The sequence below is a fragment of the Lepidochelys olivacea genome (genome assembly GCF_965140295.1).
Source record: "Lepidochelys olivacea isolate rLepOli2 genome assembly, chromosome: 5".
In the NCBI taxonomy this organism is placed as follows: Eukaryota; Metazoa; Chordata; order Testudines; family Cheloniidae; genus Lepidochelys; species Lepidochelys olivacea.
In genome coordinates this window covers 45,628,254-46,204,969 of record NC_140415.1, presented here as the reverse complement: position 1 = coordinate 46,204,969, position 576,716 = coordinate 45,628,254, and the positions used below count along the sequence as shown (strand labels likewise).

The 576,716-nt window shown below is 41.4% G+C and overlaps 4 protein-coding genes and 1 long non-coding RNA gene across 14 annotated transcripts in view; 2 read left to right on the top strand and 3 right to left on the bottom strand.

The window, feature by feature from the left end:
* Positions 1 to 113,644, bottom strand: part of AP3B1 (adaptor related protein complex 3 subunit beta 1) — a 343,754-nt gene extending 230,110 nt beyond the window's left edge. For all 3 annotated transcript variants that reach the window (XM_084629231.1, XM_084629233.1, XM_084629232.1), the window contains exons 1-6: positions 113,380 to 113,644; positions 69,666 to 69,741; positions 63,948 to 64,022; positions 32,200 to 32,295; positions 27,045 to 27,205; positions 12,671 to 12,737 (exon numbers count right to left, since the gene is read on the bottom strand). In XM_084629231.1, coding sequence (XP_084485357.1) covers positions 12,671 to 12,737; positions 27,045 to 27,205; positions 32,200 to 32,295; positions 63,948 to 64,022; positions 69,666 to 69,741; positions 113,380 to 113,510 — 606 coding nt within the window. In that variant the 5' untranslated portion in view covers positions 113,511 to 113,644. The remainder of the gene's footprint in view (positions 1 to 12,670; positions 12,738 to 27,044; positions 27,206 to 32,199; positions 32,296 to 63,947; positions 64,023 to 69,665; positions 69,742 to 113,379) is intronic.
* A 164-nt stretch (positions 113,645 to 113,808) lies between these two features.
* LOC311521104 lies at positions 113,809 to 122,330 on the top strand. Its single transcript, XR_014711795.1, has 3 exons — positions 113,809 to 113,978; positions 115,091 to 115,184; positions 121,729 to 122,330. It is a non-coding gene; the product is annotated as an uncharacterized lncRNA (long non-coding RNA).
* A 39,082-nt stretch (positions 122,331 to 161,412) lies between these two features.
* On the top strand, positions 161,413 to 287,160 carry SCAMP1 (secretory carrier membrane protein 1). Of its 2 annotated transcripts, none has more exons than XM_084628704.1 (10): positions 161,413 to 161,838; positions 191,647 to 191,724; positions 198,165 to 198,269; positions 198,569 to 198,680; positions 215,012 to 215,140; positions 221,603 to 221,762; positions 228,203 to 228,304; positions 243,118 to 243,235; positions 245,267 to 245,417; positions 286,890 to 287,160. In XM_084628704.1, the coding sequence occupies exons 1-10, from the start codon at positions 161,782 to 161,784 to the stop codon at positions 287,003 to 287,005; spliced, it is 1,128 nt and encodes a 375-aa protein (XP_084484830.1). In that variant the 5' UTR covers positions 161,413 to 161,781; the 3' UTR covers positions 287,006 to 287,160. The 2 variants fall into 2 exon arrangements, with proteins under 2 accessions (XP_084484830.1, XP_084484831.1); XM_084628705.1 differs by lacking the exon at positions 286,890 to 287,160 and adding an exon at positions 250,479 to 250,599 and having other exon boundaries at positions 161,415 to 161,838.
* LHFPL2 (LHFPL tetraspan subfamily member 2) lies at positions 252,365 to 443,921 on the bottom strand. 6 transcript variants are annotated; one of them, XM_084628707.1, is made up of 6 exons: positions 442,527 to 442,808; positions 387,232 to 387,309; positions 384,964 to 385,097; positions 358,871 to 358,936; positions 281,973 to 282,733; positions 252,365 to 258,218 (listed from the first exon to the last, which is right to left on the bottom strand). In XM_084628707.1, the coding sequence occupies exons 5-6, from the start codon at positions 282,400 to 282,402 to the stop codon at positions 257,962 to 257,964; spliced, it is 687 nt and encodes a 228-aa protein (XP_084484833.1). In that variant the 5' UTR covers positions 282,403 to 282,733; positions 358,871 to 358,936; positions 384,964 to 385,097; positions 387,232 to 387,309; positions 442,527 to 442,808; the 3' UTR covers positions 252,365 to 257,961. The 6 variants fall into 6 exon arrangements, with proteins under 6 accessions (XP_084484833.1, XP_084484834.1, XP_084484837.1 ...); XM_084628708.1 differs by lacking the exon at positions 387,232 to 387,309; XM_084628711.1 differs by lacking the exons at positions 384,964 to 385,097; positions 387,232 to 387,309; positions 442,527 to 442,808 and adding an exon at positions 443,903 to 443,921.
* Positions 443,922 to 476,413: 32,492 nt separating this feature from the next.
* On the bottom strand, positions 476,414 to 576,111 carry ARSB (arylsulfatase B). 2 transcript variants are annotated; one of them, XM_084628363.1, is made up of 8 exons: positions 575,800 to 576,111; positions 572,225 to 572,411; positions 569,769 to 569,959; positions 566,144 to 566,351; positions 521,602 to 521,845; positions 507,013 to 507,083; positions 477,252 to 477,380; positions 476,414 to 476,879 (listed from the first exon to the last, which is right to left on the bottom strand). In XM_084628363.1, exons 1-8 carry the CDS (start codon positions 576,070 to 576,072, stop codon positions 476,614 to 476,616), a joined length of 1,569 nt encoding a protein of 522 aa, XP_084484489.1. In that variant the 5' UTR covers positions 576,073 to 576,111; the 3' UTR covers positions 476,414 to 476,613. The 2 variants fall into 2 exon arrangements, with proteins under 2 accessions (XP_084484489.1, XP_084484490.1); XM_084628364.1 differs by having other exon boundaries at positions 566,144 to 566,303.
* Positions 576,112 to 576,716: the final 605 nt, after the last annotated feature.

The window sequence follows — 576,716 nt, the reverse complement described above, 5'->3', positions numbered from 1 at the left end:
GCAGGGCTAGAACCTGGGATCTTAGGTGTTGTGGGCCACTGACGCCTCCAGATCACCAGAGGAGGCTTAGGCTGGATTCCTATGGGAAGACTCTGTGAGGCTGGGCCCAGCAGGAAGTACTGTCCAGCAGGACCTGAGTGGCAGCTCCTTGCAGCCCACTAACTGGCTGGCACCAGTATTTATGACAGGAAACCATAACAAGGAGTAGTCTAAGCAACAATACAGACTGCCAGCCTGTCTCACTTCAGACCCTGCGCATGAGAGATCCCAGATTCCAGCTTCTAACACTGCCCTACCTCCTGATGTTGGACTCCTGGTTTGTCCTCTGGCCTGTCTCAGGCTCTGACTCTCCAGTATGAAACTTTGCCCAACTCCGAACTTCCACTCTGACCACTAGGTCTGACCACCCACAACCCAGTCATGACAACCAGAGTTCAATTCCACGCTCCACTACCAACTTATGTGACCTTGGGTAAATCACTTAGCCTCTTTGTACCTCAGTTTCCCATCTGTAAAATGGGTCTTGTGAGGATAAATATATGAAAGATTATGAAGCATTCAGATAGTCCAATGATGGGGTAGTTTAAGTATCTAGCAGATAGAAAATGTAATTAATGGAGAGAGATCAATAAGCAGGGTTGTTTCCAGTGGGGTCCTTCCCCAACTTCGGTGCTATTTAGTATTTTATCAAGGAACCAGAATAGATGATGATATAAAAAGATGGTAAAGTCTGCATATGATACAAGACTAGTGCAGTACTAAATAATGAAGAGGATAGGTTACTGTTCCTGAATCACTTGGTTAAATGGTCAAAATCCAACAAATACATTTTAATACAGCAAAATGCAAGGCAATACATACCAAGAACTCAGGTTATATCTACAGGATGGAAGAGACTGTCCCTTAAAGCAGTGATTCAGAGAAGGATTTACAGATCATCATGGATGACCACCTCAATATGAGCTCTCAGTGCAATGCTGTGGCAAAAAAGGCCAATGAGATTCTTGGATGTATATAAAGGGGAATGTCAAGAAGTAGGAAAGTGATCTTGCCTCTGTATACAGCACTAGTAAAACTGCTACTAGAATACAGTGCCCTGTTCTGGTGCCAAACTATAAGTAGTAAGTGGAAATACTAGAGCGAATTCAAAGAAGGATGACAAATGATGCAGGGCTGGAAAACAAGCCTGACAATGTGAGCTTAAAGAGATCAACTTATTCAATGTATCAAAAAGACAGCCAAGAGGTGACTTGATCACTGTGGCCATGTCTACACTTACCAGGGATCGAGGCTGTTGCGACTGATTCAGCAAGAGTCAATTTCGTGGGTCTAGTGAAGGTAGATAGTGAAGACCCGCTAAATTGATTGTGGAGCGCTCTCAGGATGACTCCAGTACTCCACCAGAACAAGAGGAGTAAGGTAAGCAAATGGGAGAGTGTCTCCTGTCGATGCAGCACAGTATAGACACCACCGTTAGTTGACCTAAGCTACGTCAACTCCAGTTACGTTATACATGTAGCTGGAGTAGTGTGACTTAGGTAAATTTACCCCAGTAGTGTAGACAAGGCCTGTGTGTAGGTAATTGCATTTGGAAAAGATATCTGATAATGAAGGGGTTTTCAACTTTTCTGACAAAGGCAGAACAAGATCCAATGGCTGGAAGTAGACATCAGATAAAGTCAATATTAAAATAAGACAACTTGGCAGCTGTGAGAGTAATTAAACACAATAACATCTTACCAGGGGAGGTGGTAGATTCATCATTGCCTGGAACCTTTAAATCAAGACCAGATATCTTTTTTAAAAGATAAGCTTTTCTCTAGCTTCAGTCAGAAATGCTATAGCCTGTGGGACAAGCAGGAGGGGAAGAGAAGGAGGGGCGTCAGGTCAGAATTCTGGTCATAGTGGTTCCTTCTGGACATGGAATCTGTGGATCCATCTGTTCGTCCCTGTTTCACGGGCCATGGGAAGAAATGGACTGCCTGCACTGCCCTCAACACGCTCATAAGACTTGCAGCTCTGCATTATGATAATGACTTCTTCCAACAAATGGGCATCCCCACTTATGTCTCCCTGCTGATCAGGAATGCATCCCTCATTGATTCTGCTCCAGAGCAGGTCTGGGAAAGCAATCTCAGACACTTGGTGTTGCAGGCTGTAGCAAATAGGTTTATTTGTGGGCGGCCCCATTTTTGGAATATATATTTCTACATTGTGTCGTTCAATTCCCATTCATGGGGAAAAACATCTGCTGAGTTCATCTGCCATGGTGTAGGTATCTAGGCAAGTAGGAAGCAGAGAAGTGGATATTGTGTTGGATGCACCAATTCCAGAGGCTCATAGCCTTGGTGCATAATGAGTGTGATCGGACTCCCCTTTGCCTATTTATGTAAAACATTCAAGCAATGTTGTTGGTCATTACTCTTACGTTTTGGTTTCTTATGAACGGTAGGAAGTGGAGGCAGGCACTGCAGACAGCATGGAGTTCTAGCAGGTTTATGTGTAGCTTTGTCTCGGCTGTGGACCAAAACCCCTGAATAGTGCGACATTGCATGTGTGCTCCCCACCCCATGAGGGAGGCATCCATTGTGATCATCTGTGTTGGAGGATCTTGTGTAAATGGGATCCCCAAGCATAAGTTGTGTGGTTGAATCCAAGAAGTTTGCAAATCATTTACCTTGGGAGGGACATCATTAATAGTATGTTTAACTTGTGCTTGTTTGGTCTGTAGACAGTTCCTAGCCATCCTTGCAGACAGCGCATGTGTAAGTGCACATATTTAACCACAAACCTGCATGCTGCCATCCGGCCCAGAAGTTGTAGGCAGGCATGATCTGTAATATGTGGGCTGTTCCGCACTGCACATGTGAGTGTCTTTATCATGTGGAACTGGTCTTGTGGAAGTGACACTTTCACTGCCACTGAGCGGAGGTAAGCGCCGATGAATTCTAATGGTTGAACTGGTTCTATTGTTGATTTCTTTTAGTTTATTTGTAGACCCAGACTCTGGAAGCAATCAATCATTCATGTTATGATACACCCTGCCTAAAAGGCAGGGTGTATCATAACACGAAAATAAGCATCCTGCAAGTCAAGGGATGAAAAACAATTCCCCTGCTCCAGCACTGGTATTGTTGTTAAGGTGACCATCTTGAGCCATTGCTTTCTCACAAACTTGTTCAGTCGCCTAAGATCCAGGATAGGTCACCACCCTACATTTTTCTTGTGTGTTAAAAAGTAGTAGGAAAAAAACCCTTCCCCGTGTTGCATCGGAACAGTTTCCACTACCCCTAATTGGAGGAGATTATCGATCTCTTGGTGAAGCAAATGTTCATGAGAGGGGTCCCCGAAGAGGGATAGGGAGGCTGGGATGGGGCATATAAACAGGGAAAAAATGGTATAGCTAGTACAGATGACTTCAAGGGCCCATTTGTCCATGCTAATGGCAGCCCATTTCAGATAGAATAGGAGCAAACAGTCTTCAAATAGATGGATGGCATAAACACTGGAATCTGGGAAAGGTCTTTGAGACCCTCAACCAAGTCTTCAAATTTTTTGTTTAGAGGAAGGCGCATGAGATGCCGCTGCTGGTGGAGTCGGTATCATTGTGGTCTCTGTCTTTGTCGTCGTTGTTGTTCGTAAGGCCTCCAGTGTTGCTGTGTATATGTTGAGTATCTATTTCTGTGGTATGGTTGATACCTAAATTGTTTCCTTTTTGTGTCAGGTGTATGAATGCCAAGGGACCGGAGAGTTGCCCACGAATCCTTCATAGCGTGCAGTACCTCATTGGTTCTGGCTGCAAACAATTTCTCTTTGTTGATGTTGGATCATATTAAATAAGTTCTGTATTAAAATCACAAATGAGTTTGATTCCCCATAGTTTAAATCCCAGGGTATTACTAATTAAGAGGTCTCTTGGTTTTTGGTACTGTTTCTCTCCCTTTATGTGTGAAACTTGCAAGCTGCTAATTGTGTTAGTACATTCTAAGACAGTCTGTCCTCAAAGCAAATTCTTTGTAATAACAACTACTCACACAGAGAGAGACTCAAAGCAATACTCCGTAACAACAGAAACAGCACCCAGAGACTCCCCGCCCTTTTGTTGTATTCATCTTGCTTTGTTAACAATTGTGATTAAAATAGAGATAAGAGGATGTATGTGGATGGATGCTTGTTGTGGATAACAACTGAATGATCAGGGAGGTGCCAGCCTAAGAATCTAGTGTCCATCGGCTGAAAAAGGCGTCAAGTGGAAATAACCAGAGGAACCCCCCCCCCCCCGGAGGGCAGACTGGAATCCACCCAACAGCCTCAAGAATGGGAGAACCAAAGAACAAGATAACATCTAGCAGCATGGAGCCGTCAGGAATGTGCCATCTACTGATTGATTCAGCAACAGCATGATGAAGCAATTCCCATAGATTGGCATAGGAAGAAATTCCTATAAAAATGGACTCTAGAAAGTGAGAACTTTGAGGTCTGATTCTGCAAACCAACTTCCAGGAACATCAGATGAGCATCTGACAAGGAAGGCCCTGCTCCCTCCTCATGTCCAGGCCAACTGGCCAGTGGCTTGGCATGAGCAACTCTAAGGCTGGTAACTATGATAACAACCTTGCAGAACCTCTGTGTGTGTGTGTGTATGAATGAATGTGTGAATAAATATGAAATTGAATGGAATGTTATAGCTCTAACTAACTGCTTACTATGATTCTTTCTGTATTCACAATAAATGTGTTATTTTGCCTTTTCCCCTTTAATAAGATCCTGCTGGTTTTTATTTTATTGGTATAACATTGAAGGGGAGGTCTTTGATTGTATTCTTTATTTCCTGTGGGAATGCTAAGGACGTAAACCACAAGGCTCGTCGCATGACCACAGCTGTAGTGGTGGACCTAGCAGCCATGTCAGCAATGTCAAGTGAAGCCTGTAGAGCTGTGCGTGCAGTCATTTGGCCTTTTAAGACCAACAATCTAAATTGTTCTCTCTTTTCCTCTGGAATCTTGTTAATAAATTCCATAAACTTTCCACAGTTTGAGGCCGTATTTGACAACTAATTTACCACTCTGAATTGAAGCGTGGAGGAAGAATATACTTTGAGGTCGAATAGGTCCAACCTTTTACTATCCTTATCGCAGGGCATGGACCAAAAGGGGTGGTGTTTGCCTCTCTGGTTGGCCACTTCCACTACCAGCGAGTTGGGTGCTGGGTGTGTGAATAAAAATTCTGATCCCTTCGAGGGAACATAATACTTTGTCAGCCCTTTTACAGGTTGGAGGTATGGTAGCCAGAGTTTGCCATACCATGTTGGCAGATTCCGTGATAGCATTGCCAATCAATGGGGTTATCTTTGATAGGGAAGATGTCTGTGAGATATCCGTTAGTTCATCCTGAGTTTCCGGCACTTCCTCCAGAGCCATCTTGAACTCACTGGCCACTCTTTTGAATAACTTTACCCACTTCCAAAATTTATCTGTGATGATTTAGAGCGGAGGCGTAATTGCCACATCCGGTGAGGAGGATGAATCATTGTTGGTTGGCGAGATGTCAGGAGCAGTGTCCTCTTCCTGCTCTGCCATGGGTTCATCCCTGGTCTCTGTAACGATGGTCTCCAAGGGTGGAGGTGTAGCTCCGGTGTCTTCCCTACGTGGGCTGGAGTGCCTGCTGTAGTGCCTTCGGTAAGACCATGAGGGATCCCGGTATGGCCAGTGACCAAGGAAGGGCCTGGTAACCATACCATGGGGTAACCATACCATGGTGGCATGCTGTGTGCCCATATGTGGACTGTGATCGTAGTGGCCCAGCTGCCAAAGGTGTTCTGATCAGAGAGGAATAGTTAGGGGAGAATACTCCTTCAGCCTCCTCATCTTCATCACTCAACACCTGTGGTGCTATCAAAGATAGCTGTTGCTCCGGTACCACTGGCCCCAGAGAGACATTGGTGCCCAAAAGAGGGACCCCAGAATTGAGGAGACCAAGTTAAAAAAGTATGGATTGGGTGAATGGACTGTAAGGTGGATAGAAAGCTGGCTCAACAGGTAGTGATCAACAGCTCGATGTCTAATTGGCAGCTGGTATCAAGCAGAGTGCCCCAGGGGTCGGTCCTAGGGCGAGTTTTGTTCCACATCTTCATTCATGATCTGGACGATGGGATGGATTGCATTCTCAGCAAGTTCATGGATGACTTTAACCTGGGGGGAGAGGTAGATAAGCTGAAGGGTAGGGATAGGGTCCCTACACAAATTGGAGGATTGGGCCAAAAGAAATTGGATGAGGTTCAACAAGGAGGAGTGCAGAGTCCATCCATTTAAGACGGAAGAATCCCATGCACTGCTACAGGCTGGGGACCGACTAGCTAAGTGGCAGTTCTGCAGAAAAGCACCTGGGGATTACAGGGGACGAGAAGCTGGATACGAGTCAACAGTGTGCCCTTGTTGCCAAGAAGGCTTATGGCATGTTGGGCTGCATTAGTAGGAGAACTGCCAGCAGATTGAGGGAAGTGATTATTCCCCTCTATTCCTCTCAGCACTGGTGAGGCCACATCTGGGAGTAGTGTGTCCAGTTTTTGGCCCCCCACTACAGAAAGGATGTGGACAAATTGGAGAGAGTCCAGGGGAGGGCAACAGAAATGATTAGGGGGGGCCGGGGCATATGACTTACGAGGAGAGGCTGAGGGAACTGCGCTTATTTAGTCTGCAGAAGAGAAGAGTGAGGGGGGATTTGATAGCAGCCTTCAACTACCTGAAGGGGGGGTCCAAAGAGGATGGAGAGCAAGGCTGTTCAAAGTGGTGGCAGATGAAAGAACAAGGAGCAATGGTCTCAAGCTGCAGTGGGTTGGATAGTACGAAAAACTATTTCACTAGGAGAGCGGTGAAGCACTGGAATGGGTTACCTAGGGAGGTGGTGGAATCTCCATCCTACAAGGTTTTGAAGGCCCAGCTTGACAAAGCCCTGCCTGGGATGATTTAGTTGGTGTTGGTCCTGCTTTGAGCAGGGGGTTGGACTAGATGACCTCCTGAGGTCTCTTCCAACCCTTATTGTCTATGAAAACAGATCCTTCTGATACAGAAAGTGGTGTAGTGCCAAGAGTCTCAGTGCCGAAGAGTGAGGTGCCGATTGCTTTGGGAGTGTGGTGTGCTGAGCTGGTGACAGGGCAGTTTGTGTCGGCACTGTTGCACTAGCAGCATTAGGCTGCAGCACCGTAATAGGAGCAGTTGTAGGTACTGTCTCCTTTAGCGCTGTTGACAGTGCCATGATGGAGATGGGCAGCCTAGAAGCCTTAGACTCCTCACCAGAGCGCTGGGTTCAAGTAGCAGCCTCCACATGGGCAGTCCCAGAGATGCCCAGAGTGTCACACGTCTTGAGTCATGGTGTGGCCAGCACCAAATGAGATCAATTTGGTCAGCAACTGTTTTCTGCTGGTCTGCTCTTTATGTAGTGAAGTTTTTTTGTTTTGGGGGGTTTTTTTTTTGCACATTTTCTGGTCTTCGGGAACCTTCGTGGTGAAGAGACCAATGACCTATGCCAGGAAGAGGTTTCCTGCCCTGGGTCAGAGGCTGGTCTTAATGACTTTTCCATTGAAATGAGTTTCAGCCTCAGGTCTCTATCTCTGCATGCCCTACCTTTCAGTTTGTCACAATGGGCACATTTCTGAGGAATATGAACTTCCCCAAGGCAACGAACACATTGAGTGCGTCCATCTGACACAGGCATCGTCTCTCTGTATGTTGTGCATCTTTTAAATCCTGGTGAACCAGGCGTTTCTCTAACTTAACACTAGCTGTACAAAAGGAAGGATAAATAAATTATATTTTTTGTATGGGAAGTAACACTAATAACTGAAACTTAACCTATCTAAACTATCATCACTCACTAATTGATCTAAATTTATCAAGAGACAATAGAAACAAAGGTTTTCAAAGGGACTGCTGAACTCCATCTCAGGCCAGGGACAGTTGCGAAGGAACTGAGGGGTCTCAGTTGCACATACGCTTGATGAAGTGCCAACAGCGTGCAAAGCAGGCACAATGCATGCATGACCGTACAGGCACTGCTGCTAAAACTCTCCAAGCAAAGGCACAGAGACGCACCATCACCTGGAGTGGTGCACCCATAGGGACCTCTCTCAAACAGTAGTAGTTAGGGAACAGGTTAGTAACCATTTCTTCTTCTTCAAGTGATTGCATGTCCATTCCACTTCAGGTGACTCACAAGCCGTTTGATCTTGACGTTGAATTTGAATCAGCTTGAATAAGAATTGAAGGACTACCCATACAAATCTTAGATTGTTGGAAGACGGCACTTTGTGCTGTTGCTCTTTGCGTGAACATGCATGAGACCGACTTTACATCATGCTACACTCAAATGACCTTGCTGTTCATGTGGTAGCCATATTTTCTTATCAGCCATTAAGTTAGTGGTGAATTTTGAACTGAAGACTCAAAAAAGGGACAAATAAATATTTGAAGAAAAGATTCTGGCGCTTCCACATTTATTTTCAGTGAGGAAGCTTAACATGAACATAAGAAAGTTGAGGTAGTGAGCCAATGCTACTGAGAGTTACTTGCGATGAGGATTTTTGTTTACAGGTGAACCATCTTGCTTTCTTCCACAATGTATCAAGTGTAGTAGAAACTCTCAAATCATGCAATGGTGCCAAGTAAGTTAAACCGACACTTTACAAGTAAACACAAGTCCCTTGCCAAGAAGGATAAATATTGTTTCAAGCGTTTGAAGGATCAGAATGAAAAAGAAGCACAAATGATGAAAGACTGTCACTGTGCTTCTGATAAAGCACTGGAAGCAAGCTACTTGGTTGCTGACCTTGTAGTGAAGGCAAAAAAAGCTGCATACAATTGCAGAGATGTTAATTTTACCAGCACACAAAGAAATGGTGAGAGTAATGTTAGGCGCAAATGCAGTCAATGAAGTTGCAAAAGTTCCCGTTTCAGATAATACAATAAGACACCACATTGATGACATCAGTTGACACAAACTCTGCTCTGAGAAAAAAAATCAAGCCTAGAGGAAAATTTGCACCACAGCTTGATGAATCAACAGGTATCAGTGGTCAGGCTCAACTCTCGGCTAAAAATCAGGTAAGTTGATGGAGACAGCAGAAAAGAAAAAGGTTTTATTTTGCAAACTGCCGCCAAGTCATACGACTGGAGAGGAAATCTTCAGGGTGACAATGGCCTTCCTTGAGGAGGGAGAATTGCACTGGAAAAATTGTCTTAGGGTTTGCACAGATGGGGCTGCCTCCTAGATTGGCAAAGTGAAGGGGTTTTAAGTAAGGTCAAAGAACAAAGACCAGATGTGCTGGAGACCCACTGTTTCCTGCAATGTGAAGCTCTCATGGCCAAAACACTGCCAGTAGAGCTTTAGTGTTAGCAGTAAAGATATTGAACTTAATAAAATCACGGTCCTTAAAATGTCTTCTTTTCTCGCTGTTTGAGGAAATGGGAGCAAAACATCAGAGTTTACTTTTGCTCACAAATACAGTGGCATTCCTGTGCGAAAGTTCACTCATGTTTGTATGAGCTGAGGGAGGAGTTAAAAACGTTCTCAACTTCAGAGGAATCCATATACGTGAACTTGATCTCTGATGTGGAATGGTATGCAAAACTTGCCTACCTGGCTGATATATTCCACCACCTCAATAAATTGAACAGGAAAATGCAAAGTAGAAACAAGAATCTTCTCTCCTGCAAGGATACACCGCATAGATTTAGATATAAGTTAACCCTCTGGCATGAAAAGTAACAAGAGGCACCACAGAAATGTTACACCTGGCAAACATCGCAGATCCTGCTGGCAGAATTTTGGTCAATGTCATTTGAGCATTTGAAAAGTCTGGAACAAAAATTCAGCTCATATTTTCCTTCAACCCATATAGAACATTTTGACTGGGTCTAAGAGCCCTGGAGTTCCCCTGAAATGGAAAATGCTAAGAATCTTACACTAATGGATCAAGAGCAACTTGCTGAATTAAGGATAGACCAGATTTTAAAATTAAGTTGGAAAATAGTCCAGAACATGCTCCCGATATCCCTGTAGATGCCATGAGAGAAACCTAGACATCTCCCTTTCCAACTTCCTAGCAGAGGGTCATAGCTCCAAGAAAGGCAGGAGGCAGCAGTGAAGCTGCTTTTTCGTAGCTACAGGAAGAGGAGAACAGCAGCATGGGCCCTTAATGCTGGGGAGGTGGAGGACCAAACCACCTTACCCCTGAAATCCTTGATTGACAGAGAAAGGAGGGCAGGACAAGGATCAGAGCAAATACCAGCCATGGTGAGGGAGGCAGGCAAGGATTTGTTTGTCCCCAATGTCACATGCACAAACAGTCCTGGATTAATATGGGTAGGGCATAGAAGAGAAACAACGGAACTTTCTCATGTGTCAGGTGAACAAAAAGTCCTATTTCTACTGCCCCTAAGATAAAGCAACTGGGGGCCAGACCCGGAAGTGCCTCAGCTGCTGAAGAGGTGTAGGGGAAGATTAAAGAATAGGAAGTAAGTCCTGTTTTACTGTTGCTGCAAACTGAACACTCAGCTCCTTCAAGTGAGTATGGAGACTAGTCAAACATGCTGGCAACTGGGATAGGTGAAGCAGGGCAGGGAGAAGATCTGTGGCTTGTATTATTTCAGAGGGCTACACCAGCAGGGAAGATAGAAACAACAGGAGAGCCCTGCCTGCAGACAATGGGTGCATGTCTAGTTGGTGAGCACCCAGTTTTCTGTAGCAATGGAAGTGGATAAGCTTCAGTGTTCTGATCAAAATACTGTTTCAATTTGCAGTTATGAACATTTAAGAATTGTAACAAGTGCACAGAGGATCACAATATTTTAAACTATACCAAAATATTTTTAAAAATAGTATTTTGACTGTTCTCGCTCAGTATTCTAGGTATTGGACAGCTAAACAGCACTTCTGTATCTAGTCAAATTAGGATGTAATTAGCCCTGACTCATTAAAACTTGCAGCTGGCCCATGCCAGCTGACTTGGGCCAAGGGGCTTTTTAATTGCAGTGTAGACGTTCAGGCTTAGGCTGGAGCCTTGGCTCTAAGACTGTGCGAAGTGGGAGGGTCCCAGAACTCAAACTACAGCTCACACCGGAACATCTACACAGCAATTAAACAGCACCGAAGCCCACGAACCCACATGAGTTGGCACACCGCAGGTGTCTAATTACAATACTGTCTAAGGAGTCTTGGTGTCCTTCAGTGTTATCATAAATATATACTCAAAGGATGGCATGATCTCCAGAGAAAAGTTTTCTATACAAAGCAGTAGAAATCTTGTGTCACTGACCTCTTTATGAGCAGGCCACACAACATCTGTAGTGTTCTGGGAGACAAACCGAAATAATTTTTGTCTTTCTAGTGGCATTTAGCCATGTTGTCTAGATAAATAAAGGTACTTTTTTGGATTTTTTCCTTCTTTAAAAATACGAAGAACAAAAAACCCCACACAACAAGAAAATCCCTACAAAAGCTACATTACAAAATCATGAAGCCTGCAAAATTAAATATCCACAAGTCAGGAATTGCCAACATAAAGACTAGACACACACACAACTGTCTGTCCTTAAAGGGGAATTTTTTAAAAAATGTTTGATGAAGAACAGTTTAACAATTTTTCAAGGAGACTACTATTTTTTTTTAGAACATTTGTACAAGCAAAACAACTGGAAGGGGTCTAAACATTCATTTTAGCATATAAATAAAAGTCCTCGCTGTGAAAATTTGTTTTGATTTGAGAGAGTGCACTTTTGAAAATAAAGTGGTAGAAAGCTCATACGCTAAGTTCGTTTTCTTGAGAATGCTTTCATGGCTAACTGAGGTCCCAATCCAGGAAAGTATTTTTGCACATGCTTAACTTTAAGCAGGCAAGTAGTCCTGCAAAAGTCAATGGCTATACTCACATGTATCTTCAAGTACACACTTACATGTTTTCCTGAATCAGGGCCTTAGATACGTGGTGCAACAGACTGCTCTAAATCAGGGCAATACTTAAGTGGCTAAACTTTCAGCAAGGACTTAAATGATATCCCAAATTAGGGCCACAATTTGCAAGATAACAACTCCCTTCAATGGGGTTTTTAAAATGCATGGATCAAGGCATTCTGGTGGTGTCTAGCCAAATAGTTCCAGACTATTGTATTTACACTGTCTGTGCTTCTCCCACCTCTCTTCCCTGACGTCCCACATGACAACAGCGCTTTGGAGTCCTAAAGAGTGAATTTCCGTATTTTATTTTATTACCTTCTCAATAGTATTCTTTTAAAAAAGAAAGAAACCCTGTGGCAATATTAAACCAAAGCTCTTGTGAACACTAAGGTGGTATGATGAAGCACGCAAAAGCCAGAAAATGCCAAAGTTAAAACTTCATGTCAAACTCCTTTCTGCCACCTTGTGTGGAAGCATAACAATGCAGACTTTAAGAATATAATAACATTTCTTAAATACAATGTAATTTCACATAAAACAACAGTAAGGTTGCAAATTCAAGCATCTGTAAGCTAGGAAATGCTAAAATTAAGACAGTCAGCTATGTTGCATAGTTCAAATTTAATGGTATGTAATGGCAACCATTAAGTAGGTTTGCTGCTGAAAGAGTGTGACCAGTACAATTATACTCTTAAAAATTACACTAATTTGTGTTACTTACCGTACTTTTATCTTTCAGAAGTTTTTCTATCACTTCAATTAACATTTCTTTTTGCTCTGGATCAAGACTAAAAAACAGAAACAAGGCAAAGGATAGGTTTTTTTCATTTTTAAAATATATTCCTTTAACATTTTATGGTCAGGTTTACACTTGAAACAAAGATAAGCTAGGCTTAGCAAGGAGGGGAAGGAAACAAACAAGGGGAAAGTGAAATTATTTTCAAACCAAACACATGGTATTGTGGGGAAGGAGAAAGATGCAGAGGAGTGTGTGAAACATAAAATGGCAAAGAATAGTTCACATTAATTTCTGTTACAGCATTCAGACAGTTCACTATTCTGGAACTAAGCAGGCACCCCAACTCACAAAAAACACGAAACACACGAACATTCAGAACAGGGTTGGAGGATTTGGAGGGTTAGTTTTCTGTTTAATAAAAAAAAATTTTCTAACCCCCTTCATCAGTAAAGATCAGAATTTTGAAAACTGCTTGTTCCATTAGTCTGACCAGTAACAGGTTAGAGTCCTGGAATCTAGTTTTTAAAAAAGCTATATTCAACAGAGCATTACTCTGAGTTGTTATGGGGATTACTAGGAAATACAGACCTCAAGTTCAAAGTTCTATATGAATAGGCATAGGGAAGATAAGTGTTATATTTCAGAGAAGGAAAATATGAACATGAGTTACGATGCCATGTATACGCACACATCTGAGATTTACTGCAGCCTTAAATTGTTAAGATAGGAGAACACAAGCAAGCATGTCAGCTTCAACTGTCCACTTCCCAAGGGAAAAGACATTGAAAGAAGGCACTGTCATACATTTTGGAAAGTAATTACTTAAATATCTGAAAACCCTTTCAAAGTGATCCATATCTTTCATCTTCAAAGACTTAGGGGCAAAACTCTCATGGACTGAGTTGACATAATGGAATAAGAACAAGATAACACTTATGAACTAAACAAAAACTGATTCTTATCAGATAAATAAAAGGTTTTGCTACGAAGACTGAAAACAATTTCAGGTTCTTTAAAGCTGACATTACATGGCAGAAATAAGCAGCGGTTTACAGTAGAAATTAACTAGAGCACAGGAATTAAATGCTGACAAATTAGATTTTTGTCTGTTCTCAGTACCATTCCTTTATTTTGAAAAGTATTGTTATTTACCCTACAGTATTGTCCACAAAGATCCTATTCTAGGTGTGCATGCATCCCATGCACACATCATCAGATTTTTATTTTTTAATAAGAGTGTCCATCTCCAGGGCTGTGTCTGCACTCCACCTACCCTTCCAATCATCTTAGCCAAGGGCATAAGGGGCAGGAGATCCCCAATTACCACTCACTTCCTTTACCAATAAGAATCCCACATGGATAGGACTGCTAATCATCAGGTAAGTAGAATCTGTGTGGACAAGACACTATACAGCAACTGGATTCTTCAAGGTAAGACATCATGCTCTCTGAGTGATTGTCCTTACAGATTCTACTCTCTGTCACTGAAGAAGTTGTTTCAAGCCTGGAGGTGGAAAGAGAGGTCCTACTTGAAGAGTGACTGCAGGACAGCCTTAACAAAAGTTGGCATCAAATATGAAAGCCTATACGGAGGAATAAGTAGTAAGTAAATGAACCATGCTCCAGGCAACATCTCTACATATTTCAGATACGGGTATATTACCTAAGCAAGCAGTGGTGGCTACCTAAGCCCCTAGTGGAATGAGTTCTAAGGAGAGCCAAAGGCTCCTTCTTAGCTATCTGATACCCAGTCTCAATACAATAAAAAACCCACTAAATCCTTTCTGCAGAAGCCACAGTCAGATAGACACAATCTAAATAAAAGCATCATGTCTAGGGTATGAAGTTTTATTTCATGTTGGATGGAATGAGGTTTCAAAAAAACTGGAAGGTGGATGGATTGATTAAGGTGGAAATCCTGTCCTACCTTAGGAAGTAACTTGGTGTGAGGCTTAAGAGTGACCTTGGTCTTTTTGAAATAGGGCATAAAGGGGATCAGCAGGAAAGGCCTGAATTCTTTTCACTCTCCTGGTGGAAGTAACAACCATCAAAAAGGCTGTTTTCATTGATAGCTGAGAAAGAAAGCAGGTTGCCATAGGCTCAAAAGGAGAGCAAGAGTCCCATTAAGCCAGTGAGAACTATGTTGATGTTCCAGAAAGGTGAGGGGAATAGGGGGGTGTGGGAAGAGGACCTCTAACAGGCGGAAGATATGAGTGAGGCTCTTCGAAAACCTTGAAGCCATGAGATTTGAAATTTAACCCCAAACTGGAGGGTAATTTGCAGAGAGCGCTGCTAAATGTACCATGATTGAACTGACGAAGTCCAGATTGCTTCAGGTTAAGTAAGTAGTTCAGAATAACCAAGACTGAGGTTGTCAATGCAAGAGCTGCTGCTGAGCCACCAAGTCAGAAAACCTCTTCCATTCAGTTCTTTAAGTCATTTTGGTGGACAGTTTTCTGATTTTTGACAATGTTTTAGAATTTAGAATTAATAAGTCATCTAACCAGCATCCAGGCTGTCAAGTATAACAAATGCAGAGTACAGGTGCAAAATCCAGCCTTGCTTCTTGGAAATTATGTCAGTGAAAAGTGATTAAGGTGATTGGTGGACAGGCTGACAGATTCACCTGGGAGAAAAACAAAAAATGCCTGGCCATGTAGGGGCTATCATGACCACAGTGCCTTCATCCCATTTTAGTTTCCTGAGGATACTGGGTATCAAAAGAAATCGGTGGGAAAGCGTAGAACAGTCTCTGTGCCCACAGCAAGTAGAAAAGAGGACATCAGCAAACCCAGGCTTGACACGCCTTTGGAGCAAGATGTCCAGCATTTGTTGCTAAGTAGGGTAGAAAGGAGGCCCGCTATCAGGAATCACCACCTGAGCAAGATGTCATGGGAGGACTGAATCATGAAGGACCTTTCATAGTTCTCTGAAATGTCCCTGCTAAGTTGATCCAGTAGGGTGTTTTGTAGATCAAGTAGGCGGAGAGTTCCTGATCTAATATGATGAAGCAGTTTAGAAAATGTGTCACTTTTGACGGAGTAGGGAGGATCTCTCCCCACTACCTGCCTGTTGGAGTGAATCACAGTAGTGTTGTCTGTCAGAACTTGAACAATGAGGACTCATAGAAGGAGTAAGAAAGCCTTGCATGCTAACTGTATGGCCCTGAACACCAGGACATCTATATACAGGATGGCCTCCTGTGCCAACCGTAGTCCTTGAATCTTGATGATCAAAATGGGCTCCCCTTCCTTGAGTGGAGGCATCCATCACTAAGGTCTTGGTAGGGAGAGACAGAGGAAAGGAAATGCTGTGGTTCTGCCTAGCAATTTAGTGAGGATAGGAATTCTGAAGGAATAATGACCAAGGGGGACTATGCTGGATCTGTTTGGTAGATATACTGATCTCAACCATCTTTGCAGAGTCTCAAGGTCAAGTCTGGCTTGCTGTGAGACATAGATGCATGCTTAAATGTATCCTAGGAGTTCAAGTACATCCTCACTAGTGTTTTGCGATGCATCTGGAGCCGTCTAATCGATTATCATTTAGAATCATTGCTGACGTAAGTATGTTACAGCCAATGTGAAATCTGACACTGTCCTGGTGAATTCTATAGTTCCAGTTGGAGGTCAGAGTGGACTTTGTTGACTTTTAGGCCTAGCGAAGCCAATAGGTGGAATATCAAATGAATTCAGTCAGTTATCTGCTGTGGGGATTTTCCCAAAGCCAGCCAGTTCTTAGATAGGATAAACTTGTTTGTCTCACCTCCAAAGATGTACAGCCAGTTTGATCAGGAATTTGGTGAAGACCCGAGGAGCTGCTGAGAGACTGGAAGGCAGGACTCCTTAGTGCTCATACCAGAAACCATGGGTACTTCCTGTGTACCAGATGGATGGAGATGTGAAAGGATGCATTTTGACCGTTGAGAGTTGTGAGCCATTCCACAGGATCCAGGGAAGGTATCATGGAAATTAGGGGGACAATACAGAATTTAACACAATGAACAAATATGTTGAGACATCAAAGGTCAAGGACGGGTGTTCAATTTCCTTAATTCCAAAGAAGAAAGAAGTGAAACCCTTTCCTTTGAATACTAAAGTGCACTTTTTCCACTGCTCCCAGTTGTAGCAGGGAGTCTACCTATTGTTTCAACCAACTCTCATGAGAGGGGTCCCTGAAAGAAGACAGAAGGGAGCAGGGTTGGAACAGTCTGCAACCGGATGGGATACTTTGGTCCGAGATTATCCCATTCAAGACTCCTCTTGGGGGGAAGTGGGGGAGGCAACAAAGGAAAAAGGGATCTGTAGGTGGTCTGATCAGTCGCTCTATACTCATGTAGAAACTGAAGGGTGTTTTGGGAGGAGAGGGTTTGTTTGTTTTTAAAACCAGCCTGTCCAAGTTACAGGGTGGTCACAGAGGAATTTCTGCTTCTTCCTCAGAGATTCTAATGGTATTTATTAAGACTAGTACTGGGGCAGAGATGTGTGCCTATAGTAGAGCTGCTACCTCTTTTCTCTGCAAGGTGGGGACGCAGAGTCTTAGAAATGTAAAGTCACTTCTATCCTTGAAACTATAAAGAGTTTCAACTGCACTCCTGCTAAATAATTCGGTACCTTCGAAAAGGGAGATCTTCTATTATTATCTTTATCATCTGAGGGATCCTAGATGCTTGTACCTATGAAGAACACCCTATGGCGGCAGCTGACACCATAATCCCTGCCACTGCATTGGAATCTACAAGTGCAGCCTGTACTGAACTTCTTGCACTATGTTTACTTTCTGACATAAAGGTCTTTAAGCTCATCCTGATGGACTTTTGGCAGCTTATCAAGTAGCTTTGAGAACCTATCCCAGAAGAGGAAGCCCTATATACAGAACAAGGCTTGATAGTTGGCCATTCTAATTTGGAGGCTCACAGAAGAAAGGACCTTTATGGCCTAAGAGATTCAGTTTCTTAGGACTCTCCTCACAAGGAGTGGTTCTGGGAGCTCCCTGTTACAACTTCTTGAGCTGCCTATACAACTAAGGACCTTGTGGTCAGGTACTGATAGAAATATTCCAACTTCTTGGCTGGGACCTCCTATCTGCCCTGCTGGAGGTGGCTGGGATACACACTGAGATGTGCCAGATAACTTTTGTGACTTGAGAAGGCCCTTGTTCATAGGCAACACTAGTCTGCCTGGTGTCATTGTGAGAAGTATATCTGTCACAGGGTGGCCCTAGCCCTTTAAGAGGGATCAGGGCCAATGGATTTGTGACTCATCAGTAAGGTTACAATGTCACGGAGAATGTGGAAGTCACGAAATCCGTGACTTCCAGTGAACTCTGTGACATTGGGAACCCCCGCAGCTGACCAACCACCTTGCAGTGTGAAAAACTGCTGATTGTATTTGCTACTTAGGGTGTACTGAGCATACTCATTAACATCTGCTGAAGCCAACAGCGGGGGACCATTGCAAGAGCTCAGCCACCACTGTCCGTGGGGGATCCCCCTGCAACTGGCAGGCCGGCATCGACAGGGACCCTCCTCCCCCCACCACTTGCAGCTGCTCAGCTTCTGTGAGCAGCCAGTACCCTCACCCCGCAGCTGCCTCTGGCGGTGGCAGAGGGACCCTGGAGCTTCTCAGCAGCTGCTGGAAGGGCCATCCCCAGAGCTCCCCAGTGCCAGCAGCGTGAGGACCCCCACACTAACCAGCTGCCACTGCCAGTGGGGACCCCTCAGCTGCCCAGCCACCAGCAATGGCAGCAGAAGCACCCCAGAGCTGCTCAGCAGCTGTGGGGCCTCCCACAGCTCCCCAAACAGCTGCCACCGCTCGCAGGCCCCCCTTCCTCTGCAGCTCCCAGCCGCCTCTGACAGCAGCAGAGGGACTTCTAGCACTACTCAGCAGCTGCTGTAAGGGACCTCCCACCAGCTCTCCAGTTGCTGGCAGAGGGACTCTCCCCAGCTCCAGGGCAAAGCGGATCTTACAGCTCCCAGCTGCAGGCTGGGGGAGGGGGCAGGGTGCTTGACCCTCCTCCCTCCCCATTTCTGAAGTGGTCCAGTGGGTGGTCTCAAGCACAAGTAGCAATGCCGTACCTATTTGCTCTGAGGAAGAGGAAGCAGGAGAGGTTGGGAGAAGCACAGAGGATACCACTGAGTCTTCCTCATTCCTTTTTACTGGACAGTTTAGCACTGGCAGGTTTTAGGTGCGCAGCAGCCATTAGCGTATGTTGATGCGGTAGGCAGTCACATAACCTGGTACAGGGAGCCTCAGTAGCATGCACTATAGCATTGAAAACTGCTATACTGAGAGGCTGCATAGGCCACTGTGCCACGGAATCAGCAGGTGCTTTAATGGCACAGTAACTAGATGAGTGTAATGACACCTCTAATCAGGTCGCTTTCAAGTACTGAACCCAGCATCTCGGAATCTCAAAGATGACCCCTCTACTAATTGGAGCTAAAGGACCAAGTCCATCAGCTATGAGGCAATAACAGACTCAAACCTCTTTGGTATAACCATTAGAGGTGTCCGAAGAGCCACTACTCAATAGTTTATTACACCGATTGGTTCTACCCCACATACATACAGAGGCAAGATCCTTACGTAATGCCATATTACCACAGTAGCTACCTCATCCTACTGCCTGCTGACTAGGCACATACTTTGGTGAGCACTGCCAGGCCTGGGGACTGCTTCAGAACATTCACAGACCTTGTTTAGTTTAAAATGTTTATACTTTTTTTTAATTCCTATTGACCTGTGAACCAGGGCCAGTCTATTGACTCTGGCCGCTAGGCCTTACTGCCCTGCAGACCAGGGTAACCCCATCAACTCTAGTCCTTAGGTCTCACTGCCTTGAGGTAAAGGACAGTCTGAGGGACGGTGTGAACTCACCCCACATTGGATAGGGAACCCCACCCCGCCACAGTTACTAACAGATTATTGACAACTCTGAGCTATACTAATTTAAGTAACACAGTCTGTTGGTCTTAGCTTAATTTTGAATGTTTACTAGTGGTAAAGGGATTCGCTGCTTTTTTTTTCCCCAGTAGCAGAAGCAAGCAACTTAACTTTATTAAATTATAGAATCATAGACTTTAAAGGTCAGAAGGGACCATTAGGATTGTCTAGTCTGACCTCCTGCACAACGCAGGCCATGGAATCTCACCCACAAACTCCTGTAACAAACCCCTAACTTATGCCTCAGCTATTGAAGTCCTCAAATTGTGGTTTAAAGACTTCAAGGTGCAGAGAAATTGTATTAACTATGTTTGTACAGCATCCAGCAAAATGGGTCCCAGAACGTGGCTGGAGCCTCTAGATGCTACAGTAAGACACGTAATTTTTGGTCAGAACTCCCTACAGCCATTTCCCACATCCCTTTTTAAAAATTTACTCCAAGTTCTGGTAGATCTGAATTTCAAGTACGGAATTTATCATTTTCTGTGAGACCTCTTTTGGGAACTTAATATGTGCTCAGTTTATCTTGGCTAAATCAAGATGATTTATTAATTTGAACACCTTTAGCATACAAGATAAATGTAACAGTAAGATAATGGGAAAAAATGGAAGGCAGATAAATCTAATGTTTGCCAAGTGGATGAGGCCCCAATTCCTAATGGACAATATTTTATTTTTAAGTTATGGATACACTGACAAATAGGGAGCAGTGATAAGGGGAGATTACTTACTGTAATTGGAGGTTCTTCAAGATGTGTGGTCCCTGTGTGTATTCCACACATGGGTATGCAGGCATGCCATGCGCTCAAGTCTAATTCTTCAAAGCAGTGTCCATTGACCCATATGTGCACATAGCTCTCCTTGTGCTCCCAATCGAGGGCATAAGGGGGAGGTTGACATTTCTCCAGTTCCCTCTTATCACAATCTTACAGGATCCAAAGCAGAGGGGAAGGAGGGCAGGTAGTGGAATACAGATAGGGACCAGTAAGAATACCATCTTCATAGAGAAGTAGGTCACGGCAATGTTGCCGAAGGTTTGAAGGACAGACCTGTGAATATCGACAGGACAAGGTTCCATTGAGGCGTAGGTTTAATAACCAGTAAAAAGGTCCTAATACGCCTTTCATAAATGGCACGGTAGTCAAGCGTATAAGACAGAATGTCTCTCCACCGGAAGGAGAAAGGCACTGATAGCTGCTATGTGTACCCTAGCAAGGACTGAAATCTAAGCAGAGGAGATGATCTGAATGTCCACAGTATCAGGCATATGGTGGTGGTGGTGGGGGTGATGTATCCGGATCAAAAAACACTGAGATTCAGTCCGGTAGCAGGCTCTAGTAGAATCCATTCTACTTCGGCTAAGCATTTCCTGGACAGAGATAGAGTATGAGTGTTCTATTTCCAATGCCCACCCAAAATTCAGGTTGTGAGATGGAGTGAGCCCAGGTTGTGGTACTTGATTTCCCCAGCACGAGCGGATTCAGATAGGTGGGCACATGAACATCATTAGGAGTTCTGAGAACCAGAACTGTCTGTGCCAGGAGGATGATGGTGGCCCTTTTGTGACACATCTTCAGTAGAAATTGTGGCAGCAGAGAAAGGGAGGAAAGGTATATTTTGAGGCCATCTGTTCAGAGGAGTAGGAGAACAACATCCTGGGAATTGTGGCCTCTAGCTCTTCTGGAGTAATACATGGGGAGCTTCCTGTTGGTCTGAGATGAAAAGGAGAGTACCCCACTGCACAAATATGTTGGTTAGAACTGTGTCGTATATCTCCCATTCATGTCTGTGAAAAAACTTCTGCTTAGCTTGTCTGCCTGTTACACTAATAAAAATGATACCAACAGGATCTTGGGGCAAGAGGGACAAGGCAAATTGCCACATTTATTGTAAATACAACAAAATATTCCTATATGCACTTTTTATATAGATCCATTCACACACACAGACATTCATACACAGGTTCTACATAAAGGTTGTTATAGTTACCAGCCTAGATGTTGCTCATGCCAAGTCACTGGCCAGGTGGCCTGGACACGAGAGTGGAGCCAAGTCGTTGTCAGATGCGCATCTGATGCTCCTGGAGGGTGGTCGTAGAACCAGACTCAAAGAACACAGTCCCTGGACCCAATTTTCATAGGTCTCTGGTTCAATACAAGTCTATGGAAGTTGCTTCATCATGCTGAATTTACAATTGAGATGACCATCAATCAGCTCAATCAGCAGATGGTACATCCATGACAGCTCCATGATGGCTAGATGTTATCTTCTTGTTCTTCCTTGATGCATTTTGGGTGGATTCCAGTTTGCCCTCTGGGGGTCATCCAGTTATCTCCACTTTGCATATTCTTCGGCCCATCAATATCAAGGTTGAAATTCTTAGGATTAGGCTGGCACCATCTACTAACCAATTATTTCCCTGCTTCAGGCTCTCAATTCCATGCGCTCATCATTCATTCTTTTACTTAACAACACAATCTATGACTCTTGATTCATTTAACAAGTTTTATCCCACTATCTATTTTTCCCTCTTTGGATACCAAGATTTACATAGGCATGACAAGGGGCGCCCACTGGGGAAGAGCATCAGGGTGTTGTTTTAAAGAACAGCATTATTTCCTCAAAGTTCTTATCCCTTTCCAGCACAGACTCTTTGTCCTGTACCGGCCTGAAATAATTAGCACTTTGACCTTGCATTTGTTACAGAGTGAAATTCAACAGCATGGAACTGATGTTCATACCTTTTTACAATACCTATATACTCTTTTGTCTATCTTTATTTCTACTACTACATAATTATAATTCTATCATACTTATATAACTTTGAGGGCAATCCAACATGCCAAGGAGTTGTGAATGCCCAAAAGGTAGGCAGCTTATATCATAATGTGGTTTCAAAAACACCAGTTCCAAAGTGTGACAGCTTCCAAGAGGAGGGGACAAGATTTTGCTCCTCCAATTGTTTATATAGACCACTATGGTGATATTGTTTGACGTTATCTGTACATGGAGTGAGCATATAAGGGGAAGGAAGGCCTTACACACTAAGCGGACTGCTCTTAGCTCCTGTAAGTTGGTGCGTAGTTTGGCCTTTCTTGTGGTCCAGGTACCCTGAGCAGTATTGTGATCCAGGTGAGTACCTCACCCTGTAAGCGAGGCAGTCAGGATGGTGGCCTACAGTGTGGTAGGGTTGAAAGGAATCCCTACCATGATCCTGTGTGGATTGGACCACCAACTGAGGGAGATGAGAGCTCTGATAGGAACAGTGACATCAGAGTCACTATGATCTTGCTTGGTAGATAAATCGAATGAAACCAAGCTTATAGGCAGGGCAAGTGGAGTTTGGCAAATGGTGTCACGGAGGTGTATGCAGCCATGTGGCCTAGCAAATAAAGACAGCTTTGTACTATAGTTTGCAGTCTGTGTGTCATGTGAGAGATCAAGCTGCTCATTATGTGAAACTTGCCTGTGGAGAAAAATGCTTGGGGGGGTTGGGAAGGAGAAAGAGTTCAGCTGTGCTCCTATAAAAATTTAACATCCTTTAGGTGATCAAATGGACTTTTCTTCAACCCCTACCGTAACAAGAAGGTGTCCAATAAATTCTGTGAGTGACATGACTTCCCAATGAGATTGGCCCACCTGGAGCTAGTCATCTAGGTATGGAAACACCGTGTAGCCCTGACATCATATCTCGGCAACTACTACTACAGTGAGCATTTTCGTGAATACCTTGGGTGCCATACACGAAAGGGAGGACATGAAACTGGTAATGATCTTGGATGACCATAAAGCATAGGAGTTTCCTGTGAGATACGTGAATATTTATGTGGAAATATGCATCCTTCATGTCGAGAGCCACAAACCACATTCCCTCCTGAAGGGAGGGGATAATCAATGCCAGCATAATCATCCTGAACTTCAGCTTTTGAATAAAGATGTTGAGTTGTCAAAGGTCAAGGATGGCTCTCTACCTGCTGTCTTTTTTGGGGATTAGGAAATATGGGGAGTAGAACCTTATTCCATGGTAGTGAGGCAGGACACATTTTACTGCTCTACAATTTAAGAGGGATTCCACCTCTTGTTGAAGAATCATCTGATCAGAGTGGTCCCTGAGAAGGACTGGGGAGATGGGAAAGAAAGAAACTCTGTAGAGTATCCTAGATGGATAACCTCCAGGACCCAACTCTGTGATGATCTTGTCCTAGGTGTGGGCGAAAAGGATAAGATGACCTCTTGACTTGTCTACGGGAGGCAAAGATTGCAACAATGGTGGTAAGCGAGGCTCAACTTGCATGTGAAAAATGGCCTTTGGCCTGCAGTTGGAAATAAGCAGAAGCTGTGGAAGTAGGAGTCTAGAAACAGGATCTCCGGATCCTCTGCCATTTGCATAGAGGCTCAGGTGGATGTTGGTAATATGGAGTGTGTGCAGGGGGCAGTCGCGGCTTAAAAGGCTGTCTCTGGTGTCTCCTCCTGGGTGCTAGAGTGTAAATCCCCAAGAATCACAGAGTGACTATTGAGTCCTTTAGCAAGTGAAGGGACTTGTCCATTTTTTCATTAAAAAGGTTGGTCTCATCGAAAGGAAGATTTGGGATAGTGTCTTGGACGTCTCTAGGAAAGCCTGATGACTGGAACCACCAGTCCCTTCGCGTGCCCAGCCCTGTGGACAAACTTCTGGATGCAGTATCTGTGGCATCTACCGCTGTTTACAGCTCCACCTTTGTCACTATTTTCCTTTGTCCAGAAAAGATTGGAATTGGGCTCTGTCTTCCATAGTAGTTTGGCTCTGAAGTCCGCATGTCTGACATAGCAAAATACTATTTCAATACCTAACAAAGCTTAGTAATTAGCTATGTAAAACCGCAGACCTGTGGAGGAGGAGACTTTCCTACCTAGGAGATCCAGTCTCTTTGAGCTCTTCTGTTCAGGAGTAGGTTTTTGAAAGTGCAACCTAGTTCTTTCCGTCGCTGCCTGTACCAACAGCGAGTTAGGAGCGCGATGGGAAAACAAAGTCAGCTCCCTTGGCAGGAATAAAGTAGCATCTTATGGCCCTTTTTGGTGCAGGTGCACAAGGTGCAAGTGTGTGCCAAACCACTCTGTCCGAATCTAATATGGCCTTGTTGATTAGAAAGGCTACTCTGGTCAGTCCTTGTGGCTGGAAAATGTTCAAGGTATTGAGGGACCTGGACCTCTTCCAGTGGGATCTGTAGATCATTAGCAACCCTTTGCAATAGCTCCTGGTATTGCCAGTGGTCATCTGGCAGCGATGGCATCATCTGGGGATGATGAGGAAGCCTCCGATTAGTACTATCGGTACCGTTGGAACTGGTTCCGGCGCTTCCTCCTCATACACCAATGAAGCTGGCTGGTGAGAGGGGGAGCAGCGGTATGACTCCTAGGAGCAGTCCAGGTGTCTCCTGCAGCAGTTCCAAAGGCCCCAATGAAGCCAGAAGAAGGGGTCATTGGACTCAGTGGTCCCCAAGGGGTTCGTATCTGGAGCAGTGGTAGGTATAGCCTCTCAAGCGCCTGTCGGGACTTCTGTGCTTTCTCAGAGATAATGATGCCTCCAACTCCTCTGATTCTAATGAAGATTCTGTTGGTAGCGGTAGCACAGTCTGAACTATGGTCCTTCTTCCCAGGGAACGTAACTGCTCCTAAGACAGCTGTAACAATTCCTACTCAGGGGTAAGGACATCCCTCAGGAGGACAGGGTGCAAGAGAAGTGGAGACTGCGGGTAAAGGAGGAATACATCTTCTGGGGGTTACGAAGGTCTCAATACCTCCCGGAGCCCAGGGAGTTCCAGCTGGGACATCTGAAGGACCTGGCTCACCTATCTTCACTAGTCGGTCTTCAGATAATTGAGGCAGTAGACCTTTACTTGTAGATGGGACTGGCAAGTGTCTGTCTTTTCGCTTCGATTCCACTGTCACACCAGAACCAGAGGATCCCTTTTTTTTCATACTTTTCATACAATCTAGGGGCCTTCAGCAGAGCTGATTCTGTGGGTTCCATCTGTGACATCTTACCCAGCCTGGACCAGCTCAGGAAGGAAACGTGTTTCTTATGGACAGTCCTCTACAGGGATCCATCCTCACACCCATGAGAGTTCCCCTTACTCTCATGGGGAGTCCTGCAGAAGGACTCTTTCCACTTTGGTGGTAAAGACTTTGCTCAAGGCTCGAGCTTACAGGGGTGCTGCTCGTTGATTGAGGCTGATGTATATGGTGGTCTCCAGAGCCCAGGTGAGAGCAAGGCCTCATAGCCTCCTCCATCAGAAACTTGCTAAGACAGAGCTCTTGTACCTTTCTAATTATTGCACCGTGCGGATATATGTGCTTCTCTTAGGCAGTACAGGCACTGTTGATGCTCATCACTACAGAGAAGAGTGAGGACAGGAGATGCACTTCTGAATCTCGAGACTTTGGGCACTGTCCCAGGAAGGATTGCCCCTGGAATGGGGGACTATGGGGGAAGACTTATCCTACACTAACGGTAACCTTATGCGAACTAAAACTACTAAACTAGATATAAGAACTATTTAGAACGAGTTTACTATGCAGGTTACGCACTGAAGGTGGACACAATTTCAACTCAGACCACGCAGCAGTAAAGACCTGCACCACCCCTTATACCCTTGGTCGGGAGCACAAGGAGAGCTACTGAACATGTGCGGGTCAATGAACACAGCTTTGAAGAATTTCCAGGGGGCTCCAGATGTGGAGGGGGCGTGGTGGAGGGATCCCTGTACTGGGAGCTTCTCCCCTTGTCCACCCAACTCCCCTGTATCCAAACCCCCCTCACCTCCCACCTCCCCCATGGTGCTGAACTTCCTGTAGCCAGGGGAAGTTTCTGGTTTCAGAGTAGCAGCCGTGTTAGTCTGTGTTCGCAAAAAGAAAAGGAGTACTTGTGGCATCTTAGAGACTAACCAATTTATTTGAGCATAAGCTTTCGTGAGCTACAGCTCACTTCATCAGATGCATTCCTATGAATTCTTATGCTCAAATAAATTCGTTGTCTCTAAGGTGTCACAAGTACTCCTTTTCTTTTTGGGACATTTCTGGGGATTCATCTGACCCAGCCCCAGCTGCTCCATGCAGGGAAGAGGGAGGGGGAGGAGGAACTCTGTCACAACTGGGTGGGGGGGGGGTAGAGGGAGGATGGAGACTAACATCCCTGTGCAGCCGGGGCATTCCCAGACCGCCCCTCCCCCCAGTGATTTACCTCTCCCATCAGATGCCCAAACAGACATGACTGAGCTGCGGAGCAGGGGTGATAAGTATGGGTGCGACTTGTCTTCGCTTCCCCACAAAAACCATTTTCTGCAAGGGGGGTGGGAGCATTTTTATGTTGAGCCACAGTGGCGCAGAATTTCCCTAGGATAGCTTTTCAACATTTATGGTAAAAGACTACTTACCTATACAGTTTTTGGATTGCATGGGCTGCATTTTTTCTAACATAAGGAGATAAATCAGCAGAAGCTTCTTTAATAGCAAGCATCATAATAGGAACAATAATTGGCACACGGATACTAGATAAAACTCTCAAAGCACTTGCACGGATTAACTGATTAGGATCCTAAAAAGAACAGAAACAAAACAATATAAGTAATACTGCAGAAATTTATCATTATTAAAACATGCAATGAATACTGCAATGACTGAGGACATATTAAGCCACGTGAATGCCATTTTTTTATTTTACTGTTATTAGTCTGGCTTTAATTTCAGGTTCACTTTGCTATTGTGCAAATTTATGTGGAACTTGACACCAGAGAAAGTTTCAACAATCTGAAAAATACTGCATATATTATGAGGAGCTGCCAAACATAACACCACATTAACAAGTTTTATTTATGCAAATGAAAACAGGAAAAATGAAGGAGAAGGAAGAAGAGGGAGAGAGAACTGTTATAAAAAAATAATAAATTTTTCTATTTATAATTTTAAAGTCTTCCACAAATTCAGGCATTTTGAAAGTTGTACAACCCAGATCAATCTTAATATTACATACAGCTTCCCCATACATCAAGACTGTAAAATAGAAAAATAAATTAAACATGAATGCTGCAACAAAAAAGATGCCTTTTCTAACATCTTCGCCTTTTCACCAATAAATCCTGTTTAATCATTTTTTGTTTTTTTTCCAAAAAAACAATGACATGCCCTTCTCCTACAGTCAGTGGGGATGAATCTTGAACAGACTACAGGGGTGTACGTAGTACATCATTCCCACCTCTCACTTCTCTGGGAGGCACTCAAGTATCAAGACCCCATCCCCCTTGGGAGCTGCACAGGAGTCAGGCTGCTGCAGTGAGGACTACACATCCTGTTTCTCCGCACTCCTGTCCATGTGGCCCTCCTGCCAGTGGCAAGCTCTGAAAGCCATGCTGGGGGCACCACAGGGCAGTGGAGGCTTCTGCTGCCCCACCTGAAGCTGCCAGGTACAAATGAACGACTGGGAAGTGTGGGAAACATTGCTCACTCAATTTAACAGGGTATCTGGATGATCCAACTGGACACTGGGAACAAAGCTTCAGGTACAATCCAAAGCAAAAAAAACTCCATTGACCCCCAGACCTTTCAGGATTTAAGAGGCCAGTTCAGTGGAAATTGCAAAATTTAGAGTTAAGGAAAGATTCCAGCGTGTCCAGCCCATCCTTGAGTATCAAATGATAAGACATGTAGTATATCTCTGGTACACCCTGGATTGGCTTCATCCACAATCCCAGGGTACCTCATGTGCCTGACTTTATGTTGCAGGATAACAGGACTTGCTGAGGTTCTTATTAAGGAAGCTCTTGGAGGGTTGGTTCAGACACAAACACAGTAGATGTAGGGGAGACAGGCACCCAATAACTGTACTGGGTTTACTGTTCAAATATTTCAGAATATGCAGTTCGGGGGGGGGGGGCAGGCAGCTTCATTCAAAACAGCATTTGTTGTGGCTTCTCTAGCTTTCAGGAGTAGCAAGGTGGTGCCACAGGCAGCAAAGAACTGTTCTAGGTGTGCACTGAATGTACAATTTAAGAAAGGATCAGTGTCTTTAAAATACAGGTATTCAAAAAGTGAATAAGTAGGAAAAGGGATTATGGTTGAATTAAGGGAATTCACAGATTAACAGTTATGTCTTGTGAAGGTAGTCAAAGGATTTTTAGGAATAGGGGACTTGGAGCCAGGACCACTATTCTTACATAGGAATGGAGCTGCCTCACCCAGTATAAATTCACAGCAGTCATAAGAAAGCTGTCATAGGCCTCAATCCTAAAAATTTTGGTACACGTTCCTTTAGGTTTGGAGTAGTAGTGTCTGCAGCACCAGGTCTGACTTTCAGCAGGTCCAGGCAATTGGGCACTGGCAATCAGAATGCTACAGGACCTATGTTCATCCTAATGTTGGGTTGCTGGGAGATGCTGGGAGACCACACCAACCCCGTCTAACATTTGCGCTTGCAGGAGACATTGAAAAAAGAGTCAATATCTGGATCTGTGGGCACACTATCGTGCATTAGACCAACAAGAAGGCTGCCAGATCAGCAGTTTATTTTCCAAGGCTGAAGCCATATGCCTTCAAGGATACAGCGAAAGGGTCATGTTATGGGATCAGATCATGCCCCTTCTGCACTCACTGATGCTTGAAAGGCAGCCATCAAATGCTGTGATTACTCACCTTGGTGTAGCCCACAGAGCTAGCTTAGCATTTTATTTTACTTAGCAGTAAAATAAGGAACCTACAGACCTGTATTCTCTGAGACATTGGCTTAAGCAGGTTAGCATAAGTGAAGCATAGGTCTATGACCTTTAGCACAGACAAAATGGCCCAACAGTTAATGTAGATTTTGGGGAACCAGAAATAGCTTCCTTGAGAGGGGATTTGGTACATAACCATAGGAATACTGAATTGATACTAGGCTTTCAATAAAGTCATTGGTAGATGTTTAACCAAAAACTTGCTTTTGCAATAGTTAACATATATGATGAGTTAAGAGGCATTCATATGTTAACCTATAGGATTCATAAGAGGCATTCATATGTTACTCTATAGAATGCAGGCACCAAATATTAGTAGGGTGAGAAAGTTAGATATGGACACAGGAGGCTGGGCATCTGAATTATTATTCATGACACTCCCTATAACAAGTCAGGCTACCAGGTAGGAGAGGGCAAGCTTTTCATCAATGACCCTTAAGCTCTTCGCTGTCATTCTCCTTCACCGACCTTCAGGCATTGGTGTCTGCACCATCAGACTCATTTGGCATGCAAGGAACAGGGCTGGTCCTTTGTCTCTTACCACCAAGGTCCCCAAGGAAAAGCGAGAGTATAAGTGTATATGAGTATATGCAAAGAATGACACCAAAAATAACCCTAATATTATATTATTGCTATTTGTTTGGGTGGTTTGGAGCTTGCTTGTCTTTACAGATTATGTTACCAAAATTGGCTAAGGCTTTGCTTTGCCCGCAGTGCGAGTGTCTTTGCTATACACAACAGGGTTCCCCATGGGACACTGAATTTCTTAATTTTAATTCTGTTGTATCTGATTCTGGTACTAGAACCCTCTAACCTGCCGCCCCACTCCCCCGGCTTATTACATTAGTATTAATTGGAAGCCAATACAATTATTAACCATTGAAAAAAGTCAGGGCACATTAGAGAAAATTACTTCTGGGCTTGTAACAAACTGAATTTAAATATTCGGATCCAGAGGGACGTGGAGTTGATTAGGCAGTTGTGGCCACACACACTACGGTTTGGTCAGAGATGCTCACAAGGCAAGTTTGGCAGGGAGCCATTGAGCCAGCCCACGTCAACAGGGCTCCAAAAAAATTTGAACATGAAGTGACCAGGGTAATTTTTGGGGTTAGTGGTTCAGTAATCACACAAAGGGACAGCCAATTCTCTAGGCCCGATGTGTTGTGTGGTGTTTTTTTTTTTTTTTTTTTTTTTTAGGGACAACTGAATCCATCTGTTGGATGCAGGGCCCAACATTTGGCTCCACGACCTTCGGGAATGGATCAGGCAGGAAATAGCTACAGGGCAGCATGGGTGGGGGGTGCAAACATACTAAATGTGGCACTCCCAGTAGCCACTGTACAGTGTGGATAAGACTAAAAAGTGACCAGCTCCCAGAGGTAAATTAGACCTGGGATTTTGCTGGCAGTCCTTTTGCCTATGGGAAAAAGGAGAGACCTGAAAAATCCTTCCTTCGTGCCAGTACACAGTGGGAGGTGGAAGGACTCATAAGTGAGCTGAGTTCTAGGAGTCAACCCTGAGTAATTTGCTGCATGATGGGAGTTCTGAACACTGCAATGGACCCAGTTAAATGCTAATTAAATACAGGGAACATAATACCCCTCCCAGCATTAAGGTTGCAACCTGCTGTTTAAAATCCATCCTCAATGTTTGTTGATCAGTTGCCTGTGTCCCCTGATCAATGGAATTTGATAAGAATGTACGTGACATTTTAAAACTAAGTTTTTTGAGGTTGGTTTTGTTTTGCTTTTTTGAGGGGGAGGAGGACTGAACCGGGGTGGGGGGCTAGCTTGATTGTCCAGCAGTAGCATAGACTATTTGCATTTGGGAGCACCAATATTAATTTGTACCTTCACTCCTGGTTTGAGAACATTGGGAAAGCAACTTTTAGCCCCGATGAATGACACTTTGCCTGTAATAAACTTTCTGATTAACTCAATAACAATATAGACTGGATCCATAAGGAGTCATATGCTGCTCTTCTTGGCCAGATGCACAGGTAAACAGAATGTCAAATCTGTCAGTAAGGGGGCAAAAAATCATCAGGCCCCCAAAATAGGCTTCTGTGAAGGAAGAAAAGTAATTCTCTTTAACGTGTATGCCACATGCCAAGACCTCTGCACTAAAATATCTTTCTAAATCTTTGCCACCCTATTTCAGAGGTGGTTCTAAGTTTTAGTTATCTGATCCCATTTTCCCATTCCCTCCTACCCCATGATTTTAACTTAGAGTTGAAGAAGTATAACAATATTAGTCCCACTGGCTCTTACTACTAGGACTAATATGGGTGACAGCCCAGAATTTTCTTTAGGGGATTTACTTTATTTAATCTATTTTAGGATTTTATGCTGCTACCCCCAAAAGCAATCCAAACACCTTCCATGTAAAACCGGTTAGCAGAAGTTTACTTAAGGGAAACTCTGGCTCTCCTCATTTTTCAGGGTATCAGGTGTCAGTACAGACCCTGTGACACTGCTGGAACAGAGGAAGAGCAGGCAAAGATATGTATTTTAAGTACGTAGGTTTCAAAAAAAAAGTTTACATTTTTAAGTGAAGTATTTTTCTTCCTGTTTCTAACCACTACTTAAAAGTTTTTTAAATATTGTTTTTGTTACTTCCAACCATGCAATTTAGTTGCTAGTTACTGTATTTAACACCTTTAAAAAAAAAAAAGCATAAAAGTCAGGTGCAAGTCACACGGAATCAATTTAAACTCAGATATTTATTAACTGCAGCATACAGTGTTTTCTATATCTGGAGAACAATTGAAGATACCTATATTTTTGACAGCACATCAGGGCAATTAACTATATTTACTCACCTTCAGAGCTCGCTGAAAAGTGCTGATGGACAACAACGCCAGGTCCTGCTGCTCCTCTGCATAGCGCATCAGATAAACGTACACCAGTTTTTTTATCTAAAAAAACAGAATATAGCATCAGAGAATTTAAGAATTCTACATGACCACATAGAAATCTAAACTACATTTGTTACTTGAAAGGCAAAACAGAGTTGCCAAGGGGAGGAATTGGCAATCCAAATTTTGTATTTATGATTAAAAGCATTCCTGAATAATCACATGCTCAGTGCCTCAGGAAGAAGGGTCATTCAAAACTTCCTAAATTACAATAAATCAAGAATTCCTGATGTCATGCAATAAGATAGCAAGAAAAATCAGATCTACCTTTGTCCTACACTACAGGTATTTGAAAAGTACTCCTAACTGTTGATCTACCACAAGGGATGCAAAATTAAAAGCATTTTAAAAGCTTAGAACAGTGGACCCCAAACTGCTAAGTGCCCCCCTTGGGGGGCATGGAGGAAGGTTCATGAGAGGTATGGGGGGGCCCCCACAGGCCAGCGCCCACAGGGGGCGAGAGCACCACCTAGCCATGCTCTACTCCAGCCCCACCCCTGGACCTGGCTCCCAGCCCCACTCCCGGGGGGATTGGGGCAAACAGATTCCATTACTTGTAAGGAGGAACACAAAATAAAAAGTTTGGGGACCACTGCCTTAGAATGAATAATTTCCTTAGTACTCAATTTAATTCAGACAGACAATTGTCCCACTTTCAGTTTATATAAGTTACACTACAACTTGCCCCACAGCAAAGCCTCTGTATGTCACGTAAGCACAGAATACATTTTTTTATGTTTGTGTTATAAAATGACTATAGGGGTTTATAATGGAAACTCTGAAAGACACTTTACTACAGCTGTGCTATAATTACTGTCACTACTGGAAAAAAGATTTGTGCCAGTTCTGGCAAAAAGCATAATATTAAATCACAGAAGGTACAAAACACTAAGTTATTTGTTGTTCTGCTACAGACAAGTGGCAATCAACATTGACCACAAGAGGCCTATGCAATGAATGACTGCAGGTGTGCAGAGAAAACCTCCTTTCTTTGAAACCACTCTGTGATTAGAAATAGGAGTTCTTAGTGCTTCTTGTCTACACTATTCTTTCATCATTTACCTTCATTCAATGTTACAACAATCCTTTCTGTAAAACTAATAACAAGGCCCCATTAGGCTTGAGGAACACAGACAGATCTCTTTAATTAGTTTATCCATAAAAGTACAGCAAACTCCATGAGTTATTGAATAAGACTTTGATTATTTTTGTTCTATACTGCCAGTTAGGTCACTTTTTGCATCTTTTGACATCTAATGCCATGACGCATGTAACAGGGCAGCACGTACTTGTAAAAATGAAATTTACAAGATACTTTTGTAACAATAAAGTGCCCTTCAATTCTCTTAAGAGAAATAAACATGCTCTAATGCTTTTACTTCATATTAGAGTATGAAGTATGGATCAAAAATTTAGGAGCATGTTTAGACAGGAAAGACATCTATGGAATAAGAAACCATTTTATAAAACCAACTAAAACATTTAAGATTACATGACGAGGACAAGTACATATATTTTTCCCCCTATATACAATGGTTACAGATGAACAAAATTTGGTTATTGCTTTAGGGAATCAATCAAGATCAATATTCTAAAAGTTTGACCTAATCTATTTCAAATAGATACCAACAGAGTCAGAAATAATTTTGAGAATTCAGTTAATAGAAAGATAGAAGACAACCAAAGGGCAGGGTTATTCACCTTGTGCAATAACTGAGGTTCTTCAAGATGTGTCCCCCTGTGGGTGCTCCACTTTAGGTGTTTGAGCGCTCCTGTGCTTGTAATTGGAGATCTGTAGTAGAAGTACATTTAGATGCTTCCAATAAGGGGATCTTAAACCCATGTCAGGAGGCTAAACTAAATGACATCAGTTATGGGTCAAGAACACGAACTGTAGCTGAGAAAAATGACCTTCACTCTGGAAAATTGGAATTTCTGCTTTTTAAATGGGCTGTAACTAACAAACTATGACTACCTGGTACTATGCACAATCCTTCACGGTTTACAGAGATAGTAACCAGTTAACTTACATATTCACCTTTACCAGGCTGAATATCACAGCACACTGGTAGATTGAAGAATTACCTAACTTCAAAGTTAGCTATCATCCACGGAAACCTAATGTGGAGGTAGATACTCGATCCAGAATGCCTCCTGATATGGAAAAACAAATTGCCAAAATATTCAGAAGACGCAAATAAAGATGATGTTTAGGCTGTCTGACAGTCCTTGTATATACAAAGAGACAGCAAAGTATCTTGGTTACCAGCTGTTACTGCTAATTCTTTAGTAGTAGAAGACTTCACCACGGGTTATATCCCCCAAAAAGTCTATTCCATTAGAAGACGTTTTGGCAACTCAGAAGGAAGATTTAGCAGTTGCTAAAATTCTTCATTATAAGTCCTTGGGACACAAACTGAATAACCAAGAACACAAGAGCATGTGGTAAGGTCCACTTCCCTGATGCATGAATGGTATTGGTTGCATTTGGCTACAAATGGAATACTTTATTAGAAAACCAAGTTATGAAATCAACTGGTACTACCTGAAAAATACACCTTTAAAATCCCTCCTGGCCAGAGGAAAAACCCTTTCACCTGTAAAGGGTTAAGAAGCTAGGATAACCTCGCTGGCACCTGACCAAAATGACCAATGAGGAGACAAGATACTTTAAAAGCTGGGGGGGGAGGGGAAGAGGGGCGAGAAACAAAGGATCTCTCTGTCTGTGTGATGCTTTTGCCGGGAACAGAAAAGAAATGGAGTCTTAGAATTTAGTAAGTAATCAAGCTAGATATGCGTTAGATTCTGTTTTGTTTAAATGGCTGATAAAATAATCTGTGCTGAATGGAATGTATATTCCTGTTTTTGTGTCTTTTTGTAACTTAAGGTTTTGCCTAGAGGGATTCTTTATGTTTTGAATCTGATTACCCTGTAAGGTATTTACCATCCTGATGTTACAGAGGTGATTCTTTTACTTTTTTTCTTCAAACTAAAATTCTTCTTTTAAGAACCTGATTGCTTTTTCATTCTTCTTAAAATCCAAGGATTTGGGTCTGTGTTCACCTACACAAATTGGTGAGGATTTTTATCAAGCCTTCCCCAGGAAAGGTGGTGTAGGGTTTGGGAAGATTTTGGCAGGAAAGATGTTTCCAAGCGGGCTCTTTCCTGGTTATATATTTGTTAGACACTTGGTGGTGGCAGCAATAAAGTCCAAGGGCAAAAGGTAAAATAGTTTGTACCTTGGGGAAGTTTTAACCTAAGCTGGTAAAAATAAGCTTAGGGGCTTTTCATGCAGGTCCCCACATCTGTACCCTAGAGTTCAGAGTGGGGAAGGAACCTTGACAATCAAGGACCACAGGAAGAGATGGAACTCTTAGCAGCAGAGTGAGTAATCAGTCATGCAAAAGGTATTGGTTTTATTGGCCAGCGATGAAGGAGAACACTGAACATTACATAACTAGAGTCTGGTACATGTGCCAAGCAAAACAAACCTCACCAACCTACCAGAGCTCCATCTAACTGAACATAATAACACAGTCAATAGATTTTGTGCATATAGTCAGAAGTAAAGGAGGATATGAATACATCTTAGTCATAAAAAGAAAAGGAATACTTGTGGCACCTTAGAGACTAACAAATTTATTTGAACATAAGCTTTCGTGAGCTACAGCTCACTTCATCGGATGCATGCAGTGGAAAATACAGTGGGGAGATTTTATATACATGGAGAACATGAAACAATGGGTGTTACCATACACACTGTAACAAGACTGATCAGGTAAGGTGAGCTATTACCAACAGGAGAGGGGGAAAAAAACCTTTTGTAGTGATAACCAAGGTGGGCCATTTCCAGCAGTTGACAAGAACGTCTGAGGAACAGTAAGGGGGGGAAATAAACATGGGGAAATAATTTTACTTTGTGTAATGACACATCCACTCCCAGTCTTTATTCAAGCCTAATTTAATGGTGTCCAGTTTGCAAATTAATTCCAATTCAGCAGTCTCTCGTTGGCATCTGTTTTTGAAGCTTTTCTGTTGTAATATTGCGACTTTTAGACTTTCTGGTCTGTAATCGAGTGACCTGAGAGATTTAAGTGTTCTCTGACTGGTTTTTGAATGCTATAATTCCTAACGTCTGATTTGTGCCCATTTATTCTTTTACATAGAGACTGCCCGGTTTGGCCAATGTACATGGCAGAGGGGCATTGCTAGCACATGATGGCATATATCACATTGGTAGATGTGCAGGTGAAGGAGCCTCTGATAGCGTGGCTGATGTGTCCCTATGAACAGATAGGCCCTATGATGGTGACCCCTGAATAGATATGTGGACACAGTTGGCAATGGGCTTTGTTGCAAGGATAGGTTCCTGGGTTAGTGTTTTTGTTGTGTTTTGTGTGGTTGCTGGTAAGTATTTGCTTCAGGTTGGGGGCTGTCTGTAAGCAAGGACTGGCCTGTCTCCCGAGATCTGTAAGAGTGATGGGTCGTCCTTCAGGATAGGTTGTAGATACTTGATGATGCGCGGGAGAAGTTTTAGTTGGGGACTGAAGGTGATGGCTAGTGGCATTCTGTTATTTTCTTTGTTGGGCCTGTCCTGTAGTAGGTAACTTCTGGGTACTCTTCTGGCTCTGTCAAACTGTTTCTTCTCTTCAGCAGGTGAGTATTGTAGTTATAAGAATGCTTGATAGAGATCTCGTAGGTGTTTGTCTCTGTCTGAGGGGTTGGAGCAAATGCAGTTGTATTGTACAGCTTGGCTGTAGACAATGGATTGTGTGGTGTGGTCTGGATGAAAGCTAGAGGCATGCAGGTAGGAATAGCGGTCAGTAGGTTTCCAGTATAGGGTGATGTTTATGTGACCATCGCTTATTAGCACTGTAGTGTCCAGGAAGTGGATCTCTTGTGTGGACTGGTCCAGGCTGAGGTTGATGGTGGGATGGAAATTGTTGATATCATGGTAGAATTCCTCAAGGGCTTCTTTTCCATGGGTCCAGATGATGAAGATGTCATCAGTGTAGCACAAGTAGAGTAGGAGCATTAGGGGACGAGAGCTGAGGAAGCATTGTTCTAAGTCAGCCCTAAAAATGTTGGCATACTGTGGGACCATGCGGCTACCCATAGCAATGCCGCTGATTTGAAGGTATACATTGTCCCCAAATGTGAAATAGTTATAGATGAGGACAAAGTTACAAAGTTCAGCCATCAGGTTTGCCGTGACATTATCGGAGATACTGTTCCTGACAGCTTGTAGTCCATCTTTGTGTGGAATATTGGTAAAGAGGGCTTCTACATCCATAGTGGCCAGGATGGTGTTATCAGGAAGATCACTGATGGATTGTAGTTTCCTCAAGAAGTCAGTAGTGTCTCGAACATAGCTGGGAGTGTTGGTAGCATAGGGCCTGAGGAGGGAGTCTGCACAGCCAGACAATCCTGCTGTCAGGGTGCCAGTGCCTGAGATGATGAATGCAGGATTTCCAGGTTTAAGGATCTTGGGTAGCAGATAGAATACCCCTGCTCGGAGTTCTACGGGTGTGTCCGTGCAGATTTGCTCTTGTGCTTTTTCAGGGAGTTTCTTGAGCAAATGGTGTAGTTTCTTTTGGTAACTCTCAGTGGGATCAGAGGGTCATGGTTTGTAGAATGTGGTGTTGGAAAGCTGCCTAGCAGCCTCTTGTTCATATTCCGACCTATTCATGATGACAACAAACTTCAAAAACAGACTCCAAAGAGAGACTTCTGAATTAGAATTAATTTGCAAACTGAACACCATTTAATTAGGCTTGAATAAAGACTGGGAGTGGATGTGTCATTACACAAAGTAAAACTATTTCCCCATGCTTATTTCCCCCCCCCACACACACACACACACACACTGTTCCTCATACGTTCTCATCAACTGCTGGAAATGGCCCACCTTGATTATCACTACAAAAGGTTTTTTTTCCCCTCTCCTGTTGGTAATAGCTCACCTTACCTGATCACTCTCGTTACAGTGTGTATGGTAACACCCATTGTTTCATGTTCTCTGTGTATATAAATCTCCCCACTGTATTTTCCACTGCATGCATCCGATGAAGTGAGCTGTAGCTCACGAAAGCTTATGCTCAAATAAATTTGTTAGTCTCTAAGGTGCCACAAGTATTCTTTTTTTTTTTTTTTTTTTTTTTTGTGGAAAAAGACAGCTGCTACACTGAAAGGTCTCTTAGTCATAATGGATCATTTCACTAGGTTTGTCCAACCCTCCCTACCACCATATCAGAAAAGACTGTAGCAGACAAGATCTTCAGTTAATTTGGTTTCCCCAAAAGGATTCATCATGATCAAAGGACAGAGTTTGAAAATAATCTATTCAGAAGGTTACAGCACTACTGTAAAACTGTGCCATCTCACACAATCAGGGCAATGGACAAGTAAAAAATCCTAAGCCAAATTCTGCTGGCTATGTTGAGAACCTTGCCAGAAGAACAAAAGTAAATTGAAAGGACTCCCTCAGAAAGGTAATTTATGCTTATAATGTACTTAGATTGAAGCACCAGGGATCTCACCCTTCTATTTATTATATTAAGGATCAGCACATTTGCCTGTTGACATTGCCTGTGGCCTACCTATAAACTCTGAATCTGCACCTGGGAACCATAAAGATTACATTGAGAATGGAATCAGCAGATGAAAGTAGCTTACGTTCTCAAAACATCAGCCACCCCTAGAAAGAATCATCATAATCAGAGTGCACAATGCTGCCCTCCTGCCAGGTGACAGAGTACCTATCTGGAATCTTTCAGAGAGAAGGGGATTAGGCAAATTAAGATCCTATTGAGAAGACAGAATTCATGTAGTACTTCAAAGGAAAGGAGAATAGTCCTATCTATGAAATAAAAGCAGAAGATGGAAAAGGACGTAACTGGAGTTCTTCAGTGAAATCTTCTCATTCTCTGTGACTTCTTACCTTTGGATATACCACTGCCCTCCCAACCCCACAACAGAATACATGAGAACAAGGCAAACTAGCACAACAGGAAATCAAAATGAGGCCAGGAATTCAGACTCCAGTGATACTGATAGTGAGAGTGAAGATGAACCTCATTATGTGATGGGACATGGCACAGAGACTCTGATTCCAGATGCTGAATCATTTGATCCACAACTGGGAAATACAGAGGATGTGAACAGGGAACAGTTCAGACTGATGTGACAATCACACCAGCCACTGAAAGACATGACTATCAAACTAAGATCACGGCTCCTGAAACCAGTACTGCACAACAGGAGAGATCACCAGAATAACCCACCGACATGCAAGGTTATCCAACTAGAGAGAAGAGTCCGTACAGACAATGATGTATGAACAGTTAGGGGCACCAGACTTATCAGTGTTTAAATCCAGCTACTGAACTGGTGAATGCACCACAGTTATTCTTACATTTGTCTCATGCCATACCCAGTACTGACTTTTGTACCTTATCCTGCATTCTATCCAAGACTGATATAAGTATGGATGTTGATCTACATCAAGTGTTCTATAGTTCTGGACAATTTATGTTCATTTAGTACAGGGGATCTCAAACTGGGGGTTATGACCCCTCAGGGGGTCACAAGGTTATTACATGGGGGAGGGGGTCGCAAGCTGTCAGCCTCTAGCCCCGAACCTCGCTTTGCCCCCAGCATTTATAATAGCGTTAAATATTTTAAAAGTGCTTTTAATTTATTGGGGGGGGGGGTCCACACTCATAGGTTTGCTGTGTGAAAGGGGTCACCAATACAAAAGTTTGAGAACCACTTATTTAGTAGGTATTTTGTCATGCCACATGACAGTTACACTGTTAAACCTTTGGTCATATGGGGAAACATGTATTTCGTAAGTATAAGCATCTTTGGGAATTTAAATAATCAGAAATGACTATTTTGTTGGATACTAGAACTACACTTGCCACATAATTGGTGTTAGGCAACAACTTTATGAGTATGTGGAACTCACGGGCTATTACTAATAAGTCAAGTTGATGGACTGAACGTTATATATATGGTTAATAGAAATGTCAGAACAACATTACATTTATGAGGGGGAAGTGTAGTACACATAAGGGAATGGCAGGGATTAATTTACCTGTGCCCTGTGTCTTTAAGGGTTATAGCACTGCTGAAGAGTAAAAAAGGAATACAGTAGTGAAGAAAAGTGTCAGCCCAGGAGGTTGGTGGTGGCTGCGCTCAGTGAGACCGCGTTGTTGTGGGGCTTATGCAGGATACATTTAACTTTTTTATATGAAGTTTTATGAAACCTTAGTTTTAAAGCCAGCCCTGGACTGAGTATGTAATAAGTAGCAGGAGTGCAACAGTTAACAGAACTCAAAATTATCAATTTTATAGCCACTCTCATCAGTAACACTTCCCACCTAGACAGCTGGGTCTCAATTTGAAGCCAGATTTACAATGCATTCTCATCCCACTGGTTGAGAAAAATACACAGGAAAGTTTTAACACTAGCCAAATCACTCAACCTGAATATACAATTGTGTAGTTCATCTCTTGGATTTTATGTTTTTGATATCTCTAATCACATTGTGCTTTGATGATCTGGAAGACAAGGCAAAACACTCTAAATATTTAATTAATTTGATTTTAAAATCTCAATGCCGTTGATCCTCTTTTTCCACAAAGAGACCCAGGTCAATGGGACTACTTGCATATTTAAGGTTTTGGCACGCAAGTAAATATCTTGCCTAAATCATACTATAATTAGGTCAGCAAAGCTGATTTATTTGGTAAATAGTGTGCTGGCTGCAGGCAAACAGTTAAAAATAGCTCACAGTTTTTCACCATAATTCCTGGCTCACACAGATACATAACTTCTCTTCACCACCACCAGCTGACTGACAGTTTGATTTTGCCTCTAATCATACATCTGCTCTCAGTTGTTTTGAACTGGCAGCCCTGCCTGCTGCTAGAAGAGAATTCCCCTTCACACACACACACACTGAGTGACCAAAACAGCACAGCTGCAACTGCTATCACAGCCATCAAATATTCTTCAGCTGGAGGGGGCAGGGAAAGTAAGACACATGGCTAGTCAAGTTGACAGTGGACGAGGGAGTTTAGTGTTGAAAAGTCACCCCCCTTCATGCCACCTACTGTCACTTCCCTTTATACTTCAACTCCTAGACACATGAAAACATCTGCTCCCTAAAGATGTGAAAAAACTAGCCAGCAGTCAAACCTGTAGCATTCATTATTACATTGATGCCTGGTAATTAAATTCCCCAATGTTATAGCATTGCTTCCAAATTTGCCCTTCCACTGGACAAAATGGGAGTGGCTGGACCGCCCCTCTTCACCACAACACTTACTTTCATGAGAAGAGACTATAATCTCAGAGTGTAGAAGTTTCAAACAAGATTCAAAGTCCCCTCACCCATGCAATAAACACTCATTATTGCTCCTCAGTTCAAAACATCTTAACCAGAAGAGAGAAAATAATCCCACATAAGAAAGGGGCAGGGAGGGAGTATTCCATATACCTATTTAATTTGAGATCTTCACACAGAGGACTGAGTAATCCTTTTTTGTACTGTATGGGACTTTTCCCTGTTCTGATTTGTTCTATGCTTTTCACTTTTAATCTTTGACAGACAAAGGCTTAATTTGTAGCGTTTCTAGTATTTTAATTCACACTATCCACAGAAGTTCCTTTCAGGTACGGGGAAGAGTCAGTGTCTATGTCTATGACTAATAGTTCATTTATGCCTTTTATTTTTTTTAAATATAGATCTTAAGTGTTGTGCTCACATTAGTCTGAACTTACTAGTAATATTACTAATAAAGACTATATACATTACACAAGTTTCAAAATTTCTGTTCTGGTTCATCAGTCTGTACCCAAAAGTCAGCTACCATATTAATAGCAAGAAACCTAATTAGTGATTATTTTATTGACTCAATATCTTGTGTGTTTTTCACTACAGTGAATCCTGTCAGGAAAAGAAGAAAGTACTTACCACATTAATGATTTTAAAATATGCAAGGAATTTTTCATTCTTTTTCAGGTATCTTCCCGACCTGAACACTACAAAGGCATCAACGGTACCTGTAATGTGAGTGTAAAATGGACACACACATGTGAGGAAGCATCAGTGTTCCAATAAGGAAATAGAGGCTAATGGGGTGGAGGAAAGCATGTGAAAGAGAGGAGTAATACAGTTTGAAATGACTTCTGTTTGGCATTAGTGTAATTATTAGATTTTTTTTTTAATTAGTTTAACAGAACTCCAGTTACATATAATCTTGCTACTTTAAGTACTGGTAATACAGATCTCTACCTGTCTCAAAGTCAACAAACAGCACCAAACGCACAAGGAAGTATATTTGAGAAAACTTCAATGGAATGAGGACTGTAAAACTCAATAATGAAAGATTTCAACTATTCCCATATTGACTGGGTACATGTCACCTCAGGACGGGATGCAGAGATATAGTTTCTTGACACCTTAAATGACTGCTTCTTGGAGCAGCTAGTCCCGGAACCCACAAAAGGAGAGCCAAATCTTGATTTAGTCCTAAGTGGAGCACAGGATCTGGTCCAAGGGGTGAATATAGCTGGACCGTTTGGTAATAGTGACCATACTACAATTAAATTTAACATCCCTGTGGCAGGGAAAATGGCACAGAGGCCCAACACTGTAGCATTTAATTTCAGAAAGGGGAATTACACAAAAATGAGGAAGTTAGTTAAACAGAAATTAAAAGGTACAGCGCCAAAAGTGAAATCTCTGCAAGTTGCATGGAAATTTTTTAAATACACCATAATAATTTAATTTAAATTAAAATTTCAACTTAAATGTATAACCCAAATTAAAGAACATAGTAAGAGAACCAAAAAAAGTGCCACCATGGTAAAAGAACCAGTGAGAGGCAAAAAGTGCAAGTTAAATCCTAATGAGGAAAATAGAAAGGAGCATAAATTCTGGAAAATGAAGTGTAAAATATAATTAGGAAGGACAAAAAAGAATGTAAAGAACAGCTAATCAAAGACTCAGAAAGTAATAGCAAAAATTTTTTTAAATACATTAGAAGCAGGAAGCCTGCTAAACAACCAGTGGGACCACTGGACGATCAAGATGCTAAAGGAGCACTCCAGGATGATAAACACCACTGCGCAGAAACTAAACGAATTCTTTGCATCTGTCTTCATGGCTGAGGATGTGAGGGAGATTCCCAAACGTGAGCCATTCTTTTTAGGTGACAAATCTGAGGAATTGTCCCAGATTGCGGTGTCATTAGAGGAGATTTTGGAACAAATTGATAAACTAAACTAGGGGTTCTCAAACTGAGGATCGGGACCTCTCAGGGGGTCACAAGGTTATTACATGGGGGGTCACAAGCTGTCAATCTCCACCCCAATACCAGTTTTCCCTCCAGCATTTATAATGGTGTTAAATATAAAAAATGTGGTTTTAATTTAGAAGGCGGGGGTCGCACTCAAAGGCTTGCTATGTGAAAGGGGTCACTAGTACAAAAGTTTGAGAACCACAGAACTAAACAGTAATAGATCACTAAGACCAGATGGTAGTTACCCAAGAGTTCTGAAGGAACTCAAATGTGTAGTTGCAGAACTACTAACTGTAGTCTGTAACCTATCATTTAAATCAGCTTCTGTACCAAATGACTGGAGGATAACTAAAGTGACGCCAATTTTTAAAAAGGGCGCCACAGGTGATCCCGGCAATTACAGGCTGGTAATACATTAGAAGTTAGAATACTGACTTCAGTACTGGGCAAACTGGTTGAAACTATAATAAAGAACAAAATTGTCAAACACATAGATGAACACGGTTTGTTGGGAAAGAGTCAACATGGGTTTTTGTAAAGAGAAATCACCACTCTACTAGAATTCTTTGAGGGGGGTCAACAAGCATGTGGACAAGGGGGATCCAGTGTATATAGCGTACTTAGATTTTCAGAAAGTCATTGACAAGGTCCCTCACCAAAGGCTCTTAAGCAAAGTAAGCTATCATGGGATAAGAGGGAAGGTCCTCTCATGGATTTGTAACTGGTTAAAAGATAGGAAACAAAAGGCAGGAATAAATGGTCAGTTGTCAGAATGGAGAGAGGTAAAGAGTGGTGTCCCCCAGGAGTCTGTACTGGGAACAGTCCTATTCAACATATTCATAAATGATCTGGAAAAAGGGGTAAACACTGAGGTGGCAAAATTTGCAGAGGATACAAAACTACTCAAGATAGTTAAGTCCCAGGCAGACTGTGAAGAGCTACAAAAGGATCTCTCAAAACTGGGTGATTTGGCAACAAAATGGCAGATGAAATTCAATGCTGATAAATACAAAGTAACGCACATTGGAAAACATAATCCCAACTATACATATAAAACGATGGGATCTAAATTAGCTGTTACCACTCAAGAAAGAGATCTTGGAGTCATTGTAGATAGTTCTCTGAAAACATCCACTCAATGTGCAGCGGCAATCAAAAAAGCGAACAAAAAGCTGGGAATCATTTGAAAAGGGATAGATGATGAATATAAACCCATGGTTTGTACGCTCACATCTTTAATACTATGTGCAGATATGGTCACCCTATTTTAAAAAACACATTGGACCTGGAAAAGGTTCAGAAAAGGGCAACAAAAATGATTAGGGGTATGGAACAGCTTCCATATGAGGAGAGATTAATAAAACTGGCACTTTTCAGTTTGGAAAAGAGACGAAGGGTGGATATGATTGAGGTCTATAAAAACTTGACTGGTGTGGAGAAAGTAAATAAGGAAGTGTTATTTATTCCTTCTCATAACACAAGAACTAGGGGTCACCAAATGAAATTAATAGGCAGCAGGTTTAAAACAAACAAAAGGAAAGTATTTCTTCACACAACGCAGTCAACCTGGGGAACTCTTTGCCAGAGGACGTTTTGAAGGCCAAGACTAACAGAAAAGGAGTTAAATTGGTTAGTCTCTAAGGTGCCACAAGTACTCCTTTTCTTTTTGTGAATACAGACTAAGACGGCTGCTACTCTGAAGACTATAACAGAGTTCAAAAAAGAACTAGATAAATTCATGGAGGATAGGTCCATCAATGGCTATTAGCCAGAATGGGCAGGGATGGTGTCACTAGCCTCTGTTCACTAGCCTCTGTTTAGAAGCTGAGAATCATCGACAGGGAATGGATTACTTGACGATTACCTGTTCTATTCATTTCCTCTGGGGCACTTAGCATTGGCCACTGTCAGAAGACAGGATACTAGTCTAGATGGACCTTTAGTCTGACCCAGTATGGCCTTTCTTATGTAAAACTGCTCTCCCAAAGTGGACATAAGATCTCAAAGCCAGGTCAACAGATTAATGGCGCGCATACATGCAAACTGAACTCCTCATTGTATTTTCACAATTAGGATATTGCAAAGAAATGCCTTGTCTAGTCAAATGCACTTATACTTTTAGGGACTATAATACCTGCTAATTCATAGCAAGTTTTAATGCTACGTTTAATCCATGTTGACAAGTATTAGGAGGAAATGGCCTGGTCCCTAGTTCTAGCAACATAAACCACAAAAAGTCTGATGGATTTATTAAGTTTTTTTTCCTATTAAGATAGTATGTGAGAGTTGTTAGTGTGTGCAACCAGAGCATTCCAAGAAGTTATGTCTATTTTCTTCTGCAAATTGCCTTACCGGTAGCCTGACTTATATGAAAATTGGGAGGGAGGTGGCAGAGAGGATGCAGTTCCACCTTATCCTCAAAAATGAAGAACTTAAGTACAGTTGGTCATTAAAGCTTTTAGCCAGCTGACAATAAAATCATGAGTGGTGTGGAGAAAGTGAATATGGAAAAGTTATTTACTTGTTCCCATAATATAAGAACTAGAGGCCACCAAATGAAATTAATGGGCAGCAGGTTTAAAACAAATAAAAGGAAGTTCTTCACACAGCGCACAGTGAACCTGTGGAACTCCTTGCCTCAGGGGGTTGTGAAGGCTAGGACTATAACAGGGTTTAAAAGAGAACTGGATAAATTCATGGAGGTTAAGTCCATTAATGGCTATTAGCCAGGATAGGTAAGGAATGGTGTCCCTAGCCTCTGTTTGTCAGAAGGTGCAGATGGATGGCAAGAGAGAGATCACTTGATCATTACCTGCTAGTTTGACTCCCTCTGGAGCACCTGGCATTGGCCACTGCCGGGAGACAGGATACTGGGTTGGATGGACCTTTGGTCTGACCCAGTATGGCCATTCTTATGTTCTTATGTTGTTCTTAATTCTGGATAATGTTATCACCAAAAGAAATGCAGTCTTCAGAAGCAATAAGAGCCCCTCCTGGTCCCAGGGATTCAAAACTGAGGGTCCATTCAATTTGGTTGTAGAATGAGGATAGAGGTGCTTGTTCACACACAAATGAAAACATTCAACCCTCTTACACTGGAACATGGTATGCAGCTGTAACTGACAGATTAAAAGGAACAAAACAGTAGGCCAAATTTGAGAAGCAGAAACTTTTGGCTGGAGACTGTAATAATTTAAATTGGGGTGCCCAAGACTGAATCACCTTGTTAACCCCACTGCTTCCAGCAAAAGAACAATTTACTTGTGCTTAACTAGGTGTCAGCTTCTTGACACCACCAGTCCGTTAGCTACCCAAACAACTTCCTCAGGGCTATGCCAGCCCTTACTTTGCCTTGCAGGTTAAAAGTAGGTGGACCCCAAGCCCGAAGCCCCCTTGAAGTGTTTCTTTGCGGTATCCAGCCCTTAACCATGGACACTCTCAGAAATTGCCAGGTAAGCTGTCCCCAAAAGAACAGTGCACAAACCAGCCTGTTTGACACAACTGAGTATCAGCTCCAATATACCATCAGAGCACTGAGATATATTTATACTGAAAACAATCATAAGATATAAGAGACAGTGAATAAAGACAACAATGGAAACAGAAGTGTTACATATAAAACAAAAGGTACAACATGCTTTCTAGAGAGTCTAAACTTAATTTTAAACATATTAAAACCCTTGTTTAAAGTAGTTTCTCTCACCTAAAGCAATCTCCCAGTGTCTCCAACCAACATGGCTGGGATCCCCCGTGACGTTCCATACTCGTGTGAATGCCGTACACCCACATGTTCATCCTTATAAAATGATTCTGTGGTATCTAATGCAAAGTTTGTCATGTCGGGTGTCTTCGGAAGGCTCATGATGCACTGAGCATTGTTGTTATAATGATGGTATAGTAATTGTTGTTGCAGTAATGTTATAATTTCATGTATGTAGTTATGAGGCTGAAAATGTATCCTCATGGCTTAAAGCAAGCCCAGGCAAAAACTCTCTAACAGCAGAGGGGCAGTTCACACCTCATCAAGGCATGTATGGGACAAACCCAGCCCAGTCTCACAGGAACAAAGGATGCCGGCCTAGGCAGCAACAAAAGAATCTGTTGGACTCTCAAGTGAGTCACCCCTGTTCCTTTGGTCAGTTTGGGACTGCAATGAGGTAATCCTCACCTGACTGTGAAGAGGGTGGGGGGCAAAGCCAAGAGGGAAGAAAGGACATGATAAAAGGGAGAGATGTTTGCCATGCTCTTCCTCTCTCTTCCACCTAATCTACAGATACCACACCAAGAGACTGAAGCGCTGATCAAAGGGGAGAGACTGGCTGAAGAGCAAATCAGCCAGCCTGTGGTGAGAAGCATCTAAGTTTGTAAGGGCATTGAAAATGTTAAGATCAGCTTAGAATGTGTTTTGCTTTTACTTCATTTGACCAAATCTGACTTGTTACGCTTTGTCTTATAATCACTTAAAATTTATCTTTGTAGTTAATAAATCTGTTTGTTTATTCTACCTGAAGCAGTGCGTTTAGTTTGAATAGTGTCAAGAGACTCCCCTTGGGATAACAAGCCTGGTACATATCAATTTCTTTGTTAAAATGACAAAGCTTGCAGTGTCCACCTGGTATAACTAGACACTGCAAGACGGAGGTTCCTAGGGTTGCGCCTGGAACTGGAGATATTGCCTTGTGTCATTCAGTTGCACAATCCAAGGAGCAGCTTACCTGCTAGAGGCTGTGCGTGAACAGCCCAGGAATGGGGGTTCTCGCAGCAGAGCAGGGTAAGGCTGGCTCCCAGAGTCAAGGATTGGAGTGACCTAGCAGATCACTGGTCCAGGTAACACCAGAGGGGAACGTCACACCCCCTTTCATGAATGCAAAAAGCATTGGGGAATATAATGGGAAGCAAAAAGTACAATGTCATTGTTTTGTCCCCAGAGTCAGGACAACCCTCGTGTTTTATTCCCTCGTGTGCTAGCTGAATGTTGCCTTCACGTCCTCATACTTACCACATATGCCAACAGGTTTCCACTGCATTGGTTTACATTGTTTATTTTACATGTGAGCCAAGGCAAAAAGGTGAATATGCATCCCATGTCTGGTCAAAACTTGCTTAATTTAGACTTTAAAACATTTTACACACACACAAACACACACTCCTTAAACATCATACATACATATACATCTCTGAAGGATTATGAAGATCAACATGATGTAAGCGTTTATTAGGTACCTCACTTGATCTTCTTTGGATAAGTACTGTGAAAACAATATGCTGGGTGTCAGTTACCAAACTGTGGTTAGAAGACAAGTAGTAGGGCTGGAGTCAAGCCAGGTCATGATACCAGGAAGTCAGGCTCAAACACCAGGTTACAGACAGCAGGCAAGTAACAGAGTCAGGAACAAATCAGGGCGAGAAGCCAGAGTTTAGGGTCCACAGCAATTCAAGGTCTGGAATGAAAGCAAGCATATGGTCTGCATCGTTGCTCAGTCAGCTCTTCATGATGGCTTCCTGCTTTATAGATGAGTAAGAGCCAATCAGTGCGCTGTGAGGGACTGTCCCTCAGGCCCCGCCAGGCAGTACTTCCTGCAGCAGAAACTTGGTCTAAGTTTCCAATGGTGATGCAGAAGCAATAGCAGCCCAGAACCCTGATGGGTCTGAGGTTCTTGTTCTGCAGGTTCTTACACAAAGGTTATTCTGCTGCACTAAGTATTAAAAGCATATAGCTCAGTTCAGACAAAACTCAAATTCTACTGATCAGACTAATTTACTTTTTCTTGATTATCCTGACAATCACTGCTATCAGGGAAAGAAGAAACCGGTACACAGATAATGTATACTCCAGCTCATAAAAAGTCATCTATGAAGGAATCAGAACTTGGCCATCCTCAGATACCCTAAATAAGTACTTCACTTTTTCTTCAATAATCACAACCTTACAAATTGCTGATAAAAGGGAACCAAACCAAAAACATTCAAAATGTTTACTATATTAAAATTTATTAAATTGGCAAGAGTTGTGTTTGATTTTAGCATTAAAATCTACATAAGCAAGCACACAGCTTCAAATTTGGGATAAAATACCTGAATCAAACTTCAGGGGGGAGGAGGAAGGGAAGAATAAATCACAAAGTCAGACCTGTAGAACCTTCAGTTTTCTGGGTCTTTCAGGAAGCTCTCAAGTCCAAGAGGCTGATGTACGTTCTTGCTTCTTTTCAGTCCAGAGGCTTTGTACTTGAAGGTCCTCCATGTTTGCTTCCTATCTCACTGAAGCATCCATCTCTATAGTCCTGGACAGGAGGAGGTATAATTGGGACACCTCTGCAGCACTTGCAGGATTCTTCCACCATTGCAAGGAAAACGGTATTAGAAGGCATACACACAAGGGCATGACTGGAAGGGGCAAAGCCAATCTCAAATCACCTCAAATGTTTTAAGGGTGAAGACTGGCACTAAGCATCACAAAGGTATAGGAGGCTATACGTTCCAGAAGCGTGAGGCACATCCTTATAGTGGTATTTGGATTGGATTCCAGCTGCCAAGTTAGGATCAACAGGTTCTGAGATCTGTCCTCAAGAAGATAACCCATGGACCTGGTGAAACTGACAAATCAGTCTTTGGACCATAGTCAAATTGAACTTCTGTATGCCCATATTTAAGTCCCAGCCTCTGTAACAGACTAAGAATAAGGCAGGCGGATGCTAAGACCTGGTGAGGTCTCTCCCATATCAGCCAGTCATCTAGGTATGGATATACCACGATGTTTCTTCTAGTCAGGTATGCTACCAATTCTGCAAGCATTAAGGATGGTTTCACGATTCATACTTCAAATTATCAATAATCCTTCTGCACAGGAAATACCTAATGGTTTTGGGCCACCATGAAACTTACCAATATCACATTCCATCCATGGCAGGCCACAACCATTAGGTGTTTCCTGTTAAATAGGATCATCAATTTTTGGAGATACACATCTTGAAAGTTGAGATGCAAACCAGTCCCTGACTCCCAAGAGGAAATTTTGGGGGCAAGGATGACCATCATGAATTTCAACTTGCACATGAACATGTTTAATTTTCCTCAGGGCTAGGATGGGTCACTAACTTCCCTTTGTCTTTGGGATAAGAAAGCATTTAGTGTAGAATCTTTCCCCCGGTATTGAGGATGGAACTTCTCTATCGCTCAGAGAAAGAAAAGAAAAAAGAAAAAGAAAAAAAAAGAGAACCTCGTGAAATAGCAGATCATCAGAAGAGTTCCTGAAATGAGGCTGGGACAGTGAGCACTGAATGGAATATTTTGATTTTGCTACATTTGTGGCGATGAAGGTCCAGAGGTGCCTGAAAGTAGCTAGTGATTCCCAGAGAAATAGTACAAAGTTCACAAGAGTCAGCTCACATCTCCTGACAGTCCTATCAACATGGGTGCTTCTGGGACAAGGAGCATATATTACAGCTCATTAAAGTAAGAGGATGTCCCCACCTTGGAAGGTTTGGTGGGCCTCAAGTGGGGGGAAAAGGACAAAGGGACTGACATTTGTATGACATAACACTTTTATATGCTTGGGAGCTTGAGTTTAGACGTGTAGGGATGAGAAGGAAGCTTGTGAGTCCTTCAACATATGAAGGACTTTGTCAGCTTGAGCTAAACAGCACCGACCCCTCAAAGGGCAAGTGCTCCACTGCCTAGTGGACATCAAGGAGGAACAGAATGCTTCAACAATTGCCATTACCATTGCACCTGAGGCAGTATCCACTACATCTAGGGCCACTTACAAGCTGTTTTGGCCACCAGTTGTCCTTCAGAAACTAGGGAAGGAAACCCCTCCCTTATATCAGGCGGAACTTTGTCCGTGAAGGAAAAAAGCCATTCATGGATCCGACAGAATCAAACCTATCCAATAAGGCCTGGTAACTGGCCAAACTGAACTGTTAACTTGAGACGAACAAGCTTTTCTGTCAAATCCATCTTTTTTTACCTTACTCTTGCGGGGGGCGTGAGGGAATCTGTATTGCTTAGATTTCTCACTGGCTGCTGTAACCATCAATGAGGAGAATATAAGATGGGCATAAGTGAGTAAAATTGTTTTAGGTTTAATCTGGCATTTCTTATCCACCATAGAGAAGGTTGGAGCTGCTGTTTGCCATGACTGGATCCACAATTCCCTCATTGGCTGGTGAGACATGCAGAGATGTTGATAGTCAGAGTCTCTACAACCCTTTAATGCCATGGACAAGGCTGATGAGGCACACTGTATCTCCAGAGGGAGGAGTAACAGTTGGAGGTGTGGAAATCAGAGCTGGATGTCTGTACTGGAGGAAGCCTTGGCACTGGTAACTTGGCAGAAGTAGATAACGGGAGATTCTGGCTTGCGTGATATCACCACGTATCCTAGATATCAATATGCCATGGAAAAACAGGAATTTGCATTTTCACAGAGTATGTAGCTGCATAAGGGTTCATGGTTTAATGCATCTCAGATTTCACTGCAGCCACCAGACAAGAGTAATTAAAGTTATGAAAAAATGCTGAGAACTTTAAAAATCACCTCTAAAGACCATGTCGCAGTTTGGCAAGGACATATGTCACATTTATGGTAATGTGCTGTTCTGTACTGTATGCAGCATGAGTGTAGATTACATTTGAAGGCAGACAATTATAGACATGTGGAAAACACTAAACTGCATCAAAAGAAACGAAAATAAAAGGCTGAAACAGCAGAGCCATCAACAACAGCAAAGAAACAATGCACCATGACTGGATCATTCTATTAATTTTATTATAATGATTGATGGCACTGGTAGGCTTTGAACTTGCTTAAAAATGGTAAATATATCAAAACAGTGTGTTCAACTGATGTCTATATATCAGAAAAACGCTTATTTTTATGTTTATCAGAGAATTTGGGTTTTGTTTAAATCATGGAAAACTAGAAACCCTGGATATCACTAAGTACACCAGTACTGTGAACCTCAAGGGTGTCAATTAGTGCAGTGGCATGGCTTCTCAAAATGGTGCAGAGACTTCTCTTGCTGGAGCTGACGTAGCCTGGAGAGTTAAGAACAGTGCCTTAGAGATCGTGGTACCACAAGCTATGGTCCCAGAGGAGTCTTTAGGGTGCCAGTGCGGAAATCAACCATTTTTGGTCCCATGCTCTTAAAAGGAGATGCCAACCTAGATATTCCTGGTAACCAGCGCTTCAGTGCCAGCATGAAACTAAACATCAGTGGGAACCAGTGAGGGTCACAAAGCCTCAGGGGATGATCAGTGTCAAGTGGAATACTTACACCTAGGGGAGACCCTGGTGGGGCTCTCTCTCGGGCTTCTCACTCCCTGAGCTTTTCTACAGAGTTTTTCGGCAGTTTTTGTCTGAGCCAGTGACTGGACTGATGACAATGAGGCCCTGTGGGTTAGTGCCCCATGCTCACTCTCTAGTTCCAAGGGGCCACAAACGGTGGGGAAATGGGTGAGAGAAATCCTACAGATCCTGAGTAAGAAACCGGTCTCACAGCCTTGCTCATGAGGAATATTTGCTTCCCTGTCCTTCTTGGTTTTTGAACTGAAAGATTTGAAGATTGCATATTTTCCAGAAATATGCGATTTCCTGAAGCAACAGACATCTTAGTATCCATCTTTCACAGACATTGCTCCCTGACATGAGAGGCAATATTTAATTCCAGGAGATTTAGACACTATCCCCATGACCAACACCAAATTCAGAAAAGTAAGAAATAAAGGATGGTCACTGAGCAATAAAAACTAGTTAATTTACTAATAAAAGTATTTTATCTTTAATCTAGTGTAGTTTAAGGATTAGAAAGGGGCTGCCAGCCAGCCAGCCAGTCAACAGGCACAGTGAGCTGCTTATCTCAAAGCAAAGAGACTGGCTTTGAGAACGAATGGCAGTTGGTGCACTCTGCCCTTATATATATTTTAGCAAAATGTAAATATGGACAATTACTTGAAGGAGAACTTGAAATTGTCAGTAAAACTTGAGGACTCAAGTTCATAGAGAGAGTGTCCCGCTTTCTTTTTTGGGAAAGAAAAGTAACAGGAACAGAATCCTCTTGCCTTGTTTTGCTGACAAAACATTTACTGCCTCAAGCCGTAAAAGACTTCACCCCAGGTAGTTCCATGTGAGATGGATCCCTGAGAAGGGTATATTTCTGTGGCACAGAGTGCAGTTATATCTAGAATCCACTTATGAGAGGAGCTTCCAATTCATGCCACTAAAGAGGAAGAATGAAGGAATATCTCAAAAAAGGGATATATTTTGGGGATGATGATGGTTTGGGGAGTCAACTAATGAATTCTGGTTAATATGTTACTTTGCAAATGGCTGTATTATGAATGAAGCCCTTTGTTTACATTTTATATTTTTAACTTCCCAGGAATATATCAGTGTTTATTTCAAAAATTTTAAAAATGGGTGAAAAAAAATCAGAGCACAAAAGAAACTTCCTGGTTTTCTGGGTAAATACAAGGATTAATATTGGGGGACGGGAGGACAGGAAAAACAAAACAGAAAATTTGTTTATGAAACTATTCTCTCTAATCCCCATTATAAAAACCAAACTTTTTAAAACAAAAACCATTTACTGTTAGTGACTTATGTAATTACACTTGATAGACTACACACTGAAACCCCTTTAAGTCCTGCAGTTTTGGACATGTCCCCATAGAGGAGATACCATGGGGTGGAAGCAGGGCAGGAGAGATGGTACTTGACAGGGATGGGGGATCCAATACTCACAGATCCCAAAATTATCTTTCCCATCAGAGGTGGAACACAGATGCTCGGACCCAGGAAAGAGCAGATCCTAGTTACGTTGACATCCTCCAGCAGCAGGGAGCTGCCACTACCCTACTCCCTGCATTATGTGCGCCTCAGCTCATATTCCAAGGGTCACAAGGGGATTGGAGAGACCTGTTCCTGGACCGGGGCAAGAGGGGACTCTGTCTGGTAGGTGAAGCAGATAGGGCTCTGGGCCTTGGGGCTCCTCTCCTGGCAGTGACATGTCACTACTCACAGGGATTATCACTGGGGCAGGGGGAAGGAAGAAGGCGGGGCAGGGGTTGCCCAGCACTCCTGGGGAGAGGGGACCAGTACTCATGGGGTACCACGTCCAGTCCCCCAGCCAGTCACTGTGGCAACTGGCAGTTTCAGCAGGTTCCCTGCACATCCTGCTCCCCATACCACACTGCTGCAGCAGCCACCAACTCCCCTGCGCATGTGGCACCTGGCCCGCAAATGTCACAAATGTAATCCATGAATCCTTGGCAGAGGCCATGAGGCCTTCATTAGTAGCCACTGCCACCCAGGTCGGATGTAGCTTCAAGAAGTCAAACAGCCTCAAACTTCCTCTGGACAATAGAGAGCTCAAGGTTCAGTACATCCAATTTTGAAAAGTTGATTTTGAAAGGATCTGAAAGTTTTCCAGAAAGTCATTTCTGGTGTAAGTCATGACATCCTTTGGCAAAGATGAGAAACTATTTAGATCCACCTACGTTGATATACCTCCTGTTCCATATGGAAATTTTCCTCCTCAATCACAGACTCTAATTTATCCCTAGAAGTGGATGGTACTAGCAGTTTGATGATTTAGATCACAGACTTTACAGGTGTCAGAATCACACAGTGCTGAGAAACTATAGCAGGTATTTCAGCTCTACTTGCCTCCTATATGGAAAAAATCTACAGCTGAAATGCCCAAAATAGCCATGAGACTCTCAGACAGTTTCCATAAGCATCAGGTGGAACTAGTTATCCCCAGGAACAGACCTAGGACAAATATAACAAACTCCAGAGCGGGTGGTTACATAGTACCCAGCATTGACAGTGGAACCAATGAAGCCTAGAAAACAGACAACCCCACAAAGTGAGCCTCCAACTCCATCTCAAATGACACCAAGGCTGACTATACCATCAGGAAGTTTAGAGTTAGACAAAGGTTTCTAACCATCAGAGGAGTGAAGTTCTGGTACAGCCCTCCAACGGAAGCAGTGGGGGCAAAAGACATATCTGGTTTCAAGACTAAGCTTGATAAGTTTATGGAAGGGATGATATGATGGGATAGCCTAATTTTGGCATTTAATTGATCTTCGACTATTAGTGGTAGATATGCCCAATGGCCTGTGATGGGATGTTAGATGGGGTGGGATCTGAGTTACTATAGAGAATTCTTTCCTGGATGTCTGGCTGGTGAGTCCTGCCCACATGTTCAGGATTTAGCCGATTGCCATATTTGGGGTCGGGAAGGAATTTTCCTCCAGGGCAGATTGGCAGAGGCCCTGGCAGTTTTTCACCATCCCCTGCAGCATGGAGCATGGGTCGCTTGCTGGAGGATTCTCTGCACCTCTTAGTCTTTAAACCACAATTTGAGGACTGCAATAGCTCAGACATAGGTTAGAGGTTTGTTACAGAAGTGGGTGGGTGAGATTCTGAGGCCTGCATTGTGCAGGAGGTCAGACTAGACCAGTGGTCTCCAAACTTTTTCGCTCGTGCACCCCCAGGGTGAAGACCGGAAGACCTGCCGCAGGCACACCGCCAACAGAAGAGGACCAGAAGACCTGCCGCAGGTGGGCCGCTAGAGGGAGACACCAGCCGTGGACGTGCAGAGCTGCCGCTGAAAAACAAAAACGGCGGAGTGTCGTCCGCCAGCAATCCTGCTGCCACGCACCCCCTTGGTGCATCTCGTGCACCCCAGTTCAGAGACCACAGGACTAGACAATCATAATGGTCCCTTCTGACCTTAAAGTCTATACGGCTCCCTGGATCTAAATATTTGACTTCAGAGGAATCCTATGCCCCAACACAGATGTTGGGGTGACTGGCAAGAGATTTCTGCCTTGCTGAATTGAGAAAGATACCCATGATAAGAAAGAATGTACCAATTTCTGCCTTTCAATTTCATCAATATTGGGCACAGAACACTGTAGAAGATCAGCGGTAGCACTGAAGTGTTGGTCTCAGCACCAGGAACAAGCACCAGAGCCAGGAGCTTAATCTTTGGCACCAAGAACATGGATTTTCCCCTCTACACTTAAGAGTCCAGGAGCATAAAGTACTTGCTCTGGCACAAAGGTTTGGCACTGGTTCCTTATTAGAGTCACTACTTCTAAAAATTCATCCAAGGAAGTTTTTGTGCTGTCTTCTCTTTTTTCTTCTCACAGTCATTTAATCCCAGGAAGTAATAGCGCAGAATAAAGTCAGAGCTCCTTTTACACCTAGATCATACAGACCCTCTCCACACCGAACATATACATTCTGAGGCTGAAACAACAAGGAGTACTTATGGCACCTTAGAGACTAAGGGCATGGCTACACTTGCGAATTAGAGCGCACTAAAGCTGCCCTGAGCACGCTAACTCACGATGCGTCCACACTGACAAGGCACGTAGAGCGCCCCGACTCCGCGGCTGGAGTGCTCCTGGTAATCCACCTCGACAAGAGGCATAATGCTTGCTGCGCCCCAGCTGGAGTGCCGCGGCACCACTGTGGACGCCCTGGTCTGTTAATGCGCTCTGAGCAGCCTCAAGAAGTGTCCCACAATGCCTGTTCCAGCCACTCTGGTCATCACTTTGCACTCTACTGCCCTGCCCTCAGGTGACCAACTGTCAGACCCGCCCTTTAAATTCTCTGGAAATTTTGAAAATCCCCTTCCTGTTTGCTCAGCCAGGCATGGAGTGCTCTCAACAAATCTTTCCAGGTGACCATGCCTCCACGCACCAGGCAATCGTGGTGGAGCAATGGTGAGGCGCTGGACCACATCAGTGTCTGGGGGGAGGAAGCTGTCCAGTACCAGCTGCACTCCAGCCATAGGAATTATGATACCTTTGGGCAGATATCCAGGGGCATGATGGAAAAGGGCCATGACCGCGATGCACTGCAGTGCAGGGTTAAAATTGAAGGAGCTGCAGAATGCCTACCACAAAGCCTGCTAGCCAAACCACCGCTGCCCCCGCAACCTGCCGTTTGTACAAAGAGTTGAACGCAATACTTGGGGGTGACTCCACCTCCACCCCAAGGACCACCATGAACACTTCCAAGCCCAGTTCAACAAGACAGGAGGAGGAGGAAAGCGGGAGCGAGAGTGTTGAGGAGGAGGGAGAGACCCCAGCATCCCTAGATGCATGCAGCCAGGAGCTGATCTCAAACCAGGAGGAAGGTTTAATGATTTAATTGGGGATCGGGTCCTGCTTTGAGCAGAGGGTTGGACTAGATGACCTCCTGAGGTCCCTTCCAACCCTGATATTCTATGATTCTAAGGTAGCCAGTCGCAGCAGCCGGTGCTTGGGGGAGAACAAACACCAGAGGAGGTGTCCGGTAAGTGGTTTTTATTTTGGGAAGGAAGTTGTTCTTGGGGCGAGGAGGGTTAGGGCTGCATGCATGCCTAAATGCAGAATAGGGCATTGATGTGCTCTCTCACATCACAGTAATCGGCCTCAGGGATCTCTTCAAAGGTCTCATACAGAAGCTGGGCAATGCGCTTGCGCAGGTTCCTTAGCAGAGCTACTGTACTCCTTGTCCCAAAAAAGCTAACATGTCCGCGTCACTGTGCCCTGAGGGGCGGAGGACCATTGCTGCATATGGGCCAGGGCGGAAGCCACATTGTGGTAAAAGACCCTCCCTTGCTTCCCAGGTCACCCTCAGCAGCGAGATATCTTCCAGGACGAACTCCTGTGGAAAACGAGGGGACAGTGTTCAGTATAGGGGCCCCTGCAGCCGTTAGCTCTCCCCAAGGCACAGAAACCCAGACGACAGTACAGCCATGAAATAATCAGTCACCCTTGCCCCTGTGCTTACTCACCATTTTGGGGTTCCCGTGGGTTATGTGCACTCACTTTGGGATGGGTAAATTCTGCTATCGTGTAGACTGTGCTGGTCTTTAAGTACGGGTGAATCAATGGTCTGGTGTGAACAATGCTGCCACTGTTAAGTGTTGCATTTTGCCTTTACAGATGCAATCTTGAGATCTCAGCCACCCGGGTTATCACCGGCCGAAAGACTCCAAAGAATTAGGAAGAAGCCACATAGAAGCAAAGAGGATATGCTGCATGAAGTAATGCAGAAGTCCCTTAATGAAAATCAAAAGGCACAGGAGTGGCGGGAGAGTGAAAGGAGGGTCTGCCAGCAGAATGCAGAACGCCAGCTGCTAAGCATTATGGAGCACCAAGCACACTTGATACAGGCACTCGTAGCCATGCAGGCAGAGCACTACCGTGCCCGCCCCCCACTGCAGCCCTTGTCCCAAAACTCTTTCCCTTGTGCCCACATCACCTCCAACCCACTTTTCCCAACATCTGGGTTCTTATTGCCACCAGCTGCCTCCAACACCTGTAGCTTCACCACCCAGCCCTGCAAACTATGACCCTTACCCACTGCACTCAACCCCATCACCATGCATTTTAGCCAGCCTGAAGTGCAGCACTCATTGCACAGTACTCCAGACAGGAAGGCAGAGTACAAGAACAAGATATACGCAAATCTGTGATTGAACTGCTCCCCACCCCCTTTCCCTTTCTGTTTCCCAAGCAGTTGTTTCTTTTCAATAAATGGATTTTTTGGCTTTGAAACCATTCTTTATTATTGCATTAAGTAAAAGATACCTTAACCCAGGAAAGCAACAGGCAGTGCAAGTCAGCGTAGCAAAAACAGATTCATACTAACATTGGAACCACCACTCTTCACTCCCGTGCAGGGCACCAAACATTACTGGTGGCTTTCAGCCTCAAATTGCTCCCTCAAGGCATCCCTAATTGTTGCAGCCACGCACTGGGCCCCTCTAATAGCCCTGCTCTCTGGTTGCTCAAATTCAGCACTCCAGGTGTTGAACCTCCAAGTTCCATGCCTGAGTGAATCTTTCACCCTTCCCTTCACAAATGTTATTGAGGGTACAGCACACGGATATAACCGCGGGGATGTTGTCGTCGGCCAGGTCCAGCTTCCCATACAGACAGCGCCGGTGGCCCTTTAAATGGCCAAAAGCACACTCCACAGTCGTTCTGCACCGACTCAGCCTGTTGTTGAACCGCTCCTTGCGGCTGTCAAGGCTCCCTGTGTAGGGTTTCATGAGCCACAGCATTAAAGTAAGCGGAGTCTCCAAAGATGACAATGGCCATTTCGACTTCCCGTACAGTGATCTTCTGGTCTGGGAAGCAAGTCCCAGCTTGCAGCTTCCTGAACAGGCCAGCGTTCCCAAAGATGTATGCATCATGCACCTTTCCAGGCCAGCCTGCGTTAATGTCAGTGCAACACCCACAGTGATCCTGGAGAACTACAGAGAAATACCCCTTCCAATTATCGTACTCAGAGGCTAGGTGGGCTGGTGCCAGAATTGGCATATGCATCCCATCTATCGCCCCTCCAGAGGTAGGGAAACCCATTTGTGCAAAGCCAGCCACAATGTCATGCACGTTACCCAGAGTCACAGTTCTTTTGAGCAGGATGTGATTAGTGGCCCTGCAAACTTGCATCAACATGATTCCAACAGAGCCTGCCTAGAGCCCGCGATGCCCCACTCCCCAGAGCGAGTGGGGTGGTGGGCACGCGCTGAGCGGGAGCCCGGCTGACCCAGGACAGCGCTCTGCGGCCTCGAGGAAGGCACTTGCCGGGCAGGGCCAGTGCTTGGGGAGCCCCGAGTCCCTGCCCCGGGGCTGCAGCCCAACTCGCCTGGCACCACTGGAGCCCCTCTGAAGCCTCACCTGCTGGTGCCACAGGATGGGCACTCCCACTACAGTGGCTATTGCTTCTCCCCACCCCCACCATGGGTCTCCCTGCGTCCTGTCCCCCGCACCCTGCTGTCCATCCGTCCCGTTTTCCTGCCGTGGTGCCATACGCCCAACAGATTTGCTCTGGAAACACTGACATTTGAGCCCTTTGCGGGTAGCTGGCGAGTGGGACTTGTGCTGTGGGTTAGTTCGGCTGGGACTTTCCCACTCCCAACTGGTTAGCGACCCATCAGTAGCTGTCTGGAGTTGCCAGCTTCCAGACTCCAATAGCCACCCACTTCTCCACCGGCAGCGCAGCTCTCAGTCCTTGCACCACAGGGTGTGGGCGAGCTCAGCGCACAGTCCCATGAAAGTGGCTTTTCTCATCCGAAAGTTCTGCAGCCATTGCTCATCATCCCAGACTTGCATGACGATGTGATCCCACCACTCAGTGCTTGTTTCCCGAGCCCAAAAAAGGCGTTCCACAGTGGTGAGCATGTCCGTGAATGCCACAAGCAATCTTGTGTCATATGCGTCATGCAAGTTAACATCATCGTTGGACTTCTCACTGTCAGTTTGTAACTTAAGGAGTAACTCGACTGCCAAACGTGATGTGCTGACGAGACTCATTCAGCATATTCCTCAGCACTTCGGGCTCCATCCCTGCGACTGAAAGGGAAGACAGAGCGTGCAGTAAAAAAAACGTTGAAAGATGGCACCAAATGTGGACAGAAGAACAGGGATTGTTGGGATGCAAAGTGATGCATCACAGGGCTTTGCGACAGGATCCAGAATACTCCGCGCGCACACCCCTTTCCACAAGCCACAGCACCAGAATGGGAAGAAGTGTTCTGTGGGATAGCTGCCCATAATGCACCTCTCCCAATGCCACTGCAAGTGCCAGAAATGTGGCAACACCAGTGTGCTTGCAGCTGACAGTTTGAACACACTGCAGCGCTTTCCTTACTGCACTCTCCGAGGGCTGGTTTAACTCTCAGCACTCTACATCTGCAAGTGCAGTCATGCCCTAACAAATTTATTTGGGCATAAACTTTCGTGGGCTAAGACCCACTTCATCAGATGCATGGAGTGGAAAATACAGTAGGAAGATATATATACACATAGTACATGAAAAGATGGGAGTTGCCTTACCAATTCTAACGGGACAATTCAATTAAAGTGGGCTGTTAGCAGCAGGAGGAAAAAATCACTTTTGTAGTGGTAACCAGGGTGGCCCATTTCCAACAGTTGACAAGAAGGTGTGAGTAACAGTAGGGGGGAAATTAGCATGGGGAAATTAGTTTTTAGTTCTTGTAGTGACCCATCCACTCCCAGTCTTTATTCAGGTCTAATCTGATGGTGTCCAGTTTGCAAATTAATTCCAGTTCTGCAGTTTCTGATTGGAGTCTGTTTTTGAAGTTTTTTTTTCCTTGAAGAATTGCCAGTTTTAAGTCTGTTATTGAGTGTCCAGGAGGGCTGAAGTGTTCTCTGACTGGTTTTTGAATATTACAAGTCTTGACATCTGATTTGTGTCCATTTATTCTTTTGCGTAGAGACTGTCCGGTTTGGCCAATGTACATGGCAGAGGGGCATTGCTGGCACATGATGACAAATATCACATTGGTAGATGTGCAGATAAAGGAGCCCCTGATGGCATGGCTGATGTGGTTAGGTCCTCTGATGGTCTCCCTTGAATAGATATGTGGGCAGAGTTAGCAACGGGGTTTGCTGCAGGGATAGGTTCCTGGGTTAGTGTTTTGTTGTATGGTGTGTAGTTGCTTCAGGTTGGGGAGCTGTCTGTAAGCGAGGACTGGCCTGCCTCCCAAGATCTGTGAGAGTGAGGGATCGTCCTTCAGTATAGGTTTTAGATCCTTGATGCGGTGGAGAGGTTTTAATTGGGGGCTGAAGGTGATGGCTAGAGGCATTCTGTTACTTTCTTTGTTGGGCTTATCCTGTAGTAGGCGACTTCTGAGTACTCTTCTGGCTCTGTCAATCTGTTTCTTCACTTCAGCAAGTGGGTATTGTAGCTTTCAGAACGCTTGATAGAGATCCTGTAGGCGTTTGTCGCTGTCTCAGGGATTGGAGCAAATGCAGTTGTATCTTAGAGCTTGGCTGTAGACAATGGATTGTATGATGTGGTCTGGATGAAAGCTGGAGGCATGTAGTTAATTTAAATGAATTGTCTCATTAGAATTGGTAAGGCAACTCCCATCTTTTCATGTACTATGTATATGTACCTTCCTGCTGTATTTTCCACTCCATGCACCTGATGAAGTGGGTCTTAGCCCACAAAGCTTATACCAAATAAATTTGTTAGTCTCTAAGGTGCCACAAGTACTCCTCGTTGTTTTTGCTGTTACAGACTAACATGGCTACAACTCTGAATTCTGAGGCTGGTATTTCAAAGGAACCTGGAAATGCTTCCAACTCACAGTATTGACCAGACCTGAGACTTTGGATCACCACAGGCCAACAAGTAGATATGGTACAAACAGGTTAACGGACCTTCACCCAAGTATCATTATGAGGACCAGAAATTAGAACATGGAAGATGCAAGATAAGCCTTCTATAAATAGTCTTTTTGCCTAACCTGCCATCCTGGGAAGGACGCCAGTTCTTGGCAATATAAATAGAGCTCTCCTGAAATAAATTTTCAAAATTTTAACTATGTAGAATTCTATAAGTTGTAGCTAGAGGAGATAAAGAAACAGTAGATAAAAGTTGATCTTAAGAACTTCCACTAGTTCCAATTTACTTTTCAGATATTAAAAGGAAGAGAGGGTTACCTAGGAGGAACCATGACTACAACATTTGTTGCCTCAAGAAGATACCTACGTGGCCCCTCAACAGTTATATCCTTCCAAGGGATTCCTGGCCAGGCGTAGACTACAAATTTACATGCCCAAGTATGAGAGTCTGCACTAATGCTCAAAGAAGAATGATTAGATCTAGCTTTTTAATAATTAACAACAAAAACTGTTTGCAGACCAGAAATTATTATTCTAACAAGGCATTTCAACACCAAATTTGCATTGGTCAGCAATTTCAGAGAAACTTATTTAATGAAGTTAAAAATAGCTTTTGTGAAGTAAATGTAAAGGTTATTGAAGATACTTTTTTGATAATCGTGCACACTGAACCTCTCTGTTTACAGAACACATGTAGTACACCACTGGCAAAGGGCAAGCTTCTCTCCAGTGTCTCACCCCTGCTCTACAACAAACACTTTTTGTGGTGAGAAAATAGATCAGTCTATGTCCACTCTATCCTGGGCCTTTTTGCAGAGACAGTTACCAAAGGCTAGTTAGGTTATTTACAAAGCACTCTTAGAAACATATACCACAAACTACAAAACTTCTTGAATTTGTTCTTTAAGGATTATTTTCACAGTTATAAAAATTCACTCCCCCACCAAACCACTACAAGAAAACTAGGCTCAATACTGTACATTTCCTTATCTCAGATACCCAGATTATACTATTTCTACAAGGCTCCCACTAAGATTAAGCTTTGGTGAATTCTAGTAAAATACAACTTAAAGGTATTTTGTGATTTACACTAAAGTGAAAACTAAGTGGTACTTTTATAACAAAAATATCTTCCGTAATAGTACATTTTTGTGTGTTCTTTTTAAGAGTACCTCAATATTTTTACTGGCCACATTCTTCACAACAGCTGGAAACAACTCAGATGCATTCTTCCCCTTAGCAATCATCTGAAAGAGAAGGATCATATCATTAATAGTTAAAAAACATTTTGGCCCTGTTTTTCCAACCTGTCTTTGAATAAAATGTAAAAAATAAACAAACAGTCTCCTTTACTTGATTGCCAGCCAGTTGCTTTGCGCCAGTAAAGGGAACACCATCACCTTGAGCAGGGCAGGAATTTCAGTACCTTGCACTGTATTAAGAAATACAGAAACTGGATTTTGACATTCAAAAGTTGCAATTTTTTTTAAGTCACTTAGGCATTGACAGCTTTTTCAGGCTGGCAATTTCAAGATATATTTTCAAAAATAAAAAGCCAAAACTAAACCAGAGTATATTATGAACAAGTTTTATGAAGGTTTCCCATAAGAGTTAGATTTTAGTGCACAAAAAAGAGTAAAAATACTGTGAAGTAGATGTTACATTCAGAGTTTACACAAGAATAAGTAAGACTGCCTGGCACACTGCACCTAAATGAAAAAAATCCTCAAGCAAGGGTTTGCACAAAAGGAAAAAAGTCTGACTTATGAGTACTGAAGTACAATACCAGAAAAATGGTTGTGTTATTTTGTTGGGTAAGAGCATACAGGTTTTGATGCACAGCACCACAGCCAATGTGTGAAGGGGGTGTGTGCGCAGCTCATGAAACTCAAATATCTTTCCAGTAAAGAATTAACAATTATTCAAATTTACTTTCTACATTTATTTTAGTTTGCCTTCTCACTTGATACTGTAATTACAGATTAAATTAATTGTGACACTTAAGTACAGTTTAGTTTTAATCCCTCACTTCTGTTACTCTTCTTTTTTAAGGAGCTATTCATGAAGCTAAATATTTTCATATGTGAAGAAGTTGTAAAATTCCCATCTCCACTGGATCAGCAAATTCAGGGAGAATCATTTTTAACATTGTAATAGATAGGTATTAAGCTTTCAGTAATTCATAGCCAAGTAGAAATAATGTGAAAGTTAAAAACATTTGAGCTCTGTTTTTAAGTTCCGATGCAAGGTAGACAGGGAGATGGACCAAGGTTAAATACCTTCAGCCAGCGACAAGAGACATTTAAACCAGGATCCAGTCACCCTGACTGGTTGACTAAAGGTGGACAAAATATCAAAGGGACACTCAAAAATGTCAGATTCTGCAGACAGGAAATCCGAAGCTATATAGTGGAATATTGGCAGATGACAGGCAACAGCTATCAAATACCCCCTGCTCACCCTGACTCTAGATGGTACAAAAAAAATCAAGAAGTCTGTAAAATCATGAATGGCGCGGGGGAAAGAAGTTTTATTTACCCCCTCACACAACACAAGAACTATGGGTCACCCAACGAATTTAATAGGCAGCAGGTTTAACACAAACATAAGGAAGTACTTCTTCACACAATGTACAGTCAACCTGTGGAACCCATTGCTAGGGAATGTTGTGAAGGCCAAAAATATAATTGGGTTAAAAAAAAGAATTAGATAAGTTCATGGAGGATAGATCCACCAATGACTATTACCCAAGATAGTCAGGGATGCAACCCAATACTCTGGGAGTCCCCAAGCCTCTGACTGCCAGATGCTGGGACTGGACACCAGTACAAATCACTTGATAACCGCCCTGTTCTGTTCATTCCCTCTGAAGCATGTGGCACCGGCCACTGTTAGAAGACAGGATACTGGGCTAGATGGGCCATTGGTCTGACCCAGTATGCCCATTCTTATGTTCTTATCTGAGAGCAAACATTACACATTGTTGAAATGCTTATGTAACTTAGACCCACATGCTTTATAAGATGACTAGAATGCGTAAAAATAAAAGGGGGGGGGGGAAACTGTCAGACTATAAAGGGAGGAGGACAAGAGCAATGTCTCAAATATGCAGCGTATTACAAAGGGGTCAGGGAAAAAAGAAGAAGCTGGAGAGGAAAGGATAATGTTAGAGAAAATACAATACATAGTTAGGGCCCTACCAAATTTACGGTCCATTTCAGTCAATTTCACGGTCACAGTATTTTAAAAATTGTACATTTCATGATTTCAGTTATTTTAGTCTGAAATTTCACGGTTTGTAGTTGTAGAGGTCCTGACCCAAAAAGGACTTGGGGGGAGAGGGGTGAAGAGTTTTGCAAAGTTATTGTAAGGGGGGTTGTGATACTGTTACCCTTACTTCTGCGCTGCTGCAAGTGGCAGCACTGCCTTCAGAACTAGGTGGCCAGAAGAGCCCGGCTCTGACGGCAGAGCCACCGCCAGCAGCAGCGCAGAAGTAAGGATGGCATGCTATGGTATTGCCATCCTTACTTCTGCACTGCTGCCTGCAGAGCTGGGCCCTCAGTCAGCAGCCGCCCAGCTCTGAAGGCAGCAGTGCAGAAGTAAGATGGTATGGTATGGCATTGCCACCCTTACTTCTGCGCTGCTGCTGCCTGGGCACTGCCTTCAGAGCTGGATGCCCAGCCAACAGACTCTGCTTTCTGGCCACCCAGTTCAGAAGGCAGCACAGAAGTAAGGGTGGCAATACCATGATCCCCCTAAAATAACCTTGTGGCTCCCCCTGCAACTCCCTTTTGGGTCAGGACCTCCAATTTGAGAAACTCCGGTCTCCCCCATAAAATTGGTACAGTATAGGGTAAAAGCACACAAAAGACCAGATTGCACAGTCCGTGACGTGTTTTTCATGGCCGTGAATTTGGTCGGGCCCTAGATATAGCCAACTTTTGCAGAGTTGAAGACTAGATGCCATGCATACCATTTTATTTTAATCCAATTCTCTCATCTTAAATTTTATTTTACTACAACCCTGTTGTTTAACACTGGGAATTTAAAACAGAACATCCCGGAGAGGTTAAATCATGTTCCATTTCTGAGAGACAGTGAAGGGTGGATTTCTGGAACCTCCTCTGTCCAGTATCTTAGCTAGAAGAGCCCATGTAAAGGGGTCCTTCTCACAAGGTGAGTGGGTTGTCAGGGCTGTGGTTTTAATGACAAATGACCAGACAAGAAATAAATTCTGTTCCCATCTGGTCATTAAAGAGGCAAGATCTACTGATGAAAAGCACTATATGAGAGCTAAGTATTATTACTACTAAGACATCAAACAACTTGCTATGAAAAGAGTTTGCAAAAAGATATGGTTGATCATCTAGTTTTGAACTGTTACCACATAGTTACAGCCTATCAAGAAAATATATATGTAACTTGCATTATTTAACAGACCAACCATAATAGCTCCAGTGTACCATGTAGATATGCATTTAATATCTTTTAAAAGTATGTATTTTGACTCATTAATAATGATGAGTGTAAAGTCTCTTTAGTTCATGGATCATTAGCTCAAAAGAATATAATAGGGGTTTCCAGGACTAAGGTCTAATCATACCAATTTAGCTGCTATGCATAGCTATTAGGAGCTCAAAACCTGTATGTCTTGTATACCCAAAGCTCCTACTGAAGGCACCAGGAGTTGAGTATGTTGCAAGGAACGCAGGATGGAACTCCATGCCTGTATGCTGTCCTGTGCACATTTCTGTTCAACACAGATGCTGTACATGTGATGCAACACATTAGGTTTCTGGTTTTTTTAATTTTTTTTTTATTTTCTGTATAAAAAAATTGGTAGTAAGGGGGCAGGTAGTAGAAGTTTCTCCAAGAGGGGTACTAAACACTTGAACTTGTTTGCTAGCTCCAAATCTTTCCAAATCTAGGCTCAGGCCGCTTTCAGGACACTGCAAGCTTCAAATATTCTCCACAAGTTTTTCCTTGGGGTGACAAGTATAAGGATAGCAGGAAGATTATTACTGAAGCTGCAAGGGAGATTACATTGGTTGTCATGGGGTTCAGTCAGATTTTTAAAAGAAATATTAAGATGTTATTTTACAGAATGCATTTATAAATATTAGTTGTCATATACATCTAAATTTTCCTAAATAGCAATTCTTTGTAATCTTGTAAACCTCTATGATTCTCAAAGTTATTTTTACTGCATTAACGTGTATTTGAAGATTAAAAAACCATCACTTGTGATATGAACACCCTATTTAATCAAATTTCTATTATTTTTTTTTTTTACTAATTGAAAGTAAACTTAGTTTTATTGCTCTCTTTCTGAAGTGCCAACAAAGTCAGAACAAGACTGTTCCTGTGCTCAGAGTGCCTTTGACAATATAATTTTAACATCATCTGTCACCTACACCTCAGCCAACTCTTGCCTCCAGTTTAGACCTTAAGCTTATGTTCACCTACATAAAGCTCTTTGCAACATGCCTCAATGGAAAAGGACAGATATTCTGAGCCTCTGACGGTTGAGGCTTCAAGAACTCTAGCACCTTTAATCACCATTTTTGGGGGAAATAGGGATTCACTCTTTTGAGGTGGATTGTAGGAAGTTACTGATAGAAACAGTAGTCCTCTTTCAAAATGAGCAAGTGGTAGTAAAACAAAAGAAACAGTTTTGTATAATATACTGCCTCTGAATATTTGTAAAAAGAAAAGGAGGACTTGTGGCACCTTAGAGACTAACCAGTTTATTTGAGCATAAGCTTTCGTGAGCTACAGCTCACTTCATCGGATGCATACTGTGGAAACTCCTGGTGGAGTGTTTGATCAAACGCTAGAGTGGGTTATCTAGTTCCATGATTCAGATCATATGTTATAATTCGTCACCTTATCAAGGTGAGAGTACGTCAGCATTTCCACAATACAGCGTTTGATCAAACACTCCATCAGGCGTTTCCACAGTATGCATCCGATGAAGTGAGCTGTAGCTCACGAAAGCTTATGCTCAAATAAACTGGTTAGTCTCTAAGGTGCCACAAGTACTCCTTTTCTTTTTGCGAATACAGACTAACACGGCTGTTACTCTGAAATCCAGAAGTCCTGGCCCTTGTCTAGGCTAGGAAAAAGTCATTTCCCTCTGTCCCCTAAATGAGCAATCTTAACCTCAACTGTAAATACCAATGCAGACCTTTAGCAAGCATAGTAAAACGTCTAACCTCTTTACACTCAGCGGTTTTGGGAATCTCATGTACAGGTATACAGATGAGTTTTTAAACTTTTGTAATTCAGGTTTAAACACTCAAAAAACCTATATTGCTTGTTTAATATTAAGCATAAATTGCTAATAAACTGGATGCCAGTTCCACTTTTTAAACTTAAATTGAAACCTGATGCAGTAGACTCAAATGTCAATTTAAAAAGTTATTTATATTTTAGGGGGAAAATTACATAGTGGATTGATAATCATTTGCAAAAAATAAAGTTAAAAACATTTCAAATATATTTCTCAGTTTACTCCAAGTAAGAAACACCTTCAGCTTTTCAGACTACTCATCTGAGAAAAATAACTGGAGTGTTTCTTTGACATAAATAGGAGTTGTGCGACATTAACAATAAGGAGAATACAGTCAATACCTACATTTTTATATCACAGCTCTACACATTTATAGAAACATTTCACACATCTGTCATTGAAATATTTGTGTACTTGTATCCATTTTAAATTTTCCATCTTGATATTTAAAGAAAATAGCATTTCACCCTAGCTTTTCAAACTATTTACATATTAAAATACTGTAGTGAAGGAGTCAAAGAGAGAAACCAGCATTAACATGTATTGGCAAAAAAAATAAAAATAAAAAAATAAAAAAAAATCTTTGTATTTCACATACCCCAACAATCCTTTTCATAGCATCCAACTTAGCATAATCTTTATTACTTTCCAACATTTGCTTTAGGTCTTCATTCCTACAGTGGAAGTTAAGAAAAAAAAGGATTAGAAAATTCAATACTGTAAATCAAAAGCATCATTTTATGGTCTTATAAAACTGGTTTTCAAGAAGCAACAATTAAGTCAGTATATGGGACAAATTTGTTGCTCAAACTATTAATTCTGTGATGAGCTGCCACTTATACAAGATAATGCTAGAAGTAACAATCAAAATCAAGCTCTGAAAGATGATTAGTATGTTACCATTACATCCAATTTGGGAAACAGTCTTTAGTTACATATTATTACTGCATTTTAGTAATAACGAATGCGAAGTGTTCCCCATCCCTTTTAAATTGTACCAACCATTGCTCTGAAAAATGACAGATTGATAGCTATGAAGAATTAAACCTTCTATACCCAAAGTATTTGTTGAACTCTAGCAAAAGCACAAGATTCCTCATCACTAACCTGCCAGCAGGCCTCACCCTGGACCAATAGGCCCAGCTCAAGATGATACAATAGTTCAAATTAATTAGTCACCAGCCTCTTTGCAAAAGTTGCCAATAAGGATGTTAATTAGCACCACATCTGATTGTCTGATGTTGACACCTCCTCTTCTAGGATCTATAATGACCACCACCTAATTTAAAATACCGTAGAAATGCCAGACTAATTTTCCCTCTGGTCTGGATTTCAACTGGAGACAAGCTCCCTTCTCCATTACCAAGTATCCGGCACCCTTCCAGACTCCACTGATTTGCAGTCCCCCTCCATCACCACACACACACACACACCCCCTTCAGAAAATATGAGAAACATGAGAAGTTTTTATGAAAATTAACTCCTTGAAATCAAGTAGGTAGCATCGAGTGAGTAAACCTCTTTCCAGAGAAACTCCTTGTGCTAAGAAGACACACAGAGGTGCCCAAGCATCAACTTCTGAACCAACGGGCCACTCAAATACCCAGACAGAATCATCTTCAATACACAAACAAAACCCCCTTTGACCACACATAGCATCCCATAATAGAACCTATACAGGGCATCATCAAACAACTAAAACCCATACTTGATGGGGACCACATCCTGAAAGAAATCTTTCCTGAACACCCACTTCTGGCCTTCAAACAAGCTCCCCACAGACCAGGACACACCAACTCAAAGTAGCACAACACCCTGCCAAAACAACAGGTGCAAAACCTGCAGACATATGTCCACTGCTACAATGATCAACATTCCCCAACAGAACACCTTTCAAGATCCATGGATTTTACACATGCCTATCACAACATGTGGTACACCTCATCCAGTGCACTAAATGCCCCCTCAACAACAACTATGGGATGAAACCAGACAATCTCTATGGATGGTTTGAATGAAATCGCACAGGAAAATGATAAAACACAAAAACATCCTATCACCTGTAAGTGAACATTTTTCACAAAGGAAACCTGCACAAAGCTTTCAAAAGACAAGCCTGGGCACTTAAATTCATTATTTATGGACTGAACAGAGACACCGGATTTACAACTTATTACAACAATCTGTAACCCACTGACCCACTTTTTTTGTCCTGACTGCAGAGGTGTTAACAGGCCACCCTACCTTGAATGATCCCTTAGGATATGTGCTAACTACTTATGCAAAATTATCTGTTCCAGCATGCTTTTTGTTGTGAGGCAGGGAGTACCTCTCCCAAAGAAGATCTCCCTGTGGCTCAAAGGCTGGTCTCTCTCACCAACAGATGTTGGTCTAATAAAAATTATCTCACCCATCTTGTCTCGTTAATATCCTGGCACCAACATGGCTACAATTACACTGCATGCCTCTGAATGAGACAGTTACTAAGGATTATCAAGAAGTGAATAATTCAGGCCCTGGAGGAACTAAGAGGTAGCTACAACCTACGTGAAAGCAGCTCTCGCCTTTCTCTTCTAGAGACCTGGAGTGTAAAATTTCACAGAAGAGGAACAAAGGAACAGAAGTATAGGTACAGTCCTTTAAAACCACGTAAACTGAGAGGTTCGACAAAGGGGAACACAAAGTGGCACATTTCAGAAGGAGAGGGAGCTTTTTGATTGTTGGACCAGACATAGCTGAAGAAAGCTAGCTACAGGGATCAGGGAGGAGACTCCATGATTTGAAGGAGCTGGTGGATTGCAGACCAGAAAAGGGGACTTGGAACACTGAAAAAAAATTGACCCAAATCCCAAAAAACACTGAAGAGTGTTGAGGAAACTGAGGCAGGGAATTATGTGCAGGTGTTCCTTATTTTGCTTACATCTCTCTTTTGTGCAGTCTCAAGTAAACTGATTGTTTCAGAAATCTTTCTACGAAGTCTGTATTTGTTTCAAATATGCTTCCCCCTGCAGGGATAAACTGTACACCAGAGTGCTCACAAAGATGCAGCTCTGGGAAAGGGTGTTCTTAAAATTACTGAGGCTCAGCACTTGTCTTGTGTAATTGAACCGTGGAGTCCCACTTCAGAGAAGGGCACAGACTATGTAACTTTTGTAGTGAGCCTGACACAAAGGGAAGAACTGTGCTTTGAACCTACCCAGACCAGACTGAAAGGAAACTTAAAAGCACACTGATCCAGTGTTGAGATCCAAAAAGAGAAGCCTGGTGAGCTCTACCAGGGCTGTAACGGAAGTACTATAGGAGTTGTCCAACTATAAAAATCCATGTGCATAGACTCTAAAGGCCCCAGAAGCTGAAAAACCTTTCAGCCATGAAAGTTATTTTCCTACTGCTTACTTTTGTCAATCACACACTTTTTTGCAATGCTATGCACACAGCTGTCAGGGTTCCCTCCCCACTCTGAACTCTAGGGTACAGATGTGGGGACCAGCATGAAAGACCCCCTAAGCTTATTTGTACCAGCTTAGGTTAAAACTTCCCCAAGGCACAAATTCTTTGCCCTTGGACGGTACACTGCCAGCACCAAGTGATTTAACAAAGAATCAGGGAAAGGACCACTTGGAGTTCCTATTCTCCCAAAATACCCCCCAAACCCTTACACCCCCTTTCCTGGGGAGGCTTGAGAATACTATCCTAACCAATTGGCTACAGAGTGATCACAGACCCAAACCCCTTGGTCTTAGGACAATAGAGAAATCAGTCAGGTTCTTAAAAGGATTTTATTTTAAAAAGGTAAAAATCACCTCTATAAAATCAGGATGGAAAATAACTTTACAGGGTAACAAAAGATTCAAAAAACACAACAGAACTTCCCCTAGGCTTAGTTTCAAAGTTACAAAAAACAGGAATAAACCTCCCCCCAGCAAAGGAAAAATTCACAAGCAGAACAAAAGATAATCTAACATGCCCTGCCTGGCTTTTACTTAAATTTTTGTAATATGAGAGACTTTTAGGATGGTTTATAGGAGAAGGCGTTTTCTGACCTGATGCTTCTCTGCTTCCCAAGAGAACATACACACAAAAAGGCCTTTCCTCCTCCTCCCCACAAGATTTGAAAGTATCTTCTTTCCCCATTGGTCCTTCTGGTCAGGTGCCAACCAGATTATTTGAGCTTCTTAACCCCTTACAGGTAAGGAGGAATTCTAGGCTACCCTTAGCTGTATGGTTATGACACCAGTGAAAGTGATGGATATGGACTGTGACAACAGTGGTGAAAGCACATCAAGAAGAGATCCAGTTGGATATTGTGGGTCTTAGAATAATGACTATTTATTTTGTGGAGAGAAAAATAAGTATGGACTAGAAAGAATTAACCTGGGTGATAACCAACATTATTCTTATTAAGGTCATCCTTGGTCTTCTCTTCAATATATGTAGTTACAGTTCCTTGATCTCCACTGCTGTCAACTATTCTACTGTTCAACAGCAATAAAACATGCCATAAGACCATGCTACAAAACTGGTTCTGTATGGGGGAATGAGTGTCAACCTACTGAATGCCTAACACCACTTCCAGCGAGAGGGATGGCTGAGGACTGGCAAAGGGGACTCCCACACACGCTACCTGTGGGTCAAGCCACCACAGGAGGAAGTCGAGGACCGGAGAAGGCAGAGTCATGACCTTGTCCAAACTGTCCCAACCTGGCCGATACACTGAGGCTAACCATGATCGGAGTGGCCTGAGTCTGAGTCTCGCATGTTGCACTGCATAGGTACAAGGAGGAAATTCCTTGCTGTGGTGGTGGAGAACTGCCTGAGACCTTGAATGATGTTGCCCAGGGCCCAGAACTTTGATTCCAGGAGGTATGCCCTGGCCTGCATCGAGACCAGTGCCACCCCTAATAAATTCTATCCACTGAACCAGGGACAGCGTCGATTTCCCCACGTTCAGGAGAAGGTCCAGTTCATCGAAGGTTGTTCTTATGAAGTCAACTTGTTCTTCCACTTGAACCCTGGAGCAGCCCTGGATCAGACAGTTGTCGAGGTACGGAAACAACTGTGCCTGCCACCTGTGCAGAAATGCGGCCACAACTGCCATATGCTTGGTAAACACACACGGCACTGCTGAAAGGCCAAACGGGAGGACTAGGAACTGGTAATGCCTGCAACTGACCACCAACCTGAGGTACCTTCTGTGGGACTGTGTGATTACTATATGAAAGTATCCCCCCTTCAAATCAAGGGTGGTGTACCAGTCCCCTGGATCCAAGGAAGTGACGATGGAGGCCAAAGAGACCATGCGGAACTTGAGTTTCTTCATGAACTTGTTGAACTCTCGCAGGTCTAGGATGGGCCTGAGCCCGCCTTTGGCTTTCAGTATTAGGAAACACCGGGAATAAAAGAAGAGGGATGAAGAAAGGGGACAGACAGGATGAAAAGGGAAGGTGGGATGGATCCAGTCTTTGCATTGGTGCGCCATCCTTGTGCGCACCTTCAAAAGGCCTGTTTTTGGCCTGAGACCAGTTTAGACTGGCCAGAGCCCAGGCCAGACGAAGGATGAGGTTTCTTTCTAGAGTCTCCTGCATGAACCCTCCTGCCTATTCTGAGGCTGCTAACTCCTCGGCGGGGGCTGTGGTTAAAAATGCCTCCGCTGGTTGGCAGGGGTGTGAAGGCCAAGGGACTTTAGAGTGGCCCTAGAGTCCTCGAGGCTGTGGAGGTAAGAGTCAGTCTTTTCCGAAAATAAAGTCTGACCCTCAAAGGGGAGGTCTTGGCTGGTCTGCTGGACCTCATACGGAAGGCCAGAGACCTGCAGTCAGGAACTCCTCCTCATGGTCACTCCGGTCACCATGGTGCGGGAAGCCGCGTCTGCTGTATCCAAAGCTGCTTGCAGAAATGCCCAGGAAATTAGTTTACCCTCCTCTACTAGCGCGGAAAACTGCGCAAGAGTCCGGGGGAAGGAGTTCGGTAAGCTTTGCCAAGGCTCCACATGTACACGGAGTTGCAACCCCCCTTTCGAGTAAACCTGTCTCCTGAAAAGGTCCAACTTTTTGGCCTCTCGACTTTTCAGGGAGGGCCCCTGGTATCCCTGGCACTCGTGCTGGTTGGACGCATCCACTACCAGGGAGTCTGGCAGGGGGTGCATATATAGGTGTTCATACCCCCTTGAGAGGGGCAAAGTATCTCTGCTCAGACCTTTTCACGGTGGGTGGCAACGAGGACAGGGTCTGCCACAGAGTCTTAGTGGCTTCGCTGATGGTTTTGATCAGCAGCAGCGCGATACGGGATGGCCCAGAAGGGGAAAGGACAGCGACCATCGGGTCGGTCTCCTCCACCACCTCTTCTGTTTTAATATTGGGACTCTGGGCCACCCATCTCAGCAGCTGCTGTAAGACCCTGGTGTCCTCCAGGGCTGGAGCTGTTGATATGCCAGCCACCACCTCATCCAGGGAGGAGGAAGATGAGAGGCGGAGTGGTACAGGAGCCTGCTCTATGCCCTTGGCCCTTCTGGGGTTCCAAGGAGTAAAGACCTCCAGCGCCGCAGTCAGCACCATAGGCATTGGCACCAATGCCGGTACGCAGGTCAGCTGAGTCAACAGTGAAATCCCCAAAGCCGAATGTGTGAGCAGTGGCCCGAAGGACACTGAGACCACCAATGCCCATGCTTTGATGATAGGCCCAAAGCGTCCAGAATGGCCACGGAGGAGCTTGCCAGTGGCCCGGCAACAGTGCTGGGTAGAGTTGGCGTTCTTGGTGGGAGCGGGACCTCCTGCTCCTACTGGAGTTCGATGACTGTTTCTGACTCTGAGGTCTCCAATTGGGACGACCATGGAGGAACGGAGTCCCTCTGTGCCAGTGATGGGTGCTGCAAACTGGTGGACCAAACAGCTCCACCACATGAGTGGCTGGTGTGGAGGGCGATGCATCAGGGATGTATGCATATTGCCACCATCACCGGCTTGCCCATCGATTGCACTAGGGCCCAAATGGGTGCCAGCAACCTCTCCCATCTTGGAGGAGAGGCTGGTGCCGTAAGTGCCAGAAGGTCCCATGCAGCCTCAAATGCCTCCAGCATGGGGGGGGAGGGGTGGTGGTGCTGCAGGTCGTCTTGGTGCTGGGCCAGTGAGCGATGAAGGTCCAGAATCGACTGGACCCCCACTGGGTCAGGAGTTGACATGACCCGTGGTGGCTGGGCACCAGAAGGAGGCTTACCAACCGCCTGATCCTTAGGCCTGGTTGGGGAACACCCTCTGTCCGAATTCTTCTTTTTCTGGGGCCCCAGGGATTGAGAGCGGTGCCTCGCAGAGGTCTGGATTCTGTGTGGCAGAGCCATGGCAGTGCCGAGGGTCTCTTCCTTGACACCGGCTCACGCGCGGAGATTGCCGGCACACTGCGCACCAAGGAAGCGGTGCTTGGGCTGGCTCCCCGGCACTGGGTTCTAACTGCAGCTGGAGCACTGCCTCCATGAGCAAAATCCGGAGGTGCTGATCTCGGTCCTTTAAGCTCCTAGGGTGGAAACCTCTTCAGATTTTACAAGCCCCCCAAAGGAAACTCCAGGGGGTGCCCAGGCCAACCCTATGAATACTGCTAGGGGAAAATCTTCTGACTCTCATGCATGCGACATGAGCACACCTGATTGCAACTGACATGAACAAGTACTTAAAGAAGAACATGTCTTCTTTGCTGCATCTTGGGCGCTTTCTTATCTGGCAGAGACGCTTGGCAGTGGTGCATGGCATGTTCCTAAAAGCCACATCTGGTGAAGCACAGGGGACAAGCCGAAACACAATAGTTAAATTCACACAGAGCCTTGTAACATTTCAGTTAAATACACCTTTTGCAACATTGCAATCACTTTCTCACTGACCCTAGCCAGGCACATATCGGCGCGAAGAGTCAAAGCCTGGTGAATGTTGGGGGAGGGGGGCGCTCCACATAGGGAAAAGAGCATATGCTCTCTGCAAGGGTTGTGGTGCAGCATTCTATGGAAAAAATTCTAAAATTCTCCACATTTTTCAACAGGCGGTGGTCATTCTAGCAGACATCTCACTGCTAAGGGAAAGCAGGGCAATGAGGGTACATCTTGTGGCTTCTGCCCAGCTCCCTATGCTGCTTGTCTATCTTCCACTTTGGTCCCTGCACAAGTGATTGCCAAACAGCACAGGAAAGTTTCCTACAACGGGGGAAGGAACAAATCTACTCTGCCATGGAACCTTTGGCAGAGGATTACTGAGTACCTCCAGGAAAACTTCCTGGAGATCTCTCTGGAGGATTCCCATGAGATCACGGCATGCATCAGCACCCTGTTCCACTGTACTGATTAACTACACAGGGAAATGTCCACCTCACAGAAACACAGCCAGCCTCCCACATTGCTATACCAGGAACCCACCTCTGCACTACACAAACCACAGGCACTTACCAGGCGTCTCACCTCCTGCTTCTTGCTCCCCGGAGAGCAACTGCTGAGACTGGCTAAACCCCTCCAGAGTGGAGAACAGTTCGTGGCTGCTTGTCCCACTGGGCGACCCTGCCAGGAGTTGCACACCCTCATCTAACTCCACCTCTTTATCAATAACCTCATTCTCCAGGTTAGTTCCTCTTTCTGCTGCCTACATTCCCTCTGAAGCATCCATACGGCTCTTGGGGATGGAGGTGGGGTCGTCACAGAGCATAGCATCCAGCTCCTTATAGAACTGGCAGGTCTTAGGTGAAGCACCGGAGCGATGGTTTGCCTCCCTCACCTTATGGTACACCTGCCTCAGGACCTTTATCTTTGCTCTGCACTGTAGCATGTCCCAATCACAGCACTTTTCGCAAAAGCCTTGAGAAATGTGCCTGTAGGTATCTTAATTCCTATAGCTCAAGAGCAGCTGGGACTGCACAGCCTTCTCTCCCCATATACTGATCAGATCCAACAGCTCTGCAGTGCTCCAAGCAGTAGAGCATCTGCCATGGTCACCTTGGAAGATGCAATGAGACCTCTCCACGCCGAGCCAGCAGGAAACGGAATTTCAAAAATTCCCGGGGCTTCTGGGGGAGAGATGGGGTGGATCGTCATTTACATGCAGGACAGTGGAGTTCAAACCGCTGACCAGGGCAGTCACGATGGGCATTGTGGGACACCTCTTGGAAGCCAATTAAAGCAATGAAATCAAGTGTGGTGTCTACACTGGCACTTTGTTACGAAAAATGTAGAGGAAAAGATGTAAGTCTCTCATTGGGGTGGATGTATTCGTCACCAAAAACAGGCATTTTTCCTGATAAAAGTCACATCACAGCGTATATTCATGCATTGGTCAACAAAAGGCAGTTTTTGGCGACAAAACCTGGTAGTGTAAACAAGGCCTTAGATATCATTTTACCCACTTTTGGCAAGGGAGATTCACTTTAACGCTTTAACTCAACAACAGTAGTTATTACTTTACAAGACAACAGCAGTTTAAAGAACCTGCCCCTCCTCCCTAAAGCAGCAGAATCATACAAACTTCACTCACTTAGTCAACAGAGAAATGCCTGTTGCAAGTTGTTCTTAAAACCAAAAACAGTATACTAGTCAGAAAAACTCCACTGAAATAAGAGCCTGGTAGCCAGTAGACAAAAACTGTACTAGCAGGAGATTATTTTTTGTCAGCTTCCACATGAAGTCGTCACTTTTCAGAGAATTTAAGTGTTTTATGAAAAATGATTTACTATGAAAAATTAACGGGCCTAAAACAGATTTAACCCCTCACACCATAACTTTGAACAAACTGGAGTCTCTCATATACCAACATGCTTATTCTAATGAAAAAGAAAACATACTGTAAAAAAAGGTTTTCTGCTATTTAGCTGTATTTTCCAGTTGTCTGACTCACTACAGCACCATTAAATGTCCCCCAAATTAAGTGGCTATCTTCATACTTGTGTACTTGATACACCAATAAGCCCCAGAATTCTTTTTAGGATGCATCAAAATCATTATGCAGCAAGCAAAGGAAGTAGGACTGCAAGTTCTGGGGACACGAATGTGAGATCTGGGCTTGGAGAGTCCAGATATAGTAAATAGGAATGGCTGGGTCAAAGCTACGGAGGATGACATGAACAGTATTTGTAGGGGGGCTAAATCATTCACAATTTAGCTGAGCAGAGTCTGGTAGTATTCTCATGCACTGCTGCCTCCACTGCAAACTTCTGTATTGCTGTGCAACATAATAATATCTCTAGAAATAGAAGTCCTCTGGACACAAACCAAATGAAAATATTCTAACATGCAACACAGAAAAGATACAAGCCAGTTCATAAATCCCATAAAAACTAAATGATGAAGACTTCCTACTCCCCAAGTTTCTTTTTTCAATGTGGTGCTGCTTCATTCTTCAGAAACTTCAAAACATATATGGTATTTGATTAATTTATTTGGAAATGGTGTTTCTGTATTAACTGTTAAAATTAAGAAAAAACCAAGTAAGCCAATTTAAGTTCGAAATTGATTATCTAGTTAGACTGCATTTTACATTTGCATTGAAATTGAGAGTGGGAGGAAAAGATTAGCAAGCATTAGATACTTACACAGTGAGATTTTGCTCATATTGATCAGCAACTGCATTGGTAAGCTCTCTTTCCTCTACACTAGGTTCTGGTTTCAGGGTAACTTGGAGGCTCTCTGCCATTTCAAGAACAGATCTAATATTGCAGGATGCTTCACTAATTTTAGCCAATAATGAGCCTTGTTCCATTCTTTCAAGTTTAGAAAACTTGAAGTTCAGTACTCAGCTAACTTAGCCTACATACACCAACCAATACTGAAGTCTAATTAAAAAAAAATTCTTGTGACATAACAAGATACCCACTCCCTTCACTGTTTTAATTTTAAAAAAATTCTATATAAATCTCAAAGGTCATTTTCCTCTAAGAATGTGTCTTATCAGCTGACTTCAACAAACAATGATACATGGCAATTACTTTACAGCCTTTCATTTTATCGGTTGCTGTGCAATGCAATGGTATTTGCACCACCTCAGAAATTTTAAAATTCAAAGAAATACTTCAGTTCCTTAATCAAACCCCCTAAAAAAGCTTAACACAAGCCTCAAAAATGCAGTTTACATTTTTGTGTTCATTAATTATTTTGAAGCAATACTTTCTTCAGTTCATGAAGTTTGAAAAATAACATTCATATGATTCATGTCCACTTCCCAGCACCAAAAGAAAGTACAGATGACTGCACACTGTGTCAATCCAAGGTATCTTTTGGCCTAGTATCCAAAAACGTTAGAGAGACACATTCCTCACTACTGGAAAATCAGCTGCATTAATAACTCCCTGTGAACCACACTAAAACTTTACTTCAGTCAACTTGCTGTTATACCAGTGCCAGTGCTACCTCATTGGAGGTCCCAAACAGGAATATTTTTGCTCTCCCCCTTGGCCCCTAACACACACCTACGTCTTACTAATAATTAATAGGGGGCCCTCTGGAGCTGCTCGGGGCCCTAAGCAATTGCTTAGTCTGCTTATGCCTAGTGCCGGCTTTCTGTTACACTACAAGTAGAAAGAATATGGAACACAAACTGATTTGACTTTTCTCTAAGAAAAGAGAAATTCAAAAGTTTTAAAATCCCCATAAGAAACTACACACGAAAATATTCTAGAACTACAATATAAAACTTTTTTGACACTGCTTTAATTCAACACACAAGTATACCTTCGCATTTCCAGTGATTTCCTACCATCTATGTACCAGAAGGGCTAAGTTACCTTTTTATTCAGAGTAGCAGCCGTGTTAGTCTGTTTCTGCAAAAAAGAACAGGAGTACTTGTGGCACCTTAGAGACTAACAAATTTATTAGAGCATAAGCTTTCTTGGGCTACAGCCCATTTCATCGGATGCATAGAATGGAACATATAGTAAGAAGAAATATAGATACACATACAGAGAAGGTGGAAGTTGCCAAACTATAAGAGGCTAATTAATTAAGATGAGCTATTATCAGCAGGAGAAAAAAACTTTTGTAGTGAAAATCAAGATGGCCCATTTAGACAGTTGACAAGAAGGTGTGAGGATACTTAACTTTAGGGAAATAGATTCAATATGTATTAATGACCCAGCCACTCCCAGTCTCTAATCAAACCCAAGTTAATGGTATCTCGTTTGCATATTAATTCAAGCTCAGCAGTTTCTCATTGGAGTCTGTTTTTGAAGCTTTTCTGTTGTAGAATTGCCACCCATAAGTCTTTTACTGAGTGGCCAGAAAGGTTGAAGTGTTCTCCTCCCACTTTTTGAATGTTATGATTCCTGATGTCAGATTTGTGTCCATTTATTCTTTTGCGTAGAGACTGTCCGGTTTGGCCAATGTACATGGCAGAGGGGCATTGCTGGCACATGATGGCATATATCACATTGGTAGATGTGCAGGTGAACGATCCCCTGATGGCATGGCTAATGTGATTAGGTCCTAGGATGGTGTCACTTGAATAAATATGTGGACAGAGCTGGCATCAGGCTTTGTTGCAAGGATAGGTTCCTGGGTTAGTGTTTTTGGTGTGTGGTTGCTGGAGAGTATTTGCTTCAGGTTGGGGGGCTGTCTCTAAGTGAGGACTGGTCAGTCTCCCAAGATCTGTGAGAGTGAGGGATCATTTTTCAGGATAGGTTGTAGATCTTTGATGATGCGCTGGAGAGGTTTTAGTTGGGGACTGAAGGTGACAGCTAGCGGCGTTCTGTTATTTTCTTTGTTGGGCCTGTCCTGTAGTAGGCGACTTCTGGGTAATCTTCTGGCTCTGTCAATCTGTTTTTTCACTTCAGCAGGTGAGTACTGTAGTTTTAAGAATGCTTGATAGAGATCTCATAGGTGTTTGTCTCTGTCTGAGGGATTGGAGCAAATGCCGTTGTATCTTAAGAGCTTTAAAACTCTAAATACTCTTCTTTTTTTTTGACCAAGCGTCGGTCCTTTGCTACCCCCCTCATCCCCTTTATGCTTTTTGGTTCTTGGCATTCCTAGCATAATAGGATGCAGATGCTGATTGGGGCAGCTAGATGTTACCAGAATTTTTTTTTTTTTTAATCAAAAGCACAAAGTCCCTTCTCTGAAGGATACAGCCTCCCTATGTTGATCCCACAGCATGCCCTACTACCCATTGCACAGACTATGCTGACTTTTAAGGCTTATGGTAATCAATCTGTAAGTATATTTCAGAAAAATCTAAACGCTGTTCCTGATACATCTACCCCTCACATTTGCCCATGTTCTTTCCTCAACATTGCCTCTAGTCGCGGAAAGTTTAATACCCAGAATACCACACTATTCTCTAGTTATCTAGGGGAAGTTATTCTCCAGCTGGTTCAGTTAAACTAGGCTTTAAAGATGGTCAGGCCTGCTGGTTTCATGGATGAAAAGGATTAACTTAAGCAAGATGGTAGTACTCCTAAATTTACTTTAGATCAGGGGTCGGCAACCTATGGCATGCACGCCAAAGACGGCACGCGAGCCGATTTTTAATGGCACACTGCTGCCTGCCCCGCTCAGCCCGCTGCAGAACCTAGGCTGGGACCCTGGCAGGCGGCAGCGTGCTATTAAAAATCCTGCCCACGCCGGCCCACTCTTCTCCCCCCCTGTGGGGGCATGGAAAAGAAGCTTGGTCCTGCCGGCTGCTGCTGCAGAGCAGGCAAGCTCCTCCCTCCCCCGCCTCTTCCCTCAGCATGCTGGGTTCCTGCCCCTCCTCCTCTCCCTCCCTGCCACCGACCAGCTGATGGCCCTTTCAGAGGAGGGGGAGAAGTGGAGCCGGAGCAGCGAGGCTCGGCTCCCTGGAGGAGGCAGAGAAGAGGTGGGGATGGGTCCTTGGGGAAGGGGGGGTGGAATCAGGGCATATCCCCTCCAGCCCCCTGCTGTGAGCTGCTCAGGGCAAGGGGCTGGGAGCACCCCCACAACCCCAGCCAACACCCCAAACCCTCTGCCCTGATTCCTGCACACCCCTCTGCCTCCTGCCCTGACCCCTGCACCCCCTACGACCCCAGCCCTGACTCCAGCACCCCTCACACATACCCAGCCCCCCATACCCCTTGCCCTGACTCCTGTGCCCCCTCACATGCCCCCAGCCCTCTGCCCTGACTCCTGCACCCCCCTCACATGCCCTCTGCCCTGACTCCTGCACCCCCTCACACCTGCCCACACCCTATGTCCTGACTCTTGCATCCCCCACATTCCCACCCCCACCCCTTGCACCAAATGGGAGTTCCTGCACCCACCCCCCACTCCCTAACATTCCCACCTGCACCCCTTGCACCAAATGGGAGCTGCCCAGGTAAGCACTCCACCCCCAAACCTCCTGCCCCAACCCTGAGTCCCCGCCCTTATTCTAGCTCCTGGCCAGACCCTACACCCCAACCCCCAGCCTGCTCCTTCACCTCCAGCCCTGTGCTCAGTGCATTCCCACCTTCAGCTCAGTGCAGAGAGGAAGAGAATGGGCTAGAACCAGGGAGAAGGTAGGTACCCACTCTATATGGGCAGGGCCAGGATCCCAGACCGGCAGCGGGCTGAGTGGGGCCGGCGGATGGAACCCCAGACCGGCAGCGGGCTGAGCAGCAGTGGGTTGAGCTGCTCAGCCCACCGCGGGTCTGGGGTCCCAGCCACTGGCCCCGCTCAGCCCGCTGCCAGTCTGGGGTTCTGGGTGCCAGCCCCTTGCCAGCCAGGGTCCTGGCCACAGGCCCCACTCAGCCCGCTGCCGGCCTAGGTGAACGGAACCCTAGGCTGGCAGCGAGCTGAGCGGACCAGCAGTGTAAGATCAGCATTTTAATTTAATTTTAAATGAAGCTTTTTAAATAGTTTGAAAACCTTGTTTACTTTACATACAACAATAGTTTAGTTATATAATATATAGACTTATAGAGAGAGACCTTCTAAAAAACGTTAAAATGTATTATTGGCACACGAAACCTTAAATTAAAATGAATAAATGAAGACTCGGCACACCACTTCTGAAAGGTTGCCGACCCCTGCTTTAGATTGACAGTCTCCTGTCCCTATCACTACAAAATTGCTTTTTGACTTACACTGAATGATTTTTGGAATGTTTGTATAGATAGACCATAACTCAGAATATGGACCCTTCCCACTGGTGTTGCTGTGTCTCCTATCAAAATGGCATTTAAGTGCTAAACTAAGCATTTACTTTATATCATCATAATATGGAAAATAGGGCCCTAAGACCTTCCCAAATCTTTATTGCTTATGGGCTTAGAGGTTTGGTTTTATAGCTAGGTGGTTAAGAGAGGAGTAAGGGTGGCTTAGGTTAAATTGAAAGAAACTAGTTCACCCTGAGGTACCTCTGTTTTCACTCCCTTTCATGACTCACTTATTACTTCAGTAGAAACATGCTTCGGCACACCCTCTTTTAGCATACTTACAGGTAAGGCAGCACGTCTCTCAGAGGTCATGGAAGTCACAGATCCGGTAATTTTCCGTGACCTCTGACTTCTGCAGCAGCTGGTGCGGCTGGCCCCAGGGCTGCCTGAGCAGATCAGGCAGCCCCTGGCCCAGTTGCACCAGCCAATGCTGGGGCAGTCTCTGGCCACCGCACCGTTATGCCCCAGCAGCAGTTTGGGTGGGAGGCTCAGGACTGGGGCAGGAATGCCAGGCAGTGCTTACCTCAGGGGGCTCACCAGAAGCAGCCAGCATATCCCTGCTACTCCTAGGCAGAGGGGCAAGTGGGCTCTGCGCGCTGCCCCTACCTGCAGGCACCACCCCCGCAGCTCCAACTGGCTGTGGTTCCTGGCCAATTGGGGCTGCGGAGCTGGAGTTTGTGGCAGGGGCCCCCTGGCCTTCCCTTCCCCTAGGAGCTGCACAGACATGCCGGCCTCTTCCGGGGCGCTGTGCAGAGGTAGGGAGCTTGCGAGCCCCACCAACCCTGCCCTGCTCCCCAGCACCCACAGGAGTCCCAGGCCCTGTGCCGCCGCCACCCCCCACCGCTATCCCAAGTAGGGGTCCTGGGCCCTACGCAGCCCCCCACCCCTTCCAGCACGAGTCCCCGGGCCGCCCCTCACCTCCCTTCACCCCTTCCCAGCACCAGCAGGGGTCCCAGGTTGTATGCCGTTTCCCCCGCACCCACATACCCACTAGCGGGGGTCCCAGGCCACCCTGCCCCAACACCTGTGGTCCTCCCGCAGCCCCCGGCCCAAGTTTTTGTTCGGGGTATATAATATAGTAAAAGTCATGGACAAGTCACAGGCCGTGAATTTTTGTTTACTGCCCATGACCCGTCCATGACTTTTACTAAAAATACCCATGACTAAAACGTAGTCATAGGACATTTGATCTGAAGTTCAAAAATTTCTCAAAGTGGAGGGGCCATGATTCCGCCTCACTTTCTTGTACAATTGTCTATCTTTGTGAGCTGCAACTTTTAAGCACATGCTTTTTAAGATTTGTCTCCTTCAGAAACTGACTTATGTGTTTGTACCATGTATAATACAATGAGGCCAAGACCCCAACTGTTTCTCTGGGTGCTACTGTAATATAAACAAGAATAAGAACTACCATCTAAACTTTTTCACGACCCAGTTCATGAAGGCAATCTCTTTAATCTTATTCCCCATCAGTGCCCAACAGAAATGGAACCTACAGCTTGATACCGAAATGAGGAGTGAGACTGATCTAGAATCAGTCTTGATAATCACAAATTGATGGTTTTCCTTCTTAATGAAACTTATAGATACCATATATTTCAAAAGAAATGTAATCCAAGTTACCAAAGGTTTACGCAGAGGCCATCTGAAATCAAATTCCAAGGATAACTAAATACCTAACAACATGGCCTTTTAGTTATGCTCCAGAAGTCTGACTTCTGGTTTGGTGTCCCAAAAACAGATCTACTTAGAACTCAGTATTAACACATTGCCAGACAAAACTACTGCTCTCTCTGAAATTTTAAGCCAGAAGTTAACAGGTACAAGTGAAGAATATTGCAGAAAAGTTGACTGTCAAACTCCTAAAAGCCTAGTTACTCCTAATGCTTTCTTGCATACAGCCAGAATTAGAAGTTAACTTCTGTGAACCACCTCAAAACTGCAATTTGAAAAAAACTTATTGATAGCAAACGTATGTAACTCAAGAGTTCTTTAATTACTACAATATATCATATTCGCATTACTATTTACACAATCCTTTAGATCAAAAGCTGAAAGTCATGTTTGAATTTAAAGCACAGTATTACTCATTTTTCCTTCTCAGCATTCTCAGTTGCACAATACATTGCAATCTTGTACTGAAGTAAGGATTTATCTACTTCCATAGCTTCAGGAGACTTCTCTCTGGATTGTTCACTTTTGACCAAGCATGCCAAGTTTCGGAGGGGGTTTTTCGTTTGTTTTGTTTTAGGGAATTATGTTGACACTTAGTGAATCACCACAAAATTTAAGAGCAAAAACCCTTTGTTCTGAAGTGGATATCTGCATCAGTACTGATAATGCAGTTCAGTTATGTACTACATATACACAGTACTGAAGTCATAACTTGCTCCCAAAAAAAACTTGCTCATGTTTCAACGTGTATATTATTTCAGACTAATTTAGCCAGCAGTGTATCTGAAAACAAGGTTTAATTTTATAATTCTCAAAGAAAAATTGTAAACTCATTTTAGTGTCATCTGCTATGAAACATCTGATACAGTGTATTTTAGGAATCTGTTCATTTTACTGTTAATTTGAGTTCTCATAAGAAATTACAAATTGTGTTTTGTCCACTTCATTGTATTACACAACTATTTGAGTGACATCTTGTGGTGCTATTCAGTATTACTTTCCCCTTCCATTAAAGGTATACTAATATTCATTATCGGTTTGCGAGGCTGAAAATTCAACAAAAATATCTTAAACATATGCATTTAAAGCAGCGCACTTTGGGTGTGATCTAAACACTTCCTCCTACTTATTACAATCAGAGGAGAAAACAGCCGGTTGCTCTCAGCAAGACCCAAATTTCCTTGCGGTTTGAAAAAACCATGATGTAGCATCCAAAAGCAGATATTTTCTGGACTGGGGAAAAGAAATGAAGGGGGAAATATACTTTATCTACAGTATAAACAAAAGTGCAAAAAAAAATTCATTTTCCTAAATAAGAAGGGATAGAGGGGGCGAAAATGGGGACAGATTATCTACTGATTACCAGGACAGCAGATACCTCCCACCACTACCTTTCAGAACTCAAAATTCAGCTTCACAGCAACACTTCTCAAAGCATTCCCCACTTGTTGTTTCTCAGTTTCAAGTCTGATGAAAAATGAAATTCCATCCCGTTGAGAAAGAAAAATACACATAGAAAGGATTTAAAGCTAGTCAAAACCTTTCAGCCTGAACATGTAACTTTATAGTTACGAGGCATGCATTTTTTTATTTGCTGAGAAACAGGGTAAGACATACATACTTCAAACTCCCACACACTAATTCAGTTCACATCACTTTTAAATAAAAGGTCAAGCTCAAAGGGACTACTCCCATGTTTAAATGTTGGCACATACCTTGCCGATTAGGGGCCCAAATCATTCTGTAAAGTATATTTTGGTATTTGTGACCAGGTATCCAGGTGACCAACTGGATACTGTTCCTGGAAGGAAGAGGATGTGGCAGGGAAGACTTCAGAAGGAAGACTCCTATTGACTAAGATATAAATACTAGATTTTTTTTATAAACGCAATTGAAAAAGTTATCTTAAATTTTGATCTGTGTGCCAAGATGCTTCAACTTGGCATTTCCATTAAGACAACATGAATTATTTTTGATCCATTTACATTCCCCCCCGGAACAATATTTTTTACTGCATGATAAAAGCAAGTATGTTCAATTACAGTACTACATGCTAGTAAATACACCAAAAACAACTTATTTATGTATTGCTTTATACAAATGAAATGAGGCAAAGGTAGAGTAGAGCCACACCACATAATTCCCAACACAATCTTTTAAAAAGCCACACAATGGAGTTTTAGTTTTTTCCCTCCCTAAGAAAATACAAAAAGCACACAAAGTGAACAAGGTATTTAAATTAATAAAACAATCGTTGTTTCTCACTTCATGTATGCAAACATACAATTTTACTCCTTTATGTTTTTATCTTTGGACCGTGCATGATTGGAGACTCAGTTTTTCTAATCTTTTCAGACTATCTACCACTGACTGCATCTTATTCCCTCCTAGTTTATTACCATCTATGAAGTGGATTAAATGTACAATTTACTTCCTCTAGATAACTTTAGTACATGGTACTGTCCTAATAGTGACATTTGTGGAGCCCCAGCTGAGACTTCCAATCTGATGTTATCCCTATTCCCACTTACCCGTTATTCCTGTTTATTTCAATTCGTAGTCCCACTAGTCTGATGTGCGTCCACACTACAGATTTCTACGCAAACACTGTGTCCTGATCTCAAATTCTCATGAGATTCCATATCAAAAACACCATTAAAATACAGATGCAGTCTCACCTCTGCTTTACATTTTTTCCTGTCAGCATGTAATTCTATCAAGGAAGCTATCTTGGTTATCCAGCAAGTTTTTCTTAGTGAATCTATGATGATTACAGCTGATCCATTTGTCGTGCAAGTGTCCATTATATGTATCCCCTTAGCCATATTTTAAACTATACTAACATTCACTAGTTCAGGGATAGGAACTTTTAAGGAAACTAGGAAAAGCTCATCAAATCTGATGCAAGGAGACATACTGAGCTGTGATCTTCTAGGTTGGTGGTTTTCAAACTGCAGGTCGCGACACCTCTGGTCAGCGCTGCCAACCGGGCTCTTAAAAGTCCCGTCATCAGTGCTGCCCAGCTAAGGCAGGCTAGTTCCTACCTGCTCTGACACCACGCTGCGCCCCAGGAATAGCCAGCAACAGGTCTGGCTCCTAGGCCAGGGGAGGCCACGGGGCTCTGCGTGCTGCCCCTACCCCGAGCACCACCTCTGTACTCCCACTGGCCGGCTTGGGTGGTGGTGTCTGCGGGCGAGAGCCATGCAGAGCCGCTTGTGTGCCTCCGCCTAGGAGCCGGATCTGCTGTTGGCTGCTTCCAGAGCACAGTGCAGTCTGCGGTGCCAGAACAGGCAGGAAGCCTGCTGTAGCATGCCTATGGTAAACCCAACTCAGAGCCCCAATCCCCTGCCCTGAGCCCCCCCAAACCCAGAGCCCCTTCCTGCCTCCCTGACCCCACCCATTCCCAGAGCCTGCACCCCCAGCCCAGACCCCCTCCCACCCCAACCCTCTGCCCCAGCCCTGAGCTCCTCCCTCACCCCAAACCCCTCATCCCCAGCTCCGTTGGGTCACAGGCATCAACAATTTTCTTCAACTGGGTCACCAAAAAAAAAGTTTGAAAACCACTGTTCAATGTTAACTGCATCTCCCCCAACTTCACCAAATATCAATACCATGGTTCCACCATACAAATGTTCTCTAGATATACTTAGTTGTTGCTGGGCCTCTTTAGCCACCATATGAACTCTGCCAAGAGGCAGCAGCTCAATCTCGGCTCCCATTGACAGTTTGTTTCTTGAAATTGCCTCTCTTTAATCCCCACCTTTGTCTACTCTTCCATCAGTTTGTCACCACAGTATTGCATTTGTTGCTCCTACCACATTACACATCCCACCCCCTCTGCCTTACCTACACATAGCACATTTAAGTGCTACAGGAAGGAGAATCAGTTTAGCTGTAGTTTTTATTTTTTATAATCCATTGGTCTGGACATCTCTTACTGGGTCAGACCTGCCCATTGTACAACAGACAGCTCAAGTTGAGCCCTGCAGCAAATGGTTCAAAGGTAAGGTTAGTGAAACCTTTAAGAATCTGATTGAAGCACTACATCTTTTGTTTTTGTTCTATTTGTGCAGCACATAGGATGAGAGTCCTGGTCTCTGAACAAGGCTCCTAAATAACAGTTGTCTTGGTAAGAATTTATTCGAATTTATACACATTGAAGAACCTATCCATATACTCGTGGTGCTTCCTGACTAAAAGTACATTTGAGTTTTTAATATTTTAGACACAATTTGTAAATTAAAAAAATACCCCCAAACTAGGCATTAGCTTCATCTTGAAGTCTGAAGCACCATATTGATGAGATTCCCACCCTTGCATCTCAGATCCTTAATATAAGAAGACTTAGACGAGTTCGAGACTTTGAAGAATTTTGCCCTTTGTGGCACAGACAGACCAGACTTAATTCTGAGACCAACTGCCAATGCCCCAAAGCCCCCACCTAGAATTATCCACTGCAGTTCAACTGTGATCAGAAGAATTCCCAATTCAACTGACGACGACATAACTGGTTCTAGGTCTCCACGGGCCCTACAGACCTTCAGCTTTGACTTGGACATCATTTCTGTATCTTTACAGCAATTTACTCTTTTCATCTTTAGTTTATTATTGCCTAGAACAATTCCTCAGAACACAGATGTCTCCTTCAGGACTTTTAGCAGTAGAAATGAAGTCCTTACAACTTCAGTAGTTTGAGAACAAAGCATATGGCCAACTTAGTCACACATGTTGACAATTTCTGTGTTGAGAGTTACTGACTTTGTTTACTTAACTGTTGATAGTCCCCCAACAAACAGTGATTCTATGGCTTAGATACTTCAATACTGATGTCTAGTGCTGAGTTTCCCATTTAAGTTACTTGCTTTAGTGCATTCATTCAGTATATGGAGAGTAAAAAGACTAAACGTCAGTTTCCATTTCAGTGGCTTTCAAACACTAATTATTAGGGATCTCTCTCCGACCTGGAGACATTAGTGCAAGTTCCACAGAGAGCACAGCACCTCAGGTCTTCAGACACCTTCAAATGAGATTCCTGAATCTCTGTTGGCCTAGTGTACTTACAAAGGCAGATCTGTCTGTCTTACACTGGATTGACTCAGCATCCTAAATGCGATATTTCATCTCTGCCTGGTGCAAATAGGCTTTGAGTCTGGAAGGTCTTCAGGTCTGGAATATGTTCGCAGGATGGCAACGCAGAGGCTCAGGGACTCTATCCAAAGACGTTATAGAGATAACAATTTCAGTCATCCCATAAGATACATAACTTGTTCCATTACACTGCATTTGAATACTTGCACTTTTAAATCTTCACTGTTTGGTACCTTCACAATTTGCTGAGGAATCAAAGCTGAGGCATCACTGATCTCCCTGCAGGACTAGATGCATGAAGGTATGCCACCCCACTCCTAGTAGACTCATTTTTTATAACCTCTCTGCTGCTAAACTGCACTTGAAGTGCAAGTATAAATATTTAAAGTTCCTCAACACCAACAAAATATTTCAAGAATGGAAGAATAGACCAGTGGCTCCTTATCTTTAAGGCTTGAACATGCAAAGCTTTAAAAAAAAAAAAAAGTTTTGCACACCTAAGTATTGTAAGCAGACATTTAGGGGATGATGCCTAGATCTCAGCTTCATGTTTCCCACTCAACTTACCTCTGAAAATTATACAAAATCATACTTTAATAAACCTAAAACTCCCTGTGTGCTTAAGTTCATGTTTTACAGTATGTAATATAATTCATAATATAAAATATTCAGTCTTCACAACTAGCTTGCTTTGACAAGCTACATTAACTCATTTCTCCAGGAGGTACAAGGACTGTCTAGTTATGATGAAGCTGATCAGCTGCATTAAAATACTACCCTTTTTCCTTTGAAGGGTACATTTTATCAGTTGGGCAAATGTGGGCATTTTGAGGTTGTCTAACACATTAGTCTTGTAGCAGGCGATTGATGCTGGTATTGTATAGAGTCTTCGTCACAGTGAGAAATATCCTAATAGTCTCCACTTCAGCAATACACTTCTCACTTTTGCCAAACAGATATCTAGCTTTAGTGGATTATATAGTTCCCATGTACACTTGCATACAGTGTAGGAACTATACAGTTAGATGGCATGTGGATAAACCATCATTAATGGGACTCTTTTCATTCTCATGTTTCTCTTACTAGGATTTCAGTGTAACATGGTCACTGAGGTTCTATATCCTTTTTCATCTTGCCAACTTGGCTCCAGTGTATTCCTCAGGCGAACAGTGTATTCCCCAGGTGCTTTTGAAAAATGCTGCTCATGCCATTACTTTACTGGTATAACACACTGAGAAGAATGACAGCCTGCTTATACCTTGGTAATGTGAACTCATTTCTTGTATTCTGTGAACACTGAAGAATTCCCATTTGTTCAACTGCTGTCTAGTAGCCGCAAACACACCTTTGCTTAAGAGGATCTGTCCCTCATATCATCAAATATCTATTTTTAAATTCCTAGAAATATGAAACAAAGTGATGGGAGCATTTGAAGCCTTCCTCAGATCCACTGGGAGGTTAATCATTCAGAAACTTATGATAAAATCAGGTGAACTTCCCCTTTCCTAGCTCACTCAACACTTAAGACTTCTTGTGGAGCCCACCTGGGGCCAAACAGTTGTCATTACAAGCCATCCCATTCTGCTTATGAATATACTAGGCATGTAAATTGATCATATGCACCCATCACAGTATTCAGCTACATAGCAACACCCTGGGGTTTATCCTTAACTGGTTAGAGCTGTAGACTTGTCATGGCAGCATCTCTAGGGCCATACTGAAACCTCGGAGAGAATCTTTTTTCCCAGATGGAACATGATGTCTGCTACGGTGCTGCTATATGCCTAACAAGCTGAAACAGGTCAGCTAAATGGTCCTCTACTGCAGCCAGAAAAGGTTCACAATAGTGTAACAGACCCTCCACACAGCTGTGAAGTTTTAAAGTTAACATAGCTACCCCGTGCAAGTCCTCAGGGCATTCTGCTCATTAGGTATCAAAAGACTCAAGATCTTGATTCCAGTTTTGCATAGCAAGATTTTCCATATTAAGAGGAACAGACACCACCAGTACCAAAGAAGAGGCCAGGTGTACTTACTTGGTACATGTTTGACTGTCTCTGATGTATTAAGTAATGGAACTCAATTTAAATCCACATTCATCCACTTTAGAATTTGGCTTCTGGTGAACAAAAGCAGTCTATATCTTTTCCTCTCACCACATAATTCCCCAAAAGCAACAAAACTGTTTTCACACTGGAACCATTTGTCTAATTGTTTTAAGGCCTTGATCTATGCGCTAAATGGAGGTTGATTATCCTGTGTGAGGAAGTCCTTCCTCTGAACCAGTCTGAGGAGGAGGTTTTTGAAGACCATAAAGCTAGCCCTTTTCCAAACTACCTTGCATCTACCTGGTTCAAACACCTGAATTTGTGACAATGCAAAGAATTAATTTTTTCTGTGTATCTGCCTTTCAGATAAAATATTATGCTTGCTGTATATTATGTTCCTCAAATTGAGGACAACATATGGGTCTACCTCTGTATATTTGCCACTCGTTCAGTACTTCTCTTAGCTTTCCCCATTTCCTATTGTGGATGGAGATCTCCATATTTTTCTAGGTTTACAAAAAATACCTTGCCTTGTATAGCTTCTCTGTTCCTCTACAATCTAATCTGTGAGTCTGAAGACACTACCCTTAAGCTTTTAGCCTCCAAAAGTAAACATCCACTCGATCCTCTCTCTTCTGAAGATACCACATTAAGTAAATAGTTTCCTCTTGAAGATAACATATGACTGGATTCTTACTCATCCACTCACCTCCCCTGAGAACTGGATTTAGAGAAGTTAGCATTTTAAAGTTAGGACTTGTCCAAACATTATCTGTATATATCTATTATTACTATTACACTTCACATTTGGAGGAGTTCTCCATTTCTGGCTTGCCCAAGCAACAAATGGCATGTTCTAGAGCACACTGAGGTACTGGCAGTTCATTTCAGAATGGAGATGAATTACTGGTGCCTCAAAGAGCCAAAAATCTTTGAATACCAAGGGAGTTCTGCCATGTCTCACACTAAGGAGATGAGACCCTAAAACAGAAACACACTCAAAGGATGTCTTCAGAGAAGCACAATTACAAGTACTTATTCCTTCACCTCTGCAAACTTTGTTGCAACAGCATGTTATGGAAAGACATTTTAGTGCCACCTATGACCCAAATGTCCATAAGACTGAGTTCTCACTGTCAACTGTAGTAGAAAGAGCCTGAGATATGAGGCCTGGTATTAGGCCTCAGGACTGAACTAAAAAGGCCTTGCTGATATAAAGCAGTTAGTAAAAGTAAGTCTATAAGCAAAAGTCAGGCCCTGCTAAAAAGCAGATGCTTGCCGGCAAGTTTACTGTCCAGTACATGAACTCTGCACCAGTATTGCTAGCATTGCTAAAACACACTAAACATGTAAACACATTCCAGCAGACTAGACTAGCACAAGAACACCCTAAGCTAGCACAAAGTAAGATGGTTTGACTGAAGTGATGAATAGTGATATTTTGTCTGAAACATCAGGAGAAAGGTACAAGGGGAGGTAACAAACATGTCATGAAACACTTAAGGTGATACGTAAGTTGTTGAGACAAAGAATTTGAGATAAATCTATAAATGTTAACCTTAACCTTAGTCGGGCTGAGAGGGGAGGAACAGGAAGTCCCACCGTTCATTGAGTTGGTCCATTGTAATGGGCATACATGTCTTAGTATCCGTAGATACTAAGTCTACAGGGTGCTAGTATCCCTAGATACTAGTCTATGGAGTGCTATCATCATGCTTTGTTGACAATAAACCTGGCTGAGCGCCTCTGCTGATGAACCAAATGTGTAGTCTTCTTGGGCAGTTCAATCCAGGTCTGCTGCATCAGCCACCTGTGCAGAGCTGGTACAACACACACGCAGCCAACAACTGACAACACCAACAACTGTGGCAACAGGTAATAAACAGCCAGAAATATATTTTAAACTAAATCAAAGGGCCTTTTTGGAGAAACCACAGAACAGGTTGCATTAGAGAGGATCATATACCAGTAGATGATGGCCTTCACACTGACACATGCCAGTTATGAAAGAAAAGAAAGATGATGCATCCACTGTAGCTTTCTTGATATCAAGTTATTATGTTCAGTTGTGATAGATCAAATCTTGCAACAATTGCCACTCATTTTTGTATTACTTTTAGTTAATATTGAGGTACCTAGTATGTGGTTCAGAGTACTGACTGTAGACCAGTGGTCACCAACCAGTCGATCGCGATAAACTGGTCGATCCTGGAGACTCTCTCAGTTGATCACGATCTCTGGTGGTGTAGTGGGGGCTTCTACAAAAACAGGCTCCCTGCCTGCCCCGGTCCTACGCCACTCCTGGAAGCGGCCAGCATGCCCCCACAGCCCTAGGGGACAGGAGGGGCATGAGTCTCCATGTGCTGCTCCTGTCTGCAAGCACCGCCTCTCCAGTTCCCATTGGCCTGTAATGGGAAACTGTGGCCAATGGGAGCGGTGGGGGCAATGCCTGCAGAGACAGGCAGCACATGGAGCCATGTGCCCCCTCCCCCACCCAAGGGTCACAGAGGCACGTTGGCCCCTTCTGGAAACGGCGTGGAGCTGGGAAAGGCAGGGAGTCTGCCTTAGCTCCGCTGAGCTGCCGACCGGGAGCCGCCAGAAGTAAAGTGCCAACGGGAGCCCGCACCCCAATCCCCCTCCAGGAGCCAGTACCCCATGCTCCCTCCTGCACCCCGAACCCCTGCCCCAGCCCTGAGCCCCCCTAGAGCCAGCACCCCATACCCTCCCTGTATCCCAATACTCTGCCCAGCCCGGAGCCCCCTCCTGCACCCAAACTCCCTCCTGGAGCTTGCACCCCTCACCCTCTCCTACATCCCAACCCCCATCCCAGGCTCAGCCCGAAGCCCCCTCCCACACTGCAGCCCCTTGGTCCCAGCCCAGAGCCCACACCCCCTCCCGAACCCCAACCCCCTGCCCCAGCCTCCGAAAGTGAGTGAGGGTCGGGGAGAGTGAGCGATGGAGAGGGGGGTGATGGAATGAGCAGGGCGGGGCTTCAGGGAAAGGTAGATCCTAGATTGCCCTTAAATTCAAAAAGTGATCTTGGGCATAAAAAGTTTGGAGACCACTGCTGTAGATTCATCTTAGTATTATATGATACATTCCAGCCAAACCATTCATCTTTGCTGGCTCACAGACCCAACAGAAACTGGCATACCACCATACCAGTGGGTACCATGCCACTCTAACAGATGGGCATGAATTTAGATTTGCTCGTGAACCAGTATAAGCATCAAGTTTGAATATTAGGGGTGGATTCCCCCTTAAAGAATTTCATAAATGGCAATCTCTACAAGCTTTCCATGTCTGGTTAACAGATGTCAAATCAAATCTCTAATTTTAAATCTCCAAAAATACCTTTGGCGGCTGTTGAAAGAAAGTTTTTAGATCTGATGAATTTGGATTAATCTTCTGCACAGAGAAATAATCTTAATGAAATCCCCATGTTAGATCAGCTCTCTGCCGAAGGCTATGGCAAATTTCAGGGGCAGGGGGAACAGTTTTGCAGTCCAGCCACCTTTCCTGATGAATAGCTCAGCAGCATACATAAGCGAGATCTGCAGGAAAAGGACCCTAATAAATTACAAATGCAGTTTGTCTGGCAATTCTAGTTTAAAGATGCAAAATCACTAACGTTGAAAATGCTTGTTATAAATTTTGCCCTCTGTTGAAATGCCTAAATACCACACCTATCTACCAGTAAATACTTATGTTCTTCATGTGGTTTGCCTGTAAAATTTGACATTTGGTTAAATATTTCAGTACAAGTTTTATTGCTACAAACGTGAAATTTCCAGGAACCAAATCATATTAAATGTTATATTTATTGCATACATGTAAAAGTATTTTAGCAATATGATGAGAATAGATTTGTTGATAGTGAAGGTTTCATCTACTGAGCTGCAAACAGCTTCATGAGGCAGGACCTGTATTTTAGGACATGCGTACACGTTCATTCTACAGTGCTATATTGGCCATATTTCCTCCTAATGCTAAAGGAGGAAACAAGGATTGGTTACGCTCTTGTACCCTCACCATAGAAGTATAGTACTGAAGCACAGCATACTACAGGTTCATTATGCTTAGTTATGAATTTTTTTGCTAAGTTTGCAGCAAAATAACATAACACTATACTGTAGAAATTATTTCCATGTCCTTTCCTATACGGCATTTTATTTAACTGACCTAATCAAGCCAAAGCTTTCTAGGCCAACTCACTTCAGTCATGAGGATCTCTATCACTACTACTACTCACATATTAAGCCAATTTTCCATTCTAAGGGAAACAGAGCCATTTCTTTCTGATCCTGTGTTTCTACCCTGAGATGAACAAGCCCTGCCATTCACCTCTGTGTTCTTGATATGGTTGGGTTGAGTCAAGTAATCAGAAGATTTGTTAGAAGCAATGCATACTGAATAGATTGATTATATTTCTCTCCTCTTTGGTTTAGGTTCAATCAATACAAAAGAAAGGTGAGAAAGGGGCACTGCACATTCCAATTTTAGTCAGAATGATCTCTCTCATTCTAAGACTTTCCCTTCACCTCTCTAATCACAAACATTTACTGCAAAAGCTCTGGCTCAAAATTATCTTTAGCCGAGCCAAACAAAGATGTATAAAATAACTGCTTTCCTAACATAACTAATCACACAACTTTAATAATTAATAACAGCAATGTTTAAAAAATCTCATTCTTTTCTTATCTTTTGTGTGAATATTCATGCAATTACATGGATCTTTGATACAGAACTTTTTTGATTCTCCCTACTAAACTCCACCACTTAAGAGGCAAGCACAGCAGCCTTAAGACATGAACACCATATCACTGAAATAGGAACCAGAAATCCAAACTCACACAAACTCTTGAAGTGAAAGGGCTGGCAGTATTGTTCAAGTGACATGTTCACCCATGAAGGCAATGCATATCACTCTGCTCTCCTCTGATCCCTGCTGGCCATCTCTGAAGTATTTTCTAGCTCTGCAGGCAGAAACACTAAAAGATGAGAACTTCTGAGGAATCCCCCTTTCTAATCCTGGACTGAAACGATCCCTTCCCCAGGAATTTGGGGAGGGAAGGCAACCTTAATTTGGCCCTTTTGTGTGTATGCACCACACATGCACAGATTACATGATCACATACTTTTTTCCCCACTGGACCCCTGAATCATTCAGTGCACAGGATGGAGCATGTTCTGGAGATGAATCACGATTGTGTAGTGGAAGCTGTTGTCTATAGAATCCCTGCCTCATTTGTTGCCAATGTTGAAAGGTGCGTAGTGAATAAGGCTGGGAATTGGAAGAGAAAGGATTGTTAAGGCTGCTCTCAATGCTGCCCTGGAGAACTGGATTCTCTTCCCATTTCTGCCATAGCGTTCCTCTGTGATGCTAGGCACTTAAGCCAAGTTTTTCAAAGCTGTTCACTAATTGTGTTTTCTGGGTGCCCAACTTGCAAAGGGGATGAATACTCACAGCTGCAACTGAAATCAGTGCGGGATGTGTATTGCACTTAGAAATGCTTTATAATACTAAGCACTCTGAAAGCCAAGTCTTGGGCATCTCAGATTGGGCACTCAGAATTAGTGAATACTTCCAACCTTAATCTTTCTCTATGCCTCAGACCCCAATGTGTAAAAAAAGGATAAGATCCCCATGTCTCGGTGTGTTGTGAAAATGAATTTTAGTGTTTGTAAACCACTCAGATACTATGCTGATGAATGCCACAGAAAAACCCTTGAAGAAATTAATAATTTTGTATTCAGAACAGGGGTTGAAAACAGTATAGTAAATAAGACACGAGGCCACACATTGAACAACAAGGAGAAAACAAAATATTGAATAGCTTGTCATTTGATAAGCACCATCACTGTTGTCCACTGAATGAAGCTGGTGTCCTGTGAAAAATAAAATAGTATGCAATAACGTAATTAAAAGACTATTACAACATACATTGGAGAGCCGAACATAGGCAACCTAAATACTGGCATTTCCTACCTTTCGAATGCTTAACTTTACAACCTTAACTTTTTAATGTAATTTTGAGTATATTACTACTGACCACTTGTACATGATGAACATTCTCAGTTTGTGATCTCTTGTACCAAGGTAACTAATTTTTAGTTCAATGATTAATATATCTGTCAGAAAGAGGTCTGCAATAGAATTACCCTGAATTGGGTGTAAGACCGTGTTAAAAAATGTATAGATCTTCTAAAAACCCCAACAATCTTTTACTACTAGCTGCATGAGAACTCTAGCATACACCTCCCAGAAAGAAGTCCTTTGTGATAACTGCATATAGATGCTTAAGAAGCCATTCATCCAGCCCTCTATGCATTGTAAAAATTACACTAATAGACAATCCCCAATATTCTATTATAGACGTCATCAGTTAGAACTTAGTTTAAAATTTGATGTATTAGTCTCTCCATTCACACCACATTCCCAAATTCTAACATGCCAAGTACTAGCAGTAAAGAGTGTATTTTTTCCAGTTCACAGCTAATAAGCCATACTAATTAATATGCTAATATATATATTTATGGAAGCCAATATCATTAACTGTGAGACCACACAATGTTTGTACCAGATTTCTGTACTGACAATTTTTAAGTCCATCATTAAAAAGTTGCTAGAAGGAAAACTGGAAGTTTGAACAAATGGGCCACGGATATCTGGGACTTTTGGCACCAAGGGATATTTGAGAGGCAGTTTATAGGATAAACACATTAACTGTTTCGCTGGTGATCATTTTAGCAGAAACATCCAACTAATTAAGAAACTGATGTTTAAAACAGCCAGCTTTAGGCTTCAGATTTAACAATCCATTGAGATGAGGGAGGACAAGTAATGCCTATCTGTGAGGTTGTTTCAGGCTGTCTCTGTAGTCCAAGAAGAAAGTCTCCAAGTTTACACCACGATAATCTAAACAGACGAAGACTGAAGATAGGATTTTCAAGAGTGCACAGGACTGTCTTAACTACACTTCCACTGAAGTCTGGTGGAGCTTTACAAATAGGCGCAGTTAGGACAAAGGACAACACTAAGCACTTCTGGAAATCCCAGTGTTAAGTACAAATGTCCAATATGCCAACATTTTTATGGCTGACTTAGAACAACGCTTCCTCAGCTCTCGTCCCCTAGTTCACCTCCTCTACTTGCACTACATTGATGATATCTTTATCATATGGACCCACGGTAAGGAGGCCCTTGAAGAATTCCACGTGGATTTCAACAATTTCCACCCTACCATCAACCTCAGCCTGGACCAGTCCACAAAAGAGATCCACTTCCTGGACACTACAGTGCAAATAAGTGATGGTCACATAAACACCACCCTATACCAGAAACCTACTGACCGCTATACTTACCTACATGCCTCCAGCTTCCATCCAGACCACATCACACGATCCATTGTCTACAGCCAAGCCCTAAGATACAACCAAATTTGCTCCAATCCCTCAGACAGAGACAAACACCTACAAGATCTTTATCAAGCATTCTTAAAACTACAATACCCACCCAGGGAAGTGAGGACACAGACTGAGAGCCAGAAGAGTATCCAGAAGTCACCTACTACAGGACAGGCCCAACAAGGAAAATAACAGAACACCACTGGCCATCACGTACAGCCCCCAGCTAAAACCTCTCCAACACATTATCAACGATCTACAACCTATCCTGGAAAACAATCCCTCACTCTCCCAGACCTTGGGAGGCAGGCCAGTCCTCGCTTACAGACAGCCCCCCAACCTGAAGCAAATAATCACCAACAACTACACACCACAACACAGAAACACTAACCCAGGAACCAATCCCTGTAGCAAAGCTCGTTGCCTACTCTGTCCCCATATCTACCCTAGCGACACCATCAGAAGACGCAACCACATCAGCCACACCATCAGAGGCTCATTCACCTGCACGTCTACTAATGTTATATATGCCATCATGTGCCAGCAATGCACCTCTGCCATGTACACTGGCCAAATCAGACAGTCCCTATGTAAAAGAATAAATGGACACAAGTCCGGACATCAGCAATGGTAACATACAAAAGCCAGTAAGAGAACACTTCAATCTGCCTGGTGTTAAGGAAAAGTTAGCACATGTGACTCCATTTTGGTTTGGGGCCCACCATTGTCTAAAAGCAAGCACATCACACACCAGGAGGAGTGATCCTTAGATACTGAATCCCTGTGAAAATCCTCTTCCTTGTCTCCAGCCTGCCTTGACTCCCAGTATCTGTTTTTTGTCAGTCTCTAACTCCCTATCTCTTGGCCTTTGATGTGAGGCCTCCCATCCTGATAATAAAAAAGTTACTGATGCATGGCTTTAGGACCATGCTGTGTAATTAACATACTGGTTTAGCACGAGGAATGCACCAAGCAGGGATAGGTGGTAGATAAGAAAAGGGTTTGTTTATTGGCTAAGGTTTCCAATGCATGAGGGCAACATGCTTTGCTAAAAAGTATATAACCTTTGTATAATCTGTATTCAGGGTCCCCTCCTGACTAGCAGGGGGGCACCATGCTCGAGAGTAATAAACTTCGTGTCTTTTGGGAACTCTGCAGTTGTGGACTTTGTTTATGTGCCTCAGCCTAGATTCGAACTGTGCGTGTCCTACCAGGTGTAATTCGCAGCATTTGTGTGCGTGTCCTACCAGGTGTAATTGGTAACACTGGACATTCTATAACAGATTTGAAAGTAGCTATACTTGAACAAAAAAAACTTCAGAAACAGGCTTCAAAGAGTAACAGCAGAACTAAAATTCATTTGCAAATTTAACAGCATTAACTGGGCTTGAATAGGGACTGGGAGTGTCTGGCACATCACAAAAGCAGCTTTGCCCTGTCTGGAATTGACACCTCCTCATCTATTTTTGGGAACGGACTACATCCACCCTGATCGAATTGGCCCTGTCAACACTGGTTCTCCACTTGTGAGGTAACTCCCTTCTCTTTATGTGTCAGTATATTTATATCTGCATCTGTAATTTTCTCTCCATGCATCTGAAGAAGTGGGGTTTTTACCCATGAAAGCTTATGCTCAAATAAATCTGTTAGTCTTTAAGGTGCCACCGGACTCCTTGTTGTTTCTGTGGATGCCCTTGATACTTATAGCATCTCAAAAAGTCAAGGGAAGATCAGCCGATTGTATCCCAAAAACAAATGACAGTCACTTTATAGTCTCCAGTAAAAAATTCTCCATATTTTAAAAAAGCAAGCAGAAGACCTATGCTCACTCCTATACCACTAACCCAATGACCATACCTACAGTGTTTTTAAAAAAAAAAAAAAAAAAGTTTGCCATCCTCCATCTGGATTACAAGTAGGACTCCATGGAGAGAAATCAGAGTGGATACACAGATTTTTAAAAAGTCAAGATTTTATTTAAATTGTATTTTTTTATTTAAATCAAATACAGGTTTATTTTTAAAAAAAGTATTTAAAATTAAATTTGAAAGTATGACTACCTGTCTTAAAGCCTAAATTACTATAATCTACTAAAATAATTTAAATTAAAAACAATAATATTAAGCAATACATGTTTGCTGCTGAAGTTTTAGAAAAGGTCAAGCAACTGAGCTGGTGGATGTCACTGGCTAACCACCTTTTGACAGCAGTGGCCTCTACTGCAAATACAGAGAGAATATTTTCTTCATTTCAGTTTATTCAGCTAGTTGAGTTCAATGACTAGTTCATTCAAAGATAAAAACCCAACTGAGAGTTAAAGCGGGAAAGTTTGTTTTCCTTTTCCAATCTATGAATAAAAATAATATATGAGGATGAAATCTACTAGTTCTAAAATCTTGAAGGACACAGAGCTGGTCTACATTGAAAACATACATTGGTGTAGTGAAAAATCTACACGCGATAGACATAGCTATGCCGACCTAACCCACAGTGTTGACAGTACTAGGTCAACAAAAGAATTCTTCTGTTTACCTAGCTACAGTACAGACCCATTTACTTGCAGCTGTCGGAAGTCAAGCCGTCACGACCACATGTTAACGGACTGTGGGTTAAGAGGGCCATGCTGAAAAAAGTGTCTATGATTCACTGAGAAAAAAAAGCCATTATTTTCTGCTCTTTCTGGCTCGCATTTTTTTTCTTCTTTCTTATGAAGTCTGTCATTTGCCACAGATGAATGATTTTGATATTTTCCCCATTTTGCTCCTCCATAAATCTTACAACAGTTTCTACAGCACTAAGGGCTTCTGTGGGCGAAATTTTGACCTTTTCAACGACATCCTCACCAAATAAATAGATTTTAACTCGGCAGGAAACGCGTTCGCGGCCGATTTATTGGCTGATCGGCTTTCTCCAGAAGTCGATACTTGCACTATGCCATGACGTTTTTTAAAACTACTTATAAACCTCTTGCTGGCTTGGAATGATTTATGCCCCGTTAAAAAATTGGCCGACTTAGCGGCATTCCTTTCAGCCTTTCCTGAGCAAACCACATGCACATGGCTTTGTCTATTGTGGATTTTGCTGAATAGCGCACACGTTTTCGCTTAAGCCTCGCAGCAGAATCGATATTTTGTACAAAGCCATTCAGTTTAGATTCGTTTTTTAGCCATCCTCGGAGAGTAGATTCGGCAATCTCAACATCTTTTGAAACTTTGGCCTGGGTTTCTCCGCTACTTACTCTATCTATTGCAGCTAGCTTTTCTTCTACAGTGGAGGAACGCTGACACTTGCCCTCTGCCATTATACAGTATTAGGCCTACGGTTAAAATTTTCTAATGTAGTATATATATTACTATATAACTACTATATATTATATATCTCTCTAGCGTGACAATGACTAAGCGTGCGTGATACATCTTTACCAATATCGGTAAAGACGTACAACATGTTTCTGCTCTGCACTTCCTGTCAATTTCTAGGTTAGGAAGTTAGTGAGCAAATCTGTAACGCTACATAGCAAGTTTCTGTACCGCATGTTAACGAGTCTCGTGTGTTAAATAGGTAGCACTGGGAGGCACAGCGTTACCATGCGTTAAGCGGATTCACGCGTAAACGGGTTGTGCTTAAACAGGTCTGTACTGTACCACTTTACAGGGAGGTGGATTAACTACACTGATGGGAGAACTCCTCCCACCACTGCAGTGAGTGTCTACACTGAAGCACTACAGGGGCACAGCTGTAGCTTTTTAAGTGTAGACATATCTGTAGCAACCAGCAACAATAATTTTAATTCACTAAATACAGATTCAGTAGAACCCTATTTACCTGGTCTAATTGGGACTGAGGCCAGATCAGATAATCAAAACTCCGGACACCCCAGAGAATGGGAAAATGTGATGCTGCAGTGCCATCTACAGGCCACAGGAGAGATCACCTACTTCAACACCCAGGACTCCAGGGTCTCTGTAAATACAGAGAGCGGAGTGCCAGTTAAGGGAGGGCCAGATAAAATGGTGGTCTACTGTACTGCCTTTAAAATGCAAAACATGTTTTGATAATCTTTTTTCCTTGTATACATATTAAATTAAAGGTAGCTTTGTTTAATAAAAAATTTAAATGCTAGTTTTTGTGCATTTTGAATTAGATTTGAATTTCCATCCATGTCGACCTTGATACAAGTCCCGAAGAAAAGAAAATAAATCTAGTAAATAAGAAATGCACCACTCACCATTTTCTAACATAATTAAGAATCTGAGTAAGTGTAAATTAAGCTATATAATTGCTTGAACAAATGTCTATAGATTTAGTTCCTGGTTAATAAAAAGAAGCACCAAATTGAGTGTAAAGGCTATATTTTAGTGCACATCAACATGGTTTAGTGGTTGCCCATGAGAATCAACTTTTTTTCTAAACACAAAAATACCTAGAAACTACAAATGCATAACCAGATTGAAGTCAGCGATTTAAATCAATCCATTCTGAGAGGAATTCCAATTCAATTCTCAATATAAAACCCTTGTGCCACCACCAGAGTTGAATACCGAGGGTACACATATTACTTCCATCTATTCACTGCAACGAGAATCAACTTGGACCTGGGTCAGGGACTGGGAATTATCTCTAACACCTCTAGCAAAACAGTTTCAAATGGTCTGACCAGGCAACGTGTACAGAACTAAACTCAAACACCAGACTCTCTTCCCAACTACTCTTACTGGAGCTCTGCATGAGGGGTGGATGATACAGCCACCCCCCCCTCCAAAACCTGGGGCAAATAAGAAAAAGCTTTTGGTATCACTCTTCTGGATGATTTGCCAAGGGATGCATGAAAACATCCTATAACTAACCTCTTAAGCACCACCACCACCAAAATTGTTCTTGACAATTAAATGCTCATATCTTCTAGCCATACTCAAGGAACTAATTTTGCTTGTTTGTGTTTAATTTACTAAAGTCCCCAATAGTCCCTCAAGCCAGCTGCAGACCACCAGCTCAGACTGTACCTGCTGCCCGCCCTCCTCCCCCCAAACCCCATAAGCCATTCCCCCCAGGTACTTTCCCACATCACCAGTACTGGAACTCCTCAGGCTAGCCACTAATGGCTTGTCTAAACATGAAGTTGTCCCTTACTGTGTACAAATGTGGAGTTACTTATGCAGGATAACTTCATACATAAACTAGCCCTAAGTTTGCTGGTTGCAAATCCTGCTCTGAAGAAAAGTCATAGGTTGCTTGCTCTTCAAGCCCTTCAGTTACCACATCTTCCCCTCCCTCTGCAAAGTTTAGAGATTTCAGAGGGAATCTAAGGGGTAAGAGATCAGACACATACACACACACTCTAGGAGCTCTTCAACTATCCTAACTTTTCCATGTTTATTCATAATTACACACACCCATGTTTATTTATAATTATACACATCACATATGTATACAGAGCTCAGTAAATCTGGTTTCTTTTCCTGCTCTGCCACTAGCCTACCGCATGACCTTGGGCAAGTTATTTCACTGTCTGTTTTCCCACCTGCAGAATGAGAATTCAGAGATTCACAGTTTTTTAGACTAGGAAGTACCACTGTGATCATCGTGTCTGATCCCCAGTATAATATAGACAATAGGACTTCTTAGAATTAATTCTTGTATGCACTCAGACTTTAAGGCCAGACGGGACCATCATGATCATCTAGTCTGACCTCCTACATGTTGAAACCCACAGAACCTCACCCACCCATTTTGGTAATACACCCATAACCTCTAGCTGAGTTACTGAAGTCCTCAAATCAAGATTTAAAGACTTCAAGTTACAGAGAATCCACCATTTACATTAGTTTAAACCTGCAAGCAATCCATGCCACAAACTGCAGAGGAAGGCAAAAAAAAAAAAAAAGGGGTGAGGGGGTCTCTGTCAATCTGACCTAGGGGAAAACTGGAAGGCTGTTCCAGAACTTCATTCCTCTGATAGTTAGAAACCTTCATCTAACTTCAAGCCTAAAAACTGGTTGATGGCCAGTAACTACTGGAACATATGTTTTAGGGAGAAAAATTGATACTTACCTCTTTTGTAAAGTGCTTTTGAGAGCTACAAGTAAAAACCACTGTCAAAGAGCTAGCTATTAATTATTAATTATTATTATTATAGCCCCAGCCACTGATCCACCTGTGGCACACCAGCTGAGGAGTTACAGAACCAGAGTTAAGAGAATCTGTGGTGAGGAAGTGGGGTAAAGGTGCAGTTAATGTGTGTGTACGGAGGAAGGTCAGTTCAGCAGGAATCAAGGCTAAAAGAAATGGGGGGAGGGGGAAAGGCAGGGGGACAGAAAAATGGCTCATTTGGCAAACTAAGAAGGTCTTCTAGCTAAGGAAATTATCTCAAAGATAACAATTCTCAAAAATGACAGAAACCCCAACTGAATTGTATAGTTGGTATCAGTTTAGGTTTGGTAGCACGGGTGCACTCATTACTTGTGCAAAACAATCAACTGAAGCACACACAAATAACAATTTTCTAGAAGCAAGGTGGGTGAGGTAGTATCTTTCATTAGACAAACTTCAACTGGCGAAAGAGACAAGCTTCTGAGCTCCACAGAGGTCTTCTCTCAGGTCTGAAATTTCTCGCGTAAACAAGACCATAATTTGCATTCATTTCCATTGTTTTTGATATGACTGGATTTCCATTTTCCTGAAGGATACCCTTTTGGTTTGAATAGCTTGTTGAAGAAGAGCTCTCTATGGTTCAAAAGCTTGTCTCTCTCACCAACAGTATCCCTGGGGGAATTCTGAGCCACAGCACAAGCACAGAATCAGGGTGGATTTGATTTAAATCACTAGTCAGGAAGACTCTATTTAATCATGGATTTCTACATAAAAGTGCATTCTTGTTGTTATAACCTTAATACATATTCTTCACAACTCAGAGATAGATGTAGGTTTAATTTTTAGAAGGTACACACTATACATTTTTAAGTGATTTAGTTTGAAAACTTTTCAGATTAGTTTTACAGCTATATCAGAAAATGAATGCTTGTTTGGTTATTTCATTTATCAAAGGTAACTGAAGCAGATATTTATGAAGTCATTGGGAGGTGAACTATCTCCAATTCAACAGGCTAATCATTAATATTTGGAGGATTTTCTTGCCATGCTGTATTAGGAGGAGACCACCAGACAGACATTTAAATTGTTTTATTTAACTAAAACAACATTTTTTCTTCAACAGCAAACATAATATTTTAACAAAACAAGATATGAATTTTTGAATTTAGTAAAACATTCAAGTTTTTTAAAATCAGGTTTGTTTTTGTTAAAATTGTTTTTAACTAAAATAATTAAATGAAATTAAAACAAAAATTAAATCGACTATGTCAACCAGGTCAACATGAGACACTTAAAATATTGGCTTCTGCAGCTAACTCAGTCATCTTCATTTTCCTGTTTGTTCAAAATCTGGAAAAGAAAAACAAGCTTTCCTGCTTTTTTCTTTCTACACCGGCAGAAGAAGCTACTGCTCTTAAAAGTGAGATTATCACTTCAACAGTCTCTGAATCCAAGTGCTTAAGTGACTTCCACCAGTTCACTGGTGTGACTTTCTTTAAAAGATCAACAGACATATATTTATTGAATGGTTCACCCTTAGCGCTGAAGTTTATTATAATTGCCATGATGGAGGGATGATTGCTGGATGTCTATGTCATAGCCAACTCCTCTTCTTCAGTAGTTATGGCCTGACCCTGGTAGTGAGTACTGAGAATATTTGCAAGAAAATGAGCTGGATATAGTAACTGTCTCATTCATTTTTTTTAATGCTTGTAATTTAACTCTGTCATTGCATATTTCTCTTTTTAAGATCTCACTCAGTTCCTTCCAAATTTAGATATCGTCAGCAATAAAACAGCTACAGAAATAGGCTTCAGGGTACTCAGCACTTCTCTTAAGCCCAATGTTGAGAACTTTGGCTGTGACAGTGCCATCTATTTTTTCATGATTTTGTTCACAAACTGTCATCAGATTAGACCAGTTCTTGATATAGTGCTCAAAACAGTCCACTACTAAGTTCCATTGCACGTCTTGTGGGAGAGTTAGCTTGGTTCCTCCCACTTTTTTCAGAGCAACTGCTGCAAAGTAGTTGTTACAGAAGTATTTTGCAATTTCAACAATATTAGCCTTTATTTCTGAAACACTGAAGTCTTTGGCTAAGAGGTGCATCAAACGAGCACGGCAACCGTATGGTATTAGCTTGGGACTCTCTTCTAAATAATTTCTTCTCATCTTGGATACATTTTCAGCATTGTCTGTGACCAAGTTGCATACTAGACATTTGATTTTTTTCTCCATAGTTTGTTATAGCTTTCACTGCTACTTCTTTTAAGTATTCTGTGTGTGTGTGCATTTCTTCATGTATCAATTGTTTCTGTAAGGAAGACATTCCTGTCTTCTGTTGTCACACAAGCACATACAACAGGATCATTGTGAACACTGCTCCACCCATCAAGACTCAGGTTAACAATTTCACCCTCAAGACCAGGGATCGGCAACCTTTGGTATGCGGCCCATCAGGGAAATCTGCTGGTGGGCCAGGACAGTTTGTTTACCTGCAACTTCTGCAGTTTGGCCAATTGCACTCCCACTGGCTGCAGTTCGCCATTCCAGACCAATCAGAGCTGTGAGAAGTGGCATGGGCCGAGGGATGTGCTGGCCGCTGCTTCCCGCAGCCCCCCTTGGCCTGGAACGGCGGACCACGGCCAGCGGGAGCTGCGATCGGCCGAACATGTGCACACTGCAGGTAAACAAACCATCCTGGCCCAATGGATTTCCCTGACAGGCCACGTGCCAAAGGTTGCCGATGCCTGCTCTAGACTTTTTGCACACTGCTCAATTTCTCTTTCATACACTTTATCCAGCAATTTGCCTGCGACATCTGCTCTGTTGGGTGGACTGTATCCTGGTCTTAATGACTGAACCATGCTAATGAAGTGTGGGTTCTCAATCATACAGAAAGGAGAGTTTGTTGGATATACAAACCAGGCAATTTTTTCATCAATTACCTCTTTTTGTAACCTGCTGGTTCTTATCACAAACTTATCTATGGTTGTTTCTGGATGATGGAGATTTTTTTTTTTTTGCGCTACAGGTGATATACTGTGGCTATATGACATACATGATGTGACTGAAACACTATCATTGTCAGATAACTGAAACTATAGAAAATAATTGTGATCTTGAAGGTGAATAGTCTTCAGAATCTTGTATGTTGAGGATGGATTCTCCTAAACAAAATAAGTCAATGCAGTTATTTAATCATCATCATCATACTGCTCATTTAGTATTACTCATTGCATTCACTGACACTCAGTACTACTTTAAAGGTGAAATTGTAAAAGGAAGATTTGCCTATTTCAGCTATTTATTTTTTATCACAACTGCATCTAAAATGACAGTACCACAGAGTAACTACTATATTTTTTGCTCAAACATGAGAATTCAAGAATAGTCCAGAAGGAAGAGAGGCAGTCCTTAAGAAAGGAAGCATGAAATAAAGTTTACCAACCTGAAGATCCTGCATGTTCAGACATATTCCTTTCTTCATCTTCAACGTAGCTTCCTCCTGAGGAGGAACACGTCTCATGATGTTGTTTCATTCGGGCAACCAGGCCTTGCATTTCTTTGTTGCACTGTTTGCATTTTGCATGCATGCCTGTCTGACCCACAGGTAGAGGAACTTCATTCAAATATTCCCAAACTGGGTCTCTTTTACGGCCTGCTGCCATTATAGGTTTTCCCTTCTAGTGAGAGAATGGTATGGTAGATCTCAAATCAATGAAGGCTACACTCCGAAAGACTTCTGGACTATGCTGCTCGAACAGTTTCATTTTTGTTTCTAGTGCCTGTCCCTCCCTTCTCACATTTATCTCCAGACTTCTTCTTCTCGCCAAGATTCTGCCCCCAACAATCTTCTATTCACTGAACTTTTTGAAACTTTGCACTTTTAGAGAGAGGTGAGGGATTGACGGTGTACACAAATTTGCAAAGGGACAATAGGGTTGAGGTCTCGTTTCTCACCTCTATATATTATTTATTTATAAACATTGTTGCTGTTAACAAGCATGTTGTCTCTGGAGACAAAAATCCACTTTTTGAGAACTGAAAAACTAAGCATCTCTGATAGTGCTCAGTCTAGAAGATACCGAGTCCCACTGGGTAGATAGAAAGATTTACCTAAATAAACTAGACAGAAGCCCCTGGAACCCCATAAGATTGGGTCCCTAATCCATGAACTATTGGAACTCATTTACAAAACTTTTCTTAAACATTACATGAATATATTGTCTCATACTATAGAATTAGAATTTATAATCCCTATTTCATGATGAGATATCTTTGCGCTATAATGTATCGTAATTAAAAATATCTTTAGATCAGATTTTTTTTTATTTAAATCGGATTTTTTGATAAAATGCTTTTTGAGGAAAAATCCATTTAAATAAAAAAATCTGGTTTTTTTTTTTAAATCATTGATTTTTATCCACTCTGCACAGAATTCATGTCAAATGCAGATTTCTTTGCTTCCACACAGAAAAATGATTTTCTGATGGGGAAGCAAAGGGAAGCCCCAAGAGCGGTCAGGCACCCCTCCCCAACAGGGCGGGTGCATTATTTCCAGCACCCAGAGCAGCCATCAGAGAGGTAAATCATTGCGGGGATGGGCAGGTCAGACCCCCACCCTTGCCCAACCCCCATGCGTCCAGATCCCCGTCAAGATTCACACCCCCACAATGAGAACCCCCGGCACTGAGCCCACCGCACCCAAACCCCCATGCTGCCAAGTCTCTCCCCTGCATCCAGACACCCCACACACACCTGGTGCTCCCCAGCCCCACCCCAGCTAATGGCTCCTACCCTGTGCCGGGCTCAGCTGCTAGTCCCAGCTGGGCTGGGGAAGGAGCACGCTTTCCCTGCACAGAGCAGCCAGGACCCGGTCAGATCATGGAATCATAGAATATCAGGGTTGGAAGGGACCTCAGGAAGTCATCTAGTCCAACCCCCTGCTCAAAGCAGGGCCAATCCAGATGCAACCCCAGAAACCTCCCGCAGCTCCACACCCCCACCCCGCTTCCTGCCCCCATCACTCCTCAGCCATAGGGGAGGGAGGTCACTGTATGGGGAGCTAATCCCCCATCTGCCCAACCCCCTTACATCCAGACCCCCCCATACCCAGACCCCTCCCGTCCAGCCCCACCTCCTCTGTATCTGGACCCCCACCAAGCATCTCCTCCCTGCATCCAGACCCCACCCCTGCAACCAGACCAGCCCCCACTGAACCCCCTGCACTTGAACCCCCACGCGGATGAGCCCCACCCCATATGCACCTTGACCACCCCATGAGCCCCCCGCACCTGGACCACTTACCCACTGAGCCCCAGCCAGCTGCACCCAGATCCCCACACCTCCAAGCCCCACTCCCCAGCACCCGGACTCCTCCACTGAGCCACAATCACCTTCACCCGGACCCCCCTGCAGAGTCCCATTGCCCCTGCACCCAGAATCCTCCCTCAACTAGCCCGTGCCTCCAGATCCCCCCTGCATCCGGACCGTCCATTGAGTTGTCCGCACCCATATTGCCCCACACACAACTCTCTCACCCCACACTAAGCTCCTTCACATTTGGACCCTGCTGGCCTAAGCCTGCCTGCCCACACTTGGTGGACCTGGCATTGGGCTGCTAACCTTGGTGAGTTGCTTTACCCACTACTCCTGAGGGAATTCAGCACTGAAAAATTAAAAACTCTATGCACAGTATTTTAAAATCCTGCTAATTTTATTTGTGAATAAATAAATGTGGAAGCTCCAGGGTAGCAGTGGGGCGCACAGGCCACTGGCTGCACGGAGGTGGGAGATCACCCAGGACACGGATCTCTAGGGCATGCCTGACCCTTGCGCAGGGTCAGGTGCAGCCTCACTGCCTGCCGAGTCTGTGCCCTCGGGGAGCTATAGGGCAGTCAGTCGCCTGTGCTACCCACTGCCATGCTGGACTTCCACATTTATTTATTGACAAATAAAATTTGCAGAATTCTATAATATTGTGCACAGAATTCCATCAGGAGTACAAGAGAGGTTGACCCAAGAAAAGATATTACCTGTCCCATCTTGTCTTTCTTGAACTTTGCTATTTAGTACTAGTTGTGTTTCTTGTCTTTCAGATTTAAGAGGATCCAACCACTCTGTACCAGTATGCTTATGCAGTCTCCATGCTAAATCCAAGGATATTCTATTTCCTCAGTTTTGTCCTGAGACCACTGTGCAAAACTAAACATCTTCCACATTATGTTTAACACCAACCCATGGAGGTGTCTTCTTTAAACATCATAACTACAACTGTCCCATAAGAATACCAGCATCTTTTAGAACGCTTATTTACCTGTAAAAATAAAATGATCTTTCGCTAAGTATTAAGCATCAAAACTGCTGATGAACTACAACCTAAAACAGTTTAAGACTAGAACAATTTTAAAGTGTATTTTTGTTCTGTTATCTATTAACAAAGACACCAACTGCTTAAATAGATGCAGTAACTAAATGTTCTATAAAGCAATCAGAAAAATGGTAGTCACCGATTTGCTACAAAGGCACCGATCACACTCAGAACCTGCATGGAAACGCCTGTACCACCAGGTACCACTGGTTCTAAAAACAGTCCCTGCCCCCAGGGTGCACTGATTTTGCATCGTTTTGTTTTCCTGGGGCTGTAAGTTCGTGCAACCAGCTCTCCAAGTAAGTTGTGTACTAAGCAAGTGGGTCTGTGGCCATCAACCAGCGGAGCCTCATTCAACGTACGCAGCTGCGCACAGGAGCGCGATAACGGTCAGCGTATGCTAGGGTACCCCCCGCGCTGCCCGCCCTGCCCACTCCGCCGCAATGCCAGGCTCTCCCGTACGCCCTCCTGCCCCGCCCTGCTCCTCCGCACCCGCTATCCCCACCCTCTGCCAACCGCCACAGTCCCCCCCTTACTTCTTGGTGTCGCTGCTGAAGAGCCCGAAGGCCGCGGGGACGGAGGGGGCTGTGGTGGGCGTCGCCTCCTGCCCCTGCTCCGGCGCCGCCTCCCCGCCCTGCTCATTGTAGCCAAGGCTGCTCGCGGACATGCTGCGGCGGCGATTCTCCTGGCGGTTGCCCTGTCGCCGAACGGAACTTACTCGCGAGCGCCCGCACACCGGCCCAGACTCTTCCCGGAAGCTAACGGCAGCGGCTGGGGCTGGAGGGGGTGGGGGTGTCACATGATGGGGCGGAGCTGCAGAAGCGGAACTTTCCCAGTCTCAGAGTTCTAATGTTACTATGGCAACTCAGTGGCCGCCGGCCCGGAGGGGAAGAGAGAAGGCGCGTGAGGCTCCGCCCAAGCTGTTGGCGTGACCCGGCGGCCTGTGAGCGCGTGGTGTGGCTCCGTCACCCTCCTCCCTCTCCACTGAGGGGAGAATCGGCATCTTTGTGATGGGGGACAAGGGCGGTGTCTCCTTCCTGAGGCAACGTCCGGTGCCGGGCGGAAGGGAACAGCCTGGGCTAGTACTGGCTCCCAAGGAAGCAATACAATATCCAAACACAGGAGCGGTTCACAGGTACAGTGCTACAGCCCGAAGCTTCTCTGCTTTGCTCCAATGGCACTCAGCTAAGCCAGAAAAATTTACGTCTGATCTTACAGCACCACCCCACCTCATGCAGCATGGTGCTTTTGGCTAAGTGGGGAATAGGAAGGGGAGATTTTAAAAAAAAACAGAATGCAAAAAAATGTCAAAAAGAAAAAAAGTTAACAAAGACGGGGAAAACAGGAAACAGAAAATAATGAAGACCCATAAGTCAAAGAAAGTGATCTTCAAATTACACATTGCTTAGTGGTTCACGGAAGTAATGCCTCTGTTCAAGGATAAACTAGAAGATGTAAAACAAGTATTACTGAAAATGAACAGAATGATAATGCCCATGTCTGCGTGAAACAAAGACCTAGAAAATGCTAGTAAGAAACATCTAGGAACAGAGAAATTTAAAGGATAGACTCATAACACTATTTACTGGCCCAATACTAAAATATTAAACGAGTACTAAGTGCAAGTTTTAAATATTATTGAAAGCAAAAGAACCAATGGTATTATTTACTGTGTAGCCAGCGGTGAAAGTAAGGCGATACGGGCCAGTACGGCGTACCGATAAAAGATAGCTGCCAGTACCAGCCTGTACCACTGACTTTAAAGCGCTGCCGTGTCCCTACCAGCAGGGCCGCCAATGGGGGGGTGCAAAAGGGACAGCAGTGTTAAAGCGCTGCTGCAGCGCTTTAATGTCACTGCCCCTTTTGCCCCCCACACCCCGGCCGCCGAAGGGGTGGAGGGGGGCAAAAGAAGTAGCTGCCCCAGGGCTGCAATTTAAAAGAGTTAGGGTTAGGCCCTTTAAATCGGCGCTGGAGCCCCGGGCAGCATGGGCCAGGGAGCTCAGATGGACTAGCTGCGGGATGCTGACCCCAGCCCCGCCCCTTCCACCTGAGGCCCCATGCCTTCCAAGGAGGCCAGAGCAGCCCTGTACCAGTAAGAGCTCCATTTTACTTTCACCCCTGAATGTAGCACTTGCAGGGTGCTAATGGTATTTGGAATAAAGCCTGCATATCTGCTGGGCTTTGATTCATTTCACTGTAATAGAAAGGAATGTCTGTTCATTAATGATTATTATTTCATCTTTCCAGATATTGAGAATCCTATCAAGCACCATATCAAATAGGAAATCTATATTCACTAGTAACATAATCCCAGCAACAGTTGTCACAGATAATGGCTCAGGTACTGTATAATGATTTTAAAATGTTTGGATCAACTTTCAAACCTGCTGTATGAGGTCTAGTATACTTTATCTTCAAGTAAATGACAAGGTACAAAGGGAAAAATATTAAGCATCAGATATTAACACAACTGCATAACTGTCTTTCTTTGTTTATCATACAGTGCCATTAGAATATGAATTGTCTCTTGTGGAACTATTCCTGGGATGGAAATTTTGTACAAGATTTCCTTGAATCAATAAAGCGTAGCCTAATCCATTTACATAAAAATAGACCATTAAAAAGGAAAAAAAAAAAAAGAAGACAGGACAGCAAACAATCTTGTTATGTCCAAGGTTTTTGTCTAGACATTGAGGCTTAGGGCTAACATATATTAACTATCCATGACTTTTTCCCTATCATTGAGGCAAGTTACCACTTTTCACCTTGATTGTGCCGGTTAAAGTCAGCCCTAGGAACCTTAGCTTTCCCTTGAAGGTTGACCTCGACCAGCTATATTGAAGTAAAATGTATTAACTTGTGTCTACAATACAGGAACTGGTTGTGGTTATATTGAGGCCTGGTTTAGCTAATATGAGTTAGCTATCTCCAATTTAACCTCTACTTCTTGTCCTAATCTAGACAAACATACAAAAAAAGAATCACGATAATAGTATTGGTCCATTACTATATGGAAATGGTAGAATTATCAATAATAATACAGAAAAGGCAGAAGTATTTAATAAATATTTCTGCTCTCTATTTGGGGAAACAACACATGATACCGTCTCATCATATGATGATGTGATGCTGTGGCCAAAACAGCTAAGGCAATCCTGAGGTTCATAAACAGAGGAATCTCAAATCAGAGTAGAGAGGTTATTTTATGTCTATATTTGGCACTGGTACAACTACTGCTAGAATATTGTGTCCAATTCTGGTGTCCACAATTCAAGATGGATGATAAATTGCAGATGGTTCAGAGGAAAGCCACAAGAATGATTAAAGAATTAGAAAATATGTCATAGTAATAGACTCAAAGAGCTCAATTTATTTAGCTTAACAAAGAGAAGGTTAAGGAGTGACTTGATGACAACCTATAAGTGTCTACATGGGGAACAAATATTTAATAATGAGCTCTTCAATCTAACAGAGAAAGATATAACATGATGCAATGGGTGGAAATTGAAGCTACAGAAATTCAGACTGGAAATAAGGCCTACATTTTTAACAGTAAGGGTAATTAACCATTGAAACAATTTACCGGGGTCATGGCGGATTCTCTGTCACTGACAATTTTTAAATCAAGATTGGATTTTTTTTAAAAAGATATGGTCTAGGTCAGAGGTTCTCAAACTGTGATCCGTAGACCACTGCTCCACTCAGATGGTCCATGGATAGTTCCCTCTAAGGTGCGTGCCTGGGCGGTTGGACACGAGAGAATGAAGGGCCACCCACCTAATTAGTGGAGCCGCACAGGCTGGCTCCACTAATTAGGTGTCTGGATCCTGGAGAAGATGCACATGTAAGGTGAGGTGGTGGCTTTGGGGGGAATAAGGAGTAGGTGGGAGGGGGCAGTGGGGTAAGAAGAGGGGGTGAGAGGAATTTGGGATGTGCAGGGCTGCTGTGGCCAGAGAAAGAGATGACTTTCCCCAGCTCCAGAGCTGCAGCTGTCGGGGAGAGATGGTTCTCCTTCCCAGCCTCAGCTCTGTGGCTGCTGTGGTGGGGGAGAGAGGGAGAGACCCCCCTCCTTCCCAGCCCCAACTCAGGGGCTGCCGCAGCAGAGGAGAGAGGGAGGGATCCCCCTCCTTCTCAGCCCCAGCATGTGGGCTGCTGCAATGCAGGAGACCCCCACTTTCCCAGCCCCACCTCAGGGGCTGCCACAGCAGGGGAGAGAGGGCACATCCATCACATGAGAAAGGTAAGACTACTGGTATTAAAATATGAGTTGTGTGCTTTTATTTGTAGAACAAAAAAACATTATTTTTTTTTATATAGCGCTTTTATCCAAACCACTTTACAATAGTTAGCTAATGGTACAAACAACATTTGGAAAGATCATTAAGTGGTCCACCGAGACCCTCAGCAATTTTCAAGTGGTCCATGGAAAAAAAAGTTTGAGAACCACTGCCCTAGAGATAATTAGTGCATTACCAGCAAAATTATTTTGATCAAATTAACTGGGCAAGTGGAATGGCTTTTGAATTACAACCCCCTAAGCATAGAAAAATCATTTGTCTTATTCAAAGACAAACCAAAGAGACTGTACCACAGGGGCACAATTTTGAATGTTCCTTTCAGTTTCAGGCTACATCACATGCTCCAGTCTTGAACAGACACTGCACTGAGATGGCTGCAAGTGGAGTCTGTGACAAAAAAGCTTGATTAAATTTCTGAAATTATCATCTGTGTATCCAGTGTTGTTTCCAAGATAAATCTTTCAACTTCCTCATTCTTGATCTGCCAAGAAAATAATTTATTGGCCTTTTCACCCCTTTCATATACAAGTGCAGTTGAGTGTAGCAACTGCTTACAGACCTGATTCTCAGCCAATTTGTTACATTCCTCCCAGAAACCATTTATAAATTATCAAATATTAGAGAAGATTTTTCAGTAGGGCAAATAACTGAAGTGTTTCACCCTTAGGAAAATGTCAGAAATAACTGTTCCCTGGCTGTCTGCACTCCTTTTCCCATTCCATTATTCATCCAGCAGTAGCCTCCTCAGTTTTTCTCCTCAAAAGCACAATACAAGTGGTGTGGAGTCTTCTCTTCTGCAGCTATTGCTCTCTGAAGGAGCTATTCTATATTTCTGGGCTTCATTAATTCTCCATCTCTTTTCAAAGCTTTTCTCTAAACATAACTTTCTCCCTTGCCTATACCACTTAATTTCAGTCTCCCGCAGCTTTCATGTTCCATTTTAACTTTATGGGGCAGAAGATCCTCGCCTACAATCTGGGCCCTTTGCATCTCTCAAATTGTGCAAAGGGGCTGAAAAGCAGGTGGCTCTCCTCAGCTGGAGATTCTCCTGGCACAAGGGAGTCTCCAGTGAGAAGAGCTCTGTGATATGCCACCCATTGGGACTCCATAGAACAAGGGATATGTTGAGTTCAGGGACGGGCAAGAAATTGGTGTATCTGGAGGACAACGCGCTCCAGTAATCCACAAAGGTGGAAAGCCCTTTAGCACTATATCCAGTCAGTGTAGATAAGAACAGTCCCTAAATTGTACTAGTCTGTGCTAAGTCTGGTGTAGAACTGACCCCAGGATAACAAAGGTGAAACTTACTCCCTTACAGTCCCCCTTCCTACAGCTGCACCAATTATTCAAAATTATTCAGTGAATAATTTCTCAAACTATTGCTGTGTAAGCTTCTTTACAAGCAGTTGACTGAGTTTTCTGTAGTCAAAATTAAAGCTCCTTTGACTGGACTTACAGGTCACATGGTATGTTTCTGTTCCTTACTTGAATGAGTATTACTCTTAAATGGAGTATTCTTGTGGCTCTGTTGATCCCAGGATATTAGACAAGGTGGGTGAGGTAATATCTTTTATTGAACCAACTTATGTTGGTGAGAGAGACAAGCTTTCAAACTTACACAGAGCTCTTCTTCATGTCATTCATATAACAAGGTTTCAAGTGTGAGTAGTTCTCATTATTATAAATTTGAAATTCTCTTTTTATGTCAATTTTCTAATGAGTCTATGAATATTCCTACCAGACAAATATTTGCAAATATTAGTGGCAAGTAAACACAGAGAGGTAGTGCAGATGAAACCTCAAGACTGTAATGTAGAGGGTTAATTGTTTTAGTGCAGCAGTCTGAAAGTAAAGCCACTATTGGTGTCTGCCTAAGTAAGGAACTCATTGGGAGATGTTTGTACATAAGGTTCAGAGAATGCAAAGGCTGAAATCATGAGTAAGTGGAGAGTGATTTTGTTCCAGAAATTCAAGAGTGATGCTTTCCTTCTCATGCTCCTCTAGATGTGTGATGCAGAGGGAGGCCAAATCACTGGACCTTATAGAGCCATGGTTGGGGAACAACACAAAGAAGATAGACAGATAAGCAACCATGCACCTGAAACCCTCATTGGTTATAATGGTTCTTTCTAAATGAGGATAAAAGGTGTTGTTTTTTAAAAATATGTTCGCTAACACATTTAAACTAATACATTTTAAAACATTAATGCAGACAGGGCACATCTATACTATAATGTGTTAGTTGAGGCGAACCCTAGAGGGGAGTCTAAGGTTTGCCTCAAGCAAATAATCTTGTCCACCTAAACATGTTATAATATAATTTGCCTTGTCTACCATAGTATTTTAAAAAGTGTTAGTTAAAATGTTACTTAACACATTTCTGGAAAAAATTACCTTTACCCTGATCTATACAAACTCTATTAATGGATTCATAGATTCCAAAGCTAGAAGGGACCACTATGATCATTTAGTCTGTCCTCCTATATAACACAGGCAATAGACCTTCCCCAGAATAATACCTAGACCAGCGGTGGCCAACCTGTGGCCCCGGAGCCACACGCGGCTCTTCAGAGGTTACTATGCGGCTCCCTGTCCAGGCACCGACTCCGGGGCTGGAGCTACAGGCGCCAACTTTCCAATGTGCCGGGGTGCTCAAGTTGGCCACCCCTGACCTAGAAAAGTAGTTCTCAAACTTTTTTTTCGTGGACCACTTGAAAATTGCTGAGGGTCTCGGCAGGCCACTTAATGATCTTTCCAAATGTTGTGTGTACAATTAGCTAACTACCATAAAGCGGTTTGGGTAAAAGCACTATATAAAAAAAATAATTAACATTTTTTGTTCTACAAATAAAAGCACACAACTCATTATTTAATATCAGTAGTCTTACCTTTCTAATGCGATGGATGTGCTCTCTCTCCCCTGCTGCGGCAGCCCCCTGAGCTGGGGTTGGGAAGGAGGGGGGTCTCTCCCTCTCTCCCCCAATGCAGCAGCCCCTGAGCTGGGGCTGGGAAGGAGGGGCATCTTTCCCCCACCCCCACCCCCCACAGCAACCACAGAGCTGAGGCTGGGTAGGAGGGCCATCTCTCTCCAGCAGCTGCAGCCCTGGCACTGGGAAAAGTCGTCTCGTTCTCTGGCCACCGCATCCCTGCACGTCCCAAATTCCCCCCGCCCTCTCTTCTCACCCCACTGCCCCCTTCCACATACTCCTTATTCCCCCCAAAGCCACCACCTCACCTTACATGGGCGTCTTCTCCATGCCTGTGCAGCTCCACTAATTAGGTGGGTGGCTCTTCATTCTCTCATGTGCGACTGTCCAGGTGCGCACCTTAGAGGGAACTATCCACGGACCATATGAATGGAGCTTGCGGACCACTGGTGCTCCATGGACCACAGTTTGAGAACTTCTGCTCTAGGACATGACTATATGTGTACTGTTTCTTTAAATCTGCTTCAGAAATCCAGGCAGGGGAAGGTTTTATGCATGAGCTCTACCGTGAAACAGAGAGAGAGAGAGAAAAACTTTAACAATAACTCTGTTTTCTTATTTAATTAAGCTCCTTTTTCAGTACTAGAAGAAAGTGACTCTGATATCACATTATCCATGATACTGATTAACAAGCCTCTTAGAAGACACATCCTTAAAAATGATACAAAGGAAATTGTAATTCTAATATTTACTCACATTATGTACAAGATTATACAGCAAAGAAAATTGAAATAAAAATGCAATATGTGGAAATCACGTTACTAAAAATTATCTTGCACAGACATTCCCAACCTTTTTCATAGTGTGGGCCACATTTTAATACACAGATTGGTGGATCACCTTCCGTTTAAAATCCCTATTAAGGCTGATTCCCCACTCTGGCACTTTGAGTGCAGAAGGTGGGGGCCCATAGATGCTGCCACCACCCAAGTGCAAAAAAAACCCTTTGGACCCAGGAAGGCACAGTTGGGAATTCCTCCCTGTGGAGTACCCTCAAGCCGTTTCACCGCCCCGCCCCCAGGGAAGAGCTGAGAAAGAAAACAAAGGAGATCAGCTGTTGCCACCAGCTAATTAAACCACATATGCACAAACCTCTTAGGACACAAAAAACCCAATCCTGTTCTTAAAAAAGGTAAATTTTATCAAAAACAAAAAAAAAGAAAATACATCTGGAATGTAGGCTATGGCTAGATTTTAAAAAGAGCAAATATAATAATTAAGCATCAAGAATGGATTTTTTGAGGTCCAGCTTAAAGGCTACAAGCAAAACAAAAGCACCTGGGGTTAGCACAGAGGAGTCCGCAAGCCATAAAGAAATAAAAGGGATAAACCTAATCACGTCTTCCTAAACATTCCCTGATCTTCCATATCTGGGGTTTCAGATAAATAGTTTCAAGGTATGATCTGATGATTTTTCATACGTGGTTTAAAGCTTCTTACAGCATAGCTGCTCTGTGTGTCCTCTCTCTGGAGAACCACAACAGACAGACAAAGGGAAAGTTTTTTCCCAATTTTAAAAAGTTCTACCTTTCCCATTGGCTCTTTTGATCAGGAACCCACTCCCTTCCTTTCACCTATGGGCTTTTTTAATCCTTTACAGGTAAAGCAAGTAGAGAACAGCTACTAACAGGGATTTTGTAGCTAACTGGCTGGCTGAGTGTCCATAAAAGGGAGCTACCCTCCCCTTCATTTATCACAATCCTTATGGCAACTACAGCAAGGACATGAAAAGGTAACATTAGAAAAGTATTTAATGTAATTTTAGCTGTCTTTTAATGCAATTTAGCATTTGAAAATAAGGAGGAGTCAGCACCATGTGATAAGCCAGCTCTCCACAGACTGTCCACCAGTAGTTGTCCATGGATCGCAGCTGGGAACCTCAGATCTAGTATGTTTGTCCCTGCTAATGGAAAGTTTTGCTATGGAGAAAGCACAAATACTTTAACTTGCATAAATCACTCTTAGATGTTATGAACTGACTTCTACCAAGGCGGTATGGTCCAGTGGGCTAGGAGTCAGCAGATCTGGGTCTATTTTTGGCTGTGCTACCAACAGGCTGTGTGGCCCTGAGCAAGTCATTCCAACTCTCTGTTTGTCGGTTTCCGCACCTGTAAAATGGGAATAATGATACTTATCTGTCTCTGTAAAAAGTTTGGAGATCTCTAGAGGAAGAACATTGTATAAAAGCCAAGTACTATGATTATTGAGCCTGGACATCTCACTGTGCTTTGCACAAGTTGGAAGGTGTGTATGGCTTCCTGTAAATATCTTTGAGAATAAATGAATGACCCTTAGCATTCTCAGCCTTATTTATCTTATCAGATCCCATTCCCAATTCCCTCTCTAAAGGAATGAAAGGAAATCTGTTAAGCCAAGCCATTTCATTGGGTTCTCTCAAAAATATTACAATACTATTATAGATGATTTTTAAAAGTACTTGGGAAGTTATAGCACTAACTGCCCTTCTACTCTGTGTTCAGAGAGGCGAAAGTCCCGGCTTACTGTGGATTCCAGTCCTTTAATTTCCACAGTTTTGTGCTGTAGAGTTCTCACATTCAGTGCTCCACAATAGAGTTTAACTCTACTACTCAGTACTTCAGTCCAAACAGTTCCTATGAGTCAGACAGAAATCCTTTTCTCTCTGAGGGTATGTATGTAGTACAGCAGCACAGCTACAGTGTGCAGCTGTGCTGTGGTAGTGCAGCAGAGTAGAGACTTTCTTCATTGCTGAAAGGGGGTTTTCCATTGATATAGTTAATCTACCTCTCCAAGAGGCAGTAGCTAGGTCAACAGAATAATTCTTCTGTCAACCTAACTGCTTCTACACTGCAGGTTAGGTCGACCTAACCACATCACTCAAGCGTGACATTTTTCACAGCCTTGGGCAAAGAAGCTAGGTCAATCTAATTTTTAAGTGTAGACTATACCTGAGGCAGTTAACTAAAAATTCAACTTTTTTCATTCTTAAACTAATTTCAATGATTTGTTCTCATATGAAAGAAATATAGAAAAGAGAAAACCGGAGAGAAAAATATCACTTCATACTTTTGTACAGTTCTGTTTCAGAACCTGTGCTAGTCTGAACTCTGTCTTGCACAACAGATCAGATATGCTTTCTTACAGAAGCTCTCTAGGAAAAAGCTTTCTGCTATATGTATAACTAGTACCAAAAAGGAGATCAATCTCGCAGCTGCTAACCAAGCTGAAAGTGGCAATGGATTTCCTTTCAAACTTTGATAAAATGTTTCCCTGACAACTCATGAAAACCTCTGAAAAACATACTCTTTAGAGACGATTTTGCTTATGTGATCTATAATGTCCATGCTTCTCTTTCTCTCTTTTTATCAGCAATGACTGTTATATAAAATCAGGGAGCTTGATTCACCCCTGCTGGTACAGGGAATGAAGAGCACGCCGACCTGCACCGATGGGGTCATTCACCACTAATGGCGAACAGGCTGTATTTATACTACCTCCTTCCCCTGGGTACCCTCAGGGAAGAACAGTTGTTGCCCCTTTTGAGCCCACGTGGTTAGCCAGTATTCACAGCCTTCCAAAGTTGTTTCCATTAGGAAGCAAAAATTGATGGTACAAGACAGGCATATCTTTGGTGCAATCCTGTTTATTTACAAAGAATTACACAAAATCTTATTTCCCTTTGGGAGTGGTGCACAGCTTTCTCTCCTCCCTGCCCCCCCAAAAAAAACCTGATTGGCAGGGGGGAGAAGAGGGCAGCACGCCCTGGATTTCATCAACTCCTATTATGGGGGTGGGAATTGCTTCAAATACCTGGGATGGCTGCAAGGGATTGACTATGAAATGTCTGGTTCCCATTGGAGCAGATAGGCCTCACTCCAGAAGAGAACCTGATAAGTGGTCATGGGAGGACTGAGCCCCACTGGCACATGGGAGTACCACTCCAAAACAAAGACAAGGTATTAGGTGTGATCCACTAGATGGACACTGAACAGAGGAGCAGATGCTGGGGAGTGGGAGGATTTTCAGTTGGAGCAGCACTTGCTCCAGCAGGCTAGAGAAGAGGAGGGAGCTCAACTGAGCACAGAGAGGACAGACATGGGGACTCAGCACCCACAGCAGCCTGAATCAGCCCTGATCCATGCAGCAGAAGCTAGGAACAGCACCTGAGTTCACAGAACACTCTGACTTCAGAACTGGCCACAGGCACTGACTTTTGGTTTTGCTGGTGGGTGCTCCATGCCCACTCTGCCCTGAGGCCCCGCTCCCACTCAGCCTCTTTCCCTGAGGCCCCCCCTGCCAGAGTGCCTCCCACCAGGGGTGAAAGTAATTTAAAGGACTTATCGTATGCCGGAGCCCTGCGTGGGGGTGTGGCCTCAGCTGGAAGAGGTGATTTAAAGGCCCCGGAGCTCTGGCTGGGAGCCCTGGGGCCTTTAAATCACCCTGGAGCTACCAGCGGCAGAGGCGGCTGGGAGCCCCGGGGCTCGGGGTGAATTAAAGGGCTTGGGGCTCTGGCCACCGCAGCGCTCCAGGCATTTTAAATCCCTTCTGGAGCCCAGCTGCCAGAGCCCCGGGGCTGTGGCAGCCGGGCTCAGGTGGGGATTTAAAGGGCCCGGTGCTCCGGCCACAGCGGGGAGCCCCCGCCCGAGCCCTGCTGCCAGAGCTCTGGCGGCGCTTTAAAGGGCTTTGGGCTCCCCGCAGTGGCTGGAGCCCTGGGCCCTTTAAATCCCTGCCGGAGCCCTGCCGCCTCTACCCGTGGCGGCGGCAGGACTCTGTCGGTGCTTTAAAGGGCCCAGGGCTCCCTCCAGTGGCGCTTTAAAGGGCACGGGGCTCTGGCCGCCACAGAGCTCCGGGCATTGTAAATCCCTGCTGGAGCCCTGCTGCCTCTACCCGTAGCGGCGGCAGGACTCTGGCGGTGCTTTAAAGGGCCCAGGGCTCCCTCCAATGGCAGGAGCACCGGGCCCTTTAAATCTCCGCCAGAGCCCGGCTCCAGCGGTGCTTTAAAGGGCCTGGGGGTCCTGCCACTGCAGGGAGCCCCGGGCCCTTTAAAATGCGGCCCAAGCCCCGCTGCTGGAGCTCCAGAGTTGATTTAAAGGCCCCGGGGCTCCTAGCAGTGGCAGGAGTACCGGGCCCTTTAAATCACCACCGGGGAAGCCAGTCCGGTCTGGCATGGTGTACCAGACTGGACCAGCTTACTTTCACCTCTGCCTCCTGCTCACTCCTCTTCGCCCCCTCCCCGAGTGCCTCCCACCTACCTCTTGCTCCTTTCTGCCTCTCTTGCCTTAAGGGTGAGTGACTGGGGGAGGGCTAGAGAGGAGAAAGCACTGGGGGCCTTGGGGGAGAGCCAGGGCAGGAAGAGGTGCAGCATGGGCAGAGCTATGGGGAAAGAGATCGAGTGGGGGCAGGGCCATGGTCTGTGAGTGCTGAACATCCCCTATTTTTTTTCTCTGGATGCTTGAGCCCCTGAGCACCCATGCAGTTAGCATCTATGCCCGGGGCACAGAGGGGGGTGGAAGGTGGCAAGTCAGTTCAAGGTAGAGAGCATTGATTTGTCTATCTAGGCATGGAATATTTGGTGCATTGTATTATTGGGGTCTGCCCCTAGTATTGACTGGTGTTTGCTGTAACTCACATTAGGTGGGGTGATTACCCTGGTAGTGACTGGGGCTTGCTCCCTTCAGATAAAGTATTACCCTACTGCTAAGTGTGGTGTCTGGCCCTAGGGTTAACCCTTGCATTCCCAAAAGAGGGGTTGGTGTGCAGTCAGATACTGGGGACCTGGAATATTCCTCCACAGCCCCTGGGGGATCCCCTCCTGACATCCTGAACACACTAGACACAAACAACAGCAGAAAGTTTCCTTGCTCACAATTTCCAAGCCTGCCTTTCTAGTGAGTCCTGTGCCCTAAGGAGCACTCTCTCTCTCTCTCTCTCTGCCTTTTTTCGGGGCCATGCTGACAACTGCTTCTCTCGCTATCTATGGGCTCCGGACTCCTCATTGTATTTATCTATGGGCTGTGTGGTTCTTACACACACAGAGCTTGCCAAACAAGCCCTAGGCCCATGCATTTGCAATCTGTCCCTGTGAAACAGTTGCCATGTGGCCCGGTGCCTTCGGGGGTAAGTTCTATTGTATCAGCTATCATTACAGAAAAACAACGAGGAGTCTTGTGGCACCTTAAAGACAAGACTAACGTATTTATTAGAGCATAAGCTTCCACAAGACTCCTCGTTGTTTTTGCTGAAACAGACTAACACGGCTACCCCTCTGAAACTTGTCACCGTTACATAAAAGGGGCCCAATTGTTTAGCTTGAATGAAGGGTGGTTACTAGCACACCCCTCATCTTTAACCAGGTCTGTGATTGATGGAAGCCATTAACAGCTTCCAGGCAACACAGCTGTAAAATATGGGTTAAAGAAGCTCCTGGGAGATGTGCTAAGTCAATACATTTCATGGGTGCCCTGGCCAAGCCTCAGATCCTTTCTCTCAGCAGCACCAGGAATTTCAGACTTGATCTTGTCACTACTTTGCACTGCTGTGACCAATTCTCCAGACAGACTTTCACTGCTGGGGGCCAGCTGCCTGCGAGCAAATCAATCTCAATGTTTTTGTTGCATGAGCTAATCTTTCTGTGCAAATAATTACTTTCTGTGCAAATAATTTTATGTCACAAATGAAGATTATGCTTAGGGTGACGAGATAGCAAGTGTGAAAAATTGGGGAAAAGGGTGGGGGGTAATAGGTGCCTATATAAGACAAAGCCCTGAATATTGGGAATGTCCCTATAAAATTGGGACATCTGGTCACCCTAATTATGCTTCCTTCAAGAAATAGCAGCAGAAGCAGTTGAATTCTCAGGGAACAAAGATCTTGAACACAGTGTTTCAAACTTGAGTGCCTAAAGTTTAGGACTGGAATTTTTAAAGGGGGATAAAGGGAATTAGGTGCCCATTTCAGTTGGGAGTTGGGTGTCAAACTATCATATGCCCCCTTTGAAAATCCCATCCTAGATGCCTTTATGACCTGATTTTCAAAGAAGCTGAGGACTTACAATACCTGTTTAAATTGCAGAAATTAGTACCTGTACAAACTAGACAACTTTATTCAAGTACCTAAATATGGCTTTAGGTGCCTAACTTTTGGCACTCAGGTTTGGAAATTTTGGGAAGAAAAACCCTCAACATATGCTACAGTGTAGCAACAAAATTATCTGTCAATAGAATGTTTTCTCAAAGTCTTTTGGGAAGTAACAGTGATTCTTTAGGTTTCAAAGTAGCAGCCATGTTAGTCTGTATCCACAAAAAGAATAGGAGTACTTGTGGCACCTTAGAGACTAACAAATGTTTTAGAGCATAAGCTTTTGTGGGCTACAGCCCACTTCATCAAGAAACTGCTGAGCTTGAATTAATATGCAAACTAGATACCATTAACTTGGGTTTGAATAGAGACTGGGAGTGGCTGGGTCATTACACATATTGAATCTATTTCCCCATTTTAAGTATCCTCACACCTTCTTGTCAACTGTCTAAATAGGCCATCTTGATTATCACCACAAAAGTTTTTTTCTTCTGCTGATAATAGCTCATCTTAATTAATTAGCTTCTTATACTTTGTATGGCAACTTCCACCTTCTCTGTAAGTGTGTGTATATATATATATATATATCTTACTATATGTTCCATTCTCTGCATCCGATGAAGTGGACTGTAGCCCACAAAAGCTTATGCTCTAATCAATTTGTTAGTCTCTAAGGTGCCACAAGTACTCCTGTTCTTTTAGGTTACAGAGTAGCAGCGTGTTAGTCTGTATTCGCAAAAAGAAAAGGAGTACTTGCGGCATCTTAGAGACTGACAAATTTATTAGAGCATAAGCTTTCTTGAGCTATAGCTCAATTCATTGGATGCATTCAGTAATTCTTTAAACATGGAGCAAGGCATGAATTCCTTGCTAAAGTTTCCCTATTTACCACACTGTGCATATCTTTCAAGTTTCATCTAATGATCTACAAGACAACCCTTTACACTGTTTGATTACCTGCATTTCCCTTCCCCCTACTTTCATGCATCACTGATTTCCTTCTATACATCATTAGGTCATTTCGACTCATTCAGAATGGCATTTGACTCCCCATATTAGAGGCAGAGAGAGAAGTAGTGCTCTCTGATCACAAAGAAAGAAACTGATCCAATGGCATGGGAGTATCATGAGCACTATTCATAAAGTGCCTAGTTCTGGTCTGTGAGTCAGCAAGCAGAATTTATTGTCTACAGTCAACCTACCATGCTATATTTGTATTTATGAATACACACATCAGAACTTGATGTCCCAAGGCTTATGTTCTCCTGATATGTGCAGAGCTACCATTAAGGTGTGTATCAGAAGGGGAATATGTACCTAGGGTTTTTTCTGGAATGGTTAATGACAAACAGCTTTCTTTTCTCAGTGGTAATTCCAACTTTGAGCACCAGAGGTAGATGTTTTCCCAGAAAACATCCAACAAATATTCTCTTTTTTGATCATCACTCTCCATTACACCGCATTGAAATCTCTAGAGGTATTGGCCACCAATAGGATTATCCAGCTGCTGCCTCTCACTACCTTGAAGTCAGGTAACTAGCTAGCAGTTCACGTTATCTGCTTACCAGAATCAGCACTAAAAACAAAGCAATGTATACAGAAATTTTCAGCTTGAAAGCAATGATGTAGTCATTTTGTTAAATAAATTCCTGTGTGTTCCTGTTTAAGCAGCAGTGTAATGTCCAGAAAACTGACTTTGCAGAAAGGGATGACAGTCACAGTAGTTTTTTACTAAGCACTTACCCTGCTGCAAGCACAGAACTACCATGATAGAAGCTTCTTTGCTGCAGTCACTGCCTGAGTTGCTAATAGAAAATGGTTACTAGTGACTAAAGCCCCAGAAGTTGGATCAGGGCTGGGTAGCAGTATTTAGAAGGCCCTGTTATGGGAGTTCAATTCCTGCTTTAATTTTTTTTTTAATTTAGCTGAGAGAGGGGGGTCTCTGTTCCTTTTCCTTTGTCCCTTTGCCATCATGTAGGAAGTTACAGGTGGGTGTGAGGGCTAGGAGCTGCAGAAGTAGGGAAGAAAACAGGTCATGAGTGGGAAGTGTCCCCCCTCCACAAGAAGCATCCATCAAACCTGATGCTAGGTGGGTGTTGGAGTGGGAGTGTGCCTCTTGCTTCAGCAATTGGAGGTGCAGCTCATGTAAGAATATCTGCAGTCCCACCCTAGGTTTAATCTATCTTGCCCCGCTACAAATAGCACTGGAGACACAGTGATGCAGGTTTCAGCGCAGGCTATACAAACCCACCCGGAATCCTGGGTACATAGTCATGTGATTAGCCTGCCCCAGGGGCCATGCCACTCGGTCTTCACTGCTATTTTTAGCTGTGCTAGCTAAATTAAAGCTAGGGTGGGTACACCTACACAAGCTGCAATCACACCCCTGATTTCAGTATGAAAATGTGTGTGAGAATTGAAGGATACAGTTCTACTACTACAACAAACACAATCTGCATTTTATGGCAATAATTAATGAACCCACGTAATTAATACAACAGAAATGTAATAGCCTTATGAAAAGGGAAGCCTAATCCAAGTACAATTTTATAAATTCTAGAACAGGGATGAAAATATTGTTGTTCTTTTGCTGAGCCATGTAGGTTTTAGGGGCCTTGCAGTTCAGTTTCTATTTTAGGCCAGAAGTCAGTGACTTGGAGTCATCCATTTTTTTAGTGTATTATGTTTATTTAGAAAATGTACAGAAATCCTGTTTCCTGGAACAGAGGTGGTAACAAATAGCACACAGCCAGCTCCCCCTTGCACTCCTGCCCTGTTTCCAGAAGCAGTTGTCATACACCTCATCCCTCTCCAGGCCTCACACAAGTCTAACTTCTTAAATTCTGTGGTCCTTTTCTTTCCTCAATCCCTTCATTTTTTTACCTGGCAAACCTCTGGTTCAAGGCTGTTCACTTAGCCCATATGGCCTAGACAGGTGACCTGGGCATCTGTACTTTTGTACAGCTGCTCTGTAACACAAAGGAGCTTCAAGGGCCAGACAAATGAGTGCTTTAAGCCCCCACAATGCCCTTACAACTCTTTAGGTGGGGTTACTACATGGCATCTTTAGAGCTCTTTCTTTGGGGAGTTTCATCCTGACTGCTTATACATCACTGACCCCTAATGTGTAAGGCATTAGTGCCTTTGATCAAAACAATATACAGCAAGTTATAGTGTAAGTTATAATGCTCTTTTTGGGAGGTGGTGGCCAGCTCATCCCTCGGCCCGCACCACTTACCGCAACCCCCGTTGGCATGGAACAGCGAACCGCGGCCGTGGGAGCTGCAAATGGCCGAACCTGCAAACGCTGCAGGTAAACAAATCATCCCAGCCTACCAGCGTATTTCGCTGATAGGCCATATGCCAAAGGTTGCGGATCCCTGCTCGTTACCTATTCCTCTCTTTTCTCCCCTGAGAAATATCCCAGACTGACAGGTAATTGTTATAATTGAGAGAACTGAATGATAAACAAATGGTATCTTATATTTTCACTGAGAACATTAAAAACAAAATAATTTCACATCACAAATGACATTAAACTGATTAAAAATAGAACCATACAAAAGCTATGTACTGCATGTGACAAGGAATTTCCAGTGGAGACTTAATTGTCAAGGTTGCTGACTTTCACTTTGAGTGATGCCTTACAATATGTGTTAAATACTTACGCTAAACCTTGAGTGGTGCCTTATAATATGTTACTCTGAAACTGTTATAATATGTGCTAACTACTTATGCTAAACAATCTGTTCCACTTTGCATTTTACTGTCATGCTGGGATTACCTTTCTCAGACCTGAAGAAGAGCTCTATGTAGCTCAAGAGCTTGTCTCTCTCACCAACAGAAGTTGGTCCAATAAAAGATATTACCTCATCCACCTTGTCTTTTGAATTTCCAGCAAGTTGTCCTAGATACAGGACCAGTCTCCAGAACAAGCAGTCCATGCCTCTTCCTAATGCTGAATGATTATGGGGCAGAACAAACAAGCCCAGTAAAATAAATAATCTGGGTTCTCTTGCCCTCCTCTCCCTACATATCCCTCTACCCTACCCTACAACAACTGCTGCCATCCTATCCTCTCCTCCTTCCGAGCTGTAGCTCTTTCCTTCTCCCATTTCTCCATACCCTCACTTCTTCTTCATTTCCCTGACACCACTGTCCAATTCCATTCCCTACCCTTTGCCAGTTGCAGTCCCCAGTCCTTGTATATCCCACTGCCAGTATCAGTTCCCCCTTAATGCCAGCACAGAGCAGTTATTTAGGATTCACCTCAGCTCTATCTGGTCTGGGACAGTGCATGTATAACTGTCAGATCAGTGCCATTTATGCTGTCATCTGAGGGGGATATAATCCCTTCAGAAGCAGTTACCTCCCTGGGGTGGGTAAGGTGTTATGTGGAGAAAATCCCTTGTAGGAGCCAAGGAGAAAAATAATCTCTTGGGCCTTTAAGAGATTCCAAATGTCTCTGCCTCCAAACATCGCCAAGATTGTTTTCCTTGTCCCTGCTCCACTGGGTTTGGGATGGGCAGGAGAGATGGAGTCATAGCTCTAGGGATCAGAGGAGAGAGAGGATGTGAGTATTAGGGCATTGAGTCTTTGTGTGTGACAGGGACATAATGTGATTTGTGTGTGTGCATGGGAAGCAGTGAGTGTGACTGATGGATTCTGTGATGGAGAAAACAAGTTCTAAACTGAGGAAGTGGGGAAAAGATTGGGGGTATGGAAGAGAGAGGAAGAAGGGATATATGAAAAGAGACTGGAAGGGAAGGGCTTCAAGCAGAATCAAAAGAACATTGGTGAAGGTAGGAAGCTAACACTAAGACAGAAAGAGAGGAAGGGGAAAGAATGGGATGGAACGCAAGGTAAGGAAAGAAGGAACAATTAATGTATGTAACTGAAAAAGTATATATATTATCATAAGAAGATGCCCTCTCCTGTGTACACAGTAACTTATCCTTAACTATAGACTCTGTGGAGTTTGCCATTGATATAGCAGACTTCTCTTTATGGATTGTTTTGCTAAAGCAATATATTTCTTGGTTGGGTGAGACTGATTCATTATATCTTTAAAATCATGTAACATTACAAAGCTGTCAGATCTAGGGTTTGTTCTATCCATTACCATGTCAATTACTTGTCATGCCTGCTCTGATAGTGCTGCATACAAGGGCACAATTATAGAATATTCCTTGGATTATTGAAATTAGATTCTACACAGTTGCATAAAGGACAATACCACCTGCTAAACAAACTGGTACTTGCTTCACTTGCAAAAATCTTTGTATTTTATTCCTAAAAATACAGTATATCTACTGGGCCACAAAATGAATATACTCTGGCAGTGCAAATGCGCTGAAAAGCTGCTCTAAATGGAGCAAAAAGAGACTCTTCATTAAAAATATCATTTTGTTGTATATTATGAATGTACTAATTTATGTTTGTTTGTAATGGTCCCCTAACAGCTATTCTGCCCTCCAGGAAGTGCTTGATCTCAGCATGTTCTGGCCAATACCCCCTTATATGCCCTCTACACAAACCAACAAGCAGGGCAGATGCATTGGCTACAGAGTTTTCCATCCAGAGGGCATCCAAAATATATTACTTTGTGCTGACCTCTGGCTAAGGTTTGTTTAATGGTGCACTTTAATGTTGAGTTCAAACATGGTCATGGGAGGTCCTTTTGTAACACTCTTGGGGAACAATACACATGTTTAATGCCAAAGATGCATTTAACATGCATGAATGGCCTTTAATCAAACAGCACCCTGACCTAGTCTGTTTTTACCCTAAAATGTAAGCAGGGAAGAATAAAGGTTTACCTATAATTGCATTGGTGCTTCCTCATTCCCCCAATTTGAACATCAAATGAATTTATCATTTCAACCCCCAGCCTGATCCAGTGCGAAGTTATTCTAATAATTGATGGCTCCAACTGGCAGTCAAATGAATATTTTAGATAAAAGTTTCTAAAGAAAAATAAGTGATAAAATTAAATGTCTACCCATCAAATCCTAGGCTTAAAAAAAAAACACACACCATATGATCCTGTCTCTAAATTACTGGTTTGCACTCCATATTGCATAATCTATGCTGGATCCTTGTCTATTCATTTTTTTTCTACTGTGTTAGTGGCTCACATAACTGTCAGTTCCTGGCAATCAAAAAGATGCCCTTATACACTGTCCCCTATCCCCATTCCAGGGCTTAGAAGAAGGCTCAAGAAAAAAGGACTCAAGGCTTGGTAGTTAATTATATAAACTATCACACTGATCCCATTTTCAAGTATCCACAGAAATTATTAATTTCTATCATTCACAACTCTATAAATCGCATTGGAGAATGGTATTGAATTTCTATATCAATCATGCCCATATTAAATGATCTTGGCCTGATTGTACTCTCATTTACAACAATGATAATCAGGAGTAACTCTGTTGAATCAGACCCTATATGTCCATGCTGCTGCCATACAGTACACCTATATTTCCAAAACTAAAGTGCATTATGGAACTAATTACAAATAAAATTACAAAGCACTATGGAATGATGTTTTTAGCTTTCTAAATGGAGAGTGCCAAACTGATACCCAGTGTCCACATCATGAGTGTTGAAATCCCTACAGGTAATTTTTCTTCATTCTCTCTATATATTAGCAGACTGAGGAAGACTTCTACCTGCTTGATTAGTTTACACTGTTTGAATATATATATTTTTTTATGTGATAAGCCAACCTGGTTAACTATTCTCCTGTGTCTATTCTTCCTTATACAGTTAAATTTATTGAAAGACAATTCCCACAGTATGTAGATGCAATGCAATGCAATCTTTTCTTGACCCTGCCAATTTGTGCCATTGACCTGAACAGACCATTTTTAGGGTAACTCGTTTTCCATGTTAATAATAAACCCAGTCTTGCTCTCATTTGAGTCAACAGCAAAACTCCTCTTGACTTCAGCAAGAGCAGGATAAGGTCTATAATCCATAGTTTGTCTGTTGAGATTGTCAGCACAGATATTAAATTGGTGGTTTCTGTGTTGTAGAAGCTAACTGGCTACTTCATATAGGCCACTGAACAGCCACCTTTGGTGATCAGTAGGATTAAAACAATGGTAAGTAGGTACAGATTAGAACCAATGGCCTGGAAGTGAAAGTTCCATATTCCAGTCTTTATCAAGCCTCCAAGCTATCCAAGATTATGAAATTTCAGCAAATCTTGGCAGGACTATTGTAACAGTATGTACCTGGGACAGTCATGAAAGCCATTCAGAAGCTTTGACTATTCCAGAATAGAGCTACCCATCTTTTGAATGAGATGAACCCCCGCTTTCTGCACTGGCTACCAGCTGACTAAATATTTTTAAATCAGTAAGTACAGATAACTTGCATGCAAGAGTCCTAAAAGAGTTGTCTGAGGAGATCTCTGGTTCACTGATGTTCATGTTTAATAAATCTTGGAATATTGAGGAAATTCCAGAAGACTGGAAGATTGCTAATATTGTGCCAATATTCAAATAAAGTAAACAGTATGACCTGAGAAATTATAAGTTAGTTAGCCTGACATCAATCCCAGACAAAATAATGGAAAAGTTGATTATGAGATTCAATCAATAAAGAATTAAAGTATGAGAATATAATTAATGACAGTCATGAAGGTTTTATGGAAAATAGATGTTGTAGAAAAAACCTGATTTTATTTTGATGAGATTACAAATTTGGGTGATAATTGTAACTGTATAGATATAATACACTTACCATTTAGTAGAGAATTTGACTAAGTACTACATAACATTCTGATTAAAAATTTAGCACTATACATTATCAGCAAAGCACACGTTAAATGGATTAAGAACTGGCTAACTGACATCTCAGAAAGTGGTTGTCAATGGGGATTTATCACTGAACAGGGACGTTTCTAGTGGGGTTCCACTGGTATTAGGCTTATTCAACATTTTCATCAATAAACTGGAATATAAAATCATTGCTGAAAAAGTTTGTGGATGACACAAAGATTGACAGAGTGGTAGATGATAATGAGGACCAGGTAGTCATACAAAGCGATCTCGTTCACTTGGTAACCTGGGTGCATTCAAACAAAATGTATTTTAACACAGCCAAATACAAAAGTAGTACATCTAGGAACAAGGAATGCAGGCCATACCTACAGAATGGGGGACTGTGTCCTGGAAAGTACTGACTCTGAAAAGGATTTTAGGGGTCATAGTGAACAAGCAATTGAACATGAGCTCCCTATGTGATACTGTAGCAAAAAAGGGTTAATGTGATCCTTGGATGTGTAAATAGGAGAGTAGTAAACAGGAGTAGGGAAGTGATTTTATCTCTGTATATAGCATTGTTAAGATTGTTATTCCAATACCAACACCAATCACAGTATTGAAATACTGTGTCCCTTTCTGATGTCCACAAGTACATTGAAAAATTGGAGAGGGTACAGAAAAGAGCCACAAAAATTATACAAGGAGAAAATTACATACCGTGTGGGACATAAAAGTTCAATCCACTTAGCTTATCAAAAAGAAGACTGAGAAGTAACTTGATTATGGTGCATAAATTCCTTCACTGTGAGAATATATAGAGTAATAAAGGGCTCTTTATTCTAGCAATGAAAAGCTTAACAATGACTAATGGCTTGAAGTTAAAGCCAGACAAATTGAAATTAGAAATAAGGCACAAATTGTTAATAATGCAGGTAATTAACCTTTGAAACAAACTTCCAAAAGAGGTGGTGGATTCTCTATCTCCTATTGTTTTCAGATCAAGACTGGATGCCTCTCTGGAAAATATACTTTAGTTAAACAAACTTTATTGGGCTCAATAAAGGGGTAACTGGGTGAAATTCTAATGCTTGTGTAATACAGGAGATCAGATTAGTTGATCTAATGGTCCTTTCTGACCTTGAAGTCTATCTCAGTTTTTTGAAAACCCATACTTGATGTAAATGGCAAAGTAATGGCATTAGATGGGAAACGTATACTTTTTCTCAATGATTTTTACGTTTATTTGTCTGTTATTTTCCTTTATGTCTTTATTTGAGCTATGTAAAAAGGCAACAAAAAGTGATAAATTTTACAAACGTAATCTTACTTAAAATAGAGCATACAACACCTACACAATATATAGGGTCAGCTCTTCCATTGGCATAGATCGTTTTAGCCATATTGAAGTCAATGGAGCTACACAGTTTACACCAGTTGAGATTTGACCCATGATTTTTAAACCTGGCAATGCTCCTTCAAAATATTTAAAGAAACACATCAGCTTAGGGTTCCAGTGTAATTATCTGTCTTCCCTCCCAAAATGAAGATTGCAAAATGTTATGAATCTGCTCTGCACCTACTGAAATCTGAATGAAACCCAGTGAGTCTAAGTTTCAGACCAGTGATTAATTCAGGATATTAGGGAGATATTACAGAATCTTATAAACTTTTCATCTTCCCAGGCATTTTGACATGTATTTCTTGTTAAGCAAATATTTTTAGACAACTGTGATTGGGCAGTCACACCCCCCCCCAAGCTCTGGAGGGGTTAATCTAGGCAAGAGGGACCAATTAGCCATAGACAGCACCTGAAGGGGAGATAGGATACAATGAGGTTTAATTGGGGATGAAGTTCACCTGGGCAGAAACAGGCAGGGCTTCTAGAAAGCCAGGCAGCTGGCAACAGAAAACTGCAGTAAGAAAGTCTGTAGTCATATACTCTGGTATAAGGTGGAAGAATATGAGACTAAAATTGGAGTGTAGGAAGTAGTCTATGGAAGGAGTAGTGAAGTCTAGGAGCATATAGAACTGAACTGCTGGTTTGGGTTGGATTGGAATTGGATAGGGGGTGGGCCCAGGTTCCCCTGTAAGCCACTGTAGGAATGGTGCATTCAGCACAGTAGATGTGGAAACTGCCTGAGACTTTGTGGAGAGAGACTCTGGTAAGACCCTCAGGAAAGGGAGGATGATGCTGACCTGTCTGGAGAGCTAAGCCACAAAGGAGAGACATAGCAGCTCTTCCCCCAACAAGAGAAGAGGGGGCTGCAGAGAGAGTGACTGAGCCAATGGGCTGAACAATTGCACAATGGGGTGTGGACAGTGGGGAGTGAATTCCCCAGATGAGCCATGAGGAGGCACTGCTGAGCAGTGAGTAGCACACTCTGTTACAATGACATGTATGTTTAATATCTTTTATTTGCTTTCCAGATCAGATATGTAGCTATTTCTAATAACACCAGCAATAACCCATCTAGGCTGCTTTGAGAATAAGTACTTAATATTTTTTCCCTCTTGACCAAAATCATCATGTACTTTACATGATGCGCTTAGCTGTAACCCTGGAAAGGTGTCATTGTACAACTTGCCTGAGCAATTAATGTGGGTGGCCAATATGTAATTATGAAGATATTGAATGACAATTTAGAAAGCTGAAGAATGTGAAGGACAGCTATTTAATTGCTTAGGAGACAGCTAATTCTCTAGCTGAAGTGTCATTATTTAAATAATGCCTAGGTGTTCAACAGGTATCTACATAATGTAGATGTTGCTAAAGGAAAATTATGGCAAAGCCATGAGACATCTTCATCCAATTAAGACAGGCAAGTCAATGTGAGTGATGAGGCATTTTTTTTTTTTAATTTTCAATTTAGCCATGTACTGTAGTTATGACTGTCATATCTTTCATTGCTTCATTTGTCATTTTATTTTTGGAGGCATGTGAGTTGTGCTTTGTTGCTCTTTTAAAAAGACATGAACAATATAAAGTAACAATATCTTGAAAAACATTAAAACAGAAATCTAGTTACATCAGCGACCATAATGGTTAAGAGTATAGTTATATGAAATCTGAAGCATCAGAACTTGAGATTGAATGTGGACCAAAACAGAATAGGCATCACCTGAGGTTTTATCATGAGTCTTGTGGTGATTAAGGCTTTTCTTAAAGCCTTAGACCCTGGAGGGTTGTGATTAAGTGAGATTGTCAGCTTCCATTTGAAAAAAAAAAAAAATTCTATCTCTCATGGTTGCAAAAAAAGGCTTGAAAACATGATGGAATTGTAACTTTAAAGCTCAAAAACTAGAAGGCAGATTAAAAGATCCCCACTTGTCCCCGAAATGATTTTTTTACGACAGTGTTGTGACTTCGGGGCATTACTGTCAGGCGCTGTCTCCCCTGAAGTGGGAGTGGAGGTCGGAGCTAGATATGATGGGATTACAATTGGGCCAAGGACTGCACTAATGCTGTCTGTAGCGTGAGTTAGGTCAGTTTAACTACATCACTCAGGGCTGTAGATTTTCACATCTGTCTGGCACCAGTGCAATGCCCATTGATTTTAATTTGAGTTGAACCACAACTGAATACAAAACTCACATGGCTGGCATTGCCTTGAACTGCTTAGTCATCCTAGCCTTGGATTGAATACCTATGTCAATGTAGACCGTTTAACATTTCTCATGTAATTATTAAGCGGGTGAAGTGCTTATTAGCACTTCTTAAACATGTATGTTGGAAAGACAGCTTAAGTTTTGTCTAAAAATATGAATTTGATAAATGCATTTTCCAAGCATTTCTACACTGCTTTAGTAAATGTCCCTTTTTAAAAAAAAGTCTAAACAGTTCCTGATCAACTACTAAACATTTCTCAAATGCTGTGTGTACTTCACAGGAAGGGACATCGGAGTGGAATTTCAGGGAGCTGCAGAAAGTGCATGGCTGTTTTATTTTTATCTTTATTTAGTTTGCAGATAGGATAAGAAGTTTTTAAGATGCAATTATACTTTGGAAAGAGATGATGTAGTAATGGCATCTTCTGACTTAATACATTTGCTGTGTACTAACAGTTTTTGAACTGCAGAATACCTACTGTTGTGTGCCACAAAAACAAAACCTTTTTCAGGTTAATTTTTTTCTTGCGAACAGAGCAGGCTGAATTTGGAAGTCAGAAGTCATAAATATGGAATTGCATAATGCTATTTGTACAGTCACTTTTTGGAGTAGACAACTCTCCTATGGGGAGTTCAAACCTATGTGAAGTGGCTGTGTGTAAATTTGTATGGGGGATGGGATTGTATTTCTAGGGGAAAGTGGGTATTAGGTGTATACACTTCAACTGCAGTGTGACCGGAACTTTACAAACTAAAATTTTGAACTTTTTTAATGCTATGTGTGGCTGGGGAATTTGGAAAAGAGGTGGGTGCAGTCTGTTCCAACCCATCTCTTTCAGACTCCCAGAGTACAGAATGGTTTGGTAGGAGTGTAGGAGTAAATGCTTGGGGCAAAAATTGAACTAAATTGCTACGCAGTGGCAGAATTGTGTCACACTGCTTGTTAAGTAGCTCCTTCTCTAAATAACACAACTTATGCAAGAGCTGTCTGACCCATCAAGGGCTCTTTCTTTTCCAGGAAGAGAGAGCCATCCCTCTCCTGATTAGGTAAAGAAGCTAACCTATCCCGCTTACTGAAGGTTCAGCAAATAAGTCAGCTGCTTTACTATTTTAGCTTTTTAGGAGATGCTTTGTCTTCCTATTTTTTTAGGAATACTTTTCAGATGTCTGATGGATCCAAGCAGGATCTGAGGTTTGGATAGCTAGTTTTTAATCTCATAGCTTTCCCTGACAGTAGCAGTAGATATGTTGATCCAACTCTGGCCTAAATCTGTTCTCCTGTTGCATTTTGGTAGTTATTCCCAGCATGAAAACTGGAGCACTGAGTGTCTTGTTGAGCAGATGTGCTTGTTAGGGGACTTCAAAGAACCTTGGCGTAGAAGCATGAGGTTTCAATTGCTGAAATCAAAATGACAAACTGGCCTGCTTTCAGGCTTTATTGCTAAAACTTGGGACAAAGTTGCAAGCTTAAGTTGGTCTATCATTTTGAATGGAAACCATGTGACTGTTTCACAGAACTTCAGCTGGAAACCAGGAAAAACTGTGTGGTTAAGTTGGAATTTCTGGACTCTTGTTAGTTTAAATTCCCAACAGCAATTTGTTTTCCCCACATGGAATTTTCATGTTTTTAAAATGTATGGTAAAACTTAATTTAACTAGTTGACACTTTCCCTCTAGTTCTCATGAGACGGGCTTCTTTTTAAAACAACTCTTTGTTTAGTAAGTTGCAACAAGTTTACAAATCATTCACATGTAAACTTATGGAAGAAAATAGTTATAGTGATCGTTTTTTCTTTAGAGGAAATGATATAGTGATCTATTTAACAGGTTGTTGCCATATTACAGGGAGCCTCTTTATACTATCCAGGATGTGGTGTTTCTGGTGGCTTTTTAAAAATTTATTAAATTGAGTTAAACTGACTATTCATTTATCAAACCTAGTGTGTATCAAATGTTGGCATTAAAAAAAAATAATCAGGTGTGCTGACTTTTTTGCAGGTTAACATACCTCATCTGAGTATTGAATGAATGGTAACCAAATAGTTAAGTACCTCTTTTTTGTCTGTGTCTGCGTTGTTGCTACAAAATTTGTTTCCCTGTGTAGTGGGGCAGTTACCCCCTCCTGAAAAACAAGGAGAAAAGGTAGGCTGATTGGGAAGGCAGCCACAACTGGGGCCATGCCCAATTAGGAGAGAGCTGGACCTATAAAAGGGTTGTGAGCCAGGGGATGGGTCAGTCTCTCTAGCATTGGAGAGAGATGGACCTAGCTGCCTGAAGAAGCAAAGTTACTGTAGATGGGGCAGGCTGAGCTGAGAGGTCAGACCTGGTGACCTTCCAGGCTGTGGCCTGACAGGAAGGCCTAGAGAGGTACTGGGTTGTAGGGAAAGGCAGCAGGTCCAAACGCCGCTTGCCAATGATGAGTGACCATTATGCTGCTGTCTGCCCCAGTGAACAGGGGCTAGATGATGACTGGCAGTAGCCACTGAGGTGAGGTGGGCTTAAAAGGTTGGGGGTTCCCCTGGCAGGGGAGACCCAGAGAGTGGGGGTCCTATTGGGGCAGAACCCCAGGGTAAGGGGCACTGGGGTCCAGGAGGGACACAGGGGCCTGAGGCAGGTGAGCTGCTGGCCAGCAGAGGGTGCTCCAAGCTGGAATCAAGCTAATTCCCAGGACAACCAGCAGGAGGCGTTGCACTGGTGAGTCTTGACCTTGTTATACCCTGCCCCCATAATAACCTCCCATTTTTATTTTTATCATTCCTCTAGTATTGGACAATATTTTTTCCATGCGAGGCTATCTAGCAGAGGAGATTAATTCTTTTCTTTGAGTGTGATGGTTTCTGCTCAGAATCCTTAGGAGGATTACAAAAAGGTAACTCAATAATAAATCCAGTGACTTGTAATATTTGGTTACGGATTGCATCCCAAGTCATTTTAATGACTGGACATGTCCACTCTGTATGCATAAAATCTCCTTTCAAAATAATTTCTCCAACTTTTATCCTCGTTCAGTTTTTTCTAAAAAAAAACCACCTGAGTGGTGAGGTAAAATTGAAGTTTCTTCAAGATAATGTTTCATCGTATAACAGAATGAGGTAGCAAGTCGTCTTTTCCAGATCAAACCTCATTCTTCTGGGTTAACTTCGTCGAGTCAAAACCTTTTCCGTCTTGTCACATATGGACATTTCTTTATTAGGGTAAAGATTGATTATAAATTAGTTAACTTTGTTTCCTAATCAACCAGAAGCCATTGCTTCTGTTAAAGTAAGATTTCTGTATAAAACAACTTTTTAGAAAAGCTAATAAAATGTAGGCCCAGATTTTTAAAAGTATTAGACATTGCAATGTTGATCAGAGCAATATCTAATCTAATTTGGAAGCCTAAATTCCTTTTTCAAAAGGGATTTAGGCACTTAGCAAAAATTCCAAAGTGCCATAATGCCTACTTGACAGCACTGCCACCAAGGGATAGTGGGCCAGTTAGGGTTGGTTTTAATTTCTAATTTAGCTAGTGGTGTGGGGATTTTTTTTGATGGACAGTGGCCTAGCCATACGTATTCTGGGACTCAATCTTTAAAACTTTCTGGTTTATGACTTATATTAAAACTTAGATTATTTGCAATGGGTGTCATGTTACGAATTATACCCAATAGGTCACACACAGGAACTGCTGCGAATTATACCCGATAGGTCACGCAGAGTTCAAGTCTAGGCTGAGGCACATGAACAAAGTCCACAACTGCAGAGTTCCCAAAGATACTAAGTTTATTACACTTGAGCATGGTGCCCCCCTGCTAATCAGGAGGGGACCCCGCATGCAGGTTATACAAAGATTATATACCTTTTTAGCAAAGCATGTTGCCCTCGTGCATCGGAAACCTTTGCCAATAGACAAACCCTTTCCTTATCTACCACCTATCCCTGCTAGGTACATTCCCCGTGCTAAACCATTACTTCAACTACATTACATAGTCCTAAAGCAATGCATCAGTAACTTTTCTTATCAGGATGGGAGGCCTGGAAACAGGCTGGAAACAAGCGGGGGGAGGATTTTCACAGGAATGCAGTATCTAAGAAACATTCCTCCTGGTGCATGATGTGCTTGCTTTTATACAATGGTGGGCCCCAAACCAAAATGGAGTCACATATACTAACTTTTCCTTAACAGTCATTGGCAAGGCAAAAGTTATCTATCCCAAACCTGTGGAGCAGCCTTTGCTAAAGAATGTGAAATAAAACCCCCAGAAATTTATAATCAATGGTAACCTAGCAATAGTTATATCACTACAGTCTTTAAAATAAAATAAAAAAGCCTAGTGTTTGGCTGGATTAGAGCAGACTCAATCCACTACTGCTATCAAGGTAGCCAGCTCAAAGTATTGTATAATATTGGGAATAGCCTGTCCCTTCATTTTAAATGGTACTGTACAAAGTATCTGCACTCACTCTTGGTCTTCTCTTATTCCATATAAATTCTAACGTTCTCTCTTTCTGCAAGAATTTAATCTGGGATGATTACAGGATGACTCTGAAACGAGAGGTCTCGCTGGCAAAAATATTCATTTTTACTATGGTTCTTCCTATTGGGGAAAAATTGCATGTTCCCCCCAGCGCTCCAAATCACTTTTCATTTGCTGAAGTAGTGGTTTGACATTTTAAATCTACAGCCCTTCTATCTTATTTGGGGATTTGAATTTTTAGGAATTTTACAGAATGTATTGTTCCCTTTTACTAGGGTGACCAGATGGCAAGTGTGAAAAGTTAGAACACTTTTTTTTAAGGGGTTTGGGGGGTTAGTTGCATATGAGTCTCTAATATCAAGGTATCTGGTCACTCTAACTTTTACCCAAATGTGTTCTGGAGGGATGATTTCTGAGACTCTAAAGTAAACAATACATTTATTAAGGTCAGATGCTTTTTGAAGTTCTAGATTTCCTTAGATATTCTAGGGAAACATTTGGGTTAGATAAACATGTCATCCGCATATAAAGGTATTTTGATATGTTTCTGCAGTCTAATTCCTGTGATAAGGAATAACTCAACCTCTTTTCTGTGCAAGAGATCCCATGGCCATTGTGGGCAAAAAGAGAATGGACAATTCTGCTTAGTCCCCCAGCATAATTCAAACAGGAGAGACAACCCCACTGACTTATGCAGCTGCTTTTGGGCTGGTAAAAGATCAGTTATCCATTTAAGCACCAACATCCATATGGGACAGGACTTTCAACAGAAAGTTCCACTCCATTCTCTCAGAAGCCTTCTCTGCATCAAGTGATACCAAAAGAAATGGACTTTCCTCCAGCACTATGAATGATTCAAAGAACTGGACAAATTATGACAATTGTCTATGCTTAATTAATCCCATTCTATCTGAGTTTATATAAACTGAGTGTGTTAGCTGGTGTTCTTGTGAAAAACTCTATATCATGATTATGCAGTGGCATGGGCCAGTAGGAACAGCCTAAGGATAAGGGGTCTCAAATTTAGTGAGAACAAAAGTTTGGGTTTTTTTGTGGTTTTTTTGTGTTTGTTTGTTTTTTTTTCGTAGGGGAGGGTCTCCCAGGAACTAACAGAATGGCGTATGATTAGTGGTATCTCTCAAGGGCCCTACTAATATATTCTTAAATACCTCAAAGTTCATCTGGAAAGTCATTCTCCATACTTGTTACTGTCTAATATTTCTTCTATTAATGTAGTTGATTTCATGTATCTTTAATAAGCCTGCTATTCTGATATTTTTGAATAGCATCAGATCTTGGAGTATTTGAAGTACAGAGACTTTTTTATAATAAGTAGTTACACACCACAATGCTATCTTGCTGATTTTTAATTGGTGGAATATACTGCTTTTGAATCCTTTTGAGCCAATAACTTATCACTTATTTCCTTTTTCATAAAACATCAGCTTTGTATACTTAAGGGCTTTTTCAGTTGTATCTGTCAAATTCCATTTTTCCTCCTAATATTGGTGGCTATACTTTTTTGAAGCTGTTCATGCATCTAAACTTATTGCCTTTTCAAGTTTCAATTTGAGCTATTATTCTTAAATGAAGCTCTGATTATTAATTGACCCCGCTTTAGGTCTTCTATCAGCGGCAGTTATCTTTATTTTGTCTCAGAGTATTTAACAGTTCCTTGTTAACTTGCTATAACTCAGGCTATGTCTACACTGCCACACCTTACCGCAGCACAGCTGTGCTGGTGTAAGGGGCACTGTATTGCTGCTCTTTCCTGGTGACAAAATAAAACCACCTCCAACAAGGGGTAGTAACTTTATTGCCAGGAGTGCAGGTCACACCAGCACTTCTGTTCAGGGTGTGTGTTTTTTTTTTTTCACACCCCTGAGCGACAGAAGTTTTAGTGACGAAAGTGCCAGTATAGGCATAGCCTGATAGTTTTCCTAGAAAAGCAAACAATTCCTCTTTCAAAAAGAAAAGGAGTACTTGTGGCACCTTAGAGACTAACCAATTTATTTGAGCATGAGCTTTCGTGAGCTACAGCTCACTTCATCGGATGCATACTGTGGAAAATACAGAAGGCGTTTTTATATACACAAACCATGAAAAAATGGGTGATTATCACTACAAAAGGTTTTCTCTCCCCCCCTCCCCACTCTCCTGCTGGTAATAGCTTATGTAAAGTGATCACTCTCCTTACAATGTGTATGATGATCAAGGTGGGCCATTTCCAGCACAAATCCAGGTTTTCTCCCCCCTCCACCCCCACAAACCCACTTTCCTGTTGGTTATAGCTTATCTAAATAACTTACACATTTGGGGACAATGTATACCTTCAAATCAGCGGCACTGCTATGGGTACCCGCATGGCCCCACAGTATGCCAACATTTTTATAGCTGACTTAGGGGACGAGAGCTGAGGAAGCGTTGTTCTAACGCCCCTACTCTACTTGTGTTGTTATATTGATGACAGCTTCATCATCTGGACCATGGAAAAGAAGACCTTGAGGAATTCCACCATGATTTCAACAATTTCCATCCCACTATCAACCTCAGCCTGGTCCAGTCCACACAAGAGATCCACTTCCTGGACACTACAGTGCTCATAAGCGATGGTCACATAAACACCACCCTATACCGGAAACCTACGACCGCTATTCCTACCTACATGCCTCCAGCTTTCACCCTGACCACACCACACGATCCATCGTCTACAGCCAAGCTCTGCGATACAACCGCATTTGCTCCAACCCCTCAGACAGAGACAAACACCTACAAGATCTCTATCAAGCATTCTTACAACTACAATATCCACCTGCGGAAGTGAAGAAACAGATTGATAGAGCCAGAAGAGTTCCCAGAAGTCACCTACTACAGGACAGGCCTAACAAAGAAAATAACAGAAGGCCACTAGCCGTCACCTTCAGCCCCCAACTAAAACCCCTCCAACGCATTATTAAGGATCTACAACCTATCCTAAAGGATGACCCAACACTCTCACAAATCTTGGGAGACAGGCCAGTCCTTGCCTACAGACAGCCCCGCAACCTGAAGCAAATACTCACCAACAACCACATACCACACAACAGAACCACTAACCCAGGAACCTATCCTTGCAACAAAGCCCGTTGCCAACTGTGCCCACATATCTATTCAGGGGACACCATCACGGGGCCTAATAACATCAGCCACACTATCAGAGGCTCGTTCACCTGCACATCCACCAATGTGATCTATGCCATCATGTGCCAGCAATGCCCCTCTGCCATGTACATTGGTCAAACTGGACAGTCTCTACATAAAAGAATAAATGGACACAAATCAGATGTTAAGAATTAGAACGTTCATAAACCAGTCAGAGAACACTTCAATCTCTCTGGTCACACGATTACAGACATGGAAGTTGCGATATTACAACAGAAAAACTTCAAATCCAGACTCCAGCGAGAGACTACTGAATTGGAATTCATTTGCAAATTGGATACAATTAACTTAGGCTTGAATAGAGATTGGGAGTGGCTAAGTCATTATGCAAGGTAACCTATTTCCCCTTGTTTTTTCCTACCCCCCCCCCGACGTTCTTGTTAAACCCTGGATTTGTGCTGGAAATGGCCCACCTTGATTATCATACACATTGTAAGGAGAGTGATCACTTTACATAAGCTATTACCAGCAGGAGGGTGGAGTGGGGGGAGAGAACCTTTTGTAGTGATAATCACCCATTTTTTCATGGTTTGTGTGTATAAAAACGTCTTCTGTATTTTCCACAGTATGCATCCAATGAAGTGAGGTGTAGCTCACGAAAGCTTATGCTCAAATAAATTGGTTAGTCTCTAAGGTGCCACAAGTACTCCTTTTCTTTTTGCAAATACAGACTAACACGGCTGTTCTGAAATCTTTCAAAAAAGTGATCTTTAGGACCCATCTCAATACCAAATATTACTTTCAATGGGGCACGATGTGATGGGACCAATTTAGGTAAATCTTGCCTACTTTGTTAAGGCTTTAAAAACAAACACTAAATATCTTGTAACCTATAAATGTGTGACTACACTGTATTCACTTGTCCCCTGGGTGCAATTTTCTCTAGTGTTCTAGAAACTGAACTGCTGGTATAGAAAGTTTAATGCTGCACTGTTTACTTATCTACCTTGTCTATCAGATCATTCCCTGGGGGTGGGAGGAAGGCGTGTACAATCAGTTGCCTTCCAAGTATCAATTTTGCCCTTCCCCATGATGTTGCAATATTAAAAAACATCCTTAAATGTTTTGCTTTTGATTGGTAGCATACACTAAGCTCGGTATTAAACTTAGCAACTGTACCCTTTAAACTGTATCTTTATCCTTAAATTGATCTTTAATGTGAAAAGGTACATGTTTAGCAAATGTATGCCAACTCCTCTTTGGCTGAAACAAATTGACTGCTGGAACCAATTCCAATTCATGCCCGCAATTTGCCCTTCTTAATTGTAAAATAGAAGTGGGTTATCTAGTTCTGCCAGGGCTTTTCTTTTAATGACATTTAACCCTGTAGCAGGGTGGTTACTCGCGCTGGCCCTGACAGGGCTGAGGCTAGCCCTGGGAAAGGGCTGGGGCTGTGGGAAAAAGCCCAGGCTGATTAAGGGAGCAGCCGCAGCTCTGGCCAGCTCAATCAGGCCCAGCTGGCCCCATAAGAAGCTGTGAGCCAGGAGCCCGCTCAGTCTCACTTCTCCTGTAGAGGGAGAAGGGCCTGGCTGTAAGGTGCCAAGCAGGACACCTAGATTGGAGCAGGATGCTCTGGCCTGGAAAGCCTAAGGCTGCAGGCTTGACTACAGGCCAAATAGGTGTAGCGTTGCAGAGGGGCAGCCCACGGGTAGGCAGAGGCAGCAGGTCCAAAACCCTTTGCCTGTGATAAGTGGTGATACAAGGGGCTAAGTGGGGACTAGCAATAGCCCAGACTGAGGTGAGGTGGGTTAGAGAATGGGGGTTCCTTGGGTGGCGAGACCCAGAACCTGAGTGTGTGTGGGGGGGTATTACCAATGGGGCAGCACCCCAGAGAAAGGGCCTCTGGGTCCTGGGAGGGACACAGGGGCCAGCGGTAAGGTGGATCACTGGCCTGCAAAGGGAGCTCTGGTGGCTAGATGAGCTAATTCCCGACTACTACCAGCAGGAGTGAATCCAAACCTTTACAGACGGCTTGAGGTTCAAACGTTACTTTAAAGGGAAGCATTATTGATAACTATTTACATTAGCCTATTGAAACACTTGAAAGTAATGTGGTTCTTTGGCTGTTTGGCATGAACCATTCTGTGGCAAATGTCTCACTTGTGTGCCTGAATATGTCCTGAGTTTTTGTTTGTAAGCTTTCAGAGTTATTTCCTGAACCAATTCCCTAGATTCTCCCCTGTCCTGCATATCCCTTGATTTTAAATAACATCTAAATCAGTCCCCAAATAACTCTCTGCTTTGCTGAACCTTAAACCCTTGTAATTCTTCTGTGAACACTTAGATTTCAAGGGAGGTACACTCTCCATCTATAGGACCTCATCCTTAGGGATAGATCATTTTGAGTTACATGGGATGACTTACATAGAATCCCTAAAAGCCCCTCTCTTTCTAATTTGTTTTTTTTATAAAAAAAACACCCTAAACCCACAGCGATCAGAGTTAAACCTATCCCAGTTAAACTGAACTTCATACTGTTTTCTCTACAACACGGATCTAGTGACTCATCATTCTTGACTCCCAAGAAATCCCTTCTGGTTAATCTTCAGGTTACTCTTCAGATATCAGACTTCTGTTTAGCTTCACTTCTGCCACTGCCAGTTGCTTCTCTAGTTTTCCTACCCCATGCTAGAGTTCAGGTGCAGTTGCCCTGAAAATCTCCCTCAATACCCCTCTGTGCTCCACTCCAGGAGTTCCCAGTCAGGTCTCAGGTCTCCAGTTGTCCCTGCCCAGAGATAGGTGACCTTTGTCGTACTCCCTTCTGACCAGGGGATTTTAAGGCTGCCCAGATCCCTGCCTTACATTGTGATATTCCCATCAAGCCAGTGCCTGTCCTTTGCTTTCAACAGTGTATTGGCAGCAATTACACGTTACCACACAGCACCTTTATTCTTCCAAAGCAAGCACTACCACCTTCTTCCTTAAGCTAAAAGCATTAGAGAAAACATTAGCATGCATATAGAAACTGATTTGTTTTTAATTGAAAAGGTTACCAGGACAAACATAGTTTTGAGATCCCAATAGGCCAAAGTCTCTGCAAGGGTTGCATACCCCCGCCCCCGGACAGAAGGTCCTGTCTATTTGCTGGATCCAAAAGAGCTCCAAGTCTGTTTAAATCCAGCCTTCTTATATTGAATGCCCTTTGTTTCTCTGTTTGGTTTCTGGAAAACCAGCATACACAAGTCTCCCCAGGAAGTGGTATCTCTGGAGATGTTTAGGACCTGAGTGATTTGTTTTAATCATTCCCTCACTGTTCTTGGCTCCTGGAGGAGCTGTGATAACCCTCCCACTGTAATTACATACAATCCCTTGCCCACAGTGATACATAAACTAAATACATTATGGTTCTCAAAGTTGCATTTGCAAGACTGTCATACCATCCTTTACTTGGTTTCATTATCCACCAAGACTCAACTTATTTATTTACCTCTGAAGAATCATCTTGTATGTCAAACTTATATTTCTATTTCAAGTGACTGGAGTGTATCTTTCTGTTTAAAGTGTTACTGTATAATTTGGAACCTTAATGAGAATTTAAATGGGAATCCCATCTGTTCTCTGCCGCTCTGAGTGCTGCTTTCCGCACCACCCCCAGGTTTGTCTTCTCAGATGAACAATTCTCCATATAAAGGTTTTTTTATATATACCACAAGGCTTCCCCATCAGCATTTTTTCAACAAATTCTTAATTCTACCATTTCTCCTTGCTCTATTTTCTATACCATCTAATTTCAGCTGCATCTCTCTCTGCTCCAGCAGCAGTCCTAAGTGGCTCTGCAGCTCTTTCATTTGTTTCTCCTAGGTCATTTCTAGTGCAGTGACTCAATCTTCCACACAAGTTAAATCCTTTACTGCTAGAGTCTTGGACATCAGGTAACTTCTCATGGCGTTAAACTCCAATCAATTCCCAGATGTCTGCGTTGTTGGACAGTTGGTTTTTTGTTCTGCCAGCCCAGGCATTCCTATTTTGGCTGCCATGTCTTCACTTGGAGTCAGAAGCCTCTCCATGTTGTGAGCCTGCAACTCTTCTTAGTGACAGGTTTCAGAGTAACAGCCGTGTTAGTCTGTATTCGCAAAAAGAAAAGGAGTACTTGTGGCACCTTAGAGACTAACCAATTTATTTGAGCATGAGCTCAAATAAACTCAAATAACTGTTTCCACGGTATGCATCTGATGAAGTGAGCTGTAGCTCACGAAAGCTCATGCTCAAATAAATTGGTTAGTCTCTAAGGTGCCACAAGTACTCCTTTTCTTTCTTCTTAGTGAGTTTCCTTTTTTGCTGTGGGTCAGGGAGGATGAATCTCTGCAACCCTGTGCTCTGCTTTCCTGGAAGGGTTGGGGCATAATGGAGGTAACTTGCTTTTGCTCTCCACCTCAGAGCTCAAATTTCAGGTAGTCATTTAAATCCAGCCCCATGCTGGTCCTGTCACTCCCCTCCCCAACCAGACAGCTTTTAATGTCCCTGACCACTCCTCCCTGACACACACAACTGACATCCTTTTTGGCCATCTTATCAGGGAGCCCAATGAGCATGTAAAAGGAACTGTTTACTTCTAGATATGGTCCTTCCCAAGTGACAGCTGAGGCACACTGTTGGGCCAATACTGGGGGAAACATTACACTACCACTTTACCTGACTTTACACTCCAAGGCTAGTGGTTTGGTATTTTACCTATGTGTTTAATTTTACTACTGTGAGTAGTCCCAGTAAAGTTAGTCATATGCATAAGTGTTTGCAGGATTGGAGCATAAGAATTAAGGCTGTCGATTTAATTGCAGTTAACTCATGCAATGATCTAAAAATCAGTTTTAATTGCACTGTTACAACAGAATAACTGAAATTTGTTAAAATATTTTTGGATGTTTTCTATGTTTTCAAATATATTCCAATTACAACAAAGAATACAGTGTACAGTACTCACTCTATTTATTACTCTTAATTTTACAGTGAAAATACAAATATTTTTCAATTCACCTCACACATGTTCTCGATGGGGTACCACCAGAGCAAGCAGCCGGCTAGGAGCAATGGGGCACAACACGGGAGTTGGTCCCCTGATTGAGGAGCCAGCTGGGAAAAATAGGGCCTGGGCTGGCTGGGGTAATACTTCCCATTTTGACCAGGACAGTCCCTTTCTTCAGCTCTGTCCCGGCCATCCCTACTTTGCCAAAACTGGGCATTTGTTCCAGCTGTAAGGCAGAGCAGAGAGAGGTGGCTGCTGCCCAGGGGTCCCCTGAAGGCAGCACTGCCCCATCCACCAGCAGGAAAGTGGAGAAATTTGCTGTTGGTGGGCAGTGCTGGCTTCAGAGCTGACCCCTGGGCAGTGCAGAGCTGGGGGTGGGTGGGTGGAATCAGCCTCAGCCAGGGGAGACACAGCACTTTGGGGGGCAGGGGAGGGATCAGCCCCAGCTTTTGGTGGCACAGGACTTGGGGCCTGACTGATAGTGGTGGATGGGGTGGAGTGAGGGCAACTGGTTTCAGCGGTGTTACTGAGCATGCTCAGTCTGTGAGCCTGCTCAGTACAAACCAAGCAGCAAATCAGGTGGAGGGTCAGCCCCTTCCCAGGGAGGCATTTGGAGGGTGGCTTTGGTAAGCCCTCAGGGTGGAAAGCAGAGGTCTGGCAAGCTTCTGGTAGTCCATATTTTTTTAAGTAAAAACAGAACACCTTGGGTGAAGATCTCTACTTCTCAGCTGGAGCTAGGATGAGAACCACCTCTTTCTCCAGCCCAGGGGTGCGAAAACTTTTTTTTGGGGCCACACTGGGGTTGCAAAACTGTATGGAGGGCTGGGTAGGAAAGGCTGTACCTCCCCAAACAGCCTGGCCTCTGCCCCCTCCCACTTCCAACTACCCCCAACCCCTATCTGTCCCCCCAGGACTCCCATGCCTATCCAACCCCCTCCCCATCCCCTGACTGCCTCCCAGAACCTCCACCCCATCCAAGTGCTCCTTGTCCCCTGACTGCCCCCCAGGACCCTCTTCCCCCTTATCCAATCTTCTAACACCCTTGCCATGCCCATCAGAGTGGCAGGAGCTTGCAGCCGCCTGGCCGGAGCCAGCTACGTTGCCCAGAGCGCTGGTGGCACGGCGAGCTGAGGCTGTGCAGGAGGGGAACAGCAGGGGACGGGACGGGAGCTCAGAGGCTGGGCAGGACAGTCCTATGGGCTGGATGTGGCCTGCAGGCTGTAGTTTGCCCACCTCTGCTCTAGCTTCTCCTCTTCCCACGCTCCAGTGGCGGCTTGCGTTACTGCGCCTGACAGGTTCTCCAGGGCTGCTCATGCTCCCCTCCCACCCAGAGGATCTGCAATTAATGCATGTTAATTTTTTAATATGTTGTGCTGTGTATTAATTGCATGCATTAATGGCAGTTAATTGACAGCCCTAGTTGTAACTGAAATCAATTTTTGAAAATGTAGAAAATATCTAAAAATAGTTAAATGGAATACCATTTAACAGTGTGATCACAGTTAATATCTTGCTTGATAGCCCTACTAAGAATTGAAATCTATTTTGGAAACTTGGACAAACTCGTCCTCCTCATTGTCACTAGATCTAGTGGGGGCGGGGGGGTTTGGTGCGAATTATGACAGGATTTTGGCTGGGTCTGCAACCAGTCTGGTCATGTGAGAAGCTCAAGCCTGCTACAAAGTTGAGCCCTCTTGTCTGTCCTACTTGGCCACCTCCTGGGGCAGAATAACCAATCACAGCTGCTGCAGGCAGAACTTCCCCCCTCCCCTTCCCCACAGCAACCAAAAGCCATCCTCAGGTGAGGATGAAGGAGCTGAAGAGCCCAGCAGCTCAGGGGGACTCCATTCCCTCCTTGCCTCATGTGAGCAACAGGGCGAGGATGGTTCCCCTCTTCCTGCAGTATTTGGCATCGGAAGGGATGGGGGCTTTTCTGCAGCCCAGTAACAGTCTTACAATGGAGTCACACACAGTCCCCTTAGCCTCTCCAGTCTAGCTTGCCAACTAGGCAAGCTGGACTTAGTGATTGTGACTTACACCAAAAATCTCAAATATTCAGGTGGTGCCCAGTCCCAAGAGACAAGTCACTTACCCAGCTCAATTTGTACCTTGGATCTCGCACCAAAGACAATGCTCATAGCCAGTCCTATAGTAAACTAATTGAGAATTTATTAACCGGGTAAAAGAAATTAGTTATTTTACAGGTTAAAGCAGGTGCCCCACATGCACGGAGTTCAGTCTACTACATTTATCACCTTTTGGAACCATAATCTGTCAACATTGAATGTCTTTTCAGGGCTGAAACTAGGTTGACCCCAGCAATCTCTGCTTTTTGTTTTAGTTCCAGGTCCTGTAAGAGTTCAAAGAGCAAAGATGAAAAATCTTTGTCTGCTATCTTTATTTCCCTCTTCCAGCAGCCCAACTGATGGGACAAGGCCATCCATACTTCATAGGTGGATGGGGCAATCAACAAAGCCTTTGCCCTACACAGGCTCACTTATTTTAATAGTCCTCACCTGTCTTGAACAATAGTAACATATAGGTGAGCTTGGGCCTGAAAGACAACACCCAGAAGTCCATGCTACTGTTCGTACAGAGACTAAAATTCATTGGGACTCTTAGACTTCACAGTCTCTCTGGCATGCATACCAAGGGACAGGTTTAAGCATCTTTCATCATTCATCTCCCAAATACAGTCTTAAACTACCACCACAGCAAGGACTTGCCTTGCCCAGGCATATGGTAGCTTCCACCTCTTCAGTCTGGCATGCAGGAGAAAAATCAGTGCATGCAGGCCTGCTTGAGGTCACTATATGCTCTTGGCAAGCATCCTTGGAAATGAATCTTACCATTTCTGTTTAGTCCTCTCCTCTGTTATGGAGGAAAGACCCAAAGAAAGCTTGCAGGGGTGTTCCCTTTGCACTGTCACAATATTGATAGATGGCACTCTCATGGAAGGGGGACAACATATGGGCAATCTCAGAGTACAAGGCTGATGGATACATCTAGGATGCACATCCACCACCTAGAGTTCAGGGCTGGCAGGAGAGCCTCTGAGGCTCTTTCGGTGATATCGGGTCAGCATATGCCAGTAACAATGGACAATATGAGCACTATGTTCTAGATCAACAAGAACCTTCCTGCTGTGGCAAGAAACAGATTGTGGAACTGTTTTATTAAACCAGCTAGTTCACTCAGCTGTCCATCTCCCTGCTCTATAGATCTCCCTAGAAGATAGTCTGAGTAGACACTTCTCATTGAATCATGAATGGGAGATCAGGAACCCCATTATTTAGCACATCTTCATGCAATGGGGCTATCCCTATATTGATCTCTTTTACAATGCAGCATAAGTTTTTTTTTTTTTTTTTTTTTTTTTTTGGCACCAGGGAGGTTTGAGTCCAGATTACGTTTCTGATGCTTTTTTGATCCCAGAGATAAGGGATCTCTGTTATGCCTTCCCTCCCATTCCACTAATTCCCAGGGTCAGGCAGGACTCTGCCAGAAGATATTGATAGCTCAGCCTTGCTGGGGCAGGTCTGGTTTGCAGACATCCTGAGCCTTTCCAAGTCCCAAAGACCTGCCCCAATACCAGATGTGTTACAGTCCAAAGGGAAAATTTTGTACATAGACCACATCTGCGTCCCACAGACAGGCTTCTCTTGTCAGGGATATTTTCATGAATAGCAGGAAAGACTCTACCAGACACTGACTTACCTGGTGAAATAGATGACATTTTCCCACTGGGCTAGTCAAAGTCACTTCTATCTCATGACGTGCCTATAGCAATGATTTTTGAAGTCACTGCTAGAATTGAAGCTATTTAATCTCTGACAGCAGGTGAACTCTCCCCAAGATTAATCTCTGCACGTCTGCCTGTCAATAGATAATCTATTGTTTTACCAGACAGTGCTGACCTTCATAAGAAGGTGACAGTCTTTCCAACCATCAAGGACCCCATTCCTCTGTAGGACCTTAACCTAGTACTTTATGGGGCCTCCAATTAAACCTATGGCATCATGCTCCCTGTTATACTTCCTAGTGGCCATCACTTTCTCAAGATGAGTAGGAGAAATTCAAGCCCTAAGGGCAGGCCCCCATTTCAGTCTTCTTTTTTCCCTGATAAAGTGAGCCTCAGGACTGTTCAAAATTTTTACTTTAAGGTGGTCCCAGAAATCCACCTCTTCTTTCCCAAGCCTCATATGTCTAGAATGGAAGTGGCCCTTCACACTTTCAACTGTCTGGTCCTAGCATTTATCTACAATGAACAAAACAATTTCAGTCTTCCCTGAGCCTTTGGGGTTGTAGCTGAAAGAATGACAGGCAAACCCACAGTCTTCCCAACACCTCTCAAAATGGATTTCAGCTTGGCAAAAAGATTTGCCTGCAAGGTTGAAGGTTCATTCCACTAGAGCCCAAGAAGCTTTATTGTCCCTGGAGATTCTCACAGTCATGGACCTATTACTCCTAGGGGGATGCTGTGCTACTGTGCAACCAGAGAATTATTGTCTCCTGCAGGTGTTTGTCATCTTCTTCCCCCCACCCCCCAGCACAATAATTGATTCTGAGAGGGACGTGAAGAGAAACTACAATTACACCTTTTGCCCACTGGAGGCTGGTGTGGCACCAGAAGAGTGCAGCTGGCTCATGGGCCAAAGCAGCCAGCTGTAGAGAAGGAGGGGCAGAGGGAGGCTACCTTACTCATAGCACTCTGTCCATGGGGCCAAGTGAGGAGGCACAGGATACGGGTGGGGGGATGGACCTAGCAGGGAAAAGGGGGCTGCTGGGGGGAGGGGTCACACAGATAGGTTCAGAAGGGCTAGTGGGGGGTGGCAGGTAGGGGGTCAGTTCGGGGTAGGGGCACAGGAGCTAGTGGAGTAACAACATTGAGCCAGTGGTTGAATAGGAGCGGGGGTACAGGACCACATGGGGATGTGCCGATACGCATGGCTGAATGGGAAATGAGGACAAGGGCAGATGTGCCTGAGAGAAACTAGAGGTCAGTCTGGGTCTGTATGGGGGCAGCTCTGCACTTCCCTAACCATTCCTTGCCCTCAAAAAAAAAAAAAAAAAGTTCCATACTTCTCCCACCCACATTCAACAACCCTCCACTTTCACTCCCAAGCTCCTTCCCAAAAATCACTTTCCCCTCCTTCCAGTCCTCCATTATCCCTGACTTCACCAAGCCTTTGCACTGCTCCTGAAGGGTGCAGGAAATGTTTCTGTATTGTAGCTTAAATGAAGTATTACTCAAAGTTCTGTATTAATCTATTTGTCAAACATTTCCTGAATATTTGTTTGTAGTGTTGACACACTTGCTGACAGATATTTTGAAATTACCAAAATAACTGAAACTGGCATGATATTTGACCAAACGATGCAGAATTTTAAAATAGTGTTCGCAGAGTTTTAATTTTTTTTGGTGCAGAATTCTCCCTGGAATAATACATGTAAGGCAGCTATCTGTGCCTCTATGCACACATTTACCCAACACTATGCACTTATAGAAGGCTGTACGTCGGGTGACATTATTGGTAATTCTGTTCTCCAGTCTCTTCTTTCCTAGATTCAGAGCTCCCACCTCCAGTATCATGGTCCACTGCTTGGGAGTCACCAGTAGGTGATTATGCATCTGAATAATCAGAAGGAGAAAGTGTCTTGTTTTTTTTCTCATAATGTAAAGCACCATAAAGTCACATCATAATGAACAATAAACACAACACAGTGGTCAGCAATGTCTCCTATGTGCCTCTAAATTTCAGTCTTCACAGAGCCTTGAGGAGTACACTAGACTACATCCTGTCCAGTCAGCCACATCACTGAATGTTTGCTGCAGGTCCCTCTATCTCAGTATCAGTCCTGGCAAAACTTGCATTTGCAAGTTTACTCTGCTTATTCAACTCTCATGAAGAAACTTAAGTTTATAGGACATCGGATTATTGTGATAACAGGAATGACTCTGGTTATGCTGTAAATTGGGGTGATTACCTCTTTGCTAGTTGTGTGTAAGGTATAGCTAATGCACACCAATCACACTTTACTTCAAAGCCTCTTCATGTCCTATTTCATGAGCATCCATATCTTACGTGCATATAGCAAGATGCAGATGATATCACAGCAATTTCATCTTACACTTCATAGGAATATCTTTTGCTGCTCTGTGAGGTAGTAGAGCAGCAACTGTAAGTCCAGTTCTAAGTTGAGTCTTGTGACTCAGTCACCAACATGCAACCCGAACTGAGGGACTGCTGAGCCCTCTATCTCACCACCTGGGGCCATCTCTCACATTGTGATGTGTTAAGCCACAAACATCTGGCAGGTACTGCACTTATAGAACCATCCACAGGCAGGGACACACCCAACTGTGTTACATGAATGATCTCCCAGTCACTCATGAACCATCAGTAGAGAAGCTCCAGCCCAATTCCTCCCCAGCCTGTATCATTTTGCACTCGTCAGAAGCCTGGCCAGTGCAAGTTCATTACCCAGTCTGCCCCTCCCTTGAAGGGGAGAGGACACAAGCTAGCCTTTGTAAACTGAGCTGAGAATGAAAACATGCTGGTTTAGGTAAAATATAAAACAGATTTTTTTTCTTAAGTGATTATAAACAGCAAGTGTAGAGATCACAGTTGGTTACTTAAGAAATAAAAATAAATTTGCAGTCTGAGTTCTACAAAGTAAACAGGATTTGAATCAAGTAATGTCCCACCCTGACAGATGGTACAAACAGATCATAGATCCTCAATATAGAGGTTTGAATGCTATGACAGTGGTAAAGATGGGAGTTCTAGGGTGCTGCTTTGAGGTACAGTGTCACAGATCCCTAAGTAATGTTCACTGTCCTTTGTAGTCATACTACCCAAATATTTGGAGAGCTCATCGTACCGCCTCCAGATTTGGGTATGATTATCCTTGCCATATTGCCAGCCTCATCTGCCACAGTTGTCTTTTCAGGCGATCTTTAGACCTAACTTCTCTCCTTCAACCACTCCTCTTTCTAGCAATTTTTGCATCTCCTCTTAATTAGATCATTGTAAGTCAATATCATCAGCGAAGCACAGGTCACTAATTTTTCATCCATTGCTAGTTATACCCTGCTGTAGGTTTTTATTAGTAGCTTTTCTTAAACTTCATTCAAGATAACAATTGAAGTGAGTGATAGCTTGCTGCGCAGCATGCTATCTAGCCTTAAGTCAAATTAATTACTCTGTTCACATCTCACGAACACTGAAGCCGTCAGTCATTGACTCTGTAGAGATTTTGTATCTGCCTTATTACATTTTCACCAACTTCAGTCAGCCACAGGATTGCCTAAAGTAGTGCGTGCTATATGCTGTCAAACACCTTAGCAAAATCCTTGAAGAGATGGACCACCTTCCCATCATTCTCCACCACTTTCTGATATTGCATATGCAGACTGAATATTTGCTCCACTTACTGTAACTCTTCTGAGTCTAAACCTAGCTTATTTATCAGCCAGAAAGAGGTTCTACCTTGGGCTCAATTCTCTTCAGGATGATTCACAGTAGTATTTTGCTAGGAGGTGACAGTGAAAATGTAAGGTAACTTCCACAAACGGCAAGGTTCCCCTTTTTATAAATAGGAATCATCAGGGCCTGTATAAAATGAACAAAACAAATTGAGAGCTGGAAGTGAAAGAGGCAAAGGACATCTATGCGAGAAGCTCGACTTATCCTGATGAATCTCCTTGCATGGTCGAAGAAGTTGATGAAGGGTTGCAGACGTTGAAAAGCCCCTGGAGTGGATAGCATAAAAGTAGAACTCAGGAAAAAGGGGGAGAGGTGTTATACTAATAAAATAAAAACCAGCAGGATCTTATTAAAGGAAAAAAGGCAAAATACCACATTTATTGTGAATACAGAAAGAATCATAGTAAGCAGTTAGTTATAGCTATAACATTCCATTCAATCTCATATTTATTCACACATTCATTCATACAAACACACACACACAGGTTCTGCAAAGTTGTTATCATAGTTACCAGCCTTAGAGTTGCTCATGCCAAGCCACTGGCCAGGTGGCGTGGACATGAGGAGGGAGCAGGGCCTTGTCAGATGCTCATCTGATGCTCCTGGAAGTTGGTTTGCAGAATCAGACCCCAAAGTTCTCACTTTTTAGAGTCTATTTTTATAGGAATTTCTTCCTATGCCAGTCTATGGGAATTGCTTCATCATGCTGTTGCTGAATCAACAGCAGATAGCACATTCCTGAGGGCTCCCTGCTGCTAGATGTTATCTTGTTCTTTGGTTCTCCCATTCTTGAGGCTGTTGAGTGGATTCCAGTCTGCCCTCCGGGGAGGGGTCCTCTGGTTATTTCCACTTAACGCCTTCTTTAGCCGATGGACACTGGATTCTTAGGCTGGCACCTCCCTGATCATTCAGTTATTATCCACACCAAAAAGAAAAGGAGTACTTGTGGCACCTTAGAGACTAACCAATTTATTAGAGCATAAGCTTTCGTGAGCTACAGCTCACTTCATCAGATGCATATCGTGGAAACCAATTTATTAGAGCATAAGCTTTCGTGAGCTACAGCTCACTTCATCAGATGCATATCGTGGAAACGTTTCCACGATATGCATCTGATGAAGTGAGCTGTAGCTCACGAAAGCTTATGCTCTAATAAATTGGTTAGTCTCTAAGGTGCCACAAGTACTCCTTTTCTTTTTGCGAATACAGACTAACACGGCTGTTACTCTGAAACCTATCCACACCAAGCATCCATCCACATACATCCTCCATCTCTATTTTAATCACAATTGTTAATACAACAAAAGGGCGGGGAGTTTCTGGGTGCTGTTTCTGTTGTTAGAGTATTGCTTTGAGTCTCTCTCTCTGTGAATTGCTTTGAGAACAGACTCTGTCTTAGAATGTACTAACACAATTAGCAGCTTGCAAGTTTCACACAAAGAGGGAGAGAAACAGTACCAAAAACCAAGAGACCTCTTAGTTAGTAATACCCTGGAATTTAAACTATGGGGAATCAAACTCATTTGTGATTTTAATACAGAACTTCTTTAATATGATCCAATATAATCCCCCTTTAGGAGAGGTATTCATCTGAGCCTACCCTAAGCATGTCAGTGGGATGTGGGAATCTAGAAGATAGCCTAAGACTTGAACAGATGTTATTTACATATATGGTAACTGGAATTCTTTGAGAGGTGTTGTCAATATGCATATTCTACCATCTGTCTTACCAACCCTCAACCTTGGACTCCACAATTCAGAGGAAACTGATGGCAGTAGTGTGCCCTACCTATATGTCCTTTCTGACGAGGAGTATCAGGGTGCAGGCAGGCCACGTGGCTACTGCTGTCTGAAAAGTTTGGGGCACATGAGTGTGTGCATAAGGACAACCTATTTTGAAGAACTCCTGTTCAGATAACTAACAGCTTATTTTACTCTTTGGACCAGATCTGCTACTCTTACCCTATTGTAGGATTCCCAACTTTGGTTGGATGAATTCCAGATTTCATCATGACATTGTCTTTAATTAAAGATTAATCTTTTAATTCCTCAAGACTCGGTAATTAATTACTTAGTTACTTTTGGGAGAGGTGGTTAAAAGTGAGAATCTCTTGGAGATGGGCAGAGGCTCCTTCTCTTCCCCTTCCTCTATTTGCAGGGTGGAAAATGTTTGGTCGAAGACCCTTATGCAGTGTTGCCAACTTTTGTGATTTCAGGGCCAGTTGTGTGCTATTTGGTGTTTTTCTGAAAGCTCCCACTCCTGAAACAGCCCAGGATGTACTTAACACAGCAGCTCAGCTTTCTCCTTCAGTAATAAAGTTCTAGCTCTGACTTCCAGAGAAAAGCCTGAAAACGTGACTTAAGTGGACTCTACAGCCCAAAAGGAGAGTTTTCAGAGTAACAGCCGTGTTAGTCTGTATTCGCAAAAAGAAAAGGAGTACTTGTGGCAACTTAGAGACTAACCAATTTATTTGAGCATGAGCTTTCGTGAGCTACAGCTCACTTCATCGGATGCTCATGCTCAAATAAATTGTATAGTCTCTAAGGTGCCACAAGTACTCCTTTTCTTTTTGCAAAAGGAGAGTGAGAGAAAAATCCCATGACTCTTAAACCAGGCAATTAGTGGGACTCTGCCTCATAACTTTCCTTATTCTTCTCTCCCCTCCACCCCCCGTTTTTGTGTTGGCAATGGGACAGGCCAACCCCCCCCTCCCCCATCCAAGGCGGAGGAGAAGCGGAAGCCAGCCCCTCGTGGTTCAGGCAGCAGGGTCGGAGACCCCTTCCAAAGGGGTAGCGGCGAGGTTTCAAGACGGGCATTTTGAGAGGGGACAGGATTATCCTGGCTTGGGTTCCATGAGACGATACCGTTCCTCTCCGTCCCCCGAACGGGTAGGGTTCCTTTCCCAGGCGTAAAGATGGTATTGCCGCGCCGAACACCTCACTTCCGGAGCGGCCATTTTGGATCTCGGTCGCTGACTGGCTGCTCGGGCAGGGGGCGGGATCAAGACCGGATCTGCTTGTGACATCGGTTTAGGGGTAGCTTGCGGGGCGCTGGAGTGAAGCCGCCGCCGCCGCCGTCCGGTGATCGTAGCGCCCGCCCTCGCCATGTCGGACTTTGACAGTAACCCCTTCGCGGACCCGGACCTCAACAACCCCTTCAAGGTGAGGGCGAGGCCGGCCCCCGGGGACTTCGGGCGACTCCCAGGGCGGAGGATTCCTTCTCCTTCTAGCTTGGGGCTGGGTCGTCTTCTAGTCGCTGGGGGCGAAAGCAGCCCTGGGAGTCTGCCTTTGTGCCCCGGAAAACAGGGCAGAGGCGCCCTCAGGTCCGCATCTCCAGGCCTGCCCAACACCCCCGCGCTGTGAGGCGCCCGCAGGCCCTGCCTTCCTTCCACTCCCCTTCTCCAGGTTGGGTCGGGGCCTGGACACCTGAGAGTTGCTTTGCCCTGTGACAATGTAGCGTCTCCCTTCGCCCGGCGGCGGCGCCCTGCTGCGGTTATTGGGAGGGGGCTCTGGAGACCGCTGGAGGAGTCTGTAGCTCTGCGTCCCGGAGAAGGGTTGATGATCGCTGTAGTAAGTAACTCTGCAGGCTTGTCCCATAGGGACCAGGCAGTAGATGCTACGCAGCGGGTCTGTGTGCACGAGTGATAGCACCCCTTCCAAGCAATAAGTGCTGGACGGTCGGGCTGATGTGTAATAACAAAAAGGCAAAGGTAACATGACGATCTAAAACAAATCCTAGAACTGGTGTAAGTCTTCTAAAAAGCGTCATTTCACAGTCACCACCCATAAAAACTTCCACATCAAAGGAAATACATGTTTGGTTTTTTTTAACTTTTAAGGTTGTTTCCTTCATATTCAGTCTTCACCGCCTTCTGTTAGCAAAGATTCCATTTTTCTGGTCTCCACTGGTATTTTGTTATAATGCAAGGATTTATAACTGGTGCAATAAGTGCACATCGTGGTTTTCTTGGACTGGAGTTAAAGTTCAAAAATTAAACAAGCCACTAAATCCTTCCTTTTAGTTTTCCTGCCTTCCCCTGCTTTGCTTTTCTCTTCAAAGGTAGCAAACAGTGTTGTTGTCATGGTTAAGTTACCCTCAGCTCTTTCTAATCAAGTACAGTTACTCTTAAGGTATATGCATTACAAGAAAAATATTAAAAATAATAAAAGAACCAACAGTTATGCTAGTAAGCTTGCCAGAGATCACTCCCTCACTCCAGCAAGGGCTCTGGTTGGTGATTAGTCCTTTGAACCCCACAGAAGAATTTTCCCTGTGGTCACAAGTTCGTCACAGCTTCAGCTCAGAACAAGCACATAAAGTCATGAAGAGGTGAGTCCCTCCTTTATCCAGGTTTGGTCTTTGACGAGACTGTGAATAGGTAATGCATTTCCTTCTCAGGGTGAAGCTTCAAAAGGCTGAGTTCCTGCATACCCCAAGTAGGTGCATTTGCATATCCTGTAAAAGAAGTTGCATACAATCCCACAACACTGACAGCTTAAATCACAATTGTGTTCTGAAGTCTTTTATCTACTATTTTACCTACTACTAGTAAAGTGCTTTGAGATCTATGGATGAAAAATGCTATATAAGAGCTAGTTGTTAGTAGTAGTAATGCCAAAAATTATAGATTAAAGTGATAACAGAATCCCCCCCCGCAGTTTTATTATGTACATTTGATAACTTTATGTACAATAAATTTAACAATGGAGCCTCTTTCACCTGTTTTGTATGTCTCTTTCACATCAAGGTGGCTGTTGGGGGGGGAGAGTTTTTTGTAAGTGTAATCACAAACTAATGAGGGGAGACTGCTTGGCTAGGTGCACCATGGTCAAACCACTGTCAGGCTGCGTGGAGGAGAAATGCTTGCGATCTCTCAGTCCTCATAGTGATGAATGTAAACAGCACATCTGTATTCATGCTATGATTTCAAAACCAGGGCACTAAGGCCACCTGCAAAAAGGAAGTTTGAAATTAAGCAGAGACTTCACCTACATTTTTTTGTGGAACAGTGCTTTTGGGCTCTGCTGACTGGTGGAATAAAATAGGGTTGTTAATCTGGGATGATAAACAGTGGCTGCAGAACTTCAGAATGCGAAAATCCACTTTCCTAGAAGTCTGTGCAGAGCTCAAGCTGGTGCAGTGGAACACCCATATGAAAGTTACCCTCAATATTGAGAAGCATGTGGCCATAGCCATGTGAGAGCTTGCCCCCTGATTGCTACTGGTCATTTGCTAACCCATCAGAGTTGATAGTTGGACAATTAGGACTGTTGTCATGAAGATGTGCGCTGCTGTCTAGAGCAGAGGTTCTCAAACTGTGGTCTGTGGACACACGCTCTGTTCAGGTGGTCTGCGGATAGTTCCCTCTAAGGTGCGCACCTGGGCGGCCGCCCACCTAATTAGTGGAGCTGTGCAGGCGTAAGTGCCTGGATTCTGGAGAAGATGCACATGTAAGGTGAGGTGGTGGCCTTAGAGGGAATAGGGGGTATTCCTATTGGAGGGAATTGGTGGAAGGGAGCAGTAGGGTGAGGTGGGGGAAATAAGAGATAGTTGGGGGGGGGCAGTGGGGTCAGAAGAGGAGGTGGGGGAAATTTGGGACCTGCAGGGCTGCAGTGGCCAGAGAAAGAGGCAACTTTCCCCAGCACCAGAACTGTGGCTGCCAGGGAGAGACGGCCCGCCTTCCCAGCCCCAGCTCGGTGGCTGCCATGGTGGGGGAGAAACACTCCCCTCTCCTTCCTAGCCCAGTTCAGTTGCTGCTGCTGAGTGGGAGAGACTGCTCTCCCCAAACTACTGCTAAAACTTAATGGAAATCAACTTGTCCAGACAAGTGATTTCCATTATGTTTGGGGAGAGGTATGGAAACCATTAAGGCCAGATCTTTATCTGGTATAGTTTTGGCTCTTCAGAGTACTCCCATTGACTCTTAAGTGGCAAGCAGCACTAGGTTTGGTCTGGATGCTGCTAGGTGTTTTGTAGGATAAAGACCTTATTTGCAAGCTCTTTGATCTGTCTGCAAACTCCAAGCCATGTGTTAATGTGATCCAGGGCTTATAAAAACTCCGTGAGTCCACTCGTTTCAGAGTGGTAGCCCTATTAGTTTGTATCAGCAAAAACAATGAGGAGTACTCGTGGCACCTTAGTCTAACAAATTTTTTGGGGCATAAGCTTTCGTGGGCTAAAACCCACTTCATCAGATGCATGGAGTGGAAAATACAGTAGGCGCGCGCGCACGCACGCACACACACGTTGCCTTACCAAGTGGGGGGTCAGTTCGAACGAGACAGTTCAGTTAAACTGGAAGTGGGCTATTATCAACAGGAGGAAAAATTCCTTTTGTAGCGGTAATCAGGGTGACCCATTTCAAACAGTTGACAAGAAGGTGTGAGTAACAGTAGGGGGAAATTAGCATGGGGAAATCAGTTTTTGTAGTGATCCATCCACTCCCAGTCTTTATTCAGGCCTAATTTGATGGTGTCCAGTTTGCAAATTAATTCCAGTTCTGCAGTTTCTCCAGAGACATTGAAATGTTCTCCGATTGGTTTTTGAATATTGTAATTCTTGATGTCTGATTTGTGTCCATTTATTCTTTTGTGTAGAGACTGTCCAGTTTGGCCAATGTAAATGGCAAAGGGGCATTGCTGGCACATATCACATAGACTCTTCGAATATCAGGGTTGGAAGGGACCTCAGGAGGTCATCTAGTCCAACCCCCTGCTCAAAGCAGGACCAATCCCCAACTAAATCATCCCATCAGGGCTTTCTCAAATCTGACCTTAAAAACCTCAAAGGAAGGAGATTCCACCACCTCCCTAGGTGACCTTCCTAATGAAAAAATTTTTCCTAATATCCTACCTAAACCTCCCCCACTGCAACTTGAGACCATTACTCCTTTTTCTATCATCTGCTACCACTGAGAACGGTCTAGCTCCGTCCTCTTTGGAACCCCCTTTCAGGTAGTTGAAAGCAGCTATCAAATCCCCCCTCATTCTTCTCTTCTGCAGACTAAACAATCCCAGTTCCCTCAGCCTCGTAAGTCATGTGTTCCAGTCCCCTTATCATTTGTGTTGCCCTCCGCTGGACGCTTTCCAATTTTTCCACATCTTTCTCATAGCGTGGGGCCCAAAACTGGACACAGTACTCCAGATGAGGGTTCACCAATGTCGAATAGAGGGGAACGATCACGTCCCTCAATCTGCTGGCAATGCCCCTACTTATACATCCCAAAATGCCATTGGCCTTTTTGGCAAAAAGGGCACACTGTTGACTCATATCCAGCTTCTCGTCCACTGTAACTCCTAGGTCCTTTTCTGCAGGACTGCTGCCTAGCCATTCGGTCCCTAGTCTGTAGCGGTGCATTGGATTCTTCCATCCTAAGTGTAGGACTCTACACTTGTCCTTGTTGAACCTCATCAGATTTCTTTTGGCCCAATCCTCTAATTTGTCGAGCGCCCTCTGTATCCTATTCCTACCCTCCAGCGTATCTACCACTCCTCCCAGTTTAGTGTCATCTTGCAAATTTGTGCCATGCCATCCTCCAGATCATTAATGAAGATATTGAACAAAACTGGCCCCAGGACCGACCCTTGGGGCACTCCGCTTGATACAAGCTGCCAACTAGACATGGGGCCATTGATCACTACCCGTTGAGCCAGACGATCTAGCCAGCTTTCTGTCCACCTTATATTCCATTCATCCAGCCCATACTTGCTGGCAAGAATACTGTGGGACACCATATTAAAAGCTTTGCTAAAGTCAAGGAATAACAGGCAATTAATAAATGCCACTGCTTTCCCTTCATTCACAGAGCCAGTTATCTCATCATAGAAGGCAATTAGATTAGTCAGGCATGACTTGCCCTTGGTGAATCCATGCTGACTGTTCCTGATCACTTTCCTCTCCTCTAAGTGCTTCAGAATTGATTCCTTGAGGACCTGCTCCATGATTTTTCTAGGGGCTGAGGTGAGGCTTACTGGCCTGTAGTTCCCCTGATCCTCCTTTTCTAAAGATGAGCACTACATTAGCCTTTTTCCAGTTGTCTGGGACCTCCCCCTATCGCCATGAGTTTTCAGAGATAATGGCCAATGGCTCTGCAATCACATCCGCCAACTCCTTTAGCACTCTCGGACGCAGCACATCCGATCCCATGGACTTGTGCTCGTCCAGCTTTTCTAAATAGTACCAAACCACTTCTTTCTCCACAGAGGGCTGGTCACCTCCTCCCCATGCTGTGCTGCCCAGTGCAGTAGTCTGGGAGCTGACCTTGTCCATGAAGACAGTGGCAAAAAAAGCAATGAGTACATTAGCTTTTTCCACATCCCCTGTCACTAGGTTGCCTCCATCATTCAGTAAGGGGCCCACACTTTCCTTGACTTTCTTCTTGTTACTAACATTCCTGAAGAAACCCTTCTTGTTACTCTTAACATCTCTTGCTAGCTGCAACTCCAGGTGTGATTTGGCCTTCCTGATTTTACTCCTGCATGCCTGAGCAATATTTTTATACTCCTCCCTGGTCATTTGTCCAAGCTTCCACTTCTTGTAAGCTTCTTTTTTGTGCTTAAGATCAGCAAGGATTTCGCTGTTAAGCCAAGCTGGTCACCTTCCGTGTTTACTATTCTTTCTACACATCGGGATGGCTTGTTCCTGTAATCTCAATAAGGATTCTTTAAAATACAGTCAGATCTCCTGGATTCCTTTTCCCCCTCATGTTATTCTCCCAGGGGATCCTGCCCATCAGTTTCCTGAGGGAGTCAAAGTATGCTTTTCTGAAGTCCAGGGTCCGTATTCTGCTGCTCTCCTTTTTTCCTTTTGTCAGGATCCTGAACTCGACCATCTTATGGTCACTGCCTCGCACGTTCCCATCCACTTTTGCTTCTAATTCCCTACTAATTATTCCTGGTTTTTGAGCAGCAGGTCAAGAAGAGCTCTGCCCCCTACTTTGTTCCTTCGGCACTTGCACCAGGAAATTGTCCCCTACACTTTCCAAAAACTTCTTGGATTGACTGTGCACCACTGTGTTGCTCTCCCAGCAGATATTAGGGTGATTGACGTCTCCCATAAGAACCAGGGCCTGCGATCTAGTAACTTCTCTTGGTAGATGTGCAGGTGAACGAGCCCCTGATGGTGTGGCTGAAGTGGTTAGGTCCCCGATGGTGTCACTTGAATAGATATGTGGACACAGTTGGCAACAGGGTTTGTTGCAGGGATAAGTTCCTGGGTTAGTTTTTTTGTTGTGTGGTATGTAGTTGCTGGTGAGTATTTGCTTCAGGTTGGGGGGCTGTCTGTAAGCGAGGACTGGCCTGTCTCCCAGGGTCTGTGAGAGAGCGTCTTTCAGGATAGGTTATAGTTCCTTGATTCGCTGGAGAGGTTTTAGTTGGTGGCTGAAGGTGATGGCTAGTGGTGTTCTGTTATTTTCTTTGCTGGGCCTGTCCTGTAGTATGTGACTTCTGGGTACCCTTCTGGCTCTATCGATGTGTTTCTTCCCTTTAGCAGGCGGGTATTGTAGTTTTAAGAACGCTTGATAGAGATTCTGTAGATGTTTTTCTCTGTCTGAGGGATTGGAGCAAATGAGGTTGTATCTTAAAGCTTGGCTGTAGACAATGGATTGTGTGATGTGGTCTGGATGAAAGGTGGAGGCATGTAGGTAAGTATAACGATCAGTAGGTTTCCGGTATAGGGTGGTGTTTTGCATTGGTGACACACACAATGTGAAACCAGGAGAACTTTGCCTGTTTCTACAGGGCTCTGTTGCATTTGCACAGCGTGGATCCTAAACATTAATTTTAAATACCCATAACCAACCACTGGATGTTTTACTTCCCTTCGTATTTTCAGTGTTGTCATTTGTGGTTCTGTTTTGCTGTTTGTTACTTATTTTTACTGTTCTCTCTGTGTGTGAAGTAGTAATTTTAGAGTGGAGATCTGAGAGAAATTGCATAAGTCTGAGTGAATGCCTTTTACTCTCCTTTCCAGTATCAGAAAATATTGTATTAATATTTACAGTGAGAGCATAACTATTTCTAGTTGACTCATAGATTTGTTTAGCATCTTAAAGCTGAGCTATGTGTGCAGATGATATGCATGGAAGAGGGATAGTTTTGTGAACTGCAAAAGCCTGTAGCATGTTAGTGTTTTGGCAGAAGTTTCATTTTTTGAGAGCAGCTTTCCCTGAAGATTTAGTGGTCTATGGTAGGAGTAGATTATTTAATTGGGCCTTTGGTGTTTTTGTTTTTATTCACATTTAATCCAGAAGTGAAACGTGTTTCTTTAAATTGGTACCCTACTACACTACATACGTAGTTTTAATTGGTTGCATTTTTCAGATGTGTATGCGTGATTTTCATTGGATGCAATTCAGCTAACCTACCTATATTGTATTTATTGGTGGTCATTGTCATGTGGAGAGATGTACTGACTGTACCAGAATCTAGTGCTTTTTCAAAAAATGTAACAGTTGTCAGTCCAGTAACTATGATAGTAGTCAAGTCCCAGAAATGGATTTGTGGTTGAAAATGGGATATTTTCAAAAGAAAACAAAAAATAATTAAACCAGTGACGGTGAGATCAGCAAAAAGTTCAAAATCAAACATGAGAGTACAGCAAGCGAACATTCATCTGCAAAGGAAATTTTGAGTGCAGACCCCTGTTTACTAGGAACCAGTATGAGTACCAATAATGAAAATACACTGAAACTCTGAAAAACGGTAAAACAATACCACTCAAGCTATATTAATTTAGGCTTTACAGGGACTGGTGAACAAGATGAACCAAGGCCACAATGTGTGTTATGCTACGCAGTGCTGGTTAATGAAAGCTTGAAGCCTGAAAACCTCCGGCGCTATTTGATGACAAATCATGCTGCTTTCAAAGATAAACCTCCTGAATTTTTTCAGTGCAAACTGAAGGGAAAAGAACAATGTTTGCTCATGCAACAGTAAATGTAAAGGCCCTGGAAGTTTCATATCATGCAAGCCTTCAAATTGCCAAAGTGGGGAAGCCTCACACAATTGGGGAAGAACTTATTCTGCCTGCAGCTAAAGAATTTGCATTTATAATATGTGGAGAGAAGACAGCAAAGCAGTTAGATTGTGTGCCTCTTTCAAATGACACTGTGTCACGCAGAATTCAACATATGGCAGCTAATGTTAAAGACATTCTTGTGAAACGTATGAACAACAGTAGGTATTCTGCATTACAATTGGATGAGACGACTGATATTGCTGTCGTTCCAAATCTTCTTGCATACATCGGGTATGAGTGGGAAGGGCAAGTACTGGAAGATATTTTGTTTTGTCGTTCAGTGTCCAAGAACAACAACTGCTGAACAGCTTTTCCAGTTACTAGATGAGTTTTGGAAGGAACACTGTATTGATTGGCAACATTGCGTTGGAGTATGTACGAGCAATGATGGGAAGACACAGTGTGATGATGGCTTGTATCTGTGAATTGGCACCTAATGCCACATGGGTGCACTATATCATTCATTGAGAGGCACTAGCTGCCAAGAAAATGCCAGTGGAAATGAAGGGTGTTTTGGACTCTGCTGTGAAAACTGTTAATTTAATAAAAGCTAGATCTATGAATTCTCAGATTTTTAGTGCAATAAAATGGGTAGTGCTCGTGTACAACTTGATTGGTGATTGTCAAGAGGCAAAGTACTTAATTTGTTTGAGCTACATTCAGAAGTACAGCTATTTCTAATAGATCATCCATTCCAATTGTTTTGAAGATTTATCCTGGCTCTCAAGTTTGGCTTACCTCTCGGATGTATTCACATGCCTAAATGAGTTGAACACTGGGCTGCAGGGAGTTTGACTATATTGCATGTGCGAGACAAAATCAATGCAATGATAACTTGTCTTGTTTGCTAGTCATGTAAAAAAGGATGATTTCAGCGCATTCCCAACATTGGAAGGTTTTCTGTCTGAAAATGAATTGGTTCTTGACCCCAAAAAAATGACATCGAAGAACATCTTGTTGCTCTTAAGCAACAGTTTAAAGATTGCTTTCCAGTAGAAGCTGAACCGAACAACTGGATACGTAATCCTTTTGGAATTGAAATCAGTGAGCTGCCTTCTGGTTTGTCCAATAAGGCACAAGAGTGCTTGTTGGCGCCTTCTTGCAACAAAACATTACGGTCAGAATTTAAGACATTCCGTAATTGAGTTTTGGATTCAAAGAACTGAAGAGTACCCAGAACTTGCAGACAAAGCGGTGTGTTTTCTGATGCCATTTGCTACTACGTACCTGTGTGAGACAGGATTTTCATCACTTACTGCCCTCAAGTCTAAATACAGAAGCAGGATGAATGCTGAACCTCACCTAAGGCTAAAGCTGACAAACATTCCACCTGACTTCCTTGAACTTTGCTCACAAAAACAAGCACATTCATCTCATTAGAAAGGTAAGACTACTGATATTTAAAATAAGATGTGTGCTTTTATTTGTAGAACAAAAAAAGTTGGTTACGGTTTTTTTTTATATAGCTCTTTAATCCAAAGCGCTTTACAATAGTTAGCTAAAGGTACAAACAACATTTGGAAAGATCAGTAAGTGGTCTGCTGAGACCCTCAGCAATTTTCAAGTGGTCCGTGGGGGAAAAAAATGTTGGAGAACCACTGGTCTAGAGAGTTCTGTCCCCCTGGGTCAAAAGATTGGGAAATATACAGGAAATTATTAATAGGTTTTCACAGTTGGGTTTGCCAACTTGTACTGGGGTCAGTGATGGGACCCATGTGCCTATTCTTTGCTTCCTGTACCTGGCCTTGAAGTCCATAAATGGAAAAGGGTACTTCTCCATGGTAATGCAAGGCTTGGTTGATAACCATGGAAAGTTCCACAGTATATGTGTGGGATATTCAGTAAGGGCCATGCCACCAGAAAGTCTGGACTTCCTGCAATGACAAGTGGAACTTTTGCATCAATGGTTCTGTCATTCCACCACTCATTCTGGGTGAAACCTTTTACTGAACACTTCGATACATGAAAGGAACTATGTATCTATACACTGAGTAGTTGCAGAAATGGCTGTGGAATGTACATTTGGAAGATGGAGAATAGATGGAAGAACCCGAGGCTGATGAGAAACATCTTTCTGTTATGATAGCTGTTTGCTGTGTTTTGCACAACATTTGAGAGAAGAAGGGAGAGAGCTTTTCAAATGGATGGGAGCAAGTGCTAGGCACAGTGTATGATGATTTTGAAAAGCCAAATGGAGACATCTACCTGTGGCGGTTCAATGATGAGACAGAACACAGCTTTATGCAAGCAAGCAGGCTGGTCAGCTGAGATGGGCTGTTCTGCCCCCCGCCTTCCACCTTCTCCTTTTATTATATTTCTCCCCCCTAAGCATTACACACTGCTACCGCAAAAAGATACACAAAGGAATGTATGACGTTGATTAATATACTTATCTACCATCCTTTATCTACTACAATCCTGGTTCTCAGGCCTTGAGCCCAGGCTAAGAAAGCTTCCCACAGTTGCTGTCCCAACAATCAAGTTCTCATGGTTCATATCTAGCCCTTGTCCTTGGATAGAGCAATGTGTGCATTGCTTCTACAAAACAGTCAGGGTGTGCCCTGCCTGCTTCCAGGTGGAATAGCTAAACATGAACCCTTCATCCGTTTTTTATTTAATGATATTTGGCCATCTCATGGTAGCCGTCAATTTGTTTTGTCATGCTATTTAACTCCCAGACAGACAAGGACATAACCTGGGGAGCTTTCCAGGGCGAAATTTTACAAAGTCTTAACAAGGAAGGAATACATTGTACACGGCAGCAGCAAAAAATAAGCCCAATGATTACAAACACAGAATAACCAAAAAGCTGTCGCAGCCATTCTAGAGAGGGCAGCCAACCTGTAAGCCAATTCCAAAAACCCTCAAACCCCAGATCTTGGCGTATGTGTGTTGTAAGACTGGCCAATTCAGCCAGTCTAGTTTCTATGGAGCGACTATTATCAGTTAAATTAAAGCAACACATGTGCTGAAATGTGGAGCAGCCTAGATGGTGTTTCAGGAGCAGAAAATCAATGGCTGCTCTGTTATCCAAAATTGCATCCCTTAATTCGTGTTGTTCTGTGTTAAGTAAGGCAATAGCCTGGGATGTTGTATTAATTGCCTTTGCTGCAAAGCATGCCAGGTTATTTAAAGTTCTGGCTGAATACATAGCAAGCGCGGGGACCCCAACAATAGAGGCCGCAAAGGCAGTATACTCAGCACGACTAAAAAGCTCAACATCTGCAATACAATCATCTGAAAGGGGTACACTTCTTTTACTACGGTTTTGACCAGCAAAAGGCAATATAAGTGTCATTCTACTAAGACAGCAAAGGGTGCCATCACTTAAATTTGCAGGAATATAATTAAAGGTGCGTGAACCGCAAGTAAAAATCCATCCTGATGGTAGGATGATATGGCCATAATTATATGAAACATTAACAGCATGGGAACAATTTAAAAGGGGTTGAGAAATTTTTCGACAGCCCAAGGACACCTTTGTACTAGTGCAGTTAACTACACGCGCATAGGTGACATTGTGAGCCCCGGCCGGGTACGGTGTGTGGAGGGATATAGCTGTGCGAGGCAGAGTATAGTTGGCCGGGCCCCAAATAGCCATGCTAGAGTACTGGGAAGAAAGATTCGCATAAGCAGAGAACAGTGTCTTATTCTCCATCCCCTCAGGGTGATGACATACTGGAATAAGGCATGTACCTAACAAATCTCCGGCTGCTGCAGAATTAGATAGACAAAAGTGGGTAACATTTGCTATTGAAGCCAATCTTTCCCATATGTTATATGTCATTTGGGCTCGTAACGGGGGAAGCGCTTCCGAGCCAACCCCTACAGGAAATAGCAGGCACAAAAGGCACACAATCATCACAGAATTAGCAGTGATTTGGGCGAGAATCGCCACAAACAAAGTCTCAGGAGTCTCTGGCTGTTGATCTGCTGCCAGTCTTCGTTGGGCCGCGGCGACCAATGCTTTTACTGCTCCCCATGTCACAGGCCGGTTTGGGACACTACGCCTCCTCCGTTTCCGTCCCGTCGTTGTCGACTCGGGGGGCAACGCGGTCTCTTCCAAAGTCAGCTGAAACTCTGGTATGGGATACAACAGCCCCTGGTGCCATGCCATGTTGTTTAAGTGCCGGTCGCACACACCGAGCTGGAACCCACAACGGTCCTGCAGGGAGAGATACAGCAGCATATCCCCGACCCCAAGTGATTAGAGGTACTGGGCCCAGCCACTGTGGATCGGACATGCGGTCTTTCCAGTACCTCAGATTTGTGAAAATGCCGATCCGCAGGGGTCTGCTGATCTGCATTCAGTGTTAAATTATTTAAAGTAAACAAGAGGATATGCATTTGTTGTTGAATGTCTCCTAAGGTTCGGAGACGCAGCTCCCCTTGTTTTAATTGTTTATCTAGCAAGGTTTTGAGTGTGTGATTGGCACGTTCAACAATGGCTTGGCCCGTGGAATTATAAGGGATTCCGTGTTTAAGACGGACGTCCCAGCGGGCACAAAAGGTGGAGAGGGCTGCAGAGCAGTAGGCTGGGGCATTATCTGTTTTAATTTGGCAGGGGCGACCCATAACAGAAAAGCAGGCCAGCAAATGGTGAATAACTTTGTTAGTGGTTGCCCAAAGGAAGCCCGAATAAGTATCAATGGAAACATGTAAAAACGAATAGGGGCGGAATTGTGGCACATGAGTAACATCCATTTGCCACAGCTGATTTGCTGCGGTACCTCGGGGGTTAATGGCATAAGAAAAAGTAGGAGCAGCAGCAGCACAGTGGGGGATGGAACGTGCATGATCAGCAGGAATGTGAAACTGCCGGGCCAAAACAGAGGCAGACTGATGAAAAAAGGCATGGCTTTCAATGGGGTCAGAAAAAAGGGAATTTACCTGACCACGCAACGCGCGATCGGCGCGTGCATTGCCCTCAGTGAGTAGCCCAGGCAGAGGGGTATGACTGCGAAGATGAGCAACAAAGTAAGGGAAATGACGAATGGCAAGAAGATGCTGCAAAGACAAAAACAGGCGAAGGAGGTCTGTATCAACCTGAGGGGTAATGAGGGCAAGGGGTAAATGATTAATTTAATTGTGGATACCCATTATGTTTATCAGGTAATTGAAGGGACAATCAGCAAAAAGTTGAAAGGCCAAAATAACAGCAGCCAATTCTGAACGCTGTGCAGAACGCTGAGGCAGTGTAAAACGAGAATGCCAACGAGGGGGGTCACCCAACTGATAAGTGACTACACCTCGGTGGGGAGAGCCATCAGTAAAAAGAGTGACAGCGGAAACAATGGGTTGAGAGCGGCTAAGACGATGAACAACTAGGGGCACCTTTTGGGTAATGACCAACTGAGGATCTTTTGGAGGATTATAAGAAATCTCTCCCACATAATCACAAAGAGCAACCTGCCAGGCCAAGGAGGTGTGGCACAAAGAGTCAAATTCAGTACGGGACAAGGGGAGCACAATGGCAACTAAATCAGTGCCAGTGAGTTGCACTGCACGGTGGCGGGCTTTACGAACAAGATCAGATAGGGCATCTAAATATGGATAAATATTTCGAGGAGGAGTGGATGAAAGGTATAGCCATTCTATAATAAAGACGGCTGTGTCTGTACGGGGTACAAACAGAGCTGCAGTTGGCGTATGAGGGGTGGCAAGAAGAACTAATCGTAAGGGACGGACCTCTGGGAGTCTGTCCACAAACTGCTGACTCAATGCTGCATTGATTTGTTGAATGCAGGCAGTATGCTTTTCAGTGATGGCAATAACTGCACCCGGTGCCCGGGCTCCACGCAGGAGCTCAAACAACGGCTGCAGCATTGAAGTGGGGAGACGAAAGTAGGGCCGAATCCAATTTAAATGACCCAAAATCTGTTGTAATTTAACAAGGGTTAGGGGTTGAGGTAGAATTAATTCCGGACGAACCGGAGCAGCATAGGTTTATAAAACCTTATATCCGAGGTAGTGGTAGGGATAAGAGCGTTGGATTTTTTCTGGTGCCACTAACAGGCCATTTTGGCCGAGAATCTGAGGTAAAGATTCAAGCTGTTGTGCCGTGACCCGGGGACCACTTAGCAAAATGTCATCCATGTAATGGTAGACCTTTAGCGAAGGGTACCGAGCACGGAAAGGGGCAAGGGCCCGATCCACAAAAAGCTGACACAAGGTTCGACTATTTTGCATTCCCTGGGGCAAGACCTTCCACTGATACCTTTGAGAGGGTTGCTGATTATTATATTGTGGCACCGTAAATGCAAATTTTTCGCGATCTTGAGGGCAAAGGGGGATGGTGAAAAAACAATCTTTTAAATCTAACACACAAAGTTGATCGGTTTGAGGAATTAAATTTGGATTTGGTAAGCCAAATTGCAAGGGGCCCATAGGTTGGATGTGTTTATTTATTTCCCTTAAATCATGTAACAGCCGCCAAGCACCCGATTTTTTCTTAATAATGAACACCGGGGTGTTCCAGGGACTAGTGGAGCTCTCCAGTCGCTGTGCTTGCAAATGCTGCTGCACAAGCGAATGAAGTGCTTTTAGCTTTTCTAGAGGGAGGGGCCACTGGTCAATCCATACGGGCTCTAAGGATTGCCATACCAAGGGTAATGCGGAGGGCACGGTGGGTGAGGGAGGGTTTTAGGCCATCAGATGTTAATATCGAGGGTGGTGTCTAACTTTGTAAGTAAATCACGGCCCCAAATATTGAGGTGGACAGGGAGTACAAAAGGGCGGATAGTAGCAAGGGTACGGCCTCCCGGTTTAGAGACTGTGACCCAAGACAAACTGTGGCGCCCGGGTTTACTACCCCCGATCCCCCACAATTCTTTAGAAGGAACCGTAGGCCAACTAACCGGCCTCTCCAGATCACAAATCACTGTAACGTCAGCTCCAGTGTCCACCAGCCCTGTAAAAGGAACATCATTTAAGAGAAGTGTTAACTAAGGTTTCGAGGGGCGGACTGACATTGTCAGAGCAACAAGTGGAGAAGACGCGCTGTGAGACGGCGAGTGAGACAACGTCGATCCAAAGCCGCCTCTGCCCCGAGTTCGATCCTTGGCAGCTGGCACCTGATAGGGGACTAAAATCAATTGTGCAATTGACCGTCCACGCGGGAGCAACTGTGGAAGATGAGTCCACACCTGAACCTTAATAATGCCAGTGTAATCAGCATCAATGACCCCTGGAATGACAAAAAAGCCCTGTTTCCCAGCATGTGAGCGAGGGAGAACAAGACCCACAAAGCCGGCAGGGAGAGGTCCCGTCACCTGTGTAGGTATGGCACAGACCTCCCCTGGCAGCCAAAAGTCAGTGTCCTCCTGCATGAGCAAATCAAGCCCTGCACTTCCAGCAGTCGCCGCCCTCATAGAGTCTGCGGATTTTAAGGCAGAGGAGCGGTTGTCTGAGTGGGAAACACTCCAGTTTGGCCCTGGGTTCGGGGGGGACCCGTCGCGCGGTTTCCCGACCCGCTAAGACACTGATTAGCCCAGTGATAACCTTTTCCACACTTGGGGCACTTCTTTGAGGGTCGGGCTGGTGCCTTAGATGAGCGGCACTCCCGCTGAAAATGACCCTCCTTACCACAGCGGTAACAACGCTTCCCCTCCTTCCCAGTTTTACTCAGGGCGGCAGCCAGAACTCCAGCCTTGTGGGCTTGTGTGCCAATGTTCTGGCACGCCCGCAGCATGTCTGAGAGCTCTAAAATACCAGAGGCTTGCGCTGCCTGGAGAGCATGGCAGCAATCCTCGTTTGCATTTTCAACTGCCAATTTTAACAGGAGCTCGTGAGCTGCCTCAGTGTTATCCACCTGTCGGAGGATAGCCTCATGCAATCTGTTGGTAAAATCCAAAAAGGACTCTGAGGCACCCTGACGGATACTGACAAAGCTTTTGGTAGGCTTGCCTGAATCTGGGACCTTCTTGAAAGCATGCTGGGCACAGGTGGAAATAATGGGGAAGACGGCCTGAGGGAGTTGAGACTGCATCTCAATAGTAGCAAACGGGCCCTCCCCTGCCAAATGCTCATAAATGATACCGTGCTCTCTATGTACCTGAGCTTGGCGTTCTGCCATCTGCCGATACTCACTAATCCAAATAACATACTGACTGGGTGATAACATCATGCGCAGCAGCGTTTTCCAATCCTCAGGGATTAGGGAGTACCCAGTACCTATCCCTTCAATGAGACCACGCACAAAGGTGCTAGTCAGGCCAAACTCATGAATTGCTTTCTTTACCTCTCTAACCACCAAGTATGGCAAAGTGGTCCAGGTGCCCACGGGGTTGCCCTGGTCATCATTCTGCCAGGTCACCGGGCAAACTGAGACCAGATCAGCCAGCTCCTCCGCTGTAAGATCTGATTGAGCTTTCGCTGCGTGAACCATTTGTTGCACCAGCGAAAGCTTCTGAGCAGATACAGATGACCCTCCGGGGGGCCCCGGAGCATGGGGCCCCACGGACGGAGGGTGATCACAAACTGGCTCCGGTGGGGAAGGCAAGGGAGGCGGTGGTAATGAAGACACTGGGGGCAAAGCAGGGAGAGGGGGGGCTGTGGGTACGGGAGAGGGTCTTTCCGAAGCGACACGCTGGGTTGCATCAGTAGAAGGGGGGAGAGCTGCAATGGGGATGGCTACAGGAGCCGACGGGCGTGGCGAGATCACCAGCCTCGTGAAAGAGGGCCTATCCGAGGTGACACGCAGTATCGCGTCGCGACAGAGGTGCCAGGCATGTAAAGCCTGCACGGGCGCCTGAGGCTCTTCGTGCAATGTCTGGCCCAATCGCTCCCAGTCCGCTAGCTTAAGGCTTCCGGCTTCAGGATACCATGGGCACTGGGCACGCACCTCCTGTAGCAGGAGAGTAAGTGCTCGAGCCGGGCAGTCATGCTGAGCCTTACGCAGCAAATACTGCAGCTCATTGCGGTGTTGCACTTGCAAAGCAGAGAGGAAGCTTCCCATACTTACCACAATGAAAAATACTCACCGGGATCCACAAAGCGGATGAGTGACGCGTCTGAAACCCTTGCCGGGCGAGGTGAGTGCTGAGGGCCCCACGTTTGGGCGCCAGTTGTGGCGGTTCAATGATGAGACAGAACACAGCTTTATGCAAGCGAGCAGGCTGGTCAGCTGAGATGGGCTGTTCTGCCCCCCCGCCTTCCACCTTCTCCTTTTATTATATTTCTCCCCCCTAAGCATTACACACTGCTACCGCAAAAAGATACACAAAGGAATGTATTACGTTGATTAATATACTTATTTACCATCCTTTATCTACTACAATCCTGGTTCTCAGGCCTTGAGCCCAGGCTAAGAAAGCTTCCCACAGTTGCTGTCCCAACAATCAAGTTCTCATGGTTCATATCTAGCCCTTGTCCTTGGATAGAGCAATGTGTGCATTGCTTCTACAAAACAGTCAGGGTGTGCCCTGCCTGCTTCCAGGTGGAATAGCTAAACATGAACCCTTCATCTACCAAATGATGCATCTACTCAGAGGCACTGAGTAAGTTGTGCACGCAGCTCATACTTTGAGTCCAGGTGCCATTGTAAAGTGTATATGTGGTTTTTGTGGAAGCCATTTATTAGCGTGTTTTTTTTATGTGGGTGTCATAGTACAAGAATTTAATCCATAGATAAGTGTATTATCCTTTTTGTTTGAGGTTTTTAAGGCACTCAGTGTGAATATAGTGTATATTATGCACATGTTACTGTTGTGACATGATGCTGCACACTTAGAACTGTGGCTGTAAACACTTCCAATACTTCAGTACCAATGAATACCAGTTTGAATGTTGTGAGCATAAAAACTCATCGCACAGCTTTATGAATTCTGAAAAGATAGAAAGTTTCAAGGTCATATGATCTGAGAGGATTGTTTGTCTCTCTATTCCTAGCTGCTGTCTGTGATGTGCTAGTCCTTTCTCTTTCCTTTTCTTGATGCTGGTGCTATAGGGAAAATGTGTGTGTGTTGGGGGGAACCCAAGCTGTTGAAATTGTAGCCTGTATGCCAATACTGATTAAAATGTTGCTTTCTCCCCTCACTTTGAGATTTCCTTTCCCATAGGCTCTTCCCAGTCTTGGGTGAGATTGGACATGGTAAGATATTTACACAATCTTTTTCCTCTGTGTAGGAGCCCCCAGGTCTGAGAGGTGGGTGACAGGAGAAGTGGAGAAGGGGTTTTTTTCTGCCAGTGTGGGATAGGGGAACTAAATTCCAGATGGGTTGTGAGTGATAGGGTGGCAAATTAGAGGCTGCGTCAGTGAGACCAAGTAAATGCATGTGTACTTCTGTAGACTGTCCTTATGTTGGAGGATGTTATCCTGTGTTGTGTCCCCAAAAGACAGAATCCTCCTGTCCAGAAAGGTATGGCTGCCCCAGATCTGCAGGAGTGAAAGGGAACCACAAGCAATATGGGCAGTGCCAAGAGAGCTGCATTGCCAGTCAATCTTTGTGCCAAATTAGAGCACTATCTGTGCTTTTAAGTTTTCATATTTAACACCTGTGGATCAGCATAAGGTGTACTTCAAAATTAATAGAATTCTGCGGTACGTAAAGGCATGTGTGTGAATTGTTAAGCGTCTTAAAATATATCTTTCTTGGAAATGTCTGCCATAATTTGGACAATTTGATTCCTAATTCATGTTAGCTCAAAGCTTTGATTCTTAATGAAACCCTGAGTTAGAAACATGTTTTTTTTTTCCATTTTCTTTTCTGTATTTGCTGCTAAAATAAGTGTCTTTTTAGAACAGTCTCTGGTGTGGGGGAGAGAAATCAATGGATGGGTGAGAGACCAGTAAATGCTGCTGTGGGATTGTGTGTGGTGGTACGCTGCAAGCTAAAGTGGTGATTGTGTGTTGGCATATTTAAAGAAATAAAGGCATGAAGGGTTTGTACAGTCTCCAGCACATCTGTCATTTTCATTAGGTTAGGTGTGGTGTTTAAAACCTCAGGAAGCAGAGTGAAGGTAAACTTTATGGTGCCTAAACTAAGTTGTTCAAACCCAGCTGTCCAATTCTACTGTAGTATTGTTGCATACTTACTGGAATTGATCCCCTCCACAGTTTGGGTCTCTTGCCTGTAGTTCAGGTTGATCCTTTTTTGATTGAGGGTGCCCCTAGATCTCTGAAACGGTTTGGCTCCAGGTTCACCAAGTCAACAAGATCCTGGTTTGGAGGATTTGTTGGGGAATCCACAATATGCTGTTGTTGAGTGGGATGATCTCCAGCAAACGTATGGTCCAGCTTCTCATAGTACCAGCAGAGGTTGATAGGTCTCTTAGTGGTCCCACACTACTTACTAGTCCTTTTTGCCAGCTGGAGAGCCGTTGCCTTACTGTGGCTCTGGGATGTCCCAGCTGTGCTTTCTGTCTTGCATTTGTTGTTATAGCTGCTTGTTCAGCTGGTAAGCAACTGCCATTCAGATGTGACTGATCAAGCTTCTCTCCTCAGAAGGCAATGAAGTGCTGGATCTCAGCACAAGACCACAGTGAAGCATGAGTCATGTTGATCAATAATTAGGCTTGTGAACTTCACACAAGCTGGAATAGCAAAAGACAAAATCTTGCCACACTCCAGCATTTGAATGGGGAGTTGACCTCCAGTCAGGATGGTCCCAAAGTACTAGATAACGCACAGGTAAACAGGATCCTAGGTAGCTAGTAAGGTAGTATGGGTTAAGAGTAGGAGGACCCGGCAGATGTTCAACAGTTGTTTCACACCTACTGTGCTATGGGTAACCTCATCATGCATATCTGTAAACCCACTTGCAAAGTGGCTTTAATGTGCGTTAAAACACCACACGATTGGCAACAACAAAAAATGTTTTTGGATTGAAGACATTTTAATGTGAAATAACTGAAGTTAACACACAAGAGGTTTGAAGTATAGACGGGCCTTAAACTATGCCTTTCCAGGTGGCATCTGCTGGAATTAAATGAACTTATTTTATAGTATAACACTTGTTAGTTTTCAAGTTTTATTCTCTCTTTGTGGTATTATATTTTTGGCACATGTAAACAATACTGCACAGAATGGTGTTAATTTTGGGATTACTAAAATAACTCTAAATGGCATACCTGAAAATGCTGTTGAATTTTTTTAAATAATTGATAAGCTTTCAGATTGAAAGTATCCCTCTTTAAAACAGGAGTCTATAATCCAAGTTCAAATGTTTTGAGGGTCAAGAAAAAATGAAAGAACAAAACAGGTAACAGTTAAAGGAATGGTAATAGGAAACAGCTTTTTCAAAACTTTTCAGGAGATTCATTTTCCAGTGAAAACTGTACTGGAAAAAATCTATCCAATCTACTATTTAAGTGAAGTGGAAATTATACTTAATATTTTTATAGTGCTAGTACTATCACAGACTATTTTGTATTACTCATATTTTTTTCATTTATTTATGTTTTGTTTTTCAATGAACTTTATACAGTAAACTTGTATATCCTTGAATGGATTTTGTCAATGTGGAATATATATCTTGATTGATTTATTTTTGTATAAGTCATGGCAATAAAACCAAAAGTTCTTTCTGAAATGAATTTCAAACCTCTTGACCTTTAGTGTCCTGCCTTTTCCCGTCCTGTTTCTTTATACACTATTGGAAATATAGAGTGGAAATAACAACTGTTGTAGTTGCCAATAAATCAACAGTCTGCTAACCTCAGAAATGTTTCAGATAATTTTATAAAGTTCCAAAGGCTAGGAGGCTACAATAACACTCAGGCCAGTTTCAATTTTTTTTACTCTTACATATAATTCTAGAGTAATTCCATGTGGAAGAGTGGATTTACTTCTGGTACACCCCCTTGTGGCTGGGTGTGGCATGGCAGCTCTCTCTTGTCTAGCACCCTTTGCCGATGGTCACTGAGTTTCATGGTGGTATGCTTCTTCCGGAGACTAAGCATGCCAGCCAGGTCATGGTTTAGTCTCACACTGTGCCGGAGTAACTAAATTCAAATAAAATAGTGTCCTTACAAGAAGGTCTTTAGCCCTAAATCTGGTCCTTGTGGTCCTAGTGCCCTTTTCTCAGGGCTCTCCGTTGTCCTTGTCCCCTCCTCAGGGTCTCATGCTACCTTACCAGTTGCTGGTAGGGGTACCTGGGCCCTCCCACTACACTGGTTCCTGTCCAGAGACCCTATAGCCAGCAGCCAAAGTTCTGCTTTAACTCCTTTTTGCTGCCTCTCTAGACTCCTTCCTACTGTAGCCTTTTCCAGGCTTTCTCCCCCCAACCTCTCTAGGTCCACCATATTTTTAGAGTCTGGACTCTCAGGGCCCCCTGCTGGAATCCCCAACAAAATCCCAAACCAGCAAGTATAAACTTAAATCCACTTCTGCCCTCATTGGGTTTGACCTAGTCTCACTAGTTTCCTGTGCCCTATTCCTTGTTTAACTTCCTTGCAGCGCTCTCTGCCAGGAAGTCCAGTTCCTGCTGTTCTTTTAGGACATGCCACCTGTCTCTATTCTGGTCTCTTGCCAGCCTACTCTACTCAGACAAGGATCCCAGAGGTTACTCTCCTGGTCTCTCTCCCTGACCCTCCCTACTCTCTAATCCCAGAGAGTAACTGCAAAGTTCCTTTCTTTCTGCTCTAAACTTCCTCTGTTTATAGTCCTGTACCAGTGTTTCTTCCTCCCCCCCTCACCAAAAGCTAGGCTTCCTCATCAATTCAGCCTGGCCCACCCTCCAGGTGCAGGCTGCTACTCAATTGGCCTCAGGCCCACACTAACCCTATCACCACCTGTGGAGTACACACCCCTCACACTCTACAGTAAATATATATTGACATTATTTCAGTGAATGGCAATAATTTGAGATAGAAAACTTCTTTTCAGTAGCTGCATACACCTGTTGCTATCAAAAGGTTTTGCTTCTACAGCAACTGCAGGATTGGGCTCTATATCCTGGATCTTTCACTGAGTTCTGCACTGTCAGTTTCCTGTTTACTTCGTTGTGGCTCTGAGCAGACACACAAGGTCTGCGAGTTCAGAGCTCAGTGTGGATTTGGAGCATAAGGTAGGCTTAATTCAGAATTGTGAAAGTTAATGCTCTTACAGTAAAGGCATACTGCTAAGTAGAGGGTGTGGTAAGAGAACATGAACAGAATACAATTAGATCTTGCTAAATTATAACATGGGCCCTGATCCTGCAAATACTTCAGCACATGCTTAACTGAATGTATTGAACTCAGTATGATTACTTACGGTGAGTAGAGCCAAGCGCATGTCTAAGGACTTGTATTCAGTGTTAGCTCAAGGTAAACTCAAGTGTTTATCTTTCACCTGACTCCCCTGCACGTACAAGTCTCCAGCTCCAGTTACGTGAGGCTTTAAAGTAGAGCGCTGATGGTGCTAGTAATGCAGTGAGACTCTGCTACTCTGTGCTGCCGATACAGACGTGTGCAGATTTAGTTTTTCAAAGTGTTATTCCTCTTGCACAAGCTCAGCTAACTCAGGATTAACTTGAGTGTACATTACTTGCGCTAACACTGCAGTGAAGGCGAGCCCTGCCTGTTTGCCGTAGTTTGTTAAAATGTTTCTATGTGGCATTTCCATAGCCTTTTTTAAATCCCAGAATTATCTCTGCTGCCTTATTATGTATACGTGCACTACTCTTAACGGTCGTCCTGCGCGCACACAAAATATACCCAGTGAATTTCTCTGTATATACTTCTTTACTATAGTTGAACGCATATATGTATGTGGTTTTACTATACTGCCATACTTTGATTTTAAAATATTCTCATCTCTTCAAATCCTCGCAAAGTTCTGTATTGGAGATTTTAATTCTGCAGGTTTTCTTTTAACTTTTCCTAAATAGGGTTTAGAGTTTTAAGAGTATACTCAGCGGTGAAAGTAACTTAAGGGACTTAACAGCACGCGGGGTGGCCGGGGTCCTGAGCAAGGTCGGGGAGCGGCTCAACTGGAATGGGCAGGGCGGGGGCCAGACTCCTGCAGCCAGCCCTTCAGCGCAGCCCGGCGGCAATTTAAAGGGCCCAGGGCTGCCGGCTGCTGCTCGCGCTACCCCAGGGCTCTGGTAGTGATTTAAAGAGCCGGAGCCCTGGGCCCTTTAACAAGCCGCCGGAGCCACGGGGCTCCGGCCACTGCTACCCTGGGGCTCCACCGGTGATTTAAAGGGCCCAGGGCTCCAGCTGTGGTAGCGGCTGCTGGTAGCCCCGGGCCGTTTAAATCACCGGTGGAGCCCCAGAGTAGCAGTAGTGGCAGCGGTGGCCAGGAACTCTGGGGCTCTGGCTGTTCTTGCTCTCTTAGTATGGAAAGAAACAAACCTCCTTGATCTTCACAATGCAATATTCATCTGTTTGTGTCAGTCTTTTTCAGTCAATAGCAACTTTTTGGCTTGTGAATTCTCGATTTCACCAGTGGTGGAGCACAGAATTCAGGATGTTGTGGAGGCACTAATCTTTTTATTTGTCACCTAAATACTGTAGTGATTGGTGCATTAATTAGAATCTTAATTAATTGTAGATTAATTGTGTGTACATATAGTAATTAATTTTAAAAAAAAGTTACTTAATGGAGTTATTTTTACTAAGAAAAATGCCAAACACAATGAAATGAAATTCTACAAAATGAGAGGATAATTTTAGCAAAGGTTAGCATTTGAACTTGAATATTATTCAAGAAGACATTTACAAAAAAGATTAAACACACAGTGGCTATAAAGAGTCACTTTAGAATGCATTTATGGTAGGTAGGCAGCAGGCTAACTCTTCAAGCATCTTGCTTTTCATCATCTTTATCAGCTTCAGCTAGATCTTTATCATCTTTAAATTGATCAGCATATCCTTCCTTATCTAATGAATATTGATACAATTCATTTGTCATTTTCTCTGGTCTGAAATTTTAATACAGGGGTGGCCAAAATTATTGACACTTGGAGCCGCATACAGCAATCTTCAGAAGTTTGAGAGCCATGCCTGCTGAAGCTCGGGGCATGTGCCCTGCCGTAGAGTAGTGAGGCTAGGGGCTTTTTCCCTGCGGGTATTGGGGGGCCTCAAGGCTTCTTCCCTGTGGGAGGGGCCTGCCAGGGCTCAAGGCTTCAGCAGTGTAGGAAGGGGGTCTTGGGGCTTCAGCCCTGTGGGAAGTGCATGCCAGGGCTTGGGGCTTTAGCCCTGCGGGAGGTGACCTGCTGAGGCTTGGGGCTTCAGCCCCATAGGGGAAAGGGGTAGTCGGGCTGAAGCCCCAAGCACCCCCTCCTCGCTGAGCAGAAGCCCCTAGTCTCACCACCCCACTGCAGGGCAGAAGCCTCAAGTTCTCCCCCTCCGTGCCCCTCCCCCCAAATCTGGCAGGTGGAGAATATGAGGGGTTGGGGGGCTCCATGAGCCGCACTTTAACTGTAAAGGAGCTGCATGTGGCTCGCGAGCTGTTTACATGGTCACCAGCTTCCCAGTAGTAGAGGTCTTTGATTCTCCAAACCGATTTAATTTTGTTCTGCACATGTAAATAGTACATGGAGATATTAAAATAATTTCTGTCACTGTAGCTAGAATTCAAGGAGGACACAATCCAAGTTATTTTGCTTGAGCTGTTGGGATTGCACTTCACATTGTGTTACAACTGAATGGGCTGCTTTTTTATAATTTGCTACCTTCATCAGAATATGTTTTGTTTGTGTGTGTATAACCTTAAAAATTTGCAACAACTGTAGCCTTTATGTATAAGAGTTTGCTAGGTGAGGCATAGGTGGTATACGTTAAGGCAATAATGCAATGAGCCTACAACTCTCAAGGCCTGTAAGTTTGGCTAAGCTATTGTCTAAGGCATAAATGCCAAAAAGCCTTAGCATAAATAGCTAGCCAAGAGTAACCCTAGATCACAAGATAGAATGCTGTAAATGACTAAATTGCTGATAGGCAATCACAAGATGCTAGTTTATGCCAGCTTGTGATATATTTAGTTAGGGACATCAGCAGATGTCTGACCACAGGGATGTATGGTAAATAATTGAGGCATAGGCTTATAAACTTGAGGTAAAAGGATTAATAACTTTGGAAGAAGAGCACCCCAACATTAGTAGGGTGAGGAAATACAAATAAGGAAAAGAGGCTGAAACCCCTACTTGAATGTGCATTAGACACAGTCTTGTCAGCATAACACATTATAAAATAGTGTTCCAGCTATGTGCTTTGGGAGGGAGAGATTCCACACATTCCAGCCTATGTGCTTTGGGAAGGAGAGATGTATCCCTTTGGAGATGCCAGGATGGCAGCCATTGGTGAGGGGGAAGATGAGGAAGACTATAACTAACCCACTTGGGATTTTTACCCATGAAAGCTTATGCCCAAATAAATTCGTTAGCCTTTAAGGTGCCACCGGACTCCTTGTTGTTTTGTGGATACAGACTAACACGGTTACCCCTCTGATACTAGATGTAAGTGTTCTTCAAAACTCTGTCTGAGGTCCAACACACAGGTGCTGGCTTCTTCCTTGCCCCAGGGGTGCCCAACCCCAGCTCTGTCCCAGCCCCCCTCCCTCCCCATTCTGCCCCAGGCCACACCTGACTCCACCCCTTCTCCCAAACCCCCACCTCCACTCTGCCCCACCCCGCCTATTTCATACCTCTTCCCACCCAGTTCCATTCCCTCCCCCGAGCGTGCCCCGTGCCCTCGTCTCCTCCCAGCACCTCCTGCATGCCACAGAACAGCAGATCTGTGGTGGGAAGGAGGCATGGGAGGAAGGCCGAGGGAGTTGATTGGGGGGGGCCGCAGGTGGGTGGGAGGTGCTGGGAGGGAGGGGAGCTTGGCTGCCAGTGGGTGTGACACACCCCCTAATTTTTTTCTGTCGGTCCTCCAGCTCTGGAGCACCCACAGAGTTGGCGCCTATGGTCCAACACATCAGAATCTTTAGTGTAGAAGTATAACATCATGGAAGAAAATAGCACACTTCAATATCTTAAATCTTCATGCGTGGAAGACCTTTTGGTCATGTCTACACTAAAGAGCGCAATTGTTTGTACTTCAAATAATGCAAAACAATTGACTGAAGTACAAACAATTGAAACTATCCACAGCTAGCTAACATCAGTCAGTGTAAGACTTGAACTTCAGTTAAGTTATACCTGCATATCTACGTCCATCAAGGGTGTGGGAAAAAAAAAACCAAAAACCCACACACACCCTTGACAGACACAGCTAAGTTGCTAAAACCCTGAGTGCATCTTTCAATGTAGCTAATGTTGTTCAGGGAAGTGGTGGTCCTCTGCCAGTAGAAAAACTCCTTCTGTTGGTGTAGGCAGCGTCTATACTAGGGGGCGATACCAACATAGGCTCCATAGTGTAGATGTAGCCACAGGCTTGCCCTTGTGCCCACGCTAGTGCTTTCTTATACCTATTTAGGCAGGGTGATTCTTGTTTGACAGCTCCCTCAGCTGGTGAACATGCTTAGTTCATTGGTTGGGAGTTCCCTTTTTCTCCTTTTTGCCATACCTTCCATTATTATCCCCTGCTTTCTCCAGGCCCTATTAGATTGGGAGAGACCAGGAGAGGGGAGAAGTTGGTAGCTGAGGGACTGAGTGCTTACTAGTTTCAGAGTGGTAGCTCTGTTAGTCTGTATTAGCAAAAACAACGAGGAGTCTTTGTGGCACTTTAGAGACTAACAAATTTTTTGGGGCATAAGCCTTTGTGGGCTAAAGCCCACTTCATCAGATGTATGGAGTGGAAAATACAATAGGGAAGTATAACTACACAGCATATGAAAAGATGGGAGTTGCCTTACCGGGTTGGGGGGGGGGGAGTCAGTGCTAATGAGCCAATTCAGTTAAGGTGGAAGAGGGCTATTCTCAACAGGTGACAAGAAGGGGTGGAAATCACTTTTGTAGTGCTAATGAGGCCAGTGTAATCAAGGTGGCCTATTTCAAACTGTTGACAAGAAGGTGTGAATATCAGCAGGGGGAAATTAGTTTTTGTAGTGACCCATCTAATCCTAGTCTTTATTCAGGCCTAATTTGCTGGTGTCCAGTTTGAAAATTAATTCCAGTTCTGCAATTTCTCATTGGAGTCTGTTTTTGAAGTTTTTGTTGTTGAATAATTGCCACTTTTAACTCTGTTGTTGAGTGTCCAGGGAGATTGAAGTGTACATTGGCCAAACTGGACAGTCTCTATGCAAAAGAATAAATGGATGCAAATTTGACATTAAGAATTATAACGTTCAAAAACCAGTAGAACACTTCAATCTCCCTGGACGCTTCCACCTTATTTGAATTGACCCCCACTTGGTAAGGCAACTTCCATCTTGTCATATGCTGTGTATTTATACCTCACTACTATATTTTCCACTCCATGCATCTGATGAAGTGGGTTTTAATCCATGAAAGCTTATGCCCAAATAAATTTGTTAGTCTCTAAGGTGCCACAAGGACTCCTTGTTGTTTTTGAGTGCTTACTGTCAGTTCTGTTCCTCCTGCTTGCAGCCCTGGCTGGTGATGATGTTACTTTGGCAAACTACTCTCAGTTGTTGAAACATGAGTGGTTTGCAGATGGAGAAGTTTCAGAACCAGTGATCAGAAAATTACCAGTGTGTGTGTGAATACTGTTGGACAGAGTGGGTATGTGACAGAGGGCATTTTTAGGTAGTGATCCAGAATTAGGTCACAGGATGAGGACTGCCCAAGTAGACGGGGATAATATAGGCGGTGCATGCGTGGCCCATGTATGTATGTGAGAAAACGTAGCTGTGGACGTATGAAGGATGGATAATAGGGTGCATGAGGAGGGTACAGAGGGAACTGTTGGTGACCGAAAATTGACACTGTTGGAGTCTACACCAGCACATAATTGAGATTTGGGGCTTACCCCTAAAACTTCAGGGATCAATTGTATCAGTTGTTTCTCTTCCTACTCTTCCCAGCAATCTGTACATGCACTTGTGTTCTGTAAGTTTCTTTTAATTGATTGGTGTACATTTCTCCATTTTTAGATAAGGTTCTATTACGCAACCCTTTTTGCAATCTGAAAGGCTTCTATGAAATATTAAATATTTTGTGATGCTGTTGAATTATAGAAGTTTCATATTTTGTTAAAAATTATTCTGTATCCTCTTTTCAGGCTAGTGCATGAAAGTCAATATTTACTTCATTGACTGCATTTTTAATCCTTCATTGTCGTGTTTGTCTCTGCATTCAGAGAGTTAGCATGAAGCCTGCTTTTGTGTGATCTCCAGTTGAAATTTGAGAGGTGTGCTGCAGTGCAACATCAGGAAAAAAAGTTACAATGCTTTAACTTGAGCAGCAATCAGTGCAATCCTGAGAAGTGGAGAGAGACTGTAAGACGTTACACTAGCCATTTCTAGGGACTGGTAATGTTTCACTTGGAACAATATATTCAAGTCTGGTTCCATAATTAAAATATATACTGGAGACAACTGGATATATAAAATATATACTGGAGATGGTAGAGGTCCCTCTTTACAGAGAGATTACAGAAAATAGATGCTTGTAAAAACTAGATTTATTTATTTATTTATATATTTTTTTGGCTAAAAAACCTCCAAAAAACCAAAACTGCATTTTGGAAAGAGGAGATCTCCGATAGTATATATACAGTTCTTCATCGTGCTGCGGTCCACAGATCCATTACAAGGGTTACTTCAGCCTGCGTGCAGCTTGGGGGCAGAACTAAACCTATTGGTCACTGACAGCCTCCACAGCCAGTGGGGAACCAGACCTTCCTGCTGCAGAGCTTTGCTGAGGAAAACTTCAACCTTTTATTTCAAATTTCTGACAGGTAGTTACAGCTGAGCATTTAGCCATGTAAGTCCCAGCCATGTCCTAGCATTTGCCTTTTGGGGAAAAGGTCTCCTCCTCTCTGCTTCCTTTCTTAGCAGGCTTCAGGAAGAAAGCTTGGCTGAGAAAAGCCTGGAGGCAAAATGAAAGGTCTTTTCTCCCCCATCTCATCTCCTTTTGAATGTCTTGTTGGGGAGCTCATATGGATCTGTGGATAGGATGCAGTTTTCCCCCTCACCGCAGGCTTTCGACAGCTTTTCTCTAAAGGGCTTTCCTATTATAAATCAGCTATCTGATAGAGCAGCTTTTAGCTCATGTTAATTGAGTGTTATAAGAAGATCAGGATGGAATGATGTGGTTTAGACTTAGGAACAGCTGATGGTTTTTAGGGCTTTTCTTGTTTGTTTGTTTTTCAAAAATGAAAGCCAGCTTTACTGTGGAACTATCAGAGACTGTATTTTTGCAAAGGAAGCTTCAGGTACTTTCTGTGCACTCATGATCATTGTCCTGTCCTGAATCTTTTTTTAAAGAGACATTGATTTAAATCATATTGGTAAATAATTTTTTACTGGTTAATAATACATGAACATGTTAGAAATACAAATTCACTTTTCTTGTTTACATTATTCATTTCTCTCAGATTGAGCAATGAACTAAAAAAAGTGTAGAAACACCTCTGTTGGTTAAATTTGATAAAGTATATCGTTACAAAATTGTAAATTTCAGGCTAAATTTGCAGTGTGTGTGTCCATTCAGTTAGCTCTTACTAATACATCAATGCAGTTGTCTTATCCTGGATATGGTATGCATAGGTTTTATTACCTATATAAAATGGATATTTATCTAGAGAAGAAATATACATCAGTACCTTTTTGTGGTATTCTGTAAGTCTGATTATCTTTCTACTGAAATGAATGGAACACTTGGACCACAAGATATATGTTGGGGAAAGATCCTAAGTAAAACCGAACTAAGAGTCAGGCTCTCCTTATCTTTTTTTTCGAAGTAATTTCTTTAATATTGTCAGCTCATGAAATGTATAGCAGAGCAATTTATATGAAAGCTGATGTGAGGGCATGGTTGTGGCTCAAAAAGTATATGACCTGGAAAGTGGTTGTCTGCTGTGAACAAAACTTAACATGATGAAAGTCTCGACTCTTTGTTTAGGCATTGTCACTAGTTTTAGTATGTATGTACACCTTTTACATAACTTTTCTTTTCTAGGATCCTTCGGTTACACAAGTGACAAGAAATGTTCCACCGGGATTAGACGAGTACAATCCTTTCTCAGATTCCAGAACAGTAAGCACATTAGTTTATTTCTTTAATATGCTCTTATATTTTTTTTTGAGAGTTCTTTGGAAAACTGTTTTACAGAAAGTTTGGAAGTTTCACTCTTAGGAATGTGAAGGACTAATGAGGGAAAAGGGAAGATATATAAATAAAGTTAGGCCCTAAACAACATGTGGATTTGTCATGTGGGTGGACTTCAGTGGGACTTAAGCATGTGACTTGTTGCTAGTTTGTCTTACCATGGCTATTCAAAAATTACCTGGAAAGAATCAGTGCGTGCGCATGTATGTCAGTGTGGCTGCACAAAACTGCTCGATATTGCTGAAATTTAAAAGCAATATTATACAAATTGTCATGACAAAAAACAGCAAGTTTAAAATACTATTTAAAGGAAAAATTCTGTGGTATAATGACTTTGTGCACTAATCTTTCAGTCCTAGGTTAAAATCTGACTTAAATTGTAAATAAAATAAATTTGACATCTTATTCTGTCGTTAATATTCATCTATCTTGTCTTTCTATCAGACAGTTTTGGTAGTGTGTGTTCGAGAACTGGAATAGCAGTCTTACTGCAGGTCCACATAGATTAGTACAGGAAATATGCAAAATGAATCTAGCTATCTGTAGTTTCCTCATATTATTCCTCTTTGAGAATTCTGGAGCTATAGCTGTGCTGTTGTTGTTAACTTGTATGATTATAAAATGCACTTTAATTTCTGAATCTGTTCTATTGAAGGGAGGAGCTAAACATAATAGCCCTTAATTGGGCACGTGAGAGCTTATATCCAAAGAATCCAAATAGGCCTCATCCTAGATGCCAGTCACATAACAAAATTAGAGTAGTGTCCTTTTTTTTGTGGTGGGTGGTGGTGCTAAGGGAGAGGGAAAGTATGAGTTTAGTCACCGATGTTAGCACAGTTGTTCATTTTAGGGTCAATGAAATGTCGATGTTTATGAATACTTTATTTAAAACGAATTCTTATACGGACATTATACCTAAAGTGCAAAAGCAGCATTTATTTGGAGGGACGTTTTCTTTGACAGGCTTTCTTGCTAAAGGCAAGTAACCAACATGCTCAGCTTCATTATAATAGGAAGCTATGAAGAAATGTCTCTTGTATGGCTATTATGACGGTATATAACCACAGATGTACTTACTTAATCAAGTCCCAGGAAATTTCAATTAAAAATCTGACTGTTTTCTGTTTAGAAAGATTTCTTAATTTCTGGTTAGTGGTGAAAGATGCCACAGTGGCACTTTCAGTTGGGATAAGCTGATTGACTTAATTAGGATCAGGATTTCACTTTAGATTTAAGAAAGGAGGTGGGGGAATAAAAGAGCCAGTTTTACATTCAGGTTTTCCCTTAAGCCCTACATCAATTAGACCAGTTTAGATTGTAAAGATTTTTGGAAAAAGAAATTGTACATTTTTGGCAGACACTTTCTAGTTTCAGCATTTTTTAAACAAAATAAGCTGTGAGTTCTTAACCAAAGACTTTCTCATGAAAACTTTCATTTAGGAAAAAAAGGGCCACTTTTTTTTTAAAAAAATTAAAAGTTCAGTTAGCTCTAGTAAATTACTTCGATCTGCTTGGCATAAAAGAATAAAACAGGCATTTTTTTTAGCCCTACCCTTTTCAAGCTATGCCTAACAAGCAAGCTTAAATCTTTCCCAGCTTCAGGACTTCCACTAAATAACTGTAAAATTAAATGCTTAATAGATGCCTGTGATAAAAATGTGATATATTTTTTGGTAAGACTTTTGGCCCTGTCATATGACGTTAATCATAGAGATTACATGATAGTCAATGAATCTAGAAGCGGCTAGTAAATTTCTTTTTTAAAAACTCCAATCCAAATAAAATATAAATGAAAACTTAGTTAACAAAACTAATAGATGTCTAGGATGGAGGTTCAGGTACACAGTCTGACAGATAGGGAATACTCTGCCACTTTACTCAATGAACCTCAGTGGTTTTGTGTTCATATGCCCACTTTTTATTTTCAAAACTGATGCCTTTGCTGTTGCCTGAGTTTGCCATCTGGAGCCTGTGTACGTTGCTCCTGTGGGTTTTCATTGTTTGAATGAGTGGTTGTGTGTCTTACTGTGTCTTTGGACAAATGCTGTTGGAGCATTCTAGATGGTCTTGGGCGGAAAAAGCCAGTTTTTCTTGGTTTTGTTCAGTTATGAACTGTTTCTCTTATTAACTGGTATGAAAACCCGAGAGGAGATAAATGTACAGTTCTGCAAACAAATACTTTGTGCACGCACACACATACACACACTTCAGCAACAATGACTCTAGAACAGATCTAGCCCTTCCTAATCCTTTCCCTCTACGTTGTCTCCTTGAACATCCCTTCCCTAACAAGTAAAGATTATCGGTTTCTTCTGCAAATGATGTTAAATAAATAGCTCATGTTGACAATAACCTACTGTCCAGTAAAGCCGATATCCTCTTCCTAAACTGAACAATGATCAAGATAGTAGATGTTTGAACACCAAATATACAAGATAAGAGAAGAACAAATTAAAAGCCACAAGCTGTATTCTTAAAGATACCTGCTCAGCCATATTGTACTAGCATATTACCTCATAACAAAATGTGCACAATTATTGCAGCCTTGCCAAGACTAGAATTAGTGACCTTAAACTAGAGCTGTTGACTAGAGTCCATAAAGTACCATGCAAACAGAAGCCCCGTCTAGACTAGATATTTCAATTATAAACTGTGGCATAAAATTGTGTTTTATGAATGGGTACTATGCATACAGGGATGCTTTGATCTTTGTTTGGCTTTCAGGTGTTAATGTAATACAAATAATAACAATCTTGGTCAGACTGTGCCTTCCAATCACATATTCTTGAGGCTTCCCTTCTGTATATTTTGATAACATTTGTATAATTTGTCATGCCAACAGAGTATTATTAAAGTAGACACTCTTGCCACTCTCTTAGGCCAGGTGACCTGCTTCAGTTAAAGAATAGGAATGTGTTCAGAGTAGTTTAATTTGAATGTAAGTGTAAAGTCTATTTAGAGATATGTTCAGGAGTTCTGGTAAACTAGAGGGAGAATTGATTTCTTATGTGCTAATTTATACAGGAAGTGGCAAGAAAAGATGTCAGTTGTTCTTGGAGTGTTTACACAAGGTTATTTTTAATCAGTGCTTGCAAACAAGCTTTAATACTTAATATACCTCATGGATCCCATGAGTTGAGTCCTTTGTAACGTTCAATTATCAGATTAAGATATTGACTGTTTAGTTTTATTTTTAATATTTTACTACACATAATCTCAAACTTCCTATAGTAAGGGAGTGAACTCAGTGAGGAGAGATCAAAGAGAAATATCTGAGTTTTTTCTAGTTCTCTGTGTTACTGTACTCAGATATGATCCATAGAAGGTTCATAGATACCAAGGCCAGAAGGAACCATTGTGATCGTCTAATCTGACCTCTGGTATAACACAGGCCATAGAACTTCCCCAGGATAATTCCTAGACCATATTTTTCAGAAAAACATTCAGTCTTGATTTAGGAATTGTCATGGATGGAGTATTTCCCACAACCCTTGGTAAATTGTTCCAATGGTTAAGTATGCTCCCTGACAAAAATGTACACCTTATTTCCTGTCTGAATTTGTCTAGCTTCAACTTCCAGCGATTTGGATTGTGTTATACCTTTCTCTGCTAGTTTGAATAGCCCATTATTTGTTCTCCATGCAGATTCTTGCAGACTGTAATCGAGTCACCCTTAGCCTTCTCTGTTAAGCTAAAAGGATTGAGCTCTCTATCACTAGAAGGCATGTTCTTCTCTGAACCCCCTCCAATTTATTAACAGCCTTCTTGAATTTTGGGCACCAGAATGGATATGAGTTAGGATTCAGAATTAGGGTTTGGACTCAAAAGGGCACTATTGTGGAGTCTAAGGAAAGGCAGTTTCGTCTAGTGCATCGAGCATGGATTGGGATGTGGGAGACCTGGGTTCTAAACCCATTTCTTCTGTTAGCCTGCTGGGTGATCTTGGGCAAGTCATTTCACTTTTTTGTGCATCAGCTTCCCCATATGCAAAATAGGGATAATAATACTGACCTCCCTTTCTATAGTTCTTTGAGATACTGATGAAAAGAGTTGGGTATTAGCTTTTTCTGAAAGTTGACAGTTTAGAAGTGTTGATAAATGCAAAGTAATGTATATTGGAAACCATAATCCCAACTATTCCTACAAATGATGGGGTCTAAATTAGCTCTTTCCACTCAAGAAACAGATGTTGGGGTCCTAGTGGCTAGTTCTCCGAAAACATCTGCTCAATGTGTGACAGCAGTCAAAAAAGCTAACAATATGAGGAACCAGTAGGAAAGGGATAGATTAAACAGAAAATATCCTAATGCCACTATATAAAACCATTGTATGCCCATATCTTGAATACTGCATGGAGTTCTGGTTGCCTCATCTCAAAAAAGATATATTAGAATTGAAAAAGGTAGAGAGAAGGTCAGCAAAAATGATTAGAGGTATGGAACAGCTTCCATATGAGGATAGATTAGTAAAACTGGGACTGTTCATCTTGGGGGAAAAAGGGTGACTGGGGGTATGGAGGGGGCTATGTTAAAGGTCTATAAGATCATGAATGGTGTGGAGAGTGTAAATAACACTTCCATATTCACCCTTTCAGATAATACAAAAAACAGATAACCCAATGAAATTAATAGGCAGCAGGTATAAAACAAACAAAAGGAAGTTGTACTTCTTCACACAACACACAGTCAACTTGTGGAACTCATTGCCAGGGGATGTTGTGAAGGCCAAAAGTATAAACTGTGTTCAAAAAAGGTTTAGATAAGTTAATGGAGGATAGGTTCATCAATAGCTATTATACAAGATGGTTAGGGATGCAACCCCATTCTTTGGGTGTCCCTAAGCCACTGACTGCCAGATGCTGGGACTGGAGGACAGAGGATGGAACACCTGATAATTGCCCGGTTCATTCCCCTGAATAATCTGGTGTTTGCTACTGTTGGACAGGATACTAGGCTAGATGGACCATCTAAACTTGATCTGACCCAGTATGGCTGTTTTATATTTCTTAATGTTGCTTTTCCCAGACCTGGGGTCAAACCATGACTCTGATCTTGGGACAGGAGGCTCACTTGCTTGAGGGTTACTCCCAGAGAGTACATGGCACCCACTAGCTCTTTTGGGGAGCACAATTGAAAATGGTGTTCAAGATAATTTGTGTCTCTAGGTAGGCTCAAGCCTAATGTTCCTAAGGCTCATGAACTACAGTAGAACCTCAGAGTTATGAACACCTCTGGAATGGACGTTGTTTGTAACTCTGAACAAAACATTTTGGTGGTTCTTTTAAAAGTTTACAACTGAACGTTGACTTAACACAGCTTTGAAATTTTACGATGTAGAAGAAAAATGCTGCTTTCCCTTTATTTTTTTAGTAATTTAACATAGTACTGTACTGTATTTGTTTTTTCTTTTTGTCTCTGCTACTGCCTGATTTTGTACTTCCAGTTCCAAATAATGTGTATGATTGACTGGTCAGTTCGTAATTCTGGTGTTCAACTCAGAGGTTCTGTTGTAAAAAGGATTACACTGCACATATGTAGAAAGAGGAGCCAAAAGTTTTCCAGCATTAAAAGTTTCACTGCTGTTGGATAGCTCCAAAGGATAAACTGTAGTCCTTTGACCTTAACCTATCCAGCTAGTGTCAGTTCAAGTCCTATCTTCGTCAGAAATCTGGGAGAATATGAAGGCATCGTTTCTGTGGTGCATAGAGGATAAAGAGGAAGAGGGAGGGATATTGAAATTAGTAGGAGAGAAATAACACAACCAAAAAAGCTTATTTTGTAACCATTAGAAATAAACTGTAACCAGTCCTTCATGCAGATAATTGAAAAGTGCTTATAATGCCTGAAATTCGTAAGTTGTGAAAGCAAGTATTAATGGAGATATTAAACAATAGACTATGAACACTGAACAATTATCTTCAGATTTGAAAAATTGAATAGGAGGGTATATTACCTTACTAATTATTCAATAGGTGACATAAGTCTGTGCTAGGAAAAGTCCTAGAGATTTCTGTTTATGATATAAATAGGTCATTTCTAATTCCTGGGCTTCCCATAACTTACATTTCACTTACCCCAGTTCATATCTGAATCAGTTTAAACTCCTGCGTTGTGCTACTTACAATTATTTATAAAATGCTGTGTTGCATCTCTGGCAAGCAGTGTACTGTATAAATAATATTTTATCATAGAAGAAGGAATTATTTTTTCCTAAAGATCAGCGTTACTGCAGGCAGCTTACCACAGAATTTTTGTTTATCTATTATGTCTCTATAAAAAAAAAAAAAGTACAGTAGATAATCTTAGTCTTCCAGAGTATAAAGTATCTGTTTGTGAAAGTGTCTTCTTATAATTTTCACTTTTTCTTAGCCTCCACCAGGAAATGTGAAAATGCCTAATACACCTGTGCCCAGTACACAGCCAGCTATAATGAAACCAACAGAGGAACCTCCTGCTTACACACAAGTAGCAAAGGTTTGTGTATAACATTTTGAGAATGGGCTAATCGCAAAAGAAATTCTAATTGCATATAAAAGTACTTTTTTTAGGCCAATGTTAATTTTATAAAGCAGCATTACTTTCTGTAATCAGCGCTATGCTTTACAGAAACAAGTGCTGTAATTAGATATAAGTTGTTGCATTAATTAATTAAAATAGGAGGTTTATCTTGATTCATGACTGAGAATGCAACATAATTGAAGAACATACACAAAAGAACAAAAATTCCAAGTTTGTGCATTTGTTGATATCTAACGGTGCTTGTTTTTCCTCAGGAGCATGCATTGGCCCAGGCTGAGCTACTTAAGCGCCAAGAAGAACTAGAAAGAAAAGCAGCAGAACTAGATCGCAGAGAAAGGGAAATGCAGAATCTCAATCGACAGGGTGGTATGCATCATGATCTTAATTCTTTTTAATAGAGATTTAAGTTTTAAAACTCTGAACTTCTGTTTTCTGCTTGCCTGCTTAAAACAAAGGTCTGAAGTATTTGTTTTTAGGGTCTCATTCAGGAAAAGGAATCTATGCCTTTCAGAAGACTGCATAAAAAAAAAATCTCACACTTAGTTTTTGAGGTAGTGTGTGAACTTCTGTAGTGTAAACGTGTAACAAGGTTTTGTTGAATCAGTACTTTACTGTATTAACTATTGGTTTTTATTCTTGGTTTAAATTAAAGTAACATTAACTACTTGAAACAGTTCAAATTTTAAAAACTGTAATTAAAAGTAGTCTCATGTACTACACTTGCCTGATTCCTTTTCTGCCAAGATTTGTCATGGTACAATAACTTTCCTATCTTTGATATTTTTCCTATCCTATTTTGCTGGGTTGGGAGATCCACACAAATAAAGGAAATGTTCTGATCATTATCAATTACTGGTAGTGCCCATAGTCCCTGATGAGGATCTCATTATGCTAGTTACTGTACAAACACAGAGGTAGTTGTGTTTCCTTCCATGAAGAGCTGACACAGTAAAACTGATATGTTATCAATGTGAAGAGTATGCAAACTGAAAAAAAAGGAACTTTTTTTTTAACTTTTTGCACTGATTTTTTTTTTAATTTATAATAATCTTGAGTGTTAATTGTAACAATAATGGGTTAAAAAAATCAGACAAAAGCTTGTTTTTTTCTTTTTTTTTTTTTTTTTGGTTAAGGTGACTGAGTCCTGCGCTATATCCCTTGTTGCTAAATTTCACTATCAGTTCACTTGTATTTCGTTTTTGCTTTTTAGTAAGTGTGAAGTGCAGCAAAATTAGTGTTTCTACTGCAAATTTTTAATTGCAGAAACCTGCTACTGAGGAGTATGGTATAAAAATGGCAAGGTGTAAACTGGACATTGTGCTGGAAAGTTGAGATGTGGGGATGGTCTGCTTTAAAAGAAAAAGTTCAGGCCAAAACAAGAGAAAAACAACAAATACACAATCTTGAATTTGTGTGAGTTTATTTTTTCTGCATAAGGTATGATTCTTGCACCTGTTCTGGGCCCTTAGCATTTGTCTGGCAGGATTTTCCAAGTGCTCAGAAAATAAACTGTCATTTGGGAGCACAACAGGCCACTGTACAAACTCAGTTGGCTCAGCTGGCTTAATGACTTGAGAATTCAAATATTTGGGGAATTTCCTGTTAGTCATTTGTTGGAATCAAGGACCCAGGAGTTGGGGATCTGCTATTTTGTTAATAAAGAAAAATAATTGCAAATAAATTTTCCTTTTATAGTCGTCTTTACTTTTTTGGATAATCTAGTCTCTTTTTTCTGCTTGTCATCGTCTATCCCCTCCCCCGCTCCACCTCGCGATTGTTTTCTTTATTCATTAGTTTGTATGCAGTTTTTCAGAATTTCCCCTCCACCTATTACCTTTCATCCTCTTCACAGATAAATTTTATTGATGATCTGACATGCCCTATTCCCTCCACTTGTCTTTTCTAGTCCTTAGGAACAGTCTTATTCCTTTCTACTGCATCTTAAGGAACAGGGAACTTTGAGATCCCAGACATGCTTCAGGATGCCTGGAACCTGTTGTTTCTTACTATGCCTCTCTTATGTTGCAGCAGTGAGCACCAAGGGTTCTGAGAAATATGCGGAATCTGAAGGCTTCTTTTGGATCACTGGAAAGAAAAAAGATTAGTCCCTAAGGATCAAAAGGGGAAAGGTTAGGTTTTATCATTTGGGTATGAGAAGCATGGCAGATTGGGAATTATGTGACACAAGTGAAGGAGAAATTTTCCTTACCTGTTAATTTTCTTTCCTAATCTCTTCTGTACTAGTCCAAATGCTTGGAGTATATTTTGATGAACATATTGGGTATGTGTTTGTCAGTGTGTAAAGATCACTGGATTTAGCTTAACGATACTGAAAAGCGCAATTAAGATGCAGGTGAACACATTTGAAGCTCTGTTAGCTGGCCTTGTTTTAGCCTTGGGGAAGCGAACATGTATTAGCTAAGGTAACTTAATTGAAAAATGCAATCTTACCCGTCAAGACAGGATCTTGGATAATAGGTCTTTCCAACCAGAAGACGGAGACTGAAACCTCTTGTGGGATGTCAGACTCTCTTATATGCCCTCTAGTCATCTTGCAGTCCTCAGCTTGACTATTTTGAAAGCTATACCAAATAAAAAAAAAATTCAGACATTATTATTTAGTAGTCATTAAAATTTGAGTAATTATGAGAAATCTGAACATGTCAGTGACTCTGCATTAAAACTCTCAGTAACGAGAGGCAGGCACCTAATTTTACAGAATAAGGGTCTGAATTGGTATAGATTATTTCAAAGTAAGAAAATTAATTAGAAAATATTTCCCCTGGTCTTAGGTCGTTTGTACCGATGCTTGGGACTTTCCAAAGTAGGTTGTGTGATATGTGTGTGTTTGTTTTGCTTTTTTAACTATGGGTGATTATAATTTGCATCACCTTCTGCAAAAGGTCACAATAGCAGTCCTATTCTGTAATGCTTGCCAAAAGTGTCGGCAGAAGCCTATTAGCTAGGCTTGTATATCTGTGTTCAAAAAGTTTCTCCCTCTTTCTGCACATAATGATGTTACTGAACAGGAAAGGTGAGATTTAAAAGATTCTGTTGATTAGAGATTTATGTTGCAACAGGAAATTAATCAGTTCTCTAATCCCTCTAGAGGTGGTGAATTCAGAGACAACTTGACTTTTAAATTCTGGTGCGGGATTGGAGTCTCTGAGACTACCCGAACTATGCCTTCCTTCCTGTGTAAATCTGTAGGGCTCTGTGTACTTCTAGATAATGTAGCCTTCTCTGTCAGAGTCTTGGAGGTGGGGCCAAACGTGGGTAGGATGATTTCTAGGTTCAGGTGAAAGGCAGTCGGTGTCTTGGGCCAGGATTCTAGCAGAGCCAACAGTGTGATCTTATAATGGTGAAAAATTATACAGAAGTGGGTTTCCAGGAAAACTTTGCAACTTTCCTCTTCTCACTAAACATACTGCTAGTAAAAACAGAATTTACAGATAGAAATCACAGGTAAAACCTTGGAGTTTAAAAGGAGGAGGAGCCATTCAACTCCTTGACCCCCTTTGCCTTTCCAACTAACACCCCTCTCCCTGCTTGCTTTCGTCTCTAAGCATGTTGAATGCGCACTCTACAGTCACTGCCTGGAGTTTCTCTTCTCCAGTTCCATTCTAGACCCTTTCCAATCCAGCCTCTTCCCCTTGCATTGCTCTGAAACCACTCTCACCAAAGTCTCTAATGGCCTTCTCTTAGCTAACATTCAGAAGCAGTACTCATCTCCATCCTCCTTGACTTGTCAGTTGCCTTCACCACAGTCAACCATGCTCTTCTTGAAATCTTGTCCTCCCTTGGTTTCTGTGATTCTTTCCTTTCTTGGTTTTCTTCCTTACCTCTCTAATTATCCTTCGGAGGGTTCTCCTTGTCTTCCCACCAACTTTCTGTAAGGGTTCCATAGGACTCTGTCCTTGTCCCCTTCACTTTTTCCTCTGTGCCTGATCTCTGGGCAGCTTCAGAAAGCGCACAAACACAAATTTAACTACGATGTCTGTGCTAACTACTCTCAGGTCTCGTGTTAGCAGGCTTATTCCTTCACCCACTTACTTCCCTGGTCCTTCTCGCATGAACAGAGAGCAACAATACCCAAAGTCCAAAGGTGCAAATAATTCGATGTTTATTGGGGTGAACTTCCAGCAAGCATGATTCCAGTTTCCTTCCTTAGTGTCCCCCTTCCCAGCTCTGACACCACAGAGCCTTACACTTGTGTCCCTGTTCCCATTCCTGCCCTTAGCCAAACATGATTCCAATTTCCCCACCCCCATTCCCTGATCCCATTTCCCCCACCCACCCACCCACCCCCTGATTGACTGCAGACTATATAGTAAAACTTGAGTTCTGCTTAGCTATACCTTAACCAATCATTTTACTGAAATTTAACTAACCAATCCTAACATATTGTAATATGATTATTTAACCAATTACATCCCACCACCTTAATTAGTTGACACCCAGCAAAATTAATTGCACAGCAGAAAGAAACAATCACAGAACCAGACAGAGATTATACAGACAAACAATGGGGAAATGGGGACTACAGTGTTAGAACAAACACAGAAATGAGGATTTCACATCCCAGCTATTGATAAGTGAGTTCTTGCCAGACAGGATGCTATCAAACTAAGTTTCCTTTTACATCTTCTAGGCAAAAAGAAAAGGAATACTTGTGGCACCTTAGAGACTGACCAATTTTATTAATTAATTTAATTAATTAAATTCCTTAGTCTCTAAGGTGCCACAAGTACTCCTTTTCTTTTTGCAAATACAGACTAACACGGCTGTTACTCTGAAATCTTCTAGGCACTTCCCTTTCTCTGGAGGTGATAGGCATTATCAGGACAGGATTGTATTCCTAACAGCCCAATAGCACTAACAGCCCAATAGCCCAATGTGACTAGGTTGGAATGTGAGGATGTGACCGTACACTTCCCAGCTTATGGCTGCCTCTGTTGCTTAGCCAGAGATCTCAGCCTAAGAACAGGGCCTCAGACTGTCACAGTAAGAGAAGGCTCTTACACTGGCAGACAGTGATTTTGATTCTTTCTTTTATACCTCTATAACTAGCCAAGTGATAGGAATACACCTAAATTCTTAGAGTATAGGCCTTTACAGACAGGCCTGAATATCTATATCTATGTAGCTCTCTTTCTATCCAAACTCAAGTCTTGGTCTGTCTTTTTTGACAACTCTTTGGGGATGTCGAGTTGTCAGCTTAAGCTAAACTTGGCTAAAACAGAGCTTCCAATCTTCTCTCATATACCCAAGCCCTCACCACTATCTCCTTTTTTGATCGCTGTGGACAACGCTATCATTCTACCTGTTACTCAGACCTGCAGTCTGGGCGTCATCTTTGACTTGGATGTCTCTTTAGCTCCTCGCATTTAGGCTATATCAAAACCTTGCTGATTTTTTCTGCATAATATCTCTAAGATACAGCTTTTCTTATCAATGCATATGGGTAAAACTCTCATCTAAGCTCTCAGCGTCTTGCACCCTCAGTTACTAAGATCCTCTTTGGCCTTGACAAATGCTTTTTTCCCCACTCATATCAGTCCAGAATGTTGATGCAAAGATCATTTTCCTAACCTGTAGCTTTGACTTATCTCATCTCTCTTTGAATCCCTCACTAGCTCCCCATTCCTAGTGTATCAACCATAAGCTGTTTAGATTCACTTTCAAGGCCCTACACAGTCTGATGGGGTTCCCGGGGTGCAACCTGGACTGTGGGACTGCAGAACGCCTCTTACACTGTGATGCTGTGGCTAAGCCACAAACCTTTGGCAGATACTGAATTACACAGACCTCCACAGGCAGGGATACACCGTAATCCTGGGGGGAATTTTGCGGCAAAACATCCAAAATTTTGCAAAATGTTGCATATTTTATTTGTCAAAATAATGCAGTGTAATCACACCAGTTTCACTTATTTTGGTAATTTATTTAAACTACCATTCAGGAAAAAAAAAATCACAATAAATGTTCAGCATTTCCTAAACCAGGGGTCAGCAGCCTTTGAGAAGTGGCGTGCCAAGTCTTCATTAATTTAAGGTTTTGCATGCCAGTAATAAATTTTACATTTACAGGGCCCCCCCAACGGAACTCCATACCGGCAGCGCACTGAGCCGCTCAGCCGGCTGCCGGTCTGGGGTTCTGTTCACCGGCTACTGCCAGCCGGGGTCCCAGCCGCCAGCCCCACTCAGCCTGCTACTGGTCTGGGGTTCCATCTGCCGCCCGCGCTGCCAATCTGGGGTTCCAGCCACCAGCCCCACTCATCCCGTTGCCAGCCTGGACGGATGGAATCCTGGGTCGGCAGCGGGCTGAGCGAGGCTGGTGGCTGGGACCCTGGCTGGCAGGGGCTGGCAGACAGAACCCCAGACCAGCAGCGGGCTGAGCTGGGCTGGCGGCCGGGATCCTGGCTGGCAGCAGAGTGCCACTAAAAATCAGCTCGTGTGCCACTGGCTGCCGACCCTTGTCCTAAACGCATGAAAGTTAAGTTACAAATACTTGGTAATCAAGACCCTGCATTCCAGTCATAATCCTGGATTTTCATTTAAATCATATTACTTTTATTTTGGTGTTTGGTGTTCTGTAATGTAGACTGTCGCTTTAAATTGCTCAGACTTTCACACATGAAAGTCATACAGTTTTGCTCATCATTGCCCTGCATTTTTTTAAATGGATAAGTAAAATAGATCCTGAGCTGTATTCTAACTGCATTGTGCCTCTCTGGCACAGGGAAAAAAAGCGAGAAATCACATTGACCTTGCTATCTGAGGATTCTGTTGCTGTCATTTACAATCAGGCTCCTTTACACCATTTTGGCAAGGTAAAGGAGCCTTAATTGACTAAGAATGGGAACAGTTAACTAACAATGGGAACATTAGCAGCTTGCCTGTTCAGTTGTTATATTTCTGCTCTGCCTCAGGGACAGAGTTTGTTTCACACAGCTCTATGCTTCCAAACCCAGGATGCAGCAACAGCTACAAGAGGGACAGAATGAGTCTCTCTCACTCATTTGCACACAGGCAGGCGCCCAGCCCCACCCCCTTAACATCTTCCACAGATGGACAGCCAGCCAGCCTATCCCTCCCCCCCCCCCCCCCCCCCGCTGCTCCCAGCAGTTGTGCCCAGGCTGCCATGCAAGGGGGGCGTGTTCCTGACAGATTTCTTGGCTCCCCCATTTTTCTGTGGGGGAGCCAAGAAATCTGTGGAAGGTATGAATTCTGTAGTCCATATCTCTCCCCACCCCAACCCGGGTGTAGAATTTTCTCAGGAGTAATACCCAACTGATTACATGAATGCTTTGCCAGCCACTCATGGACCAACAATAGAGAGGCTCCAGCCAATTCCCCCGCAGCTAACAAACCTTGCACCCCGGAACTGTACTATCTTGCCCTGATCAGAAGCCTGACCAGTGTAAGTTTATTATCCAATCCGTGCCTCCCTCAATGCAGAGGGGACACACACTAGCCTTTGTAAACTGAGATTTCCCAAGCACCTCAACCAAAACACACAGTAAAGTAAAATATAAAACAGATTTATTAACTGCAGAAAGATAAATTTTAAGTGATTGTAAGTAGCAGGCATAGAGAACAAAGTTGGTTACCTAAGAAATAAAACAAATTTGCAGTCTAAATTCTATAAACAGAACAGGATTTGAATCAAGCAGGGTTTGAATCTGTCTCATCCTAACAGATGGTATAGTTCCTCAATACACAGCCCAGGACCCCCTTTCAGCGCGGGACCACCCTCCTCAGTTCAAAGTCTTTGTCCTCCAGACGTTTCTTCCTGGGGCTGAGTTGTGGGGGGAGTAAGGCCAAGTCATGATGTCACTTTCCCTCTTTATAATTTCTTTCAGTTTGCTGGAAAGATGTCTTGCTTGTGATGTGGGAATCCAACCCCATTGATCAAGCAGTCTCCATTGTCTATGTGCTCCGTCTCTCTGAGAAGTCTTCTGGGATGGCTGCTAGGCAAGTGGATTCCCCTTTAATGGGCCATCAGCATGTCTGGCTAATCCCTGCTGGTTGTGGGTGTTCCCAAACTCTCAACATATTTCAGTAACACGCACATAGCAAAACTCAATAACTGCAGATATGATGATAGCACAGACAATCCAACAGGATATTAATGTTCAACAGATCAAGACTTTAAAATGATACCTCATAAGGCATACTTTGTACAGAACATACCATAATTATATGACAGTGGTGAATATGGGTGATTTAGGATGGTGCTTTGAGGTACAGAGTGCACACATGGTCAATCTCCGCTCTGCCCATCATCTCTAATTTGTACTGAGGGGTCGACGCATACCATGAGGTCAGACTCTGTTGCCCAGTTATTACATTTTCAAACAAGCACCTTTTTGTTTTCTCTCGTGCTTCCTCAGGTACTTAGGAGGCACTCCCTGAGCTACCTCATTATCCTACTTCATATCCCTCCTCAAAACTCTCCTTGTGCTGTGACTCCTACAAAAAACTTGAAAATGGTTAGGCTGCTGGCATGCCTGTTATGCTCACCTCAACAGTCTCATTGTTTCCTTGTACTCCATCTATTTGTCTGTATCAATCTGTTTTTCTTTTGACGCATACTTAGATTGTAAGCTCCTTGGGGCAGGGACTGTCTTTTTCCCCATTTTGTACAGCACCAAGCACAGTTGGGTCCTGGTCCATGACTAGGTGTTCTAGTAATACAGATTATAACTAATGATAAAGTTTCAAGTCCCTGTGGAAATCGGGTAAACTATTTGCCAATCTCAGCTTATCTATAGCCTTCAGGAATCTGGAAACATTAGGGTCATAGGCACTGATTCTGTGGGTGCTCTGGGGCTGGAGCATGCATGGGGAAAAAAGTGGCAGGTGCTGAGCACCCACTGGCAGCCCCATGCTCGATTAGGTCCTCCCCATCCCCCCAGTGCTGCCCACCTACTGACGGCCCCACTGATGAGCACCTACCCACCAGTGTCTCCTGTCTGCCACAGTCAGCTTTTCTGTGGTGTGTAGGAGGCGCTGGGGGGGAGCAAGAGTAGGGCATGCTCGGGAGAGGGGGCAGAAAGATGCAGGGTGGGGTTGGAGCCTTAGGGGAAGGGCTGGAGTGGGGGCAGAACCAGGAGAAGCAGCCCCTCCTCCCCCTGGCACATTAGAAAGTTGGCACCTCTGATTAGGGTAACATGCTATTGAAACTGTTTGTTTGAACCTCTGAGCACCAGAGCTGCTGCAGCCTGAACTCTAATGGAACTGAGACTCTAGCCCAGGGGTTCTCTCAATAAATTTTTTGGTGGCCTCAATGTGTGGCCACCAGCTCTTGCTGGTGCCGCTACTTTGAGAATTTTTCCTAAAATACTTAATTAACTTTAGGAAAAACATACGTATTACATATATGCACATGCAAATCATTGTAATTTATAAAGCTGTCCAGCGATTAAAAAAATGAATCGTGCAATTAAACAATAATAGAATACCATTTATTTAAATATTTTTGGATGTTTTCTGCATTTTCAAATATATTGATTTCAGTTACAACACAATACAAAGTATACAGTGCTCACTTTATATTTATTTTTGATTACAAGTACTTGCACTGTAAAAAACAAAAGACATTGTATTTTTCAGTTCACCAAATACAAGTATTCTAGTGTTGTACCAATAAAATAAAAACCAGCAGGATCTTATTAAAGGGAAAAAGGCAAAATACCACATTTATTGTGAATACACACACACACACACACACACACACACACACACGTTCTGCAAGGTTGTTATCGTGCCAAGCCGGTGGCCTGGACATGAGGAGGGAGCAGGGCCTTGTCAGATGCTCATCTGATGCTCCTGGAAGTTGGTTTGCAGAATCAGACCCCAAAGTTCTCACTTTTTAGAGTCTATTTTTATAGTAATTTCTTCCTATGCCAGTCTATGGGAATTGCTTCATCATGCTGTTGCTGAATCAATCAGCAGATAGCACATTCCTGACGGCTCCAAGATGTTACCTTGTTCTTTGGTTCTCCCATACTTGAGGCTGTTGGGTGGATTCCAGTCTGCCCTCCGGGGGGGTCCTCTGGTTATTTCCACTTTATGCCTTCTTCAGCCGATGGACACTGGATTCTTAGGCTGGCACCTCCCTGATCATTCAGTTATTATCCACACCAAGCATCCATCCACATACATCCTCTATCTCTATTTTAATCACAATTTTTAATACAACAAAAGGGCGGGGAGTCTCTGGGTGCTGTTTCTGTTGTTAGAGTATTGCTTTGAGTCTCTCTCTCTGTGAATTGCTTTGAGAACAGACTCTGTCTTAGAATGTACTAACACAATTAGCAGCTTGCAAGTTTCACACATAGAGGGAGAGAAACAGTACCAAAAACCAAGAGACCTCTTAATTAGTAATACCCTGGAATTTAAACTATGGGGAATCAAACTCATTTGTGATTTTAATACACATACATTTTAATAATGATTTAATAATAATCATTTGTGATTTCTTTAATATGATCCAACACTAGTGCAATCTCTTTGTCATGAAAGTTGAACTTACAAATGTGAAATTATGTAAAAAAAAAAACAAAAAACAGACCCTATGTTCAAAAATAAATCAATGTAAAATTTTAGAGCCTGTAAGTCCACTCAGTCCTACTTCAGCCAATTGCTCAGACAAACAAGTTTGGTTACAATTTGCAGGAGATAATGCTGCTCGCTTCTTGTTTACAGTGTTACCCAAAAGTGAGAACAGGCGTTCACATGGCACTGTTGTAGCTGGCGCTGTAAGATATTTACGTGCCAGATGCGCTAAAGATTCATATGTACCTTCATGCTTCAACCACCATTCCAGGGAACATGTGTCCATGCTGATGATGGGTTCTGCTTGATAATGATCCAAAGGAGAGCGGACCGACTCATGTTCATTTTCATCATCTGAGTCGGAAGCCACCAGCAGACAGCTGATTTTCTTTTTTGGTGGTTTGGGTTCTGTAGTTTCTGTATCCAAGTGTTGCTCCTTTCTGTCTTCTGAAAGCAGGAAGACTATTTAATCATGGATCTCTACATAAATGTGCATTCTTTTTGGTTGTTATAACCTCAATACATATTCTTCACAGCTCAGATAGATGTAGGTTTCAATTTTAGAAGGTACACACTATACATTTTTAAGTGATTTATTTTGAAAACTTTTCAGATTAATTTTACAGCTATATCAGAAAATGAATGATTGGTTATTTCTTTTACCAAAGGTAGTCAAAGCAGATATTTATGAAGTCATTGGGAGGTGAACTATCTACAGTTCAACAGGTTAATCATTAATATTTGGAGGATTTTCTTGCCATGCTGTATTAGGAGGAGAACATCACCAGACAGACATTTAAATTGTTTTATTTAACTAAAACAACAACTTTATGTATTCGGGATTTTTTTCTTCAACAGCAAACATATAATATTTTAACAAAACAAGCATATGAATTTTTGAATTTAGTTAAGTATCAGAGGGGTAGCCGTGTTAGTCTGGATCTGTAAAAGCAGCAGCAAGTCCTGTGGCAGCTTATAGACTAACAGACACATTGGAGCATAAGCTTTCATGGGTGAATACCAACTTCGTTGGATGCCACGAAAGCTTATTCTCCAATACGTCTGCTAGTCTATAGGTGCCACAGGACTCTTTGCTGAATTTAGTTAAACATTCAAGTTTTTTAAAATCAGGTTTGTTTTAGTTAAAATTGTTTAACTAAAATAGTTAAATGAAATATTTAAAAAAAGCCCCAAAATTAAATCAACTATGTGAGCCAGGTGAACATGAGAAACTTAAAATTATTGGCTTCTGCAGCTACCTCGGTCATCTTCACCTTCATTTTCTGATTTGTTCATAATCTGGAAAAGAAAAACAAGCTTTCCTGCTTTTTCAGGTCCCAAATGATTTCTCAGTTTGGAATGAATTAGTCCAAAGGAAGAAAATATTCTTTCTACACCGGCAGAAGAAGCTATTGCTGTTAAAAGTGAGATTATCACTTCAACAGTCTCTGAATCCCAGTGCTTAAGTGATTTCCACCAGTTCACTGGTGTGACTTTCTTTTAAACATCATCAGCAAACATATATTTCTTGAATGGTTCACCCTTAACGCTGAAGTTTATTATAGTTGCCATGATGGAGGGATGATTGCTGGATGTCCATGTCATAGCCAGCTCCTCTTCTTCAGCAGTTAAGATTTGAGCCTGGTGTCGAGTATTGAAAATATTTGCAAGAAAATGAGCTGGAGATAGTACTTGTCCCATTCGTTTTTTTTAATGTTTGTAATTTATCTCTGTCATTGCATATTTCTCTTTTTAAGATCTCACTCAGTTTCTTCCAAATTTCAGCAGCGTCAGCAATAAAACAAAACCTGCAAATTGTTCAAGGCTACAGAAATAGGCTTCAGGGTACTCAGCATGTGTTCAACACTTCTCTTAAGCCCAATGTTGAGAACTTTGGCTGTGCCAGTACCATCTATTTTTTCATGATTTTGTTCACAAACTGTCATCAGATTAGACCAGTTCTTGATATAGTGCTCAAAACAGTCCACTACTGAGTTCCATTGCACATCTTGTGGGAGAGTTAGCTTGGTTCCTCCCACTTTTTTCAGAGCAACTGCTGCAAAGTGGTGGTTACGGAAGTATTTTGCAATTTCAACAACATTAGCCTTTAATTCTGAAGTCTTTGGCTAAGAGGTGCATCAAACGAGCACGGCAACCGTATGATATTAGCTTGGGACTCTCTTCTAAATAATTTCTTCTCATCTTGGATACATTTTCAGCATTGTCTGTGACCAAGCTGCATACTAGACATTTGATTTTTTTCTCCATAGTTTGTTATAGCTTTCACTGCTACTTCTTTTAAGTATTCTGTGCGTGTGCATTTCCTGATGTATCAATTGTTTCTGTAAGGAAGACATTCCCTTCTTCTGTTGTCACACAAGCACATACAACAGGATCATTGTGGACATCGCTCCACCCATCAAGACTCGAGTTAACAATTTTACCCTCTAGACCTTTTGCACGCTGCTCAATTTCTCTTTCATACGCTTTACCCAGTAATTTGCCTGCAACATCTGCTCTATTGGGTGGATCGTATCCTGGTCTTAATGACTGTGTTAATGAAGTGTGGTTTCTCAATCATACGGAAAGGAGAGTTTGTTGCATAAACAAACCGGACAATTTTTTCATCCATTACCTTTTTGTAATCTGCTGGTTCTTATCACAAACTTATCTCTGGTTGTTTCTCTTTTTGCTACAGGTGATATACTGTGGCTGTGTGACATACATCATGTGACTGAAACACTATCATTGGCAGATAACTCTGAAACTATAGAAAATGATGGTGATCTTGAAGGTGGATAGTCTTCAGAATCCTGTATGTTGAGGATGGATTCTCATAAACAAAATAAGTCAATGCAGTTATTTAATTATCATACTGCTCATTTAGTATTACTCATTGCATTCACTGACGCTCGGTACTACTTTAAAGGTGAAATGGTAAAAGGGAGATCTGCCTATTTCAGCTATTTATTTTTTATCACAACTGCATCTAAAATGACAGTACCATAGAGTAACAACTATATTTTTTGCTCAAACTTAAGAATTCAAGAATAGTCCAGAAGGAAGAGAGGCAGTCCTTAAGAAAGAATTATGAAATAAAAAAGTTTACCAACCTGAAGATCCTGCATGTTCCTTTCATCATCTTCAACTCAGTTTTCTCCTGAGAAGGAACACTTCTCATGATGTTGTTTCATTCGGGCAACCAGGCCTTGCATTTCTTTGTTGCACTGTTTGCATTTTGCACGCGTGCCTGTCTGACCCACAGGTAGAGGAACTTTCATTCAAATATTCCCAAACTGGGTCTCTTTTACAGCCTGCTGCCATTATAGGTTTTCCCTTCTAGTGAGAGAATGGTATGGTAGATCTCAAATCAATGAAGGCTACACTCAGAAAGATCTCAAGATTTCTGGAATATGCTGCTCGAACAGTTTCACTTTTGTTTCTACTACCTGTCCCTCCCTTCTCACATTTATCTCCAGACTTCTCCATATCCAGATCTATTCTGCCCCCAACAATCTTCTATTCATTGAGCTTTTTGAAACTTTGCACTTTTAGAGAGAGGTAAGGGATTCACTCTGCATACACACATTTGCAGAGGGACAGTTGGGTTGAGGTCTGTTTCTCTTCTCATATTATATTATGTTGTGTTGTGTGTTTTGTTTAAAAACATTGTTGCTGTTAACAAGCATGTTGTCTCTGGAGACACAAATCCACAGTTTGAGAACTTCAAAGCTAAGCATCTCTGGTGGTATCTTCTAGAATTTATAATCCCTATCCCATGATGAGAGATCTTTGAGTTATAATGTATCTTAATTAAAACTAACTTTAGATAGAATGCTTTTTGAGGAAAAAACCATTTAAAAAAAAAAATCCACCTGCGGAGTCCCGGGCTCCCTGTGCCCTGACCGTATGGGTGGAGGGGAACTGCCAGGGGAGCAGTCCAGCGACTGAACACCACAGCCGCCTCCAGTGATAAGAGTCATCTCCAGCACTGTGCTCACTGGCCTCATGTCTCGAGGGGTGGTGCCTGGAGCCGCCGAGAGGGCTGTGTGGTGCAGGGTGCCCATCCCTGCTGCCAGTGCCAGAGCAAACATCGAGGTGGTGCATCCCACTGCTCTTGGTAACAGCTATTCAGGAGCAACAGCTGGGAGCTACAGGGAGGGGCCATTGCTTCCTCTTCTCCCCTCACCCTCAAATCTCCACCTATGCTTGGGAGGCTGTCAAGGCCACACACAAAGCCACTGGTGGTCGCATGCGAGAAACGTTGCTCTAGCCCATGACTAGACCAGTTTGCAGGAAATCCAGGATGACTGTGCCATGTCTTTGATGAGAAGTATCCTCATTTCATCACACAAGTTCATAAAGGTTCTCCAAACCTTAGAGTGGTCGGCCTTTGATGTGTATTGCTTTCTTGACTGCACCACAAGAGAGATTGCTTTACTTGATAAGCCCCTCTTCTTCAGGCTTGTGCACTTAGCGAGTGGATTGATTTGAATCATGATTTAAATCAGCTAACGTGAATCTTTAATCTGAAGCATTGATTTGAATCTTGTTTTGCATTTTTTAGTTATTTCCCTAAAGAAAGATGGATTGTTATTGGTTGGTATAACTATTAAAATATGTTAATTTGCAACTAACTGTAGCTTCTACACTAAATTTGGTGGTACTTTTTTTCATAATCAGGAAGATACACTATATCTATTCTAAACCTATTTATTTAAGCAGTTATGTAGCTTAACATACTTATTCAGATTCTTAATTTTTACATTTTATTGTGTTAAAAAATGGTGAATGATGCATGTCCTATTTACTACATGATTAATGTTTTACATGTGATGTTTTTGTCAAGCTGCATTTGGATGGAAATTGGAATTCAATTAAAAATCCACAAAAACAGTATTTTAAAATAGTTTTTAATGGTTAAATAAGACTACCTTAAATATTCCAGATACAAAAGCAAAAAAGGAAGGATTGACTTGATTGTTTCTGGTCTCCATGTCATTCATGTTTTTAAAATTAATAGATCTCAGCCTCTCATACCTCCATTTTTATTCATAGATTGAAAAGGGAAAACAAGCTTTTCTACTTTTTCAACTCCCAATTTTAATGAACTAGACATTGGATGGAACTAGTTGAGTTTGCTGAAAAGAAGAAAATATTATCTCTGAACCTATAGAAGGGATTGTTGCTGTCAAAAGCTGGTTTAGCACATCAGCAGAAATTTGGTTCATGTACTTAGCCAATCAGTGACTTCTACCAGTTCAGTGGTTTTACTGTCACTAAAACCTTGACAGCAGACATGTATTCCTTGAATATTATTTTTTATTTAATTTAAATGTTTTAATAGATTATAGTAAATTGGATAGGCTGTCATAATTTCAATTTAATTTTAAATTTATTTTTAAAAAGAAAAATGTATATAATTGAAATAAAAAATGTTTTACATTTAAAAAATCTTTTAAAAGAAAAACAACAAATTATTGATTTTCATCCACCCTGCTTTATTCAGCAAAGTTAAGACCACAAACTGTGCTAGATCCACATGAAGTACTGGACCTTTTGTTCACAGATCTAGAATTAATGGGAGTCTGAGAGAAAGACCCAGGGACTTGTTTACCAAATCCAGGTACCACAACCATCTCAATCAATCTGATGCTATGAGTACGGAGGATGCTTTTCATTTGCCAACCTTCTACAGGACCCTGCTGAGCATGGACCACAGAAGGGGGCATGTACACTTAAGTTGTAGATCCAGGGAATTTTGAGGGCTTCTGTTCTGCTTGTACCTGCTTCTTTTATGTGAAGTAGTTGGGGAACTTTTCTTTTTTCTTGTTGTTTCATGAGATCCTTCTGTCACCTGTACAGTCTTTTGCACAGACCAGTGAAGACCCTGTTCTTTCCTTGGTTCAGCTGCATTCCATTTTCAGTTAGCTCTGCTGTTTGACATCTTCATAGTGCAGATTGTTAGTCTCTTTTTTTTAGTTCAAGTTATTAATAGGTCTGCAGGAATCCTATATGTAAGACAATTTGAGAACAAAGCAGTTCAAATTTAATAGGCAAATCTCTTTCTAATATGCAGAGAGAAGAAAATAATAAAATTGTATTATAAACTATTGTTTTTTTTTTGACTTGCAGGCAGGAAAAATAATTGGCCGCCTCTGCCTGGGAATTTTCCAGTGGGTCCTTGTTTCTACCAGGATTTTTCTGTAGACATTCCTGTAGAATTCCAGAAGACAGTAAAGATTATGTACTACTTGTGGATGTGTAAGTAAAAAATTACTGAACCCTAACAGTCTGTACATTTTATTATTTTGACCTAGTCAACATCTACATTTCACAAAAAAAAAATTTATCGCCGGTGTAAAGTCAGATGTTGAAATGAAATAATCTTTTTTGTGGCTAAGGATAATGTCAGTGTTAAGAGAATACAGATTTATTTCTTAGAAATTAAATACACATTTTTAACAGGATTCCTCATTTTAAAAAAAATTGTTCCATGAAAATAGATATTATGGAGAAAAGTGCGATAGAAAACTGTAAAATAGAAATCTTTCTAAAATTCATTAAAAATTTAAAATATTAGATATTATTTATGAAAAGATTACCATACAAATAACTAGTGCGTAGACCTGCTCTAGTATATTTTATTTTTCCCTTTTAAACATGACTGCCATCTTCAAACTAATCTCTAATTGTTGTTTGCCTTAATTCTAATTGTTGTTTTTTATACATAAGTGGAAGTTGAACCAAAAAAAAAATTTTTTCCCCCTAAAATTTCAAATTAAATATAGTAATAATACCTAGCTCTTTTGCTGTGATTTTCGTCAATACCTCCTTTTATCTATTGGGATCTAAATGTCATTATTCCCATTTTACAGATGGGGAAACTGTAGGGAGGTGAAGTGGCTTGCCCCTGGTCAACCAGCAGGCCAGTGGCAGAGCCAGGAATAGAATTCAGGTCTCCCAGTTTAGTGCTCACTCAGCCACATTTAGAGTTTATAGCCTTGTGATTGTTCACATTATACTTGTACAATAATTTGCCTACAATTAAATGTTGGTATAGTCTTCTTAAAAAGATGATTAGTATAGTGTAAATAAACAAAAGAATATTGTCTACATTAAACTGTCCTGTCTACACCAGAGGTACTCAGAGCACAGTCTCTGCAGGCTTTGTGTTTGGTCTGCACTATTTCAAAATATACTGCTCTGTCTTGATCACAGCAGCTTGCTGGCAACCAGTGGGAAAATGTAATACAAGATCTTAATGTACATTATGCTGTGATCAGTGTCATCTTCTCCAGTTGCTTGTGGCTGTTTGGATACGGTATGTTTACACGACAATTGTAGTGTTTGTGTCCTGGCATTTTCCTTATTAGACACAGATGTGGATTTCAGGCACCCCTTACTTTTCCACTAGGTTCCAGGTTGAACAAATCTGGACACCAGTGTACTTGGTAATCTTTTTTTACTTTTTTAATGTTAACTCCGTGTATGAATCAAAAGTAGTCAGCTTTCAGTACTTAACCATGACAATTACTCTAGTTTGAAGTCCACAACTTGTTATATTCATTACTGGATCACCACTCTTTAAAAAAAATTAAAAAATGTGAAATGCAAAACTAGTCACTCTAATAAGTATGATATAGGCTTAAGATCCATATCCAGTCTGAAAGCTTGGAATTCAGTATTTCAAATGGTATCAGCATTAGTTTCTAACTCCAGCCATGTATGGGGTTGACTTCTAAAAATGTCAAACTTCAAGCCTGGGGAGGGGAGGGAAAACAAAATGGGAATTATAACAACACTGTATTTCTCTCCCCCATCCTACAACAGTGGATTAAGGAACAGACAGCATTATAATGTCAATAACTAGAAGCAAAGAGACAGCGTTCTAAAGGCCTGCTCCGATTATATTAATTTCAACCACACCTGCTTTCTCTTCACTTTGGAAGATGGAAGCTTTAACTTGGCTTTCTTGTGTTTTCCTTAGTTTGGCCTCTCATTCCTTTTCTTTGTCTTGTAGGCACTCTATGGAAGAAAGAGGGGATGAGAAAAAGAAAGGAGAGAAAAGAGTAAGGCCAAAAGCTGGGAACCTGAGTAATCCACTTAAGGACAGGGGAAATGGGTGGAAGCCCAAGCTCTCAGTGCTCCCCACCCCATGTAGTGGGTTTCAACTGAGGCTGGCCATTTGATTAGACTCTGTGACACATACTACTTAGGAGGATGCCTAAGTGGTTTGGTCTACACTTCACGAGAGTGACAGGGCTCCCCCTCTTAGGGTACTCATTGCCTTAGCAATCTGCCTGCCTGGTTTTCTGATATTTATCATCCTTCCTCAGCTTGCAGTGCTTTTTCACAGCTTACCCAGCTCTTCAGGAACTTCTCTGCCTCCACAAGGTCCAGGGGCCCCTGGACATAATGGCAGCCAGCCCCAGTTCTGATAAGTTCAGCTCCTTGGTAGCTGCCCAGCCTCTTCTAAGGCCAGAAGAGTCCTCCAGTCTGTTTTCAGGTGTCTGTTTCTGTTTGGTAGATTTTAGAGGCACACCTTTTTGCATTATTGTCATTGTCTGCATGTTGCCCTGAGTAACAGATGCTTTCAGTTTAACACCTTGACCCTTGCTCTTTCCTTAGTGACAGGCTGTTTTCTGAAGATCTTAATTGACTTGGTTGCCAACCTCCATCTTTATCTGTAACTCAATGGCATTTTCATTCAGGGACCCTCAGTCCTCCCAACTGCTAATATACAGGACATGGTGCTCTGGTGTCTGTCTCAACTTGGTTTCCTGATTAAACTGGACCTAGTCCTACTCTACTCCTTACAAGAAACTTCCCTGTTTGCATGTGGTCCTGAATATCTGTTTGCAGATGCTTCGTTAGTTTCAGTCCCTGTCTGTTAGTACAGAACCTCTGGCCATTCCCTGTAAGGAGCAGTCTCCAAAGATGCTAGTACACTTAACAGCCTGTGTGGATTTAGTTCTATGGGCATGAATGTATCTCTGGCCTTTGTTATCCTCCCTTTCCATTTAGTGGTCTCTGTTATGTTCATCTGTTGGGTTGTGCCTCGCTAAACTAGAGGGCTTTTCTTTCCCTGAACTCCCATGTTTTTACAAGCTAAAATAATAGAACAGTGGTGGCTTCTGTCAACAACCAGGGGAATTTTCTTAGCACACCCCCATTTTTCAGAGCCATACTTCCTGAGAATTTGGGTGGAAGCCTATCTTGGCTTCCTGAGGGCCTGTATCTGGTGGGCCACAATAACATCCTTGCAGATTGGCTCAGTCACAAACTGTGTTGGGAGAAGGGAGTCTTGATCTTAGTTTTCAAGGATGTTTACCAGAGTCTGAGGCACACTCTGTTGTGTTGATGATCTTGATGGTGTTTGCCAGACTTCCCTGTTTGTGTTCTTGGATGTTCAACTCCTGTATCCTCCTTTTATGATGCTTTATATAAAGTTGGAGAGGGGATTTGGGATGCCATTTCCCTCTTCTGACTAGGAGCTTAAGGAATGGCAGGTTGGACAAACATCTTATTTTTGCCTGCTCCATGGTGGCCCCAGTGCTGCTGGTTTTCAGACCTGATGATCTTACTTAATAACCCCTTCTCTCCTCCCCCCCATCTCTGTGGACACTTGCTGAGACCCAGCACCTACCATCTCAAGGGCTTGTGCACTTCCAACTACCTTAATCTGAGGCTGGCCGCATGTGAATTGAGCAGCACCATTTCTTCAAGCATGGTTTCTTTGCTGAGGTTACATGTGTCTGGAGAGCATTGTATGTTCTGGATGATTTTCATGGCCTGGTGTCACATCAGGGATGTTGTTACCCTGTCTTGCTGGCTCCAGGATGTTTCAAACTTCTTTCTGACAGGATTCAAGAAGACCAGAACTTCATCCTGTAGATTCAGATTCTGCCCTAAGAACAGCCTTTCTGGTTTGCTCCCTTTATTAAGAGGGTCTTCCTTCTTGTAGTGGGCTCAGTCAGGAGAGTGGGTGAGCGTAAACATTTGTAATCTGTCTGCCATACCTGCACATCTTTGTGGAAAGATGGTTTTTCAGCATTTTCCAGGATTAATTTACAAGGTGAATACTGAATTCTACCTGAAGTAATCCATTCTTTTCTCAGAATGAATCTATTCTGCCTCATGACAAGAGGCTTCATCTGTTGGATGTTAAGTTTCTCAGTCTTGTTCTGAAGAATTTTGAAGGTCAAAATAACTCGGGGCAACAGCTGAAGCTGCTATGTGAGTCCAAGGCTGTGTTCTCAGTGTGTGAACAGGCTTCCTAAGCTTGTCCATGGGCAGTGAATACTTAAGCATTCATTTCCAGGGTGGCAACCTGGTAGGCTCTCTGCTTTTTCTACATATCACTATCATCTGGGGTTATCTACTTCCCAATTTCCTGCTAGTGGCACAGTAAAGTAGCTTCTCCTCATGCAGGATATTGTTTGCTGCATTCACTGTCTCTTCCCTAATCCACTATTGTAGAATAAGAAAAGAGGACACCAAGACCAACAATTCCTGGAAAGAAAACTCCCCTCTCTAAGATCTGAAAATTCCTTCCACACATTTTTCTTCTCCTCTGACAGCCCTCATGGACCCTGCCACTTGCTGAATTAAGTAGCAGGCAGTCATTCCATCTTTACTTTTAAGGATGTTTTATGGCTTTGCCTTGAACCAGTAGGTTTTGGGTACTCTGTTAAAATTACAAGGCAAATTTAAATGCATTTAAAAAACAAAATAGATTAGGATTTTGGTATAAGTGAGGAGTCCTCATTTTAAAGAGTGATTTCAGGAGTGAGTGGCATTGAGCACTGTTCTTTATGTACTAATAATAACAGATGTAGACTGTCCTACTGGGTTGAGGGAGAAAGGAAAATCTTATTCTTTGTATAGTGTACTCTGGCAACGGCCCTTCTTTCTCCAGAATAATAATGGTAAATTTTAGACTGTTCAAGCAGAGGTTATTACAAAAACTGCTGTAGATGAATTTCTTTTCATCAGAGATACCAGATGGGTAGTTCTGCAAAATGAAACCATCTGTTTATCCACAAAGTAGGTGTAGCACAGGCAGCAGCAGTGCAAGTTTTCCTTCCAACGGGCTTCAGTGTTTGAGAGGGAGCTCAGGGTTAACAAGGCTGTAAGATATTAATTACAATGAGGATGCATGTCTGCTCAGAACTAGACTAAGATCAGTAAGAGCATATCTACATGGAAAAGTTATACCAGTAGACTCTAACTCTAAACTAAACTCTGAATTTTAACTGCAGTAGTTATACCGATATAACTCCCAGTGTAGACGCTCTTATTTGGGGATAAGAGTGGCTTTTTTCGGGGTGGAGGTGGAGGGGTTAGATTATGTTGCTTTGGAAGGTGGTGGTGATCTTTCGGTAACTGCTTACCAGGTCTGGATTTGAAGGGGTAAATAGGGTGAAAGGTGCTTAAAACTACTATCCAGAGCTTAAATTTAGTAGTCACCCCAAATTAGCTCTCAGTTAGAGATAGATTGCTTGATGTCTCTCCCATCTCACACAGTCATAATTACTGCACTTTGCCCTGTGTCCCCAAGGCCAGTGTCTCCCTTGTGTTGGCAAAATTGTTCCTGATTTGGCCACTGGGGAGTGCTGAAAAGAGAGGCATGGACGTGTCTTCATCTACCCTCTGGAGGCTGATAACACGGACTCTAATGTTCTTATCCTCAGACCGCCTGGAGAGTAAGAGTTCCAGTGTGTCTTGCTTCTGCTGTGCCTTCTCTGACCTGAAAAATCTAAATACATTTTAATTAATTCTTGGGTTATAATGTTGGTTTAAATTCTTTAACAAACCTTAGAAAAAAGCTAACCTCTAATATCTGTTTTGATATCTCTTACTTGTTAGGCCACTGGCATGTACTAACTAAAACAGGAGACTGGGAGCTATAGTTCTGAGTATTAATAAGGTGACAGATTTCTTGTTGTTATAAGAAATATTAGAACATACAATATGAATTTATGCTTTTATAGAATTAGTTCTCAGTTTTTGTTTCAGTGTGAAATACTTTTTGTGTTAGGATACTAATTTGCTATATTTCATTTGAGAGATAGCATAACATTTGCGTTAAAAGGATTTATGATTTGTAATTTTCTTTTCAAATGAGAATTTCACTTGCTAAATACAGACTACTTTGTATACTTTAAGAAGCTTTTTAAAAAGACATGAACAGTGCAGGCCTTCTGTATATCTAATAATAGGGTAGCATCATGTTCTTGTACATATTTACTGGTCTGACTTTCAGAGAAAATAATTAAACGGTATATAAGAAGGTATTTGCAAAGATTTGTATCCAGTAATTACTGTAGCAGATGTGTCAGCAACTGCAGCTGAGAGAACTTTATCTATTTAACTCTTTGATGCTATAAATCAGTACTTGCTGGAAATCCTGATATACAGTGCCTCATTTTCGTGAAAACTTGAAATCCCCCCACCCCCACCCCCAACTCTATACTACATATTATTTTTTCTAAAAATCTTGAATGTACTTGTTCAATGCTTAACTACACTGGGAGCTTCATCATTACTTCAGACAGTTGTATGACACTAGCAGACTAGTCTATTACAGAGATAGGATGTTGATATAAGAGTGATGTGATGTATTTTGTTGAAAGCTTTTACATTTATTTAGGTAATACGTCAACAATTGAAATATTTGTTGCATAAACTCAGGTTAATGCAAACTATTTTTTTGTTCTACAGTCCATGCAGTGACACTGTTTCTAAATATCTTTGGATGTTTGGCCTGGTTTTGTGTTGATCCTGCACGAGGGGTTGATTTTGGATTGAGTATCCTCTGGTTCTTGCTTTTTACTCCTTGTTCATTTGTCTGCTGGTACAGACCACTTTATGGAGCCTTCAGGTAACGCCAATCTGGTTTTGAATATTTTTATGCATATTATGCATTTTGAAATGTATTCATCTTTAAGTAGAATTTTACTCAACTTAGCTGCCATATTAACCTGAATTATTATTATTAATTATTGGAAGTGGCGAGTCATATTAACTCACTTGCTGCATCCAAAGCGTAAACTGATGATGAAAGGCTAGCTTAGGAAGCTAATAATTAGGAATGGCATTTTTTAAAATGTATGTAACTACTGATATAGAACTGATATTGGTAGGGAATGGATGACCTGGTGTTGTGGTAGCTGGACTTCAAATATCAGGAAAATTCTCACCAAGCTTCTATCCTATCACTTCTAAAGTCACCACCAATTCTGAATAAGTATAATATTTAAAATTTAAAAATGTAAAGTGCTGCCTAAATATAAAGTTTCTAAATAAGCTTCATAAAATAGATTTAAGTAATCATACATTGACAAGTTAACTGCCACTGTATGTCTGCAACAACATGAGACGTTACTACAAATATTAAGTGCAGCTTATTTTCATTTTTTATTTTCATCCTAATATATTGATTATAAAAAGCAGTTGAGCTATCTGCTCAGTAAGCACATTCAGTGAATATCTTTTGATGGTACTATAGTTACACTGGTAACTCTTATCTGTTGTGGTTAATTGACAAAAAGAATGCATCAGTCTGCAAATCCATATTCATGATTGATGTACATTAATCAAATTAAAATGGGGAGTAAGATTTTATCTTTTATTTTAAGAAATCCAGAACTCTAATGTGAGACAGTAAATTAATCAACAATCAAACTGAGTCATTTCTTTCAAAAAGTAGTGTCACAGTTAAATATTTTAGAGCTCTGGATACAACTAAACTGTGTATGTGAAATATACTTTTTTTGAGTTTTGATTACTCTTCAGAGCTTATCAGTGGATTTAATTTGAACTTCGATCAATACTGTGTTATAACATTTCTTTTTGTATTAGGATTTAACAAATAATTGCAAATTGGGTAAAGGTTTTGATATCTTGATAATATATACAAGGTTCTCTTGGGGGCTCAAATGGTCTGTGGGATTTTCTTTTTCTAAAAAACAGTGAAGTGGCCAAAGGAAAAATATAAAGTTTAAATATCCTTCATAGCTCTCATAATTCATTTTTTTCCCCCCTCTCATGTACATGAATTAAGGAGCAGTTTCTATCACAGTTGCATTCTAACTCTGAATGTTCATGATTACATATTTTTCAGCGGTCCCTTTCCAGCAAGCACTGAACTGCCTTTTTCTCAGCAAATACATCTTGATTTAAGGTCTGGTCTGCACACACACTTACACTGACATAACTAAATTGGTTTTAATTCACAGTTTGTTTTGTGCAAATTTATGAGTGAGCACTTATTCCGAAATTCTTGATTGCTTACCCTATTCATATCATAATGAAGCATTATATTTTTACTGACTTAAACTTTAAAATTCTCTTCTTTCAGTCCTATATTTCGATAACTTAGGCAGCTGCTGTGTTCTGTATATTTTCCTTTTAACCAACAGCATAGCTTTCCATAGATGTTGTTCAAGGGATGATGTGGTTAACTAAAAAGCAAACTTAGCTGGAAACTTAGCTTGATTGATTAACAGTGAACCCATTATAGGTATATAATCAGCTGTAGAGGATAGGGCGTGCTGGGGAGCCTACATACATAAGGTTGAGGATCCCAAGGGCTTGAGGACCACCTGCTGATTGGAAAACCAGTATGATTTGGAGCTGGGAGCTGGAACTTCCTGCTTCTGAGCCAGTCTGCCCACACTTTCCAGGATAAGGCTTATGGAGGTTGATCTGGGCTGTACAGGAGGAAGACATGGAGAGAGTGGTGGGTGGTATCAGGCATCCCAGCTTTCTCTCAAATGTGTACGCTACTCTGGGCTTCATAGCTACGGCTCTGCTTCCTACCCAGCAGAGCCAAGAAAAAACTTCTTTCTTTTAGGTTTTAAAATTCTTGGCTCTAGACAGGAGATCTCACTGTGAGCACCCAGTGATGTGTTTCACATTCCTCTCCACTTTTTCCCCTACCTCAGCGCAAAAAAAAGTTGAAATTTTTTTTAAATGTTTCTTTTTTTTTTTTTTTTTCAGCTTGTATAGAGGCATCTCTTGTCCTCACAGCTCTTAACTTTGCTTTACCCTGAGTCCTGAACTGGCATACCAGTTTTCAAGATAATCAGATTCTCCATATCTGGATTTTAGAGAAATTTGGAAATTGGACTTTAAACAGAAACCCTATTGCAACTTTAATTTTGGAGTCATGGTCACTTCTCTGTAATGCAATTGACTCATTTGATAGCATGCATCCTTATAAGAAGGATATTATTTCGCGTTCAAGGTCCACTCATAGGGCTAATACCCAATCACATATGAAATGTAAAGGTGCTGTGTGTGTGTGTGTGTGTGTGTGTATATATATATATAGAGAGAGAGAGAGAGACACACACACAATATCCTTCTAAGATGCATAGTTTGGCTTAAGGCCATGGAATACATGTGATTGCATTGGGCTTCCATTTTTTACTTAGGGCTAGTCTGCGCTACAGAGTTAGGTTGGCTTAACTACATTGTTCAGGGCTGTGAAAAATTTCATGCCCGTGTGATGTAGTTAAGCCAGGCTAAGGCCAGTACAGTAATGGAAGAACCCTTTCTGCCACTGTAGTGTCTACACTGCAGCATTACAGCAGCTCATCTACAGCTATGCCATTGTAGTGTTTCTAGTACTGACATTAGTGTCTGTCTTTTTCCTGCTTAAGCAGGAGGGCTGCATGCGGACCAAGAATAGACATTCGTGTTTTCCTCAAAACAGCAGAGGTGAGGCAAGGAAGTTACAGTTCTGCTGCTGAGCATCCCCTGCTGATTCTTCTGCATTCAGTCTCCTTCCTTCTCTGCCTTATACTCTATGCAAGTGAATGTTTTGTGTTATGCAGTGTGAAGAAGTCAGAAGAGGTTGCCAGGGTTGGCATGCATCTTTTCTTCTTTAACATACAAGGAAAGAAGTAGGAAAAGAAGAGGTAAATAAGATGCATTGGAGTGATGTTGACATATGGAGCACAAAAGAACCTGAAAGGAATTCATAAGGAAGCAATAGAAATGATCAGGAGGCTGAAGAAATTGACTTATGAGGAAAGATTAAAAAAGCTCAACATGTATACTGTTTTGACAGAAGAATATCACTTATGCAGTCTTTCAGAACCAGATCTGCTTCTTTTGGTCCTGTTTTTAGTCCCCCTTTCCAGATAGTGAGTATATAAACTGGTAGTATGAGGTATATGAGAATTTTTTGCTGCTAAATGGTTCTAGTAGTGTGGTTGAAAATGTAACTGTAGAAATGACATATTGTGGTTCTGTGTATATTATGTCTCTGACTCTATATCAGCTGTTCTCAGCTTGAAAATTAAAGGTATGGATTTTTTCACCTACCAGCCTTGCAAACTCCAATCTGAGAGTTAACCAGAGTTCTCTTTCTTATGCGTTATCCCCAAAATTATTCCCTCAGAGACACCTATGCAGCCCCACTATATTCTGTGAGTTTGTACAGGTGTAATTGAAAGGAACTTGGTACACAATTCTGTTGAAGACGCACAGATAGGAATAGAGTCTAGTTTCCCCTCTCAGAGCTTTGTTGGCTGTTCAATAACTATGGAGGCAAAACCAGTAAAGGCTTGTTTTTGTCACTGTAAGCAGATACAAAATTAATCTAAGGGTAGGTTTATGCTTATGGCAGCGTGCAGAGTACAGACACTGCACACCCAGCTAGGATGGGTATATATTAGCAGTGTAGATGATGAGGCACTGCTTAGGCAAGTAGAATACAGACATGCCAGAAACCTATGGTATATATACCATTCATGGCTCTCTAGACGCCAAGCAGAGTTTCCTATGACTACACTGCTCTTTTTAGTAGTGTAGTGTCCTGCTGCCTCCCTGTTGCTGGAACCTTTCTCCTCTTTCTCCCTCCTGCCAGAGCTTTTCACTGCCATGTGTAGGTAAACAACACAGTCTGGACGCAGCCTGCTTTTTACTGTGGAACGTAGTTATACGTACCCGAGACACTGCCACAAGTGTAAACAAGGCCTAAAGGTGGAAGGCAATCTGAAGGTTAAAGGAAATTTGGGTGAAAATGATCATGAAATGATAGATTTCATGATTCTAAGGAAAGGAAGGAGTGAGACCAGCAGAATAAGGACAATGAATTTCAAAAAAACAGACTTTAACAAATACGGAGAACTGGTAGGTATGGTCCTATGGGAAGAAGATCTAAGGGACACAGGAGTTCAGGAGAGCTGGCAGTTTCTAAAGTAGACAATATTAAAGACAAATTATCCCAGTACAAAAGAAAGATAGGAAGAATAGTAAAAGGCTAATATAACTCCATCAGAGCTTTTCAATGATGTAAAAATCTAAAACGGATCCTACAAAAAGTGGCAACATAACAAGTTACCAAGGATGAGTACAAAAGAGTAGCACAAGCATATAGAAACAAAATCAGAAAGGCTGAGGCACAAATGACTTAAACCTAGGAAGGGACATAAAAGGCAATAAAAAAGGTTCTGTAAATACTTTAGGTGACCTGATACTCAACACAATATTAACAACAAGGGTGAAGAAATGCAATCCAAAATAGGGAAAGAACAGTTAATTAACATTTAAATAAATTTGAAATATTCAAGTTGGCAGGGCGTGATGAAATTCATCCTGGGGTACTTTTGGAACTAGCTGAAGCAATCCCAGGACCATTAACTATTATCTTTGAGAATTCATGGAGGATGCATGAGGTCCCGGAGGACTGGAGAGGGGCAAACATAATACTTATCTTTAAAAGGGGGAGCAAAGAAGAACTGTGGACTAGTCAGCCTGACTTTGATACCTGGAAAGATACTGGAGCAAATTATTAAACAATCTGTTTGAAAGCACCTAGAGGATGATAGGATTATAAGGAACAGCCAACATGGATTTGTCAAGAACAAATCATGCCAAATTAACCTGATTTTCTTCTTTGAGAGGGTTACTGACCTAGTAGATTGGGGGAAGCTGTGTAGGTGTGATATGTCTTGATTTTAGTAAGGCCTTTAACACAGCCCCATATGACATTCTCATAAGCAAACTATGGAAATGTGGTCTAGCTAGATGAAATTACAATAAGGTGGGTGCACAACTGGTTGAAAGACTTTACACAAAGAGTGGTTCTCTATCACACTGGGGGGATGTATCTAGTGGGGTCCTAGAGCAGTCTCTGACCTGGGTCTGGTACTATTCAATATCTTCATTAGTGACTTGGATAATGGGGTGGACAGTATGCTTGTAAAATTTGCTAATGACACCACGCTGGGAGAGGTTGCTAGCACTTTGGAGGATAGGATTAGAATAAAAACAACCTTGTTAAATTGGAGATTGGTCTGAAATCAACAAGATGAAATTGAGTAAAGACCAGTGCAAAAAGTACTACTTTTATGAAGGAAAAATCAAATTCACAACTACCAAATGGGGAATAATTGGCTAGTTGTTAATACTGCTAAAAAGGATCTGGGGGTTATAGTGGATTACAAATTGAATGTGATGCAATTACAAAAGGCTCTTATTCTGGTATGTATTAACGGGAGTGTTGTATGTAAGACAAAGGCAGTAATTGTCCTGCTTTACTTGGCACTTGCGAGGCCTTAGCTGGAGTACTGTGTGTAGTTCTGGACTCCACACTTTAGGAAAGATGTGGACAAGCTGGAGAGGGTCAGGAGGAGAGCAACAAAAATGATAAAAGGCTTAGAAAACCTGAACTGTGAGGAAAGGTTAAAAAAACCTGGCCATGTATGGTTATAGAAAAGAAGACTGAGGCGGGGGGCCTGATAACAATAATCAAATATGTTAACGACTGTTATAAAAGGATGGTGATCAGTTGTTCTCCATGTCCACTGAAGGTAGGACTAGAAGTAATCAGCTTCAACTGTAGCAAGAGAGATTTAGGGTAGATATTGGGGAAAACTAGCTATAAGGATAGTTAAGCACAGGAATAGGCTTCCAAGGAAGGTTGTGGAATCACCATTGTAGGAAGTTTTTAAGAACCGGTTACACAGACACCTCTCAGGGATGGCCTAGAAATGCTTGGTCCTACTTCAGTGCAGGGGGCTGGACTTGAGAACTTTATGAAGTCCCTTCCAGCCCTACCACTTCTATGATTCTAAATACAGATAAGCAGAATTAAGAAGATGACATTTTTACATAATCACTTTTCAGAGTAGCACCTCATGTAGATATAAAGAATTACCATTTGGTGTTTAAAGATGGTCTAAATCAGTCTATAAAATCTGTTCTCCAATAATTTGTATGGTTGAAAAAGTTACTTCGGTAATGTAGTTGTGTATTTGAATAGGATTTTAACTTCCTGACCAGCTTCTTTAATGTTTTCTCTTTCAGGAGTGACAGTTCTTTCAGATTCTTTGTGTTCTTCTTTGTGTATATCTGTCAATTTGCTGTACATGTACTCCAGGCTGCGGGATTTCAAGGATGGGGTAACTGGTGAGTGATTAGCTTTATTCAATTTTGTGTTCCATATCCAAGAATAAAACTGGTGTTTTAAGTTACAATAAAATCTCAGTGTAAACGGCAATAGGTGTATGCAGAGAAATAATTTAGTAGCTAATATTTTTCATTTGGCGTTTTGGTGATGAGGGGGCCAGATATCATTGTAGAGTGCCCCTTATTGTCGTAAAAATCTATCCCAAGGATATCTGGAGAGGCAGGTACTCCTGATATTAGGGTGACCAGAATGTTATCTTTCACCCTAAGTCCTTAACTGTCCCAGTTTCATATCAACTCTGCTTAGACATCACATTGACGGTGTTTATGGATCTGATTTGCCCTACGTTTGGAATAAAACTAAGAAAAGAAATCTTAAAAATAACTTGGGTGGTAATAACGTACAGAACAAGATTTAATGTATTCACTAATGTAATTTTCAGTTGTGCTTCACTTGCAATAACTACATTTCAATCAAGCAGACGTCTGTAACAACTTCAGTTTATATTAACATATTGGAATGTGAAAACAAAAATATTACATTGGGATACCTTGCTAACTAATGGCATGCGTCCTGGCTCCTCACTTTTAAAGGATTTAGAAACAAATGATACAAGGAAGTTGTAAGTGTTCTGAATTGGTGAGAGTATGTGTGCTTATTCCAGCCTTGGTTCACATTTGACGGTAAATTTAAGTACAGTAACTCCTTGCTTAATGTTGTAGTTATGTTTCTGAAAAATGCTGCTTTAAGCGAAACCAATTTCCCCATAAGAATTAATGTAAATGGGGGGAGGGGCGGAGATTAGGTTCCAGAGAAATTTTTTTCGCCAGACAAAAGGCTATAAAAGGCACACTATAAGTTTTAAACAAACAATTTAATACCGTACACAGCAATGATGATTGTGAAGCTTGGTTGAGGTGGTGGAGTCAGAGGGTGGAAAAGGGTGGGATATTTCCCAGATAATGCTTTACTGCTAAATGAACTAGCGCTCAGCTGAGCCCTCAAAGGTTAACACATTGCTGTTAATGTAGCCTCACACTTTACAAGGCAGCGAATGGCGGGAGGGGAGACAGCCTGGCAGAGAGACACTGTGTGTGTGTGTGTGTGTGTGAGTGAGAGAGAGGCATGCGCATTGCCTCTTTAAGTACACTGACCCCACTCTAAGTACACTGCCTTTTTAAGTAGATCAGCAAGTTGAGACAGCTGCTGCTGCCAGCAAGCTCCCTTCATCCTGAGCCCTGTACTGCCCCCCCTCCCCCCTGGGTTTCTGTGGAGATGGGATAAAGGATCAGAGGGGGACATCCTGACATTAGCACTCCTCTTCCCTCCCTTTCCCTCCCCACCCTTGCACAGCAAGCAGGAGGCTCCCAGGAGCAGCTCCAAGGCAGAGGGCAGTGGGCGGAGGGACAGTTGAACTGCCTGGCAATTGATAGCCTGCTGGGCAGCTGCTGCACAGGGAACTTAGGGGAGCGGGTTCCAAGCCCCCAATAGCTTGCTCCAGTGGGCTGCTCTTTCTGCAAGCAGTGGACAAAGCAAGCAGCTGCCAAATAACGTTATAAGGGAGCATTGTGCAACTTTAAACGAGCATGTTCTCTAATTGATCAGCAGTGAAACAGCATTAACTGGGACGACTTTAAGTGAGGAGTTAACCGTAGTCTTGCAGAAGATCTGGAGGACACTCGGAGCCCAAAACCTTTTTCCCTGCAGCAGTAGCTGTTGGGGAGGCACATGTGCCCTGTGCTGCCTCATGGTCCCTCCAAAGGCTATATAAAGGCACCACCCTGAACCCTCTCAGTTCCTTCTTCTTGCCACTGGCCTATGTTAGAGCTCTCTGTGCAGTTCTCTCCTCATCGTTTATTTTCTGCATCATAGCTATTTGCTGAATCTTTGTAGTGTAAATGGTTAGTACTTGTAAGTATAGTGTAGTGTTAGTTTTAGGGGGTTATGTAATGTTTTCTGGATTTTAAGCGCTGCTTGTGGTGTGAGGTGTCTATTCCTACTAGTGACCTGCATACATGCTGCTTATTGTGTCTTGGTGAGGAGCACATTAAGAAAAGGCACAATATCTGTCCTCCTTCTTGATGGGGAGCCCTTGACAGACAATCAACTTTTGTCTCGAGAAGAACCATTCTGTCTTCATCCTCTCCGGACAGTTCAACACTGCTGACTTTGTCTTCTCCAGTCCTGGAGGATTTTAAATCCTATCAAGACTTAGGAAAATGGCTACCGCCCTAGGTATTGAACCTGAACTGGTACAGGAAAATACCCAAAGTTACTGAATATCTTCCAAGAATCTATGCCAGGAAGGGTGTAGCCTTCCTGATTAATGATGCCCTTCTGCAACCGGAGAAAACCTGGCTCACACCACTCCAATAGCCAAACATACTGATAAACAGTACCATGTCCCATCTCAAGGGTTTGTGGGTTTTTTACTTCCACCAAGCACCAAACTCCCTAGTTGTCACAGCTGCTAATGAGAGATCGTGGCAGGGGAAATTCAAGTCTACCCCAAAAGAAAAAGTGGCTAAGAGACTGGATGCATTAAGGAGAAAGATTTATTCTACTACTTTGCTCCAGATGAGGACAGCAAGCCCTTCTTGCAAAATATGATTTTCTTAATGGGGAGCTGATGTCAAAGTTGTCAGACAAATTGCTGGATGATATGAAGGAATCATTCAGGGCCTCATTAACTGAGAAATAGGTTGTGGCAAAGACTTCATTCCAGTCTGCTCTAGAAGCTGCATATGCTTCCTTGAGGACTGTGGCCTACACAGTTATAATGAGAAGGGCATCCTGGTTTTGTGATTTTGGGATAGCTCTGGACATTTAGCAGTCTATTGAGGACTTGCCTTTTGACGGTCAGTATCCATTTTTAGACCAGACTGGTGAGGTCTTGCTTTTGGGTCTTGTGCTTGCAACAGAAGGCAGGGTTGACCTCACCAATTGTAAACATTTTGGCTATCTGCAGTACTGGATGCAAGATTCCTCCCTTTTACTGGTCTGTTGTGCACCACCAGTTGCCATTGTTTAAAAGTTCTAGTAGGTCCAATTTGGAAAGCCAGCAGACAAGGGAATTGTATATTCTGTTTTTTAATCAATATAGTATCCTTTTCTGATATGTAACTTCCTGCCAGTTTGTTGATGCTTCAGGATGCATGATCCCAGAGCACTGAATGTTGTCCAGGCCTTTGAATCATACTGTCTAATCTGCTCTCTCTCTTAGGGTCAGTACCCCCTATCTCACTGGTTTTGTTTGTTTGTTTTTTCTTTTGGAAAGTTTTTTCATTATGCAGAATCATTGTCTCGGTGCATTTGCATTGAGGCTCTGATATGTTGAGGCTTTGCTCATAGAACTAGGTGCTCACTGAATCATCCGTTAATACTTGATGCTTTGAGGCCTGCATCAAAGTTTTAAATTGAGCAGCTTTTGGATGAATTCTTTTGGAGTTTTGGTTAATCAGTACTCAGCTTGTGAGCCATCAGCGCACTCACGAGTGCATCAGCATATTTTGAGCAGTCAGCACAGGTTTTAGTTTTATCTATTTTGGTATGATGTCCTCCTCACCTGCAAAGGAGGAAGACAGGCAGCTCAGTGGCTTCAAGAAATGTGACTTTACCAGGAAGGTTTCTCTCGTAGAAGACCAAGGTAGATGGATTTTAAATCTTGGCGTCAAATATGACCAGCATGATTTACAAGACTTGTTTGGAGAGGGTCACCCAGACACCCATCAGGTTTAGTGGGGTTACCTGAAATCTCTGCCCCCACAGAAGCATCCTGAGAGTCCCAGATATTTGAGTGAGGTCATCTTCATAGAGGAATAGGATTATTTCTGTGTATTGATTTATGGGCTGGCTTCAGCACCACGTTTTCATGAAATGCTTATGACTATAGTAAGGACTATATGTACCGGATTGGGATTACATATTTTCTCCTGTTGGAATGGTTTGGCTGACCAAGGACACTGCTGAATAAGTTGTCTAAGAATCACTACATGTCCCCACCAAAGCACTAGAGTGATTAGAAGTCATGATAAATGACATAAAGCAGCCCCTTACTTGTCTCTCATAGACAGTTGGAATACATAGGAACTTTGCTAGACAGAGCTCAACTTGAGATCTTCCTGCTTTGGCAGGAACGAGGACATTAAAGTCTGATGGAGCAAATGTTGGAACTGGTGTGTGACAACCTGGATCAGGCTACAAATGCTGGCAGGCAGGGCTTTGGCCGTATTCATAATAGCCATGGCAAGTCTGCATGTAAATCAACCTCAGTGGACCCTGAGATCCCCAGTGAAGACAAACATCACAAGAACCATCACTTTACATCAGTGTAACAGAACCATAGAGCTTTGCTAGCCTGGAGGTAGTCCAGAGGCAGTCTCCAATTAGTAGGATCCCCAAAAGTATCCAAAGTACATATCCACAAGTGGAAAAGATTTTAGGCAAGTAGCAGACCGTGACCAATTTAGTAGACATAATGAAACCTCTCTAATCGCGCACATGATTTGAAAGCTTATTATGTTTACTTTAAGATGAGGTGTGATGTGGAGCTGTCAAGTGGTGCTGTTACCATAGAAACAGGGATCAGCAGTGACATGTTAAAATGACCACTTTGAAATATTTGTATTCATTTGTTAGTTTAGTGACTTCATGTATTATTTCAAGACCTAAAGTTGGACTTCACAACAACAATGTAAAGGGTAAAACAAAATCTAATCATAAATTTGTACGGGTATCATTGAAATGTAATACGGCTAGTGATGTTTCTAGTCATCATCATCATCTTGTTTGTTGTTATGATCTCTGAGAGTGTGTGGGTTACTACAGTGTTCGTTGCCTTGGTATATGTGCAATTCTGTGCAGGGAAGATTGTTCTGACAAAAACCACGGTTGATTGAGTAGCAACCCCTATTGGTACAGGCACAAATAAGGACTTGTAGAAGGTCAGGTGCCTTTGGGCCCTTGAGGAGTACAAGAACCAGTTCATCATCCACATTTTTCCATTCATGTTGCAATGGTGATCCAATATCTTTTTTTGCCAAGATGCTTTTTTGACGTGCTCTTCAAAACTGTCCTCACATGGTGGGAGTTTGGCCAGTGACTTGCCCTTTGTGATAGCTAGATTGAGGTGCAAGCAGTTCAGATCTCCGCAGGTGTCCTTTTCTTTCTTGCTCTGGTCATACAGCACTGCTACCAACTTCCTTGCCGCAGAAATTGCGGGTTGTCTGCCACTCTCCCAGTTTGGCAAGATCTCTGAAGTGGTAAGCTCCCTTTGTTTTGACAGCATTATACACATTTTTTCCCCAATACCAAATAGTCACAGTCACAGCCTGTTAATGTGTGTATAACAAGAAGTATGTTGCAGAAGTGAGGAGTGTGTGTATCACAAAGAGCTTGCACAGGTATGATATGATGCTATTCAGTTGCACTGGTAATGATGTCTTTTTCAATCCACATGTTATCTGTGTGTTCCATTAAGGACCAAAACATCTGCATTAGGTGACCTAATTCTTATGGTTCCTTTGACGCCAAGAGACGCAAAAGCCGTATTGGCACATACAGCAGCATCCTTGTGTCCACTTCCTCTTGAGTACTGTACTTGTCTTGAGCTTCTTCAACACCTATACTGATGATGAACTTTGCTACTTCACCTGTGAAGAAGCCTCCAGCAAGGAGGAGTGTTTGGGGTGTGCTGCTACAATCTCAGGTTTATTTTGAACCATACAGTCACAGAGGAATTTTTCCATGGATGCACAGGGTGTCCACCGATCACCTGGTATTTCTTGCATCCAACCTTAGGTCCTGTCCGGTGCTTTCTTTCTTCAGTTTTCACAGTGTTACTGTTGTGATATCAGTCAGACTTCGATGACAGAATTAGCTTTGTCAAATCCTTTTAGGACCTGCCTCAAGTACTCAGTAGCCAATTTATTGAATGTGTGGAATTTGATTCCAGCCATCTGTCTAATGTACACTGTGGTTTCTTTGCTCTTACCTTATGGAATATTTCATCTTGAGCTCCCAGTTGATGCTTTAGTTCAGCTTTGTCTGTTCTTCTCATTGTTCCATCAGGATGGAAGAGGGGCTTAAGCACAGGTTCTAAGAACAGTTGACATTGAAACATCAACTCATCACCTTGCTAAGGACGGCTCAGCGGAAACCAGTTTCTAGGCTGGTAGCTTCTGTTATTGTCTCTCCCTTGCTGACATAAATTTGGTCCTCCTTGGACATGTTAGCAAATGTTTTGATGCCAGGTTTCTTGACTGTGCTGAGGAAGCTATGTGTCCCCCATCAGAATCAAGTACACCTCTCACAAATTCCTCTATTTGTTCTTCAGCCACATCTACTAGTTTAGTAGAGACTCTTGTACATCTGATGTTACATGAAGTCCAGTAGATATGTTGATAAGCACCTCTGAATGAGATTCAAGGTCAGATGGATTTGTTATATTGTTGATGGCATGGTTGGTAAGAACTGTAATATGCTTTTCATCCCTCTTCAGTGTAGAGGCAAAGACTTGTTTGTGCATTTTGGCTTCGCTTCTGTTTTTTTTTAGGCCACTTCTTTCTCTCTCAGCTTTTGCATATTCTGCTCCTGGGGTATTCTGCACTACTGTGCAATGCAGAATTTTGCAGAGATTAATGTTTTTTGTGCATAATTTTTCCTTTCCCTCACAGAAATGGGCTGCAGTGCTGCTGGCTGCCACTAGGGGTCGCCAGACCCAGTACAGCCCAGCTCGCATGTAGAAGACACTGCGGGGGGGAGGAGGAGCGGGAGAGAGTGGAATTCCTAGCAGCTGTAGTTCACCGCACACCCTGAGGGAAGGAGACAGTGGCGCGCAAGAAACTGTGTCCAAGCCTGGGACCCAGTATCAGGCTGTTTCTCTTTCTGGATCCCTGGGCGGTAGGGGGAGGGGTATCCGGGGCCTGGGGGTGTGTGGCACAGCTGGGAGGGAGGGGAAGGATTTCTTGAGTTGCGGGGGGAACAGCTGGGTTCTGGGAGAGAGGGAGCCGGTGTCTGGGCTGGGGAGGGGGCCAGTGTCTGGGCTGGGAGGGGGCCATGGCTGGGTTCAGGGAGGGAGAGGAGCTGGTGTCTGGCCACCCCGGCTGGGCTCTGGGGTAGTGATGGGGCAGAGAAACAGGAAGTGGGTTGTCATAGGGATTTCCTTAACTCTCTATTCCTGGGGGGGAATTTTTGTGTCTGTATTGTTAAAGACATACTTGCTGACAGTTAATTTGATATAAAGTACCAAAATAATTGAAACTTCCATGATTATGTAGTGTTGTTTTGACAGAATTTTGCAGAATTTTTATTTTTTTGGTGCAGAATTCCCCCAGGAGTAATGTTCATAATATGAATGTTTGTCATCTCTAATGTTCATACCTACCTATGTATAAGTCTCACTGAATTAAAAAGCTAGTTTCTAGAGTATTTCAAAGTGTACTATATGGATAGGGAATTACAAATGAAAACATTCTAACAGGCATATGAGACACTGCATTCTATGTTCAAAGCTTACAAATGGAGAAGCGTTAGGTTAGGGATTCACATGAATTTATATCTACTCATGATGCATTACAAACTGTGGGCACTTAACCTACTCCTGCATAACCTTCAGTGTGAGATGTGATTGATCTACTCGGCAAATTTCAATTGAAAGTATAGAAAGTTAACAACACTTTAACAATTATATATGGGAGGTGAAAATATTTCATGTTAGTGTATTGCAAAATGTTGATTTTTGTCACATGCTAAACAGCTTAATCATGTCTAGAAAAAATATTGCCCATGCAAAACTGATAAAAATACATTGTCGTTTGATAGCTTTCATCAATAAATGCCACACCTTCAATAAGGTGTTGAAATTAACTTAAACAGTAAAAACTAGTCATCGTGTTGCAGTGTTTCTGGAACTGCAAAAAATGACACTCATTTTTTAGTAGCATTGTTTCACCTTGTTTGCAGGCTTACGGCACCATGAGACAGCTCCTCATCATACCTCATCTAAATGTACATTAAAAAAGCTTGCAAATGATGTATAATGTGGGTGTGTGTAGGATGGGTACATTAAACTCCTTAAAGATGTCCCTTTTTGGAGAATTGCCGTGTCTATTTGTGATTTGGTACAATCAGGTCTACATGGATCCTTTAAATGCCTTCCTCAAACTACTTGACTGTCCTTCTACCTTTTGAATCAGGATTAAAGATCAAGTCCATGTGTTGTAATTCACCATGAGCTAGCTGAAGGTAGACCGGGGGACCTCTGCAGCCACCTGTTGGCATGTTCATGAGAAGCATGATACTTTTGAGACCCCTACTTAAAAAGCCACCCTCTGGCATGGGATAATGTGGTTCTGACAAAGCCAATAAAAGCTCCTTTTGAGCCATCTGTAAGCTTAGTTTTCTTTAACGGAAAGCTATTTTCCCCGTGGCCCTGACTTCACTTGCAACTCATGTGGGTTTTGTTGTTTTTGAGCTTCAGGTTCTAGTAATTGTTGCACCTGAGACAAGTTTTTAAAGGGGTTAGGTGGTTTTCGGAATTAGCATTGATTCCTTTGCACAGATACTAAAACATTTTGACCTAATTTCACTTATTGTCATATTAATATTCTTCCTATTCCTGCATACCGCCACAAACTCAACATTAAACGGGCATTAAATTGGTTATTTAATTGTAACCTAAGTACAAATGTTCAATTCTTTTGACACTGCATTTATGAAAAGGGCCATATTTAAATGGCTGTCTGATTGCATTTCATATAGCTGTGATCTGGCAGATCTTCAGTTAGTTCATGTCACTGCTCCTACTCGTTCAAACAAAGCAGTTTTTGATGCAAATTTCAAGGCAGACAAAACATGATTTGCTTAAATTTAGATTATAGGGAGAAATCCTTATTCATTCTTTGTGCTACAGAATCTGAGGTTTGTTTTCTTTTAAGACATCTCTTTTTAAATTGTTTTTGTTTTGTTTTTTGGAGGAAACATTCTTGAGGTTCTGTTGGTGGATGTAGTTTTTTCCTCTTTTTCTGTGGATGTATTTTATATCTCTTACCTTCCCCTCCCCACATAGTTTAACCCTCCACTTTCACCTTTCCATGTTCTGGGCATTGGTCTACTTTTGTACAGTGTTGCAGTGTTTTAGCATTGTTGTTATAAGAGATTCCTAAGTGTGAGATTCCTGTAAAAACAGGATAGTTAGAAAAGGGGAAATAAAGTTTGGGTGGTACTATATTTAGCTGGCATGCTCTATTGTGGGAAATTTTCATTTTTTGTTTAAAAATGTTTGTTGTTGTTTATCATTGACTGTATACATCACCCAAAACATGCTGGGCTCTGTGTGTATATATATATTGTTTCAATTTAAAAACTACTCTGAAAGAATGTTAACGTTGCAGAGTCAACCATTTCAGAGTTAGGAAATGCTGAAATTAAGGTTGAAGATAGTTTGCTGAAGTTCCCAAAAAATAGTCAGTACCTGCACCACTTTTCATATAGATGAAAATCAACATTGTGAAAACCAGTTGAGACAATAATGCCAAACTCAGCACTGAAAAAAGGCACAGAGCAAAGACACATACCTACATACACATATGTCCGCAGACACACTCAAATGCATATATTTTTAGCAGATCAGTGCTACTCAAGGTTGTTTGGGTGTGACAATGGTTAATTCTTCTCTGTTTGCCAGTGTTCGTGTGAGATTAATCCATTTCATACTGTTTCTGTATTTGAGGCTGAGTTTTTTTCCTCTTTGGAAGTGTAAGCATTTATAACAACTTGTATATATAATATGTTACTTTTTTTGTTTGCCATTGAAGTTCTTTTAGCAGTGTGTCACTAACGGTATGGATTTGATCATCTCATTATATATATTCTTAACCAGGAGACCTGCAAGTTTTTTCACAGTGTTGAGATTTTTTTTCAAGATAATTTTGGCTGGGGCTGGAGCCAATCTTGCAATGAAGTAAGAAGCTCCAACCCGCTAGTGAATTTAAGTCCTCTGATTGGCTGTCTGCCCCACTTTCCCACCTCCTGGGGCAGAATAATCAATCAACTGCTACCGAGTTCTCTCCCCCTCCCTCCCCCCCAAGCCATTTTCACTGGGCGGGGTGGGGGGGGAAGGCGGCTAAAGAGCCCAGCATCTCAGAGTGACACCACTCCTTCTTTCCTTCCTGTGAGCATCCTGTGGAATGGTTTCTCTGCTCCTCCCCTCTGTCTCCGTGAAGCACCTTACCTAGGAAGGGGCAAAGAGCTTCTAGAGCTGCCCCACCTCCTAAGCCTGGAAAAGGTTGAGAAGAGTGAAGAGAACCAAGAGGCGCAGAGAGGAGGCTGGGGATGCAGAACTGATGGGGCTAGGGTGCTCCACTGAAGAGGTTTCTTCAGTAGGAACAAAGTTAGCTTGCCCAATAAATTTGAGGAACTGGGCAACACTAATTGTCACATACACAGAGGATATAGGAAGGGGGAGTTAAAAAATCAAGGCAGACGCCCTCCTTTCCAAAAAAAAACAAAACAAAATGTTTTTTTTTTTTTTAATTCATATGATTTTTTTGGCCCAAACTATATTGTGGTGGGGTTTTTGTTTAAGTCTGAATCATTATTTTTGGTCTCTTGAGGTTGATAATACTATAGTATACAGAAGGCAGAATTAATGTTGTATGGATATGACCTTAGTGACTGTGGTTGATTAAGGTTGATTTGCTTGTTAGGGGAATGGACAGCATGTGCTTGTGAATGTCTGTGGGGTGTATATTTATGATAAGGTGACATGTAGGTATGTAGGTGCACTCTTTATTTCCTGACTTTTGTGATTTTGAGTTTTGCATTATATTGTCCATTACCTGGTTTTCGCTGTTCATAAAAAAAAGTCTACAATTGAGATTGCAGAGATCGATGTTAACTTTAGTTTCAAATTACTTTGTTTTACCATAAGATTATCCAGTTTATTTTGGTGAGAAATTCTTTTTCACTTCAGTGATGCTATCTCTAATGTAGTGGTTGCATGTGAATGAGACAGCCCCTTGAAAAGCTCTCCCCTGTGTTCCATGTTTTTCAGTAGGAGTGAAGCCACAGACTGCCATGAGTTACGGTGGCTGCCATTTCCTCAAAACCTTAGCAAGTGGAAGGGAGGCTGCTCTTGGAAAAGATACTCTCTTTTAGTGAATGCAATGGAATTAAAGCCATGCTGCCCTCAATGAGGATGACCACCCTAAGGGCTCAGTAGTTAAGAAGAAAGGCAGGAAACTGTCAGACAGGGACTTGTTGACATTACCAGCATTTTCATCAATCCTTTGTTTCTTTAGTTATACTGCTGCAAACTAGTTTAATGCTATTCAGTAAAATAATCTGGTGTGTTTTTTTTAAACATTTTATTGATCAGAGAATAGATAAACAGTTCTTTATGTGAATTTATATTTCACCATTCTTCATTAAGAGTTTAAAAAAAAGTAACATCCTGTCTAAAAATCTGAAAAGTTTTTTTTAGTCTTAAGACCTCATCTACACTACAAAATTATGTCAACATAAGCTGCCTTGCACTGACCTAGTTGTGCATGTTTCTACACTTAAATTTTTCTCCCACCGATGTAAGTTCTCCATTATGCTGATATAGTAACACTACCTCCACGTGCAGTGTTGAGTCATGATCAATGTACTGAGGTTGATGCAGCAGAGATGTAGACAACACATTACTTGTGTCGACTCCACCAGTCCTCTAGCAGTTCTCCCACAATGCTCAACACTGACTGCTCTGGTAACAATTGTGAACTCCAGGCAGCTGTACCCATTGGGATATTTTTCTCACTGAGATCGTCTTGGGAGTAAACAACACCATTTCCCCTTCAATCTACCAAAAGCACATTCAACTGTAATTTTGTACCTGCTGAGATGGTACTCGAATCTTTCTTTGGTGCTGTCCAGATGGCTGGTGTATTACTTCATGAGCCAGAAGAGTAAAGGGTAGGTGGGGTCCTTGGGATCACTGTTGGCATTTCTATATCGCCAGTGGTAGTCCGCCAGTTGGGAAAGAAAGTCCTTGCTTGTAGCTCTCTGAACAGTCCTGTGTTCTTAAAGATGCAAACATCATGCACCTTCTCTGACCAGCCAACACTGATGTCAGTGAAGTGTCCAAGGTTATCCACCAGCGCTTGTATAACCACAGAAAAATAGCCCTTTCTGTTGATGTACTTTGTGGCAAGGGGGTCTGGTGTCAAAATAGGGATATGTGCGTTGCTATCATGCCACCGCAGTTTGGAAATCTCATTGTTACAAATCCATCTTTTATGTCCTGCATGTTGGTGATAGTTACAGTCCTGTGCAGCAGGAGATGATTAATGGCCCTGCACACTTGCATGACTGTGGCCCCCACAGTGGATTTTCCAACTCCAAAATGATTTACCACGGACAGGTAGCAATCATAGAATCATAGAATATCAGGGTTGGTAGGGACCTCAGGAGGTCATCTAGTCCAACCCCCTGCTCAAAGCAGGACCAATCCCCAACTAAATCATCCCAGCCAGGGTTTTTTCAAGCCTGACCTTAAAAACTTCTAAGGAAGGAGATTCTACCACCTCCCTAGGTAACGCATTCCAGTGTTTCACCACCCTCCTAGTGAAAAAGTTTTTCCTAATATCCAACCTAAACCTCCCCCACTGCAACTTGAGACCTTTACTCCTTGTTCTGTCATCTGCTACCACTGAGAACGGTCTAGATCCATCCTCTTTCAGGTAGTTGAAAGCAGCTATCAAATCCCCCTCATTCTTCTCTTCTGCAGACTAAACAATCCCAGTTCCCTCAGCCTCTCCTCATAAGTCATATGTTCCGGTCCCCTAATCATTTTTGTTGCCCTCCACTGGACGTTTTCCAATTTTTCCACATCCTTCTTGTGGTGTGGGGCCCAAAACTGGACACAGTACTCCAGATGAGGCCTCACCAATGTCAAATAGAGGGGAACGATCACGTCCCTCAATCTGCTGGCAGTGCCCCTACTTATACATCCCAAAATGCCATTGGCCTTCTTGGCAACAAGGGCACACTGTTGACTCATCTCCAGCTTCTCGTCCACTATAACCCCTAGGTCCTTTTCTGCAGAACTGCTGCCTAGCCATTTGGTCTCTAGTCTGTAGTGGTGCATTGGATTCTTCCATCCTAAGTGCAGGACTCTGCGCTTGTCCTTGTTGAACCTCATCAGATTTCTTTTGGCCCAATCCTCCAATTTGTCTAGGTCCCTCTGTATCCTATCCCTACCCTCCAGCTATCTACCTCTCCTCCCAGTTTAGTGTCATCTGCAAACTTGCTGAGGGTGCAATCCACACCATCCTCCAGATCATTTATGAAGATATTGAACAAAACCGGCCCGAGGACCAACCCTTTGGGCATTCCACTTGATACCGGCTGCCAACTAGACATGGAGCCATTGATCACTACCCGTTGAGCCTGACAGTCTAGCCAACTTTCTATCCACCTTATAGTCCATTCATCCAGCCCATACTTCTTTAACTCGCTGGCAAGAATACTGTGGGAGACCATGTCAAAAGCTTTGCTAAAGTCAAGGAACAAAACGTCCACTGCTTTCCCCTCATCCACAGAGCCAGTTATCTCGTCATAGAAGGCAATTAGATTAGTCAGGCATGACTTGCCCTTGGTGAATCTATGCTGACTGTTCCTGATCACTTTCCTCTCCTCTAAGTGCCTCAGAATTGATTCCTTGAGGGCCTGCTCCATGATTTTTCCAGGGACTGAGGTGAGGCTGACTGGCCTGTAGTTCCCAGGATCCTCCTCCTTCCCTTTTTTAAAGATGGGCACTACATTAGACTTTTTCCAGTCATCCAGCATTGCAAGTTTCCACAGCGTGATCACCACCTGCTTCTCCACTATCAATGCAGCTCTCGTTCTGGTGTCCCCACGCTGGACTGCTTGCGTGAGCTCAGTACACAGATCCAGGAGTGTGGCTTTGCGCATCCAGACATTCTGCAGCGGCTGCTCATCATCCCAAGCCTGTGTTATGATGCAGTCCACCAGTCAGTGCCCATTTCTCAGGCCCGGAAGTGGCACTCCACCGTTTGCATCTGTTCCATGAATGCCATGAACAATCTTTGAATTGGTTTGCTCTATGTCCCATAGCAGTCTGTCTTCCGGGAAATTGTCATGTTCCCCATAGCTCTTCTTGTGGCTCTGTAAATGCCAGAGGATCATGCAGCCTGTTCTTGTAGTGCTTGTGACAGTAGTGTAGAGCAGTGTAGGCTCCATGCTACTGTCGGTGATGGGCGGACAGTGACAAGTTCCACGTGGGTTTGTGGGATTTTTCAAAGTAGGCATGAAAATTATGGGATAGACATGGCATTATGGAGTGGAGAAAAGTGCATGATGGGAACTTGGCCCCAGAGTTCCAGTCAGTCCTGCATGACACTCTTCTGTTTGCCCCCCCACATCCATTGCCAAAAGTTCCCAAAAGACATTGTGCTGGACAGTGGTGAGTTGCACACTGGAAGACCTACCCTTGCTGCTCCGCACTGTGTATCGACACAAGCACTCCTGGTGAGTATGGATGCGCACAAACGATATACTAACTGCGGCAGCTTTATGCAGATGTAACTTACATTGGCAAAAGTTTGTAGTGTAGACATGCCCTAGCTTTAAGACTACATAATTTAGGAACTGAACTTCTAAATTACTTTATAAAGCTGACCACGTTTATATTTTATAATTTTCATTACTTTTCTCAAGTCAGAACAGAACCAGAAGGTTACAAAGGTTTCTTTAAAAGGAAATATATATAGTGCACCACTGTAATAAAGTTTGTCATTGTTTTCTTTAGTGGATGGATTTCATCTCTGACTGGGCTTAACGAGAGTATTCCTGTTGGCATTATGATGATAATCATAACAGCACTTTTCACAGCATCTGCTGTCATCTCACTAGTTATGTTTAAAAAGGTAAGTTGCTTTGTTTTTACTATTTCACACTTCCACTTACTCCACTGTTCCCTGATCTAGATTTTAATTTTCTGCTTTAGGGAAGTCCTCTCCTGCATCTTCACAGGTGATTGATTTAGGTGATATTCCTATAGATCTCTTCGTGCTTTGCTTTACCTGTACTCACTGCATTTCTGTAATATCTTTTTGCTTGTGTTTCCACAGAGACAAAAGATACTGCCATTGTGTGTGTGTATTGTGTAAAACAAAGACACTATTTAGTCTGTGCAAACTGAAATTATCAGGGAGGGATTTGAGTGTGGGGATAGTAAAGACAGGAAGTGGTGGAGAGAGAAGAGACTGTGACAAAACCTGCCCCAGTGGAAGGACAGGACACACTGCACTGAGGTGCCAGGCACTCTGGTTGTAATTTTGCAACATGGGGTGACTAATCAGACTATTAAATAAGTGGCCTGATTTTCAGATGTGCTGAGTAATTTTCATCTGTTCTTGAAGCCGTATCCCTTTGGAAGTCAGTAGGAGCTGCAGGTGCTCTGCACCCTTGAAAATCAGGCCACCTTTATTTAGCATCCTAGCTTTAGGCACCCACATTTGAAAAATTGCATTCTCAGATACTCTAGTGATAAGTGCTATAAAAATTCCTAAGAAAGATGCACTGTAGAAATATTTCCTAGATCAGGATATAGTTCGCAGAACCCAGTTCCTTCTTGTTTGCCTTCTATACAGAAGGCATAAACTTAGACACACAAAATACCCAAATAAGATATGTGGTGTTCAGATGCATACAGGGGCGACCTCTCTGTTATCATTCTAGTTTTCCTACCTTATCTTTAAGGGACGGTCATCTTTTGGGGATTTCAGCCATCCTTAAAGGATTCTGTCCTGCTGGTATTTGGGAAGAAGTTCAGAGGTGGCATGGCAGAGAGAGAGATCGAGTGGTTATCTTCTTCCCTTCCAAGAGCATAACCCATTTCTGTGCTATAACTTTTTAAAATGAGTTTCCCTTTCTCCTATCCTGCTGTTCCTCATGGCACTGATCTGTCACACTCAGTTCTCTCCCACACACAGTTGGGTTCCTCAGGAATACATGATTATCTGGACATGAGCTATTTACATCTTTATTGATATGGAATAACATTTATGAGAGAAGCCAAATTAGATGGAACTTAAACCTTCATAAGCTTCACTGAAGGAAAGATGATGTTCCCTCTGTCTTCATATCTAATAGGGAATCAACAGGAGGAGGGATGGTGTTTTATAGTAACTGGAGGAATACTTAACTGATTTAGGGTGAGCGGCTGCAAATGTGGATTGGAAGGAAGAGGGAAGGTGTTGACAAGGTCAGAGCATGGATGAGACTGATTCCTTAAGCAACTCCAGGCTAGAAACATGGGCTAGAGCCAGGTCCTATTTTTTTTATATAGATAGCTGGTTTCTGAGCAGTAGAAAAAAACGTTTTGCCAGTATTACCTGGGGAAGCTCAGGGGATAAATTTTTCCCCATTGCTCTCACTGCATCTCTTGGGAAGCACTCCTCTTCCATGTCAAAAGCTCCTTTCCTTCAAACAGTCAGTATGAAGTCATCTTAACCCAACTAAGCAATTTGCCTCATGCTGCCAAACCTGCTACCACAGCAGACTAAAGTATACTTTCCATAAAGAGCATTTCTTCTTCTTTTCTTTTAAAGTGTTTAATTTTGATTGTCACTTAATGTCGAATGTTGCACTAGGTGGTTTTCTGTATTGATATATTTCCATTTTTTAATTGTTTAGGATTTTACTATTTTAATGCCAATTAAAAGGCACATAGGTGTAAAACATCAACAAATGTTTGCTGTTGATGCTGGGGACTAAAGTTCACCTGTTTGATTATCCTCCATACAGCTGCAAGCAGGCAACAGAATCAAATTTCCCCATCACTCTATTCATTTAATTTGTCTAATGACTTTTGATGTGGCACCTACAAATATAGATAAAAAGTGTTATGATCGTTCCATTAACTTTTGTTTCTCTCCTCTCCCTTCCTGTCTTAGGTGCACGGCTTATACCGCACAACCGGTGCTAGTTTTGAGAAAGCTCAGCAAGAGTTTGCAACTGGTGTGATGTCCAACAAAACTGTACAAACAGCTGCAGCAAATGCAGCATCTACAGCAGCAACTAGTGCAGCTCAAAATGCTTTCAAGGGTAACCAAATTTAGTGAAATACAAAAATCACTTCAGTTCTCTTTGACTATACTTTATTTTCCATCTTATTAATTTTATTCCTAAAGACTTGCGTTCAAAATACACACAGCATGTATGTCTCTCCTTCAGCTGTGCATGGGCTAAAACAGGAAAAAAATTCTTGTTTTATTCCTTTTATACGTTTATTTATCAAAACAAAAAAACCCACAGCCAACCTTCTTTGCCCTCTTTAAAAAGTTAAGTACACTCTAGATATATAATTCTCCATATTTTCTGGAGGAGCAATATTTTGGTGGAAACTTCAGCAATGGATCTGAAATTGATATGGTACTTTCTGTGATCAGTTAAATGTATTTACAGGGTTTTTTTTAGTATTTCACTCTGGAATCTTTTTTTGTTTTAACTTAAGGAAAGCTCTTTGGAGCAGTTATTTTTGTTCCTGAGAGCCTGTTTCCCTGTTTCTACTGTAAGAAGTAGACTGATAGTTTGAGACTTAGATTTGGCTACTGCTGTGGCAGTTTAAGCAGCTGATGGACAGATACAAGTATGGTAGATAATGTAAATTTTTTTTTAGGGCAGTAGGTTTTTTTTATATAAATCTACAAGTTTGCATGAATATTGAGATATTTGGCCATGCTGAATTAGTGTTTTGGTCCAGGATTTATCTGTACCACTTATGATTATAGTGTTGGTTTGTATCCGTTTTCATGGCATACTTTCTTCTAAATCAGAAATGGCTATTGCATAGACATTCTCGCTGCCAGAATGTGTAATGCCATGTACAGTTAAGAGAAGTTAACTGATGGTTTTGATCAAAGAGCTAAATGATTATATTTGTTATTTTTAATTTCAATCTGAAAAACACATTCTGTTATCGGAAAAATTATCAACCTTTAGAATAGTTCCATAACCAGCTGTTTGCCCCCTTTTAAATGCAGTGAAATTTTTGTGTGGGAGGGATTGTTGGATTTTTCTTTTTTTTCCAGTGTCAGTTAGTGTTTACCAGTGGTACTAAATCTATAGCTTGGTCAGTCACTCTATTTACTGCTTGTCCAAAAATCTGAATTTTTTTACAGGAATATTTTCTCTAATCAAACTTTTTAAACTGTGGCACACATACTTGAATTCTTTTTAACGCACCTCAGCCTTCATGTGTGATTTGATTCAAGCTGAATAATGAAAGATACTTAACTATTTTGAGTTGGAAAAGTGAAATATTTTTTATTTCCATTAAGAGAGAATACAATTAAATACATTCACATTGTTGAAATGAATGTCTTTCTAATAGATTAAACTGATGCTGTGATGCACCGAGATTCATGCTGGAACTTAGCATAGTAATTTTCCAAATCCTAATCAGCTCTTGCTTCAAAATCATGTTGCTGTCTATTTAAGGCCATTTGAAATTCCTAGGTAGGTTGGTTGATTGAATGATAATATATGTAGCACTTTGGACTAAGTTTAAAATCGTAAAATGCCAGTTTCAGAAAGTGAGATCACTAAGGACCTGATCCCCAAATCTTACCTAAATGCTTTCACTGAAATCAGTGTGACTGCTCATATGAATAAGGGTTTGCAAGATTGAACCTTAAAATTATAAAGGCCTAGTGTATACTAGGACATTTGGTTGGTATAACTGTTGCTCGTGTGTGAAAAATCCACATCCTTGAGTGATGCAGTGAAACGGACCTAATTTCCTAGTATAGACAGTGCTAGGTCAATGGGTGAATTCTCCTGTCAACCTAGCTACTGCCTTTTGGAGAGATGGAGTGCCTATGCTGACAGGAGAACCTCTCCTGAAGCAGTGCAGCTGCAGCATTTTGAGTGTAGACAAGCCCAGAGAGGGCCTCATGTCCTGAATGTGGCTTGGGTTTGATAGAGGAATTCTTCTCACTTCAATTTATGGATATTGTAAAATAAGACCATTTTTAAAAATACCTGTTGTCAACTTAATACCTTGAGCAGCGTAGCACTTGCATACGTAAGTCCCTGTAAATAAATTACAAGTACAACTTAAATTTGTAATTTAACTTCTCGAAATCCCATTTTAGTAGTAAAGATAAATATGGTAAAAATGTATTATATGATGATCTATACTGAAGTTGTTGTTCATAATTATATTGTCTCCAGATAGAATTCTCTTCACTATGAAGTAAACAATGCAATTGAAATAACAGTAACAGGGACATTCTAAAGCTTTTCCCCAGCACTTTTTGAAAGTCAGTAGAGGAGGTTTAATTTTTTTAAAAATTTGTTTGATCTTTAATGTTCCATTTGAACTTTTATTTTACAGTTTGCGTTGTGATCTGCTAACACGTTTCAGGCCTCTCTAGATCCAAGTCCTACTTTAGTGAGTCGTCTTAACCAAATATAAAAATTGTACCAAGGACTTCCTTTAAGGGTGGATCTTTAGCCTGAATTAAGCTTTTTTCTTTTTCTCATGGAGTATGAGGGACACCATCCTCACAGTTAAATTTATTGTCATACTGTAGAATAGTAGATTACCAGCATATGATATTATTAAAATGCAACTTGAAACTGACAGGCATGTGCCTAGTTACATTCTTACAGAATATAATACATATGGTTGTTTCATTTTTACCATGTTTACCTCTGCACTCAAAAATGCATGATGGTACAAAATTAATATATATGAATATTTGATCCAAAGGAAAAATATTCTCATTTTAGATTTGAGAATTGAAGGCTGATGTTCGTTAAAATATTTTTACTTAACAGGTATTGGTCTATCAGTTAACACAATATGCACCCCACTTAATTTGTCATTTTGTTGTATTGTGGCAAATTTGGTTGAAAGTATGAAGTTTAAACACTGGAATATCAATAGTCAGTGATCTGTAATTTAGGATTTGGATTTATTTATCCGAGGGATGTTTGTATATTTTGTAAATTACTAACAATGCTCTGCCATCCTAGTGAATGTCATGGTTCTGTAGAAACACACTCATTCTGTCCCACTGCTGTTGCATGTCTGAGTAGTTCACAAGTTTTGTATATTTATTGTATTAACACAAGGTTATAGAATAAAAATACTGTTTGCTCAGAATAGTTTTAAACATAGGGATTTTTTTTAAAGGTCAGGTAAACATGCAGGAAGGCTGCTCTGTATAAAAATGTCACTTGGTTTTTACAATCTGTATATAAATTCTGTAATCTGCTGAAATGGGAAAGTAAGCTGTCCACTATCAGAATAACAAATTAGTCTGACTAGACTTGGGCTACTAAAATAGTATGAAGGAAAACTTCAGCAGCGCTTGCAGCACTTTGTACATGTGCTATACATTGAAAGTTTAAAAACAAACCAAATCTCTCTCTCAAAAAAAGGTGTTTTGTCAGTACGTAATGAAACTACAAGTATTAAACCTTACCTAGGATTTTACTGGAAGTAAAATGAAACTTCTGAAAATAATATTGGTTTTGCTACTGTTTATTTTTCTGTTTTCTGATTGATGCTTCTGTATCAATATTTTGTTCTGCTATTTCTGTTCTAGTGTTACGGTATAACATTGCTGTCTACTGCAATTTCATATAATTAGTATGTCGAGTATGTTACTGGATTTATTACCCTCTTATATTAAGGGTTTGTAAACAGCTAACTTGACAGTTGATGTAGACCATTGTACTGTAATAGTGTTTTGCAAATGCACAGTACAGTGATTCTCTTGTTCTGATATGTAGCCAGTATTTTTTCTAGGCAGTTTTCCAATCAGAAGTGACTTGTTCAAGACAGTTGCACATCTAACAGTAGTGAAATTATCTATCACCAATTTTCCCTGTTTTCCTCTTCCTTTGTTACTCTGTATTTAGACGTTTTGGCAGCAGATTAACTTCTTTAAAGGGGCACATTCAACTCTAAAAAGTTTTGGGTATACTATACAACAAGTAATATTTAAAATGGCTAAAATAAAAAGCAAAAAAACCCCACTTTTGTGTATAGTCAGTTATGATATAGCTGCACTTCCTTGCTCATCATTAGAATGATTACGTAACTGTCATGCATTGCTCCTGAGGAGACTGTATGCTCCCCAGGCTCTGCCCATGGAGGCTTACCAGGAAAAAAATGGCAGCAGAAAGGCAGAGAATTGGGGAGGGGAAAGAAAGGTGAGCACTCTCTAAGACCCTTAGAAACAAATATCAGCAGGGAGGCAGAAAAACACTTACAAAACTTTACATGGTGTCAAGTATCAGAGGGGTAGCTGTGTTAGTTTGTATCCACAAAAACGAGGAGTCTGGTGGCACCTTTAAAGGCTAACTGAATTTTTTGGGCATAAGCTTTCATGGGTAAAAACCCACTTCTTCAGATGCATGGTTTACATGGTTTGACTTTTTAAAAAATTGTAAGGGATGTTTTGTCAGGAAACCTAGAGTTTCAGAAATAAATACAGATGGACAGTTTCCCTTTAAAGCTATATCCTCCTTGGGAAAGAATTTTATGGCTATATTCAGTGTCGTCTTTTCCTAGGAAACCATGTAAAAACACACATTCTCTCTGCCTGTGTCTGTCTGTCAGTAAAGAGGCATTAGCTGTAACATTTTTTTCTGGAGAGAGGCAGAAACCACCAGATTTTTAACTGCACATTATCTATGCGTGTAGGCTAGATTTGCAAATGGCGCTGTATTTGCCTCCATTTTTATTTTTTGTTTGAAAATTTTCTTAGTACATCTGTCAGCTCAGTGATTGCTGTGGTTGAGCACTATGGTGGTGAAATAAAACATGGTTTCAGTTATCAATCAGGTTTGTTTTCCTATTGTTAGATCTAATTCTTCCTAGGATTTTGCTCATCTTTGTAGCAGTTAAAGGGTGATTTTTTAAAAAAAGTTAAGCCTTCATTCAGTTTTCATTATTATAAATGCTGTTCAGAAGAATAAGGTCAAAATAATTCCATACTATTTGTTTATTGCTGGCAATCATGTGGACATGTATTCTTGTTGGAAATGTTTAACTGTCTGCTTTAAAAAAAATAGTAGTCAATTCTCAAAACATTTATTGGGGCTGGGGAGTCTGTCTTATGGGAGCCTAATATGTGTTTTACTCTTCAGTGTACCAGTCCTAGCTGGCTTGGTAAGGTGAACAGAAAACATTCCACTCACAAATCAAGCACCGGGCAGAATGGAACAGATACAATTGAGATACATCTGTCAAAAGTTTCCCTCCAACAAGTAAAGAAGAAAATTAAATAAATAAAACATAATTAGCTTGTGTGAGGGTTTCTGCTTTGGAGAAAAATTAGATGGATTTACAAAGGAAACAGTACATATCTTTTACTTCAGGAGTGGGATAATAGCTTAGCTATGTATTGGCACTAAAATGGAAATCACAACACATTTCTGAGAAATATTTGAAGTCTAGGGAAGAATAGCTCTGCAAGCATTCAATTTTGTTCTAAAATAAAACTGTTTCTAAGGCCAGTTCTTAACAGAAGCATAGACAGTTACTAGCTAAAACTTTTTCACATTTTCATTCGTCATACAGTATGTCCTCAGGTAATGACCGGGTATGGTAAAGTGTTTATTGTACTACCTTAACCTTGTTATTGTATATTATAACACCACCTCTTGAAGCAAAAGCAAGGAATTCATGTACATGACAGGGCAAGAGAGGTTTCTGTATGTTTGTGCTGGCTTCTGCCTCTGGGCTGTCTGTGCATAATAATGTTTCAGTTAGTTAAGGAAACTTTCACATCCTGAATTGGGAAATAAGATGCAAATTTTTGATATTGAAGTTGGATATTGTGCTAGGAAAAAGGTGCTGGAGCGACTGACCATTGAGCCCACTGCTAGAACAGAGTTGGACTATAGCTTCTATACTGTCTTAGCTTAAGGGCACAAGGCCAACACATTGGTGGTGTCTGTCTCTAGGCTGCAGGGAGCACTTCTCTGGATTAGAGGGTTTTACTGCCAGAGCTGGGTGGATAGAGATGTATCAGTTATGGTGATCAGCCGGCTCAGAACACTTTAGGCATCTGTGAATTTGCCACGGTTGCTCTTGGAATCCTCAGAGTCTGGTAGTTGCAAAGTGTGAATTTTGAGCCTTGCTGCAGAAGCTGCTAAGAAGGTATATAAATAAAATTGACACCAGCCTAGTGAAGTGAATATGAAGTACCTGTGCATTGGCCAGCTTGTCAGACACACTTTACCTGCAGTTGTGGTTCTTGGCCCATCCCTTGGGTGCTGGCAGTGCAATTGGGAACTTTTTATAGTATTGGTGAAGGGCTGTTAGCTCCATGGCATGTCTTTTTGATGTTTCTCAGGGAAGAATTAGACAATGGGGGTATGTATGATTCTTTGTTCAAAATAGAAGGAAGAGGTGTTACATCTTTTCATTTCAATTACATGTTCTGGAATTGGCTGGGTTGATATGGCTTTCTCTCTTCTCTGCTACCCTTCCCAGCCAGGCCAACTGAATTTCCATCTCATTACTGTCTTTAGCAATACTCAAAGGTGGCTAATGGCCATGCATTTATAGCATGGATTTTGTCACTTTTCTGTTAGGTGAAGTTCACTCTGGGACCATCACTCTGAAGGCACAAGTATTCAAGGAAGAGCTTCCACATGCAGTATGAAAGGTTTTTTTAAACTTACTTTGCCATGTAGATACCATCATCTTCAAAACCCTTCTCCCCCTGTAAAGTCTCATGCAGGTTTTTAATATTTTTAAAAAGCAAGGGGTTTGCAGTTGCTCTTAGGTGCAGATAGATGAGCCTCTTTAACGGTATATAATGAAGTTCAGCTTGTCCAATAGGTGGAATGAGACAGCCACCAGTGTGTGTTTAACTCTTCTTACCTGTGGAGCCTCAATTGTGCACTCAAATATATAATGAAATCTTATATTAGTACCAACCTTTTTAGGGAGTTTTGGGCTCTAACCTTACGTTAAAGTTATATACCACCTCTTTTGAAAAACGTATTAGTTTTATTTACATACATCAAGCCCTTGTACAGTTTTAGTACAGTCAGCAGATGAAATACTTTAGAGACACAGGTTGTTGTTTTGTTTCTCAAATTAACATAAAAAGGAAGAAGCCGTAGGTCTGGTTACTGATATCCCTTAACTTCTCTACAGTGGTGAAGTAGTAGCTCATAGGGGCTTCTGCTGAGTTGGGAACTACCTTGCTATCAGTTCTGGGTTCTTCATTTGGAAATAGCATGGGGTTCTAAAGAGCTAAACCCCATGCTTGAGTCCTGTCCTGTAACAGAATTAGAAATGTTTACCTTTTCAGCCAGTTCTGGCTTTTCAAGTAAAATAACTGGACCCCACTGCTTTAAAATAGCACAAGGTAGGTGACAGTGTAAAGGTTTTTAATTGCACTAAGTGTTTGTGTCAGAAAACTCTTAACAGGTGGAGTGAGTAAGCCTGGGTTCTGTTGCCAGTTCTAACCATTTCCCTGCTTCTAAAATGCACATGCTACTTACCCTCTTTTTATAAAGTGCTTTGAAGTCTATGGATAAGAAATAAGTGCTTTAGTATCATAGTATTTAAAAGCTACTACACACACAATTGGTCAGTGTTTCACATGCCTTGAAACCTACTTTTCTTACTCTTCCCACCCCAAAAGAGAAACCATGGTAGTTTTACCTTGCAGATACATTAGTTGTTCAAGCTATGTTTAATTATAAAATCACTTTTAATTCAACTTGTATAAAAGATTGCTACAATTTAAGATCAGCTGCTTAGTGATCAATATGTAAGTGGTAAAATACAGTGTCACAATCACTGCAAAATCTCTAATGTAAATTTTCTAAGTATAAATTCCTTAATGTATGCACCTTGATCAGCCTTAAAATAGTGAAGCATGTTCAAACTAAGATAGGCCAGAGCTGTGGTAATAAGAATTTAGTTTACAAACTCCACTATAAGTCAGCTTTAGATAATAAAAACAGATATTACTGGGTACCTAGTCAGTGAGATAGCTCAGTGGTTTGAGCATTGGCCTGCTAAACCCAGGATTGTGAGTTCAATCTTTGAGGGGGCCATTTAGGGACCTGGGGCAAAAATTGGGGATTGGTCCTGCTTTGAGCAGGGGGTTGGACTAGATGACCTCCTGAGGTCCCTTCCAACCCAGATATTCTATGATACAGTGCTGAAAAACATTACACAAAGCACTGGTCACTCAACAGCAGTACCACAAACGAACAATGGATAGGTGATTAACCACAGCCTACATTCCTATTCAGTTTTTGCAGCATATACAGTTACTGCCCAGTTGTTTGGTGGGGCACTGCCTTCACCACAGAGCCAGTGATGACTCCTGCTGTAGCAGGCTTCCCCCACCATTGGCTTTAAATGCAGAAGTCAAATTTTCTTTAAAACTGGGAAATTCTGGCATTGAATACTAATACAAAATTTAAATGATCTATTTGAAATTCCCCAGACCAAGAGGTGCCTAAGTAAGTGTTCGTTAGGCAAAAAGATGGTACTAGAGAACCAGACTGTAGCTATTAGCAATGTTGATGCAGTGCCTAGTAGTCTAGAGAGCACACAGAGAGACATTATCAAGCAGTGCTGAGCTTTTCAACTCCTAGGTGTTAATTACAGTGCAGGTGTGCAGCTTCACAGTTGGAATTTAAGGCTATAAATACATCAGGCCTGGATTACTCAGATGTGAGTATTTCAAATGAATCTAGAAAAGAAATTTTAGGTAAACCTTTAAACTACAATCAATGGTATCCTATTTCCTCTAGCATTACTCTCAAGTAGCAAGAAGTTTGTCCAAAAACAAAATTCCAACCACTCTTCACTTGGCAGTCCCTTTTTAAAGCATATCACATTTTAAAAAAAAACCCACTTATATTATTGCACATCTCACACAAATTTGTGTATATATATTTAAATACGCTATACTCCAAAAATAACTATGGCACTTTACAGAATATATGTTTACAAAGGTGATCAAACCACAAATGTTTAAAGAATATTTCTATCTTTAAAAAAATTTACAAAGTTAGTATGTTACAATTTTGAGGGAGTTAGACAGCTTTTTTTTTTTTTTTTTTTTTTTTTTAAAGATGCCACATCAACCATTCCTTGCACCTAAGCACTACATGTACATTAAGCAGCAGTTATGCTATATGGCCCATCATGAAACTAATTAAACATGCCTGAAGCTGACAAAAGAAAAATGATTTTCATAGAATGTCTTGGGAAGGCCACTGTTCTGGTGGAACTAAAATTCAGGAACAGCAGCCATCAAACTTAATGAGTTTTAAAATGTGACCCACTCATTAAGAAAATCTGTATGTAATAATAAAGCCATCTTATCACTTATTATCCTACCATGTCTTCCATCTATGCCAGTCAATGAGTATGACCTGTTGAGTTGATTAGATCAGTTTGATGTTATACTAGTACAATAATAGAAGCTGGTCCACTTCCCTTACAAATTCAGAAAAACACATGCAAAATAAATATTTTATGCACAGTACTATAAAACCCAACATTAATATTTTCAGTACTGTAAAGACTTAACATAGTTATGGCCTAATAATACATTGTTCACTGCTTTTTTTTAATTCACACAATACATGGGGCATGCATGGTCCAAACCAGTTCAGTTAAGCATTGCATGACACCTTTGAAAACCGTAATCTGTCATTGATTAATATAGTACTTGGATTTTTAACGTATTTGTGACACTATATTATTAAGAGTGTCATGATTTGGTGGCATTGATTATTTTTAACAGCATACTATCTTCCTAAAGAAAAACAAATTACAACATTAAAAATATATATATAATTTATCTTCACCCCAATTCCATGTGTTGTTCACAGCACTTAAGACTCCCTTTAGTTAAAAGTTCTGTATCACAGCTGTTTTAGTGCCCCAGCTTGTATTGTGCACATTCCAATGGGTGGGGGGGCTCTAAAGTAGTAGCAGCTGTGAACAAGCAATAACCTTGGTAGAAGGTTCTTACAAGGTTTTTTTTAATAGGATTCATCCACATACAAATAATATGGTTGAAAATTTGGAGCTGTGCTTCATAAGGTATACTTTGCATGTACAAGGAAACATATTTCAAAGGCGCACAGTTTCAAATAAGACATTATGATGCCATGGCTACAGTTTTGCTCTAACTCACCAATTTTTGCAAGTGGTTTAAAAGGAAATCTTGCTCTATGCAGACACTTGGCATAAATGGTTCCAGCCCATAACTTTATTTTATTATGTTAAATATTTAAAAGAAAAGTGAGTTACCCGTTTTAAAATCTTGTCTAAGAGTGCAGTGGGATTGGGAGGGGGGAAAACACAGGTTTCTCAAGTGTGAATTCTGGATTAACAAGAGGAAAGGCTTGGTTCTCACAATTCAGTGGTGAAAAAGAAAATTAAATATTACCAAGGGGAAGTTTTGCCCTGTGGCTAGCATAACGCTTTCCACATCATTCTGCCCCGACATCGGGAATGTGCACAGGAGAACAGAGGTGTCAGCAGCACTGCTAAATAGGGGTCTTGGATTTGTATTTACAGAGAAGCAGGGACTCTGGCACTCCAGCACATTGATTATGGATCACTACTATAACCTATCAATTTAATGGGTCCAAAGTAACATGTCTGGTTTATCAGGAACAGACCAGAACAAAATTATTCCACTTCAAAAAGTAAATTAATTGATTTAACTTATTAGAGGCAGCATCATTAGCAGCTGGAGTTTACAAACTACCCATTTATTAAAAAGATAACAACATTGTCTTTTTAAACCTTTATAGTTGAAGCCTGGGCACTCACTAGAATCTCACACAGATCAATAATTTCTAAAGAACTGTTCCTGGGAAGGAGACTTCCACAGGAGCGGATAAAAAGTTCAAAAAGCATAGGGACCATATGTGCTCCAAAGAAACCTTTTACATTTAATGGTATAACAATGGTAAGACTGTGCATGGTTAATGCAAGCTGCATTTCCCTCAGCTCTAGGTCAGGAAAGATGCCGCAAAAATAAGAACACAAAACCTTCACTTTTCTATACAAATTTGGTGTTCTCGACAACAAATCAGTCTTGTAATCCGGAGGCTAATCATTCTGTCTGCAGAAGTTATTTGATTTTTAACATTACAGAAAAATGGATAAACTTGCAGACACCTTTTTAACAATAGGCTCAGCAGCCTTCAGTGCCTAATAGTATTTTACCACCACCATGAAATAACTATTCACTTGATATTTGATTGGAAATTTTAAAACAGTTTATCTATTTTGTGCTCATGTATCCCCAAGGCAGTACAGTATTCTTTCTTCTAATATGCTCTCAGAATAATTCTAGTAACTGGAGAAACACCACAAGTATTATGACTGAACTGAACGCATTTTGGAAAGGAATGTCACTCGTGGCAAGCCATATTTCTGCTTCTGCTGATTGTGCTGGAAATGGGTCCATACCAAATGTGGTTAAAAAGAGTGGGAAAAGGTTTTCCCACAAACATTTAGAATTTGGCATTGTCTCCTGCAGAGTGAACGTCTGTTACAGACTAAACTGGCTCTAAGACACTGGTCTGTGGACTGGGAATGAGGTTTCTTTTGGCAAACAGAGAACTATTGTAATTGTAAACCCAACATACAGTTCATATTTTTACTGAAGAGTGTCAACACTTGTTGGCATTCACAAAATAACCCTGTCAGTTGTGCTGCTGAGAGAATATAGTGTTTTTCCTAAATATTGAGGATTCCTGGGATTTCTAGTAAAGGCACCATTTGTGTATCCAAAGTTCAGTGTTTCACTCATTAGATCCTAAAACATTATTTCTACCATTTTTATTTTATATAGGTAAACTCCAGGGTAACGACCGTTCCCCTGGCTCTGCTATGAAACAAAAATAATTTAACTTCAAATCTAGCTGCTAAAATATAATGTACCTACCACTTGTTACGGATACTTCATGCCAGAACAAACTAAATAATTTGAGCCCCACCTCACTTTCTTTACAGTTTATATGACTTTTAGCAAGGTCTTAATGTCAACCCTGTTCTCTTTGTCATGCATTTAATTATCCAAAAGAACCCAGTTGTGCTTTAAGTAATTTTAAAACTCATCAAAAAGCACCACCATATTAACTATAGTACCAAACCAGATGGCAATAAAACCTTCACAAGTGATTGAAGCCCTTGAAAACAAAACCTGATTAAATAGGCTAGTCCTGTACATAGTAGAAATGTGCTGGCTTTTATTATTTTAATTCAGATCCTTCAAAGTGACCAAGGTGGAGAATGCAATCTGATAAAATCAGAAATTGTCAGGTATATTACAATGTTTGTTCACTATATACACTCCCCCGCCTCGCTCTCAAGTTGTATATTCTGCTGAGTCCTGACAATGTAGTCATACCAAGAATTCCCACATATCTACACTCTCTTTGCTTGAGATCCTCCTTTCTCTGGTCCTCATCGCCCAGCAAGTGATAGAATGTTCAGTAGTTCAAGGCTTAATCACACAAATTGTGAAAACAGGTAAGTGGATCCTTTTATCAAGTCATTTAAAAGCAAAACAGTCTGAAGTCAGTGTTTCCCAGGCACTGATCGATCTTTTTTCCATTGTATTTAAAGGAGGCAGATAAGGTTTTTCCCCTCTTCAATTTCTTCTTGCACTTTGTCACTAGATGTGGCAATTTCTGCTTGTGCTGAGAAGACGGCACAGATGAATGTCAGACCAGTGCCACCAATAGCTGTGTAGAAGGCCCAGCCCAGTGAGCAGTCTCCTAGTTTATAAGCAGAAGCATAATGTCCACAATAGCTTATTGCCTTCTGGCAGCCCCAGCCTGCAGGGTACAGCATCAAGCCTAAGATAAGGAAGAGGCCTTAAAAAAAAAAAGAATAAAATTTAACAACCTCTATATATTAGACGATATAACATTTTGCCATTATTGTAATGTACAATGTTCGGTCACACCTGTTCCCCTACAAATAATAGAAATGAGAGACGAAAAACCCTGTTGGCCCACCGTTCCCTGCAGTACACTGCATGGTGCTTTGTTTAAATTTCTAGTCCTTCCACCACTTTGCCGGAGAGAGGCTATTTCACAGTCTAATAGATCTCACTGTCAGTTTTTCTCCTCTTATTTAGTCTTTTTTTTTTTTTAGCCCTAGCAAACAGGTTAGCTCTAGTTACACACCTACTGTAAAACTCCAGAGTATTTCTGTCTACTCTTATACCCTTCAAATACTTGTGAACAGTTCTTGTATTCTGCTCAGAGTCCTCACTTAGCCAAGGCACATTTAATCTTTCTTCATAAAACAGTTTCTCTAGTACTTAAACATTTTTGTTGTTTTTCTCCAAATTCTCCCATTTGATCCTTGAACTTAATAAGCATGGCCATACTCAGTCCAACCAGTGGTCCATCTAGCCTAGTCTCTGACAGTGGCTAGTGCTAGAAGCTTCAGAGGGAATGAACAGACCAAGGCAATTTCAAGTGATCCATCCTCTTGTCCGGTCCCAGTTCCTGGCAGCTGAAGGACACTTGGAACATGGGGTTGCTCCCCGACCATATGTTTAGCATATCTGGCACTTAAATACACTTTGCAATGCCGGCTACAAAAGTCCCATGCAAATGCCTGTTCTCACTTTCTGGTGATATTGTAAATAGGAAGTGGGCAACATTATCCCTGCAAATGTAAACAAACTTGTTTGTCTTAGGGATTGGCTGAACAAGAAGTAGGACTGAGTGGACTTGTTGGCTCTAAAGTTTGGCACCTTTTTGTTTTTGAGTGCAGTTATATAACAAAAAAAATCTACATTTGTAAGTTGTATTTTCACGATAAAGAGATTGCACGACAGTACGTGTATGAGGTGAACTGAAAAATACTATATCATTTTCACAGTGCAAATATTTGTAACAACATGAGCAGTATACACTTTGTATTCTGTGTTGTAACTGAAATCAGTATATTTGAAAATGTACAAAAACATCCAAAATACTGAATAAATTTCAATTGGTAGTCTGTTTAACAGTGCGATTAAAACTGCCGTTAATCGCGATTAATTTTTTCGAGTTAATCACATGAATTAACTGCAATTAATCAACAGTCCTACTAAGAAAGGGTATTTTCTTTCAAATTATTTTTTTAATTTTGCTTGGCATGGCACTATGAACATGCAGGATGTTTTTGTTCAATTATGTGTAGCAAATTTATTAAACTGCAAATATCAATAATGAGATTTTAAATATTACCTGATTTTTTCTGTACAGTAACTAACTCCTCATTTAAAGTCATCCCGGTTAATCTTGTCACGTTGCTGCTCCATTAGGGAACATGCTCGTGTAAAGTTGTGCAATGCTCCCTTATAATGTCCTTTGGCAGCCGCCTGCTTTGTCCACTGCTTGACGAAAGAGCAGCCCATTGGAGCTAGCTGGTGGGGGCTTGGAACCAGCATGGACCGGCAGCCCCGCTATCAGCTCCCCATTCCCTACGCCGGCAGCCGTCTAGCAGGCTAGCAACTGTCAGCAGTTCAGCTGTCCCTACCCCCACTGCCATGTGCTGCTCCCCAGAGCCTCCTGCTTGCTGTGTGGGGAGAGGAGGGAAGGGCGCGCTAATTTCAGGGTGTCCCCCTCCCCTGCTTACTCCATTTCCATAGAGCGGGGGGAGGGGCAATGACAGGGCTCAGGATGGAGGGAGTTTGCTGGCAGCAGCTGCTGTCTCAACTTGCTGATCTACTTAAAAAGGCAGTGTACTTAGTGTGATGTCAGCGTACTTAAAGGGGCAATGCACATCTCTCTCTCTCTCACACACACGGTGTGTGTCTCCATCTGCCATGCTGTCTCCCCTCCCTCCATGCTGCCTTGTAGAGTGTGAGGCTACATTAACAACAGTGTGTTAACCCTTGAGGGCTCAGCTGATTGCTAGTTAATCATTTAGCAGCAAGGCATTCCCTGGGAAATACCCCACCCTCTGACTTCACCACCTCGACCAAGCTTCACAATCATCATCGCTGTGTACCAGTATTAAATAGCTTGTTTAAAACTTACAGTGTGTGCGCGCGTAGTCTTTTGTCTGGTGAAAAAATTTCCCCAGAACCTAAACCCTCTTCCCCCCCTTTACATTAATTCTCATGGGGAAATTGGATTCTGACATCATTTTGCTTAAAGTTGCATTTTTCAGAAACATAACTACAACATTAAGTGAGGACTTACTGTGTGCCTTTTGGGAAAGACAAGTTGTAAACAGTGCTATCACTGTAAAAGTGAATCCAGAGAAAGTTTAGTTTTCCACCTACCTCCAGCATTAATTCATTCCTATATTTCTTCCAACCCTGAAATTTCCACTAAGTTATAAATCACAGCCAGTCTTTGTTTATTCCTCAGTAAATCTTCAGTGCAAGAACAGATGTAAGGACTAGTCCCTCTCACATTCAATTCAATTAATATTTTACATGCTTTAGTTTACATTAGATTTTCTTAATTATTGTTGAAAGAAATTCAACCAGCTGTGAAAACTCTCCCTCAGTGAAAATAAACTACAGTTCCCAGGTTTTTAAACCATTGAATATATGACAATAAAATGTCTATAAATGTCAGTTGCATCACAAAAGAAAGTCCTTCATGAAGCATTTGTTAAATAATGATGTGAGAGCTATTGCATGAATGAACTGTAAACTTATTATTCCTCGGGGTAGTGAAATCTCCCAGTGAATGATGGCCATTCTTAGTGAAGGGATTTCTTCCCCATTGTATACGCAATAAGAAACAATGACAAATTTTATGTAGTGCTTCCTGTCTGGTGCCCTTGGTACATCGAGTATAAAGTAGTGCTTAATCTTAGGCAGATCTGGATAAGCTGTGCTTTCATCATGCTGAGCCCACCAACCATTTCAGACTAAACACCAACAATTCCCCTCCTTTAGTCACCTGCACTTTCCTGTTCAATGTGTAACCAGATGACTAAACAGTATTTCTTCTTATTGTACAACTAATGTGTCGCAGTTGCTATATCTTTTAGTGATCAACAGCAAAAGGTTCACTAATCATGATTTTCAAATAGTGTCTAAGCAGCCAACACCATGTGAGTTTCTAAAACTGCATCAATACTTTGTTTATATGCCCTAGCAAGAACTTTTAACTACACATTTGATGTCTAGACCATTCTGCACCAATATTTAATTTACATCTATCTCCACCTACTGGAAGAAGAGCCCCTGAAAATGATAAAATTGTTTCTTGGCATACATTTCTCAGATCTGAGGAATTCCTACCCGAAGCTCATGCTGCTGAAGCTGTTGTACTGTTCTTGTGTACACTCTGCCTGGATTTTATGGAAAACCAAATACCAATTTGGTCTCTTCCTCTGAGGTTTTAGCCTTAATGTCTCTGCCACTTTGAACACCTCAACCAAAATCTGGTTTAATACACAATGCTACAATACTTTGCTTTAGCTGATCTCAAATAAATGGCCTAATCCTGAAAGGTGCTGAGCACCCTCAACTCCCATAGCACTACCAGTCACCTTGCTTTAAGGGGAGAGCAGATTTCTGAAAAAGAAAGATAAAGTTGACTATAACAATTAACTGAACTGGGACTGTCTTGGAAAAAACTGTGAAGGGTCAGTTTTCTCTGCTTGCTAAAAACAGGTAAGCTGTCATGTCCCAGACTGGTATTACCAACACTCAAGCAAGTAAAAATTCTTAAGGTGTTTTCCCCTGCCAAATCACCTTTCATTCAATTTCAGTAAACATGTAACATATAAGACATTTCCTCAAGAGTTCCACCGCTTCCTTATTTTTAAGACATATCAATGTTTACCATCCTTAACGACTTTAATATTAATGTCTGTGTCCCAATTGTAGGAAAGCTTAATAAATGTTTATTTATTTTAAATGTATAGCTATGACAAAATAGAGCTCTTTAATGTCACATAGAGGCACTTCATGCCATATATTACAGCATAAAAAGCTATTGGCCAGCCAAAGAGATCCATCTCTGATCTCTCCCAGCTAAGGCGGCTGTAGGGGTAGCAGGTTCAGGTGGGTAGAGAGTCGGAAGAGTCTCTCATGTTGTTTCCTTTTGCTTATCTGAAGCAGTAGTGGTTAACTATTCTACAGACCTACTGCCTTGACTGCTCCTGCTGGTTAAGAATCCAGGAAAATTGTGACAAAAATACAAAAGAACAAGTAAAAGAAACATAGATGAACCAGGAAGAGCCAATATCCCACTTATTCCTTAGTAGACAGGGTGGCTTAGTAGTCTAGCATCAGGGTTCAAATATTTGGTGTCTCTAGAAATAAAATCCTGGCAGGGTCAACAGAGAACCTTGTCCTTCCAAGTTAAGTTGAATGGCATGCAATTCAATACAAAGGGTATTTCAGATAAAAACTTTCACACTAGAAGTCCTGACCCCATGTATTGTTACAAAACCACATGAGAGCATGCACAAAACCAGCCTCAGCATTACAAAAATGTGTGTATGGCCATGCTGAGAAAAGCAAAAATACGTATTAACGTCTCCCCCTCCTCCATGAAATGAACATAGGGTCAGTGCAGGATCAGTTCAGATGCTCATCCAACCCTTTGATACCAAAACCAAACCCTACAACTAACAGACCCTGGCTCCTCTCTACCCGTGTTCTGCTAGGAGAAATGGGGGTGGCCAAAGCCTATGACCCTGCAGCATTTGCAAAGGCAGGCCCACTTTCTCCCCTCTAGTGTCCATATGGGGTCACTTAACCCTTTACCCTTCATCCGACATCATGTTTCCCCCCTCCTCAACACCCCTCTTAATAGTCCAGACTCCACTAGGGGTGGGAGGAGGAGTATTGCTGATGGCTCCAAAGCAACTGACTTTGTTCTCTTGCATGGTTGGCTGCTCAGTGTGCTGTCTGCATTCTCTCCTCCCTGCTCAATGACCAAGGGAATCAGGGTGTGCATCTGGAGAAGCCAGGCATTCAAAGCACAGTGCCTTCACTGGCTGCCAGGGAGACACACACTCAGCTGCCCATCCCATCTAGATGCAGCCTGGACAGCAGCTTCTAGCAACCAGGAGGGGGGGGAAGGCAGCTGCCTGTTAATTAAGCCCCACAGTGTCCATGCCTGGTATGCCCTTTTTGCAAGTTAATTTAAATGTTTCTACATTTGGAGGAGGAGAAAAACGGCCTTTTCTTTGGTTATCTTCCATTGCCACTCAACTCTGCAATGTAGTTGCATAGCTCGCAGCTCCCACACCATTGCATTTGCTCTGCTTCCTTGATTTGCATTCTGAGGGATAGGCCCTGGGACACACATGGTGCTCCTGCACTGTGAGCATCAAGGATATGGAAGAAAGGAAGTACGAATGGGCAGAGAAGGCGGGGAGGGATTCAATGGAGGGAGACAGGAGAAACAACATTGGGGCCATTAGCAGTATTCTGAACTGGATGGTTGAGAGGTAGGAGCCTTCTTATCACAGCATTTCCAGAGGTTTGTGTACGTTCCCCTCACCTGACACAATGTACTTCTATTCGTGCAGCACAGCACACTACTGGCCTCTGCATCATGTAAATTCAGTGGTTTCCATGGTTAAATTTGTGGTCTTGGTTTATTGATTTGTATCTCAGACAAACAGAGGCAGTCACACGTGAACAAAAAGCAATTGCAGACTAGTCTGCGGCCAGATCGTCAACCAGAAAAATTACTCAGAAAACGGTAAATTCTCATTAAACATTAATTTCCCACACCAGCCTCCACACTGCAGCATGAGGGCCCTGATATTTCTTAATAAGCAACCTGTTTGATGGTGAAGTTTCTTTTTCATGCTAATGCCAAACACCCATTTACTGCAATTAGTTTGAAAACAACCATTAAAATATTATCCAATGCCATGATGCTGAGAAGGGATAAAGCTCAATGGGAGCTGTGGGTACCCAGCAGCCCGGTAGCACCTAGGACCAGAACCCCACTGTTCTAGGTTCTGTACAATCACAGAACAAAAAGAAGGTCCCTGCCTCAAGAGCTTACAATCTAAGTGTAAGACAAGAGAAAAACAGATGGATACAGACAGTTAGGGAAGTACAAGGAAACAATGAGACAGTATTGGCCAGTGTCACAGGCAGTGGTATCAGCATCCCAGGTTTTTTAATAGACATGATGCAAAAGAAGAATTTTAAGGCGGAATTTGCAGGAGGATAATGAGAGAGATGTATGGAGGTTTCTGAGGAGCTCCTCCCGAGTGTGAGGGGCAATATGGGAGAAAGCACAAAGGTGTCAGAAACTTTAACAAGTTTCAGATGAAGGCTGCCATCATGGGCTGATCAGAAGCAGGAGATGACATACTGATAGTGAATGTGAGATGGTAGGTAGAGTGGGGATAGGCTGTGACAGCTCTTGAAATCAAACATAAATAGCTTATATAAGTAGCCACTGGAGGGATGAGATTGTCAAAATGACGGGTTAGGAAAATGATGTTTGCAGCAGAATTCCAAATGGATATGAATAAGGAAAGATTGCATTTGTCAAGGCCCAAGAGAAGGACGTTGCAGTGACTGAGATGGGGTACTTTGTTGAGAGTTTTAGCTGTGTGAATGGATAGGAAAATATCTAGGATGTTACACAGAAAGAATCAGCAAGATTTAGATACAGCATGAATATGAGGACCTAGAAAGACGTCTGAGTCAAAGATGATGCCCAGAAAATTGTAGGATGGGAAGGGAAGGCAAGCTCAGGGGAGAGGGAAGGTCACATCATATTTTGTCAGTTTTCTCTTGGAAGAAATTGGCGAGAGACTGTGTGGAGAAAGAAATGGAGATAGGGGCATGGCTGAGGCTGAGGAGTGAGTCACAGATTGTGAAAAGGTGGCTGAGATTGAGGACATGGGATTTAATAAAGTTGGAGATGTAGAGTGGCTTAGCTAAGGAGATGGCAAAACTGAAGGAGGAAAGAATAAATTTGTACTGGAGGAAGTCAGTCTGGTCACAGGCTCTCCACCAAAAATACTCTACAATGTGAGAGCAGAAGCAGCCAGAGCTCCAAGCCTACTAAGCCTGGCTTAGGTCACAAGTCAAACCTCTGCCTTCCTTAGTACCTGTGCCAAAACCTATCTGCTGTTGCCATGACTCTTCCACCCAAGAGCACAGCCAGCCAGAAAATGTAGCTATTTCTATGTAAAGTCATAAACAACACCTTTCTTTCCTTCCCAAGATCAGCATATCACCCTGAGAGTGCTCTCCAGCTCTATACATATAGCTAACGGAGCCTTGCACTGTAGTACCAGGCACAGGATTTCAATCCAGGACTCCTGGTTGTTGGTATCTAATACTACTTTCAAAGTGCACAGTACTGTTTTCAAACCACAGATTCATAAGTACACAGGTTGCACTTAAAACGTATCTATCAGCTTGAAATTTTTTAGCAGCTTGAGAAGTGGGGTGGGAGGAGGTATTGGTTCATATTCTCTCTGTATATATAAAGTCTGCTGCAGTTTCCACGATATGCATCTGATGAAGTGAGCTGTAGCTCACGAAAGCTTATGCTCTAATAAATTGGTTAGTCTCTAAGGTGCCACAAGTACTCCTTTTCTTTTTGCGAATACAGACTAACACGGCTGTTACTCTGAAACCTATAATAGGGAGTATCAGTAAAAACAGCATTAGCTTTCAAACCCCCTAACAGCAGCCCTGTTTTAAAAAACTATATGAGTGAAACTTTTTTAGTAAAGTATTTAAATTGAACTGTAAAGCAAATTTTTAAAAAGATGTCTAGGGTGACTCGAGCATACATTTACATCCACAGAGAATAGCAACAAAAGAGCACAGGCTCTTGGTTTCTTGTCTAAATCTGCCCTCTCCATAGACTAAAAACTGTTCTAACCCTGACATTTTGGAATCTGGCTTCAATTAAATATTAAGTCTGCACTATACAGATTTATGAGCAAACTCAATAAATAAGATTAAAGCATTTAAATATTTGTTAGTCATAGAAGAACAAAGCTCAAATTTGAGTTCTATAATTTTGTCAGCATAATCAAATCAAGCAACAATGATCTTCACTCCAAGACTAACCTGGCTACAAGATTAAGTAAATATTAATGATGATTTTTTTTTAAAAAAATCAGCTATTTACACCCTTATCCTAGTGTATTTGTCTAGCTGCCAGTCTCCAAGATACACAGTACAGCATGTAATTCTGGAAAGTAAAAACTGATTCCCATTCTGAAGCTGAGTTTCCTCTGAAAAAGTCTTTTGTGTCCTTGTGATAATTTACAGCTTCAAGTTAACATCCAAATTGCCTCTGCACATGTAGATTTGCAAGAAGAAATGTACAGGCTAGTTGAAAACTTATCTTAATGTGTCTGTCTCCATTACCATTTCATACAATATTTTTAATCTCCTTGTTAAAAAATTTGTTTATACAAATTTTTCTTCGTCAAATTTCTTTTTTGTTATCATTTGCCAACTTCGTGTCACCCTCCCATTGGGATGTCACAAACCAGAGATGAGGGTTATGAGGGAAACTTATGTACTACAGTCCATTCAGGGAGAGGACTACAAACAAAACTAGAAAGCTCAAAGCTACAATACTCTCCGCCCCACAGCCAGGAAACCTGTGCACATACAATGAGTGCTCTGATTTAAGACTCTTTGATATAAGTCTATTTCAACCAAGAGTACTGCCTCATAGTTAATTGGGGGATTTTACCCTGAAATCTGCCTGAAATCTCTGCCTGAATAACACTTGCTTATCAAACTCAAAATCTCTGGCTTCCAAAAGAAGCCTTAAGAAGTGGAAAAGGCCACTTCATTATTTAGATTGCTTCTACTCAGAAAATATACTGTAGTTTAACATCATCCATTCTATATTTGGATGATCTAAAAGCAAACACTCCACCCCACCTCCGAACACAAAAACAAAAAACTCTAGGTTGCTGCATAAAATTATCAGTACCCACAGAGCATAATGTATTTTTGTGAAACTGAATCTCTTGAAAAAGACATAGCAATGTTTTGCACATTAGTGTTGCAATCTTCCCCCTTCTCCTTTGGTTAAGAATTTTTTTTTTCCTGAAGACACAGAAACTGTGATAAACTTGTTACTCAGGATTTTGATACAGTTCAGTTGACGCAGGCTACCATTGTGGAAAAACAGCAATTTGATTAACAAACTTCAGCACTAATTTGTCACAGTGTGTGCTAGTCAGCATTTGGGGTAAGATCTGAACTGCAGCAGAACAGCCGTTTTTTGGTGACGTAAAGCAGATCCCCTGGCCTGACCTCGGAAAACAACCCCTTAGGAATGTAGTTACCCTGCTGTTTATTTGGATAAGTGGAGGCGCACTATTTAATTCTGACAGAGTCTCCCATGCAGCTGCTGTTGTGCTATATTAAACACAGTGTATATTAACAAAGCCAATTTCCATTGCAAATCCTGAAACTATCTTCTCATTCCCTAAAGAAATTGTGAAAAATCTCTGAACTTGAGGAAACAGGAAATTAACCAGATGTGATCAGTGAGGTGGCAATGTAGCAAGTTCCCAAGGAACAGAGCTACACTACTGCATTATTTTAAAAGAGGAGAAAGAAAAAAGGGTAAGAATGTGTGAAGGGATCATTCGCCCATAAAAGCTTGGGGAGGTTCCATCAGCACTAATGGTATTGACTGCATTCATCCCCTGCATACCGATGGGAGATTAGATCTCTAGCCCCAAAGGTATTTAACCAACTAGAAAAAGTAAACTTGCCTCCATTACTCAATGTCACACTTGCACTCTGTCAAAACATAAATGGCACACATCTGGAGGTTTTTCTGTCTAGAATACATGCACAAATCAGCAATCTCAATTTAGCCCCAAGAGACCACGCATCAGGACTTTTTTTCAGACACATTGGGTTTTCCCACATAAACAATGTCTGTGAAGGACTCCACCAACCTGCAATTAACAAGTTCTTCTGCTCCTGCTAATCACTCAGGTACTGAGCAGTCAACTGACAAAGAATCTGCAGTATAGCCTCCTGCTCAGCAGCTCTGGCTCTAGACAATACTTCAATTATAATTTATAAATGATCTACTTATATTTAAAGCTGATTATATCAAAACTGTGTGGGGCTTTGAGACTGGTGAACCCAGTCACAGAAATCCAAATCTGAGAGGAAAAAGGTAGGGGAATTACTGGACAAAACCTTACAGTATTCCAAGCCCTGAATGAAGATTCTTAACGAGAAGAAACAAGCTAAATTATCTGGAGCACTGTGAAATAACCAGTCCCTCAGACTTTTGTGCACAGCAGATCTCTCTGAATCTAGAGATAAAACTAAGAAGGATCCTGCTATTGTTTGTATTTTAATTCTGTTCCAAATCCAGACTAAAGACTTTTGTGTAGATAGACCATTACAGCATTTCCCTGAAGGGGTCCACCATGTTCCATCAGCAAATTAAAGGGACTTGAAAAATGGTATTTCTTTCTGAAAATGCTGTAACTGTTACTGTAACCCACAGCCCCTATATTTATTGTAACTGACAGAGATTAGAGGGGGAAAATTATTCCCACTCTCCCACCCCCCGACGCCACTGTGCGTATAGTCAGTGTCACACTTTTGTTCCTGGTGCATACCTTCTCCAGGTCTGCAAGAAGGTGTTCACTGGTAACAGCAGAGGACAGACAGCAAGAAGCAGGCAGGTGTGTGGACACTGGACAGCAAGAAAGGGGAGAGTATGAGGCGCAGCAGTCCTGAACACCTTTGGTGATGTTAATCACCAAAAGACCCTTCTAAACATAAAATAGGGAAAGAAAAAGCCCATAACAATTTCAAAGAATCAGTCAATGTAAAAAAAACCCCACATTGACAGTGTCCATTTAACTCATAAAACTGAGCTCAGGCTTACAAAGGCAGAGTGGAGACTTAGAGGACTGTTGAAGGGGAAGCTGCTATACAAAATGCTACTCAGCAGATTAGTGGGAAGGAGAGACCCACTAATTAATTCCAGACTAGTGGAGTCACATGCAGATACAAATACATCTGGAACAGCTTCCACCTGAGACAAGAGACTGACATGTTTAAAATGGTGGCCAGGCAAATTCTCGAAACTGCTTAGACTGTTTACCTTTATAAAGTCCTTACCCCATGTGACTATCAGAAGAAAAAGAAATACCTTCACAGTTCCCTTCTTCAAAACAGACTGACCAAGAGAATAAACTCTCTTAACTTTCAGGCCTAACTAAGCTAATCCTTTTGTTCATGAAGGCTACCCCTTGATTATGAATACGGCAAGTTTTTCTTTATTTAGATCCAAATCTGTGTAAGCTCACTAATCATTCAAAACAGAGCTAGGATGGGAGGAGGGGGGACAGATGTGGAAATGGTGTTGAGACTGCAGGGGTGTGTGTCTGAGAGATGGAAGAGAAGGCTAATAATCAGGATACAGTGTGCTACAATGAGAGTGAAATATGCACTGCCACTACTAAATTAAACTAAAGTAAATCAGAGTGCTTGTAATCCTCCATGGGGGTTGTTTTGACAGAATGACAGCAAGGCAGGTGCTGCTTGCATGGCTTTGGCTACTGGTACAATAACTCCTCATTTAACGTCCTCCCACTTAACGTTGTTTCAAAGTTACATCGCTGCTCCATTAGGGAACATGCTCGTGTAAAGTTGTGCAATGCTCCCTTATAACGTCATTTGGCTGCCTGCACAAGTTCCTCTTCTCCGCCTCCTCCCCCTCCCTCCCAGCGCTTCCCCCACCACCAAACAGCTGTTTGGCAGCACTTAGGACTTTCTGGGAGGAGGGGAAGAGGCAGGGATGCGGCATGCTCCGCAGAGGAGGTGGAGTGGGGGTGGGAAGAGGTGGGCCTGGAATGGAGCGGGGATGGGAAGAGGCAGGCCTGGAGCATCCCCCGGCAAAGTTGGTGCCTGTTCTTCTGGGGGGGGGGGGGGGGGGAGCTGCTGCTGCGCAAGGTGCTTCCTAGCATCCTTGCCTGCAGCAGGCTGTGCATGTTCATAAGCTGACTATGCTGCCCCCACACCCCCAATCTTTCCAGCCCATGGCAACACAGGAAGGAATACAAGGAGAGGATTGTGATCCACATCTCCTGCACAACAGACACAACCACTAATCTAGCCACCAGTCTCAATTTTAGATTAGTTTTCACTCTGGCCTACTGGGGCAAAATGGAGCATTCAATATTTTTGAAGATTAAGAAGCCTTGAGAATAAGTAGAGTGCTGTCTGCTGCCATTAAGTACTATTTTGCCATAAAATCTGTGATAAATTAGTAACTAAACATTCAGTTTCTACTGTGGATGATAGATTCAGGATGTTCTTTAGTTATGAGTGGAAATACAGGACCTATGGCTCTCTGACCACAAGTCAACCTGAATTATTCTGTCCATAGAAGCAAAGGAAAGCAACAACGGATGTTTCACAACACTAGATATAACCCTTCCCACCACTGCAACCCTGGTGCATGCCAGCCCCCTTACTAGTATATACAAGTTGTATCCTGCTCATTTGAAAAGTGAAAAGCACATGCCCGTCATGCTAGTTAGGGATGGCTAAATCAATATGTAGATTTTCTTAAAAAATCTAGAAGGCCTATGGGTTGGTTCTCTATTGTGAAATGGCCCTGTGACACAGCACCAGTATTGTAAAGTGGGTCCAAACAGAACCCCAGGAGTATTCTATTCCTCCGCTATAAGGTTCCTTCACTGGTCCACAACTCCTGGAGTAGCTCTTCTTCAGACCACCTTCCAGCCGCAGAGCGGGGTGGGAGGACAGACAGACAGAAGGAGGGAGTACGGTTAGGGGAAGCAGAGTGTAAGCTATACCAGCTAAGGCTGCTTTACCAGACATCAAAGAGTGATGGCCCAGACTATGAGAAGAATAAAGGGGTGGCTCAAAGCCCCATTGTTTCCTCCCACTGCCACTTGCATTTCCTATACCAAGAGCAAGAACAAAGCAACTAACTGACAGTCAGGCCCTCAGAGTTAACAGAGACGCTTTAAACTATTTCTTGTTTTTAATTTCAATGAAATATCTTCAGTGGTTATAAACTACATTTATAGTTTTTTATAAATATATATACTATATTTATAGTTTAAATAGTCCCCTGCAGTGTTTGCACCCTACATGTTACAATAGGTTAGACTATGGTTACGTCTACGCAGCAACTAAACATCTGCGGCTGGCCCAGGTCAGCTGTCTCAGGCTTGCAGGACTCAGTCTCTGGTGCTGTAAAATTGCTGTGTAGACATTTGGGCTCAGCCTGGAGACTGAATGTCTACACTGCAATGTTAGCCCTACCGCCCAATTCCCATGAGCCTGAGTCAGTTGACCGAGGCCAACCGCGGCCATGCCATGGATCTTTTATTCCAACGTAGACGTAACCCTATGAGATCTGGAAGTGAAATTCACTATTCTATTATCCTTGTCCTAATGTTTAAAACAGGGCAGTCAGAACTGTATTACCAAAAATCTTAGAAGAAAAAACAAGGGTTTTAAAAAGTGCCCCATTACCCCTTTAGCTTGGCTATTGGATTCTGGTATTCATGCGCGGCAAGATAAAATGTTATTCAATGGAAAAAAAAATCACTCAATGCAACCCTATTAAAGAGCCTAGAGCTATTCTATAATTTATAAGCTACATTTCCTAGGAGTGAAAACAAAATAATATCACTGCCAAACCTAATCAGTGAAGACTGAAAGTGTATAATCTGCTGGGTCTCCAGTGACACAGCAAGAGTCACTATGACCCCAATAAAGGATTAGTGTGTTCATACAGGCATATCTTGGCAACATCTGAAATGAACTGACCGTGAAATCTAGCCTAACAGAAGTGATGTCTTTGAAATAAAAACTCATGAGCTGTAATAGCACCAGTTCTAGTATGTCTAGGAATGTCCTGGTACCCTGGGTGGTTTTACTGTTTCTTTTATCCAAGTTATTTTGAACCCCTTTAGATTCTGGCCACCTGAAGGACCTGTCAGCCAGCTGAGCTTGTGACACTCACAACAGGTACTTATCGGACCCTCAGCCTTGCACATGTTGCCACATTTCCTCCTGCACTCCAGAATACACCTCAGCATTGGGCCCCATCACATGAGACATCAAGCCAGCTCTCTCCCACATTCAGATCCATTTGCCATTAGAGCTCACTCTGACTCCATGCTATGCTGTGATGAGAACAACATTCAAGGAGCTCAGCCGCATCAAAAGCCAAGTGGCTACTGGCCCAGCAGCAAGGCTTCTCACCTCCCTGGAAAATACCAGATTGTGGCTGGGTACAGATGGACTAAAGAGCCTTTGTTCCTGACTAATGGGGGTGGGGGAAAGGAAGCAGACTCAGAAAGAACTGCTACAGCAGATGGAGTGGGGAGTGAATGAGTGTGGCAGAGAGAGTGGTGGGGAGGCAGATGGGGAGAGCAGAGGAGAGGGTGAGTGTCATAAGAAAGAGAAGAAATAAGAAAAGGAGCAGAGAGGAGTGATAGAAGAAGAGACAAGAGCAAGGAAAAAGAGGCAGTACTTATAGCAGGGGGTTTACATATTTTATATATATGATACACAATCACAAATAAAGATGATGGGTCTGCAAATAGAGTGTAAAAATACTGTAAAAAGGCTGCGACAGAGAAAAAGCCAGAAGGATGCAGAACGGTATATTATTTTTTTTCCCCAGCCAGTCCTGTATTGCACCATGTCCTAGTTTTATTCTTAAAAAGGAAGCGAGGGGAGTGTTGGGCACCCTTTTCTTTCTCTCTCCTCCTGCCCCACAAATTCAGTTGTCAACCCCCGCCTCCCCTCTACACCACCATGCCATTTGCCCAAACTCATATTTTGGTTTGGATACCTCCCTGTTATTTCAATTTGTCATCATTTATCACTTAAATGGAAAGATGCACAATGACCACAAATTCTACTTTTGTAAAAATTTGAATTCATATAAAAATATAATATGAACAAGCAACACACATCCCTAATATGAGAAACGTTCATTATATTACACCAGATCATGTACAACATGGTCCAAACAAACTCTGCATAACTGTTTCTTATAGGGATATATTTATACAATGTTTCTTTTAAAGTCAGTCATACTGTACCTTTACTTCACTGGCTGTTCAGCATGTTATATACTTAACGTTAGCACAGCTTTCCTTCTTTGGCATATTCCCCCTCTCCTTCCTCTACACAGTGGTCCCCTGAGTCTGAACTTTCAGCAGCCAAGTACGTATTAGCTGTCACACTGGCATTTGGCCATGTAAGTTAGAGGAAGTCTTATACCCCACTATTCAGAATGCTGTAGAAGGTAAGGCTCTGTCAGGATTTCCACTATAACACCTCCCCACCACACACACACATTTTGTTTGTTTGTTTTTTGAAGAATTTAGAACACTGGCATTAGACAAAACATTGTAGGTTGAATACTAGAAGGAAACACACTTGTCCGTAAAAACAAATAGAGGTTTACTGGGTTTGGTTACCATACTGCATCCACTTAACTGAATTGCTGCTTCTGTTTCAACACACTGCATCTTTTTCTCCACCCCATTTGTCTAGCATCTGCCTCCATTAGTCCACAAGCAGCAAGACTCCAGGCAAATCCATGCCATATCTTACCTCCCTGCTCCCTAGCATGTCCCTATTTTCCCCAGCAGAGTCTGCCTCCTTATTTTCCACCTCCACTTACAACTTCTGATCACTCTGGGCTACCCAGCACTATAATTCCAAAATCCTCCTTCCCTTAGATTCTCTTTAGCAATTTCCATCATGCATTGCACAGCTCCACAGCAAGTTCTAATAGCCCCACTCTATTACAAGACCCTATTTCCTCCAGTTTACCTCCCAACCCCAAAGGACACTCCAGTATATTTCCACCCCCTCTGTTTATCCCCGTCTCAGCAGCAAGTTCTGACTGACCCCCTGCTTTCTTCTCAACTTTCTCAGCAATTCCCAGTTCCCACCCTGTATCCCAGCAGTTCTCAATCACACCTCCCCACCACACCACAATTCCCAAAGAACTAGCCAGTTCTGCTCCTCCTACGTCTGGATTCTGTCACTCACTACATGCAATTCCAGATTCATCCTTAGCTCCCAGCCACAAATAGTCCACATCTCACACACACAAATGCATGGAGTTCAGCTTGCTTCCTCTTCCCCTGGGAATGATCTTCCTAACGGGAATGAGGGCAGAAACTGTAGGGCTTAAGTCCCACTTCAAGTCAGTCACTCAAACATGCTCACACAAACTCCTCCAGCACAGTAGGGTTCTGGTTGCTCAGGCAAGTCGCAGGTGGGTTTGTCACATTAAAGAGTGCTAGAAAATGACAGGCAGTGAGAAAAAATTTTGGAGAGTGGCTACATTTTGGGGCCTATAAAATTTCAAGTTGTCCATGTAAATGGAGAAATAATTAAGCTCTTTGTTACAGGAAATGCCAATGTTAATTATCCATAACACATCATATACATTTATGGCACTATATAAACAATAAAAATAGCTTGGATATCAAAGATAGAAGACAGTACTTTGGTGCCCATAAACTGTTCAGTGTGGACTGAGGTGGTTAGGGGAGTGTCACAGCTTTTTATGCATTCATCCATACATATGACATATTGATTGTCCTTGGCCAGATTATTTTATGTTTCAGTATCATAAATAGCGTTAGCAGCTTCTCTCTAATCTGTTTAATTCTGAACTTTGATCTCCTCTCTTTATCCTGACTGCACCTTCCTTCCTCCTTCCCAACCTGTTTTCTGTCATCAAGCACATTTCATCAACTGGCTGCACATTTATTCCTCCAAACCGCTGATCTGTCATGAGAATGTAATAGTGACCCTTGTGGCATTCCCCATACCACCTCAAGTCCACCCTGAACTCTGTGTGTGTGTGCGCATTATACATATATATATAAACATACATATGTATCTCACACACACTATGAATTTTAGTGCCAGATTAACAACACCGGATCAGTTTCCACTGTTGTTAACCTGGCACTAAAATTCAAGCACATTTAGTACTTATGTTTTTTTGAAATGTTTATTATATTGTATTTATTTAATAAGCCAGTTTGGCAAGAATTTAAATTAACTTCAATATTAATATTATATTAAATATTTTGAAAGAGGGAACATATTTAAGTCTGAAACTTTCCTGAGGTAACAAGAAGAGATGCTAAAAGATTGTCTCTTTTTCTATAAGAGATACACAAAACAAAAATAAATGAGGTCTATAAGCTTTCAACAAAAACCAACATATTACATCACCTACACTAAAAGTTATTTTAATACTATCCTTTTCGGCAGCAGTGATTATGCTGTAATGCACAGCTGGATTCAAATGTGGGTTAGAGAGTTTTTGAAGGGATGATCTTATTTGATTGCTCTTAATTGCCTGTGTCACTAGTTTACTGGATTTTCTTGTTCGATAGTTTAAAAGCTGGGTAACATGTTGGACTTGACAGATGTACGCCTGCATTCTTGAAGTCCACAGCAGCAATCTGTGAGACAGAATTTGTATAGCTACAACAAACAACTAGTTTACATCCTGACTACATCAGCTAAAAACAGCCATGCTTTGGAAAAAATGGAGCCTTGACAGATGCTTGCTAAGGAAACTGGAACTGATATAGCAAAGCTTGTGGGTGGAGGGCACCCAACTGTGCTGTCATGACATATTAAAATGGATGATAGAGAGCTGCTACTAAAATAATCAGAGATGGGATTATTGTACCAAGATGCAGCAAATACGAACAATTGAAAAAACAGAGTTTTTCCTCTTAAGAGAAATCCAGAGAGGCACAAATTTGCCCTAAATCACTGTTATTAACAAAAGATTAGATCAGAAGTTCCCAAACTTGGCTCTGGAGAGCCTTTCAATCATGGTCTGTGGAAGACAGGGCAGCCCCATGTGGAGGGAACAGGAGGAGCACCATGGAGAAACTGCTGGAAAAGAGGATAGGATTAGGAGGGACACTGAAGGGGACAAGGGGGATGGAACATGGTGGGGCCTTGTGATGGAGGAGTGGGATCCTGGAAAGGGCTTCAGGTGGGAGGAGGCCAGGTCACCTGACGAACAATTGTTTGAAGCAAACTGAGATTTAGCTTTTTTTTAGAATTGATTCCAAGTGTGTACTGAATATCACTGGGGAAAACTGATGTTCATTGTGGAGGGGAAATCAATCCTCTGGGAGTGGAGATCTTTTTGATTTGTCCTGCGGTGAGGGAAACTGTGAGGATGGTGAGGAACTGATGATAAACTGCAAACCTGTTAACGGCTTGGTAAATGGAGAACTGTGATCACTACTACTGACAGGCTGAGAATGTGCACATCCTCTTATATTTATGTTACCCCATCTGCCCCATGCCACCTGGGCCTGCTTGTTTAGTTCAGCACCTGTTATTGTCTTGTGTCATAAATATAAAGGGAAGGGTAAACACTTTTAAAATCCCTCCTGGCCAGAGGAAAAACCCTTTCACCTGTAAAGGGTTAAGAAGCTAGGATAAACCCCCTGGCACCTGACCAAAATGACCAATGAGGAGACAAGATACTTTCAAAAGCTGGAGGGTGGAAGAAACAAAGGCTCCCTCTGTCTGTGTGATGCTTTTGCTAGGAACAGAACAGGAACGGGGTCTTAGAACTTAGTAAATAATCTAGCTAGATATGTGTTAGATTGTGGTTCCTTTAAATGGCTGAGAAAATAAGCTGTGCTGAATGGGATGTAGATTCCTATTTTTGTGTCTTTTTGTCACTTAAGGTTTTGCCTAGAGGGATTCTCTATGTTTTGAATCTGATCACCCTGTAAGGTATTTACCATCCTGATTTTACAGAGGTGATTCTTTTTACTTTTTCTTCTATTAAAATTCTTTTTTTTAAGAATCTGAAAGTTTTTTCATTGTTCTTAAGATCCAAGGGTTTGGGTCTGTGTTCACCTATGCAAATTGGTGAGGATTTTTATCAAAACTTCCCCAGGAAAGGGGGTGTAAGGTAAGGGAGGATTTTGGGGGGAAAGACGTTTCCAAATGGACTCTTTCCCAGTAATATACCGGTTAAAAGTTTGATGGTGGTAGCGATAAAGTCCAAGGGCAAAAGGCAAAATAGTTTGTACCCTGGGGAAATTTTAACCTAAGCTGGTAAAAGTAAGCTTAAGAGGTTTTCATGCAGGTCCCCACATGTGTACCCTAGAGTTCAGAGTGGGGAAGGAACCTTGACATCTTGTCTTCTAGGCGCTAAGCTCTTTGAGACAGGGACTATCATTTATTATATGTTTGTACAATGCCAAACACAATCGTAGTCCCCACCTGATTGTGGGCTTTAGCAGCTAACGCAATGTGTTAAATAATAAATATGGGGTGAAATTGGTTTTGAATGTAATAGTGTGGAGAACAGATTTTGAAGAATGGGGGTCCCAGTTTGGCAGCAGGGGAGGAGGACAAGGAAAGGTAGTCCCGAAGATGGCTCCCTAAAAAAGAAAAAAAAATAGTCCACACTATGAAAAGGTTTTAGGACCTGTGGGCTACATCTTCCATTTAACAGGCCTGGCTGGTAATATATTATTGTTTCAGCAAAGAAAGGCAAATTAAATCAAATAATTCAAATTCAAATTAAACTGCCTTTCCAAAATATTAAGAAACATCATTTTATTTTGTTTGTAAAGCTCTGTCAGAGTTACATTGTGCTGTTCCCCATACGGAAACAGACTGGCCTGCTGATGTCTCAGAGTTCAGATAATGTCAAGTTATTCACACTGCTAATCTGGTCCCATTGTTCTGACATGTGGATAGGGTGTCACTGAAGGTCTCTTCTGAGAAGTCCCAGCCCACACATTCATAAGCCAGTCTGAAATCACTAGGGCAGATAACTGTTCAGCAAAATTCATATAAATGAAGGACAGCATCTGCCTAGCATTCAAACTCAGATATTTACTATCTATTTAGAGCCTACGGTTCACTTTTTTTTTTTTTAAATACCAATAAGGCTGATTTAAAAAAAAGTTTATAATGACCAATCCCATAATGAAACTAAATTGTACCAGAGATTGAAGTCTGATGTCACTGTCAGAAGCTCTGCTTTTTAAAACTAATTTACAGTGTCAATCAGGACACAAGAATAAGGACTAAACATGAATGCCAGGATCGGAAGTTTATTTATTAATACAATCTACTTAGATTGTAAACTCTTTCGGCAGGGATTAGTTTTTCTTTAAGGGCCTATACACTGCTTAACACACTGGGGTCTCAAGTCCTGATTGGGGCCTCTAAGCACTACAAATAAATAAATGATGATAATATGCACATATGACTCATGGACTGTTGATAATTAACTACCTGCAGTTTGATAGTTACTATGACAATCTACCGGGAATTATTTGCTTATCAATTACTACATGTATTTTAGAATAGTGTATCATTTTCCCCTAGCATTCAAAGTGATTCAGTTGCCTTAAAAACAGATTGCATGCTTCACAAAGACAATCAAATGAATGCTTGTCCAGTCTTCTAGATGCTAGGTGATAATTATTTATCTAATGATATGGTTCCACTCTTTGGAGCAGATGACAGATTCGTTTCTTGATGGCATATGTTTACAAAATTAAGACTGCCAATTAATATTTCTGCACTTCCACAATAAAAGGAATTACAGTCTTAAAAGTGAGTGCTGAAAGACTTACTCCACTACAAAAAAATTCCAAGATTTTGGAAGGACCTTTTTAAAGGAGCAGATTTTTTTCTATTAAGCTTTATACTTCTAATTGTCTATAACAAACAAAAACTCTCTGTCAACTAGCTATGTGTGTGGCTCCCACTGACCTAAACAGGAGTTCCACACATTTGTCCAAGGGCAGAAGTTGAACCAATGCCATAACAGAAGAGATGGATTTTTATAATCTACAATTTCACCTCAGACAACTCCCAGGTCACAACCTAAGACGCTAGACAGAAATGATACATCCGGTGCCCATTACTGGGTATTTTTCATGATGAATTCCAGGAATAGATTAACTTGCAGAATGTTTTTAATTACATTTAGTCCTTGTAGCAAAGATATAGAGATTTTAAATGTCATTAAGTCTGCTAGATCCTTAGTTCCTGTAAATGCTTGTGCTGTGGTTGGAGCCTGAAGTAAGAGCATCACATCTTTGAAGAAAAGATGTACTACATAACTGCAAATATGTCTCACACACAGAGAAAAGCAAAGCCACTTCATGAATGTTATTCCCCCTGCTTATTTACAGAATCACATTTGAAAGATCAGAAAACTTAAGACAAGGAGTCAGGACCACACATGGCTGTCCTTTACGAGCTTTGATAGCCGCAGCATTACTCTAGATGTGGGAAAATTGTTATAATTCTGTTACTTAAAGTTCAACCATGCTGACAGCTGTCCTTCTTGAACCATTTTGTTAAATGTTTTCCAAAATCAGGAATTGAGAAAATTAAACCTCAGACAAGTCATCAGGAAAACATTTTCAGCTGTCCAGATACAGCAACACTGTCGGCACAAAGCAGCAATGCATTCAGTAAAATTAGTCTTGACAGAACAAGTCACTAGCCACAAGATGGCTGGCTGCAAATAATTATATGGGCCTTTACCATAGCAACAGTTTAAATAATGTGACCTTTCAATTACCCTGGTTCACACTACATAGATTTATCTACACTATAAGAAGGAAGTGCTTCCATTGACAGCACTTCTCAAAAAGAGGGACTGACATCTTCCCTAACACATGAGAAATGCTCTACACATCAGATAGCTCAATTCTTGAGACCATAATTCTTCCTAAAGGCACAGCTAGTTCAATTATAAAACATACAATTCTTTTTCTTATATTCTCTTTTCAGAGGCAAGTAGAACCAGTCTCCAGTCCGGAACAGTCTTTCTAGATACAGGAATCTGCCTCCTACTAATTTTGAAATTAGAATCTTTATAAATATTCACCTCATTTTAAAAAGAGGGGAATATCAGTCCAGCAACATGACAGTTGACCTGCTAATTTCTGAAATAAGTGGCAATTTAAAAAGGTGAAAAGCTAAAATGTAGGAGATGATATGGCTCTGACATTCAGATCTGTATATTTTTCACATTTGTGATGGTGAATTTCCAAAACAGAGTAGTCAGACCAAAAAGGTGTAGTTTTTATTTTTTAAAAATCCCTTTGCTAGTTGTATGCCACCATCTAAACAGGTGAATCGAGAGCCAATTTAGGGCTCTATTGTGCCTTGAGGTCACAGCCTTACACTGGGGGTAGTGTGAAGCAAGCATGATGCCTTTATTTTGGATCTCCAGGGAGTGCAGGTTGAGCTACTACACCACCCTATTTCAGGGTGCAATGAACGCTGCACTTGTACTCAGATATCTCTGCTGGCTGCTTCCAGGCCTGGTCTTCTTCTCACCCCGTTTTGGGGACTCATGAGTCCTAGCTAGGTTTAAAGAATCCTGGAGCTCCTTTGCATGCAGCCAGGGGAAGGCTCTTTACACACTCCCATGTACCCACCCTGCCACTAGGCACAAAGTAGCCTGCAACTGAACACAAAATATAATGAATTTTAGAAACGATTAAGCTTGCATTCTTGCGTCTCCTCTTACCATGCAGCCAACAGGACACTGTTTGGCTACAGAAGCATTTACTACCTTCAGGCAAACTGGGCTGCCTAAAATGAGACTCAATTTGAAATGCCAACCTGCTTTTGAACAAAACCTTTTTCTATGGTTTGAACATATCTGGTTCAGAGCACAGCCCAGAGGGCAAAGAAAAGACGTCTGTACATATCCTATTTCCTGCTGCCACCCTGGTGACTCCCAAGTAGATCCATGAAGATCTTTATAGTTATAGCTGAAGAAAATCCTCTGTCCTGAAATGATCAGAGCAGAGTGTATAATACAAAAACTTTCACATGATAGTGGTTTTTTACACTGCTTATTAATGAAAGCTCCCAGAACTACTAGCTAACATCCATTGGAAAGGGAGTAACTTAGCATTCATTTTTTGATCTCACTGCACAGAATTTTTGTTAAGCTCCAGGAAATATGCAATAAAACTGAACAATATCTGACCAAATTTCTCAGGACACTTAGAAATGACAAGTCACCAGAAGCCAATTCATTTGTTCAGTTCAAATGACTGTCACTTAGGCAGTGAAAAGGTAATATTACCTCTTCAAAAGCAACTGAACTCCCTGATGAGTGAGAAAGGGTCTTATTTAGCGAGCACCGTGGGTCAAACTGTGTTCTTGGATAAGTGCATGGAATGGGAACTGTGCATGCAAATATAGCCCTATGATTGGGATTTACTCTCACCACGACCCCGAAGTGTGAGAGACACAGACACAGACACAGAGAACCGCCTTCAGAACTAATGGAAAAATCATTAAGGTAGCGAGAGACAGACACACTATTGTTGGTGCCAGCGTTTGCCAACAATACAAAGCAAAGCTAAGGAGAGCTTCCTTGTTACTGAAACACACTTTTCAAACGGAAGAAAGACTTGCACAGCAACATAGGAAACTTTGGTCTTGGCACAGCGCAATCCTTAATCCTCCTGCCAGTGTCAATGTATTACATGATGATTAGCTATTCAAACAAGACAAATTCCTAAACACTGGCATATGGGAGAGATATGTATAAAATCGTTGGGGAAGTTTTCAGTTGCTGTCACATCACACTTACCTGCAATCCCTTGTAGCAGCCCACAGACATTAAAAATACTTTTTTTCATTATACTCTGCACACACATAGTAAAGACAGACACAAATGCCACAGCACAGAGAATCATGATCCCCACAGCTAGGAAAATAGCGGTAGCCTGCCAGAACCCACTGGCAATCTCATTAAAGTTCTCTGCATAGGGCCCACAAAGTGTGTCTCGTCTGGAAACCTGCATGTGGGAGATTCTGGTACAACGCCCATAGATGCCCAAAGTTGGATGGTAAGGGTCCTGTGAGCCTCCTGTCCTGTTGTCCATATCTTCGGAACTCACAGGCTTGGCTTTGCCAATTAGCCAATCTGCACTCATGAAAGCTATGAGCTCTGCAAAAGCCACGACAATACTCAGGAGTGTCCACAGCATTGAGCGACAAGTTACAATGACATGACACATATTGCTGTCCAGTGCTTATGGTCAATGCAGTTTGAGAGTCTGAAACCCAAAACAAAGGGGAAAAAAATTAAATTAAAAAAAGAAAAAATATCCACAAAAAATGCTGCTTCAGTTCTGCTCTTTCAGCTGTTTCACAATAGCAGGGAAGGAGAAGCAGTTAGCTGCCCAAAGTTTTGCAAGCAGTCCAGTCATTTGTTCTTAGTGTTTAGCTTCTCCTTTGGTTGTTGAGTACTGAAGTATGTGTTTCTGTGTTAATATTCATACTGGCACATGACGTTACAGTAGTGTGGGGGAGGGCCCAAGGACTGCCCACTGCTTTTACATCACACACCTAGAGGAGAGAAAGAAGATGAAAATGTTAGCAGAGAGGAAAAAAAAAAAGCTCGACTCTACCCCCGCAGCTTCAGAGAACAATCCAATGTTTTGCAAAGATCTAAATCAACATGTGAAAGTTCTAACAAGGGCCTGTCAAATACAGCCTCCTGGAAACTTCCCAGCTTAGACTCAATGGAGTGATTAATCTCCTGCTGCACTGCTGTACTTACAGTATCTGTTTTGTCCCATCCTACTTGCAGCTATTTGTCAAAAACTTTGTAAGCAAGGTCCCAGCAACTCCAAACATACTCAGCCACCCACAACCCACTCATTGAAACTACTAGCTTTTGGGAGTTATCCAGTAAAATGCTCACACTTGTTTAGGTAGTTTTTAGTAACTGCAATGTTAGAGTGCTGCCCTGTTTTTAGTGCTGGGACTCAAACACGCAGAATGACATTGGGTACCACTGGGAAGGAGAGAGGATACAAGCTCTTTCATGTCAGGATCATATTGGACAGTCGTGCAGTGAATGAACCCGATCTCATGCTATTTCCCTGAAACAGCTTCCTAGCTAAACTGCAGCCTACTGTTCCTGTTCCAGCTTACATCTCAACAAAGAGCAAAACAGAAGTGCAACTGGGAATAACTCACCCACTGGAACACATCAGATCTATAGAAACATATCACAGTTCCAAGATTTTGAAATAGTTCTGCAGAACTGATATTGCACAGTATTCTTAATCTTTGCTTAACTTTATGACAAAACAAGTCATAATATCCAACATACAAGTACATGGCATCTCATCCTCATTGGGTAATGCTGAGAGTAGCAGCCTTAGGTGATCCATGTTGCTGCAGAAGTTCTTACATATTCAGGAGCCCTGCTCACTGCCAAACACCTTACGGATCCAGAAATAGAGCTGTCAATGGACTGCACACTCTCTCAGCACCCTCACTGCTCAATCTATCTGTTCTTTCCATCTCCTGCCGCAGTCTGGTACTGCACCACAGATATGCCATACCTCCCCTGCCTATTTGTGCTCCTTCCTTGTCAGACGGCTGTCTACTCTTGTAGCTTTTCTACTTCTATATAGCTGAGGTGGGATAAGTGTTGTTTTCATGGGAGTTGGGTGGACCAAATGCAGGTGGGAGGCAGTTTAGATTGGACCCTGAAGATCTTATATTGTGTAAGGTGCATCAGAAACCTCAATCCAAATCTGAACTTTGATGGTGAAAGAGGCCACGGAAAGCCCCCTTCTAGTCTTTGGTAACTCAGTCATTTGAAATGCAGTGCACTGTTACACTGCTCTATTTACAGACATCAATAGCTCGTAAGTTCTGGTTTGTTCATCTGAGAAAAATCTGTGGTGTCCAGCATCAGGGCTTGCATTTGGACTAAGAAGCTGTTGTGCAACTATTACAGTAAGGGCTTGTCTTCATGAGGAAGCGATTGTGAAATAAGCTAGGGTGTGGAATTAAAACACACCAATCACTCTGCACTAGCTCCTCATGTGGACACTTTTGTTCTGCATTAAGACTGCCTTTATGCGATTTATCCTAATCCTCCGGTCCACTTAATGCCCTTAAGGTAAAGTGCACAAAGGCACTCTTATACAGAATAAGATTGTCCACCTGGGGAGCTACTGTGGAATAGCTATGGCAAACTTTTTGCCTGTGACAAGCCCTAAATCCACTTTGATAGTGTGTTCAAAAGCTATACTGAAAAAAAATTAAAAACAGTAGCTAATACAAATTCCAGAACTATACTGATCTTAATACAGACAAAATAATCACCTAGAGGTGACAACTGAGATTGCTGGCACCCCCCAATTTATATTCAAATTGCTTCCTTAAAATCAGAAATGGAGCATAACATATGCCTCTTTACCTGCCCTGAATTATGTCGGGGGGTGGAGGGGGGGGAGATGAGCAGGAAATGCACTGAAGTTAGCTATTCAGAGATAAGAATCTAGGATTTTTTAAAATATTTTAAAAATAAAATACTAATGGCCAACTGATCTTGAAGGAAAAAGAATCTAGAACCCAAATGAATTCCTATCTGCCATTTATTAAAAGCAGAAAGCCACTGAATATTACTACTGCTACCTGATATATGAAGATTAGAGAGTGCCACAAAGACATTCCTATTTCCTTTGTCTCAAAACTTTCAAACCACATGTTGCGTCAGCAAAGTGAAATGGGGCCTTTATTTGAGTCCTTTGAGACCAGTGGTGAAATCCTGGCTCTTCTGAAGTCTATGGGAAACTCCACTTGCTTCAATGGGTCCAGGATTTTACCCCAAGAATTTGGATTTCTCCTCTTCCAATGTAAGTGGGTGTCTCACAGCACTCTGTTCTTGGTGAGCTCCTCTTCTCATTCTACAGTTGTAGATGTACCCAGATAACCTCATACACATACTTTGTTTCAACAATCATTGTCATGTGATGAGACTCAAATCAGTATCTCACTCATTCCAGTCCCACAACTCAGCCTGTTTCTCTGTTTTGCAGACTGTTGCTGACATCATTTCCTGGATGTTTTCCCAATTTACATTAACATAGCTAAAACTAAACTTTGTATTTTTTCCACCCAAAACCTCTCCATTACAGCTGAAACTGCAAAAAAGGCATCTGCTCCTCTGGTAATTAGGCCACTCATATACATTGCTGTATGAGGTAAATTATTAAAATGCAACTTGATACATTTTCTTATTAAAACTTGGCAATTACAAAATCCTTCACTGTAACTACAAAGTATCATTATAACAATAGTTCAGTTCACTACCTGACTCTCAAAAGGGAGGAAAAAAAACAAAGTGAAGTTTTCAGGCAGGCTGATGTGCTTTTAACTCGAATACACCCTTTGTAATAACATACAGTGAGAGATGATACACTAGTCTGCCAAAAAAAATGAATTCTCTCAGTATTTCTATTTTAAATAATTATTGGAATGCAGGGAAAGTCCACTGTAACAATAAATTTTTTCTGATGTCGCCTGTGCTCTTAAGTAAGAGTTTAATGGAGAAATTGTGTTCTTAACATGAGTGATTAATGCAATAAAATACTGTTTACAAAAAGACAGAGAACGAGGTTCACATTTACTTTACTAGGTGGAGATTTCATGTGAATGCTGGAAGGAAAAACCATTAAAAATGTATGATTTTTCACATGTAGCACACAGATAAGAGAATTTGCCTGTGATGATAAAGTCAGAAGCAGTTTCCCAGTTTTCAAAAAACATCAAATTCAACAGTTTGATAATGATTCTGTGACTCAGTTTTCCCAGAGATGTCATGGTGTTAGCAAAAGTGGTTCCCTCAGAGGTGAGATCACGAGTTTTCAATTCTTAGGATTATTCATCAGAATTTCTGCATCCCTAAAGTAAATTAGTAATATTTCATATGTAATTTATGACAAGTTAATAAAAGCTCTCCAGGAGCTATGATTCAAGAAAGCAGAGTAACCTCTAAATTATTCCTTCACAATTCAAATCTTCCCCAAATAAATAAATGTTCTGTTTTCCAATTATATGTATTACTAAAACAAGCATCATGGTTGTACGCAAGTACTTTTACATAAATTAATTCTTGTATAAGGGATGCCCCCAAATGGGAGCACAGCTTTCCCACATCTCCTTTAGATGAGAACAGGGAAAAAACTCACATGTTAACAGTTTTTTTTCCCCATGAAGATGTACAGCATAATAGGGATATAGAAATTGCCATATCAGATCAGCCAGGCCATCCAGAGGGTGTGGGTGGAAAAGGGGCAGATTGCTCTTGGCTCCTTGTTTGGGAACGCCCCCAAACAGAGTGGCATTGTGACTTGGTATATGGGGTTGCAGCATCACTCAGATCTGGCCCGGTGGCTCATCCATCACAAAGGAGGGGTGGTCAAGCCAAATCTGAGCGAGTGTCATTGCAACTGGCGCATAGGGCTCAGCGCCATTTAGGTTTGGCCTGGCTACCTGCCCCTCCATCGTGAGAGGAGCCAGGCCCAGCCTCCCGGGAGCTGCAGGGTGAGTGTGGGGAGGGCTCGCTCTCCAACCCCTTCCCACCCCCTGGCTTCCTCTCAGTGGTTTTTTTGTTTGTTTGTTTTTTGTTTTTTTGGGAAAGGGGTAGGGGAGGCTCATTTTCAGATTTTGCCCTAAACTCTCAAAAATCTCTATTCAGCCCTGCAGATTAGACCCTTGGCCCATGTGATCCACAATCCTGTTTCTACCATTAGCCTGTTCTGGATGCTTGAGAAGAAGGTGCAAGAAACTTTGCAGTCTACAATAATGGAATAACCCATTCACAAGGAAACTTTCTTCCTTACTCTTATTATTTAGTAGTTGGCTTGTGTCCTGAAGAATGTGAGTTTATATCCCTTATAAACAAAAATCCTATCTGGTGGAACTGTGGATGTTTTCTTTATGCAAATAAATGTTTAAGCATTTTTAAACCTAGTAACCACTTAGCTTTAATTATAAATTGGGATGAGTGTCGCAAACAAAATGATACACTGTTAAAAAATATACATTTCCCTTTATCAGTTGTAAATTTGTTGCCTTTCATTTGTATTGAATGTTCTTATATTAGAAGAAAAAGTGAATAGAACTACCAAGTTTACCTTCTCCATGCCATTCATTATTTGTACACCTCTATCATGTTCCCTCCTATTTGCATCCTGTGTAAAATAAGCACTCCTATGCTTAAATTTCCCTTCATGGAGAAATTTTTTCCATGACTCAAATCATTTTCATGCCAGTCTCTGAACTCCCTCTATACCTGCTATATCCTTTTTTGAGAGAGGGTGATCAGAACTCCCTGTTCAGCAAGCATTAGCACAACTCATACAGAAAGTAGGTTTCATTTGGTTTGGAAAAATGACCTTTTATTCATGTTACTTAGCCATATGGACAATCCAAATCCAATTTAAGCAAAGTCTACTGCAGATGTTCTGTAATCACTCATCCCTGAGATCCATACAACATTCAGAAATGGCAGTAACTATACAATGTCACTAATGTACAGGGTAACAACCGTTTGGTTACTATTTTATCATACATAAAATGAATTACCCCAAATTATCACTCATACTCACTTCTTTTTAAGACATTCCACCTTTTATGGCCAGACACTATGCACAGGGCTTGTCTATGTGTGAGTGTAATATACACTATCGGGGTGTGATTTCTAAAGTGCACTAACATGTTGCTGATTAATTGGTCCCTGTAGACTGGGGGTGGGCAAACTTTTTGGCTCTAGGGCCACATCTGGGTATGGACATTGTATGGCGGGCTATGAATGCTCACAAAATTGGGGGTTGGGGTGGAGGAGAGGATGAGGGCTGGGGGTACAGGCTCTGGGGTGAGACTGGGAGCTGCAGGGGAGGCACTTAGGGCGGCAGCAGCGTGCGGAGCCCCCTGGCTGCCCCTACACATAGGAGCCGGGGGTGGGGGGGACATGCCGCTGCTTCCAGGAACAGCCCACCCCTGCTGTAGACCTTGCTGAAGAGCACCAAAGATTCCCTAGAGTACTATAATGTAGTTCAGCACTACATTAAAGCACATTAGGGAACCTTTAGTGTGCTTCAGCAATGTTTACACAGACTAATGTGCAACACATTAGAAATCACACTCCCGTAGTGCATATTATCCCACTGTGTAGGCAAGCCCTAAGTTACATTAACACAGAGCAAAGTGAGCTCCAATGTCTAAGTAGGGGAACCCAGCTACTTCCTCTTTTTTGTTTTTAATCAGAAAAAAAACATTCATTTTTAAAGTGAATTCTTAATGCGTAATGTTCTTAAATGCAAAGAAGATAAATAAAACTAAATGCTCTTTCCACTTATCTGCATTAGAGAAGTGTACTCTCCTCCACTTTGTATATTTGTGCAAAATAATTTAAAGTTGGAGATAGATCCAAATTATAACATTTGAAGCCAGGGCTTGATCTTAAGTTCAGAAGTGTTCAGTTGCAGGTTTTTGGTTTGGCCCATCATAGAAAGGAGAAGAAGAGTTGCAAAGTTCAGATCTGAGTCAGCTGCATACTGTGTTGCTTATTAAAAAAGAAAAAAAAAAAAAAGCCCTGAAAGCAAGACATTAGAACAACAAGGTGAGACCCCTGCAACTATGTTCTAGAATGATTTTATGGCCAGTTCTACATTATCTCCTTGTACTTTTGAATCCTATTAACTGAAGATAGAAGGCTCCCACCAAATTGTAGAATTGAGCTTCCCCACATACCCATTCTGTCAACTTGAGAGGGAGAATAAATCATCTTTAGAAAAGTGGCTTTTGGCTCAGTTTAAACAAACAGCCTAATGGAAGGCCACACAGAAAGCTGAAACAGCAGTCCCAATGTATGGAACAACTGCAGGCACAATTAGATCTTTTCGTCTTATGTTTGGTACAGTCCAAAACAAAGCCATGCAGAGGAGTTCCTATACCGTTTGTTTACAAAATATAAGTTCGAGAATCATACAATCTAAAATGAGCAGATCCTTTAAGCATCTTGGCTCTAGTTTTCCTGAAATGTTATTCATTAATGGCATTGCAACTTTCAGTGAAACCTTTGAACTATGACAATGAAAGTAGCTTCTATATATTTTGGAAAAAGAAAAGGAGTACTTGTGGCACCTTAGAGACTAACCAATTTATTTGAGCATAAGCTTTCGTGAGCTACAGCATCCGATGAAGTGAGCTGTAGCTCACGAAAGCTTATGCTCAAATAAATTGGTTAGTCTCTAAGGTGCCACAAGTACTCCTTTTCTTTTTGTGAATACAGCTGTTACTCTGAAACCAGTCATTATATATTTTGGTGCTTTCAAACACACCATTTAAACCAACAACAACAAAAACACCTCAGACTGAGCAACTTTGCACAGGGCCCCACCCAGGTCTTTGTGAGATCACAGTTTACACATGTTCAGTATAATAGGGTCTACTGGGCAAGTGAGTTGATCACTGTGCTATTCACTTTTGCTGGGCTTAGCCAGAGTAAATGAGCCATTGATCAAAGGAGTGCTCCCTGCTGTCTGAGGCAGAAGGGGGAGCACTCACAGGAAGAGTGATGTAAGAGGAAGATAGAGAATTTTGTTTCCCGGTGGGGTTCAGGGGAAAGTAACCCCACCATCCCAGAAACTAAGAATGAGAAAGGGAGAAATCTCTCTCCATGCAGCCACAAAGTGAGAGGCATGAGGAAGGAGAAAATGTGATATTTTCTCCTCCTATTTCAGGCCCTTCAAAGTATGCCAGGTAATCTTCCAAAAAGGCACAAGGCCATCTCATGCGCCTCATATGTCAAGCAACATGCTGCATAGGGTATCAGGCACACCATCACTGAAGTGATGGCCATGGATACCAACTCATTATGTTAAAAGTGCATCCCTATTTTTCTCCGCAGCTATCTGTATTTATAGCTTTGTACTGTTGGAAGGGGTGCATACACCACATTCTGCTGCAACAGGAAAGCTGAAATGAGGATCAATATCAAAGTCAAGTAAACATCCAAGAGTGAGCTTTCAGAAAAACGTTAATGCCACTAGTTCTTTCTAAAAAGAACAAGAGTACTTGTGGCACCTTAGAGACTAACAAATTAATTAGAGCATAAGCTTTCGTGGACTACAGCCCACTTCATCGGATGCATACAATGGAACATATAGTAAGAAGAAATATATATACATACAGAGAAAGTGGAAGTTGCCATACAAACTGTGAGAGGCTAATTAGTTAAGATGAGCTATTATCAGCAGGAGAAAAAAACTTTTGTAGTGATAATCAAGATGGCCCATTTAGACAGTTGACAAGAAGGTGTGAGGATACTTAACATGGGGAAATAGATTCAATATGTATAATGACCCAGCCACTCCCAGTCTCTATTCAAACCCAAGTTAATGATATTTAGTTTGCATATTAATTCAAGCTCAGCAGTTTCTCGTTGGAGTCTGTTTTTGAAGCTTTTCTGTTGCAAAATTGCCACCCTTAAATCTTTTACTGAGTGGCCAGAGAGGTTAAAGTGTTCTCCTCCCGGTTTTTGAATGTTATGATTCCTATGTCAGATTTGTGTCCATTTATTCTTTTGCGTAGAGACTGTCCGGTCTGGCCAATGTACATGGCAGAGGGGCATTGCTGGCACATGATGGCATATATCACATTGGTAGATGTACAGGTGGACAAGCCCCTAATGGTGCGGCTAATGTGATTTGGTCCTATGATGGTGTCACTTGAATAAATATGTGGACAGAGCTGGCATCAGGCTTTGTTGCAAGGATAGGTTCCTGGGTTAGTGTGTTTGTTGTGTGTTTGCTGGAGAGTATTTGCTTCAGGTTGGGGGGCTGTCTGTAAGTGAGGACTGGTCAGTCTCCCAAGACCTGTGAGAGTGAAGGATCATTTTTCAGGATAGGTTGTAAATCTTTGATGATGCATTGGAGAGGTTTTAGTTGGGGGCTGAAGGTGACGGCTAGTGGTGTTCTGTTATTTTCTTTGTTGGGCCTGTCCTGTAGTAGGTGACTTCTGGGTAATCTTCTGGCTCTGTCAATCTGTTTTTTCACTTCAGCCGGTGGGTATTATAATTTTAAGAATGCTTGATAGAAATCTTGTAGATGTTTGTCTTACTAAAGCTCATGTAGGGCTATTCTTGCAGTTACAGATCCATAATAGGATGTGCATTCTTAACAGCAAAATGAAGCTTACTCAGGAAGAGTAAAAGGGAAGGCCAGTTTCACATCTGCAATTTTTAGACAGCATCCTTCATGCAGGCATCACAAAATACTTAACAGTCACTTATAATATAATGAAAATAGAAAGGTTTTAAGCTGAGGTGTAGTAAGTTGGTTGGAGAGAGCTCCAAACAGACAGGACAGCAAAAAAGGAGTAATCCCAGTAGGCTTTAATCCCATTATTCCCCACTAAAATAATATTGCATATGAGCAATACCACTTGTTACTTAGAGACCAAAAGCAACAAAGTGTAAATTGGATTTTATGCGTTCAGTTAAAAACCCCTTGTATCAGCTATATATTTATTATTGCTGCAAACTTGCATCATTGTGATATGCTGTTAAACAGTTGCATATTCTACCCAAGCAGCTGCATCTTAGTGGTAAGGGAGGCAATGCCAAAATACAATATGTAATGTCCATAAAGTGTTTTGGCATGAAAAACATGATATGAAGCTAAGATATGAAATATTACTAATACACATTTTGCAAAATTGTTAAAACCCAGCTGAGTTTCCTTAACTGATTTCATATTTCCTTTTGTTCCATTTTTATCTCACCCTATTTATTTCAGCTTTTTTCCTGTCAAAAATACAGCTTGCAGATGTGAGACCTTAAAGTGCATGCCATTTGTGTGCCCAAATTACCTGTGTGCCAAAGGGCAAGAGAAAGAGTTGATAATATTGTGCTGAGGTTATTCCATAAGGCTACTGATGGAACCCTTGTTCACTCCATCTTGCAAATTCACATTTCCTGGTGCTCTGATAAAGATGGCCAAAGTACATGTGGACTTGCTTCCAGCATAGCACAAATTATAATAAAAGCACAGAAAACTGATGTCCATTTCAACTGCTCTGTTATTCTACACATAAAAAGTGAATCCTGACCCCATTAAAATCAATGGGAGTTTTGCCATTGACTTTATGGAGCCAGGATTTCACCCCAAATCCCTGAAAGGATTCTCAAGCTATAGTAGGTTTAAAAAAGATAGGGATTCATTTCCCTCTTTCCTCACTTAAAACAAATGTTGCATATTCTTGCGCTTTAGTCAAGCTAACCAAGATTTTCAACATCTCCAAATCAGGGTTGCAAATTTTCAATCAGGAGATTTGTTCCATTACTCCTTATTTATTGACTTTTGGAATTCCTTAACTCTACAGCTATTACATTATGTTTTGAAAACTTATTCAAGATCTTCCGTAATTCCAACATTTATTAAAACGTACGAAGAAAGAAAAGCCACAGTGTAGTATTTCTATTGTTTGTATTTCAAGAGAAAATTACAAATCGCATAAAAAGTCATCACTGCAGGGAACAATCTTGGCCACAACTACTGAGTTAGCCTAACTGTTCAGGAATTTACCAACTGGGAGTGGAATCATGAGCTTGCTTGCTTTCATTCTGTATGAAGTCACTAAAGTCTCAAGATTCCCAACTGAAGCCCAGTCGCTGGTTGTCTCTGCACCACCTCATCTGCAAGACAGATCCAAATACTCATTCTTTGTAATTAGTATGAACGTCTTGTAAAGCCTTTCAACTCTAATTAAGGCTTCTACAGCAAAAAATGTATTGGGGAGGAAGTACAGTTTGAAACACTAACATTTGTTAGCAAACATTAACCTGCTGTTTCCTGATTGAAGATCTTCACCTTAAAGAAAAGAAGGCAAGGGATCTGACTGAGTACATTTGAAATAATGAATTATGTCTAAATGCTTTGCAGAATCAGTCTGGCAAATACTTAATTGTGCTTTTTGTTATAAAAAGCAATTTACTCTCATATGATCAGTGACAGATTTGGAGATGCTCTGTAATAATTAATGAATACAGTATGTCGACCTGGTTATTGGGATGTTTACTGCAGGAACATACTGGCTTTGTTTAATAAAGGGTCTTGGGGAAAAACAAGCAAGAACAGAAACAATAGATCAAGATAAGCCACTTACCAGCAAACACTTGAGAGCTGTTAAGAGAGAGTGCCAGGACTGAAAAAGGTTCACAAATAGAGAAGATCAAAAGGAACACACACTCAAGAGAGAGGAGCCATTGTTCAGGGGAACCAGGCTGAGATACACCTACCCACTGTGGTATCTGTAGAAGTCAGGCCTATCTAGATTACTATCAGGGATTGGTAAACCCTTACATAAGATACACATGCATGTAGATTTCAGAGTAGCAGCCGTGTTAGTCTGTATTCGCAAAAAGAAAAGGAGTACTTGTGGCACCTTAGAGACCAACCAATTTATTTGAGCATAAGCTTTCGTGAGCTACAGCTCACTTCATCGGATGCATTCAGTGGAAAATACAATGAGGAGATTTATATACACACAGAACATGAAAAAATGGGTGTTATCATACACACTGTAAGGAGACTGATCACTTAAGATGAGCTAATACCAGCAGGAGAGCGCGGGGGCGGGGAAGGGGGGGGAGAGGAGGGAGAAAACCTTTTGTAGTGATAATCAAGGTGGACCATTCCCAGCAGTTGACAAGAACATCTGAGGAACAGTTGGGGGGGTGGGGGGGATAAACATGGGGAAATCGTTTTACTTTGTGTAATGACCCATCCACTCCCAGTCTCTATTCAAGCCTAAGTTAATTGTATCCAGTTTGCAAATTAATTCCAATTCAGCAGTCTCTTGTTGGAGCCTGTTTTTGAAGACTTTTTGTTGTAGTATTGCGACTTTTAGGTCTGTAATCGAGTGACCAGAGAGATTGAAGTGTTCTCCGACTGGTTTTTGAATGTTCTAATTCTTGACGTACGATTTGTGTCCATTTATTCTTTTACATAGAGACTGTCCAGTTTGGCCAATGTACATGGTACAGGGGCATTGCTGACACATGATGGCATATGTCACATTGGCAGATGCGCAGGTGAACGAGCCTCTGATAGCGTGGCTGATATGATTAGACCCTATGATGGTGTCCCCTGAATAGATATGTGGACACAGTTGGCAACAGGCTTTGTTGCAAGGATAGGTTCCTGGGTTAGTGGTTCTGTTGTGTGGTTGCTGGTGAGTATTCAGGTTGGGGGGCTGTCTGTAGGCAAGGACTGGCCTGTCTCCCAAGATTTGTGAGAGTGATGGGTCATCCTTCAGGATAGGTTGTAGATCCTTGATGATGTGTTGGAGAGATTTTAGTTAGAGGCTGAAGGTGATGGCTAGTGGCGTTCTGTTATTTTCTTTGATGGGCCTGTCCTGTAGTAGGAGACTTCTGGGTACTCTTCTGGCTCTGTCAATTTGTTTCTTCACTTCAGCAGGTGGGTACTGTAGTGTATAACAACACCCATTTTTTTCATGTTCTGTGTGTATATAAATCTCCTCACTGTATTTTCCACTGAATGCATCCGATGAAGTGAACTGTAGCTCACGAAAGCTTATGCTCAAATAAATTGGTTAGTCGCTAAGGTGCCACAAGTACTCCTTTTCTTGTTACATGCATGTAGATTGTTTTAAAATGCTCTCTCTCTAAATGCTTCAGTTCATATTGTTAAATGATGTTTTGATTTTAAGAAGGCTGTCTGGTCACTGTATACCATTGGACACAGACTCCCACAGAGAAAAACCACAGGTGCCAGAACTCAGTCCACCTGCTGGGTAAAACATGGTTGTTACACAGGGTACTATAGCCCCAGGCCCAAACTAAGAATTATGGAATTATGGAATTCTACCCCTCATAGGTGTAAATGCATGAAGCCTGAGACCAGAAGAGGTGCAGTCTGAGAGACCAGAAAGGGGCAGCCCTGTAATCATGACAATCATATTTTCATCAAACATTATTTATTGTACACATCTGTACACAAATAACTTATTACCTCTTATTCCTTCCACTAGCTATCAAGGCATACTACATGTGCCTGCTAATATTTTTCCCCCATTCAGCATGCTTAACATTACCTCAAACATTTTCTTTAACAATCCATAGAACACTGACAAGGAAGCACTTTCTCTTTACTTGAATCTGAACAAAAAATGACAGTACTGTAAACTAGCCTACTAAGGGATCACTAAACACTCTGTGACCCTGGGAGATGAAGAAACTGATGAAGTTTCTAAACATTTGTATAATGAACTACCATACTGTTTGAAACAGACATTTTGGAATCTCTCTACTTAAAAAAGAAAGGTAGTTGAATGAAAATGAAAAATCCCCTTTAAAAAAGTCAAGCCAGATAAGTCACTCAGCATAATACCATGTAGGAGCTGTTTATATGATGGGAACATCTTTCCTGAGCACCTGCTGACTATCATTTTATTGTGTCTACATGTAGGGAGAAAAAGCAGATGCGGAGGTCGATTTAGTGGTTGTGGACAACCATCTGAACATGATCCCCAAGTGAAAATGTGGTGGCTAAGAAAGCAAACAGAAACCTCGCGTATATAAGCAGGGAAATACAGAATAGAAATAGAAACATGTTACTGATATTGTATACAGCTTCAATTGCATAATTACTGAAACACTGTGTCCAGTTCTGATATCACAGACTTTAGAATAGAACTTGACAAACTGGACAGGGTTGAGAAAAGAGCTATAAGAAACTGAAAAGGAGTACTTGTGGCACCTTAGAGACTAACCAATTTATTTGAGCATAAGCTTTTGTGAGCTACAGCTCACTTCATCGGATGCATGTAGCTCACGAAAGCTTATGCTCAAATAAATTGGTTAGTCTCTAAGGTGCCACAAGTACTCCTTTTCTTTTTGTGAATACAGACTAACATGGCTGTTACTCTGAAACCTGTCATTATAGAAGAAACTGAGGTCTTGAAAACCTGCTTTACAGTGAAAGTCTAAAGTAGCTCAATCTATTTAGTTTATCAAAAAGACTAACAAGGTGACTTGACCACAAAGTATTTATGTAAGGAAAAGATTTCTAACTATAGAAGGCTCTTTAATCTAGCAGACAACTGCATAACAAGACCCAATAAAGCTGAAGTTAGACCAACTCAGACAAGCAATAAGAGGTGGGTTTGTTTTTAAACAGTGAAGGTAATTAACCATTGGAGCAACTTACCTAGGGATACATTGGATGCTCCTTCACTTGAAGTCTTTAAATTAGGCTCTAGCTCAAACCGAAGTTATGGGGTTGATGCAGGAATCCCTGGTAAATTCTATGGCCTGTGTTATGATTCTGGTATATTATACCAGATGATCACAATGGTCATTTCTGGCCTTAAAATCTGTACATCTATTAATATATTTAAGTTGTTAAGAATTGAAAAAGGGGGAGGCTGAGAAGGGCTGGTGAACAGTCCCAGCCTCTTAATTTAAAGGAGAGCATGTGCTTAATTGCTTTGTTGAGCAGGGATGGATTAAAATGCTTTGCTGTATTAGGGCTTCACATCCTGACGGGAATGTATATGAACAGAGAAAGTTCTTAGATTTTGTTGCATTTGAAACTGTTTATGAGTATAACATTTGAGTTCAAAGATAAGATAAGATGCAATGCAGTTTCAGTATATAACAGAATATGGAAGAGAGATTGCTGAAACTGAAGTTTAATTGCTGTTTAACAGCCAACCAACCATACAACTTCTTACTTCAGAATGATTTCTCCCAAAATACAGTGTATATGGTAAGTATAAAGTGGCAGATACTAGCACTAGTTGGCATTTTAAATGAAACACATTTATGTTACAATTTATTACTGATTATGATGCCTACTATCCGTCTTCTGTTTCATCATAAAATGTCTGTTTCTAGAAAGCTAACCGGTTTCATTAAAAAAAGGAGTCTAACAATGGAAGGAAAAAATACAAACATAAGACTCAAACATTTATGCAAGTCTTTATCCGGGATGACAGAAAAAATCAGTTCTAGAGTCTCATCTCAGTAAACCACAAAAGACTTATGCTGAGGCAGAAGTTGTAGCTTGTACAACTTTGGACATTTAGACTGTATGTTAAAACGTAAGAATGGCCATAATGGCTCAGACCAATGGGTCATCTACCCAGCATCATGTCTTTCAACAGTGGCTGGTGCCACATGCTTCAGAGGGAATGAACACAACAACAGGATAATTGTTCAGTGATCCATTTCCTGTCGTCCAGTCCCAGCTTCTGGCAGTCGGAGGTTCGGCTAATAGCCATTGATGGACCTATCCTCCAAGAATTTATCAAATTCTTTTTTAAATCCAGCTATGCTTTTGGGCTTCACAGCATCCCCTGGCAACAAGTTCCACAGGTTGGCTGTGTGAAGAAGTACTTCCTTTTGTTTTAAACCTCCTGCCTATTAATTTCATTGGGTGATTCCTAGTTCTTGTGTAATGTGAAAGTGTAAACAACACTTCCTTATTCACTTTCTCCACACCAGTTATGATTACCTCTATCATACTCCCCTTTAGTTGCCTCTTTTCCAAGCTAAACAGTCCCAGTCCTTCTAATCTCTCCTCAGATGGAAGTTGTTCCATACCCCTAATAATTTTTTTTGCCGTTCTGTACTTTTTCCAAGTCATATATCTTTTTGAGATGAGGAGACCAGAACTGCATGCAGTATTCAAGGTGTGGACATACCACAGTTTATATGTGTCATTATGATATTTTCTGTCTTAGTAGCCCTTTCCTAATGGTTTCTAACATTCTGTTAAGCTTTGTCATCTGCCACTGCACGCTGAGCAGATGTTTTCAGAGACAACATACTCCAATAATAATAATAACTCCAAGATATTATCTCCAAGACCTTTCTTGAGTGCTAATAGTTCATTTAGACCCCATCATTTTGCATGTATAGTTGGGATTATGTTTTTCAATGTGCATAACTTTGCATTTATCAACACTGAATTTCATCTGCCATTTTGTGGCCCATTCACCCAGTTTTGTGAGATCCCTTTGTAACTCTTTGCAGTCAGTCACTTTGGACTTAAGTATCTTGATTAATTTTGTATTGTCTGCAAATTTTGCCACCTGTTCATTGCTTTTTCCAGATCAAATATGAATCTGTCTAACAGCGTATGTCTCAAGATCTCTCTTCACTGTGCAAACTGACCATTTATTCCTACCCTTTGTTTCCTATCTTTTAACCATTTGCTGATCCATAAGAGGACCTTCCCTTTTATCCCATGACTGCTTCCTTTGCTTAAGAGCCTCTGGTGTGGGACCTTGTCAAAAGCCTTCTGAAAGCCCAAGTACACTATATCAACTAGATCACCCTTGTTCACATTCTTGTTGACACCCTGAAAGAATTCTAAGATTGGTGAGGCATGATTTCCCTTATAAAAGCTGGGTTGAGTTCCCCAACGTATCGTATTCATCTATACGTCTCATAGTCCTTTCATTCTGTACATTTTCCTGCTCATAGCTTTCACCCACACCATAAACTGTGATTTTATGTTATAAACTAGCTGTTTTAATGACAAATATGAGTAACTATAAAAAAAGTTCACAAAATTCTCAGTGCAAGTTTTTCAAAAATAGTTGCCTAGAGTTAGGCTATTAAATCCTTACCTTAATCCCTAAATAAGTGATACGATTTTCAAAAGAGCTCAGCACTCTCATCTCCTCGGTAGCTTTAAGCACTCAGTTTTGAAACCTTGGCCTCAAAGTCTGCTATAGTAATATCTCATGGCAGCACTGTCAGTTGGCTACTTGACTATGACAAGAACCCACAGCAGATGACTTTGATAAAGTGATCACAACACAATACTAAGTCCCAGGAGATATATGTGGGCTTTTCCTTCACAGAACAGTAATTCATAAGGACAGAGTTAACTGTAAAGAATCTAAAAAAATCACTGTTATTCAAAGAGTTGCAGATGTGGTAACTAATACACACTTCAACAGGGCTAACATCATGTCATTTCAGACCTTCGTATGGTCCTTTTGTCAGTTTACGTGACCTTCCATAGAATAACTGATCCCAACCAGATCACCAGTCTGAAGTGTCTTGTGTCCAAATTTTCAAACTTCGGTGCCTAAAATTAAGCACCTAAACAACCATCCTGATTTTCAGGGGGACAGAGCCTCTACAACTCCCATTGGCTTGCTGTGTGTTGCATAAATTACATCGTGTCCCATATCTCCTGAAATTGTATGTCTTAGAAAAACAGCCAGATAGCAGCACCACATTGGACTTTTCACTTGCTTGGATGCAAGAGAAAACTTACTGAATTAGGTTAGATAGTGTTCTCACTGCCTTCCCTTCATCTGGGACTTTTGTCGTGGGAGGGTAGTTTTAGACTGAGGTCTAGGTTCCAAAGAAAGCTTGCTGTGGGAGGCTGGTTCAATGCATCTTCTGGTCTTGCTCCCTACCAGCCAATTTTTGGGAAGCACAGACACTTCCTTATCCTTCCCAGCACTCCACTGCCCCTTCTGCCTCCACCAGTAGAGAGGAAGTTGCTGCAATCTGTGGCCTTCCCCCAACAGAACTTCTATCTCAAGAAGAGAGTGAGTGAGTGAGTGAGTGAGAGAGAGAACGATTTCACCAAGACATATATCAGTACAATACCTCGGAGAATTTGAGTACTGTGTTGGGTTTTGTGACACAAACAGATGTCCACTAGGGACTCATATGAGACCACTTACTTCTGACCCATGAAAAGATTTTAACTCCTATCCCGAAGTAAAAAGTTTAGCCCACTGGGCTAACGCCACCTCTCCCCTTCGGTCCCAAATCTAGTAGACAAAAGCATGGTGTTTCAACTTTTACCAAAGAGCTTTGTTAATAAATCCACTAGTGTTAATATCCGATTCCCAAGAGTCTGAGAGCTCAGATGGAGTCATTCCACAGCGGAAAGTAGGCAGTCTATGGATTACAAAAGGCACTTTTAAAATTTTTTGCGGCAAAGTACATTTTTTGGAAAGTTCCAGTGCCAAGACTGTTGTAAGAGCCAGATTAGCTGGTTTTATTATTCCACTATTTAGTTTTCCATCATGCTTAAAAATACCATATTTGAATAATGTAAAACTTACAAATATTGGGCCAGATCCGCAGCTGGCAAAAATCAGCATAACTTTACTGAAATACATGGAACTACACCAATCTATGCCAGTTGAGGATCTGCCCCATTATGTATTAGAAAATTAGTTCAATAAGTAATAATGAAATGTATTTATAGCATTAAGATTTGTATGAAGTTGGTTTTGATGAGGTTTTCCTTTTACACTATCAAAAGTAACTCTTCTTTTTGTTTTGCTTTCCCTATGACCAATGTTTGCACTGACAGATATTTGTCATTCATAAAATTAAAAAAGTGAATCAACTGAGCACAACTATTCTCGTCTACGTTCATCATGATTTTGTTTGGCCCCCACCTGCCACAGATATTAATTTTGTTCAAATACCAGGGAAAAAGAATGGCAAAACAAAGTTCCTAAAGTGAAAGGGACAGCGTTATTCAGGTAAAGAATAAAAAAATCTAGCAGATCATATACGGAGCCAATTTCCTTTGTTGCTAGTTCAAATTTACCCACAAAAATTAGAGGCAAACATAAATTAGTAAGTAAGTGCTTTTTCAGGGAGAATACACAAAATGTGCAATGTTAGCTATGCAAGAAAGTTTAACACTAGACATAGCTTTCTGTTGAAATAGTTTACACAGCAGTTAAATTAAATCATTGCACAACTTATTGAAACATTTCCCACAATTGCTGTTCATCCCTTCTTTAAGATCCAGAAGTTATATAATAGAGAAAATTTAACTACTACAGAGGAGTGACTTATGATTTCCACCTTTTAATTTTTTTTTTGTTTTTTAAATGACTACCATTATGAAAAGAATGGGAATATTTTGCTTCTGGCCAAAATTTCCACTCATCCTTCCAAAAAAAAAAAGTTGGATCAATGGTTGACTTATTTATTGATTTTTAATTAGGGCTGAGAAGAGATTGGGACACTGTCAGATCATTTAATTTATTATTAGAGTTAAACAATAAAAAATGTTCACATAAAAAGTGATGTTTTCCATCAGTTAATTAAACCTACAATAACTTAATGATGACCACCTTGCAACATTAAATACCCTTCTACAAGTAACAAATTAATTCAGCCAGCCAATAAATCAAAGCATCAGGAAAGCTACTTTCACATATACCCAGAAACACACCATTAACTTTTCCCTCAAACCTTGTCAAATAAATAGCTTTAGCAACACACCCAGGAGATCATCAGAGGGTTTTTGGGCTATTTCTGAACAAAATTTTTAAAAAAGGAGAATCCAGCTTGACAAGAGAGTAGAGAAAACACTATCTGTCTTAAAAACAATTTAAGCTATTAAAAGAAAGTATTTTTAAATTCTAATTCACTTTTTCACAATAAGTGCTGACTGTTTACTTTTGCCAAATTGTTGCTCATTTTTGGAAGGTGCAGAACCAATGGGTTTACACCTGGCCCACAGCGTGACAGCATCCTGGCAGAGGAGCTAACCAAGCACTTTCTTGCTCGTTTATCCAGTGCACTTTGAACATGTGGTCATCAATAGCTGTATCATGGAGTTCTAAAGAACAGGCAGGAACACCATGCAGGGCAGCAAGATGGCCAAGAGCTCCAGGATGTTCATATGTAGCATTAAATAGTCCTGGGACCAGATAACTTGCCTCTGCAGGTGGTTCAGGTGCCCAAGATGCATGATGAGCATCACTGTGGGGGAGCAGGCCAAGAAGGGTCCCCTTTCATATATTCTCCAGGTCCAGCCACCAAGCGAGTTCTCATAGGACCAGGGCAGGACCATGACTCTCTCGTTCATGTGCTATCTAGAGGGGAAGTACATCACCTCAGCCAAAGTTGTAAGGGTGACATCTGGCAGGCAGCAACACGTACATAAGTGCCGACATATGGCCTAGTAGCCCCAGACATGTATGAACCATTGTTGACAGATTCGATTTTTAGGTCCTTTGCAGCTGACTGGAGAGATCCGTGGTAGGTAAGCTCTCACTGATCAAGAGTTAATCATGGCTCCTATGAACTCTATCACCTGCAATGGTGTAAGAGACAGTTTCTCATACTTCACAACGAGTCCTAGTTGGGAGAACAGGAAAAGGACGCACCCCAGGGCTGCCGCAATCTCCTCCTGGGACCTGCCTTTATCAGCCAGTTATCCATGTATGAGTAGATGTGAATTCCCTTTCTTCCTTAAATGCACAGATGCCATTTGGTGAACATTCTTAGTGCCATGGAGACTCCAAAGGCAAATATGCTGTATTGGTAATGTTTGGGTCCCACTGTGAATCTTAGGTTCTTCCTGTGAGCCAGACAGATTGCTATATGGAAAGAAGCATCCTGCAAGTCAAGAGCCATCAATCAAGTCTTGAGCTTGAAGAAATGGAACGATGTAGGCAAACATTAACATCTTGAACCTGAGATGATCGTTGAGTCTTCACAGGTCTAGGATAGGAGGAAGGCCCCCTTTCTTTTTCAGGAAATACTGGAAATAGAAGTCTTTTCCCCTGAATTCCATTTGTACTTGTTCTGCGGCTCCTAGACAAAGCCATTCTGCCTATAATGGATTCTCTTGAGAAGGGCCCTGGTGAGGGACAGGGAAGATGGGCTGACATGGGGTGAAGAGTGCAACTAGATAGGGAGCCATGGATGATGATCTCTAGCACCTATCTGTCCAATGTTATGGTCTATACAATGGAATGGGGCAAGGTGGCTTCTGGTCTGCATCTGATGTGGCTCCCAACAGTCCCATTACACTTGCCGACCTGCTGTAGGAGGTCTGTCACTGGCAGTTGCAGAGAGTCAGAGGAGTAAGTTTTTCTCCAGATCCTTGTCCTTAGGTATACTCTTGTTTGACTTGATTTTTCCTGAATGGCTAAAACAACTGAAGAACCTGGGTTGGGAGGGGTACAGAAGTACTTAAAAAAAACAAATTCTACCATTAAAAAAAATAAAACCGGACAAAAAGATGGACAAGCATATTTACAAGTTTAAAATTTTATACAGAAACGTTGGTTTATACTAATAAAAAAGTTTTTCTTGTTTTCAAACTTTTTTTTTGTTAAATTAATTATTAAAGAGTCTTTCACAGGAAGCCATAAAAAGAAACAATGAGCAAAAAGCAATTAAACCACTAGTGAGTGCAAGGAAAATATAAGAGAATACTAAAAATAAATCTGATATAGTTGTGAGGGTGGTAAGGAAGGAAAGATCAGTAAAATGTCCACATCTTTAAATAAAAGTAGATATAAAAAAATTCACAAGAAAGGGAAGTAGGAATGAGCTGCTCTTAGGTAGACATTATGGAACAAAGGACACAATTGGAATACTAACACAGAAGGTTATAAGAACCTGTCAAAAGCAGGAGATATGAGAGAAGATCAGCTGCTGCCTAATGTTATTTAAACAAAGTTTAAGGAGGGTAGAAAGAACCAGCAGAAATGAAAGGGCTTGATACCTCCAGAAGGTGCAGGGGGGTGCAATTTGTACCCATGCACTTGCTGCGGCAACTGCATATGAGTGGAGATGGATTCATCCTCTGGAGTAATCAGGTGATAGCACTTCCACCACTGTCCCTCACAGGAGGGCAGGATTAAACTCCAGACAGGACTCCTAGTGAGCCTTGCTGATGGAGACTGGCCGCAGGACAGAACAAATTACCCCATCTCACAGGTGCCTATGATAATTCTGCACACTTTGCCCCTCCATTCTATGTGGGCTTTCCCACACACACAGCTCACAATCAGTGGAAACCAGGTACTGAATCTGGACAATGTTTTTTATCTGATTATACAAGAAGCAAGGAATAGAGATGGGGAAATCATATATGTACTGAATCAAGATATAAGAGAAAAACTACTCCTGAGCAAATATCAAAAAATGTCAAAACTACAGGCACTAATAATTATACAGGGGCTTTATCCCCAGAAATATTTGTGAAGAGAAGTAGCCCAGAAAAGCACTTAAAAAAAAAGCTGATGTAGGAGAAGCAAACACTATTTTAGAACGGGTATACATACATCAATAGGGAGGAAATGGTTGACAAATTACAAGTGATTGCAAATGATTGTGAACTGATTAAACTTCTCTAAATTGTGGATGAGCTCATAGGGACAGCAATGAATGGACATTTCATTTCAATATTGGAAGCTCTGGGAACGAAGTTAGTTGCTTCAGTCTCCTGTGTAGGCGTGATATGGGGCTAGGAAGCACATCATGTCTAGAAGGTCACACAATGGGATGTGATAAAAGCACAGCAGACATAGGTCCCTCTAAAAAAGAAATTCAGGAGAGGTGAAAAAGAACGTTACAGAAAACACAGGTTAGTCAGTCAGTCTAACCTCAACACAGGACCAAATTATAAGGCAACCTAAAAGTTTCTTGTAAAATAGTTAAAAGCAAACCACAATGGAGAGCAAGAGACTATAGAAATCAAACCTGAATTTCATGTTGCGTTGCTCTAGAATGACAGAAGCAGCCCCAGATTTGCAACTATTTTTTAAAATATAAAAAAACATCCACAATAACCATCTCTTGGGGTAAAAGGATAGTTTATCCTCTATGCTCTTTCAATTGCTGTTCTAAGTCTGACTGCCAGTAACATATCCGTGGCAACAGTAGGGTGGTGGTTTATGTGATGTAGACACTTACTTAAAAGGAGCTAGTCTGAGACAATTTATTTCTTACAGCCTCTGAGCAACTATTAGACTATCTTGGGTTGGTTTAAAACTTGCAGCCTGGTGGTGAAAATTTCTATATCCCATTATCAGTCACCTGAACTATCCACAAATCAGCTGTCAAGAATTATAACATTCATAAACCAGTCGGAGAACACTTCAATCTCTCTGGTCACGCAATCACAGACATGAAGGTCGCTATCTTACAACAAAAGAACTTCAAATCCAGACTCCAGCGAGAAACTGCTGAATTGGAATTCATTTGCAAATTGGATACTATTAATTTAGGCTTAAATAGAGACTGGGAGTGGCTAAGTCATTATGCAAGGTAGCCTATTTCCCCTTGTTTTTTCCTACCCCCCCCCCCAAGACGTTCTGGTTAAACTTGGATTTAAACTTGGAGAGAGTGGTCAGTTTGGATGAGCTATTGCCAGCAGGAGAGTGAGTTTGTGTGTGTGTTCCGGGGGGGGGGTGAGAAAGCCTGGATTTGTGCTGGAAATGGCCCACCTTGATTACCATGCACATTGTAGGGAGAGTGGTCACTTTGGATAAGCTATTACCAGCAGGAGAGTGAGTTTGTGTATGTGGTTTTTGGAGGGGGGTGAGGGGGTGAGAGAACCTGGATTTGTGCAGGAAATGGCCCACCTTGATTATCATACACATTGTGAAGAGAGTGGTCACTTTGGATGGTCTATTACCAGCAGGAGAGTGAGTTTGTTTGTGGGGGGGCGGAGGGTGAGAAAACCTGGATTTGTGCTGGAAATGGCCCAACTTGATGATCACTTTAGATAAGCTATTACCAGCAGGAGAGTGAGTTTGTGTGTCTATGGGGGTCGGGGGGGTGAGAAAACCTGGATTTGTGCTGGAAATGGCCCACCTTGATTATCATGCACATTGTAGGGAGAGTGGTCACTTTGGATAAGCTATTACCAGCAGGAGAGTGAGTTTGTGTGTGTGGTTTTTGGAGGGGGGTAAGGGAGTGAGAGAACCTGGATTTATGCAGGAAATGGCCCACCTTGATTATCATACACATTGTGAAGAGAGTGGTCACTTTGGATGGGCTATTACCAGCAGGAGAGTGAGTTTGTGTGTGTGTGGGGGGGGGGGGACAGAGGGTGAGAAAACCTGGATTTGTGCTGGAAATGGCCCAACTTGATGATCACTTTAGATAAGCTATTACCAGCAGGACAGTGGGGTGGGAGGAGGTATTGTTTCATGGTCTCTGTGTGTATATAATGTCTTCTGCAGTTTCCACGGTATGCATCCGATGAAGTGAGCTGTAGCTCACGAAAGCTCATGCGCAAATAAATTGGTTAGTCTCTAAGGTGCCACAAGTACTCCTTTTCTTTTTGCGAATACAGACTAACACGGCTGTTACTCTGAAAACAGTTTCTTAAGAGTATTGTATTTCAAGTTACAGACTATATAATCTCACATACACACAGAGTGTAGCATTTAAGGCCCAACATATTCATTTAATGATTCACACAGCATTTATGTAATGCTACAAAGTCACAGCTTGATGAAAAGTATGAACGTAAGTTGTTATTTATTGTTTAAAAGTTAAGAGCATCCCAAGTTTGTTTTGAAACAGCTAAAAAATAATTACATACTGTAGTAGCAGGATATTGCAAAACAAGATGACTTTTTTCAAGTCCTTTCTCTCACTTTGAATCAGCAAAGAAAAAAGTCAAATAGCAAACTGAATTCATAGGTATTCTACTACACTTAACTTGTAATTAATCACTCAATAGAACAAACGTCTTTGTAAGACAAATAAGGCACGGAAGCAATTAGTAAAGAAACACAAGGAAGGGTTTTCCCTCTGAAGACTTAAGTCATATTTGCATTAGGACTGGAACACAAAGAATGTTATAATGCTCAAACAACTATTGTACTATTCCCTAAGAAGTTTCTATGCTAATTTAAAAATGTACCATTTACTTATTTCACTGTATAAACTAACATACACTGAAACATTTATTTACAAACAACTATGTTTTACTTAGGAAAATAAAGCTTTAACATACACCAACCTTAAATGGCAGACAACGCAGCTATACATGCATTTAATTTAATCTCGTTAGGACAAAGTCATACTCACACACAGTGCTCCTGTGGAAACTAGAGATATTCTGATTCTGATAAGCTGTTACGCATGCAGTCACAAAAACACAAGAAAGAACAAGACAGAGAGAAAATAAAGAAGAAATCATTTATTATTTCAGAAAGAAAAACAAGAAATTCAACTCTGTTTGATCCTAATATCAAATCCAAGCAGCAATCGCTTTTTTAAGAAAGCACTAAGTTATGTTCTATTGTAACTTCCACTGACAGTTAAACAATTTAACTCACAGTAAGACTCTTGCAAAATAAAACTGAGTTTTAAGCTGCAAAACTACTACAAACTTTGACCATGATCCTTCAACTTGATCTACATGTACCCTGTACCAACATGGATCTAATTACAGGACCACGGTCTAAATTCCTATGACTAGTTCTCTCATATAAGAAATTACCGTGGAAACTTAGAAATTTGGTATTTTTAACTATACATCTTTTAATTCTGTGTAGTTATTTTCTTGAACAGAAAGATTTCTTAGTAGTTTTAGAAATGCCTAGTACAATTTGAAAAAAATTCTAACCCCAAAGCCAAAATTTTGTCAAGTCATCATTCCCATAAGGATTACTTCATTATTTGATCTGAGTAAATCATTCCTTTCGCAGGACTACAGGCTTCTTCTGAGGATTAATATGCTTCTACAAATGTGTCTTGGAAACGAAACAACAAAATGACTCAGTTACTATGTTTTCACTCCGTTTGTCTGGTATTCAGGAAGCTAGACTCTGATTAGCAATCATCTGAAAAAACTCTTAAAATGATGAGTGGCCTTTTAAAAATTCATACAAGTGCATTATATACATTATATATGTATAACGAAAATGCTGGGAAACAGCTTCTTTTCATAACATGAAAAAAAGCAGATAAGGTTGGAATACAATTTCTAACAAACTGACTGACTTTTTATGCAAACAACCTACCTCCTGTGAGGGGTGAATTTCAAAAAGCTCAGAGACTTAAAACAGTCTAAAAATGTGGATGATAGTTTTTGTTTTTCGGTCTCAAATTATTCAAGACAGGTTCCCATAAGATTTCTGATTTTCCCAGACCTGTACACAGAGGCTATGATGCTAGCAGACAAGACGTCTGGGTACCTTGAACTGAGACAATGATTTCCCTAAATGTGACAGATTAGCTTTTGGCTTTGTCTTAGTGGAGCAATGTCAATTAGTGTGCTGTGCCCTTTAAATATCCCCTCTCTGAAATCTGGTATATAAAGTATATACCTTTAAAGATGATGCAGTCAAAGGTCTTTAAGAGTTCTCTTTAGAACCATCTCCAAGATACAACTCAACAGAAAATATTAAAGAAATAGACTAAAGACAAAATAAAGGATAGTTAGGCAGATTCCCTCAAGATGGAAACAATTATAAATGGAAGAGTTATGAACAGTTAGAAGAATAATGTACTATATTGTAATAGTCCCTCAAGCCCCATATCCACTAGGAAATTGACTCATTGTTGACAAAGGTTGTCTTTAACTAACATGGTAGATTCCTTTAAATGGCAAAGATTGCAATCCAGGAGCACATAAGAGCTTCGTAGGAAAGTTGGCTCAATTTTAAGTCTTCATGAGATCTACAAAACAAGTTGTGGCTGTGCTAGAGTCAATGTAGCTGGACTGAAAATCAGGAGGGGCTTCACAATTATTTGAAGAGCTTTTTCTCTGGTGCAATCAACACAACAAACCAGTCAAGTTTCTAGCCACATTCCCTTCATGTAGTCTAACGTTCTCTAAACTACAAAACAAATAATAAAGAACAAACCAAACTTAAATAACATGAACAGGGCAGCTTGTGTGCCTGCACAGAGTGCCCTCTCATGGCTTCAGTGGTAACTGGTTACCTCAAGGCAAACAAGAAACCTTGGGCTTTTTCCAGTTACCCTCAGCTGAGGAAGTCATTCCCAGAATGGTCCAGAAGTACTGTTTCAGGCTTTTAGTTATCTTGGCACAGAATTTCTGATGACAGTGCACCTTCTCACTCTCCAGTAACAAACAATGCAATACATAAATTAACCCCAAAAAAAATAAAAATAAAAATCAACTTTGTGCTATGACCAAGTTACGACCTGTCATCACCATATGAATTTGTTTGAGAAAATTATGAGTTTGGAAGGAGAGAGAATGGAAGCTTGAATTCAGCTTTCAGCTGCAGCATGTACTGCATTACGTCCACCTCAAAGTATACTGCATTATAGATGGGGCTGGTAGCAATGCCTATTATTGATGTATCCTGAAACTTCTCATGTCAGACCATATTTTCAGTTGCTAACTAACCACTTGGGCTGAAATTTTCCATGCCAAGTGTCTGCCTCAGACTTTTTTTTTTAGTTCAGCCAAAACAGCTGAACTATTTCCGAGAACAAGACTAGAGGAAAATATAGTGTTTTGCAATGTTAAAAGAAATCTTTTTTCAGAAAAGCTCTAGGACACCCATACTTTGGAGCAAGCTCTTGAAATTTGACAGGAGGGTAGCCTTTATGTCAGGGATTTGCCTTTTGATGTTCCTGTAAAAATCTGCCCAAATTTGCCCATGTTATAAGATGCTAGAAAAAAAATCGTAGAATTTAGCAGCTAAAATCTGACAATTCCACCCTCACTGAACATGCACCAACACATCTCAGCTCATAATACTGAACAGACAACACATGTGCCATCTCAACAGAGCAGGTGGTCATGTGCCAACCTAGGAGGGACATGGAGCAAAGCAAACTTTTTCTGTAATTGCTCCTCCAGCTGCTATAGGGTAGGGCTGGGGATTGGAACTTGTAGCAGGGAGCAGGTGCTCTCCCTCTACCCTCCCACACCCAACCTCAGGCAGTGTGGAAGAGGAAGGTGTCTGATTCAAATGCAGAGGGGACAAAAGCCAGTCCAGTGGGGAAGGGAGGGAAGAAAGGAGTAGATAGGAATGAGGAGCCTGGTGAGACTGCAATTAGAGGAGGAGGAAGGGAGAAACTATGACTGGTTGCAAAGTCAAGCACTCAAAAGACAAGAAATGCCAGAATTAAGGTTGTCCGTGCAACCTTAATTCAATTTCCCTTAGGAGTATGCATTATGATACAGTCTTTAATTACATGATGATCATATAACTATTTGACATCTGCCTCATTCAGTACACAGGATGCACCTGCTCTCCAGAAGCTGTTGTCTGATGTATTGCTATCTCATTTGTTGCAGAAATGGGAAGGCGTGTAGTGAATAAGGCTGGGGTTCAGGAAGAGATAGGATGGTCTCATGGATAAGACAGCTGAATGCTTGCCCTGGAGAACTGAATTCTAGCCCTTCTTCTGGCACAGAGTTCCTACATGATATTAAGCAAATCGTATAAGCCAAACTTTTCACATGTGATTAGTGATTGTGTGCTCCTCGTTTTCTGCGTGCCAAACTTGAGACCATAGGATCTGATTTGCAGAAGTGCTCAGCACATACAGATGCAACTGAAGTCAATGGGAGCAGTGCTTGAATATATAAAGTGTTATGTAATGCGAAGTATTCTGAAAAATCAGATCCTAGGAATTTCAAACTGGGCAACCAAAATCAGTGGACATTTTTTACCTTAATCTCTGTGCCTCAGCTTTCCACCTGTAAAATGGGGATAATATCACTCCCTCACTTCACAGTGATGTTGTGAAAATTAATTAATGTGTGAGAAACACTCTGATACTATTGTGATAAGCACCACAGAAAAGCCCAGGAGGAAATTAAGAATACTGTATTCAGAACAAGGTTTCAATAGTTTGCAATAAATAAGGCCTAAGGCCACACACTGTTCAATAACAATAAAACAAAATATTGAATAGCTGCTCACTAACTGAGTACCATCTATCCCATGCAATAAATGAGGCTGGGGTCCAATAGAAAAAATAGTATCTGGCCATGTGATTAAAGACTGCATCATAATGCATATGCACAAGTGGGATGAATTAAATGTGCACAGGCATCCTTAATTCTTCCTCTTTTCATCTCAGAGCATATTTCCAGACTCAAGGAGCAGTATAGCATTGCCACTCTTTCTTGTCCATAACTTGTCCCTTCATTAAACTGAGTCTGGTCATGTCCCTGTGTACAATGTCTCACCATCCAGTCGGTCATTAGCCTCTAGGCTAGACTGAGTTTGGATGTGCAAGTGTTGACTGAGTTTGGATGTGCTTGTGTTATTTATCATCTGTTTGTCTGCTACAGTGTCCACACCATCCTAATTTTAATTGCAGCCAATCCCATACGCTGATTTCATATCCTGCTCTCTTAACTCCTTCATTTGTGTTAAAATCATTCCACTTTACACCTGCCATCTTTTGAACAACCCTCATCTTTACTGCCTCCAGTCATCTGATACGTCTGATTTAAGGCAATGCTTCCACACCACAGAGAAATACTGTTAGCACACTGGTTTGATAAATTTTCATTTTGTACAATGTTTTTATCAGTCCATAATTTCATCAATTTCAATCCAGCACTTGTGGCTAAGGCATATCTCCTGTTAACTTCATCCTTGATGGAACTGTCAGCACTGATCAAGTTTCCTATGTACACATAATATTCTACTTATTCTTCAACTTTACCACTGCTACGTTTCAACACTATCTATTGCCCCTTTTCCAAGATGCAATCACTTCATCTTCTTGGCATTTATTGTAAGTGCAAGTCGACTACACAAATTTTCTAAGGTAGTGAAGAATATTTGAATTAATTCAAATGTGTCTGCCAGCTGCACAATGTCACCTACATAATCTAAGGACCTTATCCCTGATCATCCAATGTCACGCCCTCCAATATAGTCAACATTCTTAATGTCTAGTTTAAGAACATGATGAAAAACAAAGGTGAATCCATGTACCATTAATCCTTATTTCTGGCACTTCCTAATTTTTGACTGCTTGACTTGGCAATCTTAATTTTTTTGTGCTTGATATGTATATAAAATAGACACACATTTTACATATACATATGTGGTATATATGCACATACAATATTTAGTGGTTTAGTGTGAGATAACTGTCAGCAGTATGAACTGGTGGATATTATACACTTATGTCACGTCAAAACCTTAGAAATGAAAAATTTTGGCGTATCTAAAGCTAATCTAGTATCTCCATACAAAAGTAGTATTTAACCAAAATCCCTTGAACTTTATCACAGGGTCAGCTGCTTCTAACCCCTGGAAATAAGGATTTATACTGAAGACTTTGACAGGGCTACTGAAAAGTGAAATATCACTCGCAGGATTAGGAACTCAAGTGTCATTTAAATCATTTAACTTTTCACTTGAATAGCACTAAATTACTGAAGTGTCCTCTAACATAGACTTGCATGCAAAATTTTACCTACAATGGACTGCAGCCTATTGTGTATATTACACCCATTTTGTATTTGTCTTAAATGAAGTAAAGTTTTACTCAGTCTTCACAATTATTTTTTTTCCTCTGGTTTTGCAGCCCTGTCACATTAACTCTTACTAATGTGACATCCACTTTATATATATATGAAAATGAAAAAATACAATATCTGTACAAGTTTGTCTCTCCAATTACTGTTACATTTTTATTTGTATTCATGACACTGGAGAGTACCATACAGTTCAGAAATTTACTGTTATTTTCCTACATTTACTTTTTCCCCCTCAATTTCTGTATTCTAAAGAATGCCTCAAAATAAAAGAAAAACATTCAAAAAGTAAGGAATATTCCCCCAAAGCTGCACTAAGTTTAAAATGTCTCAGAGGTTTTTATTTTGTTAATTTAACCATAAATATGCTACAGCATCAGACTTACCTTGTGTTGAGGTGCTTCTATTTTAAGTGACAGGATGCTGTCTTGGCTAAGGTTAGCTGGCCAGAGAGACAGCAGTCTAGTTTCTAGAGCAGTGGTTCTCAACCAGTGGTACGTGTACACCTGGGGATACACAGAAGTCTTCCAAGGGGTACATCAATGATCTAGATAGTTGCCTAGTTTTACAACAGGCTACATAAAAAGCACTAGCAAAGTCAGTACAAACTAAAATTTCATACAGACAAAATGAGAAAGTAAGCAACATTTCAGTAATAGTGTGCTGTGACACTTTTGTATTTCTATGTCTGATTTTGTAAGCAAGTAGTTTTCAAGTGAGCTGAAACCTGGGGGTACGCAAGACAAATCAGACTCCTGAAAGGGGTACAGTAGTCTGGAAAGGTTGAGAACCACTGGTCTAGAGCAGTAGTGAGGCATTCAATCCCCACTGTGACACTGATTCACTATGGACTTGATCTACAGCCCACTGACTTCAGTGGGGCTTTGGATCAGGTTCTGTGTTATCTTGGTCAACTCGCTTACCTCCTATGCATGAATGTGTTCATTTATTATTTATAGAATACACTGCTAGCCATCTCAAATGGGTGTATATTAGTTGTTCATAACATGCTCTGAGATCATTCTATGAAACAAATGTTGTTTAAGTGCAAGGTATGACTCTACAGGGGCCTGGAACTATTGACCACCTAGGAAAGCACAAGTGAAAAACTCTTAGGTTACCTGGTCTTTTCTCATGCCAGACTCAGATCCTTTTTGGCTGCAACCCTTCCTATCCTAATCCGCCATGACTCCATCATTCATTAAATCCCTTTTCAAAACTTCTTCAATGGGACTTGAGGATTATAAATTATAGTAACACATGCAACATGTTTAAAAATCTCAACCTTTGAGTGACAGCATGCATCAACACTCACTCCCCCATAGTCATAGTCTTTATTTAAACCCTCAACTGCCAACAACTCACTTTGCCTCATCCTGTTTTTCTCATCCTACCAAAGAGACTGATCATGCAAGGAGGTTCCCATGGGTGGAGTTCTTTCCCCGCATCAGGACAATAGACCCCAGTCCTGAAAAGGACTTTGTCGAGGTGGACCTTACTTAGCAAAATTTGACTCCATGATGCCAAGAGGGTCTGCAGGATTCAATAGATCAGGGCATAGACTCCATCTTCTTCTGGTTTGTAAAACACCATGCACGTCTATAGTATTATATAATAGAAACAATGCCTTTATCACAGCAAGTTGGATTGAGTGTGTCAATCCTAGGCTATAATACATTACATATTACAGTTTAAAAACAGAGCAAAATATGTATTTAGAAGTCAGCAATTTAGAATTTCATTGTAATTTTTACTATTTAATAATTAAAGTACTTCAAGCTTACATCATATGAAAAGATGAGCTATTTTCCTTTTTCTACTAACTACTGCTTTCTTAAAGATATGTAGTCTAAATTTACAGTAAACAAAATAGAAGGAAGATTAGGTAATTGGTATTTAAAAATAGCCTCTTCTCTAGGCTGATGCTGATTAAAGTATTTTGGTTATCAGATAACAGACCTGGAAGACACCACTCAGAAGAGACAGATGAAAGGATTTAGGTAACAGCTAAATATTACTAAAATGCCCAAATGTTTGCAATGCTGACAGTTCTCAGAAAAAAGGATTAATCTTACACTAATCACTCATCTCTAACACTAAACATTTCTATTGGCCTCTGTATGTTATTCAAAATGAAATTTATAACATTCATTTAAATTGTTTCCCATTAAACTCTAGGTAAATTCTCCAAAATCAATTTTGCAATTACTTTTCAATCCTAACTCACTCTAAATTTTTTCTTTATTGTGGAACAAACAGAACATCTGGAGAATAATGTCTTAAAGTCAGAAACAAAGAGGCAAATTTATTTAAATCCAAGAGTGCTAAATGGATCTCACTGCCTAGCTGGCCAAAATGCATATTCCACCTCCTGTTGGTTCTTCCAGTCTACAATAGCTGCAAGAGCCACGAGAATGATTAAAAGAAAAATGAAAAGGAGTACTTGTGGCACCTTAGAGACTAACAAATTTGTTAGTCTCTAAGGTGCCACAAGTACTCCTTTTCTTTTTGTGAATACAGACTAACACGGCTGCTTCTCTGAAACCTAAACAAAAAATATGCCTTATAGGAGCTCAATCTATTTAGCTTAACTAAGAGAAGATTCAGGGGGGTATTTGAGTACAGTCTGTAAGTACCTACCTGGGAAACAATTATTTAATAGTGGGCTCTTCAATCTAGCAAAGAACGGTATAACATGATCCAACTGCTGGAAGTTTAAGATAGACAAATTCAGGTGGGAAATAAAGCAGACATTTTTAACAATGAGAGTAATTAACCACTGGAACAATTTACCAAGGGTCATGGTAGATTCTCCATCACTGACAATTTTTAAATTAAGATATGTGCTAGGAATTATTTTGGTGGAGTTCTATGGCCTGTGCTATGCAGGAAGTCAGACTAGCTGATCACAATTGTCCCTTTTGGCCTTAGAATCTATGTATCTAGTCTAGAGGCAGACAGACACCAGCTCTCTTCCTGGAGCTTAGTAAAAGGAGCTCCCCACTGTGTCCCTTCCCCACGAACTCTGATAGTTCTCTTGGGACTTCTATTGTCAACTCTAAGCCCTCATTGACCCACAGAGACCTATTCCATCTCCTGTTGGTTCTTCTAGCTGCAGAGCTTCTCTAGAGAGAGTGTCCCCACTCCCCTGGGTAACTTCCTCTTTATACTGTTCTAGCAGTCTCTAACTCAGCTGCTTCACTTCTAATTAGCTAAAGAGGGACCACTTGGAGTACAGTACCTGACTGCTTCCAGGTATTCCCCACAAGGTCATCAAGGAACAGAAAGGCCCTGATGCTTTTTGAAGGGCCTCTAGCCCTATGACATCACCCCACATAGAAAAGAGAGACACAGATATTTGCCTCCTTGTCAGATATGGTGACAATTAATGTCTGTAATGAGGTATATGGACTAGTGTGTTGAGTGTTAAGGGCAACAGTGGAAGAAGCGGGAACATAATTTAGGATCTTCTGCTTAATAGCCCTCTCCTCATTCTTCTAGGTCACTGGTGGACAAACTTTTCCTGTTGCACCCGCCCCCCCTTTGCCAGTAATGGAATCTGTCTGCGCCCCCTCCATTACCACACAGCCACAGCTTCCTCAGCAGAGGAGCTTAGACTGAAGGAACTGAGGATGAGGGATGAGCTTAGGCTAGAGGAAGAGCTGGTCTGGGGGCAGAGCAGTGGGCAGAGTGGAGCTGAAACTGGGGCCAGAGCTGGGCTGTGGTTGGGCTGATCTGGGTGCGGAGCAGAGCAGCAGCTGGGGCCAGACCTGGTCTGGGGGCCAAGGAGCGGGAAGAGCGAAGCTGAGGGTGGAGCTGGTCTGGGGGTGGAATAGAGTTGCAGGTGGGGTTGGAGCTGGTCTGTGGGCAAAGCGGGGCTGGGTGGTGCTCTCCCCCCACCTCGCAGAGGGGCTGGCCTAGGCCATGCTGTGCACCCCCCTGAACACCCACACTTTTGGGACCTCTGCTCTAGACAATGAGGCCTTTTGGGGATGATAGCAGGAGAAAGAGGATTTTCTTTGTGGACTTCCTGAAAGTGTTTGTAGAGTTTGCCTTTCTTGCTAAGTTCTTGCAAGTTAAGCTTCACTGTTTCCAAACTTTCTGCATTTTGAACAGCATAACAATTATAAAGCTGGAATTGGACTCATTCTCTGTCTGCAACATTCTAAGTTTCATATTGTGAAACGTAACCAAAAGCTAACTGTACAGCACAGATGTGGAAAAAACAGAATGCTGCTATCTCAAAAACTACTGGTCCACATATCAAACAGAGCTTGTACCCAACATCTCAATACGATCTACAAAACAAGCCATGTTTCATCCTAATTCATCCAGGAATTGTTGAGTTATTTGTGTACAACATTTCTGATTAGGTGAACATAAGAATGGCCATACTGGGTCAGACCACAGGTCCATCTAGCCCAGTATCCTGTCTTCCGACAGCGGTCAATGCCAGGAGCCCCAGAGGGAATGAATAGAACAGGTATTCATCAAGTGATCCACCCCTGTTGCCCATTCCCAGCTTCTGGCAAACAGAGGCTAGGGACACCATCTCTGCCCATCCTGGCTAATAGTGATTGATGGACCTATCCTTCATAAACTTATCTAGTTCTTGTTTGAACCATGTTATAGTTTTGGCCTTCACAGCATCCTCTGGCAAGGAGTTCCACAGGTTGACTGTGCAATGTGTGAAAAAATAGTTCCTTTTGTTTGTTTTAAACCTGCTGCCTATTAATTTCATTTGGTGGCCCCTAGTTCTTGTGTTATGAGAAGGAGTAAACAACACATCCTTGTCTATTTTCTCCACACCAGTCTTGATTTTATAAACCTCTATCATATCCCCCCTTATTCATCTCTTTTCGAAGCTGAAAAGTCCCAGTTTTATTAATCTCTCCTCATATGGCAGCCATTCCATATCCCTAATAGTTTTTGTTACCCTTTTCTGAATCTTTTCCAAGTCCAATATATTCTTTTTGAGATGGGGCGACCACATCCGCACGCAGTATTCAAGATGTGGGCGTATCATGGATTTATATAGAGGCAACAAGATATTTTCTGTCCTATTATCTATCCCTTTCTTAATTATTCCCAGCATTCTATTCGCTTTTTTGACTGCCACTGCACATTGAGTGGATGTTTTCAGAGAACTATCCACAATGACTCAAAGATCTTTCCTGAGTGGTAACAGCTAATTTAGACCCCATCGTTTTATACGTATAGTTGGGATTATGTTTTCCAATGTCAACACTGAATTTTGTCTGCCATTTCGTTGCCCAGTCACCCAGTTTTGAGAGATCTTTTTGGAGCTCTTCACAGTCTTCCTGGGACTTAACTATCTTGAGTAGTTTTGTATCATCTGCAAATTTTGCCACCTCAGTGTTTACCCCTTTTTCCAGATCATTTATGAATATGTTGAATAGGACTGTTTCCAGTACAGATCCCTGGGGGACACCACTCTTTACCTCTCTCCATTCTGAGAACTGACCATTTATTCCTACCCTTTGTTTCCTATCTTTTAACCAGTTACCGATCCATGAGAGAACCTTCCTTCTTATCCCATGACTGCTTACTTTGCTTAAGAGCCTTTGGTGAGGGACCTTGTCAAAGGCTTTCTGAAAATCTAAATTCACTTGATCCCCCTTGTCCACATGCTTGTTGACCCCCTCAAAGAATTCTAGTAGATTGGTGAGGCATGATTTCCCTTTACAAAAAGCGTGATGACTCTTCCCCAACAAATTATGTTCATCCATGTGTCTGACAATTTTCTTCTTGACTATAGTTTCAACCAGTTTGCCCATTACTGAAGTCAGGCTTACTGGCCTGTAATTGCTGGGTTCGCCTCTGGAGCCCTTTTTAAAAATTGGCTGTCCTCCAGTCATTTGGTACAGAAGCTGATTTAAATGATAGGTTACAGACTACAGTTAGTAGTCCTGCAATTTCACGTTTGAGTTCCTTCAGAACTCTTGGCTGAATACTATCTGGTCCTGCTGACTTATTACTGTTTGGTTTATCAATTTGTTCCAAAAATCCTCTAATGACACCTCAGTCTGAGACAGTTCCTCAGATTTGTCACCTAAAAAGAATGGCTCAGGCTGGGAATCTCACTCACATCCTCAACCATGAAGAATGACTAAAGATTTCATTTAGTTTCTCCGCAATGGGCTTAACATTCTTTTAAATCTCAAAACTCCAAAAATGACTTGAAGGGATTTTATGGAAACTTGAATAGTAATTCTCCTCCTGTAGAGCTGAGCATGGAAAATTTTAGCTCAAGAGGAATTTGTTTGCGCATGTTATGAACAACTGAAAAGGGGTTATAATGGACCTTTGAACTCACTATTAACCATAGCTTTTGGTGTTTTCTGAAAGTTACATTATAACAATACTGGATGCAGTTGGGTGTCATACAAATCTGCGTACAGCAATAGTCACATCTCTCTGGTTCATAATAAAAATAAACAGCTATCAGTGTTACAACTTCAGTAGAAAAAATAATGCAATTATTCTAGTTACTGTAGATAAAATAAAGAGATATTACACAAATGTTTCCATTTAATTTAATGCCTAGAGACGATTTGTACAACAGTTTAAACTCTTGATATTACAATGCATTTCTTGCCAGCTATTATCTTTCTTTTAATCTAATTTCTCTCATCCCTCAAAAATATAGATATAAATCTACAGAGACAGAAACCATGGAAATTTGTATCCCTATTATAAATTATAAAATTCAGGGATTTTAAAAAATTAAGTGCAAACTATAAAATTTCCATATGTGAATGGTGTTGCTATTGCATAAGTAGTAGTGAGAGGGAAAGTTCTTTCTTAAAAACCCTATCTTTTTGCAAATGAAAACACAGCTCCTGACACAAAGACATGGCACTCTAAGGTCAGATTTCACTTTTAGGCAGAAAAGGTGAGAAGTTAATTTAAATTATTTCCTTATCTCACTTTATGGTCTGTTAAAGGTTGCATTGTGTGCCAAGAAGACTGTCAACACTTTAAATTCCTTATTTAACATCCAGTACGAGGGCAGTTTAATAAATATGTTAAATAGAAAAAGACTGTACATTCACTAACTAATAAAGGCAGCTACTTTCAAAAACACTGAAACTGGTGAAGTCATTAATGTACAAAACAGTGAAACCATTCCTAACTCTTCACATTATGCAAGCCAAGCTAACTGAGCTGCATGGTATCAGAAAGACTTATGTATTTAAATTTTTTCCAGTGGCCAGTCTAATCTTTTTGCCTCTCAGATACTCGACTAATATGACTTTTTACACACAGGGTATTTTCACAAAGAAACTGAGTACTCCAAATGCAAAATATTTTTTGTGAAGTGCCTTTTCTGAGAAACTTATATTAAAGGTGCCCCATCTTAGTATCATATTGTGAAATCTTTTAATTTTCTTGCTGTTTTAAGTGAAAAATCAGCTCGTTCTCCTGTTCCACTGAGTCAAACTTCTGTGACTAGTTGTTAATCTGACCTTTTACAAAATATCTTAGAACTGCTGGAATTTTCTTCTCCTGGGTGTTGATGAGACCCATCGTTCCCCAGTCACTTTTCCCCTAATTTTTAAGAGTCTAACCAACTGCATTAAGATCCAAATTATTAGTATAAACACAACAAATTACTCCAGTTTTGAAGATACTGGAAGAATAAAGAAAAATGTTTTCAGAACTCAGGTAGTTCCCAGTAGACATACATACAATGCTCTATGCTCCATACTACTCTGACCCAAACTTCCTACGTAACCTTGGGTGAGCTACATAGCATCTCTGTACCTCAGTTCCCCATCTGTAAAATGGGGATAATAATACTTCCCTGCCTCACAAGAGTGTTCTGACGAGAAATACACTCAAGACTGAAGTGCTTTTGAGATCTACCAATGAAAAGTGATATATAAGAGCAAGGTATTTTTATTATTGTTAAATCTAAACAACAAAAGCGCAACGAAAAAAGGACAGACGTGGATGGAGTAGAATTTTATAAATAAAAACTAGAGTATTAAGGGTCTGGAAACGATTATACTTTGTAGTTCATGGTTGTTTCTGCGAGGCCTGTCCTTACTAAAAAGAGAGTCTTCTACAGAGAATTATCTTTACTTTAACTCTGTTTGGATGCCACACCCTCTTACTGCATTGGTGTTCTGCATAATAATTTTTCTTCTGTCCAAATATTTACATTTTGAATGCTAGAAGTATAACCCATACTCCTCTTTTCCTCGATTAAAGAGTCACCACCAGATTACAAAAGAAGTCATCAGCTAATTGGAAACAGCTGCCAAGACACTTGAATCTTTGCTTTTCTGAAATACACAGTAATCAGTGAGAAGAATTATACCTACATCTGCTTCCCTTCCTCCCTACATCAAAGCCCATATAGACACTTTCCAAGTGAAGTAGTTATCATGGAATCTGGAGCTTGAAAAGACATTTAGATCCCCAGCCACTGCAGGACTGTTCCTGACTGTACATTTACTAATGTTTGGCTAGTTTTAACAATCCCTGGAGTTTGGGTTTCCACCCCCTCCCAAAGAGATTCCATATGTTAACAGATCTCACTTTCTGTAAGTTTTCCTGATATTCAGCCAAAATGTTCCCTTTCTTAAATACACCCCATTATATTCCCCTTTTTAGTAATCTAACTATTGCTTTCATTAATTCTTACATTTTAACTACAGCTGAACTTTAATTGCAGGCTATTTCTGCCACCTGAACTTTGATGTAACCCTTTCTACATGGAGAGTTAATTATTAAATACAAATAATAGAAATTAGAGATGGAAAGGACTTAAGTGAGGTCTTTTTTAAAACCAGGTGCCATGATTAGCCTGCCTGTCCTAATTGAGTCTAGTAGCTTCTTAATTGGCTCCAGGTTTCCTAATTAGCCTGCCTTAATTGGTTCCAGCAACTTCCTGATTGTTCTGGAACAGCCTATTATCTTACTCAAGGAAAAGGGAGCTGCTTAGTCTGTGGCTAATATATCTACCTTCTATCACTCTCCTGTAGCCACCTGGCCTGACCCTGTCACACTATATAATATATATTATACTCTAAAGATCACCCAGTGATGAGCGTAATGTTAACAAATGTCTGCCCAAACCCCAAAATCTAAGGCTTGAAAAAGCCATTTTTCACTTTATCATGCTCATCATCAGCATAACAGATAACTGTGGTACCCCATAAAGAGTTCTGCATCCACATATCTGTCAAGCTGTCATTTTTGTTCCCTTAGTTTCATAATGGAATGATATTTTGGTCATTAAAATTTGCAGCAAAATTTTCCAATATGAAATTTTTCATTTTCCAATTTATTTTTCTGATTTTTGTTCCCCTCGTTTCTCTATCTTCCACCCTTCTTCCCCTCCCAGTTTTTCTTTTATTCTATTTTGCTATTAAAGAGGAGGAGCAAAAGAAAAAGTGGGTAGAAGGCAAAAACAGCAATAACCAGCCAAAAAACGCAGCTAAATTTTTTATTTTCTAATTTTGTAAAAACACACACACACACACAGAAAAATGGAATATTAAAAAATTTTAAATTTTCCAGTTTGAAAAAAGGCCTTTTTTTGGACAAAGATGGTTCAATTATAAACATTTAAACCAGCTCTAGGATCCAGCGCATGTACAGGAGGACCTTCTGTAAACAACAAATTGCACAGAAGCTCTGTAATGAGACGAACAGTAGGCCACATATTGTACACAAAATCCTATATGTAGCAGATGTCTTTCTTTCACCGAGCTTTCTGCTTGTCTCCTTCTATCGTATCACTACACCCTTATACAAATCTCAGCATTTATTCCTTTCTAGTGGGATGTCATTTACAGGCACTGTGACTACATACCAGAATAAAAGGACTGCTTGATTACATAACTATAAGTAGCATTTTCTCATCCTTCAGTAAGGCATCTACTCAGATTAAATTACTTGATTCCTAACAATTTTCCCCAGTACTTTTACCCCTCTGCAACCACAGACGTACAACACAAGGCTCCATACTACAACCACCAATGTCAAGTCAAGGAGGCACACCTCTTTACATCACTGCCCATCAGTGATTTTTAAGCCAATGTATTTTCTCTTCCTCATTCTCTCCTATACAAACTTGCTAACTAAATCTTTTTCCTGCCATTTTCTTTCTGCCTTGTCCTCAAGCAAGCTCTGTTTTTCCAAAAGCCTCCACCCTTTAGTCACAAGGAAGAACCAAAATGTAGATCACATACACACAAAAGTTAAAATTTTATTTTGTTACAGAATGAAACTCTGCTGGATTATTTTTTCAAATTGCTCAAATATATTCTTCAGAATAAATCACAAGGAGATTAAATTCAGTTAATCTGCCCTTGTTAAAAATTAAAACAAAAAATAGATTGCACTTAGGTGCTCAGTTTCAGTGATCATGATATTTTATACAAGAGCTCTGCAGAGTTCAGGCAAGAAACATACAATATGTTTCCAACAATGGTAGCCTTCTGTTGCCAGGTACTCTGAAATCAGAATATGGTTTCATAAACCATGGCAACAAAGGGTAAGCAGGGTCCCCTAGAATAAGAGTGGAGACAGTGGGTCCATTTATAACAAAGTCATTCTGTGGGAATAATGTCCCAGCTTGTCCGTGAAGGTAAAATTCGAATCTCCACAACTCCCTGCCATCATACTCCCTGCCAGGGAACCCCACTTTAGTGTCCACGAATCTGTCTCTGTAGTTGACCAGGGCCTGCATAATGATGGAGTAACCCTTTGTGGTTTACGTACCCAATATGCTCCTTGTGGTGGGCAAGCTATAGGCATGAGTCCAATCAATAGCCCCTACATGGTTTGTAAAGCCCATTCTCTGGAAACCTGCAATTATTTCAGGAACATTTTTTTTTGCCCACAATTTTTGGGTACATCGCGTCTTGATGGCCTCACAAACCTCTGCCACAACAGCCCCCACAGTTGATTTGCCAATTCCAAACTGTACCTGTAGCTGTTTGGGGTAGTCAGCTTCCAGATGGCCATAGCAACTTGGTACTGGACTAGCATGGCCTCCCTCCTGTAGGTGTCCCAGTGCTGGCAGGTTGGACAGCCTACACAAGGAGAATCTGCAACTAGGGCAACCATAGGCATAAGAAGCATCAGTGGGTTTGGAGCTGGCATGTCATATCCTCCTCTAAGAGGTGCTTTCAGCAATTCAAAAACAACTGCCAAAATATGCAAAATAACCTGTGTCCCAAAATAGGATTGAGAGCATGGGGCAAACTGAGCAGGATCCATGTTGGCTGAGCATGGAGACACAAAATGGCTTGGCTTGATGTGTTCATGGGCTAAAGCCACTCCAAACACTTTTTGGACAACTCCCACAGAGAAGTACTCCTATAGCCTCCATGGAGCAGCTTCAGCTGATGAGGGCACTAGGAACCCTGGAGACAGTCCATGCCCACAGAAGCTGAAGTTCTTAAGTCATGATTTTCTGCAGCTCCACAAGCCTAAAAGGAGCCTAATGCAGACAGCATCTATCAGCTAAGATTTAAATAGCCTGTCTCCTACCAGAAAATTCAACAAACCACCTTTGTTTCTCCTAATCAAAAGAGTATTTTCTGAGTCTAATAAGCTGGTTGCATTTAGAGAGCATACCTAACCTTAACTTCAGTGAGGATGCATAAAGGTGATCCAATTTCCTGGCAAACATGGGGAGAGGGGCAGTATGTGAATGTACAGTGAATTTTGGCAGCAGCATGCAGTGCATTTGTGTTTGTTATAAGCATTCAGGGATTGTGTTGTGGTTGAATCTACATAACCAGCATTAACTGGTAAATGAGAAGTTGAAACAAGTTACAAAATTTTAACAGCTGTTTTGGACTTACATGTAGGAAACAATACCTTTATCGAAGATCTGTTCATGAATTGTTTTAGCCTGATATACTATCTGAACAAATCACACAGACTTCCCACTAGCCAACACCTGAATAGTTACTGTAATAAATACGTTTCCATCTTTGACTAACTCAGGTTTCCAAGTCTCTAAAATACTTGTTACCTTCTGTGCCTTTTCCTGCCCTTTATGAGATAACACTCACCTTTTAAAATATGAAGTGGAATAATGGGTAATTTGTAACCTGAAGCAACACACTGTTAAGAACTATGACTTCATTATTAGTCCTGAGAAGAAATTAAAAAAAAAAAATCACCCTCCAGTTAGAGAGAATACCTCCCTTGACTAACTGCTTATATATCAAGCTCCACTTCCTCTAACCTCTCTCCCCTCCAGTCCCAGACCACCACAGAACAAAAGTTGGTGGTCTGTTCATACACACAGAAACTAGTGCTCTGTTTATACAGAAGCAGTTTAATATTGCCTTTCAGACCTAAAGTTAATGTGTGGGGATTAAAACTAACTATTTTGTAATTTACAAGTGTCAACCGATAAAGTGTCAACATTTTGTCCCGAAAGCAGAAAGCTTAATTCTGCACTCTGAAGTCAGCAACTCTCGGGTATATATATAAATGGATCTCCAAAGATATGGACTAGGAGTATCATACTGAAAGTGGCTATAGAATTTCTATTTCAAACAATATTACAGATTCTAGAGACGACACTCCAGATTTACTACTATGTAAAAGAAAAACAGATCATGCAACATTAAATGTTGCCTAAGAACACCTGCCTAGGAGGACATTCACAGAGCCCCTGAGAGGTTGCATTTGCTCAGTATTCTGGAGTGTTAAACACACAATGTGTAAAATTTTCCAAAGCGCTAAAATGACCTAAGAACTTAATTTGTCAGCACTGTTTTCTCCTGTAATGCTGTTTGCCCACTATACACACCAGAAAAGGAAGAACTATCAGCTAGTGGAGTGGACCAAGTCTTCTGTAGCTAAGAGATGAATTTACCATTGGCATAAGCAGGCACAACTCAATTCAATTCATACTTCAAAATAAATAAAGAGAAAAATCCTACAATAGATACTGGTACTAGTAATTCAGTGGTTCTCAACCTTTAAGGCCTACAATTCCATACCTAAACCTCATAATTACTTGGTGTACCACCTTTTGTAATTTTAATCAGTGTAGTTACAATGGCTTCTTTTTGTGATACTATAACCCAACCTGCATACTACAATTTGAGAACCACTGTAAGTAATAAGAAAAGGAGTACACCACTCCATACGGCTAAATTCAGTGCCTTGAATAATGACTCAAACCTGTCATTATGCAAGGCACTGAATTTAGCTGTGTAGAGTGGAGTACTCCTTTTCTTTTTGCAGATACAGACTAACACAGCTGCTACTCTGAAAACTGTAGTAACAGAAGAACTTTGAATCTGGCCCTTCATTGCAATATAAGAATAATAATAATTAAAAGAAGGGCAAAGACTTGAGTTCTCATTTAACCAAAGGATAGTTAGTGTTTTCTCTAACAGGTACCAGAGTAGGACACCAAAAGAGTTATATTAAAATCAGTACTACCACTTGGTAAAGAAAATTACCGTTATAATAACTAAGTTTCACTCTAAAAGGATTTGTAATTCTTGAACCCTTAGGTGACAGAAACTTAAGACCTTTGTGAATTTTGGAAACAAATTTATGAGAATGTTGAAAAATCTCTTCTTCTACCTCTCTCAAATAATAAGAACAAAACAAAATAAAAATACAGCTTTAAATTCCAAAATGATTTAGAAATGGGAAGCAGTCAAAGGACTGGAACACCTCACAACAGTTCAAAGGCTACCTTTGTTCCAACAATAATTAGGACAACTAAATTGCAACCTTTTATCTACTATTTTATAGCTCTGCTATATTTTTCTCTAAGCATTTCTAAAACATTTTTCACTATTAATGACACTAATTTATTACATTTCTCTCTGGCCCTATTTTTAATCCAGTGGTTTGTAGACTTTAAATACTCTGCAGGGGAGAAAATAGTTCAAAAATATAGTGATGTGAAAGAAATAAAATTACTTCATAATGATCTGACAACCCTTTTCCTGATTTGTCAAATAATATGCCAAATTCAGTGGGTTGAATGCATGTCACTAAGGATGGAATTTGTTGTAATGTTATTTGTCTTTTTCAGGGATGGATCCAATGCCCATTGAGATCAGTGAGCGTCTCTCCTATCTTCAGTGGGCTTTGGATCAACTCCTGGATTATTTGACTAACATTACTTAAGATCCAAAACAATTTCCCCCTATTGTTCATTCTTTCACCTGCACAGAGCCTTGTAGGAGTAAGCCTTTGAAAAAGGTAAAGCTCTTCTAGACTTTAAGCAACAGATTCAGGTGGATCATGTAATAATTACTACAGTTTTGCTGATTATTTCAATTTTAAACATAGCCAACATTTTAAAAGTATCTAATTATAGGCAGATCAGCCCACCCTGGCTGGAAAGTCTGACAAAAGACAAAATTGGTTCACTAAAACTCTTAGTAGTTTTCTACATACTGAAAATGCCATAAGGGATTGGGTCAGTATTTAAGCAACTGAAGTGAAAAAACCCACACACACACACACAACCAGAATATGGAATTAATCTACATAGTAACTCCAAGTGTAAAGTGGACTCATTTCCTCTTGATCTGTTATTCCCACTCACTCTTGTTTCTCATGAACATGAATGGAAACACTCAGATGTAAAACTTTTGACAGCCCAGTTTTAAGGACAGTTGTTTTGGAAACCATTGAAAAGATCACCTTCTCATTAAATACATCACGTCTTTATAATATGTTAGTTTCCAAGACTTCACACCAAATTAAATCTACAATGCTAATTGATGAAAATTTCTGTGCATCACTATTTGCTCCCAAGATCCATAAACCTGGAAATCCTGGACTCCCCATCATCTCAGGCATTGGCACCCTAACAGCAGGATTGTCTGGCTATGTGGAGTCTCTCCTCAGGCCCTACGCTACCAACACTCCCAGCTATCTTCGAGACACCACCGACTTTCTGAGAAAACTACAATCCATCAGTGATCTTCCAGAAAACACCATCCTGGCCACTATGGATGTAGAAGCCCTCTATACCAACATTCCACACAAAGATGGACTACAAGCTATCAGGAACAGTATCCCCGATAATGTCACGGCAAAGCTGGTGGCTGACCTTTGTGACTTTGTCCTCACCCACAACTATTTCACATTTGGGGACAATATATAGCTTCAAGTCAGTGGCACTGCTATGGGTACCCGCATTGCCCCACAGTATGCAAACATTTTTAGGGCTGACTTAGAGCAATGCTTCCTGTGGTCTCGTCCCCTAACGCCCCTCCTCTACTTGCGCTACACTGATGACATCTTCATCAGCTGGACCTATGGAAAAGAAGCCCTAGAGGACCAAGACTTCAACAATTTCCATCCCACCATCAACCTCAATCCAAACAAGCGGTCCATTTCCTGGACACTACTGTGCTAATAAGCGATGGTGACATAACCACCACCCTATACCAGAAACCTACTGACCGCTATGCCTACCTACATGCCTCCAGCTTTCATCCAAGACACACCACACGATCCATTGTCTACAGCACAACTGCATTTGCTCCAATCCCTCAGACAGAGACAAACACCTAGAAGATCTCTATCAAGCATTCTTAAAATTATAATACCCACCGGCTGAAGTGAAAAAACAGATTGACAGAGCCAGAAGAGTATCCAGAAGTCACCTACTACAGGACAGGCCCAACAAAGAAAATAACAGAACACCACTAACTGTCACCTTCAGCCCCCAACTAAAACCTCTCCAGCGCATCATCGAAGATTTACAATCTATCCTGAAAAATGATCCCTCACTCTCACAGATCTTGGGAGACTGACCAATCCTCACTTACAGACAGCCCCCCAACCTGAAGCAAATACTCTCCTGCAACCACACACCACACAACAAAAACACTAACCCAGGAACCTATCCTTGCAACAAGCCTGATGCCAGCTCTGTCCACATATTTATTCAAGTGACACCATCCTAGGACCAAATCACATTAGCCACGTCATCAGGGGCTCGTTCACCTGCACATCTACCAATGTGATATATGCCATCATGTGCCAGCAATGCCCCTCTGCCATGTACATTGGCCAAACCGGACAGTCTCTACGCAAAAGAATAAATGGACACAAATCTGACATCAGGAATCATAACATTCAAAAACCGGGAGGAGAACACTTCAACCTCTCTGGCCACTCAGTAAAAGACTTAAGGGTGGCAATTCTGCAACAGAAAAGCTTGAAAAACAGATTTTCCAATGAGAAACTGCTGAGCTTGAATTAATATGCAAACTAGATACCATTAACTTGGGTTTGAAGAGAGACTGGGAGTGGCTGGGTCATTATACATATTGAATCTATTTCCCCATGTTAAGTATCCTCACACCTTCTTGTCAACTGTCTAAATGGGCCATCTTGATTTTCACTACAAAAGTTTTTTTCTCCTGCTGATAATAGCTCATCTTAATTAATTAGCCTCTCACAGTTTGTATGGTAACTTCCACCTTCTCTGTATGTGTATATATATTTCTTCTTACTATATGTTCCATTGTATGCATCCGATGAAGTGGGCTGTAGTCCACAAAAGCATATGCTCTAATAAATTTGTTAGTCTCCAAGGTGCCACAAGTACTCCTGTTTTTACTATTTGGTAACTTGCTTTTAATCAAACATTGTGATGTCAAACTAATGTTGCTCCTGAAGGGATAGATGTGCTACCATTACTTAAGTATCTATGGTTACAACATCACCTGACACAAAGCAAAAGTCCCATTGTACAAATTCCACTGCATGACTTTCAGTGAATGTACTTTGGTTTTATTAACATGAGTAACATAAAAAAAGAAATGCATAAGAAAAACATTCAGGTGATTCTACAAGCATGATCTGCAAAGCACTATGCAACTTCAACTGCAATGGACATCAATGGGAGCTGGTTGCCAGCTCTTGCAATTTTATTATAAGAACGTGGTGTTCTTCTAAAAGCCCACATTTCTGGAGTCATATAACCCTGTGATAATTTCAAAATTCATTTAAATAAAAGTTTGTAACCTTCATGGTTGCAGAGACCTGAACCCTAAAAAGTTTGAACACCAGAAGGAAAAGAGAGTACCTAGTTGAATCTTTATTCTTTTTTAAATCAACCTACTTTAGTTTTATCATAAGTGCTCACGAGCGCTGTGTGGCTAACAGAAGCAGTGGTTCAAGGTACAACTGGTAAATTGGCGTGCAGAAGGTACAGAGGATCTGGAATTTCCATGACAAGCCAGCGTCAGGGGCTGGATATCACAAGTTAATGATTCAAAGGAAATAGGGGACTAGGGTGCACCTATTGTTAACCTGCAAGATAAAGTTAGGGCTGGCATCTCTCACAAAGAGCAACTGAGTGGCTGAAAGCTTGGTGGTGTTAGGGAGCTGCCACCCAGCTACTACAAGACAAGGCTGACTCTCATGGGGTAACGAGGTGACCCATAGTCCTAGGTTCCCCAAGAACCACCACAATTACAGGTTAAAGCAATTTTCACTAGAAATTCTTCAATAAGAACCATGCACACAGAGCCAAGAGGACAACATATTGGACCTTATACTTTTAGTATTAAGGAAACCACCAAGAAACTTCTGTTGGATAAACACAAAGGTTGAGTTTCATTCCTTCACAGCATGCAGAGTGATGGTATGAGACTTATATCCATGTCGCGTACACACACACACGCACGCACACACAACAACACAGGGGAGAACAACTGCAAAATGATAGAGGAGCTGTGATTTTCTCTTTGTTAAACCAGGCTTAGCTTGGGCTGGTAGCTGACAAATATACAACATCTCCACTAAACACAATGTTTTACTATCTTTCTCCCCTTTTCTGCGTCTCTTCCTCTCTCTTTGATTTTAAGAGTTCCTGCCAGTTTTATTCCTGGTATCTGCATTTCTTAACCCAATGTTAGCACACGTGTAGGCTCCTATTTTAGAATTCTGAAAATGGCCCTTATATGTTTAACCAGAAATAACTATTATGGCAGTAGGTAAAGTGCCATATCAAACAAAAAGTAAGAAATTCACAATGAGTAATTTTTAAAAAAAATTAACTTTTTTGCTCAGTTTTGAAATGACTCCATAGAATAATAAATTCTAGCTACTCTGCTTAATTGTGATTAGTCAGATAAGTCACATGGTATTATTTCTATTACCTAACTGGAACAGCACACAAGAGCTTCTGATGAGAAATATGCATGTAAATTTAAAGTTTAACTTCTATGATTATTCATGAGACTTTAAAATCCACTTTCTGGCACCTTTTTTTGGCCAGTGAAACTTAATTGCTTATGTGTTTATGAAAAGCAAACACTAAAAACAAAATTGCTTTCAAGAGTTTGTACAGGACTGCCCAAAAATCACAAGGGCTAGCTAGGGCTATGCATAGAAATCTTACATTGATGGACATGATCTGGTTAAATTTAGTAGAAGAGCAGGAGGGGGAAAAAACGTTTGGGCCCCTCCTCCACTCCAAAAAAAGGAAAGACTTGCTCTCAGGCTGAACCACGCTCTCAAAAACATACTGTAGGGAACAATCTTGCTTTAGCAAGACACAGAACAGATGAACCAATGGGTCTCTTCCATCTTTAATTTCTATGACATTCCACTTTCTTTATAACATCTCACTTAAACAAAATGTTTAGGGCAGGCCTACGCTTAAAATGGTACAGCAGTGCCCCTGTAGCACTTCAGTGAAGATGAGAGGCAAGAGGCAGTAGATATGTAGGCAGGAGAACCTCTCCTGTCACCATAGCATGGTCTACACCAGGGGTTAGGTAAGTATAACTGTGTTGCTCAGCGGTGTGTGGGTTTTTCACATCCCTGAGCGACATAGTTATACCAATGTAAGTTTATAGTGTAGACCTGGCCTTAGATAGTAACAGGAGCTGGTAGTGAAAATTTATCTACCAGAATTTCTTGACTTTAGCAAAGCTTTTGACACGGTCTCCCACAGTATTCTTGTCAGCAAGTTAAAGAAGTATGGGCTGGATGAGGTGGGTAGAAAGTTGGCTAGATTGTCGGGCTCAACGGGTAGTGATCAATGGCTCCATGTCTAGTTGGCAGCCGGTGTCAAGTGGAGTGCCCCAGGAGTAGGTCCTGGGGCCGGGTTTGTTCAATATCTTCATAAATGATCTGGAGGATGGTGTGGATTGCACTCTCAGCAAATTTGTGGATGATACTAAACTGGGAGGAGTGGTAGATATGCTGGAGGGCAGGGATAGGACTCAGAGGGACCTAGACAAATTGGAGGATTGGGCCAAAAGAAATCTGATGAGGTTCAATAAGGATAAGTGCAGGGTCCTGCACTTAGGACGGAAGAACCCAATGCACAGCTACAGACTAGGGACCGAATGGCTAGGCAGCAGTTCTGCGGAAAAGGACCTCGGGGTGACAGTGGATGAGAAGCTGAATATGAGTCAGCAGTGTGCCCTTGTTGCCAAGAAGGCCAATGGCATTTTGGGATGTATAAGTAGGGGCATAGCGAGCAGATCGAGGGACGTGATCGTTCCCCTCTATTCGACACTGGTGAGGCCTCATCTGGAGTACTGTGTCCAGTTTTGGGCCCCACACTACAAGAAGGATGTGGATAAATTGGAGAGAGTCCAGCGAAGGGCAACAAAAATGATTAGGGGTGTAAGCAGTGTCAGGATGAGCTCCACCCTGACATCTGGTGGTGAGGTGTGGCAAGTTGTGGAAAAGAACTTCAGGGGCCGATCTCATTTGCATAGGCACACCCACCACGCCTAGAATGAGACCATAGCTGCCCAAATGGTCACTTTGGCTGCTGTGGGATCCCCAGTGTCTCTGTTATTGGGGCAGGAAGAATAAATTGTTATTACCCTGATTATGGGAACTGTGCTTGGAACTGCACGTGGCCTTTTGTTATGATGGAGGGATTCACCATCAACTAAGTAGCACTCGCTAGGCAAGGGTCATGGGTTCCAAAACTGTGTGAATGGAGAGAGGCTGGGGACAAGTATTAATACTTGGTGGCATGGGCCCCTTGGTGAGGGCCTTACATGCTAATTGCACTTCCTCCTCTCTCCACTGTGGAATATCAGAGCTAATTTTGATTTCATTAGAAGTCTAGTTATAGGCTGCTGAGCTCACTTTGGGCTGACAGTGCACCAGCACTGGGGCTCCCCTATTATAAGCTGAATTCACCTAAGAGCTGAAATCACTGAGTGTTGTGTTAAGTAGTGGGGGAGCCTGAAGATATATTGTGGAGCAGTTCGATGAGGCGCAGTGTGTGGATGGCAGGAGCTGCTTGTGGGCTGTGGAGCTGAGTGAAGGAGTTCGTGGGGCGGCTGGCAGAGCGGAGCGCAGCTGAGCGAAGGAGTTCGTGGGGCGGCTGGCAGAGCGGAGCGCAGCTGAGCGAAGGAGTTTGTGGGACGGCTGGCAGAGCGGAGCGCCACTATGGAGCTATGGGGCGGTCAGCTTCAGATCACGTAAGGTGCCTCTTACCCCTGTCCCATTTCCACCCAGGTTGGGAGGTAAAGCTCCGCAGATAAACTTTCGAACTCTGGGGCTGCCCTGACCAGGGACAGAGACTTTTGGGGCATTGGACTTTTGGGACTTTGGGTGATTTGGGGTTGCTGGACTCAAGAACCAAAGGGAAAAGGGCATGCCCCAATTTGCCTGGGGTGGGTTTTTTTTGCTCATGGGTTGTGTTATGAATCCTGTTGGTGGTGTTTCCCCAACATAATGCCACATTGTTTCTCTGTTATTAAAAGACTTTTGCTACACTCAGACTATGTGCTTGTGAGAGGGGAAGTATTGCCTCTTGGAGGCGCCCAGCGGGGGTGGTATATATTTGTCCCAGGTCACTGGGTGGGGGCTCGAGCCGGTTTGCATTGTGTTATTGGAATGGAACCCCTAGATATTGAACCCGGCCCTTGTTGCTGCCAACTCTGACGGGCAGAAGGGTTACAGGGGTCTGGAACACATGACTTATGAGGAGAGGCTGAGGGAACTGGGATTGTTTAGTCTGCAGAAGAGAAGAATGAGGGGGGATTTGATAGCTGCTTTCAACTACCTGAGAGGTGGTTCCAGAGAGGATGGTTCTAGACTATTCTCAGTGGTAGAAGAAGACAGGACAAGGAGTAATGGTCTCAAGTTGCAGTGGGGGAGGTTTAGGTTGGATATTAGGAAAAACTTTTTCACTAGGAGGGTGGTGAAACACTGGAATGCATTACCTAGGGAGGTGGTAGAATCTCCCTCCTTAGAAGTTTTTAACATCAGGCTTGACAAAGCCCTGGCTGGGATGATTTAATTGGGGATTGGTCCTGCTTTGAGCAGGGGGTTGGACTAGATGACCTCCTGAGGTCCTTTCCAACCCTGATATTCTAATTTCATTCAGTAGGATTGCTATAAAACAGAACCTTATAACCAGGGTGGAGCTACCAGAGTGTGCTCTAATTTGCTATGGCTAGTAATCTTCCAGCTGCAGGGAGAAAGATTGCACTCTGGCTGCTGTTCATATACACATCCCTACCTGACCTTAACTGACTGGGGAGAAAACTGATGTAATTTCCAAGGCATTAGCACTCCCAGAGGGCACCCATCAATCAGGTCTCAGCAAGCTCATACACAAGTCCTCTCAATTTACCACTTCACAACCAAGGGCTTGCTGAAAATGCCCCCTTTTAACATCTGCTAATCTAATTCCTTCCTAGGAGCCTGTAACAATTAAACCCGTTATTGCAGGGAGCAACATAAAGAAGGGGGATTTTACATATCCACAGCTGGGCAGTTAAAAGAACAGATGGATTATATCTGAAGCAAATGACTCTTGATTAAATTCAGTTATTAAACTGTGAGAAAAAGGCCTAAATGAAGAAGCAATAAGAATGAGTCCTGTGCTCATCAGCTGCTCCTTCGGAACTGTCACTTGGAGCAGGTTGGAAGGCTTAGTCCCTTCTAGTCAGTACACTGAACAATTCTAAGCAAGATAAGAGCAGTAATACTGCAACTGTTCCATATATAAATTGGATCACTCACTCAAATTAAAAGTATGGTTTCTAGTGTTGTCCATAACAGTAAGAGACCAGCAATTTTTGAGTTGCTTTGTGTATTAATATAAAAAGTTAAGTTGGAATTGCTGAAAATATTGATTTTAAAACTAAAACTTTTCAAAAAAGGTCGCTTTAAAAAGAACTTGCTTTTAGTGTAACTTTTCCATTTGTTCAAAATATTTTATCAGGTTTATTAAATTAGCAGGTGCAGGTCAAGACATAATAAAATGGAAAATCTTGAACAACATACAGCAAATTGATGCATCACTGCAAAGACTGTGTTGGCTATAACCCAGTTCTGCACTTATCCAGATGCTTAACTTTACCCACTCAGGGAGTCCCACTGATTTCAGCAGCACTACTTATATATATAAAGTTATGTGCATAAGTGCTTGTAGGATATGGGCCTATAACATGTTTAATACAATCAACATCAAATATTAGAACAGAAACTAGCAGTTCATCACATCCAGATTATTGTATTTTTAAAAGTCTCAGTGGAAGTCTCGGCACAAAAGGGACTCTACAGCCCTTTCATATTTTACTGTATCCTTCTGAAGTGGAAAGACATTCAAAAGAATCAGCTTTGTACATCAACGTACACCACAAGGAAACCAAAAATGGTGTGTCTGGATTCAATTTTTAAAAAACCGTCCAACAAAAAAAGAAGTAGATTAAATATTCTATTCACAAGGAAACTAATTTATGCAACAAAGCCAATTGGAATATATTGTATAGCTGTCAACATTACATGCGAGCTGCGCTTTAGATCCATTTTTAGTCCCTCTCACGTACACCTATCTGGTAAGGTGAACCAGGTGTCCATTTTTTGACCGGAACACCTGGTTGAAAAGGGACCCTGGTGGCTCCAGTCAACACCGTCAACCGGGCCATTAAAAGTCTGGTTGGCGGTGCTGAGGTGCTAAGGCAGGCTAGTCCCTACCTGTCCTGGCACCGCGCCCCAGAAGTGGCCAGTAGGTCCGGCTCCTAGGCAGGGGGCCATGGGGTTCCGCGTGCTGCTCCCACCCTATGCACTGGCTCCACACTCCCATTGGCTGGTTCCCGGCCAATGGGAGCTGGGGGAGGTGGTGCCTGCAGGTGACAGTGGTGCATGGAGACTCCTGGCGCCCCCACCTAGGACCTGGACTTGGCTGCTGCCGGGGCACGTGCAGCACAGTGCCAGGACAGGCAGGCAGGCAGCTTGCCTTAGTCCCCCCGCTGCGCCACTGACCGGGAGTCGCCCGAGGTAAGCCCACGACCCAACCCCTGCCCCAGCCCTGAGCTCCCCACAAACCCAGAGCACCCTCATGCACCCCAAACTCCTCATCCCAGACCCCCCCCAGAGCGCACACACCCAGCACAGAGCTCTCATCCCTCCTACACCCCAAACCCCACCCCAGCACAGAGCCCCTTCCCACACCTGAACCCCTCATCCCCGGCCCCACCCCAGAGTCTCATCTCCTGCACCCCAACCCCCTGCCTCAACCCGCAGCCCCCTCCCGCACTCCAAATCCCTCAGCCCCACCCCCCAGCCTGGAGCCCCCTCCCGTACCCCAAACCTCTCATCCCCAGCCCCACCACCCCCAGATGGAGCCCTCACCCCCTCCTGCACCCCAACTCCCTGCCCTAGCCCAGTGAAAGGAGGGTGGGAGAGAACGAGCCACCAGGGGAGGGGGAATGTAGTGAGCTGGGGTGGGGCCTTGGGGAAGGGGTGGGGCTAGGACAGTGGGCAGAGGAACTTGCATGGACTCAGCTGCACGTGTACATCCGGTAGCAGCGCTACAAACTGGGTCCTTCCTCCCATCATGCTGGCACCACTATATCTGGTCCCATATGTTTGATACTTGTTTCTCCTCACAGCCTTCATTCTTTTCCCAAAATGCCTTGTTGGATTATATTGCATCCCTTTGGTTCTCCAGCCCCAACAGAGAAAAGAAAAAGTGAGAGGAAAAGACTGACCTGCTCACTTGGACTACTGAGAAAGTTCCTGGGGATTCATTCTATCCAGACTATTGAATTATTATTATTCACACCAATCTAGAAAAGGCACTAGAACTCAAGGATTAATCATCTCACATTCCCCAGCTTGTAGTCATACACTCTAGTAAGTGAAAAGGAGTTATGCATTCATTCATAGAGTACTAAGATTACCAACACAGTAACTATGCTAGAGCTGAGGCATTGTCTTCCTGCTTACTTGTATTAGCAGGGATTAACAACATTTTAATATTTCATGTTAAATTTTATCTTTATTATATTTTTTACATTCCAGTTGGACTATATTTAATGGATGTGATATTCTCAGTATTAGTGAGCCTTAAGCTACTGACATTTCACAAAACTGCTGACAATGGATGCTCTTGAAAGAAGGCAAAAGCCTCTGGAGAAAAGTAAGAAAAATCTGTATGCAAGGAGACTATGGATCAAATTCTAGCCTGAGTTACACCCTGTGCAAGTCATAGCAGAGCTGGTCATTAAATGAATTTAGAAAAAGGTGTTAGAAAATAAGGAAAACATTTCAACCATAATATTAAAAAGTTACAGCTGTAGCAAATCCATTCCAAACCACTTTGTTACACCTCTTCTGTTACTCTATATTCTGCAAGCTTTGCTGCGCTCTCTTCTTCCCCGGGACTTCCTACATTTGTGGAAACACTAATTAGGAAGGTGTCTATACTGCTTTTTTTTTCTTTTTTAAATCATAGATTCCATTACACACTTGTTTCCAGATCTGAGTGCAAGGAAAATTCTGAATACCTTTGTTGATAAATTTACAATTTAAGAGGTTAGCATAAGTTAATAACATATAATCATGGCAGTACAGATTTCTCATTTTAAGTTAGTGATATTTATTATTGATTCCTTTTCATAAAAAGGAAGGTCACATACCAACTTGTTATTACTAGAAACAATGTTTTCATTTCCCTCCTGCTACCAAACACTCTATCCACCATAAAGCACGGGTCATGGCATCTGATCTATCATCTTTTGCATTCACTTACATATATTGTTTATAGACTACTGAAGTGCTCCATCTCACTGCACAAGTAATACATTTATAAGTCACACTACAAATACCCCTGAGGGTAGAGTGCCTAAAGCAGTCTGATGAAACTGTCATCATTAAAATGCAGTAACGCACAGAAAGCAACCTGATAACCAGTCATCAGAGGGTGGACTTGTGGGAATGCTACGGAAGCAGACTTAGTAAATGTTTACATTAAAATAAAACGCTGTCTTGGCATATGTGCACCAAAGAACCTTTTACTGCCATTTTTATAATGAGTTTGACAGCCTCAGGAAGTGACCTGAACTGTATCCAGTCTCCAGGAAGAAATATGCTTAACTTGATCTGGAAAACTAGTTGGATTCCAGTTGATGTTTTCAAGCTCCCACATATTGAATTTCCTTTTGTTCTTCTCACCATCAACTTTTCCATTAAACATATAAAAATTATCTGCAGAGAAGGATTTCCCTAGTTTAATAAAGATTTCAAATCTTTAGAAACTATTTTAAGTGCACTTTAATTTTCAAGTGAATTAATTTTTACTCTCAAAAGAATCTTTATGAAAATATTTTGTCTTCATGTACTACTTCTCTAAGAGATAGATTTAAAAATCTAGGAAAAGTACAATTGCAACATTGTACCAGCTAGACAAAGATAAGAGGACAAAGAGAGGTCTAGGAACAGTTGATACTCCAAACAAAAACAACTTTAAGTCTGTGAAACTAACAAAGCATTGAACAGAGATTTTTAAATCTAGATTTGATTCAGGAAAAATGCAACTCAGAGAACTAAGATACACTGAGCTGAAGACTCTGGTCTGATACTCTGATATTTTAGTATTTATTGTACGCATTCTTTCTCCTGTTTTCTACATACACCGCAGTGATCACCACCAGAGATGTAAATAAGCCAACATATCTCCTTCCAAAGGTAGTTAGTATTTCCTATTCCTATTGCAGTAGCTTCTAGGAGCCCTGCTCATGGACCAGAACCACACTGTGCTTGCAATCAAATGTGTATTAGAATGCACACAGCTCAGATTGGGACAAGACCATTCTTGTATTCGTAATATGCATAAAATGATATATAAAATAAAAAAAAATACGTGCCTGGTTGGTAAAAATAATTGCCAAATAGCGGTATTTGATTTTACTTGAGTGTATGTGTGGTATTTTCTATACATAGAATGAGAAATAACACTGTAAATTTAATTTCTCAGGGAAGTAACATGTTAATTTTTAAATGATGCTCATTATAAATTCCAGAGGTATTTTTACAGGTTACCTTTTATAACATACAAAAACACCCAAGAGTGTCACTTCACTCTTTAGGAATTTTCCTCTTCCAGAAAGTTGTTCAGGATGGAACTAAAAAATCTTGATGTGTCATTTATCAGCAGAGCACTAGGGAACTCATGCATGACATCAGAAGCATTTTTGAAAATTAACACTGAAAAATGAATAAATGTTACTGGAGGAAAGATGCTCTTAAAAACATTCACTGGCACAAAAGCAGTCTGTCTTATAGATGAAGTGAAATGAAGTATAAAAATAAATATATACATACATAACAAATGGAAGAAAGGAGAAGTTGATTGTAATGAACCTAAATCATAAGCTAATACCTGTAGAAAATTGGTAAGGGAAGCAAAGGGACACAGAGAAATCTATGCCCAACAGAGTTATGAACAATAAGGAGGATTTCTTAAGGGTATTATGAAGAAAAAGAATCCTAACAATGGGACTGGTCTATTACCAGATGCAAATGGTAGAACTGTCAACAGTAATGCAGACAAGACAGAAGTGTTCAATAAATATTTTCTGTTCTGCATTTGGGAAAAAATAGGTGATAAGGTCATACAATATAATGATAATGAAATACTTTAAATCCCAACAGTAACTAATGAGAATGTTAAACAGAAGCTACTAAAGCTAGATATTTTTAAATCAGCAGATCCAGGTAACTTGCATCCAAAAATTTTAAAAGAGCTGGCCAAGATGTTATCTGGGCTGTTAATGTTGTTTCTCAATAAGTCTTGGAACACTGGGGAAGTTCCAGAAGACTGGAAGAAAGCTAATGTTGTGCCAGTATTTTAAAAAGGTAAACAGGATGACCTGGGTAATTATAGGCCTATCGACCTGACACTGACCCCAGGCAAAATAATAAAACAGCTGATACAGAACTTGATTAATAAAGAACTAAAGGAAGATAATATAATTAATGCCAAACAACAGAGGTTTAATGAAAATAGATTCTGTCAAATAACTTGATTTTTTTTAAATGAGATTACAAATTTGGTTGATGAAAGTAATAGTGTTAATATAATATACTTAGACTTCTGATTAAGAAACTAGAGTGATACAAAATTAACATGACATACATTAAATAGATTAGAAAGTGGCTAACTGACAGGTCTCATGCAGTTTTAAATCGGGAATGTAGTGTTTCTATTGGAGTCCTGCAGGGACTGGTTCTTAGCCCTGCACCATTTAACATTTTTATCAGTGACCGAAAGAAAACAAAATCATTACTGATTAACTTTGTAGAAAACACAAAGATTGGGAGAGTGGTAAATAATGAAAAGGACAGGTCACTGATACAGAGTGATGTGGATCATTCAGTAAGCTGGCCGCTAGCAAACAATATGCATTTCAATATGGCCAAATGTAAATGTATACATCTGGGAGCAAACAACATAGGTTACACTGACAAGGAAGCAGTGACTCTGGAAAGGACTTGGAGATTCATGGAGGATAATTAGCTGAGCATGAGCTCCCAGTGCAATGCTATGGCCAAAAGGGCTAATGTGATCCTTGGAGGTATAAACAGAGGAATCGTAAGTAGGAATAGGGAGGTTATATTATCTCTGTATTTGGCACTAGCACAACCACTGCTGGAACAGTGTGTCCAGTTCTGATGTCTATAATTCAAGAGGATGTTGACAAATTAGAGAGGGTTCAGAGAAGAACTACAGGAATGGCCAAAGGATTGGAAAACATGCCTTATAATGAAAGTCTCATGGAGCTCCATCTATTAAGCTTAACTGAGAAGGTGAAGAGGTGACTTGATTACAGTCTGTAAGTGCCTAGATGGGGAACAGATATTTAACAATTGGCTCTTGAATCTAGTAGAGAAAGGTACAACACGATCTAATGGTGGGAGGCTGAAGCTCAAAATAAGGCACAAAATTTTAACGGTAATAGTAATTAAGCATCAGAACAACTGACCACAGGCTGTGGTGGAATCTTCATCACTGGAAAATTTTAAATCAAGATTGGATGTTTTAAAGAAATGTTCCAGTTCAAACAAGAATTAATTCACAGAAGTCCAATGACACAGAAGGTCAGACCAGATGATCACGATGATCATTCCTGGCTTTATAATCTATTCTTCTTAAAAGGACAGATCCAAATTGTTACAATATAAGTAACCCCTCATTTTCTTGTATCCATCCACTCTTTCAAACTGACCCTTGCAGTAATCACAGGCCACCATATGGTAAGCAGATTTGTGGTTACATGGTCTGAGCACAGGACTCGGAGCCATGAATTCTTGACACTGGATCATATGTGCTGTGGACAAGTCTATCACAGTGCCTCATCTTTCTATAATCAGTAAAATAAGGATTATAATAATTACCTACCTCAGAGATGTTGTGAGGATCAATTAGTTAATCTATATATATGATTTTGAAGATCAAAAGAGCTACAAAATTGCTAAGTATTAAGGACATTTGTTCACATAGCTGCCTGGGACATTAAGGGTTTGTCTACATGGGCTTGTCTATCAACAGAATAGTTGATAAAACTAAAACAGACATACCCTGTAAAAATATTGAATTAGAGAGTTTTAGGAACTGTCTACATGGTGTGTTAGTCTTCACCAGTGGAGGTGTAAATTCTGGTTCGCACCAGCATGTTACTAACCTGCCAGTGTGGACCCTGCTGGTGTGCACTAAAAATTATCTAGTGAACGTTAATCTAGTTCTGTTTGAAACAGGACTACATTTTTACTTTTTGCACAGAATATCTCTGTGTTAGTTTTATCAACTAATCTGATTCCTTAGGCCCCAGTACAGAGAAGTACTTAAACATACAAGCAGTATCATTGAATTTAATAGAGCTACCAATGTGCTCATTTGGAGGGCCGGCCATTGTTTCCTTCCTTTTTAATAGAGTTAGAAAAGGTTAACAATACAGAGTTAAGTCGACTTGAGTGGTGGGATTACATCGTGATGCATGTATGGCATGACAAGCAGTGGTTGCAGAACTTTCAAATGTGCAGAACTACCTTACTGAAATTGTGTGTGGAGCTTAAAAAAAACGAGTGATGATTGCTGCGTGGAAGCTGGCAACTCCGGACTGCTACCGTGCTGTGTGAATCAGTTTGGAGTTGGAAAGTCCACCGTGGGGACTGCGGTGATGTAAGTGTGCAGGGCCATTAATAGCCTCCTGCTACAAAGGACTGTGACTCTTGGTAATGTGCAGGAAACACTTGATGGCTTTGAGGCAATGGGATTTCCTAACTGCGGCAGGGTGATAGATGGCACGCATATCCCAATTGTGGCTCCTGACCATCTTGCAATGGAGTACATCAATCAAAAGGGCTACTTCTCCATGTTATTGCAGGCACTGGTGGATTACTGGGGCCATTTCACTGACATCAATGCAGGGTGGTCAGGGAAGGTGCATGATGCATGCATCCTTTGGAACACTGTACTGTACAGAAAGCTGCACACTGGGACTTTCCAGACCAGAAGATTCCCTTTGCTCCTGTGGCTCATGAAGCCTTACACTGGGAATCTACACAGCAACAAAAAGCGCTTTAACAACAGGCTGAGCATGTGCCGAATGACTACTGAATGTGCCTTTGGCCCATTAAAAGGTCGCTGGTGCTGTCTTTTTGGCCAGTTAGACCTCAATGAGGAAAATATTCTGATGGTCATTGTGGCCTGCTGTACTCTTCATTATATTTGTGAATCAAAGGGGGAAAAGTTCTCCGGGGTAGGCCACTCAGGCTGATTGGCTGGCTGCTAGAGGGACACAAAAGGAGGCTATTCGAATCAGGGAGGCTTTGAAGGAGCATTCTGACAATGATTCCCAGTAACATGTCTGTATGTGATGCATTTGGCCAGGCAATGTTTATTTGCTGCCATGAATTAATCCTGTAGTGTTTGCTTCTTGAGCATTAGTAGCAAGGAGCAAATATTCCTACCTAAAGCTACTGTTTCTTAATGTTAGCACTGAGCAATAGAATTATGTCACACATAAAGACTCATTTTATTTCAAAAGACTCAAGTTAAATGATGGGATAAAACACAAACTTTTGGACAAACAAGGGACATAAAAACGAGTAGCATTTTTGTGGTTAGGGTACCTCTTTCTCACGGTCCCTTTGCTAACACACAGGTCACCACGAGTCCCTATTATGGTGAGTTTACGGGGAGAAAAGGGTGAGCAAGGGGGAAAGGGCAAAAAGGAACAAAGAGTGGTTTGCGAAGGAGGTTACTATAAGCAGCTAGGGAGCCTATTCTGAGTATTGGTGCCCTTTTCCACAGGCTAGGGTAATTGAACCCGATATCTCACTTCTAAGGGTAATCCAGGATGCAAGAGTGCATCTTCTGCATCATTGTGGCTGCAGTCCGGCTCCATATGCCACTTGCCTGTGTGCCACTCTGCATAAATAAATTGCTGGGTGGCGTGGCAAAGTTTCCTACAGTGAGGGAGAAACAAGGCAACTCTGCCAAGGAATCTTAGGCAGATGATTACAGAATACCTACAGGAAGTTTCCTAGAGATCACTATGGAGAATTCCAGAGACATCCCTATGTATATTAATAACCTTTTCCGCCGTGGCGCCACTGCATAGATGGACAGGCTCTGTTGTTAATTTCTGTCCCTTATTCTTCCTCTATCATATAACAAAGTACATAAGAGCTCCATCTCCTCTCCCCATGCTGTGTCAAAGGAAAATGAGCACTTACTGGTGCGCCCCTCTCATGCATCCTGCGTGCCAGAGCTGGAGTGCTGTGGCCAGCTAGACCCTTCTGGAGTGGAAAAGAGGTCCTGACTCACCGCGCCACCGGATGAGTGGCAACACATCATCCTCCAGCTCCACCTCCTCGTTCACCACTTCCTCATTGGGGCTGAGTCCTCTGGCCGCTGCCTCCAGTCCCCCTGAAGTATCCACAGGACTCTTGGCGGGGGAGGTGGGGTTGCAGCCAAGGATGGCGTGCAGCTCCTTAGAGAAGCAATGTCTTCGCGCCGCACCATAGTGATGGTTGGCCTCTCTTGCCTTCTGGTACGCCTGCCTCAGCTCCTTAAATTTAGCACAATGCTGCTGCATGTCCCTTTCGTGCCTCTTTCTCCTGCATACCACTAGGAATCAGCCAGTAGGTATAAAAATTCCTACGGCTGGTGCAAAGCTGCGATTGCACAGCCTCCTCTCCCCATATACTCAACAGATCAAACAGCTCCGGTGTGCTCCATGCTGAGAGTGCTAGCTGCGTAATGCTGCCACGGTCAGCTGGGAAGATGCTGTGTGAACTGTGCATGCCAAGCAGACATGAAGAGGAATTTCAAAAACTCTCAGGCCTTTAAACGAGGGAGGCGTGCATACCTGTGTACCTTCAGGGCAACAGAGTTCAAACTGGTGACCAGAACGGTCATGATGGGCATTGTAGGACACCTCCTGGAGGCCTATTAGGGCAACATGACCCAGTAAGGTGTCTACACTGATGCTGTGTCACTCTAACTACATCACAAAAAGCTCTATGCCGCTTGTCAAGGTGGTTTTATTCTGTCACCATAGCAGGGGAGTTACATCAGCAGGAGGAGTATTTCAGTGTGTACACCTCCGCTGTTTTGTCAGCAAAAGCTCACTTTTGTTGATAAAATGTGTAGTGTAGACAAGGCCTTAGAGAGCAATCTACAACCAAATGAGTTAAAAGTAGAAGGGATATTGGGGATCAGAGATGCCAGGAAAGAGAGAGCTCTGGTGGCTCACTGAGGAATAGGGCACAACACCTTGAAGAAACTATGTAAGAATTCATATTTTTCTTTAGCTATTCAAACTGCACATTTGTATCTGAGATATGGAGGGTCACTTTGAATGAGTATTATAATTAATATTTGAGGTTCACACAACACTCTGAGTAACCCGTGCCCCCACTCTGGGTAAGAGGCAGGAGTGTGTGAAAAATGAAATTTTTTTATCTATAGAAACCTTAGTTTCCTGACCAAAGACAGCAATGCAAGAATAGTGCTTTTCTAATTCTTCTCATGTCTATCCACTATTGAGAGGCCTGTCTCTTCATCTTGGAGTTTGTTTTTGATGGCCATATTTCAAAACACATGACAGATGAGTATCTCAACACATTTGTCTGCCTCTGTGCAGTTAAAATAGTTCAGCTCCTATATACTATCCTCTAGAAATCAATGTAATCAAATACGTAACACACTACATCTTTAATTTCTTTATTCTTTGCTTAATTTTGTGTATCTGAAGATGGAATTGAGCTCTATTGAGCTCCTGCAGCTACCTACAGTGGAAAGAATGAAGACAGGCTATTGCCAGAAAAGTGGGAAGTAAGAAACAACAGATGTAATGTTTCAACAATATCATTGGCTAGTCCAGCCCAACAGACAGCTTTAAAGTTTGAGTTCCCATTAGTCTCCCTGAGTCTATGAGGTCTACTTGCAGCCTAAGCAGCTTAGCATTTCTCGTTTACCTGGATTTATTCGGTGACCTCCCAGTGAATGTAATGACAGGAAGTATTCATTTCCTTACAAACATGTGTGGGCTGTGTTTACAGATCTTTGATTGAAGTTAGTCGCCATAGCTTCCAAGATCATTTTAGCTTTTCACTTCTCCCTTTATCGTTCTTTTCCACACTCACTCCTGAGAGACTTGAGCTGAGTACAATGATACCCTCTGCACTGGATGTCTTTACACAAGGTTCACAAAGAAAATAGATCAAAGAAAACAATCAGGTGTATGCATTTTTTAACGATGGAGAAGTAGGTGACAAATGCCCTTCAAAGAGTCAATTTAAATTACAGAAATCATTTTCACAGAAGAATATAATTCCTCCATGACAGAGTTTATTTAAGGGGGAAATTATGAATAAAAGCACTGCAGTGCATCTCACACAAAGGGCAGCTAGTGTCAGCTTACGAGTTTATGTTGGATTTAGCAGCGTTAAATAGAATTAACCCTGCATCTGTCCACACAACTAAGCCATTTTTTTCGACATAAAGGCGAACGAGGGGATTAGCGCTGAAATCAACATTGCCGTTTCGAATTAAGGTTAGTGTGGACGCAATTTGAATCTTTCCCTGTTTGCTCTAGGAGCCACCTGATCAACATCCTCTACAGCAAACAGGGAAAGATAAAGAATGAGCTCTCAAAACTGGATACTCTCATAAATAAAAACAACCTTCCACACAAACTTCCTTGTGGCTGGACTTTACTAAAACTAGACAAGCCATTTACAACACACACTTTGCTTCTCTACAAAAGAAAAAGGACACTGAACTATCTAAACTACTACATGCCACAAGGGGCCACAACAGTGGTTCCCTTAACCCACCCAGCAATATTGTTAATCTATCCAAGTATACTCTTAGCCCAGCAGAAGAATCTGTCCTATCTCGGGGCCTCTCCTGCCCCTCCACCCCCACGGACATGATACAGTTCTGTGGTGACCTAGAATCCTATTTTCGACGTCTCCGACTCAAGGAATATTTCCAACACGCCTCTGAACAACATACTAACCCACAGAGACCTTCCTACCAAGACTACAAAAAGGAGGATTCTGGGTGGACTCCTCCTGAAGGTCGAAACAACAGACTGGACTTCTACGTAGAGTGCTTCCGCCGACGTGCACGGGCTGAAATTGTGGAAAAGCAGCATCACTTGCCCCATAACCTCAGCCATGCAGAACACAATGCCATCCACAGCCTCAGAAACAATTCTGACACCATAATCAAAAAGGCTGACAAAGGAGGTGCTGTCTTCATCATGAATAGGTCAGAATATGAACAAGAGGCTGCTCGGCAGCTCTCCAACACCACTTTCTACAAGCCATTACCCTTTGATCCCACTGAGGGTTACCAAAAGAAACTACACCATTTGCTCAAGAAACTCCCTGAAAAAGCACAAGAACAAATCCGCACACACACACACCCCTGGAACCCCGACCTGGGGTATTCTATCTGCTACCCAAAATCCATAAACCTGGAAATCCTGGATGCCCCATCATCTCAGGCATTGGCACCCTGACAGCAGGATTGTCTGGCTATGTAGACTTCCTCCTCAGGCCCTACGCTGCCAGCATTCCCAGCTATCTTCGAGACACCACTGACTTCCTGAGGAAACTACAATCCATCAGTGATCTTCCAGAAAACACCATCCTGGCCACTATGGATGTAGAAGCCCTCTACACCAACATTCCACAGAAAGATGGACTACAAGCCGTCAGGAACAGTATTCCCGATAATGTCATGGCAAACCTGGTGGCTGAACTTTGTAACTTTGTCCTCATCCACAACTATTTCACATTTGGGGACAATGTATACCTTCAAATCAGCAGCACTGCTATGAGTACCCACATGGCCCTACAGTATGCCAACATTTTTAGGGCTGACTTAGAACAATGCTTCCTCAGCTCTCGTCCCCTAATGCCCCTACTCTACTTGCACTACACTGATGACATCATCATCTGGACTCATGGAAAAGAAGCCCTTGAGGAATTCCACCATGATTTCAACAATTTCCATCCCACCATCAACCTCAGCCTGGACCAGTACACACAAGAGATCCACTTCCTGGACACTATGGTGCTAATAAGTGATGGTCACATAATCACCACCCTATACCAGAAACCTACTGACAGCTATTCCTACCTACATGCCTCCAGCTTTCATCCAGACCACACCACACAATCCATCGTCTACAGCCAAGCTCTACGATACAACCACATTTGCTCCAGCCCCTCAGACAGAGACAAACACCTACAAGATCTCTATCAAGCGTTCTTACAACTACAATACCCACCTGCTGAAGTGAAGAAACAGATTGACAGAGCCAGAAGAGTATCCAGAAGTCACCTACTACAGGACAGGCCCAACAGAGAAAACAGAACGTCACTAGCCATCAACTTCAGCCCCCAACTAAAACCTCTCCAACGCATCATCAAGGATTTACAACCTATCCTGAAGGACGACACACCCCCCCCCATCACTCTCACAGGCCAGTCCTTGCTTACAGACAGCCGCCCTGAAGCAAATACTCACCAGCAACCACACACCACACAACAGAACCACTAACCCAGGAACCTATCCTTGCAACAAAGCCCGTTGCCAACTGTGTGCACATATCTATTCAGGGGACACCATGATAGGGCCTAATCACATCAGCCACACTATCAGACACTTGTTCACCTGCGTATCTACCAATGTGATATATGCCATCATGTGCCAGCAATGCCCCTCTGCCATATACATTGGTCAAACTGGACAGTCTCTATGTAAAAGAATAAATGGACACAAATCAGATATCAAGAATTAGAACATTCAAAAACCAGTTGGAGAACGCTTCAATCTCTTTGGTCACTCGATTATAGACCTAAAAGTTGCAATTCTTCAACAAAAACACTTCAAAAACAGACTCCGACGAGAAACTGCTGAATTGGAATTAATTTGCAAACTGGATACAATTAACTAAGGCTTGAATAGAGACTGGAAGTAGATTGGTCATTACACAAAGTAAAACTATTTCCCCCACTCCCACACTGTTCCTCAGACGTTCTTGTCAACTGCTAGAAATGGCCCACCTTGATTATCACTACAAAAGATTTCTCTCCCCCTCCCCACCCTACCACTCTCCTGCTGGTAATAGCTACCTTACCTGATCACTCTTGTTACAGTGTGTATGGTAACACCCATTGTTTCATGTTCTCTTATGTATATAAATCTCCCCACTGTATTTTCCACTGAATGCATCCGATGAAGTGAGCTGTAGCTCACAAAAGCTTATGCTCAAATAAATTTGTTAGTCTCTAAGGTGCCACAAGTCCTCCTTTTCTTTTAACATCAACAGAGTTGAAGTTGGGTTATCATGTTCATTATAAACCCTTGTTTCGGTAGGTTTGAAATCTAGATGTAAAAATGTAGGTCTTGACTGAGCAGTATTGCTAATGATCCTCAGTTAAACAAAATCCCATGTCACATTGTGATTAAACTCCTAGAGTGCAATCTCACAGCCTACAATGAATTCTGTAAGACTGAAGACAGCTCTTTATTAGTAGTAGCAGCAGCTAGAGGTCTCAACAGACACTGTACAAAAATACAACTCAACTAGGCACTCTACAAATATACCAGGTTCAATAAAGAGCCACCTTAGTCAATCATTGCACCAATTGTTTTAAAGGTAAATTACCAGTCCAATCAGGTTTATGACCCGGAGAGTTGCTGATCGTTTGCAAAAAAGGGACTCCACACGTTAATGCCTTTTTCTTTGCTCACTGACTCCTCCAACTCCTCCCTCCTAATCAGGCATAACAAAGGCTGAAAAAAGTCACTAAGAAAGAATATACAGTAGTTTCTGTCTCCACTAGCTGGTAGTAGACCTACACTAAACATTACAGAAATTTCTCAAAAAAGAAACAAATAAAAGTAGGTCATATGAAACAGGCAAATTACAAAAAAAAATATTTTTCAGAGTTAAGATTGAATATTAATAGCCTTATACAATATATCCAATATAGAAAAATAAGATACAAATTCACAACTTGCCGTTTTATTGTATATTGGAAAAAATCCATATCACTATTATTCCATACAAAAAAAGGGAAAACACTATTGTTTTAGTCTATATTTAAGTTTTATGCTAAGCAGAATTAAAGAAAATGAGCTTTTAGATAGATCAAAACTATTAGCAGCATCAAACTTTTGATTTGTATTCACAGAAGTCAGAAGTTTAGTTTTAAAAACCCTCTGAGCTCCATCATAGTCCTGAGATGTATTACTTAAGAGCTGTATGATCCAGCTTCCATTGAAGTTAATTGAAAACTTCCCATTAACTTAAATGCAAACAGGACCAGGTTTTGAGTTACCATAAACTCAATAAAATTATACCCAAAAGAATGTTCATAAAGATATTTTGTGAATGTCCGATTTTTTCTTCAGAACTCTGCTATTCGTGCTATTCATTAAAATGCATTACCGGGAAAACATGCAGAGACTCAAATCAACCAGGCTGCAGCCTATTATCTTAGGCCCTGATCCAGCAAACATGTGCACGTGCTTAACTGTACTGCAGTATCATGAGTGTGAAGTGACTCGTGTATCAATGTAAAATGGCCTGTAAATGGGGAGGGTGGGAGCAGAGATGGATTAGAGAGGATGAGGTTGCATATATACAGGACATACATGTAAACAATATATAGAACAATCCATGTCTGCTTGCACTAAATCTATTTTATATTAAAAAAACCCTCTATTTCATTTCCATAATTTGAGTGATGGGCATTCAGTTGTGTAATTATGGTTGAAATATTGATTATATGTTTTAGGCTCTGCACTAGGGTAAAATGCTTAACTTTCATTGCACGAGTATCCCATTCAATGGGAGTACTTAAACGGTGGAAGTTAAGTATGGGCTTAAGTGCTTTGCTGAATCAAGGCCTTGTTCATCAAGTTTTTTTTTTTCCCAAATCCTAACTGAAGGAAAAAAATGGATCTCAATTTCAATGATTACCACAAGCTGACATCACAACTGCACGTTCTGACTACAAAGACAACGAATGGGGGGAAATCTCTATGCTACACATTGTGAAACTCAAAAAGCATTTTTATTCTGGTTTTATATACGCCTTAAAATGTCAGCCATTTAGCTCTTTTGACACCATATACTTGAATCATACATTGCAAATGTGTTAAATAGCCACCCTGCAGTCACTGTTTTAGTAATATACCATCACAAAAGCAATCTCCTTGTTTCTGCCACAACTGTAAATAGATTTCCTATAAATCTGAACTGATTTATTTAATTGAACAGACATTTTCTGGTGGATGCAAGCAGCTGATATGATCTCATCTTACACTGCCTGAAATACATTCTGAGGAGCAGGGTACTCCAAATGTCACAGTCAACAACAATTGGCTAGAAGGACTGGATTCCATCCAGAGCTGAGATCATCCATGTCCTGCACTGCTTAGGTCAACCTCTTTCAAAGATCAAAACATTTGATTGAATCTTGCTCATATTGCAGCAAGAAGTACAACAAACAAAGACAAGGAGTAAGTAAATTCCTTCATAGCAATTACAATGAAAAGCAATAGGAGAAAGGGAAAGGAAACAGGAAGGGATAAAGGTTTTATTATGTGAACTAAAGTAACTTTATCCTTTAAATTCAGAATCTGTCAATATTTTCATTTCTTCCCTCCAGTTGGAAGTTTATAAAAAATATTGCCACAGAACTGCTAATAAACTTTTATCTACAACTCAGAGTTTATCAAGTTTCAAATCCCTCCTCGAGAGCCACTTATGATACAATGCCTATGAGGAAAATCCACCAATTGTTGATTGCTAGGCTAAACAACAGTTGGAGACAACTGATGTTATTTGTATATTTATAAAAGAAAAATATTTTTAAAATCCTTTCAACCAATTTAGAGTAACCAAGCTGTGCACAGATCTAACCTGATTTACCTTCTGATCTTATTATATTATCATTACTAAAAAGAAAAGGGTACTTGTGGCACCTTAAAGACTAACAAATTTATTTGAGCATAAGCTTTCGTGAGTAGCTCACGAAAGCTTATGCTCAAATAAATTTGTTAGTCTCTAAGGTGCCACAAGTACTCCTTTTCTTTTTGCGAATACAGACTAACACGGCTGCTACTCTGAAATCATCATTACTGTTATGCTAATCCCGCTCACCCTAACACTTCCCTCCTACTGTTTATGACAGTCACTCTTGTCTTGTTTCAAATTAGATTGCAAGTTCTCTGAGGAAGGGACAAAGTATGCCTGTGTGTCCAAACTGTTCATGGTGTACTCGTAAGGTATTAAACCTTTAATCAATGGCAGATATTGCTTTATCCATCACAACATTAAAAAAATTCAGCCTCAAGTTTCTTTTCTGGATTGTCTATGAGCTCATCTGCTCCTTCATATTCCGCTTGCTGTTTTTTCCTTAAAACTCGTGTCACATTCAGACATGGAAATTTTAGTTCTACACCGAGTGCCGGTGCAAGCTCTCTTGCTGTAACCTGTGCTTCTCTGAATCAATTTTCTCTGTATTTCACTAAAAAGTCTTGTGTATTCTTTAGTAAGGTAAGTGTTGAATCAAGTTGCATCATTGGACTCTGCATTATTTTGCTTACATAAAAATGTTATACCAGATTACGACAGATGTTAGAAACTTGAAGCTGGATATTTCAGAAGCCAATGGCTGTGCTTCACTTTTAGCTTCTGGATCTCTGGCTTCTTCTGAAATAGCAACCAGTGCTTCGTAAAACTTCCTCAGATTGATCTCTCAACGTTTTTGCACTTTCTACTCTGCTTTCCCAGCGTGTCTCAGATGCTTAACGGTAATACCATTGACATGTGCTTTGAATATTTGCCATCATTGAGTGGAAGCTGAAAAGAGCATGTAAATGTGTTGCAGCAAACCAAAAAAAGACATAGCTTCTACAGAAGACTTGGCCATATCACACAAAATCAAATTAAGGCTGTGGCATGCACATGGAACAAAAAAGGCTCATGGATTTTCTGCCAGCAATCTAGCTTGCACGCCAGAAATTGGCACCATTATTGGCACCATTATCATAGCCTTGTCCTCTAATATTCATTACAGACAATCCCATTTGTTTTACTTCATCAAAGAAAGCTTGAAGAAGTCCAAAACCTGTAGTGCCCTCTACTTCTAAAAATGTGATAAACGATTCCTTAACTGTAATCTATGCTGAATCACTAAATGTCAACAAATCTCACTACTAACAACATCTGTTCTTGATGACTTATATCTGGAGCGCAATCTAGAATTACGGCAAAATATTTTGCCAAAGTAACCAATGAAACAATTTTGTCTTTCACTTTATCACTCATTAGCATAATCTGTTCATTTTGAATTCTTGGTCCCAAATAGTGGTCATGTATTTCATTTTCAGTTACTCTTCGGAGATGTTCACTCATCACTGTGTCAAATTTTCCCAGCAGTTGTACAAGGCCCCCAAAATTGCCATTTTTGGGCTGGAATAATTTCTCAACACTTCCTCTAAAAGCAAGATTGTTTGTTGATAGATATTCAACAATAGATAATAGATGTTCAAGAAGACTATGCCAATGCTGCTTCTGACTCCAGCAATCTTTGATTTTGGCCATCAAGAGTTCTCTGATTTTTTAAACCTTATACTCAGCAAACACCATTTGTGCATACTTTCACTGTGGTGTTGTGCCTTTTCATGTTGCGGTAATGTGTGACTAAGATTTTTCCAATCACTAATACCCATGGTTGCTATCTTAAAATTGCAACTATTGAAAATCTTGCATGGGAAACAAAATACAGCATCCCTGCATTTAGAGTACACAAGCCACCATCTGTTGACAATTTCACCGTTAGAAAGTCTTTTGTAGTAATTGTTTTCTGTGAATTTCCTACCTCTAATGTCTTTAGGATATTCAAGACCTTTTATTCTCACAGGGCCTCTCTCAAGTATAATGGCAAGTAATTCGTTGTTTAAAGGTTGTGGCTATGCGCCAATGTCATCTACATCCCATGCTAGTACAGTTTCAACTGTTGTAATTTCTTGTTTTGTGTCTGCATCTGTTTCAAATTATTGTTCTGTGTGGTGTTGCGTTTCTTGAGCTTCGTCTGCATAAAAATTTTCTTCGGCAGCTACTTGATGATCATCAACTTCATTGTTTTCATGACTTACAAACTTAAGTATAGAACACTTCTGTGCTTGTTTAGCTAATCCTATTTCATCTTTCAGTTTTCTTTTTTGTGACCCGGAAAGTTGTTTTTGATACAACATAACTTATAAGGGTGTCTTTTAAAGAAAGAACGGTTTAAATTATTGTCAGATTATCAGAATTATTTAAAATAACTAATATAGGATAGCCATGAGCCTGTGATCTTGAACTAGTGTGAAGACACCTCACAAGGGGCTCCACCCTGACTGAGTCACAGTAGAGTTGGAAACCCATGTCATTTTTACAAAGCCACTTTTTGGTTTTAAATGTGTAGTGGGGGCATCAGTCTTAATGTTAGTTACAAATCTATATCAACCTTATAGTGTAAATAGATCAATGACATTATCCAGTTTAATAAGCTGGGTTTCCAAGCAGTGGGAAAATATAACTCTAGTTTTATTCCTAGGTAAAGCACAAAGTGACCAAAATGAAGTCAGCACAGAATCATCTCATCTCGATTAAGGTAGCACAGAAATGTTACCAAAGTCCTGTTGTGCCTTATATTTGTTTGGAAAGACATTAGCAATAGCAGCACTGCCAGAAATACATGATAAATCACTGCCTGTAAATCACTGCCATCAAAAACTGACATTTTCACAGCTCTAGCGTGCTCCGCTGCACAGATTCTTCACAAGAAAGTGTCCCTGGCCTTTTTAACTCATACTAACGGTGTATTTACTTTATGGACAAAACATTGTGAAAACGTAAGACATTGGCTGCCCAACTCTGGGCTGGCAAAAGCTATACTGACTCAAGAGAATCTTAGTACAACATATGGTCACTCTGTACACTTGTAAGGAGATGAGCACATAACAGTTGTTGGAGGGCTCTATTTAGCAGTAACAGGACTATAGGAAAGCCAGTCAACATTTTTTGTTTCTGTAATGAAAACTGGCCCACTTCCTGCCCCAAACCAAACTTGTCACAAATAACTGTCAACAACTTAATTTTCTGTTTTTGGCTAAGATATTGATTTAAAAAAAATATATTGAAATTGGATTCAGGACTGTTAGCAAGCATTTTTGGCAAACAAACAAAGTTGTTAAATGACCATCTAAATGGCAACACAGAACTGCTTTCATGCTTGGCTCACCCCCAGCCTGCTGGTCCAACAGCTGGAGCAGAGGAGGAGATGGGTGGAAAGCTGCAGGACCTCAAAATCAACCTCTTGGGGTGCAGAGTGGCAACAGCAGCAAACCCTCAGGTCCGAACACACGCCACTGGGCGCCACCGCCAGCACCACAGACCATGGTGAAGTTAGCACGACTTGAAATGAAATTGCCACTCAAAATTCAGGCCTGATATACACCTAAAACTTAAGTCAATTTAGCTAGATCACTCAGGGGTGTAAAAAAATAACCATACGCCCAAGAGACATAGTTGAGCTGACATAAGCCCTGGGATAGACATCACTTGATCAACAGAGGAATTCTCCTGTTAACTTACGCTATCAGCTCTCAAGAGGGTAGATTTACTACAGAGATGGAAAAAATCCATTGTGCCGCTATAGCAAGTGTCTGCACTAGAATGCTACACTGTGGTGTAGCTGCAGCTGTGCTGCTGTAGTGCTTGTAGCATAGACACATCTTCACAAATTTCAGTAACTTTCAGCTACTCAGTTCAAGACTCCTTTTGTCTTAGGTGGGTGCTTGTGATTAATCTGTTCTTAGATGGGTTAATTGACATCAAGAGGTGAGTAATTCATTCAGTCATTAGTACCTCTCAGTTTAGCAGTACAAGGCTCAGAAGGAAACTGGTTTTGGGGAGGGCCCTGTAACTTGGGAACCCCTCAGTGAAATGACTGCACATTTGGAACGTAACACTACTCCACGCCCCCATGAGATGCACCAAATTTCAAAGCCATCTGAGGGCACGCCTACACTGGCAGAGTTACAGCGCCGGCAGTTAGAGCACTGCGCAGAAAGCGCTGAAGGAAAACCGCTGTTGTGTGTTCACATTGACAGCTGCCTGCGCAATAGCATGTTCACACTTGCAGCGCTATTCAGAGAGGTGCACTCTGGGCAGGTCCTTCACTTTTACCCTGCACTGCAATGTGTCCCGGTCATGGCCCCTTTCTACCATGCATCGTGAAATCTGTCCGTAGGTATCATAATTCCTGAGGCTGGAGCGCAGCTGGGACTGGACAGCCTCCTCTCCCCAAATGCTGATGAGGTCCAGCAGCTCGACATTGCTCCCAGCGGGGGATCGCCTGGTGCGTGGAGCAGGCATGGCCACCCAGAATGATGTGCTGAGACCACTGCACGCATCAACGAGCAAACAGGAAGGGGACTTTCAAATCTGCAAAGGAATTCACGGGGTGGGAATGACAGTTGGACATCGGAGGGGAGGGCAGTAGAGTTCAAACCGATGACCAGAGAGGCCAGAAGAGGCATTGTGGGACACCTCCCGGAGGCCAACGGCAGCGCTGTAATTGCCATGGTGTCTACACCGGCACCGCAGAGCTGTAGCCCTGGTGCAGAAAGCTGCACGCCTCTCGTTGGGGTGGGATTTTTAGAGCGCTACAACTGCGCAGTTTAAGCACACTAAGTGGCTTGGCAGTGTGTACCCCTCGGGAGTTACAGAGCAGAAAGCTGCTTTACTGTGCAGAAACTTGCCAGTGTAGACAAGGACTGTGTAACCATCTAGATTTTAGAGCACTTAGAAGAGTCAAGTTTAAAGCAAATAGAAAAGCTAAAGGGTTTCCATTCCTGCAGGGTTTTTTTTTGTATTGGCTCATGCATAGTGTAAAAAATGTACATTTTCTTAAATACCGTTTTCAGTTTGGGTCCCCCAAAAATTTAGTGGGTGCCATTTACTACCTTGGGTAAAACTCAACAGATTGAGACCATTTTGACCCACATCACATCAATAGTTTGATCTTTAGCTCTGGGGGGGAAAAACCCACCTAGAATTTTTTTTTAAATGGTTATTTTGTGGGGCTTACACATCTCCAGAACTGCTGGCTCAAATGACTCCTAATTTGGGTTACTAATCTTACCCTGCACCCTCCCAAGACACAACAAAGAAATCTGACTAAGCATGTCAATTTTAGAAGACAAAAAGGTTAGACCTTAAAACAGATGTCACAATGCAACCTTAACTACAGTGACACTTCCTCACCACTATAATTTACTTTAGGAAATAATTGTATACAGTTCTAGATGACATTCCTGTTGGTAAACTACTTATACTCCTCCCCACCAAAAAAATTTTGGGATTAATCCTATTTTTAGAAAATAAAAAAACCAAACAAAAATCCCAAGCATATAGTTATCCAGAGGCCATAATAGAAAGAGGGAATATGAAGAAAAATAGGCAAGAGATGCTCATTATCTTTCATTTGTGTTGCCCTTGGAACTCTAGCAATAGTAATAAGTAGTGGAAAGCTAAACAAACAAAATATGATCTGTAGGATATATATGCAATAGCCACAAAACATTAGAATACAGAGGGTAATTAAAGATGCACCTTGGTGACACAGGTGGGTACATTTTGAACCAAACACCATTATCTGTTCTATTTATCCTCAGTCATTAGAGTGGATAGTACATGCAATAATATCTAAATGCTAAAAGATGGGACGGATTGCAAACACTGTGAAAGTCAAGATTAATTATAGAAATGTAGGACTGGAAGGGAATTTGATAGGTCATCTAGTCCAGTCCCTTGCACTGTGGCAGGAATAAGTATTATCTAGACCATCTCAACAGGTGTTTCTCTAACCTGCTCTTAAAAACCTCTAGTGACAGACTCTACAATCTGCCTAAGTAACCTGTTCCAGTGCTTAAACTATCCTTACAGTAGGAAAGTTTTTCCTAATGTCTAACCTAAATCTCCCTTGCTGCAATTTAAGCCCATTACTGCTTGTCCTGTCCTCAGCAGTTAAGGAGAACAATTTACCACCCTCCTCTTTATAACAACCTTTTATGTATTTGAAGACTATTATCATGTCCCCCTCCTCCACAGTCTTCTCTTCTCCAGACTAATCAAACCCAATTTTTGCAATATTTCCTCGTAGGTCATATTTTCTAGACCTTTAATAATTTTTGTTGCTCTCCTCTGGAAATTCTCCAATTTGTCCATCTTTCCCGAAGTGTGGTGCCCATAACTGGACACAGTTCTCCACTACAACACTTCTGCTAATACATCCCAGAATGTTGTGTGTTTGGTTTTTTTATTTGCAACGGTATTACATTGACGACTCTCATTTACAGTACTCCTTCCTAGGCAATCATTTCCTGTTTTATATTATGCATTTCCTTCCTAAGTGTAGTACTTTGCATTTTTCCTTATTGAATTTCATCCTATTTATTTTAGACCACTTCTCCACTTTGTCAAGATCAGCAATCCTAACCATCATCTTGATAAATTAGGGCAGTGAGCTGAAGTTAAATACCTTAGAGACTGATGCCACAAGTACTCCTCGGTTTTTTTGCTGATACAGACTAACACGGCTACCACGCTGAAACCTGTCATAATTAATAGGATACTCAAGTATATGACACTACCAAAAAGGCAAAAGTATAAGATGTAAAGGGTGCGTGGAAATTCTCCTCTACTCACGAGTTAATTCTCAATTGGAGCAACACATTTCTTCTGCATCATTTTTTTAAAAGTACCACATTGGAGAGAGTTAAGATGATATATTATGTCCGTCTGTCAGTCTTACTCTCATGCTCTGCTATTGATCTATGCTGACAATTAAACTAAGATGTTTACAAAAACATCTACAATAAATTTCAAATAATAATGAATTTTTTAAAAGATTATTCGTCCTGCGTTGCCACAAGAGACATGAGGGATTTGCAATGAGAGAGGAGAGGATAAATCTTTAAAAAGAGACACAAAATAAAAGTTTAAGAACCACTGAAATATAAGGTTTCTAATACGAGGAAACTCAGTTTGCTGTAATTCCTTAATTCACTCTGTATTTCTAGATATGCTCCATCAGAACTATTCTCACAAATGTTAAAAAAAATTATTTATCCTATACACTTTGATGCCTGAATATGAAATTACAAGAGTCATGAGTTATACTAAATACAACACATATCAACATATACTAGTGTTGCACCAAGTGCTGCTGTAACTCATTTATTTGAAATATTTAAGTTCAATCTTTCAAATACAAGATTTTCTAATGCACTGAAAACTAAGGCTTTTTATTCCTTTATTTATTTTGTTAAGTAGTCACCAAGTTCATGTATTCTGTAACTTCCTTCAAGTTTGGTGTACTCTATCAGTGCTTATATTCAGATGAATGGTATTTAGTGCTAAAAAAAGGATCTTTAAAATGAGAAGAATCTAGACATCTTCCATCTATCAAGTAGTTACCCAACTTCAAGGTCTAACAAAACATGGAAACAATAGCTAATGCAATCTTAATTTCTTTTACTCACCGGTGTTATAACTCAGAGGACCACTTTAAGGGAATCTGGTTGACCACTTCAGAAGACCAGCAACACCTGGAGAAAAGTTTGAAATGTAAGAAAATTATTATAGAGCCAAAAAATACTAACCACACAATTTAGGACTCCTAATAGTCCCTGGAATTTAAAAACTTGTCTTATAAAAGGCTGCACATAGTTAATGTTTCACTAGTATAACATTTCTACTTCACAAAAAAAATGCAACATTCTGGACACCGCTCCAAACCACTGATGAACCAAGAAAAAGACTCATGTTTGAAAGAGTAATGCATAAAGCATTAAGTATGCTCAAGAACATACGTTTGCAAGTCCCTTCTACCACGTTAAGAATTTATGCAGAGGTTTTCAAATATGGCTAAGGGATTTGCATGCCCAATTCCCATTTAAGTTAATGTTTCTATTTAGGTGACATTTATGAAAAATTTGGAAAAGCTTCTAAAATGGGAATATATACTTAATCTAAAGTATCAGTGGACTGTGACTTCAGGTACAACTCTGCAAGCTTCTGGACACCTCCTGGAATGTCAAGAACATCCTCAATTTCCAGGATATGTTTAGTAGGATTGGGCCCATTATGACTTTTCTCTCATTTGCAGAAGGAAAATTAGGTAATGAACTTGCTGAACAGTAGTAGGTCAGTAGAAGGCAGGGCCATGAATCTGCTGGAGAGATATAAGTTGCTGGGTGGGAAATGTTCCATGGCAGTTGGGAGTAGTCGCTCACCCAGATGCTGGCTGTGTGGCATCTCTGACCAGAGAGAGATGCTGAAGTCACTTGGTACAGTAGAATGACTATTGGAACCCCCTCAAGGGACGAGTGATTGCAGCACTTCAGTGGCAGCTCATCAGCCCCAGCAGTGAGGCACAGCCTAACCAAGAATTTCCAAAAGTTACAAAACATATTGTGTACATTCCTTTTTATTTAATTCATAAATATATACAGATTGAAGGACAAATCGTGATTTGATTTAAATGTCACAACTCAGTCTCTCCAGTCGCAAAATGCAATGCCAAAGAGTTTGAAGAATGTAATGCTGTGTAAGGCTCAAATTTTGGTATTGCTAATAGTGCGTCAAGACGCTGACTTGTTACCATGGCAATTTCCCACACCCAGAGTCACTTTAAAAGGGGTTTGCTGCGGTAACCACTGCTTGGTGAGGCAACAGGAGGATTGCAGCAGTTGAGCCTGGGCTGCAGGGCGCTTGCAGGGGACGGGGATGGATCTGTGTGGGGGCCTTCCTGGCCCTCTCTCCGGGGAGAGGGGGTGCCATGCATATACATGAGGAGCCCCCGCCGAGCCCTGGACCTGCCCCATGCTCTGTCCCCATGCCAGCCTGGGTAGCAGTGGTGGCAGCTCCGGTTCCACCTCCTGCTGCTTCACTATAAATCAGGTAAGCTTTCAATAGCTACTAATTATACATCAGGTGGAGGTGGAAATAACTACTTTGTGATTTGTGCCTCACTTGTCAAAGTCAGCAGAGCATTGACTAAAATAAATTCAGATTATTCCAGCTGTTTAAGGATGCAAAGTTCTATCGTAAAAAGAAAACAACCGTGTTTGGACAGGAACATGCCAGCTACTCTTCTGAAAAAAGGTTCAATCCAGCAAACTACTGAACCATATACTATTTTAAGTGTCTGAATTCAGTGGGATTATTGACATGAGTAAAACCAAGCAATGTGTTTAAGTGCTTTCCTGGATCAGGTGTTTACTCTTCATCCAGACACAATGCTATGGAAGCAATGTGCTCGGCCTCTTGGTAAGCAAGCTTTGAACCACTGAACATAAATCTCTCCAACTATCTAAACAGTGGCATGATGCAGTACCAGGAAGCAAGGATTAGTATATTATAGGAAGGTGGAGGACCCATCAGGAATACACATGAAGTGGGAGGTGAGGGTGGAAGAATTCTCTCTCTCTCTCAGGAGCTCCCTCTTATAAATCACACAAAAGAAATATGGAAGCTCTTTTGACTCCTAATTTGGTTTGAAAATGTGTGAAATAAACCATTTCTCCCTTTCCACTAAATTAGCTGTTAATTTTGCTGCACGGTTTGCTCCACCACCACTACGAGGAAAACATTTAATCCTTCATTTTCAGTTATTTAACTATTTATGCATTAGTAAAGCAGCAGCATTTAGGCCTAACCTTTAAGGACAAACTGATAGTCTTCTAATTATACATCAGGCAGAAATATGAACTTAAAACCCTATTCACAATCTTAACAAGAAAAAGCACATATGCTTGTTACTATTAATGGAAACCCAAACATCTTGATTAGTACTACTGCTATGCAAATTGAGTTTCTATACAATAGGAGTTGGGGGTCAGTATTATAACAACTTTCTATCACAGTCAGTCTTTTGTGCAAAATGAAGAAAGTAACAGATATATATACTCTATTTTAACACATCCCTTTCAAATAGCTTTTTCTTCATACATAATCTATGGCAGTACAGCACATATGGTACTATGTCAAAAGGAAATATCTAAATCAAATGTGAAGAAAAATGTATTTCTTTCATGCAAGTTTGTTGACACAGATCAGAAAACTAGTCCAGTCACTAAAATTATATTACACTGTACAGAACTAACTTATTCAATGGGTTCTCCTTCTGGCATCATTTTAGTACTGTACAAAACAAAAAGGAAAAAAAGACTTCATTACTGAATAGCTGTCATTAAGGCTAGCTTCAGAAACAATAGCAAAACAGAAAAAAAATACGTTTTGATTAGGGGAGTGTGACTACTGACACATTAACAAAACACTAGGTGTTTGGATGTTCAACTGTAGAAAATGTTAACAGCTCCAGGCGTACAGTGGCTATTTTAAAATGTCCTGTCATCTATTATGGGGACTTTTCACCTCTGTTTTGCCACTCAAAGTTACACTTAATTTTCTTTTCTTTTAACCAGGTAAGCTACATTACAGTGAAAAGATAAAAACAAGAATTGAAGTTATATAGAGCTAGAAAAGTATATTTAAATGTGTATGCAAAGTCAAATCAGCATACAGAAAACACCAATATCATAATTTACAAGTTACATCAGTAAGGAGAAAAAATAGATAGAACTTTTGCACTTCTCTTTAAAAGGAACACAAAATACTAATTGATGCAATCCTTCACCTGAATACACATGCTCTGAACTTGCAGCTAATGCAACCCTGATGTGACTATAATAAATTGCTGATCAATGTCCATAATCCATATTCTCCCACCACCACACCTTATCCAAAAAATAGGCATAGCATATCTTTACGCATCGTTAAAAGAGTTTAAACCAAAGATTAAAATTTTACAATCCTTGTGATTCCCACAAAACTGAAGAGAATAAATACTGAGGAATTAACAGACCTATATTGTGAATGTGAAACATCCCGCTCGGTGTGTTACCTAGTAAAATAAACATCTGGCTGTCCACTGCATTAAGTTACTATGTTTTCTTTACCAAGAAGCCAAAACAAACTATCTGGGGTAAAGATAAGACAAATTTAGCAGTACAGCTTTCTTTTAAATGAATGTTAATTTCTACACTTGATTTAGGTCTACATTTAGTTAAGATTAAGCTTATTAGTTTGAAAATTTAGAATATGAAGCATTAATTAAGACTTCAACCCAGCATGTACTAAAATCAATGGGAGTGGAAAAGTGACCCTATGCTTATATACATTCAAGACTCTGTACAAACAGTTAATCTTTACAATATGCTTAAGTATTATTATCCCCTTTTCACAGGTGGGGAAACTGTAGCAGAGAGATTGAATTTCCCATGGCTGCATAGTGAGTTGAGCAAAGATCAGAATTCAGAACTTTAATTATATTAATGCTGCATTCATATCTTCAACGCACACAACATCCTAACAGTAAAATGCCCATTGTTACTGACCTCTCTCTGATTGCCAAAAAAGGTCACTATAGTGATGTGGATATCTGTCCAAGTGGAACTACAATGACCAACTCATCTTAGGACTCAGCTGGATCACTGACTGGCCACTGAATGGTAGCTACTTGGTTACTACTGACATAGGCCAGATTGGAGGAGGCAACTTAAAATGATGAATATCTCTGTACCCCACTGTCAAATCACTTGGGTGATCCAGTACCTCGGTATTATCCTTCCCAGTGATATTCCTCCATGTTCTGTGTAACAATCTAGAATCTCTCAACAGCCTTGAGTTATTCTTCTGTCTCTCTTCTTTACAAGTCAGTCGGTCCTTAAAAAAAGAGGAGTCCTATTTTCACAAAACTGTTGCACAAAACTTCCAGATGTCCTGGCTCAATGAAGCCGTAAGGAAACACTTAAGGAATTAAGTTCTCTGCCTGCCGAAATTGGATTGGAATGGCTCTGAGATCTCAGAACAAAATAGTTCAGGAAATTACCTTTTCATGCAGTCTTAGGGTATGTCTATACTACCTGTCAGATCAGTGGGCAGCGACCAATCCACCAGGGGTTGATTTATCGCATCTAGTCTAGAAGCAATAAATTGATCCATGAGCGTTCTCCCGTCGACTCCTGTATTCCAGCGCCTCGAGAGGCGCAGGCAGAGTCAATGGGGAGCAGCAGCAGTCGACACCGTAGTGAAGACACCGCGGTGAGTAGGTCTAAATACGTCAACTTCAGCCACGTTATTCACATAGCTGAAGTTGCTTAACTTAGATCGATTCCCCCCTCACCCCCCGCAGTGTAGACCAGGCCTTAGACATGTTAATTGCAAATCTTTGATAAGATGTTAGTAAACAACATGTAATTTTGTTAAATTCCTAGGTAGCTGTAAGACTGTAATCCAGCACTATATGGCTGTTCTACAATCCTGTTTTAATGTGAATTTGTATATGCTATATGAATAGCTATTGATCTGCAGTTTTACTCTTCAACCCTAAACCATTTCATACAGAACAGTAAAAAGTCACCAGATGGTGCCAACTCAGTAAACTAGAGGTTAAAAGGTGAGGACTCCCTTATCGAATCCCAAGTCCTTTAGTCCGCATACATCATATAGAATTTGTTAACTTTGTTGCCTGCTTGCTATTTATATTTTTATGACTATTTTTAAGATAGGAAATGGTCTCAATCGAATTAGAAAATATGTTCATTTTATTACGTGAACCTGAAGAAAATTCTTCACAAGAACCAATGGTAAATACATAGATAAAAAGTAATAAAACTAAGACTTCATAGCTGAATAAAACAAAACAAAACATTTAAATTAAATTACACCTAACAAAGTAACCAGCTGAAGTAGTAAAGAATTTCAGAGCGCACATGGTTCCAAATAGACAAGTTTCAGAGTAACAGCCGTGTTAGTCTGTATTCGCAAAAAGAAAAGGAGTACTTGTGGCACCTTAGAGACTAACCAATTTATTTGAACATGCTCATGCTCAAATAAATTGGTTAGTCTCTAAGGTGCCACAAGTACTCCTTTTCTTTTTCCAAATAGACAAGTTACTGTACCTTGTGGAGCACAACTGATACCCAGTTTCTACCTTTGTAGGAAACATCCCTCTGAGGCATTTACCTTCAGTTCTCCAAATAGTTTCTCAAAGAGTCTAAACATATTCTTTTAAAACAACAATTAAGTATGACTAGCCAGCTGATTCAGTCTTTTTTTTTTTTTTTAAGAACAATTTCTGAACTCTTTGAAACCCACAAGGAAAGAGACTACAATACAATATACAAGATTGTCTGGTAAATATTTACTTAAAACTAATTTTAAACTCTGCTAACCTGAATGTACACTAGTTATTCCTTTTTATATTGTACACTTTCTTTATAGACAGCATAAAAATCCCTTGTAGTTTAAAAATGACATCTTAAACTTTAAAAATCTAAAATTGGGAAAGGATCTGCTATTTTGAATCTTTATTTGTAAGACAGATATTGGGTATGAATTGCTTTTGGTCAGGTAAAATCTAGGACTAAACCGGATTCATTTGTGCTCTACTCCAGTTAAATAAGGGAGCACAAGATGACAAACATAGGTTTATCTTCTATGCCAAAAGGAGGAAACATAATTCCATCAAAATACATTCTTATTGGGGGGAATTCCATGAGTTCCAATTCACAAGGCAAAATGCTGTGGCAGAACTCAGCAGTCACAATCAAAAGTATGTCTTGAGGGAGAGGGTAAGAAAAGAGTCAGAAACAATGAGAAGAATGATGCAACTGAGAAAAACAAGACCATGCAAACACACTGATTTCTGTGGATGAGAGTTCAGGAAAGCAGCAGTATGAGATGAAAAAACAAAAACTTGCAATGTAAGTGTCAAGTGGTTGCAGAGGATTCCATTATCTAATGTCTACAGTGCTCTTAAAGTTCTCCAAAACAAATATTCAAGCAAAAGTATCTAAAACAGCATTTTCCAAAGGACCAGATGCTATTACTTTTTAGTACATATAGATTTAAAAACAACAAACTCTGCTCTTCCCCAAAATAAAAACCCTTTAAAAATACTATATCTTTATTTGTTTTCCAAATCATAAAAGGAAATGGGGGGTAAGAATAAAACTAAATGGATATCCCTGTTTAGTTCAGATAGCTCATCTGCATCAGGAGCTCAATACAACTGTTAAATAAATCAGTGGAAAAACTCCCACTGACTTCAACAGGATTTGGAGCAGTTCTGAAAGAACAAACCAGAATAGCCATGTAATGCAATGAGCCTCCAACTGACTAAGAAACTGAAGGAAATCCTATACTATTTTCAGTTACTAACATCTTAATAATAATCAATTACTACCTAAGATATGAAAAGATATATCACAATCTGTTGTAGGCACATTATTTTTTCAGCCATTGGACGTAAATGAGGCAGAGCCTCTGGAACTTTTTTTGGCAATAATTGAGCTTCTAGAACAGGGGTGGGCAAAGTTTTTGACCTGAGGGCCACATCTGGGTATAAAATTGTATGGTAGGCCATGAATGCTCACGAAATTGGGGGTTGGGGTGAGGGCTCCAGCTGGAGGTGTGGGCTCTAGGGTAGGATTTGGGATGAGGAGTTTGGGGCGCAGGAGGGTGCTCTGGGCTGGGACCAAGGAGTTCGGAGGGTGGGAGGGGGCTCTGGGAGGAGGCAGGGAGTTGGAATGTGGGTGGGACTGAGGGCTTTGGCTGGTAGTGTGAGCTCTGGGGTGGGGCTGGGGATGAGGGGCTTGGAGTGCAGGGGGGTGCTCTGGGCTGGGACCAAGGGGTTTGGAGGGCAGGAGGGGGATCAGAGCTGGGGCAGAGAGCTGAGGCATGGGGGGCTCAGGGGTTCAGGCTCTGGGCAGCACTTACCTCAAACAGCTCCCAGAAGCAGCAGCATGTCCCTCCTCCAACTCCTACGTGGAGGTGCAGCCAGGCAGCTCTGCGCACTGCCCCATCTGCAGGTGCCACCCCCGCAGCTCCCAGAAGCAGTGACATGCTCGCCTACAGCTCCCACGCAGGGTGCAGTGCAGCCATGCGGCTCTGCACGCTGCCCCGTCCGCAGGTGCTGCCCCTGTAGCTCCCGCCCCTGCAGCTCCCATTGACCGTGGTTCCCAGCCAATGGGAGCTGCAGGGGGTGGTGCTTGGGGCAGGGGCAGTGTGCAGAGAGCCCCCTGGCTGCCCTATGCATAGGAGCTGGAGAGGGGACATGCCGCTGCTTCTGGGAGCTGCGCAGCAAGCCACCGACCCCACTCCCTGGCTGGAGCTCAAGGGCCAGATTAAAAGGCCTGACAGGCCGGATGCGGCCCACGGACCGTAGTTTGCCCATCCCTAGTCTAGAAAGGGCTCCTACTTTCTATTAGGTTTCAGAGTAACAGCCGTGTTAGTCTGTATTCGCAAAAAGAAAAGGAGTACTTGTGGCACCTTACAGACTAACCAATTTATTTGAGCATAAGCTTTTGTGAGCTACAGCTCCCTTCATCGGATGCATACTGTGGAAAGTATAGAAGATCTTTTTATACACACAAAGCATGAAAAAATGGGTGTTTACCACTTTCTTTCCTCCCACCCCACTCTCCTGCTGGTAATAGCTTATCTAAAGTGATCACTCTCCTTACAATGTGTATGATAATCAAGTTGGGCCATTTCCAGCACAAATCCAGGGTTTAACAAGAACGTCTGGGGGGCGAGGGGGGAGGAAAAAACAAGGGGAAACAGGTTACTGCGGGGCCTCTCCTTCTGCCCCTCCACCCCCACGAACATGATACAGTTCTGTGGTGACCTAGAATCCTATTTTCAACGTCTCCAACTCAAGGAATATTTCCAACACACCTCTGAACAACATACTAATCCACAGAGATTACAACAAAAAAAACTTCAAAACCAGACTCCAGCGAGAGACTGTTGAACTGGAATTCATTTGCAAATTGGATACAATTAACTTAGGCTTGAATAGAGATTGGGAGTGGCTAAGTCATTATGCAAGGTAACCTATTTCCCCTTGTTTTTTCCTACCGCCCCCCCCCCCCAGACGTTCTTGTTAACCCTGGATTTGTGCTGGAAATGGCCCACCTTGATTTATCATACACATTGTAAGGAGAGTGATCACTTTAGATAAGCTATTACCAGCAGGAGAGTGGGGTGGGGGGAGAGAAAACCTTTTGTAGTGGTAAACACCCATTTTTTCATGCTTTGTGTGTATAAAAAGATCTTCTATACTTTCCACAGTATGCATCCGATGAAGTGAGCTGTAGCTCACAAAAGCTTATGCTCAAATAAATTGGTTAGTCTGTAAGGTGCCACAAGTGCTCCTTTTCTTTTTACTTTCTATTAGCTGCCTATTGGCAGAGCAGAGGATATACTAAATGGTAAACTGCAACAGAGACACATTCTAAATTAACAGAAAAGAACACAAAGAAAATCTATTCACTGTTAAGAAAGTTAACATGGGACCCTGGATGGTTCTGGGAAATAACTCTTGTCCTATTCAGTAAGCAGGCACCTATATTACACACAAAAACTTCCATCCCAGATGTCACTAATTAAAACCTTTGCTGCTAAGTTTTTTAACAAAAAGCATGACGAAGTTTACGTGAATACCGTGTCCATGGTTTATATGTTCTGTGGCCAGAAGTGTTCAGTGCAGTCAATCTGCAACTGCTAATAACTACATGTACTCACATTAGGTCATATTGCTATAATTCTGCAGTTATAATACCTAGGATTTAAGAAGAAAAGTTTGCTCGTTTTAAAATAATTTTCATAATTAATCCCTTTAGTTAATATTCACCAGTTTGTTGATGACAACAAAAGCTATAATCAGTTACAAAAATCTAGGAGCATATACATTTAATAGAAATTAATAAAAAGAAGTGGAAAGCAAAAGGGGGACAATGCTAAAGTATTAAGCAGAGGGAAAATCAGAGATACTATGAGCACTTTTTTCCCCAAAACCCCAGTCCACAGATATGAACATACCTACCTATTCAACAGCTAAATGCAAAACTAAGTGCACGTTATCACTTTGCAGACATCCAACAACTGCAGCGAATACCCATGCAGAGGCAATGCCCATGGCTTTGAAAGCATTAATACATGACAAACATAACCAAAATCATATTGTTGGAGGCTGAGTTAATAAGTCATAAACAATCTGTTAGATTCTCAGAAATCTTTAGTCATCGAAGGCGCAGTTTCAAGGCTTTACATGCAGCTAGGAAAACAACAAACTCAACAAGGATAATATCTTAAGCATAAATTCCAGACTTGTTCAATTTCCATATAATTATTCTTCTCCTATTCAAAGCTTTGAAATCTCCAATTTTATAAGTATAAATAAAAGTAAGTTGCAAAAATAAAGTTACCACAAATTAAACATACAGGAGTTACAGGTCTCAATCTTCAAGCTAGCCTATCAGTGCTTCATAATGGTTTTGCAAAATTATAAATACGGTATCAGAGTGCAGTAAGTGTGACCCCAAAAAGCAAATCTGCAACACAACAAAAAAACACTACAACTAACTAGTTTAACACAATCATAACAAATACTTGGACCAAAAGCTAATAATACAGCTCAGAATGCATGTTACAGTGACCAAGACTTTGTGACTATCCTCCAATTTATACACTATAGTTACAACATTGGATGTTTCTTGGAAACAATACTGTATAACTGAGAAATAATGGAGAATTTCCTAATTCAAGCTCAGTCTCCATACCATCATGGCTCTGAGGACTTCAGATACAAACAAATCTACTAAGGAATAACTGCTGCAAGAGTTCTCTTCATATTTTTAGCAATAAAGAATACCTAGCTCTTATAGAGTTTTTCATCTGTAGATCTCAAAGCACATTACAAAGGTCAGTCTCTTTAGCCCCATGTTATAGATAGGGAAATGGAGATTAAATGATTTGCCTAATGTCACCAGCAGGGCAGGGACAGAGCCAGGAATAGAACCCAAGTCTCCTAAGGCCTAGCCTGTGCTGTAACCACTAGAACGTACTGCCATTCCAACTATTCCCCTTTCAATTTGTCCCTTCCTAGAATGAGACAACTAGAATCATTTATACTCTCCTGGTAGACATTATGGTTTACTTCAGTAAAGCTGGGTAAATATTGCAAAATGCTATTCATAATGTTTGTTCACATTCAGAACAGCTGTTCAGTCTCACTTTGGTACATGCCCCTCTTTCTACTTGGATGAACACATTTTTGTCCCTGAAAACTGTGCTCACACAAATATCTGTATTCACCCCTGTATCTGTGCGCAGGGGTGGAAAAATATATTCACTATTTATTATTTTGCTGTTAACGTTTCAGTCATCCCATCAGGGAGCAGAAACAATACCATGTGACCACAAATAGCACAAACCATGTAAGTGAACCATTTAAACAAGTTATAGGCTATTTGTTCACATAAACTGTTCAAACCATTACAAAGAACAAATAGATGTATAAAAATCAAAGTCTATTCATGGACAAATTATGTACAGGAAAAAAATGGCTACAATTTAGATAAACTATTCACAGTATTAACAGACCTACTTTAAATGCCATGAGAACTGTTTAAAAAAACTGGAACACATGCTGACGTCAAAATGTCTGCTTTAGTTTCAATGAGAGCACATGGGACTCTCCTGGCTTTTGATGTGGCCCCAATTAGTGTGGAGTTGGGGGTGGGGGGGCGGGAGGAAGAGAGAGAGATGAAAGATTCATTACTATAATTTTGTTAATCCTGTGTGAGAATACATTTGAAATTGGACGAATTTACACTTGTATTATTTAGAAGATAAGGGATTGTAGTCTCCTGTCACCCCCCTCCACTTTTTTTTTTTGGTTAGTCACTTGGGTGAGTGTTGGATCATATTAAAGAAGTTCTGTATTAAAATCACAAATGAGTTTGATTCCCCATAGTTTAAATTCCAAGGTATTACTAATTAAGAGGTCTCTTGGTTTTTGGTGCTGTTTCTCTCCCTCTCTGTGTGAAACTTGCAAGCTGCTAATTGTGTTAGTACATTCTAAGACAGAGTCTGTTCTCAAAGCAATTCTTTGTAACAACTACTCACACAGAGAGAGACTCAAAGCAATACTCTGTAACAACAGAAACAGCACCCAGAGACTCCCCACCCTTTTGTTGTATTCATCTCGCTTTGTTAACAATTGTGATTAAAATAGAGATAGAGGATGTATGTGGATGGATGCTTGGTGTGGGTAATAACAATGATCAGGGAGGTGCCAGCCTACGAATGCAGTGTCCATCAGCTGAAGAGGGCATCAAGTGGAAATAACCGAGGGCAGACTGGAATCCACCCAACAGCCTCAAGGATGGGAGAACCAAAGAAAAAGATAACATCTGGCAGCACAGAGCCATTAGGAATGTGCCCTCTGCTGATTGATTCAGCAACAGCATGATGAAGCAATTCCCATAGACTGGCATAGGAAGAAATTCCTATAAAAATAGACTCTAAAAAGTGAGAACTTTGGGGTCTGATTCTGCAAACCAACTTCCAGGAGCATCAGATGAGCATCTGACAAGGCCCTGCTCCCTCTTCATGTCCAGGCCACCGGCTTGGCATGAGCAACTCTAAGGGTGGGTGGGTGGGTGTGTGAGAGAGAGAGAGAATAAATATGAAATTGAATGGAATGTTATAGCTATAACTAACTGCTTACTATGTTTCTTTCTGTATTCACAATAAATGTGGCATTTTGCCTTTTCCCCTTTAATAAGATACTGGTTTTTATTTTATTGGTTTAATAAGTGGCCATATACCATTTTGAAAAAGTTCAATCTGAATCCAAAATCATTAATCTGACACACACAGTTCCTGACTCATTCTCACATTATGGGTGAAATCTTTGCCCCACTTACATCAACAGCAAAACTCTCATTGACTTCAGTGGAGACAAGATTTCAACCCATACAAACAATCCTCCCCCAGCTCCCTACTCCTGAACATGTAGAAGAGAACAAAGCATAAAAAATTCATCCACTCCTCCCACAGCCCATCTAAAATGTAACAAAGTTAAAGCAGGGATCTCCATAGTGTCCCGTAGGAGTCTTTACTCTAGAGCCAAGGTCACTTTTTAAAGAGTTCACCGATGGCTGGAACTGCTGCAGGTGCTGTGGTCAAAGTCTTGGTGGAGAAGAGGTAGCTTTTGGGGCAAAGAGTCTAAATGGAACATTAAACAAAAAGATTAATAAGCTTTAAAGGGCTTTACAGCATATTAGAATCATCATAGCAATTTCTTATAAAGTTGCAGAAGCTGCATATACAACACTGCCTGGGATGTGATCAGTAAGGGAGAAATGGTCTGTTCAGCTCTCACTGACAGAAAATACAAGGAGCAAATTAAAATATATATTAATTTCAAATTCTAAAGAAAGGATAATTTATTATCTATTTCAAATAAAAGATACAAGAGTTGCTGCACTAACTATAATTTTCTAAAAAATGTAATGCAAAATTAAGAAAAAAGAAATAGAGGTACTGAGAAAAACTAAAGGCCTTTCATTGGTATGTAAAATATCAGTAAAATATTATGGTTACATTTAATCAAAAATAAAAACCTTATTCAGTTTTCTCTCTCTAGTTTCCCTATCTGTAGAAAACCTCCCACAGTTTTCAAAGAACTCTGGAAATCATGAGCAACCCCATCTCTCATCCAATCTGCCCTTCTAACAGAGGCTTACAAACTTCTTTTATGCCAGCCAGAGGAAGGTAAAATGAGTTTGCCACTGTTTGGTAGGAGTTAAAATTGTACTCAGTTTTGCAGATTGTGAAATAGCCAACCCCAGGGACAGTGGGAATTCAACAGCCTCTAAGAAATGTGTCAACGGTGGTTTTGTGCACCACAAAGACCCTTTTCTTTTGCCTTTTCAATTTTTGTCATTCTAGGCTGACTCTGGAGCAGTTTGTTTAAACACTGCTAAAGACGATCGTCTTCATTTTCAGAAAATTACACAGTCTGTTCTGGTAATTCAATAAAGAAAATCTTTGTGTTTTATTGGCTCTTTGTCATCAGCTTTGTAAAGCAGATAGTCAAAGTAAACAATAGATAAAGTAGCAAAGTAGATAAAAAATAAAGAGTCCTGTTTGAAAGCTGTGACAGCATGCTTCAGTTCTTTGCCGAAGTCTCATCATGTCAAATAATATAATTGGAAATACATTTGTTTAAATTCATCTAATTAAGTTCTGTAAAAATGGCAACTAATTTCTTACAACATAATGAATTCCTGGTGAAAAAGTTTTATTTTCCCTGAATTTCTACTTCTCTTTTTCCACTGCCCAAAACAGTTGTTCCAGTTACTATAGTCACCATATAAATACATACAGAGACAGACAAATACAGGAGAGCTGCACATGTAAATTCTCCAGACAGAGAGGGAAAATAGACCACCAAGACTGACTTTTCTCTGCTTTTCCCGAATTAATATTAACTCTTTAAAAATACTGTTGGTTCTCCTTATTCTCCTGTGGGAAAGCTGAACTAGCATGGTGTAGGCCAACCATAGAGATTCAAAATTTCAACGTGACAGACTAATGGTGTTTCCATTGAATAAGGACACCCCAACCTTGGCCCATCACAGTTTGGACTCTGGGGAAAGGAATAAAAATCCCTGAACAGAAGGATCTGTATCACTGTGCTGCTTGGAATTTGAGAGGGCAACATTTCTCAACGTAAGCAAGGGATCCCCAAAGGGCTTAGCTTGGGTTAGCCCTAAAGGACACACTGAGCTTGTACATTACAGCAGCTTCTATTACTTTTTGAAACTGAAGATTGTAGCTCACTTGTGTGTGTATGTTTAACTGCTTTAACCTGCCTGGTACATAAGACTCATTTCTTTTTCCTGGTTAATAAACTTTTAGGCTTGGCTACAAGCATTGTCTTTGGTGAGAGATCTAAGGTACAATTTATCCGGGGTCAGTTACTGGTTCTTTGGGACTGGAAGTAACCTGAATATAGTTGTGATTTTTGGCGTAAGAGACCATCTATAACAAAGGCAAGTTTGCCTAGGTGGCAACAGACTGCAGTGCACAAGGGGACTGTCTGTGACTCCATGGTTAGGCTACTATAGTGCTTGAGAAGTTCACTCTTGGTACTTGGTTGGAAAAATCTAAGTATAGACCTCACAACCAGTTTGGTGTTTGTGCTCTGCTTCCTGACAGTCTGCCCTGAGGTTGGCACTCATAGTCATGAGCTATTCCAGACAGCTTGACAGGAACAATTAATCAATGAACCCTAGGAACTAGAGCAACTAATGTTGAAACATTTTTTTCAAAGAGGAAAATCCACCACCTAAAAAAAATTAATTAAAAAAGGGAAGTTCTGCGGTACACTATGCCATGTAGGAAATCATGAGGAGATCACCCTTGGTCTCCTGGCATTTTTCATTGAAACCCAAAAAAGGATGTTTGTCTGACCCCAAATTTTTAAAGCCTAATGGAAATGCTGTTTTTAATTCTTTGAAATCTTCTCCTTGTTGTAATTCCTGCGGGGAGTGAATGCAAAGTACAGCTGTTGGCTTATCCTCAACTGGCAAACGCTAAGGTAACTTGAGTCTGACAGTTTCTCAATGTCTCTTACAAAGCTGAAAAGGTATTCTTTCTACAGATGGCCACATTATAAACAGGGTCTATTACTCTTGTTCATCAATATGTTTTCAGGCTCAGAAAAAAAAGGTTAGTTCCTTTCCCCCAGTAGTGTTTTTGCTATGTTTTTACCTTTGTAAATTTGAATTGGCATCGTCAAGGTTTGAAAAGTTCACGAGACACCTACTTGCCAGAAGGCTAAACCAAATAGCTAGAAATAAATACAAAAAAAAAAAAAATGAAAATGTAGGGTAGAGAGTCAGGGTAAGGACGGACCATCAGTAAGGTCTCAGGTCAACATCATTGTGAGAAGCCAGGCACCCCTGTCATCCAAGCTGCTAGGAAAGGGAAAGTACTCAGTTCTATGAGGGTGCTCTCTCTGGACTCTGATTTGTAACTCTATATTTCATATCAGCCTCTCACTAGCAGGGTTCAAATTTTGAAGTTCAGTGCTCTAACTACTAGAAGGGAGAAGAGTTTTCTGTCTCTGTTCTCTCCTGAAAAGTCCCAAAGTTCCAGAAAGGTATTGAGGTGGCATGTGATGGAGGGGGAAAGAGGTCCATCACTTTCACTCTTTTCATCCCCCCAGCCTCCATTTTTGGGGTGCTCTTCCATTGTTACTGACCTGAAATAACTAGAAATGCAGACCCTGCTGCTGCTCACAGATCCCCCAAGAAGTGACATAGAACTGACATGAATTTTGACAATTTCAGTACTTCCCACAAGGTTCTGAATAGTGGTAGTGAACCAGACTAGAAGCGTATCAATTTTACTCAGTCACAGCTTGTCAAAGCTAAGCAGTTGCAGAGGCACTAGGTTTTTCTCTGCAGACTCATGAAGACACTGCTTCACCAGTTTTTATTTGGATCATATGATTGTGAAGATATTTTGAAGGGTAAGAGCTAGACACTTAATCTTCAAATTAAAGCTTAAATTATATAGCAATTTGTAGTATAGGTCTCCTCATTCTGCAGATCAAATAGCTTTTTCAAGACTTGCTAATCAATCAGTAATAAGCTGGCTGTAACATAAAAACAGACATAATTGTGGTTGTAACATAAAAACATAAGAACGGCTATACTGGTCCATCTAATCCAGTAGCCTGTCTTCCAAAGAGGCCAATGCCAGGTTCTTCAGAGGGGATGAACAGAACAAGTAATCATCAAAGTGATCCATCAAACCACCAAAGCTAACAGAATTGGCTGCTATGCTATGACCCAGCTACTTTTTTTCAAGTTTTAAATGATGGAATCATTAAATGATAGAATCGTCAGTATCCGATACTTACCTTTGAATTAAAGGCACCAGTGCAAAAACTTCTTGCATAAAGGCAGTGCTAGCCCTGACTGCACTTGAATACTTTTTTGCATCGGTGCTATACTTTGAGCTGCTCTCTCTAGACCTAGAAATAGGCTTGATTGGATCTGATTAGTATGTGGATCTGAAATATCCAAAATGCAGTGGCTGCAGAAAATCGTGGAAAAGCAATAAAAAATAAAAATAATCTGCAATTTTCCATGGCTTGTCTGCAACTCTGCCACAATTTTTTTTTACAATCATCCCACAATTGTGAGCTCAAGAGCCACTGAATTCCATTCCCCTCCCCCAATTTATGGACACTGCTGAAACACTTGCACAAAACTAGCTTTCTAAAGGATTTTCTAATAAGCTCCGAGTTTCTACATTGGACCAGAGCAAATTTTCAGTGCTTATCTACAGGATTACCGTCCAGTAGCTGTACTGTAGTTTAAAACCTCTTACAGGCAAAGCTGGCTATTGCTAATCGTTGCCTTGAAAATGGGCTGCTGACATGGAACTACTCTATTCTCCAATATTCTTTTTAGTGTTGATAAACTATCAAAAGGAAGAGAGGTGAAGAAATCTATCAGGTTAAACCTTCAACCATCTTAGGTGGTCCCTAAGCCTTTTGATTTCCGGAAAGAGTCAAATATCTAATTAAAATAGGCCTCTTTCTTGTTCTTTCATTAGCTCTCCTTTTAAAAGGGCTATGAGAGAAAGGCAGACAAATGAAAATGCATCTCTCTACTGTAAGCCAGCCTAACAAAGCATCCAGTCACTTCCCACTGAGCTTCAAGTTCTGTTTGTGTTTGTGTCCATATGTAAGTGATTAAGAATACTGTTTGAAACTTAAATCTACATCTGCTGTTCTGCAGTCTTTGGAAATCAGATGAATTTTTCTGACAATTGTTTGCAAAGATTATAATCACAAACATCTGTAACAGTATCCTTATGTGCAGGAAAAAGACCATAAGTCTGAAAGTTAATATTTTTGTTTTCTCATTTAAATATACTCAAAAATAATCAATTTTAAAAAATCTGCACGTCTGTTCTCAAATAGAGATCATCTGTAATTGCTTGAGAAAGACAGAGTTAAATTCTAAACATATTTTTCTTTCTATAAGTTATTGCCTAATGGTCTATGCAGTGTAATCAGTCAGTTGAAGTCCAACTTTTATATTTTGTTAGGTCGACTATAACATCTGTGCAGAAGTGACAGAAGCCTATGAAAATCCAAACAAGGAAAAAGTGGTTTCTTTATTAAACTTTGATACTGACAATTTCCATTCTATTAATTGTCAAATCCAAAAGGTTTTGAATGGGACTGCATGTGGAAATTACAGAGATATACTTTCTTTAATAACTGGTTTCCAAATCTGTATCTGAAAAAGGTTTTAAAAATAAAAATAAAGTAAATTATTTTTATATAAAACATTTCATATTAAAAATCACTATTTATGGTGCCCACCTCATCACAGACCTTGCATTCAAATACTAACAAACTAAGGAACAGATTCTGCCAATCTTACTCACGTTGAGTAGCACTTCACTCTGTGGAAAGCCCTACCGCGGTGCTCAAATACCATAATGATTAATTTGTACTCAGCTTCCCATGGAGTACCTTCAAAGTAAGGTGCCACTCAGCATGGATAAGGGCAGGGGAGATTCTGTCCCTAAATGTGCTCCAGTGAATAAAAGTTGCACAGTAATGATGAGAGAGTAGAGCTGCCTTACAGCAATTTCCTTTAAAAAAGGGGAAAGAGCTGTTAAATCTTTTCAGGCTGGCTGCTCCCAATGAACATGCATATATGTTGTCAAGGTTCCTTCCCCACTCTGAACTCTAGGGTACAGATGCGGGGACCTGCATGAAAAACCCCTAAGCTAATTTTTACCAGCTTAGGTTAAAACTTCCCCAAGGTACAAACTTTTACCTTTTGCCCTTGGACTTTATTGCTGCCGCCACCAAGCATCTAACAAATATATAACAGGGAAAGAGCCCACTTGGAAACGTCTTTCCCCCCAAAATCCTCCCAAACCTTACACCCCCTTTCCTGGGGAAGGCTTGATAAAAATCCTCCCCAATTTGCATAGGTGAACACAGACCCAAACCCTTGGATCTTAAGAACAATCAAAAAGCAAAAGAATTACCTCTGTAACATCAGGATGGGAAATACCTTACAGGGTAATCAGATTCAAAACACAGAGAATCCCTCTAGGCAAAACCTTAAGTGACAAAAAGACACAAAAACAGGAATCTACATCCCACTCAGCACAGATTATTTTCTCAGCCATTTAAAGGAATCAGAATCTAACGCATATCTAGCTAGATTACTTACTAAGTTCTAAGACTCCGTTCCTTTTCTGTTCATGGCAAAAGCATCACACAGAGAGAACATAATGTTCATTAACTTTGAGCTAAGAAAATTCAATTCCTGAGCTCAAAGAGTTAATACATTTGTTTCCCAAGCACCAAACTAATTACAATGAAGCCCCTTTTGAATAAATGCAGAGGATATAAATATAACTATTAACAGAACACCACAATAAAAAGGAAAGAGCGAAACAAACAGACATGGGCTCATCCAATGGTTCATGCTTTATTCTTCACACAAGAGCCTCACTTCCCCAGTCCAGTCTGTACTTTTACTCTTTTCTGACATTCTTCAAATAGGTTTCAGAGTAGCAGCCGTGTTAGTCTGTATTAGCAAAAAGAAAAGGAGTACTTGTGGCACCGTAGAGACTAACAAATTTATTTGAGCATAAGCTTTTGTGAGCTACAGCATCCGAAGAAGTGAGCTGTAGCTCACGAAAGCTTATTCTTCAAATAGTTGTTTCCTTTTAAGAAGGTTGCTCAAACTTGTTCAGACTGAAGCCAAAACCTTGAGGACAGAGGTGTGTCTCAGGTCAGTCTGTACTAATTCTGAATGACAAAACACTCAAGTATTATACTACAAACCAAGCAGACAAGATTGCACTAAGATTAAGTTAAAGCACTATTTGTTAACATAGTTCATAATTCTGCTTTGAAAGCAAGGTAACATTTTCTCACAAAATTTATTCATAACCTACAAACCCAACATACATTAAGAAAAGGAGGACTTGTGGCACCTTAGAGACTAACCAATTTATTTGAGCATAAGCTTTCGTGAGCTACAGCTCACTTCATGGGATGCATACTGTGGAAAGTTTAGAAGATCTTATTATATACACACAAAGCATGAAAAAAATACCTCCTCCCACCCCACTCTCCTGCTGGTAATAGCTTATCTAAAGTGACCACTCTCCTTACAATGTGTATGATAATCAAGGTGGGCCATTTCCAACACAAATCCAGGTTACATTTTGTGTGTGTATATCTGTATGGAAGAGAGCATGCATGCAAATAATATGTTCCATCAATTCCTTATCACCTTGTCTTCTGATTGCCCTCATGACTAAAAGGCTAAATGGAAGTCATGTATGCAGTAGTCAGATTGGCCTTTTTCATTTTGTCCTCCTGAAACTGTACCAAAAGCCTGTCTGGAGTCTCTCAGAACATCTGGATTTGACGCTTTTCGCATTTTTCCGGCTAAACAAAGATTCCCCCCTTCTCCCCTGCCAATACCACAAAGGACTTAATGCACCAGCAGAGTCTAGAAACCTGAAACTCAATCCAATATTTTCATAAAATGATTCATAGATTCACACAGACTGAGGCAGACTAAGGGGACTCTTTAAAGCAATCTTTGACTGGATAAGCCTTCACTAATTTCCAGCAAGAGAAAGTACCGGTATAACAGGCAACCCACAGATGATGTATTTAATCAGATTGAAATACAGACGAAAACCAGAAACCATTTACCCCAGTTAGTGCACCCCTACTTTGAAGTATTGTAGCAGCTGGTACAATGTATCTTGTGATCTAAGAAGTGTAGGCAGCTGACCGATAAGACTCAAAGTAGTAGATTCTAAGGATGAAAAGAGGTCAAGGGGGGGGACCAAGAAAGTTGATGAGGCAAAAAAGATCAAAAGTATCCAGATGTTACTGTAAAAAAAAACAAAAAAACAAAAAACAAAAGAACAAAAAACCAGACCACACCTTTTTCTCAGTGAGATAGCAATAGTTACATGCCCTATACCCCTCAACAGCCATACATGTTTGAGAATTGCTGTTACTGAGTGAGATTCACATACACTTGTGTATGGAACACAAACTGCATGTACACACAATGCTACCCTCACATCTCTTGCTGTTGTAATAATCAATGGCCCAATGCCATGTATCTTTAAAACAAATATTCCTTATTTTGCAATGCTTCAGATAGGAACTAATTGATCAATAAAATCTACAAAAAACATACATGCTTGTTGAACTAAATCCTACTCCAGTGATAACCAGGAATAACGAGAGAGAAACAAAGAAGCACAAACATACATTGTTTTTCCATTCTACTAATTGTCAGATCCAAAAGATTTTGAACGACTGCACGTGGAAATTACAGAGATATACTTTCTTTAATAACTGGTTTCCAAAATCTGTATCTGAAAATGGTTTTAAAAATAAAGCAAATTATTGTTATATAAAACATTTCATATTAAAAAATCAATATTTATTGTGCCCACCTCATCACAAACCTTGCATTCAAAACACTAACTAACCAAGGAACAGATTTGGTCAACATTACTCATGTTGAGTGGCACCTCGCTCTGTGGATAGCCCTACTGAGATGCTTAGATGCCACAATTTTACTTTCATAATTTGAACAGAAAATTGTGCAACTTATATGGAAAGAAAACCTGTTTCCGTGTATTTGGCATAGTGATTCATTCAAGAAATGTTCATCTATATGAGTAGCCTGTTGTAGTAATACATAAAAATCAGTAAGATCTTGGTTATTTTGCTGTCTAAAAAAGAAATTACCCTGTAAGGTATTTACCATCCTGATTTTACAGAGGTGATTCTTTTTACTGTTTCTTCTATTAAAATGTTTCTTTTCAAGAACTGAATGCTTTTTTCATTGTTCTAAGATCCAAGGGTTTGGGTCTGTAGTCACCTATGCAAATTGGTGAGGATTTTTACCAAAGCTTCCCCAGGAAGTGGGATGCAAGGGTTGGGAGGATTTTGGGGGGAAAGAAGTTTCCAAACAAGGCTTTCCCAATAAACCCAGATAAACGTTTGGTGGTGGCAGTGGAAGTCCAAGGGCAAAGGGTAAAATAGTTTGTACCTTGGGGAAGTTTTAACCTAAGCTGGTAAAAGTAAGCTTGGGGGATTTTCATGCAGGTCCCCACATCTGTACCCTAGAGTTCAGAGTGGGGATACAGACTAACACGGCTGCTACTCTGAAATCTGCTGTCTAAATCAATCTTACTGGAAATAGGCTAATTTGCAAACTTCACTATTCTGACTGTTTTTCTAATTAGTTCTGAATTTATGAATTGATAATGGGACCTGTTTGTACAAGATTTCTTCCATTTTCTTCAGCCCCGAGACTTAAACAACCTTCATTGAAGTATCAGCCAAATATTGGCTAGTGTGATGAAAAATACAGGTAACTTAATTTCAGCTAAATGATTAGGGAAAGCCACATCCTGCCACTTCTTCTACGTAAGATTAGAGGTTTTCATGGCCTCTGGGAGGAAAGACTTATCAGGGAAAGAGAACAAAAGGAAAGGAAGGAATGGAAATATTGGGTGTATGAAGGGAATGCAGAATGGAAGTGTGAAGCAGACCTTTAGAGTTTATTATAACAGATCATTCATCATACATATCAAGGAATGAAGACCATATGCTTTCAAAATATTTGAGTGTTACAACTTGTGCTTACAACCATTTCATAGGCTGCCAAATGACAAAAAGTTCCTAAGCTAAGTTTTCTCTGAACGGACATGTTGATGCCTTCCATTTCTCCAGCACTAGCTTTTTAGACATTAGAGAGGGCATACACAAGCCAGTATTCTTTTTAGTCTGAAGCCAGAAACCTTGGAATTGCCACCTATATGAGCAGTTTTCATAACTGTCACTTGGAGGACAAAGGGAACACTAGAACACACCACCTCCCCCAAATCCTTTAACCACAGAGCATTCCCACAGCACCTATAGTAGCTTGTCTACTGAAGTGCCAGCAGGCATCAATGTCTTTTATCCCAGTCTTATAAATTCTAGTTCGAATGGAAGTGGAACAGTATTTTCTGTTGTAAGAGTCTATCACAGAGGCCTAAGAAATCATGTTTATGTTAATGACCCCTCAAGAAAGGCCACATTCTTGCATTCCAGAAGTACAGTAAAAACTAAATTCTGTTACTGGTTTGCACATGATCACTAATAAAATGAAAAAATGTAGATGTTTACAGGCTAGTCTTTACGTATCCTAGCAGACTGAGTGACCTTGGATATGCAAAGGTACACATTCAGCATTATGGACCAAATTTCCCATAGGGTTCCTCTGATGCAATACATACAAACACAACTACCCATTATGAAAATGAGTACCATTATGTTTGTAAATTGATGGATCCACAATTACTGAGGAATGTATTAAGGAAGGGATATTGAAAACATGTCCCTTGGATGGCAAAAAAGAGAGGCCACTTCCATTATGTTAACTGAATGTAGTTGGCCACGTGTAGGATAGAAGATCTTCTCCACAGTGAATATCCTGTAAATAAGAACGCACATATAGGTTGCAGCTTCTATGACTTCTTCCACTTCTCTGAAAACAACAAGCTGACCCAGAAAGGCATGCTCCTCTGTGGCTGTGCTGTAAGTATGGTATTTTAAGGTAAAGCAGCCTCATGCTATAAGAAGCCCTTGGTTCACATTACCCAGCAAATACAGTGGTTTAGGATTTCAACTTGCAATATATATCATCCTTAGGTGAAGTGAATAAACAATTCATATTTTCTCTTAAAAATATTTAAAATGTTGACATTTTTAAGTACAGCATGAGTGAAAGACTAACAAATCTAATGGCACTAAAAACCATGAACAACCACCTTTAATATTGTTTATGTCCTGATGGGTACACTGAAGGTATTTGTTCCTCTGGGATATTTAAACAATTTGATATACAGGGGATTAATTCACTCATTGGAGTATTTTTGTATTGCCTGCTCACAAGTTTAAAGACTGCAAAAAGTCTATGTGGTTGATTGACATGCTGCCATATGTTGTTCTTGGTTCTCAGCATCTATGCAATTTAGTAATTCTGAATTGTATTAGTACTTACACACTTCTACTACGAACACAAAATAAATACATGTGTAATTTTTCAGCTTTTAAAATAAAAGGGAGACTTGCTCTCCCTTTATTTAAATGCCTAGCTTTAGGCACCCTGTTTTGAAAATCTTGGCTTCCATAGCTACTATTTTTCTCTGTTTATCAAAGAATGAAAAAAAAAACAACAAAACCCTGTATGCCCAGAGTATATACTTATATTTCAGATGATAATTAAGCAGACAACAAGCTAGATATGCAGATTGATGGACAGGGTACTACTGAGAAATAGTATTATTCATCTCAACACTACAATCAATAAAGATAGGTCTTCCCTCTAAATCTTAAGGCACATTTAATATCGCTGCATTTAGTCCAAAATTAATCTCTACAGCTGATCTATTTTTTAGCTGTTGGTTATTTTCTGGTGCTGTTCAAATGCAGGCTTCAATGCAAAACAGGCTGCTAAAGCCACTGTGCAGACACCTTGTCTCAGTCAAGGAGGCAAGGATTCTCCTTACTAACTAGAAAAAACATTTTTTTATTCATTTTCCCTTCAGATTGTTTCAAATTTCACAGAACTAGCCAAATATCTGAAACAGTGAATCAGTTCTTGGCTTCAAACTTATTCACTGCATCAAATGTAGTTTAAGTCATTTTTACTCCAAAATCCTTATACACAAGTGATCAATTAATGTGTGCAGTGTTGTTGTAGCCCTGTCAGTCCCAGGATAGAGAGACAAGGAGGGTGAGGCAATATCCTTTATTGAACCAACTTCTGTTGAAACCTCACCAACAGAAGTTAGCCCAATATAAGATATTATCTCACCCACCTTGTCTCTCCAATTAGTTTTATATCTTAGTCCACGTCCATTTTCTGGCAAACTAGACATTTGGATATATGTTAGGTTCTACCCATAATACATATGCAGCATAAATTGTCAAGGCTTGCAGCATTTCACACAAATTAAAAGAGAACTGTGCCTTCAGTTTAAAAGTAACATTCAGGCTTCCAAATGTGTTTGATATTTTTAAATCTGTTTTCGTTGAACATGTTGCCAGTTTAACAAAACATTTTACAAAGCTTCATGCAAGAGCTGTAATAAATTTAAAGCATTTTGTATGACATCCTAATATACAGCTTTATTTAGAAACAGAACATATATTTGTTTATTTAGAAACAGAACATATATTTGTTCTGTTACCTTACAGTTCAGCAATTCACAGTGAAAACTGACTGCCCTCAAAACAGTAAGACAAAATAAGCTTTGAAAGCTCCAATTTTCTTAAAGAAAAATCAGAATACATGATTAGTTTTCATTATAATCTTTCAAAGACAGGCAAACCAAGCACAGATTAGCGAAGTCTATGTACGGTGTATTACACTAGGGTTAACTTGGTGGAAACCCTATCTGTTTGAGATACCTGGGACAGCTTTCAACAGGAAATGTCAACTCCATATATTTTACTGGTGTGGCCTTTCAGAGACCATAAAAAACTAGGTCCTGTCATCTGTGCATAGATATTTAAAATCACATGGCACTTATTTTAAGAGTAAGGCTTTATTACTGATTTTCTTGGCCAAAATTTTCCCTCTTCACATTATGCATCAGGCTCTGTACTATTTGTCCACTTGGCTGCAATCCTTCACCCCAACAAGTTATGGCAACTAGTAACAGTCTTCTTCATAGGGTATATGCAATGTGCCTCAGGTGGCACATGACCAGGATTCATCACTGAATTTGGTCTGTTGGTTGGATCATTAACTTTTCCGGCCCAGGCTGGGCTCTGATGGGGAGTGCGACATGAACACTGATCCAGTAGATACCTGGAAACTATTTTCTCTATGTATATAGTTTGGAACACAATTTGGGCTGCTTTGTGGAAAGAATTATCTTCATATATATAAGCAAGGAATCATCATTATAATTCAGTGTGTCCATTGTGAAAAACAAAGCTCCATATTTATGATTAAATTGTTTTATTACATGGGGGCCAGCACACAATGTGGAAGATACTCACTTGGTGTAAATTCAAGCGTGAGTAAGGGTTGCCAATGTCACCAGTCCCTATTTAGAAAAATAAGAAATAGGGAGGCCCTTGCATGGCTACCCATGCAAGGGTCGGATTGTGACTGACTCTTAACGAAAAGGTTGTTTGCATGATTTTGTTTACTGATTTAAAGGTGTGGGGCCAAATCCTTACCTGATGTAAACTGGCATAATTCCACTGACTTCAGCTGAAGTAAATAAACCAACGTATGCCAGTTCACTATTTGACCCATTAGCTGGGTTAACAAGAAGCTGAATAAAGAAATCACACAGCCCCTTTATTGCATTCCAGTTCTCTGGCTCCCAATCAGCACTTGGGTCCAGTACAGTGAGAAGTTATTTAAAAACTCTGCTCACTATACAAAATGTTCTTTTGACCCCAAAGGGTCAGCCATGTACCAGGTCAATATTGGTCTGGATCTTACCCAAAATACTGCACTGCTAGCCAATCCTTGTCTAAAACTAAAGGTTTATTATAAAGAAAGAAGAAGAAGAGAGTTGTTAAATGGTAAAGCAAACAGGTACATACAGAGACTTCAAAGTCCATATATCAAGTTCTTAGCAGTACTGGTGAGTTTGCTGGCTTGAAAGTCCCTCTGGAACACATCCAAAGCTTGGATGGGTCATTCAGTCCTTTATTCAGAGCTTCGGTTTGTAGAAAAGCTACAAAAGGTAAGAAGCAGGAATGAAGACAAAATTGAGATGATGCAGCTGCCTTTTATATTCTTTTGCCATGAGGTCTGTACTTCCTGTGTCTCAAACACAAGCTTCACAGCACATGAAAAAGCCTTAGAGTTCTTTGTCCCTAGGCATGCCCCTAAATCTCTTGCTGACTCATCAGGTGTAGTCCCTGACATTATCAATGGGTTTATTGTACAGCTGATGTCCCTTAATGGGCCATCAAGTCGGCTTAGTGCTGATGCCATTCTGTCTGGAGATGTCACCCAGAGAAACAGCACAAGATTGAAAATACAAACATACCAAACATATCTATAACTCACAATCTAAAGGTGATGCAAACATATAAATAAGATCATCATATTTGTCAAATTATAACATTCTCATAGATACCTTACATGGCATATCTGGTCAGATTCCTTGCAATATTATAATATTGGTGTTAACAGTATCATAGAGTGTCTCCATATTTCATAAAAAGAAAAGGAGTATTTGTGGCACCTTAGAGACTAACAAATTTATTAGAGCATAAGCTTTCGTGAGCTACAGCTCACTTCATCGGATGCATAGTGTGGAAAATATAGTGGGGAGATTTTATATACACAGAGAACATGAAACAATGTTACTACACAGACTGTAATAAGAGTGATCAGGAAAAGTGAGCTATTACCAGCAGGAGGGGGATGGGACGAATACTTTTGTAGTGATAATCAAGGTGGGCCATTTCCAGCAGTTGACAAGAACAGTAGGAGGGGAAATAAACAAGGGGAAATAGTTTTACTTTGTGTAACGACACATCCACTCCCAGTCTTTATTCAAGCCTAAGTTAATTGTATCCAGTTTGCAAATTAATTCCAATTCAGCAGTCTCTCATTGGAGTCTGGTTTTGAAGTTTTTTTGTTGAAGAATTGCCCCTTTTAGGTCTGTAATCGAGTGACCAAAGAGATTGAAGTGTTCTCCGACTGGTTTTTGAATGTTATAATTCTTGACGTCTGATTTGTGTCCATTTATTCTTTTACATAGAGACTGTCCAGTTTGGCCAATATACATGGCAGAGGGGCATTGCTGGCACATGATGGCATATATCACATTGGTAGATGCGCAGGTGAACGAGCCTCTGATAATTGCATGGCCCACCTTGATTATCACTACAAAAGGTCCCCCCCGCTCTCCTGCTGGTAATAGCTCACCTTTCCTGATCACTCTTGTTCCAGTCTGTATGGTAACACCCACTGTTTCATGTTCTCTGTGTATATAAAATCTCCCCACTATATTTTCCACTGTATGCATCTGATGAAGTGAGCTGTAGCTCACGAAAGCTTATGATCTAATAAATTTGTTAGTCTCTAACGTGCCACAAGTACTCCTTTTCTTTTTACGGATTCAGACTAACACAGCTGCTACTCTGAAAACTCTCCATATTTCATACAGTGTCACAACTTGGTCAGTCATTTTGCTGTGAGAATATAATAGTAAATGAAATAATGAATGGCTCTTGGGTAATGCGGATTGCTAATTTGGTTCCTGAACCACTGATGTCTGAGTGATACTGATCTACTGTAACAAGATAAAGGAAACTACTTTAAAGATGATGAAGAAAGGAAAAATCCCTTGAAGCCTCTTTAGTACTTGCTTAGTGAATTTATGGCCTTTGCAAATTCTTACCACTTACCTACAGCACTAAATTCCTAAGGGAAAGCAAGAAACACACACTAAAAGGGTACACTTCCTTAGTTGAAGTGTTTTGGTTAAGTAATGTGTTTACACTGTACCAAACAGCTTTGGTTCAAGGACTCTACCCAGTTTTGCAAAATAAACACGTTACAATATTCAGTCAAAAGGATATCTGCAAATTAAAAGTATTTTACTGGTTCAATACAATGTTAATGGAATTTTCATTTGTTTCCTACTTTAATTTTAAGAAAGGGTTTTATGATAAATGCACATTTGCTGTTTTTATTGCCACATATTATGGAAGAGATCAAGGAATTCTCTTTCCCAGACCCTATTCTGAGTGAATGACAGAAGTGCTATTCATGGACTTATTTGCTGTACAAATTAGTTGCTTAAGGACTACTGATAGATACATAATATTTATTTTAAGGGTAAAATTGCTTACTCTAATGCATGGTGTTTTCATATTCCTTCCATTCACCAATCCATATACAGACATGGCATCATTGCCCAAAGGATTTGGCTACATGTACCAAAAGAGGAAAACAAAAAGATTATAGTTGTCTACACACAAGCCTTGTCTACATGGAGAAGCTGCACTGATATAAGTAAAACTGGTTTAAAAAGCTAGTTAGTTAAAGCAGTGTAAACCCCTGTGGGGAGGACACTTATACCACTGGTTATATTTGTTTAGTTTGCACCTGTACTTTTTCCAACACAACCAATAAAAAACAGGTTTAAAGAGTATCACCCAGAGGTTTCCATCTGTTTAACAAAGTGCTTTAAAAATCATAACTTTACTTAAATCACAGCAAATTTATGTGAGGCCAAGGCCTGAAAAAAATCTGTCTTCCACGCATCCCCCTAATCACAGTCAAGATACAAATAGATTAATTTGAGCATAAGCTTTCCTGGGTAAAAACCTCACTTCTTCAGATGCATGGAGTGAAAGTTACAGATGCAGACATAGCATCTGAAGAAGTGAGGTTTTCAGGGGCATGCCCAGGGACAAAGAACTCTAAGGCTTTTCCAAGTGCTGTGAAGCTTGTGTTTGAGACACAGGAAGTACAGACCTCATGACAAAAGAATATAAAAGGCAGCTGCATCATCTCGATTTTGTCTTCATTCCTGCTTCTTACCTCTGGAGTAGCTCCATGCATCTGAAGAAGTGAGGTTTTTACCCACGAAAGCTTATGCTCAAATAAATCTGTTAGTCTTTAAGGTGCCACTGGACTCCATTTGGTTTTTGTGGATACAGACTTACACGGCTACCCCCGATACAAGATACAAATAGATCACCACCTTAGAGACTGTGACCAGCAGTATGCAGGGAAAACGAGGAGCCCCACCATCACACAATATCTAAAATAATGTTCCTGAAGACAACAGTGGCAGAGATCAGTCAGTCCAGTCTGAAGTGACAAAATTATAAAACCACTCAGAACTATCTCTAAACAGTCTTCTGTTTTCTTAGATTCTACTAACAGAGCTTGAGAAGGTTTGGGGTTAATATATCTTTTGAAGGGGAAAGGAGAAAAAACTGCTTGCAATGGAGAGAGTTCCAGTTGTATCTCAGAATGAGTGACCATGATCTTTTGCCTCCTGATCTGAACAGAGGCAGGCTCCCTAAGGAGGTAGCAATTATCTATTCCTATAGGAGATAAGGGGAAAAAATATGATTTAAGAAAATACTACTGAGGTTTATGATGTGTTTTGAGTTCAATAGCAAAATACATTTGTCACATCCACCAAATTACATTTGTCACATCCACCATCCAAAAAGCCCTAAATCATAAAAATGTCCCTCTCCACGTTCTTGTATGCCATTTCAACGCTTGCTTTGGTTTATTTTCCTTTCATTTTTCTGTTACTTGCATCCTTACACATACCTTCCCATCCCCCCATCTCTTTCATAAAAGTTTGAAAGTAAATTTAGTGAAAGGGTCTGGCTTGACTAACCTGAAGAGTAAAATTCTCAATCTACCTACTGACTACATTCAAACCAGCTGCAGTAATGCTAGGTTTCCTCAGAGCGTCTTGCCAGTGTTCTGGAAGCATCACCACAACAGGTCAGAGGACAGTTCAATCTCCATGCCCATTAAAGTCTGGGCCTCTCTCTGCTGAGATCGAGTGTTTTTTTGTTATATGGATACATGACCACAAGGGACTAGATCAAGCCAACTAATTTAGTTCAAAGAGACCACTAAACAGTTATCATATATTAAGGAACTGTGGTTACTGCCAACCTCAGCAGCTTTTAGTGACCTAGAGGTGGAAAGCTCTGCATCAGGCTGGCAATCTGGGAGGCCAGTGTGCCAGCATCCCTAGCTGGCGCAAGAGTGAAGGCCCATACTCAAGAAACCAACTCTTTAAACAGTCTTGCCAATTGCCAGTCTCTAACTTCCTTTTTCAGCGAAGATTTATTGAGAAGACTGTGGAGAGGCAACCCTCGCATTTTCTAGGATCCTCAGTTTAACTTGTCCCCTTTTGTTGTAAATTTTAGGATAGGTCATGGAGACTATGACTGTATTACATGTTTTTATAGGCAGATGACTGGAGAGGAAAGATGATTCTCTGGCTAACATACTGGAATATCTCCGGAGATTTGAGTTCAACTCCCAGCTCTGCCACAGACTTCATGTGTGCCCTTGGGCAACTCATTTAACTTCTCTGTGCCTCATTTCCTCAACTGTAAAATGGGGAACTAATCATAGTTCCTTACTCACACCTCTTATCTGTCTTGTCTATTTAGACTGTAAGGTATTTAGACCAGAAACTGTCTTACAAGTCTTCTCAACAATGCCTAGCACAATGGGGCCTTCCATCTTGGTGGCGGTCTCTAGAGATGGTGCTATAATACAAATTCTGAAGGCTTCTAGCCTACATGTGTGAGGTTGCTAGGACAAACAGTCAGGCAGTTTGGGCTGCAATGCTATTGATACATTGATGACACTCATCTACATCTCCTTTCCATCCAATTCAAACAATACAGTCTCTTTATTGTCCACATTGTCTCGCTGAAGTTGCAACTTGGATTTGAGCTAGTAGTCTATTAATAGGCAGATAGCTCTTCGTGTTCCAGTCTAAAGTCTCATTCCCTCTCACAATCCCAGGTGCGTCTGCATTCCCATGCTTAATTATTAGACAATAGGTCATTCTCCTTCAACCATAGCTATACATTTCCCACATTTCTGATACTCCGGTATGGATTTTACATTTTACTCTTGATAGGCACTCTGTTTTAATTTTAAAAATAGTGATTATATAGTAATGAAACTGTCATAATACCAATTATTTGTAATGTACTCACATCCCAAGAACATAATTTAACCTGTTTCAATATAAATGTAATACCGGTGGGGAGAGGAAAATGGACTTTCAGTATGGAATGCCACTTTCCAAAACTGCAACCACAAACAATTTAAAAAACACAAAACCAAAAACTCAGAAATCATTGCAAACATTTACAGGTACTGAATTTACTATGAAATCTAATGACACTGTACAAATTGGTCAGTTACAAAGTAATGCTAGTTTTGCTGAATGTAAAAAAATGTTCAATTGTAGGGATGCTTTCAGATAGTGAAAAGGAATACGTATTTTAGCTAAAAGGAAGTGCAGAAATAAAATGCATGGCATAAAGGTGAAACGTAGGAAGAAAATGAAGGATACCACAAATGCTATGTGTAAGCAGTCAAAGTAACGAAAGGGAAAAGAGGATCAGATGACATTCAAAAGTGATCAAAGGATATGAACAGAAGTGGTGGAATAAAGAGGTGATAATTGTATTTAGCTGGAAAATAAAACTGTAAGGGATCAGAAATGGATTAGAAACAGATGAGTCTATCATTTAATCTAGGTGGGAACACAGAAAGATCATAAATTTAGTTTGGGTGGTGTTTTGGTAGACAACTGAAAATTCTCAATGGGCAGGACAAAGCAAGGACTTCAGATTTGGCCCAAGATTTCATGAAGTAGTTACAATGACATAAAAAATGAGGAATTGAACTATATTTTGGAAACGTATTCTCATTGCTCTCTTATTGTTGACTTGTAAATAACATTAGACTGTGTTAACAATATGGTTTGTTGTGGGCAGTAATAATTATGATTTATTTGCACTGCAATAGAGCTCAAAGTCTCAAATTCAGAGACCTCATTGCTCTAGGTACTGTACAAAGAAATGAAACCAGACTGACCTCTTACAAGAATCATCAGCAGGGTTGGAACTCAGATTTTAAATACTTGAGCTACAGTAGTAGTAGTAGTATGCTACTATCCTCTATGTGGATAATCCACTGGAAGGGTATATGCCACACAAGTTCTACTTCTCGCTTTGTCACCAATTCAGTCTGTAGCTTTGGGCAAGCAACTTAGCTTCCTTGTGCCTCAGTTTCCTCTTCCATAAAATGCGGATGGATAATCCTTATCCAATTTTTTTAAGAAGTTTTAAAATACTCAGATTGAAAGTATAGTATTAGTAGTAAGGTTGATTCTGACAATATGTCAAATTCCATGCATTTATTTTAAAAAAATCAATAGTTTATTTTGTTATAATCATTTTTTGCAACAGATATTTAATTTTGGCCTAATTCTCTGCTCCAGATGTTCAAATCCACTCAAACTGACAATGCTAATAACTTTTTTGAAAAGAAAATCAGCATAAATTCCTTGCATTATTGTCATATCCATGGGCTCCTGAAAAGATTAACTCATTATCTGGCATCATTTCTTTCTAGCTTTGTTTTCATTCTTTCCTCCCCTTTCTAAAGCTGACTGCTCAAGTACCATGACTGTAATTAAGAATTTATGCGAGCACATCAATGATTCAATAGATTGCAAAAGAAAATAGAGTAATGTAACAATAGAGCATTTCTGACTATTTCATCCTTTTTCTGAGATAATCTTGTGTGCCCCACCACCACAGCCCCAGTCAAACTCCCACTCCTGGACATTCCCCAGGCCACTTTGTTTGGGTCCCATACACTGGGCTTAAGTGCTTTTAAGCTTTTCTGAGCCTAAGCAGAGTCCAGGCTCTAGCTTTCTCGGAACACTCTTGCGGTGCAGATTCTCTAGCACCTATCTGAAAAGCTGAGACCCCGCGGTCCAACTGCGCAGCCCTTCAGACTAGTGCTGGGTCCCCCAGACTCCCCAATTGCTTAAGCACCCTCTTTCCCAGAGTTCCAACCTAGTGGGCACTCTAGTTTACAATTTATATCTTCAGAGACGTGATAGTTAAAGCAAAAAGATGCAAGCCTTGCACGGGGCTTCTAAAACTATATTTCTTTACTGTGGACAGCACAAGAGATACACAGATCTAGGTAAAAAGCAATAAAACATCTATGTACCATTCCCTGTCATAGTTTCCTCACCACTCTTCAGTATTCTTTGGGATTTGGTCAGAGTCCTTAGGGGTCCAGGATCTCCCTCCTGCAACTCTCAGTTTCTCCTCCAATTTAAGGTGCCACAAGTACTCCTTTTCCTTTTGCGAATACAGACTAACATGGCTGCTACTCTGAAACCTGTCAATTTAAGGAGTGTCTCTGTCCAGTGCCAACTGCCTTCAGCCTTGGCAGGTCCTGCAATCAAGAAGTCTCCTCTCCCGTCCCTTTGCTCCTCTCTCCTGCCCCAATCTTCCTTTGTCTGTCTGACCCACCCAGTCATTGCAAGGGGCTGCCCAAACACCTCATTTATTTATTCCCTCTGCTAGGGAAACTGCATTCCTTCAAACTCCTGCCCTCTGTAGAGAAGTTGGCAAAAACTGGTTTATCTCAGATGCAGTTCCTCTTTTGTTCTTTCCCACGAAACGAAAGTTCTGATTAGGAACTGACAATCTTTAACAACCAATCTATTCATAGACAGATGTCCCAGTGCCAGCCCCCTTCCCTTAGCTCAACAGTTTGAACTAACGATACAGTGAAAGACAGCCATAAGACATAAGGATACAGACAGTTCATAAAATCAAACTGAATTTAATAAGTTGTACACAGATTCCTCAAATCATCACAGGCACACTGAATACAGAAATATCAACAAACAATTAAAATCTCCTTTCCTAAAGTAAATAATGGCATAGTAGTTTAAAGATTAAAATAAAGGCAGGGAGAGGTCACATTGCTCTTTTTACCTCTATAAAACCATTATTGTGGTCTCTCTGCTCAAATCTTAAGAAGAACTAGGGTCTGGGCTACAGTCTGAATTTTCTACAACATTGATTTTTAGCTTTCTTAATGTCAGAGGAATTCACTAATAGTTCTCAGCTGCATGGGACAATGTCCCACCAGTCTTTTGTTACAAATTAATGCAAAGATGGCTGCTCATTCTCTGCCTAAAGGTATCTACCACGCACCATAAACTTCAGTCCTAGGCACTGTGAATCCAGACAAAGCACAGGATTATCCAAACAATCCTGAGAAAATTCTTTACCTTACGTTAGGCCTCACTGCAGTTAACCACCTGTGCATTCTTTATAATTAATTATAGTGTACTTCCCTCTTCGCCCCACTAACCTCTTTGGAAGCCTCTGATATGCAGAAAAATGCTCAAATTTGAGTACGTCTCAAAAAAGAACTCTTTGTTCTTCACTGTAGACAATTCAGCAACAATAATAATATGTACAACTGCCCTGCTGGGTCACTGAAATGATAAAGGTAGATTTGAAGGAACGATAAAGAATTAACCATTTTAGAAATTTTATCTGCCACAAAAGGATTGAGTATCTGTCTATTAAAAATAACTGCTGTGATAAAAAACTATAAGCAGGTATGACTGACCTCTTGCAGGCTATATTTAACTGCCATACTCAGGGTACCAAGAGCCTATATTCTACTGTTGTTCTTTTAAAGTGACAGGGACATCACAGCAGCAAAGTATAACATACAGTACAGATTAACTTTGCATTTGTGAAAAACATTTGCAAAATTTTCAGTTTGGAAAAAAAGATCTAGATTTAAAGGATATCTAGTAAACACAAAATTACACGGTACATTCAGAAGTGTTCAGCGCCAACCTAACTCAATTCCCATTAATTGCAATGGAAGCAAAATTAGGCCATTGTGGAGTGCATCTGAAAATGCCAGCCTCAAAACATGAAAAGTACTTTCACAGCTCTCTAAAACAGCTGACTCTGTTAAATCTTTTAAACTGAAGTTTTAACTTAATTACGTTTCTTGACCACCAAGACCTTTTTAAATCTATTAATATTCTGCAACAGGATTCAATTTATCTTCCAAGAAAAGTCAAAATACCTTTCACAGGGCTTGTCTATGTTTTAAACTATTTCACCTTTAATACGATTTTTTAATTCAAGAATAGCTATCTGACAACACTATGCTAGCAATGGAAATACCCATGAAAATACATGAGAAAGTTCCCATCAAATAGATGACCATCACTAACAACTACATGAAGGATATCAATGGGAGGAACTAGAGTAATATTATTCTACGGGAGAAAGGGAAAATTAGATATGTTAGTTAGATGTATTCAAGTCTGCAGAGCCTGATGAAATTCATCCAAGGGTACTTAAGCAATCTCAGAACGGTTAGCAATTATCTTCGAGAACTCATGGAGGAAGTGAGAGATCCCAGGGGACTGGAGAAGAGCAAAACTGGTACCTATCTTTAAAAAGAAGGAAAAGATGACCCAGAGAATTATAGACCAGTCATCCTAACTTAGATACCTGAAAAAATACTGGAACAAATTACTAAACAATTAATTTGTAAGCATGTACAAGATAACAGGGTTATAAGGAATAGCTAGCATAAAATTGTCAAGAACAAGTTATTCCAAACCAACCTAATTTCCTTCTTTGACAGGGTTATTGGGCTAGTGGATGGGTGGAGGAAGTGGTAGAAGTGATAGATCTTCATTTGAGTAAGGCTTTTGACACAGACCCACATGACATTCTCATCAGGAAACTAGGGAAATGTGATCTATATGAAATTACTATCAGGTGGGTGCAAAGAGTAGTTATCAAAGGTTTTCTGTCAAACTAGAAGGGCACATCTAGTGAGGTCTTATAGGGGTCAGCCCTGTGTCTAGTATTATTCAATATTTTCATTAATGACTTGGATAATGGAGTGGTGAGTATGATTATAAAGTCTGCAAATGACACCAAGCTGGGTGGCATTGCAAGCACTTTGATGGACAGGACTAGAATTCAAAACAACCATGACAAATTGGAGAACTGGACTGAAATCAACAAGATGAAATTCAGAAAAGACAAGTGCAAAGAAGAAAATAAAAAATCAAATGCACAACAACAAAATGGTGAACAACTGGCTAGGCGGTAATACTGCTGAAAAGGATCTGGAGATTATAGTGGATCACAGATTGAACGACAGTCAACAATGTGACTATGAAAAAGGCTAATACAGCTCAGGTGTGCATTAACAGGAGACAGTGCTTAATTTATGCCAGGCCTTGCCGGGGCTCTAGGCTTGGCAATTCATAGCTCCAGCACCTCTAGGCTTGCTGCATCAGTTATGAAAGAAAAAAATTGCTTGAGCCCCAGCACCTCTCTCATTACAAATTAAGCACTGACAGGAGTGTTGTATGTAAGACACGGGAGGTAAGTTGTCCCACTCTACTTGGCACTTGTGAGGCTTCAGCTCAAGTACTGTGTCCAAATCTTGGTGCTACTTCACGAAAGATGTGAATAAACTGGAGAGTCCAAAGGAGACCAACAAAACTGATAAAAGATTTAGAAAACCTGACTTATGAGGAGAGTTTAAAAAATGCTGGGCAGGTTTAGTCTTGAGAAAAAAGACACCTGAGGGGGGATCCGATAAAAATCTTCAAATATATTAAGTATTGTTATAAGGAGGACGGTGATCAATGGTTCTCTATGTCCACTGAAGGTAGGACAGGTAGTAATGGGCTTAATCTCCACTATACAAATTGTTCCAATGCCACTGGGTCCTGCCTGAGTACAGGGGGCTGGACTTGATAACCTCTCAAATTTCCATCTAGCCACAAATTTCTATGGTTACATAAAAATTAGTTTTCATATCTGTGGTTTGGTTTCTGTTTAGATTTGTATATGGTGCCTCATCATTATTGTAACTAAAAACGTACATGAATTATCTTCACAATGCCTCCATGAGGGAAGTATTAGCCCAATTTTACTGAGCGAGAACACAGACAGAAAGTTTAAAGTGGCTAAGAGCACAGAGGAAGTTGGTGGCAGAGCCAGGAATTGAACCCAGATCTTGAGTCTCAGCACTTTAACCACAAGGCTATCCTCTCTCTCTCTTTCTGATAGGAAGTATCCCTGGTTCTGGCTTTTATTGCTGGATATCCTATTTCTACTGTTTCAGAGCTAATTACTAAAAAACATCCTCCCTTTTTATTCCTCTGTTGCTGCTGCCAGCTCGCTGTGGGCTCAGTCCGGCAAGGTGCTGAGCACTCTGGCGCCAGTCCAGCAAACTATTTAAGCACTGTATCAAGGATCAATGTTGCAAGATTGAGTCTCCTGTTGGGATGCTGCTCAACTGCCTGAGACAGGCCAGGAGACACTGACTTGTTTTAACTTCCAGAATGGATGCAACAGGCATGAATTTCATGCAGACATATGACAGCTATTCTCCTAACGCACAAACAATAATTCATTCCATGTTTACAAATGGTATGACATAATATAATGCAGGGTTATATGGACAGAGCCATGTAGAATTACTATGAGAAACCAAATTACAAAAATAAAAACTAATTTTACCTCTCTATTATGTAGGATTCACTTCCCTTACTGCTGGGAAACAAACAGTGAACAGCCAACAGTTACACAAGTAAACAAATGAAATAAGACATCATCTAATCTAAAATGACAGAGGTTCAAAACTTACTCAATAACTAGCTAAGCCTCCCCACCCTGCAAAAACAAGAGTTTTAAGTCAAAGCAAGCTTTTCAATTTTTATTTTTACTTAATGGAGTTGAGACTGGGCTGGTGTATGCTGTTTCTGAAGGTTCTTCCAGGCTAGTACATGTTTCTTACAGTGCAATCAAGGATAGCGCTCAACTTCATTATAAAAAGCTGTAATACCTTTCTGCCCAAGATATTACCATACCTCTAACAATTCCCATTAGGGATTCCTTACAGGCTGATCTAAAAGTCTGAGAACTAGTCACCTGAAGTCATCTGGAGAAGAACGCTTTGCATATCTTTTAACTCTTCTTGTGTTTCTCCTCCCCAATAATACACACAGATCATCGAATTTCCTCCACAGTTTCATTTTGTGAAGATAGAATTTTATAGCTCTTACCACACTAGGATACAGAAGTGTTTTTCTAACTTGTGTAAAAGGAGAAAAAAGAACAAAGATATGGTCTTATAAGTGAATTGTGGCATTCTTTGTAAGAACAAATTCTGGGTTCATATGAAGGGCCACTCTGTCAGAAAATAAATGAAGATAAAGTCTTTTGATGGAAAAGGCTCCTGGTTCGCTGACTCTTTCTGCTGTGGTTAAAAAGCCAAGAAGAAGAAAACTTTAGCCCGTGAAGACTGGAGTGAGTCAGAAGTCCCTGACCATTGGGTAAGTCGAAGAGTTGCACACAGATATACAACCAGTCTCAGGAATCATTCCTTTTTAGCTGAGTAAGCTGTGATCAGGATGACAATAGCTTTGACCAAGCTGAATTCTTCTGGCTACTTTAATTATTAAAGAGAATCGAGGAAAGATGTAACCTCACAGACCAGCCCAAGAAATTAAAAGTGCCTCCATAATACCTGCTTGAAGAAGTTAATGACAGGAGCAGAATTATCTATACTTTTCTGTTGGCTCTGGCCATGAACTGGCCCACTGGAGAAAAATACCATCTCACTGCTATCTGGCCTAAATCCTCTGAATGAGTGCCCATTCTTCTGGTTCTAGATCTTGCTAATGGAGCTAGTTAGCTTGCAGTCTGTCTTACAGGTGGTTCTAACAGAGAGTTCTTGGCATCTCCAAAAAAACATGACAGGACCATGCTGACTTCTGAGCTTAGTAACCCCCTGATCGCCTGAGCAGAGCAAGCTATTAAAAGTAGGGGATCACTGTCCCTTTCCCAAACTGCAGGTTAAGTGAATTGGGCGAAAGGGTCCCCTTGCTGAAAGTCCCTGGAGAGTACAGAAAGGGAGATTTCAGAGTAGCAGCCGTGTTAGTCTGTATTCGCAAAAAGAAAAGGAGGACTTGTGGCACCTTAGAGACTAACCAATTTATTAGGAGATTGTAAGAGAATGGGCAGTAAGAACATCCCTTAGCCAAAAAGGAGCCAACCATGTAGCTAGTTGAGGGCCTATCCACAGGCCAGATTAGTTTTCCAAAGCTATTAACCTTTGTGGCTAGCTTGGGAGGTGAGCTGAGAGGGACAAGAGCAGACAAACAGGCTACACAGATGTTAAAACTGGCACTTCTGAGCTACTTGGAAAACTCCCTTGATGGTATTCAGGAAATACCTGGGGGCCTGTTAGTATGTTGCTCCAGGCAGCACTGCTGGGAAAGGGCAGGAAGTTAGTGTCTCTTTAAAGTTCTGGTCTGAGACACTCCTGACTGTGACAGCGGGAGACCACTGTACGAATGGAAAGCCCTAATCGGTTCTCAACTCCAATCAGGACAGTCTCTTTCCAATAATTTTTTCCCCAAGGCATAAGTAGACAGGCTCCAAAATGGGCTGCAGCAGAAGCAGCTCTCTGAGACAACACGAGTAGATGCAACAAGACAGGTTGAACTCAGAGCTGAAGAACAGCTCTGCAGAGCTCGAAAGTTTGTCTCTTTCACCAACATTAGCTGGTCCAATAAAAGATACTGCCTCACCCACCTGGTCTCTCTCAGGTGTCACATAGGCAGTTTGATAAGGTGCCAGCAGAGGGAACAAGCAGCAGCAACTGAGAAAAAGCAACTTTTAAGTACCGTCCTCCAGACAAATGGAAATTGCAGGATACTCAGGAGGTAAGGGCAACAGTTGATTTGGTATATGAGAAAGACATTACTCTGCCAATCTGCATGGTTATGAATTAACAGATTGAAGGATCCAGAGCCTCTGGCAACTATAATAAATATGTATACTTAAAAATAGTTTGATAAATACACATTTTAATGGTAAATAAGCCACCAGATCTGTAGGTGTTTTTTCCATCCCTCCCCACCCCCTTATATTCCTAAAAAGGTTTATATGACAACAAAAAAAGCAAGAGTGAGAGACACTGCAGTACTAGAATTTATACTCAAAAGTGCTGAACGAGAATTCATTCCAAAATTCCCCTCATGTTTCACAGCTTTTTTTCCCATTGAGGTGGTTAGCAACTTTTAAGTATTTAGATTTCTTTCCTCATCTATTGTGGCTGTCAAATAGCAAACTCAAAATTTCCTTAACCCCACTCAGTCTGGCTTCATGCCTAAGTATGATACAGAAACTGAGCTGGTAGAATTAGTCAGTCTCTTGGCACTGGATGAAGATCAAAGAATCCATGCTGCTTCTTTTAGCTCTGGCAGCTGCTCTGTGCCAAAGTGCTCTCTTGTGCAGGGTACTGCAGGGCTCTAGCTTATCACTCTTCATTGTTCAATATGTATATAACCCTTGAGGCAGAGTATATGGCAAACTACATAATCTATTTTCCTGGGCTATTCTAGGAGGATTGGGAAGAGATAGACTGTGGGTTCTTACTCCACAGGGTGGATGTTATTTTATATGGACAAATTAAGGCTCAAATTATATTCTGTGTACTGACTAGCTGAGTGTCATCATATTTGCATTTTAAAATGTAATAAATAGTAGATGTTGATAAAAAGCTCTTTTCATCAGTAGATCTTAATGTGCTCTACAGAGAAGGACAAGTATTCATGAACCTCATTTCTCCCCCAGCAATACATAATTCTTTGTTGTGTTCTTAATTTTGTACAGAGTTTAGGACTTAGACAAATACTATATTAAAACTAAATAAATACCAAATCTTGATCTTGACTTTTGTAGCTCCCAGTCTGATGTTACATATCAACCGTTAGATACTTAAAGAACAGATCATCTTCACAGAGCTCAGTAATAAAGCGCAACAGTGACAAATTTACTGAGGAAAATCTGGTGTACCATGACAGCTGCATTCAATAAGCAAAACCTTCAACTTTTGAACTTACCAATAGCACAATAAGTAACATCACTAGCATCCAGGTAAAATAAATTAAATTTTATTCAGAATGTTAATCCCACCGATTTAGGCAAATAGATAGGATGTGATCCTGCAATGCATTCTCAGGCAACCCTCTATCTACTTCAGTGAAATTTTTGTTTGAGTAAGCGCAAGATCAGACTCAGTTTGCAATTCATCTTTGATTTTTTTATGAAGTTACACTACATTCAATTCTGTGGGGGGGGGGGGAAGCATTTATCTTGGTTAAGTAAAAGTAAAAATCTTACTAGTTTTAACATGTTTTTGCCAGATAAACCCTGTGCACATATGCATGCCATGCATGCACACACTACTCACATTAATTATATATGCATAGTGAACACTAAATTACACATACTAGTTGTGTATTATAAAACCAAATCACAATTAGAAAATGGATATAAACAAAAATTATAACTGTTAAAAGGGTAAAGACAATACATGGACACATTATTTCCTTTTAAAAAAAAATTCTAAATAGATAAAGCAATATAAAGGGAATTCAGATTTCAAAATAAAACCCTGATTACTCCTACAAGGAGATATAATCCATCCTTCTTTAAAAAGGAGAAAGGAATCCCTATTATTTGATGGTCTCAGGACACAGACTGGTCCCCATATGTTTTGTTTGGTCTTTTTTAAAATACTGGAACAAGCTCTATTATGCAGGAATTCTAAAAGCACAAGCCAGGCAAAAATTGCAAATTTACCAGTACTCTTTCAGAGTGAACACCTGCATCTGTCACTTTCACAGCAGTCCAACAATAGCAGCTACAATATAGACACAACAATTTCACACAATCCCCATATAGCCAAACCCTGCTGTAACTGATAAACTGGCAGCTCTTTGAAAACAGACAGATGTTCCGTGTAACACCAGAATCAGTGTCTGCTTTCTTGCTGTTATATTCTCAGATTCCTGATGTCTGCTGCAACCAGAACACTGTTTACTCTATATTCTTTACAAAGCACATCTGAGGAAAGTGGAAGAAAATGAGGAGTTACAGAACTCAGTCATCAAAGGACAAATAATAGTGTACTATTCTCCAGGCAGAAATTCAGGCTAGAGAAATCTGTTGTTGGGACCCTTACAAAATGCAGTAAGTTTGACCATCACACTGCTTGTATTCCTATAGAAATTTTAAACAGTTGCACTCAAAAGCCCCTGATAATGTTTGTTAAACTATTTTTAGCCATCACATGTTAAATTCTTTCCCCACTATTATTTTGTCTTCAGCGGTTTTATATATCTATAAAAGATGCTCAGAATCAAAGTTCTACTCATGAATTAAGTTATATTTTTGGTATCAAAAATGTGTAAGTATCCATATTTAATCTTTAAATAGACAAAAGTAGCACAACTGGCTAATAAACTGGGGGATTCAGTATAAAAATACATTAGAAAGGAGACACACCCATGGTAGGTAGGCTTAAAAATCTAACGTCCTTCAGCATAGTCCCATCTTGAAAAATCTTAATTTCTATAGTACATAGGTTTATTTTTTCCGGAAAACCAGTCTCTGTGTGTGCAGATTTGATTACAGTCAGTTTCACAGTAATTTGCATGTCTGGTTCCTCAGCACCAACCACTCCGCAGCTCCCAGTAGACAGGTTTATAAATATGTGCCTCTTGAAGTATGAAATGACAGTGATTGTGTCACCTGCCCTTCTGCAAAGGTAAGAAAACTGACAATCTACCAACCCTCACAGTAAATACCCAAAACCCTCTGGTCATTGACTGTACACCTAAGAGAAAGACCCATAAGTGACTATCAGAGTAACTGCTGAGCTTTCATTTTTCAACTTTTAAAAACAGTTATCACTTAAATCCATTCCAAATGGATGCTAACACTTCTAAGAAGTGTCAGCAAGGTTCTCTCTGCGAGCAATGTCACCACCAGCATACTGAGATCTGTCAAGAGTTAAGCTATAGCCCCTCTTATCCCCATTCCCAAGGAATCAAGGGAGAAGGGGCTGGTGTCAAGGAGGAAGACAGAAAACAATGATGGTAGAAAAACAAGTAATGAGAAGGAAAGGTAGAGAATAGAAATAGAGGAAGTATATATAGATATACACACACACACACACGTATTTTCAATGAAAAGTTTGCTTCATACCATCTTTTGATTTTATGATTTAATTCAAACAATTTATCCGTTTCTCTCAAATACATAAATATGAAATTATTCCAGGCTCTGGACAAAGAAAAGCAGTGTCTCCTCCTGAGAACTAACACCCTTTGAAGACTACCAAACATTCATTTTTTAAAATCCTGTAGGAGTGTAATTTTGTTGCACTTCCACCTAACATATTAGTCAGAGTCATTAACAGTTAGCAGAATGAAGGCTGGGGGAGAGGAGTATGATTGCTCTCTATAAACACGGCAGGGAGGTAAAACACAAGGGAGGGAGAAGAGCTATTTAAGCTAAAAAGACAATATTGGCACAAGAACAAATGGGTATAAATTTGTCGAGAATAAGTTTAGGCTGGTAATTAAAAGGTTTCTAACCATCAGAGGACTGAGGCCCAATCGGAATTGTGAGGGCAAACAACCTAATGAGTTTTAAGAAAGAGCTTGATAAATGTATTAGTTGGATTGTATAACAAGTTGTAGAACTGTGGTGAGAGGAGTTGGACTCAGCAGTCCTACGGTCCCATCTGATTCATGTCTTATATTCCTAAATCTCATGATTAAGGGCTTCATATGGCCACCTGTAGGGATCAGGAAGGAAATTCCTCTTCTTCACCCACAATGTATTCTGGGTTTGGGTTGTTTTTTTTAAAATCTTCTTCCTCTGAAGAATCATAGATGGCCACAGCTGGAGATGGGACCCAGTATGCAGTGGGCTGATGCTCTGATATGGTACTGAGATTTCTCTGTCTCAGTGCACGGCTGGTGAATCTTTCACACATGCTCAGTGTCTAACTGATCATCATACTTACGGTCAGGAAGGAATTTTCCCCCAGATCAGATTGGCAAGGACCTTGGGGGCGGGGGATGTCTTCACCCTCCTCTGCAGACTGATGTGCAGGTCACTTGCCAGGATTATCTGGGCCCTGCCACTGCAGGAGCTTTGGCATTGGTGCTTCTTGATCCCTCCAATTCTCTGCCTGTACCACACAATAGTTTACGCTCCTCAAGGCTGTAATACTTCTATCTAATTCAGGTGGCTGTATGGTGTCTAGTGGCCTGTGACACACAGGAGGCCAGATGAGATTATCTGGTGATCCCTTCTGGCCTTGAACTCTACAATTAACCCCCTAAAATTTATCAAATCATAAACTGTCCCCGCAGATTAAGTATTGCCAATCTTGGGTCTGAGATAAGTGCAATTTGGAAGGGGGGAGGGGGGAAACGGAAAGGTGGAAAGCCCTTTCAGTCAGTTTTTTAATGGCAGCTTTTGAAACTGTTCAGAAGCTTGGAATACTAGAACTAGCCGTAGCAGAGAGGCTCATGATAAATCCAATTCATCACATGGCTATCGCTACCACGTAAGTGACAGAACGAGATAGGGAATCAATAAATTTTAAAAAAATAGTCACCTTCCAAAGAAGACTATATGCAAGCAAACACACTTATAACTAAGGCTAAGATTTGTCATGGAGGTCACAGAAGTCATGGAATCTGTGACTTCCAGAGACCTCTGACATTTTCCGCTTCAGCCCCAGGGCAGTGTAGCTGGAGGTGTCAGCTAGCAGGGGCCCAGCAGCTCTCAGTTGCCAGGCAGCGGGGGAGGACCCCAGCTCCCAGCCAGTGGGGAGGCCCCCTGCAGCTCCTTGCTGACGGTAGCAGCAGGGGGGACCCTGCGCTCTCAGCCACTGTGGGCCGCAGGGGGGACCCTGGAGCCCTAGCAGAGATGGGTGCTGGCCTTCCTCCTTCCCATTTTGTCACGGTTATTTTTAGTAAAGTCACAGACAGGTCATGGGCTTTCATGAATTTTTAGTTATTACCCATGATTTGTCCATGATTTTTACTAAAAATAACCGTGACAAAATCTTAGCCTTACTTATAGCCCCTATATCTGAGTCCGGGAGCTGAGATAAACGCTCTTTGTACTTCACTGCTTCTTATGAGGCCTGTATTAACCCCCTTCATATTTGTCCACTTCAAGTGATCCAACCAAAAAAATGCCAAAAATGTGCTTACCTCAGCCTTCAAACAATGCAAAGAGTATGACAAACTGAAGAAAGACAGAGCAGACTATTGTATCAGATTTATTTACTGGATTTTTAAAATCAAATAAGCAAACTCGGGGTGCCCTGACTTTAATTTCACAATAAAATTTTAGTAGAACAATAGCTCTTTCCGGCATGAAGTACATGCATGACAGTAAATAAGATTAAGAAAATATATCCATGATTACCTGAAAATTTCCATCCTTATAGTAATAAGGTCCACAGGTCTGTTACAAGGGATATGTCAAGCCTGTGTGCAGCGCGGGGGCAGAAGTGTACTTCTCAGTCATGGGCAGCAAGGGAATGCTCCACGTGCTGAAGCGCCTTCTAACTGAGACAACTTCAACAGCCAAGATCATTCAAATCGACTTTCCTAAATTACAGACTGTGGTAAATATACTGTGTGTTTTCTCAGCAATTTCTCCAAATACCACACATTGTAAATTCTACCGAACCATACATACAAATCCTTGGATGTCAATTTCTATCTCCATTTTGGAAGATCCATTTGTCTCCAGGGTGGTCCAGATCCATGAAACTCAATACTCAAAGGATATTTTCAGGAAAATTTATCTATGTTTACCTATTTGTCTTCATGCTAAGGCGCCCAGACCCATTACAATTGGATTTTCATAGCAATGTGTCTCCAGGGTGGGAAGCAAGATCATCCTTTAAATATGGACATCCAAAATAAGGTACACAATATACATCTTCTCCCTCTTTCCCTGGGCACTAAAGCGTGGAGAAGACTGCTGTTAAAGATAAAGTAAATAGTATTAGCAAGACTGGATGACCAATATAGAGAATTAAGTGAACCAATGGCTATCTAGCAGAAGAGATATAATTAATCTATCCCGAGACTGTGAGTGCTCCTAAAAACTGGACAAACAAAAGGAGGACTCTCTCTTGAATTTACTTCAGGAATAGGATGACAGTTGTGAGGACTACCTGACGGACTCTTCTTAATGAAAGCTCCCAATTTCAAATAAAAAAACCTCATATGACTGGAGATAGTACCAATTACAAGACCGACTTTAACGGATAGTATAACAATGCCTTCTGCAGGAGTTCAACCAGGGTAGCTCTGAAAGGAAGAAAATGAGGTTCCAAGGTCATGCTTTATGATCACATGGAGTTGGAGCAAAGTTGATGGACTTTACAAAACTTCCTTTTCTTGGCATGCTGAGAACATACTACAGACACTTTATTTATTTATTTTGCTTGGACATGTTTACGGTCCCACAATAAAGCCCTTCTGAGGGAAGGTTTAATACGGTAGTTAAACTACAGACTTTACACCAGCCAGTAGAATAAGTTCAGTTTGTTGCCTTCTCTTTGGGGTCCATGAGACCAAAAATAATTTCATCTAAGCTTTAATTTTAAACCACTAGTCTTGGATGGAGGACTGATCTTGAAATAGGAAACTTTCTCTGTGAGATAGAGACACTAATGCTAGGTTAATCAACCCTGAGAGCCACAATCCCTTTAGCCAGAAAGGCAAAAACAGCATCACTGATGCTCTCTAGATCCTTTGGTATCATCCTGGGGAGCAGTGGAAAAGGTGGGAAGACATAGGGCAGGGATTTTGCACAGCTTTGTGAGATGTCATTCACCACCTCTTATCCCAGGTCCTCACATATAGCAAGGTCACACACTACTTTATTTACTGTTTCCAAATGCAAAGAGGTCAATCACCAGCCCACCAAATTAATTTACAATGTGCAAGGTATTTCTGGGTATAAAAGCCGCTCTGCTAATTTGACTTCTGCCATGTACGTTTTGGTGTTCATCCCCCCATTCGTTGGCAATGCAGGTAGAGATGGAAACTTTATTCCACCCAGGACAGACAAAGCTCTCTCTGGAGTAGGGCTGATAGCCGTTTCTTAGTAACTGGGAAGAACACAAAGACAGACATATTGATTGTCATGACCAGAACAGCTGTTATCCACTGAAGGAGCTGAATTATTGTGTTCCAGCTGGTGGATGCTATGTCTCTCTTTATGGTACCTTTTTGTTCCCTGAACTGGGAATATCCCTAAAGAACAAAAAAGTCTTATTTTCTTCATTCACCAGTTGTGAGAGTGGAGAATATAAAATTGGAGCTAGATCTCTGCCAACAGATAAGACAGGGTGAGATGCAGAGAGGATACCAAGATTTACTGGATAAATATAATATGAACTCTGGGTCACTGAAGCACGCCTGTCTATGGGCTTGTCTACACAGCACGTTATTCTAAAATAGCTACTGCTGTGCTAAATGCCCCTCGCTGGAGGGGGCGGGGCTAGGGTGTTCAGTTTTGTGCCAATAGAAAGTTAGCAACCCTAGGGGCTGCATGCCCCAAAGCCAGTTCTTTTCTAATCCTGCCTGCCTCTTTTCCTACAATGAGAGAGGCAACCCCACCCCAGAAGGGGAAGCTTAGCTGAATGGACAATCTTCCCAAAATCAAAGGTAACTCTGGGACTCTGTTGGGAATTAGCCAGACAAACTAACTGAACTGTTGGTCTTAAATTTTGAAAGAATATGTGGAATTTCCCCTCAGAAAAGCTCTGCAGCAGGGAGGACTGACTAAGTGACCTGATGCCACCACTGTGCCTGTGGGTGCAGAAAAAAATGGGACAAACTTCAGGAGGCAGCCTGCTGCTAATGATGGATAGGTCTGGCTGTACCCTCAAGCTGCAAGCAGGCTGAAGTACCCATTGTAACAGATCTGTGGACCTCAGTAGGAAAAAGAAAACCCTTACACAAAGTAAACAAACTCCTCAAACTTCAAACCTACCATTCCCCAAATGCCTGGGAGAATGTTCAGCATGCACTGAAAAACAACAAACCCAGGCTCTGGTGAGTCAGGAGAGCAAATTTCAAAGCCTTTCCCTCTGTTTTAAAACAACAGAGGTCCAATTAAGCCACAGTCTCTGATCTCAATTCTTGTGAGATGTCAGGAAAGAGAGGTGGCTTCTCTCAGATAAGTGTTCTCAAACCAATTAAGGTCTTTATAAATTGAATTCCATTCAGAATTTCACAGTTCAGTTCCCAGAACATTAGCCTAAGGACAGTGCCAGGATTTTGTGGTGCAGTGCTGAAACTGACAAGTTTTTTCCATCCTCTTCTTGCCCGAATAAAGAATATTCGGATAAATATAAATAATTTTTTCTCCAGACATAGTTCCATTTTGCCTCATCCTTCCCAAGCAAGAAGACTGACTAATCCTTCTTCTTAGATGACAGATCTAACAAAGGGCTCCTGTTGTTTTTAAAATGTTTTTCTAGTCTTCCAGGTGAAATGTTTATCCATTAACAAAAGTTTGCCAAAGGAGTTAATTGAAATAAGTAGACAAATTCTTATCCCTGGCAAATTACTGATACAGAGAAACCTTTGAGCGAAAAGCAGTGGAAACCCACAGAAATGCTATTACTCTCAAACAGGGAAATATGCATACAATTGGTTACCAGGATGATAGTTTCCAACTAAATATATTGTGTGAAATTCTGCTCTCAGTTAAGCCAGTATAAATCCAGTGCAACACCTTTGATTTCAGCTGAGTTACTCCAGTGTTACACCAATATAAACAAGCACAGAATTTAGTGCAATTAATTGTTCTAGCACATATCCATCAGGTCTGTATGCCTATCATCTTTTGTAGCAAATTCTGACAGCATTTAAGTAGATTGTACCAAAAATTTAAAGTCCTTGCAATTTGAGATTGAGTAAAAACTGCTTCCGCTACCCAGTACGAAAGCAAAAGCAGCTACATTTCAGCAGCAATGAGAAATAAAATTAGATTCCACTAAGGGGTCTCTTAAAGCATGCAGTCAATAAATATTGGCCCCTTACATAAATGTAACCTATATATGACCATGTTCTAACAACTTCCTCTTGAGAGAGGGCCAGATAAAGTCTCTCCATTGTTTCTTAACTGGTAAAATATTTAAACAGCCTGAATGATCACCAAAAATCCCCATATGTTTAATCATTAACATTTGCAGTCTGAGACAAGTATAAGCCTCAAAACTAAGAGTACTGTTTGTGCTCCATTTCTTTTGATTTGGAAATGTGCACACTAGCCACAAAAACTAGCTACATTTACCCATCCAGCAAAATAATTTTTAAAAACCTAAAATTTGTAATTAGCAACTAAAAGCCTGGTGCCCCGTGCAGCTTCTGATCCTTCATCCTATGAAGAGACTGACAAACATTTTTCTTGATTAAAAGTCACTTTTGCATATACCTAATAAAAAAATTACTAAAAAGGTTACTACTAGTGAGGCATCTTGCGTCTGAACTCCGCAAATACCAGAAAGCACAAGTTCATGTTATATGAATTCAGGATAAGATCACTGAACTCCAAAAACTTGCTTATCTTGTTTATCACAATCTTTGGGCCAAATCTTCAGCTGATGTAAACAGTATAGCTAAGTAAACAGCGCTAAGCAGTCAGTGTGAAAATGATGGGTATAGTCAGGCAATAGATCAATTTTACCTTTTGCACCAGCAAGTGTAAATAAATCAAGGTTTCTTGCCTTTGAAATGCAGTAAAAAGCTTTCAGAGATGCTGACTACTCTCCGCCGCATCAATTTCCACTAAAAATTTGGTAGACATTCAGCTCTTTTGAAAATTAAGCCATGAATTCCTAGAAATGCATCAAGATCATGCAAGACGAAAAGTTTCTATCTCCATGATATACTTCTTCAAACACACCTATCACAAAATATTGCATAATCCCATTTTTTCTATTGTTATTGTGGGTAACATTTTCAAGCATACCTCAGTAGTTGAGGTACCTAACGGGACTTAGGTATCTTTGAAAATGTACTCTCTCGAACAGAATTGAACTTACTGGGAATTGTCTGGGATTTTACTCCTAAAGCACCAAATATTAAAACTTTAGAGCTGTGAAAGAAAAATAGAAAAATAGAAATTTTCTTTAATTAAATATACATTAGATGACATCTGAAACTGTATGTTCACGTTGTCAACCTTAGCATGAACAGGCTTTTGCCCCTGCAATTCTCAATTTTAATAGGATGTTTTTATTTGATTTTTTAAAAAACATGACAAGTGTTAGATTAATTTATAAAATACCATACTACCTATTTTTTAAGTTGAGTCTCCAGATGGGTCCCTGAAAGCAGGCTAAATTGAGATCAATACACTATCTGATCTTTAATGAACAGCAGAACTCAGTACACTGGATTTTCTTCTGTAGTAATAAATCAGATCAGGTTTTGTTATTTTACACTACCACAGCAGAACTTAAAGAGAGCTCATTTGGCAGGAAGGGGCAAAAATGACAAGCAGTGAATCAGCAATTCTGACTGCTTTTCTAAGAACCACAAGTAAGAGGGAAAATAAAATTCAAGCCCAAAGAGAATGCTGATGACATTACTGCAATGTGCTTTCTTGAGACCATGCCCAAAGCAGCACCCATGATAGACAATCCATGGAACAACACTGGCTACAGTTCCAGAAAATACATCTTCTCTGCTGGACAAAAAGTTCATGTGCTGTGTCTATGAAGTGGTGTTTTTTGTTTTAAGAAATCAGATATACATGTTGTGGAAAAGAATAGGATCAAAACTTAGTAGAAATAGATAAAAAAGCAGAACTCATTTACTAGTGTTTATTATTATAATAGAGTTGTATATCCACAGGAAGTTACTTGGATACACAGCCTCATTTTCAACTATTTTCATGTCCTGCAGCCTGCATTATGAGAGTTCATTACAAAACAATTTTTCAAAGGTTTTTAGAGACATTCATGCCCTTGTGAAAAAAAATTTGTCTGCAGGGGAAACAATGCACATTGCTTGGGTTTACCAAGCATTCTGGTTTATCAGAGACTAGGTAAACAGAGTTATACTGCATCTGTCCTTACCCATACGGAAAGTACGCAACTGCACAGGGCATCAGAAAATTTGGGGCACCACATTTCCTGGTGCCCTGCACAGCTGCTTGCTACTCCAGCCCCTGCTCTGCCCCAGCCCTACTCTCATTCCACCCCCTCCCCAAAGCCCCCGCCTCACCCTAGTCCCGCCTCTTCCTGCCCCTGCTCCACCCCACCCCAGCCCCGTCCCCACTCCACCCCTTCCCCAAAGTCCCGCCTCACCCCAGTCCCGCTTCTTCCTGCCCCTGCTCCGCCCCAGCCCAGCCCCGTCCCCACTCCACCCCTTCCCCAAAGTCCCGCCTCACCCCAGTCCCGCTTCTTCCTGCCCCTGCTCCGCCCCAGCCCCGTCCCCACTCCACCCCTTCCCCAAAGCCCCCAGCCTTGCTCTGCCCCGGCCCCACCCCCACTCCCCTGAGAACTGCAGCAGGGTCGGGCCTGTACTCACAGGCGGCAGGAAGTGCAGTGACCCGGCCCCAACCACGCTGCCAGTGAATGCTGGGGGGCGGTTCCCCACTGCCCCCCAAGCCAGCCCCGCTCCACCACACACATACCCCAGGGAGGCTGCGTAGACCCCCAAAATAGCTAGGGGGATGCGTGGGTGGGTGTGTGTGACCTTTGAAGCAAGAGACAACCACAAAACAAATTCATCTGAATGCACTCACCTCTATGACACACATCCTGAGACACATCGAATGGGTATCCTAACTAGCATACAGACAACCTGCAGCACTGCCAGCTTCCTATCAGTGCCAATGGAGTTGATGTCCAGTCTGATTCTAGAGTTCCCAGAATACTTCATCCAAGGAGACTTCAATACCCATGTGTATTTTGCCTTGAGGAAACTGCTTCAGAATCTTATCTGTCATGTCAAAGCTAGGGTCCAGGTGTTCTCACCTCCAGTATACACCACTAAAGGCCTGTCAGATGTGATCATCTGCCTATGTGTTGACACAGAGCACACCATGGTACAACTATAAGCTCCTCCAATCTTCTTCTCCTCTAGATGGTGAATTATCATGATGTGGCACTCTGAACCTCAAAGCAACACCCTGGAACCCCCATATTCACTACTGACATAATTCTGATATGTTTTGTACAAAGTATGCCTTGTGAGATATCATTTTAAAAGTCTTGATTTGTTAAACATTAATATCCTGTTGGATTGTATGTGAAGTTTTCCTATGTGCGTGTTACTAAAATATGTTGTAAGGTTGGGAATCAGCCTTTCAGGTACAACAATGGAGTAGCCAGACGTGCTGATGGCCCATTAAAGAGAATACACTATCCCAGGAACTATATACAAGGGAGACTTCTCAGAGAGAGCACAGACAATGGAGACTGCTTTGACAATGGGTTTGGACTCCCACGTCACAAGCAAAGGATTTCTCCAGCAAGCTGGAAGAAACTATAAAGAGGGGAAGTGACACCATGACTTGGCCTCACTCCCCACACAATTCAACATCTGGAAGAAACATCTGGAGGACAAAGACTTTGAACTGGGGAGGGTGGTACTGGACTGGAGGAGAGTTTCAGCCTGTTTATTAAAGATCTGTGACCTGTTTGTACCATCTATCAGGGTGAGACACTGCTTGATTAAAATCCTGTTTATAGAACTCAGATTGCAAAATTTACTTTTATTTCTTAGGTAACCAACTTTGATCTCTACACTTACTAGTTATAATCACTTAAAAATCTATCTATTTTATATTTTACCTAACAGTGTGTTTTGGTTGAAGTGCTTGGGAAATCTCAGCTCAAGTTACAAAGGCTAGTCTGTGTCCTCTCCACATTGAGGGAGAGGCAGACTGGGTAATAAACTTACACTGGTCAGCTTCTGACCAGGGCAAGATGGTATATTCTGGGGGTGCAGGCTGGTGAGCTGGGGGGTATTGGCTGAAGCCTCTCTATTGCTGGTTCATGAGTGGCTGGGTGAAGCATTCATGTAATTCAGTTGGGTGTATCCCTACCTGTGGATGTCTGTGCAAGTGCAGTACCTGCCATAGGTTTGTAGCTTGTCACAGCTTCACAGTGTGAGAGTGATACCCCAGGTTGGTGGACAGAGAGTTCAGTAGTCCCATAGTTTCGGATGCACACTGGGAACCTTGTCACACATGGACCACCTGAAACTTATGGACTGGTCATGGTGTGCACCACTCACCCTGGTCTTGTGCCTCCTCCTGATCATTCTAGAGGATTAGCTCTTGAGGTCAATGCTCCATCTGCGGTTTGCAAGCTATTTCTATTTCTCCCTCTGGTCTGCAGCCCCAGGAACTGCATTGTCCTTTTCATGACTCAGCCCTCCAGGTAGGTTACTCAGAGTTCCCCCCTTCCAGGGTAGCAACGTCCCTTCTCCCTAGAAGCCCTAAGCAGCCTTCCCGCTCACTGCCCCATGGTACCACGCTCTCAGAGGCTGGTAGGGAAACCCAGGCCCACCCTCTACTCCAGGTTCCAGCTCCGGAACGCTCAACTCAGCAGTTCTGGCTTTTCCTCTCTCAGCCCTCACTGCTCTTTCCCTGGACTTCTTCCTATCTACCTCCCCTTCTCTCACTGGGTGTACGAACTCCAAAACCCTCCTCCCTTTTTCCAGGGAGTGACTACTGCCTGCCTTCCTGCAACCTTTTCAGCTCCCTGGCTCTTCCTCCAGGTGCAGCCTGTGGAGTTAATTGGCCTGCCTGGCCACCTTAACCCCTGTCAGTTCTGGGTGGGGTGGTCACCCCATCACAGGGCCCAGAGATTTTTCAGAGCATTTAGAGAAGAATGTTGTGCAGTTGTGAATATGCTGAATTCATGTATTTGTATTCATTTATATTACAGCTACATTATCCACAATCACTGACATCCATACCTAAATGTCTGTGCCCTGCAATACTTCCACCGATCACTTTGGCCCACTTACAGATGAAAAGAAAGCAGAAAATGAGTGTGCTGGTGGCACGAAGACACAATCCAAGAGTTTCACACAAGGAATTCATGCAAGAGAGAAATTATGCCTTTTAATTATCTGATGGACACCTAGACATTAAAGTGATGGGTGCATTAGAAATGTATAAATAGTAAAGAGAAATGTTCAGATCTATCTTATATTTTTATGGCAGCTGGGAGAGAATAGAGACCAGGCTGATGGAGAGGGGACTTAATACTGAGTTCATCAAGATTTTTGCATAACTATTTTTGAATATTTTTTTTAACCAAATCCTACCAACCAAATAAAAAGGATCCACCCACGAAATAAGCCTCAAACCTTTTTAATCAGACTGGAAAATTAAATACAGTATCTTTATAAATTCCACTTGAGACACTTTCCACATTGGATCCACCACTTTGTTTATAATGTGAAAATATTTGTTAAACACTTTGAATTTTTAAAACTTGCAGAATTTATTTTCTTATCACGTACATGTACACACAGAGTTGGACTGTGTTACTTGTGGAAACTGCCACTTTTCACTTCATTTCCCATTAGTCTGCACACTACCTTTCTATTCCAACCCCATATCCCCTCAGACGCTGGTAACACTATTCTCACTGCCCAATGGGCAATCACTGTCTTTCAACACTCAGGAAAATCGGTCTCCTTTTATTTCAGAAAGGGATTCATATTCAGTACAAACTTACAATAGAAGCAATGTTCCCTAGATGAAGACTCTCTAGAGCTATTCCTAGGTTTATTAATTCCCGGCATCAACTTATATAGTTGATGCTGTATTGTGACCTTCCTATAAAGATAGCCAGCTGGTATTTAAAATTAAAATAAAATCAACCTCATCTCAGTCAATTCAATACCGCATGGCTCCTTTGCACAAAAGAATCAAGACAATTTAATACTGGTTAGTAACCTTCCCTCAAAGAGAAATGCAAGCACATACATTGTTTCTAGGTTCTGCACTTAACACCACATGTAGTTCACCTTTTTAAGGAACCGTTTCACTCTTCTCCAACAACTGCGGTTCTCGTGAGAGAATCTGTATATTAAACATTCACATACCCTAGAAAATGCATTTAGTAGATATTGTCTACCCTAATCCTATTTTAGGCCACATGCACATACTTGTTTTTTGTTCATTTTAGATGAAAATAGATAATAGGCTGAGAAGATCAGAAACCAAAGCCTCCTTATCTGCCAGGTCAGTCTAATCGAGGAAGATCCCCTCTCACCCAGGATCCAGAGAGCCTAACCTCAGGGCAGGTCTCCACTACAGGGTTAAGTTGACCTAAGTTATGTAAATAACTGGTTGACATGCTGAGTTGACAGGAGAAACTCTCCCGTTGACTTATCTTACGCTTCTCATTCCAGTGGAGTACTGGAGTCGATGGGAGAGCGATCTGCAGTCAATTTAGCAGGTCTTCACTAGACCTGCTAAATTGACCCCCCGGTGGATCAATCGTAGCAGCGTCAATCCACAGTAAGTGTAGACATATCCTCAGTGAGGTTGGTACGGTTAGGCCTGAGCTTCCCTTGAGCAAGACTAGATAAAGGGAAACGCTGGGAAACGTTTAAATGTTTTGCTTCACTGTTCTTTGTAACAAGGCTCAAGTTAAGAGAAGGCAGCTCAGAAACACTGGAATTAATTTGAATAAACGTCCAAAAGATGACAGTCAAATTTTCCCTTGACTACTGGGAGAGAAAAAGCAAATTTTGCACAAAGAATATCATTCCCAGCTAGAGCATGTAACCAGCCCTTACGTGTTTTTGTTTTGTTTTTAAATCTGCTCTTTTTGAACAACCCAGTGAGACTCTAGTATTGGAGCTCCTGCTCCCTACCTGCTGACATTCAGTATGTCAACGTTCATGTTTTATTTCACATGCAAAGGGAAGTTTGGGTTACATCAGAAAGTGGATCTATTTAGATAACGGATAAGAATAATTAAGGCAACAACACTGTCCTCTCTGTTCACAAGTAACAGCAACTTGGATTTAATAAATGAAGTCTCAATCACCTGTCACATTCCAAATGGCAGATCTCCAGGTCAGGACGGTGGAGGAGTCAAATCTCAAGAATTCTCGTTCCTTAATGAGAGGAGAGACAGATTTTCTGCCATCACAACTATTTTTGAGCATTTTCACCTATCATACTGTCTAACAGTGTTTATATCAATGCATTCTGGAAATGGGAAGCAATCTGAAGTGCTTCATATGGGAAGAGAATGCCCAGAACATATGCTCATACAACATTGGCAGCACAAGAGTCAGAATCTGGTTACTTTCCAACAGACCTCTAAATAAACCAAAAACTAAGCCCTCAATTTCTCCTTGCATCTGCAGCTACTTTTTCCCAAAAAGCCCAAGAGAGCTGAAAAAACCCCTACTTTTTAAAGTGACAAGAAGATTAACAAATCAAGGCTCTGAATGATCAGTGAGGCAGGGTATGAAAGGAAAGTACATACTAGAGTTGATAGGTTTCAGAGTAGCAGCCGTGTTAGTCTGTATTCGCAAAAAGAAAAGGAGGACTTGTGGCACCTTAGAGACTAACCAATTTATTAGAGCATAAGCTTTCGTGAGCTACAGCTCACTTCCTCAGATGCATATCGTGGAAACTGCCTTTCCAGTTTCCACGATATGCATCTGAGGAAGTGAGCTGTAGCTCACGAAAGCTTATGCTCTAATAAATTGACTAGAGTTGATGCGCATTCCAGAAGAATACACTCATTTAACCAAAGGAAATCTCCTCAAGCACCTTCACTGATCTCAACTGTGAGTGAACAAGGGAAGAGAGACAATATTTCTCTGGTAGGCGTTAGGGTAAAAAACCAATACCTAAAAACCCACAGGCAGTCAACCAGTGCAGATCATATGCGGGGAATCTGCTCCCTATTACCACTGAATTCAAAGGAACGGCATCTTTGCATCCTCATCTGCTTTCATGAGAAAACAGTCTATTAGAGCTTAGTCAAGAACAAAACCAAATCAAACATTTTACAGATTTATGAAAATGATTTAAGACTGTCATATCCCTAAAAGCATTACTAGTTATAAATGAAAAAATATTAAAAAAAAAAACACAGTCCTGTTGAGCATATTTACTAGTCAAAAGCCAAGATCTATCAACTAGGTTTCAGGATTCATTCTACTAAGTCATTTATCACAATAGTACCAATGCCAAAAAATGGAAGATTAGAGTGATTTAAAAAACAAAACCAACCCCCCCCCCCACACACACACCCCTAATCAAATCATTCATGCAATAAGAAGTCACTTTAAGTCAACAGCATAATGATAGGGAAACACTAAAAACAAGGTAACATCTCAGTTTTTAAGATGTCAAATGTAAATTTATCATTTAAAAAATTAAAACTGGTCCCACTAGAAAGAGCAAATAGTTTAAACATAGGGAAAAGACCAAATCATTACAAAAAGAAGTTTAGCTTCCAAGTTTTTAAGAGGACATAATAAATAACAGATCTCAACACCACTATGAGTCCTATGCATGAAAATTTATACGTGCAGACTCCGGGCCCACACCATCCCTCCGCCCTGCCCCGCCCCCAGGTCCTATATGACAACTCTGAAGCAGTAAGCCTGTTCAGAGAAAAGCTCAGACTGCCTCTGAAGGCCAGAAAAATAAATGCAGGCACTCAGCAAGCAGTGGCACAGTGGCTCAAGGGTGGAATATATACGCTAGTCAACTAACCCAAGCACTACCGCCAGTTCTCTCGCTTCCTTGCAAAGTATTTCAAGACAGAGCTGGGGGGAGGGGGGGAGAGAAGAGATCAATTCCTAGTCCAGTCATTTGTTCATTGCTTGTTCTTTGAACTTAAAAATAATGGCTCAGGATTGCTGAGATCTCCCCATTCCAGTCAATGGCATGGATGGGTAGTGAGTGTTGACAGACTTGCTACCTCCTGGTACCTGGGGAGCCCCACCACAGCCTGAACAGACATACACAGGCTGAAGTGCAAGAAGAGTGGAGAAACTGATGGACTCATGATGAAAGGGAATGTTTATTCCTCTGTGTTAACCAGAGAAGAAGAGGGCCTGAAATCTTTGATCAAATGGCCACTCTTGTCTATCTGGCTGACACCTACGAAGTAACAAGGCAACTGCATTGCCCCTTTATAAGTCTTTTCAAAAAGGGGGGCAGGCCACTGAATGAAGCTGACCTCACAACAAACTCGCTGTGGTAGTATGGGAGCCCCTCAGGAAATGGAACAGCCTCTGTGGCATAGACACATCTGGGCTGAACCTACCCATACATAACAATTTCTCTTTAAATATTTATTTTAGTACACTTTCAGAAAGCTCAAATAAAGTATTTATGTAAAGAATGTATAAACTCCAAGTCCTAGTTAATCTTCTGAAAACCCTGCTTTTCTATGCAAAGAAAAGAAAGGGACACTATAAAAACAATGTAAAAAACAAGACATCTTACATTGTGAAATATATACCACTCATCAGTACCACATTCAAATTCTGAGTTCCTCTCACTTAACGCTCAAAACACAAAAACAAGCTGTTAAATGTGAATATATTAAACAACATATATAGGACTACACTGTGAAGCCTACTGTAGCATTTTCATATAAAAATGTATATTTTAAAGACAAGAGAGAAATGGTCCTAAAATATAAAAGTAAGTTTAACTTTTATATTATTAAGGCTTGATCCTGCCATCAAGCTAGTGTCTTGCACAAGCACTAAATTAACTTAAAAAAAAAAAGTGGCCTGAAGTGTATATTCCAAACAGGTTGATAGGATTTAAGCACCGACAGGAAGCTAAATCCAGGTGACTGAAAGCTTGTACAACTAATTCATTCTGATTCCGAGCAAACAAAGCATCTGCATCAGACGGGGCAAGGATGTGATGTGACAAAGGTGATAATATGAAGTTGCCAGAAGTGAAACACAGACTGGAGGGGAATAGATACAAAGCCTTTTCTAAAGATGAGACACTCATTTCAATGGGGGCCCAGCGAACAAGCTACTTAGGCAGCAAGTAGGACATGCCGTGTTTGCAGCATCGTACCTGAAGCTGAGATGCCCAAATGTATCCACATGCAAGATAGCACTTCTATAACCTCATAGCAAGGCTTACAGAAAATACAGAGGGGGGGACACTCAGGAAAATTAATCCAAATTAACTACCTGTGTAAATTTAAAGTGGATTACGCCAACTTCATTAAACCCTTATGTGGACACTCTCATTCAAAACTGAAGCCCCCTGAATTTGGGTTAGCCTAATTAACTTAATTCTCAGGAAAACCAATCGCAAAACAAAACTTCAAGCTGAAACATGCTTAAAGTATCAATTAGGGCTGTGGATTAATTGCAGTTAAGTCACACAATTAATTCAAAAAAATTAATTGCAGTTTTAATCGCACTGTTAAACAAACAACAGAATACCAATTTAAATTCATTAAATATTTTGGATGTTTTTCTACATTTTCATACACATTGTATTGTGTTGTAATTGAAATCAAAGTGTATATTATTTTTATTACAAATATTTGCACTGTAAAAATGATAAACAAATCGTATTCTTCAATTCATCTCACACAAGTACTGTAATGCAATCTCGTTGTCGTGAAAGTGCAACTTACAAATGTAGATTTTTTTTGTTATATAACTGCACTCCAAAACAAAAACAGTTAAACTCCCATTTACAAATTATGTTCATAATCAAATTCCTGTTGCATGGGCTATACAAATCCATGGTGAACCAGGGCACAATTGAGAGAGAGATTTTCCTTTTTACCTCATACTTGTTTCTTTGGTCCACCATTATGACCCCCCCTAAACAGAGTTATTTATTGTTTTCTATTTTTCAAAAAGCACCAGATTTGTTTCCCAATTGTTTTTGGAGAATTTTTTTAAATTGGTTCCCTATGCTTACATGTTATGTACGTTAATTGATACTAGGGCTAACAAGCGATTAAAAAAATTAATCGCAATTAATCACGTGATTAAAAAAAATTAATCGTGATTAATCGCACTGTTGAACAATAGAATACCATTTATTTAAATATTTTTGGATGTTTTATACATTTTCAAATATATTGATTTCAATTACCACATAGAATACAAAATGTACAGTGCTCACTTTATATTTATCTTTTATTACAAATATTTGCACTGTAAAACTCAAAATAAATATTTTTCAATTCTCCTAATACAAGTACTGTAGTGCAATCTCTTTATCATGAAAGTTGAACTTATAAATGTAGAATTATGTACAAAAAAAACTGCATTCAAAAATAAAACAATGTAAAATTTTAGAGCCTGCAAGTCCACTCAGTCCTACTTCTTGTTCAGCCAACCGCTCAGACAAACAAGTTTGTTTACATTTCCAGGAGATAATGTTGTCTGTTTCTTGTTTACAATGTCACCTGAAAGTGATAACAGGCATTCTCATGGCACTGTGTAGCCAGCGTCGCACGATATTTACGAGCCACATGCGCTAAAGATTTATATGTCCCTTCATGCTCCAACCACCATTCCAGGGGACATGCGTCCATGCTGATGACTGGTTCTGCTCGATAACAATCCACAGCAGTGCAGACCGACACATGTTCATTTTCATTATCTGAGTCAGATGCCACCAGCAGAAGGCTGATTTTCTTTTGTGGTGGTTCGGGTTCTATAGTTTCTGCATCAGTATGTTGTTCTTTTAAGACTTCTGAAAGCATGCTCCATACCTCGTCCCTCTTAGATTTTGGAAGGCACTTCAGATTCTTAAACCTTGGGTCGAGTGCTGTAGCTATCTTTAGAAGTCTCACATTGGCCCTTCTTTGCCTTTTGTCAAATCTGCAGTGAAAGTGTTCTTAAAACGAACAAGATATACTGGGTCATCATCTGAGACTGCTGTAACATGAAATATATGACAGAATACAGGTAAAACAGAACATGAGACATTGAACTCCTTGGGGCAGAACTGTATTAAATTAAATTAACGCATTATTTTTTTAATGAGTATCATAAGTATGTCCTCTGGAATGGTGGCCGAAACATGAAGGGGCATACAAATGCTTAGCATATCTGGCATGTAAATATCTTGCAATGCCGGCTACAAAAGTGCCATGCAAACACCTGTTCTCACTTTCAGGTGACATTGTAAATAAGAAGCGGGTAGCATTATGTCCCGTAAATGTAAACAAACTTGTTTATTTTAGCGATTGGATAAACAAGAAGTAGGACTGAGTGGACTTGTAGGCTCTAAAGTATTACATTGTTTTGTTTTTTTGAGTGCAGTTATATAAAAAAAATCTACATTTGTAAGTTGCACTTTCATGCTAAAAAGATTGCACTTCAGTAGCTGTATGAGGTGAACTGAAAAATACAATTACTTTACATTTTTACAGTGCAAATATTTGTAATAAAAATATAAAGTGAGCACTGTACACTTTGTATTCTGTGTTGTAATTGAAATCAATACATTTGAAAATGTAGAAAAACATCCAAAAGTATTTCATACATTTCAATTGGTATTCTATTGTTTAACAGTGCGATTAAAAGTGCAATTAATTTTTTTGAGTTAATCGCGTGAGATAACTGTGATTAATCGACAGCCCTAGTAAGGATACAGACTGAAGAGCTCTGAAAGGAAGATGTGTTAATGTGTCCAGGGTTGAATTATGCTTCCAGAGTATTCTGAAAACTCGTGTGAATTCAAGAGAGTTGCTGACATCTTTAGAAAAATCTTAATATGGACTGGAGAAGAACTTTGTGCAAGACAATTAACACTTAGAATGCTGGCCTGCACGATTATGCACTTATTTAGAATAAAGAAAAGGAGTACCTGTGGCACCTTAGAGAGTAACAAATTTATTTGAGCATAAGCTTTCGTGAGCTACAGCTCACTTCATCAGATACAACCTTATTTAGAATACTAACTTTTAGACTAAGGCACAGTCTACTGGAGAAACCCCAGTATTTTGTGACTCTGAAAATAAGGCATTATTTGCCATGTAAATCATACTTCAAATTTTAGCCATATATCAGAACATTCTCGATTTGTAAATCATTTTCATGAAGAGAAGGTGGTAGTAAAGACCTCACCTAAGTATCCCTTTTCTGCTAGTGGTCCCTTTTTCATCCTCAGGGCTGTTAAGTAGAGAGTGTCTCATGGGGTTCAGCTGCAGAATTGGTCCCTGCTATAGGAAGATTTAAGGAAAGGTGTGGCACCACAAACACTAAGACTAGTACACACTACAGCTTACGTTGGTATAAGTTATGTCACTCAGAGTGTGACTAAGCACCCTCCCCAAGCGATGCAAGTTACACAGACCTAAGCACTAGTGTGGACAGCGCTAGGTGACGGGAGAGCTTCTCCTGCTGACATCAATCCCCATGAGCGGCGGTAGTTGAGTAATTAAGTCTCTACCACCAGCTTAGAGCATCTGCATTAGCAGTGCTGCAGCTGCACTGCTGTAAGATCTGTAGCGTGGCCACAGCCTCAGTTTGAGAACCATGGTGAGCCACCTTGAATAATACAGGGCTTTTTGTCCCTATGATTTTTTTAAATAGCTCTGATTATCAGGAGGATAAAGGGAAAATATGTAGAGTTTCTTTGGACAGGTCTGAGAAAGACCACCCAGAGCATCGGCCCTTTGTTGTTTTTGCCTGGCAAAGAATCATGTAGTCGTCTTGTTCTATCTGGAGGCAAAGCAGTATATATGTTTAGAAACCCCCTCAGCAATAGCAGAGGTTGTGTACATTCTGTTCTGACTGATCCACTTGTTAGATGCATAACCAAGCCTAATGTCAGACTGACATTGTACAGACTGTCTAAATGGAGGAGATGTGTTTCTTGACCAGCCGAGGAGCTGGACCACCTTTGCTGAGTGGGCAGAAAATTTGGTCTGCCCTTGTCATTTCACAAGCAACTGGCTATAGTGCTGTTGGTCATAACTGCCTGTGGTTGGCTAAGCTTTAATAAACCTGCAGAGATAACAGAATTGTATTCTCAAGGTAGGGACAAAGTCGAAGATCACGTGTTTAGAGGTATAAAAAATAACCTGCAAACACGTGAGCTTAGAATATTGTCCAGAGCTTAGAATATTGTTTGTAGCTCTTTGTTTAGATTCAGTTTATTACAGCTGTTTTGTAAAATATAACTCCGCAATGCAACTCCTTTCATTAGGAAAGTTCTAAAACGTCAAGGTTCTCGTTTCTAAAAAGTTTGAAGAAGCATTCACAGCGAAACCGCACTATATCACTCAGTCACCTTGACCTCTATGGTTGCATGTAATTACAACATTTAAAAAAAAAAATCGAACATTAAAAAATAGAATCAGCAGCATTAACTGAACTGCTCCTGGTGACATACTTCAGTATTCCGATTTAGATCAGCTCTGTGTAGCTCAAAAGCTTGTCTCTTTCACCAACAGAAGTTGGTCCAATAAAAGATATTACTTCACCCACCTTTTCTCTCCAATATCTTGAGACCAATGCTGCTACAATACACCGCAAACACCTGTTTATTTGGTAATTTGGAAGTGGAAGAGGCTTTTGGCTGTTAAGAAAGCTGCAAATAGCCTATTGTTCTAAAGAGCGAGAGTTTAATTTCCACAGCTGCTAAAGAGGCCACAAGCAAAGTAAATTCATGTGTGATAGAGAAACAAAGTGTGCACACAACTTAAATGAATCCAGCAAATACACCTCTGCAGTAATAGTACAGACACCATGTGCTATTCTCCATATTCCCCATCCCCAACACAACACAGGTATGATTGAACCTCAGAGAAATCCACATACATACTGACGTGAAAATGAATTAAGAAATATCTGAAATATAAGAAGGGGAGAAAAATAAAAGAGAAGAGACTTCCATATTAAATAAGATTTCACACAAGGGATGAAGAAAATAAGTTAACACAACCACATCAGGATTATAAGCATAATGACATTTTCTTAATGAGACAACTTGTATTATTTCATTTGGAGTTTAGTATGGCTGAAATGAAACATCATAATTTGCAGCTGATGCCAACTGGCAGGAGACAGACAAATGTTCATGGGTTTTTTTGGTTCGTTAAAAGTACTTCGGTCTTAAATTATAAAGAAAATGAATAGGAGGCATTTGGCTCATAAAGTACAACTTTTTGCTGACATTACTCTGCATCCTTAACTCTAAACAGGTTGATTCTTGCAACCTTTACAATTCAAAGAGACAAAAATTTACAGTTTTCCTCACTGAAATCTGTATTTAATAAATTGGCATCAATAGGAAATTATCTCTAGCAATTTAAATACAAACTGACAACAATATCGGATGTCCACTACGAGTAACTCCCCTGTCTCAGTATTAAAAGGATACACTCCAACATAAGAATGGCCATACCAGGTCAGACCAAAGGTCCATCAAGCCCAGTATCCTGTCCTCTGACAGTGGCCAATAGCAGGTGCCCCAAAGGGAATGAACAGGCAGGTTATCATCAATCTGATCCATGCCCAGTCACCCAACCCCAGCTTCTGGCAAACAGAGGCTAGGGACACCATTCCTGCCCATCCTGGCTAATAGCCATTGATGGACCTATCTAGCTCCCTTTTGAACCCCATTATAGTACTGGCCTTCACAACACCCTCTGGCAAGCAGTTCCAGAGGCTGACAGTGCATTGCGTGAAAAAAACCTCTCAATAGTTCAAAAAGAAAAGGAGTACTTGTGACACCTTAGAGACTAACAAATTTATTTGAGTCTCTAAGGTGCCACAAGTACTCCTTTTCTTTTTGTGAATACAGACTAACACAGCTGCTACTCTGAAACCTCTCAATAGTTCAGTGGTTTCACCCTTTAATACATAATAAAATTTACTGGTATAGCACAAAAATCTGAAAGTGCTTTATAAAAATTTATTAAATAAGTCACAGCAAGCACGCAAGACAGCTATAAGTTATATATGATCACTTTAGCATCACTGAAATGCAATTCTCTCTAGGGTGGAATATAACCAGCTATTTAAAATGGAAAAACTATATAGCAGTTTTGGGCAGGAAATGAAAGATACCCTATCCAAATAAAACTACAGGGAGATTTAGATAAAGTTTAATTAACCAAGCCGTAATTTATCTGAAATACAAAATTATCTTTTTCTACTCAGCTTCAAATATGACACTCATCACTGTGGTATTTGAGCAACTGAAACAGAGTAAGATGGAGTCCAGCAGCTCCCTATTAGGAATCCTACCACCCTTCCACTGGTCATCCGCTGGAGGCACCTAAAGAGGAAAAAGGGTAAGCATCTCTACAGAGCATTACCCCAAACCTCTTGTGCGGGACCGCTTCCCCTAATCTACCCGAATACTAGCAATCAAGTACATTTGTGCAAACCCAGATTATAGCTCTTTGACTTTCATGGCTGGATTAAAGCAAGTGATCTACATCCTGAGAAAGGTATTTTGCACTAGGATTCCCCATTTGGTAATGTGTCCTTCTCTCTTACCCCGTAAACAGAATCTCGGTGAAAAACATCAGTTCCAGGTATCTCTTCTCTACTTGTAGTCAACTTTGATTTAAATATTCTGTCTTGAAAGCTATAGCCCGCTATTGTCAAGATTACTTTTTAAATTTAAGGCTCTAATTAGGGATGCAATAAAGGATGGAGGCTGGATGCCTCAGGGGACGACTGCTAATGAAACACAGAGCCTTACACCTCTGGGTTGCTAGTTCAAATCTAGCCCTGAAAATTACTAAGAGCTAAACAGCTGTTAGTGAAATGAGCATAGCTGTTACTGTGTAGCCTTCAATGCACAAATATCCACATCACAGAAACCAGTAACATAAGTGACATGCTTGTTTGCTAACTCAAGAGAGCCTAAGGAGACTAAACTATCCTTTCAACCCTAGAGATATTCCTTTCACAGCAAGGGAGAGTCATTGATGGAAAAACACTACTGCTCCTATGCTTTTCCAGTTCTTTAGATAAACAGGACTTCAATTACCAGGGCTATTAAATGAGCACCTTTTAAGAGTATTAAATTAAATTAAAATAAAATTAAAATTTAATCTCTAGTGAGATTAGAATTGATTACTTTGATTACTTTGAGCTTTTAAACTATATAGGCAATCCAATAAATGCTCATGCGTCCCCCTTCAAACAATGAAGTTGATCACTCATTCTCAAGACCAAGATCTCGCACACACACACACACTAACTAACAAACTCAGGCTAGATGGTCCATGTTGCTTAGAGGAATTAAGAAGCAAAGCAGATTACCAGACAGCATTGTTTAAAAACAAACGATATCATTTGGTGATACTTCTCTACAACATACATCCCTACAGAATTTGTAATTAGGTATGTAAATTATCTTCTATCACATAATGATTTTTCAAGAAAGACCATATAGGGAAATGCCCATAAGCACTGGTCATTTGGAAGTATATGTCCTTGTCGGCACAGGGGCAGAGCATGCAGCTGGCACCGTGGCTATTTTTAACACTGAGGCACTCAGTGCCTCGGAAACCTTCCTGCTACGGGAGGTCGGATTCCTGCCTCTGTGGTCTGCAAGAGCCACAGCTGAGGCTTTAGAAAGAGTTGGTGCCCGTGGCGCTGTCAGCACAGAGGGTAAGGATCTTGCGGGAGACCCTTTACCCTTGTCGGAGTCTCTCCTATGAGACTGCTGTGCTTCTTCCCTCTGCTCCAGAGAGGGTGAAGCAACGCTTCCAACTGGTTCGGATCTGGCCGGGGAGTGTTTAGGAGCGGGTTTAACTTTCCCCATCTCCAAAATCTGCAGGGATTTTTCCCCTCAGAAGCATTTTAAGCGGTAGGTCCCTGTTGCACCGAGCCCTTGACTTGAGGCTCGTACAGTGGAGGCACTTTGTGGGGATGTGGGTTTCCCCGAGGCACATCACACAATGTGAGTACCCATCCGACCACGGCATGGAGTCCTGACAGGAAACACACTTTGAATCCTGAAGCCCCTGGCTTTGTGAATTAGAAATGGCAGGGGAGAGCATCTCAGTGGGAGACAAGCCCGAAGGGAACAGTTTTGTTTATTTTTTGTTTTGTTTGTTTTTTTAACTAAGTAACTACACTAAAGGAAGAGAAACAACTGGGATGTAACTAATAACTATTTCTACATTCTTTGTTACTTTTTTCCTACAGAGACCAGGGAAGAGAAGCAGCACTGCCCCGAGTCCCGTCTTCAGCCGGAGATGGTTGAGAAGGAACTGAGGGGGGTGCGGGATGCAGGTGCTCAGGAAGATTCCAACAAGACGGGAGATACCAACTGAGCGCCTTGGTCCCGACCAGGCACTGCTACCAAAAATCTCTGATCAACGACACAGGGACGTGTGGACACCTAGAGTGGAGTACCCACAGGGACAGCACTCAAAAAAGATTATTCGGTTCACCTCGACCTCAACGTGGAGAGAAATACGCACAATACACTCGTGCTAACCAAGCTAAGATTTTCCCCAGACATTTCAGTCAAAGGCACACTGCTTTAGATTAAAACATAAAACAAGTTTATTAACTACAAGAGTTAGATTTTAAGTGATTATAAGTGATAGCAAACAGATCAAAGCAGATTCCCTAGTAAATAAACAAAACCGGACACTAAGCCTAATACACTAAAAAGATTGGATATGAATTAGCAATTTCGCACCCTGACTGATGATACAAACAGACTTGCAGATTCTCAAGGCACAAGCTGCACTTGCTTTGCAGCTTGGGATCCCCATTTCCATTCCAAGTCCTTTTCTTTCGGAGCTTCTCTTAGGTGTTGAGTGGTGGGGCAGTGAAGAACCACCGATGATGTCACTCCCTACCCTATATAGCTTTTCCATAAGGCGGGTACCCTTTGTTTCACGTGTGGTTCTCAGCCCAGTTTGTGAAAAAATACAGGTACACAAAATGGAGACTCGTGTCATGTGGTCTGGTCACAGGCCCTTGCATACTTTGCTGAGTCATAGCAGCCATTACTTACAAGGCTGTCTGAAGCATTCTCAGGAAGGCTCACCATGTGGGGGATAAGCTTCTCCTAAGGCCTATTGTTTCACCTGATGGCCCATTACCTTGAATGGGCCCTTCCCAACCAGCTATTTGGACTGGAAGCATCTTGCCTAGTGGGTGTACCCAGTTGTAACAACATTTGAAATATAGATACTTAGTCAATATTCATAACTGGAGATACAAAAATGATACATGCACAAAGATAATCATATTCAACAAATCATAACTTTTCCAATGACATCTTATATGCCTTATACAAAATGCATCATAATTATGCCATAATCATATCATAATATTACTATGCCAAATATGGGATGTCATGTCATACTTGTAAATTGTGATCACAGTACAGCAAGACAAACAAAAAATAATACAGAAAGATGGTGGAGAAAGGAATACAGTACACAAGCAATGTAGTCAGGATGATTGGAACAAGTATTGTTATTATTGTTAGTTCCAGTCCTTAATCAGGCACGGGTGGGGGGAGAAGAGGAGATGTACACACGTTTCTTGTCATTGCCTTTTTTTTTTTTTGCCTATTTTCTTTTCAACCTTTCCCTTTTAAGATTGGATGTTGGGCCCCGTTTTGGCTGTTTTTCCATAGCAACCACAAAGCTAGCTGAACCGGCCCTCTGGGAATTGCCCTTGCCAAGGGAAATCCACACATGGAGTAAAGCAACTAAAGCCTGCTCCTCCATCCAGGCCATGCTTAGGACGTGTTTCCAGGGGTGAAATGAATATGATTCTGGCATCCTTGTGCTCTAGTGCAGTGTTTCCCAGCCAGTGTGCCATCAGGAATGAACAGGTTTGCCCCGGAATTTTGGAAAAGTCACTAAATTTTAATTAGTGTCAAAATCAAATTGCACTTTGTGCTGTTGCTCTTCGGGTATACGTGTGTGAGACAGACGTTACACACACTACACTCATATGACCTTGCCGTTCACGTGGTATCACACGGTAGTTGTGTTTTCGTATCAACCATTTTGAATAGAAGATTCAAAAATGGATAAATATTTGAAGAAAACAGATTCTGGCACCTCTACATCTATTTTCAGTGATGAAGCTGAACATGAACACAAGGAAGTCCAAGTGGTGAGGCAATGCGACTGTGAGAGTTATTGGCAATTTGGATTTTCATTGACAGGTAAACCATCTTGTCCTCAAATAAAGCAGAAAATTTGCATTGCAGCTTGACAAATCAACAGATATCAGTACTCATGTCCAACTGGAAGTTAAGTTTTATTCAAGCCTGTCTTACATCAAAAACAAACAAAAAGAGCATCAGTGGAACAAGAGCTCTGATGCAATGTCATCATTTCCTGTTAAGATTTAATGACTCTGCATATCAAGGCAAGCTCAAATTTCTCATTAAGAATAAATTTTGTTTTAATAATTTTAGTGTGGGGTGGGGGTGCACGCACAAATCTTTTACTGAAGTAAGTGTACCCTAAACCAGAAAAGGTAGGGAAATGCTGGTCTAGCAACCCACAGCTGCTGGAACAAATCCTTTTGACACACAAGCAACCAAGTTTAAGTGAGAACATCCCTAAGGACGCTTCGTTGTGTGACTGGACTCTGTTTTGTTGGGCCCCAGAACAGCACAAGAGTACAAGGATAGCTCTAAGCCACCTTTACCCAGCCATGTTCTAGACTGGCCCTGAGCTCAGTTCTAGGTCTCCAAATTTTGCTAAGATGAAAGGCAAGCTCTACTTCAAGCTGTCAGAGCTGTTGCGTAATGATGTTTGTGTCATCTATCTGTTAAGCACTGGATGAAGGCAATTATGCTAACTTTATGCAGCTTAGTTATGACTAATGATTAGATATAGGTGTATACACCACCATACACATTCTGCTAAATTACCTTACACCTCACAGAACGATCAGCTGGGAGACCATTGGGAAAGTTTGCATTCCAGCTGTCTTAGTGTACTATGCCCATTGTGAGCACAAATATCTAAACTGAACAGAACAAATAGATGCCTTCATTATAGGTGCTGGAACTAGGGATGCTGGGGGTGCTACTGCATCCCCCTGGGGTGAAGTAGTTACCATTATATATAAGGTTTACAGTTTGGTTCAATGGCTCTCAGCACCCCCACAATAAAAATTGTTCCAACACCCCTATCATTAACTTATGTAAGGTAAGCCATACCAGAGAGAGACACTGCACCGAGGATATCACAGTAAGAATGTTACTGAAAGATACAATCCACAAAAACATACAGAACTGTATATGATTTTCTATTGAGCATAAAACTATAATTCAATTACAATGTTGAATTTGGCCTACAGACTAGGCTGAGATCATAACAGTGAGAACAGAACTTAAATGTTCTATTTATATACCTCTAGAAGAAACCCCACAAATCTGACTTGAAATGTGCATTCAAAATCCAAGTATGCCCTGTTATTCTCAACATATTAAAAACACCAAGAGAATGAGTTGCCACATTGGGAACACAATGAAAATCCAGTTTTGATCATTCAGTTTTTCAGACAAGAATTTTCTTGTAAATATTAAACTATGTCAAGCCTTTTCCGTGCACATTGAAGGGCGAGTGTTATTAGATGGACTTAATTTCAGATTACTGATTGCCTTGCCTGCTGTCTGAAAGAAATTAATTTTATCAGGGAGAGGCATCTTACACAAATGCCACACTCTGACAGAGCTTGAATGAAATTAGGCAGCCTCAATAGGCATTATTCATAAAAGCCATACTAACTAATTACGTGTGAAGTGCGCCAAATGTATTGTATTTCATGGCATATAAAGAACCACCTTTGAAACTTTTGACGCAAGTATTGCTCTTTGTTAAACCTCAGACACTTAACAGATTTTACAAGAAAAAATTCTTCTGCCCATCTGAAAAGACCCCACAACAAAAGTAGTTATAACAAACTCAACCTCTATGCTTGTAGTGTATTTTTCCTTGCACACTTCCTTCCCCCAAATTGTTATTTTGCACAGACTGTACCAAAGGGACTTTTACGTGCTAACGGCCAAAGTATAAAAACCAAAGGCACGCTCTGGTGTACTGCCATCATCTGAAGACAGGTGATCTGAATGAAAAATTGTAAACTGTATTACCAAGCACATGCACTTCAGCAAATCTGATAGTGTTTGATTGATTGCTTTTTGGGGAGGGGGAGTCTTTCAAAAGACTCAATATTTCTAATGTTCTTCTTAGAAGTGATCCCTGCTAATAGTAATTCATTGACCCATGTAAAATGAGTTGGCTCTAAGAGCAACTTACTTGCCTAGAAAATTATAAAAGCTAAGGAGTACTTGTGGCACCTTAGAGACGAACAAATTTATTAGAGCATAAGCTTATTAGAGCATATGCATCCGATGAAGTGAGCTGTAGCTCACGAAAGCTTATGCTCTAATAAATTTGTTCGTCTCTAAGGTGCCACAAGTACTCCTTAGCTTTTTACAGATACAAACTAACACAGCTGCTACTCTGAAAGCTGCCATTATAAATGCTACTATCACAAATGGTACTAATTGGCATCCCTATCAGCAATCTCTGCAGAAGGATCAAATATGAAGACTGAATTATCCTCCCACCTTAGAGCTGATCTTTACAGAACAGGTTTGGAAGCTGTGTGATGAAATTTGTCCAAGATAGCTGTCCAAGGCCTTGTCTACATAGAGAAACTGAAGTAGTTTCCAAACAAAACTTTAGATAAACCACTGTACCATTTTGTTTAGACTAGGCCTGAATTGCATCTGTTTGGCACAAAAAATAGGTCTACAATCACTAAGGCGGTCAATATGACAATTTTTTCACCACTAAGCTCACAAGAAATTTTGTTTATTTTTAAATAACAAAAACCACCTTAGCAGAAGGGCTCAAGAAATGCATGGAATCAGAGGTACTCTTTCAAGGTGAAAGGGGCCAAGACCATACAATGCAACTTAATAAATTTAATTCATCATGCTATTTGACTGGAAACCCATTAATTTGGTTGGTTTTTGTTTTAAATTATTGGTGTTATTTATTGGGAACAGACCATCAGTATTCTTAATGACTGAATTATCAAACTATACATAAATATGAAACATGTAATGTGTCAGGTGGTAGTAAAAATATAATTCATGAATTGTAACAATCTCACATAAAAATAAGGCATTTTTCAGTAAAGAAATTATAGTTATTACAGATAAGACAAGACTCCAATGATGCTTCCAATCTGTCAGATGACAGGATAGTACTGTCAGCAAAATAATTTGAAATGAGGGGGAAAACTGATGTCTCCTGTGTTCATTTGTCATGGGGGCTATATCTGATTTGGCAGCAGGTTGCTACACAGCAGGATGTTTCTCCCAGGGTTGCTTTTTGTTCAGTTTTCACTCTTCAAAAAAAGAGGAAAAATTCAAAAACCGTATAAATAAAAGTAACTAGTAATAAATTTCACTGTACAACTCTATACACACAAACATGTCCAAACATTTTGGTTTCTTCCAAAAACTAATATACAAGATCACTGTGAAGCTTTAAGCTGGAAAAGACATTGTGATTACTGACAAAAGAAGATAAGGAAAATTGGGGAAGCCTCTCCCCAAATTTATCCTCCAAGCCTTTGCTTTCCACAGAGAAGTGTAAACTCACTTTGTACCAGTGGGGAGAATTTTTAGAATCATATGGTCAAGACTGATCAGTCTCAAACACCATCACTATCCCCCTTTAAAGTATCTTCAATATGAAACAAAACAACAAATATTCACATTTTCAATACTAGGACCTGTAGTAATTGTCTGGCATCCACAATAAATTTACAATTTATTTTTTCTTTGGGGGTTTGGTCTTCCTTGAAGTACTTCCTTGTATGAAAACACCTTGGGAGCACTGTATACATCGGACTGAGGCTTGGATTAATTTGAGTAACTGCCTAAAAACCTTAAAAATCATCTGCCTATTGTCTATATCTGACCTCCTGAAGTCTAAATACAAGTGAAAAAGTCAGGAGTTTGTTTAAAAATTAATCAAAATGAAACTGTAAGAAATATTTAAGATACCAAATCAACAGTAAAATACCTATACTTTAAAAATTAATGTATTTTAAAACAATACATTGTAAAACTGACTAATGTCTGAGACACCCATTCGGAGTTACTGTAATTTACAAATTAGAGAGTAGGTGAACAAACAATGAAAAAGCAAGCATAAGGTATTACCAAATAGACATACATTTCTAAGAAAGTGAACTGTCTAGATTAAATTATTCATCATCATAATTCATACTTCCAAGTAAATGTTCAGTGGTGTATTTTGTAATAGTGACATGTTAATATTGGACTTCAAAGCTCCCTCAAAGATTTGATAAAAAATAGGATATCACTACACTTTCGGGGTCCTAATTTTTTAATGATTTGCTAGGTCCAATAGTCAACTCGATGACATTCCTCTGTTTGGATGTAACGTGGTAACTTTTGAACATCATATCCAATCAATTCCAAAATTTCAGGAATGTTCTCGGCATAGACAGACAGAATCCTGTTGATTTTGGTGAAAATCACAAAATCGAAAGGGGGAAAATGGGAACATCCTACCCCTGGAATGTGGTTAGCAGACCCATCAGCTATAATCAGAGATTATAGATCAGAGATCCCAACTGATGGAGCCATGAACACTTCCCAGCATAACAACATGCCTGATCTCACCTCTGCCCTTTTCCCAGTTGAGTTTATAAAAGTTGTCATACACAAGGAGTTATCTCCCAGACAGAAAGGAAAAAAAAACAAGAATGGTGGTGGGAAGGAAATGGAGGGACCCCACAGAGCCCCTGGCACTGAGTGGGGGGTGGAGGAGGAGGGAGCCACACAGAGCTCCTGGCACAATCGGTGAGCAATTAGCAGTTTAAAAGTTGCTCTTTGCTCTCCCTGCAGCGAGACACTTAACAACTGTGGGATGCATCCTCAGCCAGTGGGGGAGACAGAGGGAGAGCAGAGTGAAGGAGGCATTTCATGTTCCTCCCTCCTAGCTCGTTGCCTCCCCAAAGCCTGCTCCATACTGGGAGAGAGAAAAGAGGACACCAGCCATCCACCTGACCTTCCAGATTGAAAGAATGAAAGGTACTTTAGACAGGAGACAAAAAGGAAACACACACACACACACACAGCCCCCAGCATAGGGAACATGACTGGGGACCTTAGCATGGAAGGGAGGAATGGGGCACACGGAGCCACTGGCATGATGGATGAGTGGGGGGAGCAGATGTTTACAGGGAGTTCCTGAAATAAAGGGCAATGGGAGGGTTGTGCACAGTGGGGAGAATAGAGGCATACAAGGAGCCCCTGGTGTATGCAATGTGCTCAGCCTAAAAAAGAACTTGTGTGTCCAGTTCTGATGCCCACAATTCAAGAAGGATGTTGATAAATTGGAGAGGTTCAGAGAAGAGCCTCAAGAGTGATTAAAGGACTGGAAAACATGCCTTATAGTGAGACTCAAGGATCTCAGTCTATTTAGCTTAAATAGACGGTTAAGGGGTAACTTCATACAGTCTGTAAGTACCTACATGGGAAACAAATATTTAATAAAAAAAGGAGTACTTGTAGCACCTTAGAGACTAACCAATTTATTTAAGCATAAGCTTTTGTGAGCTACAGCTCACTTCATCGGATGCATACTGTGGAAAATGGAGAAGATCTTTTTATATACACACAAAGCATGAAAAAATATCTCCTCCCACCCCACTCTCCTCCTGGTAATAGCTTATCTAAAGTGACCACTCTCCTTACAATGTGTATGATAATCAAGGTGGGCCATTTCCAGCACAAATCCAGGGTTTAACAAGAACGTCTGGGGGGGGGGGGGGTTTAGGAAAAAATGACATCATCATCTGGACCCATAGAAAAGAAGCCCTTGAGGAATTCCACCACGATTTCAACAATTTCCATCCCACCATCAACCTCAGCCTGGTCCAGTCCACACAAAAGAGATCCACTTCCTGGACACTACAGTGCTAATAAACGATGGTGACATAAACACCACCCTATACCGGAAACCTACTGACCGCTATTCCTACCTACATGCCTCCAGCTTTCATCACACCACACGATCCATCGTCTACAGCCAAACTCTGCGATACAACTGCATTTGCTCCAACCCCTCAGACAGAGACAAACACCTACAAGAGCTCTATCAAGCATTCTTACAATTACAATACCCACCTGCAGAAATGAAGAAACAGATTAATAGAGCCAGAAGAGTTCCCAGAAGTCTCCCACTACAGGACAGGCCTAACCAAGAAAATAACAGAACGCCACTAGCCGTCACCTTCAGCCCCCAACTAAAACCCCTCCAATGCATTATCAAGAATCTACAACCTATCCTGAAGGATGACCCAACACTCTCACAAATCTTGGGAGACAGGCCAGTCCTTGCCTACAGACAGCCCCCCAACCTGAAGCAAATACTCACCAGCAACCACATACCACACAACAGAACCACTAACCCAGGAACCTATCCTTGCAACAAAGCCCATTGCCAACTGTGCCCACATATCTATTCAGGGGACACCATCACAGGGCCTAATAACATCAGCCACACTATCAGAGGCTCGTTCACCTGCACATCCACCAATGTGATATATGCCATCATGTGCCAGCAATGCCCCTCTTCCATGTACATTGGTCAAACTGGACAGTCTCTACATAAAAGAATAAATGGACACAAATCAGATGTCAAGAATTATAACATTCATAAACCAGTCAGAGAACACTTCAATCTCTCTGGTCACACGATTACAGACCTGAAAGTTGTGATATGACAACAAAAAAAATTTCAAATCCAGACTCCAGTGAGAAACTGTTGAATTGGAATTCATTTGCAAATTTGATACAATTAACTTAGGCTTGAATAGAGACTGGGAGTGGCTAAATCATTATGCAAGGTAACCTATTCCCCCTTGTTTTTTCCTCCCCCCCCCCCCCGACGTTCTTGTTAAACCCTGGATTTGTGCTGGAAATGGCCCATCTTGATTATCATACACATTGTAAGGAGAGTGGTCACTTTAGATAAGCTATTACCAGCAGGAGAGTGGGGTGGGAGGAGGTTTTTTTTCATGCTTTGTGTGTATATAAAAAGATCTTCTACACTTTCCACAGTATGCATCCGATGAAGTGAGCTGTAGCTCACAAAACCTTACGCTCAAATAAATTGGTTAGTCTCTAAGGTGCCACAAGAACTCCTTTTCTTTTTGCGAATACAGACTAACACGGCTGTTACTCTGAAACCTGTAAATATTTAATAATGGGCTCTTCAATCTAGCAGAGAATGGTATAATGTGATCCAATAGCTGGAAGTTGAAGCTAAGCAAATTCAGACTGGAAATAAAGTGTACATTTTTAACAGTATGAGCAATTAGCCATTGGAACAATGTACCAAGCTTTGTGGTGGATTCTCCATCACTGAAGTGAAAGATCGGATTTTTTCTAAAAGATCCACTATAGACAATATTTTGGGGAAGTTCTATTGCAGGAGTTATATAGTTACAGTAGATGATCACTATGGTCCCTTCTGCTCCTGGAATCTGTGAAGCAATACAGTTTATGACCTCCTGGTGCAAATCATAAATATACACATTAGAGACATTCTACTGGAATTACAAATCTCCTTTTTCCTTCCTTTACTTGATGAGGCATGGATGCCCAGTTTCCCCATCAACTGTTAAAGACATTACTAATAGCTTAAATAGCAGGGAATACAACTTTCTACTCTGCTTTAAGTATTATGACATCAGCTGCTGCAGAAGATGTCACATAAAACCCTGAACTCTGCTTTTGGGATATAAATAGCCTTCATACTAATCTTTAAAATGGTGGTAGTGCTACTTTTAACTCTACTGAAATTCTGTAAAATTGTAAATTAGACCCATAATTGGTGGTTTTATCTTTCTTTTAAAAAGAAGATACATTATGCCGGTTGTTAAAGTGCTAAATTTCCCATATTGCAGCCCTGTCCTCTGCTTCTTGGTTTGAGGCAGGGGCTTCTTGGGTTGCTCTAATTATCCTTGTGGCAGAAAAATCAACTGAGTCAAGCAGAGCTCCAGCTTGTTAATCCTGTCTATTATGGTAGTGCCTAGGGATCAACCAAGATTGGGGTCCCTTTGTACCAGGTACTGTACAAACACAGGAGCAGCTGTCAGTCCATGCCCCAAGGAACTTTAAATCTAGGTGGTCAAGACAAAGTGTAGGGGAAAGGGATTCAACATAGAAGCAGAGCTATCAATTATCAGGGGGTAACCGTGTTAGTCTGTATCCACAAAAACAACAAGGAGTCCGGTGGCACCTTAAAGATAACCTGCATCTGTAATTTTCACTCCATGCATCTGATGAAGTGGGTTCTAGCCCACGAAAGCTTATGCCCAAATAAATCTGTTAGTCTTTAAGGTGCCACCGGACTCCTTGTTGGTTTTAAGAGCTATCAATGTGATGGCAGCAAACGTAATATTAGCTCCGTGACTGTGGGATGGGATGGAGGCAAAAAGATTAGCTAAATGGAAAAACAAGAAAAGGGAGGTAAGGGGAACAAATTGGGTGAGAAGAAGGAGCGGAGGATGGTATTAGGGACTAGTGTGGAATGAAGCTGAGGAAAAGAGACCCTTGGAGGATGGGGGGAGGGGCAAGGGGGAGGGGAGAAGAGAGAGACAACAAACAGCCAGTGAGTGCAGCACAGAGAACATCAAGTAAAAACTGGAGAAATATGATCAAACCATCTGGTCTTGGCTACTTCTTCTGTACAGTTTATTTCCCAGATGCCATATGTTTAGGGAGAGGGGAAGCACAACATGGGTTCTAGTGGCGGGGGTGTCTCCCCGGCATAGTTCTGGATCCAGGGGATCATAGGCGCCGACTTCTGCTGGCGCCGGTGGGTGCTCAACCCCTCTCTGCCCCTGGCCCTCCCCGACTCCACCCCTGCTCCACCCCCTCCTATCCCTGCCCCGCCCCCATTCCAACCCCTTCCCCAAAGTCCCTGCCCCAACTCCACCCCCTCCCTGCCCCTATTACAACCCCTTCCCCAAATCCCCGCCCCGGCCCCGCCTCTTCCGCACCTCCTCTCCTGAGCGCACCACATTCCCACTCCTCCCCGCTCCCTCCTGGAACTTGTTAAGCCATGAAACAGCTGTTTTGAGGCGGTAAGTACTGGGAGGTAGGCGGAGAAGCAGGGATATGGTGCACTCAGGGGAGGAGGCGGAGTCGAGGTAGGGCGGGGAGCTTCGCTGCTCAATTTTTCCCCATGGGTGCCCCACCGCCGGAGCACCCACTGAGTCATCGCCTATGCAGGGGATGTTGGGGCGGTGCAGTGGCCCTAGCAGCTTTGTTTGTAAGAGACAAGACTCCCCCTCCTCCTCCCTTGTAAGGAGCCAGCTTTGGGGTGCTGGAGGGGAAAACTTCCAGAAGCTTGATACTGCTTGGACTGGGGGCCTAGAAATCTGCCAGGTACTGGGAATGGAGCTAGTGGTTGACCCATAGCTACCAATGCAGGACCCACTCCTCGCCCCTTGCAGTAGTGGCTCTCTACTCCCACACCAAACAGACATACTTGACTGCCCAATTTTAAAATAATTCTGTACTTGCACAAGATATAATGGTGACGAGAACCACCCTTTCATGAGGTGCCATAGCCAATGTCACAATATTCCAAGAAGAACGAAGCGTACTGGTGGCACCTTAGAGACTAAAATTTATTTGGGTATAAGCTTTTGTGAGCTAAAACCCACTTCAACAGATGCATGCAGTGGAAAATACAGTAGGAAGATATATATACATATTTCTGTTACTGATAAACATATATTAGAAGAAATTATCTGCTATATGCTGAATCAATATAAAAATAAAACATTATGATTCTTTATAGATTATCTATTCTCTTTACTGACAAGAATCCATTGCTAAAGTGAAATAAGTTACAGGAAACCGTCTCGTACACAGAAACAACAAAAACCACACACAACTACTTCCTACTTTGCTCATCAGTGGGGTTTGAAACCAGGACCTTCAGTGCTAAAAGCATGAACTGATACTGTTTGAACTAAAAAACACTAACTAAAGTTCCACCTTGTATTTAGCTGGGATGCCTTTGAGTTTCCCAGGCCCGAAGAAGAGCTCTGTGTAAACTTGAAAGCTTGTCTCTATCGCCAACAGAAGTTAGTCCAATAAAAGATGTCACCTCACCCTCCTCATCTGCTCTATTAGCAGACAGTTATAGTAGAGCTTTGCTCTTCTGTAGATCAGCCACTAGAGATGACCAAATACTCAGACTCTTTTTATTAATTAGAATACACCTATAAGCTCCAACTGAGACAGGGCTCAGTTGCGCTTGATACTGTACATACATACAGTGAGAAAAGTCCCTGCTCCGAAGAGCTTACAATCCAAATAGATAAGAAGGTAAGTAAGTTTGGATACATATTTTCCCCACCACTTTTCAGTATTAAGATGATCAATTTTTAGTCATCCAGCAACAGCCAAAACAAACCGTTTTGGAAGAGTCCCCTCCCCCAAATCTTGAATCTCCAAGCTAATATTCATCAGTTTACAATGGAAATACTCACAAACTTAGCTGAATAATAATACCACCAATGCTGTGATCATTTCATTTGAGAGATTGTGTATTAAGACTATTACACCTCTTCACAAATTAAAATTAATCTTAAAATGTTAGCATTGCCTCTATTATTAAAAATCTCCACAATCTCAACAAAAAGCAGTTCAGCAGTGTATTAACATGTTAAAACATTTAACACCTAGTTTGGGGGTTGTTTTTTGAAAGGGTGATGAATAGACTTTCTTTTCACACATCATATGATGGTCTCACTGATGTTCTATAGCAGTGATTCTCAAAAATTTTCACAGACCACTTGAAAATTGCTGAGGGTCTTGGCAAATGATCTTTCCAAAAGTTGTTTGTACCATTTGCTAACTATTGTAATGCTCTTTGGATAAAAGCGCTATATTAAAAAAAACCTTAATAATTAATGTTCTTTTCCTCTACAAATAAAAGCACACAACTCATGTTTTAGTACCAGTAGTCTTACCTTTCTAATGTGATAAATATGCCCTCTCTCCCCTGCCGCAGCAGCCCCCGAGCTGGGGCTCAGAAGGAGAGGGGTCTCTCCCTCTCTCCCCCACCATGGCAGCCCCCAAGCTGGGGCTGGGAAGGAGTGGGGGTCTCTCCCCTGCTACATCAGCCACAGAGCTGAGGCTGGGAAGGAGGGCCGTTTCTCCCTGGCAGCCGCAGCTCTGAAACTGGGGAAAGTTGCCTCTTTCTCTGGCCGTCACAGAACTGCACGTCCCAAGTTCCCCCACCCCCTCTTCTCACCTCACTGCCCCCTCCCACCTACCCCCAATTCCCCCCAAGGCCACCACCTCACCACTGGTGTCTTCTCCAGGGTCCAGGCACCTAATCAGTGGAGCCACGCCTGCACAGCTCCACTAATTAGGTGGTTGGCCCTTCATTCTCTCATGTGCGGCTGCCCAGGTGTGCACCTTAGAGGGAACTATCCGCAGACCACCTGAATGGAGCTCGCGGACCACAGTTTGAGAACCCCTGTTCTATAGCAAAGATTCTCAACTTTTTTTGGCTCAGGACCCATTTGTAAATCTTGATGGCCTGTCATGACCCAGTAGATAGTGTTAGGGCAAAAAAATCTGTTTACTAAATAAATATTACTCAATATATACATTAACTTAATAAGTGCTAAATAAATGTAACATGTGTGCTACAGCGGCAGCTTCTGCCCAGTCCCTGGGCCCAGCTCCCCCTCCTGATGTTGCAACCTCTGGGGGTCACAACACTACTCAGGTTTGGATCAGCCCCCCCGCTGGACCCAATTTGTATGATTCATAGATTCCAAGGCCTGAAGGGACCATTGTGGTCATCTAGCCTGACCTCCTGTATATCACAGGTCACAGAACTTCACCAAAATAATTCCTAGAGCATGTCATTTGAAAAGTATCCAATCTTGATTTTAAAATTATCAGTGATGGAGTGGCATTGTGACTCGGTGCATCGGGTCATCATGCCACTCACTTAAATTTGGCCTGGTAGGCCTTCTGTCATCTCTACAGAGGGGCAGCAGACCTGAGCAACATGCATCAGGTCGCCAGGCCTCTAGTGGGCAGCCCAGCCCAGCCCAATCAGCCCCACTGGAACAGAGTTGCAGCAGCTGCCACTGCAGGATGAGTGTGGGCTGGGTTCTGCAACTACCCCACTCCCTCCAAGAGCATGACCCAACTCTCACGTCTCCCTCCTCCCGACATGACCCTTTGACACATTCTGGTGACCCAGTTTTGGGTTACGACCCATGAGTAGAGAAACCCTGTTCTATACTGATGTGTCTCATAGTGTAAAAATAAAACTACTGAAAATACAAGGGTTGATAAGTGAGAACCGTTTATTCTCGATATCCCTCAAGACAGCTGACTTTTGAAAGAATGCATTCTCCTGTGTAAGTAAAAGTAATAACCTCTATAGTGCGAGGTATGCAAAACAATGAAAGACTAGTTTAACAGTATTTTTTTTTGTTTAGCGCCAACAATACAAAATACAGACAATCCAGGCTACACCTAACACAAAGAGTTTTCACTGAACCAATGGTGAGGCATCTAATAAATCATAAGCTAAACACTGGTATATTACGGGACAACAGATGTAATTTCCATGACAGCAAGCCATAACTCTAAAAAGGATCAAAGCAATTACTATTTCCCTTTTTTTCTTCCCCTCATCCTCATCCCAACATAAGACTTATCACAACAGTAGAAATGAGTGAATTCATGTGGCTGCATGTGCACGTTAGGGAGACAGAGTACCGCCTCATGGTTTGCTTTTAAGTGTGTAAAGTACTAAGACTGAATATAACACCACTTCATATATGTGATGTATTAATAAGTTTTTCCTGAATGACAAGTAACAAAAACTTTTTACTGCTATTTATATTTTATCCATTTCCTCCTGTTTCTCCCCCTTCTCTCCCCCTCCCACCCCATTTCCTGTAGTTTAGTTTAAACCAAAGCCTAGAAAGCCAAAGGGGAGGGAGATACTGGAGAGGAGGAAGAAAGCGAACTTTGAAAGGAAATATGAATCTCTGCTTTCTAAAACACAGCATGGGAAAGGATTGTGACTACAAACGAGTGCCCAAGGCAGCAGCAGAATCCTGATAATACTGATACAGGGCATAGTTATCAACACACCATTAAACATCAGACAAAGTCTGGTTTTATTCATGGCTGCTCTATCAAGTTCTCAACATGTTGCTCTGAGACAGGAAAGCATATATGTGAAGTTGCAATCAGTGATTGGTGAGTGTAAGTAACAACACAAGAGAACACATGAAAAATACAGAAAAGCCTGGGGAGTGTGGGGAGGGATAAGCCTTATTGTTGTTTTTGTAACTCCCTCATTTCTCCATCACCCCAGTTGAAACTTCACTCATTTTCATCACTTTCTCTGACATAATTATATTTCTGTGATCCTGTTAGAAGGTTTACTGTTCCTAAACTAATAAATACTGCAGTACAAAACAATCAAAAACGTGTGCTTAAGTAAATTCAGTTATTTAACTTATAGCAATGCACATGATTCAATACTTCACACAAACTAAATTCACCTAAACAACCATCTGAACTGCGATTTTTTTTTTAACACAGTATTACCCACAGAAACAGGATAAAGAAAAGCAGCTTGCAGATGTTTTGTTAGTGGGTGAATGACCAAAACCTCAGCTATATATAATGTCTTACATATTGTTACTTGTGCATTCATATACTTAAAACACACAACAGCTCATACTGGAGAGACTGGGTTATTATTGCAGAAAGCCCTTTCATTCCCAACCAGAAGTGTATGTGCCAGATTAAGGGTTCCTTCCCACTGACACATCCAAAAGAATCACGGGGGAAAACAATGTAGTCAGTCATTTTCCACCCTGGAGAGACACAGCAGGCAGCAGAGCAATAAAGCAAGTGGCAGATTTATCTGCTTGCTTTATGTATCACAGAGGGAAGGGGAACTGCTCCAGCAACGAGGCTAGAGTCGCTAGTCAGCGAGCAAAGCAGAAGCGCCCTATGCAACATTGCACTAACCTCACACAGCTTTACAACAAAGCAGTGTGCAGCTGCAAAGTTTTATGCCAAGGGGTCCTCCACTCAAGTCGTGATCTGAAGTTTGAGGAAAATACGTTGAGAAGTTACACCGTTTTGCCGGTTGTTGTTGTTTTAAAGAATTTCACGGGTTATAAGAGGCTTTAACTCGTTCCATCGCCCCTGACCAAACCTGTTTGTGGGATTCCCACTTTTTTGTGCTGCAGCTGTTTCCAGTACACCAAAGCCTATAAACTAGCATGATCACTGTATCCCTCTGTCTCTTTCTCACCCACGCACAACAATACCAAGCCCTCAAGGTCTCTTTCAACATTGCAGTTTCTACACACACAGGAACTCGTGAGCCCCCAAACTCCCGTCTCCAACTACCAGCTATGTCTATTTTGTGGCTAGAGAAAACCACACGCAGGGAAGCTTGCCGCGTAAGTCGCCCCCACCCCCAGTTCTTCCCTGGTTTGTTAGTGGTGCAGCCAGGCTGCCCTCTGCCAGGGCTGCAGACACATGCAATGAATGGAAACGATCCCAATTGTTTCCCAACTTACCGCCTGCCCCTTGCAACTTCAGTGCTGCTGCTCTGCAGGCTCCCGGGCTGGTAATCCCCGGTGCCAGGCGGCACGGGGCGCTGGAACTGGTCTCACTCCGGCTCCCCAGGCGCTGCCTTTTCCCCCACGGCGGTCGGGTTCCCCCACCCCCCAGTCGCACCCGGACGCCGGACCATTCACTGAGGCACGGGGCTGGGAGCTTAGCGCGGACCCTGCTGCTTCCCTGCAGCGGGAGGGAGGGAGCGAGGAGGCTCTGCCTCGCCCAGGACCGGCCCACTTACACTGACGTCCCGCGCTCCGCCATCGCCTCCCCCCGCCAAGGCCAGCCACAGGCGCGCCTCCCGGGCTGGGGAAGGGGCGGAGGGAGTCCTGGGGAGGGGGCGCAGGCAGGATCAGGGAGGCGTAACGGGGCAAGGGTTTCCTAGGGGTAGAGGAAGCGACGGGGCGTATCACGGTGTAGGGGGCGTCCTGGGGGCATAGGTGGGATGCGGGTGCCCTGAGCTAGAAGGGCTGAAAGGGGGTCTGGGGGTGAGCTTGGGTAGAGAAGGTGCAATGACGGGGGTGTCCTAGTGTGGCACAGGGGGGCTAGTGAGGGGTAGAGGGGGAAGGGTGCAGTGGAGGTACCCTAGGGTAAAGGGGTGTACCGGGGGTAGGGGGTGTCCTGAGGTAAAGAGGGTGTAGGGGGGGTAGTGAGGCGATGGGGGTGTCCTGAGGTAGTGTGTGCAATGGAGGGTGAAGGAGAGATGGGGGTACCCTAGGGTAAAGGGGGAGTAGTGGGGAGTGAGAGGGTCAGGGGGTGTCCCAGGGTAAAGGGAATGTAGTGGGGGGCTGGGAGGGTAAAGGGGGTTTAGCGGGGGGGCTGGGAGGGTTAGGGGTATCCCAGGGTAAAGGGAGGCTGTAATGCCCCCTGAGGGGAAGGGGGATGGGGTGGCCTGCAGAGGAAATGCAGGTTCATTGGGAGGCTCAGCAGGGTGCTCAGGGGAGAGCACGGCGTGCGGTGCCCCAGGAGGTGTTTAAGCGCAGCGCTACCAGCAGCCCCTGGCTCTCGGCTGGACGGCGGCGCACGGGGCGGAGCCAGCCTGGCAGACAGATGGAGCTGAGAAAAAGGCTGCGCGCCGCGGGGTTTCAGGACTCCCAGGCTCGGCCTCGCCTACTCACTGGCAGCGTGCTGGCGAAGCGCTGCAGCTGAAGAGAATCAGTCATTAGAGAGCAGCCTGGAGGGAGGAAACCTTCTCTCTGAGCTGGGACTTTCTAGAGAGTTCTCTCCCACCCCTGCTACTTTTCAGTGTCTAATGCAATTGGAGGGGTTGCCTCCCTGCCAAACGCTGCTCAGAGAAGGGTGACAAATCCTTGGGGGTCCAGACCTGGGTGCTTACCTAGGAGTAACACTGAAGGAATTCGTGTCCTCGCTCGGGCTGCAGAGCACCCTGAGGCAGCAACACCAGAACAGTTTGTAGAGCTGTATGCGGAGCCTGCTACGCGTTGGTCAGTTTTTTTTTAAAAGTAACTTGTAATTAAATGTTGCAAAGCATTTTGGCTACTATTATTAAGAGTTGGTTCTGGACTCTAGAATAGAAAGGATACAGAAGACTCAGTCCGCGCCCAAATGGACAATGCGATCTTGATTACCTTTACTACGCTACTGATATCTATGAAACTGTGTACAAGAATAAACATATGCAGTAGTGACTGTGTGCAAGATAGCAACGTGCTAAGCTCTTTTGGGTGTAAACAACAGTAACCCAGTGCAAGGCTATCATATTTTCAAAGGATCCTCAACCTGACCTCCATTTATGCAATGATGACTTGCTGCACAAGTGACAGAACATACCTCTGCAAAACCCATTTGTTCTTGATTTGTGTTCTATTTGTGCATGTAAATATATATATTCTAGCATTTGCATCTGATTATTCATGCACACAGAGACAATGTTTATAAGTATAGCCCCAGTGACTGCTGAGAGAAAAAGAGAGTTATGAGCTGCCTTATGTATCTCAATATAGTGTTAACCCTGACACACAGTGATGACCATTTAAATACCGACATTAGATTCATTCCTCCTCCAATTGGCATTGTTGAGAGTTTTGCAATTGACTTCAGTCGGTAGCAAGATCAGGTCTAATATTAGCTATTTCACTGCTGATCAGTTTGGCACAAAACTAATTATTTCTTAAAACCTATTTTGTAAAGAAATTTTACACCCCCCATACAGTGAATACATGGTTGATTGTTATGCTACTATAGTTATGTTGCTATGTGATGGCTGAATTGTTAGAGAGGCTACCGCTGACATTTTGTGCTGGCATTCAAAGTCAGTGTGAGCTCTTCTCTCACTAATTCCACCTCCCCCCCCCATGTTCTCTCACCCTTTAAAATCTTAACAGAATATTTTCCAGTTGTAAAGAGGAGCCTAATTTTAAAGAAACTGTGTCAAGATGACAGCACTTTTTTCAATAACTTTGCAAATCTTTTGTAATTTCCAAGATTTTTTTTGTCCAATGCCAAGCACGTACAGTCTGACCACTAATGACAATATTCAAAATTCTTGAAAATATTTGTAGTGAAAAAGTTGTGTGGGGGTTCAGTCTAGGGTGACCAGATGTCCTGATATTATCAGGACCATCCTGATATGAAAGGCTTTGTCTTATATAGGCAACTATACCCTCCTGATATTTCACACTTGCTGTATAGTCACGCTCGTTCAGGCTAATACTTTATACCACTTTAAAATCATTATATGCTGTGCTATTCATTAACTATTGTGCCCATAATAATGGCAACAACATATGGAATGTAAATTAATGTAAACCAGATTATATTTTATTGTAAACGTTTTCATGTGAACAAAAAAAAAAAGGAGTACTAGTGGCACCTTAGAGACTAACCAATTTATTTGAGCATAAGCTTTCGTGAGCTACAGCTCACTTCATTGGATGCATTCAGTGGAAAATACAGTGAGGAGATGTATATACACACAGAACATGAAAAAATGGGTGTTATCATACACAGTGTAAGGAGAGTGATCACTTAAGATGAGCTATTACCAGCGGGGGGGGAGGGGGGAGAGAAAACCTTTTGTAGTGATAATCAAGGTGGGCCGTTGCCAGCAGTTAACAGGAACGCCGGGGGGGGGGGGGGAATAAACATAGGGAAATAGTTTTACTTTGTGTAATGACACATCCACTCCCAGTCTCTTATTCAAGCCTTAGTTAATTGTATCCAGTTTGCAAATTAATTCCAATTCAGCAGTCTCTCCTTGGAGTCTGTTTTTGATGTCTTTTTGTTGTAATATTTGCGACCTTTAGGTTCCCCTATATCTATTGGGGAAACTGACCAACATGAGCCTGCAGTGGGACATATTGCAATATACCTCAAATGCTCTGATTTTTGTTATGTTGCCTTATGAACCCGAGGATAATTTTAAATACTCCTGAAGTTGGGAAAGAGAGGTCGAGTCATTTATTTACACTAACCAGGTAAAGTAATTACAATTTTACAGTATCCTAACCTTTTAGTCTTAGATTTTTCTGTGATTGAAGTGTTGGGGACAAATTCTTCATTGTCTTGTACCACGTGTAGTCATTTACACCCGTGCAATACCATTCTGATTTGACAGTGTTTTACACCTACTTTACACTAGTGAAAATGACAACACATGGTGCAGAATAATCAAGAATCTAGTCCTGTCTATGTATATATCTAAGCTCTTAAATCAGGCCTATCACCACAGTTTGAGTCCTAGATATTGGATGGTGTTTAGGCACCTAACTTCTGGGCATTAGGTTGCTAAATACCTCTAAGGATCTGGGCCTGAGAGGTATCTGTTCACTTTGTTCATTGTGCCCTATTTTCCTGCTACTCTAGGAATGCAGTTAAATATTGTTTGTTTTTCTTTGTTTTTTACTAGTGAAGAAACTATCTGAATGTATATTTCAGCTACGAGCATGCAATAGCTCTTTCTAAAGCAAATAAGAATGTTTCCTTAAAACATATTTTAGTTCATTGTGCAACCTTCCTCTTCTCGGAAAAGGAGACCTTTAAAGGAATATAGCCCTAAGGCTGCATACAAGGCTATCAGTTCAACTTTAGCCCAATCAAGCGTGGTTTGATAGGTGTTCCGTATATGAAATGTATGTATATGAAATGTATTGGTGGTCTCAATCCAGTTCTAAGTGAAAAGATGTATATGTCACACAACTCACCTCAAAACTGGCATCAGTTGACAGACCTGTTGGCAGTTGCAAGAGCTAGACCAGCACCTAAATCAGTAAATAGACCCTGTCATCCCAGAGACATACCCTTTAGAATAAGTTTGAGGTGTCAGGCTAATGTGGAGAAGTTTGCTTTGCTTTAGCCTGATCTGTCCTGGTTCTGTGACTAATCGGAGGGTTCTGTTTTCAGAGCTATAAGTCTGCCACCTTTCATAACCACTAAATTCACTTAAAAAAAACACTCCACAAAAACTAAATCCTGAATTACACTTTTACTCCCTGATCTTGCAAGTGGATGGGTGCAGACATAACCTTGTGCTTCCAACAGGGCTCCACTGACTTCCATGGGGCTGCATATGGATACAGCGATCCATCTGTGTGGATCCAATTGCAGATTCTAGGCCTTATTTGTAACTAGTAGCTTAGAAACCCCAACCCCTCACAATGTTTTCTTAAGTGGGGGGGGGGAAGGGGAAGAAAGGGAGGAAGCAGAACACAGAAATAAGAAACATATATACAGGTGTGCACATTTCCTAAGAGGAAGTATAAGGTTTAATGTCTGTATTTATTACCCAGACTTTCATCTATGCATTATTTAAGTTTTTCTTTCACCCTGAACAAGTTATAAATAAAAATATTCTAAAAACATTTTTTCTACTGAAGAGATTTTGCTTGTTCCCATTAAGGACGCAAACAGATCATTCTATTACTGCAAAATAAGTTTCTTTCTAAAGCTGAACTCTCTTTGACCTCACAAAAAGTAACTACTTTAGCATACAATGGAAGACAATTCAGCAGGCCTGTCCGAAAATAAACATTTGTGTAAAGTGCATTTTAACCCTGGAGACTTCAGATAAATGGAAGGAGTACCACAATATTATTTATTGATAATACAAAAGGAATGTAACTGAAAAATTGCTAACCTTGAAAGGCTTTAAATTCTCTTGCATTCCAGACTCTATATTTGCAGTGAGCTAGTCTCTGTAAGTATAGGATATTACTGGGTTTGGTAATAATTTTTCACAAGGCATCTGGACAGATTATGCCATTTCTAGAGGATAAGACTATGTCAGAGCCTTGGTGTAATATCCCCAAAGGCAAGTAAAGCAGCTAACATAAAGCTGGAAGATAAAAAGGGTAGCATTACAAATATTTTTATATGGGATTTTCTAAGAGATATATTTTCCCCCACATGTTATTGATGATCTAAAAACTCCCAAATAATATTAAGTAACACTATTGATTTAATAAAGGTAATCAATAATCATAAATAAATGACAATGTATCAAGAATATGTTCATTGTATGAACAGTGGTTCACAGTAAATGGAACTGAGAATTGAACAATGAGATTTTCCAAAAAATAATTAAGTCTTTTTTATTTTAGAGACTAATCTCTAGCTCTGGCAGTTATGTTTATGGAAGGCAGGATGGGACAGTTAGTATTTACTCATCAAGTGTACAATGCTGTCCTGATGGAAGTTAACATTTTCAACCCTCTCCTCCAGAGGATCTTGGAATCCTCTCTGGATTCCCATGATTAAATATTTGATATAATATGCTATTATTTATATAATTTAAATTAGCTCCCTCTAAGATTGATCCTATGAGATTCTGAATGCCATCTACAAGACACTCAGCGCTTTCCATTCCCATTGACTTCAATGGAAGTTGAGGACACTCCGCACTTCTCAGGATTGTGTTATTTTCCTAAAATATCATTTCAAACAAATCCCACCAGGTGAGGTAGAACACACTACAAGGATATTTCTAGTAAAAGGATCAGCAGGGAAAGAGCGAATTCTGAAATTAAAAATGCCATTGTAGGAATATGCAAGATAAGGCAAGCTGGTGACTTAGAAAGTTTAGAAATACCAGATTTATGTTAGAATAACACATTATTTTAACATTTTCTACTTTACTTATATGTCGTCTCTCCACCCCTCAGGCTTTTCTATTCCATTGCTGGATATCAGGATTTATTAAGGGGAAAACATCCCCACTAGGAGCCTGATCCAAAGCCCATTTCAGATAATGGGAGTCATTCGAGTCAGTTAAATGGGCTTTGGATCAGGCCCTAATATTGTACAAATAAGGAGCCAAATCCTCTAAACAGACAATCAGTCCCTATTCATATGAATAATCTCATATTCATATGAATGGGGACTGGATTCAGATGAAGTCTCTATGTAGAGGCATAGAAAAGTCAGCTGGAAGAGGGAGATGTAAATAACATCTCTTTGATTAGGTTTGGTGACAGGTTTATTGATTTAAATGGAGCTATCTGTGAATAGAAAAGGTACTTATGTAAGCAAAGGTTGCAGGATTGGGCCCAAGGTTAGTATAATGTATATAACAACATTCAGCATTTATACAGTGCTTGATATTTTCAAAACAGAGTGCAAATATTAATCATAGTTAAACATGTCTTTTTGATGCAGTGGAACAACTTTTGTCTGGGGTCATGATTGCCTTTGGAAAAATAACCTAAACTTGTCAACTGAGCCAACAGAAAGCCGGACAGTGCTAAAGGTCAAACATATTTTATGAGGAAAATGCAAGAACGGACATTTGAGCTCCTTGAATAGGACTTGGTTCACTTGTGAGAGAATGATATCCAGACTCAGAAATAGCAATTCCCACAGACCGCAGCAATGTCAGGTTCCGTGCTCTTTAACTTTTTGGCTATGTTGAGCTACAATAGTAGTTCTTTGGCTTGGAAGAGCAGTATGTAAAATGACTGAAGGGAACTTCAAGACTCCATACTCAGTACTTGCATGGCAAGTCTCTTTTGTTTTACTTTTTTGGAGCAGTGCACTTAAAACTATAACAAAATTTCAAACTTACTCAAAGACAAAGAAATAATAAAACTCAAATACCATGAACTGTTCAAAAGTAAAATAAAAAAGTGCTTAGTGCCTTTTCTGGTGTAATATTCATAGATTTCAAGACCAGAAGGGACCATAGTGATCATCTAGTTTGACCTCCTATATAACAGTCCATAGAACTGCCCCCAAAATAATTCTTAATTGAATGGTTACAGAAAAAAAAAATCCAGCCTTGATTTAAAAATTGTTAATGATGGAGAATGATGGAGTTAGGCAGTTTTTAATCCAGTTCATGTGTGGCATGTGAATGTATACCATTCTAGTTTTTAAATCAAAATGTCATGCAGTACCAAATCAAACACCTTACAGATGTTTAAATACATTACATCAATGTTACCTTTAACAACCAAACTTTTAATCTCATTTAAAAAAAAGATATCAAGTTAGTTTGGCGAGATCTGTCTTTCATAAACTCAGGTTGGTTTGCATTTATTACATTACCTTCCTTTAATTCTATATTAATCAAGTCCCATATCAGTTGTTCCATTATCTTGCCAAGGTTTGATGTCAGGCTCACAGGAACATAATTACCCAGTTCATCACATTTACCCTTTTAAAAAATCAACCTATTAACTTTCTTCCAGGCTTCTGGAATTTCCCCAGTGCACCAGTTAATGTTGAAAATCAACATTAATGGTCCAGAGGATATTATATATAATCATAAGTGTTTATGGATGTAGCTATTATGCAAGAAGGGCATTAGTTCCTCTGTAACAAGACTCCACACATGAACTGGTAAATTAGTCCCTAATCCTGCAGTTGGATCTGGGCTGGTATTCTCTTGCACCCACACAGTCCTTTTGACTTCTGTGGGCTTCACATGGATCCAATTGCAGGGTCTGGTTTTCTCAGTTTTAAATTATATCACAAATAGTTCATCAATATTACTTACACAAGCTAATCCTTTGCAGTGCACAATACAAACAGGAAGCTCAATGATCAAATAAACAAGTATACTTTGGACAAGAGTGGTACATTAGAGAGAAAGGCTTACACAATGCTTTTTTTTTTTTTTGTAAACATACAGAAGCTCTGAATTCTCTTCATTATTAATTTTGTCTTCATTCACTTGTGTTAGCAGTTTCCACTAGTAGTGGAGTTAGGGGGTACTATAATGAAGTACCTCCATGAAGTTAGGGGTACTATAATCCTAAATAGTAACACATACAATTATTTTTACGATTGATATATTTGAATCTGCTACTGATTGTTAGAATCAAGGGATTTTTTCCTCCTGAAAAATTCCCTGAGGCTCATCTCAACAAATAAAATCTTGGATGTGTCCCATGAACATAATACAAAGGTTACAAGAATAGAATGTAGACTGGGCAGACAAAACAGGATAGCGGAAAGTGTAACCGAAGAGGCTGTTGTGTCCAAATAATTATCAAACAGCGTATAGTTTGGCAAGCAGAGGAAAAATTATTTGGCTCAAAATGAAGGACTGATTTAGTATGTGAAGAGTCATTGGAAACTATTAGAGACATTTTGGAGAAGATGCAAAAGCCTAAGAATGGTCAAGGGAAGTATCATTTGTAGAATGTATTAGACTAAACAGCAAACCCATCCAAACTTTGTAGGTTTCAGATATAGAATCATAGACTTTAAAGTCAGAAGGGACCATTATGATCATCTAGTCTGATCTGCACAACACAGGCCACAGAATCTCACCCACCCACTCCTGTAACAAACCTCTAACCTATGTCTGAGCTATTGAAGTCCTCAAATCATGGTTTAAAGACTTCAAGGTGCAGAGAATCCTCCAGCAAGTGACCCATGCTCCACACTGCAGAGGAAGGTGAAACCCCCCCAGGGTCTCTGCCAATCTGCCCTGGAGGAAAATTCCTTCCTGACCCCATATATGGCAATCAGCTAAACCCTGAACATGTGGGCAAGACTCACCAGCCAGACACCCAGGAAAGAATTCTCTGTAGTAACTCAGATCCCACCCCATCTAACATCCCATCACAGGCTATTGGGCATATCTACTACTAACAGTTGAAGATCAATTAATTGCCAACGTTAGGCTATCCATCATATCATCCCTTCCATAGACTTATCAAGCTTAGTCTTGAAGCCAGATACGTGTTTTGCCCCCACTGCTTCCCTTGGAAGGCTGTTCCAGAACTTCACTCCTCTTATGGTTAGAAACCTTCATCTAATTTCAAGTCTAAACTTCCTGATGGCCAGTTTATATCCAATTGTTCTTGTGTCCACATTGGTACTGAGCTTAAATAATTCCTCTCCCTCCGTGGTATTTTTCCCTCTGATATATTTATAGAGAGCAATCATATCTCCTCTCGGACGTTTTTTGATTAAGCTAAACAAGACAAGCTCTTTGAGTCTCCTTTCATAAGACAGGTTTTCCATTCCTCGGATCATCCTAGTAGCCCTTTGCTGTACCTGTTCCAGTTTAATTCATTCTTCTTAAACATGGGAGACCAGAACTGCACACAATATTCCAGATGAGGTCTCACCAGTGCCTTGTATAATGGTACTAAAACCTCCTTATCTCTACTGGAAATACTTCGCTTGATGCATCCCAAGACTGCATTAGCTTTTTTCACGGCCATATCACATTGGCGGCTCACAGTCCTCCTGTAATCAACCAATACTCCAAGGTCCTTCTCCTCCTCTGTTACTTCCAACTGATGCATCCCAGCATATAACAAAAATTCTTGTTATTAATCCCTAAATGCATGACCTTGCACTTTTCACTATTAAATTTCATCCTATTACTATTACTCCAGTTTACAAGGTCATCTAGATCTTCCAGTATGATATCCCAGTCTTTCTCTGTATTGGCAGTACCTCCCAGCTTTGTGTCATCTGCAAACTTTATTAGCACATTCTCGCTTTTTGTGCCAAGGTCAGTAATAAAAAGATTAAATAAGATTTGTCCCAAAACTCATCCCTGAGGAACTCCACTAGTAACCTCCCTCCAGCCTGACAGTTCATGTTTCAGTGTGACCCGTTATAGTCTCCCCTTTTACCAGTTCCTTATCCACCTTTCAATTTTCACATTGATCCCCATTTTTTCCAATTTAATAATTCCCCATATGGAACCATATCAAATGCCTTACTGAAATCTAGGTAAATTAGATCCACTGCATTTCCTTTGTTTAAAAAATCTGTTACCTTCTCAAAGAAGGAGATCAGGTTGGTTTGACACAATCTACCTTTTGTAAAACCATGTTGTATTTTGTCCCAGTTACCATTGACCTCAATGTCCTTAACTACTTTCTCCTTCAACATTTTTTCCAAGACCTTGTATACTACAGAGGTCAAACTAACAGGCCTGTAGTTACCCGGATCACATTTTTTTCCTTTCTTAAAAATAGGAACTATGTTAGCAATTCTCCAGTCATACAGTACTACCTCTGAGTTTACAGATTCATTAAAATTTTTTGCTAATGGGCTTGCAATTTCATGTTCCAGTTCCTTTAATATTCTTGGATGAAGATTATCTGGGCCCTCTGATTTAGTCCCATTAAGCTGTTCAAGTTTGGCTTATACTTTGGATGTGGTAATATCTACCTCCATATCCTCCTTCCCATTTGTCGTCCTATCATTATCCCTAAGCGCCTCATTAAAGACTGCGGGGGGGAGAGATGGGGGAGAATTGTTGAAGAATCTGACTCTGGGAGCTCCATCTATTATTAATTATTATTATTAATTATCATCATCATCTTTGTAGCACCTAGGAGCCATAGTCATTGACCAAGACCCCATAGTGCTAGGTGCTGGACAAACACAGATCAAAAGGACAATTCCTGTCCCAAAGAGTTTACAATCTAAGTCTAACACAAGAGACAACAGGTGGAGACAGACAGGGATTACAACAATGAGACAATATTGGATAGCATGACAGGCAGTAGTAAAATCATGCCAGTGACCCAACCACTGACAATTTTTTTGTAGGCATCACCGCAAAGAACAGTTTTGATGAGGCGTTTGAAGGAGGATGATGAGGTAGCTTTGTGGATGTTTACGAAGAGATTCTCCCAGGCTTGAGGGGCAAAATGGGAGAAAACATGAAGGTATTTGTTTGAAAATGTAACAAATGGCAATGGAGGCCAGCATGGTGGACTGACTGGAGGTAGAAAACGACATATCAATAGCAAATGAGAGATGATAGGTAGGGTGGTGAAAAGCCTTGAAAGTTAAGACAAGCTGCTTATATTTGATGTGATAGAGAACAGGGAACCAGTAGAGGGATGCTAGCAGAGGGCTGAGATGGTCAAAGTGACGGGCTAGGAAAATCATCTCTACAGTAGTAATGTGAATGGATATGAACGGGGCAAGAGTACATTGTCAAGACCAGAGAAAATGTTAGACACAGCTGAAAGTATAGACATAGAGATGTGATGCAGAAGGAATCTGCAAGATTTAGATATAGCCTGGATGTGAGGACCTAGCGAGAGCTCCAAATTGAAGATGATGTTCAGGTTATGAGTGGCAGGCAGGATGGTGGAGCTGCCAGATTTGGAGGCCAGAAAGGATCACTGTGATCATGTGGTCTGACCTCCTGTACAACAGAGGCCCATACGACTTCCTTGTATTAATTCATGCTTCAAGTCCAGTAGCTGTGGTTGAATTATAGTATGTCTTTTAGAAAAATATCCAACCTTGATTTTAAATTTTTCAGTGATGGAGACTCTACCACAACCTTTGAAAAAATTCCCAATTACTAATTACTCCCAGTTAAAAATTTGCACCTTATTTTTAGTCTGAATTTGTCAGCTTCAACTTCCAATCATTGGTTCTTCTTATACCTGTATCTGCTAGATTATAAAATTTCTGTTCCTTATTTAGGTATTTACAGACTGTGATCAAGTCATTTCTTAATCTTCTCTTTGATAAGTTACATACATTGAACTTCTTACATCTTTCACTATAGGCATGTTTTCCAAACATGTCAAGAAAGATGAGGATGGAATACTGGTTCTGAGCTTTGTCTTGGAAGAGATCATTAGGGACTTTGGCAAGAGCAGAATCACTGGAGTATAAGGGGCAGAAGCCTGACTGGAGAAGGTCTAGGGTGGAATTAGAGGAGAGGACAGCAAGCCAATGGTGTCAGAGTTTCTCTCTTTTCCCATCAGAAGTGATCATTTAGTTAGAAATAATCAGGGGACCTTACAAATATAATTAGGGGAAAAAACACTTTATTGACTTCTCAGTTTTCTATAAATCGCTCTACTCAATTCTCCCCACCACACGCTCAATTGTTATATAAAATTGTCAGTGTTCTGCAGTTTTAAGCTATTTTGAAAAACTCTGTAGTGCATTAGAATTTTAAACCTTGAGTTTTTCCAAACCCCTAATGATGTTAACACTGATCAGTGAATAAATGTTAAATATTGAGATATACAACTCCTAGAAACAGTACTGGACTAGTTCCTTTTACAATTTGTAACACAGCCAATAGGTCTGAAGATTATTTTGGACATAGTCCTAGAAAATTACTCATTCATAATAAAATAAGCTAGTAGCTGGAAAACATATTGAGTTTGATTTTTGTAACTGTGCAAATGAAATGAGGCAGAATTTCTAGTATTATGTGCAAATTATCTTGCACAAATAGATCATGAAATCATTTGGATGTGTATGTTTTCTCTGAGCTATTCTTATAAATATGCATAAATATTTCAAGACATTAGAAGAGAAATATGGAAGCTTAGCCAAATATGTATGTGGGAATTTCAGTAATTTTCTGTCAGATTTCAAATTGAAGCTTTTTAATTATTTTATTCATAGTGGATGTCTCAGTGTGCTCAGTAGAAGGAACTTTGGTCATTTTAATTTTCTGTGCATTATTTTCTTGAAGTGCTCTTAAAAATATTCTGTCCTAGAACCCTAAAATTATGGGAAAGAAGATAAAACAGCTGTTGTTGCTGTTGTGTCACACAGCATTTATTTGGCAAGTCTTTTTTTTTTTTTTCAGACTGCTTACAATAATATGTGTTTCAAAGATACAGATTAGAGACAGTAATAAATTTGGATCACCACAATGAGCTTGAGTATATTATTCAGTTTCTGTCTTTTTAAAACACAGTGGTGGATTTCTATTAGTACTATGTGGTCTGAGGTATCTTATTTCCTATATTAGTTAATACTATTGTTGTCCAAAAGTCTTTCACCTAAATTTTGAGGTGATGAGTAAGGTGATTTAACTCAGAATGCTTTATATCTACATACATATGCTTACCAGGATGATCAACTTTTACAGGTACCTTCTTACCACTTAATTGCTTTTCTTGCTATGATCCTCTCTCCTCTGACCCCTTAGCAAGCTACATCAGTTTAGACTCTTGTAGGCCTGGTCTAACCTCAAAAGTTTAAGTAAACATTAAAAAAAAAACTGTTTTAATTAAATCAGTGTAAACCACTGTGTAGACACACAGCATTATAACAATTCTGGATATTCTTGTTGTCCATATAAATGTCTAATTCCTCTTTGAATCATACTAAATTCCTGGACTTAAAAGGCATCCTGTAGCAATGAGTTCTACAGACTTACATGTGTATGAAAAATATTTATTTTTAATAATTTTGAGTTCACCACCTTTAAATTTAATTGAATGTTTTCTTTCTTCTTGAGTTATGGGGCTGTGAGAACAGAACCTCCTGAACTTCTTCCTTCATACCATTTGTTAATTTGTATTATTTTATCATGTCTCCTTTCCTAGGTAAGCAATCTCAATCTTTTCATTCTGTCTTCATATGAGAAATTTTCCACGCTCTTAATCACTATGCTCATCTTTCTTGGAATGCTGTCTAATTCTGCAAAAGACAAGGCCCTAGATCCTTCCATCTAAGACCCAGACTCAATGAGCCAACTAAGTGGTAACATTCAAGGGATCTCCATGTGTATAAATCTTAAGATATATACTGGTAAACTGATGTGAATTCAAATAAGTCTTTCTCCAGCCGCACAGACTCTAGTGCTGCCACAAAAGCTAGTTCAATATAATCAAGACGCATCAAGAAATTAATCTTTTGGGGACATGCTCTATAAACCTCATAAATTAAACATGTAGAACCATAATGTATGCAATACTGTGTGGTAGAATTACAGATGTAATTTCAAAAATTGTGTCATGATTTGTTTTAGCTAATGAGTACCCTTGCCACTCTTCAAATATTAATTGGAAAGAAGTTATGATTTATCTAGATGAAATATTCTCTTAAATCAGTGACTATATCTTGAAGTAGAATATGACATGGCCCATCCTCGTGTTCTGTATGACTAATTTTACCATGTTTATAGACTCTCTAGAGTAATAATGGAACATGTCATATTAACATGAGATTCAGATGTCCAGAATAAGTCTGGTGGTACATTACAACATGTCTCTTCCAAGGAATGCAAGATATTCACAGCACACATTGCTATTAACTGGGGATTATCTTTCAATGTGGAGAATCAGATAAATGTTTCATGAGTAGGAAGAAAAAAAACTCTCTTAAAAAGGAAATTATTTATAAAGTAAGCAAAAATATGTCCTTAAAATTACATACTGTATTTTCCATTTGCTATCTAGTCACTGACAGTAGTTCTAATTCATACCAGAAGGCTAAGCTTCTGTCAATCACTAATCACAATCAATCATTAAGAGTTAGCAGGATGTGCTGTTGTCCTTGCAAGTGGGCTGGAGAACATTAGAATGCTCCGGAACTCTGGGGACCACAGACAAGAGTTCTGGACTTGGAGGAGAAAAAAAAAATTAAATGAGAAATAGGAGGTAGCTTGTGCATGGTATATAATTGTGCCAAAAGCTTTTTAAATTGCAAAGCTTCATTGCATAGTGTATCATCCGATACTAAAGACAGTAGGACTGGACATTAGAAACTCGTTTGCAAGAAGCATAAAGTGAAGAAATTTGGAAAAGGGAAATTTGGAAAAATTTCCTAAAACTAGGAAAATTACAGACTTGTCAGTTTTACATTAGCTTGAGGAAAAACATAAAAACTTCAGAAGTTATTTTGAGAGCTCACACAGGAGATCTCGTCCCTCCCCCCAAGAGCTTGTGTTAGGGCACCTATGTTGTTGTTGTAAGACTTGGAAACTATCACAGAAAATTATTGGAATTATTTTTGTGTAATACTGCCAAAGCCAAAGAGACATAGTGTAACTATATTTTCATTTCATGTTTTACATTTTTTAATTTGTGATTTTTAATTTAATTTGTAATTTTATTTATTTGATCTTCATGTACAGCTCAGTAAGTGATGTTCCAAGATGCTAGCTTGATAATACTGTACATTTCATATAAAGAAAAAAATCTTTGACATGTTACTGAACTTCTGAGGACTGAACTTCTGAGGAGGTAGCTTAATATAAATACAAGGTATTATTAACCTGAATTATCTTCACTGAGTGCTTTGATTTAAAAAAAAAACATATTATAGGTTAGTTTTCTGTGCCCAAAAGTTCAAGTAGTATGAAAGCTAAGAAGTCTGGGGCACTAGGACCCTGTTGGGGCATCTGTTGTGGCCCCTTATTATAAAAATATAACATCTAAATAATATTGACAGGTTTGGCCCTTCTACACACAGAGGAGCCTGGGCTATAGGTCCATCAGCCTTTTGATTAATCCCGCCCTCTTAAAGTTATTTTTTTCTTTTGGTCCTTTCTTTACAATAATGACGGTTACTGTCTGCTCCATTAGTTTAATCACATTGCTTATTTATTTTGCTGGTTTATGTACTCTAGTTTGGAAGCTTGTTACACTGTAGAGCTTCTTAGCTCAGGTCTTTCCTTTGCTGTGCAAAATTTTACTTTCTGTTTTCCTGAGACTAGGTATTCTAATGGAAAAAAGTGGTCATTACTTCAGTATGAAAATGAGTGCTATTGCATCCTCATCCATTACAAAAAAGATTTTAATTTTACCTCTAGGTCACTGCCTCAGATTTGAACTTAGCAGCGTTACCAACTCCTGGATGGATAATGACCTGACGTAATAAATGATTTAGTGGTCTTATTCCAATCCTCATGCACAGCTCTGGGTTATATCACAAGTTTCCACAAACCACACTCGTTATTGACAGTTTTGTCAAAGATAGCACAGATTGAATAGTTATGGACACTAAACTACCCTTTTAACAAAAAAAAAAATGGTCCACCTAGATGAAGGTCAAGGCAAAACACTGCTGGAAAGCTCACACTACCACTGTCTATGCTGCACCTGTTTTGTGAATAAATGGAAGACTTCAGGTTGCACTGTTATGCTTTGCATTTCATAAGCACCAATTCACTTCTTAAATATTATGAATTATCCAAAATTTAAAAAAAATGAAAACTCTTTGTTAAGACGACATTAATGGAACACTGCAGAGGTTAATACTAAGAGCCCATGCTTTCATTATTTGTACAGATGGGTTGAACAGGAATAATAAAATAAATATTTCCAAATAGCTGCAGCTGGTAAAAATCTTAGAAGCACAGCAAACAAGAATGAACCCAGTGAGAAGAATATGAAAGAGAAATTCGTGAAGATAATTAAAAATCAGGGCTGGTTAAAAGCAAATGTAATTAATGGTGATAATTATAGAATACGCCCAAGAGAAAAAAATAGAAGAAATCTGTAACAACAAAATATGATACTTATACTATACAACTTCTGGTCAGTGTATGTTATCAGTGCACACATTCCCTCACTGCCAAAACACAACAAACAGCTGCAGGTAAAGAAGATGCTGAAATGTAATGAAACAAGATGCATAATACGAGGAAATGCTGTGTTTTTTAGAGTAAAAATCTGATTAAAAGCTCACCTAGATTTTTAGGGTATAAGTTATATAACAGGTACAGTTGGTAAAGTAATGTAATTTCCAGTAAAACTGACTGGAAAACAATTCTGTTTTGTAACAACCTTTGAGGTCTTGAAATTTTTTTTGTTCTGCATTGGAACAAAACCAAAACCTTCCCATGAAATGGAATTGTGTTGAAATGTCTGTTTTCAGAGTGAAAGATTCACGTTTGCAATCCCTCACTCTACAGACAGTCTATGCTGGGCCTGAGAAATGACCCCATCAAATTCTTTTCAAAATCTATGTTTTTGCTAAACATTTTGGTTTAGACAAAATAGCATTTTCAACAAGAAATATTTTGTTTAAAAGTTTCCATCTAGCTCTAACATCCACTGATTTTGTGTTTGGTAGCTGTGCAAGCTGAGTAGACATATTGAACTGCAGCAGAAAAAAAAAAGTAAATTTAATTGTATTATAAAGTGGTATGTGGATGGGACTATTAAATATCTCCCTTCCACTTCATGGGTGGGAGTGTTATTCTTATTTTGCATAGCCAGTGAATGCCAAATAAGTGAAAGTCACACCATTTAATCATTACTAAATTTTGCTGAGAGAATTCTATGCAAGCTAGAGTCAGTTACACATCTTTGCTAGGACACTGATTAGGGCAATGAGAAAACTAGAGTAGTAGGCCTAGAGAAGAACATTCTACGAAGCTAGACTTACTTCACGGAGATCTCCTGGTTACCCTGTTATGTTATTAAGTACTTCAGTGTCCATTTTTTAAAATGTGCAAAGGTACAGTGTTACTTAGTGTTTGTGGCTCACACTGATGATCCGTTTTCCATTTGGTTCTTGGAAAGTCAGAGGAATTTTCAATCTGCAGATACATGTAACATTGAGATAGCATTTTTAACTGTGGCTGGCTACTTATTAACCATTGTTACCTAACTCTGAAAAGTCATCCTTGTGAGCATGTATTTGTAACTGTCCCTGAAAGCACTTGCCAATAGCACGATCACCGGAGGACAGACTTCATTTAAATAGCTTTGCCTTATGCCAGCAAGGACTTCTGTAACCAAGAACAGTGTCTGATTCAGTGGACAGTTACTGCAGTCTTGGATATACCTATGGGTTCCTTAATGGAATTCAGTGCCACCCTTGCCAGAAGAACAAATGAGCTCCATAGGAGAAAAGACAGTATTTCCCCTAATATGTTTTCTTCACTGGTTCCTCTGGACAGGGGTGGCTTTAAGTTCCATTAGGTAACCCATAGGAATCCCAGACTGCAGTAACAATGCGCTGAATCAGAACAATGCACCGGCCAAGCCAGGAAGCAAGGAAATGATACTCAGTTGTCAAATATATTTTAGTACAGCAGCTTCACGCTACTATATTGTGAAAACTGGAAATGAGGCTATTGCTAATATGCAGCCTCCGGCTTTGGAAGAGTAACCACAGAAAATCAGTCCTATATTTGTGTAGACAGTAGGCCAATGATATAACAGAGAAAGGAGTAACAAAACCTTAAACTACTCCTTAGACACAGTGAAACCTTGTATTATGTTCTCCACTCACTGTGCATGTGCTAGTCTGGATTATTTGCATTTTTGGAGTATGTCATTTGGGATATCTACTAACTTCGATCCTGTGGCTTTTGATTATCTGACTTCATCTTAATGTCCAACCTAGATTCTACTCTCAGCCAGATCATGATCCCATTAAAACTACCATGGACTTCAATGGGCCCAAGATTTGGCTCAGTCTGTGATGTAAATACAACTCCTGCCCCCTTCTGCAACTCAAATTAAAGAACCATATACATACATCCCAAGTTTTACATAGTCTTCATATTTTTGAAATTTAATCCTCATCCATCTTGTGACAGTAAGAACAGAAATCCAATGCTGTTTTTATTACTGCACATTTTAAACAAAGAAATAGTTAACATAAATCACATAGATTTAATATGATTTTAAAAAGACAAAAACACCCCCACCTGCTGAGGTCCCTTCCATCCCTTCCCACTTCAGCCTGGCCCCACTGGGAATCTTTCATAGGGTTCGGCGAGGAAGGGGAACAGTACTATACAGCCGGTTTTCTCCCCTTCCCCCATTCAATACTACATATAGCAGATCCATGAGATCTGGAACCCAGAAATGAAGAAGATCTAATCCTAAAATCTGATCTCCACCTAACCCAGTAAGGTGGGAGGAGCTGCCAGCCTCATCTCTGGAACAGCACCCTGCTGTTTATGAATAATACCAAACAGTCATATTAACCAGACGTGACACAGTCCTTCAATGTTTCTGTTGAGTCTCAAAGACACCCCCTGGCCAGTAATTTATTTGTGAAATTAAACTCCTGTTTATATTATCCCTATAACACTCCACTGGTCACCTTTTCACCTCCTGAACTGTTCACATGCCTATTGTTTTTGATACCCTACTAAGTTCTTTATTTATTTAAGTCCCTCACCAGGTGCTCAATGGCTAAAGTTGCTTTCACTGTGAGGAAATGTAGACATGTTTGCTTAATCTGAATTGCAATTTAATCCTTTGTATCATTTTAGTTTGTTCTTCTATGAACATTCTGCCATTTGTTCATATGAATATTTGGTAAGAAAACTTTATTTATCCTAATGAGTATAGCTGTGCTGGCAGTGCACATCTCAGGTCATCCAATCAGGCTATAGAAATCATATCACATGAATTTGGTAAGCAATCACACAGTTCAGTAAGTGGAATCCAAATACACTTGGAGTCCCATATACAAAAAGTTTATGAACAACTGATAAGCCCAAAAGTATTCATAAAAACTAAACATTATACAATTACAAATAACTAACCAATGTTTAAAAGTTATGCTTAGTTCCTGGACAGTCTGAGTAGAGCTAAAGAGAGCTAAATTCCAGTGAATACATATTTGCCAACATATAGTTCAACCAGCTCTATTTGCTAACCATAGACAGAACTCTCTTCCTCTGCTTGCCCTGGTCTACACTAGGACTTTAGGTCGAATTTAGCAACGTTAAATCGATTTAAACCTGCACCCGTCCACACAGTGAAGCCCTTTATTTCGACTTAAAGGGCTCTTAAAATCGATTTCCTTACTCCACCCCTGACAAGTGGATTAGCGCTTAAATCGACGTTCCCAGCTCGAATTTGGGGTACTGTGGACACAATTCGATGGTATTGGCCTCCGGGAGCTATCCCAGAGTGCTCCATTCTGACCGCTCTGGACAGCACTCTCAACTCAGATGCACTGGCCAGGTAGACAGGAAAAGAACCGCAAACTTTTGAATCTCATTTCCTGTTTGGCCAGCGTGGCAAGCTGCAGGTGACCATGCAGAGCTCATCAGCACAGGTGACCATGATGGAGTCCCAGAATCGCAAAAGAGCTCCAGCATGGACCGAACGGGAGGTACGGGATCTGATCGCTGTTTGGGGAGAGGAATCCGTGCTATCAGAACTCCGTTCCAGTTTTCAAAATGCCAAAACCTTTGTGAAAATCTCCCAGGGCATGAAGGACAGAGGCCATAACAGGGACCCGAAGCAGTGCCGCGTGAAACTGAAGGAGCTGAGGCAAGCCTACCAGAAAACCAGAGAGGCGAACAGCCGCTCTGGGTCAGAGCCCCAAACATGCCGCTTCTATGATGAGCTGCATGCCATTTTAGGGGGTTCAGCCACCACTACCCCAGCCGTGTTGTTTGACTCCTTCAATGGAGATGGAGGCAATACGGAAGCAGGTTTTGGGGACGAAGAAGATGATGATGAGGAGGAGGTTGTAGATAGCTCACAGCAAGCAAGCGGAGAAACCGGTTTTCCCGACAGCCAGGAACTGTTTCTCACCCTAGACCTGGAGCCAGTACCCCCCGAACCCACCCAAGGCTGCCTCCTGGACCCAGCAGGTGGAGAAGGGACCTCTGGTGAGTGTACCTTTTAAAATGCTATACATGGTTTAAAAGCAAGCATGTGAAAGGATTACTTTGCCCTGGCATTTGCGGTTCTCCTAGATGTAGTCCTAAAGCCTTTGCAAAAGGTTTCTGGGGAGGGCAGCCTTATTTCGTCCTTCATGGTAGGACACTTTACCACTCCAGGCCAGTAACACGTACTCGGGAATCACTGTAGAACAAAGCATTGCAGTGTATGTTTGCTGGCATTCAACCAAAATCCGTTCTTTATCTCTCTGTGTTATCCTCAGGAGAGTGAGATATAATTCATGGTCACCTGGTTGAAATAGGGTGCTTTTCTTCAGGGACACTCAGAGGAGCCCATTCCTGCTGTGCTGTTTGCCTGTGGCTGAACAGAAATGTTCGCCGCTGTTAGCCACAGGGAGGGAGGAAGGTTGAGGGGGTAGTCACGCGGTGGGAGGAGGCAAAATGCGACCTTGTAACGAAAGCACATGTGCTATGTATGTAATGTTAACAGCAAGGTTTACCCTGAAAGAGTGTAGCGACTGTTTTATAAAATGTGTCTTTTTAAATACCGCTGTCCCTTTTTTTTTCTCCACCAGCTGCATGTGTTTCAATGATCACAGGATCTTCTCCTTCCCAGAGGCTAGTGAAGCTTAGAAAGAAAAAAAAACGCACTCGCGATGAAATGTTCTCCGAGCTCATGCTGTCCTCCCACACTGACAGAGCACAGACGAATGCGTGGAGGCAAATAATGTCAGAGTGCAGGAAAGCACAAAATGACCGGGAGGAGAGGTGGAGGGCTGAAGAGAGTAAGTGGCGGGCTGAAGAGAGTAAGTGGCGGGCTGAAGACAGGGCTGAAGCTCAAATGTGGCGGCAGCGTGATGAGAGGAGGCAGGATTCAATGCTGAGGCTGCTGCAGGACCAAACCAGAATGCTCCACAGTGTATGGTTGAGCTGCAGCAAAGGCAGCTGGAGCACAGACTGCCACTGCTGCCCCTCTGTAACCAACCGCCCTCCTCCCCAAGTTCCATAGCCTCCACACCCAGACGCCCAAGAACGCGGTGGGGGGGCCTCCGGCCAACCAGCCACTCCCCCACAGAGGATTGCCCAAAAAAAAGAAGGCTGTCATTCAATAAATTTTAAAGTTGTAAACTTTTAAAGTGCTGTGCTTAAAGTGCTGTGTGGCATTTTCCTTCCCTCCTCCACCACCCCTCCTGGGATACCTTGGTAGTCATCTCCCTATTTGTGTGATGAATGAATAACGAATGCATGACTGTGAAGCAGCAATGACTTTATTGCCTCTGCAAGCGGTGATTAAAGGGAGGAGGGGAGGGTGGTTAGCTTACAGGGAAGTAGAGTGAACCAAGGGGCGGGGGGTTTCATCAAGGAGAAACAAACAGAACTTTCACAGCGTAGCCTGGCCAGTCATGAAACTGGTTTTCAAAGCTTCTCTGATGCGTACCGCGCCCTCCTGTGCTCTTCTAACCGCCCTGGTGTCTGGCTGCGCGTAACCAGCAGCCAGGCGATTTGCCTCAGCCTCCCACCCCGCCATAAACGTCTCCCCCTTACTCTCACAGATATTGTGGAGCACACAGCAAGCAGTAATAACAGTGGGAATATTGGTTTCGCTGAGGTCTAAGCGAGTCAGTAAACTGCGCCAGCGCGCCTTTAAATGTCCAAATGCACATTCTACCACCATTCTGCACTTGCTCAGCCTGTAGTTGAACAGCTCCTGACTACTGTCCAGGCTGCCTGTGTATGGCTTCATGAGCCATGGCATTAAGGGGTAGGCTGGGTCCCCAAGGATACATATAGGCATTTCAACATCCCCAACAGTTATTTTCTGGTCTGGGAATAAAGTCCCTTCCTGCAGCTTTTGAAACAGACCAGAGTTCCTGAAGATGCGAGCGTCATGCACCTTTCCCGGCCATCCCACGTTGATGTTGGTGAAACGTCCCTTGTGATCCACCAGAGCTTGCAGCACTATCGAAAAGTACCCCTTGCGGTTTATGTACTCGGCGGCTTGGTGCTCCGGTGCCAAGATAGGGATATGGGTTCCGTCTATAGCCCCACCACAGTTAGGGAATCCCATTGCAGCAAAGCCATCCACTATGACCTGCACATTTCCCAGGGTCACTACCCTTGATATCAGCAGATCTTTGATTGCGTGAGCTACTTGCATAACAGCAGCCCCCACAGTAGATTTGCCCACTCCAAATTGATTCCCAACTGACCGGTAGCTGTCTGGCGTTGCAAGCTTCCACAGGGCTATCGCCACTCGCTTCTCAACTGTGAGGGCTGCTCTCATCCTGGTATTCATGCGCTTCAGGGCAGGGGAAAGCAAGTCACAAAGTTCCATGAAAGTGCCCTTACGCATGCGAAAGTTTTGCAGCCACTGGGAATCGTCCCAGACCTGCAACACTATGCGGTCCCACCAGTCTGTGCTTGTTTCCCGAGCCCAGAATCGGCGTTCCACAGCATGAACCTGCCCCATTAGCACCATGATGCATGCATTGGCAGGGCCCATGCTTTCAGAGAAATCTGTGTCCATGTCCTGATCACTCACGGGACCGCGCTGACGTCGCCTCCTCGCCCAGTATCGCGTTGCCATGTTCTGGTGCTGCATATACTGCTGGATAATGCGTGTGGTGGTTGATGTGCTCCTAATTGCCAAAATGAGCTCAGCGGCCTCCATGCTTGCCTTGGTATGGCGTCCGCACAGAAAAAAGGCGCGGAACGATTGTCTGCCGTTGCTCTGACGGAGGGAGGGGCGACTGACGACACGGCTTACAGGGTTGGCTTCAGGGAGCTAAAATCAACAAAGGGTGTGCCTGTACATCAAGGAGTATTTCAGGCAGGACTGCACGGAGGGTTCCAATAAGAAATGGTGCACCAAAGTTATCGTTGTTATTGGAACAAGGAGGTTAGCCTGGCCTCTGATTGATACATGGCTAGATTTACCTCGCTGCGCCTTCTCTGTGAGTGACTGCAGTGTGATCTAGACAGGGGAGGAGGAAAATGAGTACAAAACAAATCTGGTCTATTTCTTGTTCTGACCCACTCCATCTATCCTTTACATCTTTGGCTGGCAGCAGATGGTGCAGAAGGACTGCATGCCATCCACATCTCATGGCTGCTTGGCAGAAGATGGTACAGTACGACTGCTAGCCATCTTCATCTCTTGCCTGCCTGGCATAAGATGGTACAATACGACTACTAGCAATCCTCATCTCTTGCCTGCCTGGCAGAAGATGGTACAGTACGACTGCTAGCAGTCCGTATCGCCTGCCCGCTCACCATAAGACGGTTCAATAGGACTGCAGGACTAAAGAGAATGACCTGGTCAAGTCACTCCAAATTTAGTCCCTGCACCCATGTCTGCCCAGGCGCTCCTGATCGACCTCACAGAGGCGACCAGGAGCACCTCAGACATGACGATGACGGCTACCAGTCGTACTGTACCGTCTGCTGCCACAAGGCAAGGGGTTGCTGCTACTGTGTAGCAATGCCGTACCGCGTCTGCCAGCATCCAGGAGACATAGGGTGACGGTTACCTGAGCGGGCTCCATGCTTGCCGTGGTATGGCGTCTGCACAGGTAACTCAGGAAAAAAGGCGCGAAATGATTGTCTGCCCTTGCTTTCACGGGGGGAGGGAGGGTGGGAACGGGGGCCTGACGATATGTACCCAGAACCACCCGCGACAATGTTTTAGCCCCATCAGGCATTGGGATATCAACCCAGAATTCCAATGGGCAGCGGAGACTGTGGGAACTGTGGGATAGCTACCCACAGTGCAACGCTCCGGAAGTCGACACTTGCCTCGGTACTGTGGAAGCGCTCCGCCGAGTTAATGCACTTAATGCACTTAGAGCATTTTCTGTGGGGACACACACACTCGAATATATAAAACCGATTTCAAAAAAACCGACGTCTATAAATTCGACCTAATTTCGTAGTGTAGACATACCCCTTGTGAGAGTGGTGAGAAGCCAAAATTGTAAGATTCTGGCTGTCAAGGAGCAGGAAATAATTTCTAAAGATTTTTTTCATACTTGGATAAATCCTGTGGTAGGCGGTAAGATCACAAGGAAAAGGCACTGTTGTTGTAGCCATACGGGTTCCAGGATATTAGACAGACAAGGTGGGTGAGGTAATATCTTTTATTGGATCAACTTTTGCTGGTGAGAGCTTGTTGTGTAAGCTTGTCTCTCTCATCAACAGAAGTAGATCCAAAAAAGGATATTACCTCACCCACCTTGTCTCAGAAAGAAAACAGCAGACAAGTTGGATGCTGGGTTCCTGATTTTGGACAGATACAGGTAGTCAAGGGAGACAGAGATTCAAACACATGACAGATGTGTATGATTGCACAAACCGGTAAAGTTTATGAATCAGCTGTGATCTCGTTTACACAAAAATGCTTTTATAATGAAATGACACAGTACTTCAAAGATCTAATGTAGAACAATCCACATTAAAGAGTTCAGTTAAGACAACCTGGATAACAATGAGGAAATGGAATATGAGAGGTCACATGGGAAGAATTTGATCCAATTTCTTTGTATTACTTGACTTTGCTCTCAGAATGTTTGTATTGATCAAATATAGGTTGCCTCAATTATCCATGGCTGTATTTCAGATTGTTATTTATAACTCTATTTCTCTCCAAAGTATTTAGTTTTACCTTAAACAAATAATTCAGGACTTCCTCTTGCCTTTTTCTTTTAGTTTTTTCTGATTATGATTTTTCTAAACGTATACATAACTTGCTTTATGTTAAGGGTATCCTAAAAAACACTAAAACAATCAAGACCCCAGAGATATTGAATAACATATACATGAATGATCTTTAGGCATAAAGGTCAGCAATGAAAGTTACCATAACACTCCCTGAACACAAATAATACATTAAGTCAACTCAGCTGAAGTTGATGATATCATCACATCTGAGCTTTTGAGCCATGCAATTACAGGGGAAGGATTCCCACAGCCCTGCCAGATTCCTCAAGGGGATTAGCACTTGTCTGATTGCAACACACACCAAAGACACTGTTAAAATATCAGTGCATCAATCAAGAGGAATTTGGAGGCTTTGAAGTTTGTTTGTTTTTTTTAAAGACAGTGTGGGGAAAAAAGAAGTGATTACAGTTATTAATTTAAGTGCAGTAATGCTTGTTTGGTTTGGTGATGCAGTTTGATGACTTGTGTTTTATTCTCACAAATGATCAGTCATAACAAGTCGGCTTGGAAAGGCTTTTAAAAAAATTTAAAAAGACAATATTGATGATTATTTCAAAGTATTTCAGTTTTACCTGAATTTTTTGCACTAGCAGGAAACTAATCAACAAAACACAAAACAAAGTCAAAATCATCTTTCACCTGACCCTGACACCAGCTGGGACGTTGACAGCAGTTTGGAGCCTGGGTGGGGAGGGGATGGACAATAGTGCTGTCTTTTCTCCCCATGCCACCAGGTTTCATGCTACCGTTAGTGTTCCCTGGTGTCAGGAGTTGCTGAAAAAGCTTAAGGTGTCTAGCTGCTATTATGAATGGGTGTGTAGAACCCTCCAACACCTTTCCCTCCCTGCCTTACTCCACACTATAGCAACTGCTTTATTGGTAAGCAGTCCGAGTTTTCTTAGTTGTGAATTTCTGTCATAAAGCACTCCCTGATCAGCATGACACCCACATACATTTCCTGTGAACATGAAGGCTCAATGCTACAGTTGGCTATGCCAGCCTCATTTAAGTGAACAGGGTTCTATGCCGGTGCTGCAGTATCTCCCTGACAAAGAATTTCAGGCTTTCGTTTGCTAGTCCAGATGTACAGTTCTGTCCATTCTCCACCTATTTTTGACAGGAGCTGAACGAATCAAAAGGTGTTATGTACATGTATTTACACATGGACCACTCATGCTGAAAGTATTAGGATTCACTGAATCTCAATCCAATGAATTACACTACGATTACACAGAATATATACATCCAAGGAGGCCAACGCACTTAACCCCCCCAAAGGATAAGTATCATCACCATTTTATAGTGAGGCAAAATGAGCTCCAGAAAGGCTGAATTACTTCCCCAGCGTCGCTCAGTGAATCAATGGCAGAGTTGCGAATAAAACTAAGGTCTTGATTCAGAATTTAGTTTCTTTGGTTTTTTTAATCTTAAATAAATACACGAATATCCCAAACTCAAAGTCAGGCATCAGAATATAAAATAAATATCCAGAGATTAAATTCAATATGCAGCAGATTTACAGTGTTATGTGGGATGTAGGAGTCCATTCCATTCCCAGTAGCTAGTTTTTTTTAGTGGGTTGGGGGTGCAGTTGTATTTTTCAATTTCTAAAATGGAACTCAAATTTCTAAAAATTGTGCCCAGAAATTATACTCTACCTCACTGGAGCTCCTGCAAGTTTCCCAGAAATCCAGTGATTTCTTCCATCACCTCTCTCTGTCTCACAAGTTAGTCTGCAGTTACTCTCCCTTTCCTTCTTTGCTCCTCTCCAAAGCCATTTACGGACCAAGCAGGAAATGACTGCAATTTCTTGTTTTCCCTCTCATGTCTGTAACCTCTGGACACTGGCATCAGAAATGATGAAGAACTCAAAGTACACAACACACAAAAAATGTATACAGATAAGACAAGGAGTTTTGCTATTCATCTCACTCTGCATATCTGGCTTTAGTGGAGTCCATCATGAAAGCTGAGGAAATAATGCACCTCTCTCTCAGCAAGAAATCCCAGAAGATCCTTGCAGGATTGTGGAGTTTTTTCCGATATTGTGTCCTCCCCGTTTTCTGGCAGAGCAGATCTTGCTCCTTATATGAGTCATCATGATAGCAGATATTACTTTGAGGTATACAGGAGAATCAAGATGTCAATTATTATTTGCTAGAGACCAGACTAGGGAAACGTGACTGTTACATCCCTCCTGAACGCACAGGGTCAGATCCTCAGCTGGTGTAAATAAGTATCGCTCCGTTGGCTCCAGTGGAACTACACTAGTTCACACCAACTGGCCCATACTGTGATGCTGAAGCATTCCTAAAAGCTTGGAACAATATTGTAAAGCTGTTTTTAGGACTCAAATCCTACGCATCCACTCAGAACAGTGAGAGCACAGCAGCTCTGTGTACTGCAGGAGATGGACATAGGCTATGTTGTGCAGGATGCAGAATCTGGCCCTAGGAACATGCAGATTTGAGTTTTCACCTCTCTGTATTGTGTTACAGTAGAACATAAAAAGGACCTAATTGCATCAATATTTCCAATTGCTACAGCATATAAAAATTCTGCACTGCCTTCAATCTTTTGTTTTACCTCTCCATTGAAGCGTGCATCTTGCAGTGACATCTATGGCAGATTACAAAGCAGTATTCCTACTGCTAGCCAGAGAAAACTGTTTTTTTGTTTAGACTTTAAGGTTAAGATTTGCTCACAGTTACAATATGTTTTAATGGTATCTAGTGTAGTTCTCTAGGACATGAACAGAATGATTGCTATACAAATTATTATAATAGGGTCTTAGTTTAATCAGCATCATCACTGCTAAAGGAGACAAAAATGGATGTTTATGTGGATTAATGTGTGGCTAATGCACATGGTAATAATCATTTGGAGTTAGAGACATTCTCAAAATATGAAATTTGAAACATGTTCTGAACTTTCACAAAGTAGCGATTAGGGGTGTTTGGATTTTGGGTTGGGTTCATCTCTGCTTTATATGCCTCAAGACATGTCTTCAAGAATATTTGTGGATTATTAAATATACTTTCTTCCTAACAGGGTGTTCACTCACTGTTGCTCTTTAAATAAAAGCAGTGACCCTACTAGGTCATTTCCAAGATGAGGAATGGTGCAATTTATTGCAGCTTTGTTTATCATTATAAATATAATAAATATTTGGAAGGAAAAGCTTCCCTGTCATAAGAAAATGTAAACTCTAAAAAATTCTGCATAAACAGCATCAAAAGCTCAGTGAGAGATCAATGCCCCATGTGTTTTAGACAGAGGAAATGTAGAAAAGACCTCTTATTTAATGAGAAATTTCTGAGACACTGTACACCTGGGTTGCCACAAAGAGACACAATCCCTCAACCATTCAATCCTGTAAATGTTCCTTCAGGGGGCACTTGTTTCTACTGCAAACATAAATGAAAAAATACAATTGTCCATATCTTACCATTCAGTTTCCTCCACTTTCATTCAAAGAAAATCCAGTTGGGATGTTTTTAATTAAACTTGGACATTATATAAACTTCAGTATTTTACTCAGCCAAAGGTTGTGTCTTTTCAACTGGCTTATATGTTCCAAGCAATTATTTCCCTCTCCCTCTGCTCCTCCATTACCCCGACTCCCCCAAGCCTTTGTACTGCTTCTGAGGGGTGCAGGAAGTACGTATCTGTATTGTAGCTTAAATGAATTATTTCTCAAAGGTCTGTATTAATATGCCTAGTAAGGAATCTATTGGTCAAAAAACATTTCTTGCCATTTCCTGAATCTTTTTTTGTTGTCTGTATTGTTACAGACATACTTGCTGACAGGCATTTTGAAATAAATTACCAAAATAATTGAAACTGGCATAATTATATTGTTATTTTGACAAATAAAATATGCAGAATTTTAAAATATTATCCACAGAATTTTTAATTTTTCGGCACAGAATTCCCCCAGTAGTAAGAGATGTACATTGTACTAGAAGTGGATGCTGCACTTTTAGAAGGACCATCATTTCGATGAATCATTAATTCAGTACTCTAATGCTCATTTTCAAGTGGCATTCCAGAAAGAAGTTAAAATCCCATGATACTTTTTGGTTTCCTAGCCAAAGTTCCTTCACTCATTAAAACAGGATCTATGCCCAAGATTGTATGTGAGGTACTACTACACCTGCTTAGTTTGTTTTCACAGTCACTGAACTCTAACTCATTGCTTTACACAGCACTTCACGAAATCTTGAGAATGAAAAGTACTATAACAAAAAGCAATTCTGTATTTTTACCACTATCCAGGATACCAGAATTTGTCAGCACAGAACTATGGCTTTGCTGCAGTAACTTGTTATGGATTTGAAGACAGGGCCATACGAGCATTGTGTTCCCTAAAACGAAATCCAGTGATTCTTTTTGACTGCACTGCTTCTAAGTATAGCTCTGCAGACAAAATATACCAGCTTTTGTTGCCATTGAGTTCAGCCAAAAGAAAAGGGACCAGCAATTGGGAGTTGGTTTGTTGATTGCAGCAGATGTTCAGTTTTTAGAACACTGGCAGCAGGGAAGACCAGCACAATGAAAACAATGCATCATCTTGTTGGCTTCAGCTAACCACAGTATGTAATTATCAAAGAAGCTGTTACTGTACTAGTCTATGATTGGATAACTGAATCGTTTTGATTATCCTGTGCCAAAATCTTTTTTGCTGTGCTCTGTAGCAGTGCTAATCTGTCTGCATGATCTCAGATATGCATTGTGTAGCAGTGCAAGATTACATCTAGAAGCACCAGACAGGGGGATGCAATGCATTTTGGGGGCCCAATTTCCTCTCTAAACTATATAAGCAATATCTCCAAATATAACTTTGAACATATGACATCCAAATCTGTATCTCTTATTATAAATTCCATTGACTGTTTGCAGCATTCCATGTGAACTGTTTGCAATAAGTTGATAGAGCAGTGGTTTTGATATGTACAGTCAGTTTGAAAACTGTTTAAAAAAAACGGACTGATCAGCACTTCCCAAACTATGCCACATCTTAAACTTGCTTTTTCTTCTAGTAAAACTCTTTCAGTTCACAAGGCAGTATGTTTCCATTACAGACTATATCTCATTTGAAGATAGATATCCACACAGTCCTACACAGTTTCTCCATGTGCCATGTAGTGTCATTTTCATGTATCCCTTTTTTGTTGTTGTTGTTTTGCCTTAGGAGCCCAGCTCCTTCCAAGTCTCTCTGGTGTCTCTGCTGTTTATATACACACACGTTTATTTCCCAGGTGGTCTTGCCAGTACCCAGGACTACAAACATGGCTGGCACGACTGCATAAATGGCCTACATACCCTACTCTGCAGCTCACCCAGATTCCTTCCCTGAGATCACTTCCTCCCCTTCAGTGATAATGCCCCCTGTCCTGGGAAGAGTACCCTGCAGGTACTTAAAGACAAGCCTGGAATGGAGTTGCACTGGTGCAACAGGATTCTCTTCATAAACGTCAAAGGCTGGTAGGTTCCCCAATAAAGAACAGAGTGGGAGGGTTTTAAGGAGAGTAATGAGTGGGAGCATCCATGGTAGCATGACTTCTATGGAGCTGTACTACCAAGGAGCAAGATAGGGAGCAGAGAATCCCAGGGGCAGAATTGAGGCAACATGGATCGCTAGTGGATGTCCAAATCTATGCAGATCTTGATGGCTAAAATCCTAGCTTTTTCTGTGATGAAATTTTGAGAAGTAAGCAGAAGGCTTCCTTCCAGCCCTATTTAAAGAATTCCTAGAAAAGTCCATTTAAAAAAAAAATATCAGAGTTTCCTCTACTCTAAGCAGATTGTTCCCAGAGGAGCCTGGGACCATAGACTCAAGAATAGGATCCAGATCTCCCAAGTTCTTTTCCTCGTCCTGGGCCTTGCCCATCCTTCATCTTATATCTCTTTAAGTAAGTAGTAATGCACAATCGTGGGTATCCAGCATAACCACATTTCCTGAAGTGCAATTGCTTTTCTAAAATGTTATAATTATTTTTAATGTGTCAAAAAAGCGCCTTTCAATTTTGAAACATTTATAGAGTTTTGTTGGATCAAGCAAGGATTGGAAGGCTTGGAAGGCGATGAAATGAAGTTTTCTTCTGAGGGATCATGATGCTTGTATTTTTGATTGTTACTCAAGAAACCACAACATGTAGAAAGAAATCTGCCCTTCGAGAAATGAAACAGCTCAATGGAGAGTTTAAAATTCTTTTCCTTTGCTGCCGCCAGCTTGAATATGATAGCCAGTTTCTTCCCCCCTAAGTCAGGTCAACTTGAAGGCTTTAAGAGGAATCAACCAAAAGAAAAAAATAGTGTAGGATATTTTTATCTGAAATAATAGCTGAGTAAATGATGAATTTCAAGATTTTAAAATAAAATAGAAGTCTTAGATTGAAAACAGTGAGGACAATAGCGGAAGGCTGAGTGACTGACAGTTGCTTACCTCCTTCCTGGTAGGTGGAGTCATATCAGCATGATGTAACAGTGTAGATTGTAGAATAGGGAGGGAAGGAGAACAAACATGCAACAATTATATTTAATTCTGCAACTGAGGCTATACAGACTTTAATCCTTTTAAACTAGGGGATAGATAGCATAACTGATAAGAAAGTTCAGACAAGTCAGTTTTTCCCCCCCATTAATTCATCATCTATTTTCATGGTATCATGAGTGTGAATGGCAGCCCTGCAGTCAGCTCTAAAGCTGTCAGGATGACATCTGTACATGTCAAAAGTGGCTGTTGTCTGAGAGCTGAAAGTAGTGGGTTTTTTTAGTCTTACACACTTTTGTAGTCAGAGACCTAAGGATATCTTTGGGGAAAAGAAACCTTAAAAGTGATAATAATGAAAATATCTTAGATTCTTTCCCTTGTGTTCTGTTAATGAGGTGTTATGATCTCCAGAAAGATAAACTGACCAACAAGCCCTGACTGAAATGTGGAAATAAGAGCCAAATAGGTGGAACCTTTGCTAGCTGGGGAGGGATAGCTCCGTGGTTTGAGCATTGGCTTGCTTAACCCAGGGTTGTGAGTTCAAACCTTGAGGGGGCCATTTAGGGATCTGCAGCGAAAAATTGGGGATTGGTCCTGCCTTGCACAGGGGGTTAGACTAGATGACCTCCCGAGGTCCCTTCTAACCCTGATATTCTATGAACATAGAGGCTTCCTTTAATAAGAAGTATTTTATTTCTTTCCCCAGATGTATAATTAATGAATTATAACAAATGGAAATAGTATCTCCAAAAACTAGAGAGACAAGGTGGGTGAGGTAATGTCTTTTATTAGACCAACTGCTGTTGATGAAAGAGACAAGCTTTCGACCTTACACTGACCTCGAAAGCTTGTCTTTCACCAACAGAAGTTGGTCTAATAAAATATATTGCCTTGTCTCTCTAATATCTTGGGACCAACACAGCTACAACTCCTCTAAAAAATAAAATATATGGGGTACAGCAATACTTCTCCTCTCCTCTCTTAATCAATTGTTTAGACACTCACGCTTCTCAAGAAACATCATTAATCTCAACAAAAAAACCCTTAGAACCTAAAAATTAAAACTCTAATTTTAATGGAAAAGTTAAAAGTGGTCTCTAAAACACCAGTTTGAAACACTACATCAGTACAAAACAGATAACTGGCAATGCCCTTAGAGAAGGGATATGTAATAGAAAAGGTCTTCAAGAGATATTAGCAGAAGTTGGGAGCTTTGTGAAGCTGATGCAATAGCCACCAGATAGATGAAGCAGTACTGCCATCACTTGCAACCTCCACATTGTGCTTTAGCTGGCAAAGAAAAGTGCTTGAATCTCCTGCACAAGAATTCAAAGCTGCACTGCGAAGCACAAGAAAGAAGAAATGAATTGAAAAAGGCAATGCAAAATGAAGGGATGGCCAAAAGCTATTAGATGAAGACAGTCTCTGCTGTGATAACAAAGGCACAAAAGCCCTAAAGAGTTGGTACTCACAGCCGAGGTGGGCATAAAATCAAACCAATGCTCTAACCATATGTCAGCAGTGGACATGTGTATAGCTAGATCTTTTGTTGCCCAGTGGGAGGAGGCTTTTACACAAGAGATTTCTGAATGCATCCATTACTGGACAGATTTGTACGGCAAAGCTGAGAAAATGTAATGACAGCTGAACTCAGAAACTGGCTTCTCTCTCTTCCTTTTTTTTTTTTTTTTTTAAAACCTGTGTGTTAGCCTCCTATAAGATCTGGCCACTGGCAAGCATGAAATCAAACATGTGACTTTAACTATGAAAGAACTGGATAACCTTGCCTCTGTGACTCATTAGAACTTTCTAAGTGAAGTAATATTTCCCAGCTGGCCAGCAGCTTTGACCCTCCATTTTAAAGACATATAACGGACAAAGAACACGAAAATGAGAGATTTATGATTTTAACTGTGTTTCTAGTACAATCAGGGGGTGACATTAGATCCCCAATACTGCTTAAGAAGCAGCAGATTTGAATAACCCAAGGGATGAAATCACAGTTAAAAGGGTAAAAGAAATGAGGTCAAAATATATGACTAGAACCCTGAGTCCGCAATTTTCAGGTTGCAAATGTAGTAGTCTACATCCAAGGCCCCCAGGCTCCAGTTGCTCCTGGGTCACAACGGGGGTCATCGTCAGGGTAGAACACAGGCACAGAGTGTTTATAGTAGTACTGCAGCCGGGAGAGCAGTTTTTTCACAATGCCAGGATATTTTTCAGACAAGTCGTTTCTCTCCTCAGCATCTTTAACAACATCAAAAAGCCAAAGTTTCTTTGTTGGTGGGTCAGATGATAGAATCTTTGATTCACTGAACAAAGGTGGTGGTGGGAACCAGTGGCTGCAGCCTACAGAAATAGGAGCAGATAAGGGATTAGATCTCAGATACCCAGGGAAAGAGTAGCCTCATACTTGGGATTTGGTGTTTAATGTGACTTGTTTAATTTCAAAGAAATTCAACTGAAGTTGCCTCCAGGAATCTGGTTTTCTCACTGCAATGTGAGCACAAACACAGATTCAAAAACCATGACTTCAGGAAATACATTGTAAATATTTGCCTACTTTTAAACAAGGCTCCTCCCTCCTAGTTTTTACATAGTAAATCATGAAAGTTGAGAAAGAGAGTAAATTATGGAAATGCAAAGTTTATTACATATGAAATGGGATGAACTGGCAGCGAAGGTAAACCTCTAGGGGAAAAAAAAAGATCATTTCATTACCTGGATACCCAGTTAGTAGTTTCCACTTTCCATGTCGAATTGCAGCATGTATGGATATATTGAAGATTGAATCGTCCCATGGAAAAGAATTATCCTGTGGTGAAGATGTCCTGTTGTCAATACCAGGACCTTAATGAAACAATAAGATAGATTTAGACATATTTTGTAGTTATAAAGATTTTTTTAAGGATTTTGTTAGGAAACAAACCAATATAATGTAATATTGGAATACAAACATGTATTCTGCAAGACACTTATTCCACATAAGTATAAGTGGCTATGCTACAATATAGAACTGACAAACTAAAAGAAAAAAAAACAGGTTCAGAGTTAAGATTACCACTTCTAACATTCGTGATATTTATTTATACACTTGTTCTAACATAACTGTCTAATATTTTAAAACTCAGATCTTCAACCATACAAAAGCTTTGCATGCCCACATAAATTGTTTGTGCAAACAACATATTTATATGTACACACAGGTCGCTGCATGTGGAAATACCAGTTTGCATGCAAATATAGTATTTGCATATGCAATGGCCTGTTCATGTGCATTTTTAGAGCAGAGAACCCAAATTTTAAAAATTGATGCTATGTATCAGCCTGTGTTTGTTTTCCACCATCTACCGTTACAAGGGAATTCTTGTGATAAGATCAGAAACAATGACGCGAAGAGATGTCAAGAAAATCCAGTTTGATGCTGTGGCATCTTTCAGGAGGTAGTTTTATTATAACATTTGAGTTGGAAACTATCAAATTAGGGAGCCACAGGGACTGGTGTGGTTGGTTTTTGCATCTACAGCTCAAAACAGAATCAGTGGGATGTGAGTTACAGCTGGTATAACTGTTATGTCAGACTGGATGCTGAGAGTAATACTGGAGATTAAGCAGAGAACAAATCCTGTAAATCACATGAGGCAATATAAAATGCATTTTATTTAAAAAAATGATATATGCACTCTTAATTGATTTTATATTTATCAATAGATCCACAGATATAGAGATATAAAATAAATTAATAGCACATATACCTTTTGTAAAATACAATTTTTGCTCAAACACAAAGTTCCATTAAATGATGTATTATTTTTCACTGCAAGTTATGGTAAGTGTATTTCTAAAGAACACACAAGTATTTTAGTTTAGTTCAGGATTTCATTAGTAATTTTGTTTTGCTAGTCAAGTCCAAATGAGCTTTCAATTAGTGCAACTTTTTGGCTCTTGTAGCAAACACATCTACAAAGTATGAACTTGAATACAACTTGTTTGAAATATTTTGAATAATTTATACACACACACAGAATTCTGTCAGTCATAATCTACCTACTGTAATACTCTTATCTTGTGCCAAGAACTTTATTATCTGTTGCTCAGTCAGGTATGTTGTTTCAAAATAGTACAGGTCAACTTTCTTCAGAAATTGCAGCTACAGAGAGATCTGTATTCATACAAGAACAGCATATGCTATGTGACAGATCTATCTATGGTGCATTTATCAGATGCTAAGCACTACAGTATCTAAGCACCAGATGCAATATTAAGATAAGCATAAATATTACTGATATGGTCTCTACCCTTGCCATCCTATAGTTTGTCCCCTTATACTTGGATCTTTCTTCCTGCATTAGTCTTTCTTTCTCCTTCTCTTGCACTCCACTATATTCTCTGCCACCTCCAAAATAAAATTCTTCAGCTTCTGTTATTGCAGGTGAGCTTCTGCCAACCCCCCCCCCAAACACTTAGAAACAAACAAACAAACAAACAAACATCAAATTCTGCCAAGTCTAGACATTTACTCTTGTATCATCATTGCTAGTCCTGTTCAAGTGGTGGAGGACTGTTTGTATACAAGATGGACTGGAGTGTGATGGGCTTTGCCTGACAAATGTAGGATGTAGAAGTTACAATAATTCAGTCTCGAGAGAGTGAAATACTGCAGCTCACCTTCTCCATACAAAATGCTCCCTCTACCATCAATTATCATAACTGCAAATAGGAGCCTCTCTTTCTCTACAGCCCACCAACTGAGCATTCAACAGCAGCACTATTTTCCTCTCAAATGCCTGTTTTTTGACACTATAGCATTTTCACTGTTATAAGAAACAAGTGAAGTTTCATTCAAAAGTTGCTGTTTTAATATTTACTGCTACATCAAATATATTGGTATCAAATGTCATAACATATTTGGTGTAGATATTTGATGGGTAACCAAAGAAAGCATTTAAATAGCGTATCTATATAGGAAAGATAAAGACTTTTGAAAATTTTATCCCTAGTTGAACTGATTTAGGAGCCTAAATCCTATTTTCAAAACCGATTTAGGAACTTAGGAGCTCAGTGGGATTTAGGTTCTCAAGTGCCTATGTCAGTTCTGAAAATGGGACACAGATTTCTAAACCACTTATGCACTTCTGAAAATTTACCCTAGATCTTTTTTCTACTACTGTGCATAGTCTCTGTATTAGATGCACTTTACACTGTTGGGCCTAAAGTTTCAAAAGTAACTAATGATATTCAGAGCCTAATCTGGATCTTTAAGGGGCCTGATTTTCAGAGGGCAGGTGCTCAGCACTTCTGAAAATTAGGCCCCTTTGGGGGGAGGGATAGCTCAGTGGTCTGAGCATTGGCTTGCTAAACCCAGGGTTGTGAATTCAATCCTTAAGGGGGCCAGTTAGAGATCTGGGGAAAAAATTGGGGATTGGTCCTGCTTTGAGCAGGGGGTTGGCCTAGATGACCTCCTGAGGTCCCTTCCAACCCTGATATTCTATTCTAAGATGTGTCAACTTGTACATAAAAAAATCAAGTCATCCAAAAATGCTAGTCACTTTAAGATTTAGGTGTTGAATTACTAGCATGATTCATATTTTACTTTACCATTTCAAAATACACATACTTGAGTTTAGAAGTCCAAAAAAAGCACAATTGAGTAAATTATGTAACCAAAGCCTGAATGATGACCAGAACAGGTGTTTCTTTTTATAAAAGCTTATAAGTGTAATTGATTGGAACATCATAATTCAACTTGCTAATATACAATCCTATAAAATACATGTGAGCCAACCAGTCAATTTTGAATGAACCAAAAAAATTGTTTATCTACATGTTTATTTGCACAAGTGAATTTGCAGAAAGACTTTTGGGTACATTGGTCTTAACGTGTGGGGAAATTGCAGCTGTAAGTCCTTGCACAGAAGATAAGAATACTGAATAGTTCAATATTAAAATTTTGGTTTTACTGTATCTTTAAAAATTACATATACAGCATCATCATAACTTTAAAATAAATCTCAAAAGACAATCCCATTTCCTGTACAAGTGGTTTCTCCAAAGAGATCAGAGCCAAAACTCACACAAAGCATGTGGTAGCATTGCTAACATAAAAAGAACTTTAAAAGTTAAGGGTAAGAGAAGGATAGAGTAAACCGACACAGGAACATTGGCAATGGCTATCCACACAGATAACAACAAACTATATCAGTGTAATCTAGGAAACAAATCAGGTATTCACTCGAGGCTTGATTCTCATTTACAGCAACATAAATCTAGAATACCTCCATTAAAGACAGTGGAGTTACTATAGATGAATACCAATGTAACTGACCCCTAGATTACATTTTAATTATATTTGTACAATTTTACATTAAAAACCAGGACTATCAACTAATAATTAATATTTGTCATTATAAGAACATAGGATTTGCCAGACAGAAGAAGCACTTGGGTATATCCAGTCAAGCATCCTGCTTCTAGAAATGACTAATATCTGATGCTTCAAAGGACAGTGAAAATACTCCAAAACCTCCTTACTTTACCTTCTTACCCTCTCTCCTACTTGCTCACTGTTATCTTCTTTCACTTGATTTTGCATCATCTGTCATGCCATCCCTTATGCTTGGGAAAAAAACTTTCCACATCCCCTTCCTCCTTCGAAGCCCCACTTCAAATCTGTTGCACTGTCCCATGGGTGCTCTTGTCCCATGCCTTGTTCAGGTTAGATTGGTAGCTCTTCCAGACAGAGAACTAATCTTTCTATGTACTTCTGTACATTTACAGCACTCTGGGTAACCCAGTACATCTAACCAAGTGTGCAGTGCTTTATCGAGATGGGGAATAGGGAGAATGATTCCTTCCTGACCTCTGTAGTGATCGGCATACACATAACAGGTAATTTGTGTTCTTTTAGCATGTACAGTTATAGTTATTGATCAGACTTATCCAACTCTTAATATCTTTTCATGGTATTTGACTGTCGCTTCTGATGTCCAGAAATTCCACACACACATCATATATGCTCCATAAAGTATAATTTCCTTTAATTATTCTAAATTACTGACCATTTAAAATAACTGAGTAACCTATTGGTTCTTCTGATATTATTTAGTGGATGTAGAGAGGAAGGGACTGATCCAGTTATGAAGGGACTACCTTTTATATCTTTAAATATCTCAGTCAAGTCCTCTCTAATGCTTCTTTCCAGGCTCAGTTATTCTAGTTTGTGTCACCTCTTTTTCTCTGTGTCTCATTGTGCCTGTAAAAGTCTTCATTTCCCTTCTCTGGACCTTTTCAAAGTGAAATTGGAGTGTAAGAAAAAGTATGTCAGACACAAACTGAATCAGAAAATGCTGAAGAAAAGCACTACACATGGTATTTATTATCCAGGCTGGAAATTTCAAATCTCTCCTCATTTACTGTTTATATTCCTTATGACTTGTTTCAAATTGATTCAATCTTTAGACTTTCAATTGGCAAACAAAACAACTCAGACAAATATGCTGTGACAATTTACATAAAAATTTTCAGAATAGTCAATGCCCATTCTGAGTGGAAAGAAAAGGAGGACTTGTGGCACCTTAGAGACTAACCAATTTATTAGAGCATAAGCTTTCGTGAGCTACAGCTCACTTCCTCAGATGCATATCGTGGAAACTGCAGCAGGCTTTATATATACACAGAGAATATGAAACAATACCTATTCCCACCCCACTGTCCTGCTGGTAATAGCTTATCTAAAGTGATTTCCAGCACAAATCCAGGTTTTCTCACCCTCCACCCCCCCACACAAATTCACTCTCCTGCTGGTGATAGCCCATCCAAAGTGACAACTCTTTACACAATGACAGGTTTCAGAGTAGCAGCCGTGTTAGTCTGTATTCGCAAAAAGAAAAGGAGGACTTGTGGCACCTTAGAGACTAACCAATTTATTAGAGCATAAGCTTTCGTGAGCTACAGCTGGACAGTCTCTACGTAAAAGAATAAATGGACACAAATCAGATGTCAAGAATTGTAACATTCATAAACCAGTCGGAGAACACTTCGGTCTCTCTGGTCACGCGATCGCAGACATGGGGGTCGCTATCTTAAAACAAAAAGGCTTCGAGTCCAGGCTCCAGCGAGAAACTGCTGAATTGGAATTCATTTGCAAATTGGATACTATTAATTTAGGCTTAAATAGAGACTTGGAGTGGCTAAGTCATTATGCAGGGTGGCCTGTTTCCTCTTGTTTTTTCCTACCCCCCCCCCCAGATGTTCTGGTTTAACTTGGATTTTAACTTGAAGAGTGGTCAGTTTGGATGAGCTATTACCAGCAGGAGAGTGAGTTTCTGTGTGTATGGGGGTGGGGGGATGTGAGAACCTGGATTTATGCAGGAAATAGCCCAGCTTGATTGTCATGCACATTGTGTAAAGAGTTGTCACTTTGGATGGGCTATCACCAGCAGGAGAGTGAATTTGTGTGGGGGGGTGGAGGGTGAGAAAACCTGGATTTGTGCTGGAAATCACTTTAGATAAGCTATTACCAGCAGGACAGTGGGGTGGGAATAGGTATTGTTTCATATTCTCTGTGTATATATAAAGCCTGCTGCAGTTTCCACGATATGCATCTGAGGAAGTGAGCTGTAGCTCACGAAAGCTTATGCTCTAATAAATTGGTTAGTCTCTAAGGTGCCACAAGTCCTCCTTTTCTTTTTGCGAATACAGACTAACACGGCTGCTACTCTGAAACCTGTCATTCTGAGTGGATTTACAGGACAGAGAAGAGAGATAATCTGAACTTCAACTCTTTTGAACCAAAGTTCAAATTCCTTTTCACCCAGTCCAATATATAAATTTGTAGATGGAGATTCATTAAAGTGTGATAAAAATAATTATAGAGAATATTAATTAGAACTTTGTTCTCTAATCTTCAGTCATAAAAAGATTAGCCAGCAGATAAAAGTGAAAGATTTCATTTTTTAAAAATGTACTATGATATAGTCTCTCACATATCAGTGTGTACACAGGACACTTACAAGAGATGTAGTGAATGTATATGACTCATTATTCTCCCCACCCCTTTTCTCCCCCTAAACATAAGGCTAGCTCAAGTAATTGGTAGAATCTTAAAGAGCTGAGATATAAATAGCCAGTACATCTATGAAAGAAAAGAAAAACTAACCTAAAATATTATCCTTCAGTGTGTGATTAAGATGATGAGAATGAACCATGCTGAGAGGAGAGTTTTTTTAAATGGCAAGAGATCAAAGACTACAGTTTTCTCTAACATGGCATTTTGTGAAATCCCAACCACATAAGTTAGAGGGTCCAAAAAAACATTGCTTGAGGCACACTGTATTCCTATGCAGTGTGGGCTCATATTCTAGTGTGTAAGGAATAAATCTGGGAGTTTCGAGAATAATTTTGGAGTAGGAGGAAATAATGTTAATTTAATACTTAGTTTGGAAAGGGAGCCCTGTCCTAAGAGTTAATCCAAAATGGCTGTCAGATGAGCCATGTCTCTGCAGGCCACTGTGTTCGAACAACAAACTTCTGTTGTTTGTAATGAGCTAGATACAACTGGTGTCCAATGTGGAAAGCAGAAGCAGACTAAGCTTATACCTCCATTTCCTTATCTATGAAGTAGGGATGGTAACACTTATCCACCTTTGGAACGTGCACTGGATTTATTCAGAGAAAAGGTGCAAATCATTACCATTTTCCACAGTTTGTAGTAATATAATATTCCCATACAATAGGACCACAGACAACTATATGACAGGGAAAAATATAATCATAAAAGGCTATAAACTTCATCACAAACCAGCTGATGGAAGAGAGAATAAAGCAATTATTTTAGATCTGGTCCTGTTCTAGCATAACCTCAGAATAGATCCTGTCATAGTTTAAAAAGCTGAAGAGTGCATATTATGAAAAACCACTGAAATCCAGGATGAGAGGGGATTCCAAATTGACTGTCAGTCTTTCCAATAAAAACTGGAAACACATCTAAGACACATACTAGACAGGTGCTATTGTTCGAGGCCAGTTACATAAAGTGCATTTAATGAATTCCAGCAAGTGCTAGAGATGCCATCATCGTCTTCCCTTCCCCCCCCCTTCTCTCTCTCCTTCCCTTCCCTCCCTCAGGATAGTCTGCCATGTGCATCATGCTCAGGGATTCCCTTAGTAACTACAGGTCATCTCTACATATTAAGACTCCTGGACTAATAGAGAAAATTACATCAGCTCGCTGAAATTTTCTGTCAGGTTTTCTGGTTACGTGATCCTCTCTCCCCCATTTACTCTTTTTTCAATATCTTCACCTATTTCCAAGTAATTCATAACAAGATCCAAACAGGAGATCAAAATCTTTCCCCAGTACAGTATAAACCACTTAAAGTGGACTAATGATAGAAGAGAGAGATAAGAGGTATGCGTGCCACAGCTCTCCTTACTTGGGCAAATAGATCAACAAAGCATTACTATTGAGCTATTTAGGGTCAGCCATGCTTTGAGGAAGATGAGGAGCCGTAGTGAGAGATCGCAGGGACCTCCACACCTTTGGCTAAGATGCACTGTACACTCCCCCAACACAGATTCAGATCCTTAGCCAGTAGAGAGTGAGATAAAACTTTCACATACCATGCAGGGCCAAACACAATCAAGTCCTTAATCTTTAGCTGACATGGGCTAATAAGTGTGAAAACAAAAATCAAAACTACTTAAAGTTATAATTTTAACAGTGATCTCTCTTCTTCCGTGTTTTTTAATAGAGACTAAAATCAGCAAGTTACCTGAATTAATGGAAAGATAGGCTTTCAAAAGGCCGGACATTGCCTGACAATTACTAAATCCAGAAAAGATAAATTCACCTTGTAATTACAACTTCTTTATATTATGCTGGGACTCTGATCCAAGCCATTATCAATGATTCACAATTTTTTTTTAGAATTTGTACCACTATTTTTGCTGAGAGGGATGAATGGGTTGCCAAATCTCAGAGCAGTCTCTTATTTAATACTTGAAAGGGACCTTTAAATAAAACCAGAGTTTATAGAGTCACTGGGATTTTTTCCAAAAGAAATAGTTGTAATTTAAAAGTGATTTACATAACCTTCATACTCTTTCTGATCAGGAGATAATAAGTAGTTCATAACAACCACAGAGGAGATCTATTAAAACAAAAGTCAGAGACTGGCAAACCAAAAATCACTTGTGTATGAAATCAGAAGGGAGTGGGAGTATCTACTAGTATTTCCAGTAGTGGGTGTTAGAGTTATCACACCATTGTAATTGCCCAAGAAATCCCGATTGTATCCAGCAGCTTCACAGGTTCTTATAAAAATGGTAACAGGATCATTCTCCTGTTGCTTCCATTAAAATAGATCCAGGGTTTTGCACATCACAACTGCTGTTCTCATTTAAACCATTTTACTGTCTTCTCAGGGTTTGAAACACCTACTCATATGGCATTATTAAATGAAAGAGTTGCTCCCCAATGGTGCAAAATCAGAGGTAATATTTTTCCATTCACAGGCTCTGCAGACTACTGTGAATCTACCAGAGTCTGTTTTTTTGCACTACAATCAGAAGTGGTGGGTGGAGAAGGAGGACAGAACATCTTAAATATTACGGAATTAATACTAGCTTGACAAAAATTAAGTAGAAAAACAGTTTAGGTGGTAAAGGTGGCCTTTTACCTCTACAAACCACCCTGTCTAGTCACCACATATACCATACTTTTGCCAGAAGCTAGGAATGGACAACAGGGGATGGATCATTTGATGATTTCCTATCCTGTTCATTCTCTCTGGGGCACCTGGCATTGGCCACTGTCTGAAGACCCAGTGTGGCCGTTCCTGTGTTCTCACTTCTGGAATGTTTGGCAGATCCAGTTCTATCTGATTAATGTCTAAATCTTGAACAGTAGGAAAAATGCAGCCCAGGGTTTACGGGCTTGATCCAAAACCCACTGAAGTCCGTGGAAGTCTTTCTATGGACTTCAGTGAGCTCTGGATCAGGCTGTTGAGGCATCAGCAGTAATGTGCAGGGAGCCTACACCATATCAGCTATGAATCACTTGATCATCAGATATAAAAGGAAGTAATTAAATATCTAAAAGCATATAAAATGTTGTAGATAAAGCAGCTATGTATTCAAATGCTTTACAACATTAAATAAAAAAAACCTCAAAGAAATTACATAAAGACAGACACATTTTTGCACACAACACACAGATAACTGCATCCTAATTCCCTACTGGCATACATAGCTGTCCAGTCTGCATCAACAAATTGGAAGGTTTATTACTGCAATTATGAAAATTTGGTCATTAGCTTCTTTCATAAATATAAAGGGAAGGGTAAACCCCTTTGAAATCCCTCCTGACAAGGGGAAAGCTCCTCTCACCTGTAAAGGGTTAAGAAGCTAAAGGTAACCTCGCTGGCACCTGACCAAAATGACCAATGAGGAGACAAGATACTTTCAAAAGCTGGGAGGAGGGAGAGAAACAAAGGGTCTGTATGTCTGTCTATATTCTGTCTTTGCCGGGTATAGACCAGGAATGGAGTCTTAGAACTTTTAGTAAGTAATCTAGCTAGGTACGTGTTAGATTATGATTTCTTTAAATGGCTGAGAAAAGAACTGTGCTGAATAGAATAACTATTTCTGTCTGTGTATCTTTTTTGTAACTTAAGGTTTTGCCTAGAGGGGTTCTCTATGTTTTGAATCTAATTACCCTGTAAGGTATCTACCATCCTGATTTTACAGGGGGGATTTCTTTATTTCTATCTACTTCTATTTTTATTAAAAGTCTTCTTGTAAGAAAACTGAATGCTTTTTCATTGTTCTCAGATCCAAGGGTTTGGGTCTGTGGTCACCTATGCAAATTGGTGAGGCTTTTTATCCAACATTTCCCAGGAAAGGGGGGGTGCAAGTGTTGGGAGGATTGTTCATTGTTCTTAAGATCCAAGGGTCTGGGTCTGTAGTCATCTAGGCAAATTGGTGAGGCTTTTTACCAAACCTTGTCCAGGAAGTGGGGTGCAAGGTTTTGGGAAGTATTTTTGGGGGAAAGACGTGTCCAAACAGCTCTTCCCCAGTAACCAGTATTAGCTTGATGGTGGTAGCGGCCAATCCAAGGACAAAGGGTGGAATATTTTGTACCTTGGGGAAGTTTTGACCTAAGCTGGTAAAGATAAGCTTAGGAGGTTTTTCATGCAGGTCCCCACATCTGTACCCTAGAGTTCAGAGTGGGGGAGGAACCTTGACAGCTTCCAATTAAAAATGGACAAACAAATGAAATTTAGTTTGCTTTTGACTCATGCAATCATGTATAGGCATTATAGTCCATATAGGTCTCTATTTAGGATTTATAAAATTGCATCTATTACATTCATTTCTGGGAGCACGTTATTTTAAAAACCAAAATAATTAATGAGCATTAACTAAAAAGATTCTCAACCCCTGAAATTAAAAACAAAATTAAACACCAATACATCCTGTCCTGAGTCTGATAGGCAAAAGCCTAAGAAGACAGCTGAGTTACACACCATCCCCTGAAGGCTAACAGATATGGAGTCCCTTGAATCAATAGGGAAAACAAATTTGAGTACTTTTTTCCTGCACTGCACCAACCTCAGAAGCTGAAATCTAAAAACTGTTTGTTCAAAAACAGCAGCTGTTCTCCTCTGCAGTAATGAGCAACCAGGAGAAAGAGGGGCAGTCTCGCAGATAGCAGGGACCCAAACCACATGATATTTTACAGAGCCATAATCAACACTTGAACTGTACCCAGCAGCAAATAGGAAGCTAATGCAATCTAGGGTGCACAGATGCAACATGATCCCTATAGTTAGACCCATATGAGCCACTATATTCTGAAGCCAGTATAGCGTGTATATGTTCAAATGTAGCCTCATGTAGTGCAAACAGGAGTATTTCAATCTGCAGGTGACAAAGACCTAGATGAGAGAAAAACAGTCAATGTCAAGATAAATGCCTCCTGGGGTATTCAGAACCTGGGATATAAGAGCATCCCCTACATTGTGAATTTTATTGGCAAAGGGTGTGCAGAGACCAACCCCTGCCATGAAGTTGCTTCCTTCCGTCAACACCTTGTTCTTCTTTGCAATATGTCTGAATGAACATGTATTCAATTCAGTATCTCTGCTGGTCACTGAGAAAGCCACACACATTGCATTCTCTGGGCAAGAAGGAAAGACGGAACTGCATACCTTTAGACGTAGAATTGTGTATAACTCACACAATGACAGCACCACAACCCAAATCACTTCACTATCTCCTCCAGTCGCCTAATATATCATATATTTTGAATAAGAACTGTGCCAGAACACAACCCAAAATAGGAGATCATACATCAAAAACTGTGCACAGTTGCAGGCACCACACTGCAGACAGGATATTAAAGAAATGAAAAAGGTAAAGGAGAATGCAACAAGAATAATGAAGAGTTATAAGCAGGGATGGGAAAAGGTCTGGAGGTTCTGCTATCATCTGATATATCCAACAAGAGGAAATGAAGTGTAGCTAAGAGAACACCAAGAGTTCACGAGGAATTGATTTACACAGTGGATACTTAACATGAAGACTAAAAAAAGAACACAGTTGTGTTATCAAGAATTGTATTAGCAAGATCCATTAGATGGTCACCTTGACCACTTGTTTATTGTCCTCCTTCTCCTAACCTTCATCTCTCTGTTGCATCTTTCAACTGAGGGTAAATTTTTCATAAATGGTTTAGGCAGTTTGGGGCGTAGGTTGCGATGGCAACTCAAGGAAGTCTTAGGCTCTAAAATGCCTAAGTCACTTTTCAAAATGGCATTTACAAGCCTAAATTGCATAGGTGCTTTTAAAATTTTTACTCTGTAAGCTCTTTGGGTTAATAAAATAAACAACAGCAATAAATGGACATCCAAAGACAGCAGTGGAGACTGCGGTCAAGAACGTATTGTTAGAAAGAGCTACATAAGCACTTGCAGGAAAAAATGACAGGCTACAAACTAGTCAAACAGGTGGCTAGATTCATGGCCTCCTTTTCTCCCAAAACTTCACTTTTACTATTTATATGTAAGGGGATTAGAACAGTGGATGTTCATATTCTACCTATGATCAGCAATATGAACAACAAGGTGAGAGCCTTACCCTCAATCTGCAAGCAGATGACTGAAAGCCTTTTTGGTTCATGTTCAACCGTAAGAGAATGAGACGAATAATCAAATCCAGCTCTCCTGCATTACAGGAATGCACATGGGCATGAGGCTGTCCACCAAACTCTCTTGTGCAATAAAAGTAGCTTCCTGGTTTTATTAAAACACCACAAGATGGCAAAAGACAGATCAAGTTAGATCTGCCATACTAAATCATGATATGCTAGATTACTATACTTGTGTATTATGACATGTAGAGGAGCTTGATGTATTTATCTTGATACTAATCTGATACAGCAAACAGTAGTCTAGTATTTAATCATCTGATACCCATTTCACATAATTTTGTGAGAGCATTAAATCACTGATTATATGCTCATTTACATGACAAAAGTTAGCAAAAACAAAAGTAAATAAAGCAAGATTGTTTTGGGAGGCTATATATATTTTTTTAGTTCTGATTCAAACACATTGTGTACTGTTAGAAGCTATTTTTCCATGACAGGGCATGTGCATTGCAGTAAATATGTTCTTTTTTCAGAGAGCCAAATTAAAAACAGTTTCTGAAGTTTGGGTAAATTATCCTCACCCCTATTATGCACTTTATTATTTTATTTCACCTTGACTTCAAAAACAAGTGCCTGATCTTGCATGATGTTGAAGTGACTTCAGTAGGATTTATGGGTGTTTGCCAGAGGCACTCAGCAACTTGAAGAAACAGGCACTAACCCAGAAAACAAAAGTAGTTGCATTTTATTTGGCAATATTCAAAATAAGGAACACTGTTTTATTTAACGTTTTGGAGAACTGTACATGAGCACTTGACACACAAAGCAATACTTTCTTATCTAATTATGAAAATAGACTTTTAGTCTGGCACCTGGTTGGCCTATTGCAAAGTTTTGTTTTACCATTAAAGACATCACTAATAAAAAACTCCAACTCATTCCAAAACAGAAAGAACTGTAACTGCAAAAAAGGTTAAAAAAAAAAAGATGACAAAAATTCTACGGTTATGAAATGTGTAAGTTTCATAACAGAAATTACACGCACCAGTAGGGTCTTTGGATTTTATTAGGCACCTGATTCCATGCACTACAATATAATGTTGAGCTAATTTCATGCTCTTAAATACCCAAGACAGTAACTGGCTAATAAAAACTTTGGAAAAATGAGATTTGTATAAACACAGTGACTATCAATTGGACTATAAATGGATTAACAAGCAAAAAGGTGAAAAAAAGATGGAGAGACAGATGTACTGAAACACAAACACTTATACCAAGAGTAAATTTACTTATGTGATTAGCTACCCAGAAATCAGTGCTCATCTGAGTAAGTTTTAGCAAGTAAGAGGCTACCCAATACTAATTTATGTCTCACTGCACAATTTAATGCATACTGTAGTGGAGTTAATCCTGCTAAGAATCAGAATATTATACATGCATAAAGGATGCTGCCTAATCCATATGCAACTGTAATAGGAATTAGACCTTTCTGAAGTGTTTCTTGGACTTTGACATGGAGCATATCCTATTCAAATCTTTTTGATCATTATAATTGTGTCTGAAATGTTGTGCATTTAGTATTTGTCACAAGTGTCCTTTGTTTGTCAGGAGACGCTGTCGTTATGCAAGGGACTTGTAAAAGCAGATAATTTTGCTCTTTTTATGTCTCAGTTCAGAGATCTCCTTTTGAAGTAAACAGCTCTTTTCTAAGATTGGGCTGGAAAATTAAATATTTTTGAAGCAATGTAATAATCAGCACAATGCTGAATATTTCACCCATTTAGTCACTGCACAATAAAGCATGCAAAAATGTACGTGTGGGTGGGTGGCAACGAAGGGGACAAGCTGGGATGGAAGATCTGTCCACTCTGCTAGAAAAAGGCAAAGTAATGGATCTAGGGGGTTATTAAGTGAGAGAGACAAGGTACGAACTCATGAAAGATGAAATAGTTCAGTGTTTAAAGTGCTCTCCAACCCCATTTCTAATGTGTTTCACTCTGGACCAGAGGTGAAAGTAAGCCGGTATGCCCCAGTACAGTGTACTGGCAAAAGCCAGTGCACCATACTGGGGCAGCCCAGCTTCCACAGGGAGCAATTTAAAGGGCTTGAGGCTGCCAACAGTGGCTGGAGCCCCAGGCCCTTTAAATTGCCTCCAGAGCCCCGCTGCTGGAGCCCTGGGGTAGCGGCTCCCCTGCTCCCCTGCGTCTACCGCCCCAGCCCTTTAAATAGCCGCTGGAGCCCCGCCGCTGCTACTCCAGGGCTCTGGGGGTATTTAAAGGACCGGGGCGGTAGAAGCAGGGGAGCCGCAGGCCCTTTAAGTAGCCCCCAGAGCCCTGGGGTAGTGGGGGCTCCAGGCGCTATTTAAAGGGCTGGGGCTCCAGCTGCCTCTGCCTCTGCCGCCCCAGTCCTTTAAATAGCTGCTGGAGCCCTGCTGCTTCCCCAGGGCTCTGGCGGCTAATTAAAGGACCGGGGCAATAGAAGCAGGGGAGCTCTGGGCCCTTTAAATAGCCCCCAGAGCCCTGGGCTGCTGCTGCTACCCCGGTGGGGGAGGGGGGCAGGAGGAGGAGGAGAAGCGGGGGGGGGGCAATTACCTTACAGGGTGGGCTGGGGCTGGTTCTGACCCCCTCAGCCCTGCCCCTTCTGCCCTAGGCCCTGCCCCTTTCGGGGGCCAGAGCTGGCCCCAGTGTACCGGTAAGTTGCTCGACTTACTTTCACCCCTGCTCTGGACTGTAAAGAGATTGCAGTAAACATATAGATACAAACACTCACTTGAGAAGTAGAACAAATTTTATTGCAACAAGACTAAATGAGTCACTCACAATGACTTTTCCTGGTGCTCTTTAGCTTCCTGGTGCTGGGGTCTGCATTCCATGCAAGGTTCAGAAAAACTGTTTTCTGCTCTGAACCTTCTTTGGTCATTAACTTTGGGTAATGACCAAAAGGACGAGATCACAGATACAAGCGGTGGAAATGAGGTTTCTCCGCAGGGTGGCTGGGCTTACGCTCTGAAACAGGGTGAGGAACTCTGCTATTCGGGAGAGCCCCAGAGTAGAGCCGCTATTCCTCCAGATTGAGAGGAGCCAGCTGAGGTGGTTTGGGAAGCTGGTAAGCATACCCCCTGGGAGGCTTCCTTTGGAACTCTACTGAGCACGGCCTACTGGGAGGCCCTGAGGCCGACCCAGGACATGCTGGAGGGATTTTATCTCCCAGCTGGCCTGGGAACACTGTGGGATACCCCAGGAAGAGCTGGAACCTACTGCCGCCATGACCCTCACGAGAAAAAACGGCATAAAGGAAAAAGAAGAACCTCCACCTTCTTTGGACTGAGCTTCTCTGACTGTCCAACAGTTTACTCTAGGAGTTCTCAAACTTCATTGCACCCTGACCCCCTTCTGACAACAAAAATTACTACATGACCTCAGGAGGGGGGACTGAAGTCTGAGCCCACCCAAGCCCTGCCACCCCAGGTGTGTGTGGGAGGGTTTCAAAGCCAGAGCCCCACCGTTCTTGGTGTGGGTGGGAGGGGAAGCCAAATCCCAAGGGCTTCAGCCCCAAGTGGGGGGGCCTGCTAACTGAGCCCTCCCCCCACACTCAGGGCCCAAGTCTTTGGGCTTCAGTCCTGGGCAGTGGGGCTCGGGCTTCAGTCCTGGGCCCCAGCAAGGCAAATGCCAGCCCTTGGTGACCCAATTAAATGGGGTCATGACCCAATTTGGAGTCCTGACCCACAGTTTGAGAACCACTGGTTTACTCAATAAAGGGAGAAGTCCCCCAGGCAAACTGAAGGACCAGTCCTCTCCCCACACCCTCACTAGCCTATACATTTCACTCTTTTTTTCTTCTCACATCTGCTTTTTCTGCTCTCACTCACACATTCACCATACTTTCTAGAGTGATGCTACTGTCTGCAAGATGGCAATCCAAATGAATAGTTCCCTCCAATGACCCAGTTTGGAACTGGACCTCCTATTTCACCTTTCCCTTAACAAAACACTTGATTTACATTGTTTTAAACATGCTTCTAGAACATGAATCATTATATACATAAATAGCCCAAATATCGCCTCATTCTTCCATAGCCCTACATATGCTCTCAATTAGAGCTCTCTCTCTCACTTTCTCTTTTTCTCTCTCTGGTAAGATACATTCTGACATTGTCTCCCAGCTACATTGACCCCCATTAATTTTTTTTTTTTTTTTTTTTTGGTATAAAACACATCAAATGCTGGGCTCTCGAGAGTAATGGCATGGTGAGAATGGAGTCTTCTTCTGTATATTACGTACTTCAGTTAGCCTATTGTTTTTGGATGGCTAGTGCAATATTTAACAACACAGGCACAAGGATTGGAGTAGCTCAGCTGTGTGAAACAGGACTGTTCTAGGTAAGTAACTTAAATTCCCACAAAATATACAAATGCAAAAAGAGAGCAAATGTGTTAACCCATTTTTTGTCTTTTGAACAATTCCTGGGCAATTGTGTGCAGAAAAAATTAAGGGCTCACTTCCCTCCTCCTTAGAGCCTCTAGTTGATTCCAGGAGGGATGTAAACCTTGAGGGAGGAGAAAACATAAAACAAAAACTTTAAAAAACACCAGTTTTTCAGCCAGCCTCTAATTTTGTGCTTACAAATTTAAATGCTCAAAGTCAGGTGTTTGCTTGCACAAATCAGGTGGCTAGAGACATAAGTACCTAATTTGTACACATAAATATAGGTTTGTGCACGTGTGTGTGTGCGCGCGCTCACAATTCTGTAGAAGTTGAAGTCACTTCTGAAAATGTTCAGAGGAGTGTGTGCATGTGTGCTAATATTAAGGACTCCGTGCTTTGTTGACTCTGAACTTCTTAATTGTCTTCTGAAATTTAACTCTTAACTATGTGTGTGTTTTCTAGAGACACTAGCCCATTAAGCAGTGAATTTACAGCACTCTGAGCACCAGAGAAGTTGTTGTCCATTTTATGTTAGATCCATATGTGAATTTTTTTTTAAATTACTACAGAAAGGAAAAAAAGACAGCAATTATTTCCAGAAATACTTTCTTTGCAACCACATGAATCAGTAAACTGTGGAAAATGTAGGTTCCCTGTTGATGCACACACATGCAAGCATCTTCTAAAGGACCAAATACAAACAATGCATCCACAATTATAAGTTGCTACTAGTCATCAATCTGAGAAAACCAAGGCTTCATCCTCCTTCACTGAATGACATGGTATGGGGAATTGCTGAAATCTACTGGGAACTTTACAACATATATTTTTCAGCTAACATGGTAGCTATTTCTCATTGCTCAGAGTGTGTGGGTATATATGTGTGTTTGTTACAGTCTCATAGAGGCTCTTGGTGGTTTAGACATGTATAGCCTAAGAAACAGGCCCAAACCAAAATCCTGGATTCTACCAAACCTCTTAAAGAATGTAAGATCATTTTGGCAGTTGAAAAGTTTCACACAGCCCTGTCATTTGAACTTTACAGGTATTTATTGTACACATACATCACAGTTCTGTACACAGCCAAAGCTAGCACTTCCATTAAGGCAACAAACTGAATTAACATTGGACTGCCATTTTACTTGAATTTCCTTGGGTAGTTTAGCTTTTGGATTACGCACTGACAGTCTTTACAGTAACATGAGATTTTTCCTGCCACGTGAGCAGAAGAAAACATATATTAATTAAATGGACACAAGTTTTGTCTAATGTCAGCTCCAGACTAAAACTGTGAAAACTTCAGAAGTGCCAAGTATTACATTTTTCATTTCTATAAGAATACAAATCTTAATCTGATCTCTTCCAAGCTCCTCAAAGGAATACATGCCCTTATGTAGTAATACAATTTATCCCATCACTGAAATCTTCAACCACTCAGATGACCTCACTCAACATAAACACTTATCTGTGAGACAAAAGCAAGATTAAGTTTCCAAAGAAAATTAAAAATTAAAGGACAGTGGGAGCAACCAACATTTGCAGATCTGAGAGATTTGATACCATGTGCGCTTTTGACTATTATAGTGTCTTCTACTTATAATTTGAGAAACCGAACTCCTTTTTCATGTCTCATTTGTTTATTATTTTCACAGCACTATTGCTGGGTGTGCTTGGTGCCTCCCAATAAAGGTATACAGGACAGGGTGAGGGATTCTGTCCTCTGCTACAGCTCTTTTATGCTATGGCAGTGTAAAGCGGCTGTTAAAGCCTCAGATCTGGCCAGAGAAGAATTTTCCCTGGCCCAGGCTTTGCAGAAGGTAACTTTATGCTGGCCTACAAAGATCCTGACACAAGCCTGGGAATAGGGACACACAGCGGGCAGAACAAGCATGTGAGCGATGCAAGGGGACAGATAGCACTGCAGGAATTGTGGGCTACACTGCCATTCATAGAAAGCTGGAGACAGGCATCTGAAACTTAGGGAGCACCCATCACGTTCTCAGAATTATGGTGGTGGCCCAGAATTGGGTATACACAACGTTGGCTTAATGCTACCTTAGCCCACGGTGTCCTGGCCGTTGGGCTGCAAGTTGTGCACTGTGCCTCTGAGATGAGCAGCACAAAGTCGCAAGCAAGATCCCTAAAGAAAGGAGGGAACTAATTAAACAAAAGGGAAGAAAAGAATATGGGACACAAGGAAGGACAAAGACAGTATCAGTACACATTAACTAAGCAAAGGCTAAAGCACAACATGATGGAGAAAAAACAAACAAAAAACAGCTTTTTTAAACAGATGAAATAGAGGGGGATATTTTCAAAAACTCAAATGGCCATTAGGTGCTTAATTCCCATTGAAAGTCAGTAGGAGTTGGGCACTTATCTCCTATTTGTGCTCTGGAAAATGTTCCCACAAATGAATGAGCAGGAGACTTAACCTAGGGGAATTATTCTTTCTTCTTTAACAGGGATGCTTTCAGAATCCTAAGAAGAGAGTATAGATTTTTTTTTTAATATATAGCAATAATTACAACCTAAACAATAGACAAATATGTGATGTATAAATGTTTAACCTGTCATTCCTTGAAATATAGGCTTTGTAACACCTCTACAATATATTTCTTTCTGCCTGAAATGAATATGGAACTCTTATTTCTGCAACTAGGGTACATTTTTATTAAGGGAGTTTTTGCGAAGGGAGGGAAAATAGGCATCAAAATGTCAGCTGTAGAAAAAACAGTTGTTAAAAAAGATAACACAATTGTATATTTAATGAGAATTAAATAAAAATTGGCTGTATAACAAAGCCTGCACTTTCTTTCGGCTTCAGCTATCAGTTTGAGACAAATTCCTAGTTCCACTGAAGTCAATATCAAGACTCCCGTTGACTTCAGTGAGATCAGCCTTTGGCCCCTACTGCATGTCTTGAAATATTTTCTTATGATAAACTTTACATTTGCCCTGTATAACTCATTTACAATTGAGTCCATTGAAAACCTATCCTTTCTGAAATAAAATCTATAAGGAAATCCAGAGACACAAGAAAGTGCTTTACAATGGAAAAAGTTAGTTTTAAATTAAAAACTTCTAGTGTCGGAGTTTAATAACTGAATGACATTTTGCGATTATAGCCATTTTGATATTATATACAGTACCACTATTTAAACAGTTTAAAATGTAAAAATAGCAGCTAGTTTGTGATTAATCTGTTTTACATAGATATTAATGTATATATATTTTAAAATTTATAAAAAGCAGACTAATAAATTACTTCTAGCTAAGAGATTTTTTCTTCCTATAAGATGCTACAGAAAAACTCCTAATAAAACTAAAGATAAAAGTTCTATGGTAACTTTGGATTATAAAATATTTACCTAATGTTCTCTCTGTGTAAGAGAATAAACAATCATCAGCATGATAGCAAAATAGGTTCTTCATGGTTACTGCTTCCAAAAGAGCTACATTTTAAAGAACAATAGAGCCTGTGTGGACAGTCTAAACTTCATAACACACCAATCCCTTCCCTATGTATCACAAACATTTCCCAAAAATTGGTTACCCAAGATACAATGTCCAAAAAGTTGTATATATTCTGGAAGGTTTAAGGTACTAAGTCCATTGGACTAGAATAGATCTGTGTCATCTACAATACTGCTATTCTCTACAGAAACGCAGATAAAAATATTTATAATTTTTATTCTTCTGCTAAATCATTTAAAACCTACAGTTTTTCTGTTAATGCTGGTAAAAAATTATTTCCAGAATGTTTCCATTCATTCGTTCAAGATTTCAATAGTTCTTTGCCAACAATGGTTTTCCCATTCCATTTACAGCTGTATGAAAATTCTCTGCTTCTCTCTTTTCCGATACATTTCTTTAAAACATTTTTGCACGTGTCATTGGGAGTGCAGATGACTTCTCATCCCAGTTGAAAGTTGAAAACTCATTAGAACCCCCAGCCCACTATAATATACTCTTTTGTATGGCTCCCAGGCTAGCAAAGTTTGTGTGTATTTTTTATTAATAGTCATTTTTTATTCCATGATATATGAAACAATTATTTCCCCTGAAGGAGGAGGAAGCTGAAATGTCAAGGGCTCTTCTTGGCTCCTCCAAGGCAATAAATTATTAAAGAAATAAGATATTTTTGCTACTTCATTGAGGAAAGACATTTTCTGACCTTTTTGCTACTTTATGGTGATAATGAATTTTCTGCAGAACTCTGAGGTTTTCGGTTACTTTATTAAAATAAGACTATTTGAGGAACAGCATGACCTTGACCTTTGAAGAATTAATGGAATACTGATTCTGAAGGAACCGATCAGGCTCTCTGCTCATTATCCAGACTATAATTTCTTACTGTCATGTTGATAACACATAGCGGTGTGCTATACAATGAAGTCAAACTATTTTACCTTATTTACTTGAACTACAACTCTGGATACTTAGACTCAAATCCCACTATTCATCACTCTTTCATGGTGATTGTAGTTGTTACACCATGCCGTTTTGAATCTAGATGAAAGATTTGGAATAGAAGATTAACAGCACCAGCCTGATCTACTACAGGCTGTGAGTTCTCTGAAGCTTAACTTCAAGGGGCGTGTCAACATATAAAAAACATTCAGTTTTTTTCAAATTATTCTGCTCTCCAAATTTTTTTCCCCATTGATTAGATCTTTGAAAATAGAATAATAAACATAGATGGTGAAGTCCTGGCCCTGCTGATGTCAACAGAAAATCTCCCACGGACTTCAATGGGGCGAGGATTTCACTCAGGGTATTACATTTTACCTGGCACAATTTAAAACACTAGAAAAAAAACCTACAGTTTTTATACATTGAGATATGTATAAAAGTATAAAATGTTACAGTATATACTGGCAATACAGAGGTGTGTGGTCTAGTGGTATATGCCCAGAACCAGAAGCTAAGAACTCCCATCACAGCTTGGGCATTGTGGTCTTGGGCAAGTTACTTACCCTCTCTACCTCCATTTCCTCATTTCGGAAACAGGGATAACACTCATTTATCTCCCAGGTGAACTGTAAGGGTTAATGTTTATGAACCATTCTGAAGATGCATTACACTATTTAAATGCTTAGTATTATTAAAAGGAAAGATGCTGCTACCCATAAATGACAAATGGTGAAGTGGAACTACAAGGAAAAAAAGAATGGGATCTTGGTGACCACAGGAACGATGGACAACAGAGGTGCTATAACAATTTATATAGCAGCGGTGCTGAGAGCCGTTGAACCACACTACAAATCCTGTATAGGACGGAAACAACTTCAGCCAGGGGGTGCTGCAGTTTCAGCACCTCTGGCGGACAATGGCTCAAACTAAGACGCTGGGGACAGGTAAGGCAATACCTTGTAACAAATGATTGATCATTTAGTTTTGTGGTATTTCGGTAAGAATAGGGCAACACAGGCTAGCTGACAAGCATTTGGTGCATTTTACTTTTCCAAACAAACATCTGTTTGTTTGGAACCAGGAATAATGGTGTCAAGTTGAAGTGGGGGAGGTTTAGGTTGGATGTTAGAAAAAAAAATTTCACTAGAAGGGTGGTGAAGCACTGGAAGGGGTTACCTAGGGAGATGGTGGAATCTCCTTCCTTAAAGGTTTTTAAGGTCAGGCTTGACAAAGCCCTGGCTGGGATGATTTAGTTGGGAATTGGTTCTGCTTTGACCAGGGGGTTGGACTAGATGACCTCCTGAGGTCCCTTCCAACCCTGATATTCTATGTTCTTGGAAGCACAGAGAATGGAACTAGTTTTTTGTTTTTTTATTTATTCTGGATCATTTCCCCATTTCAAACAGTCAACTCAAGCAGCTGATTACACTAAAATAATGGCTTTTGTTCATATTTTGATTCTTTGAAAGGTGGATGCCAAGTATTAATCTGGCATAGAAATTAAGTGTCTTTATCCTAGTCAAAGCATGCAGATTGCTCATCCACACACATACCTGCTGCACACACAAGTGGCTATTGAGTGGACTACATTAATAGGGGGTTGTGTCCCCACCCTCACCCCCCATTTATTATTTGCAAAACTCGTGATCATCAGGAATAGAACATCCAGAAATCAATCCTGTTCTGTAATGACTCATAGAATCTTCTGTCACCCAGCCATAGTAAGTAAAAACTGGGGCCTAAAGGAGTCTACAATGTCCCTTAATCAAGATGAATTTTTTTGGTATTCGGATAGATATATTATATAATGCTAGAGCCATTCTAATGCAATTCATTATGAATTAATGTCAATGTATACAGTATTACCAGAAATGAAGTGGTTTCTCCTTCATAATAGACTTTATGAGCATTCTACTTCCACCCCTTACCCCCATAGAGCAGACCTAACCTCTTAGTATGCAACCATTTATTTTGGCAATTAATAGTGTAATGTATGAGGTAATGCCTTTTTTCAAATGGCAAGGAGAATAATGTAAATTTTGATTAATTTTGCCCAGAGCGAGTAAGAGCTTGAAGAAAAGTCACAAATGGTTTTATAACTCTGAATTTCCCAGTCTTGGATTTCTGCCTGTAAGCATGTTTTTTCTCCAAAAAAAACTGAGTACAATAAGCAGGCCTACAGTTTTATTATGCCTTTGAAGTTTTAGTTTATGGTAAGCCTGGAATTTTAAACGAAGGTGAAAGTTTCTTCAATATAAAAACCCCACCCATCAACATTTCTTTTTTTTTTTTGGATACAAACCCTATCTTTTAAATTCACTGGATGAAAACAAATTTCAAGTTGCTTATCCAAGAAGAGGAGAAAGTGATTCCCTGAAAATAATCTACAAGATTTTGTAAAACTCCGCATTTCAATAATGAATTCGCTAGTCAGATTAAGAGATAATACAGAGGGTACTGACAGATTCCAATTGACAACTCTGAATTAAAGGGTACATTTTCTTCCACTGTGTCATTTAATTCTGATTCTGTGGGATATAGAATTTCAGTGCTTCTTGAAGACAGGCCATCTAGCGATGACTTTGTGGAAAGGAATATGTTTGGTTTAGCAGTTAGGGGAATTTAGACTCAAATACAGTTTGTTTTTAATTCAGCTGAATCACCAAAACTTGATGAAATGCCATAAGGCTGTTTAAAAGAAAGCAGATCTTTCACAAAGAGCGAGCTGACGTCACCCTCCCAGCTGCCAAACCATCAACAATTTGGAAAGCTATTTTTTAAAGGGATGAAGCAAAATTTAAAAATAATGTGTAGGATAGATTTTCTGCAATTTCCTTTCAAGACACAAATGCTGTTAATTTAAAGAACCTTTAAAGGTATTTTCTGCATCTTATTTGGTCTCTCAATAACATTTATATTACAGAGGAATGTGTACTATTTAAATTCAATATAATATTGCTTCTGCTGTTTGCAATTTTGTTGCGTTATTTAAAAAAATCTCAAGTGAATTTTCAAATGGAACTGTTCTAACTGAAAAAAAGATGTGGAAGGACTAGACATTTTGTTTTAATCTTCTGCTTTTATGTGCTTGTGAAGGACATGGGACTGCTCTGTACTAATTTATGAATACAGTATTGTGACCTAATTATTGGAATGTTTATTGTAGGACTACACAGGGTTAAATCAACAGGGCTGTAGGGAAACAAACAGGAAAATGAAACAATGGCTCGGGATAAGACACCGTTCACAAACACTTGGGGATTGTTACCAAGAAAACTGGCCTGGAGCATGCTGGCTTGACTTCCCAGTGGAGCTCAATGAACTGGTTTGGGCAGCAGGATGCAAGCCTAGGGGAAACTGAGACAAAGGGTCTGCAGCTGGATAAAAGTGATTCGCTCTCAAGGAAAGGCAGGTCAGTTATTTAGGAGAGACAGTAAAGGGAGGCCTGCCTACAGTCTCTGACAAATGATGGCAAGCCTCTAGGTAAGATAGTCTGTATGCAAGCCTATGTATTGTTTTAAAATATTTTTCTCTTATGTTATGCTTTATTCCTACAGTTAACCCTCTTAAATCAAGGTATTGTTTAATGTTTTCTTGTCACTGTGTTTACCACTGGTTATAAGCTCCCCAAGGGAAGAACAGCAGGTGCTGAACCTGTTTGGACCTGCTGGAGTAACCACAGTGGATCCATGGCATACTGTAACCCAAAGACCAGTCTGCATGTGGGAAAATCTCAGGATTTCACTCCAGGAGAGGTAAAGGCATAAGGCCTATCACCTGTGGGGGGTGCACTCAGAGAGACCAGACAAGAGGAGGCCCTGTAATCGTGACAGTAGTCAATATTTTGAATCTTTAACCTAGTTTTCTGTTGAACTACTTTGCTGTAAGCAATTGAGTGACAACTATATCAGTAATGTCTGGTGTGTGCATTTCTACTAGAAAAAACTACTATGCTGGTGTAAAAAAAATTGGAGACAAGAGGGCAAAGCTCAGAGACAGTTTTTCTATTTCAGCCAAAAGTCACAAAATGCAGAATCAGAAACATGCACAATAGGAGAACCTCATGAGCTGCATTTTCAGAGATATGCAATATCTGTTTTTGTGTGCATAGAGAGCTATATACCCCACGATCTATTAAAGAAAAAAAACATATACTAAAAGAATTAATACATTACATGCTTTAACACCCAAAAAATCAGGAAATACCAACAAACACTCGCACCAGCCCTCCCAATTCTCGTTGAACTCCTGGAAAGTACTGAGGCCAATAAGAAGACATACTTAATCAATATGTATTTTAAACATCCTGTACAAGCATTTTCTATTCTTCAGTGATTACATGTTTTATTAACATTTTTTTTGGCTTCATGCCGCCTCTTTTCCTGGTTAACAATCATAACTGTGGAAGACACGTTGATCATGAGATCTATAGTTTCTGCTGGCTGGAAAAAAAGCCAGCCAATTCAACTGTTAAGTACAGATTCTGCTGCCAGAACCCCCAAAATATGTAGTTTATTCCATATTTTGTACATTCACAGTGTAGAACAGAAGACAAAAATCTGTCCCTCAACTTCCTCTCCTTAGCTTTTCTATTTCAATGTCTATACCTTGGGAGCATGGTAAGAAGAATGGATCAGGAAGATGATTTTAGCAGCAGTATTTTGAATGGACCTAGAGAGGAGCAACATAAATTTCAGGAAGGCCAAACATAAGGTGCCACAGTAATAAGGAAAGGGATGAAGTGGCTAGAAAGGAAAGGAATCTCAGAAGCGTTGTCTCAGCGAAGGCAAGTTCTGAACACAGCATGGATGTACAGTGTGTAGAGAAAGAAAAGGAAATCAAGAATGACACCCCGTTTATGGTCTAGGATGGTCATGTAGTTCAAACTAAATGGAAGGATAAACAAAAATAGATCTTTGACTAGGGTTTTTTATTTCAAATGTGGTATTGGAATGCATCAGGCAAGGTATTTCCAGTAGAGATAAGGAGGTGTTAGTACCGTTATACAAGGCACTGGTGAGACCTCATCTGGAATACTGTGTGCAGTTCTGGTCTCCCATGTTTAAGAAAGATGAATTCAAACTGGAACAGGTAAAGAGAAGGGCTAATAGGATGATCAGAGGAATGGAAAACCTGTCTTATGAAAGGAGATTCAAAGAGCTTGGCTTGTTTAGCCTAACCAAAAGAAAGCTGAGGGGAGGTATGGTTGCTCTCTATAAATATATCAGAGGGATAAACACCACGGAGGGAGAGGAATTATTTAAGCTCAGTACCAATGTAGACACAAGAACAAATGGATATAAACTGGCTGTCAGGAAGTTTAGACTTGAAATTAGACAAAGGTTTCTAACCATCAGAGGAGTGAAGTTCTGGAACAGTCTTCCAAGGGGAGCAGTGGGGGCAAAAGACATATCTGGTTTCAAGACTAAGCTTAACAAGTTTATGGAAGGGATACGAGATGATGGGATAGCCTAATTTTGGCAATTAATTGATCTTCAACTATTAGTGGTAGATATGCCCAATAGCCTGTGATGGGATGTTAGATGGGGTGGGATCATAGAATCATAGAATATCATTCTATGATTCTATGATCCTCTGAGTTACTACACAGACTTCTTTGCTGGGTGTCTGGCTGGTGAGTCTTGCCCACATGTTCAGGGTTTAGCTGATCGCCATATTTGGGGTCGGGAAGGAATTTTCCTCCAGGGCAGATTGGCAGAGACCCTGGGGGGTTTCGCCTTCCTCTGCAGTGTGGGGCACGGGTCACTTGCTGGAGGATTCTCTGCACCTTGAAGTCTTTAAACCATGATTTGAGGACTTCAGTAGCTCAGACATAGGTTAGAGGTTTGTTACAGGAGTGGGTGGGTGAGATTCTGTGGCCTGTGTTGTGCAGGAGGTCAGACTAGACAATTATAATGATCTCTTCTGACCTTAAAGTCTATGATTCTATGTAGTCAACAGGGTTGGGGAAAGGAGAGAAGATAAAAAGGTCAGCTTTTGCCATGGTAAGTTTAGGTTTATTCTAAGGGTATGTCTTCACTACCCACCAGATCGGGGGGGGAGCGATTGGTCCAGTGGGGATCGATTTATCGCATCTAGTCTAGACGTGATAAATCGATCCCTGAATGCTTTCCCGTCAACTCCTGTACTCCAGCGCTGGGAGAGGTACAGGCAGAGTCGATGGGGGAGTGGCAGCAGTCGACTCACCGCAGTGAAGACACCACAGTAAGTCGATCTAAGTATGTTGACTTCAGCTACATTATTCACGTAGCTGAAGTTGCGTAACTTAGATTGATTCCCCCCCCACCCCAAAAGTGTAGACCACGGCTTAGTCTTGTGCACCGCCATCCTTTACTGACATTATGTATTCAAAACATAGCTGTCAAAATCAGTGTTCTGGCCTATCCTTCCAACCATGTCACCCCTTTTTGGAAAATGAAAAAGAAAGGAAACTTAAGGAGAGATGTACACATCTCAGTCTAAATATATTTATGTTTATTAACACAGACTTATAAAAACTCAATATATATAATTTTATGACATTACGGGAGACTGTTACTACATTATCACTGTCAAAACTAGAACCACTAAGCAGATAATGAACTTGTCTTGCAAAGCACACGGCTCCTTCAATTTGCAATTAAGTTAAGGGAAGTTGTGGGCGTTCAGTACCATGTAAAAAATTAAACCAAATATGACTAGGCCCAATCCTTGTCACCAAGGCTGCTTAAGGCTGTAATATAAATTAATATGCCCTGTTGTATCAGACAAAAATGTTTCTCATGCATTAGCTGAAGAAATGATGATCTGAAGCAGAAAGGTTTTGACACCTATAAGGCACCTGAGAAAACACTTATAATACTTACCAATACTGATAAGATCTAGCAGCTGTATAGCTACTTACTCTAAACAACCCTTTTGAGAATTAAAATTTAAGTTAGGGAAAAAGCTGAAGGGTTACATACAGTATTTAAGGCTTAGTCCTGTCTTTTCCTGTACATACGTGCAATTGGTGCTGGATGGCAAAATGGGTGCTGTAATCTGACTTGCGAAGGTGATGGGCATTGAGGGGAAAAAAAATAGAGAAGCCACAGATAGTAAATAAGGGCATCTGGGTAAGTATTTATGTGTTGAGATTTCTTTTTAATGTGCCTGAAGCACAAGACATACAAAATTTCAAATTGGCTCAATAGCCATTTTAATGATCATTCACGTCTCACCAACCAATACAATAGCTCCCCTTAATTTACCACCACAGAGAGATCCTGAATAAATACGACAGGCCTTGCAATTAGCATTAAACCTCAGCCGTCCCAGGCACTGTCGAACCAATGTGGAGAGTGAGTTCCTGAGCCTAGGACTCTACACTGAAAGCTTCTTGCCTCCAGATTTATATCTGGAATCTGTTAGGTTGGGCACCTCAGCTGAGTTCAACCACTGCAGTACCACACAAGGAGAGAGATACTCTCTAAAGTATGCCTCTGTAACAACATACCAGGGCACAACAACCTACAAGGACTGCCTGCAGGGCTGTAACAGCCTACAGAGCATTCCATAGAGGGAAACTGGCATGGCCAAACCTTAATCCGACCAGTATGTATGCTATCATCACAGCAGGGAGCAGTGACCAGCCAAGATGAGATCATGTGCTCCTGCTTAGAGGAGAAGCAGCACAGAGCCAGATGTACATTGTAGCAGTCTATCCTCAGCCATTCCCATCCACCTACTACAGGATGACTTGTGCCAGGCTCACAGGTTACATGCCACTGTCTCCACTGCACTGGCTTTCTTCAGTCAGTGTTTAGCTCTTAAATGTATTACTATATATCTTAATTTAACACAAAAACTTCAAAATCTCTGGAAGAGTCATTTTCCAATGAAAATCTCCATGAGCAATCCCCATTTTAAAGAGCTCCTTGTCCTTACCAAATACTGAATTATAAAAGAGAAAGCATTTAGAGAGCAGCATGACTTGCTAACAATGGCTCCAACTCATGTTAATATGGCACAAAAGCAGCCACAAGGCTTGGAACGTCAGCCTATACAAACTAAAGTTTTCCCCTTGCAAGGTCAATAATACAATCTTCTTATAGATAGAAGAACACAGGACATGCGGATGTTAGGAGACAACTCCTAATCTTGAGTGCAGGAGGCACTTTGGTCCTACTGTGCACCTGAGGCACATGGTTTTCTCTCAACAACCCCACAGCCTGCAGTACATTAGTCTTTGCATAGAAGTGCTTCAGAACACTGGGAAATGAAGAGCACAGTCCGGCAATGATTTAGGGTGTAGTTAACAGTACACTAAAGTTGCGATTATTGCAACTCCATTTTAAGGCAGTGACTTATTTGCAAGTGGAAGGCATCCTAAGTATCTCCTTTCTTCACCTACAAAAGGGTAAACTTTTTTTAAGGGAAAAAAAGCACGCATTGGACAGTTATCAAACTATGTGTCTATATAATATGACTAGCAACGAATCGCATACTCACATGGAGAAGTGTCCACAAACATAGGATCTATGTTATGAAGCAGCTCCTTTCTCGGAGAAGGGCTTCCTTCACTAGAACAGAGTTCATTGGGAAACATTAATTTCCTTCTAGAGCCCACTACAAATCTGCATGTGCTATTTTAATACTTCCTTTTGTTATATGTATAGGAAACAATTGTGTCCATTAACTATTATGAACTTTTAATTTGAAGATCACCTATTGATCCAGTAGCTATAATATTTTAGCCCAATCCTACAACTCCACACCCAGGTGAGCAGTCCCAATGAAGTCAGTGGGGGCTACTCATGTGCATAAGGGAGGCAGGATTGGACCTCTACATATTAAGCAAACGTTACACTGAAAAACACCAACGTTCCTTAAAAGGTCCACGGTCTATAAAAAGCATCATGCAAGCCAGTTAGAAGTCATTTGTTTTCATGATGGAAATTAAAATAAAAACATTCATTATACTACAAAAATTTTAATGATATAATAGTGAACTTCAAAGAGAACCATTCAGATAATATCTAGATTTTATTTTATTTTAAGCAACAGCATATAAGACAAGTAAAAATCTCTGACCTGAAACATTTATCCTCTAGAATACAAGACACAAGTAAGATAACACTCAGTGGAAATCTTAAAGGAAGATGTTAAAACCATATAAAATTTTATTTTGGGAGGAAATATTTTATAATTCAATATCAATAATACCTAATTATAGAATTAATATTTCCCCTCTTGATATCATCTTTGGAAGCCAAACATTCTGAGTAACAGTGAAATTATAAATTACTGGTGGGACTGATTCAGAAAGTAAAGGGTATTTATTTGTATTACTTAAATCACACAGCACTTTTCAGCTAATATACAACCAGAGTCCAATGCCAAAAATTCAGTGTGAAAAAACTGCCATATGGGAAAGTTTCCCCCACAATGCATTAAAAATGTTAGAGTTTTTAATTTCTCGTTAGCATCACAAGCTGCATGCCAGACTGAGCCTTATGTAACAGGTTTGCATTTTAGGTCCTTCATTTGATTCTGAACTGATTCTGGATGCTCAGGTTGCAGCTGTGGCTAACAGTGCTTTTCTCCATCTGTTCCTGGCAAGAAGAGAGAGACCTCTCCTTTCAGGTGCAGCCCTCATTACACTTATCCACACCTTTCTCACCTTGAAACTGGATTCGTTTGAATATGCGCTACATACGGACACAATTTGAAGACTATCCAGAAACTGTAATTAGGCCAGACTGCAGCTCTTAAATGCCCACTTGTTAAATGATGTGTTAAACAGAGTGAGAGCCTCTTAAACCAGTGCTCTGTAATACGTACCAGCTGCCAGTAAATTTATGGGGTGGAGCTTAAGGTGTTGGGATTTACCTATAAAGCTCTGAGTGGTTTAGGATCTTATTGTCTGTGAGTCTGCCTTCCTTCCTGTGCAATAGCTCCACTGCTATAATGAATAACAGTGCTTGAGCTAGATAGCCCCTGGCTTAAAAGGCAGGCAACTGCTTACAGGCCATTTTCTACAAAGGGTTCCACTCACCACCTTTTGGCCCAACAAAGCTTAAAATTGTTATTCTTCCAGCCACCCTACTAAGCCCATCTGTTTTACCTTTTGGCCATTTGGGAAGGGGGTGGGTTGATAGATTCTAGAGATGAAAGTCCAGAGGGGATCATTCAGTCTGACCTCCTGATGACACACTGTATAATTTTGGTGGCTCTTTTGTACTCCCTCCCATTTTTCAACATCCTTTTTAATATGTGGACACCAGAACTGTACGAAGTATTCCAGTCTCATTCTCAGCACTGCTATATGCAGAGGTAATATCACCTCCCTACTCCGACTCACTACTCCCCATTTATACATCAGTGGATTGCATTAGCCCTTTATTCCATAGCATCACACTGAGAACTTTTCTTGAACTGACTATCCACAATGACGCCTAAATTAATTTTCATAGTCATTATTCTCCAGGATATAGTCCCCATGTTGTAAATATGGCATGCATTTCTTCTTCCTTGATGTATAAAACTTTTCATTTAGCTGTATTAAAAACACGTTTTGTTTGACGGGGCACAGGTTACCAAGCAATCCAGATTGCGTTGTATGACTGCCCTGTCTTCATTATTAACTACGATTCTATTAACCTTTGTATCATGTGCAAATTTTAGTAGCAGTGACTTTAAATTTACTTTCAGATAGTTGATGAAAATGTTTAATAGTGTTGGGGCTAGAACCAATCCTTGCCAAACCCCACAAGAAACACCATAGTTCCATGATGATTCCCCATTGACAACTGCTTATTTGAGATCTGTCAGTTAACTAGTTCTTAATCCATTTAACCTATGCTCTATTGTTTTGCATAGTGCTAATTTTTAAAATTAGAATATTTTGTAGTCCTAAATCAACTGCCTTACAAAAATCTAATTATATTACATCTACCTTTATCAGCCAAATGAATAATCTCGTCAAAGAATGAAAGCAGGTTTGTTTGACAAGACCTATTTTTCATAAAATCATGCTAATTGGAATGAATATATTCCTATCCTTTAATTCTTTATTAATTGAATTCAGTGTCAGCTTTTCCATGATTTTGCCCAGGACTGATGTCAGGCTAACAGGCCTGTAGTTACAGGATCATCCTGTTTATCCTTTTTAAAATATTAGCACAACATTTGTATACTTCCCATTTTCTGGAATTTCCCTGGTATTCAAGGGATATCAAAAATTAACATCAGTATGTCAGAGATCTCCTAAGACAATTATTTTAGGACTCTTTGGGGCAAGTTATCATGGCCTGTTGATTTAAAAATTTTTATCCCTAGTAGATGTCTGACATGCTCCTAAGTTACTAATGGACTACTAGAAGATACTTCTTCATACCCATATGATACATCATCCTGGTACTTCCCAAATACAGAAGTATTTATTGAACACTTCTGCCCTTTCTGTATCATTATCAATTTTACCATCTCGATCTAGAAATTAACCTATACCATTGCTTGGATTTCTTTTTTTTCTAATATACTTCAACTCATTATTCTTAACCAGGCCAGCCACGGATTTTTCCTGATGTCCTTAGCTTCTCTTTATCAGTTTTCTACACTTCATAACTTTTGATTCATATCGATTGCTACCTATTTTCCCCTTTTCCCAATTGTTATATATTGCTTTTTTAATATCTAATTGATGCCCTCACTTTGCCACTGAACCAAGATGAGTTTTTAGCCATTTTCTTTAGCATCCTTCTTGACTGTGGAATTGTGGCTATTAGAACATCTAATAAATTATTCTTAAAGAACTCCCAATTTTCATTCATATTTTTCTATCTAATTTTTTTCTCCCACTGAATTTTGCTCATAATTTTCCTTAGTTTTGGGAAATTAGCCTTTTTGAAGCACTACAACTACATATTACTAGTTGGGACAGTTCTCTGTCCCCACTGAATATAATCAAATCATGATCACTTGTCTGTAGGCAACCACCAACTTCCAGTTCAGCCTTTATCAGTCACAATAAGGTGCTAAAATAGACTTACCCTCATGTTGGTTGCAATACCTTTTGTGTTAGGTAATTATCTGTAACTTTTAGAAACTGATGGTGTTTTACTACTGGCTGCATAAATCTTCCAGAATATGTTTCCCAAACTGAAGATCCCCAGCACAACACAGATCCCCTCCCCCACCTCCCACATTACAGACAAGTGTTTAAGGAGTGACTCCTGTTCTCTAGTTTGATTTGGTGGTCTGTATCAGACCCCCATCAGCGAAGCCTCTTGGGCTTTATTAGTTAGCACATGTATCCAGGTGCATTTAAAACCCTGTGCTTCTGATTTATCATAACTAAAACAAGTAAGGGTGTCTTTAATGTGGATTGCCTCCTCCCCACCTCTTTAACCAACTCTACCCTTCCTCAACAGATTATAATCAGAGACTTTAAACACTCCAATCATGCGAATCATCCCACCAGGTTAGATTCAAGGTAGTTGGGATTGGAATTATTAATGCTCCTGTGGTGGGCCAGTTTCATGGTCTGTTGTGTGTTATTCAGTGGCTTTTAATTTTGTATATTTAATGCAAAAAACCTAAGATTTCATTAGACAGACTGATGAATGGAAGGCATTGAAGGTCAGAATCAAGCCTAGAACAGCCTGAAATCTCTTTCATACTGTTTCTTCTGCACAACTGGGGGAGGCGTGCAGCTTAGGGTAGAAGACTGGAAGGTGTATACTTTGGTTGAGGTGGAAGGAGGAAGCCACTTTGGGCAGGAACTTGGGGTGAAGACGTAAGCACAAAGACACAGTCTCCAAGATGGTAAATGGTGGATCTGCCATCATGGCTGCCAGTTCACTTACACACCGTGTGGAGGTGATGCCCACCAAAAAGATCACCCTTCATGGAAGGATGGGCAAAGGAGCAGGTGGCAAGGGGGCTGAAGGATGGCTTGGTGAGTGCCGAGAGGACCAGATTCAGATCCCAAGAGGGGGTAAGCCTCCGTACAGAGAGAAAGGCACTGAGAAGGCTGTGGAGGAAGCAGGAGGTCTTTGGATGGGTGAAGATGGAGAAACCATCCACAGGAGGAAGAAAGGCACTGAGCGCCAGGTGGATGCAGATGGAGGAGTGGGCAAGGCCCGATTGGCAGAGATGACGGAGGTAGTCTAGAAGGACAGGAATGGAGATGGAGTTTGGAGAGATGTGATGGTGGTGCGCCACCATAGTAAAGCAGCGCCACTTAGCTTGATAACAGTGGATTGGAGTCTGCTATGAGTGATCATGTCTTGGATAGGGGTGGAACAAGCCTGGTCTACACACGAGCCCCATCCAAATACCAGGCCATGAGATGGAGAGGGCTCAGGTTAGGGTTCTGCAGCCAGCCACACACCTGCGTTAGGAGGTCCGGGAGGGCCAGAAGAGGAATCGGGGGGTGAGCGGAGAGGTGGAGAAGGTTGGTGTACCAATACTGGCAAGGCCAGAAGGTAGCTACAAGGATAAGCATCACTCGGTCCTTCCACACTCTGCGCAGGATCTGGGGAAGGAGGGGAATGGGTGGGAAGGCATAGTGGATATCCAAGGTCCAGGGAATGAGAATGGTATCGCCCTGTGACCCTGAGCCCAGGGCTCCCCAGGAGCAGAAGAGAGGAAGCTTGCAGTTCTCTGACGTCATGAAGACGTCCCAGTGAGGCGTGCCCCACCAATGAAAGATGGACCGGAGAGTGGGGTTGTGGAGTTCCCACTCATGGTTGGCGTGGAAGGACTGGCTGAGCCGGTCCAGCAGGAAGTTGCTGCTGCCCAGGAGTTGTACAGTGTGCAGGGTGATTGCGTTAAAAGTTATACAGTGTTGGAAGCCCCAAAACCAAAAAGGTGGATGGCCTCTGTGAAGCGGGAAGGAGACCTAGCCCCGCCCTGTCTGTTGATATACATAATTGCCGTCATGTTGTCGGACAGCAGTTGAACATGGTGGGAATGGAGGAAGGGCAGGAAGGCCTGGCAGGACAGTCAATTGCTCATAGTTCCAGGATGTTGATGTGCATCCACACAACCACTGGTGACCAAAGATCCTGGGCCGTGTGGCCGTCGAGGTTGGCGCCCCAGCCCACGAGTGAGGCATCCATGGTGAGAGTGGTGCTGGGCATGGGGGACATGAATGGAATGCCTGGTAGAACCACGGATGGGATTCACCACCAGGTGAGGGAAGCCAAAACAGTGGGAAGGATGATGACCTGCTTGTTCAGGTGGTCTGACTGCAGATTGCAGACGGAGTGGAGCCACAGCTGAATGCAACACATATGGAGGCAGACATACGGCGTGACCGTGTTACATGCCACCATATGGCCCAGGAAGGAGAGGCACTGACAGACACACATTTGCAGATAGCGTCAGAGCACAGCGATAAGAGAAGTGAGGGCGGCCCAGCAGTCCATGGGAAGAAAGGTGCAGGCTGCCACAGAGTCTAGGCGTGCCCCTATGAAGGTGAGTGTGCAGATAGGGATGAGGATCGACTTTTCCTCATTGATGCCGATCCACAAGCTGACAAGGAGGGTGTGGAGGGTCTGGATGGTGGCAAGGAGAAAGGAGCAAGAGGGCTCCACAAGTGGCCAGTCATCCAGGTAGGGGAAGAGGGAATGGTCCAGGTCGTGCATATAAGCTGTCACGACCGCAAAGATCTTCATGAAGACATTGGGGAGAGGTAACACTGAGTTTAGAGGTGGTCCCCGTCGCGAGCTGCCCTTATGCCTGTGCCCATATTTCTTGTGCATACAGTGGGGCTTCGGTGCTGCCGCCGGTGCTGCATGGGAGAGGCCCATTGAAGTGCTCACCACCAGTGATGGGCACCATTCTGTGGATCTGTTGGAACCAGGTCTGGTTGCGCATGTGAGCGCACCTTCTCCTCCTCCAGATATTTGCAGAGGGGAAGTTCACGAGCTGCTTGAGTCCGGGATGGAAACTAGTGGCAGATGGAGCAATGAGACATGATGTGGGCTTCACCAAGACAGTAAAAGCAACAAGTGTGTTCACTGCTCACTGAAAAGGAGTGAGGTTCTGAGGCACAGTTCTTGAAGCTGGCTTGTTGGGGCATAGTCTCCAGGCCGGGGAGAAAGAAACCGCCCGAAGGGGAGAAGTCCAAGGAAAACTAACTACTAAAAACTAATGGACATCTATCTAACTATACACAGCAAAAATGAAGAGCAGTTTTCTTAGTGAGCTAAGAGCACTAAGGGGTTCCGACTCTGGCCATGCAGCAGTAAGAGAGAACTGGAGCGGCCTTGACCCACATAGCATCTTAAAGCCTCAGACACGCCATGCTGTTGATGCACGTGTGGGTCAACAGATACTACTATGCACAGTTCAAGTGTATCTGTATCAAGTGGAGTGCCCCAAGGGTCGGTCCTCGGGTCGGTTTTGTTCAATACCTTCATAAATGATCTGGAGGATGGTGTGGATTGCACCCTCAGCAAGTTTGCAGATGACACTAAACTGGGAGGAGAGGTAGATACGCTGGAGGGTAGGGATAGGATACAGAGGGACCTAGACAAATTCGAGGATTGGGCCAAAAGATATCTGATGAGGTTCAACAAGGACAAGTGCAGAGTCCTGCATTTAGGATGGAAGAATCCAATGCACCGCTACAGACTAGGGACTGAATGGCTCGGCAGCAGTTCTGCAGAAAAGGACCTAGGGGTTACAGTGGACGAGAAGCTGGATATGAGTCAACAGTGTGCCCTTGTTGCCAAGAAGGCCAATGGCATTTTGGGATGTATAAGTAGGGGCATTGCCAGCAGATTGAGGGACGTGATCGTTCCCCTCTATTCAACACTAGTGAGGCCTCATCTGGAGTACTGTGTCCAGTTTTGGGCCCCACACTACAAGAAGGATGTGGAAAAATTGGAAAGAGTCCAGCGGAGGGCAACAAAAATGATTAGGGGACTGGAACACATGACTTATGAGGAGAGGCTGAGGGAACTGGGGATCTTTAGTCTACGGAAGAGAAGAACGAGGGGGGATTCGATAGCTGCTTTCAACTACCTGAAAGGGGGCTCCAAAGAGGATGGATCTAGACAGTTCTCAGTGGTAGCAGATGACAGAACGAGGAGTAATGGTCTCAAGTTGCAGTGGGGGAGATTTAGGTTAGATATTAGGAAAAACTTTTTCACGAGGAGGGTGGTGAAACACTGGAATGCGTTACTTAGGGAGGTGGTGGAATCTCCTTCCTTGGAAGTTTTTAAGGTCAGGCTTGACAAAGCCCTGGCTGGGATGATTTAATTGGGGATCGGTCCTGCTTTGAGCAGGGGGTTGGACTAGATGACCTCCTGAGGTCCCTTCCAACCCTGATATTCTATGATTCTAGCTCTGGTGCATGGCACACATGCGCACCAACATTTTTTTTTAATAGAATATTAGGATTGGAAGGGACTCAGGAGGTCATCCAGTCCAACCCCCTGCTCAAAGCAGGACCAATCCCCAGTTTTTGCCCCAGATCCCTAAATGGCCCCCTCAAGGACTGAACTCACAACCCTGGGTTTAGCAGGCTAATGCTCAAACCACTGAGCTATCCATCCCTCCCCCCCACATAGGGACCATCATTCGAAGAAGAATAATAGGTGCCAAGGGTCCCTAATTTAAATTCTGCAGCACTATTAATTGATTATGAAATCATTCAATAACTTTTGGTATTATTTAAATAATTCTAAATACACCAGAAAGTGAGAGAGTGTATAACCAATGCACATTATTTACACAGTAGCAGAAATCTAGCAGTCCAGGAAAACTTAGGAGCGCTTTTTGGAATGTGACCAGCTGCAGAAGCAAGGGGAAATGCTACAGCACAAGGAGATGGCTGCCAGTTGGGGCTCCTAAGCTCCACTTCTGTAGGGCTTAAAACCTCTAGAAAGTGGTCACCCTTCTATAATGGTGTGGGACTCACCACCGTGGCACCTCCTGCTGGTCGTTCTGGGAATTAGCTCAGTCTTTTCACAGGGCACCCTCCTGTGGAGGTGTCTCGCCACCATCACTTCTTCTCTGGACCTGCGTTGCCTCAAGGATCGTGGAGTCCTCTTCAGGACACAGCCCTCTGGCCATGCCCCATTCCATTCTCCCCCACTTCCAGGGCAACAGCAGTCCTCTGTCCAGCCACTAGCCTCTGTGGCCGACTACAGCCCAAGGTTCTAGCTACTTGCCTCAGTGACAACCTGCAGCCCTTCACTGGCCATTCCCCTCCATGGCATGTGGGGGTGGGAGACCCAGGTCCGCCCACTACTCCAGCTCCTGACCCAAGGACCCCTCTAGGCAGCAGCCACGCGCTGCGCCTCCTTCAACCCCCGCTGTCCATTTCCCAGGGCCACTTTCCTGTAGCCCTAGCACCTTCTTTGCCCCATATCAGAGCTTCAGTCTTTCAGTCAGTCAGGTTGGAGCTCCCTCTTGCTTCCCTAACTCGGCCCAGCACTGCTCAGTCCCTCAGCCCTTCAGGGACCCAGTCCTTCTCACTGAGCTCCCAAAGGGGAACAACCTCCTCTGCCCTGCAGCTCTCTCTATATATGGGCCTGCTCTGCCCTGATTGGCTGTCTGCTGCACAGCCTCCCCATGGCTGCTTTTAACCCTTTTTCCGCTAGTGTGGGGCAGATGCCCCATCCCACTTCCCAGTTACAGAGCTCCACTGCTATGTGGCTTAGCACCTCACAGGACAGCTTCAGCAAGTTATCCAGCTAGCAGCTAGATACTGTAGTTTTTGTCAGGGACACTTACTGAGTGCACAAGACAGCAAGGATATGAAGGCTCAACTAAGGTTCTCTGAGACACCTTGTCTTTGTATTTCGGTATTTTCTAGAGATTAGGTTTTTTAAAAATATAAACAGCTTAGAATTCTCTGGCTTTAGGATATTTGTTTTTAAGGTACAATATTCTATTAAGTTGCATGCACTCTCGCTGTCACTCACACACACTTATAGGAAGAGGGTCTTTTTGTGGGGATTATTATAGTGTGTTCCACCACAGGAATTATTATAGTGTGTTCCACCTCAGTTCTGTGTTCTTAATGCAGGCGAAACTCTGATTATCTTCAAAGAGAAATCTGTCTATATAAAAACAGCAGAACTTTATTCTATGGTGCAGATTCTCTGCTGATATAAACGGATGTCCCTCTGTAGAAATCAAAGACTAATTTATGCTAGCCAGGAGTACAGCCCTGTATTTTCAACCATGGAGTATTTTTAAAGCATAGTGAAAGGTTATTGTTCATTGGTGAATTTGAACAAAACATCTGTATAGGAACTTTAACAGAACAGGGTTTTGTTTAAACTAGGCAAAAAAGTAGCCTTGGGAAGAAGTCCAAGGTTTTCCAGAGTAACTTTTGTTTGTCTTGTTTTTGGTAATGACCTGGTGTCACTAAGGATGTTTTTGTTCTTTCTTTTTTTTGTTTTTAAATGTCTTGCACATATTGTATTTCCCTGGATCATATTTCCTCACACTTCCTTAATTTTTTTTTATGTATATTGCAAAAATATTAGGACAGGCTTGACTTAAGACATCATTTTCTTCAGCTTCAATTTATATCACAGTGCAACTAGTTGTGATAGTCTTTTCCCAACAAATATTTAGTCTGTGGGATCATATATAAGTTTTAGTATTTAAGAATGTAATTTTAAATTCTTTTCTTTCCTATGTCACAAGCAGTTGTAGACAAAGTCTACAGATTAAGAATGTTTACTTTTTAAGATTAACTGCTACTACAGAACATACTATACTGCAGTGGTTCTCAACCAGGGGCCCAGGGCCCTCTGTGGGGCTGCGAGCAGGTTTCAGAGGGTCCACCAAGCAGGGCTTGCATTAGCCACTTGCTGAGGCCCAGGGTAGAAAGCGAAACCCCCACCACATGGGGCTGAAGCCCTGGGCCCTGAGCCCCGCCACCCGAGGATGAAGCCAAAGCCTAAGGAACTGAGCTTTTTGGGCCCCCTGTGGTGTGGGGTCCTGGGCAACTGCCCTGCTTGCTACCCCAATGCTGGCCCTGGCTTTTATATTCAGAAAAACAGTTGTTGTGGCACAGGTGGGACATGGAGTTTTTACAGCATGCTGGGGGGCCTCAGAAAGAAAAAGGTGGAGAACCCCTGCTATACTGTATTGTCACACATTGACTTGTAATATAGTAACTGATTGGCACTTAATTTCCATTTTCCAAATTACCTTAAAAAAAAAAGATTCTAGCTATTTTCATCCATTGTAGGCCACTGAGCATTAAAAATCAACAGAGTTGAACTTTCTATTAGATGTCATTAAAGTCCATTTTGTCCGATATCCAACATTCAACTGATCTTTTGAGCTACAATCCTGAAATTTGATCTATTCATTGAGGAAAATGTGAAATTAAACACTTCTATCATAAAGAAAAGGAGTGCCACAAGTCCTCCTTTTCTTTTTGTGGATACAGACTAACACGGCTGCTACTCTGAAACCATTTCTATCATAGGTCACCAATTCACAGATACTATATTAATTTCTTCTATGAAGAGTCATATTGGGAATGAGGCCTCCAACTTGGCAAATTTAAAGTAATCTGGGGTCACCAGGTCTCTTTAGGTCCTTTTAAACATTACAGGTAGCGACTATGTGATCTGGTAAGGTGACATGGGTTCAAATGCCAGCAATATGCAGATGACACCAAAATAACCCAGAATTTGGACAAGATCAGTTCAGGGATGGGAACAGCTGATTGAAGCTGAACCCAAGTAAGGGAGAAGCACTAGTACTGATGAGAAGAGGAAAGCACTTTCAAGAGTTTGCAACCACAGTGCAGTCTCCTTTATTTGAAGATACACACACACCTGAGCCATCCAGTCTGTAGTTGAGGAATGCTCCTGGATTCCTTGTTGATGCTGAGCTCTCACATAGAAGCATTTGCATATAACACACACTTTCTACTATCTCTGGCTGACTAGCAGACTCATCCTGTTCTAGTAGACAATGACCTGGCCTCAATTACACCTTTTCACCTTGTGTGGAATACAGCAATGCAGTATGCTTGGGCATGAAGCCATCAGCCCTTGGGAAACTTCAGAGGGTACAGAATGCTGCAGCATATCTCCTCAGCAACACAGGCTACTGTGAGCACATCAGACCTGTCCTGCACTTTCTACGCTGGTTTCCCATACAGTATCATACAATGGCTCCATGTCTAGTTGGCAGCCGGTATCTAGCAGAGTGCCCCAAGGGTCAGTCCTGGGACCGGTTTTGTTCAATATCTTCATTAATGATCTAGAGGATGGTGTGGATTGCACCCTCAGCAAGTTTGCAGATGACACTAAACTGGGAGGAGTGGTAGATATGCTGGAGGGTAGGGATAGGATACAGAGGGACCTAGACAAATTGGAGGATTGGGCCAAAAGAAACCTGATGAGGTCCAACAAGGACAAGTGCAGAGTCCTGCACTTAGGACGGAAGAATCCAATGCACCGCTACAGACTAGGGACCGAATGGCTAGGCAGCAGTTCTGCAGAGAAGGACCTAGGGGTGACAGTGGACGAGAAGCTGGATATGAGTCAACAGTGTGCCCTTGTTGCCAAAAAGGCCAATGGCATTTTGGGGTGTATAAGTAGGGGCATTGCCAGCAGATTGAGGGACGTGATCGTTCCCCTCTATTCGACATTGGTGAGGCCTCATCTGGAGTACTGTGTCCAGTTTTGGGCCCCACACTACAAGGATGTGGAGAAATTGGAGAGAGTCCAGCGAAGGGCAACAAAAATGATTAGGGGACTGGAACACATGAGGAGAGGCTGAGGAAACTGGGATTGTTTAGTCTACAGAAGAGAAGAATGAGGAGGGATTGATAGCTGCTTTTAACTAACTGAAAGGTGGATCCAAAGAGGATGGATCTAGACTATTCTCAGTGATAGCAGATGACAGGACAAAGAGTAATGGTCTCAAGTTGCAGTGGGGGAGATTTAGGTTGGATATTAGGAAAAACTTTTTCACTAGGAGGGTGGTGAAACACTGGAATGCGTTACCTAGGGAGGTGGTGGAATCCCCTTCCTTAGAAGTTTTTAAGGTCAGGCTTGACAGAGCTCTGGCTGGGATGATTTAGTTGGGATTGGTCCCGCTCTGGGCAGGGGGTTGGACTAGATGGCCTCCAGAGGTCCTTTCCAACTGTTATTCTATGATTCTATGATCTAGTCAACTGCAAGGTCTTGGGCCTTATCCTCAAACTCCTTTATGGCCTGGGGCCAGCATATCTAAAAGATTCCCTAAAGCTCCAGAATCAAAATCGTGGTAGACAACAGAACTCTTGACTCAATGAAACCTTCAACCGTAAGGCTAATGCTCACTTGTGCAGATGGCAGAGCTTCTTGGGGGGCAATCTGAGACTGGCAAAGTCACAGAAACTAAAGACCATCATAAACCTTCACATCTTCTGCTCCAAGTGCAAAGGTGCATTTTTTTGACCTAGCCATACAATGTCTGGTTTTAAAATGTTTGTTTTAAAACCCCACCGTAAAACCTATGCTGCCCACACAATTTTTCCCCTGGGGAAAGGGAAAGAGATAGAACCACATGTGACAGATGGTAGTCATATTGCTTAACACGCTACTGGAATGCACTCAGACACCATACTGATGACTATAGTTTAAGAACCTATATGAAATAGAATAGGATCAGTTGCATTAATTAGATTTTTACCAAAAAAGATGCTGAAGATGAACAAGTGTGCCCCAGGTGCTGATGTCAGTATCAAATCTACCTAAAGGACCTTGTCTTGATGGGCAAAAGAGATGCATTTATCAGTCATGTTAGCTCTAGATTGTTAGCTTAACATGACTGAAAAGCACCACCAAGGTGCAAACTAACATGTTTCAATGTGTGTTAGCTGGCTATGTTGTATCTCAGTAGTGGAGGCTGTTAAAGTTGCAAAATGTGGGAAGCAGGGAGATGTTAAAAGAAAAAGGAGCTCAGCTTTAGTTTTAACAATTTCAATTTGTTGGGGAGACATCCATATAGTTTCTATTTTATAATTTCTGTTATTGAAATACAATACCCACACACAGTCCCTCATAATATGGACAGGCTTTTACCAAAATTACTAGTTGAACCAAAAACTTTAAGCATTATAAACAACAACATACACGAAGCATTAAATCTGCAATGTTTGGTATGTAGGAATTACGAAGTCCAGCCTCTGATTTAACTGTAGCAGTATTTTACCTTCTTACATAGCTAGCATCTTGAATGGTCCTTAAGTGACTCAAAACTATATTCAAATATCACTGAAATGAAGCTACTTCTTAGAAGGGAGGGAATGGAATTTAGCCAGCTAGCTAGCACACAGCATGCTTCATGAAAGTGTAGAAGGGAGGAATAAAGGAATTTAGACCAAGGTCACCAGGAAAACCCCTACTCTTGCAAAAAGTGCTAAGGACCTTTAATACATGCAGAAACCCAGATTCTGAGGGCTCCATAACCCATGTGTAGTAGGATAAACCTCAGGGAATCATATCTTTGGAAGAACAAAGAACTGAATAAACTTTTATCAAGAGCTAATTCTATATTCATAGAGTTTAAGAGCAGAAGGGACAATTCTATCATCCTGTCTGACCTCCTGTATATCACAGGCCATTAAATTTCACCCAATTACCCCTGTGCTGAGATCAATACCTTGTCTATGACTAAAATGTAACGTCCAGAAAGGCAACCAGCCTTGATTTGAAGACACCAATGGGTGGAGAATCCATCATTTCTCTCGGTAGTTTGTTCTAATTGTTAATCACCCTCATTGTTAAAAATGTGTAATTAATCTATTCTCTTCCATTCTATTCAGGTTATCATGCTACATCTGTCATCATGGTATCTGAGCACACCTTCCAGAGATGCATTAAGTAACATCATTGGCATCTTTCATTTATGGTGCTTTCTTCATTCCTGATCTCCTCCTAGAGGAAAAATGTGTATGTGATTTAAACCTCTCCTTTTATTTAGCAAATTACTTTTTTTCAATATTATTTAGGATCAAATATATGTCTCTGTTTCTCCCAATTTCAGGTCTGTTGCTCTTGCTGATATAAGTCTTATCTTAGCAGGATTCTGACAGTTATTTGAAATGCAAGTTACCTGATAGTCTTCCACACATCAAAGCCATCCAGAGGCTTAGTGCTGTTTATATGTCCCCCAGCAAGATTTACTAGAGTCGGCAGCCAGTCAGAGATGTGGATCAGTTCATGACTTTCTACTCCCCTCTGTTTCAGTAAAGGACTTGCAACAAATCCTACTCCTCTCACTCCTCCTTCCCAGAGCGTCCACTTTCTTCCTCTTAGAGGCCAGTTATTTCCACCTCCCAAAGTCTGTCCTCCGTTATCTGAAATTACAGGTAAGCAAAATAAATTATTTTTAAAGACAAGTATTTTATAATGTGTTCGTTTTAAATAAATTTACATAACACAGGGATATCACAATCACTACATAATGCTAAATTCTACTAACAACTTCAGTTACATACACTACTACTCAACATTTTATGTGATGCTTTGCATCTTCAAAGCATATTACAAATATTAGCTAAAACCTCACAAAATCTTGCAGAAAGATAGTGTTACATATTCAAATGTGAAAAAAAACATAATGTGGCAGGAGAAGAGAGTGAATATTACTTTCAGGGGAAAAAAAAGCTTACCAACGTTTATAAAAGTGGGTGAGTGAGTTTTAATTTTTTTAGGTCTACAGGTTTATGTAACTAAACTTGACCTACAAGGAAACATATATATTCATGTCAGTTTCTTTCCACTGTTTTCAGGTCACTTGTTTTAGATGAACCAGAAACTATTTTCAAAAGTTTTAAAGATTCACAAAGCAAAGCTGTTTTTTTCCTACGCAAGTCTTTTAATCTACTGCCTGCTTTAGTTTTAATTATAATTGTATGTTGCGATTAAAAACCAGGAATGGGAACAATTGTGGGAGCAAAGGAACAAGAAGGTGCTGCATCTGATAAACCAGAGAAGACAGCCTTACTATCCTCACAATGAAACCAAATGATCTCATTCCTATTTAATTAACTAGGGATCAGTGTAAATTCCTGCTGTAGACACATAATCAGTTTAACCTGAGCAAGAAGGAGGATTTTCTTTGCTAAGGGGATAAAAGGGACTTTATCCATGTGACATCTCAAAGGTGGATACAAAGGGAATGAAAACTAAATTTTATTGAATTCTTCAATCTGATCCTCCAATAAATAAAATAAACTTTAAAAATAATAATGTACATTTTTATTGCACTTTTATTTCTCCATATCTGAAGCATTTTCAGATGAAAACACTTCTGAAAAGCAGCCATTCGTTTTTTGGAGGGTGGCAGCCAAGCAGGAAACTAGTATGCAAACTGACAGCCTAAGTTAGGCCCTTAAATCCATATTTAGATACTTTAAAAATGGCCCAATATTTCAAAAGTACAAAGTATTTCGTGGCCCTCACTGACTTAAAAAGGAGCTGCTGGGTGCTCAGCACTTTTGAAAAATCAAACCACTTATTTAAATGCCTGAATATGGATTATGGGCACCCAACTGAAAGCCTTGGCCTCACATCCACACAAAGCAGACAAGATATTAGCTCTTATGGAATCAAAGATCTCCACACAGTAAGTGCATGTAACTCAACTTATCACCCTTTATAAGGGCCAAGAGATGAATCTTTGGGATTTGAACTGTGGTTTCAGGGAGACTAGATTCTTCAGTTTTCTAAAGTCTGCAGTCAGAATTTGTGCCTAGGTAACTCTTACTGGCAGAAGAGATGTCCGCCACCTCTTGACCCAGCTGCTCCTTCATCGTTGGTGAAAGCAGATGGAGAGGGTGTGTTAGGGACATTGCAGGGGAAAGGAAGACCATGAGTAGTACAGAGAGAGGGCAGAGCAGAGCCGAGCCCTCCTACAGCTTTACTTTATAGTAGGGCCAGGTGACCGGGGGATCAGGGAGTCACCCAGCCTCCCTGCAGCACCTATCTCCACTACATCCGAGCAGAGCTTGGATATAGTGGAGAATCAAACTCTAGGTATTTTAAACCTGCTGCCTGTCACACAAAAATATATTCATTTTATATCTGCCTATTACTAGCTTGCAGGTTTACTTTGTTTTGAAAGATAACAGCAATTAAATATTAAGCAAATTCTGATAGATCACTATCTTATAGAATAGTGAAAAAAAAGTTGTATATTTCATGGGCCTTATCAAAATCTCTCATATTTAAATAATAATTTCCTCAGACCAATGTCTGTCCCCTCTGAAAATGTTTTCACGACCTTCATGTTATGTCAGTTTCATTACACCGTGGACTACTTGGATCAGGAACCCTGCCTAGTTTATAACCTGTACAGAGCTCAGAATATTGTCTCCACTTGGACTGTATGTCAACATAAACATAAAAATAATTAAAACAACATGAGTTTCCTTCCTTGGACACTTCATCTCACATGTACATTAAAAACAGACAATATATGAAACTCATTTATACTTCCTCTCGTTTTCTTCTCGGTAATAGTTACTTTCCCTCCCTTTCCTCACATTAGGAATTCTTTTTCAAGAGACCTCTTCTGTTTCACTTCCTGACTAAATTACCAAGAAATTTTTGCAGGAGAGGGGAAGGGAAAAGACTGATTTTTGTTTTGTTTTGGTGTTCCAACAGATATTTATTACTAGCTTTAGTCAGAAGAAAACCTAATAACTTTGGTGGGTGTTACATCTATTTTAAAAATAGATGTAACAGCTCCTATACTACTAAACAGAAAATTAGGGGTTTTTTTAGCATCTGGGTAATTTCTAATCTTAAATATCACTTCAAACATCAATAATGAGATGAAAGCAGCAACATGTAAAAAGCAAATTAATATAAACTCCAGAAACAACATAGTATCATAGTGCTAAAATATTAAAGCCATTAAATATTGTAAATAAAAATAGCAACCAAGAAAACAGTATTCAAGTGTGTACATGGGGGGACAGTTCTGTAGTCAGTAGGGGATGAGAATTACTTCTGTAAAGTTTTGTCAGGTGAAAGATTACAATCATATAAAAGGTACACAGAAACTATTTCACCAGTTACTGTCTTGTCTCCTCTTCTAGGAGAAGCCTGTGCAGGTAGTGGTGGCTAGTTTATTCAAGCAACACTGATCACCACCAATGTCTTACACTCTTTTTATGTGTTGACAGATGATCATACAAGCCAGAGACAGTAGGCAAATGTCATGCTAATTCTGTTAGATATAGCCAAGGTTTTTGAGAGAGTTGATCACAAAGTGCAGATGACTCACCTTCCTAGCCTGGCATGGGTAGTTGCATCCATTTCATACACTTTATAGACAACAAAAGGACTCTAGACAACTTTGCCATATCTTAGAAAATACAAACAAGCTAATAAACCAACAGAGCACGCTCTCCAAAACCCGATGGTAGGAAAGCTGCTTCTCTTTCCAGGGAGCTCTCTCACATGGAGGTCTGTAGGCCTTTATCTTCCCCTGCTCCTATTCAATGTGTGTATTCCCCCAGTACAAAACGTTAAGGCTTCAGTGACAACAATATGCAGATGAGCTCCAACTCCCTTTCATTCACAACAAAGGTAAACAACCTACCATCCCAGTGCCTGAGAGAAATAAGTAACTGGATGAAAAGCAGCTAGCTCCTAATCAAACAGAGGTAATGCTAGTGGGAAGCACTTAAAAAAAAAAAAAAAAACCTGGTACAGCAATGACTTCAGCCTATACTGAGGACATTGGTCCTTGGATTATCAGAGTAGTGCAGTCTTGGGAGCCATATTGAACTTTAACTGCTCATGGATGTTCAGACAGCAGTAGCCAGAAACGCCAAAAGGAGAGCCAAGCGCCTTTCCTTTAAGATACAGACCCATCCACAGTATTTGCCACATCCAGTCTAGATTACTGAAAAGTATTGTACACAGGGTGGATTGATTTAAATTAAAGCGATATAAATCACTGATGTTAATCATGATTTAAATCAGCAAGCAGGAAACCTTGATTTGAATAATTGATTTTAATGTCTAGTACTTTTTTGTTATTTTCCTAAAGAAAAGTTGATAACCATTAAAACATTTTGGTTTGCAACTAAAGGTAGCCTTTGGTGCTTCTTTTTGTTAACCAGCAGGGCATACTATATCTATACACATTTAAATAACTATGTAGCTAAGGCACTACTTGATTTGCAATATTGCTGAAATTACAGATCCTGCAATATTAGGCTTCCTCTGCAATTTTTATTTTAATTAGCTTACTTTGCACAGTCCATAATTTTGCATATATTTTAAGCATGCAATTAGTACTACACTAACATTCAGTGCCTGTAAAATATAAAAGGCTAACATGACTGGGCTCGATTTCTACAGCACTCATGTTAAGACTTTTAATCCTCTGAATTTTATATTGTACTGGTCACTTTTTTTTTAAATGAATGTAATATAGTTGCAGCAAAATATCTGGTTATCCAAAAAATTAGCAGGCATGACATAGTACTTGAGCATTTTTCTTTAAGAAAAATTTGTTGGAATGATATAAAGATCTACTATGGCTTTTCCAAATTACCAGTATTAATAAAGGTCCATTATTACTTTTCTGCAAATTTTCCACATCTTGTATCTAACTCAGCTGCAATTATTTGAAGATCATCCTGCAATTCACGGAGGGCTTATATACAGCTTAATTTACAAGTCTCAATTTTTTTCATTATGTTAGAAAATGGTGAATGATGCATTTAGAATCATAGAATATTTGGGTTGGAAGAGACCTCAGGAGGTCATCTAGTCCAATCCCCTGCTCAAAGCAGGACCAACACCAGCTAAATGATCCCAGCCAAGGCTTTGTCAAGCCGAGCCTTAAAAACCTCTAAGGATGGAGATTCCGCCATCTCCCTAGGTAACCCATTCCAGTGCTTCACCACCCTCCTAGTGAAATAGTGTTTCCTAATATCCAACCTAGACCTCCCACACTGCAACTTGAGACCATTGCTTCTTGTTCTGTCATCTGCCACCACTGAGAACAGCCTAGCTCCAACCTCTTTAGAACCCCCCGCTTCAGGTAACTGAAGGCTGCTATCAAATCCCACCCCCCGACTCTTCTCTTCTGCAGAGTAACCCCAGTTCCCTCAGCCTCTCCTCGTAAGTCATGTGCCCTAACCCCTAATAATTTTTGTTGCCCTCCAATGGACTCTCTCCAATTTGTCCACGTCCCTTCTGTAGTGGGGGGAACAAAACTGGACGCAATACTCCAGGTATGGCCTCACCAGTGCCAAATGGAGGGGAATACTCACTTCCCTCGATCTGTTGGCAATGCTCCTATGAATACAGCCCAATATGCCATTGGCCTTCTTGGCAACAAGGGCAACTAGTTCCCCAGCTTTTCATCCATTGTAATTACCAGGTCCTTTTCTGCAGAACTGCTGCCTAGCCAGTCAGTCCCCAACCTGTAGCGGTGATTCTTCCTTCCGAAGTGCACAACTCTGCACTTGTCCTTGTTGAACCTGAACCATCAGATTTCTTTTGGCCTGATCCTCCAATTTGTCTAGGTCACTCTGGACTCTATCCCTACCCTCCATTTTATCTACCTCTCCCCACAGTTTAGTGTCATCTGCTAATTTGCAATTAATCCCATCATCCAGATCATTAATAAAGATGTTGAACAAAACTGGCCCCGGGACAGACCCCTGGGGCACTCCGTTGACACCAGCTGCCAACTAGACATCGATCACTACCCGTTGAGCCCTACAATCTAGCCAGTTTTCTATCCACCTTATAGTCCATTCATCCAATCCATACTTTTTTAACTTGCTGGCAAGAATGCTGTGGGAGACCATATCACAATCTTTGCTAAAGTCAAGGTATATCATGTCCACCACTTTCCCCATATCCACAGAGCCAGTTATCTCATCATAAAGGCAATCAGATTGGTGAGGCATGACTTGCCCTTGGTGAATCCATGTTGACTGTTCCTGATCACCTTCCTTTCCTCCAAGTGCTTCAAAATGGATTCCTTGAGGACCTGCTCCATGATTTTGCTGGGGACTGAAGTGAGGCTGACTGGTCTGTAGTTCCCCGGGTTCTCTTTTTTAAATATGGGCACTGTATTTGCCTTTTTCCAATCGCCCGGGACTCTCCCGATTGCCACGAATTTTCAGAGATAATGGCCAATGGCTCTGCAATCATATCAGCCAACTCCCTCAGCACCCTTGGATGCATTAGATCTGGACCCATGGACTTGTGAATATCCAGCTTTTCTAAATAGTCCTTAACCTGTTCTTTCACCACTGAGGGCTGCTCACCTACTCCCCATGCTGTGTTGCCCAGTGCAACAGTCTGGGAGCTGCCCTTGTCTGTGAAGACCGAGGCAAAAAAAGCATTGAGTACTTCAGCTTTTCCCACATCAGCTGTCACTGTGTTGCCTCCCCCATTCAGTAAGGGTCCCACACATTCTCTTACCTTATTCTTATTGCTAACATACCCGTAGAAACCCTTCTTGTTACCTTTCACATCCCTTGCTAGCTGCAACTTCAATTGTGCCTTGGCCTTCCTCACTACACCCCTGCATGCTCTAGCAATATTTTTATATTCCTCCCTAGTCATCTGTCCAAATTTCCACTTCTTGTAAGCTTCCTTTTTGCGTTTAAGCTCACTGAAGATTGCACTGTTAAGCCAAGCTGGTTGCTTGCCATATTTGCTATTCTTTCTGCTATTTCTTGTTTACTAGAGGATTAATTCTTTTTTACTTATCTTGACACAAATTCTCTATTTGGATAGATATTCAAATCAATTAAAAATGCATGAAGACAGCTTTTTAAATTAATTATTATTATTATTAAATAAAACTACCTAAATGTACTGGACAAGAAAAAAATGTATCAAAACTGTTTTGCATTTAAAACTTATTTATTAAACAAAGGAAGTATTATCTATAATTAGTGAATTTAACTGGTTGTTTCTGGTCACCGTGTCCTTCAAGATTTTAGAGTGGCAGATCTCATTCTCCCACATCTAGTTTTTAGTCACAGACTGGAAGAAGAAAACAAGCTTTCCTGATTTTTCAACTCCCATTAGTTTCTTAACTTTGAATGAACTAGTCATTGAACTGAACTAGTCGAATACACTGAAATGAAGAAAAAATTCTCTCTCTGCACCTGCAGAAGAGGCTACTGCTGTCAAAAGCTGGTGTTGCATTTCAACCAACTCTGGTTCCAGGTGCTTAGCCAGTGGACTTCACCAGTTCAGTGGTTTGGCTTTGGATGAAACTTGGCAACAAAACATGTACTGCTTAATATTTTTTTATATTTAATTTAAATGATTTTAATATAAGAACATAAGAAAGGCCATACTGGGACAGACCAAAGGTCCATCTGGCCCAGTATCCTGTCTTCCGACAGTAGCCAATGCCAGGTGCCCCAGAGGGAATGAACAGAACAGGTAATCAAGTGATCCATCCCCTGTCGCTCATTCCCAGCTTCTGGCAAACAATACATATACATACATACATACATACACACACACACACACGTAGGCTTTAACATAGGTTGTCAATTTAAAATTTAATTTTAAATAGGTTTATTCTAAAAAACAACAACCCTATTTAAAATTTAAAAGAATCCTTTTTTAAAATCAATTTTTATCCACCCTGAGTATACCAGAATGGATGAAAGTTCTCAGTGGGTCAACACACGCATTAGCCATCCTCCTCGATAAGAGACCAACAAGTATATTTCAGTGGTGGTTCATATTCTACACTGTCTCCCTATCCAATTCCAGACCAATTTCAAAGTCTGTGCTCTGTTCCTTAAAGCACTCAGTGGTTTAGGATCTTATCAGTCACCACCTCTTACTGCGACTTATCCTGACATGTTCACTCACTTTGGGGCTGGGCATTCACAATGGGGGCTGGGCATTCACTATGGAAGGCCTTCAGCTACAGAATTCTTGGCCATTAGAAATCAAGACAAACCTTAGCCTTGCCACACTTAGAGCCCAGTTTAAGACCCATATTTTTGCACAAGACTTTCAATAATAAAGGTACCGCAGGATAGCCCAGTAAGCTCTCTCTTGGAGACAAACAGACTTCCCACTTAGGAGAATAGAGCAAATAATGGAGGAGTACAGAGTATGTGCTGTGTGCTTTCCAGAATCATAAGACAACATTTCTTGCCCCAAAGAGCTTACCATTTGAAAGGGTAAAAATAAAGTGAGCATTGGGGGGGGGACGGGACACATGACAGGTAAGGGGATAAAACAGAAGAATGGTCATGATGTTTAGTGACACATGTAGTCTACTTTTGGTGGGATTTTTCTTTTCGAGCTGAAGGGTTTCCCAAACTCATTCCCTTTCCCCTTTGGGAGGATCAGAATCCTAGTATGATAGGTACATGCTTGATTTTTCATACTCAACTTGTAATTTTTTTATTCTTCTTCACCACATGCTCAGTCACCCTAGAAAAAGGACCTGTAATATTTCAGTTTCCTTTAGACTTTTCTCAAGAAATTCTTCTCTTGATCCCAGTGTAGTGCAGTAGCTTTAAACTCTCACACAGGGCTTCCAACTGCTCCCAGCTTTGCATTTACTGCTGCTTTTACATTTTCAAGGTGGATCATGTTTGGTTAGCGTTTAACGGTCACATTAGGTTTTCTTTACTAGGTCAGCATCTCTCTGCTTCCCACCAGTACAGATGACGGAGGGACAGATGAAGTGGGTCCATTGCCAGACCTGAAATTGTGACATTTATGTTGCCGCATCGGAACACTGATGAAATTCTGTACTCTGGGGACCATGGATCTGCCCTAAAACCATCTATATTTCCTACCTACAAGTTTTCGTGCAGAGAGTAATTAAATCCTCATTTAAATGCAGGACTTTCCTGTAACTGGCACCGCAGCTGACAGGAATAATAATTTGTTAGTAACTGAAGTTACTATTGAAAATAATTATGGTAGTTATGGAAAACCAAAAAAGAGTAGAGAACTGCCAGAATATGGGTTTTGGGTGTGAGCAATTGGAATTTTCTACCCAATAGCTTTATTTATTGGTGACGCTTCCTAAACATAATAAAACAGTAACATTTGGTAAATATTTTCCATTTATGTGAGTACTCTTAAAATATCCAAGTTATCAAAGGAAGACTGTGATTGTGGTGGTGATTATAATGTATGATCCAAATTAATCATACACTGAATGTTCACATATGTTTCAGAGCAACTTTTTACTGTATTTAGCCTTCTGTATTAGTGATGCAAAGCCAGGGCATTACACAAAACACAGTCTAGAAAAACACTTTGACACACACGAGTCAACACTAATTCAACTTTTCAACCAGATAAAAGAAAAACAGAGGGAGGATCCCTGCTGACCCAGCGTTAGCAGGGCAGCACTGCAATGGAAGTGGAAGCTTAATGTCACCAACAAAATAACTGAAGATGGATACAGGGTAGATCAAAACAAGGGCAAAAGTTAGAAAGCTAATGCTCTGTGGGTGCTTTTAAGAGAGAGTGCACTGCAGTACTCTAGCTTTTATATAGCACAGATGTGGATTACTGTGGCAGTCCATATCAATTAGAGACTATGTTATGTGTAATGGTCATATACTACTAGGAGCCTAGGAAAATGTGCCATTCCTGATGGAATACGAAAGGGAAAAACATAATGGAAACAAAGACTACTTAATCAGCTGTAAGAAAAGGAGGTGGGGCCAACAGCTGTTATAGTTTTACAATTATATGTATCTATAATATAAAAGGAGACAAAATAGCCCCCTTCAGGCTGCAGCTGCTAGTCTCTCCTAAAAACGGAAAGCATTACTTATTGAAAAAACATGCTGTGAAAGATTTCAACAAAAGGGTGAACCCACACTAGTTAGATCAGTGTTAACCAGGCAACTAGAAGAAGTAGCTCCTATGGAAGGGGTGGATTCCTTTCTGAGGGCCAGGAACCTGAGTGGAAGACATCCCAGGTGTATAGGTTTGAAACAGTTATGCCCTTTTTTCTTTAATACTACATTTCTATAAAAATCCAGATGCTGGATTGCAAATGAATCTTGAAGAATTGGCCACATTTCACAATTTTACATAAAGTTACATTAGCAAGGTTGATGTAAACAATTTTATTTTGGCTTCTCAGTATGCATGTAACCACAGGATAACTACATCCTGACATATGTTCCTGTGATCTGCCTGACTACAGCTGTAGGAGACTAACCAATTTTTGCTTCAGAAGTATTCACAAAGTCTCTTCTCCTCTAGAATATTTTTACAAGGATTTGCAGATTTGATCCAGAGTGAATATCTGCCAGTACTGCAGCAAAAGCAATTCACATTTCCAAAAACTACCTACCTCTTCAGTGAAAAAGTCACTGCAAAAATCAATACATTTTGCAAATACGTAGAAATACTTACCAGATATACCACCACTGAAAATCTTCTCACAGCTCTATTCCTCTCTCCTCAATTGTACTAAGCAAGCAGAGTACTGAAATTTTGAATACTAAATAAATTTGAATATTATCCCAAAGGAAAATTGGAGGGAAGGCATGACATATGCATCTGTCACCTTTCATCTGCATGCCCAGATTACAAAATTAAAGGTTGGCAGGATGAGAAGCAAGGCTCCAAAATATGACATACCAAAGAAAGCCTGCAGAAGGGGCCAAAGTTAAATTGAAATTTCTGTAGCCTTGATGCCATCAAGTTTGCCACAGCATGAGTCCAGAGGCAGAGTTTGCCACCCAGGGAGCCAGCTGGAGTCATAACTGTAATAATAACCTGCAGATTCTCAAGATCCATGTTTCTCTGAAGATTCTGGTTAGAAGCCCAGGCTCTCTTCATTACCTCCAGAGACCACACCGTCCAAGTCAGCATGGCTGTCCCTCCTCCCTCACAGGTCCCAAATCCTGTCAGGTGGTTTTCAAGGGTACGTAGAAGAGAGCTGGTATAAATAAATCTTGACAGTGATAGCATTATCTTGTGGAAGCCTTTCAGTATTTCCAGAAAAAGGATAATATGAAGAACAAATTTTTCCTAGCTACCTCGCTTGCACATTCTACCACTCATTCCTCCTGCCCCAAAGCCCATGGAACCCTGTTCACAGGAATAAGCTTTCATGGAATGAATGGGGTAGGCAAAGAATCCATGTTGCCACAGCTTACCTTCCTCCCAAAAGATTTTGGGCACAAGCAGTGTTTTTTATTCCCCTTCTGTACCATTGCCTTTGCAGGAAATACTGGTGGGGTGGGGATGGGGGGTGGGGGGTGGGGGGAGAAGGAAGGGAGATGGGCAACATAACCTTAAGATTCTCTATTTGGAATGTTTAGGTTGGTGGTGGGGGTCTTCTGTATTTATTGGCTGGTGCAGCATATATATATTTAACAGTGTGGGAGACATATATAGCTAGTAAACAGTTTGATCAGTGTGTATCTATGAAGAGCAGTGGGATGGTAAAAGAACTAATGACTGGAGCTCGCTGAATAAGCAAGAATTTTGAGAAGCCTGTAAGAGATCTTTATGTTTTCTCCTGCTGTTAGATGTCAAATTATTACAAAAGAAACATTAAACTACATTAAAGTGGAGTATCAGTGACACAATATTTGACCTTCAGATCACTTTCCCTGCTACTCGTCATAATCCACTGGCTTTCCTTATTCCCCAAGTAATCACAACTGGTGTTTGGATAGCACTTCCTAGGGGCCTGCCTCAAATGAATGCTCTGGGATAGAAGTATTGTTTTTTCCAAAACTGCCTGTCAGAAAAGGTCAGAATGCTGTCTGCACTTCAGTGATGTATCCCCACTTGACTTCAGGACATTTTACCTAGGACTCAAATGGGCTAATTATAGTTTGGATTTTTAAAGGCAGAAATTAAAATAAATCAGATTCAAAATAAAATAAGCAGTAAGCGTAACATAGCCGGTGTTAAGAGTTAAGCCAAACAGACCCACCTTGGTTCAGTTGTAGTACATGTAAGGTACAGCCTTACATGTCTAGAAAGCACTATCCCCTTTTCTTCCCTCAGACCCTTTTGACTGTGCAGCCTCACAATTCTACAGGGTTTTCTCATGTCTTTACTTCTCATGGCCCTATTATACCTTTGAGTTCTTTTGATGTGCCTGGGTTATCATACCAGACACCCACGCTCCAAGTGACATTCCCAAGAATCAGTCCCCAAATTCATCCAGGATTGTATTCAAAAGCTATACTATGTAATTTCAGCTCCACTTCTCCCGTTCAACCTTTGTATCCTCTCACCTGCAAATAAACAGCCCCTACCAAGCTTTTCTACTTTTTGTGCCAGTCTTACTGACCAGGCTTCAGCATGTAAATTGTCTTGATTAGAGGTGGGAGTCTGCTATAGACCACCAGACCAGGGGGATGAGGTGGATGAGCCTTTCTTCAGGCAACTAACAGAAGTTACTAGATCACAGGCCCTGGTTCTCATGGGGGACTTCAATCACCTCAATATCTGCTGGGAGAGCAATACAGCAGCGCACACACAATCCAGGAAATTTTTGAAAAGTGTAGGGGACAATTTTCTGGTGCAAGTGCTGGAGGAACCAACTGGGGCAGAGCTCTTTTTGACCTGCTACTCACAAACCGGGAAGAATTAGTAGGCGAAGCAAAAGTGGATGGGAATGTGGGAGGCACTGACCATGAGATGGTCGAGTTCAGGATCCTGACAAAAGGAAGGAAGGAGAACAGCAGAATACGGACCCTGGACTTCAGAAAAGCAGACTTTGACTCCCTCAGGAAACTGATGGGCAGGATCCCCTGGGAGAACAACGTGAGGGGGAAAGGAGTCCAAGAGAGCTGGCTTGGAACAAACCATCTCGATGTGTAGAAAGAATAGTGAGTATGACAGGCGACCAGCTTGGTTTAACAGCAAAATCCTTGCTGATCTTAAACACAAAAAAGAAGCTGACAAGAAGTGGAAGCTTGGACAAATGACCAGGGAGGAGTATAAAAATATGGCTCAGACATGTAGGAGTGAAATCAGAAAGGCCAAATCACAACTGGAGTTGTAACTAGCAAGGGATGTTAAGAGTAACAAGAAGCGTTTCTACAGGTATGTTCACAACAAGGTGGTGGTCAGGGAAAGCGTGGGCCCCTTACTGAATGGGGGAGGTAACCTAGTGACAGAGGAAGTGGAAAAAGCTAATGTACTCAATGCTTTTTTTGCCTCTGTCTTCACGAACAAGGTCAGCTCCCAGTCTACTGCACTGGGCAGCACAGTATGGGGAGGAGGTGACTTTTTCACTAGGAGGCTGGTGAAGCACTGGAATGGGTTACTTAGGGAGGTGGTGGAATCTCCTTCCTTAGATATTTTTAAGGTCAGGCTTGACAAAGCCCTGGCTGGGATAATTTAGTTGGGGATTGGTTCTGCTTTGAGCAGGGGGTTGGACTAGATGACCTCCTTAGGTCCCTTCTAACCCAGATATTCTATGATTCACCCTTTGTAAAGATGCAAGGTTTATATAATCCATCAATTAACAATAATTCCCATTTGATATGAAATAGAATCAGACTGATTAATCTGTAACACATTAAGAACAAAAAGAAAAGGAGTACTTGTGGCATCTTAGAGACTAACCAATTTATTTGAGCATAAGCTTTCGTGATGCTCAAATAAATTGGTTAGTCTCTAAGGTGCCACAAGTACTCCTTTTCTTTTTGCAAATACAGACTAACATGGCTGTTACTCTGAAATCTGACATTAAGAACACAAAAACAGCCATACTGGCTCAGACCAAAGGTCCATCTAGTCCAGTATCCTGTCTTCTGACAGGGACCAATGCCAGCTGCCCCAGAGGGAATGAACAGAACAGGTAATCACCAAGTGATCCATCCCATGTTGTCTGTACCCAGCTTCTGGCAAACTGAGGCTAGGGACACCATCCCTGCCCATCCTGGCTAATAGCCATTAATGGACCTATCTTCCATGAACTTATCTAGTTCTTTTTTGAATCCTGTTGTAGTCTTGACCTTCACAACATCCTCCTGCAAGGAGTTCCACAGGTTGATTGTGCATTGTGTGAAAAAATACTTCCTTTTGTTTTAAAGCTGCTGCCTATTAATTTCATTTGTGAACCCCTAGTTCTTGTGTTATGAGGAGGAGTAAATAACACTTTCTTATTTACTTTCTCTGCAACAATCATGATTTTATAGACCTCTATCATATCCCCCCTTAGTCGTCTCTTTTCGAAGCTGAAAAGTCCCAGTCTTATTAATCTCTCCTCATATGGAAGCCGACCATTCCATACCCCAATCATTTTTGTTGCCCTTTTCTGAACCTTTTCCAAGTCCAATATATCTTTTTTGAGATGGGGTGACCACATCTGCACGCAGTATTCAAGATGTGGGCGTACCATGGATTTATATGGAGAGGCAATATGATATTTTCTGTCTTATTATTTATGCCTTTAAGGATTCCCAACATTCTGTTTGCTTTTTTGACTCCACTGCACATTGAGTGGATGTTTTCAGAGAACTATCCACAATGACTCCAAGATCACTTTCTTGAATTGTAACAGCTAATTTAGACCCCATCATTTTATATGTATAGTTGGGATTATGTTTTACAAAGTGCATTACTTTGCATTTATCAACACTGAATTTCATCTGCCATTTTCTTGCCCAGTCACCCTCTTTTATGAGATTCTTTCGTAGCTCTTCGCAGTCTGCTTGGGATTTATTTATCTTGAGTAGTTTTGTATCAGCAGCAAATTTTGCCACCTCACTGTTTACTCCTTTTTCCAGATCATTTATGAATATTTTGAATAGGACTCATCCCAGTACTACCCATGGGGGACACCACTATTTACCTCTCTCCATTTTGAAAACTGACTATTTATACCTACCCTTCGTTTCCTATCTTTTAACCAGTTACTGATCCAGGAGAGGACCTTCCCTCTTATCCCATGACAGCTTACTGTGCTTAAGCGCCTTTCGTGAAGGACCTTGTCAAAGGCTTTCTAAAAATGTAAGTACACTATATCCACTGGATTCCCCCCTGTCCACATGCTTGTTGACCCCCCGCAAAGAATTCTAGTAGATTGGTGAGGCATAATTTCCCTTTACAAAAACCATGTTGACTATTCCCCAACAAATTATGTTAATCTATGTGTCTGACAATTTTGTTCTTGACTATAGTTTCAACCAGTTTTCATGGTACTGAAGTCAAGCTTACCAGCCTGTAATTGCCAGGATCACCTGTGGAGCCCTTTTTAAAAATTGGCATCACATTAGCTATCCTCCAGTCATTTGGGACAGAAGCGGATTTAAATGATAGGTTACAAACCCACAGTTAGTAGTTCTGCAATTTCACATTTGAGTTTCTTCAGAATTCTTGGTGAATACCATCTGGCCCTGGTGACTTATTACTGTTTAGTTTATCAATTTGTTCCAAAACCTCCTCTAATAACACCTCAATCTGGGACAGCGGCTCAGATTTGTCACCTAAAAAGAATGGCTCAGGTTTGGGAATCTCCCTCACATCCTCAGCCAAGAAGACCGATGCAAAGAATTTATTTAGTTTCTCCGCAATGGCCTTATAGTCCTTGAGTGCTCCTTTAGCATCTCAATCGTCCATTGGCCCCACGGCTTGTAGAGCAGGCTCCCTGCTTCTGATGTACTTAAAAAAAAATTTCTATTACTTTTTGAGTCTTTGGCTAGCTGTTCGTCAAATTCTTTTTTGGCCTTCCTAATTATATTTACACTTAATTTGCCAACGTTTATGCTCCTTTCTTTTTTCTTAAGGGATTTAACTTCCACTTTTTATTGGATGCCTTTTTGCCTCTTACTGCTTCTTTTACTTTGTTGTTTAGCCATGGTGGCACTCTTGGATCTCTTACTAAGTTTTTTAATTTGGGCTATACATTTAAGTTGAGCCTCTATTATGGTGTCTTTAAAAAGTTTCCATGCAACTTGCAGTGATTTCACTTTTGGCACTGTACCTTTTAATTTCTGTTTAATTAACTTCCTCGTTTTTGTGTAGTCCCCCTTTCTGAAATTAAATGCTACAGTGTTGGGCTGCTGTGGTGTTTTCCCCACCACAGGGATGTTAAATTTAATTATATTATGCTCACTATTACCAAGCAGTCCAGCTATATTCACCTCTTAGACCAGATTCTATGCTCCACTTAGGACTAAATCAAGAATTGCCTCTCCTTTTGTGGGTTCCAGGACTAGCTGCTCCAAGAAGCAGTCATTTAAGGTGTCAAGAAACTTTATCTCTACATCCCGTACAGAGGTGACATGTACCCAGTCAGTATGGGGATAGTTGAAAGCCCCCATTATTACTGAGTTTTTATTTTTATAGCCTCTCTAATCTCCCTGAGCATTTCACAGTTACTATTACCATGCTGGTCAGTAATAATTCCCTACTGCTATATTCTTACTGTTAGAGCATGGAATTACTATCCATAGAGATTCTATGCTACAGTTTGGTTCACTTAAGATTTTTACTTCATTAGATTCTACACTTTCTTTCACATATAGTGCCACTCCCCCACCAGCATGACTTGTTTTGACCTTCCGATACATTTTGTACCCTGGTATTACTGTGCCCCACTGATTATCCTCATTCCACCAAGTTTCTGTGATGCCTATTATATCAATATGCACTCTAGTTCACCCAACTTATTATTTAGACTTCTAGCATTTGTATATTATCACTTTACAAACTTGTCACTTTTTAGCTGTTTGCCATTACATGATGTAATTGAATTGGCCTCTTTTTCATTTGACAGTTTCTCATAAGATCCTACCCATATTTTATCATATTCCATGCTCTCCTCCTTACTAGGACATAGAGAATCTCCATTAATAGAGCCTCCCCAAGGGATGTCTCCTCTGCACTGGTTGTCTTTTCCCCAACTCTTAGTTTAAAAACTGTTCTATGACCTTTTAAATTTTAAGTGCCAGCAATCTGGTTCCATTTTGGTTGAGGTAGAGCCCATCCTTCCTGTTTAGGCTCCCCCTTTCCCAAAAGTTTCCCCAGTTCCTAATAAATCTAAACCCCTTCTCCCTACACCATTGTCTCATCCACGCATTGAGACTCTGCAGTTCTGCCTGTCTAACTGGCCCTATGCGTGGAACTGGAAGCATTTCAGAGAATGATACCATGGAGATCCTGGACTTCAATCTCTAACCTAGCAGCCTAAATTTGGCCTCCAGGACCTCTCTCCTATCCTTCCCTATGTCATTAGTACCTACATGAACCACGCCCACCGGCTCCTCCCAGCACTACACATAAGTCTATCTAGATGTCTCGAGAGATCTGCAACCCTCAGACCAGACAGGCAAGTCCAGGTCTTCCTGAGTAGCCCCACTCCCTGGTTAAGGGTTGATGAGTGCTAAAGTGCTTAGGGATCTAAGCCTTCTTAAGAAGCTCTCAGCCTTGCCTAGCAGGCCGTTAGGCTCAGCAAGCTGTCCCCCAAACAAACAGACCACATGGTATATTTCAGTCAAGCAGCAAGCACACCAAACAAACACACACACACACACAAAGGACAAACAAACTTATCCCAAGGGTCACCTAATCGCTCCTCCTTCAGCTGGAGAACTCCCTCACAAAACTGCCGTTAGCCTCTCCTGTTCGCTAGCTCCCAAGATTCCAAGGCCTGTAGGGACTACTATCATCATATAGTCTCACCTTCTGTATAACACAGGCCATAGAACGTCCCCAAAATTATTCCTAGAGTGTATTTTTAGAAAAACATCCAATCTTGATTTAAAAGTTGTCAGTGATGGAGAATCCACCATGAACCTTGATAAATTGTTCCAATGGTTAATTTCCCTCAGTTAAAAATTTACCTCTTATTTTCATTCTGAATTTGTCTAACTTCAATATCCAGCCATTGAATCATGTTATATCTTTTCTCTGCTAGATAGAAGAGCCCAGTACTAAGTATTTGTACCCCACATAGATACTTATAGACTGTAATCAAGTCACCCCTTAACCTTCTCTTTGTTATGCTAAAGAGATTGAGCTCTTTGAGTCTATCACTATAAGGCATGATTTTCTTCATCCTTTAAATCATTCTTATGGCTCCTCTATGAACCCTCTCCAATTTATCAACATCCTTCTTGAACTCTGGGCACCAAAACTAGACAATATGCCAGAAGCAATTACACCCAAGCCAAATACAATGATAAAATAACCTCTCTACTCCTACTCAGGATTCCTGTGTTTATGCGTCCTAGGATTGCATTAGTACTTTTGGCCAGAGCCTCCCACTGGGAGCTCATGTTCTATTAATTATCCACCACGACCCCCATATTTTTTTTCCCCAGAGCCTCTGCTTCCCCAGATAGAGTTCCCCATGATGTAAGTATGGCCTACAATCTTTGTTACTAGTGATATACATTTACATTTAGATATTAATATGTATATTGTTTCCTTGCACCCCATTTATCACGTGATCCACATCACTTTGTATCAGTGACCTGACCTCTTCATTATTTACCACTCCCCCAATTTTTGGGTCATCTCCAAGCTTTATTAGTGATGATTTTATGTTTTCTTCCAGGTCATTGATAAAAAATGTTAATGAGTGTAGGGCCAAGAACCAATTCCTGCAGGACTCCACTGGAAACATACCAGCTCAATGACGATTTCCAGCTTACATTTACATTTTGACAACTAGCAGTTAGCCAGTTTTTAAATCCATTTAATGTGTGCCCTGTTAATTTTATATTATTCTAATTTTTTTAATCAAAATGTCATGAGGGACCAAGTCAAACACCTTATAGAAGTATATAACATTAACACTATTATTTTTATCAACCAAACTTGTAATCTTCCATAAATGCATGTTGATTTGCATTAACTATCCTCCTCTAATCCTTTATTAAATTGAGTCCTGTATCATAGACTCAAACTCAGATTTTAAGGCCAGAAGGAACCGTCATGATCATCATGACCTCCTGCAATTGCAGGCCACAGAACTTCACCCACCCACTTCTGTAACAGACCCCTAATCTCTGGCTAAGTTACTGAAGCCCTCAAATCATGATTTCAAGACTTCCAGTTACAGACTCCACCATTTACTCTAGTTTAAAACAGCAAGTGACCCATGCTCCATGCTGCAGAGGAAGGTGAATCCCCCCTCAGGGTCTCTGCTAATCTGACCTGGGGGAAAATTCCTTCCCAACCCCAATATGGCAATCAATTGGACCCTGAGCATATCCGCATGACCCACCAGCCAGACACTAGGGAAAGAATTCTCTGTAGTAACTCAGAGCCCTCTCTATCTAGAGTCCCATCTCTGAATGTTGGGGACATTTGCTACTAGCAGTCCCAGTTGGGCCACATGGCATTGTAGGTAGTCTTGTCATACCAGCCCCTTCATAAACTTATCAAGCTCAGTCTTGAAGCCCGTTAAGTTTTTTGCCCTCATTGCTCCCCTTGGAAGGCTGTTCCAGAACTTCACTCCTCTGATTATTAGAAACCTTTGTCTAATTTCAGGCCTAAACTTGTTGATGAACAGTTTTTATCCATTTGTTCTTGTGCCAGTATTGGTGCTTAACATAAATAACTCCTCTTCCTCTCTGGTATTTATACCTCTAATGTATTTAGACGAGAGTTAGCAGTGGTACAGTGGTGAGGCAAATTACGTCCATAAGAGCCCCTTTCATTTGGCTGTTTATTCCATCTTCAGGCCAGGGCCAAATATATAAACCTACTAATATTCTTTAGCATTTGTGGAATAAATGTGATCCAATTTTAAAAGAAGATATTTTAAGAATACAGAAAAATATAGTTGATCTCCCTTAAGAAAAATGCTGCAGTTTTCACTACTATAAAGGATGTAATTCACCAATCAACATAAGTCTAGCTGCATGACTATTGTGCGTCCCCAGGTGCAACACACTCTGGAAAATAAACTTTTGGCAAAACACTGAAACAACTTAACTTCCAGCAGAGTACATATGTTACATGATTTTTTAAAAACTGAAGACAATAAGGCTAATAAAGTTTTGCCAAAATTTCGAAGTGTGGGCACCTACAGTTATGCACCCAAATCCATTTGTATACCTAACATGGGTGCCTAGCTTTGTATGCCAACCATTTATTTATATTTTTTATATATATGAGAATGTATATACACAGAATGTATATATATGAGAATGTATAAAAACAGAATAAGGCATAGCCTGTCATATACAATGTTTAAAGAAAGTTATTATTCTGTTCAAAAGAATAAAGTTACAGATGCAAGAAGTTCCTTTAAAATGTAGCCATCTTAATATCCTAAATAGGCAATCAAAACACCACCACTGAGGTTACAAATAATGAATTTGAGAGCAGAGTAAGGAGAAAAATGTAGCCTTAGGTAGCAGGGACAATATAAATAAACACTCAGATATTGCAAGCCTACTCATCAACAGTATATCATACTTCAGCACTTAAGAAGAACGCATTTTAACTAAATAGTTGGTCTAGAGCAGATCTGTCCTAATATTTGTTGAGGGGGTTTAGGTTCAGTCTTTTGTTTCAGGCTCATCTCCAGTTATAACAACTGGACTTGAGTTCTTTCTGACAAAAAAAAAATATTTCCTAGTCTCCTTACCATATCCATGGTGCTTATTTTCATACCCAGCATTCTAATACACGCAATTTTCTCTTCTCACCTGTGCACCGCATTGAACCAATTTACAATTTAAAAACTGCTGAATTTTTCTGAGGTTCACAGGAGTAGAGAGCACCGCTGACCCTTGGAATTTCTCTTCATAGGCCCCTGTGATAAACTGATCCTGCACGCATCTTTCTGATACGGAGACCATGCCAAATTCTGTTCGGAGGATTTGTCTAAAGCCCTGCAGTATTATAAAGATGTTTATTTTTCTTTATTTTATAATATGTATTTGGACATTTAATGTAGAAACAAATGAAAATGTCTTCAAAATAATGAAAGAAATAATTTCTGTTGCTGCTATTCCAGAAACTGAGAGCTGCTTACATAGTAACACCATCAACTGCCTGTAATCCTGTACAAAATATGTGCACGCAGTGTTCAGTGAGGAAAATATGGTCAATGATCATTCATGTTGCTAGTTCCAGTTTCAGGACTTTTGATGAACTGATTGTTTGTCTTTTAACTAAGCGAGGCAACTTTATTTTCACTTCCATCTTAAGGAAAATCAATTGAGAAGACAGTTGCTCCCCTTTAAAATAAAGGGGTTTTGTAAATATTTATTCTGAATTAAATTTAAGATTGAGTTTAGTTTTCAAGTGCAGCCTCCCTCTTTTAAAATATTCCTTTATATATGTACAGTAGATAGGAACAGGATAAAGTGATGCCTAAGTAGGATTGATAACTAGTAGCAAGTCATGAGCCTGTTCCTGGGAGTATTGAATTTCAAGATTCAAAACTCTTAACTGCTAGAACTTGGTTGCTTGCTGGCACCTTTTCAGTGTTTGTATTCACTTAAGGCATTTGGAAGTTTATTTTGAATATTATATTTGGGTCTCTTCCTATGTTTACAGGAACAATGTGATTATTTTAGAACAGCACTTACTGGTATGTGAAATACATTAAGGGCCTAATTAGGATATGTATTTATAGCACCGTTATAAAGGGGTTAAAAAAAAAAAAGGAAGTGAGGCCACTATTACTGTGCTTTTACAGATGCTATGTATGCGTATCAAGGAGCCAAGTCTATTAAGCATTTATACTTCCAGCTGCATGGAAAATACCTGTATAAGTGACTCAATCCTACTGTTTTCTACTTTTAAATCACAGCTGCAAGGTAAGACGACATGACCAAATGCTAACACATGTGAGACTCGGAACCAGCCTGAGCCAGCTTTAGGTCTATAGCTACTGTCAATCATAGTAATGTATAACAGAAGGTTATTTGGTTTTTTTCTTTTAAAGTTGGGGAAAACACAGAGCCTCAAGAAAAGTGAAGGAGCTTCTGATGAGGCTGCCAACCATACAAGAATATTGTGTCAATTTTCTTCAGTTTCTTATTTTATTAAAAAAAAAAAAAGCTGCTTTGGTCTAATACTTCTTTAAAACTAATATTACTTTGTTCCAAGGATATGGGGCTGCCAAACCCTCAACAGTCACATGTGAATGACAGGGACAAGTGATTTCATCTGTGCTTAGTTTCATAGTTACGTCTGCAAAAAAATTTCTGTTGTAAATGCCTGGTACTCCCCTTCTCCTAGTTTACTCAAGGTAGACCGCTGTGACTGTGTATTTTGTTGCTTATCTTACACAAAATAAACATAACAATCTGGAGCTAATTTAAGTGGTTTACCATATCAGGATACAGCTGGGAAAGATTTTAAGAAAAAGGCTCAATGTGAACAATAGAGCTGTGAAGCTGAACAGCAGAGAGCACAGGAAGGCTGTGCAGACAACCTGGCAGACAGCTGTCAGCCACTCCAATAACAATTCCTGCAGCCAATGAAAACTGGCCAGCGTCTAAGCTCTCAAACCAGCCCAGGAACACCAACAATAAAAACAAGGGATTAAAAAGTTCAGTGTTAATCACAGAAGTGTCACAGCCATAACTCAGTGTGAGGAATATTTCAGCTGTTCTTTGCCCCTTAAGAGATAACAAGGAGGAACTGCTGTGGTTTTAACATTGCCATTTCTTCACAAGATGGGCCAAAAGCCTTAAAAAAAGGGGGGGGGGGCAGTGTAGCACATGTATTGGCTTTATATAGCATGAACTATGACTTGATTTAGGCAATCAGAGAGATTTACATCTGTTTTTCACATCACTTCTCTTCCTGCCTGGAGTGGTTGAATTTTTAACCATTTGGAGCTACATCAGGAATTTCCTGGCTCACCTGGCTAGTGGCAAGAACCACATGTCTACTGGTTCAAACAAGTTTAAATAAAACAACTTTTTATTAGTACCAATCATTTTAGAATACTGGATACAATCACAATTAATATTCAAGCACATGTCTACTCATGCTGCCTTGTTTAACTGCTCCCTCTCTTCTTGAGGATCTGCACTATGCCTTTTTGCCCCCACCCCTCCACTCCACTGAGACAGTTCAGTAAAGTCACCAATGACTTCTTGCCAGACAAGTCCAAGAGGCTCTCATTCTTCTTGACCTTTCTGCCACTTTCAACAACACTATCCTGTGCTCAATCTCCTTTAATAAACATCTACAATCCAATGCAATCACTACAATGTATTTATTGTATTGAACACTTTCTAACTTCACCTCTGCCATTAATTTTGCATTTATAATCAGCTGGAGGTTCAAATGATAACATTTAGACATAGAGGTAATCTGTGGACACAATCAGGTAGTTGAACATTGATTTTCATCATTTACACCCCTAATTGATTGTGCCTGTAATTTGCTATAGGAACAAAATCAAAGGCAGTTTTTAAGAAGTTTGGCTGTAAAATATTAAAACTTGATAGAAAAGCATGCAACAGATATTATAATTCTGCACCTGCAGAATTTGTTGGCAAATCCACACCATGGGGCAACACAGTTCCCTATTTAAGAACAGTTTGTTCTTAAAACTGTTAATTTAAAACCTAAAGAAGTGACAACTTAAATGGTAGCATGGTGAGCTATTTTACTGCTGCTCATTTGAACAAAAATCCTGCTTCTCAACTCTTACCAGACACCGAAAAGCTCCCACTACCCCTTACCCAGGAAACTATTTCTCCAACTTGTACAATTCATTACAGTGCAGATATGAATACAAAAATCTTTGGCACATCCAAACTGTGTGAACTACATAAAATTGGTTAGTCTCTAAGGTGCCACAAGTACTCCTTTTCTTTTTGCGAATACAGACTAACATGGCTGTTACTCTGAAACCTAAAATACACTGAGATTAATAACCAAACATAGGGGCTACTGCACTGATTAAATATGAACATGAGTAATATAATTTGTTAAAAACATCTATTTTAAAATTTAAATGAAGCTGCTGCAGAATTTCCAGTTTGCATGCCAAAGAATGCAGGAATCTTGTCATAGAATGTAGGGTCAGCTTCCACAGAATACAGAAGGCTTTGGCACAAGAATAGGTACAGACAATATTACACAGGACAACAGTGTCCAAAGTCCAAGTAAAAAGTATTTGTTATTTAACTGGAAATGTGATGATAGAGAGGGAGCTGCTCCTGTCACAGAGGACATATGAAAACTGGCCAGAGTGCGAGGAGATTGCAAAAGAATTAGAGAGGACTAGGTAAATGTACAGAGGAAGAACAGAGATCTAGTTTGAGACAGAGCTGAAAATAGTCTTTAATGTAATGATAAGGAGCTATATGGGGGACAGGGCAAAAATTAATATATTATTTCAATTATTAGTAACATGAAATGGCTTCTAGAAATCCAACAGTTAGAGCTTTCCAATTCACACTTATGTCTATAGAGTCCAGAGTGCAAGACTTCTCTGCCACTCCAAGGCTCCTCTTCCCTGTTCATTTCTGTCAACTCAATTGATCAATTGCTCCAATGAACTCTTTCCCCTCTATGCCTAGATATTTTGCCCAGTTCTCTTAGTGACAAATCCATTTCGGAAAGCCCAAACTCTGGCTCACTCACAATATCTGTTTCCTCTGGGTATTCAGGGAATAAAGGTTTGGGTCCAATATAGTTGGTCTGCAACAGAGTTTGTGGTGATCTGCCTTTTCTTAAGCCTTGTCTATGTAGGCTGAAGAAAAGGTAGCAGTCAATTTCTAAATCTTGGCACAGCTTCCTGTTGCATAGCATTTAAAAACAAAAACAAAAAACCCCCAACCTTTTATTTCTGTCCTTACAGGTAAAAAGCCAAGCCCTCAGGATCTCATCTTCATTACTGAATCTTCCTCCCCCTCTCTGGCCCCTCATTTCAGCACTTATCCAATCATATCACTGCACTCTTTAAATACCTCCACAGATGCCTCTTTTTCTACCACATCAAGTTCAAGTTTGTCTTTGCCTTTAACTCCCTGAACGTAGAATAATAGAAATGGCCTAGAAGGGACTTTGAGGGGCCATCTACTCCAGCCCCCTCATGCTGAGCAGGACCATGTATACTTAGACCATCCTTGATGGGTGTTTGTCTAACCTGTTCTTTAAAACCTCCAATGATGGGGATTTCACAGCCTCCCTTGGAAGCTTATTCTAGTATTTAACTATCCTTATTTGATATTAGGGAAAACTTTCTAACCTAAATAACCCCTGCTGCAGATTAAGCGCATTACTTTTTGTCCTAGCTTCAGTCAACATTGAAACTACCCTTATCATATTTGAAAGCTATCAGGTTCCCTCCTCAGTCTTGTTTCCCCAAGACTAAACATGCCCAGGGTTTGTTTGTTTTTAAAACCATTCCTCATAGGTCAGGCTTTCTAAGCCTTTTATTATTTTTATTGCTGTCCTCTGGATTCCAATTTATTCACATCTTCCTTAAAAGTGTAGCTCCCAAAATTGGACGCAGTACTCCAGCTGAAGCCTCATTACCCTGCCATATCTCATATGACACACCTGATAATACAACCCAGAATATTATCTTTTTTCCAATTGTATCGCATTGTTGGCTTATATTCAATTTATGATCCACTATAACCTCCAGAACCTCTACAGTATTATTACCACCTCCCCAATTCTCCTCCATTTTGTATTTGTGCATTTGATTTTTTTCCTTTTTAAGGAGCAGTACTTTGCACTTGTATTCACTGAATTTCATCTTGTGGATTTCAGAGCCATTCTCCAGTTTGTCAAAGTCATGTTGAATTCTAATCCTGTCCTGGCATAAGTCTTCCCCTCCCTATTTGACCTGGTCTCTTATTGTGTTGTCCTTTATCACCTTAGCTCTACCAATGACACCACCTACAACATTTTGTTTTTCTCTCCCCAACCATCTCTCTGCATTTTTTCACATGGTTACCCATATATATGCAATGCCAATCCTGGTCTGCAAAGCCCCTATCCTCACCTTATTGAAATATCTCCTTAAGTTTCAGTTCTTCAGCAACAAACAACAATCATAGCTGCCTAGTTTTTAGTGGGGTTTTTTTGGGGGTGTGTGTGTGGGGGGGTGTGCATGTGTTTCAATTCATTATTCCATCATGCTGTGCACTAGATTCACAGAGTAACTAAGCAGTATTATTTACATTGTACTTATCCTTCCTCCCACAAGTCTCCCCCTGTTTCCCTAACACTCATTCCTATCAACCCATTTCTATCATGTCTGAAGATAGCTTGTAGAGCAGGAGTGGGCAAATTTTTTGGCCCAAGGGCCACATCTGGGTGGGGAAACTGCATGCAGGGCCGGGGCAGGGAATGCAGGGTGTAAGAAGGAGCTTAGGGCAAGGGGTTGGGGCGGAGGTTCAGGTTAGGGTGCAGAGTGCGGTAGGGGGTTCAGGGCAGGGGTTTGGGGTGCAGGAGGGGTGTGGCAGGGGGCTCAGGGCAGGAGGGGTTTGGGCTCCAGCCCGGTGCTTACCTGGAGGGGCAGTGCCCCCCACATCCCACAAAGGCAGGCTCCCTACCTGCCCTGGCCCTGCACTGCTCCTAGAAGCAGTCAGCACCACACCCCTGCAGCCCCTGGGGGAGTAGGGAGGGCAGAGGGCTCCGCACACTGCCCTCAGCTGGGGGTTCCACACCCGAAGCTCCCATTGGCCAGGAATGGGGAACCGTGGCCAATGGGAGCTTTAGGTGTGAAACCCACTGGTGAGGGCAGCGCATGGAGCCCTCTACCCACCCCACCCCCCAGGGGCTGCAGGGACATGGTGCTGGCCGCTTTCAGGAGCAGCGCGGGGCCCACGGTGCCATAGGGGTGGCAATCCCACGTGCTAGATCCAAAGCCCTGAAGGGCCGGATCCAGCCCCTGGGCCATAGTTTGCTCACCCCTGTTGTAGAGTCTTCAGCCCTAGGATCATGTTTTTAATCTGTATTGTGATAGACCTAGCACACTTCAGGGTCCTGTAAATTAATAATGATCAGTGACCAAGACCTACACAGTTTCATCTTCCTTGGTGATTTAATTAGAATACATGAATTTTCAGGAACATTGGAATTGCCATACAGTGAGATTTGTGGCCCGTTTTATCTAGCATTTTATTTCCAACAGCAGCCAAAACCAAATGCTTCAGAGGAAAGTGGAAGAAGCCCTATAGTGAACAATCACACAATAAGCTATCCCTAGGGGAAGTTTCCTAAGAGAATGATTTATAACTTGCCCTTCCAAACTTTGTTTTAAATTAGAGAATTCTAACAAGATCAGAGTTAAAAAGAATTGAGAAAATTACACGATTCAAATGTAATTTTTAATGAGTACAGTAGTAATAAGTTAATTGTAATTAGGAATAAATGTATCACTCTTGTCTTCAAGTCTTTTTAGACTCAGAACCTGCAAAAATGTATTGCTGTTTTTATATTGTGTCTAGCACATCTATATTCTGACATGCTAAATAAGTTCCATCTTACTCATACTAAGGGTGACTTCTAAATTTTATTGCTGAAGGTGAAAAACACGTTGAAGTTAAGCCACTTGCAAATAGACATTTATGATATACTGCATACAGGAATAGCATGGGCAAGGGGAAGGAGAGTATGAAGTGATATCTGCTGAATTTTGAAGGATGCTTAAGTTTCTTCTATACCACATGGTTTCTTCTCTCATACGATCAAAATTCATAGGCTATTTCTTCTAATTCTGGAACATTCATATACTATTCAATTTTTAAATAGATGTACCAACAAGAGCCACATTGTCTCCATACTTAAATAGGTACAAAAAATTGTAAGTGAAAATGGGAAAGGAGAGGGAAAAGAAAGCCACGAGTCAGTAAGGAATCTGGTAATTTGTTTTTCAGGCATCAGTGACCCAAGTGACAGCTTCAAACTTCTTACTAATTCTTGATGCAGAGCAGACAGTATTACAGGCTTCTTTCCTAAAAAAAAATCAATCAGTGGTGGAATTTTGCCTCCTACTGTATCAACCAAGGAGGACAAGGACATTCCACTTATTGGCAAAGTGGAGTCTCTTGGAATAGTGATATTTTTCCCCATGTATAAGAGGGCTTAACGTTAACTGCTAGTCAATAGTTAATGAATTACAAAGGAAGTCTGCAATATATAAAAGTTTAAAAGTTATTAATCTGTAAACTATAATCTAGAATTTCTCCCTGATTTCAGTGTTTCATGGGAGAAGCCTAAACTCTTCCATAAGGATACTTAACTTTTTCTTAATCTAAGCTCACGATTTCAAATCGAGCTATTTTGAGAACATTTATACGGGAGTGACATTTAAAAAAAACATAAAAGTGTTATTATCCTATGCAAAAAATACAGTACATACAGCCTTTTTCAGAAAGTGAATCCTAGTGTCCTAAAGACCTAACCTTGCATTCCTTACACATCCAAAGCTCAAAGTTTTGGGTGTGCAAGGAAGCATTCTGATAGGAAGGAAGGTTCTGATAGAGCTGGTCTACAAGAGATTTGGTCTGTAGAGCTGGTCTACAAGAGATTTAATACTTGCCTTCTCTTTTCTTGACTGCTATTCTATTAAGCTATTAGATGTCAGGAGGTAGCAGATACTATTAACTAGCCATCTCATAATATTTTTCTAGTACAGTGGTTCTCAACCTATTTACCATTGTGGGCCCCATTTGCAGCTCTCTGTTTTATGTAGGCTGCATCCACGCAATATATATACATACACACACACACACACACTATGTGTATGGCCCTAAGGGTTGTCACATGGGCTGCAGCTGTGTGCTGACTGGACCGCAAGTGGCCTGTGGGCCATAGGTTGAGAACCACTGTTCTAGTACATGATACTAGTCTAGAACCGTAAATTAGTCTGTAGAACAGGGAGGAACTATTTAAACATGTGCAAGGAGGCATAATTAGACTGGAGAACATCATCAAGGAAAGCAGAGAAAGCCCCATCATTTGGGATATTTAAGACAGGCTGCATGTAGGAAACTGGCAGAATCACATAATTTCTAGGGCCAGCCATGTGCCACGGTAAGGCAGGGAAGAAGCAAACTGTTCCTGCTCTTTCCTTGTGCGGCCTCTGACATGGCTCCCCACCAAACCTAATCCCAGCAGAGCACCCCCTCACTCCTCCTCATGGAGCGCTCAGCTTTGTGATTGTGCTTCTAGAGACTTTGGAGTTCCCTTGTAGCCTCCCAAAGCAGTGCTGCTCTGAAGCAGAGAGCTGTGCAGAGAATTGATGGGGAAAACTGCCAACCTCAAACCTCAGTATGAATACTCCAAGCCCCTCAAAATCATGAGATTCATGATTTTTAAACCAGATTTGTAGAAAATAAGTTTGGAGGTCTTTTTATTTGCTTTCATGTTATAGGCCTTAGGGATTCATGTTTTTAAGTTATCACAAACTTCAGGTCTAAATTTTTTATTTTTTGAAGAGAGCGGAGATTCTCACCTAATCAAATGAGTCTAAGAGCTGGGCTTTAAGAAAAGCACAACATAGCTCAAGAGTTGCAATAAAATCATAACAATTTGCAACACTGATTAAAGAAGCACTTCCCTCACCAATCCCATCTACCAAGTCTCATCATCCAAAGCCATCCCAGTGTTCCTTCCTGGGAGCTAAATACCACAATTATTTGTGACTGCAAAAGATTGTAGGGTATGATTGATTCTGGGATAGTTTAAGCCATATTTTGGGTCAGACTCAAAGTAAGTATGAGAATCACCGCATTAGGTGACTGAAGAGGTCTTTCCCATCTCTAATGTCTATAGCTGGAAAACAGGAAGTTACGCACTTTGTGCAGTGACTAGAGTTCTTCAAAATATAGCCTCCTTTGGGTGCTCCACTTCAGGTACGTGTGCATCCCTGTGCCTTTAATCAGAGATTGTTGGTAGCGGGGCCTGTTTGGCCCAAACATGTGCTCTGCATATCCTCATGCCCTGAACCAATGAACTATAGGGCTGCACAAGCAAACCACCCGCAGTTCCTTGTCTACTATGAAGTCCCACAGAGGAAACTCCAAAGTAAAGGGGAAGGAGGGAGGGTAGTGGAGCACCCATAGAGACACATCTCAAAGAACTCCAGTAACTCCACAAGCTGAGTAACCTCTCCTTCTTTGAGTAGTGTCCTTATAGGTGCTCCACTTCAAGTGACTCCTGAGCAGTAAACCCACAAGGAGAAGGAAGCTTCAGAACAGTCTAACACTGAAGACAGAATTGCGTTGATAACAGCAGCAGCTGCTCTAAAGGCCTGAACCAAAGCACAGTAATTGAAGAAAGTATGTACTGAAGTTCAGGTTCCAGATTTGCAAATTTCAGCAACTGGAACATTCTTGAGTAATGCCATGGAAGTAACCTTTGTAGAATGGGTTAACGCTGCTAAAGGAGATGGAATGTTGGCAGAGTCATAATATGATAGGATTCAAGATGGATTTCTGGGTGGAAATTGGGATCCCTGTGATCTGTCTGAATTGAAACAGTTTGATAGACTTTCTGAATGTTAAGTTCTGTCCAAATAGAAGGCTAATGCCCTTCAGACATTCAGGGTATAGAAGGCAGCTTCCTGCCTAGTCTGATGTGGTTTCAGGTGAGGGGGGGGGAGAAGGGAGATGAATGATTTGATTAATATGAAATGCAAAAAACACAGATAAAAAGTTAAGAAAACGATATTATGACCACATCCTAAGGAACATTGTAAATGGGGGGGGGGTATGTCATTAAAGTCCCCAGCTCTCCGATCCTCCTAGCAGAAGTGATGGCCACCAAAAAAGCCGTTTTCACTTGATGGGTGAAGCAACAAACACATAGCTAATGGAAAAGCCCTTTTGAGCATGAGGCAATGAAGTACAAGGTTCAAGTCCCATAATGAAATCTAACTATTTTAAACTAAAGCAGGAGACCAAATTGAAGCACCTGGGGTTTAGCACAGAGGAGATCCACAAGCTGAAATAATCCTGACTGCATTAAACAAACATTCCTTGTCCGTGATTTTTTGTAAGTATGGAAGATGAATTTTCATACGTTGTTCAAGCCTTACACAGCATTCCTGGTTATAGCATTGCTGCTCCATGTCTCCTTCTCTGGAGAACAACAGACAAAGGGAAAGTTTTCTTTCCCAATTTAAAAAAGTTCTACCTTCCCATTGGCTCTTTTGGTCAGGTGCCCACTTCCTGTTCTTTACCTGCGGGACTTTTAATCCTTTACAGGTAAAGCAAAAAAGGAAAGTGATCAGGAACAGCCAGCATGGATTCACCAAAGGAAGGTCATGCCTGACTAATCTAATCGCCTTTTATGAGGAGATTACTGGTTCTGTGGATGAAGGGAAAGCAGTGGATGTATTGTTTCTTGACTTTAGCAAAGCTTTTGACACGGTCTCCCACAGTATTCTTGTCAGCAAGTTAAGGAAGTATGGGCTGGATGAATGCACTATAAGGTGGGTAGAAAGCTGGCTAGATTGTCGGGCTCAACGGGTAGTGATCAATGGCTCCATGTCTAGTTGGCAGCTGGTATCAAGCGGAGTGCCCCAAGGGTCGGTCCTGGGGCCGGTTTTGTTCAATATCTTCATAAATGATCTGGAGGATGGTGTGGATTGCACTCAGCAAATTTGCGGATGATACTAAACTGGGAGGAGTGGTAGATACGCTGGAGGGGAGGGATAGGATACAGAAGGACCTAGACAAATTGGAGGATTGGGCCAAAAGAAATCTGATGAGGTTCAATAAGGATAAGTGCAGGGTCCTGCACTTAGGACGGAAGAACCCAATGCACAGCTACAGACTAGGGACCGAATGGCTAGGCAGCAGTTCTGCGGAAAAGGACCTAGGGGTGACTGTGGACGACAAGCTGGATACAAGTCAGCAGTGTGCCCTTGTTGCCAAGAAGGCCAATGGCATTTTGGGATGTATAAGTAGGGGCATAGCGAGCAGATCGAGGGACGTGATCGTTCCCCTCTATTCGGCATTGGTGAGGCCTGAGTACTGTGTCCAGTTTTGGGCCCCACACTTCAAGAAGGATGTGGATAAATTGGAGAGAGTCCAGCGAAGGGCAACAAAAATGATTAGGGGACTGGAACACATGAGTTATGAGGAGAGGCTGAGGGAGCTGGGATTGTTTAGCCTGCAGAAGAGAAGAATGAGGGAGGATTTGATAGCTGCTTTCAACTACCTGAAAGGGGGTTCCAAAGAGGATGGCTCTAGACTGTTCTCAATGGTAGCAGATGACAGAACGAGGAGTAATGGTCTCAAGTTGCAGTGGGGGAGGTTTAGATTGGATATTAGGAAAAACTTTTTCACTAAGAGGGTGGTGAAACACTGGAATGCGTTACCTAGGGAGGTGGTAGAATCTCCTTCCTTAGAGGTTTTTAAGGTCAGGCTTGACAAAGCCCTGGCTGGGATGATTTAACTGGGAATTGGTCCTGCTTCGAGCAGGGGGTTGGACTAGATGACCTTCTGGGGTCCCTTCCAACCCTGATATTCTATGATTCTATGATTCAAAGAACTGCTACCAAGAGGGATTTTACAGCTAACTGGCTGGGTGGGTGTCCATCAAAGGGAGCTCCCACCCACGCTCCCCCACCCTCAGTTTATCACAAGGGGTCACTCTGCAGTATAACTAGGGCTGGTAAGAGCCAAGGTGTGGCTGGCACACATGCTGGAGGCTGTGTGAGAGCAGTCCAGGGTAGAAGCTACAGCAGCAAGGCAGCATGGTAAAGGACATGCCAGGTTAGAGAGCAGGAGTGACACAGGTATTCGTTAGATTGGATTGTACCCAAATTCCAGGGCTCACTCTCGCTTTTTTTTTTGCGGATGTGGTCGCTCTATCTCAAAAGAGAGAATTGGAAAAAGTTCAGAAAAACGGCAACAAAAATTATTAGGGGTATGGAATGGCTGCAGTATGAGGAGAGATTAATAAGACTGGGACTTTTCAACTTGGAAAAGAGACGACTAAGGGGGGATATGATAGAGGTCTATAAAATCATGACTGGTATGGAGAAAGCAAATAAGGAAATGTTATTTACTCCTTCTCATAACACAAGAACTAGGGGCCACTAAATGAAATAAATAGGCAGCAGGTTTAAAAACAAACAAAAGTAAGGTTTCCCCCCCTGCACAGTCAACCTGTGGAACTCCTTGCCAGAGGATGTTGTGAAAGCCAAAACTATAACAGGGTTCAAAAAAAGAACTAAATAAGTTCATGGAGGATAGGTCCATCAACGGCTATTAGCCAGGATGGGCAGGGATGGTGTACCTAGCCTGTTTTCAAGAAGCTGGGAATGGGTGATGGGATGGATCACTTGATGATTACCTGTTCTGTTCTGTCCCTCTGGGGCACCTGGCATTGGCCACTGTCGGAAGACAGGATACTGGGCTAGATGGACCTTTGGTCTGACCCAGTATGGCAGTTCTTATGTTCCTATGAAATTAGCAACCAAATTTTAAATAAATAAAGATATCCTGGATCACATTCAAATATCAGCCTGTACATAGTTTCACATCAGAAAGCTACTGCTAAGCATAGAGAGGGAATTTTGGGCTACAATTTGTATGCCCAGTTCCTTCTTGCTTTCCTCAGAATTGGTGGAGCAGGGCAGGACCTAGTGTCAGCAGTTGTGGTAAAGTGGGTCTGTGCATAACCCCTCCTACGGGGCAAAGCTGTATTTAATATGATTCTGTATTAAATATTGCTAGTCCATGCTAAAAATCATGTAGGGGCTAAATATGCCTCTAATTCCAGAAGTAATTCAATACACTTCATAAAAATTTTATTATGGTTAATGACTGATGCTACAGATTTTTATGTATTTTCTAAAAGGAAAATGGAAAGTAAACCTAATCGGGGGGGGGGAGGGGGAATGCTGGATATATACATAAACCCAAGAAAGAAAAAGAACCACTTCAGCCATATGCATATAAACCCAGGCTATGTGTACACTAACCTTTTTGCCCCTAAAATGTCCTGTCATTGCTATCTTCAATGCAGTTACCAGTAGTAGCAATGGTAGGAGTCCTAGTGTAGTGGCTGCTTGCATTAGAAGCACAATGTCATCTAACCCTGCTCAGAACAGACCTGGTGGTTAAAATTCCTGTGTTGCCTGGTCTATACTAGTGCTTCCACCATTGCAATCAACAGATGCACTATTGGGAAATTTCAGAGATAAAAAGCATAGTGTAGATAAACAGGGGTACATTCATAAGCCTCAACTAAAGACAGGTGGGAAGACTCCCAGTTCAGAGCTCTCACTTTTTAGTGTTAGAATCCCAGTTAGGGGCCATCAAGTTCAGCTTAAGTGCTTGTTATTAAACATAATCATATAGGACAAAAACTAGTACTATTAATATCAACAGTGGTTTTGCTGAATAACTGTGGAAAAGAGCAACTTTTTGCAGCCATGTTAGAGCCTCCATGCTACAGGCGTGCAAAACAATTAAGCCTTAATACTAGGTGAAACTAGCTTATTTTCTGCTTTTCACCATAAATCCAAACCTCAGGGCACAATATTTCTTTAAAATATTTCACTTACAATAATTGGCATTTTCTGACCAACTCTCACATTGCTCTAACACACTCTGTCCCTTAGAGAATCAATTCTCATGTCCTGTGTAATGTGCAAAGTTATTGCAAGGTGACAATATTTTTTTATTCCTAACAAGAGGGCCTGTTTTTCACTAAAGGAAAGATCCCCCCCACCACACCCACACACAAAAAAGACTCAGTCAGCACTGAAATATGCAAGTCCAAAAGATATGCACCTGAAGTTGTTTATACTGAATGTGCAATCATCCAATTAAGTGCAGGTGCTATAACCCAGTACACCATCTACATATATTTTTATGAGTTTAATTAACCCTAAATAGGTGGGTAATACTTGGAGATTCACCCAATCAAATAAGGCCATGAAAGTTCCCTCAACCAAACTGAATTTCCAAATTTGGAAATAGCTGCAATTCAGACACTTTGCTGGCATTGTGCTGTGCACTATGGAATTCTCTAGGAAGACTAGTTTTGCTCTAAACCCTGTAAGACTTTGTCCATACCACAAGAAAACAGGTTCATGCTAAACTGTGTCCAAGAGCACAGCATTCAAAATTAACTCTTACAGGATCAGAAACTGAGTTGCTACAGCCACTCTGCCTTTCTGGTATGTCAGGCTACCTTGAAGCAGTAGTCCCTGTGAAGTCCACGAAGGGCAACCTTTCTCAATCCAGCCAGAAAGATAAACAAAAAAACACTTTCTTAGGGACTATACAGAGGTCATTGGAAAAAAGGTAGAGCATGGCCTACAGGTCTTTGAGCCCATACTTAGGACCTTATTCCCAGGAAGCAGAAGAATAGCACACAGTGGCATGTAAAGCCACAACTGTAGTTCCCAACCTAATCTGTAGCAAATGTCAGGAAGGAGGTCAGCCTGGCAAAAGAGAATTCAATGGGAGAGCTCATAGAACAAGAGTGAGATGATAGGCTAGAAGGGAAAACGGATGGGAAAGGACAAAAGAATTTTCAAGGTCAATTAGATACTGGGGAATGGGTAGTTACAGAAGGTGTCTTCATGCTGCTTATGACCCAAGGTGGGTCCAGAGGGCCTATAAGCACTTCTCACTTCTCTTCCTCATCTCATAAGCCCCAATCTGAGCACTGAGCAGGCACAAATATTTAGTTTAAACATGGCTAAAAAAAATTGTACTATGGACACAAACTTGCTATCCACTTTAATCTGTGCTAAGATGGAAAAAACACATTTTAAAAAGTTTTATGGCCAGGGTTTTTAAATGACTGATTGCTTTTCTACAGTATACACTTTTATATTGCTGAACTAATTGGGGAGTTTTACTGGGATTTTTTTAATTTTGGTATGTGAGAAGCCTTTTGAAATCAGATACGCACAAAACAGCGTTTAGTGAAACTTCAGCATGACTATATTTAATCAGTTCTGTACAACTGCAACTATCCTAATCCTTAAACAGCATTTACAGATTTCTCATATTCATATAAGCAATGTAGTCTTTCGAAGTGTCAAAAAAACAAGAATAGTTAAGTTTTGGGGGAAAAAAACGTTTCCTGGAACACATACACAGGCATATATAATGCAATTTTGCCCTTAACTTTATCAATCACATGTAAAATGATATAAGAGCATCTCTAGAGGGAAAATAATAGTCGGTCACGTGTTCCGTTATGGAAAGGTTTTATAACATGTCAGTTTTCTTTTAGCAATGTAAACTAAGTTTTGAAAGGAAAAGCTGTACATTACATCTTACAGGACTCTTATGGTAATTAACATATACTGCAACATTTTGCAAAATGAAACAGTTAACAGAGGTGAAGGAGAGGCTGGGAGGGAGGGAAAAGCAGACCCCTATACAGGACTATTCTTTAATCTCTCTCCTGCTACTATGGCAGCAGATCCTCTGGTACCCATGAGATCCCAGTCCTGCTGCAGGGCTGTACAGTTCTCCCATGCAGGGTTCTAAGGGAAAGTTATGATTTTGTTTTGGCAATTATGACCATCTTATCATTTAGGAATAAGTTTAAATGTTAAATAACTTACCTGTTTTAACGAAAAAATAATGGATGCCGAACTCAAGGAGACTAGCTTGCTATAATGCTGGCAAGTTTCCATCCAAGGTATTATATGTGCTACACATAGCGATGCCAGATTTCAACTTGTAGCATTCTCACCTGTAGTCATGGTCCATGTTCCAAAACAAGACTTGGACTACAGAGCTAGGAGACTGCTGAACTGGTGGAGATTACATCCTTTATTTATGATTTTAAAGGAAGGTCCCCTTCAAAGGTATTGAAAGTTAGACTCCCTGGCACTTTTCAAAAGGGAGTAACCCCAATGTCCTGTTCTTTTCAGCTACATATATTTAATGCCCAAGGCTGTCAAAGAGTTATTGCTGCATACATAATAATGTCTGCTTTGTTTGTACACAGTCGTTTCACTGACACTACCCATTTCATTAAGGAAGCAGAGTATGTATGATGCTCTGTAAAACCAAGTTTACTGCATGATATATCAGCATAATTTTCTAACCACTTGGTAGTTCTTGATATCATTGTACTTCTGATATTTTAATCATTTAATAATTAATAGTTAGCTCATTTGTTTCTGGTTTCAGATTAACAAAGCAATGGTGGAAATGCTTGCATTATAAAATAATGTTGGGTAACACTGTAGTTCCCTGGCTTACTCTTGCCTATTTACTTGTGCAAAAAGTTCATCTGTACAAAAAAAAAAAAAAAAAAAAGCAGAAGTGTGGACTTACGTGATGCACTTATGGAGACAGACTGTATTAATGGTCAGATTACTTCATTTCTGGCCTGAGGTTTCCATTAGACCTCTTTAAAGAGGATTTGGAGTCCCTATATAAATTTTACAAGGCCCTTTTAAAATGTGCAGTAGTTCCATTTGCCAACTGGCATGTTTTCAAGGGAATTCTGGTTAGGCCGTATCATGCAGAAAGAGGAAGAAACAGAAAGAATTTTTATTGAACTCTCTACTATTCTCTTTGGGAGTGAAGATCAAATCAACTTCTGAAATAATTCAGTGAGACTCCAGTGAAAGTGTTCTTTATATTAGAGTCCATAATTAAAGGAGTCAACAACTGTACATTTGTAGCAGTAACACCAATCAGCATAGCTAGCAACAGCAAATCAGTAGGGAACAGTATCAATACCGAATTTTGTGCTGGGATTTGTAGCAATGAGGGGCAGATATCCAAATGTGGGCTTTACTATATTTACATAATTACAGCCAGTGAACTTACCTCCTTGAAGAAGGGACTTCAGGAATTTCCAGTTTAAATGGGAAGTATGGACAAAATTGATGTTCATCAGGGCTGTAGTCACCATTTTAAGACTCCTTACTCCCTCACCAATTTGAGTGCCCCAGGTTATCACCTTTACATTACAACTATGGCAAGACAGGCCCAATTTACACAATAATTGCTATTATATTCTCTGTCCCAAGCGCTACTTAAATTCTTCAGGTCGTGAGGAACCCAGAGCAGATTAGCCAGGGTCAGAGAAAACTGGGAGGCAAGTTAGTAAAATCAGTCTCTGCAGCATGGGAAGAGGCATCTTGGATGGAATTCCCAGTGCTATGGTGGATCTGTCCCTTGCCCTGGACTGGGGGTGGGGAGTAAGGGGGGAAAAGGGTCTATAGTTTAAGCTCCTAGACCAGGGGTGGGCAAACTTTTTGGCCTGAGGGCCACATCGGGGTGTGAAACTGTATGGAGGGCCAGGCAGGGAAGGCTGTGCCCCCTAAACAGCCTGGCCCCACCCCCCTATTTGCCCCCTCAGAATCCTGACCCATCCACCCCACCCTCCAAAGACTACCCCCTGACCCCGATTCACACCCCTGCCCCTTGACTCCTGCCTCTTATCCAACCCCCCTCCCCATCCCCAGACTGCCCTGACCCCTATCCACACCCCCACCCCGACTCCCATGCCCTATCCAACCATCCCATTCCCCATCCCCTGCCCAAACCTCTGCCCCATCCAACCTCTCCCTGTTCCCTGACTGCCCCTTGGGACTCCCTACCCCTTATCCAATCCTGCCCCCCACTACCGCTCCCTTACCATACCACTCAGAGCAGCATGAGCTTGCAGCCCCTCTGCCTGGACGGAGCCACCCATGCGGCAAGCTGAGGCTGCAGGGGAGGGGAACAGCAGAGGAGGGAGTGGGTGCTGGCCTCCCTGGCCAGGAGCTCAAGGGCTGGGCAGGATGGTCCTGCGGGCCGCCGTAGTTTGCCCACCTCTACCCTAGTCCATCAGTAAGGAGGATAATAAGATGTACTCCCCTGAGAAGTCAGGTCTTTGGGGGCTGAAGAGAAGGTGTAAATTCAGAAGATAAGCAAAGTGAGAAAGATCAGGAAGGAAAGGGATCTCTTCTTACTGGGAGGTAAGCTGCACCATGTGAAAGATTGAGCAGGCTGGGACTTGTAAGGGAGAGCATGCCTTACATTGGAGAAAGCATTAAGGGGGAGTTGGGATGAGAACTGAGATTTTGGGTACAGTAGGAGTTTAAGCTCCATAATTAAACTTAAGTCAGCTCCACCCTGTTTGTGGGGCTCATCCCCTCCTTAATTCTGGGTTTCCATTTCCCCCATTAAACATCTACCTTTACTGATGTTATAGCTGCAAATAGGTATTTACACTCCCAATTATGGGGAGCACCTTTGGGAGACTGAAGCTGTGTAAATAACCTGCAAGGATACAACAGCACAAAGTCCCCATATGACACCAAGCTGCATGACTTTGCGCTTCTCTTTTCAAATATTTTCTTATGGTCTTTTCAAAGACCTAACTTAAAAGGTTTTAAGTGTTTTACAAAGAAGCTGAATAGGTTTAATAGTTTCAACATGTGTTTTTTGGAAGCTGTGCCTTTAATGCATGCAATGGTTTATTGTAGAGAATAGCTGTGTGAAGTGAAGTAGGAAGACTTGGAAAAAAATGAATAACTGTCCTATGATTTGCCTGATCTAGGCTCAATTTCCTTGGGTTTCAATCATGAAGTTCCATTTCTGGCAGTTTAAATTGTCAATACAGTTCAAGTCCCATTGGATAAGACTGTTACTTAGAATTCTCCTGACAGCCCAACACTTGTCTAAACGTATCTGTAGTTGATTTAGATAGCCGTCATTAAAAGTATACTGCAACAGTATGAAAAATTAGATTTTATAAAGCATAAGCTAACTGACTGACAACTTAGTTTAAGTGTAACTATGATGTTTCCACCTCAGATGTCTTTAGTTTTAGTCCATAATCCACTGAAAGAATTATACTGAAAATAGCTGTACTGGGGTCAAGAGTGGAGGCTGCAATTTTACCATATGCAGTAAGTATTATATCAGATTCCATACAGCTTTGCTTATACAAAGTTCCAAATATGAATATATCTTATAATGGGGGGTTCCTCCCAGAACAAATATGTTTACATAGTACAGGTATCAGAATATGTATACAAACCCACTGAGTAGGCAGGTTTTGGCCTCAAAGCTGTGCACCAAAGCTGTTAAATTCAAAATATTTAAATGAATACAAAGTGAGATGTTCAGGAATTCCTGCCCTACCCTCAAGCAAACCCTATTAAGTAAAACCTGGGTATAGTAGAGGTTGGAAGCTTTGAAGGGCTATTCCCACTCCCAAATCAGACAAAGTGGGAGGGGGAAAGACATTTTGAAGGATGCAGGATATTGCATTATTCCCCTGAATCCTGTGAAGGCTTCTAGATTTCAGCTAAATTCAGTTCCACTCAGTGCAGAAGTATATTTATTTTTAATATTACAGTAGTAGCCTAGAAGTTTTAACCAAGATTGGGTCCCCAGTGTGCTAAACATACAGTAGGAAACAGTTCTTGCCCTGAAGAGCTTTCAGTCTAAATCTGATAGATTAAAAATCCATCAGAAGTATCAAAGCTGGTTTTATTAGTGGAAATTTGCTTCAGGAGGCTCAGGGCCCAAAGTAATATTACCGTCAAGCCAAAGAGTATACACAAACACACAGATGTTTTGCCTCAACCAATTTTTGATAGGATACTAGTGGTGACACCTTGGTCACTGAGTTTGCTGCAGCATTGGGAAGAGTGCAGGCTTAATTGAAGCCAATTTTACACTCTGTTGGGGGGGACTATGAGCACCTGGTGCAAATCACAGGGCTAATGGATGTAATTGGGAGGACCAGAAAGCAAGAGGGAGCTCAGAAGGAAGCTCAGAGGCTGAGCCTGTGCAGTGGAGTAAACACTGTGGGGAAGTCCCCCACCCGCCCTTGCTGTAAACCTCCAGTGCACTGTATTACTTTGTAAGAAGAGAATAAATATACACCTTGAGAAAAGATAACAGCTCAGTGTGGGTTTGTGACCAGGACGCCACACAAACTGGCCAGGTAGTTGAGTACACTGGGTAGTGACAGAGACCCCTCCTGACATGTGGGGGCTTGTCTGCGAGCTGTAGCTCTCTCAGCTGAGAGTAGCATGACCACCTTTCCTGAATTGGGTAGTTCCAAAATACAGAGTTCAAGGCCTGGTCCCAGGCTGAATGACTCCAGGACAGCATTTGTCCCAGATTCCCTGCAGTGCCACTCTACGCCTGCCCAAGGCTCAGTGGTGGCACCAGCTGGGGCTGGGGAGGGGGGCGGAGGCAGATTTTATTCCCCACGCACAAGGCTATGCCCCATGCTCCTCCTCAGACCCTGCCGCTTGGCCAGGCCAGAAGCCAGGCAATAGTAAGAGCCACCCAAGAAGTCCGGGTGGCTGTGGGGAGTCCCAGACCCTCCACCTGCCCTGGGTGGTGAGCTGGGGTGCACAAGAGTAGCCCCTGGCCCATGTTCCTACCCTTGAAGGAATTCTTACAGCAGCTTCTGGCCTGGTCAGGGAGTGGGGCCCCAGGGAACAGGGCTCCTACAGGTGTCCCACTTTTGTCTTTTGAAAAGGTGGTTGCTTTAGCCGAGAGGAAGAAACTGGAGGGAGACCTGCATGAGGGCAGGAGATCCAGGCACAACAAACGAGATGCTGCACTAGCTTGTGGAACAAAAGGAGATAGAGACCTAGCAGGTGGAGAGGCAAGCACTTCTGCATTGGCATGTGAAATTAGGGTGACCACTTTTTCAAAAGACAAAAGGCGGGACACATGCAGGAGTCTTGCCCCTGCTCAAGGGCCAGGCCAGAAGCTGGAGCTGAGCCATTGTAAGAATCACCCAGGGAGTCTAGGCTGCTGTGGGGACCATCTACCTACCCTGGGCAGAGGGCCAGGGTGTCTGAGAGCAGCCCACAGCCTATGTCCTCACACCCCCAGGGCATGCCACCCAGAGCAGGTGGAGGGTCTGGGGTGCTCTTACTACTGCCCAGCTCCAGCTTCTGGCCTGGCCAAGGTGCAGGGCCTCAGGAGGGAAAAGAAGGAGTAGGGGGCTGGGCCAGCTAAGGCCCACCTCTCACTCCCCCACCCCTGGAAGAGGTTGACATCACCCCGAGCCTCGGGCAGCGCTACAGGGAATCTGGGACAAATACTGTCCCAGAGCCATTCAGCCCAGATTGGAACCTGAATTCTGCATTTCAGGACTGTCCCACCCAATCCAGGAGGGGCGGTCATCCTAGGTGGAAGAGCAATGAACATTACAGGAGTTTATCAAGGAGCAGGCCCAGGTACAGCAATGTCTCCTGCAGGGGCTGGTGAGTTCCACTGAGGGGGACTGGAAATCGAATGGTGGGCCTGGGGCTATGTAAAATGGCTCTGGGGGATGGCCCCAATGCCTTTTTACTCTCCTTTGAGCAGGTGGCTACTAACACTGGATGGGACAAGGGTGCATGGGCGCTCCAGCTAGCCTCCTATCTGGCCATTGAGGTTCAGGAGACCTATATTGCCCTGAGCTAGTACCAGGCCAAAGATTATAATACAGTGAAGGCCACTATTTTAGACAGGGTGGGCCGGTCACTGGAGAAATACTACCAAACATTCAGGGCAGACAGTTGGAATGGCAGGATATGTCCCAGGACCTTTGGATAGAAGTTGTTGGACTGGGCCACTCAGTGGTTGCAACTGGATAGACAGGACATTGAGACCCTAATGGACTCCACTATTCTGGAACAGTTTACACAGAGCCTCCCCAAGACAAGGGTCTGATTCAGAGGCACCAGATAGACTTGCTAGAGGCAGCAATAATATTAACAGAGGAGTATGTGGAGGTGGATTTTCCATGGAAAGAGCTCTGTACCCAGTGACCAAAGATGGGGGAAAATAAGGTTGAAGAACCTCATGCAGTGAAGCCTGGGAAGGGAGTTCAAGGGATGAATAAGACTGCCTCAGTCACCCACACAGTAGTTTTCTTCCATTGCAGGGCAAAGGCACATAAAGAGAGACTTTGCCTGCAGGATCGCAGAGTTCTATCGGTGGACAGGTGTGAAAGGGGAACCTGGGATAAGGATGATTCCTGTCACAGCAGGCCAAAGAATGACAAAGGGTGTTGTGGATTCAGCAACAGCATGTTCCCTTGTACAGAGCATCCTGGTTAGGCCACAGTGGGGACAGGAGGGGGTGACAATAACTATTTAATCTATACATGGTTCGGAAAGAGCACTTATCCTGTGGTAGTTGCCAACTAAAACTTCCCTTCTACTTCCCAGGGGACAACAAGTAGGGACAGTGAAGTCACTGCCTTACTCAGTAATGATAGGAACTGACTGGACCCCATTCCTCTTATGTCAAAAGGGTAGACAATGGGGGAAGGGACCCCAACTGGTAGGTCTGCGTAAAAAGCCCATGAGTTTAGACCCTCCAGGTCCAGTGTGTGATAACCCTAGACATATGGTAACCATTTCAGAAAGGATGAGACATACTGGAGGACTTGGGGGAGGAGGAGAAAAAAAAAGCAAGAAGGGGCAGTGAATCAGGGAGTGCTAGTTTAGGGACACTTAAGGGGGAAGAGGCTTGACTGACTTCTAGGAGGAGCAAGCCCTAGGCAAGGCACAGGATGGAGACCAAGCCAGAAAGAGAGAGGGGGGAAAAAAAGAAAAAAAAAAAAAAAAAAAAAAAGAGTCCTGATAAGGAAATCAGGGTGGGCGAACCTACCCTGACAGTCCCAAGCCAGAGGCAAAATATGTCAAGGGAAGAGGGAGATCCTGAGATGGTGGATCTACAGAGACAATTAGTGTGAGTAGATATAAGCCAGTAAACTGGAGGAAAGATCCATGGGATGTGATTGGCCTGATGACCAACTGGTGGAGATAGAGCTGCGGGGAAAACCTCCACCCTCAAAGTGGACCTTCTGTGGGTGGAAGGCAGGAGATCACCACTGGTGGTCCATAGAAGCCCAGCCTCATAAAGAGGGTAGGGCACAGGCAGCAAAGGAGGCCTCTGCCACAGGTGAAGTGTGACAGGGGACTATTAATAGCACCCTGGTCACTGAGTTTGCTGCAGCACTAGGGAAAGTACAGGCTTAACTGAAGCCAGTTATACACTGTGGGGACTATGAGCACCTGCATGGTAATTACTGGGCTAATGATGTAATTGGAAGGATATAAGTGGAAGGAACAGGAAGCAAAGGGGATACTAAGAAGGAAGTTCAGCAGCTGAACCTGGGCTGAGGAGTGAGGGCTGCAGGGAAGCCTCCCCTTGCTCTAATCCTGCATTACCCTGTGTTACTTTGTAAGAAAAGAATAAATATGTACCTTGGTGAAAGATAACAGCTTGGTGTGTGTTTCTGACCATGAGGCCACACAAATTGTCCAGGCAGTTGTGTCACAGGGCATCTGTCGCTACCCGGTGTGCTCAAGTCCCTGCTGGATGTTTGTATCACACACCAAAAAGGGAGAGTTTGAATATTGCCTAGAATAATGGGTACTAGAAATCAGGACTGAGATGAATTGGTAGAGCTGTGTGAATAAAGGCTCAATCTTGAGAGCTACTGTAATCTCAAAAGCAAGTGAAGTTAAAGGAAATTGAAGTCCCCCAGAACCTCACACAAGGCTTTCAGTAAGTTTGTACAGTGCCTTTCATTGCATATGGTTCTTGACAATTAATCCTTTGTTTTCAGAAACACTCCCTCAAAACTGTTTATGTTTAAAGAGGGAAAAACAGATTTATCCTCCTTTAGGAAAAAATTTTATTTTTATAGCTCCTGTGCATTTAAAATCTATTCTGAAATGGATTACTTCATGGTTAGATTGGTCTCTCTTCAGCTTACTGGACATTACATTCAATGAGTCACCAGAAGAATACTTGACTAAACAGTCTTACCAGTAGAGAAGATGAGAACTGTGTTGTCCCAAAGCCCATATCTCTTCAGGGCTGCAGTGACATTTCCTACAGCTTCATCCATAATGGATACCATTCCTGCATAATGACGTCTCTTCTCATCTTTGATGAAAGCATATGGTTTCACGTATTCCCCAGGGACCTGAAGGGGTTCATGGACAGATTGGAGAGCAAGATAGAGAAAGAGAGGCTGGGGGGGGGGGAGCAGTATGCAAGCCAGATGAGAGAGTACCCAAGCATTAAATGGAAAAAAAAAAAGAAAAAAGTCACATGAACATACAGCAGTTGTCTGGTTTTCCTCCTGATTTCTCTAAGCATAAGATATACACAATTCTGGGAAAGATTCTTATGAAAGGCACTGAAATATTAATGAATATTTTCATTTTAATGGTAGCAAAGCCAGTTGATTTTATGATCTTCCTGCCACTCAACTTGGCTTCCTATCCTTTTTCTAAAAGGAAGACCAAATTACACACAGTACTGTTTCTCCTACTACAGCAAAGTCTCACAAATCTGTAAGTCAAATAGCAAGTTGTAAACAGGATTTGGGTAGAAAGTCTGAATCCCAGATTCATTATACAAAATAAAGTCATATTTCATGTGCAAAACATCTTGGTTAGGGGTAGTGTCATTGGTTATGAAAATCTCCATTGCATTTTCTTTTTACATCCCTGTTACAGAGCTTATGAGGAGCCCAACTCACCATGGAAAGTGGGGCTTTTAGGTTTTTTATTTTTAAACCAATGACAGATCATTTCATTTCACTAAGCGTCTTCTTGCAATTGGTTCTGTTAGTCCTGCTCTGGTATGGAGCACGCTGTCCTCAGACTAGCTCCCCTAGAATACCATTCTCAGATCCTGACTCAGAGCTTTCCATAGAAGGCTGCTTTCTCCCGGTGGTTTCTCTATGCCAGTATAGGACCCTGGGTCCCTAGGCTGGCTCCCCTGTGGTACCAAGCCTCCCATAAAACCTGGCTCAGAACCTTCCCACTTACTGTGATTCTAACCCCCAGAATGATCTTGCTCAGTGTAATGGATACCTGGACCTTATAGAAGAACTATCACCCGATGCTTCTTAGTCCCACCCTCTCAGGCTGGGAAGCAGCTAATTAATAGTGCACAGCTGCTGCAGCCCCATCTCCCTTTAAAGGGCAGATTCACCTTGTGACTCCATCCAGTCCCAATCACCCCTTCCAGGATCTTCATCCAATCTGTTTCTCTCCCCACATTTCCTATGCCACCTGACTCCCAGAGCTCCTCATCCAAGCTCAATGTTCTGTCTCCCCGCCTCATCCTTGTCCCAGTCTCTTTGCCCAACCAGTCCCAGTTCTCCCTTTGCTCTCTGGCTCCTTTTCATATCTACCTCCCTGCCTCCAGTTCCACCCCACTGGTTCCCAGTCTCATCACATCTCAGTCCTCCCATCCCACCTGGTTCCTCCTCTACCTCCCTAGCTCCAGTCTGCTCACCTAGACCATCCTAGTCCATTCACCCTGCCAGCCTTCAGTTCCAATCTACTCCCCAGCTCTTGTTCCCTCCTCCGCATTTGAATGAGGCAGTTTTCTCCTCCATGCTGCCTGGGCCCAAACAGGCAGGGACAAGGTCCGGAGGGGTATCATTGATAAACACAGGAAAGACAGGCTACCTGTTCTTAGTTCTGGTGCCATTGCAGGGAACATCCTGCTCAACCCAGGCTTGAGCATGCCTAGTGCAATCAGACAAGCTCTAGCAAGTCTCTACTGAGCATGTGTAAACTGAGATTTTTCAAAGGTTTATAAATTGGCCAAAATTTGTGTGGATTTTCACAAAGATGACAAAGGCACTTCCCAGACAAAGTCCACCCCTTCTGCCAAATTTCAAGCATTGGGCCACTAGAACTCCTCAAAAGAAAGTCAGATTTTTTTTAAAATTGGTTTATTTTTTTTTTATTTTTTTTTAGTACTAACAAAACATTTTCCCCCTAGACTCATTCTGAAAACAGCTGAACCACTTTGGCTGAAGTTTTGCCAAAAAAAATTCAGCCTTAAACACATTTCAGTTCTGAAAATTGTCATGCCTTCACTTATAAATGCACATACTAAAAGGGAAACTAAGTTAACAATGTAATATGTCAGATTGCAGTAAAACAAAATAATGCCTGTGTTACAAATAGGTCAATTAGCCCCACGTACTAGCAATTTATGTGTTCTTGTCCAAATCAAGGTAGTCTATTTGTACTATCTTGTTGTGCCTTCTAAACAACAAAGTTAGTTTGGGGGTGGAGGGTTAACTTAACTGCAGTGTTTAATACAAAAGTTTATTATGTCATGGTCTAAGGTCTTTATATTAGAGGAGTGAAGGAGAGATTCTGGATTTTTTCTGGGATCTTTAAATTAAAAACTTCAACTTTGCTTCTTTTTATAATACAGGTTAAGATATTTTACATTTAGCACACTGCTTCTTAATAAATTTCAGAGTAGCAGCCATGTTAGTCTGTATTTTCAAAAAGAAAAAGGAGTACTTGTGGCACCTTAGAGACTAACCAATTTATTTGAGCATAAGCTTTTGTGAGCTAGCATCCGATGAAGTGAGCTGTAGCTCACGAAAGCTTATGCTCAAATAAATTGGTTAGTCTCTAAGGTGCCACAAGTCCTCCTTTTCTGTTTTCATCTTAATAAGGAAGATGATTCTAATGAGGGAAACTTTCCTGGCTTGTGAGTTTGAACATTGTATAAAGAATGTCCCTTTTATGAAGTAAAGCTATGTTGTTAATTATTTTTCTGTGAAATGATTAAGATCTTCTTCATTCACATCCAGCCCCATCCTACACTGTGTATCTCCTGTAGAAGTCTTTTCAACTATTATGTGCACCAAGTTATACAATACAGTAGAACCTCAAAGTTACAAATACCTTGAGAATGGAAGTTGTTCATAACTCTGCACAAAAAACATTATGGTTGTTCTTTCAAAAGTTTACAACTGAACATTGACTTAATACAGTTTTAAAAACTTTACTATGTAGAAGAAAAATGCTGCTTTTAACCATCTTAATTCAAATGAAACAAGCACAGAAACAGTTGCCTTACCTCGTCAATTTTTTTGTTGTTGCAGTTTACACTTAACACAGTACTGTACTGGCCTTTTTTTTTTTTTTAAAATGGTCTCTGCTGCTGCCTGATTGCATACTTCTGGATCCAAATGAGGTTGACTGGTCAGTTCATAACTTTGGTGTTCACAACACTGAGGTTCTACTCTATAAGGGCTTTGAACATTAAAGCGTCAATGCAATACTGTCTATTTGTATTTGCTGAACTTTTTAGTTAAGTGCACTTTGATCCACTAGAAAATAGGCCCAAATCAGTAATCTCTATTTTGCAAAACCTGCACTCATAAGAGAGTAAGTCCTATTTAACTCTAGGTTTAGTGTAGATCTTTGTTCCTGTGAGAAAGCAGTACAAGGCCAGCTACGCTGATAAGACAGTGAGAGTTATCATAAATGCAGCTCTGTATCTAGATATTTATCAGCTATTGTTTACAAAGCAAGCTCAAGTCTTATAAATAAATAATTGTATGAAAATATTAAGAAACTTGTAAAGTAAGTTCTCAAAAAAGCAACTGCTGTTACTGTACCTTCTCAGTTTTATGGCTGGCTATAAGATCTACAGCTCTTTTCGTAAATACATTAGTGGAATACATGTTTCCAAATCCAACTGCAACTTCTTCTCCATCTCGAAAATCAAGAGCACAGCGTGTTGCATTCTTTGCACTGATGAATACACAACGTTCATGGGAATAATAATCTTCACTTCCCAGAAGATAACCTAGAACAGGAAAAAGATGACCAAGTGAGCAACCCAATATATAATTTCCTATATATAAACTAATACATCAGTAGAGGACTTTCAAAGGGCACAAAGGGAGTTGAGTGGCAAATTGCCCTTTGTGCCTTAGAAAAATTACACCATCAGTTTCACTTTTTTTAAAAAACAAGGCTAATCAGTCCAACATTCCTTAACATTTCTCATCTTGTATTTATTTGAAAATAAAGCACAAAATCTAATTCTATGCAACAATTATACAAACCCAGAAAATTTTTAAAAGTAGTTCAATAACTTTACATATAAATTGGCATGCATATAAATCAAAGATACTAGCATTAAAATGATGCACATGTCATGAGCCTGTAGCTAACTAAAATAACTCTTAGTTATGGTTTTGTAAACTGTATTTGTTAGTACAGAACACTTATATCTAAATAGATACTATGAATACTGGAATTATTGTACCATTTACGTTTATAGATTGGTAACAGATAGTTCACATGGAAGGCATTCCTGTAATCTGTGAGATGATTTCTGATCTACTGCTGACACCAACTGGTGAAAGAAACAAATCCTTCTTTACAGAATAAATTATTGATCTTAAGAATCAAAAATAAGGCTCTCCTACAAATTTTGCTTCCATCAAGGGTCCAATCTTATTAAGTACTGCACAGCTTTAACTCCCATTGACTGGAAGCAATGAAATTGTCTCAAAAACCCTTTGCAATCTCATCCCTAAATCAGCCCCAACTTCACCACCCAAAAATTCTCCAGAATAATAGGGGAACGTTGCAAAGCATACCCTAAAGGCAATCAAATTTAGGCTCAGTGTGGGGGGACAGATTCAGTTTCACAATCCAGGACTTTGAGCAGAAACATTTATTCTGCTAACCCACCCCATCACAAAACAAAAAACTAAAGGTCTAGCAAAACAACTTCCAACTATACCATATTGTGTATGTTCAAAACTCCACAGATGCAGAGAATGTCAAAGAAAGAAGTGGAAGAGCTTTCTAAAGGAAAGATCAAAAATATGCTCTTGAAAACCAGAAATAAATTATGGGGTTTTTAGGTTTTGTTTTTAAAAAGAGCATTAGTGATTTGGACCACTAGCTGACAGTTTCTCTCAATGCCCAGCCTGAGACAGATGGGGCCAGATTTGCAGAAGCATTGAACATTCACAGCTCAACTGGAATCATGGTTTGAACATATAAAGAGCTAAGAACTCCAAAAAATAAATTGCCTCCCTCCCATACCGAGCACCCAAAATTATTAACAACAAAAATTGGCAAGTGTCTAATCTCTGTGCTTCAGGTCCCCACCTCACAGGTAACGGGACGTAAGGTGACGACAGGTGTTGCGAAGATAAATTCATTAATGTTCATGAAGCACTCAGATACTTCAGTGAGAGCATCACAGAAAGTCCAGGAGAAAGTAAATAGTTTTGTATTCAGTGCAGTGCTTGTATGGTGTACATTAAGGCCTGGAGTCACATATGAAATGTGGACGATAAAAAGGAAACATTTAATAACTAACCAGTAACTTAATGAGGCAGGACTCCTGTGAAAAAACAGTATGAGCTCATGCAATTAAAGACTGTATTGTAATGCACACTCATAACAGGGCCAAATTAAAGTTACACAGGTATCCTAATTCTGGCAGTGCCAAAGTTTTGAGTGCTTAACTTTGCAACTCTGAAGTTCCTTTAACAGTTTGTTTTAAATGTAATTTAATCTAGGTTCTTGCAACACCTTGACCATGGTAGTATCTGAGTTCCTAATGAATTCAAGAAATATATATTGTATTTAGAAAAATGACTGAGTCTGGTAAAATGCCTATTGCTTTTCTAGTTAAGACACTGCTATTAAAAAAAACGCAATACACAAACTACAATAAAGTTAGAAGTCTGACCTAAACCTAGACATATGAAAATTTCAGTTTAAAGCTTCCTCTAAGAGCACACTCATGCAACATGTGGAGTAACTGAGCACAATGGGACAAGTTAAATGTGGAGCTTAAAATATAAACATATTTGCTTCTGTGGGTTTAAAAAAAATCAGATGATTTTCAGCAATAGGCTTTTGGATATCAACGTTTATCAAGTGTAGTCTGCTAAATTAGAAAACTGTATTTTGTATCATGTGCTGAAATAACTAAAACATTGTTTTACTGGCTATATGTTAATTTTGAGTTTGTTAAAAAATATTTCCCCTTTCAATATGGTTAGTAAAAGTACTTAAAAAAAAAAGTAAATCTGGCCATTACCAAAGTAAGTATCAAATCCTCTGTGGATTGGGAGGCACTCTTTTTTGTACATGCCTAGATGCCACTTCCCTACCATGTGGGTAACATATCCTGCTTCCTTCAGCAGTTCAGGCAGGAGTTTCTCATTCAATGGGACACAGCTGGGCTGGCAAGGCCAAATTATTTGGTGTTGTAAACCTGTATGGATCTTGGAAAAATAAACCCAATGCAGGTATTAGTTACAGCATGATGGCAATGTATGCTATGAAAGCATTGTATAAATATTTAAAAATATACACATAAGAGGAGTCTGGAGTCTCACAATTCCATCTTACATAAAGCATTTGCTAGAAGACTCCAGAAGTACTTTACAAACGGCCTGCACAGGAATCAGATAAAACCCCAGCTTTCTTCCAAAGAAAGACTATAAAATTTTTGTACTACTTGTTGGCTTACAATTGTACGATGGCAAGCCATCATTAGTAAAGAAAGCACATGTTTATTTAGCCAACCAAAAACTCAGTATGGTGACTGATGGGATCCCTAGGGTGCAGCCTGGGACTGTGGGACCACTGTGAATCCTGAACTCTCTCCAGCCTGGGCTGTCTCTCACAATGCCATGCTAGTGACCACAAGCAAACCCCTCCAGGCGCTGTGATCACTCAGCACAACCACATGTGGAGACCCAGCAAGATTGCACGAGTGCTCCCAGAGCCACTCGTGAATCACAAAGAGAAAGGCACCAAAGCCAAATCCCCCCCCAGCACTGTACCTCAGGAATATATCATCTTGCACTGCTGAAGATGGGTAGTGCAGATTTATTAATTGGTTCACCACTTCATCAATGGAAAGTGGATATACACCAGCCTTTGCAAAACCTGAGCAGATTTTCCCCAAACTTCATACAAACTCACTGATAAAGATAAACAGTTAAACAAATTTATTGACTATAATAGGTAGATTTTAAGTGATATCAGGTGATAGGCAAAAAGTCAGAGTTAGTTATCAAAAGAAATAAAATATAAGCATGCAGTCTAAACTCTCAACCCTATTAGACTAGGCAATGACTAAGCAGTTTCTCTCACCCTACTGGATATTGCAGTCCTTAATATACAGATTTCACCCTTGAAATCTGAGTCAGTCCCCTCAGCTGGGGTCTTCAGAGCGTCCTTTTTGCTTGCAGCGTAGCTGGGTGAAGGAGAAAGGCCCAGCATGTGGCCACTGCGTCTGTTTTATACTCAGTCCACGTGCTTGGAAAACACAAGTCCAGGCATGTCTCGGTGGGCATTGCCGAGGGGCTTGTCTACACTCACTTTACAGCACTACAAATTTCTTGCTCAGAGTGTGAAAAAACACACCCCTGAGCACTGCAAGTTTCAGCGCTGTAAAGTGCCAGTGTAGCCGCACTCCCAGCGCTGGTAGCTATTCCCCTCGTGGAGGTGGGTTGTTCGTTTGTTTCTTGGCTTTTTTAAGAGCTCTGAGCGTTATGCTGACTACACAAGCCACGTTAAAGCACTCCCTGCCAGAGTCCACACACCTCACCCTCTCCTGCACCCCAACTCTGACCCAGCCTGGAGCCCCCTCCTGCACCCAAACTCCCCCCCCCGAGCTTGCACCCCTTACTCCTGCACCCCAACCCCCTGCCCCCAGCTCAGAGCCCCCTTCAACACTCCGAACCCCTAGGCCTAAGCCCAGAGCCTGCACTCCCTCCTGCACCCCAATCTCCTCTCCCAGCCTTGTGAAAGTGAGTGAGCGAGCAATGGGGAGGGGGGAATGGAGTGAGCAGGGCAGGGCCTCAGGCAAGGGGTGGGGTAGATTCTGGGTTGATCTTAAATTCAAAGAGTGATCTTGTGCGTAAAAAGATAGGAGACCACTGGACTAGATGGACCACTGCTCTAATCCCACATGGCTATGCCCATTTTTCTGTAAATCAGATGGATGATGCAAGGCTCCATAGAAGTGTTTTCACACACACACACTCCCCCCATTTAGGTGAATCTGAGTCTCCCCATAATAGCAATAGCCACTTACGAGTAGATAGCAAAAGGCACTGATATGTTGCTACTAACAAGTGTCTACTATACGGGTGGGCAAAATACGGCCCGTGGGCTGGATCCGGCCCATCTAGCATTTCTGTCTGGCCTGCCATGACTAACATTTCTGGCCCCTCGCGTCTCCGAGTCCAGGCCACTAAAAGTCCCATGGTACAGCAGGGTGTTCAGGCAAGCTGCCTGCCTGCTGTGGCCCCATGCCGCTCCTGGAAGCGGCCAGCTACTGCTGGCACAAATCTGCATGCTCCTGGAGTAGGGGGCGGGGGAAGAGGGCTCCACGTTCTGCCCCCACCCCCAGCATTGTCATCACAGCTCCCATTGGTGAGAAACTGGCCAACGGGAGCTGCTGGGGCAGCGCTTGCGGGGGCAGGCAGCTCATAGAGACCTGCTGCTCCCATCCCCCCAAGGGGCACACCGTAGAGAAGTGCCAGCAGCAGCTGGCTGCAGCCACTTCCAGGAGCAGCATGGGGCTGTGGCAGGCAGGCAGCCTGCCTGAGTCCTGCTGCATCGCTGACTGTGGTAAGCGCCTCCAGGCCAGAGCCTGCACCTTGCACCCCCTCCCACACCTCAACCCCCTGCCCCAGATCAGAACCCCCTCCTGCACCCAAATTCCCTCCCAGACCCTGTACCCCCTCCTACACCCCAATCCCCTGCCCGGAGTCTCCTCCTGCACCAAACTCCTTCCCAGAGCCCACACTCCTCACCCTCTCCTGCACCCCAACACTCTGCACCAGCCCAGAGCTCCCCCCTGCATCCAGACCCCACACCCTTGCTATTAATATAGTAGAAATATGTGGCCCATGACAACTTACTAAAATTCGTGGAGTGGCCCCCCGCAAAAATTATTGCCCATCCTAGTCTACTAGAATACAATCCTGCCACCATGCAGAGGGAGACACTACAAGAACCCACTAGAGGGCTCTCCCACCCAAATGAGTCTATATGATCTGTCACTATACGCTGTCATCTTTATTAAAAGAGCCCAAATTCCTGTGAGGGTTTGTTATTTCTTCCTCTGTACTTGGCTCTAAAAATAATAATTTCCACTAATTCTGTTGGACTTAGCTAAGGTATGCAGAGAACTCAGGGTAAATTTTTCCAGGAGCCTAAATCCCATGGTCTAAAAATCATTTGGGCCTTTCAAAACCCCCATGAGGTGCCTCCCTGCATCTTTAGCTGCCTAAATACCTTTAGCAACATAGCCCTACAACCAATGGAGCTTAGGAAAGGGTCACCCTTGGTTGGGACGGGGGAAGGCACCGCCGCCGGAGAGAAGCGCCTCACACTGCCAGCCGGGGGCGGCAGCAGCACGGCCCTCGGCGAGAGCTTTGTACAGACTTGCAGCCTCCCTGCTGAGACTGGGGAGGGCTCAGAGGGGCCGGGAGAGGCCTTCCCACCCAGGTAGCGGAGGGACAAGCCAGTGCCACACGCCGCCAACTGCGGGGAACACCCCCCCCCAACTCCGGGGAGCCCCTGTCCGCCCCCGGAGCCCCGCTAGGCTTGGGGGCCGCCCAGGCGGCGCTAGGACCGGGTTTGCTGCCCTACCTGGTACCTGCCGGTGAGCAACTGGCTGCGGGACGGGGTGCACAGGGGCTGCGTGTAGTAGCGCTCCAGCCGCACCCCGCCCGCCCCCAGCGCATCCAGCTGCGGGGTGCGGATGAGGGAGTCGTGCCAGCCCACGTCGTGCCAGCCCAGGTCATCGGCCAGCACCACCACCAGGTGCGGGGCCGCCGCGCTGCCGGCCAGGCAGAGGCGCAGCCAGCACAGAAGCAGCGAGAGCCGCGCTGAGCCCAGCCCCGGACCCGGCCGCCTCAGCATGCTGCCCGCCTTCCCCGCCGCTCAACCAGGAACTGGCCGGCGGCGGCACCGCCCCCAGCACAGGACCGGCGGCTTCAGCACCCCGCCCCCTGCACAGGGCGATGGGCCTCCCAGGCCCGCCCCGAGCCGGGGAAGGAAGCGGCCCAGCGTCCACGCCTTTTACCGAGCAAAGCGCCAGCCTAATGCTTTGCCCATGCTACCGGGCCGGGCTTCGGGCCTGCCCCACGTCCCAGAGGCAGGCAGAGATCAAACCCACAGAAATCAAAGCAGGCAGAGATCAAATCCAGAAAAGTTCTTTCCCCTGACAGACTCTGCCAATGCTGCCAACCTCTTCAGCACCACCCAAACTGCATAGACCCCCAAATAAGCTTTTATGGGGACACAGAAGAATTATGAGGGGATGCTGACAATGCCATCCCTCGAACTCCAGAGGGATACATCCCTGCACAAAGAGGTTAATCTTGCCACTAAAAATAAAAAATAAATACATAAAAGTGTACAAACCTCTGAAGAGCGTCACAAAGCAATCCCACTGCTCACAACCAGATCCAGAACTGTTGCTCAGAAAGAGGGGGAAAACAAGAAAAGTTCTTTGACTAGGACTGTCAAAAAAACATAGCAAAGTAAAGGACTCAGCCAGTCAA

Excerpts from the sequence above, each read along its gene's own strand:
- SCAMP1 (XM_084628704.1), top strand. The coding sequence starts at position 161,782 with ATGTCGGACTTTGACAGTAACCCCTTCGCGGACCCGGACCTCAACAAC. Across the intron at positions 215,141-221,602 it reads TATGTACTACTTGTGGATGT|TCCATGCAGTGACACTGTTT; the intron begins GTAAGTAAAAAA and ends TTTGTTCTACAG. Across the intron at positions 221,763-228,202 it reads CCACTTTATGGAGCCTTCAG|GAGTGACAGTTCTTTCAGAT; the intron begins GTAACGCCAATC and ends TTTCTCTTTCAG.
- ARSB (XM_084628363.1), bottom strand. The coding sequence starts at position 576,072 with ATGCTGAGGCGGCCGGGTCCGGGGCTGGGCTCAGCGCGGCTCTCGCTG. Across the intron at positions 572,412-575,799 it reads TGCTCACCGGCAGGTACCAG|ATCCATACAGGTTTACAACA; the intron begins GTAGGGCAGCAA and ends TATTTTTCCAAG. Across the intron at positions 477,381-507,012 it reads GTTTGTGGACACTTCTCCAT|GTCCTGGTATTGACAACAGG; the intron begins GTGAGTATGCGA and ends TGTTTCATTAAG.
- LHFPL2 (XM_084628711.1), bottom strand. The coding sequence starts at position 282,402 with ATGTGTCATGTCATTGTAACTTGTCGCTCAATGCTGTGGACACTCCTG. Across the intron at positions 258,219-281,972 it reads GCTGCTACAAGGGATTGCAG|GCCTCTTCCTTATCTTAGGC; the intron begins GTAAGTGTGATG and ends TTTTTTTTTAAG.